Source organism: Spermophilus citellus, assembly GCF_964194105.1.
Source record: "Spermophilus citellus genome assembly, chromosome: 2".
Classification (NCBI taxonomy): Eukaryota; Metazoa; Chordata; class Mammalia; order Rodentia; family Sciuridae; genus Spermophilus; species Spermophilus citellus.
The window spans coordinates 195,726,409-196,303,124 of record NC_138183.1 but is presented as its reverse complement, the minus strand read 5'-3'; the positions used below and the strand labels follow the sequence as shown (position 1 = coordinate 196,303,124).

Here is a 576,716-nt window from a genome sequence, read left to right as displayed (position 1 = left end):
TTGTAAGCAATGAGCTATAACATCTTTAGTTTTTTTTCTCTGGCATGAAGGGAGCCCATCAAAAATCTGGAAGAAGTATCAACTGTAACATGCAAATATTTTAATTTTACAAATTCTGGCAAGTGTGTGACATCCATCTGCCAAATATGGTTAGGTATCAGTCCTCTAGGATTGACTCCAAGATTAACTTGTGGTAAAAAGGTCACACAATTTTGACATTGTTTTATTATATGTCTGGCTTGTTCCTTAGTTATTTTAAAACACTTTTGTAAAGTATTAGCATTGACATGGAACATTTTATGAAAATTTGTAGCTGCTTCTAGTGTAGGAAAAATATGTATGTCATGTGTAGTTTTATCTGCTAAATCATTGCCCAAACTAAGGGCTCCAGGCAATCCTGTATGTGCCCTGATATGTCCTATAAAGAATGGATCTTTTCTGTCCCAGATTAGACTTTGTATAGTGGAAAACAAAGAGAAAACAGTAGAGGAAGGAGAAATCCTACCATCATCAAGGGATACTATAGCATTAACTATATACTGACTATCAGAAAATAAATTAAATACAGAATCTTTAAACATCACAAAAGCTTGTAATACTGCATTAAGCTCTACCTTTTGAGCTGATTGTTTGGGTGCTAAAAATGTAAAAGCTTGATCAGGGGTAACTACTGCTGCTGTACCATTATTTGACCCATCAGTGAATATATTTGAAGCATTCATGATAGGGGTTTCTCTTGTTTTTTTGGAAAAACTACAGGATGCGAGGACCAAAAAGACAATAAAGGGTTAGATGGTAAGTGATTATCAAATGAAACATTAGATTTACACATGATTATTGCCCAAGTATTTAACTCATTAGCTAACTCATCAATTTGATCCACAGTATATGGAGTAATAATTTTATTGGGAGAAATTCCAAACACTCCCTTTGCTGCTCTTATTCCTTTGAGTATTAATTGTCCTACAGCCTCAGGATACCTAGTAAGAATAGTGTTAGGAGAATAAGATAAATGTATCCACAATAATGGACCTTCTTGCCAAAATACTCCTGTAGGAATGTTTTGTTGGTAGTACAATAAATAATAAAGGCTAACTTATATGGAAAATATGCATTTGGATAGAATTGATATGTTTCAATAATTTTTAATGCCTTCCTTGCTTTAGGAGTTAACATGCGGGGTGAATTTGAATCTGATGGACCTTTTAGGATATCAAATAAAGGTCCCAACTCTCCTGTTGGTATAAATTGGATAAGGCCTTATCTAGGCATGTCTCCCAATAACTTTTGAAAGTCGTTAAGTGATTTGAGTTGATCTCGTATTTGAATTTTTGGTGGATGGACCATGCTTGAGGATAATAGAACTCCTAAATAATTGGAAAATTTAATTGTACTTTATCTATTGCTATCTCTAGATTATAATTTTTTAATAAGTTTGTAAGTGTGGCATAACATTCTAGCAATGTGTTTTTATCTTTATGTGCTAATAATCATCCATATAGTGAAATATTTCTAGTTCAGGATTTTGATTTCTAAGTGGCTGGATTGCTTTGTTAACATAAATTTGACACATAGTTGGACTGTTGGCCATCCCTTGAGGGAGTACTTTCCATTCATATCTCTGATCAGGACCTTCATGATTCAGTGCAGGGACAGTAAATGCAAAATGTGGACTATCCTCAGGATGAATTGGGATTGAAAAAAAAAAACAATCTTTAATATCTATAGCTAAACCATACCAGCTTTTTGGTAAAGCAGACAATTGGGGAATCCCTGATTGAGCAGATCCCATAATAACCATCTCATTATTAATGGCTCTTAAATCTTGCAATAATCTCCATTTACCCGATTTCTTTTTGATGACAAAAATGGGAGTATTATGGGGAGATACGGAAGGTTGTATATGTCCCTCCGCTAATTGTTGTTTGACCAGGTCATGGGCTACTTGTATCTTTTCTTTAGTCAGGGGCCACTGAGGAACCCACACTGGTCTTTCTGATTTCCAAGTAATTTTCATTGTCTCAGTGGCCCTTTCTGAAAACCCAATCCATGTCTATTTATTCCTTGATCTATTTGAATTGGTGCTGTCATACCTTGTTCTTGTTCTCTTAATCTTTTTTCTTTCCTAAAGCCTTGTCTAGCTCTAGTAGTGGGCGCGTTAGGATTGATGTTATTTGTTAATATCAAACCTAATTGATCTAGGACATCTCGTCCCCATAAATTTATAGGAAGATGATCCAATACATATGGCTGTATAGTTCCTTCACATCCTTCAGAATCCTTCCAATCTAATACCATTGCACTACTATGCCACTCCTAGGCCTCAAAGCGTTTGAGTGGCTTGTTGTAATAGCCAATGTTTTGGCCATTCTTGACGAGATATGCTAAGGTCAGCACCTATGTCCAGTAGCCCATTTAATTCATGTCCTTGAATATTTAGATTCTCGCCCAATGCTAAAACTAAATTTAAAGACGGCATAGCCCAATCTACACCTGTGGAGCCTAATCCCCTGGATCCTCTTTCTACACTACGACTGGAAAATTTATCATGTAGGCTGGGTACTATTAACAACTGTGCTATTCTATCTCCAGGTGAAATTACTGATATACCTCTTGGAGAACTAGCTATAATTTTTATTTCACCTACATAATCGGGATCAATTACCCCAGGACTTATCATAAGTCCTTTTAATGTAGATGAACTATGTCCCAATAATAAGCCTACTGTTCCTTGGGGAAGAGGTCCTTTTACTCCTGTGGGAGTGATTTGAACTCCCATCTCTGGAGTTAGTACTGCTCTGGCAGAGGCGCAGCTGTCCAACCCTGTGCTCCCTCTGGTTTGTCTGAGGGATTTAATGGAAAATGTGTCTTGGGCACTACCCTGATGGTGTTGCTGGGTTCCTCCACTGCCCCATATATTTGTGGTTGTGGGCCCCGGAGCATTGGGCCCCCCAGTCAGTTTTTTGGCAATGGAGCTTGATGCCTTTCTCCACAATATTGTGGGTAAATACTTGGTCCTTGTCCGTTTTTTGATAAGGGAGTACCCTCTATGGTGGTTTGAGAATGGCATTCATTAGCCCAATGTCTCCCTCTACAGCATCGTGGGCAAATACCCGGTATTCTATTCCTTTGATACATAATTTTGTTAAATCCTTTTCCTATGGGGCAATTCATTTTAAAATGTCCTGTTTGTTCACAATTGTAGCATGTTTTTGGCCTGGCATCTAAAGCCGTTGTACTGCAGCTGCCAAGACTTGCCCTTGTTCATTAATATCTCTACATAATTTAACATGTGTTTAAATCTTCATGTTTCCATGGTCTAATAACCTCTCTGCAGCAACGATTTGCTTGGTCATAAGCCAGTTGTTTTATTAATGGCATTGCTTGTTCTGTATCCCCAAAAATTCTGGCAGCTGTTTGAATAAGCCTATCTACAAATTCAGCGTAAGGTTCATTAGCTCTCTGTATCACCTTAGATAACTGGCCTTGTAAATCTCCATGTCCTTGTAAAGTTTTCCATGCCACAACTGGGTCTGCAGCAATTTGTGCATATATAGCAGGATCATATTCAATTTGTTGCCGTTGACCCTCATAAGGTCCTTTTCCTAACAACATATCTAGATTTCTTTAAGGGTAACTGGCTGCTGCATTTCGCCTAGCTGTCTCCGTGCAAAATTCCTCATTGGCAACCTTCCATAACAAATATTGTCCTCCATTTAGCACAGATTTACACATGCTAGCCCAGTGTACTTGCGTCATGTCCAAGTTGGTAATGGATTCGACCATGCTTACCGTGAAGGGTGCTTGGGGACCATAGGTTGTTACAGCCTCCTTTAACTACTTCACTGTTTTGAAATCTAAAGCACGGTGAATTCGCTGCCCTCCTGCCTGTTCAAGTACAGGGCATGCTAATCTTTGAGGTCCCGTCTCAGGATCCCATTTATCAACTACGGGGGTTGAGGGCCACTCGGCTATCTCCATAGGTGGAGCTGTTGGTTGAATTATGCCCTCTGGTGATAGAACGGAGTTAGTAGCAGCCTCCTATTGTAGCTTTTTTCCTAATAGCCCCTTTTCCTTTAAATTTTCTTCCTCTGTCTGACTAGCTCAAGAGACCTTCTCTTTTGCTTGATCTAAAATGCCTTTCTCCATGGTCTGAACCTCTAACAATTTACTTAACACTCTTTTTGTTTTTTACTAATTTCTAATCTACTATAAAGATAACACAACCCAATAAGATAACACACAAGAAAACCGAAACTGAATGAAACAAAAACGGAACAAAAAATCGTATCAATTTTCTCTTCCTCTGGGCCAAAAAACTTCAAACCTTGAGCCAACCATTTTTCCCAGTTTGCCTGAGAAAGTTCTAGGGATAGGCAGCTTGAAACAAACAAAATAAAACAAGAACACATTGTTTTTTGAAATGGTCACCCATTCTCTCGCCTTCCCTCAGGGGCAAGCAATTTCACTTACCTCCAAGCTTCAGACATTCCCCACACGGGCCGCCAAATGCCGCAGTCTGTCTGGGCACAAAATAACCGAGCCACCACACCGCCTTGTAGATTTAAACAGCAACTCTCTATTCCCGAACTCTCCCCGGCACTCTACACGCATGCATGTTCTGGGAAAATACACTCCCTCCCCCGGGCTCTGCATACCAATTCTCTCAGAAATCCCCCGAGAACTCCACAGGAACTCAAGGAGTGGGCGCCTGAGGCAGCAGGATACGCCCTATTCCCAGCAGGATCCACCCTACACCTGGAGCCACCCTAAACCTGGAGCCGCCCTAATCCCTGAGCAGGGTCACCTTTCAAAATGCCATGCGTCATTCCTATTTGGCTATGGCTCTCAGCAATGTACATCTTTTATAGCTTAATATTGCATTATATGAATCAATCATTTTATCCATCAATTGAGAGGTATGTGTTTCCACATTTGGCTATTATGCACATGTCATAGCCACATTATTCATGTCTTTATGTGGACACATGTCTTTATTTCTAGTGGGTATACTCTTAGGAGTGGAATTTCTGGTTATATAGTAACTATTTAACTGAGGAACTACTTTTTCTAGAGTAGCTTCACCATTTTACATTCTCACCAAAAGTAGATGAGGGTTTAATTGAATCTACACTAGAAAGAATGCCTGCTATCCCTTTTATTAAAAGGTGTATGGAGGTATATTGGTATGCAAAAAATTTGCAGTTTGAGTTTGGGTGTGCACATACACCTCTGGCCTTGTTTCTTTTAGGAAGAAAATATTAAGTCTTTTATCATTAAGCATGACAAACGTAGACTTTTTTATATAGATGGCCCTTTACCATATTGAATGCATTTTCACTGAAAGTTGAAAATTTTCATCTAGGGTAGTATTACATTTGGTCATGAAATATTGTCCTACTTATATATTGCTGAACTCAATTTGCTAAAATTTTGTTAAAGTTAGTTATATCTACATTCCTGATATTGTTCTTTCAATTTTTTTTATAATCTCCTTATTAGGTTTTTATATCAGGATTTTGCTACATAAAATATATTAAAGTAATCTCTTATTGTATTTTCTGAAAATACATTTGTTTGTTAAATACATTTATAACATTTTGCTGTCCCCATCCAGTGTGGGCAGCTGAACTAAAGTCACTTATGTGAATTTGGGGTGAAACAAAATACCACACACAAAATACCTTTTTATACAAGCATTAGGGCACTTTCCCGTCTCCTAGACTCGGGATTCCCAAAGCAGAGTAAGAGAAGGTCTTGAGAGGCTGAGAGAGAAAGCAAGCATGTTCAGAAGTGGGCTTTTATTTGGGGAAAACATTTTTTTTAAGAACATTCTATTATCCAAAAAATCAGAAGGGGTAGGATTACAAAGAAACAGGTAAGTGTAACTTGACCCCATCAAGTGATGCCTATAACTGGAGCCATGCCTTGTTTTTCTGGGATAATGCCCAAGTTACTGTGAAGGCAGTAATTGCTCAGGACCCCGGGGCATCGGGTCTTAAAGGTGTGTTCATCCAGGGTGGCACCCCACAACATTTGCTTATTCCTTAAATATTTGTAAGAATTCCATAAGAAATGAGGTTCTGAAGAGGGGTTAATTTCATATTTAATTTTTAATGACTATAGGTCTACTCATTTTCTATTCTCAAAATCTTTTTCACCTAAATTTCTTCCAAAATAGTAACAATTGTCAAAATAACAATATAGATGTAAAATTGTTTATAATATCCCCTTATGCTGTCAAGACGTGTCAACTCTTGTTTCTGATATTGGTTATGTGTACTTTTTCTGTGTTCAGGGAGGGAGTTGTAATCATTTTTTCAAAAAAGCAAATTGTGACTTTTGCTTCTAGACCAATGATCTATTTCCACAATGAAGGATGACATAGTGGATCTTTGAGCAGAAAACTTCTTGCAATGTGCCTGCTTCATGATTCCCAGGCAAAGAGAAATAGTTCTTTTGGCACAGGAAAAACAGTGCTTCTGTAAGCCTGGAGAGTCCAGAAAGTTGCCAACTACTTTTGGGCTCATTCACCTGAATGTCTCACTTCCAGCTTTAAAAGTCTCATACCTTAACTATCAGGGAATTAGAAAGATGCCTGAACAGACTCAACAGATCATCTATGTCAATTTCTGAAAGGCTCAAAATCATATTCTGGGCCCAATTAACAGCATTCTGTCTTCTGGCTGAGGAAATTGTACTCTCCTTTGAAGCTACCATTGAAGACCTCTGCCTTTTGCATCATAAGTTAGCTTACATAGGTGAATAGCATGAGTCTATGATCTTCATTTTGCAAAGTACCAAATGCCATCAAAATCGGCTAACTATGTAGTTCTTAAAGCTTCCATGTCCCCAGGCCAATCAAGATAATATTCTTGCCCCTCTTTCCACCTTTTATTTCATCCCAACTAACAATGAGAAATCTTTAGTGATTATACATGTAACTGAATGACAGGTACTATCCTCTTTTTACAGTCAGCAATTGGATCCTGTTACTTTCCAGACTAGAACTGAATTAAATGACATGATCCTACCCTGAAAGTTTGCTTTTTCAAGGACCACTTCTTATACCATTCTTAGCTTAGTTTCTCTATAATACAAACCTAAGGCAAAAACACAGATCCAAACTTTACTGGAGAATATAATGCTCTTCTAGGAGTGAAGGAAAAGAGTGAGGCTAGACAAGGGTGCATTACTGAGCTGCCACCAAATGAGCCATGAACTTATTGCTTCTCATGCTAGATGTGTTCCAAAGGGCTCTGTGCAGCTTCTGCATTACAACACAAACCATGTGGGGGAAGATGAAAGGTATTTCATCTGATCATTCCTTCCAGTGGTTAAAGTCTGTGCCTATGGTGAACTAATACTCTTCTAGGTTACAAATGTGTAACTAAGCAGGTGCCATGATATTCCCTTCAGAAACAATAGGGAAGTTTCAGGCTATTAACTGAATGTTTGAGTTTCCACATTAAAAAAAATCCTACCTTGAAGTCCTAACCCTCAATATGACTATATTGGGGTATAGAGACTTAATTAAAGTAACTGACTAAAGTTAGAGAAGGCAAAGTTGTAGGGCTCTCATGATGAGATCGGTGTTCTCGCCATAAGAAACACCAAAGGCCTTGCTGGCTCACTCGCCACCATGTGAGGAAAGTGAGAAGGTGCCTTCTGCAAGCCAGGAAGAGAAAGCCCTCACTAGAACCCAACCATTTAGATCTTGGACTTCTATCCTCTAGAACCATGAGACGATAAACTTAGTTGCTTGCTGCGTCTGTGGCATTCTATTATGGCAGCCCATGTAACTAATACAGATGCACAACAATGCTGGCACAGGCTTGAGGTGCAGTGGTGTTAGGGTAGGTGAGGGACAACGTGAGACACCGGCAGCAGTCACTACAGGAGAACAAAAGCCAGGGACATCTTGAGCTCCACAACCTCAAGAGCAGCACAAGCGTCTCCCAGGGACTTCAGGCTGCCATCAAGGCGAGTGTTTGGATGCAGGTTAACAGAATTGGCTATAAAGAGGAAATAGCTGAAGAGTCTGAGAATGAAAGACCCCCACGGTGACGGGGTAAACAAGAGTGTAGCATCTTGGAGGAAAGTGAAATAAAGTCTAAGGTGAAAAGACTCATGTGAAAGGCTGCAGCCGGGACAGACTGGAGTGATAACACTTGGCTTTTGTGTAGGTTCCAATAAACTACATTGCCAATTCCATTTCAACGGAGTTATGGGTCCAAAAGCTTACTTGGTATGAATCCAAGAAATATCAAGGGAATAATTGGTTGCAATGACCAGAGAAAGACAAATTTCCCAGATTTGAGTAATTCTTGAGTTTTGTAAAGTGAATATCAAAATGGAATACTAGCAAAAGGAAGAGCAAAGCTAACAAGGACTCCTCCTGGGTTGCTGTATATGTCAAACCCTAACCCTTAAGAGCTGAAAATTATGCTATTGCCTGAAAGCAAAAGAATGGGATTGATCTTTGTTTCCTGTTACACTTGGCCTTTTAGATATGTTAGAACTCATGCTTACAAGGATGACTGTATAATCTAATAAGTACAAGGTGAAGAAATCTAACCTCCCAATCCAAGCCATAATAAAAACATTTGGAGGTACAACTTTGCAAGTCTGAGTTTTATACTGATGGACACTCCTGACTAAAGCAGTGCCCTTTATCTAAAGACAAAACGGGTTTTACAAACCTACTCAGCCTCTGGGATATTAAGTATTCAATCAGATTGATAGCGATAGCGTTCATCTTCTCCAAATGATCACAAGGCTGATACTAATTAAAATCAAAGAGAACCACCCTGAAGAAAAGTGATTCATAAATGCCTTCACAAAGAGCTATGCCAACATAGGACTTTCCATCCATGGTCATTTAGTACTCCTTTTCCTATGTAAACTCTGAAAAGTAGGAGCCTGCTGAGGAAGGCCTTTCAGGAAGAGTATGGATAGTCATGTCAGAGCAAGCCCACCCACCTCTGCTGCCTAGTAATTTGTTTTTGAGTTTATTCCTCCACAAAGAGACAACAGTAGTCCCAGCCTCCTATAGTATGTACTGATTAAATGGTGTTTTCATAAAATACTTAGAAAATGTATACTGGCACTCAAATTACGTTTCATTCTATTGTAAAATTATGTTTGGAGTTGGAATACTGGGGAATTTGACTCTTAGATCTCTTCTAGCTTCAAGAACGGATTTATTGGGGTCTCTACAGCTTTGAAGGATGACTAAATTAGGGTATCTTGTCTAGGTGTGAGGAGGGTTAGAAAACTAGGAGAGGTGACCACTTCGATGTTTGAGGCCTACAGATATCTCATTAATAAGTTATTAGGCTGGAGTTGTAGCTAAGTGGTAGAGTACTTTCTTAGCATGTGTGAGCACCATATGTAAACAAAACTGAAACTGCATTGGCAACTAAAATATATTTTTTAAAAAATTATACCAGGGGCTGGGGTGGTGGCTCAGTGGTAGAGCGCTTGCCAAGCATGGGTAAGGCACTGGGTTCGATCCTCAGCACCACATAAAAAATAAATAAAATGTATTGTGTCCATTAAAAAAAAATTTAAATTATACCAACATGTTACATTTTATTGTATTTCTTTGTATTCCAAACAGGAGGTTCATTTAATCTCTAATCCTCACGACAACTTTATGGGCCAAGGGTTAACTTCATTTTAGAGATGGGAAAATTAAAGCGTCGAGATAAATGATGAAATTGCTCATGAGAGTAGTTGAAAGTAGAACTAGGCTTCCTCTTTTTTTACATAGAGGGCAAAAGCAGCCCTTTCCCTTATAGGAGCCTAATAGGAAATCATTTTTCCTTTAGTCAGAGCCTAATAGGAAATCACTTGTTCTACCCTGCCCTCCTGTCTGTTTCTCCTCCTCTCTTGTCTTAGTCATTTCTATGCATTTTCATAGTCAATAAACTCCTGACTGTCCAGATGGCCATGGATATGGTCAAAATACTTAATAGGACTATCATGGCTCCTATTAAATTTGAGTGATTTTTTTTTTTCTCCCCCAGGAATATCCTTATTTCAATTCAAGAAAAATGTATGGGTATTTTAAGAGTGAATAAGTCAAAGAAAATGTCTGTGATGGAGTAAGACACCCTTCAGTCTCCTGAAAAGCTTTTCCCAATTCTCCTTCCAAGCTAACAACATACTTGACCCCTTCCTAAGCTGCACCCTTAGAAATAGCCTCCTTGACTATATGATAGAGGAGAATCGCAACTAGCCCCCAAGGTCTCGAATGTGGTGCGTTCCATTCCAGTTTATTAACTGCTTCTTTTCCTCACAGGCCTCAGACATTGAGATCTCCCAAGTGCTCTCCCTTCCTAAGAATCAGCTGTGTTTCTTTCACCTGCTTCCCTCTCCCTAGTCATTTACTCAACAATAAGCATTGAGCTCTATCTACACGGTAGCCACTGTTCTTGGTGCTGGAGATATAGTTTTTTTGTCTGTTTAAATGCGGTTCTGAGTCTCTGACCTTGTGGAGTTTACAACCTAGCAGGACAGTGAGTGGCCAAGTGAGTGGCCATTCCACCTTACCATTGGTACCTGAGAAACTAGCACTATCCAAAAATCATAGCAAACAGCTTCCTTAGGTTCAGTAACCAAACTTTCTAGCTCAAAGCAGAGATCACACATGAAGGGAACCAAGAGGAAACTAGCACTCTCTAAGCTGCAAATAAGTGCCAGATTAATCTAACATGTACAGTGTTCTCGTGTGTTTCCCCTTCACATGCATCCCTTTTCTATTTGTATAGGATCTAGTTAATATTAAATTTTGGGAGAAGGCAGCAAGTAATAAGGTTCATACACTTTACCGTAGTTCTTAGGTTTATAAATCAAATGGGAAAGAATTTCAGTGAAGAGATGCCTGTTCACGTAGATATGCACAAACATCCTGTCAGGTAGTTAAATCCCCTGGATGAGATGTCACAACATATACAAGTTTGAAAGTTCAGCTCTGAGTCTTTAATGAGAGAGAATAAAGCTAGGATTACCAGTGATACTTTATGTTCTGTATTCAAAGCTGCAATTTGGAGACTAACAGTGCCCCACAAAGGGATCAACTGTAAAAGATGAGTCACTTTAAAAACCTTAAATTAACTCTTCCCCTACAGCTTACCCAAGCCCAGACTCAAAGGTCATAAGAACTGGGTCCTTTCATTCTAAGAAACATCAACCCGTTTCTGCTGGAAGCGCTTTAGGAGGCCCTGGCGGATCTGCTTAGACTTGATGCAGTACACAATGGGGTTCATGAAAGGTGGGACCAGGAAGTGCAAGTTGGCCATAAGCACTGCCAGAGCAGGGTAGCTGTGCTTCTCCACTCTGTGCAACACAGAGAGTCCTAGTTTGGGCAAATAGAAGATGAGCACAACACAGAGGTGTGACACACATGTGTTAAGCGCCTTGAGCCGCTCCCCAGGTGCTGCAATGGCCAGCACAGTCCGTAGGATTAGGACGTATGAGAGCATGATGAGGGATGAGTCGAGCCCTAGTGAGAGAAGGATGGAGATCAAGCCAACAAAGCTGTTGATCCAGGTGTCTGAGCAGGCCAATCCCACAAGGTCACAATGTAGGCAGTAGCAGTGAGAGAGTTCACTCATCTGGGGAAAGGGCAGTCGCCGCAGGAGAACTGGTGCAGGGAGGTTGAGCAAGACAGCCCTTGCGAGAATGGCAGCCCCCACTTTGGCCATGGCTGAGTGGGGAAGGATTGTGGCGTAGTGCAGAGGGTCCCGGATGGCAATAAAGCGGTCAAAGGCCATGGCCAGCAGCACACCAGATTCCACATAGGTGAAGGCATGAATGAAAAACATCTGTGCTGCACAAAGGTCAAAGGGCAGCTCTCGAGCACCCAGCCAGAAGAGCCGCACCATGGTGGGGAAGGTGGATGCACAGAGGCCCAGATCAGACGCTGCCAACATGGACAGGAAGATGTACATGGGTTCGTGTAAGGCTGGATCTGTGCGGATCAGGAAGAGGATGATACTGTTACCCACGATGGAAGTCACACAGACGAGGTTGATGGGGATGGAAACCCAATGCTGAGAGGCTTCTAGGCCTGGAAAGCCAGTGAGAAGGAAGGTAGTGTGAGCCGACGTGCTGTTGTTGCAGGAGAACATAGTGACTCCAGGAGGGAGTTGGCCGCCCTAGGAGTAAGAAGCATCATTCATTTGGTTAAGTGTAGGCTGGAAAGGAAGAGCTCTCTCATATGCCAGTATTGCCAGGCTTTGTACCTGCCTCTGTCACACACGTCACCACATGCTATTCATAACCCAAGCAACTATGGAGGTCAGGGCCACGTTCTGTTCAACCGCAAGGGATGCCATACATCTCAGTCCATGTGAATGGAAGCACAGAGGCCCAGATCAGATGCTGCCAACATGGACAGGAAGATGTACCCATGTACATCTTCCTGGAGTTGTGGCTCTCAGTCTATGCTCTCAGTGAGTGGCACTGGCCATGATCCAGGAACTGCATTGGTGACTCCCCACAGTGATACAAAACAGAAGACATGACAATGGTGGAAAGAGGCATTGAGTGTGATGGGTTTGTCTTGGTCTTGTACATGTATAACCTCGTAGTCTCGTGGGATATTTTTCTATTTTCTGATGAGAAAATTGGGACTGAGAGGCTGAGTACCTTTTCTGAGTTAATGAAGCTAGGTGCCAATCCAGAATTTAAATCCAAGTCGGTCAAATCTTGGCACTTTATTGTGAACTGATTCTTTGTCCACAGAATAATTTAAAGGCCCATTTTTCTGTCCCTCTAACTCCATTTCCCTCTAAAGCAAATGCAGTCATTTGAAATGGGAGCAATATGACCCACAGAAAGGAACAGTCTTCATACTAATTCAGCCAGGCCCCTCTGGGTCCTGTACATTTTTCCCACCTTTACGCACACTGGCTCATCCTCTGGAGGCAGAGCATAAGTTACATTCCCCGTCCACTGCACCCAAGAACACACCATGTCTGACACAAGGAGCCTGCATCCTCCCCGTCCTTCCCCAATGCTGCAGGATTAAAAAGGAGTTCACAATCAGTCCTTTCACATAATAAAAGGCCTCAGAATGGTTAGACATGGGAAAGACTATAAACTGCACTGCCAACACACATTTGTCATTTATTAAAATGTAATAGTAACTATGAAGCAGGCCAGAGACCCCCACCCAGAAGACCCTTACCATAATTAATCAGAAACCCCCACCATACTTGTAGCATGTAAGTGCTTATCCTGTGCAAAAAGCTCTGATACCAGCCATAACAAAAATCTGCAGAAGGCATTGTGGTTTATAGCTTCCTCTTTGTTTACAAGTGCCAGGTTTGGAGAAAAAAACTTTGAAACCCCTATCTGTATAGAGAATAGAATGAAATGTGCTTGTCATGAATCCCCTAGCCTCCACCCACCCCAAATGGGTCAACAGTTCAAAGAATTTCTGTACTCATTCTTCCTCTGAAGAATTCCTATGTGAGAGCCACCTCTGAATCCTGCAGTCTATAAACCTGCTTTCTGAAAATTCCTCAAGTGTCCAGCCTCTTCTGTCCTCCTTCAATCAAATACTACCCCAGAATTTTACAGCTAGTTTTTTATGGCTTCTTTCTACAATGAGGAAAGTTTGAAAGGTGAGGAATCCTTATCAACAGCTATGTTTAGAGTAAAGGGGCTGGGTGTGGTGGTGAACTGCTGTAAACCTGGCAATGTGGGAGGCTGAGGCAGGAGGATCACAGGTTTTAAGTCAATCTCTGTAACTTAGCTAGATCCTGTCTCAAAAGGGCTAGGTGTGTAGCTCAGTGGCAAAGTGCTCCTGAATTCAAAACTTAGTTGTTTCTTTTTCCCCTCTAATAAGACTATGACTCCAAAGCTGGTGTATCTATTCCTCCTCATTCTCATTCTTAAATTTTTTTTAAATGTCTTGATGGTTATAAAGACTAAATGAAAAATATAGGACTTAAAACCATGCCTGGCACATAGTAACTATTTTAATGCTTATTACTTATTGAGGATTTACCACCCCTTGAAGTAGGTATAATTATCATTCCCATGTTGCACATGGGAAAACTGAGGCACCAGGTGGATCAATAACTTGCCTAAGGTCATGAAGTTAGATGTGACTGAGCCAGAGCACAAATTCAGGCATCCTGGTTCCAGAGCCCACATTCTTAAACACTGGCAGGCTGCGGCATTATTAGCTAAATGATTATCAACACTGTCGATGCTGAAAATATCTATCCCCAAAGGGGATGAAATAGAATTGCATGTTTTCAGGATCACCTCATTCTTCCCCACCTCTTCCCTGACCATTTAAATGTATCAATCCTTGAGGTTATGCATAGAAAAGTCCTAAAACAGTAAGGAGCCTATATGCTTATTGACCACCATATATATTGCATATTGTAAGTTTAGTTATAGGCTAGTGGCTTAAGAAGAATTTTCTCCTAGAAGTACTAATCTCCTGAGAAGGCAACCAAGCAATTTGGTAAATCTTTCTCATCCCCCACCCCCTTATGTAGATGATGGGTAGGTAGAAGGATGGATAAAGAATCAATGCAGAGTAGATTCTTCTGAGGAAGAACTTTTTTTTTTTAAATCGGAAATCTATTCCCAAAAGCCAAGCTATGATTCCTCAAAGGAAATGACCCAGCTTAAAAAAGGCTGGAGACCCTCTGCCTTAAAGAAGGTTTCTATAGCAACCAAGCATCAGTCTCCAGCACTCAAGGGAATGGGAGGCTCTAAGCCTCTGGCTTTGCAGATGAGTCCTGGGCCTAAGAGGGGGAGTGTAAGTCCTGGCACTGCTGCGGTGGCCTAGCAAAGGATTGGCAGGAACCAGAAACCCAAGTTTTTTCCCAAGCCCATATTGGTGTTAGCCAAAACTGGGTCTAACACCCATCCTATCCAAAATAAGTTTAGTTTCAGCATATCTGGGTCAGACACCTATAACCAAAAGTCAGACTGCAGAGTCCCCAGCTCCCCCCAAAATAACTTGGGCTTTCCTCACCTCCAATTGTTTACTAGCTGTTTAAAGTTTTCATTTTATGGCAGAGATGACTGCAGAATGTGTGAGGAGGAAGTTTCTGAATATCTTCTGCTATGATATTCTTATGAAATAAAGGGGCAACTTTCTGTCCTCTGTAGGAGACTTCAGTTGAAGAGCTGAATAGTGAGAAATACTTTCCAATAATCAGATCTTGGGTGTTTTTTTTTTTTAAGAGGTGAGAGACAGAGAATTTTTTTAATATTTATTTTTTAGTTGTCGGCTGACACAACATCTTTGTTTGTATGTGGTGCTAAGGCATGCCAGGCGAGCGCGCTACCACTTGAGCCACACCCCCAGCCCAGATCTTGGGTTTTTTTTATACATGGTACCGTGCTATACCACATCTCAATATTCATCTTGTTAAAAAAAAAAATTGAAAGTGCTACTTTTATTAAAAATATCCTGAATAAATTCTCTCTGATCAATTTTAAAAAGCCATGTGCAGTGGTACATGCTTGTAATCCCAACAGTTTGGGAGGCTGAGGCAAGAGGATCTTAAGCTCAAAGCCAGTCTCAGCAACTTAGCGAGGCCCTAAGCAATTCAGCAAGACCCTGTCTGGAAATAAAAATTAATCACTGAACTACAGCCCCAGTCATTTAAGTGCCTCTGAATTCAATCCCTGGTACCCCCCAAAATAAAAGTGTGCTCTAGATCTGTTCTGGGTTTGAATCCTGACTTTACTATTTCTATTAGAAGTTTAAGAAACATGCCCCACTTATGTCCTGAACATTCTCACATATAAAAGAATAAGAGTACTTTAACTATTGGTGGGGACCGATAGTTCAAGAAAGCCTGAGCCTTAGTGTTATGATCAGCTGTTACGTAAGCTAACTCAGACCTAGAAGGCTATTATAAGATGAAGTTGGATTTCCCCACTGCCCCTGCTCAAACTAGTCAGAATATGCCATCATGGAGGAGGTTTAGTCGAGCAACCAGGCTGCAGTTTCAGGCAGTGTCCTTATTCTTGCTATCTTCACCCCATAATCAAAAGTCCCACAGTAGACAAAGAAAAGGGAGAGGGATAGGAAAAAAGACAGTTGAATGAATCTGACTCTCCTATGTACATACATGAATCTCACCATCGTGTAAACACACAAGAAATTTATCTTTTCCCTGTAGTTATTTTTTTAAGTCCCACAGTAGGTTTCAGGATACCTGGCAGATTCTGCCTGTGCTAGGAGCACTCATTGCCAATGATCTTGGACAACTATCCATTGATCTCTCCCAGATTGAGGAGGGATAGTGTCTCCTTTCATCATAAGATGACCATATTCCTTGGTTCAGACCATCGAGCTCAAAAAGAGCTATGATGTGACAAGACCTCCTCACAGATGCCAACTTGAGCAGAATTGGCAAAAACCTTAAGGTAACTCTCACCCTCGGGCTTTGAAATGTCCTGGAAGGAAGTTCCCTACCCTGATACCATTCAGTGCTACTCAAGGCAGAAATGCTGATGGGGGCTGCAGGTGCAAGGCCGCAGTGCCCTCAGCATAGACCAGGTTTAGATGCCCTCGTCCCTGCACTCACCACAGCTCCAGAGCTTGTGTCTCCTTTCATCTGTCCATCTGTTTGTGAAAAACATTTCTTGCTGTGTCATTAAAAGCTAGTACTTCATAATCTTTCTGGTGTAGGTAGGGAAATAACAGGTCTGCTGGGATGCTGGTGCAAATCCGAGAGATTTACATAGTTGAACTTCCTGAGCCCCCTGAGTTCTGGGCCAGGCAGCTCTGGGACTTTGGGGAAGCATCAAGTAGTGCATCCTGATTTAGCATGGATGAGTTTTCTTAAGGGGCACTGGGAGGACACTAAGACACACCATACTGAATCCCTGCGCTTCCCTCGGAGCCAGCCCTATGAACTGCATGCTAAATGGAGACAAGTTGAGGACAAAAGAGTAGTTAGAGTGGGACACACTCTGTCCTTCTGGGGCAACAGACCACGAGGAATTTCTGCTTCCAGAAAGAATGAGAGCAGACTCTTGCAAAATTCCACAGTGTAAGAGAACAGGCAGTATAAGCAAAGAGATGTGCATGAGTGCTTTAGACCCGGGAAGCATCTTGGGAGAAAGGGAATTCCTATCTAACTTTATGGTTAGACCTGGGGGATGAAGATGGTTGAAAATAAAGGAATCTTTCTCTCCCAGAAATACCCTTGGAGATTATCCATCAAGCATGATGTAATGGAAAAGCTGAGCTCTATATCTAGATCTTCACTTGTCAACTATGTGGCAATGAGCAAATTACTTCCTTAAGCCTTAGTCTTTATTTGTAAACTGGAGCTAATGGTTACTTCATGAGATCATTGTTAAAATTCTATTAAAACACATGAAGGCACTTAGAATAGGGCTTACAGTAGCTTTACACATACTGCTTTTACTTTCCAATAGTTACCAAAAACAACTTTTAATCTATCTAGACTCCTCTATCCACCATGTCACATTAACCTTCCCCCTGCCATTCATAGGCACAGGTTGTAGGGAGTTTCTTTTTCAATGAAATAGTTTATTCTTTTTTATTGGTTCTTCTTAGTTACTTACAACATTAGTACAATTATAAAGGCATGGAATATAATTTGCTCTAATTCAGTTCCCAGAACTTCACCTTTATCTCCCCTCCTCCCTCCCCCATTCCCTTCACTCTACTTATCTTTCTATTAGAGGTTTTATTAGTGTCTTGTAGACATGTAGAATGTTAATCCACTGTGGTATATTCATATATGTACATAGGAAGTTAGGTCAGATCCATTCCACTGTTATCTGAATTTTTAATAAAATTTATTTTGGAATAATTTTAGATTCACAGAAAAGTTTCAAGCATTGTAGTTTCTGTGTACTCGGGTGGTAGCAGCAGCAGCAAAAAAAAAAAAAAAAAAATCTGCTAAAGTATCATGTTCCCACTTGTTTCTTTCAAACTAAACAGGCAAGGAAGGCAGGAGCAAGAGCTAGTCTCCCACTTCCATCCAGGCCCCCATCCTGTTGGGATGGTGCCATTCACATTCAGAGTGTGCCTTCCGCACTCGCTTTAAGCCACTTCTCAACCTTCTCTGGACACACCCTCACCAGCACATGCTTTACCAATTCTCCAGGCATCCCTCAATCCAGTCAAATTGACAACCAAAATTAATCATCACACTCTTGCACTTTGTATGTCAACTGACCCATAATGGTTGCTTAAAAATTTGGATCCCTTGCCCCACAATGTTTTTTCCAAATCTAAAAGTGTGTATAAAGTAGTGGCCCAGCATTATTAGGGTGCTAATAGAATGAAAGGGTTGAAGAAAATCTGAGATGGTGCACAAGATTAGTGTTCATACAGTCACCCTGAAAGACAATGATGAAGATCTTCCCCGTGGACAGCTTTAAGCAAATGATTATCCCCTGTGATTAGAAGAAAAACTGAGTTTACATAGGAGTGTATATAAACTGCCACCTTAACTCTATTAAATGGATTGGTCTGAGAGTCAGAAACTTCTAAAAGAAATAACAAGATTAAAATATTGATGAAAAGTATTATGGGAATGGTGTGTTTTGAAACCCTTTATTAAGAGTGGAAATACTTTGTCTGTAAAAGCCCACCAGAAGACATCTAATACAGAGGAGGTGCTCAACGATGAGAGAATGACCCATCTTGTGGATGTTGATCAGACTCTGTCCCAGTCACTGGCTGCTTGTTCAGTGGGCTCATAGATAAGTGTCCTTGTCAGCAGTGGTGAACAGATATTCCTCAGGAGGAATCCAGGCTATGGAGCTCAGGCAGCTTCTATCCCTGTTACTATAGGCACTTGTACACAAAATACCAACTCTGACCCTGATTCTTTTTACTATTCCTAGCAGGGTCTAAACAGTCTTCTAGTACCATGGTACTTTAAAACAAGAGAAATCTGCCCCCACAAAATAGGCAATATTCCTATCAGATTGGATGGTTGTCTGATAAATTCTAATACATGGTTAAAACAAGCAACTTACCCTTACAGGGGTGGAAATAATAAAAATATTCTATATGCGTATGTGAACATGAAAAATCCACTACTCTATATAACATGCTCTAAAATTGAGAAATCACCAACCTATATGTGATAACATTTTTTTTCTATTTAAAACACTCCTTAGAGACTTGGGGGCCACTTCATCTTCCTACTTGTTTCTTTTTAAAAAAAAATTTTCTTGCATTACAATTCTTAATATACCATTATAATTTATTATCTCTGATTGTATATAAGGTATGTTGACACCAAATTCACATCTTCATACATGTGTTTTGTACAGTGAGGGTCTCCTTTCACCATCCATGCTATTCCCCTTCTCCCTCCCTTTCCCTCCCACCCCTATTCCCTATCCAGAGGTAGTCTTCTTCCCTTGCCCTCCCTCCCCAACCCCATTTTGAGTCACCCCCCCTTATATCAGAGAAGACATTTGGCATTTGTTTTGGGGGGGTTGGCTAACTTCACTTAGAATAATTTTCTCTAATGCCATCCATTTCCCTGCAAATGCCATGATCTTATTTTTCATTGCTGAGTAATATTCCATTGTGTATAAATGCCACATTTTTTTATCCATTTATCCACTGAAGGAAATCTAGGTTGGCTCCACAGTTTAGCTATTGTGAATTGTGCTGCTATAAACATGTGGCTGTGTCCCTGAAATATGTTGTTTTTAGGTCCTTTGGGTATAGTCCGAGGAAAGGAATAGCTAGGTCAAATGGTAGTTCCGTTCCCAGTTTTCCAAGGAATCGCCATACTGCTTTCCAAATTGGCTGCACCAATTTGCAGTCCCACCAGTAGTGAATGAGTGTACCTTTTCCCCCCGCATCCTTGCCAGCACTTGTTGTTGTTTGACTTCATAATGGCTGCCACACTTACTGGAGTGATATGGTATCTTAGAATGGTTTTAATTTGCATTTCTGATTGCTAGAGATGAGCATTTTTTCATGTATTTGTTGATTGATTGTATATCCTCTTCTAAGAATTGTCTGTTCAGGTCCTTGGCCCATTTATTGATTGGGTTATTTGGTTTTTTTGGTGCTTGTCTTGTTGAGCTCTTTATATACCCTTGAGATTAGAGCTCTGATATGTGAGGGGTAAAAATTTGTTCCCAGGATGTAGGCTCCCTATTTGCCTCACATATTATTTGTTTTGCTGGGGGAAAAAAAACTTTTTAGTTTGAATCTATCCCATTTGTTTTAATTCTTGGTTTTAATTCTTGTGCTATAGGCATCTTATTAAGGAAGTTGTGGCCTAGCTCTATGTGATGGAGATTAGGGCCTAATTTTTCTTCTATTAGACAGTCTCTGGTTTAATCCCTAGATCCTCGATCCATTTTGAGTTGACTTTTGTGCATGGTGAGAGAGGGATTCAATTTCATTTTTTTGCATATGGATTTCCAGTTTTCCCAGCACCATTTGTTGAAGATGCTATCCTTTCTCCATTGCGTGGTTTTGGCACCCTTGTCTAATATAAGGTAGTATAATTTTGTGGGTTAGTCTCTGTGTCCTCTATTCTATACCATTGGTCTACTAGCGTGTTTTGGTGCCAGTGCCATGCTGTTTTTGTTACTATTGCTCTGTAGTATAGTTTAAGATCTGGTATAGCGATACCACCTATTTCACTCTTCTTGCTTAGAATTGCTTTAGCTATTCTGGGTCTCTTATTTTTCCAGATGAATTTCATGACTGCTTTTTCTATGAGGAATGCCATTGGGATTTTGATAGGAATTGCATTGAACCTGTATAGTACTTTTGGTAGTATGGTCATTTTAATATTAATTCTGCCTATCCATGAGCAAGGTAGATCTTTCCATCTTCTAAGGTCTTCTATTTCTCTTTAGGGTTCTATTGTTTTCATTGTAAAGATCTTTCACCTCTTTTGTTAGATGGATTCCCAAGTATTTTATTTTTTTAGGATATTGTAAATGGTGGAGTTTTCTTCATTTCCTTTTCAGAGAATTTGTCACTGATATACAGGAATGCCTTTGATTTATGGGTGTTGATTTTATATCCTGCCACTTTGCTGAGTTCATTTACTAGTTCTAGAAGTTTCTTGGTAGAGTTTTTGGGTCTTCTGGGTATAGAATCGTATCATCAGCAAATAGTGCTAGTTTAAGTTCTTCTTTTCCTATAGTTATTCCTTTTAATATCTTTCATCTGTCTAATTGCTCTGGCCAGTGTTTCAAGAACTATTGAAGTGGTGAGAGAGGGCATCCCTGTCTTGTTCCAGATTTTAGAGGGAATGCCTTCAGTTTTTCACTTTAGAATGATGCTGGCCTAAAGCTTAGCGTAGATAGCTTTTACAATGTTGAGGTATGTTCCTGTTATCCCTAGTTTTTCTAGTGTTTTGAACATAAAGGGGTGCTATATTTTGTTAAATGCTTTTTCTGCAGCTATCAAGATGATCATATGGTTCTCTTTAAGTCTATTGATGTGATGAATTACATTTATTGATTTCCATATGTTGAATCAACCTTGCATCCCAGGGATGAATCCCACTTGATCATGGTGCATGATCTTTTTGATATGTTTTTTTATCCGATTTGCCAGAATTTTATTGAGGATTTTTGCATCTAGATTCATTAGAGATATTGGTGTGAAGTTTTCTTTGAGGTCTTTTTGTCTGGTTTAGGAATCAGGGTGATATTGGCCTTGTAGAATGAATTTGGAAGTACTCCCTCTTTTTCTATTTCCTGGAACTGGAGTATTGGAATTTTTTCTTCTTTAAAGGTCTTGTAAAACTTGGCTGTATATCCATCCAGTCCTGAGCTTTTCTTGGTTGGTAATATTTTGATGGCTTCTTCTATTTCCTCACTTGATATTGGTCTGTTTAAGTTGTGTATATCTTCCTGACTTGATATGGGTAGATTATATGACTTAAGGAATTTATCAATGCCTTCACTATCTTCTATTTAATTAGAGCATAAGATTTCTTTCAAACTAATAACTCGCTTATGGAACACTTTCTTTCACTTCATTTACATGAGTCTAAGCCAGTTTGGAAATCCTAGTGAAAAAGGGAAAAGCCCTTCCACCAGAGATAGCAACCAGGTTATAATAAACTGAAATCTGTAATTATTTCATCTTTGCCCATTTCTGTAGTGACTTACGAAGACCAAGGTCAGACTACTTATACTGGCCAGAATGACTTATTCCTGTTACAAGAGTAACAGATAATGGGGCAAGGATGACTAAGTCTAAAACCCAAGGTATACACTGGAGAGATTCTCATTTTATTTAATAATAACAGCAATGTTCTGGGCAGGGACATTAAGGACACCGATCCTTCAGAAGTAAAGATGTGGGTCACTTAACTAGGAAAAGAACACTGAAGTACCACACTACTGTGAGTGGATGAGAGGACTTTAAGACCAAAGTTGCCACTCATTCTAAATTACCAAGGTGGGAAATGTAGCATCCAAGCATGTGTTAATGGATCTGTGTGCACATTATTGGACATGCCAAAACTATCCTGTGGTATGTGTATTAATCTTTATTTAGTAGATGAGTAAACTACTTAACTTTATTTAGTAGATTAAGTAGGCACCTAGCAGAATCGGTGCTGAATCCACATCTGCTTTATTATGAGACCTAGCCCTCGGTGATGGCTTACTCATCTGCTGGAAACAACAAAGGGTCTGCCGTGTTTAAAGCAGTCAATTTGAGTGTCTGCAAACTCAGTTTAAAAAAAAAAATCAAGAAGTGATCTGTATCTGTTTTATTCTGCTTTCTGGGAATATTTATGTTCCTGAAATTGAGTACAATCTGGAATTGTCACCTGATAGTCTTTCACAGAGAAAGAAACTTTTAAATAGAACTGGAAATTTCAAAGCATGAAGTATTTTTAGGTTTTCTATATCTTGAACTTTCCTTTATATTTGTTAGACATATTTCTTGGTCCCTTATAACTTAATAAGTTTATGTTGAAAGGAACCGAGAATTCCAGTCTCGCCACCCTTTTCTCCTCTACAGTTTATGTCCACTCATTGCTAGCTGCCTTGAAACTTCTACTCTGTCAGGGATGTTGCCAAAATGAGGCTCTTTCCTATAACTTCAGCTCTAGTGCTCTTATGCCTACTATGTCACCTCAAGCAAGTAGTTTCACTATGTTCAGCCTTAGTGTGTCTTCTTGCAATGTGACTGTAAAAACCCCTAAATCGCCAAATTGTTGTATAGCTTAAAAAACATAACCAGACACCTCAGTAATATACATGATAGCCAAAAGGTGGAAGCAAGCCCAGTGTCCATCTACAGATGAATGGATAAACTAAATGTATATATTAATTCAGCCTTAAAAAGAAAGAACATTGACATGTGACAATAATGGATGAACCTGGAGGACATCATGATAAGTAAAGTAGCCATGATTCCACTTACATGAGTCATCTACACTAGTCAAATTTACAGAGGCAGTAAGTCAAGGGGTGGTTGTCAGGGACTGGAGGAGGAGTATAACTGGGTACATTTAATGTTTAAGGGGTAGAGAATTTCAGTTTAGGCTGATGAAAAAAGATCTGCAGGTGGACGATGGTGGTTACCCAACAATGAGTGTAATCAATGCCCCTGAGGTGTACATTTTAATGATTAAGATGGTAACTTTTATGTACCTTATCACAATAATGATCAGAGACTATCCCTAGTTCAGTGACAAGAAAACAGTTTTTGTTTTTTTCCAATAAATGCCAAGTCCGTTGCACTCATTGGAATGACACCTGCCTTGGCTTCATGGAACAAATCTTCATGGAACAAATCTCTCACCCCCAGATTTTAAAAGAAGATCCGTATGTGAAAAGGAATTCATTTCTGGAAGAAAGCAGATGATGGCAAGCAAAAGATAGCGCCCTGCCTTGCCTCTGCATCCAGACCTCCTCAAGAGCAGTCCCAGACGTGGACACGGCACCTAGGTGTGGGGCGAGGACCAGTGTCAAAGCAGCGACACTTCCATTTGTAGAGAAACTACACTTTAGTCAAAGGAGACACATGGCAGGGGGCGTGCCCACGGCTGACTGCTCTGTGCTTTCCCTGGTCCCTGCTTCCGAGAAGCCAGAGGCAGCTGACACCGCCCGCCTCCGCTTGGCTTTCTCCCCGCCCACATCCCCTCTCTCCTCTCTAACTCGTCGCCTCTCTCCTCCCCACACCCTTCAGTTCTACGCTCCTCCCACTGCTCCTCCCACTTCTCCTCCCATTTCCTTTCAGGCTTGCCTCTGAGAGGAAACTGAAAGTGAAATAGGGAGCCACGGCCAACTGATCAGGTAAGTGGGGCCGGCTAGACCAAGGCACCCCCGCCCTGCCTAGGGGACCTCTTCCCTGTGCCAGGATTTGAAGAGCCCCTTCCAACCAGTGACCACCCTAGCGCACTTAGTCCTAGCGCCTTCTGGACATAGTACTGGCTCCCCCATGCCCAGGGGTTCATCCCATGCTGGCCTGTCTGGGAGGAAGCTGCGCTCTGAGTGACTTCAGAGTGTCCAGGAAGGGGCTCCCGCTGCCCTGGATGCAGGAATCTCAGCTGGGACAAGGGGACTGGTGAAGCTGGGAGGAATCGGCATTATAACTGAGCCCAGAGGGTGGCCCAGGGGAACCTACATGAGACAACCCCCTCCCCCTGCCGAAGTCCCCCTTCTGGAGGTTGAGGGGCAGCCCTTTAGAATGTTCACCTAGAGGAAGTGGAGTCAGGTTCTAAGTTTGGAACAGCTGAGAGATCCCAGGGAGTGCTGTGTATGTCTGTCTGTACACGTGCTGTGTATGTGTCTGTAAGCATATGTATCCTGGAATGCACATGTATACATACATATATTCAAAACATCTGTGTATATAATACACATTTACATTTATTTTGACGTATGCAATCATTCATCCCTTAATAATGTACTATTAACTGATTTCACTGTTATGCAAGCATCAGAGTGTACTTACACAAACCTAGATAATGTAGCCTATTACACACCTGGGTTATATGATAAACTATTGTTGTACCATCGTGCAGTCCATCACTGACCAATATATCATGTGGTACATGACTGTATGTCACCCAACTCCTGCCATTATTTTATAGATTAATGAAGACCAGGTGTAAAACATCGCCTCTGTGGAGTGTGGAAGGTACATGGTAAATGGTCACTATTATAATTAGTTTATTGACATGATGGCTTGGTGGCATGAGATGGGAGAATGTAGATGGGAAAAGACTGGGCACTGAGGATTTAAGCAGGGATGGGCATGATGAAAGTATCACTCATCATGTATAATTCAATAGCTTTACTCTAAGGTTCCCACCAATCTTCTCTACTTCTTGGAGACTTGCTTTCCTCCTCTGACTAGATCAATAGGCCAGACTATAGAGAGGTCCTTGCTGGTCAGTTTGATAAATTCTTATTTTCACTCCTCCAGTTCATTCTCATGTCTTCCTCTGTTTTTCTCATACAAACCTCATCTTCTCTTTTCCCTTATTCTCTACCCATAAGCCTACCCAAAATCTTCAGTTCTGCTTAAGAGGGACATCACCACTATGGCCTCAGCAATACCCCTGGAAATGATGTGGGAAGAGGTCACATGCGCTATCTGCCTCGATCCCATGGTGGATCCTGTGAACATCGAATGTGGCCACAGCTTCTGCCAAGAATGCATCTCTCAGGTTGGGAAAGACGGAGGCAGTGTCTGTCCTGTGTGCCGGCGGCACTTTATGCTCAGGCACCTCAGGCCCAACCGGCAGCTAGCCAACATGGTGGAAAACCTTCGACGAATAGGCCAGGATGCCAAGAAAGACACACAGGGAGTGCTCTGTGCTGTGCATGGAGAGAAACTTCACCTGTTCTGTGAGAAAGATGGGCAGGCCCTTTGCTGGGTGTGTGCCCAATCCAAGAAACACCGTGACCACACCATGGTCCCTATTGAGGAGGCTGCTCAGGAATACCAGGTGAGACATTAGCACAGACAAACACTGGAATCCCTGGAGAAAATGGGCCCTGATGAGTGTTTGTTCCCTAGAGCAGCAGAAAGAAAAAAGCTACCTCTGGAGTTGAAGTTGGGGGAAAAGGAGGAATACTTCTTTCCTTCCCTGTCTAAGGGGAAATTGCAGGTTACAACCTTCTCACTCCCAAGGGTAGGGGATCTGCTATGGGAAAATACTTCAAAGATCATGTTTCCTCTTGGCCTCCTGGTTAATTAGAAATGAGTAATACCCCCATCCTGCCACCCCATTAGAAGAGCTCTGTTTCATAAGACATAGTAGGCTTTTGCCAAAGTAAAATTTTGGAGTAGGAATTCTGTAGATGGGAATTCCTGTGGCAGTCAGTCTCTAGTCCTCCCTCCTTCTTTGTACTTACTCTTTAAAAAAAAAAGAAAGAAAAAGACTGAGAGGAGAGAGAGAGAATTTTTAATATTAATTTTTTAGTTCTCTGCGGACACAACATCTCTGGTATGTGGTGCTGAGGATCGAACCCAGGCCGCACGCATGCCAGGCGAGCGCGCTACCGCTTGAGCCACATCCCCAGCCCACTTAGTCTTTTTCTAAGAACCAATATGATCTTGCCCCAATCCACACCCCTCATCCTACTTTTTGGTCTGGCGAGGGATTAACCTGCTATCCTTCTCCACAGGAGAAGCTCCAAAAGGCATTAGAGAAACTGAGAAAGAAGCAGGAGTTGGCCGAGAAGTTGGAAGTGGATCTTGCAATGAAGAGAACGGACTGGAAGGCAAGAGTTAAAGTCTGGGAAGGGCCCAGGTTCTTGAACTTGGGGAATCTTAACTAGCTATACCTTTGAGGAGGAATGGAGTTGGTATATCTCACTCTATGAATGGTCTACCTCCTAGGTCTCTGTATAGAGAGGAATAAAAAGAATGGGGGCTTGGGGCTGGGGATGTGGCTCAAGCGGTAGCGCACTTGCCTGGCATGTGTGCGGCCCGGGGTTCGATCCTCGGCACCACATACAAAGATGTTGTGTCCGCCGAAAACTAAAAAATATTAAAATTCTCTTAAAAAAAAAAAAGAATGGGGGCTTTTTAACAGGCACAAAGATTGAGCATCACTGGAGAAGGTACTGAAAGGCTCAAACTGAGCTATTCTGAGCCCAGTTTCAGAGGATTACAGCATCAGCATTTCAGTGTCTGTGACAGTTATCCTAAGAAAGAAACCAACTGTGAGGCCATTTTAGTAAATGGCAGGGGCTATGAAGACAGACTGAAGGAAACCATCAAGGTCACAGGCAGGAAAAAACAGTCTGACCAGATAGTTGCTTGACCGTGTCCAGGTCTCTGGCCCAAAGTATAATGGAAAACTAAAGCCTATTCCAAAATGGTGATTTTTCTTCTAGAAGAGGTAGGGAGTGTCCAGGATTAGAGGGCTATGGAAGGATCTCAGTACATATACCCTTTTGCCACTTATACCCTGACAGTGGTAAAAGAGTATATTCTATGTTATTGGTTGGCCCTCTAGTCTCTAACAGGAAAGGGCAATCCAAGAATATCCCAAAGCCACCCTTTCCCTGGAATTTAGGAATGGTATTGTGATCCTGTCTTTGTGAAGTTCTCATGAGTAAGAGCAGGTTTTACTCTAACTCCTTGAGATGCAAAGGACAAATGGACTTTCAACTGCATTTTGGAAAAAAGGTTGAGAAGTATCTGCTAATGCCATATGTTGATGTGGCTGTGATTATAGGATAGCTACAATGTGCCCCAACCACTACCAATGCTAGTTCCAGAAGCTTCATACACTTGCCTACCAAAGTCCCCCAGCAAAATTGTGTGTGTGAGTTCTCAGACATAACCAGACTGTTGAGTCTTCAAGAGACAAAAATAGGCAACAACACCTCCATCCTCAAAGCTTGGGAAATTTTCATAGAAACCATCTCTTTCTCTTCACATACAGAGGCAGGTTGAGACACACAAATCAAGGATTCATGCAGAGTTTATGCAGCAGAAAATCTTCCTGGATGAAGAGGAACAGAGGCAGATGCAGAAGCTGGAGAAGGATGAGATGGAACAACTTAGAATCCTGGGAGAGACGGAAGCTGAACTGGCCCGGCAAAGCCAGACCCTGCAAGAGCTGATCTCGGAGCTGGAGTGGAAGAGTCGGAGCTCGGCACTGGAGCTCCTTCAGGTGAGTTGGGAAGAAGGGTTCTAGGAGTGATTGAGGGGAAAAATTGAGATAAATATCTATCCATGAGGAGGTTTTTAATAAATACAACCCAAAAAAGTGAACTGAATCTTAAGAGACAGTGGCTCCTGCTCTGCCACCAATTCTCTCCACAACTCTAGCTTAAGCCCCTTTTCTTTTCTAGACCTGTCTATTTTTGATACCAGTGGACTAAATAATGATAGTTCTCCTAATGTTACTCATAAGCACATCATCTGTACACACTCTGCTATTTCTACGGACTAAATGATCTTAATGTTATTTTTTCTTTAAATTGCCTCACTTTTTCCTGAATACATTTAGTTTTAAGATTTTTTTCTAGAACAATAGTAGCCAATTTTCATGTATTAATAACTATAAATTCTTATAGTACATATGATTTGCCAAACTTTGTGGGTAATACTACTATTCCATTTCATAAATAAGACAACTAAGGAAAAGAGATGTTAATCAGACTAAATCAAATGATTTAACGAAGTTCACTGAAATAGTAAAAAGTAAAGATCAACTTTGCTTTTTTTTTTTTTAAATGTATGTATGTCCTGCTTAAAATCATCTTGCATCCACCAATGGGTTATGTTTTCCTCACTTTGGAAAATGAAGTGGTATCAGAAGTCCCTCTGCTCTAATGTTCTGTGGTTCTTTTCCCACACCTTTCACTCTTCCAGTCAGATGTGGTCATGAAAATAGTCCTGTTTTTTTTTTTTGTTGTAGTTCTTGTTTTAAAGACGGAGCCACTGTCCCTGATTTATATTGGCTTGACTTGGCTGTCTTCTGTCCAACACTGAACTGGACTTCCTGATGCCCTTTGGACTGAGCCTAGGAGCGAGCCAGTTCCCATGTGAGGGCCTCCAACCCTGCAATCTAATATGCTCAGTTGATTGGACAACATTACCCACAGCACAGGACACAGCATTAACTAAACCTTCTCCAAACAACTCAGCCCACAAGTAAAAGGGTGCTGTTTCTGGGCATCATACCTGAGCCTCTTTCCCCGTGACTGTCCCTGGGCTTTACTCAGGCTGTGCTATTTTCCCTCTTCCACCTTCCTTCCTCCCCCAACCCCCTCTAAGAATCTGATATTTCTAATTTGTTTTCTGAATCGGAGTCCTTAAACTGAGGATCCTTCCCTGGCTGTAGGATACACCTATGCCAGGTTTCTGGTTACCCCACAAACATCCCCACATTCTTTCTGCTACAAGCTGGTTAGAATCATCATTTGGGCCTTGGACCAGAGGACCAGGGCAAAGCAGATCCCCAGGGATCACAGGGTGATACCACCTTCCCCCAATACTAAAACTCTACATTTGAGCCTGAAACTCCAAAACTTACACTGTCTCTTTTCTCCTTAGGAGGTGAAAGTTGTCCTGGAAAGGTAAGGAGAAATTTTCTCCCCAAAAGAATGGGTGGCAGGAAGCGCATATCTATTGATTGGGAAAAATTTTAGGGCATGCATTTCTACATATGCCTCCCAAATCTCAAAGACCTGACCCTCTATAAAATATTTTCTGGACTCAGAAAGCTAATAAACAGACACCTCAATTGGTAAATTGTCCAAAGTAATCAGACTATCGCATTGTCATACAGTAAAGCCCCAACAAACAAGGATGTTCTGGGAAGTTCTGAATCCACAGCCTGCTGGGACTTATTTTCTAGATGTGATCTAACCAGTTGCAAACCTCTCAGAATGAGCCATGAGTAAGACCCACAGCATGGGCAAGATTCCTCAAGGTTCATTAGAGAAATGATTCAGCCTATATCACATGCCTTGCCTATAAAATGAAACAGAACACACTTGTGTGTTGTTCTTGGGCTTGGAGAAGAACTGTAGAATACCCACAGTCTGCAGAGGTTCATGGACCCAGGAACTCTTTGATAGAAATTAAACACCATATTCTTTTTTTTTTCTCACCTGGACACTAGAACACGAGGTGTTTATAAGTTTCATTAGGATCTAGGATAGAAGTGGGAGACAGATCTCGAATTCTTTCCCCCAGGAGTGAGTCCTGGAACCTGAAGAAGCTGGACATTGACTCCCCAGACCTAAGAAGTATCTGTCATGTGCCAGGACTAAAGAAAATGCTGAGGACCTATGGAGGTGAGGTGACCTCTAGGAGTTGCTAGGCTAGAGCAAAAGGGAATAATGGGAGGGCAGAGGATCCCGAGGTCAAGAAGAGGTGGCAGGTCAGAGTACATGGGGAAGAGTTAGAGAAGGTTCCTTCAGATGTCAGGATAAGGCTGGGGTTGGCCGGGTGTCATTTCATCATATGATGTTCAGGGTCACCCCCTCAATGGGGAATGTCTCCCCATGAGGAGCACAGGATTACTGACGCTGCCCCTATAACACACAAGACCTATGTCCTCTTTCTGTAGTATACATCACTCTGGATCAAGACACAGCCAATCCATGGCTCATCCTTTCAGAGGACAGGAGACAAGTGAGACTTGGAAACACCCGACAGGATGTACCAGAAAATGAAGAGAGATTTGATAATTACCCTATAGTCCTCGGTGCCCAGAGCTTCAACTCTGGAAAACACTACTGGGAGGTAGATGTGACAGGAAAGGAGGCCTGGGACCTGGGGGTCTGCAGAAACTCTGTACGGAGGAAGGGGCAATTTTTGGTCAATACTGAGAATGGTTTCTGGACAATTTGGTTGTGGAACAAAGAAAGGTATGAGGCTGGCACTTGTCCCCAGACTCCCCTCCATCTTCAGGTGCCTCCGTGCCAAGTTGGGATTTTTTTGAATTATGAGGATGGCATCATCTCCTTCTATAACATCACTGATCACGGCTCCCTCATCTATACCTTCTCTGAATGTGCCTTCATGGAACCCCTGCAGCCCTTCTTCAACCCTGGTTTCAATGATGGAGGAGGAAATTCGGGCCCTCTGGCCCTCTGTCCGCTGAAAACAGGATGGTCAAAATCGGGTGTCCCTTCTCAGCCATGAACCCTGCCTTTATCCCATGAACTCTGAACTGTCTTGTCTCTGCATAGGTGTCAGGGTCTCGGCAAGCAGGCTTTAGCAGGGAGACCACTGAAAGCCAAATGACCTTCAATATCAATATTCCTGCCATAGATTCCTTTAGGATGCCCTCAAGTGAAGGCAATTCCTCATATCTGACTCAAACTCCACCAAAAACCGTGTTTCTGCCTCCTTTATGTGACTTGTATAACAATCTCTCTAGGCTATTGCCTTTGGCCTGTCTTTTTCATGGTTTGGAAAAGGGCTTCCTAAATACATTGTGCTTTGTCTCATTTACTCATTGTTCCTTAAACCCCAAATATTGAGGTTCCCTACTGTGCTGGAGATTGAACCTGGGACCTAGTGCATGCTAGGCAAGCACTCTACCTCTGAGCCACAATTCAGACTTAAACCCCAAACACTTGAACAGTTCTAAACATAATTAATGTTGATTTTTTTTTTTAAGCATTGTACAAGGTTTGTGGATTTTTTTTTAATACAGCCCTTGCTGCTCTGCCATTGCAACTTATTTTTTAAATGGACCTTTCTTTCTCTTCTCTCCCTGCTCCTCTCTAGTCTTGGGGAAGCAGGATTACCTTTCTTCCCCATTGTAACCAGATTTATCTGTCCTTGAGTATGCACCCACCATAGGAACAAAGTAACCCAAACTTTGGGGATGGTACCACAAAATCAGAAGTGACTGTCTTCCAAATTAATAAGTGAGTTGCAACTCTGACAGAACCCGGGGAATGTGGTCTCTGAATCGCCTCTTTAAAAGCCCCCTTGCTCCTGCTGATGGGCAGAATCACTGCCTTTGGGACAGGAGTCCCCTGTGTATCTCCTTTGCTCAAAACTTTGTCCTTGTTATTGAATTGCCACAGGGGACAAGAACTGAGCTTTCAGCAAAAACGCCTTCTGTCCATGTTCTCATATTTTTACTAATGATAACATCAAAGTTCCTGGAACACTGTTCATATAGTCCAGCCTGGAACAACCCCCTATTATGATTTGGATGGGGGGTATTCCCCAAAAAGTTCATGTCATCCAATGCAACCATGTTCAGGAGTAAAATGATTAGATTATGAGAGCTATGACCCAATCAGTGGCTGACTCATTAAATATATTAACAGTTTGAAAGTATTGCTGTACTAGATGGTAACTACAGGCAGGTGGGATGTGGCAGGAGGCATAGGTCACAGTAAGCCCTTGGAGATTATCTCTTCTCCCTGGCTCTTTGCTTTATCTGGGTTGTCACTACCATATAATGAGCTGCTTTCCTCTACCCCACCCCTCTACCATGATCTGCCTCACTTTAGGCCCAAAGAAATGGAATTTTAATCAGCCATGGGTTGAACCTCTGAAACTGAACCCAAATAAACTTTTCCTCCTCTAAGGAAAGTTGTTCTTGTCAGGTATTTTTGTCACAGGAACAAAAAGCTGATGAACATGCCCCCTGATTTCAATATTGTTCTTCCCAGAAAATTGGCAAACTCCTACTCTCCCTAGAACATCCAGTTTTATCACCCCACTCTCAAATTCCCCTTTCTTTAGGCAAGTATTTCTGGTTTACATAGAATAAGTGTTTCTAAGACATAGCAGAGAAGGGTGGCTGTGGCCACATCTCCAATTATGAGGAAGTGATTTTGAGCCTGGAGAAATGTCTGTCAGCATGCATTCCAGGTCAGCAGGTGACACACAGAACCAAGGAGAACAAGTTTGTCTTCCAGATTCTCCTAAAAAGATAATTCTGAGGATGAAGTATCCCATCATCCAAGGTGCGGAGAGAATTTGCTTTTATTTTCCCCTCCATGCAAATAGTGATGGTGAAATGAGTTTCATCTGCTTCCTGTTGTGACCAGCTTACCTCATCTCAAAGTCCTGCCCCCAGCCCACATCTCCAGCTTGAATGGTTTGATGGTGGAAAGCAGTGTGTGAAAGGGCATAAAAAAGAAATCCAAACCATGGATTCAGCGACTAACAAGTTCTCTCAAATATGTGCAGCTCAGGCCTGTGTGTCTGGAGCAGGAGTCTCCCTGTGGGAGGACAGAATAGGCACAGTTGCAGTGACCAACACTGCATTTCTGTGGAGAGAGCATAGCATCTGACAGCCTCAGCAGAAAGAGATCCAGGAGGGTAGTATGGTTTCTGGGTTCAGAAGTAGGAGGTGGGACACAGACTCTGACTAGAGTATCATAAATATGTTGTGATAACTTCCTCCTTTTCCTCCTCTTGCTTTCTCAAACCCAGAGCATCCTTCGTCATTTGTTTCCTCTCTTCCTCTCTGATAGAAGAGACTATTCTGCCTGTTCTCACCTCTTCCTTTCCTCCAGATTCAAGATGACCTGGATGATTCTGCCCCATCCCACTCGCCTCACCCCTCTCTTGAAATTGCTCCACCCTCAGTCCTCTTGTAACCCATTTTAACCCCAAAGACTGGGCCCATTTTCCCTTTCAGAATTGTGGAACCAATAACAAGATGGATTGAACAGTGAAAGACTTTTAATTCACGAATGATAATAGAAATGGGTGATAATCTCATAAATCAACTTTCCACTCCTCGGATTAGAGCTAAAAGCAGAACAGAAGAAAAGTTTTAAATGTATCCACAATTTACTCTGTTATGTAGAGCTAGGATCCTGTTTATACTTGGTTCTCTCACACCCTTATGATAAAGCTACAATTGGGGCATAATCAAGACATTTGAGGATTATGGCAACCCCCATATCAAATTCAAACAAATGTATTTTAAGTGATATTAAATGCGTGTATATGATTAATATAGGTTCTGTCTAGATGGGTTTTTTGTGTGATGCCCTTGGATAAGTGAATTACAGATAGTTTTGTTTGATTAGTTTGGTTTTGATTTGCCTTTTTCTGTTACCGCCAAGCACATGCTAAGACTGAGAATAAGTAATTTTCCCAAGATTAAACATTTTGTTATCACCAGTGAAGTCAGAATTCAAGTGTGATCCAAAAGCTCATGTTCTTTCCTGAAAAATACCCTTCTCCAGTTCACATGGCAATCTGACTCACTTTGAGTCACTTTGCTGTTAGTGGAACTCCAAAGTCATAAACCTCCTCGGAGCGGGCACAAAAAAAGTGAGAAGGTCTACATTGATAAATATACCACCCAATCAAACTTGGCATCATTTCCACTGTAATGACAAAGTACTGAGCACACGCTCTCGAATCTGCCTAGTCTTGATCCCATAAATAATGGGATTCATCATGGGAGGGGCCAACATGCAGACATTGGCCAGAAGAATGTGGGTGTGGAGAGGAACATGGTGCCCAAACCTCTGGGTAATTATGGTAAAAATGCCAGGCAAGTAAAACATGGAAATGACCCCAAGGTGGGAACCACATGTGCCTAGAGCCTTTTGCCAAGCTCTTCTGGAAGGAAGGTGGAAGACTGCATAAAGGATGAGGCTGTAGGAAACTAAGATGAGCAAGGCATCTAGCACCACAGTGGAGAGGAGGACAGACAAGCCGTACCAAACATTGACACGGATATCAGCACATGCAAACTTGGCCACAGCCATGTGCTCACAGTAGGTGTGCGGCAACCGATTGCTACGGCAGAAAGGCAGTCGCTTCACCAGGAACACATCTGGGAGTATCACGCAGAAGCTTCTCAAGGCCACAGTCAGGCCAATCCTTGTGATTACTGCATGGCTGAGCACTGTGCTATAGTGCAGGGGGTCACAGATGGCCACATAGCGATCAAATGCCATTGCCAACAAAATGCCTGATTCAGCAATGAAAGTTGCGTGGATGAAAAAGATTTGGGTGACACAACCATCAAGGGAGATTTCCCCAGCATGAAACCAGAATATGGCCAGGGCCTTGGGCACAGTGGTCGTGGACAGGATGAGGTCAGCCGTAGCCAGCATGCAGAGGAAAAGGTACATGGGTTCATGGAGGCTGTGTTCCGTCATGACGACGAGGATGAGGAGGCTATTCCCAAGTAGGGAAACAAGGTAGGAAAGAAAGAAGGGGAGAGAGATCCATGTGTGTTGGTCTTCCAGGCCAGGGATGCCCAGCAGAATGAAGAGTGAGTGGCTGCTATCAGTGTAGTTGAAGGTTGCCATACCTACAGCAGGTCACCAGTGTGGTGGTGTGTAGGATCTGGTAGTTACTCTTCTTGTTTCCCAAAAAGCTGAATGGGATTGAAGTAGGGGAGGAGAGAACAGATCATTTTTCATTGGGAAAAGCAGTGAGAAGCCTGCTGGTCAGGAATTGCAGAGATGTGGAAGAAAATTCTTTGCCATTCTATTTGCTAGCTATGTATCTCGATAAATCACTTCTGAGCTCTGGGTCTCTCTTATATCACCTTAACTACAGTCAGGAGAGGATGAAGTAGATCGACTTTAAGACAGGCCACCCTGCTCAGAAATGCCACAGATCTTTGTCTCAAATTTTAATAAACAGTTAAGAGCTATGAACAATGAGCACGGTAATTTTCACTTTGAATTCCAGAGTTTGATGTTTCTTAAAAGGAAAATGGTAACTGAGTTGCCTATCAATTTAACAAGCCCCACTGAGCACCTACTGTGTGCCAGGCATGGCTGCTTGGGGGCATACTTAGAGGGAGACAGAAATTAAGCAAAATACCTATCTACATAATTTTACAATGTAGGGGAAAAGCTAAACTCGGGAAGCTATGGTAAGTTCAGGAGTCCAGAAAAGGCTTTCTAAAGGTGCTCCCTGAGTTTCACCTTGAAGAATAAGTAAAAGTTTGCTAAGTAAAGAGAGGTGATGAGGGAATAACTTGAATAAAATCATAGACATGTGAAAGGGCATGGGGTTTGGAGGAAAATTATAATGGCTCAAAGATAACAGCAAAGCAGACATGGTAGAAAATGACTCTGGAGAGTGAAGTAGAAACCAAATCATTGAGGACTTTGAGTACTTCTCTCATGGCTTTAGAATTTATGATAAAGTGATAAGAGACTGAAGGATTTGTAGTGTTAAAATAAAAGGAAAATTATGAAAACATTGAATTTTTTTCAAAATGAAATCAAGGCCATTGAGGGAGCAGGACTTACATACATCTGAAGCTGCCACCTGGAATGTGACTTTGGTCACCTTCACCTTTTAACTGTAGGCAACTGGAAGAACTAGGTTATTACATTGTAATGCACACAAAAAGATTTTCAGACTCTTGTTTTCTGGACATTCCCATTGTACATCTTCTTATTTTCCACTGGTCACTAGTCCCTGTTCTTTCTCCACATTTCCATAGACATTTCCTACAAAGGAAGTTTTGCATCTTTTTTATTGATTTTTTTAATAAATGAAAGCAGAATGAGTTTTGCATCTTTATAAGCAGCACTGCTTACCCCTTGAACTCCCACTTTCCCTGCCTTCTTTGAATACTGATTGAGAGCTATCTGAATCTGTACTTCCCAAATTGCAATTCCTAAGACCCCAAACAAAGTTCTTTTGTTTTTACAGTTTCTGAGTTTAACTTGATTGACCAGAGTGAGGGAATGGCATGAGGAAGTTTGGTTTCTGGTAGCTCTCTTGCAGTATGGTGTGAAGTGGATGGGGAAGGGAGGACTTCAGTAAGGAGAGATACTATGCTTTAGGTGCATTATCTCTGTCACTACAGCCTGAGATAACTATAGTCATTCTCCTATTTTACTAATACGAGAACAAGCAGAACTGAGAGAATTTAAGAAGTACCCCCACCCAAGGTCATCCAACTTGACAAATAATGGGCCTGGAATTTGGATCCCCAGAGCAAACTTGAATCAATTCCTCTTTGCCCTACTTCTCCCTGCTCCTACTCATCAGGTGGTTGTAACTCCCTGACTCCTGGTTCAAGAAGAAAAATAAAGTCATTTGTTGTTAATTTCCTCGTGCTGCTTGTTCTGCCACTACAAATCTACTTATATTCACATCATCTTTTCCAAATGTTCAACATCTCTAGTAACTAGATAAATGCAAATCAACACTACACTGAAGGGCTGGGGATATAGCTCAGTTGCTAGAGTGCTTGCCTCACATGCACAAGACCTTTGGTTCAATTCCTAGCACCACACAGATTCCATCTCACTCCAGTCAGAATGACAATCATCAAGAATGCAAGCAACAATAAAAGTTGGCGAGGATGTGGGGGGAAAGGCACACTCATACATTGCTGGTGGGACTGAAAATTGGTGCAATCATTATGGAAAGCAGTATGGAGATTCCTCAGAAAACTTGGAATGGAACCACAATTTGACCCAGTTATTCTACTCCTAGGTTTATACCAAAAGGACTTAAAGTTGGCATACAACAGAGATTACACGACCTGTGTAATTCTACATCATGTACACCCAGACAAATGGGAAGTTATACTCTGTTTATGTTTGTGTCCAAATGCATTCTACTGTCATGTATAACTAATTAGAACAAATTTTTGAAAATTCTCTTTCCCCTCTTCCTCTTGTTCAAGGCTAAACCCATCTGTACACTCCCCATTAATTACTTACCTCTCCCCATTAATCCATCACTCTCTAGTAATTTCAACTTCTCCCTCTCTGGTGACTCCTGATCCTTGCCTGTAAATATGTTTAAGTGTCCAGTTCCCCTTCACCTCAGTTTCACAAAAGGAGGAATCTGCTTTCTTCAACCATCTTCTTCCCTCCCTCTTAATATTCACACATTGCCATTATACTTAAAACCCCCAACATACTACTAAAACTTCCTTCTCTAAAATCATTTATTACACCACAATTACCAAATCTAACATCACTTTTCATCTTATTATTTATAATCTCCAATTTTGTTATAACTTCTAAACTTTATAATAGCAACCATTACATACCTGAGTATTAGACATATTTCTTATTTCTAATCCTCATGTCAAATTATGAAACTGAAATTATTACTAGCTTACAAGTGAAGAAACTAACATATATAATTTCTCCAAACAACTTATTGATAGCCAGGCTGATATCTGAATCCAAGACTCTCCGGGCCAAATCTTCCATTTGTTTTTAAAATCTTCCTTTTGTTATTCTGATTATCCTAAAATACATTTTGTTGTTGTTGTTGTTGTTGTTGTTGTTTTGGTTTTTGTTCTTTGGTTTGGGGGTTTTACCTCAACCCCTTCCAGTTCTACTTTTTATGCTATAACTTCTGAAAATCTAAGACACTGTAGCCTAGGAAAAATGATGTGAGCTTTAGAATCAGACCTAGGTTTAATTCCAGCTCTGCCAGCTACACATATCACACATGGTATGGTTACCGTCACACAAATACACACAAATTGCGACGAGGATTTATCCACTGACACATTTTCACAGATCACATCAATAGACCTTTACCATGAAACTGTACACACAAATACATTTAAACTTTCCCATGTTTGTACCCACACAAATTCACAGTCACTAATTTCCTTATCAAACTCACTCACCGAGATACTGTGTGACTTAACAAAAATCATATATCTGCCTGTCTTCATTCAACATTACCACTTTCCTCTCAAGAAGTCGGTTTCCTCGGAGAAGTGGCACCTCAAGAGTCCATTCCCCTGGTAGCCTGCCTCCAACATTACAGTCCCCTCACCTGTGCTAGAGGGAACTCCCACAAACGTGCAATTCACAGGACAGCACCACTACTTCAATCAGTTCCACGTTGAATCGCCCAAGTTTGAGTCGGAGATATGATACATAAATGCTGGTTAAGACTCTATTCCTGGGATCATCAGACTGAAGCCTGGGAAGGAAATCATGCTCACCACCTGCTGTGGTAAATAAAGTTTTGTTGAAACATAGCCACTTTCATTTATTTGCATATCACCTATGGCTCCTTTTGTAGGAAGTGATTGAATAAACCATATTTGAAGCCTTAAATATTACTCTGGGCCTTTACAAATTTCCTGACCTCTTAATTAGAATAACCATGTAATTATTATTTATAAGGGTGTTGAAAGGGAAGGCAATTCCCCAGGGTCACAGAAGAAAGCAGTTAAAGAAGTCTAGAAGCAGTAGAAGCACCAAGCTTCCATAGGAACATTTTGGTCTATCTTCTGCAACTCCGTTCTTGAAGGACAGAGAATCCTAAATATACCCTCTATACAGTGACCAAAAAGGAAGGCATTCCATCATTGTTTCCCATGCAGGGACAGAAGGACCCACAGAGGCACAAAGCTATCTTGGTCAACATGCATCTCTCCTCACTCCAAAGTGTTCATCACAGCCTTCCATAACCACCACCTGGAGCTGTGCCCCTGACTTCATCCCAGGGAGTCCCCACAGCCAAAGGCTATGTGTAACAAACCAAGCTGGCAAAGGAACTGCAGGAGAAATTATTTTTTCTCTGAGCATCCTAGGGACCATGGACCTATCCATGTGATTTTCTTCTCCCCTAGGATCTCCTCTACTGCCCATGACATAACTAAAAATCCATTAACTCTTTAAAGGCATGGTTACTGGGAGCCCAAAATTTAAAAAAAAAATGCTTGAAGGGCATCCAAGAGTTTGGGAGAAATTTGTTGGGAGAGAGCTGGGATCCTATAGGTTTTTTTAAACACTTATTTGTTCATTTGCCACACATTCAAACAACATAGACTAAGTGCTAACTCCATTGACAGTATCTTAATAAAATGTTGAACAAAGTCAAGTCCATTTAAAATATGTGCATATGTGTATATACATATTGTTTTATCTATGGAATTAATATTTCATCCAGTGAATAGTAATGAGATATTTTCATTGATAATCCCACCAAGCTTCTTTCTTCCCTGTTTTGGGGAATTTACATAATTAAGATCATTCTGTACATCTGGCATGCTCTAAGTTCCCTTGATAACAAATGTTCTGTAACCACATTGCTCCTTTAATGTTTTCCCCTTTCAGGAAATCATGTTTATTTTTTAAATAAATTTGATTGTGTGTACAATCTGATGTTATGGGATACAGAGAGGTAGTAAAATGGTTACCATAGTGAAGCAAATTAACATATCCATCATTTCATACAGTTATCCTTTTTTCATTTTTGTGGCAAGAGCAGTTAAAAATCTCCTTATTTAGTAGGAATTCTGTGTACAAATCTGCTATTTTTAATACAGCTCCTTTAATACAACTCCAGTTTTTACACAATGTGTATGACACATGGAGTTAGTAATTTACAAATATTTCTTGAAAAAAATGTATGACTAAACATTTGCATTGGTGACATACCACCAAGTGTTTAAACTACCCCCCTAATGTTGCACATTTTTATTGCTTCCATTTTTCTCTGTTAAAAATATTCTGGGGGCTGGGGTTGTGGCTTAGCAGTAGAGTGCCCGCCTAGCATATGCAAGGCCCTGGGTTCGATCCTCAGCACTACATAAAAATAAATAAAATAAAGGCATTGTGTCCAACTACACCTAAAAAATATTTTTTTAAAAATGTTATGAATATGTTTACATACAAATTTTTGTATGAACTCTGAATTATTATAGCAATGTTTCCATTTGGCATATTTTGTTGCTAATGGAAATTTTTCATATTTTGATATTATTTATAGATCTTTTTTGCAAGCAATCAAATGTTTTCTATTGAAAACCCATTCCGGGAGCTGGGGATGTGGCTCAAGTAGTAGCGCACTCACCTGGCATGCGTGAAGCACTGGGTTCAATCCTCAGCACCAAATAAAAATAAAATAAAGATACTGTGTCCGCCTAAAGCTAAAAAATAAATATTAAAAAAAAGAAAACCCATTCTGTGCCAGGCACTTTTCAAGTGAAGAAGGCAAGTGCCTTTGTGGAATTTATGAGCTGGTAAGAAAAAGAAAGTCAAGAAAAATGAAAAGTAAAATCCCCTAGTTGAGTATTTTTGTCCATTAATATTGTGATGCAATTTACAACCCATGAAAGTTCTTGATATATTTTAAAGATATTAAATCATTGCAGAATATTTCCTAGGCTTTGTTCCAAACTAATGCTTGCTCACTTTTCTGTAGAAGGAATTGCTCTTTTGAGACTCATATTATCTATCTTCTTCTACTCCTCAATGCTGGCTGCAGGCCTTCTGAATTCCCTCAGACTTATGCAAGACTTTGGCTCTGATACATAAACCCATCAGTGTCCATGTAGAAAACTTATTTTTCACTCTGTACTCTTTTTTCCCAGACTTACTGAGTTATAACTGACAAAAAAAATTGTATATATTTGAAGTGTACAACTGGATGTTTTGATGTGTGTGTGTGTTATAAAATAACTCCCATAAGCTAATTAAAATATCCAGCATCTTAACATAATTACCTTTACTTCCTTAGCAAATTTCCAGTATGCAATAGTACTTCAACTACAGTCATTTTGCTGTAGATTAGATCTCCAGAACTTATTTATCTTGCTTAACTGAAACTTTGTACCCAATAGACAACATCTGCCCCTTCTCCCCCTCACTCTACCTCTAGCAACCACCATTCTACTCTCTGCTTTTATGAAATTGACTATTTTAGATCCCACTTATAAGTATGTGTCATAGAGTATTTTTTTTTCCTTCATCTGGCTTCTTTTACTTAGTGTGATGTCCTCCAGGTTCATCCATGTTTTTGCAAATAACAGACTGAATAATATTTTCTTGTGTGTGTCTGTGTGTGTATATTCATCAGAACTGATTGGTTAGAAACTCACACAGATTTGTGACAGTAAACTTTTAAACATACTCGTATCTGTTCTTACCTATTCTTCCTTTTTTATTGGGAAAACAATAAAAGGATCTGTGTCAATCATATTTTCTTTCCATTCATCTTCACCCGGTGCTCTTGCTTCCATTTCCTCCTTTGTTCCAAATGCATTTCCCTTCACTCCACATCTTTTCTCTACTTCCAAATTCACTAATTCAAATATGTTGCTGTTTAGTCACAATTACTCGCCCAAGTACATGCTTACTATCCCTATTTTTTAACCTCACTAAGATTATTAATCTACAAATCTAAACCACCAATTCACTCTGTGTGTTTTACATTCTCAAGTTTAGACTCCACACTCTTAATTATAATTATTTTCTTTTTAAGTGTGTTAACATTCTCTAAATCTTCTCTCTGGTCAACCCAATGTTATCCTGAACCAAATCAACCTCCACATTTGTGTAGTCACATGGAGATCAAAATGATTGTCAATCTAGACTATCAACAGAGCGCAGCAAGCTTACATGTCTGCTAACATCAGCTCACTCTCCCACGTCATTAAAAATTCAAATATGCCTCCTCTTCAAATTTCCAACTCTGATTCCAGCATCTACCTGTTTACTTTTAGCAAAAAAAAAAAAAAGTTATCTATTAAATCAAAATTGACTGATTAGAAACCCATACAGATTCATGACACTAAATTTAAAAACATACTCTCATCTGCTCTCACTCATTCCTCCTTCTTCCTTATTGGGGAAAAAAGAAGAAAAAAAGAGCAAAAGTTTGCAGTATCTACCAAATTTACCTATAATTGTTCTGGTGAGAGAACATTGAAATGGAAAATAAACATCTGAGTGATGCTCAACAGTACAGCAATTAAAGAATAGCAAATGAGATACCATTATACACCCATTAGAACAATTGAAATCCAAAACACTGACAGCCACAAATGCTGATGAGAATGTGAAGCAACAGAAATTGGTTGCTGGTGGGAATGTTGAATAAAACAGTCACGTAGGAACACAATTTGCAGTTCCTTACAAAATTAAATATAATATTACTATAAGATCTGGCAATTATGTTCATCAGTACTGTATTTACCAAAATGAATTGAAAACTTATGTTGGCACAGAAAACTGCACACAGATAAGATAAGCTTTATTCATGATTGAAGATGTGTTTCAACAGATTAATGGATGAAACTCTACTACTAAATACAATGGAATATTATTTGACACTAATAAAAAGTGAATACTCAAGCATGAAAAGGCATGGAGAAACCTTAAATGCATATTGCTAAGTGAAAGAAATTCAGAGATTATGTGCTGGGGAGTGATAATGACCAAATTATATTGTTATATTGTAGGTATGTACAAACATGTAACAAAAAATCCCCTCAATATGCACAACTATAATGCACCAATAAAAACAGGAAAAAATTCAGAGATTATCAGATTTGGTTTTAAAAAATCAGTTTTAAAGCATTAAAGGACATATACCTAAACCATGTGGACAAAAAGAATCTTATGAGTAAAGAACATAAAATAGCTTACCAAGAGGCACTAACCAATAGAAACATACACAGTCACATTCCTGTTTAATTAAACAGTATAAAACATGTCAAAGGTACGGTGTTTAGGAGATTCAGCTGCTCCAGAGCAAAAATCACAAGAATTACAACAAACTGATAAATATTAATTACTATGAGAAATTTTAACCCTTCTTCCTATCATTGCTGAATGATTAGTATTTATACGGAAAGTATGAAGAGTATAACTAATAAGCTTGTTCTGCTTATTTCTGAATTCATACTACAAGAGGAAATGTTTTAAATTGCGTGACATATGTTAGAAAAAAGTTTATATCACCTATGCAGAAAGATGCAATCATATGAAAGTTCTAAAAGATTGGACAGTATAATCAATTTCAAAATTATGTCTCAGTTGTCTAATTATTGGTCATTCTGACAGGTAACAGACAGACATGAGCAATGGAACATGGAGTTAAGGGGACAAATCTACAAATTGAGTCTACTAGGCTGACCCCCACCCCTGCCATATACTTTATTTTAAAATGCAATTTGCCTGCAGCCCTGTCTGACTTAAGTCAATAGGATATGTTACATTTTACATTCCTCAGCAAACAACATGTTGTCTTCAGGAGAAAGGCAGGCACAGATAGGTTCTTTACTGCCCACAAGAACAGATAATGCTGATATTGGTGGTGGGGGTGGGGAGCTCCCTTACACAGACCAGATTCCAGAACTTAGGGAGATATGATAATGAGAAGCAAGCCCCCTAACCATAACATCTATAAAAGCAAATTCCAACTAGAACCGGTCAGTATGGACCAAGGTGATCCAGAGTTATCTTGGATCTTTGGCATGTCATTAAAACCTCCCCTCCATGGAGTAAGACCATGTGCAGTGGGGATTTCTGTTGCAATCCTGCTGTCAGTCAGAAGTCAAGCAGTGACCCCAGGTGGGATTTCCTGTAAACTTCCCTAGGACCCTCAAAAATGCAGGAGGGCAGGAGGAGAGCACTATCCCTCTCCTGAGAGGACCCATTCTCTCCTTTGAAGGTTTCCTCCTTTCCCCTTTTTTGCTGTTTCTTCTAACAAACTCATGAGTGGCATGTCCACTCCGAGTGACATGTCTAAATCTTTACAGCTTGAACACAAGAACCAGTAACCAAGGAGAATCATGGTAGCTTGAGCTGTAATGACTTTTATGTTTTCCTTACATTGCTTATGTTTATCAACATATTGTCTTGAAAGAGTAAATATAAAAAGTATGCCATAAAAAGCTATAAGAAAATCTGTTAGAATCAAAATTTAGATTGAAGAAAATACACCAAGATTAAAACAATAAAACCCAGAGGAAAACGGATTTGAAAACATTTATTTCTTTAGGTAAAACAAAAACCAACAACCAAGTAAAACCAAGAAAGAAAGAAAGAAAGAAAAGAAAGAAAGAAAGAAAGAAAGAAAGAAAGAAAGAAAGAAAGAAAGAAGGAAAGAAGGAAAGAAGGAAAGAAGGAAAGAAGGAAAGAAGGAAAGAAGGAAAGAAGGAAAGAAAGAAAGAAAGAAAGAAAGAAAGAAAGAAAGAAAGAAAGAAAGAAAGAGAGAAGAAAGAAAGATTAAAATTTAAACAACCCGAGAAAATAACTTCAAGAAATAGTAACATCTTTGGAAAGTTATGATGTTACTATGAGCCTCAGATTATATGTCTATAAAATGAGAATACTGTAGTAGAAACAATGAGTCTAATATAAAGATTAAAATTACAGCTGGACATGGTGGCACACGCCTGTAATCCCAACAACTCGAGAGGCAGAGAATAGAGGATTGCGAGTTCAAAGCCAGCCTCAGCAGAGGCACTTAGCAACTCAGAGAGACCCTGTCTCCAAATAAAATACAAAAAAAGGGCTGGGGATGTGACCCAGTAGTTAAGCGCCCCTGGGTTCAATCCCAGGTACCCCCCCAAAAAAATACATAAGGCATGTAACAGGCTTTACACGGTTCAAATAAATCCTACTAGTGTAGGGGAAAATAAAAAAAGGATACATATGAAAAAAAATAAAGATTTTAGGCGATTGCCAGGAATGTACTGAGATGTCTCAGCACTTGACATAGCTCTAGATGAAAAACTTATTATTTACCTTAACAAGTCTTTTAATATTACATAATATACATAATATTATATAATCCATTCCCAAATTTGAGCTGAACATTTCAGGGTTAGGCATGACTACTAGAAAGCAACCCCCCATCCCCAAACAATGAGTCATCGGTATCCAGTAAACCCATACCCACTACTTCCAGACTGATGACAAAGACAAGTCTCAGAGTCTCTGTAAGTTGCTTTAGAGACCCAGAACCCAATGAATTATTTTTCCTAGTGAGTCATTTCTTAATCTTTTATTTACTCCTACCAAAATATATCTCATGGAAAGCTATTCTGAAAAATTAATCTCTCCCATCCTCAAAGTCATTTCTGATTTGGAAACAACACATAAACCACTTGATCTCGTATCTGTTTTGTCTTGACCCCATAAATGATGGGATTCAGCATAGGTGGAGCAAGCATGCTGACGTTGGCTAGCAGAATATGGATATGTAGTGGAATGTGGTGTCCAAAGCGCTGAGTGAGAACTGAGAAGATCCCAGGCCCATAAAAAAGGACAATGACACAGACATGGGAGCCACATGTGTTGAGAGCTTTGTGGCGAGCATCTTGAGAAGGGATATGGAAGACAGCACAGAGGATCAGAACATAGGATACAAGAATAAGGATCATATCTAGGATCACTGTTGACATTAAGACAAAAAAGCCATACCAGATGTTTACTCGAATGTCATTACAAGCATATTTGGCCAAGCCAATGTGTTCACAGAATGTATGTGGGAGGATGTTATTTCTGCAAAAAGTTAGCCTTTTTAGAAGAAATACTATGGGGAAGATTGCACAATGTGCTCTCAAGAAAACAGCCACACCGATTTTTCCAATTAGGGAGTGAGTGAGTATCATAGTGTATCTCAAAGGGTAACATATTGCAATGTAGCGGTCAAATGCCATCATCAACAAGATGCCTGACTCAGAAATGAAGAAAGTATGCTGGAAGTACAGCTGGACAATGCATCCATTAAGAGAAATTTCCCTATTATTATACCAGAAAATGGCCAATGCTTTAGGTTCTGTGGTGGTAGCAAAGGCAATGTCAATTCCAGCCAGCATACAGAGGAAAAGATACATAGGTTCATGGAGGTTGCTCTTTGTCAGAATAATGAAGATGAGCAGACCATTTCCAAGGAGAGCAAAGACATAGGAGATGCACAGGGGAATAGAAAACCACATATGTAGGTCTTCTCTGCCTGGAATGCCCAGCAGATAGAAGACTGCATGGTTGACACCAGTATGGTTGAAGCCAGCCATTCCTGAGGCAGGCTGATGTGGACTCTATCTGGATTTTAACCTAAGAAAGACAAAAACACAGATAGTAAGTAATTTGGGAGTTTTCTAGTTAAAGATATCAAGTTGGATGCCTCCACTAACACCATCTCCTCATAATACCCCATTAAAGTGTCAGTAAAAGAACAACACATTCACGAATATAGAGAGCAGAAGAAATGGCAGCACCATTTGAAAGCAAACGAATGAGAATTGACTAAGTAAATAAAGAATCAATTAATGTAAACATAAATACCCATCTATAAAAGTCTTGATGTAACTTTACTAATAAATCAGGAAATTAAAGTTATTGTGTGTCTAAATGTGTATGTGTAATGAGAAAGCTGTGGTATGGGTAAGAAAGCTACATTTTTGAGTTCCATATAAGAAAGTTGGTGAATGACATACAAAAATGATTACAAACATATATAAATCAAAAAATAACAGTAATAACATACTATTTTCCCCATGGAAGTAAATACCAAAGAAAAACCTATAAGTGTTAAAATGGTTATTTCTAAGGAGCAAAAATTGGAGGTGGAATGGGGTAGGGTAAGCCTTATAAAATGTCTAGAATTTTTTTAAATATGCTTATGCATTATATTCACAAAAATAAAATTTCTTAGTGAAGTGCTTATCTCTTCTCCTAAAACAAAGATGTGAGCCATAACTATAAGTTCTCTTTTCTCTCTCTCCCTCATTTTAATTTTTGGAAACAGTCACTTCTTGCCTTGGCCACTGGATTTTCCCCTTGGAGAACATAGGGTGGTTTAACTGAACTGACTCCTCTCTTTTTAGAGGAGTGTCTAGGAAAGTTGGCATTGAAGTTGGCATAAGATTTTTTAAATCCTCTGATAAATACCTTCTATTATGAACCATTAACCCAAATTTTGGTCATTGTTCTCTTCTACCATCTGTTCATAGGACTCCAGCAAAAATCCTGGTGCTCCCAGGATTCTAAATATGTTTCCTTGCCCTGGGCCTGGGAGGAGTACCAATTTCTAGCCCTGCTTGCCCCTGTTCCTAGAATCTCACCTTATAGATGACCAAATCAGTCATCAGACTCGGACCAAGTCTTTTAAAGCAGAAATGGAATCAGTGAGTGTAGGAAGCTTAGTTGAAGATCAGATTCTGCAGAGTGATTATCTTCGAGAGTTCTCGGGAGGTCACTTTTATTCCAGGGCATCAGTTCCCTGGGGTTCAGACTCTACCAATTTACCCACAGTCCATACGGGCCAAGTCATAGGTCTGTTTCCTACCACATTTTTCTCCTGACACTTGTTCTCTAGTACCTCCCTGGTTATTTTATCTCCATCCTCAAATTTTATATGTACAAATGGGTGGCTTTCCATCCTAGAGGTTCTTACTCCCAACAAAATAATCTTTCCTGAGAAATCCCTATGCCTCTTTTAAGAAGAGTTAGACCTACTTAAATCTATACTCCATTAGTTGAAATCCATATGCACTCATTCCCAGAGACTCAATAACATTAGTCTGGGTTGGAGCTTTGAATGCTGATTATTTAATAAACACCTCCACTTGAAGAAACACTGCTGTAGACAGAAGCCAAACTTGACTCATGGCTCTAGAAGTTCCATACTCTCTACTTCAAAAATAATTTTATTGGGAATCTAGGTGCTTTCCTACTGATTAAGAATGTATATGCTATTTGCTATCCCTGTATAATTTTACATTTTAGTGTTGTTTTTTTCTTTCTTTGAATCAGAATCTTCCAAATAATGTTTCCACCAGTCCATAACAAAATGAAAATTAGAAAGACCAAAGTGTTATTCATAAACTTAAATGTATTTAAAGGATTGTCCTTTAAGATTATGTACTTTCAGACTGAGGTTGTAGCTCAGTGGTAGTGTACAAGCCTCGCATATGGAAGGCACTGGGTTCAATCCTCAGCACCACATAAAAATAAAATAAATGTATAAAAAAAGATTATGTACTTTCTACTTTCAGGACCTCAAGATACTTTTTCTTTTATGAACTACTCCCAATAGTAAAAACAGTAGGGTTTTAAAAATTAATTTAGAAAATTAAACAGTTAAAAATTCAATGTTGTTCAAATTTCAAAAATCCAAGCTACCAAGCCTTTTGAGTCTGCTCCTGAAATTTGAACTGATTGCCACCAAGGTAAAGTAGAGTGCTACATCTTGACATTTTCTCTGCCAGAGCATGTCAAGTTTGACTACAAACTTTCTACCACTTCAAAAGACAAGGATAAGTTTCTTTTCTCTCTTTATATAAATAATAAGCTCTGTAGAAACGTTCAAATAATAGGAAAAATCAAATCTAAACCACTGTTAATGTATTCATTTTTTCTAGTCTTTATAAGATACTGGAATGAATCTGATATAACATTCCTATGTACATATATGAATATACCACAGTTAATCTCATCATCATGTGTATCCACAAAAATTTAATTCAAAAAAAAAATAACTATGGGTAAATGGCAGAAAGAGCAATAGAAGAAAGGGAGCAGGGGGTGGGGGAAGGAAAAGGAAGGGGGAGTTCTACAGAATGAATTAGGACAAATTATATTCTATGCTTTTATAATTATTTTAAAATGGATTCTACTGTCATGTATAACTAAACAGAACCAATTTTTTGAAATGTATGGAGAAAACAAAACAAATCCATGTGCACTTTCTCTTATTTTTTTCTTCAGGTACTGAAGAAGAAACCCAAGGCATCATATATGCTAGGCAAGCACTCTACTACTGAGCTACACCCCAGCCCTTACATTTTATTTGCATAGGTATCTATTCTTAGAAAATATTTCCTTGTAATTAAGATAAAATTTGAAATTTAATTTATTCAGGTGCTGCTACAAATTTGTAATTTGGAGTCTTTAGCTAAAGGTATAGATATGTATGATTATGAGAAAGCTAAAATTGTTTTACAAATATGAACAAATAAAAATGTATTAATAGTCTCCCAGAATGGGGCTGGGGATGTGGCTCAAGCGGTAGCGCGCTCGCCTGGCATGCGTGCGGCCCAGGTTCGATCCTCAGCACCACATACAAACAAAGATGTTGTGTCTGCCAAATACTAAAAAATAAATATTAAAAAAAAGATTTAAAAAACTAGTCTCCCAGAATGATATGTATTAAGAAGGATTTAAGCACAAAGTTATGTAATGGTTATTTATGGAAGATGAGATTTTTTCACTTCATTTTGTATGCCATTTTTTAATTACTTGGTATCTTTCCTTCCATAATGCTTATGTGTTATTTCTATAGTCAGATATGAAGGAAGAAAAGAAAAGGAAAGTGGAACATAAAATTATCAAACTCGATGATGGTTTATTTTACAATGAACATCAGGTGACTTATTGCAGTCCTCATCAGCCAAAGGGAATAGTATTTTCATAGCTATAACCATTCCCATGTTGCTGTAAATAGCCATGAAGACCATACAAATTTTTTACAGTCATGTATCCCTTAATGATGGGGATACACATTGAAAAATGTATCATTAAATAATTTCATCATGTGCAAACATCATAGAGTATATTTCATGAACTAAAATGGGCACAAACTCCTCTAATCACACAGGAGCAAGATCATATGTGTGGACCATCATTGACTTAAATAGAACAAACATTATCATTTAATGGAGAAATACTGAGCTCTCCCCACCCAGATCTGAAATGAAATAAAATCGCCCCCTACTGTTTTTATTCATCATTGTACTAGAAGGTGAGCCAATGAAATAAGAGGAAAGTTTAAGAATAGAGAAAGAAAAAACAAAAGTGCCATTATTCACAGACCTGTTGTTGTTGTTGTTGTTGTTGTTGTTATTTATACTCTTAAGGAAGTTATACTCTTAAGGACATTCTCCACTATTCCCTTTTTATTATGAATGGGTATTTAATTTTATTAATTTTTTTTTGCATCCATTGAGTTGATTACATAATCTGATGATGTAGTACATTATGCTGATTAAATTTAGTATGTTAAATCAATTTTGTATTCTTAGAATAACATCTAACTAATAATGATGTTGTAACTATTTTTATTTATAATTGAGTTTGATCTGCTTATATTTTTTATATCATTTGCATCTATGTTCATGAAGGACATTGGACCATAATTTTCCCTTCTGGTTGTCTGAAGAGTCTAACATAGTCTTGTTTTGTATCAATGTTTATTACAAAAAGAGCTACCAGCTTATAAATATCATAGATCTGTAAACACTTGTGGGGACAGCACTCTACATGATTCTTATTTTTTTTAATTTATTGAATGTACATGACAGTGAAGTTTCCCTTCTATTTTTTAACTGGTACATTAAAATTAGACATAAAAGTGGGATTCATTGTGATATATTCATCTGTGCACATAGCATAATTTGGTAAAAGTTACTCTCCAGTACCTCCTCTCTCCTTCCCCTCCATCTCCTTTCTCTCCTGCTCTCCCTTCTATTTTCATGAGATCCATTTTTAGTCCTTTTTTCTCTCTCACATCTACATATGGAAGAAGACATTCAACCTCTGATTTTCTGAGTTTGGCTTATTTCTCTTCAAAAAAAAATGTTCTCCAGTTCCATCTATTTGCCAGCAAATGACATCACTTCATTTTCTTTATGACTGAATAAAATTCCATTGTGTATATATGCCACATTTTCTTTTTCCATTACATTTATTGATGAATATTTAGGCTGTTTCCATAACTTGATTTTTATAATATGCTGAAATAAATAGTGGTATGCTGAGGAATTCTCGTTTTTAGTAATTTTTTTAATGTAGTTATTCTTCTTTGCCTTGTCATTTTAGGGTTAGGTTTGGGGTTTCATTATTTTTCTTGTTTTATTTTTATTTGTTTCTCTTTTTTCTCTTTCTTTCCTTCCTTCTTCTAATAGCAGCCAAATTCTCTGGTTTTTCTCTTTCTCTCTCCTTTACTTTGTTTTTCCTATTTTTCTCTTTCTTCATAACCATCACTGGTACAACATCTCTTCTGCATTTCCTCTGTTTAGTCACATTTTAAACATTCTAAACTCCCCTCTTCATTTCTATCACATTTTCTTTTCTATTAAGGAATGATATTTTTAGCATCTTTTAGAGCTATTTGGTTCTAAATAGTTCTGACCCACCACTCATTTTGTTGCAATTTTTATTGCTGTAGATGACATAGTTGACACCTGTTTATTTTTATGTTAGATCTAGTTCATGATTATTTATTGTTTTTGCTATTGGAAACTACTGACCCCACCATTCCTGTTTTTGTGATAATGACCATTATAGACGTCATGGTAGGCACTGGGCATTTACTTCAATAGTGTGTATTATTTGTATCTGTTGTTGCTTCCCCCTTTTCTGTGAGAAGCTGGGAATCTGTAGGGACACTACAGGTTCACAGGCTAGAGACTGCTGCTAAATGAAGCTCAGTCTAAAGACAGAACATCTTGCTCCTCACACAAATTAATGACACACAATAGAAAGAAGAGACAAAAACCCAAACTAACAACCAGGCCCCAAGAAGGAATGGCTAAGTGTGGGCTCTCAGGTCCCACTCAGAGACATTCAGTGCTACAGCAAAAGCAGAGAGAATTAATACAAAGGCTGTAGATGCCATGCATACGAGAGGGTCTCAATTTAGATGACTCTAGAACACTTCATTAGGAGAAGGCTGTGTCGTATGAATTAGGTGACTAAACACCTTGAATGCCCTTATGGAGAAACATTGATATTGGAGAAGTTACCCTTCCTTAACATTCTCCCATTATACCCTTCAGGAACCACATTAGACTTTTCCCAATGCAAAAATGACCCACCTCTTCCAGCCACACCCTATCTGTCTACAGTTATACCCAGTTAATCCATTCCAGTGGATTTCCATTTCCACAGACAAACTTAACAAATGGCTATAGACTCTGAAAACTCAGTTTTAAAGCCAAATTTACTTCTGCCTTATAAACATATGAACAATCTGCTCCTGGATTTGTTTGGTCTTTATCCCATAAATGATGGGGTTCAGCATAGGTGGAGCCAGAACACAGACATTAGCCAACAAGATATGGATATGAGGTGGAATGTGGCGTCCAAACTGCTGAGTAAGGGTTGTGAAGATTCCAGGCCCATAAAACAGGATGATGACACAGATGTGGGAGCCACATGTGTTGAGGGCTTTGTGGCGAGCATTTTGAGAAGGCATTCGGGAGATGACACAAAGAATCAGCACATAGGAAACAAAAATTAGCACAACATCTAAGACCACTGTTGCCATTAGGATGAAAAAACCATACCAAAGGTTTACTCGAATGTCATTACAAGCATATTTGGCCAAGCCAATGTGTTCACAACAGGTGTGTGGAATAATATTATGTTTGCAGAAAGTCAATCTTCTCAGAAGAAATATTATAGGGAATATGGTACCATAACTTCTCAGAAAGAGAGCCACTCCAATTTTTCTAATCCTAGAATTTGTAAGAATAGTGGTATATCTCAGTGGGTAGAAAATGGCAATATAGCGATCAAATGCCATCACCAGCAAGATCCCTGACTCATAGACAAAAGTGGAATGGACGAAGAAGACCTGAGTGATGCAGCAATCCAGGGAAATCTCTCCAGAATGGAACCAGAAGATGGCCAAGGCCTGAGGTACTGTGATGGTGGAGAGGACAATGTCTGTTCCAGCCAGCATGCAAAGAAAGAGGTACATGGGTTCATGGAGACTACTCTTTGTGAGGATAATGAAGATGAGCAGGCTGTTCCCAAGCAGGGCAATGACATAGGAAATGAAGAAGGGAATAGAAATCCACATGTGCTGCTCCTCTAGGCCAGGGATGCCCAACAAGTGGAAGACTGTGTGGCTAACGCCAGTGTGGTTTAAGGTGGTCATACCTGGAAAGACCAAGAGACACTTCCACTTCTATTCACAGAGGCACATGAAAATACATATTTCCTTTAATATTTTTGTGATGTCACTGGGAGATTTAGGTATAGTCCATGCCCTCATCTTCTTTGAATCCATAAATAAGAGGAAATCTGCAAAAATGAAAGATGATCTATGCTTTAATGAGTGATAGCCAATTAGAATGATCTCCAACTAATCAAAGTAAGAAACATTATTCTATAAATTCCACTTACAAACAGAAGATTATGAATACACAGGGGAAATTATTACTTATGTCCGGGAAAACTATTAAAAGATGAAACTTGAACTTGACCTTGAAATTTAGTAGTTTATTGTAAAGTGAATGGGGGGAAAAAAGAGAAGCAGTATAAGAAAAGGTGAACATACACAGCAATCACAACATGCTCCTGAAATATTTCAAGCCAAGTTGCAGGTGCATAGGGACTGTTGGAGAGAGCAGGGAAGGTGGTTGTACAAGGGAGATTTTTCCTGTTTATAAGGGATCTAAAACAACAAATTTCTTCTTTCATGCTCCTGGAAGCTATAGGTCTAAAATCAAGGTATTCGGCAGGATCACCTTTGTTCTGAGGGCTCTGGGGGAGGATCCTTCCTTCTCACTTCCAACTTCTGGTAGCTGCTGGTAACTTTGGTGCTGCTGGGCTCATGAAAGCATCATACTAGTCCCTGCCTATTTTCACATGGCCTTTTCTGTGCGTCTCTGACCATCCTTCCTCTCCTTATAAGGATACTAATCATGGATTTAGGGTCTACCCTAAATCAGTATAACCTCACTTTAATTAATTACATCTGCAAAGACCTTATTTCCAAATAGGTCACCTTCTGAGATTCTGGAGGCAAAGTTTGTGAAGACCTGACTCCCAACAGTTGATTGCCATCACTGCCCATATTTTATTGAATGTCCATTGGATCCTGGGACTCAGGATGTAATGGGACATTTTAGCAAGATGTCTGAAATCAAGAGAGACTTTTAAGTCAGCTTTTTAATGTGCCTACTATGCAAAAGTTCCTAGCTGACCAATTGGAAGAACAAAATTTAATCCCTTCCCTCAAAGGAGAGTTGTACCTGGGCCCTTGAGTCTCTTCTAGTCTTCCAGGTACCATTTCCATTCTTTTATGACCCATACCTACCCTGTATTGTATTTGCCTGAAAATCCTTTGTGCCATCAAACACCATCCAATTCTTTGAATTCACTAACAGTTAAGGGTCTTTATCACAGCTTAACCCTCAGACCCCATCTTTCACACAGGGGGCAACTATCAGATATCTCAAAGCCATAGTTTAAAATGATCACTCTAAATTAGAAGAATTACCTGTGCATGTTTATTGGAACATTAATTGACTATGGGCACTGGAGACTAAATAGTCAGTGGTATTCCAGGACTAAAAAGGATCTGGATGTAATACAGTCAGGAAAATTAAACTAATATTTATTAAGCATTGCTTTATGCCAGGGACTATATTATGCACAGTGTATTTCATATATTCGTCATGCAAGGAGTAGATATCCATGCTAGAAACTGGATATTATCCCCATTTCATACTTAAAGAAAATGAGACTCACACCACATGAATCATTTTCTAACTGTCACAAGCCAGTAAGTGATAGAAATAAGATCTGGAATCTCTCTGACTTCACCAGAGTTTGCTCACCTATGAAGAAGGTCAAGAGATCTTAAAGAGGTAATAGTGGCCAGAACTCTGTACCTGAGATAAGGTATTCCTTGTGCTTATGCCTTGGGAACTAAGCTCTGGAATAACTGAAATTTTAAAAAGAGAGATTATTTCTGGAGGAAGGGTGGGTTACAGCTCTTGATATTTAGAAAAATCTTCTACTGGTGGAAATTAGCACATAACTTCATTATTTACTTCCTACCATACATTTCTTTCTTCATTAGCAAGAATATTTTGAACAATGACTATTTTTTTTCAGGCATCCTGCTGTGTCCTTGAGTCCTCTCTGGGCTTATGGCTTGAAAGAATGGTGGACATTAAGCAACTAGATTTAGCAAATGTCCCAAGGGAATGGGCTCAGAAAGCACCTTCTGAGAAGAGGGCCATATCCATCCCACTTTCATGACCATAAAGAAATGAAAGCAAATAATAAAATACCCTCTTCATGGGTTTCCAATAGTATTAAATTAAAGGGTATTTTAATAGAAATTAAAAGCTCAGTTGCTAAAGATATATCTTATCCTCGTTAACATTTTTTTTCCATTCCAGTTCCTCCTCTTAAAGCCCCTGACTTTTCTTTCTAGGGAGGAAAATCAGCTCCTTAGTTTCTCTCTCACCTCTGCCAAGATGCCCTGACTACCTCTACAAAGCCTCTCCAGTGTCAGGCTTGGGACAGGCCATTATTAGGATTCCTTTCACATCTTTCCAAAAGAAGTCTGTAGTCTATGTTAGTATTCTTTACGTTTCCTCATCTCTAGCCTAGTCATTAGGACCCCTACATGTATGGTGTTGCTTGCTTCTTTTTACCCTTAGCTAACTCCCTTAACCCCGTCAGTGTATTTTCACCCTCACTTCCCAGACCTCATCTTCCACGTCTGCTAGAACCAAGAAGATTTGCACCTCTGGTCTTCATGGTTTTTTGACCACATATTTCAATAGTCTAGACTGCTGTCACCTCTGCTCTGCATGACACAACACCAGCCTAGTTCTTACCTTAATTCTGAAGCCAGCCCCACCCACAGATGTTGAATTTGATCACCAGCCTCACATGGAGACTAGAGGAACTATGAGCTCTGTAATAAAATTCACTTTATTGGGAGCCAAGAGTTGGGATGTTTATCCTCCTCCTTGAGGGAAGCACTTAGACCAGGTTCTCCTGGGACAGAGCTGCATCAGCACAATCAACTTTTTCCCAAATGGATGCAGTCTCTGAAGCCATTTTTCTCCTTTCTGTTCCTCCTGATTCTTATTTGTCTTGCTTTTCTCAAGATGCTCTGATACAGGGCTGGGGATGTGGCTCAAGCGGTAGCGCGCTCGCCTGGCATGCGTGCAGCCCGGGTTCGATCCTCAGCACCACATACAAACAAAGATGTTGTGTCTGCCGAAAACTAAAAAATAAATATTAAAAAAATTCTCTCTCTCTCTCTCTCTCTCTCTCTCTCTCTCTAAAAAAAAAAAAAAAAAAAAAAAGATGCTCTGATACAAAAGCCTTTCCACCTAATCTAGCCTTACAACATGCCTGTTTAAACAGATTTAAAGCCCATTTTTAACACAAATATAGGAGCTGGCAGTATGTATCAATGATTTGTAAAGTTTTGTTCTTCTTGAAAAGGATTGTATTATATTATATTCATCCCCAAGATTTTCATAAGTCTCACTTTCACTATCATGAATAATGAGGCTTCACTCTGTGGCCTAAGATACATAAATGCACATGCTTAGAAGACATGTGAGCCATGATTATTTTGGACACATTTGTATTTCATGCCTGACTCCTTTAATCATGTTTGATTTTTACTTCATCTTAATTTTCAATTTGATTGTGATGCACCTAGACATACCATTCTTTGTTTTTATTCTCTTTGAGATTTACTGAAGTTTTTGAATATGTAAATTTATAATTTTACCAAATTTGGTATTTTTCAGTAATTATTTCTCAATTTTTTTCTACCTCATTTTTTCTGTTTTTTCTTTTTCAGACCCCAACTTCACGTCCATTAGATCTTTTGACTTTGTTCCACAAGTACCTGAGGTTCTCTTATTTTATTTTTCTGTTCTTCTGCACACTTCTTCAGTTGGATAATTCCATTAATAAATCTTATGGTTAATTACTAGAAGTAGGATTATCTTGGTCAAAGGATAACTGCACTTGTAGATTTTTTTATTTATTAAAGAATGAAATAGAAAAAATTATATTGTTATAGTATGTGCATATACAAATATTTAACAATGAGTCCCATTATGTATGAATTATGTATAATAAGATACATAATATAATTGTTCATAATTATCTTGTGTATAATTATAATGTACCAATAAAGATTCCCTCCATAGATATTGTATAATTTTTCATTAACACCAATAACATGTTTCTTTTCCCTTACAACCATGTTGGTAGAATGTTTTGTCAATGTTTTCAAGTGTGGTTGAGCATATGCAAAAATAACTGACAATAATGTTATGTGTATGAATTCAAAGGCATATTCTTTAAGAGTTCTTACAACTTCCATTTGACCCTCTTGGAGGTCATCAGCCATTTAAATAGCTTATGGTAGACAAATGAACAAGAGACCACGTGGAGAGAGATGGCAGAGGGCCAACATCTACTGTATAATCTATAATCCCATAACCCCTACTTCCTTCTGAAATTTCATACCACATACAAAAAATAGAGATAATTCCTTGAATCCTATCAAATCAGAATGAAATTGAATAAATTTTATCATTGATAAAATTTTAAAAAGAAAACACTCTAACACCTGGAAATTAAATAATACTCTTTTGAACGATAAATGGAAAGCAGAAGAAATCAGGGCAGATATAAAAAAATTCTTAGAAACAAATGAGAATAGTGATACAACATATCAAAATCTCTGGGACAGTAACAGCTGTTCTAAGAGGAAAGTTTATAGCACTGAGTTTCTACATTAAAAAAGTAGATAACAAAAAAAATCTAACCATTATACCTCAAAGCCCTAGAAAAAAGAAGAAACTAACACCAAAAATCAGTAGATGATAGGAAATAATTAAATTGAGAGCCAAAATTGATGAAATTGAAAATTTTTAAAAATACACAGGATCAATGAAACAAAGGGTTGATTCTTTGCAAGAATAAACAAGATTGATAATCACTTAACCAAACTAATAAAAATAAAGAGAAGACCAAATTAATAAAATTATAGATGAAAAAATATCACCACAGACATTACTGAAATCCAAAGAAGATCGTCAGAAACTATTTTGAAAATTTATACTCCAATAAGCTAGAAATTCTTGAAGATATTAACAAATTTCTAGAGATACATGACCTAAGACACAGAGGCAAACATACATACTTTGTTGAGTATCAGTTGTTGATACTCAACAAAGGTGCCAAAAATATACCTAAAAAGATGAATATCATTATCTAAAGTACATGTATGAAGATACGAATTGGTATGAACATACTTTATATACAACCAGAGATATCAAAAATTGTGTTCTATATGTGTAATATGAATTGTAATGCAAAAAAAAAATCCCAAAAAAAGATAGCCTTTTTATGAATAGTGCTGAGAAAACTGGATATCCTTAGGTAGAAGCATGAAATTTGACCCCCTCCCTCATGGGGCACAAATGCCAACTCAAGGTGAATCAAAGACCAAGGAATTAGACCAGAAACATTTTAACTGCCAAAAGAAAATGTAAGCCCAACACTCCAACATGTTGGTACAGGCATCAACTTCCTTAAGAAGTTTCCTAACATGCAAGAAATAAAACCAAGAATCAGTAAGTGGGATGACATCAAATTAAAAAGCTCCCGCACAGCAAAGGAAACGAGAGTATGAAGAGAGCCTACAGAATGGGAGAAAATCTTTGCCACCTGCTCCTCAGGAATTAATATCCAGAATATGTAAAGAATTCAAAACACCTAACATCAAAAAAAACAAATAAATAAATGGGCAAAAGAACTAAACAGTCACTTCTCAAAAGAAGAAATACAAACGATCAATAATTATATGAAAAAAATGTTCAACATCTCTATCAATCAGAGACATACAAATCAAAATAACATTGAGATTTCAGCTCACTTCAGTCAGAATGGCAATTATCCAGAATACAAGAAACAATAAATTTTGGCAAATATGTGGGAAAATGGGTACACTCATACATTATTGAAGGGACTGCAAATTAGTGCAATCACTATGAAAAGCAGTGTGGGGATTCCTCATAAAACTAGTACTGGAACTACCATATAACTCAGCTATCCCTCTCTTTGGTGTTTATCCAAAAGAAAAATCAGCATATCATAGTGATACAACCACATCATTGTTTACAACCATGCAACTCACAATAGCCAAGATGTGGAACCAGCTCAGGTGCCCATCAATATGTGAATGGATTAAGAAAATGTGGTTATATACACAGTGAAGTTTTACTCAGCCATAAAAAGAAATGAAATATGGCATTTTCTGGTAATTGAAGGAGAAAATCATGCTAAGTGAAATAAGCCAGACTCAGGAAATCAAGGGTTGAATGTTCTTTCTCATATGCAGAACCTAAGGCAAAGTAAGGGGGAAGGGGTGGGTTGGATATCATGAAGACAGAAGATGAGTATAGTAGGATATTGAGGGGAAGGGAAGAAAGTTGAGAATGGGGAGTAAATGCAAAACAAATTTGCAAATTATGCTATGTGCACGTGTGTGTAAATATACCACAGTGAATTCCACCTTTGTGTATATCTATAAAGCAAAAATTAAAAACATATAAATGAGTGCAAGGTAGACCAGTAGAGTAGAAGAGTAATAGGAAGAGGAAAAGGTGGGGTATTGGGAACTGAAATGAAGTAAAATAAATTCTATATATGTATGATTTTATCAAAATGAATCCAACTATTGTGTATAACTATAGTGCATTAATTAACTTTTTAAAAACCTGTCCAAAAAGAAAAAGAAAAAAAATTTGTGTGTGTTGCTGGGGATTGAACCCAAGGCCTAGGGCAAGCTAGGTAAGTGCTCTACCACTGAGTTATGTCCCACCTGGAAAGCAGCATTTTATAAACTCTTATTCTTTTTTTTTTTAACATTCATTGTTATTTGTAGTCCTTCTTCAAAAATTGTTCTAGGGGAATCCTCTCATAGCCAGCCAAGGTGGCTAGCCCCGCACTGAAGGTTCTGCAAGGCTGGTGAGGCTTGGCACCGGGCGTGCTGCCTGCCGTTTGTCCACTTCTAGAGCAAACCCAGGTGAGGTGGAGCCACTATGGTCCTGAATTCAGAGATCCCCTAATTGACATTGCTGAAAGCCTGTGGCAGAGCTCACTGAGGAGGAAAAATATGTCCAGGAGCTCAAGAAAACTCAGCTCATCAAAGCTGCCCCAGCCACGAAAATTAGCTCCTTATTTGCAGACCCAGTGATGAGTAAATTCACCAACATGATGATGAAAGGAAGAAACAAAGGACTGGCCAGATCTCTCATGAACCAGACTCTGGAATCTGTGAAAAGAAAGTGTAAGGTCAGGCACCAGGGACCAAAAGGAGGCAGATTAAAAGCTGCTGAACAAGGCTTTATTGAGATTCTGTCCCAGGCGAGATTCTCCAGTCCAACAGAGGGGTCCGGGAGAGTTGCGCCCAGGCTCAGCCAGACTGGAATTCTATCAGGCTTAGGGAAGGAAGAGAGGGCTTGGAACAGGAAAGGGAGGTTTTTAGGGTCCTTTGTCTTCCTGGGGTTGGTCAGGGGATCTTGCTGAGCTCCATGTCCTTCCAGGATCAGTCAGGAGATTCCACTGATTGACAGGTAGTTACCACTACTTGTCTGTCAGTGCCTCATTGGTTGATCTTTCATGCGCCTGGGTTGCCTGGTGCTTTGTTCCCTTAGCCACCTCAAACCAACCTAACAGAAAGCAGTTTGAGAAGTGCCATGCTGCTTCTGGAGATGAACAAGCAACCATCAAATGCAACCCCTACACAATTTACCTCTAATTCCTTCCTCTGTGCATGAAGCAGCCATCAAATGTGTTGAAGACAGGGGTTTAGAATGATTACCCTAGAAAGATTATCTGTGGAGATTTATTGGAACAATAATTAACTGAAGAGACCTGATTCTGAAGAGCCAGTTGTGTTCCAGGAATGGAATGAATATAACCCAGTTGCTGTTAAATTAATATTTATTATACATTGCTTTATGCCATTTGGCACTTAGCATATTTTTACACTGATGTATTGAATATCTATTCTGAATCTGGATATTGTTCACATTTCACAAATAAACTAAGTGAGACTCAGAATGTGAACCACTTACCAAATGTCACAAATTTATCTCCGATGGAAATGAGATTTGAAATCTCTGACTTTACTAAATATAGTGTGACCACTTAATAAAAAGACCAAAAGAACTTTAAGTGGAAACATGGATAGGGGCTGCGTACCTGAGGTGAAACCTTCCTGGTGCCCACACCTTAGAAAACTGAGTTTAGAAATGACTTAAATTAGGGGGAAAAAAGGCTTTATTTTCAGGAGGGAGGATGGCATGATGTTTGATTTTTCTGAAAGTGGAAAATGATAATTTACTTGAGGTGCTTTCCTTTATTCATTACTTCAGTCATTCAGCAAGCATATTTTAAGCAGTAATTATTTTACAGGTAACATTTTACACACCAGAGCATTTTAGTCAGCTTTTTCAACACTATAACCAAAAGACCTGACAAGAAAAACTTAGAAGAGAAAAAGTTTATTTGGCTCATGGTTCCAGAGGTTCAGTCCATAGTGATCCAACTCCACAGCAACTCAGGACATGACAACCAGGAAGGAGAGAGAGAGACCTCCACTGACCAAAGACAAAATATAAACTCCAAGGGCACACTCCCCAGTGACCTATCTCCTCCAGCCACACTCTACTTCCTGACAGTTACTGCCCAGTTAATCCATATGAGTGAATGTATGCACTGATTAGATTATATTCCTCAAATGTAATCTACTCACCTCTGAAAATTCCTGCATTGTCTCACATATGAGCATTTGGGGAACAACTCATATTTAAACCATAACAAGGAAATATAGAAAAGTAGGTGAGGATTTACCTGAGTGTCATGGCTTCTGATTTGAGAATAAAGCAAATTTATTAACAGATGACTTTGATTAATAGGAGATAAATATTTGGTCCTTCTAATGAAGTAATATCTTAAAAGATCAAGCTTGATAGCTAAATTATATCCTGTGCTCATTGGTATTATTTTTTGCACTCCTGTTGCCACTCTTGGTGCCTCTGATTTTCATTTCTGCAGAATAAAATCAGTTCCCATTGCTGTGAGAAATCATTCTTCCATTAGAGTCACTGACCCCAAGGAGTCTTGGTTCAGGGAATTTCTATAGAACATAAAGACACATTCAACAAAGGCGGGACTTGAGAGGAGGGCAGATTACAGAAGCCAATGAAGTTCTGTGTTTGGGAAGAGGGAGTAAGCAGAAGAAATTTCATTGACTAGAGCCAGAGAAAGAAGCCAGGGAGCTCAGAGAATGGGAATCTGCCTATGAGATGATCTCCCCATGGAATGACTTTAATCTAGCACATGTTCATCCTAAAAATCCCCCTCGAATGCTTCTCCCATATGTTCTCACTTCTGCCTGAGATAATCTGGCTGCCTCCTCAAAGCCACTTCCCACACCATAGCACAGATCCTGGTCATTCTCAGGGCTCTTATATTTGCCAAGATGATCTGCAGTGTAATGATCTGTCAGTGTGTTTTCAGTTTTTTCACTTCATTTCAGTCTAACTCTTAGCGTGTCCCTTATTCTTTGGAGGCATCTCTGTTTCCTAAACTCCATTAACCTCAGCAAGATGACAGGTCCTCAGCTCCTTTCCCAGACCTCACCTTTTCACATTTGCTATTACTAACCAAAATTGGGCCTCTGGTCTTTGCTATTTGCTATAGTCTGTTTTCTGCTACTAAACCAGAATACAACATATAATTTATAAATACAGAGACTCATCTGACTCATTTCTGGAGGCTGGAATGTCCAAAAGCATGACACCAGCTGTCTGGTGTCTAGGGCAGTGGGTGTCTCTTGTAGGTGTGGACAAAGGCAGTTGGGGAAGAGATCAGAACACTAAACAGAAAGGGTGTTGGTGAAGGGTGTTGGAGTTTCTAAGAATCATGGCAGTATTGGGGTGTGATGGAGTCTGAAAGTACAAAAATCATCAGCTTCCACGAGGGCCTTCCTGCTGCATCAGAGCATGGCAGAGGGCATCCTAGGCAAAAGCAAAGGTGTTGAGAGCCACATCCGAAGGGGTCCCAGCAAACTTCCAGCTGATGATTGGCTCACAGCAGCCCCAGCAACATCCAGCTGATTGGCTCCTCTGCCTGATGCTCATTGGGCTGTTTCCCTGCCCTTTCAGACCACGGAGCTGCTCATTGGGGGACTTTTTTGGCTCCGCCCACGTGACTCAGCCAATCGGCCTCAAGAGCAGGAGGATTGTGGGAGGTGGAGAGAGGCTTGTGTTGGGGTGAGAGGCTTGTGGGAAGCCGGTGGTGGCAGTTGGGCTCTGAGGGTTTTTCCTGAGGAGCTGTTTTGTTTGGCGTGTGTGGTTCTAAAAATAAAGTTAGTTCCTTTTGACAAGTGGCTCCTGAATTGTACCCAGCCAGACTGCGGCACAAAGGAGTCTGTCAACTCAGTTTTTTCTTCTTATAAAGTCATGAACCCCATTACGGAGGCCTCATGACCTCATCTAGCCCTAAATACTTCCCAAAGATCTCAGCTCCACAAACATGAATTCAGGGATTAACTTTCCAACACATGAACTTTGAGGGGAACATATTCTTCACCCTACATGTATCAACAGCCTCTAAGAGCCCTTGTCACCTCTGCCTGTATGAAAACAAAATACCAACCCAGACCTTCCTTACCTTGACTCTGGAACTTGCCCCACTTGCAGATGTCTAATTCACCCACTAGCTCTAAGAAGTCTTTAGGAGAAGACATGAGATTTGTAATGAAATTCAGGTTGTTGGGAACTGGGTAGTTGGACTGTTTATCCTCTTTCATGAGAGCCCTTGAAGGATGCTCTGACTGCATGTTGGAAAATAAAATATCTCTTTCATTATTTCTGAGTGTTTTATTTGTCATCTTATTGTGACATAAAGAAAAGAGAAAAGAAGAAAACACACAAATACAGAAAAGTAAATAAAACAAAGGAATGGCTTATTAAATAATTATGTAGCATATATCACCCAGCCAAGAAATAAAAGCTTATTAGACACACCCAAAGCAACATTCATTTGCCCAGTCCCAGTCCCAGTGCCCTTCTTTCTGCTATAACTAACTTATGTGGTTAACATCAATATGCAAATCTTCCTGTAGTTTGCATCCAAACGATATCATTTTTCATCTTTACAGTATAGCAAATCTAATTGTTATTTTCCCTTCCTCATAGTAGACAGATGTTGGGGGTTGCCATTACATCTTCCAATTGAAACTTCCTCTCCTACTACCAAAAAAAATGAGTGATGTTCATCCCACCTGGAAATTATTCTCTCATCATATCTACCCAACACATTATCACACCACATACCCTCTACACCTGTGTGTGTGTGTGTGTGTGTGTGTGTGTGTGTGTGTGTGTTACTGGGGATGAAACCTGGGACACTCTACCCCTGAGCTATATCTATAGCCCTTTTTATATATAAATAGTTTCTTAGATATTAATGAACCTTTATTTTATTCATTTATTTATATGTGGAGCTGAGAATCAAATCCAGTGCCTCAAACATGCTAGGAAAGTGCTATACCACTGAGCCACAACCCCAGTCCTCCACAACCCTTTTTATTTTTTTATTTTTTTATGCTTTATTTTGAGACAGGATCTCACTAAGTTGCCAAGACTGGCCTCAAACTTGCAATCCCCCTGCCTAAGTCTCCCAAGTTGCTTGGATTATAGGCATGCTCAACCATGCCTAGTATACACCCTGATTTTTAATGATGATTTTTGCACTTTCAGACTCCATCACACCCAAATACTGCCATGATTCTTAGCAACTCCAACACCCTGCACCCAACACCCTTTCTGTTTAGTGTTCTGATCTCTTCCCCAACTGCCTTTGTCCACACCTACAAAAGACACCCACTTCCCTAGACATCAAGAAACACTCCACTAAATGAAAATCAGAAACAGCCCATTCTCCAATCCGAAAACTACATCCTTCCATTAACTTTTGTTTATTTGCTTAAATCATAAGGACTCTTTGAGTATACATTGTTCCACAACTCATTGATTCCAGCCAATCTCCTCTTTACTTTACTTTCTGGTCCAGCTTGGATTTCATGCTCCATTACATCCTCAGCATTTTTGCATTTCTGCCCTTTTATTATATTTGCTTTTTACATGCCCAAAAAAAGGATCTCATTTAATCTTCTTGTCAAGCATTCTTCCAAATGAATTGGCTGGCAAAATAATATCTCCTGGACATTTTCATTTGTCTTCAGAAGACCCCTCTATACTACTAAAAAGTCTACATTTAAATTTGCATCCATATAACTTGAAATAATTTTTCATACCAAATATTTCCAGCCTTTCCTCAGTCTGGATCCAAATGTCCATTTTCAGATGGTGGCCTTATTATAAACCAAATTGATATGAATAAAGAAAACCTATTAGGAAGCATCTCACTGCTCTACCATCAAACCTTTCACCTATATGTGGTGCTTGAAGTCACCTTGTGGTTAAAGTTAGAAATCTACGTGACTCTAACCTTCCTCTCCCTCCACCAAGTCCTCTCATTTCAGCTCTAACATTTCTCTCCCTTCTGTCCATTCCTCTGCATTTTGACAGACACTTTTCTACCCCAAGTTCCACCTCTGCAAAAGAGATAATTTTAAAATAGATATAATTCAATATACAGCATTCAAATTAACTCAACTAGGAACAACTACTTCTGATCAATTTTTCTCCTAATTAGTAAACAGTTTTGTGCTTTCACCAAGAATTTATGAAGTGTTTACTTGTTTCCTCTTGAAAACATCATTAGATTTATTACCTGATTTTTCCAATATTCAAACTAATAAATAGTTGAAGTTTAATAAAATTCTCATTATGAAAGTATGCTTTTCTCAGTGTAATTCATAAGGCTTATTTTAAAAGCATAGGGTTTAGAAGTGTGACATTCATCCTCCAAGCATAAATTTAAAAAATATATCATTTATCCAAAGAAAGTTTTTTATTTTATTTAATTTTAATTGGTAAACATTTTTTAAAATAGTATTCCAAAATTTTATCAATATATGCAATCCATTAACCACTTGGATTTTATCTATTAAAGTTAGCATTAGTTAAAAAAAACATTATAATCTGTATGTGAAAACATAAGTTCAAATATGCAATATAATCCTCTCATGAAAGAAAAATACTGAAGAATAGGATAGAAATAGGGTCAGATGTTGGTGTGTTTTTTTAATGTTTATTTTTTAGTTTTTGGTGGACACAACATCTTTATTTTTATGTGGTGCTGAGGATCGAACCCAGCGCCCCACGCATGCCAAGCAAGCGTGCTACCGCTTAAGCCACATCCCCAGCCAGAGATGTTGGTTTTATTTCTGGTTTTTTGAGGAATCTCCATACTTCTTTTCAGAGTGGTTACACTAATTTGCAGTCTCACCAATAATGTATTAGAGTATCTTTTTCTCCACATCCTCGCGAACACTAAATAAGTGTAATACAAATAGTATTCTTGATAAGTGCCACTCTGACCGGAGTGAGATGAAATATCAGTGTAGTTTTGATTTGCCTTCCCCTGATTTCTAGAGATGTTGAACATTTTTTTCATATATTTGTTAGCCATTTATATTTCTTCTTTTGAGAAGTAGCTGTTTAGTTCTTCTGCCCATTTATTAATTTTTTGGTATTAAGTTTTTTGAGCTCTTTGTATATTCTGTATATTAATCTCCCAAGGAGCAGGTAGCAAAGATCTTCTCCTATTCTGTGGGCTTTCTCTTCATGCTTAAATATGCTTCTTAGAGGAAACATAGACTAGTCAAAAACTCAAGGAACACAAGTTCTTATTAAAGAAAGAGACAAAGCCATCCAAGATCTTCAGTAGAAACACACTGAGTGAAGAAAAGTCTTCCTGTTTTCTCCTCCATGGCCAGAGCAGCTCATGCACTCTGTCTTCCATATCATCCACCTGCCTTAGTCTCTGGTAGAGCTCACAGATGAGGAGAGCTCCAAGAGTAGTGTCTTCCAGGGCATCCTCAATGTCTACATTGATCATGTGCACAGGATGGAGTGTCTCCTGTTCTCTGGAACACAAATTTTTCACCCACCCTGTCATATACACTCTCCTCATAGGTGACGATGATACCAAAGGAATCAGTATACTCCTGAAATCTTTCTGTTTGGGGCTTGATTCTCTTATTTCTTCCCAAGATGTGCAAAATTTCATCCCAGGTATAGCTTTCTCTAACTTTCCTTAGAAGGTCACTGTGCAACTGTTTATGTATTGTTGCAAAATCATAAACCACTAGAAACTTGGTGGTTCTGGGAGCTTCACATGAGAATTCATTCCAAAAGACCTGACACTGAGCCCTTTTTTTTCCCAAGGATGTTGTGGGCTTCCATGCTCCTGTTGATGCTATTCATACATACCACAGCCACCCTGAGTGGGGATGAGGACATGAGGGCAGCTATGGGAACTCCAATGAGACAGATGACTCAGTGGCTACAGGGACTCTACAGACTTGGAGATGAACACCTACATCCTGGTTTTCCCAGCAAGCAAACTGTCAAAACACAGGAAACACATTTATATTTTCATCATAAAAGAAGTGAAGACTTCTTTATTGATTGATTCAGTGGAGATCATGGATTATGATCTTAGAGCCTAATCTAATCTTGAGATCAATCAATGATTGGATCAATTAAACTGTGGGTCCTGAGCAAGGTTGATACCACACAGACTGATAGAAATCTGGAGTTGGCCCTGCTGGTTCCACAGTGAATGAATGCTGCCATTGACAGAGGCCAAGACAACTACTGCAAGCCTATCATGGCCTCTCCAATGACCTCTGGACATGAATATGGATAGCAAATCAGCTGAAAACTGCCAAGCCTACACTCAATTCAATTATACATAGAATTACAAGTATTGTTGCAAGGTTTAATATACAAAAGAGTTTAATAGAAATGCAATTATGTAATTCATAGCAAGACTTGGACATAGTTCTGCCCACAAATCCATAAAATTGTTCACCAATATAAAAAATCCCATTCTGGACAACATCCCTGCTGATGGTATTTTAGCAGTTATAACAATAACACAGCATTTTCTTCATTAAGTATTCTTGAATATATAATGATCCCCAAGGGAATCTGCAAATTAATGCAAGCCTCTGCCTGCTTTAATGCCTTCAACTAAAGCTGTCTGAATATTTTCATACTGATATTCAATATATTTAAAGACATTGTAATTCCATCACTTTGCATAATTTATTAAGCGAATAAAATAGAATTTAAAAGTATGACAGAGCTACCAAACAAAAAAGATAGTTATCCCATTTCAAAATGGTGCAGCAGCAAATTCAATCTATCAAGCAACTAATGATATTTATTTATGCCTTTCTTGATTAAGGTGATTCTTACATTGCAAATATTTTTTTAAAGAGAGAGAGAGAGGGAGAGAGAGAGAGAGAGAGAGAGAGAGAATTTTAATATTTATTTTTTGGTTTTTCGGCGGACACAACATCTTTGCTTGTATGTGGTGCTGAGGATCGAACCCGGGCTGCACGCATGCCAGGCGAGCACGCTACCACTTGAGCCACATCCCCAGCCCTTACATTGCAAATATTCCTAAATCAGTAAGCACCTTAAAGTTTTCAAAGTGTTGCCCTCAGACTAGCAGCAGCAATATCAACTGGTAACTTGTTAAAATGTAAATTTGAACCCACCAAACCAATGAAACTGAAACTCTGGTGGTAGAGCCTGGAGGTCTATTTTTTAAAGTTCTTCATATAGTTCTGAAGCACAGTAAAATTTTAGAACAACTGCCCTAAAGTAGAAATCTCTGAAACTTGGCTATACAGTAGTGCCTCCTTATCTGAAGGGGATACTTTCAAAGGTCCCCAATGGATGCCTGAAACCACAAATAGTAAGAAACTATATGTTCTATGTTTTTGCTGTACCTACCTATGATAAAGTTTAATTTATAAATTAGTCACGGTAAGAGATGAACAACAACAACAGAATAAAATAGAACAATTATAATAATATATTGCAACAACCATTATATGAATGTGAGATATCTCTCTCTCTCTCTCTCTCTCCTTCTCTGTATCCCATCCTGGCTTCTTCCCTCCCTGTCTTTCACTCTCAAATATCTTATTGAACTTTTATTTTACTTTTTCACTTGCAGGAAGTGCTTTGCATTATCTCCTCAGCATATTCAGACATAGCTATAATTGAAGGCATAGTAAATTAGGAAGAAGCTTGCATTAACTTGTGGATTCGCTTGGGAATCATTATAAATTCAAGCATCACTATTGACTATAGCTTTTCATGTCTGTGACCAAAATTCCTGAAAAGAACAACCTAGAGGAGAAAAGGTTTATTTTGAGGTCACAGTTTCAGAAGTTCAGTTCATGGTCAGACAACTGCATCACTCTGAACCTAAGGTAAAGCATAACATCATGGTGGAAGGGCATGGAAGAGGAAAGTTGCTCAGCTCCTGCTGCTGGGAAACAGAAAGGAAGAGAAGAAAGGGCCTAGGACAGATATAATCCAGGCCACACCCCCCACTAACATGCCTCCTTCAGCCATGCCCTACAGTTACCACCTAGTTCATTCAAATTGTTAATCCATCAAATGGATTAATCCACTGATTAGATTATAGATTTTATGATCTAATCATTCCATCTCTGAACATTCCCACATAGTCTAACACATGAGCTTTTCAGGGGACACCTCATATCCAAACCATAACAATACTCTTGTATTTGGGGGCCATTATTAAGTAAAGTAAGGGTTACTTAAACAGCATTAAGCTATACCATGACAGTCAGTCTGATAATCAAGATGGCTACTAATTAATAGGTAAGTAGTTTAGACAGCTTGGATATTCTGGACAAAGGGATGATTCAAGTCCCAGATAGGAATGGAACAGTAGGAGATTTCACCACACAGAGGATTGTTCACAACTTAAAGCTTATGAATTGTTTATTTCTGGACTTTTCCAATGAATAGCTTCTGTCTGAATTTGGCTGGGAAATCTTGAATTTATAATGATCCCCAAGAGAATCTGCAAATTAATGCAAGCTTAATGTATAGTTCCTAATGTATAGTGCATGGGGGACTACTATACATTATGAATACCTCAGGAGTTGTTAAAAGCTCTACTTCAGGAATAGAAGAGGGGCATATATTATGAAATTTATTATTAGAGTCCATTACTTGAACCTGAAGAACTCGAACAAATGGAAAGAAAGAAGATATCAGAGCTGAGACTATAATCACTATCCAAGAGGTAGACCATGTCCTGAGAGAACTGGGAAATATTGTACTAACCCAAGCCTTGAATATCACTACAGATATCAAAGCAGATCCAGATAACGTTAACAGAAGTAAAGGAACAATACTGAGAGTGTCAGATTAAAATACTAAATGTATCAAATAGGTGAGATTAAACTTGAAGTTGTTGAATGTAATGGTACAGGTATTGCCTATGTCTTCAGGGAGAATGTCAAGGAAATTATTCTGGTTAGTATCCGAGTGAAGGCATAGACAAATTGAGACAAGCAAGAGAATGTGGGGAGAGGACATATGTGTGATTGGATCAGACTTTGATTTGATGAAAGAGTGCCAACTCGAGGGAGTAAAAGTAGACACAATTTTTTTTCAAGATACTTTATTTTGGAAACAGGTCACAACATTAGGCTTTTAGTCAGTTCTGCCATTGTACAAGTGCTTGCTCTGTATCTGAGGGGGCACTTTAGTAACTTGTTTGAAAATTGAATTAAAATTGATATTTAAAAATTTTCAGATAGTTTCTATAGGAGCACAGGTGAGTATGGCCCCTTCCTCTAGCCTTCCATATTGCTGCATTTGTGCCAACCCTACTCTTAAAAAGACATTTCAGAACTACCAGTAATTATGTTAAATGATCTCCCCAAGTCCCTTGATTCAAGCTAAACTAGTAGGTAACTGCTACAAGAATGATATCTACACATTGATCCAAGTGGAAGCACACACTTTCCAGTGACATTCATTCAGCTTTCCCCAGCACAAGACACAGGTAGAGTGTCCATCCTGCTCCTCCACTTCAGGTGGGAAAGCTGGCTCTGGATTGTCTTCATGAGTTCCCATGTTGGTCCTGACAGCACATAATAGTTACTCTCTGGGATCCACAGAAAGCAGAAGCATCAGAAACAGTATATTATCCATATATTCAAAAAGCTTTCAATCAGGGCTGGGGCTATAGCTCAATGACAGAGTACTTGCCCCACACATGTGAGGCACTGGGCTCAATCCTTAGCACCACATACAAAAATAAACAAAATAAAGGCATGCTGCCCATCTCACCTACAAAATTTTTTTTTTAAAAAAAGCATACAATCACCCACATGCATTTCAAGTAGGTCACAGAACTTAATGGCCCCATTGAAACTATCATATGTCCTTCCCCACGTGCTGGATGAATGCTTTTCACCTAGTTTGAGTCTCTTCTGTAGCAGGGGCTTTACATGTGCATGAACATAAATGATGCAATTAAATGATCCAGATACTCCATCATTTGCATAATACATAAAGGTTTGCTCCCTTAACTCGTCTTCATCATCAGAACCTGTACTTTAATTATTTTTTTCTTTGGCAATGATATTAACTGCAAGTGTGAATACTGATGCAACATAACATCTGCCTGGCTCAGCTATAATCTCACTCCAGAGCTTGACAGAAAATACTTGTCTAGTGCTGGGTTGATCACACTGGTGATCTCTTCAAATTTAAGCTACACCTAGAGTAAAATAAAGGAAAGGGTAGGGAAGGACAGGATAACATAAAGAACCCATCAAATATAAATTAATAGAAAACAAAAGGGGGGGCTGGGGATGTGGCTCAAGCGGTAGCGCGCTCGCCTGGCATGCGTGCGGCCCGGGTTCGATCCTCAGCACCACATACCAACAAAGATGTTGTGTCCGCCAAGAACTAAAAAATAAATATTAAAAAAATTCTCTCTCTCTCTCTCTCTCTCTCTCTCTCTCTCTCTCTCTCTCTCTCCTCTCTCACTCTCTCTTTAAAAAAAAAAGAAAACAAAAGGATGTCTAGTAGAGTAGAGGAAGTAGAATGGGAGAGGAGAGAGAAAGGAGAAAGAAAAAAGGGGATCATGAACTGAAATCAATTTCCATGCATGTATGTTTGTCAGGAAGAATCCAACTACTATCTATAACTATAAATCTCTAATTTAAAAAAGAAAGAAAGAAAATTTAAGCTTCCAGATTCAGGAAAGTCACACCAACATCAAGCAGATAGCATGCCTTTAGCCCATTTCAGAAGTCTACTGAGTATGGCACCAAACTAACAGTGAAGTGACAGACTGCTTTGGAATCATCAGTGGCAATCTGAAAAACCAGGTTTGCCTTTGGATGTGCTCTGGCAACTTTCATCAACTCAACCTCACTGTAAAAGTCATTTGGACCCCAAAAATGACAGCATACTTAATTTTTGACATTTGTTTACAAGGATTTGCATAGACAATCCTCTCTGGAGGCACCCTGAGACTCTGCACTAACAGTATTTCAGTCTTGCTAACACAGTCAAATCTTGTCCCAGTGGCAGCTAAGGTCTTCACTATGGCTCTGCTATCATTGCATTTGACTACATAAAAGAGGGTGACAGGAGGAAAAACTTTTAACTACTATTATGGTTTGGGTGTGAGGTGTCCCCCAAAAGCTCATGTGAGACAATGCAAGAAATGATTGGGTTACAAGAGCCTTAACTCAATGAGTGAATTAATCCACTGATAGGATTAATAGAGTGATAATAAAGGCAGGTAGGGTGTGGCTGGAGAAGGTGGGACATTGGGGGCATGTCTTTGGAGGTATATATTTTGTATATGGAGAATGGAGTCTCTCTCTCTGCTCTCTGATCTTCATATGAGCTGCTTCTCTCTGCCATGACGTTCAGCCTCACCTTATGCCCCAAGGAATGGGACTGGCTGTCTATGGACTAAGACCTCTGAAACCATGAGCCCTCAAATAAACTGTTCCTCCTCTACAATTGTTCTAGTCCAGTCCTTTAGTCACAGCATCAAAAAAAAACTGGCTAAAACAACCACCTTAGATGTTTCTAAGGTCTTAGAATGTATCCAAGGTCTGTGACATAAAAAGACATCCTTATCATCAGAAGGAACCTCATTAATTTTTGGTCCAGAATGTTCTTGGCAATAAAGCCTTCATTCATTAAGGAAGTTGCAGTCGACTCTTCATTACTTAAGTGTTCACAGTTTCTTGATGCACCTCTGAAATGCAACAAGATGGAAAACTAAGAGATGAAATTTAAAGAAATTAGTTCCAGCTTCTCACAAAGGTAATTCTCTAAGAATTCAAAACCCTGTGTCCTTAGACCAGCAGTGGAAACTTTCTCAAGTGTGCCCAGGTGCTGCCGTCTAGCCCCAAGGAAATGTTGCCGCCAGCCCAGGGGAGCTGAGCCCAGTCAGAGAACTGCTGGGGCCCCTAGCATTGTTTGAAAGAATGAGAACTTCTTGACTTCACCTGTCTAATTACAAAGGAACATAAAGACAGACTATGAACTTCTGAGCCCCTCTCCTTACATGCTGGGTATAAAACTCTGAAACTCCCTGAACTCTGGGTTCAGGGGATTAATTAATTACAGCAAAAGCTGTGCCCTCTGAACCTGGCTGCAGCCAAATAAAACTGTTTCCTGCAAAAATTTAAAAAAAAAAAAAGACAAAACCAGAGAAATACTTTATAGAAAAACCAATACCTGCCCCAGGAACAAAAGATACAGAAAAGAAGTAAACACTCAAATCCAGTGTTGGTTTGGTCTCCTGCAACGTCAGGGTCTCATCTTGACTTCCTGGGTCAGGGGAGAGTACATTCTCAGAGCACCAAAATCAACCTCTCCTTCCTTCCCTCCTCAGATCTTAAACCCTTACAAAGCAGCCCCTTCCAGTTCTCCCAGCAGGCCTTTAAAAATCAAGATCCCTCTCCTGTACCATCATTTTACAACTCCCTAGAATTACATGAGACAGATTTAAACATGTATTTATTTACCCACCCCTAAACCAGTCCATCTTTAAGATACCTATACCAGTCATTTCATTGAAGGGTTGGCCAGGGAGTCAAGAACCAACCAGAAACAGATCAACCTTTACAGAAATTAAATTCTCCTCTTCAATAGATCAAGATCTGCCTGAATCCTCTTTGGAGAAAGATAAAATGTTTAGCGGCCAGGGCCTCTAAAATTTTGTATATAATCACCATTCAAACCAAATTGAATATCACCAACCACACCAAGAAATAGCACCAAATAAATAAAAGCAATGAGAAGAAAAATAGAAATAGAACCACAGGTGACTCAAATATTGAAACTATCAAGGATTTTTAAATAAAATTATTATTCAGGTTCTGTTAGAAAATATTATGTCTTTGAAATGAAAAAGAAGCCCATATCCAGAATCTTCAGGACCTCCAGCAGCTTCCTGTTGCCACACAGTCTCAGCAGGAAGATAACACAGAGACATTCCTGCTGAGTTTTTAGACTAGATAAGTGTTGATCCAAACTTTAAGTAATGACATGAACTGAGCCACCAACTGAGAACTGAGAGGACTCACTTATATGCAGACATGAAGCTTGCTTTAAATAGAACTCTCTGACTCTCATTGAAATATTTGTCCTCTAGATCTTATTATTCAAAAGAGCAAAGAAAGGATTATCCCATAGGAAAGTGGACAAAGGAAGGAAACATTTATTCTCAGTGGATATTTTCTATACTTCTTTTTTTTTATTAGTTGCTCAAGACAATACAATGATCTTGACATATCATACATTTGATTCAAATAGGGTATGAATTCTCATTTTTCCACGTGTACAAATTGCAGGATCACAATGGTTATACATCCATGTGTATACATACAGCAATCCTAGTGTCAGTTGTATTCTGCTGCCCTCCCTATTCCCCCCTCCCCTCAACCTTATACTTTTTAGAACTAAAGTCAATTGCTCTGCCTCCTTGAGTAGCTCATATTTGAATTCCTTCTTCTCTGCAAATGGAGTGATGAGAAGACTTCCTTCAACTTGAGCTAGAGATCAGAGAGCCATGACTCTCCTGATGGCAAGGAGAAAACATCCAGAAACATTGGGAAGTGATCTTTTTGGAACTTCATGACTGGTTAGATGAAAGAACGTGAGTCCCACATTTCTAAATAGGATGATTGCACATTAAGTCTTATAGTTAACTAAAATGAATAAACTGAAACAAAGTGGGAAATTTTATTTTTGTCAAGTTCAACTTAAAGTGAAACAGAGAAACATATCTTATTTAGATATTCAACTCTGAAGTTTGGAGAGGAAGACTCGTTTGGAACTTTAGATGTTAGTGGCATCAGAATATATAGTTACAAATTAAAATCGTGAGAGTAGATAGAAAAAAGTTTGTATCATTATTTGTTTATAACCCATTTTGTTTCAAAAACATATTTGAGCCAGATGCAGTGGCACAGCCCTGTAGGCCCACTGACTCGGAAGGCTGATGCAGAAAGATCAAAAGTTTGAGGCCAGTCTGGGCAACTTGGGAGACCCTGTCTCAAAATTTTAAAAAGCTGGGAATGTAGCTCAGTGGCAGAGCATACTGAGTTCAATCCCCAATATTGAAAACTGAAAAACAAGAGTGCATGTAATATGAGAATTTAAAGTCTGAGGGTAGTTGCCCTACAAACTCTAAATTCAAGGTGATGAAGAACTCTCTGAGAAACAATAGAACTTAGATTTTCATTTTGCTCAAGCAAAGAATACAAAGGTTATCTAGAAGTAGAGACTGATCAAAATTGTTGACTTCAGAAGAAAATCCAGTGTGAAAGGAATTAGAAGTGAAAAGAACTCAGAACACTGTGCAGTTTCTTTCTGGTGCTCAGATGTAAGGCAGCAAGCACTGAGCTATGCAACGAGTGCAGAGAATGTCTTGAAATTGCAGGCCTGTGAAGGGAGGGGCAGAGGAGGTTTGGACTTGAGGGGGCCTAACAGAAAAATGAAAATATTTCCTAAGATCACTGTTTTAGTCAGCTTTTTTGCTGCTGTGACTAAAAGACCTAACAAGAACAATTTTAGAGGAGGAAAAATTTATTTGGGCTCAGAGTTTCAGAGTTCTCAGTCCATAGACAGCTGATTCCATTCCCTGGGGCTCAAGGTGAGGCAGAGCATCATGGCAGAAGAGTATGGTGGAGGGAACCAGCTCACATGACAATCAGGAAACAGAGAGAGACTCCACTTACCAGATTCAAAATATATACTGCAAAGCCACACCCACAATGACCCACCTCCTCTAGCCACACCCTTCAGTTTCTACTCAGTTAATCCCTATCAGGGGATTAATTCACTGACTGGGTGAAGGTTCTCATAACCCAATCATTTCTCCTCTAAACCTCCCTACATTGTCTCACACCTGAACTTTTGGAGATACTTAAACCATAACAGTCATTACCACTTGGAATCACTGTCTGATTTTAAAATCCTAAACCCTCAGCCAGCAGATTACACTGTGTCTCTGGAGAATGTTGGTGGTACTGAGTCTAAGTAGGAGGGTGGGATGCTAAGAGATGGAGGACAGGATACCTGATACCCTTCAATTTTGATGACATAGGTTCAGAGTCCACTAGCATTTGAATAAAGAGATTGGCGAGAGGATGCTCTCAGAAGAGAGAAATGAATAATATGATTGGTGACAATATGGTTGATGAAGTTAATGCTAAGTGAGAAGCAGCCATGGGTGTCTATGTTGATAGAAGGTGAGGAAATACAACATAATTGGTGAAGATGATGCTAAAGGAAAGGAAGCAGTGGGGTGGAGATATACAAGACACTTCATTAATTGGTTCATCCATTCAACAACACTTTTTGAGCTTGAGCCCTTTAATGTGTATTCCATACTATTCTGAGTGTTGGGCATACAGCAGTAAGAACACTCTGGGCCCTCAAGTTGTTTGCAATCTAACTCCATGTGGTGAATACTACTCTAGGGGTCATTTTATCATGTTAGTGAGAACTTATAAGGAGAAGCCATCCTAATCTCAGAGGGTCAGAGAAGACTTTCTGAAGGAGGTGATGCCTAACATGCAGCCCAAAGTCTAAGTAGGAAGAAGAAGGAATATTTTCAGGGACATAGGAAAGTAGGCTGTGGATAGTTCAGACAGGAAGAGAAAGAAAGGGCTGTTCTTAAGTGGTTAATGGAAAGTGAAATTAGACCCTAAAGAATTAGGGTCTTTAGACCCTTTCTCTAGATTCCTCACACCTTTGCTTCCCTTCTACAGTTTGCTCACCATTGCTTGCCCTCCTGTATCCCTGACTACCACCCACTCCACCCTTTCCACTTTCCTGTCTCAAAGGTTCAATGTCCTAGTCCCACCCTGGAAGATAAGAAATCTGACATTTTCCCATGTTTAATGAACTTGCCTTGGAAGCAAGCAAAAGTTTGTTGACCCCAAAAAACATGACCACCTTCACCTCAAGACCAGAGTTCAGGGACCATGTCCCACATCAGTGACCCCCTATCACAACAATGAAGCTGAGGGGGGCCAAGAAGATGTGCACGTAATTTGGGGAATGTGTAGTGGAGTTCTGAGGAGGGCTAAGAAGAACTTCCCCCTGCTCTCAGCTGGAAGCAGGATGTCTTACAGAATTCTGAGTTTAGTCTGCAGCACTGCTTCCCTAGGAACCAAAGTGGGTACTTCATGCCTATCTCAGTCCCTTGTCCACTGTTTTCTAGATAAGGTTCCAATTTGCTATGCTGCTTAAATAATAAAGGATGGGCTGGGGCTGTAGTTCAGTGGTATAGCACTTGCCTCGCACATGTGAGGCACTGGGTTCAATCCTCAGCACCACATAAAAATAAATAAATTGTCCATCTACAATTAAAAACAATTTAATAATAATAATAATAATAATAATAATAATAATAATAATAAGTGACAAATGATTCTTTGCCTGACTGCAAGAGGACTCTCTCCAGATGATATGTATCCAAGTGGCATGGCCACTGACTGTGGGAGCCCCACAGCAGGAGGTAGGAGGCATCCAAGGATACCACTCTGAGTTCTGGAGACACAGAGGGTCAGTCCCTTACCATTTAAGAAGTTTTGGGTTATTGACAATAAGTCTGGTAGGGTAGATGAGGAGATTGCTCTTATAATTAAATGACTGTTTTAAATATGCCACCCTCCTCTAGAGGTGAGAACGAGATGGGCCAAGAATTCTTTCAGAGCCATATCTCATATTGGACAGGACTTCTTGTCCTCATCATAGTAAACATCATTATAGACAGGGTCTCACATCATTATACTTTAAAAGCCAGTATTTCCAGTGTTATGATGCTGTGTTTCCCTTCATTTATCCCAGAGCCTCAGGAAGGTCTATGCCAGCACCATGTGAGAGATGTGGCACTAAGAGCGAGAGAAAGTGGAGATAGCTCATTCCATAGGCCTCCCCAATGTCTGCAGTGCTTATAGGGGACACCTAAAAGCAGGCATGATTTATATAAACTGCCAACTCCTCACCATTTCTAATTTTTCATTTTTGAGCTAATCTTGAATGTATATAGTTTTATTTTTATTGCAATGTTTTGTTGTTGTTGTTGTTATAGTGAGGTTTGGGGTTTTCTTAACATTAAGAATGAGGTTTTTTTTATCACTATATTTTTTACATTTTTAACACTCCATCCTAGAAGCTTTGTTGACCTTAAAGTTATTTTATGTCTTTCTGTAATCACCTTTCACCAGGCCCAGTTTCTTCAGACACTTTTTTATCTGAAATCATAATCGAATTTCTGTAACTAATCTCAAGCCGTTATTTATTTCACCCAACTATTTCAGAAACCTAATGGATTTAGTACATCAGAGATGTTCTTTAAGAAGTTAACTCTTTTTTTCCCCAGTACCAGGGATTGAACCAAAGGATGCTTAACCCCTCAGTCACATCCCCAGCCCTTTTTATGTTTTATTTTTGAGACAGGGTCTCACTAAGTTGCTTAGGGTCTTGCTAAGTTGATGAGGCTGGCTTTGAACTTGCAATCCTCCTCCCTCAGCCTCCTGATTTGCTGGGATTACAGGTAGCATGAGCCACCACACCCTGCAAAAAGTGAACTTTTCAAAGCTGTATTTGTTCATGTGCAGTGTTTGAAGTTCTTACAGACAGCTCGGCAGTGCAGTTGCTTGCCCTTTTGAGTCAGTAATAAAACATACAAAGAAACTCATTATACGGGGTAAAAATGGGAGTTCATAACCCACTTGAATCAAACTGTGAAATATGATATATTAAGAACTATGTAATGTTTTGAACGACCAACAATAAAAAAAAGAAAGAAACTCATTATATCTCATATTTTTAAGTTGAGTTTACAAAATGAACTAAGATCTACCTCTTAGCCTAGGATTTTCAGAAAGCAAAGCCTGAAGCAGAATGCTCTTCCTCATCAGGGAGCAAAATCCCAGGGAGTAAGCAAGGTGACAAGAGGAATAAAGCAAGGAAGCAGAGCTGGGTACCGTAGTGCTGCCTGGACTACCAGCTACCTGGGAGGCTGAGTCAGGAGGATCTCTTAAGCCCAGTTCAAAGCCAGCCTGGACAACACAGTGATTCCCCATCTCAAAAAATAAATAAATTAAAAAGCAGGTAAGCAGAGAGCCAACATGGATGATATCACACACTGGGTCTCTCCCTGAGTGCTTGGTCTCACAGAAACAACCTCTAGTGAGCCAGATACAGTATACTTTCAGGACCATCCATGGAGGTGACATAGTAAGGAATGTGACCACAGGATCCAACTCTCATTGGTCAAAAGTTCATACTGTATATCACAAATCCTCTACACTCACAGCTTGCTGATATAAAAATACCAAAAGCAGTCCAGCAACAGCCACTACAGGAAAGGCCCAGGCTAGAAGGCTAAGGGTCTACAGTACAGGCTAGAAGAGAGACGCTGCCAGGCTGCCCTGCATGAAGCTGGTCAGAGATGTTGGTCACAGCAGCAACTAGAAAAAGAGATGAATGAGGCAAGAGAATCTGAGTGAAACATAAAAGGCATCTGATTCAGTCATCATGGGTTTTCATTTACACACCCATGTAAACTTCTTGAACAGCTGTGTAACAGGCCTTCTAATATTGGTATATTTCATATTGTATATAGATTGGTCATCAAAAAGTAATATGTATCACAATACATTCCACTTTTATATATAACTTATAATGCACCAATTAAAAATAAATAAATTGAAGGAAGAACAATAGAGGAAGGAGATCCAGGGAAGTACTGAAACTATGTTATATGCATCTATGAATATGTCAAAATGAACCCCACTATTATGTATAACTGGAACACACTAATAAAAACATTTTTAAAAATTTTTTAAATACTATATATCTAGACACAGTGGTACATGCCTATAATCCCAATGACTCAGGAGGCTGAGATAGGAGGGTCACAAATCTAAGGCCAGCCTCAGCAAATTTTTTTTCTTTTAAAGAGAGAGAGAGAGAGAGAGAGAGAATTTTTTTTTTAATATTTATTTTTTAGTTCTCGGCGGACACAACATCTTTGTATGTGGTGCTGAGGATCGAACCCGGGCCGCACGCATGCCAGGCGAGAGCGCTACCGCTTGAGCCACATCCCCAGCCCCTGCAGCCTCAGCAAATTTAACAAGATTCTCAACAGTTTAAAGAGAATCTGTCTCAAAAAAAACTTTGTTTTTTAGAGAGAGAGAGAGAATTTTTAATATTTATTTTTAGTTTTCAGTGGACGCAACATCTTTATTTTATTTTTATGTGGTGCTGAGGATCAAACCCAGTGCCCCGAGCATGCTAGGCGAGCGCACTACCACTTGAGCCACATCCCCAGCCCCCTCAAAATTTTTAAATAAATAACTAAAAAGGACTGGAAATATAGCTCAGTGGTAAAGTACCCCGGGGTTCAATCCCCAGTACCCAAAATAAAAAAGTACTATATAAACATATACCTATTTTTCAATAAATCAGTGTTACCAAATATACAAAATGAAACATGAAAGTCCCTCTTGATCCACCCCAGTCAGTCCCACTCCTCTTCACAGTAGAACCCACCTCTACCAGTGTTGAAGGTATCCTTCCAGAATCATTTGCTAACAGTATATGCAAAGATTTATTTATTTTTTATTTTAACCTAAATGTAAAGATTTCCTCTTCTACAAAAAACAGGGATGTGCAAAAATATTTTCCATTTCCTGACTCTCTTACAGTTTGAAAATGTAAGATGCCTGTCAGAATCTTTGCATTACACAGAAGACCCTTCAGCAACTGGAGGATTTGAGTCTGAGCTGCATCACCTCAGAGAGAATGGAGTGAAGCATCTGTGTGAGGCCTCTGGACACCATCCATGGAGCCCAGTAAAACTGAAGGAAGGGACCGCCACTCTGTCAAGGGAACACCTGGGTTTGGTGGAGGAATTGGAAAGCAAAGAGCTGCGCAGTGTTAGATGGCGATGAGAAACAGTCTCAGGGCAGGGGACTATGTGACCTCTGGTCACCTCAAACTAGAAAATCGGGCTGCTCAGTCATGTTGACTTCAACAGCTTCCTAAGTCTCCCTTACCCTGCCACCTCCACCACTAGAAACCCCTCCTCTCTATCCCTCCCGGCTGTGTGAGGCAGTACAGGATGACAGGAACCTCTCACTCAGGAGGACACTAAAGTTTAGGATAATGTGCAAAGTCCTTGCCACTTTCAGGAAGTAAGACCTAGCTCTGACATTCTCCTTATTGAAGCATCATAGTGACTTGCCCAGAGTTCAGGTTGCATCACTGTTCCATGTTTTCTCTGTTACTGGTTTCTCTCTCTCTCTCTCTCTCTCTCTCTCTCTCTCTCTCTCTCTCTCTCTCTCTCTTTTTCTCTCTCTCTCTCTCCCCTCCCTCCCCCCCCTCCCCCCCCCTTCTCTGCTCTTGCTCTACCCCTCTAACCCTCAATCTGGGACTAGTTTATTCAGAGTGCAGGAGGGATCTGCCTGGTGGATTTTCCTGGAAGAGAGAAAAGAAGCGTTCAGTCTGAGCGTGCAGGTGTAATTGAGGGCATATTTGAATGATATCTCCCAGAAAAATTCTGTCTACTGAGTATACATTTTCCACCATAGAGCTTCCCTTTTTGCTTTACCCACAGTGTTTTAGATGGCCATATTAGGATTTGGCAGTCAGTACACAAGGGAAGGACCCTCACCCTCACAAGCAGATTCTGGCCTGGGCCTGCCTAGAGACCCAGAGAAAGACAGTATAACAGGTACATATATTGTGAAGCTTTGTTGCACAATTCATAGTCCCTGTCTCTTCTTCACCCCCTTCTTTCATCCTCCAGATACACAGGGGAAGCCTCTACCTCTGTGCAATCAGGAAATACACAAGAAATCGAGGCACATTTTCTCTGTCCCACACTTGCTCCAAGTGCAGGGGCAGGTTCCTGGGTAGAAATGGGGGGGGGGAATCATTAAATAAAGTTTTCACAAATATTTTGACTGTTACAGAAATAGAATAGCAATTCATACATAATTTCAACCTTCAGTGGCGATAGCAATTATAATAACAGCTAACTGTAAATAGTGCTTAAACTGAGAGGCAAAGAGTTTAATTAACTAAAGTCTCTCACACAGTAAATGGTTGACAATCATATATTTTGACATAACTCCTTCCATCAAGTTGAAATATTAGAATTTTGGATTATTCCAGTACCTCCAGCAGCCTGATATATGTTGCACCTATATGGTGCCCCCACTGTATCCCAGATCCTGGCCCTCTAGCATTGATCTCCTTACTATGTGAATTTTATCACTGGTTTTCCATCCTTCAAATAGCACAAAGCAGAGGGTCTCAACCAGGAGTATATTTGCAAGGTATGGAGATATTTTGGGCTGTCAAAACTGGAGGAAAGGATGTATGAGAAAAAACTTTATTTCCTCCACTATTCTATTCACCAAGAAAATGGATGGGTGTTTTCCCACACAATTCAATTCACTTCTCCATCAAACACCAACCAGGTGTCCTATAGTTTAACTCAGTTCTAATACTAACTGCACAGAGTTAGCATAAGGGGGTTCAGTCCCACAAAACTGCCCCCAATTTCAGAAGCCATTCACAAATGATGCGTCCCCAGGTTCCATTTGGTGTTTGTCAAACAAATCAGAGGTTCTCACACACACACCCTCCTTAGACTTGCTTGATCATTTGTTAGAATGGCTAACAGAACTCAAACAACTTACTGACATTTACTGGCTTATTATAAAAGAATATAACTTGGGAGAGTCAGAAAGGCGAGGGGCGCCGGGAGCAGGCGTGTGGGACTCCAGACCGGAGAGCCGGAGGCTGCGCCTTCCCTGCACCGGGACCTTCACGACACACCAGATCCTCGAGCCCCTGCCCCGTGCGAGCTCCCACGATGACCACCACCCTCGTGTCTGCCACCATCTTCGACTTGAGCGAAGTTTTATGCAAGGGTAACAAGATGCTCAACTACAGTACTCCCAGTGCAGGTGGCTGCCTGCTGGACAGGAAGGCAGTGGGTACCCCTGCTGGTGGAGGCTTCTCTCGGAGGCACTCTGTCACCCTGCCCAGCTCCAAGTTCCACCAGAACCGGCTCCTCAGCAGCCTCAAGGGTGAGCCAGCTCCGGCTCTGAGCTCTCGGGACAGCCGCTTCCGAGATCGCTCTTTCTCCGAAGGGGGTGAGCGGCTGCTGCCCACCCAGAAGCAGCCCGGGAGTGGCCAGGTCAACTCCAGCCGCTACAAGACGGAGCTGTGCCGCCCCTTTGAGGAGAACGGTGCCTGTAAGTACGGGGACAAGTGCCAGTTCGCCCACGGCATCCACGAGCTCCGCAGCCTGACCCGCCATCCCAAGTACAAGACGGAGCTGTGCCGCACCTTCCATACCATCGGCTTTTGCCCCTATGGGCCCCGCTGCCACTTCATCCACAACGCTGAGGAGCGCCGCGCCCTGGCCGGGGCCCGGGACCTCTCCGCTGACCGTCCCCGCCTCCAGCATAGCTTTAGCTTTGCTGGGTTTCCCAGTGCCGCTGCCACCGCCGCTGCCACGGGGCTGCTGGACAGCCCCACGTCCATCACCCCACCCCCCATCCTGAGCGCCGATGACCTCCTGGGCTCACCTACCCTGCCCGATGGCACCAATAACCCCTTTGCCTTTTCCAGCCAGGAGCTGGCCAGCCTCTTTGCCCCTAGTATGGGGCTACCTGGGGGTGGCTCCCCCACCACCTTCCTCTTCCGGCCCATGTCTGAGTCCCCTCACATGTTTGACTCTCCCCCCAGCCCTCAGGATTCTCTCTCGGACCAGGAGGGCTACCTGAGCAGCTCCAGCAGCAGCCACAGTGGCTCAGACTCCCCCACCTTGGACAACTCAAGACGCCTGCCCATTTTCAGCAGACTTTCCATCTCAGATGACTAAACCAGGGTAGGGAGGGACCCCTCTGCCTCCACTCCCCTCTCCCCACACCCACACCCCAATACCCTCACCTCCCTACCCACCCCATTCCCCACAACCCCTACATTAACAAGGTTAAGCTCAACCCCTTCCCCCAGAACCTTGGAATGCTCCCCCCTCCCTCTTTTTACCCTCCTAACGTAAGGGCAAGTCAATTTGTCAGTAGCTTCCTCTGGCTTGAAACCCCTCCCTCAATTTTATCGCCCACTCACCACGCATAACAGACAAGTCCCATATTTGTCAGTAGATGCCTTTTTTTTTTTCCGGCTTAAGCCTTAAGTGCCAAATCACAAAAGAAAAAGCAGTAACAGTTTACAGAAGCAACTTAGTGCCTTGTTATCTAACTTTGTCACTGTGACTACATTACCTCTTCAGCGCCAGGGGGCACCCGTGGGCCTCCCTGAGCCTCTGCCCATGGGAGGGGGAGGGGGGAGACCTAGAACCAGCAGCTCCCCCCACTGGCGACACAACTGCACCTTCCCTTCCTTCAGTCTCCCACACACTTCCTCCTCTTCTGGTAGAGAGTTGCCCCCTCCCTTAGGAGAATTGTTGCTGGTTTTTGGGGAAACTTGTCTGGACATTGAAAATCTTTTTTTTTTTCATCCCAACCCGAACCCCTGTTGACTAATCTTGCCTGGGTTTGTGTAGGTCTGCAGGAAGGAAGGCTGAAAAAGCGGATGAAGATTTTGATATAAGTGGGACTTTTGTGATTTAATCTTTTTTTTTCCTTTTTTTTTAAAGTGGGGAGGAAGGGGAAGCTAGATGGACTATGAGAGACTTGATTTTGGTGCTAAAGTTCCCCAGTTCATATGTGACATCTTTTTAAAAAAAAAATGACAACAACAAAAAAAGAGAGAAAAGCTTAAAAAAAAAAAAACATGTAAGGGGTGAGCAGTTAATGGTATTCATTCCACATACAATATCTGTGTAAAACGATTTCCTGTAGAAGTAGCTTTAATGGTTTTTGCTCTAGAATACCGTAGGTTGACCCTTAGAGCACTCACGCCATGCTTTTTTCCCTGGGTTTTAAACTTCATATAACTTTCAGAAATTGGAGAGCAAAAATTTTGCTTGTCACTGCACATCAATATAAAAAAGCTTATTTAACTTATCAAAACGTATTTATTGCCAAACTATGCTTTTTTTGGTTAATTTTGTTCATATTTATCGGGATGACAAATCCATAGAATATATTCTTTTATGTTAAATTATGATCTTCATATTAATCTTAAAATTTTGTGACGTGTCTTTTTCCTTTTTTTTTCCACAGTTTTAATATATTATTCTTCAACAACATTTTTTTTTGTAACTTTACACTTTTTTTTGGTTATTTTATTTTAAAAAAAATGAAAAATTAATTTTAAAAAATGCAAAAAACTGTTGGATTATTTATTTTAGAAATTCCCCCCTTTGTGTTGGACTGCAAATTGAGTTTCTTTCTCTTTAGGCCTTTCACAGGTAGGACTGAGAATGTATGTAAAAGTTCTGTGACAGTATATAAGGAAAACGACTTTATGTATAGCTTCTTTTTTTTTATTATTGATTATTTAAAGCATTACATAGCTCATGATATATCATCTTTCATACATTTGACTCAAATTGTGTTTTGAACTCCCATTTTCACCCCAAATACAGATTGCAGAATCACATCTGTTACATATTCACATTTTTACATAATGCCATATTAGTGACTGTTGTATTCTGCTACCTTTCCTATCCCCTACTATGCCCCCTCCCCTCCCCTCCCCTCCCATCTTCCCTCTCTACCTCCCCTGCTGTTGTTCAATTCTCTCCCTTTTTTTCCCTCCCCCTTGCCCCTCATAACCTCTTATAATTTTATGTATCATTGAAGGTCTCCTACTATTTCCATGTGCTTTCCCTTCTCTCTCCGTTTCTCTCCCCCCATTCGTCTTTGTTTACTGTAGTCTTTTCCTCATGCTCTTCCTTCCTGTTCTGTTCTTAGTTGTTCTCTTTATATCAAAGCAGACATTTGGCATTTGTTTTTTAGGGCTTGGCTAGCTTCGCTTAGCATAATCTGCTCTAATGCCATCCATTTCCCTGCAAATTCTATGATTTTGTCATTTCTTAGTGCTGCATAATACTCCATTGTGTATATATGCCACATTTTTTTTATCCATTCATCTATTGAGGGGCATCTAGATTGCTTCCACAGTCTAGCTATTGTGAATTGTGCCGCTATAATCATTGATGCAGCCGTATCCCTATAGAGCGCTTTTTTAAGGTCCTCAGGGAATAGTCCGAGAAGGGCAATAGCTGGGTCAAATGGTGGATCCATTCCCAGCTTTCCCAGGAATCTCCATACTGCTTTCCAAATTGGCCTCACCATTTTGCAGCCCCACCAGCAGTGTACAGTGTACCCTTTTCCCCACATCCCCGCCAACACTTATTGTTGTTTGACTTCATAATGGCTGCCAATCTTACTGGAGTGACATGGTATCTTAGGGTGGTTTTGATTTGCATTTCTCTGATTGCTAGAGATGGTGAGCATTTTTTCATGTACTTGTTGATTGATTGTATGTCCTCCTCTGAGAAGTGTCTGTTCAGGTCCTTGGCCCATTTGTTAATTTGGGTTATTTGTTATCTTGTTGTTTAATTTTTTGAGTTCTTTGTACATTCTGGATATTAGGGCTCTATCGGAGGTGTGGGGGGTAAAAATTTGTTCCCAGGATGTAGGCTTTCTATTTACCTCTTTTATTGTTTCTCTTGCTGAGAAAAAACTTTTTAGTTTAAGTAAGTCCCATTTGTTTATTCTTGTTGTTAACTCTTGGGCTATGGGTGTCCTATTAAGGAATTTGGAGCCAGACCCCACAATATGTAGATCGTAGCCAACTTTTTCTTCTATCAGACGCAGTGTCTCTGATTTGATATCTAGCTCCCTGATCCATTTTGAGTTAATTTTTGTGGATGGCGAGAGAAAGGGATTCAATTTCATTTTGTTGCATATGGATTTCCAATTTTCCCAGCACCATTTGTTGAAGATGCTATCCTTCCTCCATTGCATGCTTTTAGCCCCTTTATCAAATATAAGATAGTTGTAACTTTGTGGATTAGTCTCTGTGTCTTCTATTCTGTACCATTGGTCCACCTGCCTGTTTTGGTACCAGTACCATGCTGTTTTTGTTACTATTGCTTTGTAGTACAGTTTGACCTCTGGTATCGCTATACCTCCAGATTCACACTTCCTGCTTAGAATTGCTTTTGCTATTCTGGGTCTTTTGCTTTTCCATATGAATTTCATGATTGCTTTGTCTATTTCTACAAGAAATGCTGTTGGGATTTTGATTGGCATCGCATTAAACCTGTAGAGAACTTTGGGTAATATCGCCATTTTGATGATGTTAGTTCTGCCTGTCCATGAACAGGGTACATTTTTCCATCTTCTGAGATCTTCTTCTATCTCTCTCTTTAGGGTTCTGTAGTTTTCATTGTATAAATCTTTCACCTCTTTTGTTAGGTTGATTCCCAAGTATCTTATTTTCTTTGAGGATATTGTGAATGGAGTGGTTTTCCTTATTTCCATTTCAGAGGTTTTGTTGCTGATATACAGGAATGCCTTTGATTTATGCATGTTGATTTTATAACCTGCCACTTTGCTGAATTCATTTATTAACTCTAGCAGCTTCTTTGTAGACTCTTTTGGGTCTGTTAAGTATATTATCATGTCATCTGCAAATAGCGATAGTTTAATTTCTTCTTTTCCTATTTTTATGCCTTTAATTTCTTTTGTCTGTCTAATTGCTCTGGCTAGTACTTCGAGAACTAAATTGAATAGAAGTGGTGATAGAGGGCATCCCTGTCTTGTTCCAGATTTTAGAGGAAATGCCTTCAGTTTTTCTCCATTTAGGATGATGCTAGCCTCAGGTTTAGCATATATAGCTTTTACAATGTTGAGGTAATTTCCTGTTATCCCTAGTTTTTCTAGTGTTTTGAACATAAAGGGATGCTGTACTTTGTCAAATGCTTTTTCTGCATCCATCGAGATGATCATGTGGTTCTTGTCTTTAAGTCTATTGATGTGGTGAATAGCATTTATTGATTTCCGTATATTGAACCATCCTTGCATCCCAGGAATGAATCCTACTTGATCATGGTGCACAAGTTTTCTGATATGTTTTTGTATTCGATTCGCCAGAATTTTATTGAGAATTTTTGCATCCAAGTTCATTAGAGATATTGGTCTGTAGTTTTCTTTCTTTGAAGTATCTTTGTCTGGTTTTGGGATCAAAGTGATGTTGGCCTCATAGAATGAATTTGGAAGAGCTCCTTCTTTTTCTATTTCTTGAAATAGCTTGAAAAGTATTGGTATTAATTCTTCTTTGAAGGTTTTGTAGAACTCCGCTGTATACCCATCCGGTCCAGGGCTTTTCTTGGTTGGTAGTCTTTTGATAGCTTCTTCTATTTCTTCTTTTGTTATTGGTCTGTTTAAATTGTGTGTGTCTTCCTGTCTCAATCTGGGCAAATCATATGCCTTAAGAAATTTATCAATATCTTCATTATCTTCTATTTTATTGGAATATAGGGTTTCAAAATACTTTCTAATTATCTTCTGTATTTCTGTAGTGTCTGTTGTGATATTGCCTTTTTCATCCCGTATGTTAGTAATTTGAGTTCTCTCTCTTCTTCTTTTCGTTAGCATGGCTAAGGGCTTGTCTATCTTATTTATTTTTTCAAAGAACCAACTTTTAGTTTTATCAATTTTTTCAATGGTTTCTTTTGTTTCAATTTCATTGATTTCTGCTCTAATTTTAATTATTTCTTGTCTTCTACTACATTTGCTGTTGTTTTGCTCTTCCTTTTCTAGGTTTTTGAGGTGTTGCGTGAGTTCATTTATTTGTTGTTTTTTTCTTTTTTTGAGGTAAGAACTCCAAGAAATGAATTTCCCTCTTAAAACTGCTTTCATTGTGTCCCATAGATTCCGGTATGTTGTGTCTGTGTTATCATTTGATTCTAAGAATTTTTTCATCTCCTCCTTTATGTCTTCTATAACCCATTGATCATTCAATAACATATTGTTCATTTTCCATGTGATGTAGGATTTTTCCTTCCTTCCTTTATCATTGATTTCCAATTTCATTCCATTATGATCAGATATGGTGCATGGTATTATCTCTATGCCTTTATATTTACTAAGAGTTGCCTTATGGCATAATATATGGTCTATCTTTGAGTAGGATCCATGTGCTGCTGAGAAGAATGTATACCCACTTGATGATGGTTGATATATTCTATATATGTCGGTTAAGTCTAGGTTATTGATTGTGCTGTTGAGCTCTATAGTTTCTTTATTCAGCTTTTGTCTAGAGGATCTGTCTAATGGCGAGAGCGGTGTGTTGAAGTCACCCATAATTATCGTGTTGTGGTCTATTTGACTCTTGAACTTGAGGAGAGTTTGTTTTATGAACGTTGCAGCTCCATTGTTTGGTGCATACAAGTTGATGATTGTTATGTCTTGTTGGTGGATGGTTCCTTTTAACAGTATATAGTGACCTTCTTTATCCTTCTTGATTAACTTAGGTTTGAAGTTGATTTTATTCGATATGAGTATGGCCACTCCTGCTTGCTTCCGAGAGCCATGTGAGTGGTATGATTTTTCCCAACCTTTTACCTTCAGCCTGTGTATGTCTTTTCCTATCATATGAGTCTCCTGAAGGCAGCATATTGTTGGATTTGTTTTTTTGATCCAGGTTACTAGCCTATGTCTCTTGATTGGTGAGTTTAGGCCATTAACATTTAAGGTTACAATTGAGATATGATTTGTACTTCCAGTCATGCTTCTTTATTTATTTATTTTAGTTTGGCTAGTTTTGCTTTTTGGTTATTTTCCTCCCCCTTTACTGAGATACCTCCTGCTGTTAGTTTTGGGCACTATTTTTCAATTCCTCTTCTTGTAGTGTTTTGTTCAAAATGCTTTGCAGAGCTGGTTTTCTTGCTGCAAATTCTTTTAGCTTTTGTTTATCGTGAAAGATTTTAATTTCATTGTCAAATTTGAAGCTCAATTTTGCTGGATATAATATTCTTGGTTGGAATCCATTATTTTTCAGCGTTTGAAATACATTATTCCAGGATCTTCTCGCTTTCAAAGTTTGTGATTAGAAATTGGTCGTTAACCTAATTGGTTTACCCCTGAATGTAATCTGCCTCTTTTCTCTCGTAGCTTTTAATATTCTCTCCTTGTTCTGTACGTTGGCTATCTTCATAATTATATGTCTTGGAGTTGGTCTATTATGGTTTTGAATGTTTGGGGTCCTGTAGGCGTCCAGGATTTGGCAATCCATTCCATCTTTCATCTCTGGGAAGTTTTCTAGAATTATTTCATTTAATATGCTGTCCATTCCTTTGGTTTGAATCTCTGTGCCTTCTTATATCCCTATGACTCTCAGATTTGTTTTTTTTTATGACATCCCATATCTCTTGAATAGATTGCTCGTGGGATTTAAGCATCTTTTCTGTGTTGACTATATTCTTTTCAAGTTGATAAACCTTGTCTTCATTATCTGATGTTCTGAGTTCTACTTGATCAAGTCTATTTGTAAAATTCTCATTTGAGTTTTTAATTTGGTTTATAGTTTCCTGCAATTCTAGGATTATTGTTTGATTTTTTTTTAAGATCTCTATCTCCTGGTAGAGCTCGTTCTTTGCCATTTGAATTTGTTTGTTTAATTCATTTTCAAAATATACTTTTATTTCTTGGACTTGCTATCTCATGTCTTCTCTAATATTCCTTTCCATTCGAGTTAGGTATGCCTTGAGTTCTTTCCTTATCCCTGTTTCTGATGTTTCTATGTCCTCCTGTAGAATTGAGTTGTCTTGCATTGTTTGTAATCCTTTTTTCCCTTGTTTTCTCATGTTGTCCACATTACTTTCCAGCTCTTTTTGATTGTCGTGTTTCTGCTCTCTTCTATAGATTTGTTTTGTTTCTGTATTACTCTGATGTCTCTCCTTTGTGTTGTTAAACTATGCCTGCTAACGTGGATTCCGCTGGGAAGGAATTCCGACGTCCGAGCTCCAGTGACGACACTACTCTGCTATGACGGGCCCCAGTCTCCTTGCCGGGGTGCCCTAATGGGGGGGTGTGACTGGACTGTCTCTGTTTGGTTTCAGCTCCCGGTCGCGGCAGGCGGGCAGTCTCCAGCCACCCAGTATCACAGGCCACGGGCAGGTGATCAGTCACCAGCAGGTGGGCGTTCTCCTACCGCCCGGTTACGCAGGCAGTGGGTGAACTGTCGCCGCCTGGCCTACAGTTTACAGCTGCCCAGTCACGAGGGCCTTGCCTCTAGTCTCCTGGTTTCTCCTGCTAGTCTTGGTTTCTCCTGTTTTGTTGTTGCAATCTGTCGGAGAGTGGCGGTGGATACTTCAGCTCTCCAAGATGGTGGCCGTTGGTTGCCTTAGTGGAGTGTCCCTTGTGGGGGATGGGACTGTACTGCTTCCTTCCCCGTCTGCAATCCCGAACTCAGCCCGGGGGTCAGTGCGGGCTTGGCTGTTGGGATACCACCGTGTCGCAGCCACTTATCTCCCTGCTTACCAGCTAATCCCTTCTCTGCGGCGCCACACCTTCTGTAGCCGCGGGGCAGGCCGTGCGAATCAGACAGCCTGGATCTCCGGGGTCACACCGTTGGCTTTTGGGATCCCCGGCACTCTATGGTTGTGATTTTTTCTGCTTGCCCCTCCCCCAGCGCTGGCTAGACAGGTTTTGTTTTGGCTGCTGATGGGAGGGGGGGGTTGAAGGTCAGGTGCCTCTAGTTCTCCTTTAGTCTTTATGCAGGCTCACTGTGATACTCCCTCCCCCTGAAAGTCTAGGAGAGATTTTATGCGAAATCCCCCTATGTATGGGGACTGAACTGAGCGACACACACCTGTTTTGTTGTTGCAATCTGTCGGAGAGTGGCGGTGGATACTTCAGCTCTCCAAGATGGTGGCCGCTGGTTCTATGTATAGCTTCTAAAAGGGAAAAAAAAAAAGAGAGAAACCCTTTGACTTCCACGTGCCCATCTCAAGACATTCCGCTAGCAGATTTGAGGTTCTGGATTCCAGGTTTGGAGTTTTCCAATGTTAGTGTAAACAGAACTGGCGCACACACACATTAAGATGAATGTAATTATTATTCCTCTTGCTGGTCACTACCGTCGCTTTCTATTTCTCTTTCTTTGTGTGAATTTATTTAAAAGAAAAAAAAACTTTTTGTAATGACTATTTGCAGTTTAAAATCAATAAACCCCGTTTTTCAAGAAAAAAAAAGAATATAACTTGGAAACCACAGATATAAGAGATTCATGGGGCAGGGTTTCAGAGGATGGGGTGCAGAACTTCTGTGACCTCTTTAGGGAGCCACTATCCCATATGTTCACTACCCTGGAAGCTCCTCAAACCCTGTCCTGTTAGGGTTTTCTGGAGTCTCTACTCTGTAGGCAGGACTGGTTAAAGCATCTGTCATTGGTGGTCAACTCAACCCTCAGCCCCTCTCCCATCCCCATAGGCCTGAAGGTGGGGATGAAAGTTCCAATCCTCTAACTGCTTGGTTGGTTCCACAAGACTGTCCCCAGTTTCAAATGCCATTCACAAATGGTTGGTCCCCAGGTTCAAATGATGAGTCCCCCTGGTGACAAACTTCCATCCTGTTGCTATCCAGGAGCCCCCAACTACTGGCCATCTTATTAGTATGTATCACTTTGGTGACTTTAAGGCTTTTAGGAGCTGTGTTCCAGGCAGCTGGGGAGAAGGCAGACAGCAAATGTGTATTTCTTATCAACTCACAGAGACTAATGGCATCTGGTGGGTAGAAGTCAGGGGTACTTCTAACCATCCTACAGTATAAAGGGCAACCTTCACAACAAAGAATTACCCAGCCCAAAATATTGGTTCACAGTTAAAAACTCCCAATTTGAAGAAAGGAGCCCTCTTTCCCTGTCCCGTAGATTAGCTGTGGGATTGGAGTAGTGGGAAACAGAAATGGAAGTTAAGAAGTTATTGGAAGTGCCCCTCAATTTTGCTCCACTCACAAAAAGGCCTTGTCTACACACAAGCTGCTAGCCTCACAGGAAGGGGGTTCATCCCCCCAAGACTGTTCTGACTGCCTAGGAAATCTGTTGTCTTCTTTATCCCACCAGCAGACTGGTTCTCTGAAAACATCCACCTCCAACAACTCCCAAAGTCAATGCTGACCTTGCAGGGCCTTTATTGACTCCTTCACATTCCCCAGATCCAGTTATTTTACTAAAATTTCTGCACCAAAATTGTCAGTCACAGAGAAATGGGAGTCTCTGTGGGGAACACAGAGCTCAGGGCAATAGGAAGAATACTCTTAATCCTAAAGCACTAAAATGGTCAATGACCAGACTAAGACTGGAACAGGGGGCCCGCTGCCTGGAGAGCAGGGAAGTGGGACCACAGGCTCAAGCCCTTCATCCACTGAGGATAATACTATGTCTAGACCTTTCTAGGAGACAGTGAAACCTTAGAATGAGGACATTTTCCTCTTAACAGCTTTTTTCACAGCTCAAAGGATTGTTATCCCTCGGAGGCTGGGACATCTGATCTCTCCTAACCTCACTGTGACAGATACTTCTGCAATTGAGACAGAGGATATGGGATGAGCAGGGTCAACGTATTAAAAAGGAAAGAAACGTTCTGAGAAAATCTGGAAAGGCTCTGCCCCTTGAGTAGGTGGGGTTCCTCTCCTCATCTCAGGACTTGGGCTGCCAGAGCTCAGTGGGCAGGAGCAGCTGTTTCTCTCCTCCCTGCTGCCTCTGTGCCAGCCACTGTCCTGCTCTGGTCTCTATATCTGCCCCTCAGTCTCTCTCCCTGTACAATTCCCAAGTGTCTTCCTGTCTATTTCTCCCAGGACACCTTCCCCACCTCACCTTCTAGTTAACAGTTTCCTGATTCTCTGAAACCGTGTCCCTTGAGTCACTATGCTTGCTGCCAGCAACTCCCTCATTTCCTTTTCTTTCTGCAGCCACTTTTCATTCACTTTCCCCAGAAGCTCCTCCTCCTCCTGACCTGTGACCTCTGTGTAAGGCATTGTGGAGCAGAAGATGAGAGTGAGCATGCTCCTTCAGGCTCCCCAACACAGAGCCCAATCTGTCCAGCACAGGACCAGGATCTCCAGGCCTCTTCAGTAAGCAGCACCTCAAATTGCCTAACCTGGCTTCTGTCAAGAACATATGAAAGGAAAACTCACCTTTACCAATAATCCAGGGATTTCTAGTCAGACAAAAATTTGACACCACTTGCTCCTGCTGGAGCACTTCCTGATGACAAGGCATGCTAATTCCCATGTTGGCGTGGGTGTGATTATAGACCAACAAAACCGAAACATCAAACTCAAGTAAGGTTGTGCTCTAGAATAATTGGGCTGAACTGAAAAAAAGAAAAACAAAAGAAAGATCAGCTTAAAGAAAACCAGAAACATGATAACTAAATGCAACACCTCATGCTGGATTGCATCCTGAGCCAAATTGAAACATTTTATAAGTGGTACTTGGCAAAATTTGAATAAGGTTTGTAGATTATAATGGTGTATCATGTTAATTTCCTGCTCTTGATAATTATGTATTGATTATGTGAGTGTCCCTGTTTTTTAGGAAATACAAAGGAAAAGAAAAATATTTAAAGATAACATAGCATGATGTTTACAACTTCCCCTCAGATATTCCAAAAAAGTTATGATGTGGAAGGATAGAAGTTTAAGATATATGAAGTAACATATTTATGTATATGGAATTAAGAGAAGGATGTAGAAAAGCCATATACAGTGCTAATTTTTTTACAAATTTTCTGTAACTAAAAATATAAATAAAATAGTTTTTAAAAGAAAAGCATGTAAGGCAGGAGAGAAGTAAAAGGAAGCTAAAATGACCCAAATTCCTTACATGATCCAGGAAAAACGAATAAAGATAAAGATTAATATTATGGTTAAGTAAGTCAAAGAAATGTGGAAAACCACTAAAGGATGGAAAAAAGTATGATATCATCCAAAAAAGAGAAAAAAGCACTAGCCCAAGACTCTTGAACTCTGGAAAGGAGGACAGCTCTGGGGCCAACCTGAAGAAGCTGTCAGCAGCAGCCACAGTCTAGTTTGTGAGAGGACACTCTCCAGTTCCCACCAGCCTCTTACCACTTATCCTCAGGACCCAGGAGTTTATCCCTTTGAATAACCTAGGAAACTGGCTCTGATGTGAGTCCTGGTCAAGGGCCCAGAACAAACAGAGGCAGGAGGACTTAATTAAAGTGGGCCATTGTCCCATTTCCTTCCTGCTGCCTGACCTAGCAAGGATCAGGAAGGGGCAAGCTTCTAGGAGGTGAGAACTTCAAGACAGGCAGCAGAGGGACTGAGATAGGGGGTCCTCCTCAGACTCAGAAATAAGACCTGGGTAGAAGGCAGGTGCAGATGGGGTCCCAGCTAATCAAATGTGACACTTTAAAAAAAAATTGTCCTCCTCCTTTTCCCATTATTGGTAGTAATGCTTCTGCAAATAAGTATATATTGAGCTATTTAGGAGTACAGCAGGGGGCCGGGGATGTGGCTCAAGCGTTAGCACGCTCGCCTGGCATGCGTGCGGCCCGGGTTCGATCCTCAGCACTACATACCAACAAAGATGTTGTGTCCGCCGAGAACTAAAAAATAAATATTAAAAATTCTCTCTCTCTCTCTCTCTCTCTCTCTCTCTCTCTCTCTCTCTCTCTCTCCCTCCCTCCCTCCCTCCCTCCCCTCTCTCTTAAAAAAAAGAAAAAGGAGTACAGCAGGAACACCCCCTGCCTTCTCTGCCCCAGGATGGCAGGAGTAGGAGACAGCCCTAGATTCAGACTGGGGATGTCAGCATTGAAGGGAAAAATAAGATAATAATCCCAGAAACTCAGATAAACAGGAAGACTTTGAAGCCATCAGGAAGTTCTGAAAGACTCCCAACTCAGAGCAGCTAGGCAGGCCCATCTTCCTAACACCTGGCTTAACTCAGAGTACACCTGTGGACCAGGACTGCTCTGCCATGTCTTTCTGGAAGTTGGTTGTGGGGGTGAAGAAAGGGACCAGTTTCTTCAAACATCTGAACAGCAAATCACCTCCTACACGCACACCTGCAAGATCCCTCAAACCATGGACCTGACCTGAAATTTTTCATTTCTTTGTTTAGCTGCAGGAGAAACAGGAATGCAGAGGCTGCTGGTCCTGGAAAGGAAGAGTTTTGATTTTATTCCTTTACAGCCATGATAGGGCCTGGCATATTGTTGGTTTCAGAGGAATCACTAGCCTCTACCAGGTTTAGATCGCCTGGAGAGGGCTTTGATAAGAAACACCCCTAACTCCTTCATACTCATCCCTCAATTGTAGTCCCAAACCTGCCTGTCATCTCATTGACCTGCCAAATAAGGCTTAAAGATCTAACCTTTTGCTGGAGGGTCTTAGGCCTGTATTATAAACAGAATGTGGCACATACCAGGGTGAACACAACTGCCTCATGGCTCCCCGAGTCATGGGGTATGCTTATCCCATGCCCACACACACCAGAGTGTACACACGCAGACAGGAGGGAGAGATGGGCACAGGTCTGTCACTGAAGGACAAGCCACAGTGGCTGTGGGACAGCAGGGACTGCAGCGTGAGGACCAGTCTGGAAGAAGTAACACTCCAAGACTGAACAAAGGAAACCTGACACTGCCTCACCATGGAAGAAAGAGGCCACTAGGGGTCAGCAAGGTTGTTTTTCAGGGTGCCCAGGTAAGGAGGTGAATTTGCCCAAGGAGAGGCACCAGCCATCTCTCATTCTTGGGCTCACCTCTAGCAAAGAACTCCATCCTGACAAACCCGTCTTCCTTCTTGAGCTGGCACTCTGCTTTTTGCTCACAGTCACCTTCATGAAGGTCCTCTGGACAGGAGTCTTCCTCAGCCGGAACACCAGCACCTGCCTGGGCCACAGCCCTCAGTTTCTCTGCAGTTAACCTCAGGCCACAGGATGCTATTAGCCTCTCTTGCATGGCAATATCAGTTGATCCAAAAGAAATTCTTCCCAAGTTATCTGCCTAAAGGAACCCAGGAATCTTGAGGTAGAAGCTGCAGTGAAGAGGAGAAGAGAGGCCATCTCCCAGAAGTGGCCCTGCAGTCATGGGGCATGCTTACTCCAAACCTACCCCAGTCTTCCAAAGTCCAGAAATAGCTCCACTGGCCCCAGTCCCATTCCGAGGAGGCCAAATGGAAGGACAGGGCCAAAGCCAAAGGGCACAAAGGGCACACTAGAGTCCAGGCAAAAAAGGACCAGACCATGAAACCCTCCGCAGCCCTGGGACCAGGCAGAATCACTGACAGGAACAGGCAGGCCACACTGAGGTTGCTGAGGTGTTCCCCAAATTGTCACTGAGTCTTGTTGAAATGACCTGGGTAGTAGACTCCTCTAAACTACCAAGAAGGAATGTCTTGTTTTCCAGTTCTTTTTTTTTTTTTTTTTTTTTTAGAGAGAGAGGAGAGAGAGAGAGAGAGAGAGAGAGAATTTTTAATATTTATTTTTAGTTCTCGGCAGACACAACATCTTTGTTGGTATGTGGTGCTGAGGATCGAACCCGGGCCGCATGCATGCCAGGCGAGCGCGCTACCGCTTGAGCCACATCCCCAGCCCTGTTTTCCAGTTCTTGTAAACTTTACTTTGCCTCCATTTTTGGAAAACAGCATTTCTCCCCAAGTTTTGACACTCAAGGTATTATACAGATTAGTTGGCTCCCTCTAGTCCCACCCCATGTGCTCAAATCTCTCTCTAGGGGACTCCCAATCACCAGGTAGCCTCCTGTGCCCTGTGGCTAGAACATCTCCACATACCTGCTGATGCTGGGGAATCAGCCCTTTCTCATGGCCCCAACAGTTAACCCCAAAGCGCTGCCCTCTTCTCTCTCATTCATTCTCTCTCTCTCTCTCTCTCTCTCTCTCTCTCTCTCTCTCTCTCTCTCTCTGCTTCAGATCAGGCAGCCAGGGAGCCTCAGGAATCTCAGGTTCTCCTGACATCTCTGACTCACCCCCAGCAGAGGCCCTGTGGCCAACTCCTGCTCCAGCAACTCACCTGGCCCGAGGGCACATTCTCCCACAAAGGCTTCTCTGCCAGTCCAAGGACAGAGTCAGAGCAGACCAATCAGGAAATCTGCCTAATCCAGGACTTGCCATCTCAAAGACACTACTTGCTCTTTGAAGGACTGCTGAGCACCTGAAGAGATAAAATATGAAACCCTTTGTGAACTGGAAAGCAAACACCATAGGCCAATAAGGGAGAACCCAGGAATGTGATGGGGTCTGGGCTAGTAAGGAGGATACTCTAGAGGTTCCCAGGAGAGTTCCCAGGGGATCAGCCCATCGGGAAGAGTTCTGGAGAACGGGACCAGTGCCAGGGATGGAAGCAGGCCCGCCTGGCAAAGACACGCACAGCAGCCTGCCCTGCCAGGGAGGCTTCGTGCCAAGTAGGGCCACAGGGAGGAGATTAGCTGTGGCAGGAACTGGCCAAGGCAAACAGAGACCTCAGCCTGCCAACTGCCTGCAGAGGGTAGAGGCAGAAATGGCTCCCGGCAGGACTCAGCTCCCAAGAGTTGCCCAGGGAGCTCGTGCCAGGTATGGTGAAGCGGGGAGGGTGAGAAACTGGCAGTCTGCAGTGCCACACTCATGACCTGCCTATGGGAGGAGATGCCAGAACTCACGACCCTCTTCACACAGCTGAGAAAGACTGCAGGACAAAGTGGATTTTAAAAATAGGGGACACATAATGCATTAAATTTAAAGTTCTTTATTAAAGAGTTCTTTGATGCCAAAAAGAAAAAGAAAATAAATACTGCAAGCCTGCCAGGTTTTGCCACAATGCCCCACAGTGGAGAGGCCTACGTCTCCTCCCTGTATCCAGGAGTGTTGGTCAACATATGGTCGCTCACCATATAACATTTCTTTTTTTTTTCTTTTTTTTTTCTTTTTTTTTTTCTTTTTTTGCAGAGGCAGGATAGCAGCCCCTTGTCCAAGCAGCCACATTTATTTATACCAATAGGTCACATTAGGTCACTAGTACCATAACTGCAGTATTGCTTGGAGTGTCAGTGAGGTTGCTTATCCTGCAGTTACATTCCACAGTTACAAGATGCAAACCATATAACATTTCAATTGATGACAGACCACATGTGCAATGGTTTAAGTTTATAATGGAGCTAAAACCTCCTGTCACCTAGTGACATCAAAGTGTCATAACACAGCATACTACATGTGGGAGGTGATGCTGGGGTAAACAAACTGAGCTGCCGCTCACATAACAGTACAGCACACACAACCATGTACAGAAAATAATACTTGATAGTCATAATAAACAACTGTTACTGGATTATGTATTCACTAAGTTATTATTGTTTAGAGTGCACTCCTACTTATAAAAGAGAACTTAAGCACCATCCAGTGTTATAACAAGAGGAGCCTCATATATCATGTCCTTCTCCATGTATCATGGTTTAGATATGAGGTATCCCCTAAAAGCTCATGTGTGAGACAATGCAAGAAACTTTAGAGGTGAAATGATTGGGTTATGAGAACCTCAGCCTAATCTGTGCATTGATCCACTGATATGGACTAACTGGGTGGTAACTATAGGCAGGTAGGGTATGGCTAGAGGAAGTAGGTCACTGGGACTGGGCCTTTTTGGGGTTTGATATTTTGTCCTTGGTGAGCAGAACTCCCCCACTCCATCTCTCTCCTTCCTGGTTATCAAGTCCTGAGCTGCCTTCCTCCACCACACTCTTCCAATATGATCTCCTGCCTCATCTTGGGCCCAGAGCTATCAAGTCAGCCAACCATGGACTAAAACTATGAGCCAAAATAAACTTTCCTCCCTCTAAATTTTTCTTGTCAGATCTGATGGTCACAGCAAAGTAAAGCTGACTAAAACACTGTGTCTCTGGATTACATCATTTTCTCTGTGTTTGATTTAATCTCATGTTGTTTTGTTCTTCATGGCCCCGAAACCAGCCTTGAAAATCAGGAACAGGTCACATTCCCTTGGTGATTAAACACCCCAAAAACGCCAAGGCAAGAGCAAAAGGTTTTATTTAAGGGATAGAACAGAGAGAAAGAGAGAGAGAAAGAAAGAGAGGCACTCCTCTGAAGAGAAAGGAGTTCAGAGCTGGTGCCCCAAGGGAGTGGGGACGTCCTGCCCCTTTATAGATTTCAGATATCCTGTCTTCTCATGCCCCTTCTTCCCATTCCACCTACATAATCAGGGCTGATTGATTCTGTTGCAAAATGTGATCCTTCCCCTCCCCAAGAGGTTGTTAGCAACCAAGTGATGGGGGGTGGTATCTACCCATTTCCTTTTCTTTGATAATTAGCTACCTGTCCTTTGCCCTGGTCTCAGCCCTACAAGGAAGAAGGCTATACTGTATACACATATTCCATGTGGTCTATGTGTTTAGTAGGCTATACCATCTAGGTTTGTGTAAATACACTCTGTGATATTCACACAACAATGAAATGACCTATGAATTTCTTAGAATATAGCCTGGTTGTTAAGCAACACATGAGTATACTTAACAGGTGATACGGTTCACAGTAGATGCAGTAGTTCCCACAGCCACCACCAAAGAGTGGTTCTAGGGAAGCTCCAACAGGCAGATATAGCCTTAGGGGCCAGAGGGCATATGGGAACTCCAGAACTATTCCTGGGGAAGTTCTTCCCTCCAAGCTCCAGGAGCACCCTGGTCAAAAGGATACCTAGAAACAGGGGTCAGGTCCTAGGGCTGCAATTGTCTGACAGTGTATGAGCCAGTGAACAATAGGGCCCCATCCTCTGAGAGGGCTCACCAAGACTACAGTGGCTGGGGATACTCACAAAGCTTGGGGCCTCAGCCATTTCCAAATAGTACCTCCTGTTTCAATATTAGGAACTGTCCCACCATGCCTGGCACACAACCTAATTAAGTATCAAGCCTGCCCTTGTCCATCATGAGCTCTATTGATCTGTTTAGCCACCTCTCTCCCACATTAGGGTCTCCCGGGGCAAAGGACTGTAGTAGGAGCCATACAACCCCCTGTGACTTGTTTCCACAGCCCCAAGCATTACCACCACAGCCTTGGCCAAGTGGCTCTCCCTCCTTTGTATTTCCACCCTGCCTTATATGTTCATGGCCACAAGTTCACATGAGTCTCCTAAGAGCTGAATCTGGTACCAAAATGGGGCACTGCAGCCAACTCACCAATGGCCTGCTCATGACTCTTGCCTCCTTCAAGTCTTGAGAGAACCTGAGAGTCATCTGGTCATCTTCCTTCCCCCAAATCACTATCTGTTCTGTCCCACCCTAGGTATTGCTCAGCCTTTCTTAAGCAAGGCCTTCCTGCAGGCCGTGCCAGGAGGGATGCTACGCATCCTGCACCTTCCTTTCTGCTCGCTCAGCCTGGTTGTGGAAGAAAGACATTCAAGAGTTAAAAAGTTACCTGAAGGATTATTTTGCCCAAGATTCCAAAAAGGGTGGAGAACTGACTTTCCCATGGCCTCCCTCGGTGAATTAGAGACTAATAAAGATGTAGAGCCCATATCTGACTCCCATCTGGTCCATTTTCCCCAGTAACACAGATGGGAGCCTAACTCCCCCTTCTCCTATGAAATTGCCTCTCCATCCTCCTATAAAAATCTCTGTTGTGGAGTCACAATAGTGCCGCCATCGATTCTAACATACTTCATTCCCTAGTTTCTAAAGGAGTAGCAAATTCCCAGTGCCAGGCCTTTTCTAAGAATACTCCTCTTCAGAGATATCATCCTAGTCACAGACTCAGAAGAGGTCCTGAAGCAGCCAACCTGGACATTTTAGATGATGAGAGGGATACTAAAAATAAGTGGGGGTGGGAGGTTCCAAGTCCCTCTATAACCCAAGCAACCCACACTTTTAGTTGCCCTGCACATTTGAAAAGGAAATAGAAAACACCCATAAGATAGAGTATTTTGAAGAGTCAGAAAGTAAGTGGAAGAGGGGCCACAACAGCAGTTACCCCTAGTCTATTATGACCCTAAGCTCACTCCAGAGTGGAGGTGAAGGTTACTTATCTCTCCAGACACTGATCCAACACCTTGATCTTGAAGTTTCTAATCTCCAGTGAGACTATTCTGAGGTCAATGCCCACCCCCAGATTGTGGGCACCTCTCCCTGATGGAGCTAACAAGTGCAAGTACAGGCTTTAAGGTGGTGTTTTGGCATTCCAGGTTGGTTTTAATTTTTCCTTTGGTAAATGGGGGGGGCAAGGATTAACTGCGAGTAGAACAGAATTTGGTCACTGAGAAAAACTATTGCCAGGTAACAAAGTTTTTAAAAATGAAGCATCCAAAAATCTAAGCACCCAAGACCTTCCCCTACAGGCATGGTTTCAGCCTTTCCCCATTGCTGTTAAAAATAGCTGAGTGAACCAACCTAGGTCCCCTTCAACAGATGAATGGATAAACTGTGGTATATATACTCAACAGAATATTATTCAGCCTTAAAGAAGAACAACATTATGGCATTTGCTGTAAACAGATGGAGCTGGAGAATATTACGCTAAGCAAAATAAGCCATTCCCAAAGCACCAAAGGCTGAACGTTTTCTGTGATATGCTGATGCTAATTCATAATAAGGAGGGGTGCCTAGGGAAGAATAGAGGTATTCAGGATTAGACAGATAGTAGAAAGAATCAGACATCATTACTCTATGTGCATATATGATTACCCGACCAGTGTAACTCTACAATTATGTACAACCAGAAGAATGAGAAGTTATACTCTATTTATGCAGGATGTGTCAAAAATGCATTCTACTGTCATGTACAACAAATTAGAACAAATTTTAAATTATTTTTTAAAAATAACTGAGTGAGTAAAATTAGAATCAGCGCTTAATCTTGCAAGGCACCACCCAAGGTTCCTCACACTGCCCACAAATTTGACAGTCTAACACAAGCCCCAGCCTCCCTCAGAGTCCAGGCAAAGGACCTGGCTGGGTCAGGGCTGCCCCGCAGGCTCACGCCCGCCGGGCTCATTCCGTGGACTCGCGCGCCCCCACGCGGCTAAGGGTGGGCGGCGCACCTGGACCTGGCGTCCTGGGTCCCAGCGAGGGATCCCGCGGGGCCCTGCGCTCGCTACCTCCTTCGTCACCTACGGAGCACTCCACCAGGTCGCCGGCCTCCCCGGGGCCTCGTCAGCGCGCGGCAGACCGGCTGTTTGCGAAGTCGCCGGGCTCCCCAGGGCCTTGGCGGCGGTTGCCGCCCGGCAGACCTAACAAGCCCCGCAGGAGCGCCGCGGCGTGAGGCCTGGCCATGGCAACCGCGCGCCGCCGCCGCCGCCGCCGCCGCCGCTCTCCACCCCCGCCCCCCCCTCGCCCGGCTGGGCAGCCCAGGCCCCGCGCGAGCTCTCCGCGGGCGCCATCCCAGCCCGTCCCGCGGCGAGCGCCCGGCTGCGGCCGCTCTCGGTGCACGGCGGGCCAGCAGGACCCTGCTGTGCTCGTCCCTGCCTGGGACCATGGCGTCCTCAGCCACCAGAGGCAAAGGGCGAGGGGAAAGCAGCGAGCCACCGGCAGCCGCTCACCCTGGGATGGGCGGGTGCTCAACCCAAAATCCAAGGGACTGGGGAGCCACCCGCTGGCCTCTGGGAGAGTTCACTCCGGGTGCAGTGATAATGCATAATGATGATAGGGGACTTACAGAGATAAAAAGTTAATGTTTGTTGTCCATTTGCCAAGACTTGTGCTGTGTGCCTTACCCAGTTACCTCATCTACTCCTTACAAAAACACTACACCAGGCCCTCTCCTGTGTAGGGTTGCTGCCATTTTACATAAAGGAAAACCAAGGCCTAGATCCCTGGCTTGACATGAAGTCCCACCGGAAGCGATTGGCTGAAACAAAGCCAAAGCTCTTTGCCCCGTACTGTCCTGAATGTCTTCCAGAGGCTGCACCCACACAGATGTGCCTCAGGACAAGGGATTACACAACCCAGTGATTGCAGGGAAACAGTGCACACTATCTCCCTCAACTTTGGTGAGGCTGACCATTTTAGTGAGTCTCTCAGAGAAGAAAACTGTTTAACTTGGTCTAATACAGTGTATTCCAATATTATGTGAACAGAGCCCTTTTTGAGAAGATATTCTTCTTAGCACTCAGTGGAGCTGTTTGATGAAACACACTTTGTGACACAGTTGCCTCTCAAACTGTTCTTCATTATCTTTAGGAATTCTGTCCTTGGCCTTCGGGGATTTCACTCTGAGGTGCTGAATAATAACAATAACTAACATTTCTTGAGCATTTCCCATATGCCAAGAACTGTTCTAAGTGCTTTGTATATATTACCTAATTTAATCCTTAAAACTATCCCGGTATTGTCCCTACTTGGAGAAAAAAAAAAAAAAAAAAAAGATCCAAAACCTGAGGATTAAATGAGTAACAGATGTAAAATCCACAGGGGGCCGGGGGGCCTTAGAAATACTACACAAGTGATGTTTGCTATTGTCATTGTCCCCATATTACTGAAGAGGAAACTGAGACACAGAGATGAAGTGACTTGTTCTGGATCACAAGACCCCTCTGCTGTGTTCCAAGGTTTATCCCCACCTCAGCCCACACCTTTGTTCTTCAAATTATGGCCCTATGTGTCTGTCTCTGCCACAAAATTGAGTGCCAAGGATAGCCTTGTTCACTGCTATATCCCCAGGATCAGCAGATAGTAGGAACCCAATACATGATGACTCAGTGACTGAATAATATTAAGTGAGAACATTAGTTATTGAGAGCCTGCTGTGTCCTAGGTCCAGTCAAATAATTTACCTGGATTCTAACTCATTTAATACAACAACCATATGAGGTACATGCTAGAGTATTTCCATTTGAGGAAACAGAGGCACAGAGATGTGCCTGGTAAATAGTGGAGACAGGAGGCATGAAGGCCCACAGCAAGAGATTGCACCCAATCAGTCTGACTCTGGAGTCTGGCAAAGTTAGCCACAGTAAACGAGTGGGCAGATGATTGCCTATACCAGACTACTGAGAAGGCCAGAACTGCGGTGCTACCTATGTGTTTCAATGAAATTAGCCCCAGAAAAGGAAGAGACCCATTTAGGCTTGACCTGCATTTTCCATCTGCTCATTAAGGGTGGACTTGGTAATACCAGGGCCCTTGCTCTCTCCACAGTGCTGTCTGTAGGCCCAGGGAACAGAGCAGGAGAGTGAGGAGGGGAAATGGAACTGAGAAATTAAGTGATCCATAGATTGGCCCAGCCTGGAGCACAGGTCAGGCCAGTAGCCAGCAGAACAGGGAGGGGCACAGGGGTGCCTCTGTGAGCACTCAGGTCAGAGCTGGTTAGGAGTGGGAGTCACAGTCAAGGTCTTGGCCAGGATAAGGACAATAATACTGTTAAAAAGTAGCCATCACTTTACAGTTCTTTTAGCTCACCTTGGCCTTATGTTTATCTGTGATTATTATTACTAAAATTTAGGACCTGAGAGGTCTGGGCTTGCTGCACAGTCACACAATAGGTCAGTGTCTGGACCCCACTTGACCTGCCTCTTGGTTGACTGATTCATTTAAACTGTAGCAAGTCATATTCTAGAAATTGTTCTGGCTCTTTAAGGAGGGAGGGGCAGGACCCAGATGGCATGCCTGGGCAATCGGCTAGCAAGTGAGAGAAGTAGCCATTTCACTCATTAAAAGTTTGGACAGGCGAGCAAAGTAGGCACCTGGGGCAGGAAGATCTCCTTGGGACTCAGGCCTCATCTGGACCTAGTCAGGCCCAGGCTACTATAATTGGGCCCCAGGTGTCCTGCTGAGCCTGCATCCCCTTGAGAGCCTCACAGGCCACCAAGGTCCGGCTCATTATGGCCTAATTGGAGGCAAATCACTTGGCAAGCCTCAGGGACAGAGAGCAATGAGATCAGAGTGAGAAAAGTTTGAGCAGCCACAACTTTCTCCCAAGCGGCCTACAACTCTCTCCACAGTAGCCCAAACTTTTCTGAGCCTTGGGAGACACAGAGGTCCCTGCTGGTGTACAGATTTCTCCAGATTGCCCAGGCCCAGGTGCACCATAGAAGGCTGGTATTACAGTTGTGGCTGATGGTCTGAGACACAGCTGGCTCCCCAGAGCCTCAAAGATGTTTTCAACCTGGCGAGGGGGTGCCCTGGCTTCATCCCCCATCCTATTCAGAATGCTTGGTGAGATGTGGACCTACCTAGGGTGGTGCACTACATCCCTTAAGGGGCAAAGACTTCTGATGATGAGCTCCCCCATCCCTGGAGCAGGTCACAGAGGCCACCCATCCACCTGAGCCCATGTCTTCCTCATACCAGCCACAGGAGAGAGGAAGAGTGATGTAAAGATGATGATAGTGATAAACAGCTACAATTTCAGAACTAAATGTCTTATATGCATCAGTCTATTTACCCTTTAGGGAAGTACCATGAGGTGGTCGTTTTTATCCCATTTCATAGACAAATAAACTGAGACTCAGAGACTTCCAGCTTGCCTACCTCAGACAACCATTCCCTGTAGAGAAGTTTGGCTTTGAAGAAAGACAAGTCTAGGTTCAAATCCCAGCTCTGACACTCAGCCAACTGTGCAAACTTATACAAGTTATTTATTTAACTTCCCTGAGTCTTCGTTTTCTCATCTGTAGATCAGAGAGATTTATTTATTTATTTCAAAATATTGTGAGGTTAAAGAAACAGTGCCTATAAAATGTCCGTCATAGACCTGACCCAGAGTAAATGTTTGTTAAATGACTCTGGTTAATACTATGTGTTATCTTGGTGGAATGAAAAAAAAGCACAGAAATTGGAGCCAGCAATGTTAAAATTAGTTTTGTTCCCTTGATCCACATCACGTTCTGTCTCGGGCCCTGGGGTTTTGAATCAGCAAGATGTACTCCCTGCCCTCCCTGAGTTTGGGGTCTGGCAGGAGGGTGAGACAAGGAAGCAAGTGCAGCATGGTCAGGGTGGGGTGGGTGGGTCAGGCAGCAGCCTGTCACTTAACCTCTCTGAGCTCAGCTTTATCATATGTAAAAATGGTGGAGCAGTACCTGCCTCTTGGGGTTATTGTAAGAACCAATTTCAAAATTCTAGAACCATATAAAAATATCCCATACCAGTTCACAGAGGAGGAAAGCGAGGTTCAGAAACCTGCAGCTATGGCCCAAGGTACCCAGCAGGTGGGTAGCCAAGCCCAGAGTGAGTTCCAGGGCTTTTCTGCCCAGAGAAGGCTTGAGCGGCTCTGAGGGTGCAGGCAGCCTTTCTTTACCCCTTCTGACTCACTCATTTACCCTGCAGTCCAAGCAGGAGCCAGAACTGTCCCCACTCATGGGTGTCAGTGAGTCAAGCAGGAGATACTCAAAATACACACACACAGAGAGAAATACAGATCCTAGGGACAGACAGGGGGTTGACAGACTCCCTCCCCTGCTTTGTCCTGCTCAGAGGTATAACCTGTGAGCCCTATGCAGCTTCTGTCACCCCCAAATAAGCCCAAAACCTAAGCAGAAGCAGAGAGCTTGCTATAAAACATAGGTTTCAGATGTGTCCCATAACCCCCCTCCAATCTGACAGGGGCCTGACAACCTTGCTGAAGGAGAACCTGGCAGGTACTCTCAGAAGGGCCCCTTCAAAGACACTCAGGGAGAGCTGAGCTCCATAGTCCCACTGGTGTAATGGGTGTTCTTGATGGAGCCTCGACTAGGCCCAGAGGGTTCTGGCCTCCATTCCCTGGCAGCCTGAACCCCTGGTGCTAGTAGAAGAGAGCTGAGCCTGGGACCTTCTCAGAATTCCTGGTTCATCAGTGGCCCCTGGATGACTGGCCAGTCCCTGTCAGGCCCAACCTGCAGGGGTCTCTGGGAAAGGTAGAGAGCTAAGGATCTGGATGGGAAAAGTGTGGGAAAGCTGGTCCATAATCCCTGGGGAAGACTGGAGCGAGCCTAAAAGGGCCACCCAGCCCAAAGATAAATATGGAAACCAACATTAGTGGGGTTTAGAGTAGGACAGCCCAGATGGGATATTTCCTGGCTCTGTGGCCTTGGGCAAATGTCTTTCCCTATTCCTCCTCCATAAATTGGGCATAACAATTGGACCCACACATACAGTTGTTGTAAGGATTAGAGTCTTATCTAATATTTACAGAGTTCACACTGTGTGAGAGTAACTATGCTACATAACTTGTAAACATTATCTTATTTGATCCTTAGAGCACCCCTGTGAGGCTTTATTTATTCATAGTTACACACTCACTTAGTCTAGTAGGAACTCATTGACATGGTAGAAGGAAGAAAGGGAGGAAAGAAATAAGGCTACTGTTATCCTGCCCATTATGCAGAAGAACACTCAGACTCAAAGAGAATAAGCAACTTCCAGAAGCTCACCGAACCAGAACTAGATCCCAGGTCCCCTGCCTTAGTCCCTAACACAGCATGGTGTAACAGACAGTCCTGGGTCAGGGGGTGTGGGGGGCACCAGGGATGTCAGGATGGTGACATCCTGACTAACTAGTCCTGCCAGGCACGCCACTTACCCCAGCCACAGTCCCTCCAGTGCAGGAATGAGATAGGTGGCCCAATAGAGTGTGGTGCTTGGGTGCCACCTTGTGGCTACTCTGGGATGTGCAGGCTACACCAGGTCAAGCCAAGAGGCCTCAGCCTGCTGAAGAAGGCCACTCTGACAGCTAGGAGAGGCCCGGGGTCTACCATTTCACAGATCCTGAGTGAGACACCGCCCCCCCCCCAGCCTAGACATGGATAGAGAAGGACAGGATGTCCCAGGAGTTTTATTCAGAGATCAAAAACCCCAAACTTGCTTATGAGCTGGGAAGAGCTGAAATTATGCAGCTGGGGTTACTTCTGCATCCAACAGAAACCTGAAGCCTCCTGATCTTCTGGAGTGTCAACCCCAGATGGCCTCCCCACTGCAATTCCCACACAGGAGGCACATCACGCCTCTTCCACACTTCCCACTGCCCACAACCTCAGGTCTTGGGTCTATCAGCCCAAAGGATCATCTGAATGAATAGTGTCTACCTCTTCTTTATGAACGTGGCCCCTGCTCAAGATCACAGACCAAGGTCCTGGAAGGTGGGACCAGCACCCAGACCTCTAGACTTTCAGGCCCAGTAAGCATCCTCTGTCTCTTAAGAAGGAAACCTCAGCCAGGGTTGGTGAGGAAGCTGAGGCAGGAGAATTCTGAGTTCAAAGCCAGCCTCAGCAAAAGCAAAGCACTAAGCAACTCAGTGAAACCCTGTTTCTAAATAAAATAAAAAATAGGAATGGGGATGTGGCTCAGTGATTGAGTGCCCCTGAGTTCAATCCCTGGTACCTACCCTGCCCCCCCCCAAAAAAAAGAAAGAAAGAAACAGCAAACTGAGCACAGTGGTACACACTTGGTAATCCCATTTACTCAGAAGACTGAGGCAGGAGGATCACAAGTTCAAGGACAGCCTAGGCACTTAAGGAGACTGTATCTCATAATTAAAAAAAAATTAAAAGTGCTGGGAATATAGTTCAGTAATAGAATACCCCTAAGTTAAATCCCCAGTACTCAAAAAGAAAACGAAAAGGAATAGCAAAGCAAGTATACTGTGATTTGGTCATGCATTCATTCAATCTGATCCCTGTCCTTGTGGACTTAATAGAGCTTCCCTTCCATCAGTGTTGACTCTAGCCTGGGCCCATGCCAAATGTCTTACAGAAGAAGCCTGGGGATCAAAGCCAGACTTGATTCCAAGTACTACTCTAAATAGTCCTGAGCCTTGGCCAAGGGTAACTTCTCAGTGTTTTCATGCATAACATGGGTTCCATGATCACCACTTTGCAAGGGGTTCTAAGGTTCGAATGAGATGCAGCATGTAACATCCCTAATTGGGGACCTGGCCAGGGCAGGAGCTGGTTAAACAGGCTACTCTTTTCCTGTAGCCTCTGGCCAGCCAGGGAAGGGACCAACTTAAGGACTTCCAAAGTGGCTGAAGCCCTCCAACCACAACTGATAACAGACTCCAATGCCAGAACTTCTCAATAGCAGACCCCTGGCTCAGGCAAATCAGAGCAACCCTTCAGAATCAGGCAGTCAGTGCCTTCTCTGCCTCAAGGATCTGATATGTCTTCCTGTGGGGATCTATGAATGGACCCACTGGTTGATCTATTACGAAGGAGGAGGTGACTGGTGCAGGGGAGTACAGCCAAGCCAAGGGCCAGCCCAGCCCCATTCACCTCTCACTGAAAGACCTGTGTCAGGCTTCTATAACCCAGGCAGCACTGAGCTCCCCAAGCCTATCTGAAGGCATCTGCCCCACCCTGTATGGGACAAGATTTGAGAGTTGTTCCAACAAGAAAGAGAAACCCCTCACTTGTGCAGGGGGTCTACTTACCTGTTGCATGGAAGATTTCCTCAGTCCCTTCCCCAGAGGAGGTGCTAAGGCTGGAGAGGTCAGGGGATCTGCCTGTTTCAAGAGTGGACACAGTAGGACTAGGGATATCAGGATGAGGTTGTAATATGGACACGAGGAGAGGGGCCTGGCCCAAGTTACCTGTTGTGGAGAGAAGAATCTTCTCCAGCATTCCCAGGACTGAGAGTCCCTCCAGCTTGCCAGCAACCAGGATGGACACAGGAGATAGGAGGACTCAGTTTACCTGCTCCAGACTGGATCTATTGCCAAGCTGCTGTGAGACTGCCTGCTCTGAGCCTCAGCTCTCTCATCTGTAAACTAGGGTGGTACTTTTCACTTCCACGAGTTGAGAAAATCCATTCAGCCAAGGAACATGAAAGAGCTTTCTAAACTCTAATCATATAAAGTGCATTGGAAACATTAAAAGTTTGATCTGGGAAGGGATAGGCCATGAAAAGCCAACCAGCATCCTTTTATAGAAGAGCAAACAGAACCAGAAACTGCACCAAGGCCTACCCACCAAAACCTGTGCACATCTCAGGCTTCTTGACTCATTTCTCCCTGTTGCCTCCCATTCGATGCAACCTGAGTCCAGTGAACTCAGCTTCCTGGGACCCAGGGAAAGTGCTGGGCAGGAGAAAGGCTGCAGCATCAGAGGCTCTGGGTTAGCCCTGGCCAGAAACAGAGTTAATAATGCTCCTGAGACAGATTTCAGGGACTTCAGTGAGATCCCATGCCCCCAAAGCCTCCCATCTATTCAAAGTGCCAGGATATCCCTGCCATTCCTCTGAGCCAACTAGCACCTCCACCAGGCCTTTGTGCCTGTGAGGGAACTTCAGATCCCAGAAGAGCAGATTTGACACTGGGAATGGGCAGAGAATATGAGGCCCCTGACCTTCTTGGTAGAGTTCTGAGGAAGAGAATTTAGGGTAGGGGATGCCATGGGACCTAGAAGGAGGGAGAGGAGGAGGGGTGACAGAAAAGTGAGCATCCCTTCAGTCCTAGAGTGGAAGTGAGGACTGCAGAGGGGGTTGCAAGCCAGTATCCCTGCATAATGGGGCACAGTGTAAGTCCCAGACTCGCGACCTTTCCCGCTACAAGGACTCTGGCTGGGGCAAGACTTTTCAGAGAGGGCTTCCTGAAGTGGACAGCACCTGAGTTTTAAAGCAAGTACCAGCCAGGCAAGGCTGAGGTGAGGAAGGACAGGTACAGGCCATTTTGGAGGATAGAACACCTCAGGAAGGGGTGGGAGATGAGAGCCTTAAATGCCGGGTCAGGGAGACTGGACTTCACCTGGTTGGTGGTGGAGAGACTCTGTGGTTTTTAGTAGGGTGACAAGGTCAGATTTGCTTCCATTAATGACCCAGGACAAAGGTTTAGTAGGCAGGATGGAGAGGGACCTGGCAGTGAGATTGGCAGCGCTTGGCTCATGATGAGCGTGAAGGAGGGGCGAGTAGGATGACATCCCAGAACCTGGCCCAGCCATAGGGTGGACTCCCAGAAAGGAGATAGAAAAGGAGCTGAGGGGACCTTGGAGAGGAAAAAGGCAACAGGGTCAGTAGCCGTCACATTGCCCTTGGGATGTGTGTGCCCACCTCATGGCCTCCCCTCCCATTGACTGGGATGGAATCCTGGCCACCATCCTCAGGACCTGCCCTCTGTGCTCTGCAGCCACAGCTCACCCACGGCTCAAGAGTTGGACATCGTCCCTGCAAAAAGGCCTCTCCGTCTGAGGGAGGAGGTCCACCCTGCCCTGGAAAGCCCCAGGCCTGAGAGGAGGCACAGCTGGGAGGTCACAGTGTAAGAAAGATCCCTGAGTGAGTGGTGACTCCTGGGCCTGAGTGCTCAGTCAGCAGCCCTTGGCTGTCCTGTCTTCTAAGGTGAGGCTTGAAGTTTGCCTGCCCCAGAAAGCCTTTCTGGTTTGGCCACAACCCACAGGAAGGCCCTACCTTTCTGGGCTGAACCCCTGGAGTCAAGGACTTTATACCAGATCAGATGGGATTCTCAGAAGCAGCGCCTTTAACATCACAGCTGTCACATCCACCCCCAGGTCAGCCCTCTGCACCCAAGATGCCTGGCCAGGCTACCTCAGTACCTTCTCCCTCCCATTCTTTTGCATTCCACACATGGAGGCTGGGGTAAGTTGAATGGTGGCCCTCAACAAAGGCATATCCAAGTCCTCACCCTGGAGCCTCTGAACTTGACCTTATTTAGGAAAATGGTCTTGGTCGATGTAATTAAATTAAGGCCAGATGCGGTGGCACATGCCTATAATCCCAGCAACTCGGAAGGCTGAGGCAGGAGGATCACGAGTTCAAAGCCAGCCTTAGCAACTTAGCCAGGCACTTGACAACTCAGTGAGACCCAGTCTCTAATAAAAATACAAAAAATAAAAAATAAAGGAGGGGGCTTGGTTGAGGCTCACAGTTTCAATCCCCCATATCAAAAAAGAATAAGGATCTTCAGATGACATCATCCTAGAGTACCCAGGTGGACCCTAAGTTCAATAACGAATATCTTTATAAAAGACAACAAAGGGAGTCATGTGAAGACAGAGACTGGAGTTACACAGCACAAGGCAAGAAACACCTGGAGCCCCCAGAGCAGGAAGAGGCAAGGAATGAGCTCTTCCCTCGAGCCTTTGGAGGGAGCACAGCCCAGCAGACTTCTAGCCACCAGAACTGTGGGAGGCAATTTGTCTGTTGTTTTAAGACAAATTTGTGGTGATTTCATATGAAGCTCTAAGAAACTAGAAGCCTTAAGAAATTCTCAGAGGTCTAAGTTGGCCACAGTATGAGTGACCAAGTTCTTTGTCCAGTGAGAGCGGCCATGTGTATGGATTCTGGCTGTGGAAATGTACAAGGCAGCATTCCTCTGGTGAGCAAACTCCCAGGGGTTAACAGGCACCCTGTTTCCCACAGCTGGAACATTCTGCAGTTTCTCCCAGGAACTAGTAAGATGACTAATACCTGCTCAATGCCTAGCTGCTATGGCAATGTCCTTCTTGAGGAGGCTCTATGCTAGAGTCTTATCAGCCTCGACCTTGATCTCATGCACTCAGCTTCTAGGAATAAAGACTCTCTTAGACAACACCAATGTGTCACTGCACCTAAAAACCTGCCCACATAACAGTAACTTTATATAATGATCAATATGTACTAATGATGTCAATGGCCCAATGTAACCAATTGATATAAAGCTGACAGCTCAGGTGCACAGCTTTTACTTTGCCTCTGCACTTTGCTTCTGTTTCCTTTTGTTTTTCTTGTGGCCATGGTCCTGGAGGCCTGCAGGAAAGAGGAACTAAGGAGCCACGTTGCAGTCACTAACCGCCAGGCCCAGATACCACCCCATAGAAGAGTCATATAAGGACAAACTGAAGTGGCCCAAGAAGCCCAGTGAGGGCAATAGAATATTACTTGGCCATAAAGAAGAATGAAACCTCAGCATTTGCCAATAAATGGATGGAATTGGAGACTATCATGCTAAACTGAAATAAGCCAATCCCCAAAAAACCAAAGGCCGGATGTTCTCTCTGATATGTTCTCTCTGATATGCAGATGCTGACTCACAATAGGTGCAAGGGAAAGAGGAGTGGAGGTTCACCAGATTGGACAGGGAGGACTGGGGGGAAACGGACATTACTTTCCTATATCCATATATGAATACACGACCAGTAAAACTTCACATCATGTACAACCACAAAAATGGGAAGTTATACTCCATGTATGTATGATATGTCAAAATACACTCTGTCATGTATAACTAGAAAGAACAAATAAAAAATTTTAAAATAAAATAAAGTCAATGTCAGGGGGAAAAAAAGAAGCAGCAGCAGCCCAGTGAGAAGAGCATGTGCTGGAGCTGTCAGGCCCATGTTGGTGCCACATGAGGTATGCCCCACTCAATGTGAGGAAGGCCCTCCTCGGGCAAACCCCACATCTAGGATGGGGGGTTGAGGGGGCAGGTTTTGGAGTGCAACAGACCTCTGTGAGGCCCTCCAACCCTGACCGCCTCCTGGACACCATTCTGCCGCTTCCTCAACATAGCACGGGTGAAGCCAACCCAAGTCAGATGCCTGGGGCAGGGTCTGCTGGGCTCCAAGCCATACACTCCCTTGGTTCCTGCCCTTTACCAACATTCAAGGCTTTGAGATCAACCTCAGTCCACACCTACAGCCATCAGCATCCTGGCTCTTCTGTGGAACTCAGCCTTGGCCACTACAGGCCCTCCTCCTCCCGGCCTGTGGCTATTTTTTTTCTTTTATAACTTTTTTTTAATATTTATTTCTTTAGTTTTTAGATGGATTCAGTATCTTCATTTCACTTTTATGTGGTGCTGAGAATCGAACCCAGCGCCTCACGCATGCTAGGAAAGTGCGCTACCACTTGAGCCACATCCCCAGCCCTGGCCTGTGGCTATTTCTGTATATTCCAGGCCTGGCTCAAATCCCTCCTCACAAAGCCTTCCCTGCGCCCCTGTTTTTCCACTGGGGCCAAACCAGAGACAAGACAAAGAGGTGAGTACATGGAGCCACAGGTCTGTGTCAGACCACCCATTCCAGCTATGCCACAGATCCACTGAGTAACATTGGACAAGTTGCCTAAAAGCTCTAACCCTAGGTGTCCCTCCCTAGAGTGGAGCAACAGCATCCTCAAAAGGCCTTCTCACAGCCCCATTTCCCTGCTTTCCCTTCTCCCATAAATGTCATAGAAGCAACATGGATCCTTCAAAACCCCCATGTAACAGGTGTTCAGTAAAATTTGCACATCCTTATGAAAGGGAACAGGTAGATGTGACTGGTGGGAACATGGAGATTACAGGGTTAATTCTACAGACTGAACCTAAATGCTAATTCTCAACTTGTTTTAAAAAATCTAAAATCATGTTGGCCCTCCTCTGACTTAAGAAAATAGCCAGTAACAACATATTACTCATAGGACTGAGGATTGATTGCACAAAACTCCTTTGCTAAGAGGAAGACAGATTTCCCTGACTGGCGGCAGGAAAGCTTAGTAGCCTCCAGGACTGTTAAAAGCAAGTTCCAGATAAAACCAGTATGTACAAGCCAGGATGACCAAAGCTGTCTTTAGGTCCTCGGCATATAATTTAGTGTTATTATAACCCCCATAGGTTTCACTTGGACCACCATGAGTAAGACATGCACAGTAAGGATTCAGAAATCTGATACAACCCAATGGTCCCCAGGAAGGGCCTGGTCTGGATGTCAGAAGACCAGGCTCTGGGCTGGTCCTGTGGCATTTCCAGGAGACCACAGATCAGTCAGACAGCTCTTGTCACTGCCCAGTGAGGAGCCAAAGCCTGGGCTCCCAGAAGGAGGAATAGGGTGCATTCAACTGCACTTAGGAAGCCCCACTGGTTCTCTCTACTCCTGCCTGACAGTACTGAGGTGAATATCAGCTCTAGGGGTCAGCCAAGGAGGGCAGCAGGGGCTTTGGTGGAGGCTCTTACTAACGAGCCCCAGGCTGGTCATTCCTCTGTCTGTGGGCAACCACACCACTACCTATAGTTCACACTACTGTCCTCTCCTCTCAGCTCCAGGTCTTCTCAAAAGGAAAATGAGGACTTTTCTAAGACTATCCCTCTTATTTTATTTTATTTTATTATTTGTTTAGTACTGGGGATTGAGCTCTGGAGCACTTTATCACTGATCAACATCCCCAGCCCTTTTTATTTTTTTATTTTGAGACAGGTTCTCGCCAAGTTACTTAAGCTCTTGCTAAATTGCTGAGGCTGGTCTCAAATTTGTGCTCTGCCTGCCTCAGTTGCTGGGATTACAGGCATGTACAACCGCAGCTGGCCATGTCCCTTCCAGTAGTGGAAAAAGAGCAGGAAATATAGTTAAACACCTCCCCACTTCTACTCTCCCAGTTTGCTTTTTACTATAATTTTCTTCCATGAGATTTTCCCCAAACCCAGGTGTCTCCCTTGAGCTGTGGTGACAGTGACAGGAAAGTTGGCATTGGAGTTCTTCTCCCTTGCCCACCAATCCTCCTTTATCTCATTAGGCTATTTGTACCCCACCAGCCCTTGCTTTGACTGACTCAAACTTTGACATTCCGATTAGAAATCCCCTCCTCTAAGAAACCTTCCCTGCTCCCACAGGCTGAATTAGAGACCTGTGAGTGGCACTCTGGGCTCCCATAGCACTTTGGGTCTTCCCCACTGGACTGTAAGCTACCTGGGCACGGAAACCACATTTAGTGCATGCATGAAGTCCCTATGCCAAGCGGAGCTCTCAGTACATAAAAAAACTTAAGAGAAAAAAAAAAGATGTTGAGTAGGTAATAAGTGTATAAATAAATGGTGACTTATTTATACATAAATAAGTACTCCCAGTCCTAACAGAGATGCTGTTGCCACTGAATGAGGGTACTCTGGGAGTGGAAGCACTTCCCAGGACCCAGAACTTGACAGGTCTTCAAAAAAAATGTTAGGTTTCCATCTCCTCTTTCCTGTGAAAGAAACTCCAAGAAACTATTTCCCAGAATTAACATCCAAGGGAGTGACACTACAGGAAGAGAGATTTTAGCCCTAAGTAAGGATTGCATTATGTAAAGCAATCCACTGCTAGAACCCATAGGCCTTGAGATTTGGCATTGAGCAACCTGTCACTAGAACTGAGCAAGCCCGGGGAATTCATATGAGTTAGGGGCTGAACAAGATGACCTTTACAGTCCTCTATAGTATGTGGCTGTGAATTCACGATTCTCAAAGTTTTTCCCAGAAAGGGATGAGAAGAGGCACCCACCCCCGCTATGCTAGGCATCTGGGGATCAATGCTGCCACAATTCCCATGTACTGGGAGGCTTCATAGTTCCCATTTTCCTTTAAGCTTTTTGTATGAACCAACAAATATTCCTTCTCTGGTGGCCTGTGTTTCTTTTCCTTTTTTTTTTTTCAAGTTCAACAAACTTTGTTATGTTCTTTTTTTAACTTATTTATTTTTTATTTTTTTAGATGTTGATGGACTTTTATTTCATTCATTTATTTCCATGAGGTCCTAAGAATCAAACCCAGGGCCTCACACATTCTAGGCAAGTGCTCTACCACTGAGCCACAACTCCAGCCCCCCATTTTTTTTTTATTTTTTAAAGTTTATTTATTTATTCATTCTAATTAGGTATATATGACAGCAGAATGCATTTTGATTCATAATTGCAGCACAACTTTTCATTTCTCTCATTCCACCAAAGTTCTTGCCCCAATGCCCCCCTCCTTTCTCCTCCCTCCCCTTTGCCCAATCACAGCTCTTCCATTTTTCCCATGCCCCTCCCCATTATGGATCAGCATCCACTTATCAGAGAGAACATTCAGCCTTTGGTTTTTGGGGATTGGCTAACTTCACTTAGCATGATATTCTCCATCTCCATCCATTTACCTGCAAATGCCATAATTTTATTCTCTTTTAATGCTGAATAATATTCCATTGTGTATATGTACCACAGTTTCTTTATCCATTCATCTGTTGAAAGGCATCTAGGTTGGTTCCACAGTTTAGCTATTGTGAATTGAGCTACTATAAACATTGATGTGGCTACATTACTATAGTATGCTGATTTTAAGCCCTTTGGGTATATACCGAGGAGTGGGATAGTTCCGTCAAATGGTGGTTCCATTCCAAGTTTTCTAAGGAATCTCCATACTGCTTTCCTGATTGACTGCACCAATTTGCAGTCCCACCAGCAATGTATGAGTGTGCCTTTTCCCCAAAATCCTCACCAACACTTATTGTTGTCTGCATTCTTGATAATCGCCATTCTGACTGGCGTGAGATAAAATCTTAGAGTAGTTTTGATTTGCATTTCTCTAATTACTAGAGAAGTTGAATATTTTTTTATATATTTGTTGATCAATTGTATATATTCTTCTGAGAAGTATCTGTTCAGCTTCTTAGCCCATTTACTGATTGGGTTGTTTGTGGGAGTTTTTGGTGTTTTTTGAGTTTTTTGTATATCCTGAAGATTAGCGCTCAATCTGATGTGTGTGTGTGGCAAAAATTTGCTCCCAAATTACAGGCTCTCTCTTCACCTCATTGATTGTTTCTTTTGCTGAGAAGAAGCTTTATAGTTTAAATTCATCCCATATATTGATTCTTGATTTTACTTCTTGCACTTTAGGAGTCTTCTTGAAGAAGTTGTTTCCTAAGCCAACATGATGGAAAGTTGGGCCTACATTTTCTTTTAGTAGGCACAGGGTCTCTGATATAATGCCAAGGCCCTTGATCCACTTTAAGTTGAGTTTTGTTCAGGGTGAGAGATATGGGTTCAATTTCATTCTATTACATATGGATTTCCAGTTTTCCCAACACCATTTGTTGATGAGGCTATCTTTTCTCCAATGTATGTTTATGGCGCCTTTGTCTAGTACGAGGTAACTGTATTTGTGTGAATTTGTCTCTGTGTCTTCTATTCTATTTCATTGGTCTTCGTGACTGTTTTTGTGACAATACCATGCCATTTTTGTTACTATAGCTCTGCAGTATAATTTAAGATCTGGTATTGTGATGCCTCCTGTTCCACTTTTCTTGTTAAGTATTGTCTTGGCTATTCTGGGCCTATTATTTTTACAAATGAATATCAAGACTGCTTTTTCTATTTCTATGAAGAATTTAATTGGAATTTTAATAGGAATTTTATTAAATCTGTATAGCACTTTTGGAAGTATGGCTATTTTGACAATATTAATTTTGCCTATCCAATTACATGGGAGATCGTTCCATCTTCTCAGGTCTTCTTCAGTTTCTTTCTTTAATGTTCTGTAGTTTTCATTGTAGAGGTATTTTATCTCTTTTGTTAGACTGATCCCCAAGGTTTTTTGTTGTGTGTGTGTGTGTGTGTGTGTGTGTGTGTGTGTTTGGGGTTTTTTGTTATTTTGGTTTTTTTGTTGTTGTTTTTGTCGTCATTGTTCTTTGTTTTTTTTGTGTTTTTGGGGCTACTGTGAGTGGGGTAGTTTTTCTAATTTCTCCTTCAGCTGATTCATCATTGGTGTATAGGAACATAATTGATTTATGGGTGTTAATTTTATATCCTGTCTTTTAGCTTATCCTTTTCATGAAAGGTTTTTATTTCCCCACTGATTTTGAAAGATAGCTGTGCTGAAAATAACAATCTCAGCTGGCAATTGCTGTTTTTTTTTGTTTTGTTTTGTTTTGTTTTGTTTTGTTTTGTTAGCTCTTGGGATATCTCATTCCAGGTCCTCCTTGATTTTAGGGTTGAGGTGAGAAATCAGAAGTGAGCCTTATTGGTTTGCCTCTAATGTGACCTGATGTTTTTCTCTTACAGCTTTTAATATTCTTTCCATATTTTCTATGTTAGGTATTTTGAATATGATGTGTCTCAGAAAGGTTCTATTTGCTCTTGACCATTTGGGCTCCTATATGCATTCTGTATGTGGATGTCCCTCATTTCTAATATGGAGAATTTTTTCTGTTACTATCTTTTTGAAGATGTTCTTACTGCCTTTATCCTGTATCTCCATGTTCTCTTTTATTCCAATGACTCTCAGGTTTGTTCTCTTGATGCTCTCCCAGAGTTCTTGTATATTCTGATCATGTTTTTTTTCTCTACTGCATTCTGAGTATTCAAGTTTATATAACTTGTCTTCAATAACTAAAGTTCTATTTGCTACGCAATCTAATCTGTTGGTGATGTTGTCCAGTGAATTTTTTACTTTGATTCATTTAAGTTGATTCATTTCCAGGGGTTCTAATTGGTTTCTTTTCATTATCTCTATTTATTTATTGAAATGGTATTTCATATCCTATTTGCTCTTTTAATTTGTCCCTTCAATTATCTGTTAGTTTACTGAACATTTTAATAATCAGTGTTTCATAGTCTTTCTCTGGAATTTTATCCACTTCCATATCTGTGGGACCCTTATTGGGGGAATATGAATCAAAATTCATATTCCCAAAGGGGGAGATTTATTTGCCTATTTCTCCATGTATTCAGAGGTCTTGGACTATGCATTCATGAAGATGGATTCCCCTTCCTCTTTTAAATGTGTGTCCTTTTGTGTGTAGTTATCCTTTTTGTTTTGAGACTTCCCTCTATCTTTGATGTATGAGTAGATGTCCAGGAGTGGGATTTGAGATGCCCCTCTGATTGTTCCTTCTTGGGACCTGGGCTTAGTCCCTGCCCAGCTCAAGAACTGCACTAGGATGACTGTTTATTTAGTGAAGACCCTTTGGATTCTCTAGGACTCCCTCTGTACTCATCCCTTGCCTCCCCTCCTAGCCAAAAGCTTCATATTCAATATGCAGGGTCCTATAAGAAGTCTTGTGTATGAAACAATCAGATTCACCAGGAAATTTTAAATACATCAATGTGGACTTCACTACCTCAATTGCCAAATGCAAAAGCTGAAGCCTACCCATTTAGGTTGTTGTAAAAATTACCCAAGAATGTATTGCATAGAAGGATCTGGCAACATTCCTGTATGTTTTAAATCACAATAATATGGCATGGTAGGTATTAGTGTTATGATAGGAACACGAATGGGAAGCACTTCTGGAGAACCAGGCACCAAACACAGTGATACCCACTGCCCTGATGGAGAGCGTGGGTTTTATCATGGAGAAATTTAACCCAGAGGGAAGTTAAACAAGCAGAACATTAAGGTTCATTTAATAATTTATAATAGTCTCTCTCTCTCTCTCTCTCTCTCTCTCTCTCTCTCTCACACACACACACACACACACACACACACAAACACACACACACAGAGAGAGAGAGAGAGAGAGAGAGAGAGAGAAACAAGTTACCAACATAAGAAATTGATGGTCAACACAAAGAACCAAAAAACTTCTATTTTTCATCTATCAATTTAGCAAATGCTAAGAAAAATAAAGTCCAATAAATGTGCTCTCACCTACTGTGAGACAGAGAAAAGACATCATCTAGAAGACAGTCACAATAATCATATAGTCAAACTAGAAATATTACCAAGAACAGGTGTTATTAGTGGTGGAGGGAATAGAGATGAGAAACATATTGCCAAAAAAAAAAATTCTGGGCAGCACTTAGCAAGGAACCACATATGAAGAATAAGACCTTGGATGCCTTTCCCCAACCCTAACTGTTGGTTGTTGGTCTTTTCTCAGTCTCCACCCAGCCCTTGAAGATATGGGGAAGAGATAGCATTTCCAACATAGGGAACACAGAGGAATGACAACATTTTTAAATAATGGCATAACTTCAAAGCAGAGCTTGATTCACTTGAGTTTCCTATGGGTCATTCAGGTGGAAATTTCCAGTAAGCAGTTAAACTGGTCTGAGGTAAAAGGAAGAGACTTGGATATAAAGAAATGGGGTCATTAGGGTTCAAAGGTCATTGACCCTCATGGATGAGGAAAGGGTCAAAGGAGGGGAATGTAGAGAACTACTTTCTGTAGGGATCTTAACTTCCCCAAAAACAAGCACCCTCATGTTTCTCCAACTGTTCCTCCAGCCCCCAGGGCTCTGTGGGCCATACTCTCATTCTACTGCCCCTGGGGCCCTGCTAATTGCCTAAGTCAGAGCATAGGAGAAATGACAGGAAATTCTTGATGTTACCTCAGGGAGGAACGGAAAGAATTTAACTCACTCAGAGAACCCGGGTCTGACTTGACCTGTCCTTACTTGTGCCTGTGTAAGTCACGGTAAGTAGGAGAGTTTGTGTTTGGCCAGGCAGGAAGCTTGGGAAAGGCTTTCAGCTGGGAGGCAATATGGTCAAAGTTAAGCCCAAGGAGTAGGGGCAAAGGCCATCCCTTCACCCCTATTCCTCTGGCTAAGTACTTCACCTCCTCAAGTCCAGGGGAAAGAAGGGAATGACCTATGTATCCTTATTCCCAGCTTCTACCTCAGGGTTTGAAGGCCTCTGAAGTTGGAAATGTCTCCTAAACTATCTTCTGAGTCTAATCCAGAGTCATGTTTGACAGATGAGTTCCACTTATTCCTTTTCCTTTTCTGTGCAGATAAGCAAATCCTAGTCTTCTACAGATGCCCATCAGTAGCTCAAAAGTGACTCTCAATCAACCTGTGCTCCTCTGCTCATGCCCCCTTCTGCACATTGACACAGACTCATTCACCCAGTCAACTCTGTGCCTGAGGACTTGGGGTTCTATCAGAATAGGGACACTATTAGTACAGAGCAACTCTGCTAGTGCCCTGAAGGATCTCACTTTGAGTAAGGAATAGATCTAAGACTGAACCTTCCCTTTTCTAGTCAGATGGAAACTGAGATTGTGAAAAATCTACTTCTACAAACTCAGGAGTACAATGAAGAAAAATCTTCACATGCATCCCTAAGTCCACTGACAAAGGTAACAACCACCCCTCTCTCTCCAATTTCCCTTCCCAGGTCCAGGGTTTGAGGCTGGCCCTGGGCTCACTTCCTTCCCCTTCCAAATGGACCCAGGGAGAGGCACTGATTCTGTTCATTCACTTTACAGTTTTCAGCAATTTAATCTTCTCTGTCACCCTACAAAGCCAATATTGCCATTCCCATTTTACACCTGAGGGTTGCATAAGTCCTTTGCCCAGATTTGCACAAGCAAGGGCAGGAACAGGAATCACAATGAAGTGGTTTCACCTCCCCATGTCAGTGTCAGCTCTGCCTTGGGCTGCCTTCTGTGAGAAGACAGAAAGCATTCAGCAGCCTATCTTGTCAGAACCTTTAAGCCAACCCAAATGCTTGTCCCGTAAATCTCTCTCTAAAGGACTAGGTTTTATAGATAAAATAGGCTCTGTGTGGCTCCAAGAAGCACAACCAGGAACAGTGCAATAAATATTCAAAGAGTATGATGGTGGCTCAACAGAGTACTTCCTGAGAGTAGGCCCTGTTCACACTCGGATGTGATAAGATGGGCTGTTTTAGGAACGGATGGGTCCCCCCAAACAGTATGGACTGTCAAAAAACCGCTTTACCTTCCCAACATTAGAGGGAAGGAAAAAGTGCAGGGTGTCCCCACCCTCACATTGCAGGGACTCACAATCCTGCTGAAGGGCTGTATTCTATCCTCCTGAGAAACAGTCCTCCACTGATGTCCAAAAATTTTGGACTCTGTAGGTCTCTGATGCCTTGGTTCTTGGATCCTACGATCCCAGTGGAGGACAAAGAAGAAGAGGGATAATCAATTTTCCCTCTTCCTGGCCCTAAAAACTCTCTATCTCTAAGTAGCTTGGGATATGAGCAGTCCCTGCCCTCCTTGACATTCCCCCAGACTTTTCTGGGATAATATCAGGCCTCAATCAGGTCCACTTATCATAGTCTAAGTCCCAGAATCTCCTCTCCATACCTTTTTCTTCTTTCACATTTCGGGGTCAGCCTAGGATGGATCCCAGGATTCAGAGGTCCACATTCCTGAAGGTATAGCTGTTGAACAACCAGAGCTCAGGAGAAAATAATTTTCAGGTGATTGCTTCAAAAAGAAGCAGGGGAGGAGAGAAAGGATCAAGGAAACGGGGCTCTGTATGGCTTGGTCAGATGGTATAGTAATAAAAGATGACAGAGAAAAACTGATAACTTCACATTTTTATTCTTTTGTATTACATGAAATATTATAAAACCATGGAAAATAGAAAAAAAATAATTGAAAAGAAAATCAAACTACAGATGGGGAAGAGACCATAGAAGAACATCTGACTAAGTTTCAGATATGGAAAGAACTAGCAAATGGTTTTATAGTTTCCTCAAAATATTCTTTGATGAATTGGAAAAGAGTAGCAATTGACAAGAATATCAATTCACCAAAATGAAAGAAAGATGGATAATGGCAACTCAAAGTTAATCCCTGCAAAATCTTAGATCCTACAATAGATCATCAAATAGTGTGTAATGTCAATTTGAAAGAAATTGTCACTTCATTGTGCTCTGTACAATGTGATCTCACTCAAGACAGAGACAATCAGCTATTCATAGTGTATCCCAAGCCCCTAGCATAGGAACTAGCACAAAATAGGCCCTCAATATGGGTTCATTAGGGAAAAATATGAAGGATTTTTATAGAAAAAGAAAAGAAAAACCGGACTGGGGCTGGGGCTCAGCAGTAGTGCACTTTCCTGGCTTGTGTGGGGCACTGGGTTCGATTCTCAGCACTGCATATAAATAAATCAAATAAAGGTGCATCAACAGCAAAAAAATATTTAAAAGAAAGAAAAGAAAAACTACAAAGGGGCTATGGAAGGTGGTTATTTCTTGAAGCACCTCACTAAATATTAACAAACAACTCTTTATCTATAGAAACACTGTGTTCATGGAGGACAAAGTACCCAGGGCAGCCTGGTGAGGCTGGGGCAGGGAGAGGTGGGTTCTGACACCAGGACGACTCCTCCCCTCTCCAGGAGCCATCCTGCTCCCTCAGGGAAGATGTCCGGGTGGAGCAATGGCAGCTCCAATGGGTCCTACACCAGCTTCTTCCTGGTGGGCTTCCCAGGACTGCAGGACTCTCGTACCCTTCTGGTACTGCCCTTCCTTGGCCTGTACCTGGTGATCCTCTCTGCCAATGCACTGGTGATCCACACAGTAGTGTCTCAGCGGAGCCTACACCAGCCCATGTACCTGCTCATTGCCCTGCTCCTGGCTATCAACATCTGTGCTGCCACCACCGTGGTGCCCCCCATGCTCTTCAGCTTCTCCACACACTTCAACCGCATCTCCCTGGCTCACTGTCTAATCCAGATGTTCTGCATCTACTTCCTCATTGTCTTTGACTGCAACATCCTCCTGGTCATGGCCCTAGACCGCTATGTTGCCATCTGCTACCCTCTCCGCTACCCAGAGATAGTGACAAGCCAGTTGCTAGCTGGCCTGGTGGGGGTGGCAGCAGCCAGGAGCACGTGCCTTGTTGCTCCAGTGGTGGGACTGGCCTCACGGGTCCGCTTCTGCCGCTCAGATGTGATCCACCACTTTGCCTGTGAGCACATGGCCCTGATGAAGCTCTCCTGTGGGGATGTTTCACTGAACAAGACTGTGGGACTCACCATCCGCATCTTCAACAGGGCCCTGGACATGCTTCTACTAGGAGCCTCCTACACCCACATCATCCATGCTGCCTTTAGGATTTCATCAAGTGGAGCACGTGCCAAGGCCCTGAATACCTGTGGTTCCCACTTGCTGGTCATCTTCACCATCTACTCCTCCACCATGTCCTCATCCATTGTCTACCGTGTGGCCCGTACTGCCTCTGAGGATGTGCACAACCTGCTCAGTGCCTTCTATCTATTGCTGCCCTGTCTGGTGAACCCCATCATCTATGGAGCCAGAACCAAGGAAATCAGAGAGCATCTAGCAACTCTGTTCCAAAGGACACAGCAACAAGTCCCCACTTAGAAGCTCCAGTCCCCACCCTCACATAGAAAGCTTCCTGGCTGATTCTCTGGGACTTGTGGGTCCTAAAATCTCTCTCACTGTCCAATGAGGGGATGGCATTTATGTGAATTAGTCATACCTGTTATATTTTGGCTTGGCTATCTGCATTGATCTTTTTTTAAAATAATTTTTTAGTTGTAGATGGATGCAATGCCTTTATTTTATTTATTTATTTTTATGTGGTTCTGAGAATCAAATCCAGCACCTCACACAAGCCAGGCAAGCGCTCTACCATTGAATTACAGCCCCAGCCCCATGCATTAATCTTTGAGAGTCTTAGAGCCATTTTCTAAAAAATTGCCACTCTGAGTTATGCAGTAACTGAAAAACCAGCCTCTATCTCAGAGCAAAGCCTGTCCAAGGAAGGGACATGACCTTTGTCCTTGGAAAGACCCACAGAGCCTCCTAGGCACATTCCCACCCTGCTAAGTTGTTTATCTACAAATAACAGGAGAGATCTGCTGGGCCAGGTGTCCCTGACTCAGTCAGGCTAGGTGAGGACCCATAGCAACCCCCTAGCAGCCACCAATCAGCATGAGACAGGGAAATACCTGGGATGCCCAATGACCCTCCCAGTAGTTTATGGTGTTGGGAAACCATGTAGTTTGGCATGAACACCCCTCTTGGTTTAAACCAATCAGTTCAAATGAATACCCCTTTTGTACTGACCAATCACCCTTACCCAACTTGTTCCCGCCAGTGAATGTGCTAATCATGTTTTAGAGTTGTTATTTGATTTTCCCGCAGTGTGTGATGATTTGCTAAGAGATGCTATGATGTATGTGAAGTCCCTGCCTTCCCCAAAGAATGTATAAAACTGCTGCAAACCCTGGGCTTGGGGCCTCTCAGCGTCACCAGTTGCTGTGTGTTCGCAAGGAGGACGGAGCTAGCTCGCAATAAACACCTCTTTGCTGTTTACATCGATCTTGGTCTCTGATGGTCTTTTGGGGGTCCCGAATTCGAGCATAACATAACGAACTGCAAAACAAGCTTCCATCTCTGACTTCTGTTTTCTCCCTTTCCCTCTGCATGTTTCATTCGTTCATTCAGCACATGTTTATTAAGCTGACTCTATGATTGTAAAGAAAAAGTCTGTTTCCCCCTAGAGGAAGGTCCCAATCTATCAAGCTGTAGAGATGCAATATTAATAATAGTTTTGTGTTCAAAATTCTGTGGAAATGTAGAGGAGGAGATACCCATCCAAACCAGGAACACCTCACAGAGAAGGTGAGTTTGAGTTGTATTTGAAGAATAATAAGGTGTTCTCTGGGTGAAAAGGAGATGGAGAAAAGAAAACTCATTCTAGGCAAAGGAAGAACTTAAGGAAAGGCGTAGAGGAATAACTAAAGACAGCAAACCTGGACACTCTCTAGTAGTGTCCCTAGCTTGGCAGGTGTATAGGGCCACAGAAGAAAATGAGTCTTTTGATGGGTAGTCAGGCCACATGATGAAAGACTTATCTGTCATTATAAGGGAGTTCGAGATTTTACTCAAGGCAGTAGGTAATCATTTAAGAATTCAAAGTAGGAATGTAGCAAGATCGGATTTGTGTTCATAGTGATCACTCTGCTGTTATTAGTAAAATGCCAATTGGAGGGAGACGGGCCCCAGGGCGAAGAGCATTTAAGAGGCTGTTCCAGTCCTCCAGAAGAGAAAACAGTGGCCTGAACCTAACTAGTGATGGCAGAGATGGAGAAGGGTAGCCAATGTAAGAGAAATCAGAATCCTGGATTTGTATGTAGGAGACAGAGGCAGAAAGAAAATAAGGTGATTATCTGTACCAAAGCAAGGGGAGGAGAGAGTATGAAGAAGGCTGCAGTAATTGGCAATGTTGAATCCTCTGATGGGTCAAGGAGAGCAAAGAACTTGCCTCATAATATGTGGATTGCTGAAAACTGCTTTAGCCAGAGTGTTTTCTTTCTTCAGGCTCTAGAGATACAATGCTGAGCTTCATATGATCTTTGCCTTTAAGGAACTTAAAATTTAGAGGATACACAGGCATTAGTCAACCAACTTCAGCGCAGGGGAAAAGTGGGCACTGAAATAAAACCCACCATGATTCTGAGGAGATTGGGATGGAAAGAAATTTATGGGGGGTGATGGCAGTAGATGGAGGGGAAAGCAGGGAAGAACATGTGGGTAAACTTCAGAAAGTGTTATGCTTGAATTCGGGACCCCCAAAAGACCACCAGAGACCAAGATCTATGTAAACAGCAAAGAGGTGTTTATTGCGAGCTATCTCAGTCCTCCGAGTGCACACACAGCAACTGGTGACGCTGAGAGGACCCGAGCTCAGGGTTTGCAGCAGTTTTATGTACTCTTTGGAGAAGGCAGGGACCCCCACATACATCATAACATCAAGTTGGGTAGGGGTGATTGGTTAGTGCAAGAGGGGGATTCATTTGAACTGATTGGTTTAAGCCAAGAGGGGTGTTCCTGCTGAACGCTGAACTACATGGTTTCCCAACATGTTATCAACCACCATAAACTACTGGGAGGGTCATCTGGCATCCCAGGTATTTCCCCGTCTCATGCTGATTGGTGGCTGCTAGGGGGTTGCTGTGGATCCACACCTAGCCTGACTGAGTCAGGGACACCTGGCCCAGCAGATCTCTCCTGTTATTTGTAGATAAACCACTTAACAGAGTGGTAATGTGCCTAGGAGTGCTCTGTGGGTCTTTCCTAGGACAAAGGTCATGTCCCTTCCTTGGACAGGCTTTGCTCTGAGATAGAGTCTGGTTTTTCAAAAGAATGTGGGGAGGAGACTGGGAGAAGGAGAGATCTGAATTCAGATTCCTGGCTGGATCATTTACCAGTTGTGAGACAGCCTTGGAATTCTTCTGAACCTTAGTTTCCTCATCTGTAAAACTGAAGTAACAATCTTACCTGCCTCATAGGGAGAGAGGAGCCAGTTGAGAGAAAAAACAAGTAATGATCCATGAAATGAAGTACCATGTGGGAGCAAGAGCAAAGCCGGAGCGCTGACTCTTGAAAGGAGGGAGCCTTCTGTTATCCAAAGGAGTGAGGAGGGGTGCAGAACTACTCAGACGGGCTGTTTCTCCAGAGGCTATCAGCAGTCCAGGCACAGCTTTCATCCCGTTGTCAAGAAGGTACAGCAGAGAAATAGGAGTACTGGAGAGTCATGGCACTGCCTGACATCCAAGTGTCAGAAGGGCAGAAAAGATGGGAGGGTTCTGAACAATTAAAGACAGATTGAAGCCCCAGAGGTTATCATGAGATATAAAAGTAGGAATAGTAGAGGGAAGGAATGAAGATGGCTGTAAAGAAAGATACTAAAATATAAGACTTCAGAGGTGATGTATTTCTTAGGTGACCCAGGATATAGCCTGGACTAGATGGAGAATATATCACTTTTATTGAAGGAGGAAAAGGACCATTAAACAAGGGCATTGAATGGAGCATTAACATGAATGAACTAGATGGTCATCCTTAGCATCCTTGAAGAATTAGTTCCAGGATCCCCTTCCCACATAGCAAAACCTGCAAGATTCAAGCACTTTATATAAACTGGCATAGCATTTGCATGTAACCCATGCATGTCTTCCATATACTTTAAATCATCTCTAGATTATTTATGATGCCTAATACAAAGTAAATTGTTGTTTTGATGCATTATTTAGGGAATGATGACAAGAAAAAAGTCTGTTCATGTTCAATATAGACACAGTCTTTAAAAATATTTTTGATCCATGGTTTGCTGAATCTGTAGATGCAGTACATGTGGATGTGGGGGTTGTGACGGGCAACTTACAGGAGAATAACAGAAGTTGGGGAGGAAAGATAGACTCAGTCAATGTCTTATGAAAATGGGTGAAGACAATGGAATATTACTCAGCAATAAAAGAGAATAAAATCATGGCATTTGCAGGTAAATGGATGACTTTGGAGAAGAAGATGCTAAGTGAAGCTAGCCAATCCCAAAAAATCAAATGCTGAATGTTTTCTCTGCTATAAGGAGGCTGACTCATAGTGGGGTAGGGAGGGGGAGTATAGGAGGAATACAGGAACTCTAGATAGGGCAGAGTGATAGGAGGGGAAGAGAGGGGAAAGGAGGGGCAGGGGATTAGCAAGGGCGGTGGAATGTGATGGACATCATTATCCAAAGTACTTGTATGAGGACACGAATTGGTATCAACATACTTTATATACAAAAAGAGATATGAAAAATTGTGCTGTATATGTGTAATAAGAATTGTAATGCATTCTGCTATCATTTATTTTTAAAAAATCAATTAAAAATTTTTTTAAGAGAGAGAGTGAGAGAGGAGAGAGAGAGAGAGAGAGAGAGAGAAAGAGAGAGAGAGAGAGAGAGAATTTTTAATATTTATTTTTTAGTTCTCAGCGGACACAACATCTTTGTTGGTATGTGGTGCTGAGGATCGAACCCGGGCCGCACACATGCCAGGCGAGCGCACTACCGCTTGAGCCACATCCCCAGCCCTTAAAATTATTTTTTAAAAAAATAAAAGTTGGTGAAGAAACTTGTGACTATTGCATGACAGTAATGAGGAAAGAAAAGACACAAAACTGGAAAAACAATGATTTTAGCAACAGTAGAGAGCCAACCACTGAAGTGGGTGGCATTCCAAAGTGTCAAGATGTGGCTTCTCATATTGATAAGAGAAATATCAAGGAAAGAAATTATTTTTAAGTGATTAATCATTACACATGTTCAAATTGAAGATTTTCTTTCCTCAAAATAAACTTGAACACTGCAGTACAGAGGACAGCTATTTTATAGCACAAAATAGGAAGCAGCTGGTAGAATCTGGCCCTCCAAAAAAGCCAGTAAAAGACAAGATGGGAAGAAGATGAAAGTCCTTGGGTAGTGATTCAAAGCCTGCTTGCCTTCTCCCCAGACAAGATCCTAATTATAACTCTAATACCTCATTTCCCCAACTTATATCCTAAGTTTTCCATCACTTCCATCTCAAAGTAGCAACATGTAATAGGTACAGCAAATATTATGTACGGTGGGAAACAGGTTTCTTTATTTTTATTATGAAGACATGGAGCATAGAACACAAAAGAAGGATAAACAGGCATGTTTACAATGTCTCTGGGCACAGGGGAGTGCAACACCATAGAAGTCACCCTGTCCAAACTTAAGTATTCCAGTGTACAGAAAACAAAGCACAAGAAGGCCCTGGACTACCCAGGCTGATGGAGTTGTTATGGCCTCCATCTTTTAAGAACCACCAGAATGGTGGAGGAAACATGTTCTCCACCCTAGGGGAAGAGGTAGCTCTCCTCTCAGGGTACTCTTGATGGAAGGACATACTCATTACCAGGACATACTCATTACTGCTTTACCACTCTCCTCCACCACCAGATGGGAACATTAAAGCTTCCAAAAGAAGCCAAATAAATGATTCTTGATTTAATGAAACATTATAACCCTAGAGGGGAAAATTAGAGAGTTAGAGGGTCATAATATCTTCCATTCCAAATCAGAAATTTCTCTTGTCCATAATTTTCCAAAGCACCCAGATATTATTTCAGAATAAAATGAAACATCAATGTACTAATTTTTTTCTACAGTCCCTCAAGGCCTTGATTCCACCTTTATTGCCATGGCTGGCACCAAAAAAAAAAAAAAAAAAGCTGTTAAACATGGAGCAGAGAGCATATTACAACCTGAGTGGGATAGTAACTCAGTGGTAGATCATCCCTGGGTTCCTTCCCCAGAAACTACTTGGAAGAGAAATGGATGCCTGGGGTGGAGAAGATCTTGAACTGTCTCTCAGTTTTACTTCATTTTTAAAGCTCTGAACATAGTCTGCTGTAGTACGAACATGTCAGACCTAGTAATTCACTGTCAAATCTTTTTTTGCTAGGTAATTTGCTAACTACTGGTCATTTTAATACTAACCTAGAAGCTTTGTTAGAATCTTATTGCATGCAATATTTATTGTTAAATTGGGAATTAAACCTGCTTTTTAAGTTTTCAAAAGTCAGTTTTTATTCACAGCAAAAAAAAATATGACTTTCAATTGCTAAAACAAATAATGGCTTTAATTTTAAATGAAGAATTACTCTATAAAACCATTTTGTGTTTTTGGACTGAAACTTGGAAGTGTTTATGTAATCTGAATTTAGAAAAGTGCTGATTGAATTTTATGTATGGTCAAAGAATTCTGAATAATTCTGCAAATAGCATGACTTTTTTCACAACCATAAACATTATTGTTTGATGAATCAGTTTGAAAATGCAAATTCATTTAATTAATAACCTTCAAAAATGAATATTGGGGATTACATTTTTGCAAGATGATATTAGGAAGTATATAAATACACTGATATTGTGTTCTACTCAAAGATTTTAAATCTTGAAATACAAATGTACTTTTATGCTAAGAAATAGCTGAAGGATAGCATCTTGGAATTTTTTTCCCTTCAAAACAGATACATTACTATTTTTAAAGATTAATAATATCACTTATTCCTTCATAGAACTAAATTTGAAATACTATTATTTTGCCCAATTTATTGGTACAACAAAATTATTAGGCTTTAGATATATTTATTAATGAAGTTCAAGATTTATGCCTTTTAATTTCTCATTTAGAGAATATTTTTCACTAACAATATAAACAAACATGTGTGATGTTGTGTAAGAAAATATTAAAATTTGAGAATAAAAATACCAATGTTTATAATGCAAAAAGAAAATACTTATAGAAGATACATTAAAGAAAATAATAGAAGGTAATCAGCATATCACTACCAAAAAATCAATAAATCAAAAAGGAAGATAGCAAGAGAGGTAAAGAGGGACAAAAAGAACTGCAAAAGAGGCAAGCATTTTAAAAATAGCAATATTAAGTTCTTACCTATCAATAATTGCTTTAAATAAGTTACAGTCTCCAAAAGATAGAATGGCTGAATATATTCTCTCTATAAGAGACTCTATTTAGAATAACAACAACAACAACAAAAAGTAGGCTGTGTATACAACAAGAGATATGAAAAATTGTGCTCTATATATGAAATAAGAATTGTAATACATTCTGCTGTCATATGTAAATTTTTAAAAATTAAGGGCTGGGATTGTGGCTCAGTGGTAGAGCGCTTGCCTAGCATGGGCAGGACCTGGGTTCTATCCTCAGCACAACATAAAAATAAAGGCATTGTGTTGTGTCCATCTACACCTAAAAAATAAATATAAAAAAATTCAGATTTAAAAAAACTAGGCTGAAAGTTAAGGGGGAAAAAATATTCTATGCAATGGTAACCAAAACACAGCAGGAATGGCTATATTCATATCAGAAAAAAAGTAAGTTTTACATCAAAAACTGTCACAGACACAGAGAAGATTATAATATAATAGTGAAAGAAACAGTTCAAAAGAAGATATAACATTTACAAGTATACATGAATGCAACATCAAAGCACCTAAACATATAAACACTGACAGATCTGAAGGAGAATGCACAATGACAATACTATAATACGAGAAAACATTGATGCCATACTTGGAACAATGGATAGAACTGCCAGACATAAAACTAATAAGAAAACAGTAGACTTGAACACACTGTACACTAAACAGATCTAACAATTATACAATACATTCCATTCCCCAGTGGCAAAATACACATTCTTCTCAAGTGCACATGAAACATTCTTCAGGACAGATGATATTAAGTCACAAAACAAGTCTCAAAAAAATTAAGATATAAATCCTACAAAGTATCTTTTCTAACCACAATTCAATGCAATTAGAAAGCAGTGTATAACTAATTAGAACAAATAAAAAATAAAAATGAAAGCAAAGCAGAAGAAAATTTGAAAAATTCACAAATGTATGGAAATTAAAAACACAATGAGGTTGTGGCTCAGTGGTAGAGTACTTGCCTAGCATGTGTGAGGCACTAGGTCGATCCTCAGCACCACATAAAAATAAATTAATAAATAAATAAAGTTATTGTGTTCATCTACAACTATAAAAATATTAAAAAACACATACATGCACACACACACACAAACACACAAACAAATACACACACAATGAAACAATCATTGGGTCAAAAAATAAACCAAAAGAGAATGAGATATAATCTCAAGACAAACAAAAATAAAAATACAACATGCCAAAACTTATGGAATATAGCAGGAGTAATATTTAGAAAGAAGTTAAGAGTGATAAATGCTTACATTTAAAAAGAAAGTTCTCAAATTACTTTACACCTCAAGCAACTAGAAAAAATTTTATTTTTTTTTCTTTTTTTTTTTTAAAGAGAGAGTGAGAGAGGGAGAGAGAGAGAGAGAGAGAGAGAGAGAGAGAGAGAGAGAGAGAGAGAATTTTTAATATTTATTTTTTAGTTCTCAGCGGACACAACATCTTTGTTGGTATGTGGTGCTGAGGATCGAACCCGGGCCGCACGCATGCCAGTCGAGCGCGCTACTGCTTGAGCCACATCCCCAGCCCTAGAAAAAATTTTAAAAGGCCAAGATTATCAAAAGAAAATAACAAAAATCAAATCAGGAAAAAAAATAAAGGGTAGCAAAATAGGAGGAAATCAATGAAATTGGGAATGGATTGTTTTGAAAAGATAAATAAAAATGACAAAACTTTAGCTAGACTAAGAAGAAAAGAGATGACTCAAAATCAGAAATGAAAGATGAAATATTTCAACAACGCTACACAAATAAAAAGGATCACGAGGGACTATTTAAAACAATCATATGCCAACAAATTTGATAACCTGTAAGAAATGAATAAATTTCTAGCAATTTACAACCCCCAGGACCAAATCTTGAAGATAAAGAAAATTCAAAAAGACCAACAACCAATAAGAAGGTTGAAACAATAATTTTAAATTCTTCCAACAAAGAAAAGCCCAGGACCAAATGGCTTCACTGGTGAATTTTATCAAACATTTAAAGAAGAATTAAAATCAGTGTTTCTTACACTCTTCAAAAATAATTGTAGAGAAAACACTTCCAAACTCATTTTATGAGACCAACCTTACATTGATACCAAAGCCAAAGGCACTACAAGAAAAGAAAACCACAGACCAATGTCCCTGATGAACATAGATGAAAAATCCTCAACAAAATGTTAGCAAAGCAAACTTAACAGCACATTAAAATGATCATACACCATGACCAGTGAGATTTATCCTTGGAATGCAAGGATGGTTCAACATACACAAGTCAATCAAGGTGATACACCATATTAAGAGATTGCAGGGGCCTGGGGTTATAGCTCAATGGTAGAGCACTTACCTAGTATGTGTGGGGCACTGAGTTCAATCCTTAGCACCACACAAAAATAAATAAAAGTATTGCGTCCATATACAACTAAAATTTTTAAAAGTGATAGCAGTATAAAATTCACATGATTATTTCAATAGATGAAGAAAAACATTTGATAAAATTTAAAATCTTTTTATGATACAAACTCTTAAAATTGCATACAGAAAGAATTTACTTAAATACAAGACCATATATGAGAAACTCACAGCTAACATCATACTCAATGGTGAAAAACTGAAAACTTTTCCTCTAAAATTTCCATCAAAAAAAACCTGTGCTGGGCTGGGGATGTGGCTCAAGTGGTAGCGCTCTCGCCTGGCATGCGTGCAGCCTGGGTTCGATCCTCAGCACCATATACAAACAAAGATGTTGTGTCTGCTGATAACTAAAAAATAAATATTAAAAAAAAACCTGTGCTTGCTCTCACTGAAAGAAGGAGCAAGGCTTGCCATTGGAGAAAATGCCCATTTATTGAGGAACAGCTCTGCATATTTATAGAGCTGGGGGCAGTTTGACAGTTAGCATGGGGTACTTTTTGATTGGTGGGTAAGGATCAGGTGAGCCAGCAGGGCTAGTCTGATTGGTGGGTAAGGATCATGTGAGCCAGCAGGGCTAGTCTGATTGGTGGGTAAGGATCAGGTGAGCCAGCAGGGCTCACCATTGGACGGCTCTTCTTGGGGGATGGGAAAGTTAGTCTTTGGAGCCAGAGTGACTCCCAACACTCACCACTTTTATTTAACATAGTATTAGAATTCTTAGAGATTTTAGACAAAGAAAAGAAATAAAACACGTCCAAATCAAAAGGACAGATGTAAAATTATCTCTGTTTGCAGATGATACAATCTTATGTGTAGACAATTCTAAAGACTCTCCAAAAAAATATTATTAGATAATGAATAAGTATGGTAAAGTGACAGGATACAAAATTAACATTCAAATATCAGTTGTATTTCTATATACAAACAACTACCCAACAAGAAAACAATACAATTTCAATACCATCAAAAAGAATACAATCAAAGGAATCAATCAAGAAGGTGAAATGCATAATATACTGAAAAACACAAATTATTAATGAAGAAATTAAAGAATATACAATTATTCCATTTAGAAAGATATCTCATGTTCATGGTTTGAAAAACTTAACATTATTAAAGAAGTCCATACTACCCAAAGCAATGTAAAAATTCAACATATTCCTATCAAAACTCCAGGGGAGCCAGCTGTGATGGCACGCACCTGTAATCCCAGCTACTTGGGAGACTGAGGCAAAAGGATTGCAAAATTTAGGCCAGCTTGGGCAATTTAGCAAGACTCTGCTTCAAAATTGAAAAGGAAGATGGAGTTACAGTTCAGAGTGTTAGACTTTGGGTTCAATCCTCAGTAGTATGGCAATAAAATAAAACAAACAGAAACCTCAATGGTATTCTTTACAGAAATAGAAAAACTGTTCTAAAATTCATATGAAACTGCAAAAAACCCAAATAGCCAAGCAATCTTTTTTAAATTTGTTATTATTAGTTATACATGATAGTAGAATGTATTTTGACATAAATATATGGAGTAAAACTTCTCATTCTTCTGACTATACATGATGTAGAATTAAGTTGGTCATATAATCATATATGTACATAGAATAGCAATGTCCAATTCATTTTGATTTCCTATTCCCATTCCCCTTCCCTTCCATTCATTCCCCTTTGTCTAACCCAAACTACTTCTATTCTTCCCTACCCCACAACCTTATTGTGAATTAGCATCCCCATATCAGAGAAAACATTCAACCTTTGGTTTTTGGGGATTGGCTTATTTCATTTAGCATGATAGTCTCCAGTTCCATCCATTTAACATCAAATGCCATAAGTTCCTTCTTCTTTCTGGCTGAGTAATATTCCATTGTGTATATATAGCACATTTTCTTTATCCATTCATCTGTTGAAGGGCACCTATGTTGACTCCATAGCTTACTATTGTGAGTTGAGCTGCTGTAAAACATTGATGTGGCTGCATCACTATAGTAGGCTGATTTTAAGTCTTAGCCAAAGCAATCTGGAAAAAGAAGAGCAAAATTGCAGTGTTGCACTTGGAATTCAGAATGCCTAATGTTGAGGTGAAGAAAGATCATTGCAGCCCTCGGTTTGGGATTGCTAAAGCTGAAATAAGACCAAGGAGGGGGATGTTTCTAAGAGAAGTGTGAAGAAGGCAAAATAAGGAAAAGGAAGAATGGGTTTCCCCTTTATTCAGTGTCATCCACTAATTTGCATACCTATATACATCAGTGTCAATTGCTGCTGAGAAAAATTTAGTTGGGCTGAGCTGGTTCTTTTGTGGAATTGTGCTGGTTATCTTTAAGCTTCTCAGTTGTTTGTCCAATTAAACACTTCATCAGTCAAAAAAGAAAGAAAAAGAGAAAAAGAAGGAAGAGGAGTAGGAGGAGAAAAGAAAGGAAGGGAGGGAGGGAAGAAGGAAGGGAAGAAAGAAAAATGAAACTAGGGGCAGCACATTTCCTGATTGATTTCAAAATATATTACAAAGCTACAGTACATTTTAAATAATATTCTACTAAAGTGAATAAACAAATAATATACTACTGACATAAAAATAGAGCAATGAAATCAACCCACACATATATAAAACCTCAACAAGAATCAACAATAAGGAAGACATAATGTTCAACATATGGTGTGGGAAATTGGACACTGACAAGTGAAAGAAACGGCACCTTCATTTTATACCACACACAAAAATCAACTCAAGGCCAGGCAGTGGTACATGCCTGTAATCCCAGCAGCGTGGGAGGCTGAGGCAGGAGGATTGCAAATTGAAAGCCAGCCTCAGCAACTTAGCAAGGCCCTAAACAACTCAGAGCCTATCTCTAAATAAAACACAAAAATAGAGCTGGGGAATGTGGATCAGTGGTTAAGGGTTCAATCACCAGTTACCCCCCCAAAAAAAAATCAACTCAAAATGGATTAAAGATTTAAATACAGGATCTAGAATTGTAAACTCCTAGAAGAAAACATAGGTGAAATTCTTCATGACATTGAGATTGGCACCAAAAGCAAAATTTAAAAAAAAAAGCAAAAATTAGACAAATGGGACTATATCAAACTGAAAAGCTTCTGCACAGCAAAGGAAACAATCAACAGAATTAAAAAAGCAACCTATATAATGGAAGAAAATATTTGCAAACAATATATCTGATGAGGGATTAATATCCAAAATGTACAAGGGACTCCTATAACTCAACAGCAAATAATAATAACAATCTTAAATGTACAAAGGACTTACCTAGATATTTCTCCAAAGAAGACATACAAATGGGTAACAAGCATTTGAAAAAAGGCTCAACATCACTAATCATCAAGGAAATACAAATTAAAACCACATACTGTTAGGATGGCTACTGGAAAAAATAAATAAATGATAGAGAACTAAGGGTTTGTGATGACGGGAATAAATTTAAGCCCTTGTACACTGTTGGTGGGAATGCAGTCACCACTACAGAAAGCAGTATGGCAGCTCCTCAAAAAATTAAAAATAGAATTACCATATAACCTATTAATCCCACTTCTGGGTTTATAACCAAAAGAATTGAAATCAGGACCTGGAAGAGATAGAAACACTCCCATGTTTGTTGTGGCATTATTCACAAAAGATAAAATATGGAAATGACCTAAATGTCCACTGAAGAATGGATAAAAAAATGTGATATAGACATACAATGGAATGTCATTTGAACTTAAAAAAAGGAAGGAAATCCTGCCATCTATGACAACATGAATGATCCTGGAGGATACAATGCTACATAAAATAAGCTAGTTGCAGAAGGACAAAAAAATGCATGACATTATTCATATTATAGTATAGTCAAATTACTAGAAACAGAAAATAGAACCAAAGACTGAGTGAAGAGAGAAATGGGGACTTTCTCTTTTACCATGCAAGATGAATATGTTCTAAAGATCTGCTAGAAACATTGTATCTTTAGTGAATAATTCTGAATTGTGTACTTAAAACTTAAAGAGGTTACATCTCATGTTAAGTATTCATAACACAAACACAGAGATAGAGATAGAGATAGAGAGAGAGAGAGAGAGAGAGAGAGAGAGAGAGAGAGAGAGAGAGATTGATTGATTTAGGGCAAGATCTGACATGGAACAAGTGCTCAGTAAGTGAAGGTTATTGGTATAAAAAAGAAAATATAAGTTAGCCAACCCAAAAAAACAAATGGCAAATGTTTTCTCTGATATAAGGAGTCTGACTCATAGTGGGAGGGGGAGCATGGGAGGAATAGATAAATTCTAGATAGGGCAGAGGGGTGGGAGGGAAAGGGAGGAGGCAGGGGGATAGCAAGGATGGTGGAATGTGATAGACATCATTATTCAAAGTACCTGTATGAAGACACCAATTGGTGTCAACATACTTTATATACAAACAGAGATATGAAAAATTGTGCTGTATAAGTGTAATAAGAATTGTAATGCATTCCACTGTCATTTATTTTTTAAAAATTTAAAAAAAAACATAAAGTACTGGGAAAACACTTTTTTTAAAACAGGAAAGTCTCTATTAGAAAAAATACATTGATAAGAACTTGAAAATAGATGGCAACAATGAAGAGATAATGCGAACTCTAATAAATACCATTCTCATAAAAAAGAACCAAGGGTGCTTGGAGAAATGAATGATTCCAAGGTTGGAGTATGCCAAGCACAGAATGATCCTGAACCATCTTGTAATGCCAAAAAGTAAAGAAAAGAAATGCTCCAAAAATTTTAGGGAATTGTCAGAAGAATAGAGGCACCAATTTTTGTTATTGTTGTTATTACTGGGAATGGAATCCAGGAATGCTTAACCACACAGTCACATCCCCAGACCCCCCCCCCTTTTTTGAGATAGGGTCTTACTAAGTTTCTGAGACTGTCTTCAAATTTGAAATCCTCCTGCCTTGGCTTCCAGAATTGCTGAAATTACAGCATACTCCACCACGCTCAGCTAGAAGGAACAATTTTAAGGGATTCTTAATAGCCAAATAGAGGAAGAATTTGAGCAACAAAATAAATTATGACAGTATCTAATGACAACCTTTAGAATGTGAATACAAAAGTCCTTATTAATCAAAGCAAGCAAACAAATAAATAAGGAAAAGCACTTCCTTACAGTGGAATTCCAATTAACGAATGTAGAAAGAAAAATAGAAATAGAAAAATCACCATTTGGCAAACATCACAGTAATAAATATTTCAGTCAAGAATTATTAGTGGATGCTAATTAACAGGCAAAAGTAGGAGAAACAGGATATTTTTTTTCCTTAAAATATTCTTTTGTGAGGTCTCCTAAGCAAGTGATAGACGGTAACCTTACCAATAATGTCACAATATAACATCATGTCTCCTGAAACTGATATCCTTACTGAGAAGGGCACAATATCTATTCTGTGGTATTCTTGCAAAAAAAATGCAAAATCTAAATTAAATGAAAGAAAACATGATCAGAGAAAACATAAAAGAGAATGAAAAAACTAAGGAGCTCTTCCTAATTAAAGGGGACTATGAAGACATGCAATAGATGCAAACATGTAATACTGGATTGAATTCTGGAAGAGAGAAAAAAACATTAGTGGGACATTGGCATAATTTTAGTAAAGTCTATAAATTGGATAATAGTTTTGTTAATTTCTTAATATTTATAATTATACTGTGATTATGTAAGATGTTAACATTGGGTGTATAGGAATTTTTTGTACTATTGTTACAATGTGTAAGTCAGAAATTGTTTCAAAGTTTTGTGTTTTTAAAAAGCAAGAGTGGGGCTGGGGATATGGCTCAAGTAGTAGCGCGCTTGCCTGGCATGCGTGGTAGAGAGAAGATGAGATATATGGGAAGTCAACCCAGGAAATGAGTGCATATTCTATGATTTGACCCATCCCTCTAATCTCTTAGTCACACAGAAACCTAATACAGAGACAAACACGAGGGATCAAAGACAAAGCAAATGTGATACATTAAACCAGAGGAACTTGATAAAATCATGGCAACAGCTCTGTATTTTCACATCTCAAAAAAAAAGGTTATGTGCATGATATTGTATATGATAGGCATTGTATTTGTTAAATATTCGTCAGAAATGCTAAAGAAAGGTACATCAAAATGTTGAAATCCAAACCATGAAGTTAAGAAATATATCTCAAGGACAATATCTATAATGAGACTTTTATAAAGCAGAACATAAAAAGCACTGATCTCTTTAAGAAGGAAAGGAAAAAAGTGATATAAATTTGACGGCATTAAAATTAAGAACTTTTGGTAGATTACTACATAATCTACTTTTATTAGTAGATTATATAGTAAATTATCCATAGGCATCTGACAAAAACAAGTGGAAGATTATATTCAATCCATACCACACTTGTCAAGTCATCAGAGACAGAGCCTTTCTGTAACTTATATAGAAATGCTCTATATGCTAGATAGAACTTTAAGCAGAAGATGCCTTAAAAGTGAAAAGGCAAGTCACAGATTTGGGGAAGATACTTGCCATAAATTTAATCAAAAAGCTAGGGGTTGTGGCTCAGTGGTAGAGCACTTGCCTGGCACATTTGAAGTACTGGATTCAATCCTCAGCACCACATAAAAATAAATAAATAAAATAAAGGTATTAAAAAAAGAAGACTTCTAGTTTAAAAAAAAAAGCTAGTACCCAGAATATATAAATAAAAACTATAAATCAATAAAAGGCAACATGGTAGTAAAATAAGCAGAAGATTTAAATAGTCATTTCAAAAAATAAATGGAAAAATATTTTACCTCAAACTTCTCACATACAGATAGCCAGTATGCACTGTATAATCTTATCACGTTTGTCAGGTAGAAATAGTAGATTTGGATATGTAGCATAATGATTTCCCAACAGATATCAATAATTACTCTCATATACAATTGATGATGTTATAAATTATAACAATCACATTGGAAGACAATTTGCCATTATCTAGTAAAATTGAAGATATGCATACCTTTTGACCTCCTGATACCTCAGGCCCATCGGTATCAAGAGTATTCACAGTGTCATTGTTTTTTTTTTTTTATTGGTTGTTCACAACATTACAAAGCTCTTGACATATCATATTTCATACATTAGATTGAAGTGGGTTATGAACCCCCAATTTTACCCCAAATGCAGATTGCAGAATCACGTCGGTTACACATCCACAATTTTACATAATGCCCTATTAGTAATTGTTGTATTCTGCTACCTTTCCTATCCTCTACTATCCCAGTGTCATTGTTTTTAATTGTGAAAAATCAGAAGCACTTAACTGTCCAGCTATAAAATATGTAAATATAGGATGACACATTTATATATTGAAACACTCTGAGCAATAAAATAAATAACAGTAACATTCAATGTGAATGAATTTTGCAAACATAATATTGATTTCTGTCTCATTTTTCTAAATCTCCCTAAGATTTAACAGAAAAAATAAGACAGAAAAGAAAACCAGCATATTGTGGGATTTCCAATCATGTAAAAATAAAAACATATGACAAAGATTACACAGACACTGGAAGAGAGGAAATGAAAGTCCTGTTGTAAGGATCTCATGTGGCTCAGGATGTGGCATAACACTGCTTGTAGATAGCTTGTGGTTAGTTAAGAATGTGTATTATAATGATGACCCTCTCCATTTGGCGTGAACATACTTTATATACAGAGTTACAAAAAATTGTGCTGTGAATGGATAATTATGAATGTAATGCACTCCACTATTGTCATCTATGTAAGAAATAAATTAAAAAATTAAAAATAATAATAATGTGTATAATAATGTGTAAAACACCACCACAAAGAGGGAAAGAGGTTCCTCTGGGTTTCTCCTAGTTTCCTCCTTTGGGTCCCTGGAAATGGCTCCCCTCTGGGAATCTTCTCAGGCTCCTCCCCTGGAACCACAACTATAATTGCCCATTCCTCTCTTCCTCAGCCTCATGGATCAGTGCCTTGTAGCTGGGCACCAACCTCAGTCAAGTCTTATCTCTTCAGGTGTGAAACCAAACCAGGCTGCAACCCAGTCAGAGACCACTACAGACTGCCACAGTGAGAAGAAAAAGAATTTGAAGGCAGGTAAACCTGGGATTAGAACTGAACACCACATTACCACTGACAAACTGAAGTTCATATCCCAGCCCTATCATTTAATGCCTACAATACTTTAAGAACTTTAATAACATTACTTCCCTAAACCTCAGTAACCACATCTATACACTGGGTTAATAAATAGTATTCATCTCTTAGGATGCTGTGAGTAAAGAGATACCACATGGAAAACACTTGAAACCATGTTTGGCATGTAGTAAATACTCAATAAAAACTAGCCCTTAGCCGGGTACAGTGGCGCACACCTGTAATCCCAGAGGCTTGGGAGGATAAGGCAGGAGGATCATGAGTTCAAAGCCAGCCTCAGCAAAATCGAGGCACTAAGCAACTCAGTGAGACCCTGTCTGTAAATAAAATACAAAATAAGGCTGGGGATGTGGCTCAGTGGTCGAGTCCCCTAAATACAATCCCCAGTACGTCCCCTGGACCCCCCCAAAAAAAAAGCTAACTCTTAATATTGTTTTTTAGATTAAAAATACTTGCAGCCTGCCCAATGCTGTTTTGTGGGGGGGGGGGGCACAAGAGGTGAAGAGGGAAGAGTACTAGAAGATTGAGGCTTGATTCTTCTCGGTAGGTGAGACTAAGCAAATCATTTGAAATCTCTGAGCTTTGATAGGGTTTTAGGTTTTTATTCCTTCACTCAACTTCAAAGAGATGCTCAAAGTTGCAAATGAGAAAGTTTAATAAGATCCCATGGTACATTCATTGATTCTTTCAACACATCACTTCTGAGTAGTCTATTTTGCCATCAGCTCTGTGATAGGCACTGGGGCAGAGATGAACAAGACATGGTCTCCTGGCTAGAAATGCTTTCAGTCTGGTAAGGAGACAGACAAGCAAGCAATGATTAAAGTATGCAGAACACCTGCCAGGGGCTCCACTTTAAAGGTGAGGAGAAAAATCGAAATCTAGAGTCTCACAGGAAGTTAAGGAAGAATTCATTTTCTCCAAAGACAGAAACTTGAACTTTTTCATAAGCTGAGGGGAAAGAAGAGTGAATTAGAAGATATCCTGAGGACAGAAAGAAGAGACATCTCTTCTGGAACTGAAGGAAGAGGGATGCTCATAGTAGCCAAACAATGTGGGAGGGCAGAGAAATTGAAGGAGTGGCTGACAGTGGCTTTGATTTTTTTTTAATATCTTTTATTTTATTTATTTATTTTTATGTGGTGCTGAGGATCAAGCCCAGGGCCTCTCATGTGCTAAGCGAACGCTCTACTGCTGAGCCACAATCCCAGCCCAGTGGCTTTGATTTTTATGGTGGAGGAGGTGTGCCTCTTTCTACAGAAATCACATGATGTCTGGCATCTTAACGTCAGCTCTCCTACCTGCCCCACTCTTGTGCCACTCAGAACATTAGGCTTTATAGGGTAATTCAGCTGCATTGGTCTTCCGTCTCTGTAAATTCCTTTACCTTGAAGCCTCCATAGCAACCAAATCTCTCTTCCCCTGGCCTCCAGTTCCCATTTGCTCTTGGTTCTCACTCTACCTCCCTTCCCTTTTTCTTTGTTTCTTTCATGGATGTCTGTTATTCTGTCTGCCCCTTAGGATTCTGTTTCATGTCCCCTATAAAACAACGATCTCTGCATTTTCATCTCCAGCCTTAACCTTTTGTCTAAGCTCTCCACTCTCATCTGCAGCAATTCTCAGGTTTTGGCAGCTCCAACATAGTTATCATAGCTTAAAAAAAATTGTGGAATCATTGTTGATTCCTCTATTTCTCTCTGCTGCCAATTAGTTCTCATCTGAAGAATTTAACTCTAGTAGCCTCACTTCCTCTTTCTTAAGAGCTTCATTAGTCAGTTAACCCTTCTCCCCATCTCCAAAAGTCTTTTTGCATCTCTTCTGCTCCTTCTTTACAGCATTCTTATTCTATATTCCCTTTACTGGGAGTGCTTTGGGACCCCATGTCAAAGAAGCTCCTTAAGGAATCTACCAGGAGAATCCCAAGACACAAAACAGGAGAGCAAATTACATTTCATACAACAGAGACCGAGTAATCTTGTCCAAGTTAAGAGATTCATGGACAGCCTGAGTCAGTTTCTTTCCCTTAAGGATGGAAACCCTCTGGTCACATTTGAGGAGGAAGAGTATGGGACCCTGAGCATCTTCTGGGTTGCATTTTCTCCTCATCTTTTTACCCTAACAGGTGCCACCTCTAACCTCACTCTTCATTCCCACTCTCCTCCATTGAATTTTTTTTATAAACCTTGGCTACAAGGGTTTTTACCACCTCCCTACGAGGGTTGTCTGGCCCTCACCCAACCTCAACAACAGTACATCTCCCAAAGTCTGTGTTGTGCTGTCTAAGGCAATGCTCGAGGATTTTTCAAAAAGACATTCCAGGGATGGCTTTGGAATTCCAAATCCATTTCTTTTTGAGTTCTCCCTGCAGTATGAATTTACAGATACACCTCTTTTTCTTCTGAATATTCAGAGGATGGGTGTAGTAATACCCACACAAACACTGATTTCACTAAGACTTTAAACCTATAAAAAGGAACAAAAACATCTCCTAACTGCTCCACAATTAACGAAGCTTTGCTGATCTGCTGAGTAGGTAGTATTAGTAATAGCAAAATGATGGCTGCCTAGTTTTCCTGAATGTTTCCTGGGACCCCAGATTTCAGAACAAACACTTGAAAGTTCCAGGCAAACCAGGTTGAGTTGGTCATCCTCTAGTTGTTAAAAGAATAGAGTGTGGAGAGTGATTGCCTGGGTTCACATCCAGCTCTGCCATCCATTTACTAGTTGTGTCACTTAATCTCTCTGGGTCTCAGTTTCCTCACTGGTAAAATGAACAAGATATTTTAAAAATTCAATATATATATAAGCATTTAGAGTACTTCCTGATACGTGTTTCAACAAGGGTTTACTATTCTTTGTATATCGTGTGTGAGTTCTTTTTTTTTAACCTTTGTTTTATTTATTTATTTTTATGTGGTGCTGAGGATCGAACCCAGGGCCTCACACATGCTAGGCAAGCGCTCTACCACTGAGCCACAACCCCAGCCCAATGTTAATTCTTTTTATGATCACACCTATCACCAACACCACCAAATTGTGCTTCTTAAGAAAAAGTGAGCAGGCACATTACTGAATAGTGTGTCTTAGTATGTATTCCCTTAATTATACAAAAATCTGGCCAATGCATTGAAATTACTGCTCTGAAACCCAATTACATGTTTAGCTTTCTCCATCTTTTACCTATTCTTGTTCACTGACAAGCAAAGCTCCAGCAAATTATGTGTCTCTATGGTGGCTCTGAGCTTGGAGCTCCATGAGCACTCCAGAGGCATGTTGCTACTCCTGCCCTCCACAAACTCACCTTCTGAAAGAAAAGTAAAATCATCCTTTATAACACTGGGGACAAGGCCAGGCAGGAGGTGATGCAGCCGTCTAGAAGGGCTGAGGAAATGACCAGTCCCTATAGCCTGCTGCTGACTAGTCTTTCTTGGCCACTTCCTTCTATCCTGGGCGTAGTATGCCCAAGTGCACAAGTGAAGCCATTATTCCTGGCTGGTTCCTCCCTCCCCAGTGAGCCCTGCCTAGTCCTCCCAGTCTCCTTAGATCACAGATTCTTCATATTCTTTCTCTTCCTCCTAATAAAGAGTTTCTTTTCTTCAACCTTTCTTGTTTTACCTCTAGCCATCACTATTTTCTCCCCATCATATACCACATCTACTTTTCCTCCTAACCTTTTATTCAACTATCAAATGCCTCAAACATCACAGATAGACAAGTATCTTGTGAATTTACATTTTACACACAGAAGACCAAGAGCTCCTTGAGAACAAGGAATGCCTTGTCCATCTGTGTAGTTTCCACAACACCTGGTACTATACTTGCCTGTAGCCCAAAGAAATAGATGCACATACATAAAGAGAGAGCTTTTCATCACAAAATCCTCAGGTCCTAAAATAGAATTAGACTTTCTTCCATTATCATTTTGTTCCAACAGTCTCTATTCCACACCCCTGGTACCAGCCCAGGGCTGAAACTAATGGATGAGGATGGAAATACCAGCATCTTCAACATCTCCTACACCAACTTCTTCCTGGTAGGTTTCCCCAGGCTGCAGGAGTGGCGGCCCCTCCTGGTCCTGCCTTTTACGTTCCTCTATGTGACCATCATCTCTACCAATGCCCTGGTCATCCACACTATGGTGGCCCAGCGGAATCTGCATCAGCCCATGTATGTGCTCATTGCTCTGCTCCTGGCTGTCAACATTTGTGCTGCCACAGCTGTGATGCCTAAAATGTTGGAAGGCTTTGTGCAATATGCTAACCCCATATCACTCCGTGGCTGCCTGAGCCAGATGTTCTTTATCTACTTCACCCTCCTTCTGGATTACAATCTCCTGCTAGCCATGGCCCTGGACCGCTACATGGCTATCTGCTACCCACTCCGCTATACTGACCTGATGACCTCCCACCTGCTGGGTGTGCTGGCCATTTTTGCCCTGACACGGAGCCTGGGAGTGGCAGTGCCCTTGGTGGTGCTAACTGCAAGAGCTCAATTCTGCCGGACGGCAGTGATTCAACACTTCACATGTGAGTACATCGCACTTCTGAGGATAGCTTGTGGAGACTTGACCTTCAACAACCGGTTGGGGTTGGCTATGCGGCTGGTCACCGTGATCTTTGATCTGGTTCTGCTGGGAACCTCCTACACCCGCATCATCTATGTTGCCCTTCGGATCTCTTCTAGGGGAGCCCGGGCCAAGGCCTTGCACACATGTGGCTCCCACTTACTGGTCATCCTCACCATCTACCTCTCTGGTCTCTCCACTTCCATTGTATTCCGAGTGGCCAAGACTGTGTCTCAGGATGTTCAAAATCTACTTAGTGCTGTATACTTGCTGCTCCCAGGAGCCTTGAATCCTCTCATTTATGGGATGAGGACTAAGGAGATCCGGCAACATATAGAAAAGATGCTCTGTGGAAAAGAATCACCTCAGGAGGCTGGAGAGAAGCCAAAGAGGTTGCAGAACACCAGAGTGGAGAGGGAATTGCCAGGGTAAGAGAACTTCATCAACTTGGGGAATTGGGACTGTGACCTCAGAAACAAGAGATAAATAGGCAGTACTCAGAGACAAACTGGAATTTCCTGAGCAGATTTCAGATTCAACAGCTGGCCCATTGTTGGTAAACCGTGGCTTGTTAAATTCTTAGAATATTTTTGTTGTTGTTGATGATGATGATGATGTTCTTTTATTTACACATGACAGTAGAGTCTATTTTGATATGTTTACACAAGCATGGAATATATCTTATTCTATTTAGGATCCCAGTACTGTGGATGTACATAATATTGAGATCACTGTGGTGTAAACAGGAAAGTTATGTCAGATTCATTCTACTGCCTTTCCTATTCCTATTCCCATCCAACAGCTTGTACCTATTTGTCCTTCTTAGTTTATTTATCTGTCCTCTTTCCCCCAATTTTAAGAAAGCTCCAATTAATATCTGGATGCATTTAACTTCACTAGAAGGCATATAAAGCAAGTAAAACAGATCATGACCAACCTGAACACACAGTCTGTAACAAATAAATAAGCCAAGCCCTTCCCTGGGGCCATCTCTTTTAAATACAGCCTAAGGCCTGACATGAAGTTCCTTGATACCAAATAAATCAGTCAATCTTGAGGTTTACAGTCTAAGAGCTAGGGTTCTAAGTCCAATCAGTCCCAAATACAGGTGAGGACCTTGACTGAAGTCCCAAATCTGACATGTGTGCCTGACCCCAGGATGTGCAGTTTAGCCTACATAAACAGTTCACTTCATGCCCAGGGTTCCCAGTCCAAAAAATACTCAGACCAGATCCCCTCTTGGTCCCAGTCTGATACATAGACCAGAGCAGACTCTACCGTGGGGAGCTCAAACTGAGCCAAACATCCAAGTCAAAACTCTTAAGGCCTCAAGGATGACCTGAAGCATACAGACAAGTTCCTTCCCTAAAGCCCAAGTGTAACCCCAGGACCAGACTAGATGGAGACCTGAGTCTGACCCAGGTCAGGCCATTCTCCCCATGGCAGCCAGTGTGATCTATCTAAAAGTTACTGGGTAGCTCCTCAGGAGGTTAAAGCAAGAGGCTCACTTGAACCCAGGAGTTCAGGGCCAGGATGAGCAACATAGTGACACCTTATCTCAAAATTGAAAATAAAGATAATATAACTCCCTTGCTTAAAAGACTTCCACAGCTCCCTGCCATCTATTGAAGAGTCTCCTTCAGGGATGTCCCAAAAAGAGGCTGTGGTGCCTACACATTGCACAGAGCCATCTGTGAACCAGGCATTTTTTTTTCTTCCTCTCTCAAATGATTTAGTGAATTCCCCATGAGGCCATAAGTATAGTCTGGGAGAGAGAAGGCATATAGTAGGCAGGAGCTGGTAACATGAGTATTTCAGCCACCTCATGTAACTAACTTGTGCTTTCAGTGACTGCTTGAGCCTTGATCTTGTATATACCACTTGTATATACCACTATCATCGGGCATGATTCACATTTCAGACACAAAGTAATTTGGTCATCTACAATTAAGTGTCTAGTCTCTACTTTGGCTCAGTAGCTAGTCAAAAGCTGTTTCTCGATCCTCTAGGTTGATGGGAAAGCGTTGAAATGGCGGTCGCCGGCGCCGGGACCGCCCGGCTGCTCCTGCTCTTGCTGATGGTGGCAGCAGCGCCCGGGGCAGCGGCTGCCGGGCCGGCGCCGCCGCGCGAGGGGTGAGGACTGAAGGGCGAGAGGCTGAGGGCTGCGGCACGGTGGGACTGCTGCTGGAGCACTGCTTTGAGACCGATGACAGTGCCCACTTTAGGAAACGGGGCTCACTACTCTGGAATCAGCAGGATGGCACCTTGTCCTTATCACAGCGGCAGCTCAGCAAGGAGGAGCGGGGGCCGACTTCAGGATGTGGCAGCCCTCAATGGCCTGTACCGGGTGCGGGTCCTGAGGCAGCCAGGGGTCCCTGATGGGTCAGAAGCTGGCGGCTATGTCTCTTCCTTTGTCCCTGCGTGCTCCCTGGTGGAGTCACACCTCTCAGACCAGCTGACCCTGCACGTGGATGTGGCTGGCAATGTGGTGGGTGTGTTAGTGGTGACACACCCTGGGGGGTGCCAAGGCCATGAGGTGGAGGATGTGGACCGGGAGCTGTTTAATACATCTGTGCAGCTGCGGCCCCCAGGCACAGCCCCAGGTCCAGAAACAGCAGCCTTCATTGAGCACCTAGAGATGGAGCAGGCCCAGAAGGCCAAGAACCCCCAGGAGCAGAAGTCCTTTTTTGCCAAATATTGGATGTACATCATTCCTGTTGTCCTGTTCCTCATGATGTCAGGAGCACCAGACGCTGGGGGGCCAGAGTGGCGGTGGGAGTGGAGGTGGCAGAGGGGGTAGTGGCCGGCACACCCTCTTTACCCAAGGACTTCCTTTACCCATTCTCCCATGTCCTTGGTCATCCCAAGAAGGACTTGCTGGCCCCCTCCTGTCTCCTCATCCCATGGAGGTAGAAAGATGCCCCCTCTCTAGGGGGCCTGTAGGCTGCCTGGGGAGCCCATATTCTCCTGGGGCCTCTCTGTTCTTTTTAGCAGAGGGGTGGTAAACTAGAGTGCATCTGCTGTGCCCCCTTTCCCATGACCCCACCTCAGCCTCATGGGCTCCCCTTAAACCACAGGTTGGAGTCCAAGCTCTGGGAATCGTGTCACTGCACCCCGTGGCCCACCCCACCCCAGCCCTGCAGTCTGGAAACATGCCACGTCCTCTCCAGCCTCTGTGCCTTTGTTCTGGGTGTTCTTGCCCTGCCTGGCCTCGGCCAGGTTCCCAGGGCACCTCCTCACTTGGTGTGTGTCTCTGGCCTTCCACGGTCTCCCCTCTGAGGATGTGGTTGGGAGTGGTTGGCCGTGGGTGCCCTTGGGTTCCACTTGCAACACCACCCCCCCATCACCCTGCCTGGCTGTGGGGGAAGCACTGGGCCTTCTGGACGCCAGGCCTCTACTAGCCTTCTGGGTGTGAAGAGTGGTGGTGTTTAATCAGGAAATGACAATGGAGTCAGGGCCAAGTGATGTGAATACGATCCCCTCCTCAGTCTTACCTGGGTCACCTTACCCAGGATGCAGCACCTGGACAGGCTGCTGGGCCTCTGCTGTTTGTTGCCCCTTGTCTGTTGAAAAATGTTTGCATTATATTGAAAGTTCCAGCTTTCAACAGTCAAGTGTAGCTTGAGTTCTGCTGTTCACTTAATATATTTATTCAGAAATAAGAAAATGGCCATCGTTATCGTTATAACGTTATAATTGCTATGAAACATTCAGTTGTCATATGGCAGTTGATTAAATGTCCCCAAATGTCCAACAAAAACAAACAAAAAACCAAAAGCTGTTTCTCAAAAGGAGAATCCAGCCAGATGTGGTGGCACATTATGTAACTCTAGGCTGAGGCAGGATACCAGGTTCCAGGCCAGCCTTAATAACAGTGAAATCCTGTCTCAAAATAAAAAAGTAAAAGGGCTGGGAATATAGCTCAGTGATAAAGTGCCCCCTGTGTTTAATCCTCAATACCAAAACAAAAACAAAAAAAAAAGAAAAGTAGATATCCAGAGGATGGCAGAGCTTTGCTCAAAAATCCTAAGGGCTTTAGCTGTGATTTACCTGTAGAAGCCCAAATCCCCAAGCAACATCTCCATCTGCCACTGTCACTTCAATCATCATCAGATCTGCTGAATCATATGGCCCAAATAACAGAGCAGCTTGCACAACAGACCAGACCTGTGGCAGAGCCCTCTCCTGTTCTGGGCCTCATTCAAAACTAGAAGCTTTTCAGGTCACTTGGTAAACAACCTAGAGTAGTTCAGTGAAAGGAGGATATTTTTTGCCTCAAAATTTCAAGGAGGCTCACCAGGTGTTATATCTCTTTCTTGGTTGTGGGAAGGATCATGTGCAACAATTTATTCTTTACCTTAGAAGCAATATCTCAACATGCTTTATTCCACTAGAAAATTTGCTGATGTAGAAAGCCCCTGAACTCTGGTGAGATTTATTCCCTATCCTTTTGACATGTAATTCTCTTACCAATAAGTCTGGAGTTGTCACTCACAAGTTCCAATCAACATGTCAATACATTGGACTGGTGCAATGTCTTATGGATGGCAAAGCTGATCAAAATCCTGTGTTAACTAAATTATGAGATAGGGCTAGTGAGTTAATATACTCTTAAAGTGGGGCAATGAAGGCACATTGCTAGCTTTGCAAGCTAAAAGCAAGATGGTGGTTTTACTAAGGGGCATGGAGAAAAAAGCATTTGCCCAATCAATAGCTGCATACCAGGTTACCGAGGGATATGAAGATTTGTTCAAGCATAGAAACCATATCTACTTGGAATCACACCGCAAATAAGCTTATGATAATGAGGTAAGAGAAGAAATAAAGATAAGTAGAAAGGAGACCAAAGGAAAGAAAAAGACTAGTTGTAAATCTAAAAGCCCTATAATCAGACTTAACTTACCAGACCTGTTTTTTCCTCAGGGTCTGTCATACCCAAATTTCTGATACAACTACAATTTAACTCATTTAAATTCACTCATCTATGAAAACTGCCTCATTTTGATTAAAGTATTAAGTGCAGTTAGCTCACACAATTATTCTTAGATTAGGAAAACCAAAGGGAGATGTATTTTCAGAAACCTATATAATCGTACATTCTAAAAGTTATCTAGAAAGAAGACAATGCCAACCTTAATATCTTGGAAGACCAGCCCACCATAAACATCTTTTGATTTATGATCAAACAACTGAGTTCACCAGACTGATGGTGTTCCCACTTAACTTCCTATACTCATCCTTTAGGTTTCCTTTAGAAGATGAGCTGAAGATCTCCAAAGCACTTCTTGCTCACATTCTGCTCTGAGAATGTGTATCTTCACTTTTCACTAATAAAACTCCTCTTCTTTGTTAAAACCTGATGTGTCCTTAAGTTTCTTTCTGTGGCATGTCAAGAGCCTGGAAGGTCCAAGTAGTCTCTCTGCCTCTGCAGAGACCTCCTCAAACTCCCTGATGTGACAATAATCCATTGTCATTTTCCAAGATGATTTCTATGCAGCCTAAGGGGGTGAGTTGGATGAGGACGGGGTGGGAATCACCTCTCCTGAATAGTTTATGTCAGTGGTGCCACTATTCTCTGCCATCCTTCCAGGAATGCAACGATTTTGGTTTACTCTTTTCTTAGTGGCTTACACTTGGCTTTTCGCACTATTAATAGCCCTCACTCAGATCAGAGAACCAACATGGGGATTCTGTCAGTTGCTGAGCCACATCATACCATGGACTATCAGTGCTCTCTTTACTTCTTTAAATAAAATCTTTAGCTCCTTTAAATCAAATCAGATTAAAAAATCAATTTAAGAAACCCCAGAACCAATTCAGAAAACTCATTCTTAAGAGTCTGTTCCTCCAGAACAATTCTAAATGACTGGTTCCCCTAAAATCAATCTGTATTAATCAGGGCTCTTCAAAGAAACAACCCAAAGGATATGTGTGCATATCTATATCTATCTATATGTCTACATAAAGATTCAGAAAGAGGCTGATGCTGCAGCTTGAGTCCAAAGACAGTCTAGAGGCACAAGTCCTTTTTCTGGGACCTCAGTCTTTTTTTTTTCCTTAAGGTCTCCAACTGATTAATAAGTCACCCACATAATGAAGGGTATTCAACTTTACTCAAACTCTTATCAATTTAAAGGTTAATCTCATCTAAAAAATATTTTCACAGCAACAATTAAACTGGTGTTTGATCAATTATCTGGGTACAATGCTCTAGCCAGTTGACAAAATTAACCACCACAGATCCCTAGGTGCAGATCCTAAGCCAACCCAAGTGCAGAAGAAATGCCCCAGCACAGGGCCATTTTGCAAAGACTGAGAGCTCTAGAAGTTCATGAAGTCTTTATCTAAACACTAACTGAACATATGCTAAAGAAACAGACCTCTATGAACATACATGACAAGGAATGATCCCTGCAAAAATAGTTCTGAAGAGTTTCAAAAACAGAATGCTACAATCTTCAACATCAACAAACAAAATACCACAAAATAGCAAACCCTGGAGGAGGAGAATCTGATTTCCAGAATTACTTCATTATAATTGTCACATTCTCAATTTTCAACAATATACAAGGCATACAAAGAAGCAGAAAAACATTCAAGGAATAAGATCAATTGACACAAAAAAGAAAAAGAAAGAAAGAAAAAAAAAAGACCAATTGACAGAAACTATTCCTAAGGAAGCAAAGACATTGGACTTACTGGACAAAGACATAAAACAACTACTTAAAAAACTAAAGGAAAACATGGACAAATAAGTAAAGGAAATCAGGAAAACAACTATTAAGAAAACCAGACTATCAACCGACATAAGAATGACAAAAAAAAAAAAAAAATCTAATTCTGGAGCTTAATGGTACAATAACTAAAAGGAAAAATTCACTAGAGAGATTTAATAGATTTGCAGGAAGGATAATCAGCGAGCTTAAAGATAGAACAACTGAAATTACTGAGTCGGAGGAGTAGAAAGAGAACAAAATAAAGAAAATTGAACAGAGCCTAAAGGAATCTGAGAGCCAACATCAGATGACACAATAGATGAATTATGAGAATCCCATAAGGAAAAGGGCAGAAAGATTATATGAAGATAAAATGGCCAAAAACTTCACAAATTTAATGGAAAACATGAATGTATAAATCCAAAAAGCCCACAAAATCCCCAAAAGGATAAACTCAGAGACCTATGCTAAGATATATTATAATGAAAAGCTATTAGAGTGGCTATTATAAAAAAATATGAAAAATTAAGAGTCATGCTTCACTGAGAAGTTACTATGCTCTCCTACTTCAACAGTACTTGGATAGAACCTGGTGGTTGATCCCAACCCTACCAGATCCCCATCCCAACAGCTGCTCAGAGTCAGCAGCACTTCACAGCACTCTTAGACACCCCAGGCTTCCACTCAAAGAGCCATGCCTCTCAGCTACCCAACATGATGACCACACCCTCTTTTCAGAGGTACCAGAACTATCACCAAGAGGCTGCTATCAACCTCCAGGTCCACATGGAGCACTAAGCCTCCAACATCTACTACTTTGACCATGATGATATGGCTTTGAAGAACTACCAAATACTTTCTTCAATCTCATGAGAGGGAACATGCTGAAAAACTGAAGCTGCAGAACCAATGAGATGGCCAAATTTTCTCTCAGGATATCAAGAAACCATACTGTGATGATGGAGAAAGGAAGCTAAATGCAACAGAATACATATTATACTTAGAAAAAAGTAAATCAGTCACTACTGAACTGCTACTGACAAAAATGACCCCCCACTAGTGTGACTTGAGACTCATTACCTAAATGATCAGGTAAAATACATAAAAGAATTGGGTGATCATGTAATCAACTTGTACAAGGTAGGAGCCCTGGAATCTGGCATGGCAGAATATCTCTTTGGCACACTTACCCTGGGAAATAGTGATATCAAGAACTAAGCCTTAGGCTGACTTCATTATAGTCACAGAGACTTCCCTGGTCACCAAGGCCGTGTATGCATTTTGGAGTTACATTTAACTGTCCTATAAGTTGCACCAAAACATCCATTAATTTCTTTAATTGTACCATTCCTTTGAATAAAGAAACTTGGTACCATAAAATAAATAAATTATATGTATATAAAAAATTAACAAGTATAGATGAGAATGTAGAGAAAATGGAGCCCTTGCATATTGTTGGCAGAAACATAAAACATCATAGCTACTATGGCAAATTTTGGTAACTACTCAAAGTTAAAAAAGGAGAAAACAATCCAAATGTTCATCAATGGATAATGAATTAACAAAATATCTACTTATCTACACACACAAACAAAAAGAAATACTATTCAGCTCCTCAATGTGTATATAAATTTATGTTAGTATAAAATTCATTGTGTGTATGTGCATATATATATATACATATATATATATATATACACATACATACACACTTACACACATATACATATATGTATATATGTGTGTGGGGGTATTATATATACACAAATTTATATTTTTATGAATTATTATTATGAATATTATATATATTCAGCCTTTAAAAGGAATGAAATTCTGATACAAACTACAACATGGATGAACATTGAAAATATTATGCTAAGTGAATAAGCTAAATACAAAAGGACAAATAACATATTACATGTATACGAGGAACCCAGGACAGATATGGAAACATGAAGTCGAACAGAGGTTACCAGAAACTGAGGGGGAGGGGAGAAAGAGGAGTTATTGTTTTTATTGGTACAGAGTTCGGAGTGATGACAAAGTCCTAGAAATAAGTAGTATTGACAGTCTCACAACATTGTGAGTGTACAAAATGCCACTGAAATCTACATTTAAAAATGAACAATATGGTAAATTTTATGTCATGTGTATTTTACCATGGGGGGAGGAATATACTAACATTAGAATTCTATATTGAATATACTTGTCTTAAAATCTCCTCCCTAGACTTGCAAAGAACAAAAAATGTTTTTTCAGACTTGACTTCTGTATGAAAATAAATAAATAAATTAACTCACACAATCACTTAGAAATGTTTATCTTTATTTCAGAATGGACCTCATCTAGATAAAGGTCCTATCAGCACTTTTGATGGGTCATCACTCAGTTTTGCTTTTAGGAACCCACCACTGAAAGCAGCAAAACTAAGTCTCTTTAAACACATGGAGATCATCAGAAAAGGAGTGCTCTAGAGGGGTGACAAAACCTCACTAAATCACTTCCTATTTCCAAGATGACTTCTTTCTCATTCCTAAAACCTCTATTCTGGTCCCAACACAGCAATATTTTAAAAGATCATTACTTAATAGTATATAGAAAAAGTACTTTAAATCAATTACACTTTTGTTGCAATAAGGTCCAGCAAAGTCTTAACAACTCAAGCAAACCCACTACACCTATCTATGCTCAAGTAGTTTGGTTATGGAAGATGTGCTGGTCTCTTCTAAGCCTTTTCTCAGGATCCACACATGAGGCACTCATCTTTGTTCTCCAAAGAGCACACCATGGCTGCTGTGTTCCTCTCCTTCTCTTCTTCCTCTTTTGATACCTTTTCCTTATCTTTAAGCTTCTCCTTATTTAGAGTAAACTGAATAGGATTAGCTGCAGGTCTTGTCCTTAAGTAATACATCCCAGTTTTCAAACCCTGCAAGGGAAGTACATATACAACTATTAGGAGAAATTTTGTGAGAACATCAGACATTCAAGATTAATGTTTAAAATACATTCCTACATGTCTATCAATTAAACAATAATGTTTTAAATTTAAAAATACATTCCTATAACCAGGACAAACTCTTCACTAAACTTGCAATTCTATCTCCTCTATGAAGTACTCCCCCAAATGCTTATTAGACAATCAGACTGCTATTGTTCCCTTCACCCTTAAAATGTTTACCTCTTTGGGAGGTAAACAATTTTTGTTTAATTGTTTTTACTTTTAAGTATATGACTTCCAGCTGTGCCCAATACAACATATCTGCCTTAAATTAAGGACTAGATTATGTCTTCATATAATAGACTCTAACAACTCTGAGGATGAGGAGCACCACATTCAATTCAGTATCACCAGCACCAGCACATAGTAACTATTCAATAAGAGTTGATAAGAGTTACTATGCTGTTAAATAAGAAAACCAATTGATAATTCTATATAAACACTTATCATACAGCCAAGGAATAAGAATACATCAAGAATCATAGGACTTTACAGTTAGCAATGGGGGAGATAATTTAGCTTTTACAACGTAAATAAAGTGAGGAAACAATGGATATTTTTGAATAGTGGATTGACATACACAAAATTTTACTTTAGGAATGTTAGCAGTGCACAAAATGGACTGTTACAGAGATACTACAGCACAGAGATCAGTTAAAAATAATGGCAGATAAAGAATGAAATAATGGCACTTGCTAGAAATAGATAGAAGTACAGAACATTATGCTAGGAAAAATAAGCCAGTCTCAGAAAGTCAAGGACGAACTTTTTCTCTCAAATGTGGAAGCCAGAGCAAAATAAGAGGAAAGCAGGGGTGAGGTAGGGGTAAGGAATCTCAAAGAACTAGAGGAGAGATCAGTGGAATTGAGGAAGGGGACTAAAGGAGAAGGAAAGATGGAAAAAGGAGGAATTGTGGAATGAAAATGACAAATGAAACTGACACTATGTACATACATGAATACATTACAGTGAATTCTACCTTTATGTATACCCATAAAGCACCAATTTACAAAAAGAAAAACAGTAAATAAACAGAAGGAAAACCATTAGAATAGAGGAAAAGGAATGTGAGGGTGGGGGAGAAAAGAGGAAATACTAGGGACTAAAATGGAGTAAACTATCATGTATGATTGTGTCAAAAATGAACCCCACTATTATGTGTAGCTATAATGCACTAATAAAAACATTAAAGAAAAGAAAAATGGCAGTGGAAAAGGAAATAAGATATTCAAGAGGCAATACAAAGGAACTACCAACCTAAGTAACTGCATGTACAGTCAAAGAAGGGAGGACCATAAGCAATTCCAAGTTTTCAAATCTAAGAATGAAATAATCCTAACTGAAACAAAATCCAAAGTAAGAGCTTGATCTGGTACAAAAAAACATGGGTTAGATTTAACACACTGGATTAAAAGTGAAACTTCCAAGTGGCAATGTTCAGTCAGTGGCTAGAATATAAAACTGTTCCAATTCCCAAATATCCCAAGTTGGCAATTAAGTCCTCCTTGATTTCCTCTACCAACCTGCTTCCAGCCATAGAAGTGCATACTAGTGAGTTTGCCATAGTTAGGTTCAGCAATATGTATGTTCAAAGACTGGCTTTGATCGATGAAAGCACCTCTCTCTGCTGCCATTTTGAGAACAGTTTTCTGAGAGATTTCCCACACAGTCTTATAAAGTTGCTTAAGGTCATCAGGAATTTCTGGTATGTTCTGAAAAAAGGAAACCAAATGTTTATACTACTTCAGTTAAAGAAAGCAGTATGACTACCAGAATAACAATGCAAGGGTCTGGACTTCCTGACTACTCTGACCCTACTATTCATCTTATATCATATGATATGATCTTCATCAAATTTGCCAAAACCATTTAACTCTTCTTTAGAAAATCCAACAAAACCCTATTAACCAACCAAATATCAATCTGGTGGTGGTAATTTAAGCATTCATCTTTAACTGGTTTATGGCCAAAACATTCATTATTCTAGCAGCATTTTAAGGAAGGAAAATTCAGAGCTAAGCATAACTAAATGACCCTTGAATTTTGCAAAAAACACAAATATTCAGAATTGTAACTCACAGCAACATGATCAAAGGATCTACAAACTCCAATTTGAGTCCAAATAAATCAGTTTATCTTTGGACAAGAATTAACTTGTGTTAAAATACACAGATTCTGTCACTAAAAATAGAAGGGTTATAGGACTCTTTATATGTGTGCCAAACATACCAATGTTTAGCCAGAGCCCTCTCTCCACAAAAAACATTTCTTGATGCTCAGCTGTAAATATTTAGTTTATAAACACAATTTGATGCCTTTTGGACTACCAATTATCTATCTCTATCATGCTTCTTTTTAAGTTTAACTCCTTCTTAATTTCAGACTTTTTATTAGTGAGCCCCAAATTTTGAGGCATTCTGGAATCACCTAGAAAATCTTTATGCTTGGCTCCTACTTCCAAATATTCTTATTTATATGATAGGACAGGAGATCTAAACTTCAGGATTTTAAGTTTCCCAATTATATACAAATAATTCAGAACCTCTGCTTTCTAATATTGCACAAAAAAACAAGATAAAGATGTGAATACATGCTATTTAAAGGTGTGTATAATCCTAGCACAACACAGAGATGAACACAACAAATAGCCATTTTCATCTCCATTGTCTGGCATAAATGAAGAGGCACCAAAGTGTTCATCCTAGCTCCTGAGGAGCATGTTTCATTCTCATTCTATACCTGAATAGAGCCATTGCATGCAATAATCTGGTTTTTCATTTCTTCATTCCATAAACCCCGCTCAGTAAGATCTTTCAATAAATGAGGATTTACAATCTGAATGAAAAAGCAGAAAAAAATGTGAATAAATAAATGACAGAACCTACATTAGAACACAGGCCTACAACTCAAAGTAAGTAAGATCACTGAAGAATTATGTAACATTAGATGGCTTGGTAAATTAAATTTTTCACAAAATTGAGAGGCTATTCCACTAGACAAAAGCTATATTCCCTTATGATCTTGACATTTGGGCTGGGGTTGTGGCTCAGTAGCAGAGCACTTGCCTAGCATGTGCAAGGTGCTGGGTTCGATCCTCGGCACCACATAAAAAAAAAGATCTTGACATTTGTAACTTGAGAAACATTATGGTAATCATTATACAATGTACGCATATGTCAAATCATCAAATTGTACACTTTGGATATATACAATTTTTGTCAATTACACCTCAATAAAGCTGAAAAAATTTTAGTTAAAAAATATATATGGGGGGCTGGGGTTGTGACTCAGCGGTACATTGCTCGCCTAGCACGTGCGAAGCCCTGGGTTTGACCCTCAGCACCACATATAAATAAATGAAATAAAGGTATTGTGTCCAACTACAACTGTATATATATGGTATTTGCAAAAGTGAAAAGAACTAACATTGCCTAAGCTGGGTCAATCTATATAGATTGATTCTTTTTTGTTTTTTTCTAAGAATATAATAAATAAGTTTAAAAAATTAGAAATGTATCCTCCCTAAACCTTAAAAAAATTTATTTCAGAATATGTAGAAATTCTCTCTCTCTCTCTCTCTCTCTCACACACACACACACACACACACACACAAATTAGTGGTTCTCAGTCCTAGCTGCATGTAAGAAACATTTGGAAATTAAAAAAAAAAAAATTCCAATCCTAGTTCCACCCACCAGAAATTCTAATTAATAACAAAGTCTGAAAAACAGTCTTAAATAATACTTTTATATACATCTTTAGTATCCCAACTTAAGTACCTGAGATTGTAGCACACAGCACCATAATCATAAATAACTAACAATCATGTGAACTCTAATATCAAGTTACTTTTATACTTAGCTGCATCACTCATTCTTTGAATAGCATTTATTAAATGCCAATGATGGGGACTATGGCTGTGGCTCAGTGGTAGTGTACTTACCAGGTATGTGTAAGGCACTGGGTTCGATTCTCAGCACCACATATAAATAAATAAATTAAATAAAGATCTATCAACAATTTAAAAATATTTTTTAAAAATGCCTATGATGTATTGAAACAACATTCAACAATATGAGATGAACATGATACTCTGTATCAAAGCTTTGCCCAAAAGAAAAAGGGGCATACTAAATGTGAGTGAGCATTTACTCCCAATATTAAGCCTTTAAAAGATCTTCCTGTAAATCTGGTTGGGAATTTCTCACCTGAAATTCTCCTGACAAGACTCTGCGAGTATAGATATTGCTGGTGTAAGGTTCAATGGACTCATTATTCCCCAGGATCTGAGCAGTTGAAGCAGTAGGCATCGGGGCAATAAGTAAACTGTTTCTTACACCATACCTAAAGAAAAGGAGATTATTAGTTGCTGGTGCTAAAGCTACAATCTGCCGGGAAGGCAGCTGTTTACATTACTATAGTATATGCAGATTCTGGGAGGAATATCGTACATGCCTTTAACTCCCATGCTGAATTTTGAAAGATACAGTTCCATAGTACAGACAATGCTGTTAAGTCATCCATTTCTTTCTTTTCTCTTTTTGTACTGGGGATTAAACCCAGGGGACACTTAGCCACTAAGCCACATCCCCAGCTCTTTTTATTTTTCACTTTGAGACAGGGTCTCAGTAAGTTGCTTAGAGCTTCACTAAGTTGCTGAAGCTGGCTTTGAACTTGTGATTCTCCTGCCTCAGTCTCCTGAGTCACTGGGATTACAGGCATGCACTACCATGCCCAGCACTCATCCATTTCTTAACACCTGACCCCTAACAGAACTCACACAATTTTTATTGTTGGCAATCCTTATCATGTCGTAACTTAAGCTACTTGCATTGTGGTACTTAGGAATCAGAGCACTTGATATACTATCTTGCCCAAAGAAATACTCAAATCAGTATTCAAGAGTTTTACACTTATCTTCAGGTACATTTATTCATTCAATCCTCCCCTGTATTTTTAAGTGTGTTTTATTTCTGTATTAGAACCCTCAGGATACATAGATGTAAAAGTGGGCAAAATCAGACACTATCACCACAACTCTCCAATATTCTATGAAAAGGGAAAAGTTATGCTTAAAGTGTATTTCTGACTTTCCTTTACTAATTACAAATTCCTAAAGATTTAACATTTTTTAATTCAATGCCTGAAAAAGTATTTAAGGAAGACCATATAACGTAACACACTATGAAATCTTCAAACAGCCCCAGCCTCATCCTCCAAAGCTCCATCTAAGAGAGCCGTAACACTTTTCAGTGTCAAATAAAACTCTTTGTTTTGCAAACCTTTTCTATGACCCCTACCTTTACAGATTCATTGTATTACACATCTTACCTTATTTAGTCTTAAGTTTTTCTAACACAAAGAACATGTCTTTCCTACATTCTGTATCTACATATTCATACAGTGCTTAGCATAGAGTCTCAGATTCTGCTGGAGCTGTACTTCCATCTCATCCTGTTACTTTCCAGTTATGGTCATCAAGCAAACTACCAATTATCTCTGTCTTTACTTTCTCATTTATAAAACAGCAATACCATCTGTCTATAGACAGGAAAATCCATACATGATGTATCCAAACCATAGAATCATTAAAAACATTAGGTAGATCTAGACATACTAAAAGATAAAGATCTCCAAAATAAAATCACACAAAGGCTCAGACTATATCAAGTTGATCACATTCATTTGGTAAAACTGTCCATGTACACGAGCCTATCCATTAGTATATTGAAAATGGTCTAGAAAAATGCACATCATTAACAAAGGCAAAAGGAGCAAGTTATCGGGCTGGGGATGTGGCTCAAGTGGTAGCACGCTCGCCTGGCATGCGTGCGTCCCGGGTTCGATCCTCAGCACCACATACCAACAAAGATGTTGTGTCTGCCGAGAACTAAAAAATAAATATTAAAAATTCTCTCTCTCTCTCTCTCTCTCTCTCTCTCTCTCTCCTCTCTCACTCTCTCTTAAAAAAAAAAAAAAAAAAAAAGGAGCAAGTTATTTTCCCACGAAAGGAGTAAGTTATTTTTGTCTGTCTTGCTGGACAAGTGGTTGACAAAAGAAGGGCTCTGACTTTTTTATTTCTGTAACTTAATTAATAATGAATGTGTACTCACATTAATTTTGAAATTTAAAGTCATATATAAAAAAAGTAACCCATAGTGTTTTGAAAAAGTAAAAAAGTAACAAATACAAAATGAAGTTCAGGTCCTTTTTTGTAAAAGCTGAATTTGTGTGTACTACATACCTGTACACATACTCACAGTAAAGTATGAAGAATGACAATTACCAAGGCGAAAAAAGTATCCTGGGGGAAGTGGTACTGGGATAATTTTCATTTTTCTCCCTTTCCACATGTATGTTTTTCTAAATTATCTAACATTTGTTTTTTTTAAATAAGACAATTTAAAAGCAAATATTAATTTTTAAAAGAATATTTTAAAGCTATAGCTTCCTTTTCCAAACATTCAACACTTTGCATCTGCATTAACTCATCATAACAGAAAACAAAAACAATTTGTTTTATTATTCACTCAGCAAAACATTTCACTTGCCCACAAACTGCTTAAGCTCATCAGTGAAAAGGCCTACAGAGACTCAAAATTTGGTGCTGGAGACTAAAATCAGGGCCTTGCACGCGGTGGATAAGGACTCTACTAATGAGTAATTATCCCAAGCCCTAAAGACTCAAAATTTTTTCTCTCATACACATTAACACATTACTCTACAAAAGCTTTTCTAAAATTCCTAATTTTTCCTATAACAATCAATTCAAAGAAAAGCCATTTATAAACCCAATGTGGTTAAGCAATAAATAGACGCAATGAGACACAACTATAATCCCAGCAGCTCGGGAGGCTGAGGCAGGAAGATCGTGAGTTCAAAGCCAGCCTCAACAAAAGAGAGGCACTAAGCAACTGAGTGAGACTGTTTCTAAGTAAAATACAAAAAAGGGCTAGGTGTTTGGTTCAGTGGTTTAGTGTTCCGGAGCTCAATCCCTAGTAACCAAACCAAACCAAATCAAACAGGCATATTCGAAAAAGTAAAGCTTCAATGAGAAAAAGAATTACCTAAATAAGTGTTAAGCCCCTAAAACAAGATCAACTGATAATACCTACTATGTATTAAAATGCTTTCACTATGCCAAACAACTTGCAGGTTACTATACATTTTCTTGCTAAGTTTGTTTCTAAAAATTGGCTGAGATAGTTCACTTTAGCCCCATTTAAAAGAGGAGAAAATATTAGTTTTAGAAGTTAGAATGATACACTTAACTTCTGAAGAGTGAGAAAAACCCGAGTCCTCTTTTTTTTTTTAAATATTTATTTATTTTTTAGTTTTCAGCGGACACAACATCTTTGTTTGTATGTGGTGCTGAGGATCAAACCTGGGCCGCATGCATGCCAGGCAAGCGCGCTACCGCTTAAGCCACATCCCCAGCCCCCGAGTCCTCTTGATTCCAATGCAACTTTACATCTTTTTACTTACTTTGCAATCTTCTCTTTGAGAAGTTTCCAGTCCCATAGGTCTGTGGGAGTAACATTCCACATATCATACTGAAGAATCTAAGGAATAAACAACCCAAGATTATATTGTCACTCTAAAGCAATTTAAAACTAACAAAAACAAATAACTGCCATTTCCACCATAAATGGTGCTTTCCACTCTGCCTGTTTAAGAAATACAAGATCCAAAAAACTGGACAAACTGCCTTGTAGTCATATTGATCAGAAGCAGGCTAAGAAAACTGGTTAAGGTCTTCTCTTTTCCATATCCCTGTTGAGTCTTCTCAGAAAGCCCATATCATATCCACAAGCCAGGTAATCAACATTCATAAAAGCATGTTGTTGAGATGCACTTTACATTAACAGTATTATTCTAACCTTATCTTCATTGCCATGATCTGTTTATTTAGCTAAAAACACCACTTCTCAAACAACCATACATTTTACCTCCTAAATATCTACAGAAATGCTGGAACTAAAATTTTACAAAGAAAATCACACTATTGATAATAAAGGCAATGTGGAAAGCAGAGTTCTAAGATGGCTCCCCAAATTCCCAGTCCCTTTTGCAGAGGCCACATTAATTTCCACTTGAATATGAACAGAATCTGAGAAGGTAATGGATGTCACTCCTGTGATCATGACAAAGGTGAAAGATTTCCACAGTTGTAATTGAGATTTCAAATAAGTTAATTTTGATTTAAACAAAAGGGAGGACCTGACTTATCAGATAGAAGCCCTCATAAAAAGAACTAGACTAGGTCTTTTGTGTAATGAGAGGCAGTCTCCCCCACTGGTCTTGAAGAAGCAAGATGCTATAGGTTCTAGAGCTACAAAGAAATGAATTCTGCCAACACAGGTGAGCTTGAAAAAGGACACTTATGAGACCCACAGAAGAAGGTCATCTAAGCCAACCCTGAACTCCTGACTCCTGTAAACTGCCATATAATGAATGTATATTGTTTTAATCCACTAAAATTAATAATAGAAAACTAACACAGTAAGTATCCCTGTAGATATTCTAAGTCATTTTAGCAATAACCAGTTATAAATGTAAGAGATTAGAAGAGTATCCTTATTACTCTGGAGGACAAAAATACTGTAGTTTTCTATTGCTGATATAATAATTAACCAACTATAAGGGAGGAGGGATGGGATAAAGAAAGACAATAGAAAGAATCTGACCTAAGTTTCCTATGTACATATATGAATATACCACAGAGAATCTCACCATCATGTACATCCACAAGATGCTAATTAAAAAAAAAAAAAGAGAGAGAGCTATAAGTAAATAACAGAAAGATTAGTAGAGGGAAGAGAACAGGGGGAGGAAAGAGTGGAGAAAAAGAGGAAGCACTGGGATTGAATCAGAAAAAATTATATTTGATGCTTTTATAATTATGTCGAAATAAACTTAAATGTTATGTGTAACTAAAGAGAACAATAAAAAATGATGTCATCAAAAACATTTCACATTTTAGTAAAGATTGTAGGTATTAGGCTAGGGATGGCAATGATAATTATCTTTACAGCATAACAATCCGTTTTATATTTTTAAATTAAAATTTGTATTTCATTGTCTTTCAAAAACAAAACAAAAAAAGAATCCTAAGGTGAATTAAAACCATGAATTGAGATAAAATGTTGACTTTGATCCACGTTATTTTTGGAAACAGCTTTTCTTTCTAAACTATTCATGATTAAGTAGATCATTTTATCTCTAAAAATAAATTAAAAATAACAAATATTTATTTTTTTCATGCTTCTGAAAGACAGAAACTCCAAATCAACAAGTTCGGAGGGTCATACTCACTCCAGAGAGTCTGTCCCTTCCCTATTCTAGTTTCTGACTGTCAGCAACTAATATGTAGTAGAGCCAGGATTCAATCTTTAAACATTGGCACTTTAAGATATAAATTAGCCCTTTGCTCATTTACTGTTAATTGGGAAACAAGATAATGATTTTGGATAAGACTTGAATTTAAATTCTACTATCAACTAGTAATGTGGCATTCCTGGGCTTCTGTCTATATCACTGTAATCTCCACCTCTAAGGTCATGTTGCTTCCCCCTTTTCTCTCTGTTTCTTGCAAGACAACCATTATCAGATTTAGGGACCACCTCCATAATCCAGAATGACCCACATCTCAACAACCTCAATCTCATCTGCAAAGACCCTTTTGGAATCAGTAAAGAATATATTCAGGTTCTAGGAATTATAATTTGGACCTATCTTTTGGTGTCATGATTCAGCCCATTAAATGTACTCACAAGAAAAAGAAAAATCCATCCATATACTTACTCCTTTGCTTACTGGAGAACCCTCATAGGTTTCATATGGGCCATGCTCCTTTGCTAGGTCACAGCTGGCTTCCAGGGCTCCATAATAAATAGTTTCAAAGATCTGCTTATTCAATAACTGGGCCTCTGGACTCTCAAAAGGATATCTCATCAGGATAAAAGCATCTGCCAGACCCTGAACCCCAATTCCAATAGGGCGATGGCGTTTATTTGATAAGTATGCCTTTGTGCCAACAGAAAAAAAGAAAAAGAGAAAACATCATTGAACACAAAATCTAACATTCTGTACCAAAAACATTTGTTTCCTCTTCATTTCTAACATTTAAATTATGATTTGCAGATCATGATAAACTCCCTCTACCTTGGTTATTAATAATAAGCAAAAAAAATATATTCATACCTCTGGGACAGGGTAGTAGTTTATATCAATAATTTTATTCAAATTCCGCACAACAACTTTAGTGACTTCAGCCAATTTCTTAAAGTCATATGTGTGTTCTGATGTGACATACATATTCAGGGCCAAGGAAGCCAAGTTACAGACTGCAACCTGGAATGCAAAGAAAAGAAATCAAGAATTATACAATTTTTATTTCTTCTCTCTATGCCAATGATACCACCATTAGCTTCTAACACTCCCAAATATTAAAGTTTTAAATTTTTATCTTAGACTTCTCTATCATTCATCAGTACATTTCTAAATCCCACTGATTCTATCTCTTGAATATATAGTCATCTATGTGAGTTGTAACACACACCAGTGAAATAAGATGAAAAGAGAATTCTATGTTCCATAGTACAGAGCCAGGCATATATCACACTATGCTATAATTTTTTTCTGTATACCTATCTCAGTATTTAGTAGATTGCATAATCCAATCAATCTGGTAGCTAGTTAATAGATTAAAAGCCAGGAAAGGTGTTGCATGCTTGTAATCCCATCAACGTGAGAGGCTGGATTACAAGTTCTGAGACCAGCCTCAACAACTTAGTGAGTACTTAAGCAACTTAGTGAGATCCCTCTCAAAAAAATCAATTCTCAGTTGTGCTAGTTTTATTTCAAGTGCGCAAAAGCTACAACATATCAAACTTTTCCATTACTGTGGAAAGCTCTTTCAAAACACACATCCATCTCACCCTCACTGACATTCTGACAACACAGGATCCAAATTTGTGGATTTCGAAAAAGATCCCCAGATGAATCCCTTACTAAATTACACTAGATAGTGAGCTACTTTTTCAGGCAGATATTGTAACTTTTTCTTTTTTCTGGGTACTGAGAATTTAACCCAAAGTACCTATAGTAATGAGCTATGTCCTGAACACTCTCCCCCTACTTTTTTTTTTTAAAGAGCATTAATTATACTTAGTATTTGGGTACATTCTGACAGAATCATACATGCAAGGAATATAATTTCAATCCCCATTACCCACCTTTCCCTTCTACCCTACTGATTTCCCTTTCACTTCTTCCTTCATTCCTCCCTCCCTCCCTCCCTCCCTCCCTCCCTCCCTCCCTTCCTTCCTTCCTTCCTTCTTTCTTTCTTTCTTTCTTTATTTTGTGCCAGGGATTGAACACAGGGCTGCTTAACCAATTGGCCATGTCCCCAGCCCTTTTCTAAAATGTTTTACTTAGAGACAGAGTCTCACTGAGTTGCTGAGGGCCTTGCTAAGTTGCTAAGGCTGGCTTGAACTTGTGATCCTCCTGCCTCAGCCTTCCGAGCTGCTGGGATTAGATATGCACCACCATGCCCAACTCTTTACTTATTTTTGATTAGTACTTTCTACACATAAAGAAATTCCTTTGGTACATTTATATATATATTCATATAACATTATTTTGTTGTTTATTCCATATTTCATTCCATATTCCATTCCTCCCTCCCTCTCATTCTCTTTCTTCTACTCTACTGGTCTTCCCTTTATTTTTATAGTATCTAATCCCCCACCCACCACCCTCTTTCCCTTATTTTAATCTGGCTTCCACACACAAAAGAAAACATTTGACCCTTGATTTTCTCAGTCTGGCTTATTTCATTTAGCATGATGTTCTCCATTTCCATTCATTTACCAGCAAATGTCATTTCATTTTTCTTTATGGCTAAGTAAAACTCCACTGTGTATACGTATCATATTTTCTTGATTCATTCATCTCTTGACTGGGATCTGGGCTGATTCCATAATTTGGCTATTGTAAACTGTGCTGCTATAAACAGTGGTATCACTACACTAGGCTGATTTTAGTTCTTTTGGAAGAGCTGGGTCATGCAGTGGTTCCAATCCTAGTTTATTGAGCAATCTCCATACTGCTTTCCAGAGTAGCTGTACTAATTTTCCCCAGTCCTATTTAATTTATTTATTTATTTAAATTTTTGAGACGGTGCCTTGCTAATTTGCAGAGGGTCTCACTAAATTGCCAAGTCTGGTCTCAACCTTACAATCCTCCTGCCTCATCCTCCTGAATCACTCGGATTACAGGCATGTGCCACCATGGCGAGCCTTACCACTCCTTATGTTTTTAACACTAGCACATCTGGTATACCTTTTTTTCCATTTTGATTATGATTGTCCCAATCCAGGATCTCAAAGCCTCTCATCTGGAATACTAAAACAATTTCCTAACTGGATTCTCTGATGCTCTTCCCATCTACTCTATTCTACACTCCTGCCATATACCCATTTTTAAAATAGAGTTTGGTTCTTAAAAGTCTGATAAATGCTAGGGAAAAAAAAGAGAATGATGAAGGGGCATCACTTTTAAGGAGAATTGTCAAAAAGGCCTCATGAGAAATTAAGGGGTTAGGAAGCAAGATATATGGGTACTGGGGAAAAAGAGTGTTTTAACATTTAAGGTAAAGAGCAAAAATCCTGAGGCAGGAGCATGCTTGACATGTGTGAGGAAGAAAATTATTAGGGCTAGAACATTTGCAAGTAAATGGATGGAGTTTGAGAAGATAATGCTAAGTGAAGTTAGCCAATCTCAAATAACCAAATGCCGAATGTTTTGATATAAGGAGGCTGATTCAGCCTCCTTATAGGGAGAGGGAGCATGAGAGGAATAGACGAACTCTAGATAGGGCAGATGGGTTGGAGGGGAAGGGAGAGGGCATGGGTTAGAAATAATGGTGGAACTTGATGATCTTTATTATCCAAAGTACACATATGAAGACACAAATTGGTGTGAATATACTTTGTATACAACCACAGATATGAAAAATTGTGCTCTATGTGTAATAAGAATTGTAATGCACTCCGCTGTCATATATAAATAAAACAAAAAAGAACTCTGCATGTGTTGACAAGTCAGAGATTTATGCAAATAACATAAAGTGATTTTTTAAAATATCACTCTAGCTTCTATAAAATAATCTAACCTGCAGATAGTTACTTGAGTATATGTCAATTTCTTCCAACCAAATTATAAGGTTTTTCGAAGGGCAGAGACTCAGCCACATTCATTTATATTTCCAGTGCTCTTAGTACAATATTTTATATATACCTGGTGCTTAAATTTTTAATTAAACTGTAACCTCAGCAGTGCGTTTAACTCATTTCCCATTAATTCTAACTTTTCATTTGAATTTTCTTTGTTAAAATCCTAAAGTCCTAGAATCAAGGATCTCATCCTTCCTCTAGTTTCTAACCAACATCCAATCAGCCTGACATACAACTATTACAACAACCTCCTCAGGTTAAACTCTAACTTCTCTCACACCAAAATGCTGTATACCGATAATCTAGAACCATCTTTCTCATGTTAGCATTTTGATGATATTTACCTATCAGAAATGTACCACGGCTTCTTACTTCTGTGACATATTAGCTTCTACCTTCTATTTCTCTTCCTCTAGTAATAGCTATCTCTTAATATACCAAGTCTTAATATATCTGCTCCATCAAAATACTCAACACTCTTCATACAAAAACTAGCCCTATTTCTCATCCATCACATAAGGCATTCTTCCCAAATGGAAAGCTTTTTTGTGTGTGTGTGTGTACACGTATGTGTGTGTGTCAGGGGATTGAACCCTGGACCTCACATCATTCACTCTACCCAATTTATATCCTCATTCCCAAAGCACTTAAAAAAAAAAAAAATTCCTTGACTTTAGCCTTGACTCTTTTGTGCAATCTCCCTAGAAATATGAGATTAGAATTTTGGCTCACCATTCTCTGAAGTATTCTACATGCTTATGCACTTTAAACTGAATAAACATTCTAATACATTTCTGTGGTTTTCCTAATCCATTATATATAACTATATAGTCCTATTTCTCAAGTAAGCATTATTATAATGATGTGCTAAGAAAGCACTAACAGTCTTTCCCATATGGGTTAGACTGAATATTTACAGGCTCAGATAACACCTCTTCCTTCCTTTGTAATAAGTCTATCTTGTTTGTAATATTTCACTTTAAAACAAACAGAAAACTCATTTCACCCATCAAGTGAGGATCTCACTGAATAAATACATAAATAAAATGTTTCTCTCAGTACTCTAGGCATTCTTACCTACCTCATCTTTGCTGGTATACTCCACTATTTCTGTGCACAGGTTGCTGCACTTGATGGTTCCCAGGTTCTGCTGGTTGCTCTTCCGATTACAAGAATCTTTGTAGAGCATGTACGGGGTACCTGTCTCTGTCTGAGACTCAATGATGGCATACCAAAGCTGCTGAGCTTTTACAACTTTGCGAACACGACCCTGTTTCTCATAACTAAAAGGCAAAGCTAGTATTATTTTAATATTCCCTAGGAAAATTGCAGTTTGAAGAAACACACTAAAATATAATATTTTGCAAATTATTAAATTTTTACTAAGAAATATGATGTTCATTTTACTCCAGTAAAGCCACAAATGTCCCCCACTCAATACCTTTCTTTTTTCGTTTTTAATATTTTTTAGTTGTACATGGACACAATACCTTTATTTATTTATTTATTTATTTAAATATTTATTTTTCAGTTTTAGGTGGACACAATATCTTTATTTTTCATTTATGTAGTGCTGAGGATCGAACCCAGTGCCTCACGCATGCCAGGCGAGCACGCTACCACTGAGCCGCAACCCCAGCCCCAATACCTTTATTTAATTTACTTATTTTAAAATGTGGTGCTGAGGATCAAACCAAGTGCCTCATATGTACAAGGCAAGCACTCCATCACTGAATTATGACCCAGCCCAATAATACCTTTCTTTTCTTTTTTTTTTTTTTTTAAGAGAGAGTGAGAGAGGAGAGAGAGGGGGAGAGAGAGAGAGAGAGAATTTTTAATATTTATTTTTTAGTTCTCGGAGGACACAACATCTTTGTTGGTATGTGGTGCTGAGGATCGAACCCGGGCCGCACGCATGCAAGGCGAGCGCGCTACCTCTTGAGCCACATCCCTAGCCCCCAATAATACCTTTCTTAATAAAAAGGAACAAAACTATAGTCAGACCTCTTAATACTGTGCTAATTTTAATGCACTATTAACACGTGTCCTAGTCATTCATGATTCCTACGTGTAATAAAAAGCATAAGTTATATTGTCAAAAGTACTGCATAACAGAGCGAAATAATTCCCTTGCTAGTCTTTGCCTTAATTTTATAAGGATCAATTTAAATGTCCCAAATTTTTAAGAAAGATAGAACCCAATTTTGGTGAAGAGTCAGGAAGTAAATCTCAACATATAAAATTATTAATCACAGTCTCTCTTAGATGTTTTCATAGAGTCCTAAAAACAGGCTAATGTCTAAATAAATACTTTTGATTGTAAGAGGAAACTGTACTTAAAATATTTATTACTTTCATATTTTTCTCATACCTTTCATATAACTTCTCAAATTCCTCTCCCCAAACCTCATCCAGACCAGGACATTCATTTGGACACATCAAAGACCAGTCCTATAAAAGAACCACCGATAAAAACTTCAAATAACCAAACATATCCCATCAGAAACACTGCAAGAATGTGGCTTTCATAGGTTCTCTTGGGAATTTGCTATAGAAATAATCATTTTAGAATTGGACATTACCTTATTGTGCATATATGATTACATGACCTGTGTAACTCTACATCATGTAAACCAGACGAATGAGAAATTATACTCCCTTTATGTATAAGGTGTCAAATGCATTCTACTGTCATGTAGAACTAATTAGAACAATTTTTAAAATAAAATACATCATAACTTAATCATTTTAGGCTCAGCCCCCCAAATCTAGTTCTGCCTGTTTATATATGATCTTTTCAGCATTTAGGTCAGGTAACATTTACTTTAGAGAATAGAAATGCAAGAAGGCAGGCATGTCATCTCTCAACTTGATCAGAATCTAGTTCCGCATGTAGGTCAGGCAGGATCTAACTTTTAAAGAACAGAAATACAAGAAGACAGGCATGGCATCTCTTAACTTGTTCAGAATGCCTTCTATGGAATCATACACAGGAGGCTTTTACCTACGTATGTCTTAAAATAACTGAAGATAAAGCTCTATGAATCAAGTTGCTACTACCAACAGATACCTATCTCTCTTACCTGATTAGTCTCCACCCGTTTCATGAAGAGATCTGGAATCCAAAGAGCAAAGAAAAGATCCCTGGCTCGCTGCTCCTCCTTTCCTGTGTTCTTCTTTAAATCAAGGAACTCAAAGATGTCTAAATGCCAAGGTTCCAGGTAAATAGCAAATGCTCCAGGACGCTAATGGTAAATAAATCACCATTCTTTTTCAGAATTGGAATTTAACAAATTTCATATTTTCCAAAGGATTTTCATAACATTTCCTTATATCTTTACTATAATTAATGAATTAAGTGAAATGATACACATCAAAGCACTTAGAAAATTTAAAGTTGTAATATTTTGTTAGAATTCTAGGAGTAAAAAAGAACAACTGACATAAATGTAGCCCAGATCACTTTACGTCATCTGACCATGCACATAAAGTCCAAAGAAAGATGCAATATAACAGTCAGAAAGGTGAACTGTCTTATCAAGGTTGCCAAAGTTCAGCAGAGAAAAATTCATTAACTAATAGATGACTGGTGTGTATACCTATTCATAAGCAACAGATTTTAGCTGCAAACTATCCTGATAATAATCTTGGGTAAATTAACACAATACTCTCAACTCTACTACTCCTTCTATGAAAATCATAGTAGTTAGAAACATAATTGCACAATATATGGCTAAAGATTTTTAGTTCTTATTTCCGTGACTTTCAAGTAACAGAGCATACCTTGTTTCCACCTTGATCCACATATCGAGCTGTATTGTTATATACTCTCAGCATTGGTACAAGACCATTAGAATTACCATTAGTCTGAAAAAAAGTAAAAAAAAATAAAAGCATCTGGAGGAGACAGAGGGCTCAGTAAGGAAATGAACCAAAAGTGAACAAATCACTCCTAATTTTCATCAAAAAGGGTGCTTAAGTCTAAGTAACAATCTGTGAAGTTTCACTTGCTCTCCATTTCTACCTCTGCTATAAAAACATAATGCCCAACATAAAATCAACAAATGTTGCTGAATAAATTGCAATTAGATATTAAATTACTTTATGACATCCCTAATTTACAAAATAATAATTATAAGTCAAAAGAATCCAAAATTAGGGTAGCTAAATTTAAACTTTACAGCCTTCTAAAGGTCATTATGTAAAGATAAACTTTGGGTACAGTACAAAAATACAAAAGGGGCTGGGGCTACAACTCAATGGCAGAGTGCTTGCTTGTGTATGTGAAGCACTGGGTTCGATGCTCAGCACCACATAGAAATAAATAAAAATGGAGGTACTATGTCCATCCACAACTAAAATACATATATGAAATAATACAAAAGCATATTACTACAATGTCTTTCCCAAAGGAGTTCAAGATAACTTACAATAAGAATAATAAGGGGCTGAAGTTGTGGCTCAGTGGTAGAGCACTTGCCTAGCACGTGTGAGGCACTGGGTTCGATTCTCGGTACCACATTAAAAAATAAATAAAATAAAGCCATTGTGTTATACACAAAAAATATTTTTAAAATAAAAAGAATAAGAAGCAATGCATATATCAAGGCAATATATGAGGTAAATAAAGAATCTCAGTAATAAATGGATTACAGAATGAAGCTAGGAAAATAGAGACTGTTATGACTTAAAGAGACATCTGACAATTCTTTAAAATAATCCTTCTAACCCCAAAGTAAGTCTTTTTTTTTAATATTTATTTTTTAGTTGTAGTTGGACACAATACCTTTGTTTTATTTATTTTTATGTGGTGCTGAGGATCGAACCAAGAGTCTCGCACGCACTAGGCGAGCACTCTACCTCTGAGCCCCACCAGGTGTGTAAAGGTTCTGTTTATATCAGCACCTCCAAAACACTACATAATTGAGTAGCTTCCTTCTACAACTTTACTCCATAGGGTTAAATATTTTTTTCATTACAGATGAGACAAACTCAGAGATAAAATAACTGTCCCAAGGCCACATTACTAGTAAATAGTAGAGATAATTTAAATTCAAGTCTTACCCAAAATCATCATCTTGATTACCAAATAACAGCAAACTAGCAAAGGGCAAGTTTATACCTTAAAGTGCCACTGTTTAAAGCTTGAATCCTGGAACTACTACAAATTTAAGTAACTGATCTCTGAATAAGAAACTTACCTTTCTAAGCTCAATTTCTTTATTTGTAAAATGAAAAAGCTAATGCCTTGACTCCCAAAATTACCATAAGAAAAAAAGTTCTTAGCATGCATAAGAAAAGTACCTATCTCATAGGGATGTAATAAGGATTAAATGATTAATTCATGTAAAATATTCATAATAGATACAGCACATAAAGAGTAATCAGAAAATGATTGTTGTTATAATTATTGCTATCACTGCTGAAAATGATAGTTGTTATAATTATTGCTAAAATAAATCAGAATTATAAATTTAAGCTAAAAAGGATCCTAGAGATTATCTAGTATAAACTAAACCTTTGAGAAGAGAGATGAAAATAAAGCCAGATATGAAATGACTCACTTCAAGTCACAACCACCTACTAACACTGGCATTATAAAATTATGTCCTATTTGACCATAAGTGTGACTGCTTTGGGATTTGAATAACCATTTCAAAAATCATACAACAGAAGCTTACCCCAGCAATGTAGCTGCCAGTAGCCCGAATACAACTCACAGCAACACCAATTCCCCCAGCAGACTTAGATATCAAGGCACACTGCTTTAGAGTATCATAAATGCCTTCAATGCTGTCATCTTTCATACTCAGAAGAAAACAGCTATGGGAAAAAAGTGACAACTCAGAGCAAGGAAATAAAGAAGACTCACATAAATGATTATACAATCCAAAGACAATAAATTGTATAAATGAAAGATTTAAAGTTTACAAGGTTCCTAAGAGTTTTTAGAAGGGGAAAAACAATCAAACAAAAAACCTTTACTGAATACAACAATTAAACAAATCAATCTATCATATTATTTCAAAATTATCTTATTGTCCACTCTAGATATAAGCCAAGAAAAAAGTCCTATTGTTAAGTCTAAAATATTAGTTTAAATTTTTACCAGACTGCAAAATATCATTCATAAGCATACACCAATTTTTTCAATCTGTTAGTAGGCCAAGAAAAATTAAATACTTATGAAAAAAGAAACCTATATCCAGTGGTCAACCAATTCTTTGATATGTCCACTAAAATTATAGCTCCTTTATAGTCTTTTATGGATGACTCCTCTAAAAAAATTTAATAAATATAAAGATGACCCCTCTATCTGCACTTTCAATCTCATCTTCCTGCCAATTCAAGAAACTCTACCAGTGATCCCTACACTGTCTTAAATATTCAACCACTCAAGTAGTTCTATTCACTGACTTTCTACTAAATATTCAGAGTAAGATTTAAAAAGTAATATAACAAATAATTTGCACTTGCACTAAAGTTCAAGACTTCTGTGAACAGTCCTTAGACAAAAGCACAAGGTGATGTGTTCAGAGTTATACCTGCAAAGACTATTTTTTTTATTAAGGTAATGTTTATAAGTTCTGTCGATTAGAACCTAATTATCTTTGGGAAGCCTCTTAAAACAATTTTTATTCTTTTGCTCTTCCCCATAAATAATAAAATCAGTATGATGAAATCTGGACTAAAATTACACTGAATCTTTAGATTAATTTGGGGAGAACTGACATCTTAAGAATAATGAATCCATTTATTAATATAAACTCACTTTCTATAATGTCCTTCAATCCGGTTTTAGAGTATTCACCTTTAAAATCTAAACATCTTTAGGGGTTGAGGGTGTGGCTCAGTGTTCTATCACTTATCTTCTTTATATGTTCTATGAGCATCTGAATGTATTATGAATAAACAAGCTAGCAAGCTAAAAGCCCTGGGTTCAATCCACAGTAAAAAAAAAAAAAAAAAAAAAAAAAAACATGTCTTTTGTTATATTCCTAGGTCCCTTCTAGTAACATACATTTTCTAACAGCTATAAAAACTCAATTGATTAATAGTGAACTTATATCCAGGTATTTTTGCTGAAATCTCTCTTTTTAAAAATTTTTTATTTGGTACCAGAGATTGAACTCAGGGACACTTGACCACTGAGCCACATCCCAGCCCTATTTTGTATTTTTTTTTAGAGACACAAGGTCTCATTTAGTTGCCTAGTGCCTCATTTTTGCTGAGGCTGGCTTTGAACTCTTGATCCTCCTGCCTCAGCCTCCTGAGCTGCTAGGATTATAGGATTGCACCACTGTGCCCAGCTGAAATCTCTTTTTAATTTTAATGATTTGTCTATAGGTTTCTCGAGTTTCCTATGTAAAAATAATATCTGAATCATTACACAGTTTTCTTTCCTTGTTTCCAATCTTCTCTTTTTCTTATAATGTTGGCTTGGGCCTCCACTACTATGTTGAAAAAGAGATGACAGATTCAAGTTTTAGTGGGTACCTTTCTACCAAATTAAGAAAGTTCTTTTCCATACTTAAATATTTTATTAGGAAAGAGCATTAAGTTATATAAATGTTAATGAATTATATTAATATGTATTTTTTATATTGGTATAACCTTGCATCCCTGGGATAAACCAAGTAACTAATGACATTTTTCACATATTACCAAACTGTTAAACTTCCTTTTCTCAGCAAAAGGAATTATCATTAATCCTGTTACTTTACCCATGAACCCAGGAATCATATTGACCCATATTGAAAATATCATCAAATTCTGTTAACTTCACCTCCTAAATATGTCTTGAATCTCTCTACTTTTCTAAATATCTACTTTCACCTCCCTACTTTCCTAAGTATCTACTTTCACCTCCCTACTTTCCTAAGTATCTACTTTCACCTCCCTAATCCAAACTATCATAATTTCTTATATAAATTATTATAAAAGTCCCCCTAATTCTTGGCATTTACTTTTTCTTTCTCTCCCTTCCTCCCTTCCTCCCTTTCTCTTTAATTTTTTGTTGTGCTACGGATTGAACCCAGATCTTTATACATACTAAACAAGCACTCTGCCACTGAGCTACACCCTAAACCTGGAATCAATTTTTTTTTCTTCCTTTTCTTTGTTTTCTTTTCTGTTGCCAGCTGTTGTACCCAGGGACTTTCACATACTAAGCATGCACTAGACCACTGAACTATACACTCCTAGACCCACTTTTTAAAAAGATATAATTTATATCTAAATATAACCCACATACAGTTCTCTATTTAAAATATACTATTCAATAGCCTTTAGAACATTCAGCTGTACAAACACTACCACAATCAACTTTAGAAAATTTTCATTATTAGCATTTGTTCTCTCCAATTCATTTACCACGCAAAGATCTTTCCAGAATGCAAATCTCATGCATTCACAGAAGGCACTAATTTTTTATTGGTACATTATAGTTCTACATAATGATGGGATTTTTTTATTACACATTTATATAGGCACACAATATAACAATACACTTTGGCCAATATCACTCCCCAACACTTCACCTCACTCCCCCACCCTACATCCCATTCCACTATTGATTTTTATTTTTATGAGATCTCTGCTCCTCAACTTCTGTTTTTTCCTCCTAGCTTCCACATGAAAGAAAACATATGACCTTTTCAGTTTGGCTTATTTCACTTAATATAATGATCTCAAGTTTCATTTATTTTTCTTTATGGCTGAATAAAATTCCATTGTGCATACATACCACATTTTCCTTATCCATTCATCTCTTGATGGATACCTAGGCTGGTTCCATAGTTTGGCTATTGTGAATTAATTATGCTGCTATAAATATATGAAACTATGGTAATGATGACTTTAATTCTTTAGGATAAATACCAAGTGGTATAGCTAGGTCATACGTAGTTTCATGCCTAGTCTTTTGAGGAACACCCATCCTGATTTCCATAATGGTTGTAGTAATTTACAATATCTAATGGGGAATTTTTAGTGTTCCTTTTTCTCTACATCCTCTCCAGCATTTATTATTGTTTGTATTCTTGCTGACTACCATTCTGATTCAAGTGAGATGAAATCTCTCATAGCAGTTTTTTTATTTGCATTTCCTTATTTGTGAATGATTTGAACATTTTTTCATATATTTGTTGGCCATTTATGTTTCTTCTTTTCAGAAGAATCTGCTTAATTCATTTGCCCATTTATTAATTGATTTTTTTGGTGTTAAGTTTTTTGAATTCTTTACATATTCTAGATATTAATCCTCTTTCAGAAGTTACTGAGTTTTATAGGTCCTATTGAGAAAGTCACTGTTTATGCCTGTATGTTGGAATGTTGACCCACATTTTCTTCTAGGAGTTGCATAGTTTGTGGTCTAAATTAATTTTTAATGTGATGAAACTTTTTTTTTCTTACTTCCAAGTAAAAACCATTTCAAAAGATTAAAAGAAGCTATAGACGACGGGACATACCTAGAAAGTTGTGGGCGGTTGGTACCAGCATTGAAGAGAGTGGGAGAAGCATGTGTAAACCACCTCTCAGAAAGAAGGTTATATGTTTCAATTGCAGCATCAATGTCTTCTTTATGAATCCCCACAGATACCCTCATCAACATATGTTGTGGTCTTTCAGCCACTATAACAAAACAGGAGTTTTCATGTGATGGGATATACCAGAAAAACTAGGCTGAAGTGTATTTTAATCAAAAAACAGAACACTAATAGAAACTTGGGAACACTTTGTACAAATACACAGAATAAATATCCATAAAATAAACCTAAGATTCTAATTGTTATTTAAAGTCTAAATGAAATTTAAGGCTAACAGTGCAAAGCTCTGTATTCAATATAATGAACAGAAAATGTAAAACAAAAATTTTAATTTCTCACCTTTTCCATTGATCTTCAACAAATAGGACCGCTCCAGCGTCTTAAAAAAAAAAAAAGCAAAGTGACCAAAAAATTTTCAGAGAACATATTTTAAAGACTCAATGGATATAACACTCACAATAAGGTAATATGTTTAAGTATTCTCAATTTTTATAACTTTAAAGCTTGAAAATTTCTGGAAAAAGCCAGCTTTGTATGTAATAGCATAAGTTTTGATATTCATCATTAACATTCTGTCATCATCACACTGCTAACATCTATAAAATACTTTTAACAGGCTAGGGACTAATCTAAGCAGCACATACTTAATTCTCAACAGAATTTGTTGAAATTTTTTATTATCCTCATTGTAAAGATGAGAAAATCAAAACAAAGAGGGATTAACTTGCTAATGAGAAATAGATTTGAATTCAGCTGTTTGACATCAACATTCAAGTTCTCAGTCACAACACTGTCAACACAAAAATACTTAGAAAAGCACTTTGCACATAGAAGAGATTCAATAAATAGTTATTGCAAAAACAGTGGTACAACATAATATACTTCTGACAAATTATCTGCATAATTCCTTGGATAATCCAGAATATTTGGAAAATTCAAAAACTGTAAATGGATAAGCTATATTTGCCTTAATCAAACTATCACTATTACCTTTTACCCCATTAATCCCCCAGGTTCATTTAAACAACTAAATGCCATTATAACATTATATCAAAACATAAACAAAATCTGTATTTCTTAATGTTAGGGAAGAATCCCCACTTATTTGAAACACATTATTTATTTACCTTAAAGCCAAAGTAATTGTAAGAGAAATCTCGGTCATAGATAATGGCAGAATTCAGGCGCTGATGGGGGTGAAAAAGAACCCATAATTAATTAGACTTATTTTCATAAAATTTTTCAGTCATGTCTCCAGAACTAAAATTGACATAGGATACAAAAGAGGTAATACAAAGTCTCACTGCTATAGAACAGAAATCCATCCAACATTTAAAAAACAAATTTTGGCATATAAATTGAGCATCCTAATTAGGTTGTAAAAGATGCAAATTAAAAGATTATCTATGGGGGGCTGGGGATGTGGCTCAAGCGGTAGCGCGCTCGCCTGGCATGCACGCGGCCCGGGTTCGATCCTCAGCACCACATACAAACAAAGATGTTGTGTCCGCCAAGAACTAAAAAAATAAAAATAAAAATATTAAAATTCCAAAAAAAAAAAAAAAAAAAAAAGATTATCTATGGACTGGGAGTATAGATAGTTAGTAGAATGCTTGCCTAGGATGCACAGGTAATGGGTTCCATCCCCAGCACTACAAAAAATTAACAAATAACAACCCCCAAAAAAAGACTAGAAGAGAACTCATACTGTATGATTAAAGATGATTCTCCAAACTTTCCCTATTATATTTTCATCAAAGAGGAAAAGTACATGAGCATAAAAAGTAACTATACTATCATGTTAAACACATTTTTCGATAAGTTGTTAATCCAAAAGTACTGGCCCTACATATTTGCTAACTCATATTTTTGTTATAAAAATGAACCCACTTTAAATTGCACATGTTTACAATAAGCAATAACAGAAAAGATTACAGGCTTTCAAAATTCATGACTTTCAACAGGTTTTCATTTGACAGATTTCAGAATTGACATCATTGTTTCTGTAGACTACAAATCCATACAGAGAAAAACAAAAGCAATTAGGTACAAATAGTCACTCTGAAAAAAGGGCACCAGTCTTTCAAAATACTGTGTTTCTGCATAATGATTCATGTCAAAGCCTAAAAATAAAAATCTGTATAATACTCTCCTCTTTCTCTTAAATTTTTAAGGGTATCTTAGTTGCCAAAGCTAAGTAGGCCCTAGCAAGAAAAATGGATAATTGAAACACTATCAATACTTTTTTTCAATATTTATTTTTTTAAAGACATAGGTTTTGATGCTGTTGTTTTATTTCTGCTTTTAACCTGTCTTCAAGATTATACATACAAACAACATACAAATAAATCAGTTTTCTCTTCAATACCAGATGCATGTTTAGAAAGAGCTAAAACTGGTTTCTAATCTGTACAATGTTGATGGCAATTGTGTGAGAAAAAGTTCTGGCTAAACCTATACATCTTTTTCCTTCTGTCCTCCGAGGTCAGGTTAAGAAAGGGATTCAAAAAAGTGGCTGAGAACGATCTTTCAAAATTTTACCTGAGCAAACTTTTTGGGAGTCAGTTTGGCAATATCTATCAAAAAATTGACTGCATATACTCTAGCTCAGCAATTCCACATAAGGGATTTTTTTCTTTCAGTATATTCACCTAACACATCTACTATACAAGGATATTCACTGCAATAAAAATGAAAAAACAAATATTCATCACTGAAGGACTTTTACTTATGCATAAAATGACCATATATCTATTAAAATGAAATGTTATTCCAATGTTAGAAAGAATAGGGTAGCTAGGGGCTGGGATTGTGGCTCAGTGGTAGAGTGCTTGCCTAGCATGTGTGAGGCAGTGGGTTTGATCCTCAGCACCACATAAAAAAATAAAGTTTAAAAAAATTTTAAAAAAGAAAGAAAGAAAGAAAGAAAGAAAGAAAGAAAGAATAGGGTAGCTACTAGGCACAGTATGGCAACTCTGGAAGCAAAGGCAGGAGGATCAAAAGTGTGAGGTCGGCCAGCCTCTGCAAGTTAGCAAGACTATATAAAGGGCTGAGGATGTAGCTCAATAACAGGTATGGTACTAAATTCAATCCTCAGTATCATACCACCAAAAAAAGAAAAGAAAAGAAACAAACCAAGAATAAAAGAAATTCATACAGACCAACCTCTAAGGTATCCTTATTAAAAAAAAAAAAAAAAAAAAGCATCAGTAAGAATAGTGTGCACAGTATACTGAACACACATGCATGAGTGTGTGTGTGTATGTGTGTGTGTGTGTGTGTATATACATATATATATATATATAAATAAAATGACTCTGAAGCAATATTTTTAAAATGATAAAATGAAGTTGTTTATGGAGAGAAAAAGCAGAATTCTGAGCAGGAGAATGTGTTTAACCTATACCTTCTGTGGTGTTTAAATTTTCTCAGCTGTGTGTTGTTTAAAAAAAAAAACAAAATAACCCCCAAAATATTTCTAATGGAAATGATATACATACATCTTTATTAGCCAAAACAATATCCAGTGTTGACTTTGCCACCATAGGAGAATGTTTGCCATTATGTGGATTGATGTAGTTATAGAGGTCCTCCATCACATCTAAATAAAAATAAAATTAAAAATATAAATGTCAAAACCACTTAATATCTAATTATCTAAAACAGTGATTCTCATTTTTTTATCTTAATCCATTTCAGTGCCTAGCATAAAATGTGCTCAATAAACATATCCATGTTGAATAAATAATACTGATAATATCTCATTTAAGAAAACAATCTTCAAGAGTTTTAGTGAATATTAGCTCTTGGAACTTAAAAAAGGTTCTCATATGATTCTGATACATATCCCAGTTGAGATTATTGGTTGAAAATAAGGAAATGCAGAAATCACAATCTCTTCCCACCATTTTTTTAATTCTAACAGAACAGAAACCCAATTTAAAACTCAGACTCTATCATCATCTTAAGCAGTTTAATTCTATGTACACATTTAGTAAAGTCTCTTACTCTGTTCTTTAAGATGTCACAGCAGTATTTGGCCTTTTGCTATTTATATATGAAATAAACATATGGGTATGGAATGTTGGTATTTTGATGGGTAATAAACTGAACCCACAGATGAATTTCAGGAGAATTAAAATCTTAATAAATCCACTCAAAAGGGATATAGTGTTTGAGGCCCAACAGAACATATCTGGAATTAAAAGACAAAAGATTTCTTATCTTAGACTACCAGCTTGTATTCTACATACTATTTAAATTCCTTTGCCCTCATTCCCTGAGCTGTGAAACAGGAATGATGAAAAGATGGCTGTGACACTTTATTTAACCCAGAATTTGTCAATATACATTGCTCATTTTTCCAATCTCATCACTGGATGGGCTTTATAAAAAGAGAACCAAAGTGTAAAGAACAGGATCCATTACCCCTTTCGTGCAGCAGGTCAGAGGCATGGAGAAAAAGAAAATTCTTGTCACTAATTTGTATGCTTTGCTTTATATAATAAGATGCAATTTTTGAAATTCATGCAATTATTACCCTTATTAATTTTCTGGGAATATTAAATTCTTTCTTTTTCACCAGTACTCACCACTGAACACTTTCTTTGTTTCTTTGTGCAAGTTAGAGACAGCAATTCTTGCTGCCAAGATGGCATAGTCAGGGTGCTTAGTAGTCAAGGTTGCAGCTGTTTCAGCAGCCAAAGTATCTAGTTCCACTGTGGTAACTCCACTGTATAAGCCTTGGATTACTTTCATGGTAATCTGAGCCTACAAAACCAAAAGTTATTTGAGTTTTCCTCAGAAACAAGAGCTTTCTTAAAAGAGCAATTAAGAAAACAATCAAATATATATCATAATAATAATACAGACAACTTCCTTTTCTGAAAAGCTCTCTTTCATAATATGGGAAGCTTAGTAATAAGAATTCATAAGCTAACAGAGCTGCCAGAAAACACATACTACAGTTACAAGAAAGAAGCCTGACTTGAAAAAAAAAGAAATCTAGCCTGGGGCAGTGGCACATGCCTATAATCCCAGTAACCCAAGAAGCTGAGGCAGGAGGATCCCAAATTCCAGGACAGCTTCAGTAATTTAACAAGACCCTCAGCAATTTAGTAAGACCTTGTCTCGAAATAAAAAATAGAAAGGGATGGGGATATAGCTCAGAGATAAAACATCCCTGAACTAGTACCAAAAAAACAAACAAAACAAAACAAAAAACCCACAAACAAACAAACAAAAAAACCCTGTAGCCTTTAAAAAGATTAAGTTTCACAGGGAAATAGCTAAAACAGACCTATGGTTCTGTAAGTAAAGTATTTCCTCATCCTTCATTCTAATTCTCCCTATGATTAGTACTTCAGCTCTTAATATTTAACCCAGTTTTCCCAATTCCGTCTAAGACCAAGTATGGGAAAGCAAATGAATCAAGCTATAATCATTCCAATTAAAGGAGATAAAGGTATGAATTAGGCTTGGAGCTAAGTCATCTAATAATAATAACTACTATTGGTCTGGGAGTGTACTTCAGGGGTAAAGCTGCCTAGCATGCCCAAGGCCCTGGATGTAATCCCCAGCACCACAGAAAAATAAAACACAATAAAATAAAATGACTACTCTTTCTTTAGCACTTCCCAAATTACAAAAACATTTCAACTTTAATCTCTGACAAAGTTTGTTCTCCTTAATTTAAATAGTGGCCATGAAGTCTTCCTTCCTTCCTCCTTTCTTTTTTTCCTTTCTTCCTAGTACTGGGGATTGAACCACCAGTGCCTAACCATTGAACCACATCCCAGGCCTTTCTCATTTTTACTTTTTTATTTTGAGACAGGGCCTCACTAAGTTACTGAGGCTGGCAATCCTGATTTAGCCCTGCTGAGCTGCTGGAATTACAGGCATGCACCATCATTACCAGCTCCATAAGGATTTAAAAAAGAAATTTCAAACCAGTTTCTATCCAAATGACCACAATTTTAAAAAAACTTTTATGCCAGGTGCAGTGTTGCATGTCTGTAATCCTAGTGGCCCGGGAGATTTGAGGCAGGAGGACTGCAAGTTCAAAGCCAGCCTCAACACCTTAGTGAGGCCCTCAACAATTTATCAAGTCTCTGAATCAAAGTAAATAAATGAATGAATAAATAAATAAATAAAAACAAGCTTTACCACAGATTTTGCCACACTAAAAAAAGTAATGTACTCAAGAAAATCCATGATCATAAATGTTAACATCAAGTTTTCCCCTTTATTCATTCACACTCATAGATCTCTGAAAACTTAAGAACTCACAGGACAGGACCAAAATTAAGGGAAAAAAAAGTTTTAAGCAATAAATTCACATTTTATATCCAAAGGAATAACCAGAATAGCCAAAGTATATCAGGTAATTGAAGGGCCAGAGATAAAAGACAAGTAGAAAGAATTACATGAATCAAGGATCCCAAGATATAAACTTTATATACTTACAGGATCAACAAAGTCCATATTGAGTCCATAACAAAGCTTCTGGATTCTAGACGTAATTTTGTCGAACATGACTCGCTCTTGGCGGCCATCTGAAGAACCAAACCATAAGTCATGTTAGAACTTATTACAATGGCAATGTCAAAGAATCAAATGTAATTAATATGTGAACTTCAAAAATTAGCCAACATGAAATGCTATTTCACAAATGAAAGGATTCAAACCACTCAGACGTTCATTGAGATTGCCTTTGCTTTTGGGGGGATCATCTTCAAAAAGCAAATATTCTATTCGGAAAGTCTTTCCTTTCCTTACATTATGCTGATGGATTCTTGCATTAACTTTCCAAATGACGTTCCCCTTTTATCCTATATAGTAGCCAGAATTATCTCTGCCCCCAACCCATACTGGGGATTGAACTCAGGGGTGTTTTACCACTGAGCCACATCCCTAGCTCTTTTTATTTTATTAGTTTATCAACTTGTTTCAGTTTTATATACATATAAAAACACTGTACATATTCATTTATGGGAAACGTATTTTTTATACTAAGGATTTATTTTACCACTGAGCCACATCCTCAGCCCTTTTTATTTTGAGACAGGGTCTCACTAAATTGCTTAGGTCCTCAATAAGTTGCTGAGGCTTGCTTTGAACTTGTGATCTTCCTGCCTCTGCCTCTTGAGTCACTGGGTTTAAAGACATGTGCCAGCATGCCCAGCTGTAAAATGAGTTTTTTACTGTGGGTTACAATCCAAAGTTTTGAAAACACTACATTAAATTTCAAAGCACAGTTTATAACTCAATTGCTACTCTGTCATTTATTGCAATGGCTCTCAACTTTTATTTTTTAATCTTAATTTCTTATTAGGGAAAAAAAGCTCCAGATAACATATGAGAAAAACTCATCTAATATTCCTTCTGTTATCTAACAATTTTCCTATAGATTACTAAATCTCTTACAACTTCAAGTTTTTGAAGATAGAGCTGCTTCTTCCCTTTATCATTTCCCTCATAGTATTTGGGCAGACAACAACTGCTAGCTGTCCTCTGAATAATTACATTAAAATTAACAAAAACTATAAGAGTTAGTCTGTGACTTCACTGGCATGCCAAAAATAAGAGAGGTGAAAAAACAAACTGACAAAACCTATGCACACTAAAAAATAGAAAATAGGGCTGGGGGTGTACCTCAGTAGCAGACCACTGGTCTCCTCTGCCCAAAGCCTTGAGTTCAATCCACAGGACCACAATAAATAAATAAATAAATAAATAAATAATAAAACAATCAAATCTCAGTACATTTCAAATATTAAAAACTTTTACTCAGTGGCAGACCGCCTGCCTAGCACAAGTGAGGCACCGCATAAAAATAAACAAATAAATAAAGGTATTGTGTCCATCTACAGCTAAAAAAAATTTTTTTTAAAAAAGGCTTACTGAATTTTAAAATGGCTGAGTCTAGATAGAGCATGGGTCATCCAGATTAAACTGTTCTCTAAGGGAATGAGAAACAAAATAAGTCCTGTCTTTTAAGGTGCTTACTGTAGAATCCCTTGTAAACTAGTATTTTAAGGTAGAGTTAAAAGGTTAAAAATTCAGCCTTTATTAAAGATTTATTAAATCACAGTTATTACCTACTCTGGTCATCTAAGTCCATAAATTCTCAATTTATCTTTGTTACTGACTTATCTTAAGACCAAACTCAAATATTTCTTTCTAAAGGTTTAAAAACTATGTTCATCTCTCAACTGCAGGCACAGACCAAAAACAGTGCACTAATGCTGGATGCAGTGGTACACACTGGATAATCCCAGTGACTCAGGAAGCTGAGAAAGAAAGATCACAAGTTTGAGGCCAGCAACTCAGTGATACCCTGTCTTAAAAATAAAAAAGGTCTGGGGTGTGTAGCTCAGAGGTACAGCATGCTTGGGTTAAATTCCCAGTACCACTAACAAATAAATAAATATAATAATAATAATAATAATAATTACATTATTGTATTTTGGTGCCTGGTTTCATGAGCTAAAATGGGGGCCTGGAGAAGTTCAAAAACTGATGTATCAAGATACTAAACACAGGAAGATGGGCCACTATTGTCCACCTCTCCATCTCTCGGCTGTAGTTAAAGTAATCTGGACACAGGAAAATCAACTGCCTACCCACAGCAATCTTTGCATCCTACATTTTTACATAATCATTCCCATTTATCCTGTGAGCACCTATTCATGGCAGGTCCTGTGTTAAATGTGAGCAGTCCCCATCTTTGAAATGCTCACAGTCTAGAAGACAAAACAGAAACACCCAATCAACTAGTATTTAATAAATTCCTACAATTTCTAAATAACTTTGTTATTTTAAAAGGCAAGTAGACTGACCTCAAAAATCTGTTCCTACCTCTCATATGGCTCTCTGTTTTAAGTTATGTGGTGTTTTGTTTTTTCCAATCTTTCCTGAGGCAGAGATTACCTGCTTAGCAAACAGCTGGGCACAAAGAAGGAATACAGCAAATCTAACAGGAAATAACTGTTGGAAAAGAATGCAAATCCCTCCTGGGTTCTTTCATTCTGTCAGAAGAAGCCTTGGCCCCCTTTCTTTGATCTCTTGTCTCTTCCCTTCATAGGGAAGACAGTCTCTGCCACAAACTCTCCTCTGGGACTGCTACTGGGACACAGGGCAACACTATGTCTCAAATGACAAACTCTAGAGTGCTGCCTATGTCTGGAGTCTTTTTTTTTTACCCCATACGTCCACCCTCTTACCATAAAAGTGACAAGGAAAATGACAGGTGCCCGTTTCGAGGTCAAAGTCCATTCTTTCCTCGTTTTCTCCTGTGCTTAGGGCAGGTCACCAACCTCATATTTTCATTTTCAAGTAAAACTGTGTTGTCAGGTATGGGTCCGAACCCTGACTTCGCCATGAACTAACTGGGGGACACTGGGTCGGTCACCAAAACCTCTCTGAACTTGAGTTTCTTCATCTGTGTGGAGCCAATGATTGCTATCTCATACTCTATGGTAAGGAAGAACAAAATGCCTATAAAACGCTGGCGCACACAGTAACCACTCGATGCCAGGAAGGAGTGATACTTTTGGAAGAAGTTAATGATGACAAAATTGAGGGAGTGCAGACCGAAGCCCAGAAGGAGGACGGAGGAGACAGACGGGAAACAGAGGCCGTGCTGGATGACAGGGCGGGAAGCCGCGGCGGGAAGGGCGGGAAGCGGCAGCGGCCGGCCGGGCGGCCCGCCGGCGGGAGAGGGTAAGTGCTTGGGGAGCAGCAGCCCACGTCCCCAATCTTCCTCCTCACCCACCCACGTCCTCCCCGGACCCCTCACTCACCTCGCTTGATCACATGCATTGCAGCTAGTGGCAGGAGTGGTGAGGGATCCGAGACAGGGCGGCAGCTCCAAGACGCCAGCAGGATCGAGACAGTGGCAGAGTGTGAAGGGTTGGCTCCAAGAAGCTGCTCAGGCACCGAGAGTAGAACTTGGGCGCAGACAGCACTTTCCCCACCAGTGCAGAGGCGCAAAAATCCGAACTCCTTCCCGCTCCCGCCACCAATGACGCGCAAGCGGCGCGACGCAGCTTGTATGCGTCGTCGACACCGCCCACGCCCAGAATCGAATTGGCAGAAATTGACTCCAGGAAGTCAGTTTCGCCCTGCAGCCGCCATATTGATCATGGGCAACAGGAGACGTTTCCCCTCCCACGGCCACTTAGCGGAGGGAGGCCTGGCGGGAACGCAGTTCTCCTGCCGCCATGTTGAGTGTGGGCAAAGCCGAGTCCGAGGCCCTGGGGTCTGACGTAGAACGCAAAGCCCGCCAGACTCGGCCCCACTTCTCTTTCCCGCGAGCCCCGCCTAATCACGCAGTGTAAGTATTTTTGAAATCTCAACAAAACCCCATCCATCCAGAACACTTTTTCTTATTTCGACTGTTAGGATAGTCCCCCAGACCGCCGTGGGCTGAAGCTTAGCATCCGTGGCCAGACAGCCAGGAGCGTCAAAGGTCTCAGGTCGGCGAGAAGCTGGACACTCAAGAATTGGAGGAAAGCCATGCTAGGAATTGGGATCCCTGCGAGATTTTTAAGCAAAGCCATGACCCATATGCTTTTTGAGGTCTCAAGTGGACAGTGGCAAAGAGAGGGCGAGCAATAAAGCAGTTGCCTTGTGAACATCGGATGGCGTTGGGCCTGAACATGGATGGTAAGAAGACCTGAAAGTCTTACTATACAAGGCTGATATAAAAGCTTCTGTTTTAGGCTACACAAACTCATCTTTATGAAATCTGTCTGTGACATCCTTCCCCTAAAAGCTTTCACGACCTCTCATTCGTTCCTCACTGCTCTCCAGATGTTGCCCAAGCTCCCCATGAAGTACTTCCAAATCATAGGTCGTCATTGGTGAAGCTATAGGATCATGACAGCCTAGAAATAGGATTGGCAAGGTTTAAGAAATAAAACTGTGCCCCAAATATTGCATAGGATATAATTGTTCCAAAAAGTTACTTTTTATCTGAAGTTAAAATTAACTATTTAGTACATAACTATGCAGATTGCTTTCAGGTATGTGTTTTTGCGTTTCATTTTCCCAGGGTAAAATAATCTCTTCATCTCTTGTCTGTTAAACCACAAAGACACAATGAGAGTCAAAACCAACAGAGGTTAAAATCTCCTACATGCTTTATTGGACTTCAAAGAGTCTTATGAAATAACACAGAAAAACCCATGTGAGGGTGTCCAGGGGATACAAGGCAGTCTGCAGCCTAGCACCCTCCTAAGACCAGCCCTAGGTGCACCCACCCCAGGCCCAAAATAGGATCCCAGGATAAAGGCATGGCAGAATGGGGCATAGGGGAAAAATACTTTTACAGCTATAGCAAAAACAGGTAAAAGAGAGAGTTGTCTAGAAGATGGAAAGGTTGGGGGGAAGTGGTCACACAACAGCCTTCACATATACCATCTCCCTTTGCCATCCCTTCCCCAAATTGGTTGTGTCCATTTTGGCCCAGGCTATGCAGTAATATGAAAATGGGGTCTAAGTGGGAGTATGCTGTGCAGGCACTTGGGAAATTCAGGAGATTTGTTTTAAACTGTTTTGTCTTTTTGGTTCAAATACAGCAACATCCTTGTCCAACAGCTCCAGGGCTCCACAAGAACCCTCTGTTACAACGGTGGTTCCCATAACCAGGGAAGCCAATTGTTTTAAGCCCAAGGAGTATACTTGGGGATGCTTTGAGGCAGCACCTCTTAGAGACGAACACTCCTACAGTATGGGGGAGCGGGGTAAAGGGAGGCAGATGTGGATGCAACAAGAGAGAAAAGGTGACTGCCTTATAGCCCATGGCTCTGGCATTCACTCTTCCTCCAACTAAGAGAGGTCTCTCCCAGTCCATCCTTAGCCTGGCCTCTCTTCAAAACTCTGGTGACTTGTTCTCTGGGAATTGGTTCACTCCCCTATGGATCCCTAGAGACCTGAGTGAGCTCCAGCATGAGGTTCTTTCTCTTCAGCCCACCATACTCCCAAAGAACAAATGTCACATATTAGGCCCTTGGCCCCAGTCAGGGGCCAACAGAACCACTATACATGGGTAAAGAGATATGAGGCACGAGTGTCAGAAGTTATTCCTCCTGTTTTCCCCACAGCTGCTAGGGGAAGTTGGGATATGGTGGGAGGGAGGAGCCTGAAAGGAGGAGACAGAGAAACAAAAAACCAAACCTCAAAAATGGGACAGCAGACAGAAGCTGGACCCCAGAGGAGATGGGAGCTGAAGGAACAGCAACTAAGACATGCACTGAAGTGGAGAGGGAGTGACAGCAGCAGCCCACGGTTGGGAGGGAAGCAGGGCAGGCAGGCTTCGGTGGTCAGTTAATAAATAATGATGAAGGACCGAGGATGGAGGCAGCAGGTATGTACAGTACCCAGGCCCCTGGGCCAGACCTTCAATGCCCCAATCTAGGGGCCAGATATTTCGAAGGAAGGGAAGGCAGAAGACCCAGGGAAGGACAAGCTGTCTCACAACTGCCACCCCCATCCTGCCTATTTCTTAAGAGGCTTCTTAAAAATTTTTAGGGGAAACTTCTTCCTGCCTGGACTGGAGTCTGTCTCCTCACCAATAGAACCATTATCCTCCTCAGCCACAGCCTTCTTGCCAGCCAAGTGGGGAATGCGTGTGTTTCGGCTGGCCTGCAGGGCTCGGCTGTCCCCAACTGGAGATGGTGTGTCTGGGTCTGGGGAACTCGGGCCATGAGAACTGGAAGAATCCAAAGGTGGGGAGCCACCAGATGGGGCTGAGGGGCTCAGCTCCATCAGGCTATGGGCCTTGTCCAGCCCATGGTTCAGCGCCAGTAATGCCTTCTTGGCCAGGGCAGGGCTGTCAGGCAGTTTCTCCACCAGGCATCCTGGGTGAACCCCCTCAATCAGCCGGTGGCTACCATTGGAAGTCATCACATTGACAGCCTCATCTGCAGCACGGCCCATTTGAAGAGGCTTGGGGGCCATACGCTGGCGGTCACTCGTGTGGAGGGAGGACTCCGAATCGGAATGGGTCAAATCCCTGCAAGAAATGGGACGAGAGGAAGAAAAGGACATATATAGGATAGGGAGATGAGAAAAAGTGAAGAAGAGAAAGGGACAACATGAGAAGACAAGAACAGGGTAGGAAAATGGAGGCAGGAGAGAGAATTAGGATGAATAGGCAGATGGAAGGAGAGAGGAATGAGTAATGGAAGTTGAATAAGCCATTAGTACAGGATACAAAAGGAGGCAGAAATAGGGAATGGAGTAGATTGAAGAAGAGACAGGAAAAGATGAGAATTGTAAAGGAAGAAAAGCAAAGAGAAGCAGGTAGAAATAAGAACCACCAGGAGGAGAAAGAAAGGAAAAAGTGATGGGAAGAGAAGAGGTGGACAAAACAAAAACAAATGTCATTATACCATCATCTGTCAAGCAAAGGGCTTTTAAATACCTGAGCCCCATCCCTGCTGAATTCAAAGGTCTAAACTATTGCACCCATAGGCTTAAAACCCACAGGTATCCTCCTCTGGATGCCATAGCTAGCTAATGGTCTTCCCTCTATCCCAAGTATTGGGGATTGAACCCAAGGGTGCTCTACCACTGAACTACATCCCCAGCTCTTTTTATTTCTTGAGATAGGGTCTCACTAAGTTACTGAAGCTGGCCTCCTGCCTCAGCCTCCTGAGTCATTGGGATTACAGGCATGTGCCACTTCACCCAGCCTTGGCTAGGTTTCTTAGGACTCAGTCCTCTACTAACATAGAACCTACATGTTGTTCTGAGTCACCACTTTTCATGCCTTCCTCCCCCACTTACTCCTGCCACGCCCTGGAAAACATCCAGTTTGGGCCAGGCCCCAAGGAACACAGCACATGCAGTCAAATGGTCCTGACCCAGGCTGAGGAGGAGAAGTTAGAAAAGCCTTGCAAACAATCCTTCACCCACACCAAAAGGCCAAGTTGCTGTCTCTTCCTACCTTCTCACAGGATATAAAGGAGATCACAGAGAAGTGTTATAGAGTTCAACACCAAGTGCATGGTGGCAGCAGGAAGGGTGGGGTCTGTTACAGAGCTCTGCTGACAGGGAGAATATAGAGAGGCATAGAAAAGACAGTATGTTGGCCTTTAAGGAGCAGGGGTTCAGAAGAGCTCTGGACTCCTCTGTGTGATCTTGGACAAGTCATCTAACCTTGCTGGTCCTCACTTTTGGCCCAATGAAGAAAATACTAGTTTAATCATCTAAAAATATTGTTTGGAGGATGAAAAATACTGGCAAAACACTTGAAAATATATAAAGTACTGTGGGAATGAAGATGATGAGGCCAGTCAAGCTGGGAGGTCCATATGGGGGCCAGTCACAAGAGGCTTTCTTTGCAAGGCTGAGTTATGGGAACATGCCACTGCACAATGGACATGCACACACAGAGTCTAGTCCAGGAGCTTGAGACCCTTTAAGGGGCTGGCTGTTTCAAGGCAGAACATAAACCAATTCCAGATGCCACTGCTTCTGCCTCTATAGACAAAAGGGTAGATATGGGGATCCCCAACCAATTCTGAACCCAGTTTCTGCTTTCCCAGAGGCAAAGGAGAAGGAATCCATCTGAGTGGGAGAGGAGAGCATCATAGGACCCCAAAAGGAGAAGGCCAATAGTTACAAGTTAGGGAGGGTACCAGGTCCCTTTAGTAGATAAACAGAGGGTTAACTCATAGCTATCATAGGTTTAGTTATCAAGGAATCAAGCAGCAACCCCATGGACTAGTAGTATCTTCCAGACTCAAGGAACAGCAGAAAATTATTCCATTTCTAGCTTTCATGCTACAAATACTGTTTTAGCCACATAATCTAGTATTCACAAATATTTAGTCTCTCGTTTGATTTTATATATCTGACACTGGTCCTTGCTTCTATCTAAATGTGTCCTTGTTTTGCTAAGCCCCCAAATGATCTTCTCCCTACCCTGCCTTCTCCATACATATATAATCCATTGGGAAAGTGCTAAAGAAATTCTAAGGAGCAACCACACTGAGTAGAGATCTTCTAAGCTGAGAAGGTAATGTCCTTAGAGCCTAGTTTTCTAACACCAAAGAAAAAAGGTCAAAAGGTTGGGGGTGTCCCAGTCTCACCACTTCTGGCTCATAGTCCCATTTTGTCTTGATTCCCACCCTTCTATGCTTCTAAAAGCTAAGACTGCCAAATAAATATAAAGCCTACTGAGGGAGGCTCACTTTCCCTTCCTCAATCTTTGAAACCCTTCAGGCCAGGATGACCCTCCCCAAAGGCTAGACTGCCTTGGACTCCCATCCCATGTTACTAACCTTACTAGAGAGCCTGTTTGCCTTTAGAGATGATCCTCTGGTGCATGGTGCAAAAGAAAATTAAGTAGTGAACAGGCCAGGTGGATGCAGGTAGCTCTCCCACCCCTTCATCCCCAATGCCCTCAGCTTAGGCCTTGGTGCATGAGATTCACAGCATCCCCTAGCTTCCCCAACCCAATTCAGTCCTCTCCGTCTGTATTAGAGTTGTTTCCCTTCCTAGGCTTCTGGATGAAAATGAGGATGAAAGTGAAGATGGGCAGCTCTTTGTGACCAAAAAAAAAAAAAAAAAAAGGAAGATCCCTCATAGATAACTTTCCAGAATCTTAAGGGTTAGAGCTAGAGAGATGAGTATCCAGAGTGAGGTAGGACCAAAAGAAAGCAACAAACATCCAGGACTAGGCCAAAATCACTTCAGGAATATGAGATATTTCCAAATAGCAAGACTTTCTGAGGGTCCCCTAAGCTTGTTCCAGGAAGTCAAGGCTATACTACCTCTGACCTTAGCCTGGTATTCTTGAGGTATTAGCAGGGAAAGTTCCTGCAGATGCCAAATCAGGATGCAGGAGTAAGTTTTTCATCAATTCCTTTCCTGTTCATTATTGAGACCGCAGAGAAGATAAATGTATCCAACAGAGTCTCCTGAAATGGAAAGCCAAGTTCTAGTCTATGCTCTGCTCCCAATTAGCTGTGGGACCTGGGGAACATTACCTTTCAGAACCTTCACTTCCTTCTCTGAAAAACGAGTATTTTAATACCTACCCAACTTTTGTCCAAAACCCCCAAACATATTCAAGACTCATTCAATCACTGAAGCTGAAACAAAGTGTCATGCTACATTCCTCTCTTTCCTTTACCTCTCTAGTCAGTTACCAAATTATTTGTTTCTTTTCATCCCAGGATCCTGATTACCTCCCCTAGTGGTCTACTACAATGACTTCTGAATTCTTCCTTTTCTTCCTGCATACAAACCACTAAAAATGTTATTTCTAAAAGCAAATCTGATCAATTCTCTTTGTTTTAAAACTCTTTTTGCCATTCTCTACCTCCTAAAGGGTAAAAGCCAAAATCCATAGCTTTTCTGAGATTTTCATCGTTCTAGCCTCTGTGTATAATGTTTCCTCTGCCTAGAATACTTTCTCTTCCCTGTAAACAGGGTGTTAGCACAAATGTCATCTCCTTTGTGAAGCGTTCCCCCCGAGGTACACACTGTTAGTCACTCCTCCTTCCTCAACATCCCCATAGCACTTATCAGATTGATCCATAATTATTCATGGACCAGACTGTAGTTCATGAAGACTGGAATTGTATCTTATCATCTAAAAATGAATCCCCATGTCCAGAAGAACCTGGCACAGAGTAGACATTGATATATGCTTATTGAAGGAGTAAAGAAGCAGGGGCCCCACTGAGAATTATAATGCATGTAGAAGAACATAGTTTAGGCAAAAGTGCTATAGGATCATGGGGAAGAATCAGCAAACCCCACACAGAGAAGGGAAGAAAAGTGTAGGAAATTTCTGATCTTAAAAGGGAGCCCCACAGCTGGGAAAGAACAGGACAAGGAGAAAATTCCCCACTGCACACATCCCCAGAGTTGACCAAGCAGCAGCCAACAGGCAAAGGCCAAGGTAAAAGCAGAGGAAGGGAAGGAAGAAAGAGAAGAGAGACAGCTGATACCCCAAGCTCTCTGAATGCCCAGGCATCACAGCGGTGTTGTCAGAAGGGGGTGGGTCAGGGTAGGGATCCATCTGGAGGAAATCGGAAGTGCTGTGGGGATAATAAATAGGGTGGACATGGACGGTGGTGATGGTGGTGGTGGTGATGGTAGTGGAAGAGGAACAGGAAGAAGAAGCAGAGGCAGGTGGTGGGCTGGTCCCGTGGCCTTCAGAATTGAAAGACTGTCCAGATGAAAGGCTGCGCATTCGCCGCAGAGAGACCCGGCTCGTCAAGAAGTGGCCAGCCTCGCCCTCTACCAACCTCTGAGATCCCAGGCCATGCTGTGGTTCCGTCAGGCGCTGCCGGACACTGCTCTGCAGGCTGGGGGCTGCAAGGAGAGTGGAGAAAGTGTGAGAAAGGGCCAATTCCCTTTGGGCAGCAGGCAAGCAGGTGGCCATAGAGAAATGCCTGCTGGAGATCACTCTGGGTCTTTGATGCCCAATCTAAAGAATGGGGTACCACCTCCCAAAAACCTCCCACCAGGGGTCCAAAAAGGGTGGGAAATTGAAGATGAAGTGCCCAGATCAGTTTTAGTGGGAACTCCAATGGAAGGAGACCTAAGGCCAATATCACTATAAAGGGAGGTGGTAAGGCAGTTAGTGGGAGGACATAGGCAGGGAAGGGTCGAACAGGAATTTGGAGCAAGGTCCGGGAGAGCACTAAGAACCAGCCTTTTCAGAACGCCAACTTCAGGAAATAACTTGTAACTTAGACAAGGACTTACACACAAACATTTTCACCAGATCACTATTAATAATTGTATGAAAGTAAACATAAAGGTAGGACAATGGGAAAACAAGAATACATATACTATAGGGATATTAAAAGTGAGACTCATGCCAGGTGTGGTGGCGCACGCCTGTAATCCCAGCGACTCAAGAGGCTGAGACAGGAGGATTGCAAGTTCAAAGCCAGCCTTAGCAAAAAGCAAGGTGCTAAGCAACTCAATGAGATCCTGTCTCTAAATAAAACACAAAAAGGGCTGTGGATGTGGTTAAGTGGTTAAGTAGGTTCAATCCTCAATCCCTGGTACCAAAAAAAAAAAAAAAAAAAGTGAGATTTTAAAAACAGAAAAATACCTGGTGAAATGCTCAGGGGAAGAAAAAGGATTAAAAAAAATAATAAGCATATGTAGCCAGGCATGGTGGCACATGCCTGTAATCTCAGCAACTCAAGAGCCTGAGATAGGAAGGATCACAGGTTCAAAACCAGCCTCAACAACTTAGCAAGGCTGTCAGCAACCTAGTGTGAGACCCAGACTTAAAAATAGACAACGTAAAAAAAAAAGAGTGGCTCAGTAGTTAAGTGCCCTTGGATCTAATCCCTGGTACCAAAAAAAGAAAGAAAAAAAGTATATTTAATAACACTGAATGTTGGTTTTAAAATACTAGAGTTTGAGACCAGACCTTTCCACTTCTAGCTTGATCTTATACAAGTTACATCTCATTTCAATTCATAATTTGTAAAAGTCTGCAGTGTTGTTCTGATACTTCAAAGTAATATCTTTAAATACCTATCATAGGTCATAGCACTCAATAAATGGTTGTGGTTATCATTACCTTCACTGTTTTAAAATTTTCACAGATAAAAGACTAAAAAAACAAGTGCTCAGCTATGGTGAGACTATGAATGCCTTTTCGATACTACTATTTACCCTTTTTTACTCTACATATTTCTCTAATATGCATGTAAACAACTATGATCCATCTCTTGGATCAATTCTGCTAATCAGGCTCTTGGAAGATTGAAACCACCATGCCCAGTGAAGGGGTAGCTGGACACCAGGTAACTGCAGAGCATCCAGCTTTGGCTCAATCCCAGCTCAAACTGAAAAATAAATGTAGACCTTTGTCTCTTTTCCTTCACCTTGAGAGATTAGCTGCCCTGATTTCTCCTTAAGATGTGAGAAAGGCCCAGGTTAAAAGGGTGGCAGAAGCCTTGGAAGGGACTCTAGGAAAAAGCACAGTTACATAGTGATAGAGAGTTGGAAGGCAGGGCTTCTAAGGCTGGTGGCCTTCAAGGCATTAGAAAGAGGCTGAAGAGAAAAAGGAAGCCCATAATATGAAGGGGAAGAGGAAGGAAGAAGGTAAAAACAGGAAGGAGGTGAGAAACCTGAAAAAGATAAAAGGCCCGTTTTTTCCTTCCCTCTTTCCCTCCTAGCCCAGCTGGAAGAAAGGCAACTAAGACACCTGTGTCACTGGGCTGAAGGGAGAGCCAAAGATTTTCATCACTATGAATATTCTCTCTCCAGCTCTTGGCTGAGCAGGCTGATTCTTCTCACCCCCGAAACCCCTCCCTGCAGTTAGTAAGGATGGTGCTGAGGGGACAAAGGGAGCAAGCAGGGATGTGAGGCAGGCAGGAAAGGGGGTCCATGGGGGTAGGAGTGTTGGTTTAGTCCCAAAAGTTGGAAAAAACAAAAGCCCCAAAGGGGCTCCTCAAACCCGGGTATTTCCAGAGGGACTGATCATCCGAGCCGGCGGATGTAGAGCAGAGAGAGCGGTCACTGAACCTACGCCCCATCAGCCAGGCAGCATCTAGGGTCAACACCCAGGCCAAAAGGAGAAGAGAATCTGATTTATGGAGGGCTTCAGCCTGCCCATCAATGAGAGATGGGAAAAGCTGGGGACAGGGCATGGATTAATTGCTCAGAGCTAATTAAGGTCCCTCTCAACCTGTAGAACATAGAAACATGTAAACTGTCAAGGCAGGATCCAGCTCTACCTGTCTATGATCCAAATCTTCGTAGCCCTTTCACTAAAGTCCTAATAAGATCAGGGAGACAAAGAGACTTGGCTAGGGACAAAGTATCACTGCGAAATTTACAAATAAATTTTGTTTAGAGTGAGGATCCAGCCCAAGGAAAGGATCTAGCCTTCTGAAAGTGAGTCCCTAAACAAGCCATGGCTTTCTGCCATTCCCTCAGAACTGGTGCCACAATAGCTTTACCATAAGGCCTATTATTTTTAACTAAAATAACCTTTCATCCAAAAGGAAAATTCAGTGGTGGGTCAATAAAGGAAAAGTCCCATCATTTACTAAGGAATTCACCTAGAATGTTGTTCCTTTTGGAATGGCTCTACTCACTCTCATCACTTGCAAGGGAGAGGGAAGGCCCAGGACAGAGAATGGGGAGGTTCAAGAGCTCAGATGGAAAGCAAGACATGCTTGTGTAGGAGGTCCCTCCTGGGCAAGAATGTCTTCCCAGCTGGGAGACTTTAAAGGTATATCACTTTAAGGGACTGTTGCTTAATGGGGCCTCCCACAAAAAGGCAAAGAGAAGAGAAACATCATTCCATTCATCTGTTTTAGCAATTACAAATAAGGAAAATAAAAAATGCAATGAAATGAATGCCATTTTTCATAGTGAATCAAAATCCCTAAAGAAAATTATTTTTATAAAAGTAGATAGCTGGGGAGAGGAGGGAGAATAAATAGGAAAACAAAGAATGAAGAAAAACACATTTAACACAATCAGCCCAGGACAAACAGGGCAAATAGCAAGGAAAAACCATCAAAAGGACAACTATTAAAAAAAAAAACCCTGGGCTGGGGATGTGGCTCAAGCGGTAGCGCGCTCGCCTGCCATGAGTGCAGCCCGGGTTCGATCCTCAGCACCACATACAAACAAGGATGTTGTGTCCACCGAAAACTAAAAAAAAATATTAAAATTCTCTAAAAACAAAAAAAAATTTAAAAAAAAACCCTGATGTGAATTGTGCTTTATTAACCAAGGTCATGAGGTGAAGTGTTTCCCTGGTTATCCATCCCATGTGCTATTTAAGCCCAGCAGAGGCCATGGACTTTTCAGCGTGTATCAAAGATTCCTTTCCTCAAACTCCACCAATGAGGTCACCTACACTGCATGGACAACGGTGACACAATTTCCTCATCCATGTCATCCACGTCGTCGGTCATGATGAAGTGGGTGGGGTTTGGGCGTGTACTGCCCATCCAGCTGGGATCTATATTGAGGGCAGCTACCAGTGAGTGCATGCCCGGGTTATTAACAATCTGGAAACCACAGAGGATCTCGATCTGTTGCCAGCGGTGCAGGCGCTCCCTCAGTGCTGCTGTCACCTCGCTCAGTGCTTGCCTGAAGACAAATAAAAGACAACTATAGTCATGGACTGGATGGGAGTCCCAAAAAGAATGAGGCCTCTTTTCAGAGAAACAAGCTGGAGGTATGTGTGTGAATTATAAACCCAATAAACTTATAAACAAGGTGGGAGCTGAATCAGGCCTAGGGTGGGAGAGCAGAGCTGTCACTCCCCCATAAGGAAAGGATTAGAAGCTCTATATGCCCTCAAATTCTAAAGGTAGTATGGACATTGCCAGAGTTGATAACTGGTGCTACTTACTTAGCTGTTAGGATTTTATGATCCACATCATCCAGGGAAGAGCTGTGGGCCACATGGAAGGTACCAAAGAGTGTGTTTCTCTTCTTTTTTATCTTCTCAGCCTGCAAAGATGAGGCCCCCAGCTTAAAGAGAGCAGGATTAGAGGTTGAAAGAAATGAGAAAGGGCTTCCTGTGACTGGGTTCCCTTTCTCTTAACACATCTTGGGCTACCCAAGGAAGAGAAAGATGGGAAGGGAAAATGAAGGCAGTGAGAGGGAATAAAGGAAAAGAGGAAAGAAGCAAAAGGATTCCCTGTCAGGAAGGAGAACCTCTGTTCCAACAACAGCCTGGGCCTGGGAGACATTTACCTCTACCTGCTTTCACTTGCTTCATCTTTCCCAGAAGGCAGGAGGGTATACCCATACACCCTTATTCCCTCCTCCAGAAGCTTAGGACATTATCAGGAGCTGTATATCAGGAAAAGAAATAGAACCCACCACAGGATATCTCTTTGCCCAAAGGGAGGTATAAGATGAGGCAAAGAAGAGAAAGAGGGCTGGGAAAACAGAGAAGGGTGGGGAGGTAAGAAGGGGGCAGAAGGAGGACCACAGAAGGGCAGGTCTCACCCCCTCCTTAGCCACCAGCAGCTGCTTCTCAGCATTTTGCTTCTTGATGTTGTAGTACTGCACCTCCACCTCATGTGTCAGCTGTAGCCACTTCTGAAGGGCCTCTGGAGCATACCATGAGCTGTGTGATTCCAGCTCCTTCTCTGCTTTTCTCAAGGCCTCCCGAACCTATACAAACAAGAGAATGTGAGGGTTTTTTTTTTTTTTTTTTTACTGATTCTTTGTTTACTGATATCCTTTCCAACACCTCTCTATGATGCTTCAGAATTCAGAGCTTTTATCTGCCTTACAACTTGCTCAGGAAGGAGAAAGGGCAAGCATTGTTCTTCAATTTCATGTATAAGGAAATAAGCTCAGAGAAGGAAAGTAACCTACTCAAGATCACACAGTCAATAGGGTCAACCAGAATTCAAAGAGATATTTTTTGCTCCCACTCTAGGGTACTCTTCTATCATATAAGCTGACACTCCTCATCATGTATCTTCCCTAATCTCTTCAGGAACAGGTCACTTGGGGCATCACCTTACTAAGAGTTAGGATCTATGCTTGGGCCTCAAAGTAGCTCAACGTGGCAGGAAAGTACTTGGTTAGGAAATTGTGTCATTTGCAGAAAATGGGTGAACCTAGAGACCATCAGACTCAGAAAGTCAGACTCAAGACAAGTACTATCTGTTTTCTCTCATATCTGGAAGTTGTGGGGTAGGGCAGGAAGAGGATGTCATGAATGTAGAAGAGAGACCATTAGTGTAGAGGAAGGTAAGGAGAGGTACTGGGGAGTAAAATCAATCATTTTATGTTATATGCATATACAAATATGCCTCAGTGGAAGCCACTCTTCTATATAATTAATATGCACTAATAAAAAAGGGGGAAAAAAGTATTCAGTTGGGAATCTGAAATCTAGTTCTGGTCCCTGGTCTGTCACTTGATGGCTGTGTGACCTTGTGTTTTCTTAGAAGATCTTATTTTATGGGAGTAGAACCTTTCTTTCATACAAATCCAAACCATCTGTAAAGGGGTGATTTCAGAAGAGAGTGGGCTATTTTTTGTGGAAGATATGTAAACAAATCATGTCAGATGATTCCTAACCCAGGAGTACATTAGCCTTAATGCTCTCCAAAGTCATTTCAAGCCTACATTCGAAGTCTATGATCTCTCTGTAAACAGGGCAGGTAGTCTTTGAAAAGTACTCTGAGATGGAAAGAAAATGAGTTTTCCCATACCTAACTTAGGTAATGCCAACAGAGGTCCAGAAATGAAGGAACCAATGTATAAGTAGAAATCTCCTCACTGACTTTCTCTATAAGGGGCACACAATAAGGCAGATTGACACAAAGCACACAAGTGTGAAAGACCTGAAAGTATACACACACATTACATACACTGGATTCCTTACTATCTCACTCAGGCTACCAGTAAAAGTGATCCCCAACTCTCCCAGCTGGATGCTAACCTTCAGCTGTTCAGAATCCCAGAGTGCTCAAGATTGAGAACAGTCTCATAATCTCCAACTTCAGCCACTGAGGCCATGTATCCCACAGCCTAACCCAGGCCAGGAGGGTCTTAGTAAAGAACAGGACACCTTTCTTCCTGTGAGAGCCAGTGAAAGCATCAATCTTCATTTGATTTAGGATCTTGGGAAAAAAAAACAACTATAAAATGCCCCTCTCCTGGTTTTATGGATTTAAAATGAAGAACAGATATCTTAGAGGCTAATAAACCAAATCTGAAAATTTATGATCAACTTGTACATTTAAAAGAGTTAAAGTGGGGCTGCGGATGTGGCTCAAGCAGTAGCATGCTCGCCTGGCATGTGTGCGGCCTGGGTTCGATCCTCAGCACCACATACAAAGAAAGATGTTGTGTCCGCAGAAAACTAAAAAATAAATATTAAAATTCTCTCTCTCTCTCTTTAAATAAATAAAAAAAATAAAAGAGTTAAAGGAACAGGATAAACTAAGTAGGGAAGAATGGATGTAGAAGAGAAAAAAAAAAGAGAGTAAATATAGGAAAATATGATCATCCTGGGAGGCTGGCCCACCAGGCTAAAAAATCTGTTTGTTTAATGAGAGAAATAACTATTAAATAGGGATATGAAGATGATCAGAAGCAGAGAGACAGAGACAGACACACTGTTCAACACATAAGTAACAAATGCCTGAGGAAAAGAAGACAATAGATGGGTAAGTCAGAGTTCACAAGTCCTATTCTTTTATTCTATGCCTATGGTTTTCAATATTGTCACACACTTTAATCACATGGGGAAACTTTTAAAATACAGATACCTGTCCCCTAACTTAGAAATTCTCATTTAATTATCTGGGCATTGACCTGGGCATTCAAAACTGTTTAAAAACTCCCCAGATCATTTTAATATGGCAGCCCAAGTTCATAACTACTAATGTATATATTTTAAATATTATCACCAGACTTCCACTGCCACAGGGCTTTATTACTACCATTCATAGGATTTCTGCATTTCTCATAGTAGAAGAATAATAGATTAATGCAACAGGTCATGGTAGAAGAATAATTCTGAACCAACATCTGGAAAAAAGGTGCATAAATTATGAAAATCAGATTTTTTAAAACATCAGAGAGCCAAAGAAGTGATGAAGAGTAGGTCCACAGTTCCCTAAGTATAATCCAGGGACCTCCAAGTGTCCCTAGCACCTTTCAGAGAATTCATGAGATCAACACTGTTTTCATAATAATACTAACACATTACCTTTTTCACTCATCTTCTTTCACAACTGAACTGCAGAGTTCTCCAGGGGCTATATGATGTTTGAAATCACAGACTGAATACAGACACTAATGTAAGAATCTAACAGTCTATTAAGCCAGACATTTAAAAGATTTGCAAATTTGTAAAGAGTCATTTTTCATTGTTTTTTTTTTAATTTAGTCTTTTCAGAAAATATGTTATTTGTGTTAAAAGGCAAGGGGTTTAATATAGTTCTTTTAAAGGAATTAATTTTTAAAAATTTTCTCATTTTTAATTTCTAACAGGGTAAATATCAACAATCCTGCCCCCCCAAAAAAATGTTCTTTAAAGTTCCAAATGATTTTAAGAGTAAAATGGTCCTAAGACCAAAATGTTTGAGAACCAGTCTAGATTAACAAAAATCCAGAAAGGAAAAAAAAAAAGCCTTTTTAAGGTGAATTGACAATTGCACATCAATACCTTCCCTGGAGGCATCTGATGATTCTAGGTGAGGGCTGAGAATCAGACTTGGGCCATACAGAAGAACAACACTGGGGCACAGAGAAATAAACCTTTTGTGAGAACTGAATCTCTTATAGACTTTCAAGGCTAAGGTGAAAAAAATCTACCAACTCTCAATAAAAATTCAGGACATGACTTTGAAACTGAGACAAATCAGAGCTAGACCCAGTCTTGTAAAACTATAACCCAACTCCAACGCAGTTCCATCTCTGTCGAAGGGTGATCCGTGCCTCACCAAACAAACCTAACAGGAGAAAAGCTGACACCTATACATGATGGAAGGTAAAATCATCTGGATCTTCTATTTTTTATACACATCATCTAGCATTTAATAAGATAAGTTATTACACCTGAAGGAAAACACAACCAATAATCTGGAGGAAAAATAAGCAGTCACATAAATGATCCAGATGTAAGAGTTTACTAGACAAGTATTTTAAAATAACCATACTGATATGTTAAAGAAAATATAGGAAAAGATAGACATAATAGATAGAAGAATGTGAATTTTGGACAGGGAGATAGAAGAGTAAAGAAAAATTGATATTTGAAAGTTTAAACCTACTAAATGGGTTAAACAGTAGAATATAAGATTAAAAAATTCAAAGAAGCCGGTTGTAGTGTAGTGCACACCTATAATTCCATCGGCTCAGATGGCTGAGGCCAGAGGATCTGAGTTCAAAGCTATCCTCAGTAATTAGTGATGAAACATAAAAAGGGCTGAGGATAAGAACCCCTGGTTCAATCCCTGGTACCAAAAAAAGAAAAGAAAGAATTCAAAGGAGCTGGTCATGATGGTGGGCCTGTAATCTCAGATATTCAGGAGGGCAGAAGGATTGCAAGTTGAAGGCTAGCCCCAGCAATTTAGTGAAAGCCTGTCTTAAAATATACAATAAAAAGGGCTGGGGATGCAGCTCAGTAATGAGGGACCCCTAGGCTCAGTACCCAGTACACAAAATAAAAATTAACAAAGTAAAAAATAAAGAAAGAACTCAGATACCTAGCACCACCAAAACAGGGGGAAAAATAAAAGAAAATAAAAAACACTCAGATTGAACAAGGCACAGTGATGCACAGCTATAATTTTAGTGACTCTGGTGGGTAAGGCAGAAGGATCACCTCAGTTCCAGGACAACCTCAGCAATTTAGTGAAATCCTGTCTCAAACTAAAAATAGAAAGTACTTGGAATGTAGCTTAATGGTAAAGTGCCCATGTGTTCAATCTCTAGTCATTCTCTCAAATATATCAAAAGAACAGTGTATTATTGGAATTTGTTTTTTATCCAATATGACAAATTTTAAACAGAAAATAGCCAGATCAAAGCAAAAGAGAAAAAAAAGAACTGAACATAAATTACATGTAAAATACACCTAAAAGATTGAATATAAATACTGAATTCTCAGAAAGGGAGAAAATTGAGCAGAAGTAATATTTTAGGAGATACATAAATCCTCAAAAATGTTGTTAAATGTTTTATGTTTCAATGAGTTCATTGTTACTAATCATTTTTCATAAGTACTTGTTGAGAGTTCTTATTGGTTCATTTTAGTTATATATAACATTAGGACTCATTTTAGACATGATTATATAAACATGGAATATATTTGTTCTAATTCAGTTCCCAATACTTCCCCCTTTTCCCTCCCCTCCTCTCTACCCTGTTCCCTTCCCTCTACTGATCTTTCTGCTATTTATTTATAGTTTTTTTTAATTAGTGTTTTGTGGATGAACATATTGGTGAGATTCACTCTAGTATATACATACATAGGAAGCTTAGATCAGTTAATCATGATTTTTAATCTTCCATACCCTTACTGATGTTTTAGCTGTTCATTATCAAAAGTGCTATATTTAAATCTCTAACTATGAATTTCACTATTACTCTACTATTGCATTTAACTTTTGCTTTCTTTAAAAATATTTTTTGGGGGGCTGGGGTTGTGGCTCAGTGGTAGAGCGCTTGCCTAGCAAGTGCGGGGCCCTGGGTTCAATTCTCAGCACCACATAAAAATAAATAAATAAAGATATTGTGTCCAACCACAACTAAAAAATAAATATTTTTTTAAAAATATTTTTTGATTGTAGTTGGACACAACACCTTCAGTTTCATTTATTTATTTTTATGTGGTGCTGATGATTAAATCCAGCGCCTGGCATGTGCTAGGCCAGCGCTCTACCACTGAGCCACAACCAAGCTGCTGCTTTATATATTTTTAAACTTTATAATTAGGTGCATCCAAATGAAGAGTTTTTATATATTACACTGAATTTACCTATAAAATATCCATTTTGTCTCTATTAATACTTCTTGACCTAGAGAATACTTTGTCTGGTATTAATATACCTACCCCTGCTTTATTTTGCTTAGCATGTATCCTCTATCTTTTTTTGTTTGAGTCTTGTTTTTTTAATCTTTTTAGCCATTCTATGCCTTTTTAATTTTTTTAAAATTTTAATTTGGTATATATGCATGACAATTCATATTACACAATTTTTCATGTCTCTGGTTGTACACAAAATAGAATCACATCCTTCATGTCTTCAATACATGTACTTAGGGTAATGATGGCCATCTTTCCTACCCCTATACCCCCTCCCTTACCCTCCCCGTTCCTCTTTTCCCCTTTGCCCTATCTAGAGTTCATTTAATCCTCCCATCCCCCTGCCCCCAGCATATTATGAATCAGAGAAATCATTCAGCATTTCGTTTTGGGGGATTGGTTAATTTCACTTAGCATTACATTCTCCAGCTCCATCCATTGACCTGCAAATGCCATGATTTTATTCTCTTTTAATACGGGTAATATTCCATTGTGTATATATACCAGAGTTTCTTTATCCATTCATCTACTGCAGGGCATCTAGGTTCTACAGTTTAGCTATTGTGAATTGTGTTGCTATAAACATTGATGTGGCTGTGTCCCTGTTGTATACTGTTTTTAAGTCTTTTGGGATAGCTGAGGAGTGAGATAGCTGGCTCAAATGGTGGTTCCATTCCCAGTTTTTCAAGGAATCTCCATCCTGCTTTCCATATTGGCTATACCAATTTGCAGTCCCACCAGCAAAGTATGAGTGTGCCCCTTTCCCATATCCTCGCCAACACTTATTGTTTGTATTCTTAATAGATGTCATTCTGACTGGAGTGACATGAAATCTTAGAGTAATTTTGATTTGCATTTCTCTAATTGCTAGAGATGTTGAACATATTTTCATACATTTGTTGATTGATTGTATATCATCTTCTGAGAAGTGTCTGTTCAGTTCTTTGGCTCATTTATTGATTGGGTTATTTGTTTTTGATGTTTAGATGTTTTAGTTCTTTGTGTAGCCTGGAGATTAGTGCTCTATCTGACATACATGTGGTAAGAATTTGTTCCCAATTAGTAGGCTTTCTACTCACCTCACTGTTTCTTTTACTGAGAAGAAGCTTTTTAGTTTGAATCCATCCCATTTATTGAGTCTTGATATTAATTCTTGCACTATGGGAGTCTTATTAAGGAAGATGGGGCCTAATCTGACATGATGGAGGGTTAGATCTACTTTTTCTTCTAATAGACGTAGTGTCTCTGGTTTAATTCCTAGGTCAGTGATCCACTTTGAATTGAGTTTTGAGCAGGGTGAGAAAGGGGGGTTTAATTCCATTTTGTTGCATATAGATTTCTAATTTTCCCATCACCATTTGTTGAAGAGGCTATCTTTTCTCCAATGTATGTTTTTGGCGCCTTTGTCAAATATAAGATAACTGTAATTATGAGGGTTAGTCTCTGTGTCCTCTATTATGTACCATTGGTCTACCAGTCTATTTTGGTGCCAATACCATGCTGTTTGTTTTACTGTTGCTCTGTAGTATAGTTTAAGGCCAGGTATAGTGATGCCACCTACTTCACTCTCCTTGCTAAGGATTGCTTTAGCTATTCTGAGTCTCTTATTTTTCCAGATGAATTTCATGTCTGCTTTTTCTATTTCTTTTTTTTTTTCACATTTAAAAATATTTAAACATTTATAATGTAAAATGATACAGACAAGAGGTAAGACAGAGAGTCAGAGAGGGTTTGAAGTTCCCTCAACACTGAAGGAGAGTATTTTAGGTTTCTTGGGAGGAGGCAGAATAAGGACACTTACAAATAATCTCATTTATTAAAATACAATTATTATATGTAATATGCTAAAATACAGTAAAATAATAAGGATACTAGTACAGAACAGGTGCATAAGTTAGCAAACATACATTTTCACATTGTAGAGATGAGGAAACCAAGGCACCAAGACAAAAAGTGCTTCTCACAGTAGGGCTGCCCAGTGCAAGCTCCCCCCGAAGCCCCAGGAGCTTTCAGCAAAGGTTGACACCCCAACTCTGTGGATCCAGTGTAGTCACTTGGTGTCCTCTGCTGCTGATCTGGGTCATATAGGCTCAGGGGCTCTGCATGGTTTACCTACTGCTGGGAACCCAGCTCTTCCCCAAGGGTTTCTTTTCACTGAGGCTTCCCTGAACTCCCTTCCTCCATTCCTAGCAGGGACTTCTGCTGGCCACAATCCTCACAGTCCTCAGAGGTCTTCTTCCCAAAGAAAACTAGGGTTTTGCTTAGATTCTGCAGTGTGAACTGTAGGCCCATCTTCTGTTCCTTTGCATTATTGTGGTCACAATCCAGGTCTCTCGCAGGGGGCACTCCTGTAGAAGGATCTGAACCATCTGCAGTAGATTTTGTCTTCCTTTTCTTGCAGGAGCAGACACAAACAATAATCATAATCACAGCAACAGCAGCAGCAGCTACACCCAGGAAGGCAGCCCATTGGCTCGGAAGCAGCAGTGCAGTCCCTGGTTGGGAACCATTGCTGGGACCCCCAGGCTCACCACAGGACACAAGGCCAGTGCTGTTGTTCCCACTGTGTCCCACATGGCAGCTGAACCCCTGCTCCTGTCCTTGGGGAATCCTGGTAGACACCCAGGTCTGGTAGGTCCCATTCTCATAGGAAAAGATACCACCAGACTGCTGGGTGCCCTGGCTCAGGGGTTCTCCATCCTGAAGCCAGGTCACAGAGATATTCTGGGGATAGAAGCCAAAAGCCCAACATGTCACATTGATGGTGTCTTCCAGGGCCTCAGCACAGGTCACATTCACTGCTGGAAACACCTCAACGTCTTTTTCTTTTAAAGGTCTTCTCCCACAAACACGAAGAATGGAATCCTCAGGCCACATGGAACAAGTATTTGTTGAAGATCAGTGTAGAAGACTCGCAGTTCAACACACTGCATGAGGATGGGTCTTCTTCTCTTCTGCCGTCTTCTTCTCTTTCGCCGTCTTCTTCTCTTTCGCCATCTTCTTCTCCAACTTCTTCTGCCGTCGTCTTCAGTTATCTTCTGCCTGCTTTTTTCTATTTCTATGAGGAATATCATTGGGATTTTGATTGGAATTGCATTAAATCTGTATACTTCTTTTGTCCATATGTTATCATTTTGACAATATCAATTCTATCTATCCAAGAACAAGGTAGATCTTTCCATCTTCTAAGGTCACCTTTGATTTATTTCTTTAGCATTCTGTAGTTTTCATTGTAGAGGTCTTTCACCTCTTTCATTAAGTTGACTCCCAAGTATTTTATTTTATTTTATTTTTTTTGAGGCTACAGAAAATGGGGTAGTTTTCTCATTTCCCTTTCGGAGGATTTGTCACTGATATCAGAAATGCCTTTGATTAGTGTGTGTTAATTTTATATCCTGCTACTTTGCTGAATTCATTTACTAGTTCTAGAAGTTTTCTGGATCTTCTAGGTATAGAATCATATTGTTGGCAAAAAGTGCTAATATGAGTTCTTCTTTACCTATCCGTATCCCTTTAATTTCATTCATCTGTGTAATTGCTCTGGCTGGTGTTTCAAGAACTGTGTTAAATAGAAGTGGTACAAGAGGGCATCCCTGTCTTGTTCCAGTTTTTAAAGGGAATGCTTTCAATTTTTTTTCCATTTAGAATGATGTTGGCCTGGGTCTTAGCATAGATAGCTTTTACGATGTTGAGATATGTTCCTGTCATCCCTAGTTTTTCTAGTGTTTTGAACATGAAGCGGTGCTCCATTTTGTCATGCTTTTTCTGCATCTATTGAGATGATCCTATGATTCTGTTGTTGTGATGAATTACATTTATTGGTTTCTGTATGTTGAATGAACCTTGCATCCCTGGGATAAACCCCACTTAATTGTGGTGCACTATCTTTTTGATATGTTTTTGTGTTTAATTTGCCAAAATTTTATTGAGAATTTTTGCATCTATATTCATTAGAGATATTGGTCTGAGGTTTTCTTTCTTTGATGTGTCTTTGCCTGGTTTGGGGATCAGGGTGATACTGGCCTCATAGAATGAGTTTGGAAGTGCTCCCTCTTTTTCTATTTCCTGAAATAAATTGGAGAGTAATGGTACTAGTTCTTTTTTAAAGGCCTTGTAGAACTCAGCTGTGTATCCATTCAGTCCTGGGATTTTCTTGATTGGTAGGCTTCCGATGGCAACTTCTATTTCATTGCTTTAAATTGATCTGTTTAAATTGTGTATATTATCCTGATTCAATTTGGGCAAATCATATGACTCTAGAAATTTGTTGATACCTTCGATATTTTCTATTTTATTGGAGTACAAGTTTTCAAAATAATTTCTAATTATCTTCTGTATTTCTGTAGTGTCTGTTGTGATATTTCCTTTTTCATCATGTGTTAGTAATTTGAGTTTCCTCTCTGTTTCTCTTCGCTAGCATGGCTAAGAGTTTGTCACCTTTATTTATTTTTTTCAAAGAACCAACTTTTGGTTCTGTCAATTTTTTCAGTTGGTTCTTTTGTTTCAGTTTCATTGGTTTCAGCTCTATTTTAATTATTTCCTGTATCCTACTCCTTTTTGTGTTGATTTGTTCTTCTGTTTCTAGGGCTTTGAGATATAAGTCATTTATTAAGTAATTTATTTGTTAACTTTTTTTTCTTTTAAGAATGAACTCCATGCAATGAACTTTCCTCTTAGAACTGCCTTCATAGTGTCCCAGAGATTTTAATGTTTTATCTGTGTTCTCATTCACCTGTAAAATTTCTTTTAATCTCCTCTTTCATGTCTTCTGCAACCCATTGTTCATTCAGTAGCATATTATTTAGTCTCCAAGTATTGGAGTAGCTTTTATTTCTTATTTTATCATTAATTTCTAATTTCATCCCATTATGATCTGAAAGAATGTAGGGTAATTTCTCTACTTTTTTATATTTGCCAAGAGTTGTTTTGTGGCATGTTTTATGGTCTATTTTAGAGAGATCCATGTGCTGCTGAGAAGAACATGTATACACTCATTGAAGGATGAAATATTCTACGTATGTCAGTTAAGTCTAAGTTATTGATTGTATTCTTGAGTTCTATAATTTCTTTGTTCAGCTTTTGTTTGGAAGATCTATCCAGTGATGAAAGAGGTGTGTTAAAGTCACCCAAAATTATTGTGTTGTGGTCTATTCGACTCTAGAACTTGAGAAGAGTTTGTTTGATGAATATAGATGCTCCATTGTTTGGAGCATATATGTTTATAATTGGTAAGTCTTGTTGCTGTATGGTCCCTTGAGCAGTATGTAGTGTCCTTTTTTATCCCTTTTGATTAACTTTAGCTTGAAGTCTACTTTATTTGATGTGAGGATGGAAACCCCTGCTTGCTTCTGCCATCAATGTGAGCCGTATAATTTTTCTCAACCCTTCAACTTCAGTCTGTGGATGTCTTTTCCTATGAGATGAGTCTCTTGGAGGGAGCATATTGTTGGGCCCTTTTTTTTTTCCTTTTTTTTTTTTTTTTTGATCCAATCTGCTAGTCTATGTCTTTTGATTGGTGAGTTTAGGCTAGTAACATTCAGGGTTATTATTGAGACACGATTTGTATTCCCAGATATTTTTGTTTATTTTTGGTATTTAACTTGACTTGGTTTCTCCTCTAATTAGTTTTTCCTTTAGTGTAATACCTCCCTCTGCTGATTTTCATCATTGTTTTTCATTTTCTTTTCGTAGAATATTTTGCCAAGAATGTTCTGTAGTGCAGGCTTTCTAGTTGTAAATTCTTTTATCTTTTGTTTATCATGGAAGGTTTTTATTTCATCATCAAATCTAAAGCTTAATTTTGCTAGATATAATATTCTTGGTTGGCATCCATTTTCTTTCAGTGTTTGGTATATGTTGTTCCATGATCTCCTGGCTTTGAGGGTCTGGGTTGAAAAACCTGCTGAAATACAAATTGGTCTCCCCCTATATGTTAAGATTCTATCCTTATTCTGTATGCTAGGCATTTACATTATAATGTGCCTCGGTGCATATCTGTTGTGATTTTGTACATTTGGTGTCCTGTAAGCTTCTTGTTCTTGGTTTTTCCAATTCATTCTTCATGCTTGGGATATTTTCTGATATTATCTCATTGAAGAGATTGTGCATTCCTTTGGTTTGAAACTCTGTACCTTCCTCTCTCCCAATAACTCTTAGATTTGGTCTTTTGATGCTTTCCCATAATTCTTGGATGTTCTGTTCATGGTTTCTTACTATCTTCACTGTGTGGTCAACTTTATTTTCCAGATTGTATACTTTGTCTTCATTATCTGACATTCTTTCTTCAAGGGATCTAGTCTGTTGGTTATGCTTTTTATTGAGTTTTTATTTGGTTTATTGTTTCCTTCATTTCAAGGATTTCTGACTGTTTTTTTAAGAGTCTTTATCTCTTTCTTGAAGTAATCTTTTGCTACCTGTATTTGATCTCTTATCTCTTTATTGGAGTGTCAATTCACAGATAATTTTAATTATGAACCTTCTGAACTCCTTTCCTGACATTTCATCTACTTCAATGTCATGGATTCTATTATTGTAGTATCCTGGTTTGTTTGGGGCACTTTCCTCTTTTGTTTTTTCATGTTGTCTATGTGTCTTCCTTTCTTGCAGTGTGAATCTGAGATATTACAGTTTCTACCCTATATTCTTGTAGTATCCATGCAAATTGTCTGTACCTCACCTTGATGTTGGGCTTCCAGAGCCTGCTGGTGTCCCTCAATGTATGCTACTGTGACTCAAGGTGGTGGCAGTAATAGCCGAGGTAACTCAAGGTAATAGTGGAGGTGCCCCAAGATGGATGCAACATCTTACAGAGATGGGATGAAAGGGTGGGCCTTATACTGCTTTTGGGATGCCTGCTATGAGTTATAGCTGCTTCTAGGCCCTGTCTGTTGTCAAAAGGTAGGGGCTACTGCGTAGGGAAGGCTATAGTGATGTTTGCAGTGTCCCAAGATGGAAGTGGGTTAGGCTTGGGCTACCAGTTGGGGAGGGGGCGGTGGCGGACTTGGACCTGCCCTTGGGCTGGGTCCCACAAGTCGGTGTAGGCTGATCTGTGTAGGCCTGAGCTCTAGTGGGTGTCTGCCGGTGGTGGGATGGACCCAGGCCTACTCTGAGCCTGGGTCCCATGCAGGTCTGTATGGGCAGATCTAGGCCAGGCCTGAGCTCCAGCGGGGGTCTGCTGGTCAGAAGAGGTGGTCCTATGCTGGAGCCTGAGCTCAGGCAGGTGTCTGCCAGTGGTGGGATAGACCCAGGCCTACTCTCTCATCTATCTTTTTTCATCCTTTACTTTTAACCTTTTTGTATCCTTAAAGTGTTTCTCTTGAAGAGTATATTGTTGGGTTTTGTTTTTTATCCAATATGACAATCTTTGCTTTGTATTATTTCGTTATTTTACATAAACCAAACTTCAACAAGTTCAGAGGATTAAAACCATACAGCATATATGCTCTGACCACAATAAAATTAAACTAGAAATCAATAAGAAAAAGACAATTAGAAAAAGTCCTAAAATGAAAATCAGATACTTAAATTTTCCTTTTTTGCAAGTAAAACACTTCTAAACAACCACAGATCAAATAAGAAATAACAATAAAAATTAAACTGAATGATAATAAGGCATAAAATATCCAAACTATTAAATGCTACCAGGTACGACTGCACATGCTCATAATCCCAGCTACTTAGGAAGCTGAGCCCGGAGGATTACAAATTCAAGGCCAGTCTGGGCAACCTAGCAAGACTCCATCTCAAAATAAAAAGGAAAAAGGGCTGGGGATGTAGCTCAGTGGTAAAGCACCCCTGTATTCAATCTCTAGTACAGGGGTTTAAAAAAAACTATAGAACATTGCTGAGAGAAATTTTATAAGATCTCAGTAGATAACAAGATAAATTATGCTAATAGACTGGAAGGATTATTTGACTAAAAGTCAATTTTCCCCCACATCAATGTATAAATTCACTACAAACACAATCAAAATCCCAGAAGGTTGGTTGGTTTGTCTTTCTTGAGGGAGTGGGATAACTGAATGACAAGTTAATAAGGAAATACAAAGACCCTAGACTAGACATGGACATATTATAAAAGAAAACATCTGGAGAACTTAACATTACCAGACTAAACAGACAAATAGACTAAAGAACAGATTTCTGAATGATCATTTTACAAATTATCTTACTTAGGGGGAAAAAAAGATCCTTAACCTCTTTCTCATATCATACACAAAAATAAATAAACTATATACCAGAATGTGAAAAGTCAAACAATAAAAATTTGAAAGAAAATTTTAGGAAAATATCATAGGGGTAGGGAAAGATATTTTAACAAGAAACAAAAAGCACCAACCATTTTTTAAAAATTGATGAAACTCCCTAATATCCAGAGTATACAAAGAACTCAAAAAATTAGACAATAAGATAACAAATAACCCAATCAACAAATGGGCCAAGGACATGAACAAACACTTCACAGAGGAGGACATACAATCAATCAACAAGTACATGAAAAAATGCTCACCATCTCTAGCAGTCAAGGAAATGCAAATCAAAACCACCCTAAGATACCACCTCACCCCAGTAAGATTGGCAGCCATGATGAAGTCAAACAACAACGAGTGCTGGCGAGGATGTGGGGAAAAGGGTACTCTTGTACACTGCTCGTGGGACTGCAAACGGGTGCGGCCAATTTGGAAAGCAGTATGGAGATTCCTGGGAAAGCTGGGAATGGAACCACCATTTGACCCAGCTATTGCCCTTCTCGGACTATTTCCTGAAGACCTTAAAAGAGCACACTACAGGGATACTGCCACATCGATGTTCATAGCAGCACAATTCACAATTGCCAGACTGTGGAATCAACCCAGATGCCCTTCAATAGATGAATGGATAAAAAAAAATGTGGCATTTATACACCATGGAGTATTACGCAGCACTAAAAAATGACAAAATCACAGAATTTGCAGGGAAATGGATGGCACTAGAGCAGATTATGCTTAGTGAAGCTAGCCAATCCCTAAAAAACAAATACCAAATGTCTTCTTTGATATAATGAGAGCAACTAAGAACAGAACAGGGAGGAAGAGCAGGAAGAAAAGATTAACATTAAACAGAGACATGAGGTGGGAGGGAAAGGGAGAAAAAAAGGGAAATCGCATGGAAATGGAGGGAGACCCTCATTGTTATACAAAATTACATATAAGAGGTTATGAGGGGAATGGGATAACAAACATGGAGGGAAATGAATTACAGTAGATGGGGTAGAGAGAGAAGATGGGAGGGGAGGGGAGGGGGGATAGTAGAGGATAGGAAAGGTAGCAGAATACAACAGTCACTAATGTGGCAGTATATAAAAATGTGATGTGTAACCGATGTGATTCTGCAATCTGTATTTGGGGTAAAAATGGGAGTTCATGACCCACTTGATTCTAATGTATGAAATATGATATGTCAAGAGCTTTGTAATGTTGTGAACAACCAATAAAAAAATAAAAATAAAATAAAAAAATAAAAAAGAGAGAGAGAGAAAAAAAAATGATGAAACTGAGTTTCATTGAAATCAAGAACTTGTGTTCCTCAGAAGACAACATTAACAAACTATAAAGCAAGCCACAAGCTGGGAGAAAATATTTTGTTTATGTGTATATATCATATATTATATGATACATAAATATATGTATGTATATATATATGTATATATATATATGAGATACACAAAGACTCACTATCAGAGTATATAAAGAATTCTTAAAAATCAATAAAAGACAACTTAATTTTTTAAGTGAGAAGAGGTTCCCAAATCAAATGGTCAATAAATTTATGACAAAGTGCTCAATAACATTAGGGAAATGAAAATTAAAATCTCAATGAAATACCCATTACTTATCTATTAGAATGTCTAAAAATACCAACATAATAGGTCAGCTAGAACTCTCATACACTGCTGATAGCATTATAGATTGGTAGAACTATTGGAAAACTGGTTTAGTTTTTGTGTTTTTTTGAGGTGGGGGGAGGGTGGTACCAGGGATTGAACCCAGAGATACTTAACCACTGAGCCACATCCCCAGCCATTTTTATTTTTATTTTTTATTTTTTATTTTGAGACAGGATCTCACTAAGTTGTTGAGATTGGCTTTGAACTTGGGATCCTCCTACCTCAGTCTCCTAAGTCACTAGGATTACAGGTATGCACCACCACACCCAGCCTGTTTGGTACTTTCTAATAAAGCCAATATAGAATGTTCTATTATTATATGTCCAACAGAAATGAATGTTTATGCCCACCAAGAGATATATGCAAGAAGGTTCACAGTAGTGTTAAGTCATGAAAGTTTAAAAAAAATTTTTTTTAATTGCAAACAATTCAAGTGTTTATTGACAGGAGAATGGACAAATTATAGTATCCTTGTACAATGGATTATTACTGAGCAATGAAAATAAACCAGCTATACCACATGCAACAAAGATGACTCTCAACTTTTAGGGACTTAATGTTGAGTGGGAAAACACACACACACACACACACACACACACACACACAAAAGCATATATGTATAAAGTCATTTTTATGAAGTTCAAATTAGGCAAAACTAGGTTTGAGGTTGTGACAGAGGATACCTTTTGAATGAAATATTTACTAGGGCAAGAGTTAGCTGGTTGTATCTTGATCTGGGTAATAGTTATATGGGTACATACATACATAAAAGCTTGCCAGCTTTATGCTTATGTTTTACATAGTTTATGCAAATACCTCAATAAAAAATAATAAAATAATTCATCACCTGTTATTCACTGTTCTTTGAAAAACACCTCACCATTTATCGCTACTCTCTTATTTTCTTATTACTAGGAATTGAACCCAGGAGTACTTTACCACTGAGCTACATTCTCATTACTTTCTATTTTTTATTTTAATACAAGAGTTTTGCTAAGTTGCTTAGGTCTCACTAAGTTGCTGAGGCCTACCTTGAATTTTCAATCCTCCTGACTCATCCTCCTGAGTCACAGGATTACAGGTGCAAACCACCACACGTGGCTTCTACTACTCTTATTGGTAAGAGTCTAATGACTGTAGAAAATAGACTTTGAGCCATATTTCAAGTACTCACACATGAGAAAGTTTCCAGCCAGACCCTAGGCCCTTACCCTTTGCCCACCCCTTGGGGTGTCCAGGGATTTGGAGACTCTCCTACCTGCTCCAGCTCTTCCTCTGCATATTTTTGGCGGCTCCGCTCATTCTCAGTACCCTCCCGCAGTTCCTTCAGCCGCTGGGCTTCCTGCTTGGCCAGGTTGATCTCATCGCGTAGCTTCTTCTCCAGATGGACTTTCTCCACCTCCACTGTGCGGTGTTCCTCCTGGGCCTTGTGTAGCCTGAGGGGCAATGTAGGGAGCTGGAGGAGGCCAGGCAAGGGGATGCCAGCCAACATGCCATGAGTCATGGCAGCAAGAAGGAAAATGATAGCACTTGCTCTCTGTATTCATTTTCCCTACTCTGCTAACTGGCTAGCTCTGTCGGCTAGGATACCATAGTCATTATCCTAATTCTTACATTGGCCATCATTTGGCTGCCAGTAATTAAGGTGTGAAGTCTGGTTCCCAGGCATCTGAATCCCTCCTCTAAAGTATCTCACATGCTACAATCATAACAACCATCAGTTCACAAGGCATTTCACATTTATTCTCCAGGCAGATAATGATATACTGGTATCATTATCACCTGGGACAGATGTGAATATGAAGGGTTAGGAGAAGGAAAATAACTTACAGGAGGAACTGAAACTAGAATTAAAATTATTGTGATTTCAAATACCACAGATTTCCCTTATTTTGGGTTATATGGAAGGTTCAATGAATGTAGAACTTTACAAGCTATACAAAATCCAGGAAAAACCTAATGGTTGAGATATGAATGACATGGAAAAAAGTTCAGGAAGATGACAAAGTAATTATTGAACTGGACCTCTTAGACTCCTAAGCATCTGATCCCAGAAGCACAGAAAAACAAAATTCATGCCAAAGAGGATCAACAGGGTTTGGAGAGCCCCTGCTGCCCCAGGTTCTGAGTTTTCTTCCTAGGTATCTTCCACAGTAAGATCTCAAGGGTATCAGTCATAAAAATCTACTTTTATACACACCCACATATTCCCTCTACTCATTGACAAAACCTTCCATCTAGGAAAGCCTTCCTTCCTCTCTTCTTTCCTCCACATATCTATCCATGTTAATTTGTTCATTCAGCCATTCACCAAGTTCTATCAAGGTGCCTACTAAATGTCAAGCCCTGTACTAAGCCGTAAATATTATGGAGACAAATCACCAAACTGTCTCTCTCACTGAGGTGCTTAGTAACCCAGTTCAACAAATACAAGTAAACAGTTAACTGTCTACAGTGTTGTAAGTTCTACAATGAAGAGAACCCAAAGGACAGCATAATCAACTCTGCCAGAGAGGAGTTAGAAAAGGGCCTCAACTAGACCCAGATGAAAGGGTAAGAGCTTACTAATCCCACTGAAAAGGGAAAGGACATAGCTCCTGTCAGGTCTTCCTATTTTAATAGGAACACAAAGTTATCAGTATACTATGATAGGAGGGTAAAATGATAAAGAAGAAAAATATGAGATAAAGAATTGGGGTATAGAAAACTAAAGGTTGACTAAAGAACAAGACCTATCGAGAAAGGCAATGATCACTGAGAAGAGGCAGAAACAGAACTCAACCTTTAGGGGAAAAAAAAAAAAAAAACCCTAGTCCAGAGTTGTCAGTGGCTGAGGACTCCAAAGATGTGGTGGAATAAGCAAGGAAGAAATATTAGCTACAAGCTTCTGCTAACAATTGTAGTCCACTGCCTAATTTGCCCCTGGAGAGAAAAAGGAATTGAACCTCCTCAAGGTGTACAACAGATGGTGCTACAAGCACAGTTTAAAAAAAAAAAAAATCAGAGGCGCCATTTCCTGCCCCCATCTCCTTCCCGTGCTGAATATCCTCCTTTATTGTACTCTTCTTCCTTTACTGTACTCTCCTGTAACCCAATTGTAAGAAATTATACCATTAGGGATTTGATTCTTCACTGAAATACTGTCCCTTCTGAAAGATATCTCCTTAGAAAAGCCAATACCACGGTATGTCTGCCCTCTTTCTGTAATAAGGACCTCCTTCAAAGTAGAACTGAGCCTAGTCCATTTTCAAATTCCCAACAGGGTCTAGCAAAGATGGATATTGATAAATATAGTTGGGTTCCGAAATGAACAAATAAAAGCACTACCCCCACCCCAAGGCAATAATGAATTAGCATTACAAAGAAGAAAATTAGGCAGCCAGATTGCATGATTGTGAGTCCTAACTCCAATCTCAACCAGTTTTCCCCCCTTTCTTCACAGCAAAATAAGAATCAAAATCTCTGTCTCAAAGAATTATTTTGAAACCCAATGAAATCCTAAATGGAATGTACAAATAAATGTCAAATTACATTTATTTACTCAAAATATCAGGAATTCTGTAATTAAAGCTCTGTAGTGGCTGGCAATGGATATCTATTAATGTCAAGGTGGCATGTGGGCTGTTGACACTGTTAGAGGAGGGTATGCAAGTATGTATGTCCAAGTCCGGTGGGGAATAGGGCCTGTCTCTAAGCGCTACAGTGGTCATTAAGCTCAGGAGGCCTTAGGGAGCAGGGAAGGCTGGAAGTTTAGTTTTATCCCCAAACTTGGAATGTCTCCTGCCTAGATTCTTTTGTCTTTGGAATGAAAACAGTACATGTTTTTCAGACAAATGAACTATGGGATTCCTAAGACAGCAGCAATTAGTCCCTACGTGGCAAAGGGCTGAGGAACAAGGGCACAGCAGAATAGCCAGGATTCAGCTAAGAGATCAGAACCCCTTACTCCCTCAAAGCCCATTCCATGGAAATGAGTCTGGTAAGCCTGCTGCCTCAAGTAAGGCTACCTCCCCTGAGTCCCATATCATGTCCTCATTGCCCTTTCCTATGTGTGAGTTTTATTGCCCCAAAAGCAGTGAATTCCTGGTTCCTAGATGTCAGAAAGTTCAAGAATTGACTGACTGACGACTGATACTCTCTCTTTTTATAACTAAATCTTCTGCCACCATTTTAAAATCATGTTTCATTTTGACAGCATCCCAGATTATCAGAGCTAAAAGTGTTCTCCTAGAAGAGTATGATGCTCTCCACAGAGGGTAAGATCTCAAGGGTATCAGTCATAAAAATCAACTTTTGTACACACCCACACATTCCCTCTACTCATTGACAAAACCTTCCATCTAGGGAAGCCTTCCTTCCTCTCTTCTTTCCTCCACATATCTATCCATGTTAATTTGTTCATTCAGCCATTCACCAAGTTCTATCAAGGTGCCTACTAAATGTCTAGCCCTGTACTAGCCGTAAATATTATGGAGACAAATCACCAAGCCCTTCACACTACTAATGAGGAAATAAGTGCAGGAAGGGAAAGGATTTACCCAAAGTCATACAAGTCAGTACTTAGAAGACTAAGGCTCCATTCAAGAGAATACAAAGGTCAGTAGGAAAAAAGATTTATGAGGTTTCTTTGAAGAACAGTGAATTATATCTATATATATATATATGGGAACGGAAGCAGTCTAGAGGCAGGACAGAAGACAGAATGACCCTTACTTAACAAGCCATCTAACAGGGGAGTTCAAGACTTATGAGAACTAAACATTTCTGAAGCTCAGAGGGAGGAAAGACAGAAACCAGCTTCCCCCCAGGAGGAATAACTGCTCAAGGCAACTGGAATAGCAGAAGCTAGGCTTACAATGCATTTCTGGAATGGTGAGACAGCCCGGACAGTGATGACAGCCTAGTCTCAAGGGTACAACCCAGGTGGAAACAGGTGGCTCCCAAGAGCTAGCAGCGCCAGGCTTGTAAGGAAGGGGCAAGGCCTTACCTTTCCTGAAGGTCATGCAAACTCTGCTCAGCTCTGTGTAAACCCTCCAAATCCTTCATCATCTTCTTCATGTGCTCCTTGGAGTAACGGTTCTGGATATAGGCAAACCAGCAGCCGCCCACACCAATAACAATAGATACCACCAGCATGAAGTCCTTGAGGTGATTGTGGCGGGTCACTGCCAGAGAGGAGAGGGCATGATGAGTCAGGGTGCCCACTGCACACTTAGCCTTGCAGACTCACTGCATCCCCTACTTTATGATGCCTCCCCCTGGCAGTCACACATTTCTCTCGGGAAGAATTAGTTTATCAGACACATACTTGCCATATGCTACTACAGTAAGCTCTGTGCTTATTTCTCTGCTAGTCAGGGACTAGTTTGGAAAGGTTGAGAAGCCTAAGAGTGAGGTTTATTAATTCATACTTCCCTAAGATACAGTGAAGAGGAAAGAATCATGCCAATGTATCCCAGCCATCTCTGGGCTAGGATGAGCCCATGTGCCCAGATGCACTGGCTTCCATCCTACAGGGTAAGCAATGTAAAGGCAAAAGGAGATGGCTAGGATAAACAGAATAAAGCCATGGCACTAGAGCCTGAGGTCTAGCTACAGGACTAAGGTTACTGCAGAAGTTGGGTTTCCCGGACTAGTAGGCCATTTTAGCACAACGTCCAAAGCACAGATCAAGTAAAGGTCTTGAATTCTCAATCTACAGAGAGCATTTCTAGGCTGTAGCTCAATCCAAAGATCAGACAGAAGAGGAGTAGCATCAAGAGATTGGCGTATGAGAGACATTACACATGCCCAGAACTGAGAAGCAGATCTACCTCCAGAGAATGCCTGGCAATAATTTAGTGAATGCCTGGCAATAATTCAGCCATCAGGTAGGATTAAAAGCAATGCCCAGTTTCCAGAGAAAATTTAAATGCTAAATAAGGAAAAATAAAATAGAAGCTAAAAACAAAAACCACCTTCCCAAGAACTTAGTGAACAGGATAGGAACATTTCTGAAGCCTGACATTGTTCCTAGTACGCCAGATCTGGGCTCTGGGCCATAGCACAGGAGATTTGAAAAGGATATCATAAGAAGAAGAGGACTGCTGCAGTGGCCTATCTGGGATGTACTGTGGATTCAGAGAAGCCATAAATAAAGGAATCAGAAAATTAAGGAAAAAGGAGTTAAACCAAGGTTAAAGACCCCCTCTGTGCATAAAAGGTTGTCCTCAGGTAGGGGAGAAGATAGAATTAGCAGGATACCAATGCCTGGTAAAGACCCAGGTACAGCCACCAAATTGAGGGAGGGTCTAGCTACATGAAAAGACACATGTAGCTGGAAATGACATGAAGCTGAGGCTCACAGTTTGACAAGAAGGGTTACAATCATAGCTCTCACTGAAAAGCTGAGCAGCAGAATATGGGGATGGCATGGGATCAAAGACAAATTAGCACATGCTATTTCCACGCAAGGAAGGGGAGGTTCAGGGTGGCAGCCACATCTTATACATATTTATGCAGGTTCCTCAGAGGGAAAACTGAAGGCCCTCCAGTGGCCATCCTCTATCCTCCATGTGGACTTGCATTTCTAGCCATACTCATGTCCTTAGTCTCTTGTCCTTCAATTCCCAACAGGAAAAATTTCTGTAGCATAGTCACTTTCTTTTCTTTCTGAACACATTTGTCTCTGCTACAGTCTCTACTAGAGCCTGGGGTATTCTTCATTTCCCCTGCTTGCTAAGGATTTTTAATCTTGGTTTCATGGGGTTTCTTAATGCCAACATCCCCTTTTACATTCTTTTTTTAAAAATATTTATTTTTTAGTTGTAGTTGGACATAATATCTTTATTTTATTTTTATGTGGTGCTGAGGATCAAACCCAGGGCCTCACACATGCCAAACAATCGTTCTACCACTGAGCCACAATCCCAGCACCACCCCCCACCGCCCTTTTACATTCTTAACAAAAGACAAAGCTACCTTCATTCAGGCAATACTCTATGAAATAAACATTTTTGTCTGTCCTCTTATTACTTTCAAACTTCAAAGTTCTTAAGGTGGGCATGCAGATTGGGCCTAGCTATTTCATTCAGACCTTTATTCTACCATGTCCAGACTGTTCTAGAAACAGATTCTATCATTTTGATCAGCTTCACATTCTCATCCAAGTCATAAATAAAAACAATGAGTGACTGGGACTAATGACAGAATCTCACAATTACCTTCTCCCTGCCCCTGTTTCTAAGGTAATAATGTTCCACCTTTTAGTACCCTCTGGATTCCTTCAACCAGTTTTGACTCCACATAAATGTGCAAACATCCACTCTATCTATCCACCTTTCTACCTTGTCAAATGAGCAGCTAAAGTCCCAGCCCATAAGCTGCCAAGCTTGGTGGAAAGAAAATGAGTATAATCTGGTTGATTTACTCTTATGGTTTCTAATGATCATCACTTGCCTATATGCCAATGCCCAGCACAACATCAACTGGCATACAGAAGGCACTCAACAAATCCTTTTGGTATTGTATCTTTATGGATAAATCTGGAGTGTGAAAATATCTCCCTCCTCTTAATCCACACAAAAAAAGAAATAGAGAAAATATAAAATGTATCAAACATTCATATTCACCAATTCTAATCATCACACCTACTCTATAAGAGACAACAATAGTGTTCATATTCTATAGACCAGAAAACTGAGGCTCTATAAGGGACACTGACTTGCTGGAGCTCATAAAAAGTGATAGAGCTGTATTCAAATCTAGATTTGTCTGGCCACACTATCTTTCCTCTGACCCACACTTTTCCTCTACAACTTTCACATTCATGCCACAAATTTTATTTCTGCTTTGCTACATGCAAACATCTCTCATTATGGAGATGTTTAAATTGCCCTGATCTAACTTAAATCTATAAGCTCAATGCCTGTGTTTTCACATAAGCACGTCCTGGGAGATGATTGTAATATTGCCATCAGACCAGTGAAGATCTAAAGGTCAAAAGGCCAAGCTTTTAAAGTTGAACATAAAGCCTCAGAGAAATTATTACACCATCATAGCATGTATCCTGCACTATTAGGAAGTCTGGGTTCTATGCTAGACTGCCTCAATTTGTTATGAACTTCACTTCTCTTATCTGGACCTCATCTTCCTCAACTGTACAGTGTTACTACAAAATTACTTAAGAGAATTCTTAGGTATAAATCAAAATGTTTTGAAGGGTGAGGGAAACATTCAGATGGACACATCCAGGATGTAATTAAGAATGTGGGTATTGAATGTGATGAAGATGAAACAGATGTAGAAACTGTCAGGTCCCTTCAGTGGAGCCCTGAGCTGAACACTACACCACCAACGGAATCTATAAATATTTGTTTAGAAATAGAAAATAGGCAAATCAAGATACTAGTTACAGGGCTGGGGATGTGGCTCAAGTGGCAGTGCGCTCGCCTGGCATGCGTGTGGCCCGGGTGTGATCCTCAGCACCACATACAAACAAAGATGTTGTGTCCATCGAAAACTAAAAAATAAATATTAAAAAATTCTCTCTCTCTTTCTCTCTAAAAAAAAAAAAGATACTAGTTACATCTTACAATTATGTACTTCTTCCCATCATAATTCCATTCCAATCCTTCAATTCCTACCATCTTCCTATCTTTCTAGCCTACCACATTTCACAGAGTTCCCCCATTCCTTCTCCTCTAGTAAGGATTCCCAGATCAATCCATTCTTTGGACAGACAGATGAGCATGGACTATTTCTCTGCTATCTCAGGGAATGCATTTAATGTTTTTCAAACTTTCATGTTTGTCACTTTCTGGTAGTCAGTGAGTTCCTCAGGGGCAGCACACAGAATTATTTACCTCTGTAGTCCCATACTTAGCAAAGGGTCTGACCAGAGTAGGTACTTGGCAAAGGTGAAAAAAAAGCAAAAGAGAAGAATGGAGGGAGGCCTTTGAAGGAAAGGAGAGTGCAAAACAAAGTACATGTAAAGGGCAAATAGTTTCTGAAGACAGAAGAATATGCCCAGTGGTACTGCACAGCCTCTATACAAACTCAGCTCTTAGAATCCACCTCACAATCAACAGAGGCAGGGTGGAGTAACCAAGTTCATTCTGACACAGCAGACATGGCTGGCTAGGTAAACAGAGCTAACCTAGGGAAAGATGACTGGGACTTGGAATGATAAAATTCCCAGTCCAAATGCTGCAAATAAATTTTAGCAAAATGAGATCAACTGTTAACATCATCAGGTGGGGAAGGTAGATGTAAACAAAAGAAATGCTATTAATAGAGTAAGGGGTGATTAGAATTTGCAGGGTACCAGTTAGTACTGAAAAAGTGAGTATCCAATTATTATCACCTTCTGGAATTCTCTCTCCCAATCAATTCTTTCCATTCTCTCTGCTTTCCATAGTATACTGATAGATACAGATATTTATCCTTCACTGCCAAAATCTGTACTAGGAATGTCTTTTGTCATTTACATAGCCTTCTGTGCTGGAGTGTCTGTTTAACCAGTAAGAACTGGTCCTGGGCCTTCCTTCTTCCCTTCTAGTTATAACCCAACAAATGTTTTAGCTATTTCAAATATTCACAAATACTCTACAGGTAGCAATTCTCCCCAAAACCAAGCTGAGCCAGATTCCTCTCCCAAGTCTGCCTATTCCTGTAGTCTGGAGAGGTACAACCTCTTTCTGTAAAATTTCTAGCAAACATCTGGTAACCACTCCTTGTTGGGTCTTAAACTGAATATTACTGTCTCTGCCCTCAAGGAGTCCAGTTTATAGAATTAAAGATGGTAGGAGAGATTGTTTTAAAGACAGTAGGTACAAAGGGCCATGGATTTACAGAGAAGAATGAAAGGGGTTGAGCACACCTGAGGGTGAAAAAGCATCCTGGAGAAGGCTTGAAGAGCATATATAAACATATCCGAAAGGAAAGAGAGAAGGTAAAGATACAGCTACAGTCACCAGAGTAAGCTCTGCCGAAGAGGTGGACACTCCTGCTCACTATGAAATTTTTCCTATTGTCCGAGCCACTGAAGAAGGAAGATAAGACATAATCTTTTCTTTTCCATAACTGTCCCTAACCCAGCAATTACTCTGCAGGTCTCTCTCTCTCTCTCTCTCTCTCTCGATCTTTCTCAATACTCCTGCTAAAAGCACAAAGGGCACACTAGTCCCTAGCCTGGGACTAAGCAAACAGTAGGCCACTCTAGAAACAGTAGCTATCATTTCTTTAGGGGAAACTGAGGCACAGAGAACATTAGGAATGTGCCCAAGGTCACAAAGCTACTGAGTGATAAACTTTCAAAGCTAGAACTCTTTATATCTTATTTCCTCTGATAGATATACAAGGTAGATAATATAGTAGAAAGCAGCACTGAAATATAAGTTAAAAATGTGTGTTTGAATAATGGCTCTACCACTTAAAAAGCTGAATGGCCTCTAAAAACTCATCTCATTTCTGTGAATCTAAATTTTTCTGAGAAATTATCTGCACAAGATACAAAGCCCCTCAATGAATTAATCAGCTATCATGGTGAGACATCAGTTTAGACTTCAAACTGGACACTGTCTTTCGTCAGGCCTTTGTTTCTCTTAACACATCTAACACCTGATAATTGGCACTGTTTAGAGAGCTCCAGATAGGTCTGCAGGCCCAGAGCCAATTCTGCAGAGTGGAGCCAATTTTGCAGAGCGGAAAAGACTGTAAAGGGCCATGTGCTACTCTTAGACCACATGGGGAGGACTGAGCATGCCTTCTACTGTCAGAAAAACGGACCTTGAGATGAAGCCAGTCTAATCCCTCTTCCTCCTTCCAAACTCTGAAGCTGCTGTAGACAGGTGGTGCCTGTTCCCTCAGCAGGCCCTCTCAGCTCTGTATGACAAACCTTTGATTTGCAATTTCTCAAGCCTTAGGATAGTGGCAGGATTTTTATTAAAGCAAGGCGAGGTGGCCATGGCTGGTACTGTAACTTGGCCTTGGTTCTCTGGCATGTTTGTTATATGACTTATTATGGTGAGGCCTGCACATCTGTGCCCAACCAGCCTAGATTGAGAACACAAGTCATCACCAGCACAGGGTATCACTCTAAGTCCTACATGGATGTTGAATAGAAAACAGAAGTAAAATAGGGATTTTACTCTGTACTCAGAAAGGAAAACAGAACCTAAGGGGCACAGATCAAAGGATTCTTTATATGAACCCAGGAGGCACAGCCCCACCCTTGCAGAAGTCTCCTGGCAAAGAGTCTCCTAGTATTTTCCTAAGATTTCGGCTGGCAATTTTCAAAATTTTCCTTTAACAAGTATAACTAGAAAAATATAAAGACAATATTTGTCATCAGGACAGCTGTTGGATTCCACAATCTTAGCTTACAGAAATATGCCCAGCTCTCAGAACCCTAGAATAATAACTAGTAAGAGTCTTTAAATTAGCAGGCCCATTTTACAGATCAGATAACCTGAATCTAGGCAAAACTGAATTGCCAAAGACCACCTGACAAGGCAGTGGCCAAGCACAGAATTCCCAAAAGTACAGGATGTTGATAGAAGGAAGGAACAGATCTCCTGTCTTTTATACAGAACCCAATCAAGGGGTTTCTCCCCCAAATAGTGCAAAGTCATAGCTAAAAGAAACCATAAGGACCTTTAGCCTAATGATCTATCTCATGATACACATCAGAAAATAAACCCTGGAAAAAGTAATCTACCCAAGGTTACACAGCAAGTGGCAGTTTAAAAAAAAATTTTTTCATAGTTGTAGATGGAAACAATACCTTTGTTTTATTTGTTTTTATTTGGGGCTAAAGATTGAACCCAGGGCCTCACAGGTGCTAGGCAAGTGCTCTACCACTAAGCTACAGCCTCAGCCCCTTAAGTGGCAATTTTGAAAAAATCTCCTATCATTTCAAGGTTCTTTCCTAAAATTTATAAAGAAGTTCTCTGAATGCAAGTCCAGGATTTATAAGTATTGAAGATGCATATATTTGTTATCATTTTTGAAATATAATGTTTGCAAACACTTTCTCTATTCTGTGAATTGTCTTTTCACTTCTTGAAGTGTAAAACTTTTAAATTATGATGAAGCTCAATATAAAAGTTCTCTGAATGGAAGTCCAGGGTTTATAAATATTGAAGATGCATATATTTGCATCTTCAATATATTGTTCAATATATTCTTTCTTTTGTTGTTTGGGTTGTTAAAAAATAATTTATTGGGAGAAAATCTTTGCCACCTGCACCTCAGATTGGGCATAAATTTCCAGAATATAAAGAACTCAAAAAACTTAAAATTAAAAAAAAAATAACCCAATCAATAAATGAGCAAAGGAACTGAACAGACACTTCACAGAAGAAGAAATACGATCAGTCAACAAATATATGAAAAAATGTTCAACATCTCTAGCAATTAGAGAAATGTAAATTAAAACTACACTGCGATTTCACCTCACTACAGTCAGAATGACAATTATCATGAATACAAGTAACAATAAATGTTGGTGAGGATGTAGGGAAAAGGGTTCACTCATATATTATTGGTGGGATTGCAAACTGGTACAACCACAAAAAGCAATATGGAGATTTCTCAAAAAACTAGGAATAGAACCATCATTTGACCCAGCTATCATTTATATCATTTATTATACATCATTTGTATACATCCAAAAGAGTATCCAAAATCAGCATATTACAGTGACACAGCCACATCAATGTTTATAGCAGCACAATTTACAATAGCTAAGCTATAGAACTAAGCTAGGTACCCTTCAACAGATAAATGGATAAAGAAAATGTGGTATACAATGGAGTATTACTCAGCCATTAAAAATAATGACTTTATGACATTTGCCAGTAAATGATGGATCTGGAGACTACCATGCTAAGTGAAATAAGCCAATCCCCAAAACTCAAATGTTTTTGCTAATATGTAGAAGCTAAATCACAATAAAGGGGGTAGGGCAAAAAGAAAAGTTTAATAGGTTAGAAAAAGGAGAATTAAGGAAAGGGAGGAGGGCTAGAATAGAAAAGACAGTGGAATGAATCTGACATAATTTTCCTATGTACATATATGAATACATCACAGTGAATCCCACCATCATGTTTATCCACAAGAATGGGGTGCTAGTTAGAATAAGATATATTTCATGCTTGTATAATTATATCAAAATGGATTGATTCTACTGTCACATATAACTAAAAAGAACCAGTAAAATAAAATAATGATAATAATAATTTATTAGCCAGGCGCAATGGTGCATACCTGTAATCCCAGCAGCTTGGGAGGCTGAGGCAGGAGGATCTCAAGTTCAAAGCCAGCCTCAGCAACTTAACAAGGCCCTAAGCAACTTAGCTAGACCCTGTCTCAAAATAAAAAACAAAATAGGGCTGGGGACGTGGCTCAGTGGTTGAATGCCCCTGGGTTCAATCCATGGTACCAAAATAATAATAATGCTAATTATTATTATTTATTGAGGCAATGTTCATATAATACAAAATTAACTATTTTAAAGTGAACAATCCAGTGGCATAGAGTACATACATGATGTCTAAAACATTTCTATTCTCCAAAGTAAAATTTCTTATCCATTAAGCAGTTTCTCCCTATTCTCCTCTCTCTCCAGCCCCTGTCAACCATCAAGCTGAGTTTATGTCTATGGCTTTCTCTATGGTGGGTATTTCAAATAAATGGAAACATACATGATCTTTTGTCAGCTTCTTTTACTTAGCATAATGTTTTTCAGGTTTCTCTATACTGCAGCATATATAACTTCACTCCATTTTATGACTGAATAATACTCCATTGCATGTATGTAACAATTGTATTGATCCACTCATCTGCTAATGGTCATTTGAGCTGTTTACATCTTTTGGCTCTTGTGACTAATGCTGCTATGAACACATGCATACATATACTTGTCTGAATATCTATTTCAATTGTTTGGCTAATATATCTAGGCATGCAATTGCTGGGTTATATGGTAACTCCATGTTTAATTTTTTAGAAACCACTAGACTTTTTTTCACAGTAACTGAATCATCTTACATTCTTACGAGAAATTAAGTTTCTATTTCTCATATTCTCACCAACACTTGTTATTTGCCTTATTTAAAAAAAACAACTACATTATTATGGTTATCATAATAGCTATCCCAGCTAGTATGAAGTCTATTCTTAGCTTTAGTACCTCTGTTCTGCTTATTTAAGGAATAATTTTCCTGCTGATTTCTGAACTCCCTTAGGTTAGCTTATACACAGCATATAGGATATATGAAATGAGCCTAGGATAAAAATATTACACCCTACTTATCAGTGTAACCTGCTCCATTGGGGTCCCTCTTGCTGACTCTGATCTCCTGGACCCTGTACCATGGATCCAGGATCCTGGTTCCCATGCTAGCTCATCTTTCCAGATGGAAACCTTGCCTTCTGTAACCCGCAGTTTCTGATGTACCCTTTAAATCTTCAAAGCATAAAATTCCACTTTGATATAGAACATATAACAGCTTGATACTATATCTTAGAAGACTAAGGAATAATTATACCCTTCTGGTAAAAGTGTTCTTGCTAGTGTACATACAAAGAGGAGTGTACACTGTTAATGGTTAGAGTTCAATAAGGCCACTTCCCACCTTTCAAGACTCAGCTCAAGAATTACATTCCCTAGGGGCTAGGATTGTGGCTCAGCAGTAGAGCGCTCACCTAGCATGCGTGGAGCCCTGGGTTTGATCCCTGGTTTATGTCCAACTACAACTAAAAAACATAAATATTTAAAAAAAAGAATTACATATCTCATAAAGCTTCCTGGACTCCAACAGGAAGCTCTTCCCTATTTTGTACTCTTAGCTGAATTCTAGAAAGACTGACATAATAGCTTTAACATTTACTACATTTGTCGACCATTTACTCTATCCATTGAAAAGCCTATCTCCATTTAGATGGAACTGCTGCTGGAACCTGTATAACAAGGAACCCTGTCATTTATAATGATAAACAATGAGTATTCAACAAAGGTTGCTGAATGAATGAAAAGCTATTGCTTATTACAGAGGGTATGCCTCACATAAAGAATAGAACCATTCACTTATCATTTATTATCTATAAGTAGTAAGTAAAATGTGTCCTAGAACCCCCACTTAAAAAAAATAATTAGGCAGAAAAGAGAGTGGAAACAGTTTTCTCCCAGATAGCTCTGTCTTATATTTTCAAAAAGTACAGATGCACCTGTATTGATAGATCAACTTAGGCAACTGCCAAGCCACATACATGGAAAAGGAAATGTTGTATTGTCTCTGACCCTTTCGGCCAGATGCTTCTTTAGATTGGGTTCTGGTTCTACAGCATTCTGCTGCTGTATCCTCAACTAATGAGGGCAGCTTTCAAAGGGCAGGGGGTGGGCTCTATGAATCTACGTGGCCAATGCTAATTTCCTAAAAAATCTCACTACTTCTATTCTCATTTGGTTCATAAAATAAGAAAAATGATGGCAGGGTTGGCCATTCCCACCACGCAGATCTCCAGGGACTGAACTACATAATGTTCTCAGCCCCTGGCTAAAGAGACAACCCTTTCTTAGATCTAAAGCATGTCTCTACTGCTTCAGTGAAAGCTCATTTAGTGTTCCTTGGTCATTCAAGGACGCAAAAATGATCAGTAATCAGTTTCTTCACTCTGCACATGTACATACCTCAATATAACAGCTAAATGACATTTAGCCCATTATGTGTTGCTATCCCTGATCATACCTTTTATATTTTATCTTTTGTAAATAACTCTTGCTCAAGTTATTTTCTCCATCTAGAATGTCCTCTTCTGTCACATCCATGGAATAAAGCTTACACACTACCTCTTCCATGGGATACCTTCTATACCACTCCTCTGGGCCTCAGAAGCATGATCTTTCTGAATACTAGAATACCAGAATACTCTTTCTTTTCTTTCTTTCAGGTGCAAGGGCTTCATACATGCTAGGCACATGCTCAACCACTGAACTACATCATGTCCTATAAGTCTCATTTTATCCCTTCAGGGCAGAAAATGATTCAACCAGGTCATCCTACAGAGTCCAGCACAGCACTGGAACAAAGCAGAAATCTAAAATATGTAATAAATGGAGTTTGATATCTGGCTAGACTAAAATACAAAACTGTTTCATATCTCAATATCAATGAAAATAGTGAAGATGCTGCATTAGAAGTGCGCCCAGGAGACCCAGGATCTCAGCCTAGCTACTCTGTCAGATTTGGGTTTGCACAGCAGCAGCCCTTCTCTACACAAGACTCACAGAGAGGAGGCCCAAAGAGCACTGTGTCCAAGGCCTTCAGCTGCAGCTTCTGCCGATGGCTCCGATCTGTCATCTTCAGCACAGTTCCTGTCATGGTGGTATTGGTTACAGCTAGCCTGTTGAGGCAAAAATTAATGGGTCAGTTCCCTGACAACAAAGGCAGGAAGGATCCAGAAAGATTACCTACCTCCTCCAGGAACACTTTAAGCTCTTGGTGATTGCTCCCTCTGCATTCTAGGACACAGAGTTATATCAGCAGGGTCTCAACAAGGAGTACAGAGGGATAAAAAACATTCACTAGGAATTTGTTCACCCTCTCCCCATATCCACCATCTCATAAGTAACCCACCCTCTAAGGGTTACCCATTAAAATTTTCACAGGTGTAAAATTTTATAAATTTATAAACTTTATAAATTTTTTGTTGTTTCTCCTTCCAGGAATTAATCTCTATATAATCTGCCCCACTTCCTACCTCTTGTAAATGCATTATCCTGTCCAGCCCAGGTCAAAATGCCACACTGCATGACCCAGTGGATTAGAGGGACTTCTGAATTATACTAATCCTAACCAATTGTCATCATATGTAAACCTGATGATGACAGAATTTGAGTTAGTCTTACTGGATGTATTTGAGTCACTGCAATACAATTTACTTCTGATCAGATTTCTGTAATTTTTATGACCTTCGACCATACTGTCAATGATAACTTTAATAAGAAAGAGTCTATAAAAAAGAAAATAGCCTAGGGGGGAAAAATGGACTAGGACTGGGGTTGTGGCTCAGTGGTAGAGTACTTGCCTACCACATGTGAGGCACTGGATTCGATGCTCAGCACCACATAAAAATAAAATAAATAAAATAGAGGTATTATGTACATCTACAACTAAAAAATATATATTTAAAAATTTTTAGAAAACTGGACTTCGTTTTTCTCGGTTGGAACACAGTAGGTATAGGAGGAAAGAGTCTAAGTCATCTAGGTCATAAGATGAACATTTAATACTATATACTGTCTTGGTGGTACTGGTTACAGCTAGCCTGTTAAGGCAAAAAGTAGCGGTCAGTTCTCTGACTCAAAGATACTCTCTGTAAGTGGTGCCTTTATCTGATACACAGCTTTATTTCCCCAGACAGAAGAAAAACTTCTGACTTCACAGTAAGTGGTTTATACTCCTGTCTTAGCATTCAGGAGCAAGCTACTTCCTTTTCTGATCTTGGAAAGTAATCAAGCCCACCTACAAGAAAGGCAGTGAGGCACTGTGATCAGGGCATCAGGAGATCTGGCTTTTAGTCCCAGCTCTACCAGTGATTCACTTGTCTGCTAGTTCTCTCCTCTAGGACCTCAGTTTCCTTCTTTGTAAAACTTATGTAAAATCAGATGCTTCTTACAAGCCTGGAAGTTCTTAAGGCTCCTCTTTGAATCATTTCTGTCAGGTGTGACGGACTTAGTATCTGACTAAGCAAAATAAACATTACCATATTTTCTACAGTCTATTTCCCAAGGATACCTAAGAACTGGTATGTTCTCTACTTCTAAACAATAGAAAAGAAAAAGGAGCTAGCATTTACCAAGCAATTACTATGTATCTTGTATTATTCTGGCATTTTATATACAATTCCTCAATCAGTCCTTCAACAACCTTAAGAAATCAGTTCTAGCTGGGCGCAGAGATGCACATCTGTAATCCCAGCAACTTGAAAGGCAGGAGAATAAAGAGCTCAAAGCCAGCCTCAGCAACTTGTCAAGGCCCTAAACAACCTAGTGAGACCCTATCTCTAAATAAAATACAAAAAAAAAGGGCTGGGGATATGCCCCTTGGTTCAACCTGTGATACCAAAAAGGAGGGAAGGAAGGGAGGAAGGAAGGAAAGGAGGAAGGAAGGAAGGGAGGGAGGGAGGGAGGGAATCAGTTCTATTATTAGCTCCATTTTGTGGATAAGAAAACTAAAAGAGTTGAGTAACTTGCCCAAAATCACATATAAGTAACTGGCAAAGTCAGGGAGTGAACTTAGATCTGCTAGATTCTTCCCTTTATACCATATTAGCTGGTGATGGCCCTAGAACTACTGCTCCACCTCATTCACTAAAGGCACCACAGTTTGCCATCTTCTACTCCTGTGCCCATCCTGGCTGGACCTGGTCTTGGCTCTAATCCTAGTCCCAAAAGGACTAAATAGTTTCATAACCTGAGAACTGACTTTTTATTCTATGCTTTGAAGTTTTTAAATTCAAACTATAGCCATTACTTCTAATGAAATAAGCCAAGAATCCACATGGTTATAGTGCTGTTTCCATGAGTGGCAAAAAAGAAATCTACATCCTAGAACTTTATGGTCAATCATCTATTCATTTGTCTTCCTTTTCCAATGGACATGGAGTTCCCCAAGATAGGGGTCAGGTCTATTACACCTTAGTCCTCAAGGCCTAGCAGAAAGCATGGCATGTGGTAGGTGCTTAATGAAGTTTTGTTAATAGAACTAAATTGAATCTGTATTTGGGGTAAAATTGGGAGTTCATAACCAACTTGAATCTAATGTATGAAATATGATATGTCAAGAGATTTGTAATGTTTAGAACAACCAATAAAAAAAAAAAGAAAAACAAAACAAATAAGCCTATCTTCAACCACACAGCACAAGAGGAAGATGAAGTGAAAAAAACAGGGTACTTAGAATAAGGCAGGCTTGGGCTCAAATCCTAGCTCTGTCCCTTACCAGCCTGACAAATTATAAAATATTAAAATTCAATTTGCTCACCCAAAGAATGGAATAGTAATTCCTTCCTTCCAGAATTGTGAGAACTAGAGTAATAGGTAGGTGCAGAGATACACACTAGTAGAGTGCTTTATTATAAAGAAAAGTACAAACATTATTCTGGAGAGTAAGAAAAAGCTGTGAGGAGGAGGCTGCAGGAAGCAGAGGAGGTAAGCTAGCTCAGCTAGGCCTGATCAGCAGTGTCTGGTAACTCTGTGGCTGAAGAACGCAATGTGTGTGCATTGCAACAGCTTTACCTTCCCCTTCCCCTTGTGCTGAAGCTCATAATCAGATGTACTTACATAATAAAATGACAGATTATACATAACGAGCACTTACCAGAGGGTAAGCCCTGCAAGGGCAGGTTGTTGTCATCTTTATCCCCAGCACCCAGCACAAATGCTTGGTACAAAGCTGGTACCCAGTAAATATTTATTGAATGAATAAGTAAATGGATTAATAACTGAATGACATAAATGGATTAATGACTAAATGACTAGTTTGACATAATAAGAAGTCCAAGTAGTGCTCCATCCCTTCCCACTCCCACTTCAAGCCCTAGCATGTTTTGCCTATCAAAAAAAGGCAAAAAGTTATAACACAACAGCTATTGGAGAAGTCATTCCAATGATGAGAGAACCAATGGCAGTTGGCCCCAATCTCTGTACTATTTTTGTCAAAGCAAATAAATTGTATGTGGATAACCAAGGGGAGGCTAAAAGAGTCCTGAGGCTCCTGGGTGATCAAAGGATAGCTTCTGGGAGAACAAGAAAAGTAAAAAGAAACACCTCCGACAAATCATAGTTTTGCCCCTAACTAGTCATGTTTGTGACCTTGGAAAAGTTACTTAATCAGTATCATCAGCTATATACTATAATATCCATCTTTACAAGATTTATGTAACAATCAAATGAGATACTGTATATAATGTGTTAATAAAATGAAAAAATCCAATGAGATACTGTATATAACGTGTTGAGAAGAATGCCTGGCATGTACTAAGCACTCAATAACTGGCAGCTATTAGTACTATTCCAAGACTAATGTGAATATATGCAGAGTGTCTATCGTGCTTTATAACAAGTGCACAACAGACGTAAGAGGAGTTGTCTATAGACTCTGCCCCCAAAAGACTAAAACCTCACTTAACTGGCCAGAACAACCTGAAGGCAGACTCACTTCCAGCCCATTCCTTATGCTCTCAGGTAAGAAAAAACCAGTACTCCCCTCCTGACCTTGGCATAGCATGGCCACTGAGCTGCAGCTTCCGGAAGGTCTCCTCATACTGAGGCAGTTCCACATATGTAATCAGCCACTGTACCACCTCATCCACGGTCCAATTGTATACTGTGGAAAGAGAAAAGTAAATTATGATTCTAAAATGTCAAACATTGCTTGTACTTAATGTTATGATCATATGTGACCCATAACATTTAACACGTTTCTGAGTTTAACATCTCTCTTGCCCATAACATTCTAAGTATGAAAGTACACACTGTATGAGTCTCTTTATATGAAACCCTGAAAAGACATATGTATAGTGATAGAAAGGAGATCAATGGTTGGCTGGAGCCAGGACCTAACTGGGAAAGAACATAATGCAATGTTCTGAGATGACAGAAATATTCTGTATCTTAGGCTGAGGTTGTGGCTCAGTGTTAGAGACTTGCCTAGCATGTGTAAGGCACTGGGTTCATTCTCAGCACCACATATAAATAAATTCCACTGACAACTTAAAAAGAGAGAGAGAAATATTCTGTATCTTGAAGTGATGATGATTACACAAATGATAACACCCATCAAATTCATCAAACTATTTAAAATAGGTGTATCTTCTTAAATGTAAGTTATATCCCAATAAAGTTTATTTTAAAATGTTTTTAAAATTATAAATGTGACAAGGTTTAGAACCACCCATCCATTCATCCATCATTCAATTATCCAACTAAGTGTTCATAAAGGGATTACTTGGAGCCAAGCCTACAAAAAGTTAGTTCCCATTCCAGTGGAAGAGATCAAAAACTAAACAGCATCAGTGAAGCATAGATTCTGATAAGAAATAGACAACAAGCACAGAGGAGAAAGGAAATATCTGACCAGGGTTTAGGCTCAGGGAAAATGATAAATTGCAACTTAAAAGATAATAAATTAGTAAGAAGCCTGGTGCACTGGCACATGCCTGTAATCCCAAGGACTAAGGAGGCTGATGCAGGAGGCTCACAAATTGAAAGCCAGCCTCAGCAACCTAACAAAGCCCTAAGCAACTTAGAAAGAACATGTCTCAAAATAAAATATAAAAGGGGTGGGGGTGTTGCTCAGTGATTAAGTGCCCTTGGGTTCAATACCTGGTGCCAAAAAATAAAATAGTAAGAGCTCATCTGAAACATTTCATGAATACCAGGAAAGAATGCACCTGATACAGAATGAAGGCAGGTGCAAAGAAAAATGTGAAATTTAATGTATCTAAATTATGGAATGTAGTAGCAGAAGGAAATTGAAAACATGTCATGAAGTGTCTTGACTGCCATGCTAAGAAAGCTAAGCCTGTTTCAGGTTGCTCTGGCCTGCTAAGAGAGATCCAACCCTACATAGGAAGAAAAGTATAAACCTCTCTACTCCTATCTTTTATGCATTTTTTATAAAACATGTTAGGCACTTTGCATCTATTCTCTTATTCAATGATGCTATTCAGGGCTGTGCTGTCAAGTAATAACCAGTAGCCACAAGTGCTGACTTGAATATAAACTTACTAAACTTGGATAAAATTAAAAATTCAGTTCCTCAACAGCACTAGCCACCCTTCAAATGCCTAATAGCTAGAAGTGACTAGTGGCTACCATGTTGAACAACACAGAATACATATAATTTCCATTATTTAAAAAAAAAGTTCTGTTGAATAGCACAGGTCAAGATAATTTACTATTAGAATGTTTCAATTTTATATTTTTATTTTGAAGATAATCTTAAATTAAAAAACAAAAATATAGTTTGGATTATCTACATATGTAAGAGTACAGGCTCTCAACTTCATTAACCACGTAGCATTTGTGTTCATAATTGTGTTAAAGCAAAATAGCTAGAAGATATTTGCCTGGAATTTTATGACATATGTGCTTTAAATCAATTACCAATATGCCTCAAATTTAGGTTTGTAACACAAAAGAACCTAGAGACAAAAACTGATATTTTTATATAAAATATATTTTCTTAACTATAATTCAAATTTTCAAGATAAATGTTCCAGTACTCAATATAAATTGCCAAGAACTGTACCCAGAGAGATTGTCATAACATCACATGATCACCTAATATGATTGATCTATTTGATAGGTCGTAATAAATATGGGTCATTTTTACAACCAAGCATCCACTTCTCCTGTTGGTGGCAATAGTACTCTGAATTTGAATTAGGAAAATCACCACTTGCTCTCAGGTAATATGATTCAGACAAAGCTAAATCAACTGGTAGGCGTAAAGAATATAAACCACGTGGGGCTGGGGTTGTGGCTCAGTAGTACAGTGCCCATCTAGCACGTGCGAGGCTCTGGGTTCGATTCTCAGCACCACATAAAAAATAAATAAACAAAATAAAGGCATTGTGTCCACCTACAACTAAAAAATATTTTAAAGGGGGCTGGGGATGTGGCTCAAGCGGTAGCGCGCTCGCCTGGCATGCGTGCGGCCCAGGTTCGATCCTCAGCACCACATACCAACAAAAGATGTTGTGTCCGCCGAGAACTAAAAAATAAATATTAAAAATTCTCTCTCTCTCTCTCTCTCTCTCTCTCCTCTCTCACTCTCTCTTTAAAAAAAAAAAAATTTTAAAGGGCTGGGGATGTGGCTCAAGCGGTAGCACACTCGCCTGGCATGCGTGCAGCCCAGGTTCAATCCTCAGCACCACATACAAAGATGTTGTGTCCGCCGAAAACTAAAAAATAAATATTAAAATTCTCTCTCTCTTAAAAAAAATATTTGACAAAAGAATATAAGCCACGTTAAGTCAATTAATGTAATATAGTCCATCCTCTTGTCCAGAGCACTCAATTCAGAAATGAGCACTTAACCCAACTTGAAGTTGAAGAAACTAAAAACCAGGATTTTTATTTGGCCCATAGGGAATAGACTTGCTTTTCTACCCCTGACATCTTGTATGAAATGATCCCAAACTATAATATTGATAATAATAATATTAATATACAGCATCACTTATCGTGGTACTATTCTAAGCACCTCAGATATATTAACTCATTAATCTTTACCATCACCATTCTCATTTTATCCTCATTTTAAAGATGATAAAACTGAGACACAGAAAGATTATATAACTTTCCCAAGGTTATACAACTAAGAATCGGTAAAGCCAAGATTTAGTCTCAGGTAGACTGGCTCCACAAATGGTGTTCTAAGCTATTACAATCTATCTATATTTATCCATCTATCTCTCCTCCCTGATGCTGCTAAAAGCCTTCATTGAGAGGCAAAGCTGAACCAAGTGGTAAATCCAGATGACATCATCCAAACCCTAAGTCAGAACAGTCCTATTTATAATATTTCAATTTGGGGACAATAAGTAAATTTTCCCCTTTTGCTTATATCAGATTGAGAGGATTTTTTTGTCATAATAGAAGCCAATTCTAACTGAAATAAATATTGATCATTTGCAACATGGCAAACCACATCTTCATTATACCTGGAGATAACAGCTAATTGTCCCTTAATATAATGTTGCAATTTTTTAATAATTATAAAAATTATTCTTTTAAAATAATTTTGATATTTGTGTGGTATTTAGACATAAAGAAAACAAATTTAACTCTCTACTTTGTCAAAAGTCAATTACTATGTAAAGGAACTGAAGTGGAGTTAATACACAGGGAATACATTCATACCAAATGAAGTCAAATGAGATCATGATATTTTATACATATCAAAGTTTGCAGTAGCTGAAATGGTGAAAAATAGTGGGAGGAATGAGTCATCAGGTGGCACCTAATAATACAGACAATGATGAACTAAAGAGTCTGGGAGCAACTGAAAGTTTGGCATGTACAGTTGCTGCAAAAAGGTACCATTTCATTAAATTTAGAGCTTATTTTTACTTAAAAATATAAATCTGTTTTATTTATATTTGTTACAAATTTAATACAGCAACTTAAACTTCATTATGTTTGTATATATTTAAATAACCAAACAAAAATAATTTAAGTCAGCACTGCAGATATAAATTATTTTCCCCAGAAGAAATATGTACATTTCTCAAATTTGAAAACCACTGCTGTGAGCACTAAAAAGCCAAAAAAATTTTTAGAGGCAGAATAATATGGTGAGATTCATCACTCTTCTCTTTTAGGATCTACATCTTTACCAAAAACTATCTTTTGTCAGATGTTGTCTAATTTCCCTTTAATGGTCCGGAAACATTGAAGGCTTCTGAACCACGTTCTATTCATTTTTGCTTATTCACTATTTCTAATATAAAAGCTTAATATACAGGGGCATCAATAAGAATTTACTCAAAAAATAACTAACCTAAATGAGGAGTTCCAGAAATGTTCTAACTGTGGGCCTCCAAACAATATCTCTAAAAATATTCAGTTCATGTAGATGGGTAACTTCTGAAATGTTTGTCAAAAAAAATAGACATTCCTCATACAGGCATGCCTCATATCTTAGGTTGCTTCGGTCAACCTAAGCTCACATAATCTACAAAAGTTGGAAAATTTGGACCAGTCACTTCATTCTCCTATTTTTGTCACAGAGAAGTTCGGTACATGATACAAAACAGCCAGCCAGGAAGACATCATGCATGAAACAAAGTTAAAAGCAAAATGTCCTCAGGAAGATGCTGGAGCTCAGGAGGAAAGTTCTGATGCTGATTGACTTTGAAGATAGATTAGATTACATGCAGAGGCACAGGAGGTGAGACAAGAAAGGTGGTAGGGGAAGGAAATAAGGCAGGTATGGTATGCACAATGACTGTATCCTAGAAGACAATAGACTGGAGGCTTAGGCAAAGGGTGTTCAGTCACTACTTGGCTAAATTCCTAGTTCCCACACTAGATTTACATTGGAAGGAAAAGAGAAACTATTTCTAAGAGATATGGTCAAATCCCAGGATATGGGAAAAGAAGGATGATAGAGTTGGGATTACTTTGAGGAAAGAAGAACGCACTGTTATTCCTAAAAATAAAATTGTATCTTCACACATTACAAATATGACCATTTACTATGGTCTGGAGTGTAAGGTAATATAGGCAGACAAGAGTGACACACATATAAAAGGCAGACAAGTGCTAGCTTGTAAAGTACAGAGAACAGCACACTCCCACCAATGCTGCCAATGGAGTTCGGCTGCATCCAGCACAAAGAGGCCTCTCTGTTTGGCATGTAGAGTAGAAAAAAAAGGACATTTTTTTGTTGCTAGAAAGGCCTAAGGCTAGCGGTGCTTCAAGGGCCTTTTGTCTCCTGGGAGGATGCCTTAATACAAGCCTAGACATAGACTCTCAACATGTAGAAACTACTCTATCAGCACCCTACACAACAGGAGTAATTTTAGACCAGAACTTCTCATCCTCTACACCAATGAATTAATCTTTGTTGTGGGAGCAGTCTATGCATTATTTCAGGATATTTAACATATTCCTGGCATACACCCACTAAATGCCAGTAACATACTATCATTGAGACAAATATTGCTCCAAATATTGCTGAATGTCCTATGGGAGGCAAAATACCCCCAGCTGAGAACCAATGCTCTAAACATTGCATTGAGAGAAAAGGTCTCTAAGGGGGTCACTATACTTCAGTGAGGATGGACTCTAACTAACCAGTCCTTATATAGCTAAGCTATTGGAGAAAATGATAATGACTTCAGCATGTCAGATCAAACCTCAAGGCAGTTTTTGTTTATTTATTCTTAGTTCTATACATCATTCTGTTACCTAGGCAGCAAAAAACCCTAATTAAATAGGGTTTGGCAGCATGGTGTCATCCACCCAAGTGCACCACAGTCTGAGCCATGATGAGCTGTATCCTGTATAACATCTGTATCTCAGATACCAACTATGAGTCCCAACATGATCTTGCTTAATAGTCCAACTGAGACATCAGGACCTCTTGTCTCAGATTCAAGTACCTAAAAGGTAAAAGTCTTGTTCTGCCTTCTCATTCAAAAAGAAAAACAGGGAAAAAAATCCATGGGCAAAAATGAGGAAAAAGGCAACAGCAAATGCAGAAAGCTCATTATCAATAAGAGGCTATAGAGTTTGGCAAGGAGGGTTTACAGGAAAGTACAGGTAGACTCTAGATGACTCAAATGTCCAAATCCTAGGAGGACATTAAAGCAAGAAACAGTATCGTAAAATTATAAGTCTCCTGGAGCCTGCCATGTGGCCCCAGACTACATTTCAGGCAAGATGAGGAACAATGCTACACAGACCCAAAGAAAGCCAATCTCTGAAATTTCCATGATGAACAGTCCTTCAAAAGAGAGGTACAAGGTTGGGCATAGAGACTCACACCTGTAATCCCAGAAGTTCAGGAGGCTGAGACAGGAGGATCACGAGTTCAAAGCCAGCCTCAGCAATGGTGAGGTGCTAAGCAACTCAATGAGACCCTATCTCTAAATAAAATACAAAAAGGAATGGGGTTGTGGCTCAGTAGTTGAGTGCCCCTGAGTTCAGTCCCCAGTACCAAAAAAAAAAAAAAGAGGTGCAGGATATGGAAGTAGCTCAGTAGTAGATTAAACCCTTGCCTAGCATGCATGAGGCCCTAAATTAATCCCCAGTACTAAAACAGAACGAGAGAGAGAGAGAGAGAGGGAGAGAGAGAGAGAAATGCATGATGCCAGACTCAGACTCAGTGGCGCACACACCTGTAATCCCAGCTACTCAGGAGGCTTATGCAGGAGGATTGCAAGTTCAAGGCCAACCTGGGCAACTTAGTGAGAGACACTGTCTCAAAATAAGAAATAAAAATGGTTGGGAATATAGTTCTGTGGTACAATTGCCCAGGGTCCAATCCCTAGTGGCAACAAAAAGAGAAATGCACAAGGTGACTAACCATGTGGTATCCAATCTTATTAATGATATAATCTATCTATAAAAAGAACTCTGAACACAAGCTGTCATATATGTATATCTGCTTATAATTAGATTCATGTACTAACAGAAACATTGTAAAATATACATAAAATTAAAGAATGAGATGAAAATAAAATAAACACAAGCTCTAGAATATTCTTCAAATTAACTTATGATGGCAATATGTGGGTTCTGGATAACCTATATTGTACATTCTGTTAGTATTTCTATTTTCTCACTAGCAGTACCACTCACTCCCCCACAGACTTCTTATGGAGGTAAAGGAAGGAGTATAAAAAGATTAAAAAGCATTTATCTTATGCACATCAGCAGAGAGCCCCAAAAATTGATCAATTAACTTCTCCAATAGTAAAGCTATATTCTGGCCTCCATGATATGTTTCATAGGTGGAAAGGAGTCTTTTCCATTTGAGAAAGATTTTTATGTAAAATTAATAAAAACCTTGTTTTATTCTGAGGTAACAAAAAAATAAAGTTATTAAAGATTGCCAAATCCCGAGGCACTTCAGAACACTGAATTTTTATTATAGAATATATTAGGAAGAGCACTGAATTCAAGGCTGGAAGATCTTTTTTTTTTAAATTTTTACAGTAGAATGAATTTGACACATTGTACACAAACAGAGCACAACTTCTCATTCCTCTGGCTGTACATGGTCACTCTAGTAGTGTAATCATACATGTATATAGGGTAATAACGTCAGTCTCATTCTACCACCCTTCCGACTCTACACAAACCAAAGTGAGGCTGAAGATCTTGATTTCTATCCTGCCATAGACCAACTTAGGCAAATCACTTAACCATTATGAACTTTGATTTCCCTTTATATAAAATAGTCATCCTGTCATTCAACAAATATTTATTTTGTGTTAATTCCATAATAGGCATGGGGAAAAAAGCAATGATCAAGGAGAGACTACTATCCCCATGTAGCTTACAATCTAGCAATACTTATCTCCCAGAGTTGTTGAATAATGAGTTCATGAAAATGAGTTTGAAGATGCCTAGGATTTAATGTCAATTCAGTAGTTAATTATTTTTTCATATTGCATTCATTTGAAAAGGGGTGGATGTTAAGGATTGGTCAGAATCTTTGTAAACAAGAGATGCAGGTCTACCAGAGGAAGAAACATGAGCAAAGACACAGAACTATAAAGTGTGGATCATATGCAGAGAACACTGACTCCAGTTTGGGACAAGTACAGGAATGAGGAGAATTGGGTATTGCTGAGGCCAAATGATAAGGGTCCTTGAAAGCAGGTGGTCTCAAACTGCAAAATAATTTGTCCATTGGGAGAAAAAAAAACATTTATTAAGCACCTACTACTTGCTTGGTACCACTCTAGAACACACTGTCCAAAACAGAGTCACAGATCTCATGGTGCTTATGTTCTGGGGGAGAAAAACAAGGTAAAACATTATGAATAAATAATATGTCAGGTGGTGGAAGTACAATGAAGAAAAATTAAGCAGCAAGAGGTAAAATTAGAAAATGGAATGAATTTAGGTATAAAATGAATTTAAGCAGAAAATGAAATGAAGTCATAAGCTATGTGGATACCTTGGGTAATGACACAGCAGTAGAAAAAAAAAGTATTACTCTCTAGCACCTGTGCTACAGTGATACCTGCAGGTATATACCAAGGCAGACACTAGACCTTAGCAAATCCTTTCACTTCCAGGGAAAGAATAAGCAATGAGAAATGGGCTCCTGAATCATAATCTCTTTCCAGTAATAGACTTGTGGTGCCTCCTGATGAAGCCCTCAGTTACTTCTGTGATTTCAAAACCACATTCCAAGAGAACCAAGTCTGACAAGAAGGTTGCTAGTACTTTTTTGGGGGGTCTCCTTCATATAATTATCAGTTAATTAGTTGGTCCTTTGGTAATCCTTTGGTCAGCAATTTGATCACCTATTGTATTTTTTTTAATATTCATCCTTTAGTTTAAGGTGGACACAATATCTTTACATTTACGTGTGCTGAGGATCAAACCCAGTGCCTCAAGCATGCTAAGCAAGTGCTCTACCACTGAGCCACAACCTCAGCCCCTGGTCACCTACTCTAACATGGCATAGCAGTTAAGAATATGAACTTTGGAGATATGTACAATATGCTATATTCATTATTTAATATAATGTATCTTTATAGTCATGATTTTTTAATTTTTGGTTTTTTATTTGTTTTAATTAGTTATGCATGACAGTAGAATGCATTTATGCACTTTGATAGATCATATACAGATGGGATATAATTTCTCATTTTTCTGAGTATACAGGTTGTAGAATCATCAGTATTAAGCCCTGAACTCTCACTGCAAAAATAATCTGGGCCTTGGGCCAAGACCTCACATGATAGACCCACTAGGCTACTTGGCAATAACCAGGTCTCTCAAGGCCCACTAGTCCACGCTATTAAAGAGCAAGTAGCAACTAGACTAGGAGAAAGATTAAAGAGAGATTGGCAACATGGCTACAGAGCAGTAAAAATCCTACTAGGAGGGTTGTGACTGTGGCTCAGTGACAGAGTGCTTGCCTAGCATGTGTGAGGCACTGGGTTCCATCCTTAGCACTGCATACAAAAATCAGCAAATAAAATAAAGGCATGTTGTCCATCTACAACTACAAAAAATTTAAAAATTAAAACCTACAAGAAGCTTTGGAACATTGAAGCACTGCATACAAAAATCAGCAAATAAAATAAAGGCATGTTGTCCATCTACAACTATAAAAAATTTAAAAATTAAAACCTACAAGAAGCTTTGGAACATTGAACGGCTAAAACAACTGTAAGACCACATGATGATAGAGCCAAGTTGACAAACTCTTGTCTCCGGATTCTTACCCTGGGCTAGGCCCTGGGCTATGTGTTAGGAAATGGAATCATATAAGACACTGGCCTCAAACAGAATGATAGGGAAACAGTCAGGAAACAAGACCATTGCAATTAGTGCACTAAGTGTTACAATGAGATAAGCATAAGAAATTATAGTAACGTAGAATATGCCTAATTTAGCCTAGGGTTTTCAGGAAAGATTTCCCAAAGAAAGGGATACTTCAATTGAGTCTTAATTGTCAAATAAAGAAGGAAGAACAGAGGGAATAACATATATATTAAAGCACCAAGAGATGAAAAAGAATAATGTATCCTAGGAATAGATGATAAATTAGTGCAAATACAAAGGAGATGTAGTAAGGAATGGTAGAAAATAATAAGAAATAAGCATGAGCATGGTATGCTAAACTCATCTAGCACAAAGCCTGGTATACAGAAGGTACTCTATATTTTTTTAATCTTTTTGATTGCTTTGGTACTGGAGATTTAATCCAAGGGTGCTTTACCACTCAACTATATCCCCAACCTTTTTTACTTTTTTGTTATTTTGAGACAGGCTCTTGGTAAGTTGCTTAGGGCCTAAATTACTGAGGCTACCCCCAAACCTGCAATCCTCTTGCCTCAGCCTCCTAAGTCACTGGTATTACAGGTGTGCACCACCATACCTCATTTTTTTGTTTGTTTGATTGGTTAGCTGGTTTGGTTTGGTTTAACATAGGACTGTTTACACAAATTGTTGGAGAGAAACAATATCTTTTAGGGCCTATACTAGAATTGGGTAAGGAATGGCAGAGGACTACAGCATTAAAATATAAAGAAACCCTCAGAATATAGAAAGAAATAAAATTTTTATTTATACATACATATTGATACTCTTTTCCAAGTGAAGTAATTACTTTTGAGTTTATGGATGGACATTTGACTTCAATGTATTGGTTAATATCTCATAGGTAGACCTACATGAAAAAATCATTGACATTTTCTATAATTTATCAACATTTATTGTGCTTTCAGTACCTTATTTTGTTGAATCTCAAATGAGACACCAGTTGTAATCTAAGCTTATCATTCCTTCTACACACATCAAGTATTACCCCATCAATACAAGAGCCAATATTTATTCTCTCCAAAAAATATGATTACTATATATGATTACACAGGAATTTGCTTGTACCATTTTAAGCACTATCTCTATTTATCGGGGTTCTATTTAAGGATGCCATTTAAGAATATTATTCCCACCCAGAAATTTGGTATCATAGCATGTTTGCTTCATTATCAACAGAAGAAAAAGGGTTGGGGGTTGGGGATTGTAATTCAATGCTAGATAATGCACTTAGCATGCTTGAGGTCCTGGGTTCAATCCCTAGAACAACAACAATAAAAAGAAGCAGAAATCTAATCGGGTATTATTTTAGAAAGATCATTCTGGAACCAATTAAAGGCAATACTGCAGTACAGCTAGGTTAAGTCAAGAAAAGTACAAAGTATAATAGTCCAAGCAAAAGATGATTAAGCTGTAACTTCTGCTTCAAGCCAAGATGAAATAACAGGAATGAAATTTATCCTTTCTCTTGAAACAACACATTCCCCACATAACTTTCCCCCACCAAAACAAACAAACAAACAACATATGTGTAACATTGGTCTTCAAGACACTGGACACCAGCTTATAATGGACAGTGATATTTTAGAAGTAGAAAGCAAACAAAGCAATTCATACAAATGTCCCAGCTTATAGCTTTGAGAGAATTTCCAGACATGGTACAAGGAGGGGAAACTAAGGCTGGGGTGGGGGGTGGAATCCTCCTGCCTCAGCCTCCCAAACCACTGGGATTACAGGCATGTACCACCATACCCAGCAGAAGAAAATCTTTGCAAAATATATGTAGTTACCTTCAGTATCAGAAAGGGATTGCATACCTACCTACACACATCCTCCAGTATACTTTAAATAATCTCTAGACTACATACATAAAATACCAAATATGATGTAAATACTATGTAAATAGTTGTTATATTGCTTAAGGAATAATGACAAGAAAAAATGTGTACATGTTCAATGCAGATACATCAATCTAGGCCTCACTACATAATAAATGAACAAGACGCAATACTCAATGAGTGCTGGAGAGAGACTGAAGATCTGTGAAATGGCGGGAGGCTATGGCAGGGTGTGCCAACACATCACTTAATTTGCACGTGTTCTATGTAGTATTCCATTTGCAGCAAATTAAACATTTTTGTTTTGAATTTTCTGGAAATATTTTTCAAATATTTTCAATTCAAAGTTGGTTGAATCTGTGGATGTGGAACCTGCTGACTATATCTGATAAAGGACTTATGTCTAGAATATATAAACAACTCTCAAAACTCTATTTAAAAATAAACCAATAAAAAGATGAAAGGTTAACGGATATTCCACCAAAGAAAATAAATAAATGGCAACTTATATACATGAAAACATGCCCAATATCATTAATCATTAGGCAAATATAAAATAAAACCATAAAGAAATACTACTACACTACAGCTAAAATTTAAAAGACAGTCAAACTCAGTGTTGGCAAGTATATGGAAGAACTAAAAATCTCATACTTTACAGGTGGTAACATAAAATGGTGCAACTACTTTGGAAACCAGTTTGATAGTTTCTTAAAGATATTCCTATTATATGACCTAGTCATTCCACTCCTAGGTATTTACCTGAGTGAAAAGAAAATATATACAAGTGTACCCTTTTCCCACATCCTCACCAGCACTTGTTATTGTTTGACTTCATAATGGCTGCCATTATTACTGGAGTGAGATGGTATCTTAGAGTGGTTTTAATTTGCATTTCTCTGATTGATAGAGATGGTGAGCATTTTTTCGTGTATTTGTTGATTGATTGTATGTCCTCCTCTGAGAAGTGTCTGTTCAGATCCTTGGCCCATTTGTTGATTGGGTTATTTGTTTTCTTGTTGTTTAATTTTTTGAGTTCTTTGTATACTCTGGAGATTAGAGCTCTATCTGAAGTGTGAGGGGTAAATATTTGTTCCCAGGATGTAGGCTCCCTATTTACCTCTCTTATTGTTTCTCTTGCTGAGAAAAAACTTTTTAGTTTGAGTATGTCCCATTTGTTGATTCTTGATTTTAACTCTTGTGCTATAGGTGTCCTATAACTGCAAATTGGTTCAGCCAATTTGGAAAGCAGTATGGAGATTCCTTGGAAAACTGGGAATGGAACCACCATTTGACCCAGCTATTCCCCTTCTCGGACTATACCCAAAAGACCTAAAAAGAACATAAAACAGGGACACAGCTACATCAATGTTCATAGCAGCAAAATTCACAATAGCTAGACTGTGGAACCAACCCAGATACCCTTCAATAGATGAATGGATAAAAGAAATGTGGCATTTATACACAATGGAATATTACTCAGCACTAAAAAATAACAAAATCATGGCATTTGCAGGGAAATGAATGGCATTAGAGTAGATTATGCTAAGTGAACCTAGCCAATCCCTAAAAAACAAATGCAGAATGTCTTCTTTGATATAAGGGTGGGAGCGACTCAACACAGAGCATGGAGGAAGAGCATGAGAGGAAGATTATCATTAAATAGGGACGAGAGAGGTGCGTGGGAATGGGAGAGAGAAGGGGAATTGCATGGAAGATGGTAAGAGACCCTCATTGTTATGCAAAATTACATATAAGTTGGTGTGAGGGGGAACAAAAAAGAGAGAGAGAAATGTGTCACAGTAGATTGGGTAGAAAGAGGGGAGGGGAGGGGGATAGGAAGGGCAGCACAATACAATAGACACTAGTATGGCCCTATGTATAAACGTGGCTGTATAACCAATGTGATCCTACAATCTGTACACGTGGAAAAATAAGATTAAGATTACGTACCCCTTCGACCCCATCTCCTTCTTCTCTCTGCCTCTCCACTTTGCTTCTCCCCAGCTGTCTCTCCTCCCAAGCTCAGTCTCTAAATCTAGATCTCCATTTCTTTCCCCCACCCCGCCCGATCTCCCGCGTGTCCGGTACCCGGCCCGGGCGGCCCGAGGCGCTGCCTCCCCTCCCCCAACCCGCAACCCCTCCCCGGGGGTCCCGAAGGCCGCCTCCCTCGGAGCACCATAGAGCAGACTCTTCACCGCGCGAGTGAGCTGCCGAGTTAAATGAAACAGCGGATAAGATGAGTGACAATTTAAAATCCATTTTAAAATCCAATTTAAAAGCCTTCATAAGTAGTGGCCACAGGTTTGAAACGGGGCTTGGGAGAGACAGTAAGGACCCACCCATTGCATTGGTCGCCCGGCAAAGGGAAACGAACTGTCGCCATTTGCAAGAGACACCACTGTGGCAGAGAACTGACGTCATGAGACTGCTGCGGAGGAGATAACTTCATTGAAACCTGCAGCTACAGGTGTGTGATCCCCTAGCCTTCCCTCTCCACACATCGGGGAAACCTTAAGGGCCCCTCCCAGCTCTCCCATAAGGGCCCCTCCCAGCTCTCCCGTGAGTGCTACAGCCAGGGAATCAGAGGTGGTGCGGGATCTGCAGCGCGGAAATACCGCTCCCACCAGGGCTGACTGCTGAGGTCTCTTGCACCAGCTACGGGGAAGTGGATACCGAAGGGCAAGTAAAATCCGCTGAGGATTCTCAGCCCCAAGCTCTACAAACTTAGGGTTTGAGGGAATGGCAAACTGGAAGAGTGTGCCCAGTCGTTCATGAAAACAGGGCTCCCGGGAGCAGCAGACCTGGCGTGTAGCCAGTATTGTGGTGAGAGGGGCCTGGCTAGAGAAAAAGTGGGAAGTGACTAGACACAAGAGGAGGCCCTAGACACTCAGGACTGGAGACTCGCCCAGTCTGGGAGGAGCTGCTGCACAGTGATTAGTTCCCGCGTATTGACAGGAGAAACTTGGCCTGGTGATTCTATACCTAGAAAACCCAAAAGGGTCTACAAAGAAACTACTAGAACTAATAAATGAATTCAGCAAAGTGGCAGGATATAAAATCAACACGCATAAATCAAAGGCATTTCTGTATATCAGCGACAAAACTTCTGAAATGGAAATGAGGAAAAACACTCCATTCACAATATCCTCAAAAAAAAAATAAAATACTTGGGAATCAACCTAACAAAAGAGGTGAAAGATTTATACAATGAAAACTACAGAACCCTAAAGAGAGAAGTAGAAGAAGATCTTAGAAGATGGAAAAATATACCCTGTTCATGGATAGGCAGAACTAACATCATCAAAATGGCGATATTACCAAAAGTTCTCTACAGGTTTACTGCAATGCCAATCAAAATCCCAACGGCATTTCTTGTAGAAATAGATAAAGCAATCATGAAATTCATATGGAAAAATAAAAGACCCAGAATAGCAAAAGCAATTCTAAGCAGGAAGTGTGAATCAGGCGGTATAGCGATACCAGATTTCAAACTATATTACAGAGCAATAGTGACAAAAACAGCATGGTACTGGTACCAAAACAGGCAGGTGGACCAATGGTATAGAACAGAGGACACAGAGACTAATCCACAAAGTTACAACTATCTTATATTTGATAAAGGGGCTAAAAGCATGCAATGGAGGAAGGATAGCATCTTCAACAAATGGTGTTGGGAAAACTGGAAATCCATATGCAACAAAATGAAACTGAATCCCTTTCTCTCGCCATGCACAAAAGTTAACTCAAAATGGATCAAGGAGCTAGATATCAAATCAGAGACTCTGCGTCTGATAGAAGAAAAAGTTGGCTCCGATCTTCAGATTGTGGGGTCGGGCTCCAAATTCCTTAATGGGACACCCATAGCACAAGAGTTAACAACTAGAATCAACAAATGGGACTTAATTAAACTTAAAAGTTTTTTCTCAGCAAGAGAAACAATAAGAGAGGTAAATAGGGAGCCTATATCCTGGGAACAAATTTTTACTCCTCACACTTCAGATAGAGCCCTAATATCCAGAGTATACAAAGAACTCAAAAAATTAGACAATAAGATAACAAATAACCCAATCAACAAATGGGCCAAGGACCTGAACAGACACTTCTCAGAGGAGGATATACAATCAATCAACAAGTACATGAAAAAATGCTCTCCATCTCTAGCAGTCAGAGAAATGCAAATCAAAACCACCCTAAGATACCATCTCACTCCAGTAAGATTGGCAGCCACTATGAAGTCAAACAACAAGTGCTGGCGAGGATGTGGAGAAAAGGGTACACTTGTACATTGCTGGTGGGACTGCAAATTGGTGCGGCCAATTTGGAAAGCAGTTTGGAGATTCCTGGGAAAGCTGGGAATGGAACCACCATTTGACCCTGCTATTGCCCTTCTCGGACTATTCCCTGAAGACCTTAAAAGAGCATGCTACAGGGATACTGCCACATCGATGTTCATAGCAGCACAATTCACAATAGCTAGACTGTGGAACCAACCCAGATGCCCTTCAATAGATGAATGGATAAAAAAATGTGGCATCTATACACAATGGAGTACTATGCAGCAATAAAAAAATGACAAAATCATAGAATTTGCAGGGAAATGGATGGCACTAGAGCAGATTATGCTTAGTGAAGCTAGCCAATCCCTAAAAAACAAATACCAAATGTCTTCTTTGATATAATGAGAGCAACTATGAACAGAGCAGGGAGGAAGAGTAGGAAGAAAAGATTAACATTAAACAGAGACATGAGATGGGAGGGAAAGGGAGAGAAAAGGGAAATTGCATGGAAATGAAGGGAGACCCTCATTGCTATACAAAATTACATACAAGAGGTTGTGAGGGGAATGGGAAAATAAACAAGGAGAGAAATGAATTACAGTAGATGGGGTAGAGAGAGAAGTTGGGAGGGGAGGGGAGGGGGGATAGTAGGGGATAGGAAAGGTAGCAGAATACAACAATTACTAATAGGGCATTATGTAAAATTGTGGATGTGTAACCAACGAGATTCTGCAATCTGCATTTGGGGTAAAATTGGGGGTTTATAACCCACTTCAATCTAATGTATGAAATATGATATGTCAAGAGCTTTGTAATGTTGTGAACAACCAATAAAAAAAAACATAAAAATAAATAAATAAATAAAAAAGTAATTTAAAAAAAAAGATTACGTACCCCATTTGAATCAAATGTATGATATGTCAAGATCATTATAATGTTTTGAGTAACTAATAAAAAATTTTAAAAAAAGAAAGCATAGTAAATGGAAATGAAGGGGAAATAAAATGGTTTTTGTTTATTTGCTTATTTTGCTTTACCTCTGTAAAACTCCAAATTTGATTTTATTATACAGTATTAGTTTACTATAAATAAGCTGACATTCTGTTTATGTCTCTTCCTCTGCCTCATGGACAGGCACACACTCATAGTTGAATTGAATACTTAATGCTATTATTTTAACAGTAAGCTCTGAAAATATATCTCTCTCTTCAGCTATATGTTTACCATTGTCTGATTCATCACTATGTTCAAACTTCATGTTCTTTCCAACGCAATTAAAATAAAACAGTGAGAAAGTAAAAAAAAAAAGAAAGAAAATATATATGTCTGTACAAAGACTTAAGTGAATGTTCACACAAGCTTTATTTGTAAGCGGTAAAAATTGGAAACAGCTCAAAAGTCTACCAACATGTGAATGGGTAAATCAATTGTATTATATCTCTACAATAAATCAACAATCTGCAATAAAAAAAGGAATCAACTACCATACTTATAAAATATGAATGTATCTCAAAATAATTATGTTGAGTGAAAGATGTTGGATTTTACTTATTTATTTGTTTGTTTATTTTTGGCACCAAGGATTGAACCCATAGGCACTTAACCACTGAGCCACATCCCCAGCTCTTTTTAATGTTTTATTTTGAGACAGAGTCCCACTAAGTCGAGGATAGTCAGGAACTTGCAATCCTTCTGCCTCGGCCTCTCTAGCTACTAGGATTAGAGGCATGCAACACCATGCCTGGCAAGATGCTAGATTTTTAAGAATATATATTATATAATTTTATTTATATAAAACTCTAGAAAATGCAAACTAATCTGTGACAAAAGGGAGATCAGTGGTTGCATGGGGGTAGGGAGAGACTACAAAGGACTGTAAGAAAACTTTTAGGGATGATGAAAAATCAACTATCTTCATTGATGTCATGGTTTCACAATTGTATACATACACTAAGACTTGAAAAATAATAAACTTTAAATATTTATACTTTTTATATATCAATTATAACTTGATAAATCTCATTTAGGAGATAAGTTGAGCTAATATGGTATTATATTAAGATTATACATAAGATATATTAAAGAAAGCCAGGCTCAGAGGCACATACCTATAATCCCAGCAACTTGGGAGGCTGAGGCAGAAGGATCACAAGTTAGAGGTCAGCCTTAGCAACTTCACAAAACTCCCAGCAATTTAGCTAGACCCTTTCTCAAAATTAAAAGGAAGGAAGGAGGGCTGGGGATGTGGCTCAAGTGGTAGCGCGCTCGCCTGGCATGCGTGCGGCCCGGGTTCGATCCTCAGCACCACATACAAACAAAAGATGTTATGTCCGCCGATAACTAAAAAAATAAATATTAAAAAATTTTCTCTCTCTCCTCTCTCTATCTTTAAAATAAATAAATAAATAAATAAATAAATAAATAAATAAATAAATAAGTGAGGGAAGGAAGGAAGGAAGGGAGGGAGGGAGGTAAGAAGGGAAGGAGGGAAGGAAAGGAAAGGACAGGATATGCAGCTCAACAGTATAATTACATCTTTCTCCCTCAAAATGTAGCAACAACAATGGCTGATGTTTTTATCTAAATGACTTAAGGATTCATTTACTTAACAAATTAACCTTTAAAGGGCTAAAAAATGGAAAAATGAATATATTTCTTACTAGTATTATGCAAAAGCAAAAAGAGATGCTGTTACATATTGACCTGACTTTTGAAAGGGTTTAGACTGAAGTCTGGTGCCACCTGGCCTCTCTGTGCTATATCAACAGAGTTGCCAGTTCTGCTGGGCTTTCTCTTGAAAGCCTCCTGATTCTCCAGTATTGACTCACTGCCTTCTGCAGAAAAATCCTCTCTTTCAAAGAGTAGCATAGACAGAAATGGTGATCTATGAGTTTATCTCATTGTTTCCAAAAACCTAGTAGAAAATAAACATTTTCTCATGACAAAGTCAATTAGATATCAGATCCCATACTTTTAGCTGGAATCATATTACTTAGTTAGAATCAAAGATTAAGTTATGGTGTCTTTTATTCAGAAAAATGGGGAAAGAAATTATTACTTAAGAAATATACTTTGGGATTGAGGATGTAGCTCAGTAGTAATAGTAGTACTTGCCTAATGTAAACAAACAAGATCCTGGGTTATATGCAGGGCCTTGTGTTAATCCCAAGTACCAGAAAATAAAAAGAAATAAATATACTTTGTTTGGCAGATAGCATAATTTAAAATCGAGTATTCAGGAAGGGTAGGAAAAACAGTAACAACTCACTTTGTTTAGAAAAAATAAAAGCCATGCTTTAAAGGAGGATCCCCTTAAATCAGTGCTTCTGTAAAATACCATTTCCAGCGGCTCAAATATTCCAACAACAATTCTATTTCTCAAATATTTTACAGAATCTACTCAGCATTCCTTTCTTTAAAGAACTGCCACTCTGCCACTTCCCCTACCTCACATGGTCCTCTAAGGGACTGGAAATTGTAGCATACACTTTCAACTACTCTATATAAATCTGTAATCCAATCTGTGCCAATATAATTCTCCATCTCCAACCCCACCCATCTCCACCCATACCCCGGTCATATTAGACTCTTGAACAAAAATATTGAGGGATGAAAAATGAAAAGAATCATCTGAGAGAGCCAATAAGAAAAAGCCAATGCCCTAATCTCTGCTACTGGTATCCCTAAAGTTATATTTGTTCTAGGTCTTTCCTCAGTCCAGCCTGTTCAGTTCTTCCTTAATTACTTAAGGTTGTATAATAAGGAAATTGACTAGTCTTCACCCTCCATTCCTGAGAGGTAACTACTAAACTCTTAGAATTCCCCCAGTGACAGGGGTATCTTTCTTATTCATGGTGGGCCCCTTGGATCACGCTTGAATTTATGCTAATGAAATGCCTTGGAATGGGAGATTTGTCACTAGAAAGACTAACCAGGTGATTAGAGGGTTGGGGCTTTGGCTAATACCAGTTCACCTTTTAAGAGAAAAAGGAGGCTAAAGACTGGGTTCAATCACAAAGCCAACAATTCAATTATAACTATGTTTAAAAAAAAAAAAAAACTTTAAAAAAATATGGTGGACACCAAAGTCAACTGAGCTTTCTGATTGGCAAACACATAGATGTGCTGGGTGGGCAATGTGTCCTGTCCCATCTACCAGGAGAAGACATAGAAGTGCCAGATCTCAACCTATGAGTCTCTTTTTTTTTTTTTTTTTTTGGTTAGTCCTATTTTGCAGCCTTTATAATACTATAATGCTAAAAACAGGGCTTTTTTGAGTTTTGAATAGCTCTAGCAAATTATAGAACCTAGGAGGTCTCTGGGAACTCCCAACTTTGTGGCCAGTTGGTAAAAACTGCAGGAGACCTGTGAATTTCCAAAGCTTATGGCTGATGTCTGAAGTGAGGGTAGTTTTGGGTCTATACCCTTAACTTGTGAATTAAAAGTGTTTCACTAATCTCTCTTTGCTTTATTTTTGTAGTTAGTAAATGAAGATAACCACAGTATCTACACTTCATAAAGTTTTTATAAGAAATAAATGAGTTAATACATATAAAAAACTTAGAATAGTGCCTAGGACATATTAAATATTATACAAATTTTAGTTGCTGTTTTATTTTGAAACAGGGTCTTGCTAAATTGCTTAAACTTGCCTTGAACTTATGATACTTCTGCCTCAGCCTCCCAAATCACTGGGATTACAGGCATGCTTTATTTGTGTTTGCAGTCTGGGGATTGAACCTAGGGACTCACACATGCTAGGTAAGCACTCTACCACTGAGCTACTTCCCCAACACTCCCTTTTTTTTTTTAATTTTTATTTTGAGACAAGGTATAATTAAATTGCTGAGACTGGCCTTGAATTTGTAATCCTCCCACCTTGGCCTCCCAAGGAAATTGACTAGTAGCTGAGATTACAGATATGCTTGCTCCACTGTACCTTTCCTTGAATTGTTGTTTTTATTATAAAAATCCAGAGGTGGTTAATATAGAGATTAGCAAGCTTTTCTGTTTAGATCTAAATAATAGAGAAAAGGTTGGCTTCCAACATTAGTCAGAAAATGTTGACAACATTAATCACATAGAGGAGACTGACATTAGCCAGAGAATGTTCTGAACACAAATGATTGCTGCTGATATCTACATCATCTAGCTAAACTCAGACCAGTCAGTTTCAGCCAGTGCCAGAATATTACATGTTTTTTGTAGCCTGAAATTGTCACTAGAGAAATTAGGGGACTTGTTCTGAATAAGGAGGCAAGTTATTGGTAAGAACAGAATACAAAAACAATCTTACTTCTAGTTTATCAAATCACTAGGAATAACACATGGTAAGCCAATGCTAAAATCACTTTTCCTATCTTAGCTGTTAACTACATTACTATGCATTCAAATGTTTTTCTCTGCTCCCCTCCTCCAAAACCTCACTCCATTGTCTTCCATTTTCCTGTAATTTAGAATATACTAAAAGTGTTCCAAATAGTTGCTGAGTCCAAAAATAATGTTCTTACCAGAAAATTGCTTGGAGCTGTTTTCTAGTATTATGATTCAATTCCTTTATTTTTGCTTCCTCTTGGTCACCTTCTCTTCCCAGCTACTTCTCTATGAGTTTTTAGAAAAAGCTACGAATGCTCTCTCTGCCATCTTTCATTCTAAGTTCCTACTTTAAAAGTCCACTCTTTTTTTTTTTTTTTTGAGTTGTAGTTGGACACAATACCTTTATTTTATTTTTATATGGTGCTGAGGATCAAACCCAGGGCCTCACACATGCTAGGCAAGCGCTCTGCCACTGAGCCACAACCCCAGCCCCAAAGGTCCACTCTTAAAAATTAGGTACCCTATCTTTATATCACTGGAGAAAAAAAATCAAAATTAAATGGTACCGATGGAAGATCTTTCCTGGCAATATTGGTCTAATTCCAAAGTTCATGTCACTACTTCATCTTTTATTAGTAGACAGTTTGAGTTGCTCAGGAACTATTAAAGAAACCCCCACACACATACACACAAGGAATTCAGCTTCTGAAGATTTCCAGGAAGCTCTTTCCTTATGCTCCTTCTAAATTGACAAAACAGAATTAAGAAGCTTGTCCATCCCAGAACCAGGACTCCAGGTCTTCCTGCTTCAAATCTAACACTCTCTACCTACATTATAGATGAGCCCTTCCAGATCTAAAATTCCATAATCCTAGGTAAGAATTTAAATAAAAATAGAAACTGCCTCATTCCTACCAAAAGTAGTCTTTTCTATCACCAGATCAGTGCTTTCAACCAAGATTTTAAGGAAAAGCATTGGCGTGGAGATCAGAAGGCCAAAACTGAAGTCCTGGCTCTACTAAATGCATAATAATGAACTAGCAAATTTATAGGCCAAGGCCTAAGGTTCCTCATCTGAAAACCCTTCTTAGGTTTATCATTATATCTTAGGAATGTCTCCCAAAGTCTCATGTGTTTAGAGGGCTTTGGGGAAGTGATTGGATCATGAAAACTCTGACCTCATCAGTGGATTAATCCACTGGCTGAATGGATTACTAGGAGTGGGACTCAATTAAAGGAAGCAGAGGGTTTAATCTTCTCCCTGCCCTCCACACTCCACCCCTGCTTCCTAGCTAATATGAGTTGAGCAGCTTTCTTCCACCAGGCCCTTCCTCCATGTTTCTGCCTCAGAGCTAGCCAACCATCAAATGAAACCTCCAAAAACGAGCCAAAATAAATCTTTCCTCCCTAAATTGTTTTTGCCAGGTGTTTTGGTCACAGAGACAAAAGGCTGACTAAACCAAGAACCCATGCTAAGGACCCTGAAAAGAGACTGTTTCCAATTTTTTTTTATATCAAAGAAAGCTCTAGTCACAGATATAAATGGAGAGAAAGTTTAAGCCCTCTTTTTTACTTTTCCTGTCAAATCTCACACAAGTAGACATATTCCTTTACACAATACTCTGAAAATACTACAGAAAAAAAAAATGGTAGTCATGATTAAGCAGTTTCATCATATATGAAAAAGATCTAAAGTTTTCATTAATAAATTCAATTCAAATCAGTAGAGTAATGTGACATCTGAAGGGATCAGTCCTAATTAGACTATGTTAACAGATGAACAGGGTTCAGAACTGAGGTGACAATCCAGATCAATTCTGTAAGAATTTGGGAGTCTGTGTCCAACTCCAGGATCTAAGAAACATGTTCACAAAATTTTTTTACGGGCAGAAAACCAAGGTATCTGAGGAGAAGGACAAGGCTGAAAACCAAGATATCTAAGGAGGAGGGGCTAGGGATATAGCTCAGATGGTAGAGTGCTTGCCTTGTATATACAAGGCCCTAGGTTCAATCCCCAGCACCAAAAAAAAAAAAAAAAAAAAAAGATATCTGAGGAGGAGGACGAGGCTGAGAAAATGTTTTCTCAAAGAAGTAGGGCTACTCAACCTGGAAAAGAGAAAACTCAAAGGAGAATCCAACTTTTACTTTGGTTCTAAGTGGGAGCGACAGAAGAAACAGCTTGCCTCAAGAGACCAGCACGCTCTTTATCTCTAGAGATGATGCATCAGAAGCTAAGAGATTCCCATGGGGTGGGAATAAGGAGAGAAGTAGAGAATAAGCTAGAGTTCAAAAAACATTCTGACTCTGGAGAATCTTTCCCAGTTCCCAGCATAGTGACTACTTAGTCTTATTCAATGACTATATATAGAATCATTTCAATAATTTGCTTTTTAACTAAGTATTTTATGTTCTTATCATACTAGTATTTTATGTTCCTATTTCTTTAAGTTCAATTTGCTATCTTCGTCTCTCTTCTCTGAGCCTTCTAACAACTAGGAATGACACAAGGCTGCCTATTACCTTCTGAGGACTTCCATGCTTTCCACAGGTCCTCCACGCTGATGAGCTTGTCCTCACCATGGAAGGTGCTGTGCTTCACTGTTGGGTCATGGTAATTGAGGTCTTCCCTCAGGAACTGCAAGGGGAAAGCACACAAGTCACAAGAGATCCCTGGGAGCCAGCACACCAAGATCTCCACTCAAGTCATTTGCCTCGAGCTATCCACAGCACATTCCATTTATCCAATACATGTGTATTATATCACTCATGTATCTTTCCTTATTGAGACTACATTTTCTTATAATATGTTTCACTTGAAAAAAATAAATATGAATTAGAAATTCTTTCCTCATACTGTTTTTTGAATTATGGGAAGATAAATGACAGTTAACTGGAATTTAATAAGCTGGAAGAGGGAAGAAAGAATAGAAAGAATAATTAACAATTTTTGAGTACTTCTTTATATACTAAGAAATATTCTAAGAACATTCACAATATTTTCTCATCTAATCTTCACAGCCAATGAATTATCACACCTATTCTAGAAATAAGAATAATAACATTCTCAAAGATAATGCAATTTGTACCCAAATCATATTAGTTTCAGAAAGTTAAATTACTTGCTGTGATGATTTTAAAACATCCACAAGTTCTCAAATTGTCCCCAAATTCCTTGACAATCCTCCTATCAAAGGTGGATTCCACTCCCATTGAATATAAGCTAACATTAGTGATTCATTATTATGGTTTAGATAAGTACCACTCAAAGGTCCATGTGTTAAAGGCTTAGTTTATAAAGTGTCACTACTGAGATGTGATGCAATATTTGAAAGATCCTTAGGTCACTGAGGGCATGCCATCAAAGGGAATTGTAGGCCTCCAGCCTCCTCCTCTTTCTCTTTACTTCCTGATTTGGTGATAAGTCATTTTTGCTCCACTACTCAGAGACCCAAAGAAATTAGGACACTCAACTTTGGATTGGAATCTACAGAACTGTCAGCCAAAATACATCTTTACTCTTTATAAGTTAGTATACACACACACACACACACACACACACACACACACACACACAAATTTTAGTCAGCTTTTTCACTGTTGTAGCCAAAATATTTGAAAAAAAAATTACAGGAGGAAAAGTTTACTTTGGTCCTCACAGTTTCATAGTTCTCAGTTCATAGATGACCAACTCCACCACTCTGGGTTCAAGGTGAAGCAGAACATCAAGGCAGAAGGGTGTGGCAGAGGAAAGCAGCTTAGGACATAGCAGAGAGAAACTGCTCCATTCAGTAGGGACAAAATATATACCTCAAAGGCACACCCCCCAGTGATGCAACTCCTCCGGCTATACCCTACCTGCCTACAGTTACTACCCAGTTAATTCCTATCAGAGGATTAATGTGCTGATTAGGTTAAGACTCTCATAACACAATCATTTTACATCTAAACTTTCTTGCATTGTCTTGCATGCACGAGTGTGTGTGTGTGTGTGTGTGTGTGTGTGTGTGTGTGTGTGTATTTTTAAAGATGCAGTCTTGTTATGTTGCCCAGGCTGCCTTGAATTCCTGGGCTCAAGCAATCCTCCTGCCTCTGTCTCTCAAGTAACTAAGATTTCAACATATATTTAATGAAAATTTCCATGTACCAGGTATAGTTCCAGGTACTAGAGCAAGAAGTAGTAACCAAAACAGACAAAAATGTTATATGTTTATCCTCACTGAACTACCAACAGGCCTTAGAAGAGGAAACACTAAAAGAAGGGGCTTTTTCTACAATTACCAGGTAACTCTAGGAAATACTCTGATAAGAGATACCAGCTGTTTATAGGGAACTCACAAGAAGTAAGAAAGCCTGATCATGAAATATGTATATGGCACAGAAGCTCACAGAAAGTATAAAAAGTAGATCTACACAAGCTGGGTGTCGTGATACACACCTGTAATTCCAGTGATTTGGGAGGCTGAAGTGGGAGGATCAGAAATTCAAGGCCAATCTTGGCAACTTAGTGAGACCCTGTCCCCAAATAAAAAGGGCTGGGAATGTAGCTCATTGGTAAAGTGTCCCTATGTTCAATCCCCAGTTCTGGAAAAAAATAAAAGTACCTACACAGGAACTCACATACAAGCACACAAGCCTTAGTGGTGTCATAACACATGCCAAGAGGAAACAGGGTTAGAAAACAAGACCAGCAAGAAGATGGTGCCAAATGATGGACAAGGAAGATAGACAATTTATGTGAAGAAAGGGTCTGATTCTTTTTGGAACCATTTTAGAGAACAAAGAAGTGAGGTTGCAACAATCAAGCCTTAAGAGTCAGAAAGACAATATACTATAAAGAAATCAGAACCTATAAAACAGGCCACTTATTTCCTATGAGGCTTTTGGACAACCTTCTCAGCCTCTTGGTTTATTAGTCTCTCAAACAAAGAGCTAATTATCCTCTCATTTGAGTAGGATGAGACATGTTTGCAGAAGTCATAAATTACCTTTACAAGGATCTTTTTTATTGGCTCCAAAGTATATTGTAAAGTTGAACCTAAGCCTTGCTTTTCGGACTGTCTTTTAAAACAACAACAAAACAAAGAGGTTCTAGTGGCTTGGCTTTTGGCTTAGTGGTAGAGCACTCACCTAGTACATGTGGGGCTCTGGACTGATCCTCAGCATCAAATATAAATAAATAAAATAAAGGTATTGTGTCCACCTACAACTAAAAACATATTTAAAATGAAGAGGATCTAACAATACCAAACTCCAGTGACTTTTACAATTTTATATAGGAGAGGCTTAAGGGATATAATTTGATTAGAAGGGGAGGGCAGTGGCTAAGGGACTGACTCATTATGAGGTTGTGTTTTCAAAGCAAACACGCTATTGTTTGTTTGTTTGTTTGTTGAAACTAGGGGCATCCTCACCCTTTTTATTTTTTATTTTGAGATAGGAACTCACTAAATTGCTTAGGACCTAAGTTGCTTAGGCTGGCCTAGCACTCATTTCTCTTGCCTTAGCCTTCCAGGTCCTTAAGATTACAGGCATGTGCCATCACACCTGGCAAGAGAAAAAGACTCTTGATCAAAGATGATCTTTTCTATATTCGCACAACTTCATGCATACCTTTATCAGTCTTTTTATGTGTCTACCTTCCTTGCCAACCATATCCCACTGATAGAAGCTCACAGACACCCAGTTATAAGCATAACACACTAGAATATTATATTGAACTACTACTCTGATGTCCAATATATTTGAGGTACTCATTATTACATCTTACTTTAATACTGTCCTATATCCGGTTAATAGCTGAAGTCTGATTAAAAAAAAAGTTCAAAAGCAACAAAAAGCCAAAACAAAACAGGCCACTTTTGGCTTTCACAAAACAGGATTTACTGTTTCAGACTCTGAACAAACAGCTCCTCCCTCAAGAGGATCCAAAGAGACTCTCTAAAAGATGTGTCTTAATTTGCCTCACCAGAAGGAATGGAGCACTGGCTAGAACTGCAGCTCAATATCTCAATATCTCGCCTAAGTGCCAAGGTACCAGCTGTCACTAGGTATATTTAGCTCATGAGCTCAGAAAAGTGATCTCCCAGTAGCTGGCAGTAGTGAAGTAGTGTGGATGGGAACAGAGAAGGATATCTCTCTAGAATTCCCATAATACAGGCTCAGAGTTTTCTAACATAGGCCAGAAGAAGAGCAACACATCTTTGGATATAGGGATCTGAGCAGCTCTCCTGGGGAGAGCTGGTTTTAAATTAATTGGTTTTCTTCTTAAAACCAATTAATCCTCTTTCCCCATCCAATCTTGTTCCTCACTACCTACCTTCCATATCTTCTAAACCAAACCACATGGCCTCCTCCACTCCCACTTCCCCTGAAAGCCCACTGTCTAGTATTAAGAATCCATAAACAACATGTTCTATATTAGACAACTCCTGTTTATCTCCTAAACATCCAGCAAGAACCCAAATTTTAGCTATGTAGCTCTGAATGTCTTTAACACACAGTGCTAGAACAATGATGATTCAGGGATGAAATACATGTCCACAATGACATCAGAAGACCTTGGATAGAAGTTAGGGAGAGGAGACTCATTTCTCCCTCATTTTTGCACATCTAAGTCTCAATTCTACCATATTAAACACTAGAATAATCTATATAAAGTACAAACCTAACTAGACCAATTTACCTACTTAAAACCTCAAAACTCCCCATTATTTCCAGACTTCTTACTCTGTCATTTAAGGTCTTTTACAATGTGGCCCATAGACTGACTTCCCAGTCTTGGCCATTCTCCTTTCCTATAAGACCTTACACTACAGACCAGTGGTCAGAAAATTGTGGCCATGGAACAAATCCAGTTTGCCACTTGCTTTTGTAAATAAAATTTTATTGGAACATAGCCAGATTCACTCACTGATATATTATCTATGGTTGTTTCATGCTACAAAGACAGAATTGAAGCAGCGGCGGCGGCGGCGGCAGCAGCGGCCCCTCCTCACCCGAACATCAGGGCCCTCCAGACCCAGGCGCCCCAACAATGATCACTAGGCAATGCTGAGCTGATGTGGATCTGGGGCGAACAGTCTGGGCCTCTCAGAACACACACTGAGCCCGGATCGGCTGAATTCAAGCTCGCCTGCTTCCAGCAGACAAACAGCTGTGACTCAGCATTAATCCATCTGGCTGAAACAACTGGTCAGCCCTTCTCATCCTACGGAGGTAAATGCCTACCCAGCCTTCATAAGTAGTAGCCACAGGTTTGAAACGGGGCTTGAGAGAGACAGTAAGGACCCACCCGTTGCATTGGTCGCCCGGCAAAGGGAAACGAACTGTCGCCATTTGCAAGAGACACCACTATGGCAGAGAACTGACGTCATCAGACGGCTGCGGAGGAGATAACTTCATTGAAACCTGCAGCTACAGGTGTGTGATCCCCTAGCCTTCCCTCTCCACACATCGGGGAAACCTTAAGGGCCCCTCCCAGCTCTCCCGTGAGTGCGACAGCCAGCCCGAGGGAATCAGAGGTGGCTCCGGACCCGCGGCGCGGAACTACCGCTCCCACCAGGGCTGACTGCTGAGGTCTCTTGCACCAACTACCGGGGGAGTGGCTACCGGAGGGCAAGTAAAATTCGCTGAGGATTCTCAGCCCCAAGCTCTACAAACTTAGGGTCTGAGGGAATGGCAAACTGGAAGAGTGTGCCCAGTCATTCATGAAAACAGGGCTCCCGGGAGCAGCAGACCTGGCGTGTAGCCAGTATTGTGGTGAGCGGCACCCGTGAGAGGGGCCTGGCTAGAGGAAAAGTGGGAAGTGACTAGACACAAGAGGAGGCCCTAGACACTCAGGATTGGAGACTCGCCCAGTCTGGGAGGAGCTGCTGCACAGTGATTGGTTCCCGCGTATTGACAGGAGAAACTTGACCTTGTGGGCACAGCGCCACCTACTGGAAGAGAAGTTAATCAAACTCTAAGACTGCATTTATTAGTTTTTTTTTTCTTTCCTTTTTTTCTTTTCTCTTTTTTTTTGATTTGGGTTTTTCTTTCATTTTCATTTTTATTTCTTGTTGTTTTTTTTTACAATGTTTTTTAAAATTTTTTTCTTCTAATTTTAATTTTAATTTTTTTATTATTATTATTTTTAAATTTTTTTTTCTTTTTTATTTCCTATTTTTTTTCTTCTTTTGTCTTTTCATTTTTCTTATCCCCCCTTCCTTGAATTCTACCTGCTTACTCTCATTCTCTTTAGTGACTTCTTCCCTTCCCTTCTAATACCTTTCCTCCCATGCATCAAATAAATTTATAGGAGTAAACAGTAACCCAGCAGTCAAACAGAACAAGAAGTAACATGAGCAGCTTCAAAAAGCAAGGAATAAAAGGAGTACAAACAATGCAGGACAGCCTAAATATTCAGGAGGACCTAGAGTCATCAGAAAAATGGTCACATAAAGAACTCAAGGAACACCTTAGACAGATGGAATGGAACCTTAAAGAGGATACAAGACAGCAAATTCAAGCAGCGAAAGAACACATTGAGAATGAATTACATGAACAGATAAAAGAAGAAGTTAAGCATCTTTATCAGGAGATAGAGATTATAAAAAATAATCAAACAATAATTCTACAAATGAAGGAAACGATAAACCAAATTAAAAACTCAATTGAGAGTATCACTAACAGAGTGGAGCAAGTAGAAGCCAGAACGTCAGAGAATGAAGACAAAATATATCATCTTGAAAAGAGTCTAGCGAACTCAGAAAGGCTGGTAAAAAATCATGAGAAAAACATCCAAGAGTTATGGGATAACATAAAAAAACCAAACTTACGAGTCATCGGGATAGAAGAAGGTACAGAGATTCAAACCAAGGGAATGAGTAACCTGCTGAATGAAATAATTACAGAAAACTTTCCAGAAATAAAAAAGGAAACAGATATACAAATTGAAGATGCATACAGGACACCGAGCACACAAAATCACAGTAGACCAACGCCAAGGCACATTGTTATGAAGATATCCAATATACAGAACAAAGAGAAAATATTAAAAGCTACAAGAAAAAGGAGACAGATTACATTCAAGGGTAAACCAATAAGGTTAACAACGGATTTTTCATCACAGACACTGAAAGCAAGAAGGTCATGGAACAATGTATTTCAAACACTGAAAGACAATGGATGCCAACCAAGAATTCTGTATCCAGCAAAATTAAGCTTCAGGTATGACAACGAAATAAAAATCTTTCATGATAAACAAAAGTTAAAAGAATTTGCAGCCAGAAAACCAGCATTGCAAAGCATTTTGAGCAAAACACTACACGAGGAAGAAATGAAAGACAATAACCAAAACCATCAGTGGGAAGTGCGTCAGTAAAGACAGAGGGCGAGGGGAAAGATAATCAAGGAGAAACAAACTAAATTTTTTTTAAAAAAAGGATAAACAATCAAACATGGATGGAAGTACAAACCATATATCAATAGTAACTCTGAATGTTAATGGCTTAAACTCTCCAATAAAGCGACATAGGCTGGTATCATGGATTAAAAAAACAAATCCAACAATATGCTGCCTCCAGGAGACACATCTGATTGGAAAAGACATACACAGGCTGAAGGTGAAAGGATGGGAAAAAATATACCACGCACACGGTCCTCGTAAGCAAGCAGGGGTGGCCATCCTCATATCGAATAAAATCGACATCAAGACTAAGTTAATCAAAAGGGATAAAGAAGGTCATTATATACTGTTAAAAGGAACCATTCACCAACAAGACATAACAATTATCAATATTTATGCACCAAATAATGGTGCTGCGACATTCATAAAACAAATTCTCCTCAAGTTCAAGAATCAAATAGACCACAACACAATAATTATGGGTGACTTCAACACACCTCTCTCACCATTGGACAGATCCTCCAAACAAAAGTTGAATAAAGAAACTATAGAACTCAATATCACAATCAATAACCTAGACTTAACTGACATATATAGAATATATCAACCATCATCAAATGGATATACTTTTTTCTCAGCAGCACATGGATCCTTCTCAAAAATAGACCATATATTATGCCATAGGGCAACCCTCAGTAAATATAAAGGAGTTGAGATAATACCATGCATTTTATATGATCATAGTGGAATGAAAGTGGAAATCAATGATAAAAGAAGGAAGGAAAAATCCTACATCACATGGAAAATGAACAATATGTTACTGAACGATCAATGGGTTACAGAAGACATAAAGGAGGAAATCAAAAAATTCTTAGAGATAAATGAAAAAACAGACACAACATATCGGAATCTATGGGACACAATGAAAGCAGTTTTAAGAGGAAAATTCATCGACTGGGGGTCATTCCTCAAAAAAAGAAAAAACCAACAAATAAATGAGCTCACACTTCATCTCAAAGTCCTAGAAAAGGAAGAGCAAAACACCAGCAAATGTAGGAGAAGGCAAGAAATAATTAAAATCAGAGCGGAAATCAATGAAATTGAAACAAAAGAAACTATTGAAAAAATTAACAAAACTAAAAGTTGGTTCTTCGAAAAAATAAATAAAATCGACAGACCTTTAGCCATGCTAACGAAGAGAAGAAGAGAGAGAACTCAAATTACTAACATACGGGATGAAAAAGGCAATATCACAACAGATGCTACAGAAATACAGAAGACAATTAGAAATTATTTTGAAAACCTATATTCCAATAAAACAGAAGATAGTGAAGACATCGATAAATTTCTTAAGTCATATGATTTGCCCAGACTGAGTCAGGAGGATACGCACAATTTGAACAGACCAATATCAATGGATGAAATTGAAGAAGCCATCAAAAGACTACCAACCAAGAAAAGCCCAAGACCGGATGGGTATACAGCGGAGTTTTACAAAACCTTTAAGGAAGAATTAATACCAATACTTTTCAAGTTATTTCAGGAAATAGAAAAAGAGGGAGCTCTTCCAAATTCATTCTATGAGGCCAACATCACCCTGATTCCGAAACCAGACAAAGACACCTCAATGAAAGAAAACTACAGACCAATATCTCTAATGAACCTAGATGCAAAAATCCTCAATAAAATTCTGGTGAATCGAATACAAAAACACATCAAAAAAATTGTGCACCATGATCAAGTAGGCTTCATCCCTGGGATGCAAGGATGGTTCAACATACGGAAATCAATAAATGTTATTCACCACATCAATAGACTTAAAGATAAGAACCATATGATCATCTCGATAGATGCAGAGAAAGCATTCGACAAAGTACAGCATCCCTTTATGTTCAAAACATTAGAAAAACTAGGGATAACAGGAACTTACCTTGACATTGTAAAAGCTATCTATGCTAAGCCTCAGGCTAGCATCATTCTGAATGGACAAAAGTTGAAGGCATTCCCTCTAAAATCCGGAACAAGACAGGGATGCCCTCTATCACCACTTCTATTCAATATAGTTCTCGAAACACTGGCCAGAGCAATTAGACAGACGAAAGAAATTAAAGGCATAAAAATTGGAAAAGAAGAACTTAAATTATCACTATTTGCAGATGACATGATTCTATACCTAGAAGACGCAAAAGGGTCTACAAAGAAACTACTAGAACTAATAAATGAATTCAGCAAAGTGGCAGGATATAAAATCAACACGCATAAATCACAGGCATTTCTGTATATCAGCGACAAAACTTCTGAAACGGAAATGAGGAAAAACACTCCATTCACAATATCCTCAAAAAAAAATAAAATACTTGGCAATCAAACTAACAAAAGAGGTGAAAGATTTATACAATGAAAACTACAGAACCCTAAAGAGAGAAGTAGAAGAAGATCTTAGAAGATGGAAAAATATACCCTGTTCATGGATAGGCAGAACTAACATCATCAAAATGGCGATATTACCGAAAGTTCTCTACAGGTTTACTGCAATGCCAATCAAAATCCCAACGGCATTTCTTGTAGAAATAGATAAAGCAATCATGAAATTCATATGGAAAAATAAAAGACCCAGAATAGCAAAAGCAATTCTAAGCAGGAAGTGTGAATCAGGCGGTATAGCGATACCAGATTTCAAACTATATTACAGAGCAATAGTGACAAAAACAGCATGGTACTGGTACCAAAACAGGCGGGTGGACCAATGGTATAGAATAGAGGACACAGAGACTAATCCACAAAGTTACAACTATCTTATATTTGATAAAGGGGCTAAAAGCATGCAATGGAGGAAGGATAGCATCTTCAACAAATGGTGTTGGGAAAACTGGAAATCCATATGCAACAAAATGAAACTGAATCCCTTTCTCTCGCCATGCACAAAAGTTAACTCAAAATGGATCAAGGAGCTAGATATCAAATCAGAGACTCTGCGTCTGATAGAAGAAAAAGTTGGCTCCGATCTTCAGATTGTGGGGTCGGGCTCCAAATTCCTTAATGGGACACCCATAGCACAAGAGTTAACAACTAGAATCAACAAATGGGACTTAATTAAACTTAAAAGTTTTTTCTCAGCAAGAGAAACAATAAGAGAGGTAAATAGGGAGCCTATATCCTGGGAACAAATTTTTACTCCTCACACTTCAGATAGAGCCCTAATATCCAGAGTATACAAAGAACTCAAAAAATTAGACAATAAGATAACAAATAACCCAATCAACAAATGGGCCAAGGACCTGAACAGACACTTCTCAGAGGAGGATATACAATCAATCAACAAGTACATGAAAAAATGCTCTCCATCTCTAGCAGTCAGAGAAATGCAAATCAAAACCACCCTAAGATACCATCTCACTCCAGTAAGATTGGCAGCCACTATGAAGTCAAACAACAAGTGCTGGCGAGGATGTGGAGAAAAGGGTACACTTGTACATTGCTGGTGGGACTGCAAATTGGTGCGGCCAATTTGGAAAGCAGTTTGGAGATTCCTGGGAAAGCTGGGAATGGAACCACCATTTGACCCTGCTATTGCCCTTCTCGGACTATTCCCTGAAGACCTTAAAAGAGCATGCTACAGGGATACTGCCACATCGATGTTCATAGCAGCACAATTCACAATAGCTAGACTGTGGAACCAACCCAGATGCCCTTCAATAGATGAATGGATAAAAAAATGTGGCATCTATACACAATGGAGTACTATGCAGCAATAAAAAAATGACAAAATCATAGAATTTGCAGGGAAATGGATGGCACTAGAGCAGATTATGCTTAGTGAAGCTAGCCAATCCCTAAAAAACAAATACCAAATGTCTTCTTTGATATAATGAGAGCAACTATGAACAGAGCAGGGAGGAAGAGTAGGAAGAAAAGATTAACATTAAACAGAGACATGAGATGGGAGGGAAAGGGAGAGAAAAGGGAAATTGCATGGAAATGAAGGGAGACCCTCATTGCTATACAAAATTACATACAAGAGGTTGTGAGGGGAATGGGAAAATAAACAAGGAGAGAAATGAATTACAGTAGATGGGGTAGAGAGAGAAGATGGGAAGGGAGGGGAGGGGGGATAGTAGGGGATAGGAAAGGTTGCAGAATACAACAATTACTAATAGGGCATTATGTAAAATTGTGGATGTGTAACCGACGTGATTCTGCAATCTGCATTTGGGGTAAAATTGGGGGTTCATAACCCACTTCAATCTATTGTATGAAATATGATATGTCAAGAGCTTTGTAATGTTGTGAACAACCAATAAAAAAAAAAGACAGAATTGAGTAATTGTTACAGTTACTCAAAGCCAGCAAAGCCTAAAATATTTACTGTTTGGCTCTTTATAGAAAAAACTACTAACCCCTGCTATAGACACATTTAATCCACTTCATGCTCCTCAAACCTCTTCATAAGGTGCTCCATATAAAATGCTTTCTCCTACTTTTTGTTTGTTAAGGATAAAGTCTCTCTCTGTAAAGTTTTCCAGACTTCTCCCAGATAAGTTAATTGCCCCTTGGTTCTCAGGGTTATATATCTATCACAATGCTTATCTCATTGTTCTATAACTACTCCCTAAGCAACTCAAAAGTGAATACTGTATTTCATTTATCATTTATCTCTTCAACCACCATTTATAAATTTTCTGGAACAACTAAATGAATAATTAATTTACCTCCATAGGCTCATCCCCAAGCATAAGGCCTGGCATAAAACAGAGTATATCATTATTAAAAATTGAATGAGTGTCTTTTACCTGAGTTTTTCCTATAACATGTAGCAGAATGCTTAGTTTAAAATAGCTAGTCAAAATAGCTATGTCTATGAATAATTCTCTAAAATATACCATATATTATGCCACAAAGCAACTCTTAACATATACAAAAAAGTAGAGATATTACCCTTCATTCTATCAGATCATAATAGAATAAAATTAGAAATCAATGATAAAATAAGAAATAAAAGCTACTCCAATACCTGGAGACTAAAAAATATGCTACTGAGTGAACAATGGGTTCCAAAAGAAATAAAGGAGGAGATTAAAAAATTCTTAGAGGTAAGCTGGGTGTAGTATTGCACGCCTGTAATCCAAGCAGCTTGGGAGGCTGAGATAGGAGGATTGAGAGTTCAAAGCCAGCCTCAGCAAAAGTGAGGTGCTAAGCAACTCAGTGAGACACTGTCTCTAAATAAAAAATACAAAACAGGGCTGGGGATGTGGCTCAGTGGTTCAGTGCCCCTGAGTTCAATCCCTAGGAACAACAACAAAAAAAAATCTTAGAAGTAAATGAGAACAATGATACAACATAACAATATCTCTAGGACACATTGAAGGCAATTCTAAGAGGAAAGTTCATTGCATGGAGTTCAATGCTTAAAAGAAGAAAAGGTCAACAAATAAATGACCTAACATTACACCTCAAAGCCCTAGAAACAGAAGAACAAATCAACACCAAAAGGAGTAGGATACAGGAAATAATTAAAATAGAGCTGAAACCAATGAAACTGAAACAAAAGCACCAACTGAAAAAATTGACAGAACCAAAAGTTGGTTCTTTGAAAAAATAAATAAAGTTGACAAACTCTTAGCCATGCTAGCGAAGAGAAACAGAGAGAAAACTCAAATTACTAACACACATGATGAAAAAGGAAATATCACAACAGACACTACAGAAATACAGAAGATAATTAGAAATTATTTTGAAAACTTGTACTCCAATAAAATAGAAAATATTGAAGGCATCAACAAATTTCTAGAGTCATGTGATTTGCCCAAATTGAATCAGTATAATATACACAATTTAAACAGATCAATTTCAAGCAATGAAATAGAAGATGCCATCAGAAGCCTACCAATCAAGGACTGAATGGATACACAGCTGAGTTCTCAAGGCCTTTAAATAAGAACTAGTACCATTACTCTCCAATTTATTTCAGGAAATAGAAAAAGAGGGAGCACTTCCAAACTCATTCTATGAGGCCAATATCACCCTGATCCCAAAACCAGGCAAAGACACATCAAAGAAAGAAAACTTCAGACCAATATCTCTAATGAATATAGATGCAAAAATTCTCAATAAAATTTTTGCAAATTAAACACAAAAACATATCAAAAAGATAGTGCACCACAATCAAGTGGGGTTTATCCCAGGGATGCAAGTTTCATTCAACATACGGAAACCAATAAATGTAATTCATCATATCAACAGACTTAAAGATAAGAATCATATGGGCCTGGCATGTGCGGGCACTGGGTTCGATTCTCAGCACCACATAAAAATAAAATAAAGATGCTGTGTTCACCGAAAACCGGAAAATAAATATTAAAAAATTCTCTCTCTCTCTCTCTTAAAAAAAAAAGAATCATAGGATCATCTCAATAGATGCAGAAAAAGCATGACAAAATAGAGCACCACTTCATGTTCAAAACACTAGAAAAACTAGGGATGACAGGAACATATCTCAACATCGTAAAAGCTATCTATGCTAAGACCCAGGCCAACATCATTCTAAATGGAAAAAAAATTGAAAGCATTCCCTCTAAAAACTGGAACAAGACAGGGATGCCCTCTTGTACCACTTCTATTTAACACAGTTCTTGAAACACCAGCCAGAGCAATTACACAGATGAATGAAATTAAAGGGATACGGATAGGTAAAGAAGAACTCATATTAGCACTTTTTGCCAACAATATGATTCTATACCTAGAAGATCCAGAAAACTTCTAGAACTAGTAAATGAATTCAGCAAAGTAGCAGGATATAAAATTAACACACACTAATCAAAGGCATTTCTGATATCAGTGACAAATCCTCCGAAAGGGAAATGAGAAAACTACCCCATTTTCTGTAGCCTCAAAAAAATAAAATAAAATAAAATACTTGGGAGTCAACTTAATGAAAGAGGTGAAAGACCTCTACAATGAAAACTACAGAATGCTAAAGAAATAAATCAAAGGTGACCTTAGAAGATGGAAAGATCTACCTTGTTCTTGGATAGGTAGAATTGATATTGTCAAAATGATAACATACGGACAAAAGAAGTATACAGATTTAATGCGATTCCAATCAAAATCCCAATGATATTCCTCATAGAAATAGAAAAAGCAGTCATGAAATTCATCTGGAAAAATAAGAGACTCAGAATAGCTAAAGCAATCCTTAGCAAGGAGAGTAAGTAGATGGCATCACTATACCTGGCCTTAAACTATACTACAGAGCAACAATAAAACAAATAACATGGTATTGGCACCAAAATAGACTGGTAGACCAATGGTACATAATAGAGGACACAGAGACTAACCCTCATAATTACAGTTATCTTATATTTGACAAAGGCGCCAAAAACATACATTGGAGAAAAGATAGCCTCTTCAACAAATGGTGCTGATAAAAAAAACCTGGAAATCCATATGCAACAAAATGAAATTAAACCCCTATCTCTCATCATGCACAAAACTTAACTCAAAATGGATCAAGGACCTAGGAATTAAACTAGAGACTCTGTGTCTAACAGAAGAAAAAGTAGGCCCTAATCTTCATCATGTGGGATTAGGCCCCAACTTCCTTAATAAGACTCCTATATATAGCAGAAGAATTAAAACCAAGAATCAATAAATGGGATGGAATCAAAGTTCAAAGTTTCTTCTAAGCAAAAGAAACAATCTGTGAGGTGAACAGAAAGCCTACATCCTGGGAGCAAATCTTTACCCCTCACACATCAGATAGAGCACTAATCTCTAGAGTATATAAAGAACTAAAAAAACTAAGCACCGAAAAAACAAATAACCCAATCAACAAATGGGCCAAGGACCTGAACTGACACTTCTAGAAAAGGATATACAATCAATCAACAAATATATGAAAAAAAAAATGCTCATTATCTCTAACAATCAGAGAAATGCAAATCAAAACTACTCTAAGATATCATCTCACTCCAATCAAAATGGCAGCTATTATGAAGACAAACAACAAGTGTTGGTGATACCACCTGTTTCACTCTTCCTGCTTAGAATTGCTTTAGCTATTTAGCTTTAGCTATACTGTGAAATGCATTCCACTATTGTCATGTATGTAAGAAATAAAAAAAAAGTTCTACATAGAAATAGAAAAGGCAGTTATGAAATACATTTGGAAAAATAAGAGCCCCAGAATAGCCAAAGCAATCTTTAGTGAGAAAAGTAAAGCAGAAGGTATCGAAATAGCAGACCTTAAATTATACTATACAAGCTATAGTAACAAAGACAGCATGGTATTGGCACCAAAACAGACATGAAGACCAACAGAATAGAATAGAAGACACAGAGACAAACCCACATAAATAGTTATCTCATACTATATATAGAAAGGCACCAAAAACATACATTGGAGAAGACAAACTCTTCAACAAATGGTGCTGGGAAAACTTGAAATGCATGTGTACCAGAATGAAATTTAACCCCTATCTCTCACCCTGTACAAAACTCAACTCAAAGTGGATCAAAGATCTAGATATTAGACCAGAAACTCTGCAATTACTATAGGCCCAACATGTTTCCTTGGGAACCAACACTTCCTCAACATGACTCTTAAAGTGCAAGAAGTAAAATAAAAAAATCAATAAATGGGATGGTATCAAACTAAAAAGCTTCTTCACAGCAAAGAAACAATCCAGAGTGTGAAGAGAGAGCCTACAGAATAGGAGAAAATCTTTGCCACTCACACCTCAGATAAGGTGTTAATTTCCAGAACATACAAAGAACTCAAAAAGATTAACACAAAAAAATAATAAATAAATAAATAAATAATAATAATAACCCAATCAAAAAGTGGGCAAATGAACTGAACAGACACTTCATAGAAGAAGAAATACAATCAATCAACAAATACACGAATAAATGTTAACATCTCTAGCAATTAAAGAAATGCAAATTAAAATCACATTTAGATTTCACCTCACTCCAATCAGAATGGCAATTATTAAGATTATAAGTAACAGGGCTGGGGTTGTAGCTCAGTGAGCACTGGCCTCGCACATTTGAGTCATTGGGTTCAATCCTCAGCACCACATAAAAATAAAAAATAAAGGTACTGTGTCCATCTGTAATTTTAAAAAAAGAATACAAGTAACAATAAAAGTTGGCAAGCACATAGGGCGAAAAGGTACATTCATACGTTGATGGAGGGACTACAAATTGGAGCAACCACTCTGAAAAGCAGTATGGAGATTTCTCAGAAAATTTGGACTGGAATCACCATTTGACCCAGTTATCCCACTCCTCAGCATATACCCAAAGGACTTAAAATCAGCATACTATAGTAAAGCTACCATATCAATGTTTATAGCAGCTCAACTCACAATAGCTAAGTTGTGTAAACAACTTAGGTTAACTTCAACGATGTATGGATGAAGAAAATGTGGTACATATACACAATGGAATATTACTCAATATTAAAGAAGAATGAAATTATGGCATTTGCTGGTAAATGGATGGAATTGGTAACATTTATACTAAATGAAATAAGCCAACCCTAAAACAACAAAGGCCAAATGTTTTTTCTGATATGTGGATGCTGACTCACAATAGGCAGTAGGGAGGGAGAAATGGAGATTCACTGGATTGGTGGAGGGGATGGGGATTGGAGGAAGGGAGGGGGGATGGGAATGGGAAAGACAGTAGAATGAAGCGGACATAACTTTCCTATGTTCATATATGAATACACAACCAGTGTAATGCCACATCATGTACAACCCACAAGAAGTGCAAGTTATACTACATGTATGTATGATGTCATGTAAAATACATTCTAGTGTCATGTATAACCCAAAAGAATAAATTTTTAAGAAAATTTTAAAACAAAATACAAGTAACAATAAATGTTGGTGAGGATGTGGGGAAAAATCCCACTCATACACTGTTGATGGGACTGCAAATTGGTGCAATCACCATGGAAAGCAGGGTAGATTCCTCAGTAAACTTAGGATGGAACAACCACTTGACCCAGTTATACCACTCCTCAGTATATATCCAGAGGATTTAAAATTCACAACAGCTAAGCTATGGAACCAACCTAGGGGCCCTTCAGCAGAAGAATGGATAAAAAAATGGAATATTAGGGGCTGAGGCTGTAGTTCAGTGGCAGAGTGATTGCCTAGCATGTGTGAGGCATTGAGTTCAATCCCCGGCACCACATAAACAAACTAAATAAACAAAATAAAGATATCGTGTCTATCTGCAACTAAAAAAAATATTTTTTTAAAAAAAGAATGAAATATTTCTCAAACATAAAGAAGAATGACTTTATAACTTTTGCAAGTAAATGGATCTGGAGATGCTCATGCTAGGTGAAATAAGCCAATCCCCCAAAACCAAAGGTCAAATGTTCTCTCTGGTATATGGCTGCTCACACACAACAAGGGAGTAGGGAGGGGAAGAACAGAAGTTCAGGAAATTAGACAAAGGGGAATAAAGGGAAGGGGATGGGTATAGGAATAGGAAAGTCAGTGAAATGAACTGACATAACTTTCATATGTACATATATGAATATACCACAGTGAATCTCAACATCATGTACTTCTATAAGACTGGGATCCTAATTAGAATAAGATATACTCCATTTTTTTATAAATATGTCAAAATAGACTCAACTATCATGCATAACTAAAAAGAACAAATTAAAAAAAAAAAAAGATGCACACTCCTGGATGGAGATTTAAGATGCTAATGAGACTTCCTATGTAGGAAGTAGTATGATTAGAATATGCAAATGTAGCCAGGTGCAGTGGTGCATGCTTGTAATCCCAGCTGCTCAGGAGGCTGAGGCAGGAGGATCACAAGTTCAAAGACAGCCTCAGCAAAAGTGAGGCGCTAAGCAACTCAGTGAGACCCTGTCTCTAAATACAAAATAGGGCTGAGGATGTGGCTCAATGATTGAGTGCCCCCGAGTTCAATCCCCAGTAGCCAAAAAAAGAAAAGAATATGCAAAGATAATGCACAGTACAAAGAAAACTGGCAGAAAATTCCATAATCTAGCCCTGACTCTACCTCTAGTTCAGCCCTCTAGCTACTGTCCCTCTATAAATGTTAGAAATGCACACCAAGATGGAGCAAACTCACTCACTCTCTGAGACTGCCTGCACTCCCATTTTTGGGTGTGTATTTTCCCCTTTATAATAAATCTCTTGTTCTATCATACATCTACCTGATGTGTCCTTAAATTTTTTTTTGTAATATCTTCAAGAACCTAGAAGGTCCAAGTAGAGATTTCCTCTGCTCTTAGAGATCTCCTCTGAACCTAGTACAGTTGCACTGCCATTCCCAATGATAATGAATTCCTTCACATTCTCAGAGTACCAAGTTTTTCACCAGTCCAATATTTTTGTGCATATTAATCTCATCTAAAACACTCTCCTCCTCCTATTGTACCTAGTCATTTGTTCCGAATCAGGTACATGTCAGTGATTCTGGACATGGACAAAGCTAATTTATGTCCTCCTCTTCTGTGACTCTACTACAGTGTTCATTTAGAACACTATAGTATCCTCAGCTGTTCACAGCTATCTGTACTAGCAGGAGAACTTTGTCCTTGGCAGCAACTTCACCTTTTCTTTTTCAGTACTGGGATTAAACCCAGTGGTGCTCTATCACTGAGCAATTTTTTTATGGAGGGTGGGGGATTAAGCCAGGGTCACTTTACCACTGAGCTACACTCTAGCCCTTTTATATTTTTATTTTGAGACAGGGTCTTGTTAAGTTGCTGAAGGGCTTGCTAAGTGCCCAGAACTGTCTGGCCTCAAACTTGTGATCCTCCTACCTCAGCTTCCCAAGTTGCTAGGAATAGGGGCCAACACCATTGCACCCAGCTTCACCTCTCCTTTTATTTCTTTATTTCCAGCACCTAGTACATGAAAGTACAGAGAATCCTACTGAGATTGATGATAAAGTTCAGTTTTTTTGTCATGAATGATCCTCACCATGGCACTGGGTCCATGACACAGGTAAAATTCTAAAGCCAGCATCTATGGTTGCAGTTTGCTAGGTATCTAGCAAGAATGGCAAAGAATAGGAAACTCCAACATTCAGTCTTGCAAACTATCAGGAACAAACTATACAAACTAGCCAAGGACTACTGGATGGGGAACCTTTGTCTTATGACAAGAGGACAGAAATAGATTGCTAATTAGAATAGATATCCCCAGAGAGAAGAAAACATTTTCTTAATTGGGGTCAATACTGCCACATTTACAAAAGATGAATATATAGCACTGTACAGAATGCACAAGAAAGGATATTTACAAAAACTGATGGTTTAGAGGGCATTTCTGGCATGATAGTATAAGAAGACCCATGACTCTAGTCTCCAATGAAACTGGTAAAAATTATTTTTCAAAAACAACCATTTAAAGTCTCTATAAATTGGCTTGCAGCAAGTGAATATGCATATCCTCAAGAAAATCTAGTAAAACTTGCTAAGAGCAAGAGTATATTTAAACCAAGATCTGTTCCATATCACCCCATTCAGTGAGATAGAAACTCTGCTCCAAAATGGTACAACCAATAAAACAGGACTTCTTCCCCAGGTTCCCGTTGGACAGTTAACTGCCTAGGAGGAACAGAACACCAACATTCTCATGTTGGCCCCAGCTATACCTGTTTTGGGGGTCTAAGTTCTAGGAGAGTATAGCTAGCTAAGAGGTGGCCCTGCCTTCTCCTGCTCAGCCCTTATTCACAGGATGGGAACTTCATCTTGGATGACAGCACCACTGAGGATACTGGGGCACCAATTACAATTGTACTGGCTCAAAAAATGACAATTATATTCTGGGAGTATAATTCCTCCACTAAGTACTCAGCTCCTAAAGTGAGGGTGCCATTCTTACACACAGTTCTAGAACCACGGCTCTAAGATACTGCCTCTAGAGAAAGTAGGCAGTGTGGTTCAAAGCTAAGGATGCTCTGAAAAACTGGAAGATGTAGTGAAAAGCATCTGGGAAATAATTGGCAGATTCATTGGAGATAGAATAGTCCCCTTTATCTGAGGGAGATACCTTCCCAGACCCTCAGTGGATACCTGAAACTATGGACAGTGTTGAACACTACATACTATGTTTTCTCCTATACATGATAAATTAATGCCTTTTCATCCTAACAGCATTTATCATGCATTGTAGCCTTGTAGCCTTTAGTTTGAGGTATGACAATAAACTAACACACAAAATTAATTCTTTTTCCTTCTTCACAGTTTCACAGGTAGATTCACTCTTACCATTTATTTATCTTAGCAATCTCAGCATGTATCTTTTTTCTTTTCTCATTAACTCAAGAGCTTTTACCTTTTCACTTAAAGTAAGCATTTTATACCTTCCCCTGACATATTCAACTTGCCAGGATTGCTACTCTTACTCTTTGGGGCCATAATTAAATAAAATAGGGTTACAAAATCATAGCACTAAGATACCACAATAGTGAATCTGAGAACCAAGATCATTACTAAGTGACTAATAGGCAGATAGTACATACAGTGTGGATACTCTGGACAAAGATGGATGAATCACATCTGGGGTGAGACAGAGAGGGATGGTATGAGATTTGATCATGCTATAAAGAGGAGTGTACAATTTAAAATTTATAGGGGCTGGGAATATAGCTTAGTGATAGAGCACCTGCCTAGCATGTGACTCAATCCCCAGTGTGACAAGAAAAAAAAATGTTATGAATCATTTTTTTTCTGGAATTTTCCACTTAAAATTTTCAGACTACAGTTGAACTAAGGTATCTGAAGCCAGGAAAAGCAAAATCTACTACTAATATAAAATAAACTGTAGGTCAAAGAGTTTTCTTCTGAGAAATAGGGGCAAAGACAGCTAGAAGAAACTCTCTAGGTTAAAAAGCACATCTCAAACATTAACCTCAGAAATTATTCTTTCATGGGCTGGGATTGTGCTCAGTGGTAGAGCACTTGTCTAGCATGTGTGAGACACTGGATTTGATCCCCAGCACCACATTAAAAAAATTTTTAAAAACTAAATAAAATAAAGGCAATGTGTCCATCTACAACTAAAAATATTAAAAAAAAAAGAAAGAAATTATTCTTTCAAAGAAGCCCTAATATGATTAGACCAGTGTGAGAAGTAATTTATGCCTCCAGGTATTATTGAAAATAACAGAGCAATCAGGTGTTATTGAAAACAACAGAGCAATCAGATGCTAATTAATACAGCTTTTAAGCTGGGTGTGGCCAGGGAAAAAGTCAGTCAAAGGGTGCTCTGCCAAATCACTTTCATCTAAAGGCGTCTATGGGCATACTCAAAGCTCCTCGTACTCTTGGAGGAGCAACAGCAGAGGCTTGAAGGAAAAGGAGAAAAGGACTATAAAAATAATATAACCAATCATTAAACAAATAAACAAGCACAATACTAAGCCCCAGAGAGGGCAGAGTACCACCCATAGCGGCTACAATATATTATCGAAACTTCCAGGTTGGCATATACCTATAATTCCAACTATTCGAGCATTCCTTATTTATTTATTTATTTATTTTGGTGGTGCTAGGCTACATCTCCAACCCTAATTCCAGCTACTTAGGACACTGAGGAAGGAGGATCATGAGTTCAAAGTCAGCCTACACAATTTAGTGAGACTTTCTCTCAAAATAAAAAATAAAAAAGGACTGGAACCAGGTGCAGTGGTGCATGCCTATAATCACAGTGGCTCAGGAGTCTGAGGCAGGAAGACTGCAAGTTCAAAGCCAGCCTCAGGGGACTCAGTGGTAGAGAGCTCGAGAGCACATGTGAGGCCCTGGGTTCAATTCTCAGCACCACAAATAAATAAATAAATAAATAGTATTGTGTCAGCTACAACTAAAAAGTATATATTTAAAAAAAAAAAAAAAAGCCAGCCTCAGCAACTTAGCAAGAGTCTGTATCAAAATAAAAAAATAAAAAGGGCTGGGGATATGGCTCAGTGGTTAAGAGCCACTGAGTTTAACCCCTAGTAGGAAAAAAAAAAGTGAAAATATAACCCATGAAAGAAAATATATGCAACATATCTGACAAGGGACTAGAATATATAAAGAACTTTAACAACTCAATTTAAAAAATAGTTAAAACAATTTAAACATGAGCAAAGGATCTGAAAAAACATTTCTCCAAAGAAGATATACAAACAACCAATAAGCACATGACAAGATGCTCAACATCGTAAGTCACCAGGGAAATACAAATCAAAACCATATAATGAAATATTACTTCACACCTTTAGAATATAATTTTTAAAAAGTCAGATAGTAAGACAAACAAAATCTTCTATTACAATGTCAGAGTACCATAAAAAGAGACAGAAATGAGTAATACAAATGTTAGGGATTCCAGAAACCTTTAATAAGAAACACTTCATCCATTTGCCCAACCAGCATTTACTGAGTAGTTATTTTATGACAAGTCCTGTGCTAGAAACTGAGGACATAGAGATTAACCAGACATATTGGAAGCACCTACGTGAAATAGACATATAAAAGAGACCCTGTCCTAGAAGGCAAAAAACCACGATTCTATGTGGTGGAAAGGGCTAATACTCAATCTCCAAGAAAAAGCCCAGCAACTCTCTCTCCAATTCTTCCAACCCCATATTGCCTTCGATCTCACAATTTTCCACTCTCATCTAACCAAGAAACTTGTTCTTTACCCAAAGATATCAGAAAGCTTATGAAGTGTCATATAAGAAAAACAGTCTCAGTCAAACATGGTGGCACATGCCTATAATCCCAGCAACTCAAGAGGTTGAGGCAGAAGGACTGCAATTTTGAGGGTAGCCTAGGCAACTTAGCAAGATCCTGTATCAAAATTTTAAAAAAAAAAAGAAGAAGAAGAAGAAGAAGAAGTGAGCTGGGAATATAGTTCAGTGGTAGAGTGCCAATGAGTTTTATCCCCAGTGCCCTCCAACATATACATAAAGGAAAAGAAAGAAAAGAAAAATACTCTCACATATACAGACTCAAATTCCATCTCTGATGCTTACCACCATATCATCTTAAGCCTGTAAAATGCAGCCTACTTCACAGTTATAAGAGGAGAAATTTAAAAACTTAAGGCAATGGCCCCATATCTCATGATGCCTATGCAGATGATGCTTTATGAATATTTAATTAATTAATATTTAACTTATCAATATTTAATTTATGAATATTCTGACTTGGGTCCCATGGCAAGAGGGCTCATAATCTTTATTGTGGCTTATCCTGAATGAACCAACACTCCAACTCTGAGTCCAAGGAACCTCTTATCTTAGCTACTCTTTCTCAAGATGCCAAGTGGCTAGAAGAAAGAGGTAATAACCCTCACCCTGTCAGTGATGAACTGTTAAGGTCACGTCCATGTGCATGGACACAGGAAGGCCTAATGCTATTGGACACTTAATGGAAATATGAACAAAGTGGGTAATAATAATAGTGAAATTTGTGCATAGCTCTGTGGTATGCAAAGGATTCTTCACAAATATCTTTTTTGAGCCTCATACCACCTACTATAAATACCACTGAAGGTATATTTTACTGGTGCCCTATCTTACAGATAAAGGAACTATTCTCTAGACACCTCCCTACGGATATTTCCCAAACTTGCCATATTTTTTGCCTCCTACATTAACTCATAATGTTTTCCTTTCCTAAAAAGCTCTCCTTCCTTTCTTTATCTGGTAAACTCCAGCTCATGTTTTAAAATGAAGTTTCCGTTTCACCTCTTCTGCAAAGCCTACTCCAAACATACCTTTAGTCAAAATTACAACCAATTCTATTTACTTCTAGCTCATTGTTCTGGGGACAAAATTCAAGTTCCTCAGTATAGCACAAAACTGCCTAATACCTACGTTTCAAACTTCATCTTCAAATTCTCCTTCCATGCTCAACTGTTACATTCTAAAGTTTAAAAAAAAAAAAAAGAAAAGAAAGAAAAGAGAAATAACAGGTGTGGTGGCACACACCTATAATCCCAGTTACTTGGAAGCTGAGGCAGAAGGACTGCAAGTTTGAGACCAGGAAGACTTAGTGAGACCCTGCTCAAAATAAAAAATAAAAGGGGGCTGGGAATGTGCTGAGTGGTTAAGTTACCCTGGGTTTAATTCCCCATACCAGGGCGGGAGAAAAAGGAACCACTGACTCATAAATCCCCAAAGACATCATATTTGTCCCTCCACCTGGTATATCCTTCTCAGCCCTCTCACCAGGTTAACCCTACCTGTCACCCCAAATTCATCACAGGCATCATCTCTCCTGAGTAGTTTTTTTCTGAAATCCTCAGATGGTTTACCTTCCCTCTTCTATATTTCCAGAGCACACTGAACTCTTCTCTTGTCATAAAACTTACCAGGATTGAACATGCATGTCTTTCTGCCTCAATAATATGTGAGACATTTGTAGGGAGGAAATGTGTCTGCCTTATTATTATTAGTCTTTGCACATCCAGCATCCAGCACAGAGCAGACACTAAATAAATTTGTAGAAGGAAGAGAAAAGGGGTAAGGAAAAAAGGAGAAAACAACACAAGAATGAATAAAAAGAATGTTATTAATCCACAAGTGAATCAAACATTCCACTGGGAACCAATTCTTCCTAATACCATAAAGTACACTGAATATGACACACATACAGCTACAAACATGAACAGAGATTTGAATAAATAAACAAACACAAACACCAATTAGATCTAAAGGCAAGCAGGAACCAGGATCATACGCCTGTGATCCCTGCAACTTGGGAGGCTGAGGAAAAAGAATTATAAGTTCAAGGCCAGCCTTATCAATGCAGCCAAGCCCTAAGCAACTTAGTGAGACCCTGTGGGTCTCACACCCTATGGGTGTGGCCCTTTTAATGTTTATTTTACACCAGTAAAGTGTTCCTGGGTTCAAATCGCCAGTATAAATAAGTAAATAAATAAACAAACAAACAAACAAAGGCAAGCAGGGCCTTGGGAGCCAGCTGCCTATTCTTCCTTGGATAGGAAGAGTCAGAAATTTAGTAGAATTTTTCTCTCTGATGGTGTGACCATTCCTGGCCCTTGCATTCTGCCTCCCATTTTGTAGAGCCCAGAGCTTGCCTAGACTAACAGTATCTTTGGGCTCCTATTACCTATCTGGCTCTGCTTTTACCTCAAAGTTCTGCATTAGGCCTAACCCTTTGCCTCTACCTTTCTCCCTGGTCTCTGATCTGGTTTGTGGGCTTTCTCTCAGCCCCTACTTCCTTGGCTCAGTCTTATTTCCCTTCCTCCACTTTTTGTCATTCACCAAAGAAACATCAAAACTCAGAAAGACATGTAAACAAGCAAAAAATGACTTATATGTTCAAAGAAATACAAAGATATAGACAGACATATACAGACATACAAAGAAGCCTTACAAATGTAATTAATCCCTGTCATCAACAGGACTGCCATCCAGAATAGACAAAGCAGACTGCACAACAAAGAGGGGAGGAATCAAAACAACAGCCTGCTTGGTGAGAAGGAATTTCCTTGTCTGTCAAAACAAGCCACCGTCTGGGTTTTCCTGGAAACATGAGGAATACCATCTGGGGGAGCTGCTGCCTCATCCTGTATCTGGCTAAGGCAATGGGACAGATTGTAAACTATGTCTACTCTCTCTGCTGCATAGCTCAGCTTGTCTGGCAACTGGTATCCTTGTCTGAGTGCCAACTGACAATGTATCTTCTGCTATACAGCACATATTAGACCACGCCCTTATTCCTCTTGAAGCTCCAAGTTCCTGTGAATGCCATTACTACCAGCCCTTAAAATGTGCTACTATCATTGGCTATTTATACATATACCTCTCTCACTAGTCTGAGGGCTTGCCAGTGGCAAATAGATTCTTATTTTCATCTCAATTTTATAGATGAGGAAAGTAAAACTCCAAACTACTTGGCCCTACAGTTATTATTATAAAATGTGGACCTGAATTCCAAAGCTGATACTTAGACTTTTAAAAACTCAATGTCCAGGCTGGAGATGTAGCTCAGTGACAGAGCACTCACCTAGCAAGCATGAGGCCCTAGGATCAATCCTCAGGATCGGGGGAAAAATTAGAGCTCAAGATTGTAGCTCAGTGGTACAGCACTTGCTTAGCATGTGTGAGAGCCTGTGTTCACTCTCCCCCAATAAGGCTAAATAAATATAAAAACTCAATGTCCAAGCCAGGCTTGGTGGCACATGCCTGTAGTCCCAGCTCTTCAGGAGGCTGAGGCAGGAAGATTGATTGAGCCCTGGAGTTCTGGGCCAGCCTAGGCACATAGCAACATCCCAGATCTTAAAAAGTCAGTTTCCAAATAGTTTATTCTAAGAAACCCAAAAGCAGTGCCAAAAAACTTGGACTCAGTGGAAGTTGTGGCCCATAAACTATGAGCCATTCCTGGTAGATGAATGTGACAACTTCCCTATAATTATTTACAAGAAAGATGAGGGGAGAGGAAATTTCTTTAGCCTAAGGAACAGGTTTCACCTGAAGAATAATGTCATGATTTCGATCATCTCTGTTCTGTCCCAAGTACCTGAGAAGACTTTAATCTATACTTGTCCTGGATTAAGGCTAGAGCTCAGATTTTTTTTTTTTTTAAGAGAGAGTGACGGGGGGGGGGGGAGAGAATTTTTTAATATTTATTTTTTAGTTTTCGGCGGACACAACATCTTTCTTTGTATGCGGTGCTGAGGATCAAACCCGGGCAGCACGCATGCCAGGCGAGCGCGCTACTGCTTGAGCCACATCCCCAGCCCTAGAGCTCAGATTATTACACTGAAGTAGGAGATAGGATGGTAATTGCACCAGGATACAGGCAGAGAGCTAGAAAAGAAGAAAAGCAAAAAGGTACCTCCAAACTAAGGTCAAAGAAGAATTGCTGCAGCAACAGAAATGTATCTATTTGAAACCTATACCGAGGTTAATCTGCATGTAGCCAAATTTAAGCAGAAAAAAAAGAAGGGGGAATGCAAAGAAAATCAATGTTCAGAATTGGTTCCAGAAACAAAAGGGAAAGTTCTGCTCCCCTTAGGCCAACATGGTGCCTGGGAGTGATACTTCAGCAGTGGGAATCAAAGGGAGGCCCTGAGCACAAAGGTGAATCCAGGAAAAATAAAACCAAAACAACTCAGCCTGTTGTCTTTGATGACTCTCCACATGGTGCTCCATAAGATAAGGGTCAAGAAACTGATTCAGGACGCTGGTATGTGGGTGAAAGGGAATTACAACCTGGGTTATCTTACAGCTTCTTTGACATTTGTTTCCTCAGAAACAGGGTCAACTATAAAAAAGGAAGAGGGAAAGAAGCGAGGGAGGGAGGAGGTATGGAGGGAAAAAGAACAAAATATTTCCAAAGAGAATGTCTTAGGACTCATCAGTCTGGTGTTCTCAAAAGCCATAGATACCCACCCAAAAACAGAGCAACCTCATTTTCAGCAAAATAGGGCTCTTTGATACTTCAGACTTGGAAGCATCAAGGCTTCTCTGTCAAAGCTGGGGGTAAGAGAAATACAGACCAAAATCAATAAGGCTTTCAAAGTGTTATTGAGTCCTAAGGATTCTTAAGGGTTGGATTATAGAAAGGCAAGCAGAAGGTGACACCACTCCAATCAAAGTAGCAATACTTTCATTTTCTTAAGATTTTTATAAAATCTAATAGCATACTACTCAATGGTTTTTAGCATAGTCACAGAAGTGTGAAACCATCATAACAATCCATGTTTAGAACAATGTTATCAGTCTGATGCAGATCTGAATTGCAATAACTCCCTCCCCCAAAGTGGAAAACTAAGCGTTGTCAGTCTTATTAAGTCAGTTTCCTTACTATAAATATTATCAGTCTTACAGATTTCTTGTAGAGACTCTAGGAGAAAAGTGTACATAAGAGTAGCTAGCACAGGACTAGTACACTGTAGCAGTGGTAATAGGAAAAGAAGTAGTAGTAATATTGCAACTATAAACCAGGACACAGGCAGGGCACTACATATACATGATTTCTTCTTTGCTATAATCATTTAAGGCAGAAATTGTGGTGAGGATAAAAGCTCACAGAATTTCAGAAATTTCCCAAGGTCCAGTAACTAATAAAGTACACCTACATACATCATCTTTCTTGCTCCAAAAACATATGTTTTTGCTCTGTTACATAATCTTTTGGTATTCTCAGTGTCTTTTTCTTTTATTTCTTTATCTGTGTCCCTCTAGTGTTTTTTCTCTAAGGTTTTCCCATTATTTCAACTAAAATGATCTGGCCTCTATCAGTCAGATTTTGCATATGATTCACAGAATAGGGCAGGGAAGAAGGTCACAGAGGAAAGCAGACCTACAAGTCATTCATTAACATGGACAGAGCCCAGACCTGAGCAACTCCAGAGAAACAATTCTACTGATTTTAGCTTTATCATGGGGAGAAATTTACAAATCCAAAGGACCCCACTGACCAATCAACATTGTACTCTTGCTCTCCCAGGATCAGGATTTGGAGCAAGTGCACAGTGGTAGGACATGAAGAGCATATTTGGAATGACTGTAGCATAGAGCAAGGGAATGAATGCATGATAACATGAACTAGTCAGATGATCTAAAACCAGAGTGAGAGCACTAGCTAAAGAGCAGGTTAAAGTTTAGATTAGTTAAATAAGCTACTCATAGTTTCAGCATCTCTAAAATGGAGTTAATAACAACTACCTCACAGAGTGGTTGAGAATTAAATGAATATATAATCAGCTGGGTTTTACACATTATAGGATGCTCCTTTTCTACCACACTACCCTTACAAGGTAGAAGTAATCAGATGGGTTGTGCTTTAGTAATTCCAGTAGTTGCAGAGAAAGACAAATTTACAGACAAACGAACACAGTCACAATCATTAGGGCACAAAGAAAGACAATTTCTAATTAAGTACTAACTAGAGTGATACAGGCTATGTGCTGTGGGACTTAGTACTGAGATGAGGGAAACTAGTGAGGATGAAAAAGTCAGGGAGAGTGCATGAAAAGTGAGGCTGGCTCATACCAAAGGACAACTAAGATTGATACAGACAGAGAAGAATATGAGAGTTTAATTTTAGGTAGGGAGAACTACCTGAGCAAAGAAAAGGGAATGGAAATAGACAATGTTTATGATACAAAGAGAACAGGAGTCAGACCAAAGTGGTATGACTGGACAATTTATTTTATTTTATTGTTTTGTTTTATTCTATTCTATTCTATTTTTTTGGCACTGGGGATTGAATCCAGGGGCCCTTTTTATTTTTTATTTTGAGACAGGGTCTCATTAAGTTGCAGAGGCTAGCCTCAAACTTGCAATCCTCCTTCCCCAGCCACCCAAGTCTCTGGGATTACAGACATGTGCCACTGCCTAACTAGAGAATCTGTAGCAGAATACAGCAGTCACTAATATGGCATCATGTAAAAATGTGGATGTGTAACCGATGTAATTCTGCAATCTGTAATTGGGGTAAAAATGGGAGTTTATAACCCACTTGAATCTAATGGATGAAATATGCTATTTCAAGAGCTTTGTAATGTTTTGAACAACCAATAAAAAAAAAGAATTGTTAAGGCCAGATGTGAAAAAATGGAGCATTCGACACAAGAAGTCAGAGGAAACAGAAAAAGGAAATCATTCAGAAAATACAGAACCAAAAACGTAGTTTAGGAAGATCACTGGCAGCATGCTCAGCAGGAACTGGTAAGGCAGAAATTAGAGGCAGAGAACACTTGGTCTAGAGCTATCTGGATATTAAGGAATGACACCCAAAGCTGAGGCAGAATAAAAATTATTATTAATCGTGGTAAAAACTTTTGTGGATAGCCCAGATACTTATCTTCATACAAATTAGCTCATGATAGCCAAAGAAGTCTACTTCTATCTTGCTAAAATTCAAGCACATCTTCTAAAGTATTATAGTACAACTTGCTGTTCAAAATCCTTTAGTCTTCCAGATGGGTAGGGAAACATTAGAAGGTATTACCCAGACCTTTTTTTAAAAACCAGACCTTTTTCTAAAGTTCTCAGGTAGACACTGAGCAAGCTTCCAGAGAAGATGAAGCCCCTAGAAATACTCTATCATGCCCCCTTTCTTAACATCAACCACTCGGGCAAAGATACAACAATCTACTACAGTATCCTGGCCCTCATCAGGTCAGCCACACTGCTGTGGTAGCTCCCATACCTGAATGTTGTAGTCCCATGGAATGATGGGAAGACTAATTTGGAATTCTTGCTACATAGGCCAAACCTCACTGTACCATCATGCTGAGGGGAAAAACAGAGTGAGTACACATCATGTACCAGGAATGGTGCTTAGGGTTTTGCAAACATTAAGTTCTCACAATAATCTTGCAAGCAGTTATTTTCCTCAAATAATTTTTTTTAAAAAATCAAGACCACCAGGTACAGTGGCACACATCTATAATCCCAGCAACTGAGGAGGCTGAGGCAGGAAGATCTCAAGTTCAAAGCCAGCCTCAGCAACTTCAAGAGGCCCTAAGCAACTTAGCAATGCTCTGTCTCAAAATAAAAAAACAAAAAGGACCTGGGATAGAGCTGCGGTTGTTGTTCAGCAGTAGAGTGTTCACCAGGCACATGCGGGGCCCTGGGTTCGCTTCTCGGCACCACATAAAAATAAATAAATAAATAAAGGGGCTGGGGATGTGGCTCAAGTGGTAGCGCGCTCGCCTGGCATGCGTGCGGCCCGGGTTCGATCCTCAGCACCACATACAAACTAAGATGTTGTGTTTGCCGAAAACTAAAAAATAAATATTAAAATTCTCTCTCTCCTCTCTCTCTCCTTACTCTCTCTTTAAAAAAAAAGAAAAAAGAAAAAATAAATAAATAAATAAATAAAGGTGTTGTGTCCAACTACAGCTGAAAAATAAATATTTAAAAAAGGGGGTGGGGGTGCTGGGATGTGGTTCAGTGGTTAAGTGCCCTTGGGTTTAATTCCCAGTACCAATAAAAAGATCAAGGCCCAGAGAGGTGAAATTATTTGCCTAAGGTAGTAAGTGATATAGCCAAGTTTTGAACACAATACTGTTTGCATCAAAATATATGTTCTTTCTTATGATAACAATAAAAACTGTTACCAAGCATTGTACCAGGTGCATTATTTATGGTTCAGAGAAACTTTATAAGGTACCTATCATTATTATTATTCCAATTGCTAATGAAGAAACAGGCTGACATAAATTGTGTAATTTCACCAAGCTTGCATAGGTGGTAAGAGGGAGAGTCATGTGTATTTGGCTCCAGAAGAGAAGGCATTAACTCTGTGTTATACATCCATATCAGACATCACAGAAATTAGAATCTTAAGTAGATTGTGCAGCTTCCTGCGCTCATACAGCTACTTACCCATCCCACTTAAAAATCTATGAAAATCTCCCTTGCCCTGAACACCCACCTCAGCCTAATCCATGTTGCTATAGTGACATTGGTCAATCATTCAATACAGTGATTAAGCCCATATTTTGTTATAGGATATGCTGGTCATTGAAGAAAACAGAGACAAACTAAATAAGGTCAGTCCCTGCTCTAAAGGGGCTCACAATTTGGTGAGATAAGCACATCAATCATACAAACATAAAAATACAACAGTTAGATATATGTCAATTTCCTGGAAATATAGAATAAAGTAACTTGCACTCACTGAGCTTGAATTATATGGCAGGTATTATGCTTTAAACTTTTTTTAAGTTAATATATGATGAAATTAACTTTTTTTGCGTGCATATAGTTCTATACATTTTAATACATAGTTATATCAATGTAATGGACACAGGAAAACAAAAAAGTATCCCTCATGCTGACCTTCTATGCAGACCTTCCCTATACTCCTAATCCTTAGTAGCAGACCTAATTTCCATCCTATAGTTTTGTCTTTATCAGAATGTCGTATAAATGCAATCATATAGGACAAAACTATTTGAGACTAGTTTCTTTCACTTGATATAAAATTTTTGAGGCTCATCTATGCTGTGTGCACCAACAGTTCAATCCTTTGTATCGCTGAGTAGTTTTCCATAGCGTGTTTATCCATTCACAAAGGAAGGACATATGGACTATATTCAGTTTGGGGAGGTTACAAATAAAGCTGTGATAAACATGCATGTATATATTTTAGTGTGAATATAAATTTTAATTTTATAGGGCTAAATACCTAAAAGTAGAATTGCTGGGACACATAGGAAGTTATGGTTATAAGAAAATATTGATTACACATGGTGGTATACACCTTGTAATCCCAGCAATTTGGGATGCTGACACAGGAGATCACAAGTTCAAGACCAGTCTCAGTAACTTAGCAAGACGCTGTCTGAAAATAAAGTTTTTAAAATGGCTGGGGGTATGGCTCAGTTGCAGAGCACCCCTGGAGTGAATCCCCATTACCATAAACACAAACAAAAAAACACAAAAAATGTCAAACTTTTCCAGAATGACTGTATCATCTTGAAGTCCCATCAGTAAGAGTTCTAGTGGCTCTTTTTCCTCACCCAGCCCTTGGTATTGTCCATTTAAGATTTAGTCATCCTAATAACTCTACAGTAGAATCTCATTATGGTTTTAGTTTGCATTTCCCTAATGGCTAGTAATACTGTCACCAATGTATCTCGCTTGTTGAAGTCTCTGTTCAAATCTTTTCTTGTTTTTTATTGATTTGTTTTCTATTATTGAGTATTGATAATTCTTTATTTGTGCTGGGAACTTTTTTTTTTTTAGTGTGTGGTAGGGGGATTACTGGAGAAGGAATCCATGGGTGCTTTACCAGTGACCTAAATCCCTAGCCCTTTCTAAAAAATAAAAAGGGCCTTCATTAAGTTGCTGAGGCTGGCCTTAAACTTGCAATTCTCTTTCCTCAGCCTCCAGAGTCACTGGGATTACAGGCATACACCATCTGCCTGGCCAGAAATCTTATTTCTTTAGTACACTATGTAAATATATTTATATTTATATTTTATAAAATGCCTGCTGAGTTTACTTTAAATTCCTAGCCTTCAACCAATGACTGACACATAATAGGTATTCAATAAAAATTTATTTTAGTGGCCAAATAAATGCCTTAATTTTCCATGTGGGTTCCAGAAAAGAAAATAACACTGCTTTCAAAGACTTTGGTCCAGTCAAGAGGGCAGTGTTTTTAGGCAGGCCCCTGTCTGCTCACCTCAGACTATCAGAACAATCTGACAGCTTATCCCATGGACAAATCCTTTGCCCATGGCAGTATCCAACCAGAACTCAGAATAGAAGACAGGTCATGAATTTCCATACTGCCAGCATGATGGAACCTCCTGCAGGCTTTACAAGAAGGACACCATCACCAATAGTGCCCTCTTGCTCATCTGAAGGGCCCATAATACGCAGCCTCCGCTATCCAGAAGAAAAAAAAATAGCAACTGAACAGCCAAAGTAGCTGCCCCCTACCAAATGATTATGTATATTTTATAAAATGCCTGGCTGAGTTTACTGTAAATCTAATCTTACAGTTCACAGTAGAGTTAATATATGAATTAGCTAATGAGAATAAATCAAAGAACAGACAGAAGAGGGTGCAGCAGTGCACACCTGTAATCCTAGCGACTAGGGAGGCTAAGGCAGGAGAATCACCAGTTTGAAGCAAGGTCTCAACAACTTAATAAGGCCCTGTATTAAAATAAAAAATAAAAAGGGCTGGGGATATGGCTCAATGGTAAACTATCCTTGGATTCTATCCCTAGTGCCAATCGGGGGAGGGGGGTGGAGAGGAGGTGGACTGCAAGAAGCAAGTACAATACATATAGGAATCTAGGTGCTGAGGTAATAGTGTAAGAGCCCCTGAAGACATGTTTTAATTCATATAAAGAAAACTAATGTTCTGGTCACATAATCCATAAAAAAAATGATTTAATTCAAAAATGGCTAAAATTTTAAAAGCTCTAGCACTGAGGTAAATCCTTCAGTTCTTTTTATATTTTCTGAGAAATTTACCAACATCAACCAGCACAACATGGCCAGCACAACAGCGTTTCATCCATGATGCCTCATCATCCATTACCTGACATTCTAAGCCCTGAGTTATCTATCCAACTTTCTAGTTAGATCCTGAATTCCAATACTGTCTCATATGTTTAGACTGAGTTAAGCATCCACATTTTATTTTCTCTCTCAAGGACGTAGCTTGTGATTGATTGTGAAACCCCAGATTTTCAGGAGCCTCTAACCACAAGAGGCCTTAGTTTTGGAGGGAGAACAGGAAAAGCCAAGGCAATACAGAAGCTATGCTGAAAAAGAACAGCTCCTGACTGATGCAGAGAAGAGCGGGGGTGACAGCTTTTGTGTTATTTTGGGACAGTTTGTGCTGATGAGTTTTTTGTTGTGGTAACATTCCTCTAAAAAGAACATTTTATTCCTTTCCTCATTGACAAAGCAATTCAGCAGGACTGGAAAAAAAAAAAAGGAGTGGATTACAAAGATATCCAAGAATATGTAGATCTTGGATTACATCACATTCTTAACTGTTATGCATTCCATTCCCCAGTCCTGGGGCAATGCCCTAGGACAGTAATCAGAACATCTGTAAGTCTCCTTCCCTACCAGGAACTTGGCTCTATTCTCAACATAGATCAATGAAATTTTAATCCTTTGAAGGTCAGTTCTAAATATGATAAAAAAAAAATCAGATACTTTGATCATGATTTTTATCCTTGCTTAATAATCCACATATATCTCAAGTACAGGTACACATATCTCTGCCTGGTTTCCTGGGCCCCACTTTCCAACTCTTTGGTGGTTTTCTACCATAATTTCTCTAACCGAAAAAAACCACCATGTTTCTTACTACCTCTACATCTTTGTTGATACAAAAAAAAAAAAAAAAATCTGACTTTTTCCTACTTCTTATGTATTTAAAGATAGAAATTACATTACCTCAATCTTCTCTTCTCCAGGCTAAGGTGTCTTCACTAGGCTGTAAATTATATGAGGACAGAATGTGTCTGTCTTATTTATTGTCCCATCTCCATACATAGCACAGTGAAAGGCACATATATAATAGACACAATTGACATTACTGAACTAAGTTGAATGTTTTTTATTTCATACTTTCTATATTCTTCATCATCATGTTACTCCTCTCTGCCAGTCTTTTACTATTCTAAATCCTTCTGATGATGTGAGATCCAAAATTGAATTCAAAACTCAAAGGTAGACTAAATCTCAGGGAGTTCAGACATCTTACCTCCTCCCTCATAATGTACATTTTCTCTCTTAAAGATATGGCATAACAGGGTAACTTCACTAGTGCATGAAATCAAGAAACTTTTATTAAATATTTTCATATATAACAACCTTATACTTTGGGCTCTATTGAGTTGGAGCCATAGTAATGCCAAAAGGTGAAACAATAACAGAGTTTATTAAATAAATAAAAAGTTAAAGAAAAACAATAACAAAGTTTATTCCATTTAGAGATTCCTCTAGTTCTTATTATCTGAAACTCTTAACTGGTTCCCAACAATTACAACTTGAAATTTAGAATGACCTTCTAAGATTTATGTCTTCCCAAATATATATAAATTCCCAGATGACAGAATATGACTATTTGGCCTTCTTTTCCACATGCCAACACAAAGCTAAGCACAGATGGCCTTTATGTATATCAGGATTACATTAAGAATCCAGGGAAACTGCAAAGATCAGCCCACCTAGCCAGTGGGCAGGTGGGAACCCACCCAGGTGTAGACACAGATAAAAAGCCTGCACTCTGCCAGGCTGGCTCCTGAAGGCTTCTTATGCTAAAAGCCACCTCTCCTGATGAGAATGAATTCCTAGAGGGGGGGAAAAAAAAACGCAGAGAACACCTCTTCATAGGGAAGATTCTGTCTAGAAAGTTTTCAGGGATATTTTGACACAGGAAGAGAAGAGAGTCATGGCAGGGTGAGAAATCTCACCTCATCACTTTCTTCCACATCCACATCCCCATTGGCATCATCATCCATCAGCTTGTGGATATTGCGGACTGCCTCAAAACTGAGCTTCTCATCCTCACTGTGACACAGGGGCTTGTCAATCCGGCAGAACTCTGTACAGGAAAAGCAAGAGACAACATTACTCAGAGCTGCCACTCAGCATCTATCACCCACCTTTGTCAGCATCCTTAGCTTCTAGTATCTGACTCCTCACAAAAGTTTATAACCAACCATGTATACAGTGACAGAAGCATATCATCTAGCCTTTTAACTGTCTCCTGGAAAATATGCTGAGCTTTCTGACACAGGGATGGTGCTTTATCATCCTAACAGCTTCCTGGAAGTTAAGTCTAACATAGGACTATGAGTACACTGGGATCTAGACAAAAACATGAAAAGCTAACTCACAAATTAGAGAAAATACAAATAACCAGTGAACACAAGAAAAAAAAAATAGACTCACTAGTAATCAAAGAAATACATATTCCACTGAGATATGATTTTTAAAAAAAGGAAAAAGAAGTTTTATTGCTTTGCTAGCAAAGGAGAAACACAGGGGACTCCTGCCCCAGAGACTGTGATTCTGCCCATCAAGGAGAACAGGGGACTTTTTTTTTTTCCATTGTCACGCTCAGGATTGGACACAGGACTTTGGGCATGTGAGGCAAGCACTCTACCAACTGAGCTATATCCCCAGTGGAACAGGGGGCTCTCACAGAGGTGATTCAAAGGTCACATTCCCATCATGTTCTCTGTCCAGAGTTGTAATTCACTTGTTAGTTTGGGAGACAGTGAGATACCATTTTTAAATCAGTCAAATAAACAAATATAAATTAATACAATCTTTCCAGAAATAGAACAACAGCCAATTAGTCCCCATATATGAATAATGCATACTTTTCCTATTTGTCATTGCTGTACATAAAATGCCAGCTGCAGGCCAGTTAGTAAAATCTCTCATACCTTGTGCCTTCTCATAGATAGTTACATCCAGCAAGTTATCTACTAGATATCTAAAAATCCCAAGCTCATCTGATACAACAGCTTTGGAGGTCTGGAAAGCAGTTTCCTCTGCCTACCACCACATAGCATGCAGCAGTAAAACCAGCATAAGGGCAGAGGCCCCCTTAGCTCTTTCCATGACACCTCTTATAACTCTGGAAAACATGTACCATAACAGATACACACAGCAAAAAAGAGGCTCCAATCTAGACTTAGCTCCACCATGTGAACACAGAGGTCACTTCTCTTCTCCAGGCCTCGAGTTCTTTTTTTGAAAAAGGCTTTTAGACACAAGAAGTAAAATAAAAAATGGAATGGACTCAAACTAAAAAGCTACTTCTCAGCAAAAGAAACAATAATATGAAGAGAGAGCCTACAGAATGGGAGAAAATGTTTACAACATGCACCTCAGATATAGCACTAATCTCCAGGATATATAAAGAACTCAAAAAACTGACAAATAACCCAATCAATAAATGGACTAAGGAACTAAACAGACTCATCACAGAAGAGAAATACAATTGATCAACAAACATATAAAAAAATGTTCATCATATCTAGTGATTAGAGAAATGTAAATCAAAACTACTCAAAGATTTCATTTCACTCCAGTCAGAATGGCAATTATCAAGAACTCAAGCAACAATAAGTGTTGACAAGGATGTTGGGGAAAAGGTTCACTTATACATTGCTGGTGGAACTACAAATTGGGGCAACTACTCTAGAAAGCAGTATGGAGATTCCTCAGAAAATCTGGACTGGAACTGCCATTTGACCCAGTTATCCCACTCTTTGATTTATACCCAAAGGGCTTAAAAATCAGCATACTACAGTGACAAAGCCACATCAATGTTTATAGCAGCACAATTCACAATAGCTAAGATATGGAACCAATCTAGATGCCCTTAAACAGATGAATGGTTAAAGAAAATGTGGTATATATACACAATGAAATATTACTCGGTATTATAAAAAGAATGAAATTATGGCATTTGCAGGTAAATGGATGGAGCTAGAGAGTATCATGTTAAGCAAAATAAGCCAAACCCGAAAAACCAAAGGCCAAATGTTTCTTTGGTAAGTGGATGCTGATCCATAATGAGGGGGAAAGGGGATGAAGGAACTTTGGATTGTGCAGAGGGGAATGAGGGAAGGTGAAAGAACGGGATTGAAATGTACATTATTACCCTATATACATGTATGATTACATTACCAGTGTGAGTGCATCAATGTTCAGCCAGACGAAGGAGAAATGATGCTCCATTTGTGTACAATGTGTCAAAATACATTCTATTGTCATGTAAATTAATTAGAACAAATAAAAAATAAAGTAATTGAAATTTTTTTAAAAGAAAAAGATTTTTAGAGACAAAAAGCTGAGTTGTAATTAGGACTTTTTTTTGTTTTCATTTTATAGGTAAAAGAAAAATATGATTCTAATATCAATAGTGAAATTAGATAAACTTGACATTTTATCACTCAAAAAAAAGGAAATTCTCCTCTATTATATATAACTATAATACACTAATAAATTTTCAAAAAAAAAAGAAATAAAGACTTATTTTTTTCTTTTGTAGTACAGGAGTACTCTACCACTGATCTACCACTGAGCTTTTTATTTTTTATTTTCAGACAGGAACTCACTAGGTTGCTGAGGCTGCCCTTGAACTACATGTCTTAGCCTCCTGAGTTTCAGGTCTGAATCAGGAGACTGGCCTGAAAAAAGGCATTTTGACTCAAGTTTCTAGTATATATCCTCCAATTCCTAGGTGCTAAAATCTGTCTTTCCTTTTGACTTGGATCTTGACTATTACTTCCTAGGCAAAATGTTCTTTATATATCACCCCAAAAAAAGATAAAAGAAAGAGCCAGTCTTGGTGGCGCACGCCTATAATCCTAGCAACTTGGGAGGGTGAGGCAAGAGGAACCCAAATTCTAGATCTCACTTAGTGAGACCCTGTCTCAAAATAAAAAATTAAAAGTGCTGGAGATGTCACTGAGTGGTAGAGCATTTCTGGATTCAATCCCCCATATCAAAATAAAGCAGGGAGAGGGAGAAGAAAAAAGACTTTGACTTCCCAGGTAATAGGAATATTGTCAGGAGGAGAAAGCAAGGACAGATAAAGATACTAAGCCCTTTAAAAGGCACTAAAACACCATGATCCATTTAATTGTTTACTTATCTGTTTGCTAGAGACAGTGAAGATAGAATAGGTCACCTCTCTATCTCTTGCTGGTTGTCCAAGTCCTTTTCAAAATAAAGGAGAAGTATAAATATTAAATTTTAAAGAATCACAGATGTGACTCAACTGAAATATGTTGAACAGTGAGGCTCATAGATGTTAAATGATATGCCCAAAGTCAAAAAACCACTCAAGAGCCACAGCAAGAACCGAGGTCTGCTGACTCCCATGTCAGCACTTAACCTGATGGCCTTTTTACTACAGTAGTCAGATAGCTTTGGGTTGGTTTCATCTTTTGGAAGCCAGATGATAATGTTGGTAAGAACACAAAATTGTTTTATAAAATTAAAAGAATAAGATAAGCATACAAAAGAAATATCTCTATGTAACCTTAAGTTCTACTTGTCCTGCCAGGTTGGATTGGGGGTGGGATGGAGATTACTGAAGGAGAAAGTAGAATACAGCCAAAGATTGAGGTATTATTTCTCAACTTCCTCACCCACAAGAATTCCTGGCATCATACTTTCATTCTTGGAACCCATTTCCAGAAAAACTATTTATCAACCCAATAAATTACAAAAAGTATTAACTAACCAGTTCACAGATAAAGCACACTGAGATTAGCATAATCAATATTAACTCTTTCCCTCTCTTGCCCCTATTTTTGTACTATACAAAAGCACATATAATTGCATGTCAGAGATTTTTGGTCAGCATATGATAAAACATTTAAACAACATGTAATGAGTATAATTCATATTTCAGGCCTATGTTGGGCAGCCAGACATAAAGATTATGAATCAGATTTTATCTTTGCTCTCTGGAGTTCAATTACAACAGTGGGAAAGACAGGCAATTAAAACACTATGTGCTGAGTGTCACAATAAAAAGAGTCAAGTTAGGGGTCTAGCAAATTCTTTCTATAAAGGACTACACTGTAAACAATTTAGGATTTGTAGGCTATATAGTCTCTGCTGCCAAATTGTAGCACAAAAAGCATCCGCAGACAAACATAAGTGAATGAGATTGTGTTCTAATGAATTTTTTTTTTTTTTTTACAAAAATACAGGCAGTGGGCTGGATTTAGCCCATAGGTCATATTTTGTTGGAACCTATAACAGAAGATCATAGGTAACACACTTAAATCATGTTTTGTTGACAACATTCTAACATAAAGGAAAGAAATCCAAACTTTTCATTAGCCTGTATCCATCCACAAGCTAAGAGGTACAGCACTGCTCTTAGTAGGCTTTTTAAAATAATGGAAATAGTTTACCAAGCTCCAAGGACTGGGGGCCTCCAAGTTGGACACCGCTGGCCCAGGGTCAGCCAGTGCCTTTCCCAAAGGTCTATGATAGGTCTAGAAGTATGTGCTTCAAACAGCAGGCTCTAGTTTGTAACCTGATCAGACAGACAGGTGACCTTTGCTGCTGGCATCATCTGGTATGGAAAAGGATTAAAGGGATTGAGGTTGAGAGAGTACAAAAGCTTGATGTCCCATATGGCTGTAGAACCATGACCAGAAAAACTATGTCAGCCAAAATTCACAAATAACTCTTTCAACCAAGCATTTCCTAAGTCATCTCCCTTCCTTCCTGAGACTTTTTCTACTGCTTATATATTCCAGCCCATCAAGATTTCCTACAGCCATCTGAAAATATCTTAGAAAATCCACTCATTTAGCAATGAATTATTACTTCAAAGAACGAACCCTGAACTAACAATCAGAACACAGTCAAAATCCCACCTTCATTAGTTACATACCATATAATATTGAACAAATTGTTTAACTTCTTTGAGCCTCCAATTTATCATTAGCAAATTCTGTTGCATGAGGTTTTTTGTGAACATTAAGTAAAGCTGAATTTGTTAAAACATGTAGATGAGGGACTGATGTAAGGCTGACATTCAATCCATTTACAGAATCCTTTCCTCCCAGAGCAGTGAGTGAACAGTTCCCATCTTTTGCTTTAGCCACTTTTCCTGTCACACTAAGAATCAAATGGGTGGTTCAGATCAATCAAAGTGACCACTCCTTTGAGTGGGCAAGTATAAGACTCTGACATTAGCCTGAACTCTCACACATTTATGTGCTATCACTGGTAACATTTATTATACTATAAAGCAACTGTCTAATCCCCACTAGAATATGATCTTCACAAAACTGGTTTGCAACCACTTCCCCAGCAGCAAGAAAAAATTAAGGTTCTTGATAAGATATTCAGTAAATATTTTGTTTTGGTACTGGGGACTGAATCCAGAGGCGCTTTACCACTGAACCACATCCCCAGCCCTTTTTATTTTTTATTTTGAGAAAGGGTCTCACTAAGTTGCTGAGGGCCTCGCTAAATTGCCAAGGCTGGCTTTGAACTTGTGATCCTAATGCCTTAGCTTCCTGAGTCACTAGGATTACAGGCATATGCCAAATGCCCAGCTTGTAATTTTGATTTTTTAAATGAATAATCCAAGTATTAACTTCACAATTATATGTATAATTTCTCCTGGAAAAAAAAAAAAAGGAGCATTCTAGGCAAAAAGAATAACATAGGCCCAGGTTTTTAAGCTTTTCGGTGTCAGTACTCCTTCATATAATTAAAGATTTTAAATCCCAAAGAATTATTTGATATTTACCATAATAAAAATGAACCCAGAAATTTTTATATTATTAATTGATCTTGGAATAATAAATCTCTAACTAATATAAAATAACACATTTTGCAAATAATTATTTTTGCCAGGTACAATGGCACACACCTGTAATTCCAGCAGCTCAGGAGGCTGAGGCAGGAAGATCATAGGTTCAAAGCCAGTCTCAGCAATTTTTTATTTGTTTATATTACTAATTAATTTATTTTAATTAGGTATGTATGACAGCAAAATGCATTTTGATTCATTGTACACAACTGCAACACAATTTTACATTTCTATGGTTGTACCCGATGTAGCATCATACCATATGTGCAGTCAAATATGTACCTAAGGTAATGATGTCCATCTCACTCTACCATTTTCCAGCCCCCATGCACCCTCCTTACCCATCCGCTCCTCCTTTTCCCAAAGTTCCTCCATTTTTCCATGCCTCTCGCCTCCCCATTGTGGATCAGCATCCACTTCTCAGAGAGAACATGTGCCCTTTGGTATTTGGGGATCAACTTACTTCGCTTAATATGATATTCTCCAACTCTATCCATTTACCTGCAAATGCCATAATTTTATTCTCTTTTAATGCTGAGTAATATTCCATTGTGAAGCCTCAGCAATTTAACAAGACTGTAAGCAAACTAGTGAGACCCTATCTTAAAAAAAAAAAAAAAGGCTGGGTTTGTGGCTCAGTGAGTGAGCGTTCCTAGAATCAATCCTGGTGCATATTCATTTATATATATGTGAATTTTTTTCAGAAAATCTTTTTCTGAAAAAAATGAGGATAAAATTGTTTTATGTTTTTATAAATCATTATAATATCCAGCTTAATAGAAGTCAGCTAGATAGTCTATATACTCACTTCTGCATTTACTCTATTACTCTGCATTGTTTTGACTGAAGATCAAAACAAATAAGTAGTTGGAAAAGGCAAGAGTATTTCAATAGCTTTTTCAGGTAATTATGGTTATTCTTCTTTGATCCTACATGTGAGCTTGAGAAGAAGTTATGGTTACATTAACTACAGGTTAGTTGCAGTGTGAAATCTGAAACTATATGGATAAACTTTTTGTACTTTGTAACACTGAAATTCATTGGTCTATCTTGTACTTTGAATGGATCTTTATATAAGCATGATTTTGTAACATGATGTACCTACCAGTCATTTGGAAACTATTGGTTCACTAAGTTATGCAGAGCTTCCAAATGTTGACATATTTTATTTAGATAGTATCAAAATAATCATAATTATTAATATCACCACACCACTTATTTAATCAGGAAAGCTTTTAGTCCAGGGAAATTGTCAAACTCACAGTGACAGATATAAATTCTCCAAAATCTAATTTTCACTTACAAGTTGGAGTTTATCACTGGCAACAAATCAGTTGTTTTTCTTAGGGAAAATATTCATTTGATTAACTTTCTAGAAAATATCTAACAAGCCTGAATAATCACAATGTGGCTATCCAGTTGTTCTTTCAAGTAAAAACTGTTCCCTGAAAAAAAGGAGGTAGTTCAATTTACAGTTCAATACACAAGTGCTTTTCCTTGAGATAATCAAATTTATACATGCAGACGTGCTTTATGTGTACTTCCTACTTCATTACACAGAATACTAAAAGGCACATACTCATGGGATAAAACTTTAAAAAAATGAATGATTTTTTAGTTGTGATATTAGAAAACATATATTTGGTCTTCATCTCTATTTCCTGACATACCACTTCTAAAATCCTTGAACTCTTCAAAGAGCTCTTTGTATACCAATGCACAGACTGACTGATGGCTATCAACCACTAGGTAGCTAGCTACAAGATGGAGGGTGGCAGGCTAACCAGAGAGACAAAGGCAAGATTAGATTCCTCAACCTCCAGAGAGGAATTCAGAGAGGGAATTTACTTATAAAACTATAAATAAATTTAAGAAAGATCAATTGTACTACACAAAAGCACATAATTGCATGTCAGAGATTTTTGGTCAGCATATGATAAAAACATTTAAACAACATGTATTGAACATGATTCATATTTCAGGCCTATGATGGGCAGTCAGACATAAAGATTATGAATCAGATTTTATCTTTGCTCTCTGGAGTTCAATTACTACAGTGAGAAAGACAGGCAATTAAAATACTATGTGCTGAGTGTCACAATAGAAAGGATTGAGTTAGAGGTCTAGCAAACAAAGGGCAAGGGGGAAGTGCTGGGGATGATTTAGAGAAATTATATTCCATGCTTTTCAGATTATATCAAAATGTATCTTAATGTTATACATAAGTAAAAAGAATCGATAAAACGTTTTTAAAAATATATAAATGAAGCTGGGCAGCAGTTTGGAAGGCTGAGACAGGAGGATCTCAAGTTCAGAGACAGCCTCAGCAATTTAGTGAGGCCCTAAGCAATTCAGTGAGACCCTGTCTCTAAATAAAATACAAAATAGGGCTGGGGATGTGGCTCAGTGGTCAAGTGCTCCTGAGTTCAATACCCAGGACCTTAAAAAAAAAAATTAAATACATACAAAATGAACCCAATTATTATGGATGGTTATAATGCACCAATAAAAGCCAAATTGGGGGGAGGCATGGAATTTTTTTTCGCTGGAGGCAGTCCTGGTGATTGAACCCAGGGGTGCTCCACTCCCAGCCTTTTTTGTTTTTCTTATTTTGAGACAAGATCTTGCTAAGTTAGCCAGGCTGACCTCAAATTTGTGATCCTCCTGCCTCAGCCTCTCAAATAGCTGGGATCAGAGGTATGTGTCAACACATCCTTCATTCTTTCTTAATCTGCAAACTCTGACTCGTGCTGCTGATCTCAAGTTTAATAGTTTTTCTAAACAGAACCTTCCCTGATCCCTACTCTCCTTCCCAAACTGGCTTAGGTCCGCATGAAACGTTTTTTAAAACAACCTATATTTTTCATTTGTACTTTTCACAATCATAATCATCTCTTTGCTTAATGTCTGTCATCTTCACTAAATTTAAGTTCCACAGTGGCAGGAACCATGGCCATCTTCTTCACAGCTGATTTCAGGCTTCTAGCCAATACCTTGTACCTAGCTAAGTTCCTAGCACAACAGTTGGGCTTCAATAAACAATTGTAAATGAACAAATGAATGTCCAGAAGAATTTGCTGAATGAAAAATTCAGAGATGAACAGTCCTTGCTCACAAAAAGTACTAAGAGAATGAACACAAAGACATAAAGTGAAATATGGCAAAGGACAAGAAACCAGAGTAATAGGGAATAACACAGTCTAAACAACAGAGATAAGATGCTGGAAGCAGAAAGGAGAACAACTCAAGCAAAGAAAGCCCAAGGGCAAGAAGCACAGCATCTTATACAACCTAAAATATTAAAAAACTAGAAAGTCAAAGTGCTCTTACCGATCTTGCAAAAGCTGCTGATATACAATACGTTGGGATCCTTATTGTACTGACCACAAATGGAAGATATTACAAAGGCTTTGGAGAGCATCAAGGGCCACTACTCATTTTACATCTGGAGAGAAAAACTAAGGCATCAAATGAGGTGTTTTACCCTAGGTTGACCAGCAAAGTAATAGCAGGACCACACTTCAGTTAGAAACCATACTAACTTCCTATGCAATGTCCTGTTTCAAGGCTATGGTTGGGAGGTGTGAAGAAGCCTATGTAACAGGGCTTCTTAGCACTACTCTTACTAAGGCCAACAACACAAGGCTGTTGGAGGTGGGAGGTTGTTCTACTGGGTTCCTTTTTTTCTGTTAAGGGCAAATACAAGAATTTGGCTTGTACTGGTTTCCAAATAGTGTAAGATAGAACTTCACAGCTTTGTTTTAAATTCTTCTTTTGTTGTTGTTATTTTGGGGTGTTGTTATGTCTATTTTTTATACCAACAAATGATGTGTTCAGGGGCTGGGGATGTGGCTCAAGTGGTAGCGCACTCTCCTGGCGTGCGTGGGCCCTGGGTTTGATCCTCAGCACCACATAAAAATAAAATAAAGATATTGTGTCCACCTTAAAAAATAACTATTATTATTTAAAAACTGATGTGTTCACATGATACTACATTCTGTGATTAAGAGACTGTTTCTTCATTAAGAGACTGTTTACTATTTAAGGGCCCTATTCATTTTTCTAATGATCTCTTTAAATCCTTCCATATTCAAAGCCTATCTTGCCATCATCCTTATTATTTTTTCTTCATTTGTTAACCAACCCAACTCCACCTGATCCTTGTTGATAAAACACCACACACATAGTGTTTTCTTTGACTTCATGAACTTTGCAGTTGGTTTGCACTGAACTCCTATCATCCTGTTCTGACAGTCATCCAAACTAACCAGCACCAGCTGGGATAGATAACTTACATCTCATAAGGAAGTCTATGCAGTGATTGGCCAGTTCTATCCCAATCAAGTTGTAATCTGCCTTCCCATGACTTTCCTCAGTTCTGTCCTCAACAATAGCTTGTAGCAGATGAAATTGGTTTCAGTCTCAGTCCATAGATGGCCTCCTCCGTTACTCTGGACCCAAAGTGAGGCAGTACATCGTGGTATAAGAGTGTGGTGGAGGGAAGGAGCTCAGAAAATGGGTCAGGAAGCAAAGAGAGAACACTTAAATTCTTTAGTGTCTAGCCCTCTGATAAAAACTATGCAAAGGTCCCTTCTCATTAGAACTTAGAAACAAAGTATAAAAGTCACTAGAGAGAGAAAAAAAAAAAACTTAATCCCTAGTATAGGGATAGCCTGTACCAATGTTATACTTCTAATATAAGCGAGAATGAGCAAGAAAAGCAAAAGAAGACCTTCTCTGAAAGCATATGAAACCTAATCATTTGCTGACTAAGAAGAAATCTTTAGTCATCTCTCCTCAGGAAGGCACTAAAGCCACTCCTTCCTGTGTTCTACTTCTATCTTCTTCCTCTAAATATCTTTTTCTTCAAACTTTGATCTCACGAGAAGCTTCCTTTCAGAAGAAAATGGCCAACCCCTAAAGCTAGTCCTCACCACACAGGCCAGTAACATGGGCTTTTGGGCAGGCATCTTCTGTTTTCCCATTGCCTATTTCTTGATCTCCCACAGGACTGCACACTCCTTCTAGACTTCCTATTTGCCTGCTCTTCTATTTCTATAACCTTCCTATTAAAAGTATCTAACCTCTGGTTCAGTTTTTACATGCTGAAACACTTATTTCAACACTCATTTAACACTTTCAAATAGCTATTTGCTAGAAACTGAACCAGGTGAACTAGCCAAAAGTTCTGGAAATCAGAAAAAATAAGACATAATTTTCTGGTCTCTAAGATTTCTTCTGTCCCCACTTTCCAATTACTGAAATATATGCTGAATTTTAGTGGTGGCAGATGTGAATCTTTGAATTCTAACTTTCCTCTATAGTGTTTACTCCTAAGTATTAATTTTCTTATCTGAAAAAATCAGAAAAGTTCTTTGAAAAATAGTAAAGCCCTGTATCAATGTTAGTTGTTCATTTGTCAGATCTCTATTCTTTGCTTTACCTTTGCTTTACCATCTTACCAACTACAGCAAGAGAAGTCTTTGATATTTTCTCATATTCCCCCATGTCTAGCCCAATACTGGGCAACACAATATCTTGTCTAGAGACAACTGAAAACTGTGTACAGACTTTGAAGATTAGCTTTCCAGTGTTAGGGGCCCGCATGCCACAGGTCTTTATATTCTAAAGTTGACTATGCCAAGAAATAAGACATCCCCAGAGAAACTGAATCAACACACACTTGTTCAAAAGCAACCCCAAGTTCTCCGACCTGGTGCCTGACCCAAACATTCTTGTGCCCTAGCCAGCACTTGTCAGGGTTTAAGATGACCAAAAAAATAATTACAGACAACTCAAGATAGCTTTCTTCTGGGAAAAGTTTTCTAAAAGTGTTAGGTTAGGCACCCAGGGACTTTCCCAGATAGGGATAAGGGCACAGTGTCTAGGAGAGATGTCCAATCCATCTGTAGACCCTCTATGATCATACACTTCTGGGTTCAGAAGTGAGGCTGGCTCCCCAAAATCAGTCTCAAACACAGCAGCACAATGACAAATGGCTTGATGATATAAACACTGAGGCACACCACCACAAGGGGTAAAAACAATGTGTATCCAGTTTCAATAGCAACAAGAGGATGGGCCTCAAACCTCTGAGACCTGTTGCTGGCTGGCATACCAGAGAACACATTTCTAGGCTCCACAAGAGACCAGAACTAGGAGAGAGTATCTTGTTATCTTTCTACCCCACATAAGCTTCTACTCAAACAATAAAAGATACCTGTTCCCTCTTCCTTTTGGGGGGGAAAAGATAGCCAAGAACATCTACTGAACAACTGTGCAGCCACAAGTCTCATTCTAAGACTTAGCAGCTTAAGACTAGCTCTTCCTTACTGCTGTCTTTCTCTACTATGGCAGCAGAATGTCTCCCCTCAATTAGGGGCTGTCCAAAAAGAAGAGTGCCTCATCCTCATGAAAGTCCAGACTCTCAGCCCTGCTCCCTCATCTCCACAAGCCTGATCTGACTTCTTAAGGTAAGGTCTCAAGGCAAAGCATATCCCAGTCCACAAAGAACTTAGTTCAGACCTTGACTGAGTTACCACAACCATTTCCTCACTGATATTCCTATCTGTGTTCTAGATTCTCTCAAACTCATCCTCAACAAAGAAGTCAGTATAATTTTTCTAAACTTCAAATCTGAGATAACTCTCCTGAATAAAATCTTTGTGGATTCACACAAAATGTTCGTAGAATATTTATTCATAATAGCCAAAAACTAGAATCAGCCCTTGTGTTCTTCAATAAGTAAATGGTTAAACTCCAATATTTAAATACAATGGAAAAATAATCAACAAAAAAAGGGAATGAATTATTGATACACACAATTACTTGGATGGTTTTTCAGCAAATTATACTGAGCCCCAAAAAAGCTAATTTCAAACCAGGCACAATGTCACACATCGGTAATTACAGCAACTCAATCCCAGAAGGCTGAAGCAGTAGGATCACTATCTCAAGACCAGCCTCAGTAACTCAGCAAGCCCTGTCTCAAAATAAAAAATAATAAAGGCTAGGGATGTAGTTCAGTGGCAAAGCACCCCTGCATTTAATCCCCAGTACCAACAAAAAAAAGAAAGAAAGAAAAAGAAATGGCAGGAGGACTGGAGATGTCACTTAGTGGTAGAGCATCTCTGGGTTCAATCCTAATTAAAAAAAAAAGCAGCAATTTTAAAAAGGTTACATACTTTATAGTTCCGTTTATATAACATACTCAAAAGGACAAAATTTTAGAAATGAAGATTAGTGAGGTTAGGAATGGTGAAGGGGATAAAAGGAAGTTGAGGGTATTTATATGAGGACAGGAAGAATCCTTTGGTATTAGAAAAAAATCTAATACACATACACATACATACACACACACACACACACACACATATTAATGCATATAAAACTGGGAAAATCTGAACAAGATCAGTGGATGATATCAATACCAATATTCTGATCATGATATACTAATGTTTTTTCAAAACGTTACCATGGAGAAAACTGCGGTTTCCCAGTGATAACTCCAGTTCCATATAATAATCACTATTCTTTTACAATCCACTTGTTGAAAAAATGATTGAGAAACCAGGCATGGTGGCATGTACCTGCAATCCCAGAAACCCAGGAGATTGAAGAAGGAAGATCTCAAGCTCAAGACCAGCCTTGAGACCCTCAGAAACTTGCAAGACCCTGTTTCAAAATAAAAAGGACTAGGGATGTAGCTCAGTGGTAAAGCACCTCTGTTTCACTCCACAGTACCAGCATTATCATCATTATCATCATCATCACACCATCATCATATAACTTTTTAAGTATTTAAGATTATGTAAGCAAATGATATAGCCAATTGATTAAGCAAAACTAGTTTGTTCAAAACAAATGTTAGCTTCTCTCCTTAAGACTTTTTTTTCCTTAAAAATACAATATAAATCCCTTGGATAATACCTGTTCTTCATGAAGAGTCAGGGGCACGTAAGGGAAGCCAACCTATACTAAACAAAGCACCAGAACTTAAGAAGGGGCAGACAGCAACACAGAATTACTCTTTCTCTAGCTCCTTAAGACTTTCTGGCCCTCCCTGGCTAATGAAAATCCCTATTGCTCTAAGAATCCTTCTTTAACCAGTGCAGGCCCTATAAGTCTCCACCTCTAGGATCAGAGCTCTGAGCCTAGACTGGCCCAGACACTACCTCACAAAAGTTCTTCTAATCACAAGTGAAGTCTGTCTCTAGCTTCTCTTCATCTTTTTACTTTCTCTACAAAAACAGAATTAGTACAATATAACTAAGATAGAAAGAGAGAATGAACATGTTGGATATTATGCTGAACACTTCTACATTTGTTATCCCTTTTATTTGTTCAAGGTTACATAGACTTAGAAAGCTCAGCTGGAACTGGGGTACTCTGTCTCCAGAGTCTTAATAAGAATAAATGTGTACTGGGGTCTACCTAGTTAGCAATGACACAGCTAATTTGTTGGGCCATTCAGTAACACCAGCTCCCCATCTCAACAATTCTCTGCTACAAGGCAGTGCCTGAAAAGGCTGTTTGGCTCCCTGTTTTCCTCTTATTTTGTCCCATATAAGAAATGCAAAGGAAGCTCCCTGGAATCCTTCCAAAATGGAGTATGTGGAAGAAACAGGCTAAAAAGAGGGCCCTTCAGGGGAATGAGAGGGATGCAAATGTCAGATCCTTCAACATTATGATCATAAAGACCATGTTAAACTTTCCAGCTCTTTGGAGGAGGAAATTAAATTCTAAGAAGGGAGGTCACTTGTCTAAGGACACACAGCTGAGTAGAGACTGTCTCTGTCTCCTGACTCCCAATTTGGTGTGCATCTGGTTTAACCTGCACCAAGCTGTGAAGAAAGATCTAGAGTATAAACTGTCAGGCCTGTCACTAAGTGCAAAACCCAAAAGCTGTAAACACAGGAAATGGGCTGGGATGAGGCTCAGAGGGAGCAGCTATCTTTGCCAAGTTAGAAGTGTTCAAGGGTTTCCTGTCTGCAGCTGTTAACTGTCACAGAAATGCTCCAGAAAGCAATACAAGACAGAAGAGAAAATAAATGAAAGAAAAGGAAAACACTAAGAGTAAGAAAAAAATATTCAGATCTAGGTGTGTCTTTAGAAATTATTCAGGCCAACCTATTTGTTTTACAAATGAGAAAAGACACCTCAAAAAGATAATTTGTCCAAACTCAAACATAGAATTTAAGGATACTTAAAGACCACTTACTTGGTTCAAATACTTCATTTTAATAATGAAAAGCCTGCAACATAGAGAGGGTAAGAGCTTTGTCCAAGGTCACACACTTTAGACAGTGGCAGAGCCAGACTGGAACTCAGGTCTTCTACTTCATAGGCCAGTATGCTTCCCACCGGTATAGGAGAACCAGAAAAAATGATCTACCTGGAATGATGTGGGTGCTGTTTTGACCGTGGAAAAAGTACAGGAGGTCAGGAAACTGCATATAAGCAGAATATACTAATGGTTAATGAAGAATGGCAAGGACCAACAGAGCAACCTTTAAAGGAGCCAAAATAAAAGTGCTTCTGGTTACTTAAGACACTTGGAAAACTAAGAGGCATAATTCTGACTATTTTAGGAACTTAGAACTATCCAAGCAAAAACAAGCAGGATGGGCAAAGAGAAAAGGCTAGAAATGCTAAAGATAACCCTAAGGTACTATTTTCTTTTTCTGTTCTAGGCCCAATATCCAGAAAATACCACTTAACAAGCATCTTTGGGTTCAGCAGCCTATTACTTGAGTAATACAGTAACTAGCAGATTACAAGGCCCCACATGTCATAGAGATGGCAGGTATAAAGAAGAATGATATTTACATACTGCTCAGCATTTCATATATATTTAATTCTCACACCAGTCTCACAAGGCAAGGCTTATGATTTCCCATTTAAAAGATAAACTAGGACTTAGAGAAGACAAGTCTTTTTTCCATAGTTGTAAAATTAGTACCATATATGGTAGATCTAGTATTCAAATGTTTATGCTTACTCAAGAAATTCTTACCAAGTGCCTGCTCTGTCATCAACCCTGTGCTAAGGACTAAAAATACAATAATGAAATAGACATGGTCCCTAGTCCAAAAAAGTTCCTATCAGGGAAAATCCAGTTGAAAAATAATAATTATTAAGATAACACAAACCATTTTTGAATGCTTAACTATATGCCAGGAGCTATTCCAAGATCTCCACATATACGGCCCATTTGATTCTCATAGTAACACAGAGAGGCAGTTATTATATTTCTCCTCATTTTATAGATAGGAAATTGAGGAACAGAAAGATTATTTAACTTGCTCAAACACAAACAGCCAGTGAATTATAAAATAAGGATTCAAATCCAGATACCTTGACTTCAGAGTTTGTACTCGTTATAGATACCTCCAGACTAACCATAACAAGATAGCCTGGGGATTGCTCCAACAGAGTGAAATCAGAGGCACAGAAAGCCTTGCAGAAACAACTGGCTTTTCTGGATCACCCACATTATATCATAAGGAGTGATGGGAAAGAACAGAAAGGTCAGAGGAAACTGAGTATCCAGGACAGGGCTACAATGGCTTATTCTTTCAGATGATGATAAAGATAGAATGGTGACCACAATCATTACATTCTCTCTATATTGATCAAGGCACCATCACCTCTATCCTGCAGAGCTTTCTCTTTCAATGTCTCATCAATCTTCACCACAATTCAGGAATTCAGGTAAAGGCAGAGATTCCAAATTCCACCTGACAAATGAAAATGAAACTCACAGAGCATCAGTGGTTAGTCCTAGGTGGTACTGTGAATTATTGGCAAAAGACAATCTCTTGGTTTTGTCCCTTTCTACTAGGTCACAAAAGTTCAAAACATGGTAAAAACATGATATTGAGAAAGAAGTTAAAAACTCTAGATTTCTCTTACTATTCTCTTTTCATCTTACCATAACTCCTATCCCACTCTCTCCTTCACTCCCACCATACACACAAGAGTTTTTAATTCTGACTGCTTAAAACTGCCCACGTTCCCCGCCTCAGTGTCTTCAGAGGTCAGTGAGTTAATCAGGCACAAAGCCTTGGCTATCATTATAAAGCCATGTCCTCAGGGAAACATTCCCCTCATCATCTCTTGCACTGAATACAGATCTTTAAATGGCAATTAAAGAAAAGAGAGGAATGCTAAAAAAGGAAAGGCCAAGAGTAATACCCTATGAGGAGAAACATTTCATATTATCTTAGTGTACAAAGAAGTTAGAATTTGGCCCCAGCCTGCGTCCATCCACCACATCAACTTAGTTGGCTGGAATCTTAAGTCCCTAACAAGAAACACTTAAAACCCATCATTCATTCATTCATTCATTCTTGCCTCTATTGATGCCTATTCTGTACACAACCTATGTTAGATTCTAGAGCTATACAATTTTTAAAAAATCTGTCTTCAAAAAGTTTACCTTCTAGTTTGTGCTTCATTGTTGATGAAGCCATTTTTCACTAATTCTCTTGCCCCTGTCATCCATGTGAACCTTATAAATGCAAGTGATAATTTGTCTTCTTCAAGTCTTAGTGATATGACTAGGTAAGATGTATGGAGAAGAGGAATGAACAGAAAGTTGTATTTTATTTGTTTCTTAGTATATTGTTCCATCTATTCTAGATGGTTTGTTGTTTTGTTTTGTTTTTAAATATTTTTAGTTGTAGATGAACACAATATTTTTATTTTATCTATTTTTATGTGGTGTTGAGGATCAAACTCAGTGCTTGACGTGTGTGAGGCAAGCACAACTCCAGCCCTGTTGTTTTGTTTTTTAAGAAATCTGAATTCGGCCAGGCACAGTGGCACATGACTTTAAGCCCAGCAACCTGGAAGGCTGAAGCAGGAGGATCACAAACTCAAAGCCAGCTTCAGCAACTTAGCAAGGCCCTAAACAATTTAACAAGAACTTGTCTCAAAATAAAATAGGCCAGAGATCTGGCTCAGTGGTTCAGTGCCCTTGGGTTTACTCCCCAGTGTCAAAAAGAAAAAAGAAATCTGTCCTGTTCTGTTCTTAGTTGCTCTCTTTATATCAAAGCAGACATTTTGCATTTGTTTTTTAGGGCTTGGCTAGCTTCACTTAGCATAATCTGCTACAGTAAACAAAGACGAATGGGGGGAGAAAAAGGGAGAGAGAAGGGAAAGCATATGGAAATGGTAGGAGACCTTCAATGATACATAAAATTATAAGAGGTTATGAGGGGCAAGGGGGAGGGAAAGAAAAAGAGAGAGAATTGAACAACAGCAGAGGAGGTAGAGAGGGAAGATGGGAGGGAAGGGGAGGGGAGGGGGCATAGTAGGGGATAGGAAAGGTAGCAGAATACAACAGTCACTAATATGGCATTATGTAAAAATGTGAATATGTAACAGATGTGATTCTGCAATCTGTATTTGGGGTGAAAATGGGAGTTCAAAACCCAATTTGATTCAAATGTATGAAAGATGATATATCATGAGCTATGTAATGTTTTAAATAATCAATAAAAAAAAAAGTTAAAAAAAAAAAAAGAAAAAAGAAATCTGAATTGGTCTTTGGAGTTTAACTTGGGGAACATGGAACTTCCAGATGCTAGAAGGCTGAGTTTGCATACAGAGTTAGACAGATTTCTAAGGGAAGGCTAAAGGGTCACAGCTCCTAGAAGAATAATTGCCTTGGGGTTAAAGAAATATGATATAGGCTAGGGGTGAAGCTCAATGGTAGAACACTTGCCAAGCGTCATTAAGGCAAGGAGGCCCAAGGTTCAATCCCCAGAGCCTCAAAAAGGGAGATGATAGATAGACAGATAGATAGACAGAAAAGAGGGAAGAAGGTAGATGCTAGAGCCCTTTGTGCTTTAGATATCCTTTTAGATCACTAATCCAAAGTCCATCAAAATCTGTAATGGATCTAGCTCTGCACTCAGGCCCAAAACTCTAGTTATAAGATTGAGACTCTACAAGAGGCTTCTTTATCCTGCTCTCAAACATTTTTTTTTCTTGCTTTGCAAACTGGCTCCCACAGCTGCCAGGGCCAACTATCTGACAAAGAGCTCTGCTGCTAGATACCACCTCTAAAAACCTAAGCTTAAAGACGCCAAAGTAAGAAATGGTGGGTATAACCTTTAGAGGTTTTAACTTGAGCTGACCAAAGATAAGGTTCTTTAATGCAACATAAATATAGAGCAAAGCAAATAACTCATACTAAACCAGAGTCCATTCGGTAGATACCAAAAATCCAGTGGTCCTTGCCCACCTATCACCAAACTCATGATCTAGGTAGGCCCAGCCTAGGCACATAGCCCAGGCAACACTGGAAAAGACAGGGGAGCAGGCTTTCAGACACTCTTGAAGCACTATCCAAGAGGAAGAGGACAGTTGCCTTGGTAACCTTCCCACAGCCAAGCATGGACAGCTCACCCTGGCCTTTCTGGGACCTGAAAATCAGTAAAGAAGCTATATCTTCCAAGGATACAGGTGTTACTCATCCTACATGAGGTCTAAACATTGCAAGGCCGTTTACAGAAAGCTTCTCTGTAGAGCTCAATGAAATACAGGTTGAAGTCCTGGTTCTGCACTGACTTGATCACACACCATACCCATTCTTACATCCATGCAGTGCCCCCTACTGATCAAAACCTCCTCTATCTTCAAGCCCAATCCAAGTAGTGCCTGCTCTAAAGGGAATGTCTGCCTCCTGCAGTTCTCAGTGATAACTCTATTTGTACTTAGGTACTTTATTCACTCAAAAGTATGTATAAATGCTTCTTTATGGCAGCATTGTTTGCTACAGTATTGCTGCATTTCATTTACTACAACTCAAGTTCTTTGATAAGACTGCCTAAGTCCTATACTTATACAACTACTAACCCTACCAGGAATTACATTCTTCAGATACAACAAGTATTTATACTTCTGTATGATTTAACATGGACACACTCAAGAAGCCATTGCTGGGCTGTGATAGAGTGCGTGCCTACCATGCATGAGGCACTGGGTTCGATCCTCAGCACCACATGAAAATAAACCAAAGATATTGTGTCCACTTGAAATAAAAAATAAAATAAAATTTTCTTAAAAAAAAAGAACCCATTGCAGGGCTGGATTGTGGCTCAGTGGTAGAGTGCTCACCTAGCATGGGTGGGACCCGGATTCAATTCTCAACACCACATAAAAATAAAGGCATTGTGTTGTGTCCATCTACACCTAAAAAAATAATTTTTTTAAAAAAGAACTCATTGTTATCTTTCCTAATTCTTCCTACAACCTCCTGATCAGATCAGTTTTGTTTAATCCCATTTTATGCAGGCCTCACCTTGCTCACCACTTTGATGGTTCTTCATTACTCACAGCAGAGACCTTCAAACTGCAGACATCAATCCCTCAGTGAGTGGGTCAGTTATTTTATTTATCAGGGTTTATCAGGAAAGACATACACTGTCTTGTAAAAGTTTTGTTTCATCATGGCCAGAGCAATTAGACAGACTTAAAGAAATTAAAGGGATATGGATACATAAAAAAGAACTCACATTAGCACTATTTGCTGATGATATGATTCTATACCTGGAAGACCCAAAAAGTTCCACCAGAAAACTTCTAGAGTTACTAATTAATTTAATTAATTAGTAAATTAATTCAGCAAAGTAGCAGGATACAAAATCAACACCCATTAATCAAAGGCATTTCTGTATATCAGTAACAAATCCTCTGAAAGGGAAACGAGGAAAACTACCTCATATGCAATAGCATAAAAAATAAAATAAAATACTTGGGAATCAACTTAACGAAAGAGGTAAAAGACCTCTACAATGAAAACTACAGAACCCTAAAGAAAGAAATCAAAAAAGGTCTTAGAAGATGGGAAGATCTACCTTGTTGTTAAATAGAAGTGGTGATAGGCAGAATTAATATTGTCAAAATGACCATACTACCAAAAACACTATACAGATTTAATGCAATTCCAATCAAAATCCCAATGACAGGGCTGGGGATGTAGCTCAAGCGGTAACGCGCTCGCCTGGCATGCGCAGGGCTCTGGGTTCGATCCTCAGCACCACATAAAATAAAATAAAGATGTTGTGTCCACTGAAAACTGAAAAATAAATATTAAAAATTCTCCCTCCCCATCCTCTCTTAAAAAAAATCCCAATGACATTCCTCATAGAAATAGAAAAGGCAGTCATGAAATTCATCTGGAGACCCAGAATAGCCAAAGCAACCCTTAGCAAGAAGAAAGAGCAGGTGGCATCACTATACCAGACCTTAAACTATATTATAGAGCAATAGAGCCTCTTCAACAAATGGTGCTGGGAAAATTGGAAATCCATATGCAAAAAAATGGAATTAAACCCCTATCTCTCACCATTTACAAAACTCAACTCAAAAGTGGATTAAGGACCTAGGAATTAAACCAGAGACACTGCGTCTACTAGAAGAAAAAGTACGCCCAACTCTCCATCATGTCAGATTACGCCCAACTTCCTTAATAAGACTCCTATAGTGCAAGAATTAATATCAAGACTCAATAAATGGGATGGATTCAAACTAAAAAGCTTTTTCTCAGCAAAAAAATAAAACAATCAGTGAGGTGAATAGAAAGCCTACTAATTGGGAACAAATTCTTGCCACACATATGTCAGATAGAGCACTAATCTCTAGAATATACAAAGAACTCAAAAACTTAACACCAAAAAACCCCAAATAACCCAATCAATAAATGGGCCAAGGACCTGAACAGACACTTCTCAGAAGATGATATACAATCAATCAACAAATGTATGAAAATATGTTCAACATCTCTAGCAATTAGAGAAATGCAAATCAAAACTACTTAAGATTTCATCTCACTCCAGTCAGAATGGCAGCTATTAAGAATGCAAACAACAATAAGTGTTGGCAAAGATGTGGGAGAAAAAGTACACTCATATACTGCTGGTGGACTGCAAATTGGTGCAACCAATATGGAAAGCAGGATGGAGATTCCTTGGAAAACTGGGACTGGAACCACCATTTGACCCAGCTATCCCACTCCTCAGTCTATATCCAAAAGACTTAAAAACAGCATACTACAGGTTTTTAGCCACATCAATGCTTATAGCAGCACAATTCACAATAGCTAAACTGTGGAACCAACCTAGATGTCCTTCAGTATATGGATAAAGAAACTGTGGTATATATATATACACAATGGAATATTTCTCAGCATTAAAAGAGAATAAAATCATGGCATTTGCAGGTAAATGGATAGAGTTGGAGAATATAATGGTAAGTGAAGTTAGCCGATCCCAAAAAACCAAATGCCGAATGATTTCTCTGATTTAAGGATGCTGATCCATAATATGCTGTGGGGGGCCAGGAGGAGGATTAAATGAACTCTAGATAAGGCAAAGGAGAAAGGGAGAGGGAGGGGAAGGGAGGGGCATAGGGGTAGAAAAGATGGTGAAATGTGATGGTTATCATTACCCTAAGTATGTGTAAGAAGACATGAAGGATGTGACTCTACTTTGTATACAACCAGAGATATGAAAAATTTGCTCTATACATGTAATGTGAATTGTAATGCATTCTGTTGTCATATATAACAAATCAAAACTTAGAAAATAAATTTAAAGAAGTTTTGTTTCATTTAAATAATTATTATTATAGCATCTTATATACACATAGCATTGTGTCAGGAACTATTGTAAGCACTTTGTATTTGTTCCCTCATTTATTCTCATGGCAACTCTGTGACATATCATTATTATCATCTCCACTCTTCAGATCAAAAAACTGAAGCATGGAAAAGTTAACTAAGTGGTGACATTTAAAGACAGGCCATCTTGCTCTAGAGTCCAAGTTCTTAGCTACTACACTATATTTCTGAGTACAAGAAGGGCTTTCACATCATATAAACACTTGCTGCCTATAATCCCAGTAACTCAGGAGGCTGAAACGGGAGGATCCCAAGTTCAAGGCCAGTCTCATCAACTTAGTGAGGCCCTAAGAAACTTGGTGTCTCAAACAAAAAATAAAAAGGGCCGAGGAGGTAGCTCAATGGTAAATTGCCCCAGGTTAAATCCCTAGGTACATCCCCCCCCTGCTCAAAATAAAAACACTTGCCATAAAACACCTCTTTTAAATAAATCTAAACTTCTATCTCTTTATTTCCCCTGCTTCTTCCTTGTAGCTTCATGTATAGCTTGCCATCTTCCTTCTTATCCTCCCAAAATGCTAATCAATCTTTTAGGTTTAGCTCCTTCAGAGACTCCTTGAAGGGGGGATGTGGCTTACCAATGGTTTTCTGCCTACCACACATCAGTCACACTGTTAATACTCTACCCACAGCATCTCATCTAATCCTCACAACCCTGTAGTGTTGATTATTATCCCCATTCTACAGGCAAAGAAAATGTAGTTCAGAGTTATGTTAACTTGCTGAGGCCTGCAGTGCTAAAGCATGTACTCTTTCCACTATACCTTCTCAGCACCTTAAGACTTATTCCCTACATTTAAGTACTTATAAGTTGTTTAGGGGCTCACTAAATGCTGAGGCTGGCCTTGAACTTGGGATCCACCTGCCTTAGCCTCTGGAGCCACTGGGATTATAGGAATGTGTCACCATATCCAGCTACAATTTAATTTGCATTTTATTAAAAACTGTCTTAAATTGTTTTACTGTCTATGCATGAATCTTACCTCCCCAACTGGACTATGAGCCCCTCTCCCATCATCCCAAGAGCTTCTTCACGGCACCTGAAACACAGCTAGGCCCACAGTGGCTGAAGAGTTTCACCAGGCCAAAAAGATAGGTCTTATTAGCCCAGTTAGATGACAGATCTATTGTTATCTGGGAAAGGATGCTAAACAGCTGTGTCTTAACCATACATAACAATAAACTAATTTCTAAGGAAAAAGTTCTCTTAACAAAGAAAATCACATAGTGAAGTCTATGAGTCACTCTTGTCAGCAGTGATATGAAGATCCCAGAAAACAAGTAACAAAAAAAGAATTACAGTGGGTGGAGTGTTTTTTCCCTTCCCACTCAGTAGGGAACACAATTGGGATGGTGATCACTAAGGAATGCTCACACAGCTTCAGCTACAGAATGAGGGAATCCCAAAGAGAAAGTCAATAAAAAATGGCCAACCCAAAAAGTTCACATGAAAAGCCCCTGGGGGCTCAGAATAATATGGAAGGAAAAATACTATCAAGAAAACACAGAACCTAGGCTCCAGTTGTGAGTCACTCATTTATTCAACAAATACTTATTGAGAGGACTAAGGATACCTGTCAATCTAGTGTATGATTTGGATAGATAAATTATTTAACTTCTCCAGACGTCCATTTCTTCATCTCTAAAATGACCTTGATAAGAGAACTTTCTTACCCACATCATGAAGTATTGATAGGTAAGTGAGAAAGAATAAACACAGGGGGCTGGGGTTGTGGCTCAGTGGTAGAGCGCTCGCCTAGCGCGGGCAGGTCCTGGGTTCGATCCTCAGCACCACATAAAAATAAAGGCATTGTGTTGTGTCCATCTACACCTAATAAATAAAAAAAATTTTTTTAAAAAGAACAAACATACATCATGGGCAAAGAATAAAGCTGTATTTTTTAAAGTTGTAGTAGAATATACATATCATAAGGAGGCCATATCTTATATTTTTATTTCTCTGGTGGAAGGGGAGTGCAGAAGTTGGAAGAAATGAAGAAATGAAAAGAGTGACAACTTCAACCTTATAATAGTCACCTACTTTTTTTGGACCCCAATGTTGGGCCTGTAAGATTTCCAGGAATCACAGCACAAAGTCAATTCTAGAATTGTTAGACTGTAAAGTCCTGAAAGAATCATAAAATCTCAGAGTTAGAAAGGTCTTTAGAGGCTGGCATGGTGGCATATGCTTATAAACCCAGCTATTCAGGAGGCTGAGGCAGGAGGATCACAAGCTCAAGGCAGCCTGGACAACTTAGTGAGACCCTGTCTCAAAAAAAAAATTTTTTTTTTTGAATGGCTAAAGATGTAGACTAAGTGTGTACAAGGCCAGAGTTCAGTCCCTGGAAAGAGAAAGGAGGGAGGGAAGGGACGGAGGGAGGAAGGTGGGGAAGGAGGAAGGGAGGGAAAGAAAAAAAGAGAGAGAGAAAGAAAAAAAGAGAGAGAGAGGCCAACCCATTCTAATTCATAACTCTTTGAGGCAACAACCTAATGATCACACTGGCACTGATGATGTATATATCCTCCAAGAGTCTCAATAATTTTATTTATTTTCCTATTGTTACCCCTGAGTTTTTAGAAAATTTTTATCTAAATAGTCTATGTAGGGTTTGGTTATATGGTAACACAGGAAAACTCCTGTGCTCAACTTGGGGCCAAACATAATAGAAGAATAGTACCTTAGTATGGTAGTAGAGCATACTACTATGTATGGTATTAGCAAGAGGCTCTCCACAGAGAAAAGAGTTTCAAGATCTAGGTTCAGACTGCATGGTCCAGTTGCCTCTCCTCTCTTCTTTCTTTCTTTGTCTATTTATGAATTTATTTTTATTATTGAACCCAGGTTCACTCTAAGTTATATTCACAGCCCTTTTTATTTTAAGACAGGATCTCACTAAGTTGCTCAAGGCCTCACCTGTCCTCTTACTGGGATTATAGGCATGTGCTACTGCTCCCATCACTGCCCTTCCTATCTTCTAATGCTAACTTTGCTCATTCTGAATGGTGGTCTTATTAAGAAATTCAGCATTTATTCACAGTGGCCCTAAGCAGCTAGTCTCCAATTAAGCATTTGTAATATCATCAAGTCATATCTCTGGGTAGTCTACTCCTATTAAAAAGGAGTTCTAATAGTTCGAAACAAAAATTAAAACTCCTTTATTATCATATGGACCTTGGAAGCAAGCAGGGGTGTCCATACTTGTATCAAATAAAATAGACTTCAAGCCAAAGTTAATCAAAAGGGATAAACAAGGACACTACATACTGCTCAAGGGAACCATACACCAATAAGACTTAAATATCATTAATATATATGCCCCAAACAATGGTGCAGCTACGTTCATCAAACAAACTCTTCTCAAGTTCAAGAGTCAAACAGACCACAACACAATAATCATGGGAGATTTTAACACACCTCTCTCACCACTGGACAGATCTTCCAAACAAAAGTTGAATAAAGAAACCATAGAGCTCAATAATACAATTAATAACTTAGACTTAATTGATATATACAGAATATACCACCCAACATCAAGCGGATACACTTTCTTCTCAGCAGCACATGGATCCTTCTCAAAAATAGACCATATATTATGTCACAGGGCAAATCTTAGCAATTACAAAGGAGTTGAGATACTACCATGCATTTTATTTTATATGATCATAATGGAATGAAATTGGAAATCAATAATAAAATAAGAAAGAAAAGGGGCTGGGGATGTGGCTCAAGCGGTAGCGCGCTCGCCTGGCATGCGTGCGGCCCGGGTTTGATCCTCAGCACCACATACAAACTAAGATGTTGTGTCCGCCGAGAACTAAAAAATAAATATTTAAAAAAAATTCTCTCTCTCTCTCTCCTCTCTCACTCTCTCTTTAAAAAAAAAATAAGAAAGAAAAAATCCTACATCACATGGAGAATAAACAAAATGCTACTGAATGAACAAAGGGTTACAGAAGACATGAAAGAGGAAATTTAAAAATTCTTAGAGGTAAATGAAAACTCAGACACAACATATTGAAATCTCTGGGACATTATGAAAGCAGTACTAAGAGGAAAATTCATTTCATGGAGTTCATTCCTTAAAAGAAGGAAAAGCCAACAAATAAATGACCTCACACTACACCTCAAAGCCTTAGAAAAAGAAGAACAAATCAGCAGCAAATACAGTAGAAAGCAAGAAATAATTAAAATCAGAGCTGAAATCAATGAAATTGAAATAAAAGAAACAATCGAAAAAATTGACAAAACTAAAAGTTGGTTCTTTGAAAAAATAAATAAGATTGATAGACCACTAGCCATGCTAACAAAGAAGAGAGAGAACCCAAATTACTAGCTTATGGGATGAAAAAGGCAACATCACAACAGACACTTCAGAAATACAGAAATAATTAGAAACTATTTTGAAACCCTATACTCTAATAAAATTGAGGATAGTGAAGGCATTGATAAATTCCTTAAGGCATATGAGCTACCCAGATTGAGTCAGGATGATATAAACAACCTAAACAGACCAATATCAAGTGAGGAAATAGAAGAAGCCATCAAAAGACTACCAACCAAGAAAAGCCCAGGACTGGATGGATATACAGCAGAGTTTTACAAGAACTTTAAAGAAGAACTAATACCAATACTCTACAATTTATTTCAGGAGATAGAAAAAGAGGGAGTACTTCCAAATTCATTCTATGAGGCCAACATCACCCTGATTCCAAAACCAGATAAAGACACTTCAAAGAAAGAAAACTTCAGACCAATATCCCTAATGAATTTAGATGCAAAAATCCTCAATAAAATTCTGGCAAATCGGATAAAAAAACATTTCAAAAAGATAGTGTACCATGACCAAGTAGGATTCATCCCTGGGATGCAAGGCTGGTTCAATATGCGGAAATCAATAAATGTAATTCACCACATCAATAGACTTAAAGATAAGAACCATATGGTCATCTCGATAGATGCTGAAAAAGCATTCGACAAAATACAGCATCCCTTTATGTTCAAAACTCTAGAAAAATTAGGGATAACAGGAAATTACCTCAACATGGTAAAAGCTATATACGCTAAGCCTCAGCCAGCATCATTCTAAATGGAGAAAAGTTGAAGGCATTCCCTTTAAAATCTGGAACAAGACAGGGATGCACTCTCTCACCACTTCTATTCAACATAGTTCTTTTTTGTTGTTGTTGTTGTTGTTTTTTCAACATAGTTCTTGAAACACTAGCCAGAGCAATTAGACAGACAAAAGAAATTAAAGGCATAAATACAGGAAAAGAAGAACTTAAATTAGCACTATTTGCAGATGACATGATCCCATACCTAGCAGACCCAAAAAACTCAAAAGAAACTTCTAGAACTAGTAAATGAATTCAGCAAAGTGGCAGGATATAAAATCAATATCAATAAATCAAAGGCATTCCTGTATATCAGTGACAAATTCTCTGAAATGGAAATGAGGACAACTACTCCATTCACAATATATCCTCAAAAAAAGAAAAAAAAAAACAATACCTGGGAATCAACTTAACAAAAGAGGTAAAAGAGCTATACAATGTAGATGTGTAACCGATGTGATTCTGCAATTTGTATTTGGGGTAAAAATGGGAGTTCATAACCCACTTGAATCAAATGTATGAAAGGTGATATGTCATGAGCTTTGTAATGTTTTGAACAACCAATAAAAAAAAATTTAAAAAAAGAAAGAGCTATACAATGAAAACTACAGAACCCTGAAAAAAGAAATAGAAGAAGACCTTAGAAGATGGAAGGATTTACCTTGCTCATGGATTGGTAGAATTAATATTATTAAGATGGCCATATTACCAAAAGCACTTTACAGATTCAATGCAATTCCCTTCAAAATCCAATGACATTCCTAGCAGAAATAGAAAAAGCAATCATGAAATTCATCTGGAAAAACAAGAGACCCAGAATAGCTAAAGTAATTCTAAGCAGGAAGAGTGAAATTGGTGGTATCGAGATTCCAGATTTTAAACTATACTATAGAGCAATAGTAACAAAACCAGCATGGTACTGGTACCAAAACAGGCTGGTAGACCAATGGTACAAAATAGAGGACACAGAGACAAATCCACAAAATTACAACTACCTTATTATTAGTCAAAGGTGCTAAAACCATGCAATGGAGAAAGGATAGCATCTTCAACAAATGGTGCTGGGAGAACTGGAAATCCATATGCAACAAAATGAAATTGAATCCCTTTCTCTCACCATGCCCAAAAGTCAACTCAAAATGAATCAAGGAGCTAGGAATCAGACCAAAGACTCTGCATCTAATAGAAGATAAAGTTGACCCTAATCTTCATCATGTGGGGGCAGGCCCCAAATTTCTTAATAGGACACCTATAGCATTAAAACCAAGAATCAACAAATGGGACGAATTCAAACCAAAAAGTTTTTTCTCAGCAAGAGAAATAATATGTGAGGTGAATAGGGAGCCTACATCCTGGGAACAAATTTTTACCCCTCAAACATCAGATAGAGCTCTAATCTCTAGAGTATACAAAGAACTCAAAAAGTTAAACAACAAAAAAGCAAATAACCCAATCAACAAATGGGCCAAGGACTTGAACAGAAACTTCTGAGGACATACAATCAATCAACAAATACATGAAAAAATGCTCACCATCTCTAGCTATCAGAGAAATGCAAATTAAAACTACTCTAAGATACCATCTCACTCCAATAAGAATGGCAGCCATTATGAAGTCAAACAACAATAAGTGCTGGCGAGGATGGGGGGGGGGCAGGAAGGTACACTCATACATTGCTGGTGGGACTGCAATTTGGTGCAGCCAATTTGGAAAGCAGTATGGAGATTCCTTGGAAAGCTGGGAATGGAACCACCATTTGACCCAGCTATTCCCCTTCTCGGACTATACCCAAAAGACCTAAAAAGAGCATACTACAGGGACACAGCCACATCAATGTTTATAGCAGCACAATTCACAATAGCTAGAATGTGGAACCAACCTAGATGCCCTTCAATAGATGAATAGATTTTTAAAATGTGGCATTTATACACAATGGAATATTACTCAGCACTAAAAAATAACAAGATCATGGCATTTGCAGGCAAATGGATGGCATTAGAGCACATTATGCTAAGTGAAGTTAGCCAATCGCTAAAAAACAAATGCCAGATGTCTTCTCTGATATAAGGTGGGTGACTCAAAATGGGATAGGGAGGAAGAGCATGAGAAGAAGACTACCACTATATAGGGAAGAGAGGTGGGAGGGAAAAAGAGAGAGAAGGGGAGTTGCACGGAAGATGGAAGGAGAACCTCATTGTTATACAGAATACATATATGATGTTGTAATGAGAAAAAGGGAAAAAAAAGTGTGTCACTTTAGATTGGATAGAGAGAAAGGATGAGAGAGGAGGGGAGGAGTAGGAAGGATAGGAAGGACAGCAGAATAGAATAGACAATATGATTGATGTATGTACATTCCATGTATGTATTATTTGTCAAAATACATTCTGCTGTCATGTATGACTAAAAAAATAAAAATAAATCGTATGGTAAAAGAAAAAAAAAGAGCAACTATTAAAAAAAAACTCCTTTATTAGATAAACTGCCATTTAAAGTTCCAAGTCCCTCTCTTAGAAGCATCAAGTCATCTTGGGGCAGAGCCTTACCTTTCAGGAACCCTCTTTTAATCATAAAACATAAGGCAAATGGGCACACATTTGCTCTTGGGAAAAAGGATATAGCAGGATCTTTCATGACTTGGCAAAGATTGTTTCCAATATCCCCCAATATGCAAAGCTAAAAAAAGTGCATCCAAATGTGACCAGGATCCAAAGCCCTCCTAAGAACACAGACTGAAACTCTGACTTCCTTATTTTGGAAGTTCAACACTATTAGAGGTTCTCTAACAGACTGGGATCCTAAGTGAAGTTAAAGGCCAGAAGGGACACTGAAGAGCCAACAGAGGTAAGCTCACACTAAGGAAAGAGTTTGAATCAGTGTTTCAAGCTCAATACTGTAACAAAAATAAGAGGAGGATGGCTCTGGTATTATAATGTGGTTGAAGCTAGAAACACATCTAGACTCAAGCTATAGGGGTATACTCCAGCAATGGCTAAGCTTCTATAGATACAAATTTGTGCATTTACCTTGAGACCTCAAGCATGGTGGACCCTAGATGAAGAATGACAATGAAGGGAATGTAGCTGTTTGCTCAGTGGTAGAGCACTTGCCTAGCATGTGTGAGGCATTGGGTTTAATCCTCAGCACCACTTATAAAATAAAGGTGGTTAACACAGCCATATCAATGTTCATAGCAACTCAATTCACAATAGCTAAACTGTGGAAGCAACCTAGATGTCCTCAATAGATGAATGGATAAAGAAACTGCGTTATATATACACAATGGAATATTACTCAGCATTAAAAGAGAATAAAATTATGGCATTTTCAGGTAAATGGATAGAGTTGGAGAATATCATGCTAAGCAAAGTAAGCCAATCCCAAAAAACCAAAGGCCAAATGTTCTCTATGATAAGTGGACACTGATCCATAATGGGGAGGGGGAAGCATGGGGAAATGGAGGAACTGTGATTGGGCAAAGGGGAGGCAGGGTGGGGAGGGTGCATGGGGGCAGGAAAAATGGTAGAATGAGATTGACATCATTACCATAGGTACATGTATGACTGCATATATGGTGTGATGCTACATCATGTACAATCATAGAAATGAAAAGTTGTGCTGCAATTGTGTACTATGAATCAAAATGCATTCTGTTGCCATATATACCTAATTAAAATAATTAATTTAAATAAATTAATTATAAAATAATAATAAATAATAATATAATAAAGGTGGTGCATGCCTGCAGTCCCAGAGGCTTGAGGGGCTAAGGAAGAAGGATCACAAGTTCAAAGCCAACCTCAGTAACTTAGTGAGGCCCTACTTAGCAAGACCCTCTCTCAAAAAAAATTTTCAAAAGAAGAGGCAAAACGTGGGCAAAAGACAAGAATCTCTACCTGGTTTGGGTCCTTGAATTTTAAGGGTACTGAGATAACTGTTTTACCCTTCCCCATTGCCTCCCTCTTGCTTCCCAGCACCTCTGCCCCCTCCCCCTTTATTTGTACTGGGAATTAAACTCAGGGGTGCTTAGGCAGTGAGTTATATCCCCAGCCCTTTCTATTTTTTATTGGGGATGTGGCTCAGTGGTTAAGTGCCCCTAAGTCAATCCTCAGTACAAAAAAAAAAAAAAAAAAAAGAGTGACAATGACTTCATTTTTGACTTATGCCAAACCTGGTTCTCATGAATACAATAAAAGAAAAAATGCATAATATGAGTGACAGAGTATAGTACTTCTTTAAAAGTCATACTACATAGTACCAATAGAAACTAAACATAAGTCCCAACAGCAAATGAGTAGGATTTTCTAATTTTTTACTTGGAATTATGTCTGACTCCTTTGAACTGAACATACCCTTAGCATTCTTGAATACTTTAGAAAGAAGAAAGAGTGAAGGCCTCAAGGGAGACATCTAAATTTCCAGATAATCTCATACTCATTCAGGAGATTAATATTAATACTGAAAAGAGATCTGACCTTAAGCTGATAAAGTATGTGATATCCATTTTACTTTAATCTTTCCAAAATAAAATACATTGTCCCACCCACTGGTCTCTAATTATGTCTTCTGAAGCCACACAGAAAAGCACATTAGCTCTCTCTTCCTCAGAATAGCCTTTCAAGGATATAAAGACAATGACTTCATTTTATCTTCAGGGCATCCAATCATGGCTCCTTTAACCATTCCAAGATTCAATTTCAAGTCTACTCTTCATCCTGATTACTCCTTTACATATGCTTTGGTCTGTCCATGTTGGCCCTACAATGCATGTCCAAATCTGCTTGTGATCTGCTTCTGAGATCACTTTCAGAACACAAGATAATCATCTCTTCTCTCCAGTACACATGAGTATCATAGGTAAGCCTCGAGGTCAGTCCCTTTTTTCAGATACCACATCATAATGATAACCTTAATTGAGACTCCCTGGTCCACCTTATTCTTCACCACATTCTTTGGCCCAAAGAGGCAAAACCTGGGCAAAAGTCAAGCCTGGTTTGGGTCCTGGAATTGTAGGGGTACTGAGATAACTGTTTTACCCTTCCCCATTGCCTCTCTCTGGACCTCTTGCTTCCCAGTACCTCCACCCCCTTCCCCTTTATTTGTACTGGGAATTAAACTCAGGGGTGCTTAAGCACTGAGTCACATCCCCAGCCCTTTCTATTTTTTATTATAAGACAGGGTCTCATTAAGTTGCTGAGGCTGGCTTTTGAACTTGCAATCCTCCTCCCTCAGATTCTCAAGTTGCTGGGATTATAAGCATGCACCACCACACCCAGTTCATCCAATATCCCATTTTATAGTGCTTAGACTTTAAGCCTTTGTCTCCACATTCCTGATGGCACTTGTCTACCAGGGCAGGAAGGGCAATGGTTAGACCACAGATGAAGAGACAAAAGACAATACAGCCCAGTAGTTGAGAATATGGGCATGAAGCCAGGCACACTGGCAAGCAGCAGCAGTCCCAATTATTCTGGAAGTTAAGGCAAGAAGACTGCCTAAGCCTAGGAGTTTGAGGCCAGTCTGGGCAACATAACAAGACCCTGTAAGAAAGAAAGGAAAGAAAGGAAAGAAAGGAAAGAAAGGAAAGAAAGGAAAGAAAGGAAAGAAAGGAAAGAAAGGAAGAAAGGAAGAAAGAAAGAAAGAAAGAAAGAAAGAAAAGAAAAGAAAAGAAAAGAAAAGAAAAGAAAAGAAAAGAAAAGAAAGAAAGAAAGAAAGAAAGAAAGAAAGAAAGAAAGAAAGAAAGAAAGAAAGAAAGACGGACTTAAGAATATAGGCTCTGGGGGCTGGGGTTGTGACTCAGTGGTAGAGTACTTGACTAGCATGAGTGAGGCACTGGGTTTGATCCTCAGCACTGCATATAAATAAATAAATTAAAGGTCCATTGATAACTAAAAAAAAAAAAAAAACTTAAAAAAAATAGAATTTGGATCTGGAGGCATATAGCCTGGATTTAAATCCTGATTCTATTACTTACTAGCTATGGGACCTTGGATAAGGTAACTTCTCTGTACCTCAGTTTTACCTTTTGTAAAATAAGGACACTAATAGTATTTACTGATGGAATTTCTATATCTTGATTACAAGGAAGAGGTTACACAAGTGCATACATGTATCAAAACTCAAGCTCAGCACATAAAATAAGGGCATTTTCAACCAAATTGTGCTATGTCCATAAGTGAATTTACCAAATTAAATCATATATGTACAAAATATATTTATATATAAAATTATTATGCACGAATAAAATAATAGAAGGGCAATTGGAACAGCAAGCAGTTATGGGAGGAAGAAGAGAGAAGGGGAAGGTACCAAGAAATGAAATGGATCCAATTATGTTATATGCATGTACAAATATGACATAATGAATCCAACCATTACATATAATTACAATGCACCAATAAAAAACAGGGAATTTTATTATAAGTAAATTATATACATATATGTAAATTATATAGAAAGACAATTTGAAAAGTGAAAAAAATTATAGTAACTACCCATGTAGGATTGTGAGGCTTAAAATAATTGTAAAACACCTGAAGTAATTCCAGAAAACATAATAAGTGCTCAACAAATATTACCTATTTGTAATAAATTTTTCAAAGCTAAATGCAAGTGTCTGTCCTGTGACTGCTCCTGAGGAATAGGGGCCCATGGGAATCCTTAGCTGACCTAGGAATAGTATTTTCCAACAAGCTACCTTACAGATATAGCTTTCACCAGATGAAACACCAGTGATACAAACCATATGTCTTCCATGCTCCAGCCAAAGATACATTTAACACTGGGAAAGCCAAACCACAGAAATTGTCATCAAAATGTATAGTAACCAGAGGATGACCAGGGGTTAATTCACCCTCACCAACTTCACAATCTACAGGAATTACAAACAGGAGGATTTTAAAAAAAAATTTATATCAGAGACAACAAAGTACAGTGAAGAGAGCACCTTACAGATAGTTGGAAGACCTGTGTCTAGCCTCAACTGACACAAGTAACATGATCTTGAGCTAGTCCCATGCCCACTGTGGACCACAGTTTCCCCATATGTAAAATGAAGGAATGAAGATAATCTCATGAACTGTGGCCTGATACAGCAAAAAAAAAAAAAAAAAAAAAAAAAAAATGTAATTGCTAAAGTTGTGGCTCAATGGTAGAGCATTTGCCTGGCATGTGTGAGGCACTGGGTTCAATTCTCAGCACCACATATAAATATATAAATAAATAAATAATAAGGTCCATCAACAACTAAAAAAAAATATTTTAAAAAAAGTGTAAGATGACTTGTTTCAGACCTTCAGCCCTATTAGAAATCTTAGGGCAAGTGAGCAAATTCAGAATTGATTCTGTCATAGATCCAGAATGTTAACACAGCCAGCACCCTACTGCTGCAGCTGCAACATGATGGCAATAATAAGCTGGAGTAGCTCCCTTTCAGCTGCTCTTAGAGGAAATGGGTTCATTTCCATTTTCTCACCTTGCACTGCCCCACAGGGCCAAACCTGTGAACCAAGTAGTCAGGATGCCAAGAGAGGCTCATTTCTGGCATTTCCTCCTACTCCTTCCTTGGGTCAGGCCCAGGGGTTTAACAGAGTGCCATGAGGTAAAGGGCAAGGTAAGGCAAAACAGGCAAAGATAACATCTGTGCTCTGCTCTCCTTGAAGTCAGCAACTGCAATGCATGTTGAAAGGGTTATGGGAACTTGAAGATACGCAATTCAATGAATTGAAAAAGCATCTTTTTAGTTTATGGAGGTATATAAGATAATTGTACACAACTCTTTACTTCTAGTTTGGGCATCACTATACTATTTATGTACTGTGATGAACTGAATGTTCAATTCAACAATTATTGACACTCTATAGAGACACTATGTTTGCTCAAGATACACAAAACTAACTCAGCCTCTTGTTCTTAAGTGGCTCAAGGCATGGAAAGGGAGGCAGACAGCTAAGTGAATAATTACAAAAGGCCTACATAAAGTGCTATGGAGGCCAACAAGTGGATGTGACTGCCTCTACAGAAAGAAAAGATCAAAGGTGACATCACTGAAAAGGTGACATGTAAACTGGATCTTGAAGGAGAAATAGGTATATGTGAGATAGAATAGAAAAGAATAGTTTTTATGGAGGCAACAAAATGTACAGAGACTTGAAATATGAAAAGGCCTTCCATGCTTCAAGAACAGCAAGCGGTCTGGTAGAAAAGAAACACAGGACAGGTGAGTGTAGTAACCTTGGGTTATTTAGGACCCTATTTCTCAAAGAGGACTGCAAAGCCTACAAAAGAAGAAAGGAAGACAAAAAAAGAATGCTGAGAAGCAGGTGAAGGAACAAATAACACACCCCACGTCCTATTCCACCATACCCTGGACCCTGCCTTTACACATTCACATCTCTCTCCCATCGCATAAATACCCCCTGACAAATCTGTGGTGGGGGAAAAAAAAACTGTCCCCACTCTAAGGTCACTTGCTTCAGAATCTCTAGAAGAGGCAGGTCCTCTATTGAAAGACAGCACAGAGAACCTTAGGTTCCTAGAAGAGGGACAATAAGTATTAATTTACAAAGATCCAACCAACTATAACAGCCAAGTAATTTAGATAATCTGTAGAAATCTATTCCCACAACCCAAATCCAATTCCAAAGCCTTCTTTACTCCAACTCATTTTTGTGAGCCATTTCCTGAGGATTCTGCGAGAGCTGGAATAAGAAAGATGGCCCAACAAATCCAGAACTAATTTACTCTTTAAAAATGACTCCATTTAAGCCGGGGGCAGTGGTGCACGCCTGAAATCCTGATGGCTTGTGAGGCTGAGACGGGAGATTGCGAGTTCAAAGCCAGCCTCAGCAACTGTGAAGCACTAAGCAACTCAATGAGACCCTGTCTCTAAATAAACTACAAAATAGGGTTGGGGATGTGGGTCAGTGGTCAAGTGCTGCCCCTGAGTTCAATCCCTAGCACACACACACACACACACACACACAAACAAAAGACTCCATTTAAAGTTGTATTGTTCCTCATGATAAACACAAAAATAAATTTTAGATGAAAAAAAATGACTCTAGCTTATCTCCCAAGTAAGACACATTCCTAAGCCTCAGACAAGGTCAAAGTAACTATGGAAACAAGATGACACACACAAGACTTGAAGTTTGTAACTATACCAGGAAACTGCAGGGAGAAGTACATTAGAGTTAAATCTGAGCTCTAACCTTAAGTCATTACTTATTTGCTGATTTAGATCAAAACTTCAGTCTTCTCCTTTGTAAATGAGAACAGTAACAGTGTTTACCTCAGGGCATTACTGGAAGTACTGAATGAAGAATACAAACCATCTAACTAGAGACACACAGTATTTAAATAACTTTACTTCCATTCCTTTTAACCAGAAACACAATGTTGCAATGTTACATCCTTAGGGAAGGGTGGCCCCAATCACAACACAGCCTATGCGAATAGCACACCCTGGATTTGTGCAATGCACAGTCCAAAATAACAATCACTAAGAATTCTGTCTATAAGGGTTGGGGCTGTAACTCAATGGTAGAGTGCTTGCCCAGCATGGATGAGGCACAGAGTTCAATCCTCAGCACACATATAAACAAATAAATATAAAATAAAGGTTAAATTATTTATTTAAAAAAAGGAATTTTGTCTATAAACAATATTAGACACTCAGATAAATGGAACTTAAATACCACCTGAGACTTACTCAAGACAACGGATGGTTCTGAGACCACACAATCAATTGTAATAACAAATATAAGACACCAAGGGACACAGAAGTCTGAAAATGAAGCAATTTAGCCAGGTGCAGTGGTGCAAGCCTATAATCCCAGCAGCTTGAGAGGCTGAGACAAGAGGATCACAAGTTTAAGGCCAGCCTCATCAATTTAGCAATGTCCTAAACAACTTAATGAGACCTTGTATCAAAATAAAAATTTAAAAGGGCTGGGGATGTGGCTCAGTAGTAAGTGCCCCTGGGTTCTATCCCTGGTACCAAAACAACAACAAACAAACAAAAACCTGAAGTAGCTTTATCTCAACCAAAAAACGTTTATGTTTTTTACCAGGGTAAGAAGCAAAAGCCAATTTCTGGATTTCAATCAACTCAAATCGGGCTGGGGATGTGGCTCAAGCGGTAGCGCGCTCGCCTGGCATGCGTGCGGCCCGGGTTTGATCCTCAGCACCACATACCAACAAAGATGTTGTGTCCGCCGAGAACTAAAAAATAAATATTAAAAATTCTCTCTCTCTCTCTCTCTCTCTCTCTCTCTCCTCTCTCACTCTCTCTTTAAAAAAAAAAATCAACTCAAATCCATAGATGAGCATATCATCATCCATACAGTGTGCTGAAACAAAAATATCATAGACAGAGTGGCTGTGAAGTCCAAGATCAAGGCATCAGCAGATTCAGTGTCTGGTGATAGTCTACTTCCTGGTTCAAAGATGGCTGTCTTCTCAGTGTGTCCTCTGATAGTAGAAGGGGTGAGAGAGCTCTTTGGGGCCTCTTTTGTAAGGGCACTAACCATATTTGTGAGGGTTTGGCCGTCATGACCTAGTTATTTACCACAGGCTTCACACTTCCTAATACCATTCCTTTGGGGATTAGGATCTCTGCCTATAATTGGGAGGTTGGGGTGGAACACAAACATTCCGTCTATAATATTCTGCCTTTGCCTCCCACCAAAATCATATCTTTCTCACAGGAAAAATACACGCATTATGTCCAAACAGGTACAAAAGTTTTTTGTTTTGTCTCTTTCTTTTCCCCCAAAGTATTAACTTACTTCATCATCAACTCTAAAGTCTAAAAATTAAAGTCTCATCTAAATATCATCTAAATCAGGTATGGATGAACTCAAGGTTGCTCTTCAGCTGTGAACTTGTGGAACCAAACAAGTTATGTGCTTCAAGTACAACAGCAGACTATGCATAGGATATCTATTCAATGCTCGAAAATGAGCAATAGGAAAAAAGAAAGGGATAACAAGTCCCAAGTAAGTCCAAAATATAAGGTAAACTCCAGATCTTTTTTGTTTGCTTGTTTGTTTTGAAGAAGGAATAGGCGCTGAGAAGTTTGGGGTTTTTGTTGTTGTTGCTGTTGTTTAAAAATAATTATTTTTTAGTTGTAGTTAGACATAATACCTTTATTTTCATTTTTATGTGGTGCTGAGGATCAAACCCAGGACCTTACACATACTAGGCAAGCGCTCTATCACTGAGAAACAATTCAGGCCCCTGAGAAGTTTGGTTTTTTTTTTTTAATTTTGTTTTTGTGCATTATAATTACATATAATAGTGGGATTCACTATGCCATATCCATACATGTACATAATTACCACTCCTCTCATTCCTTCTCCTAATCCATTTACTCTACTTTACTGATCATCCTTCTATTATTATTATTTCAATTAGTGAATTATCATTTATATATATATATAAGCATAATTCACTGTGATACATTTGTACATGGGCATAACTACATTTCTCTCTCTCTCTCTCTCTCTCTCTCTCTCTCTCTCTCTCAGGGGTGAGGTACTGGGGATTTAACCCAGGGGCACTTTACCACTACATCCCCAGCCCTTTATTTTGAAACAAGGCCTCACTGAGTTGCTTAGAGCCTCACTAATTTGCTGAGACCGGCCTTGAATATGCAATCTTCCTGTCTCAGCCTCCAGAGGTGCTGGGATTACAGGCATATGTACCATGTCCAGCAGTAGATTCTTAAGACTCAAAAATAACCCTCTAGCTATCTGTGGTGGTACACACCTGTAATCCCAGCTACTCAGAAGGTACAGGCAAGAAGATAACAAATTTGGCAATTTAGTATATCCAGTCTCAAAATAAAATAAAAAGGGCCAGGGATGTAGTTCAGTGGTTAAGTGCCCCTAGATTCAATCCCCAGCACTGTAAGAAAATGATGATGATGATGATGATGATATATTTGGGCTCAAGTGTCTGCCCTGTAAGCCCTCTGGGCAGGCATCCCACATTCAGGACCGACTAGGGTGGCAGTCATGCCCCCTACAGCTTTGCCTGACAGGAGTTAGGACCCCAAAGTACCAACCAGTATTGCCCCTATAGATTTGGTTGACCTATCTCCCCATGGTTTTAGGCAGAGATCATATGGTTTTTTGAAAACAGGGTGATAGTACTGTCATTTGAAACCAATGAGCCAGCCCTCATTTACCCTTTTTTACCCTCAATTACTCTTGGGGTCATTCTTCTCTTGTTTTGAAGGATAATGCCTAGCTTCTTCTTCTTCTTGGGGTCATTCTTCACTTGTTTTGAAGAATAATTCCTTTCTCCTTCTTCTTCTCTTTTTGTAGTTGTAGATGGAAAGAATGCCTTTATTTTATTTGTATGTGGTGCTAAGGATCGAACCCAGTATCTCGCACGCACATGCTAGGCAAGCACTCTGCCACTGAGCTACAGCCCCAGCCCAATGCCTAGCTTCTATTCAGATGGCTGATTAAGGTCATGGTTCACATCTATTTTAACCTCATCAAATCACACTCTTAGTGTTCTCTTCTAAACATGATTTCTCATTTTTTTGCAATATGCACAGGCTAAGAATTTTCCATATCTTTAATGTCTAGTTCCTTCTTTGTTTAACAATGCCTTAGATTATTTCTATCCTCTTACATTTTACTCTAAGCAAGCAGAAGGAGCCAAGATGCATCTTAAACAACTTTACTTAGAAACTGCTTCAATTAAATTTATCCTATTTCTTTGCATACAATTTCTACCTTCCATAAAACACTAGAACATGAACACAATTCAGTCAGATTCTTTGCAATTCTTTTTTTTTTTTTTTTTTAATGATACTGGGGATAGAACCAAGGGGTGCCCTACTACAATGAGCTATATCTCCAGTCCTTTTTGTTTTTAATTTTGAGACAGGGTCTCAGAAGCTAGCCTCCAACTTTGGATCCTCCTGCTTCAGCTTCCTTATTTGCTGGGATTATAGGTATGTACAATTGTGCCCAGATCTTTGCCACTTTATAACAAGGATTACCTTTTCTCTAATTTCCAACAACTTGTATCTCATTTCTGTCTGAAATCTTGTCAGAATGATTTTTTTTTTAAAGAGAGAGTGAGAGAGGAGAGAGGAGAGAGAGAGAGAGAATTTTTAATATTTATTTTTTAGTTCTCAGCGGACACAACATCTTTGTTGGTATGTGGTGCTGAGGATTGAACCCGGGCCGCACGCATGCCAGGCGAGCGCGCTACTGCTTGAGCCACATCCCCAGCCCCCAGAATGATTTTTACCATCTATATTTCTACCAACACTCTACAAGATTACTTTGATATTCTCTAAGAAGACTGACGTTTTCTCAATCAAAACTACTCTAAGATTTCATCTCATTCCAGTCAGAATGGCAGCTATGAAGAATACAAACAACAATAAGTGTTGGCAAGGATGTGGGGAAAAAGGTACACTCATACATTGCTGGTGGGACTGCAAATTGGTGCAACCAATATGGAAAGCAGGATGGAGATTCCTTGGAAAACTGGGAATGGAACCACCATTTGAGCCAGCTATCCAACTTCTCAGTCTATACCCAAAGGACTTAAAAACAGCATACTATAGGGACATAGCCACACCAATGTTTATAGCAGCACAATTCACAATAGCTAAATTGTGGAACCAACCTAGATGCCCTTCAGTAGATGAATGGATAAAGAAACTGTGGTATATATACCAGCATTAAAAGAGAATAAAAATTATGGCATTTGCAGGTAAATGGATAGAGCTGGAGAATATAATGCTAAGTGAAGTTAGCCAATCCCAAGAAACCAAATGCCAAATGGTTTCTCTGTGGATGCTGGTCCATAATAGGGATTGTGGGGGTGGGGAGCATGGGAGAAATGGAGGAGCTTTAGATAGGGCAAAAGGGAGGGAGGGAAGGGAGGGGGCATGGGGATTAAAAAAAAAGATGGTGGAATGAGATGGACATCATTACCCAAGTGGATGTATGAAGATATGAATGGGGTGACTCTACTTTGTATACAACCAGAGACATGAAAAACTGTGCTCTATAGCTGTACTATGAATTAAAAATGCATTCTGCTGTCATGAATAACCAAGTAGAATAAATAAGTTAAAAAAATATTGAGGTTTTCTCTACTGCTCTCTTCGTTTCATTCCAAACCCTCACCAGAAACTTTAAAGATCTGTTTATGAGAATATAGGCTGTAGGCTCTTTCTCCCTCCTCCTCTTCCCTCCTTCCATGTATGTCTGTCTGTGTTCTCTTTCTCTTTCTCTCTCTCTCCCTCCTTCTCCCATCCCTACTATTTCCTGCATTTACATAATAAGCAAGCACTGTAACACTGAGCTATATCCCAAGTCCCAGTGTAGACTTTTACTAGCATGAATCTCCAAATTCTTCCAGGCTCTCCTCATTATCCACTTACAAAGGCACTTCCACATTTTTAGGTATTTATTATAGGAATACCCCACTTCTTGGTACCAATTTATCTTAGTTCATTTTCACTGCTATAATAAAAAAAAAACTATAGACTTAGTGGTTTAAAAAACAATTTTACTTCTCACAGTTCTAGAAGCTGAGTGTTCAAGATCAAGGCACCAAAAGATCTGGTATCAATGAGGACCCCACTTCCTGGTTTGAGATGGCCATCTTCTTTTTATGTCCATCCACAGCAAAAGGGGCAGGGGAGGTCTTTCAGGCCTCTTTTATAAAGGTACTAATTCCATTTGTAAGGGCTTGGTCCTCATGACTTAAATATCCTCCAAAGGCTCTATCTCCTAACACCATCAGCTGGAAGTCAGGATTTCAACATATGAATTTTAAGGGATCACAAATATTCAGTTTATAGCAGAGTTCCATCAATCAAGGATCTGGTGATTGCGAATTCAAGGATAACAGCAAATGCTGCAAGTTTTCAGTTGAGGTCCATGTCCTCTCTGCATAACAGTTGAGCCAAACACTCAAGGGCAGGAAGCTTTTCTAAAGGTGTTAAGTCCTGTTATATGGGACCTAGGAGACTGAGTCCAAGATCTAGGATGACCTTAGCACTATAGTTATCAAGAAGTTACATCACTGCTCCTCACTGAGCTTCTCCAGGGCAGGTAGGGACCACGTCTGATTGTTTTATATGTCCCCAAATCCCAGTACAATGCATGATATAACTCAGATGTAAATAATTGCTGAATAAATAAACTTCTATGAACATAGTGGGTTTTTTTAATACCTTTTAGTTGTCAATGGATCTTTTACTTTTTAGTACCTTTTAGTTGTCAATGGATCTTTTACATATAAATAAGGAGGCAATGTAGCTTCCTTATTTATACCTGGTGCTGAAGAAGGAACCCAGGGCCTAACACATGCCAGGTAAGTGCTCCACCACTGAGCCACAACTCCAACCCACATGGATATGATTTTATCCTTTCTGCCGAAAGGCCTTTATCTATAACTCTTCCTGCTACCTAGAATTGTCTTTCCTAACCTCATTTATTAGCCAATTCTTCTCAATTTTCATATCTCAACTTAAGTGTCACTTCCTCAGATAACATCAGGTCTTTCCTGTTCCCCTAAACAACATTAAGTCCCCCTGCTATTTGTACCCTCTCATCACATTCCTAATTTCTGTTTTATGACACTCATCAGGCTTGTGATTATTTGTTTCATTTTTGCCTTCCCTATGACACTATAAGCTCCAGGAGACTCTGTCTTGTTCATTATACTGACTCCCAGGCCCTAGTGTAGCACCTGCCACAGAGCTATTACCCCATATGTTACAAGAATAACTGAATACATTAAAGAATGTATGAATGAATGACAGAGCTCCAGTTCAAAATTGTTCTGGGGTAATTGGGATTCAAAACTGTCTGCTCAGTCCTAAACTAGCGATAATTACTTTTTTTTTGGTACTAGAGATTGAATCTAGGGGCACTCAACCACTGAGCAAGACAGGGTCTTGCTAAGTTGCTTAGAGCCTTGCTAAATTATGGAAACTGGCTTTGAAATCACAATTCTCCTGCCTCGGCCTTCTGAACCTCTGGGATTACAGGCATGTGCCACCACACCTGTCAATAAGTGCCTTTTGACTAGAATCTTGAGTGTACAAATGTCCATGCATGAAAGATAACAGCAGAGTTAGTCAACAATAGAACAAAGAATGGTTATATGATAGGAAGAGTAATGAGAGATAAAATTGAGTTATGAAGCAGAAATTCCACCTGTAAGTGCCATAGATGCCATACTAAAGAATATGGTTTATTAACCTTTTTGACAGTCCCTTATCTGACTTGGGTTCACTAAGGGCACATGATAGGCATTATCCTACTGAACCCATCCACTAACTTCTGTAGCCCACAGACTATTGGTCTATTTCCCATCCTTTCAAGTTTGCCCCCATTTTTTTAAGTTATATGAGATAATTCAATAGTACAAGTGTCCCCAAAGTAGCCTGTCCAAATTATTCTACCCCAATATTACTATACAAAGTTTTAAACAGGGACTCTATCATTTAGGAAAGCTTGACTCAAAAGACCTGGATTCAAATCTGATTAGCTTCATGACACCAGTTTACTTTGTGGTTAACTGATACTAAATTTTAGTACTGTCCTCTGTAAAATGGGAATAACCTATCCCACAAGACTGTAGGGAAGATTGTTAACATATGCAAAGTGCCTAATACAGTGCCTTACATATAAATGAGGGCCAACATATGCTTATTTAAAAAGGAAAAAAAAATCATCTAAAGCATAAAGGTATTATTTCCTCCTTAAAGGAACACTGAGCACTTTCACTTAAACCAAAGTAGCACAGAGAAATGAGGCCAGAAGCTACTCACAGAGACTTGGGCCTGCATTGCCTCCCAAAAGGGGATGGGCAGATTGCCCTGTTTCCATTCTCTGTCAGTTCTGTCTAAGCACTGAAGAAATTACTAGCAGGCAGGCTGCTGAAGGGGGTGGGGGAACTGAGGCTCTCCCAGAACTTTGTATTTATTATTAGCTTAGTCACGTGTCCAGAGAAGCACAGGACTATTGTCTACAAATTTCTTAACCTACAGCTCAAGATAGCAATGTTGGCCTGGAGTATGTTATAGACTGAAGATTGCAGACTAGGATCTGAACTGAATAATGAAACAGGGGAGAAAACCAAAGTAATCAGAGGTAAAAAGGATTCAGAGATGTTCACTCTCCCCGAGGTGCAAGGAAGGAAATAACAGAATAAATCCCGTGCTCTTCCCAACCCTGTTAGCTTTATATTACAGTAAGACTCAAGTGGGGCTTAGCTTTTCTAGGGATTTCAATTTGCCTTTGGAAATATTTTCAGATACCCCTTTTGTTCATGATTGAACATGGAGTCACTGGACAAGTCATTGATCTCCAGGCTTGTTTGTAGGGGATAGGAAAGGTAGCAGAATACAACAGTCACTAATATGGCATTATGTAAAAATGTGAATATGTAACAGATGTGATTCTGCAATCTGTATTTGGGGTGAAAATGGGAGTTCAAAACACAATTTGAGTCAAATGTATGAAAGATGATATATCATGAGCTATGTAACGCTTTAAATAATCAATTAAAAAAAAAAAAAAAAGAAACCAAAAAAGCTAGGGCAATGATCCCTATATCTTGATGAACTTGATCACAGATCTTCATCTCAAAGTCATAGCCCTGATTTATAAGAAACCAAAATCTAAAACACTGCGTTAGATTTTTAGACCAGGGATCTCAGATGTACTACCCTATGTCACTAGCCTCAGCCACTCCACCAGAAAGAGAGGCAAGGAACATAATGAACTGGGAAGAAGCCATCTTAACCTCTCCAAATCCCAATGCCTCCAGCCTCAAATTGCCATTATCTCACAGGATCTAGCAAGGGGCTCCTTAAATGTAAACAAAGATAAGAATGTGGGGTGCTAAGTACAGTTCTGGAACAAAAGTCTGACTGCCTGAATATGAAAAAAGAGAAAAGAGAGGAGAAAGGGCCTGTATGTCCTGCCTTTCCCAACATTAGCACTACAATCAAAGAAAAAACAAAGCAGAATATGTGTAGGAAACTTATCCATAATCATAAAAGTATCAGGTGGCAGATATTTGTGTGTATGTGTATACAGTTCTCTGTGGGTAAATGGTCTTTTTTTTTTTTTTTTTTTTTTTTACTCCACTAAGTCACATGAGGAAGACTCAAGAAAAAAGTGCTTTTAGCTAGGTGTGGTGGCACATACCTGTAATCCCAACAACTTGGTAGGCAGATAGCAACTTCAAAACCAGCCTCAGCAATTTAGTGAGACCCTAAACAACTTAGCAAGATGCTGTCTCAAAATAAAAAACAAAAAGGGCTGGGGATGGGGCTCAGTGATTAGCACCCCTGGGTTCAATCCCTGGTACAAAAAGAAAGGAGAGAGAGAGAGAGAGAGAGAGAGAGAGAGAGAGAGAGAGAGAGAGAGAGAGAAGGAGGGAGAGACTGCTTCCAGAATGCCAAGAAAACTGTCAGATTGCCTTACTGCACCAGGAAGAAATTCAGGTACTTGTCAGCACTTTAGAGATTCTATGAGGTGTCCCCCTACATACACACACACACACACACACACACACACACACACACACTCTCACACATTCCAGAGCTAGACTAAAATATCCATAGAGTACAGATAAGTCAAATGAATTTAAAAATAATTAGTCCCAGGCTGGGGTTGTGGCTCAGTGGTAGAGTGCTTGCCTAGCATGTGTGAGGCACTGGGTTCACTTCTCAGCACCATATATAAATAAATGAATAAAATAAAGGTCCGTCAACATTTTAAAAATTTTTTTTAAAAAATTGGTCCCAGGGCTGGGGATGTGGCTCAAGTGGTAGCGCGCTCGCCTGGCATGCGTGCGGCCCGGGTTCGATCCTCAGCACCACATACCAACAAAGATGTTGTGTCTGCCGAGAACTAAAAAATAAATATTAAAAAAATAATAAATAAAAATAAAAAATAAAAAAATAAAAAATTGGTCCCAGGGGCTGGGGATGTGGCTCAAGCGGTAACTCGTTCACCTGGCATGCGCAGGGCGCTGGGTTTGATCCTCAGCACCACATAAAATGGAGATGTTGTGTCCACCGAAAACTGAAAAATAAATATTCAAAAAAATTTTCTCTCTCTCTCTCTCTCTCTCTCTCTCTCTCTCTCTCTCTCTCTCTCTCTCTCCCTTAAAAAAAAAAATTCGGTCCCAAACCAGTAAACTTTGACTGTTATATAGTATTACATCTGTATTAATATATCTAAACTACAGGGAAAAAAAAGTATTCTTTATTAGAGATGTTGATCAGCCATGAAGCTGACAAAAAGCAGAGTCACAGACACTTGTTGGCAGTACCCATCATTTATTCTACAAAGGTTTTCTGAGCACAATTATCAAGCACAATTCTAAACCCTAAAAATATAATAATCCTGTGACCCTCAAAGAGAGAGGGAACTAACAAAATTCAAACATTCTAGTTGCTTTCCCATGACCTTTCTATCCTTCTGTGAGACAAATACTAGACAAATACAAATGCATCAGGCTATTATAGGTGCTCTATCATCAGGGTTCTCAGTTGAGAGAACAACTTAGTTTGCTAGTTCAGCAACTGAAATTGATTCTGGCTAATTTAAGCAGGAAAAAGAACTTATCAAAAGAGTAACTCAGACTCACCTGGAGAAGTGGAAAACCAGGGATGGATGCCAAGTACAATGCCTAAAACCAGGTAGCAGAACTAGTCTGATCAGGACACCTCTGCTTCCACTGCCAACCTCCACTATCCCTAGCCAATATAATATCACTGCCACTGCTGCTCCAGGAACTTGATCTTGCTACATGCACCACCACCACTGCACCCTGCTTCTTTGCATCACAAGCTCTTCAGAGTCAAAGTCCATGATGAGTGGATCAACCCAAAAGAACCTAGGGTAAACTGCAAAAGAGGTTGAAAGTAAATATCTGGTATTTTAGGTGAAGTAATTTTTTTTCAGGTTATGGGATTAAACCCAGGGATGCCTTATCACTGAGCTACATCCCCAGCCCTTTTTTAATCTTTATTTTCATTATTTTAAGATAAGGTCTTGCAAAATTGCCTGGTTGACCAGGAGGAACTTACAATCCTCCTGCCTCAGCCTAATTAGGCAGAATTACAGGTGTGTGCCATCACACCCAGTAGGTGAAAAAATTCTTAACACAGGAAAGGGTAATAAATACTTGCTTTGGCATCTACACAAAACAATGGATTCATCTAATTAATATCCCTAACTCAGACTATGTTCACAATAATCTTTATGATTAGGATGTGGTATTCCATGTTGCCATCCAAAGGTAGAAAATGAACAGATCTTCCCAATACAATAGGTGTGATAGTTCTAGATTGAGGTAAACTTAAAAACTGGCCTTGTCCAAGAACTATATGAAAAAATGTTCAGCATTTCTAGCAATGAAGGAAATGCAAATCAAAGCTACACTAAAATTTCATTGTAATCAGTTAGATTGGCAATTATCAAGAAGATGAATAATAATAAATGCTGGCAAGGATGTCAGAAAATGGTACACTCTTAAATTGCTGGTGGGATAGCAAATTAGAAACCACTCTGGAAAGCAATGTAGAGATTCCTCAAAAACCTTCGAACGGAACCACCATATGACCCATCCATCTCGATCTTCGGTTTTTATCCAAAAGATCTAAAATCAGCATACTATATAACTGATTTTATACAATGTTTACAACAGCAAAATTCACAAGAGTCAAATTATGAATCAACCCAGATGCCTATCAGTACATGAATGGATGAAGAAAATGTGGTATAAATACACAATGGAGTTTTACTCAGTCATAAAGAAGAATAAAATAATAATATTTTCCTGGAAATGGAGAAAATCATGCTAAGTGAAATAAGCCAGACTCTGAAAATCAAGTGTGAATGTTTTCTATGTGGACATTAGAGCAAAATAAGGGAAAGAAAGCCTTTGGGGGAGGGGATCAGATGTCATAAAGATACAGGAAAGATCAGTGGAGTAGATATAGGAGACTGAAAGGGAGGAAGGGAAAGGGGAAGTTAAATGAAATTAATTCAACAAAATCATGCTATATTCATGTATAAAGATACCAAAGGGAATTTCACCTTTATGTATATGTAGAAGAAAGGAAGTTTAATAGAGTAGAGGAGGGAGAATAGCAAGAGGAAAGAGGGAAGGAAAAGGGGGGGGGGGAATGGGGCTTGCAATCAAATTCCTTGTCAAAATGAACTCAATTACTATGTATATTTATGATACTCAAATAAGAAATATTTTTTAAAAATTGGCTGCTGAGCTTTGGTTGTGGCTCAGTTGGTAGAGTGCTTGCCTAGCATGTGTGAGGCACTGGGTTCTATTCTCAACAGCACATATAAGTAAATAAAAAAAAAAAAAAGGTCAATCAACAACAACAAAAAAATTGAGTTTGTTGCTTTATCACATCAGCTTCATGAACTTGGTTAATATGAGATAAATGTTCTCATAAATTGACAAAATCTGAACCTCCAAAAAGTTAACTAATAACAAAACATTCACTGAGTACTTCATATGTACCTCATGGTACTCTAAGCACTTAATATGATTAACTGGCTTTTCATAACAAATAAGTTGGATGTCATTCTCCCCTATTTAATATAAGAAGAAACTCAGACACAAAGTGGTTAAGTAAACTTGCTCAGGAATACACAACTAATAATAAAAGCAACACAGAATTTGAACTAGGTAGTGTAGTCCATGCTTAAGCTTCTGCCAACTCCCCAAAGTAAATCCCTACTGAGGTCTCTCATATGGTAACCTCTCTCAATGAGGTGTTGGCAGGTTACACATTGGCAGGGAGACACAATATTGAATCCTCCATTCTAAAGTTAAATTTGTTTGTTGGTTTTCGTTTTTTACTAGGGATGGTAACCAAGGGTGCTTTACCACTGAGCTATATCCCCAGTCCTTTATGTTAGGTTGTTTTGGTACCAGAGTGAACCCAAGGGCACTTACCCAATGAGTTACATCCCCAGCACTTTTTATTTTTTATTTTGAGACAGGGTCTTGCTAAATTGCTTAGGGCCTTCCTAAATTGCTGAGGCTGGCTTTGAATTTGTAATCCTCCTGCCTCAGCCTCCTGAGCCACTGGGATTATAGGTGTGTACCACCGCACCCAGCTCCCAGTCCTTTTTATTTTCAGTTTTGAAGAATGGTCTCATTAAACTGCAAAGGGTCTCACATAAATTTCTGAGGCTGTACTCAAGCTTGCAATCCTCCTGCCTCAGCTTTCCAAATTGTTGGGATTACAGGCATATGCCATCATGCTAGCTCTAAGGTTAAATTCTTGATTCAATTAGCCAGAGATACAAAATCTTCTTTGAAAAGAGAGCTGTCCACACAGTTTGTAAAAAGCAAATGAAGCATCTAAGTGAGACTTCGCTTAGCCTCCAGATTGTCTATGTGCAGTTGCTAACAATACTAGCCACATACAGTAGTCCTTGCTGGAGTTACAGCTCGATTATTAAATCATATTGTATCATTTATATTCATGGATTATGCCTATGCTCAGAATTTTAAAGGAATTTATCCAAACAATATATATTAAGAGGGCTGGGGATGTGGCTCAAGCGGTAGCGTGCTCGCCTGGCATGCGTGTGGTCCGGGTTCGATCCTCAGCACCACATAAAAACAAAGATGCTGTGTCTGCCAATAACTAATAAATAAATAAATAAATAAATATTAAAAATTCTCTCTCTTTAAAAAAAATATTAATATATATATTAAGACAGTCATTGCTAATGTAGGATGCACAAGACTTCCTAATTAAGTATAGAAAAAATATTTTAACTCTTTTTTATTATTTATTATTTTTATTTTTAATTTCAAATATAAAAATGATGCTTCACCAATACTTAACCATACAGACTAACAATAGTGCCCTTTCTAGGTTTTTATTATATTTCCATATCTCATACTATATACCAGTTATCCCCAAAATAAGAGTGGGAGCTTTACAGTGTGCAAGGGAGAACATCAGTGTCTGCAGTCATTTATTCGTTTTCACGGTACTAAAACACACTGTAGGTAATATGTGTCTAAGTACATTAACTTATTATCATTGTTTCTATTCTTTCCCAACTAAATTAATCCTCACCACATAAATGATTTTAAAGGATGCTTACAAATAAGTAAACAAATAAAAAAGACAATCCCCATGAACAAAAGATATTAAAATTTCAAACAAAAATAAATAATAAGTAAGTGATAGAGCTGACCCTCTATCCCTATCATGAGTTCTCTATATGAGTTACACTACAGGAAAACAATCTAATGGTTTCAAACAAGTTGATGAAAAAAATTCAAAATTATCAAAGGACTATTTGGAGTATGAATTTTTTAATTTATTATTAACAATAAATAGCAACTTTTAAAAAATTGTCCTTTTTAGATGTATATATAACAGTAGTGTGTATTTTGACATATTATACATACACAGAGTATAACTTATTCTAATTAAGATCTCATTCTTTTGGTTGCACATGATGTGAAGTTTCACTGGTTGTGTATTCATATATGAACATAGGAAAGCTATGTCCAATTCATTCTACTGTCTTTCCTACCCATCCCCCAACCCTTCCCTTCATTCTCCTTTGTCTAATCCAACTAACTTCCATTCTTCCCTCCCCGCTTATTATGTGTTAGTATCCACATATCAGAGAGAACATTCGGCCTTTGTTTTTTTAGGATTGGCTTATTTCACTTAGCATAATAGTTTCCAGTTCCATCCATTTACTGGCAAATTCCATAATTTCATTCTTCTTTATGGCTAATATTCCACTGACATCTTATTTATTAAGCTTCACAATGAATTTGTGACATATTTAGAATTACCATTTATTGATTGATTGTAGTACTAGGGATTGAACCCAGGGCACTCTATCACTGAACTACATCTCTAACACTTCCTTTTTCTATTTTGAGACAGTGTCTCATTATGGATCAGTATCCATTTATCAGAGAAAACATTCAGTCTTTGGTTTGGGGGGATTGGCTTTTTTCACTTAACATGATGGTCTCCAGTTCCATCCATTTACCAGCAAATGTCATAATTTTATTCTTCTTTATGGTTGAGTAATATTCTATTATGTATATATACCACATTTTCTTTATTCATTCATCTGTTGAAGGGCACTAGGTTGGTTCCATAGCTTATATTGTGAATTCAGCTGCTACAAACATTGATGTGGCTATGTCACTGTAGTATCCTGATTTTAAGTTCATTGTGTATATGCCAAGGAGTGGGATAACTGGGTCAAATGGTGGTTCCATTCCAAGTTTTCCAAGGAATCTCCATACCGCTTTCCAGAGTGGTTGCAACAATTTGCAGTCCCATCAGCAATATATGAATGTACCTTTTTTCCCATATCCTTGCCAACATTTATTATTATCTGTATTCTTGATAAATCCTATTCTGACTGGAGTCAGATAGAATCTTAGTGCAATTTTAATTTGCATTTCTCTAATTGCTAGAGATGTTGAACATTTTTTCATATATTTGTTGATCATTTGTATTTCTTTTTCTGTGAAGTGCTTGAATAAACAGCATCTTTACTGTACTTGGATAGTAGATCAGGAATCAGTAAACATTTTCTTTAAAGGCCAAATAATTAATATTTTAGGCCCAATTGTAGGCAGGCCATACAATCTTTATATAACTAACGTCATTATACAATGTAAAAGTCACCACAGACAATATGTAGACAAATAAATGGGACAGTGCTCCAATAAAACTTTGTTTAAAGAAACAAGCATAGTCTGCTGATCCTTACATTAAATGATGAAATAAAAGCAATCATAATTAAAAACACATCTAAAAGTTGGGCATGGTGGCATGTATCTGCAGTCCCAGCTCCTCAGGAAGCAGAGACAGGAGGATCTCTTGAGCCTAGGAATTGGGGACCACTTTGGGCAATACAGTGAGACCCCATCTCAAAAAATGAAAATAAAAAAGCAATTTTAAAAAAACACAAAAAATTATATAAGAAGATAAACTTTGATAACATTTTTGTGATGTTTAAAGTCTGGAGATATTCAATCCAGTACCAAGAAGACTCTGATGATTTCTTGCTTAACAATGAAAAAAAAATGCACATATCGAAGGTGAGTACTTATTCCTTCTTGCTGCAGTTTAAAAAAATGGATTGAATAATAATGAAAAGTAATACTTCTAAAACTACATTCATTTTTCAACAAATACTGCAGGAAAATATATATAAAATATTGTTCAAGATTAGAAAAAACAAACATTACTAAAAATTACACAGCATGGGAAGTTTTTAATAAAGTAAGTGTTCTTTCTTATAACAGGTAAGGGTATTTGCTACATTACGTTCTTTAATTATATAATTATCATAAACCAGTTCTTTAATTATAATGAGACTTTAAGCACAGCAGCACATGCCTGTAATCCCAGCAATTTGGGAGGCTGACGCAGGAGGATCACCAAGTTCAAGACCAGCCAGGGAAACAGCAAAATCAAGTCTCAAAATAAAAAAATAAAAAGGACTGGGATGTAACTCAGTAATAGAGTGCTTGCAAAGCCCTGGGTTCAATCCTCAGTACCAAAAAAAAAAAAAAAAAAAAAAAAAAAAAAAAATTAGTAGAGCACTTTCATAATCTTAGAGTAAATAGGCAAAGATTTCTTAAACATGATGTAAAAAGGGCTAAACATGAAGGAAAAAGTTGATGAATTCACAACATACATATAAGATAAAGAACTTATATGTAGAATATATAAATAACTCCTACAAATCAATAAGAAATACCAAAACAATCCAAATGGAAAATTCGACAAAAACTTGAACAAATACTTCACAAAATAGAGGCTGAGGATGTACCTCAGTGGTAGAGCACTTGCCTAACATGCACAAGGCCCACCATTCAATCCCTAACACCACAAAAATCACAAAATAATAAATTTAGACATTAAATATACAAATATCTTTTTATATATTAATATGCATTTTCATATGCATGAAAATACACCGTACTATGTCATTAGAAATTCATAAATTAAACACACAATTTGATAACACCAATATTTACCAGAATGGATAAAATGAAAAAGAGAGGGAAAACTGGTATTATAAAGGATATCAAACAAAAATAAAATAAAAATTAAAAAAAAAAAAAGAAAGATGTCAAACAAATTACCCCAGAAATTCGTAGCTTAAAACAATAAATATGGGCTGGGGATATGGCTCAAGCGATAGCGCGCTCGCCTGGCATGCATGCGGCCCAGGTTCAATTCTCAGCACCACATACAAAGATGTTGTGACCGCCGAAAACTGAAAAAATAAATACTAAAAAATTAAAACAAACAAACAAAAAAACAATAAATATTCATTATCTCACAGAGATTTGGAGGAATCAATGTGGTTTAACGAGCAGTTAGGCTCAAGTCTCTCATGAGGTTTTTGGTGGTGGTGGTATAGGTTTTTTGGATTTTTGTTTTGTTTTGTTTTGTTTTGTCCTAAGAATTGAACCCAGGGGCACTTAAGCACTTAGCTACATTCCCAGCCCTTTTTGAGACAGGGCCTCACTAAATTGCTGAGGCTGGCTTTGAACTCATGATCATTCTGTCTCAGGCGAGATTTTAAAAAGAGCTTCAGCCACCTGAAAGTTTGACTGGGACTGAAGGATTTGTTATCACAATATCCCACTGACACTCCTAGCAAGTCTGTGCTGAATATTGTCAGGAAGCCTCAGTTCTTCTCCACATGGACTTTTCCATAGACTGCCAGATTGTCCTCACAATATACTGATAGGCTTCCCCCAAAGCAAATGTCCCAAGAAAACACAGAGCAAGGGGGAAACCATAGTACCATTTATGGCTGGGTCACTGAAGTAAATTACCATCATTTTCACTTTATTCTACTTGCTAGAATTGAGTTTCTAAGTCCAGCTAAGCCAATGGGAGAGAAATTGGGTTTTTTTGTTGTTTGTTTGTTTTGTTTTGTTTTTTGCTTTTTCTTTCTGCACTGGGGATTTTACCCAGGGGATTTTACCCACTGAGTTACATCTCTTTTTTTATTTATTTATATACTTATTTTTTATTTTGAGATAGGATCTTGCTAAATAGCTAAGGCTGGTTTCAAACTTGTGATCCTCCTGTCTCAGCCTCCTGAGTTGTTGGGATTACAAGTATGTGCCACAGGGGCTGGGCTCAGTGGTAGATTGCCCACCTAGCACGTGCAAGGCCCTGGGTTCGATCCTCAGTACCACATAAAAATAAAGAAATAAAATAAAGATGACATTGCGTCCAACTGAAAAATATATATATTAAAAAAAAAAAGTGGGTGCCACAGAACCCAGCTCTACCTCTTGCTGGGAAGTATCAAAGAATCTGTGGACATATTTTCAAACCAAATATATTCACTTTGGTAAAGAGTGTTAAAATACCCACTGTGGAGCACATTACCTTACTAAAGCCTCCAGTGTGCTAACCTCCTCTTGTTCATTCTGTCTGATTAGCATGATGCCATCAATGTAATAGGTCAAAATGATGTCCTATGAAATGACCAGATGGTCCAGGTCTCTTCTGACCATATTATAAATAAAAGAGAAGAAGTATTTACATAGCCCTGTGAAAAACTATAAAGCTATATTAATATCTATTCTACATAAATGAAAACTTTTTAATCCTTTTTTTAAACTAAGACAGAAAAGAATACAATAGCCACATGCCATGTTATAACCTGTTGTAGCAAAGATACCACTCCACCATAGCAATCACAATGGGGGATACCAAGTGAAACTTTCTGAAATCTACAGCTCTTCTCCTGGATCAACAGCCCAGTGTTGTCAGGAAGCCTCAATTCTTCTCCACATGGGCTTTTCCATAGGGGGAAAACTAATAAATTAAATGTAGATAAAATAAGGGCCACCGTCCTGCACATTTCGAATACTTAAAGATAACACTAATGTCTGCCATCTGTCCCAGAAGGTAATATTGGATAGGTTTTTTTGGAGACTGGCTCATTATGTTGCACAGGATGGTCTCCAACTCATGGACCTCCTGCCTTAGCCTCCTGAGTAGCTGGGTTACAGGTGAGTGCCCGCATGTCCAGCATGGTATTGATTTTAATTCACTATTTTGGCCAGAGGAACGGGAGGTAATTTCAAAGGCTTTCAACTGGCCTTCCCCAGTATGATAGCTCATATTCAATGGGCCAAAGATCTAATGTGAATGCTACTCCAACTGCCAAGTTTGTCAATCCTAATTATGTATTCAGGATAGGGAAAATGACTACTTGGTAGTTCCAGATAATAATTTTACTCCTAAACAGTATCATAAAAAAAGACAAATATATATATTAACCCTCTATTAAGTAAAAGAAACCAGACATGATTCCATTTACATGAAATGTTCAGAATAGGCAAATTCACAGAGGCCAAAGTAGATTAATGGTTTCCAGGGGCTAAACAATAGGGAGTGACTGCTTTAATTAGAGTGTAGGCTTTCTTTTGGGGGTGATAAAAATGTTCTAGAATTAGTAGTGGTAGTTCCACAAAACTGTTTTTCAAACCACCAAATTGTTCATTTTAATATATACAATTTAAAGGTAAATTATGTTATTTTATCTCAATAACAGATATCAAATGGTTGCTGGCTGCATGGTGAACTGGTCAGTATGTGAGGGCAGCTTTACCTTCACTCAGCTTACCATGCTCATAGTTTTACACACTCTAGCAAATAGAGGAATTGCCAAATACTTAGGCTACAAATACATTTCACCACTCATATTAGCCAATACATTGTAAAGCAACACCTTCCTGTTCTCTTTGACTTCCTATTTAAATTAGGAAGACGTATGTTTTCCTTTTTATTTTTTTTTAATCTTTATTTATTTATTTTTATGTGGTGCTAAGGATAGAACCCAGTGCCTTATACATGTGAGGTAAGTGCTCCACTACTGAGACACAACCCCAACTTATGGTTTCTTAAAAAAAAAAAAGAAAAAGGTAAAGTTTGATATGAGGGCTAGCAAAGGTCCATGGCATCTTCAACCCCGAATGGTAACTGGTTCTGCCACATACCATCCTCTCCCTGATTAGAAAGAAAATACAATATTACAAAAGGCCAGATGGACAGAAGAAAGGATTTCAGGCACTATCCCACCTCAAACAATATTTATTAGATAAATTGTCCAGCAGATTTCAAATAATGTTCTGTATTTTCCTCCTTTTTTCATTCTCCCTGCCCAGGTTCCTCAATAATATCTACTTTTTCAAGTAGAGTAAGTCTTCTTTTGTTGAGTTTTAAATATTGGAAACATACTTTAAAAAAATAAAAATGATTCAAGGAGAAAAAGGAAACTGTACACAGTAAAGTTGCAAGAACCTTGGCCATCTGAATGATCCCTTCCTATGTATGCCTTGTCCAGTCAGCTGCCAACTACCACCATGGGCCTCTGGACTGCCCTGATGCTAAATACCCTTAACTGTCCGGTTCATGCCCCACGTGATAGAGAACAAGGACTTCAAGTCACTCTCCCGCCATTTGCTCTCTCTCAACTGGAAGCAGTTTAGAGATGTCATTTGCCATTTTTCCATAGAAATATAACATAGAAATTGACAGTTCAGAAATGTAACAATGGTCAACTTTATGCATTGAATATAGTCCTTGCTGCTCTAACACTGAAACTTATTTTTAAAAGGACGTGTTTCTTTCTCTTCCTCTCCCCCTCCCTTCCCTAATCTTTCCCCCTCTCTAATCTCAGAGGGAACAGGATTCCCCTTCTTCCCCAGCCAGGTTCCAGTTATCTGTCCTTGAGCACTCAACCACCATGGGAACAAAACAAATCTAAAAAATCTCCCAAATTAACAAATTAATTGCAACCCCCATCAGGGCATACCTGGAATGTTGTCTTCCAACCACCTCTTTAAAAGCCCTCTGTTCCCCTGATGGGCAGAATCACAGACTCTGGGATAGGAGTCCCTAGTTTCTCCTTTGCTAGCAAAGCAATAAAAACTTCTTTTTCCTTTTTCTCAAAAATAAATAAATAAATAGATTAAAAAATAAATAAATATGGCTCAATTATGTAGTAGACAATGGATATCTATGAATTTGTTGATTTAAACTGTTTCTCCACCTCCAAAACCCTTCTTTGAGTAAATGTACCTTGATCTTCTCCCCTTAGAAACTACCCCTTTTCCCCTTCACTGCTCTTAGTCCACATGGTTCCAAAAAGCTGACCTGACCTGTGGTTTCCTTGAGTGGAATACAACTCTATTTCATTGGCCAATGAAAGCATTCTCCAGTGATTACTTTAGGGTGGGCACATTATACCCAAGCCAAAATCCCACTTAGGACTGACAGGAAAGATATATTAGCTTTCCATAGTAGTAGGATTAGCACTATTATGTCTTTCAAAAACTGCATATTCAAATCTGATCTCTTTGTTCAATACTTATGGAAGCATAATGCCTAAGAAGGACACCAAAACAAAGAAAAGCAGAGCTTAAAAAAAAAAAAAAAAAAGAGTTTGTTTCTAAGGATGTCGTTTAACTCCCTATATCTAACTATATCTAAAAGTAGATCTACTTCTCGGCTATATAGTAACTTCAGTCTAAGTTACCACATAAGTCTGTCTCTTGCTTAAGTCATGTGAGATTTTTTCTGTCACTTGCAAGAGTCACAACAGCCAGGCATGGTGGTGGGTGCCAGTAATCCCAGTGACTTGGGAGGCTGAGGCAGGAGGATTGCAAATTTGAGGCCAGCCTCAGCAATTTAGCAAGGTCCTAAGCAACTTAGCAAAACTCTATCTCAAAATAAAACATTAAAAGGGTTGGGGATGTAGCTCAGTGGTAAAGTGTCTCTGTATTCAATCCCCAGTATCAAAAAAAAATTCAAATAAAGTAATTGAATAAAAAAATACATAAAAAGAGTCACAACAAATATAAAATTCCTTGAAAATCATCCAATAAATAAACCTCAAACATTTTTTGTGACTCAGGTGAACCTATAAAAATGCTGTAGAAAACCTAGTCTTCTCCTGGATTTTCCATTATATTCCCAAATGTGCCTGGACTTTTAGAGCTTCCAAAGCACTTTCCCATTGATAGCCTCATCTGATCTTCAAAACCGAAATAACTCTGTGAAGTCAGCATCCATACTTTACATAATTGAAGACATTTAGCTTCAGAGAAGTGACTAGACTTAAAGTCATCCAACTTAAAATCAAGGCCTCTATCTCCAAATTATATCTTTTCACTATTCATTACTACTTTGCACAGTTCTCAGCAAGTCTAACCAGAGCTGGGAACTGGCTGGGCTCAGCACAGACTTGTTACCTGACCACATTGTTCCCCTGACCCCTTTGCCTTGTTTCATTCAGGCCTTGCAATGCTCCTTTTCCTCACAGGCTGAGATATAGACAAGTCTATGGCACAGCATTCCACTACATGTATATAATGGAGTATCACTCACCTGACTGGCAGCCCTCAAAGTCAGTGGACTTACTCTATAAGTAGCCCTTAAACGTACCAAATGCACATCAATGGATAGGTTCTAAGAAGGAAAAAATGTCTTCTGAGATGTACCTATGGCTACACATCAGCCAACAGAAACTAAAATAATGTTCTGTCTGTAATCCCAGTTATTTAGGAGATTGAGGCAGGTGGGTGGCAAGTTCAAGGACAGCCTGGGCAACATAGCAGCATCCTGGCTCAAAATTTTAAAAACTAATAATAGCTGGGCATAGTAGCACATACCTGTAATCCCAGCAGCTGAGGAGGCTGAGGCAGGAGGATTGCAAATTCAAAGGCAGCCTCAGCAACATAGTGAGACTGTTTCAAAATGAAAAATAGAAAGGGCCAGGTGCTGTGGGGTACACCTGTAATCCCAGCAGCTCAGAAGGCTGAAGCAGGAGGATCGCAAGTTCAAAACTAGCCTCAGCAACTTAGCAAGGCCCTAAGCAACTCAGTGAGACCTTGTTTCTAAATAAAATACAAAAAAAGGGGTAGGCATATGGCTAAATGGTTAAGTGCCCCTGGGTTCAGGCCCCAGTACCAAAACAAAAGAAATAATAAAAAAGCTGGGGGATATACTTCAGTGGTAGAATATCTGCTTTTGGCATTCACAAGGCCCTGGGTTCAATCCCTTGAACTGCATAAATAAATAAATAAATATGCCCTTTTATATTTATTATGATCTTAAGACCCAAAAATCAGCCAAGGATGGTAGTACACAAATATAATATCAGCAGCTCAGTAGGTTGAGGCAAAAGGATCACAAGTTCCAAGTTAGCCTCAGCAATTTAGTGAGACACTGTCTCAAACTTTTTAAAAAATAATAAAATTAGAAGTACTGGAGCTGTCTCTTAGTAGAAAAGCACCCCTGGGTTCAATCTCCAGTACCAGGGGAAAAAAACAACCTAAAAGTTGTTACTACCTGGAAACACCAACACCATACATTCAAGAGCTAAAAGTATATGAGACTTATAAAAATAAATTCTAATGGATCAATGACATAAATATAAAGACTAAAACCATAAAACTTTTAGAGGAAAAGGCAGGCACAAATTTTAATGACTTTGGCTTTGACAACAGATTCTTAGATATGACTCTAAAAGCATGAGAAGAAAAAAACAGGGCTGGGGATGTGGCTCAAGCGGTAGCGTGCTCGCCTGGCATGCGCGCGGCCCGGGTTCAATCCTCAGCACCACATACCAACGAAGATGTTGTGTCTGCCGAGAACTAAAACATAAATATTAAAAATTCTCTCTCTCTCTCTCACTCTCTCTCCTCTCTCACTCTCTCTTAAAAAAAAAAAAAAAAGAAAAAAACAGACAAATTGGACTCCATAAAAATTATAAGCTGGAGCCAGGCATGGGGCACGCCTGTATTCTCAACAGCTTTGGGCAGCTAAGACAGGAGGATTACAAGTTTGAACCCAGCTTCAGCAACTCAGCGAGGCCCTAAGTAATTTAGTTGGGGATACAGCTGAGGATGTAGCTCAGTGGCAAAGTCCCTGGGTTCAATTCCTCCCCCCAAAAAATTTATGGGCTGAGAGTGCAGCTCAGTGGTAAAGCACTTGCCAAGCATGTGCAAGGCCATGAGTTCAATCCCCAAAACCACAAAAATAAAAGTAAATAAAACTACTATGCATCAAAGAACATTAACAAGAAAGTGAACAGTAGAACTATAGGTGAGAATATTTGCAAATTATATAGATGATAAAGGTATAGTATCCAGATTATATAAAGGATTTTAACCACTCAACAAATGATCTGATTTTAAATGGACAAAGGACTTGACTAGACATTTCTCCAAAAAGACAAATGACCAACAAGCACTTGGGAAGATATCGATATCAATAGTCCTTAGGGAAATACGTATTAAATAATGAGATACCACATCAAGCCTACTAGGATAGATGTAATTGGAAACAAAGAAAAGAAAAATAACAAATGTTGGCAAAGAATGTGGAGAAATTAGAACCCTTATATGTTGTTGATGAGAATGTAAATGATATAGCCACTATGGAAAAGAGTTTGTTAGATCCTCAAAAACTTAAACATAGAATCAACTTAAACATAGTTACCATATGACCTCATGATTCCACTTCTAGGCATGTATCCAAAAGAACTGAACTTGCAGATAATCAAATAAGCAGATGTACAAGCATGTCCAGAGCAGCACTATTCACAAAGTCAAAAGGTGGAAATAGCCCAAGTGGTTCATCAATAGATGAATGTATGAACAAACTGTGAGGTACACACATGCACACACATAAAATTCAGCAGTAAACAGGAGTAGTTTTCTGATACATGCTACAGTATGGTTGAACTTTGAAAACATTATGCCAAGAGAAATAAATAATACATAAAAAGGCAAATACTATGATTCCACTTATATAAATATCTTGACTAGGCAAATTCACAGAGACAGAAAGTAGATTAGAACTGAACATGGTGATATACATCTATAATCCCAGCAACTTGGGAGCCTCAGACAAGAGGATCACAAGTTCAAGGTCTATCTGGGCAACTGAACAAGATCCTATATCAAAATAAAAAATAAAGAGATGGGAATATAGCTCAATAGTAAGAGCATCCCCAGGTTCAATCCCCAGTAGTGCGGCAGGTGGCGGGGAGGGGCAGTTAGATTAGAGGTTAACAAGGGCTAAGAGGAGGAGGAAATGGCAAATTGTTGCTTAACAGGTACAGAGTTTCTGTTTGGGACGATGAAAAATTTTGGGAAATAGTTGTGATAGTTACACAACACCATGAATGTAATTATTGCCACTGAATTGTATAGTTATAAAGTATTAAAATGTAAAATTTTATGTTCTATATATTTTATTATCAAAAAATCTTCAAGAAACGAAGTACTGACACACATTACAATGTAAATTAATTCCAAAATATTATGCTGAATTTAAAAAGCCAGAAACAAAAGGTCACATACAGTTTTATTTTATCAATACGATATATACAGAATAGGTAAACCCTATTAGTAGTTGCCAGGTGGAGTGGAGAATGGGAAGAAACACTAAAAAGATAAGGGGTATTCCTGAGCTGGGGTTATGGTCAGTGGTAAAGCGCTTGTCCAGCATGTAGAGGTACTGAGTTCGATCCTCAGCACCACATATAAGTAAATGAATAAAATGAAGGTCCATCAACAACTAAAGATTAAAAAAAAAAAAGAGGTATTCCTTTGGAGTGATGGGAATATTCTGTAACTAGATAGATGTGGTAGTTATATAACATGGTGTATTTTAATAAGTGTCAGATCAGGCTGGGCAGGCAGCAACAAAAGTTGGCAGATTTAAAAGGGCCGCTGAACAGGCTTTACTGAGATAACAATAAGTGCTACTGAATTATTCCATTTGTTTTTCTTTTGGTTTTTTGTAGAACTGGGGATTGAACCCAGGAGTACTCTACCACTGAGCTATCCCCAGACTTTTTTATTTTTTATTTTGAGACAGGGTCTTGCTAAGTCGCCAAGACTGGCCTCAAACTTGCAATCTTGCCTCAGCTTCCCAAGTCATTGGGATTACACATGTGTGCCACTGTGCCCAGTTTCAAATTGTTAAATTTCAAATAATTAATTTTATGTTATGTGAATTTCACCTCAATTAAAAAAAAAAAACATGTTTAATATATGAGAGATCCAGGCATAATGGAGCATGCCTATAATTCCAGAGACTCAGGAGGCTGAGGCAGGAGGACCACAAGTACAAGGCCAGCCTTGGAAACTCAGCAAGACCCTGTCTCGAAATAAAAAATAAAAAAGTCTGGGGATATAACTCAGTGGTAGAGCACCGCTAGGTTCAATTCCCAGAATAAATTAATTGAATGAGAGAATTAAGAGAATCATCTGGTTATCAGGAATTAAGGCTAAGAAGCAAGGTAAGGCAAGAAATGGCTAGAAAATCAATAAATATAGTTTAACTAAACAATACCCAGGAACAACAAGCAGCAAGATGCAACTTGATACTACAGCAACCTACTGCTTCAGTGTATTAGTTAGGGTGCAGGTAAAACAGCTATAACTAAGAGACCCCCTAAATACAGTAGATTAACTCAAACAGAAATTTATTTCTCTCTGATGTAATAGTTCAATGGTGAGTAGTCTGGGATTGAGAGTAGTACTTTGTTGTCCTTGATGAACATGAGCCTTCCATCTCTGAGACCAAAAAAAAGTAGTAGCTCTTATCACCTCCCAGCGAGCAGAAAAAAGAAAAGGATAAGAGAAGCACTACTTAACTCTTTTTAAGTACTAACTTACAAGTGGTACACATATTTCCACTTAGATTCCACTAGTCAGAGCTGAGACATATGGCCACATTTAGTTGCAAAGGAGGCTAGACAGTTATGTACCTGCTAAAACTCAGGTGTTCTATCATTAAAGAAAGATTGAGCTGGATATAATGGCACATACCTGTAATCCCAGCGACTCAGGAAGCTGAGGCCAAATTCTAGGCCATCCTGGGAAACTTAACAATACCATGTCTCAAAATAAAAATATGGAAAGGGCTGGAATGTAGCACAATAGTAGAGCAATCCTGGGTTTAAACCCCAGTACCAATAAAGAAAGGGGAGAGAAAGGAAAGAAGGAAGAGAGGGAGGGTCAATATTGGCAAAGACAGTGGGGACACTGGAGCAGGGGTTTACCAGATAGAAAAAGGTTGGAAGACATTCCAAGTAAAAGGGAAAGAAAGCATAAACAAAAGCATAGGAAAAGAGAACTATTTGCTGAAAAGACAATATGCAGAACTCAGATCATGGAATACCTAGAACACCAGGCTGAGAAGCTTGGATTATATCATCTATAAGGAATGGAAAAGCAACAAAAACTTCTGAACAGGAGTGGTTATGGGAAGATGGACTTGTTAGGAAGATGAATCTATCAAACAATTTAGAAAGATTGACAAGAATCAGACATACTTTGGATTCGCATCCCTGTTGCTACATCTATTCCTAACCTTAACTCCCCAATGACACCTTTGTTTAACCAGGCCTTTGCAGAGCAAGGCAGTAAAGGAACCCCAGGTTCACTCCTACAATGCTCAGGCAGGATGAAGTTCTTAGTTTTGCTTTTATTTTTTTATCTTTTTTATTGAGGTGAAATTCAAATAACATAAAACCAACCATCTTAAAGTGAACAATAGCATACAGTATATTCACGATGCTGTACATTCACTTTTTGTTGTTATTCTGGGGATAAAACCCAGGGGCAGTCAACCACAGAGCCATATCCCCAGCTCTTTGTTGTATTTTATTTACAGACAGGGTCTCAATGAGTTGCTTAGGGCCTCCCTAAATTGCTGAGGCTGGCTTTGAACTTGCAATCCTCCTGTCTCATCCTCCTAAGCCGCTGGGATTACAGGCATTCGCCACCATGCCCAGCCACTGAGATTCTTAGTTCATTTTGGGAGGGATCCTTTTGAGACAGGATCTCTCTCTATGTTGCACAGGCTAATTTCAAACTTCTGGGATCAAGTAATCCTCCTGCCTCAGCTTCCCAAGTAGGAATTTCAGGCATGCCACTGCACCAGGCTAGAGGTTCTTAGCTTTTAATCAGAACCCAGGAAAGCCCCTGTTACTTTCACTGAGGTCTGGATTCATCCAGTCCCCAGGCACCTCTGCTCAAACTTCTGGCTTTCAGCAAACATCTGCCTGGAATCCCTAAACTGCCATACATTTTTGGTAGCAGGCATTGAACCCAAGGGCACTTAATCACTGAGCCACATCCCCAGCCCTTTTCAATTTTTAATTTGAGATATGGTCTCACTAAGTTGCTTAGGGCCTTGCTAAATTGCTGAGACTGGCTTTGAATTTGCAATCCTCCTGTCTGTCTCTGGAGCAATGGGATAACAGGCATGCATCACTGCACCCAGATGCCATTACTCTCTTCTAAACTTTCTTGACCTAAGCTCCCCTGAGAAAACAGGTCATTCATGACCAGAAGCAAATTTGACTAAATCTATCCCTTATTTAACACTTTTTGATGTTTCTACATTGCCCAAAGAATAAATTTCAAATCTTTAACAAGACATACAGTGCCCACTATCATCTGGCAACTGCTTGTTTCTCTAGCCTTATCTCCCAAACACATTGCCCTAAAATTCTTTATTACACTTCCCCTTCTACTCATGGCTGATCAAACATGCTATTTTTCCCCTCTTACCCTATTATTACTCTTTATATTTCTTGCAAACTTATCTTGGGAAAATTTTTAATCCTCTTTCATTATTTCCTGGGACCAGCTTTGATTCCAACCTCATTTCACCCTGTGGACTACTCTGATCCACACTTAACTACCCACTATTCTCTGGACATGTCACTACCATATAATACCATAGAATGACTTTTTCCCTTCTCTTACTCTTCTACTTCTGTCATGTTACTGAGAACAGCCGTACCCTGAATATATATCTGCTTCTGCTCTGTCTAGACATTTTATTACCATAGAGCTTCACTAGGCTTCTCACCTCAAAGTTAGTGGTACCTGGAACTTATGAAAGAGATACAGTATACCCATAACCCAGTTATTGGAGGGTTGAGTACTGATCTTATTCTCCTTCACCACCTCTTCTGGCAGGTGACATACCTCTGTTAGAACAGCACTGGAGGGGCTGGGGATGTGGCTCAAGTGGTAGCGCGCTCACCTGGCATGCGTGCAGCCAGGTTCGATCCTCAGCACCACATACAAACAAAGATGTTGTGTCCGCCGAGAACTAAAAAATAAATATTAAAAAAAAAAAAAAAGAACAGCACTGGAACCAGTCCCATTTTACCTGGAGATATTGCTGTTTCATCTTACTTTGTGAATAGTTCTAGTTTTGGCCTCCCCAATCACCATGCCAAACCCTAGCATACCCTGGCAATTGGTTTGTACTTTGGCCTTGACTGACACTAGCCCAAGAAAGGAAAACAACATGAAGAGACTGGTCCAAAAGTAACTCTAATACTATCCCAAACTAAGGAATGAAAGTCTCAGGGAAAGGAGAAAATTTTTCCTATCATCATCAAACTTCACTTTCTAAGAATATAAGCCAAATGTGTATCAAATGTTACACAGAAGCTTTTACACAAAGACCTTTTCCAGGTGTGTCTAAAGTTTCTAGATGTAGTAGCATCACAGATATCAGTATATTCCCAAGTGAATGAGCAAATTCCAATTCAGAACATTCAGATTTTTGGCTCTCTTCAGGTTTTCAGGCCTGTGTCTTAGACACTACATTCAGCAGCAAAGCAATAATATTTAGATGCCAGCCCTCAATAACATTTTATTCAAACTTGACAATGTATTAAATAGTACAGACCTAGGCTTTACAATTTTCTAGTCATGAAATCTTGGGCAAATGACTTTCCCTATTTTTAAAATGGGAATTAATAGTGGTATCCTGCAGGGTGATCATGAAGAAAAGTAAACAAATATAAATAAAGAATCTACAAATAAGCTGGGCAGTGGCACACACCTGCTGAGGCAGGAGGATCGCTACTTCAAAGCCAGCCTCAGCAACTTAGTGAGGCCCTAGGCAACTCAGTGAGACCCTGTCTCTAAATAAAATACCAAAAAAGGCTAGGGGTGTGGCTCAGTGGTTAAGCACCTCTGAGTTCAATCCCTCCTCCACACCTCAAAGAATCCACAAATTATACCTGGCCCATAGGTTTTCATCATTCATTTGTTCATTCACTCAACAAATACTTAATAATTGTATGCTATATGCCAGTCACTATTCTAGGCACTGAGGATTTAGATAAAAATCCTTGCTTTTAAGAAACTAAGGTGGGTGGCAGGCAGAGATAAAAGGCCTGAAAAATAAATATGTCAGATGGTGATAGATGCTGTACAGGATAAAAAGAAAGAGGTTGTTGGGGCTGGGGATGTGGCTCAAGTGGTAGCACACTCGCCTGGCATGCGCGAGGCACTGGGTTTGATCCTCAATCCCACATAAAGATAAAATAAAGATACCATGTCCACCTAAAACTAAAAAATATATATTAAAAAAAGAAAGAAAGAAAGAGGTTGTGGTGTCCTATAGGGAAGAAGTGGATATTTTTTAATAGGATTGGAGAAGGTCTCACTGAGAAGGTAACATTTGATCAAAACAGCTGAGAGAAATAAGACAATGAACCATGCAAAAAGTTAGGGAAAGAAGGAAGGAAGTACAAATGCAAAGTCCTTGAGACAAAAATATATCTGTCTTGTTCAAAGAACAGTGAGAAAACCAACAGGGCAGAGTGAGCAGGTAGAAAGAAAACGAACATAAGCGAAGCCAATTCATACATGCCTTGTAGTTGTAGAACACTAAGGACTTTGGCTTTTTCTCTGAGAAAGAAAATGTCAGTTAAGAAATTAGATATTCACATGGAAAAATAAAAGACCCAGAATAGCAAAAGCAATTCTAAGCAGGAAGTGTGAATCAGGCGGTATAGCGATACCAGATTTCAAACTATATTACAGAGCAATAGTAACAAAAACAGCATGGTATTGGTACCGAAACAGGCGGGTGAACCAATGGTACAGAATAGAGGACACAGAGACTAATCCACAAAGCTACAACTATCTTATATTTGATAAAGGAGCTAAAAGCATGCAATGGAGGAAGGATAGCATCTTCAACAAATGGTGTTGGGAAAACTGGAAATCCATATGCAACAAAATGAAACTGAATCCCCTCCTCTCGCCATTCACAAAAGTTAACTCAAAATGGATCAAGGAGCTAGATATCAAATCAGAGACTCTGCATCTGATAGAAGAAAAAGTTGGCTCAGATCTACATATTGTGGGGTCGGGCTCCAAATTCCTTAATAGGACACCCATAGCCCAAGAGTTAATAACAAGAATCAACAAATGGGACTTACTTAAACTGAAAAGTTTTTTCTCAGCAAGAGAAACAATAAGAGAGGTAAATAGGGAGCCTACATCATGGGAACAAATTTTTACTCCTCACACTTCAGATAGAGCCCTAATATCCAGAGTATACAAAGAACTCAAAAAATTAGACAATAAGACAACAAATAACCCAATCAACAAATGGGCCAAGGACCTGAACAGACACTTCTCAGAGGAGGACATACAATCAATCAACAAGTACATGAAAAAATGCTCACCATCTCTAGCAGTCAGAGAAATGCAAATCAAAACCACCCTAAGGGGCTGGGGATGTGGCTCAAGCGGTAGCGCGCTCACCTGGCATGCGTACGGCCCGGGTTCGATCCTCAGCACCATATACCAACAAAGATGTTGTGTCCGCCGAGAACTAAAAAATAAATATTAAAAATTCTCTCTCTCTCTCCTCTCTCTCCTCTCTCACTCTCTCTTTAAATTAAAAAAAAAAAAAAACACCCTAAGATACCATCTCACTCCAGTAAGATTGGCAGCCACTATGAAGTAAAACAACAACAAGTGCTGGCGAGGATGTGGGGAAAAGGGTACTCTTGTGCATTGCTGGTGGGACTGCAAACTGGTGCGGCCAATTTGGAAAGCAGTATGGAGATTCCTGAGAAAGCTGGGAATGGAACCACCATTTGACCCAGCTATTGCCCTTCTCAGACTATTCCCTGAAGACCTTAAAAGAGCACACTACAGGGATACTGCCACATCGATGTTCATAGCAGCACAATTCACAATAGCTAGACTGTGGAACCAACCCAGATGCCCTTCAATAGATGAATGGATAAAAAAAAAATGAGGCATTTATACACCATGGAGTATTACGCAGCACTAAAAAATGACAAAATCGTGGAATCTGCAGGGAAATGGATGGCACTAGAGCAGATTATGCTTAGTGAAGCTAGCCAATCCCTAAAAAACAAATACCAAATGTCTTCTTTGATATAATGAGAGCAACTAAGAACAGAGCAGGGAGGAAGAGCAAGAAGAAAAGATTAACATTAAACAGAAACATGAGGTGGGAGGGAAAGGGAGAGAAAAGGGAAATTGCATGGAAATGGAGGGAGACCCTCGTTGTTATACAAAATTACATATAAGAGGTTGTGAGGGGAATGAGAAAATAAACAAGAAGAGAAATGAATTACAGTAGATGGGGTAGAGAGAGAAGATGGGAGGGGAGGGGAGGGAGGATAGTAGAGGATAGGAAAGGTAGCAGAATACAACAGTTACTAATATGGCATTATGTAAAAATGTGGATGTGTAACCGATGTGATTCCAATCTGTATTTGGGGTAAAAATGGGAGTTCATAACCCACTTGAATCTAATGTATGAAATATGATATGTCAAGAGCTTTGTAATGTTTTGAACAACCAATAAAAAAAGAAAAAAAAGAAATTAGATAATTAAGAAGTTAGATATACAAATCCAAAATTCAGGATAGAAGTCTGAGCTAGATTTGTCAATAAATAGAAAACAATTAAAAGTGTGAAAGTGGCCTTTAAATGCTATGAAATACTCAAAGTTCCCAATGAATAGCAACTGTTATTACAATTACTTTTGATTATCTGTTCTTGCACTCTCCTCATACCCTTCCTTTCAAATTTACAATTAAAACATCAGTTAAGTGAAGGTACTATGATGTTAGCAGTAAAAGCAAGAATTTTAGAATTGGGTTTGAATCCTCTTTCTCTTAGTCATTTACTAGTTCTATGACCTTTGAGCCTCAATTTTCTTATCCATAAGATGGGGCTGGGGTTGCAGCTTCATAGGTAGAGCGCTTGCCTAAGCACGCGTGAGGCACTGGGTTGATCCTCAGCACCACATAAAAATAAAATAAAGATACTGTGTCCACCTATAACTAGAAAATAATTTTTTAATGGGGCTTATTGTCCCTATCTTATAGAATTGTTACTTTATGGATGGCAAAACATCCATTCATTTGTCCAAAAATGCTTTTCTGGGGTGCGGGGAATTTACTGGAGATTGAACCCAGAGTCACTTTACCACTGAGCTACATCCCCAGAAATTTTTTATTAAATATAATTAAATATATAAAATATAAAAAATATTTTTTTATTTTAGGACAAGGTCTTACTAAGTTGCTTACAGCCTTGCTAAATTGCTAAGATTGGCCTTGAACTTTTGATTCTCCTGCCTCAGCCTCCCGAGCTGCTGAGATTATAGGTGTATACCACCACAACCAGTTTGTCCAACAAATTCCTACTGGGCCCCTATTACAGGCCTAGAACTGTGTTAAGCAATAGGGCTTTGGAACAAGAACAGGCACTGTCCTCATATAGCTTAGAGCCAAGGGACTACAATATTTTCAAGTAACCAGACAAAAGGTTTTTTTTAATTTTTATATCTTAATAAGTAAATAAACATCCTCATAAGGTAGTAAAATAGTATGTTCTAAATTATTAATAGTTCTTATAATTTTTTAATTAAAACAAAAAGTCCAGGCATGGTGGTACACACCTATAATTTCAGCAACTCAGAAGGCTGAGGTAGGAGGATCACAAGTTCAAGGTCAGCCTCAGTAATTTAGCAAGTCCTAAGCAACTTAATGAGATCCTGTCTTAAAAATATAAAATTAAGAAGCAAAAAAAAAAAAAAAAAAAGGGGTTGGGGTTGTGACTCAGTGGTAGAGCGCTTGCCTGGAATGTGGGATACACTGGGTTCAATCCTCAGCACCAGATAAAAAGAAACACATAAAGGTATTTATTTCTTTTTATTTATTTATTTAAACAACTAAAAATGTATTTTAAAAAAGAGGACGAGGAGGAGGGCTGGGAATGTAGCTCAGTGGTAAAACACCCCTGGACTCAATCTGCAGTACAAAAAGAAAAAGAAAAAAAAACTCAACATAATAAGCTCATAGAAGATACATTTTAGAACTGGAAATATTTTTAGAAATAAGAATATCCAATTCTCTCATTTAATAAAGACAAAGAGTCCAGAATAAATTTATTTAGGACATTTATTCAGTCAGTTCATGTGCCAGGTGCTGGGAATAGAGAGATAAGTAAAACACAGTTCCTTACCTTATATCAAGTAAATATGTGCCTAGGGGGGTGTATACCCCTAATCCTAGCAACTGGGGCAACTGAAGAAGGAGGATCACAAGTGTAAAGCCAGTTTCAGCAATTTAACAAGGCCTTAGGCAACTTAAGGAGACCCTGTCTCAAAATTAAAATAATAAAAAAAAAAAGGTTGGAGATGAGTGGTGGTTAAGTGCCTTGGTACTAAAAAAAGGAGTTACAGAAAGATGGAGAAAAACCCAGGAATCATGTGCATGCCTGTAATCCAAGATATTTAGCAGGCTGAGGCAAAAGGATTACAAGTTTCGGGTAAGCCTCAGCAACTGAGTGAGAACTTTGTCTCAAAATAAAAAGCACTGGGGATCTAGCTCAGTGGCAGAGCACCCCTGGCTTCAATATCCCCAGTATCACAACAAAACAAAACAAAAAGGAGCCGGGTGCAGTGATGCACACCTGTAATACCAATGACTCAGGAAGCTGAGACAGGAGGATCACAACTTACCTCCCTCAGCAACTAAGTGAGACCTTGTTTCTAGCACCCCTGAGTTCAACCACTGGTTTTTTCAAAAAAAGAAAAATAAAGTGGAAAAGACTTGCAGACACTCACTGACTAAGCAGACAAGACAGAAAGGAGAGATTAAGACCTTCCTCCTTCATCTCTGAGATGAAGTAATACTCCCCCTCCAGACTAGCAACATTTCCAGAACTTTATCCTTGTCACTTGCATAGGCAATCTCAACATCAAACTCGTACTAGGAAAAACAGCACTATGAAGCAGAACGAGCACACCTTGGAATTCTGCAGATCTGACTGAAACTTTGGCTCCACCACTAATTAGCTGTGTGTCTTCATTCATCTGTTTCTGCATCTGGAAAACGGTGGCAATGCTTACTTTTGGGAGCTGTGGTAAACATCAGCAATGTATCTAATGTGTTCAGATGTACCTAGAAAAATGCCTGACATGCAGAGGTTACCCAATAATGCTATCATTTCTTATTATTGAAGACAGTTCTCCCTTGTTTACACCATACCTAGTGATTACAGACTTCAGCAGAGGCATAGATCAGGGCTCCCACAATAATATGGAATATTCCAAGAGTTATGGCACCTTCACTGGTTACCTCTTTTTTTTTTTCTTTCTCCTTCCACACTTTTTGATGCAGTGTAGTTGTATATAATGATGGGATTTGTTACATATTCGTTATACAACAATTATACAACAATATAATTTACCCAATTTCAATCCCCAGGATTTCTCCCCTCCCTCCTTGCATCTCACCCTGGCTACATTTTTCTTTTCTTTTTTTTTTTTTTTTTTTTTACACCCTGGCTACATTTTTCAATCTTTCCTCCATTCAATGTTTATCTATTCAAATCTCCACTTTGCCAACTTGAAAAATAAAATATGTGAACCTGCCCCTCCTGTCTCTTCTTCAAAATACAAACCTCTTTCCTTCTTTCCCTTACCACTATATTTCTCAAACAAGAAGTCTTTTGTTGCCTCTACACTCTCACCTCATGCTCACTCCCTAAGCCACAGTAGTCTAGCTTCCGTCCCCACCCTTCCACTGAAACTGTTATCACCAAGGTCACCAATGACTCAGTAGCCTCATTTCAGGGCTCACCCTACTTGTTCTCTCAGCAATAGCCACTACTGCCCTCTTATAGAAGCTCTCTCATTCTTGGCTTCCCAGATAATACTTTCTCAGAACTACTTCTCTGATTGTTCCTCATTAGGCTCCCTAACTTTACATAACGCTACCCGTAATTGACAGTTCCTTGGGCTCTATTCTCAAACCCATTCCTTTCCCCATTTTATAGATTTTACTCAGGTGATCTACTTCTATGATTTCCACTATCATTTAGATGTCATGATTCCTGTATGTATACTCCTCCGCCTCTCGGAAGACCCCAAACTCATATCTCCCTACAACTAACAGATATTTCTCTGGATGTCACCCATAAGTATTTCAAAAACTGTTAGGCACATTGGCACATGCCTGTAGTTCCAGTGACTAAGGAGACTAAGGGAGGGCAACTTAGTGAGACCCCGTTTCAAAATAAAAAATAAAAAGGGCAGGGGATATGGTTCAGAGGTAGAGTACCACTGGGTTTACCACAATAATTAAAAAAAAAAAAAAAAAAAAAAACATTAACTTTCCCAAATTAGCTCTCCTTGTATTCCATGTATTAATAGCATCAAAGTAATATCCAGTCACCCAACACTTCCTCCTTCACCCTTCAGCCACTCAAGTCAACCGCCATGACCCTTGTTCTAGCCTCCTCATCTGCTATCCTAACAGCCTTCTGGCTGACTTCCCCGACTCTAGTTTTAATCTATTCATCCTAAGCAGAGGTATAAGGGAGCTCATTTTACTACACTACTCTTAACTATTATCTCCATCTTAAATATCTATAGCAAAGCTCAACTCTAATAGGATCTCAGTTCTTTGCTATGAAATACAAGGTCATTCAGGATCTGGCCCTCCCATACATTCAGCTTCATCTTTCTGCCACTTCTTCCAAGTATCCCAAAACTCCAGCTCAAAGAACAATTCACCACTCCCTAAATGTGCCATGCTTGTTTATACTTACACTACCAAATCACCTTCTAGAGTCTCTGCCTGGCATAGTATTGGTCATCCTTGAAGATCAAGCTTTAAACAGCTTTGATATCTTCCCTGACTCTCTTAGATATTTTGATCCTCCTTTCTCTCCCAGTACATTTTCTATGTACCTCTATTGTAGCGTTTGTGACGCTGTATTGTGGGCATTTGTTTGTCTTCTTGGTCATCTGTGGGTTGCTCATGGACAAAAACTATTTTTCACAACCCTTGCAACTTGCCCAGATCTCAAGATGAGCAACCAGACTAACTAAAATCTAACAAGAAATACTCCCCCGCTCTGTCAGGAGAGCAAACTCTAAAAGCAGCAGGAAGTTTCACTGGGTTCAACTTCCCCTCTAGCAAATACCTCTTTCCTTCTTTCCCTTACCAGCAGATGCTGCTTGGACTCTGACCCCAAAGGAGCTATTCCTAACCTGATTCCTGAGGCCCCACTGCCTGAACAGCCTTTTCAATAAAAAGAGGAGAGCCTCCTTAAGATTAAAATTCTTTGGAAAATAATTTATAAAATGGGCTGTGACTCCAGGGAAGACTGGCAATTGCCAGATACATCTCAGAAAAAAAATGTGAAATAACTCCAAGACCTTTATACACTTTCAAAAGCATATTTCTTTAACAGTCTAGACTCATATTCTTGACTTCAATTTGCCCCTTGGGAAAATGCCCTGCCCCATACTATCACAACAAGTATCTTCACTGAGCAGAATATAATGACTTCTCTCGGTCTAAAATGGTATAACATGGTAATTAAGAGCAAAGACTGAAAATTTATCACTTAGGCTTGAATTCCAACTCCACCACTTTTTTTTTTAATGGCATGGTTCATAAATTTGAGTATCATCCTTGCACAGGGGCCAAGCTAATCTCCTCTGCATGACTTCAATTTTTAGTTTATGTGCTGCAAAGCAAGCCCTTCACCACTTATTAACCATGTGAGTTTGGGCAATTTATTTAAGTTCTCTGAGCCTCAGTTTTCTCTTCTGGGAAACAGTAAGATAATACTACCCTCTTAGGGTTGGTTTATTGATTAAATAAGCTAATAATAAAGATTAAACAAACTTAACATTAAAAATGCTAAGAATAGTGCCTGCTACATGGTAAAGACTTAGTAAATTATATATAAGCTTATTCAGGTTTCAAGACCCTCTGTCATTCACAGCCTGGAAAAAAAAAAAAAAAAAAAAACTGTTGCCCTGTCCCAGTTCATTTTCCAACATCTACCAGTTCCCAATCCTTTTAATTTCTGACCTCATTTGTAATCCTTTGCCTCTACTCACAACACCAATGAGCTTCTGCTCAGTTCCTTCCTCCATCCTTAGTTGCAAATTCTCCCTCTGACAATGCTACCTTCAGCTTCCCAGGAAATAACCCCTGCCGTAGTATCCCACATACAATACACATAACAACAGTATAATAGGGTACAACCTTCTCCAGAGAATTCTATTCTCTGCTCACTCCCAACTACATTCAAGTCATTTTCATAATCCAAATGCCTACTGAGCTTCTGCATTATATAAACATTAAGCAGACTTTTAGAAGCTGGTTAAGTCACACCATCTCTAGGAAAACTACTAGACTACAGTGATTCATACAAATGTCTGCCTTCCCTCAACTACTAAAGTTTTAACTATAACATATACTTCCATGTTCGTATCATCTAATCATCTCTCCTAAATTTAATTCCATTTTCAGTCAATACATTCCCATCATCCTAGAACAGTGACTTGATCATAGTAAATGGTTTATTTTATTTTTTTAGTTATAGATGGGTACAATATCTTTATTTTATCTATTTTTATGTCGTGCTGAGGACTGAACCCAGTGATTCACATATGAGAGGCAAGAATTCTGTCACTGAGCCACAACCCCAGCCCAATAGTAAAAGTTTAAGAAGTATTAACTGGATATAACCAATCTAACCCAATTTCTTCATCCTTTTCATTTTTCCCCATAGTACTGGGGATTGAGCCCAGATATGCTCCACTGAGCTATATCCCAGCCCTTTCTATGTCTTATTTTAGACAGGTTCTTACTAAACTGTTGAGGCTGGCCTTGAACTTGCAATCCTCCTACCTCAGCTTCTAGAGTAAGGGAGGGATGAATTAGATACCAGTGTCCTCTATCCCTCTATCTCTATGCTCGCATCTCCTCTATCATAGTAATGAGCACTACCAAAGATGCATGGATAGACAGATGGAAGAAAAGGAGGAAGGAAGGAAGGAAGGGAGTCAGAAAGGAAGGAAAGCAGAAAGGAGAAATGCCTTACTCAAAACCATATTGCTGGTTAATAACAGAGTGAGGACAGGAACTCAAAAGTGTTTTTTAAGACTGAAATGGTAAATGAAATCTCACCCCACCACCACCACCACCCCAACCTTCTTCTGGGCCACCTACAAATTACCAAGGGGGAAGATAGTTCCCTGGTTGTACTCTTAGTTTCATATAGCTTCCAACCTATCCAATGAAGAGGTAAGAGAGAAAAGAGGGGCCATTATCAGATATTCCCAAGAGCTTCCTAGGTATGACTTTAGGAAGCTCAAGCCAGAGTGGGTTACCACCAGAGACAAATTACTTGACAGCTGTCCTCCTGGAAACAATTAACTTAGCCGATTTTCCTTTGATAGAATCTTAAGCTTGAAGGGAGTATTTTGAAATTACTTGGACTGACAACTGAATGTTAAAAACCCTAAGAAGAGCCAAGTGCAGTGGCACATACCTATAATCCCAGTGGCTTGGGAGGCTGAGGCAGGAGGATCACGAGTTCAAAGACAGCCTCAGCAACAGTGAGGTGCTAAACAACTCAGTGAGACCCTGTCTCTAAATAAAATGCAAAATAGCGTTGGAGATGTGGCTCAGTGGTTAAATGCCTCTGGATTCAAGCCCTGGTTTAAAAAAAAAAAAAAAACACCTAAGAATACCTAACTTCCTTTGTCCCCACTTGAGTTGGATATAGAAGAAACGCAGGCTAGAGGTTAACATTTAACATTTAATAAGAGCTAATATGTCAGGGAGTCTGATAAATGTTCAACATAGATTATCTCATCTTAATCCTCAAAACAACCCTTTGAGGTTAATAATATGATTATCTCCATATTACAGATTATTACAGATGAAGTAGCTTCAGAGAAGTTAAGTAACTTTCCCAAAACATTACAGGTAGCAGCCAATGGGACAAGGCAGTCTGATCCAGGACCCATGCATTTTTATCACTAGTTGAGGTACAACTTATCTGGGAAGACTTCCTCGACAATGTCCCCCACCACCAAGATTAGGAGGCCCCTACACCCTCACTATCCTTTACCCCACTATCTCTATACTCCATTCCTTCTATCATAGCAGTCAGCATCACCAAGTGAGTTCCATAAGGACAAAAACTACTAAATTTTACACTTCCTATGTCCCTTGTACCTAGCATTGCATTTGTGACTTAATCAAGATTTTTCTTTTAGAATAAACAACAACCAAGGAATATAGAACAATTGTCGCGACCCCTTGCCCGCAAGGAAGACGCAACAACAGGAATCTTCTTTCAGCCGTTTATTCAGGCCCCTGATGTTTCTTCTTCTACCCCCCGGACGCCCCTCCCAGCCTTAATAAAGCAGCCCAAGCCCCAATGCGAAGCTGCTACGTGGAGCTTTCTCATAGGGTGTTAAAGAATCACGTGCCAACTCTCCCAAATAAGGAGTTGTTTATCACAGACCAAGGAGTTGTTTATCACAGACCACAGCGGAGCCAGCGCCATCTTGTAATGGCGACCACAGTCCGAAGAAACGGCTCACCACAAACAATGAAGGAAAGACACAAGCTTTAAAGTCAAAAGTATTTAGATCTAAATCCAGGTTTCGCCAATTCATAGCTCTGTATCCTGAAAAAGCCACTTGACCTCTCTGAGGCTCAGTTTCCCTATCATCACAATAGGGATTAGATTGTGACCACATATGTGATGAATCTCTCTGCTCTATAAATCTTGCAATGGTCTTAGATAAGTAAAGCAATATTTTTTTGATCAGTTTCCTGGATACAGATTTAGTTTTGTGATATTAAACTATTTTTCATAAATAAACAGTAATGAAAATTTGTTTTTAAATGTAACCAATAGTGTAATGAAAAAATAAGCTAAGTACCTTATAAAGTGCTTGCTGCATTAAAATTACTGTTTTATTACCATTCTTCTCATTTCTCCTTCTACATATGCTGATAAAAAAAATTAAAAAATAAAAGAACAGTAGTCCGGGAAACCAGAGTCAAATGCTATAACCTTAGTTCTGTACTTCTCCTCTCTGGGTTCAATTTCCTTATCTACAACTCACAGAACTGCTGGTTCAGAATAAATTAAATAAAATGTGCTTGAGGGTTAGGGTTGTGGTTCAGTGGTAGAGTACTTGCCTAGCAGGTATAAGGAAATAGGTTCAATCCTCAGCACCACATAAAAAATAAACAAAATAAAGTTATTCAAAAAATTATGGTCTATTTATCAAAAAAAAGTGCTTGAGTGGATAAATAATACTAAACAGAGGAAAGAAACTATCATCCCTATCCTCTAAATAAAACTTTTTGCTCTTGGAAAAAAAATAAATAAATAAACTATCATTCCACCTCTCTGGCTTATAAAATCATTCCTCACCAGAATGCACACTCTGTCTTGAAGCTCAAGAAAGAAGACTAATCTTTCAAAGGTTTAGCAGTTATAAAGGGATGGAGTATTTGCAATGTCACTAGGAGAAAGAGCCAATCCCACCAAGGAGCTAAAGTAAGACACTGCCAAGTGGCTGTGCTCCAGGAATCCTTAGCTAATTAAGGCTTTGCTTCCCTTCCCCATCTGCCTGTGACCTCTGCAAAGGCTAGAGAACACCAAGTGCTCCACATCAGCTCTTCTCTTGGCCAGAGTGACATAAGGTATTACTGGCCAAGGATCAGCGTAAACTATTGCTAAGAGGTTCCTGTCCTTGGTTTTCCTTAGAACAAGGTGAAAAACAAGGAGTCCTTCACTCCTTGTCCTGCGATTAGCAATTCAGGATTCTGAAGAATATGCCCTAGACACAGCTACTAGGAACCTGGGTCTGGAACATTCCAGGTGTGACACAAGTGAAGCCAGTCAGGCCCTCTGGATACAGGAAGAAGCCCTCTTGCATTTGGAACTGGAGGTAAAGCAAAGAGACTGGTCCTCCCATGCTCAGCTAAGAATATCTAATCTTAGATGCTCCCAAGGCAACTTTCAGGCTCTTCTTCAAGTTGCATAGGCCTCAGGGACTTAACCACTTCCTTTGCTCATTAAAGCAGAACTCCTACTCCAACACTTAGTACTCCCTTCCCCCATGCCTGGTTCTGGGGGTAAAAGCCAACTGTCTCCCCCTTTTTGTTGCAGGAGTTTAACTGTTAGGTTCTAAAAGAATATAAACTATAAACAACAAACATGGATACATAAAAAAGGTTTAAAAAGTCTTAATAGCTGGGGATGTAGCTCAATGGGAGAGCATTTGCCTAACATGCATAAAGCCCTGGGTTCAATCCTTAGTATCACCAAAAAAAAAAAAAAAAAGAGTTGAAAAGTTAGTTACAGTCACTGTCCCCACTTCACAGTGCCTGGTTCCTGTAATAAATGTTGCTATAAAGAACAGCTACAATCCATTAGTTTTTAAAACTTATTTTTAAACAATGGAATGACAGTTTCTTTCCTCTGTTTAGTATTATTTATCCACTTAAGCAAGTATTTTCAAGTATAGCTCAAGTCAAGCCTAATTATGAGTCTCAATATTTAATTAGGTCTCTAATGAAATAACAGACAGAGTTAATAAACATCAATGAATCCTACAATCATTAGGCAAAAACTGACACAAGTGAAGCCAGTCAGGCCCTTTGGATAGAGGAAGAAGCCCTCTTGCATTTGGAACTATTTTAAGGAAATATTTTAATGAATACATCAAGTTGACAACCTCTGACCCTACTCATTCATTTTAACCTCACAAAAAGGAAATCAGACGGATTCAGTTAGAGAAGAAAGAAAAGGGGGGGAAGATTAAACCTAAATCCGACCAAGCCTTAGGATCAAACTCCCTATTTACAGGAAATACAGAAGATATAAGAATGTCTTAAATGACACCATAAGAAGACAATCAACAAAATCCAGAAATTGGAAAAGCCTTTAAGACAAATGATCTACTTCCTCTATATAAAATTGCAAGAAAAGAGAAAAAAAGAAGTAGGAAGCTATGGACAAGGCTCAAGATTTAGATCAAGCAATGTATAGACCTTCTTGGAGTACTGATAAAAACAAATCAATTCTGCAGAAATATCAGGGCGGGTATATCTCAGTGGTAGAACAATTGCCTAGCATTTAAAAAGCCCTAGATTTAATTCCTACACAATCAATTTTTAAAAAAATAATGGTCATTACAGGAAATTTATTTTTTTAAAAAAAAGAGAGAGTGAGAGAGGAGAGAGAGAGAATTTTTTTTAATATTTAATATTTTTTAGTTCTCGGCGGACACAACATCTTTGTTGGTACGTGGTGCTGAGGATCGAACCCGGGCCGCACGCATGCCAGGCGAGCGCGCTACCGCTTGAGCCACATCCCCAGCCCATTACAGGAAATTTAAAATAAAATCACAATATTATTTTAATTGAGAATATTAAAGGGATTTATTGGTTTTTTAGGCATGATAATGATATTTTGGTTATCTTTTCAAAAACAGTTCTTTTTGATATATAGTATCTGAAATGTTTACAAATGGAATTTGCTTCAAAATAATCTAAGATGATGGAAGAATAAAGATGAAACAAGATTAATAAAATTGTGAGTGTATAATTGTAGATAATGAGTAACGGGCACATGAGGGTTCATTATATATATTACATTTATTATTTTTTTAAATGTTTATAATTTCCATAATAAAACTTTTAAAAATATATTTTCATTATAGATGAACACAATACCTTTATTATTATATGGTGCTAAGGATGGAACCCAGTGCCTCACATGTGCTAGGCAAGCACTTTACCACTGAGCCACAACCCCAGCCCCACAATTAAAAATTTTTAAGTTCAAAAATTAAAAGTTGGCCAGGCATGATACTGCATGCCTGTAATCCCAACAATTTGGGAGGCTGAGGCAGGAAGATTCCATTTCAAAGCTAGCCTCAGCAATTTAGGTGGCTCGGGTTAAGTGCCGCAGGGTTCAACCCCCAGTACCAAAAAAATTAGAAACTGGAGATACAGCTCAGTGGTATAGCTCTTGGTTTGTTCCCCAGCATCTAAAAAAAAAAAAAAAAAAAAAAAAAGCTAATTGTGGAGGGACTACAATCTACAATTGAGACTTATCAGAGGAGCCTCAAGTTCTTAGCAATGACTCACCCCTCCCACAGTGATTCCTGAGGTACCTCTGAGAAGCCAGAGGACACCTGAAAAAAAAGCTTAAGAGTCACTGCTGCATTGGAAGAAATACAGATCCTGGGTAACAGAAACTGGATTCAAATCTTGGCTCTGCTGCCTTAATAGAAGTATGACACCTTACAGAAGTTACCCTCAGAGCTTCATCTTACTCTTGTGCAAATAGAGCTACCTCCCAGAATAGCAAATAGGATCAAATAAGAGATTGAAATATTTTTGTTAGAAGAGAATTTGCCTTTTATTTCTGACAGTAATATTAGTCAACTCTCACCCCATTCCTAACTTTCATGCCAATCCCTTCCAATCTTCATCAAATACACATAAATACACATAAATATTCTGTGAATACATGAGAGGCAGCAGGAATCAAGATTCAATCAGCCAGGTGCGGTGGTGTATGCCTGCAATCCCAGCAGATTAAAAGGCTGAGGCAGGAGAATCACAAGTTCAAAGCCCGCCTCAGCAAAAGTGAAGTGCTAAGCAACTCAGTGAGACCCTGTCTTGAAATAAAATACAAATAGGGCTGGGGATGGAGCTCAGTGGTGGAGTGCCCCTGAGTTCAATTCCCAGCACAAAAAAACATTCACTCAGTGGGCAATCCCTATATGTGTGGCCATCTGAGGACACATGTCTCCAAATCACCATCCCAAAAGATTAAAAAAAAAATTAAAAGGCACATGTAATGAAGGCCAACTATTGGGGGGAAATGGCTGAATACATATATACACATGTATATGTATACATATGTAGCTATTAATAATATTATTGTATATATGTATACATATGGTTACATATGTACACACATGTGTGTATGTGTGTGTGTGTGTGTGTGTGTATCAGTACAGTCTGAACTTTATCAGTTTAATTGCAAATAAACAGCTCTTCTGTGGGGTCATCTTAAGATTCCATATACCTCAACATTGATTTTGTTATGACAATTTTCCTCTTAATCAACTGCATCATAACAAATAATGTGGTTGTAAGACCATGATATTATCACTATTTTGCACAATGTCATTGTAAGAGACCTATTCAGTTATAATTTTGTAAGCATACCAATGATCAAACCTGCATGGACATTAATTAGAGAATGGGGTAATGGGACAAAAATGTTGCAGGTACTTATCCTCAATAAAAATGGAAAATGTTATATGTTTGTGGGTTTATAAGCACAACAAAAGAGCTACCTTAAAATGATTATGCATAGGGGCTGGGGATGTGGCTCAAGCGGTAGCGCGCTCGCCTGGCATGCGTGCGGCCCAGGTTCGATCCTCAGCACCACACACCAACAAAGATGTTGTGTCCGCCGAGAACTAAAAAATAAATATTAAAAATTCTCTCTCTCTCTCTCTCTCTCTCTCTCTCTCCCCCCCACTCTCTTAAAAAAATGATTATGCATAAACTTATAAGCTCTATTTATTTTGAAATTCTGTCAGTGTCAGTGACAGTTTATTTAACTGCCTGTTCCTGACTCCGAAATAGTGAGACCAATCCTTTTATCAACACTTAGATTACCTTCTTTCACAGCCCTTTATGTTTTAAAGGGTTTTGTCTATAAACAAAGTGCATTTACTGGGAAATAATTCAACCTTTCCAGCTGTGTTTATTAACACTACTTTTTCTTCTCAAAATGTTGATCCAGATTTTAATCAGCCATATACAATTATCAAAGCTTCATAACAACATGTTTAAGCTAATATTGCTAATGAACAAGAAAGTGAAAGTAAACATGTAGATATTCAAGCACTTAGCCCTGTTAACTGTTGCTTATTTTGGCTTTACACTGTGTCCAAGGTCATTCACTCACTGGACAGGTTTATGTCCTATGATGCCATCAACTTCCAGTCAAAGAACTACTCAGCACAAGCAAACTAAAGTACACACAGAACTAGCATAACTGAAATCAAAAGCAAAGATATGTTCATTGTATGTAAATGTACAATTTCCATTATGCTTATTAAAATCCTGAGAGCAACTTAAATTCACTATTTATTCAAAGATAAATATTTATTAAGCATCTCTGTCCATCCATGTTAGCTAGTCATTATGGATATAATGAATGAGATATAATAGTTCATGGCCTCAGGAGATTCACACAAACATATCCCTTTACTGCTTTTATAGATTGCTAAGGTTCCAAAGATCACAGGACACCAAAATTAAGAGAGTGTTACAAGAGATGACATTTTTATTCTCTTATGAACACAATTGGTCAAAAGGCAGCCTGCTCCAAGAAGCAGCCTCAAAATCACCAGTCTATGGGGAAGTTACAAGCCGCCCCACTGCTAGAAAATTAAGAACAGGGTTTCTGAGATCAAGGTTTTTGTCTACAACTCAACAAACGTTTACCAAATTTCTACTTTGTCCTTGAATACAAGGCTAGCTGAGGAGTGAGCAAACAGTGACCCTAATTTCAAATCCAACACAACACCTATTTTTATAAATAAAGTTTTTCTAGAACACAGCCATACATATTCATTTACATATTTTGTATGGCTGCTTTTCTGTTGAAACTTACTGTGCGGCCCCATTAAGTCTGAAATCTTACTGTTTGGCCTTTCATAGAAAAAGTTTGCAAACCTCTCTGTTAGAGACTCTGGAAACACAGAAATGTATGTTTTGGGGGTTTTATTTGTTTGTTTGGTTGGTTAGTACTTAAAACCCAGGGGCACTTAACCACTGAGCTGTATCCCCAAACCTTTTCTTATTCTTTAAGATAGACAGCCTCACTAAGTTGCTGAGGCAGGCTTTGAACTTGCAATCCCCCTGCCTCTGCCTCCCAAATCACTGGGATTACAGGTGAGCACCACTATGCCCAGCTATATCTGTATCTTGACCTGGGTGGTTATTACATACATGAGCATACACATTGGTAAATATTCATCAAGCATTTGATTACTTTCATTGTATGTATGAGATAACTCAATACTTGTTTTTTCTGATGAGATAAAGATTAATCAGTCCTGGGGATGTGGCAACTGCTGCAGCAGTAGCATGACAGTGAGCACAGTGGGATGGGAGAAAGAGCTTTCCATTCATTTTGTTCCAGGAAGCTAGTGGAGGAGAAAGTAAAAATCCGCAGTAGGTGGGTTCTGATTACTGGTGCCACTGGACTTCTTGGCAGAGCTGTATACAAAGAATTTCAGTAGATTAACTGGCATGTTTTGGGTTGTGGTTTTAGAAAGGCAAGACCAATATTTGAACAGGTTAATCTATTGGTTTCTAATGCAGTTCATCACACATGCATGATTCTCGGCTTCATGTTATAGTATATCGCACAACAGAGAGGCCAGATATTGTAGAGAATCAGCCAAATATTGCTTCTCAACTTAATGTGGATGCTTTTGGGATATTAGCTAAGGAAGCAGTGACAGAGCATTTCACATCTGTAATAGCTTAGATTATGTATTTGATGGAATAAATCCACCTTATAAGGAGCAAGACACACCAAGTCCCCTAAATTTGAATGGTCTGCATTTTCTCCTAATTTTGTTAGGAAAAAATGCAGACCTGGAAAACCATTTAAGAGCTGCTGTTTTGAGAATCCCTGTTCCACATGGGGGAAGTTGAAAAACTTGAAGAAAGTACTATGACAGTCATGTTTGTTGAAGTGCAATTCGGCAATCAGTCAGTAAACATGCTCTACTAGCAGCAGAGGTTTTCCACATATGTCAAAGATGTGGTCACTGTATGTCAGCAGCTGGCAGAGAATGATGGAACTGACAATTAAGGGAACCTTTCACCGGTCTGGTAACAAACAGATGACTAAGTACAAAATGACATGTGTAATTATGGATGCCTTCAACCTCTCCAGCATTCACTTAACACCTATTACTGACAGCTCAGTTATAGGAGCACAACATCCATGAAATGCTCATCTCAACTGCTTTAAATTAGAGACATTGGGCATTAGCCAATGAACACCATTTTGAATTGGAACCAAAGAATCACTCCAGCCTTTCCTCCCTGGCAAGAGATGGAGACAAACAGTCTTCTATTAATTTAGGTATTATGGATTTTTTTAAATGAAAAGTATAATATGTGACACTTTTTAAAGAAAAAAGAAAATCATCTGTAAGGTACTCTTTAATTGCAGCTCTTAATGATCTCTCAGGCAAATGATGGTCTTGTACTAGTGAAACTGTCTAAAAAAACTATAGGCAATGAGGCTGTTTGCAGTAAGAATTTTTGTTTATCATTTCATTTGTTCTGTCTTAACTTGCAGTTTGAATAAAGTAAACTATAATTCTTAAATATTTGAAAATCAGAAATGAAACAGATGTGCTATAAACATATTTTGGATGAAATATATTGTTCATTATTACAACTTCCATATTTTCAGAGTGTTTTGAGGGGGGTTGCTATGTTGGTTTGTTTGTTTTTTGAATTTTTTTATGTTTTGTTTTTGCAGTTGTTGACTCTTGTATGTTGATTGTTTGAAAATGGTGGAGCATGTCTGTAATCCCAGTGGCTCAGGAGGCTAAGGCAGGGGGTTGCAAATACAAAGCCACTCCCAGCAATTTAGCAAGGTCCTAAGCAACTTAGCGAGAGACTCTGTCTCAAAATGAAAAATAAAAAGGGCTGGGATGAAGCTCAGTGATAAAGCACTGGGTTCAATCCCCAGTACCCAAAAAATTTAAATTTTTTTTAAAAAAATAAAGTGTGTGAAACCATACAAAAATTATTGATATTCATTATTTGCTTTGGTTTAGCTCAGATCTAATACTTGAAGAAAGAAACTTTATTTTTGCAACTTAAGTATTTTGCAACTTAAGTATATCCATCTACAAGTTTGATGCCTCCTGCTTTCCTAGCAGTGTATGGTAACCACTCGAGAGAATAGGTGTATGTGTATTTTTTTTCCTGAAATACTTTTATTTTTTAGCCTTTAATACAATTTATTTATTATAGCATTATAGTTGTACACAGTAGTTGGGTTCATTTTTTTTAGTTGTAGATGAACACAACACCTTTATTTTATTAACTTATTTTTACGTGGTACTGAGGATTGAACACAGTGTCTCACACATGCTAGGCAAGTGCTCTACCACTGAGCTACAACCCCATGCCAGTTGGGTTCATTTTGACAAAAATCATACAGTCAAGGAATTTTATTTCAATCCCTATCCCCTATCTCTTACCTCCTCCCTCCCCTATTCTCCTTCCTCTACTCTACTGCTCTTCCTTTCACTAATTTATTTATTTATTTATTTTCCCTAATATTTATTTTTTAGTTCTCGGCGGACATAACATCTTTTGTTTTTGTATGTGGTGCTGAGGATCGAACCCCAGCCGCACGCATGCCAGGCGAGCGCGCTACCGTTTGAGCCACATCCCCAGCCCCTATTTATTTATTTTTGATTGATGTTTTCTACATATACATAAGGTAAATTCTCTTTGTTACATTTATATGTGCATATAACATGATTTTGCTAAATTCATTCCATATTTGATCCTCTTCACATCCTTCCTTCCTCCCTCTCATTCTCCTTCTACTCCACTGATACATATATTTATGATATCGAATCTCCACCACCACCTTTTTTTCCTTTATTTTGCTCTAGTTTCCACACATGCAAGAAAACATTCAAACCTTGATTGCTGAATCTGGCTTATTTTACTTAGCATGATGTTCTCCACTTCCAACCATTTACTGAAAAATGCTATTATTTCATTCTTCTTTATGGCTGAATTAAACTCCAGTGTATATATAACACTTTTCTTGATCTATTCATCTACTGACAGGCACCTAGGTTGATTCCATAATATGGCTATTGTGAATTGTGCTGCTATAAACATTAAAGTGGCTTTATCACTGTGGTATGTCGATTTTAGTACTTCTGGATAAATACCAACAAATGGATTAGCTCGGTCATCTGGTATTCCATTTTGTGAAGAATCTTCATAGTGCTTTCCAGAGTAGTTATACTAATTTGCAGTTTATGTGTATATTTATATTTTAAATATAATATAATATTCTTTATACTCCATGTTGCTGTGATGCTTCATATGTGTGGTTATACTAATAATAACAGATTTTATAAGTCTTCTGATTACTCATGAATAATGAGTAATAAATATGTATTTCTGGGGCTGGGAATGTGGCTCAAGCAGTAACACGCTCGCCTGGCATGCGCGGGGCGCTGAGTTCGATCTTCAGCACCACATAAAAATAAAATAAAGATGTTGTGTCCACCGAAAACTAAAAAATAAATATTAAAAAAAATATGTATTGCTGGCATGTAAAAAAAAAAATTAAGGGCAGGGGTTGGTGGCTCAGTGGTAGAACATCTGCCTAGCATGGGTGAGGCACTAGTTCCATTCACAGCACTGCATATAAATAAATGAATAAAACAAAGGTCCATCAACAATTAAAATTTTTTTTAATTAAGATTAATCAGCCCCTGCCCTCTAGCAATTCAAAATCTGATAGAAGGATACCATTACAGTAAAATGGTGATAGTGAGGGGCTATACTAATTACAATAATGGCACAAAAGAGAAAATGAACAACTTAAATAGGAATGAAAAGTCAAATCTTTTTTTTTTTTAAAGGGGGAGAAAGAGAGAGAGAGAGAGAGAGAGTGTTTAATATTTATTTTTTAGTTTTTGGCAGACACAACATCTTTGTTTGTATGTGGTGCTGAGGATCGAACCCGGGCCAAACGCATGCCAGGCGAGCGCACTACGGCTTGAGCCACATCCCCAGCCCCTCAAATCTTCATAGAGAAGAAAATTTAAAGATATCTTGAAGAATGAATAGGTAATTGGGCGTGGTGGTGCACACCTATAATTCTAGCAACTCAGGAGGCTGAGGCATGAGGAGTTCAAGGCCAGTGTAGGCAATTTAGAGAGACCCTGTCTCAAAATAAAAAAATAAAAAGGACTTGGGAAACAGTTCAGTGGTAAAGCATCCCTGGGTTCAATTACCAGTACCACAAAAAAAAAAAAAAAAAAAAGAGAGAGAGAGAGAGAGAGAGAGAAAAGGGAAGAATGAATATGTAACCTTTTAATTGAAGAAATAAAAATATTAATTAATTAGTACCTATAGTACCTAGGTAATGCCTAACACTAAACAAGCATTTTAAAAAAAAAAAAAAAAAAAACATTTTCAAGTGCTAAAGAAGTGGCGGCAAATAACCACATTTTACTCCTCCCAAGGAGGCAGCCTGGTCTACCAAAAATAAAAGTATGTATCAAGGCTACTGGAGAGGCAGCATATTGCAGTGCTTGAAAACATAGATTTAGAATTAGACATGAAATTTCTTATTAAGGCTGAGGATGTAAATCAGTGGTAGAGAGCTTGCCTAGCTTGAGTGAAGCCTTAGGTTCCATTCCCTGTACCACAAAAGAGGGAAAAAAATAATAATAATTCTAACTAGATTTGAGTCTTACTTCCACCAACTACTAGATACTTGACTTTAGATTCTTCATTTATAAAATGAGAATAACAACATCTATAGCATTGGCTATTGTGAAAATTAAAAACATAACTATACCTGGCACATAAGTACCCCATATACATTTGATTTTTAATCATAAAAATCATTATTATTAACTGTCTGTTTAGAAGCAGCTCAGAATATCCTGTGACTTCCTGGTAGATCTATTTGAGGACTTAGCATAGTATATGACACATAGTAGGCAAGCTTCTTTCTCACACCCGCTGTAAAAAACTTTTCTCCTTGTACCAATATTGATTAAACCACATTTTTTTTTTTAATGAATTGACCTTTAGTGGTAAAATAATACTCTTGTCTTAGGTATCTCTGATAGACCCCCAGCACCTAGCATGGGTATTCATAACTGCCTGGCACACAGTAAGCACTAACTAAAAATAGGGAACTCCTGAGAACACTGGACATGGACCACTGAAGGGTCAATGATGGGTCAATTCCTAGTACAGCAAGGCCACTCCCTCTGCTTTACTACCCCTAGAGTCATTCATGCACAGAATTGATCAAGTCTCTAATCAGAAAAAGGCCTACTCATTTACAGAGCTCTCGTATCCTCACAGTAGAGCTGGCTATTGAGATGACAAGAAAGAACAAGAAGGATTCAGATGAGTCCCCAATACAGCTTTAAAGACTATATGGCAATGTCCAAACTATACATTATCTCTATTTAATACCTGGGTTGTAAAAGTAAATTAAATACCCATTCTTACATTTCCTATTCTGGTCATTGACAGAGAAGGGAAGTGTTCCTTGCTTTTAATATTGCTTGTTTGGAAAAGCTGATCTGGGAAATAGCTGAGCACATATCCTGGTTAATAGGATCAAGCAAAAAGTTTGAACCCCACAAAAGCATCTCAGTCATTCCACCTTGCTGAAAATAACCCAAAGAAAAACAAGCAATGTAGACTACTTATCCAGTTTCACAGCAAAGGCAAACCTTAATCTAGCTAAAGAGGACAAATCCTCCACTCCTCAACTAAAGCAGTGTAGAAGTCTCACCTGTTTCTGGCCCCATAGCAACTGGCATAGCTGTGGCACTGCTCAGGCTTCATCTTTCCAAAACAGCAAAGGAGGAACAAGTGCAGAAGGGAAGGGCCTTCTGCAGTCAGCCCAGAACTGCTCAGAGGGGTGACGAGGAGGGAAAGATTCCAAAACACAGAACATCAAATTTGAAGGTGTTTCAGGTCATACTCCAAAAGAAGCATTCTGCACCTTTGCTTCTTCTGGCAACAATCTTAACCAATTCCTCCATCCAGGCCCTTTATCAAGGGTAGGCTTTCCTATCCCATGTTAAAATCAGCCAGCCTGTAGTCTCACATACCAAGTTCATCTCTTGTCTATTTATTACACACCTTGATCCATGTCATTAGAATCAGTTGTTTACAGATCTATCTCCCCCAACATATTAAGTATTTTTAGAGGCAGGATCCAGGTTTCATAATGCTCACATTTCCAGTTTTGTGTAGTGCAGGGGTAGGCTCGGAAGAGATGTTCAAAGGTCTGTTTGTTGTAGAGCAAAAGTGAGCAGATATAGAAATAGGACAGGAGGGGCTGGGGTTGTGGCTCAGGCCCTAGGTTCGATCCTCAGCACCACATGAAAATAAATAAACAAAATAAAACAAAAATGTAGTTGTGTGCAACTACAACTAAAACATAAATATTTTTTAAAAAAAAAAAGAAAGAAAGAAAGAAATAGGACAGGAAACTTAAGGTCAAAAACATATCCTGAACCAGTAAGATGGTACATGCCTATAATCCCAGCTACAAACAGGATTGCAAGTCTAGCCTGGGCAATTTTTAAAAAAAATTTTTTTTTAAAGGCTGGGGATGTAACACAGTGGTAGAGTGTGCCACTAGGTTCAATCCCCAGTAACACACACACACACACACACACACACACACACACACACATACACACTCACACAAAGTATCCTTCCTTTTCTCCCTAGAGACCTGAGCTGAAGCTGGGTTTCCCAGGCTTCCTCTCCTATTACTTAGCTCATTGCCATCTCTCCTCCCCTGACTGTGCACAATCCTATGTGAACTAGTCCTTGGATTCCTATCATTCTATGTGTATTTCACCTCCTGGGTATTTGGGAACTCCTTAAGTATATGATCCAATTTCTCTTCTTATAGCACAAAACATAATACCAGCCATAAGGAAGTCCACTGGCACCTACTGACAGGGAGAAAAGAAAAATAAATTCCCCTCAAACTTTTAATTGCTCATCTATGAAAAGATGAAAAAAAAATGGTCTGTCAGCAGGGCACTGTGTTACATGCCTATTGTCCCAACTACCCAAGAAGCCAATTGAGAGATCACTTGAGTCACAGGAGCAAAAGGCCAACCTAGGCAACAGAGCAGAACCCACCTCAAAAAAAAAAAAAAAAAAAAAAAAGTGTGTGTCACTTGTAACTCTCAGCTAATTGTTCCCTCAGGCTTGAGTTCTCTCTCTCTCTAGGTCCTCTGCTGGTTCCCAGGGAATTCTCCATAAATGCTTTGGCACCTATTTTTGGCCTACAATTTTATGATATTCAAGATGTACACAGAACTGAAACAACAACCCAGTCTTCACATCCTATATCTCCCAAACTAGGGTAGTGACACATCCATGCCAATTCTTAGCCAAAAGGAGAAAAAAAAATTCTCTTGCATGAAAGCAGAGCAATGTTACATCTTTCATCAACCCACACACCATGGGCCCAAAACTAAGATCATGTTCAGGCTCACATCTGAAACTGGAATATGGTCCACAAGTCCTCAACTTTGTAGGCTAAAGTCCTGGGAACAGACTTATACTCAGAAAAGAAAATAAGTTTAATTTTCTATAGATCTCAGCAAATCTAAATTATTTATGTTTAAGTTGAGTTATAATTCACTACTGTGGTTTACATATAGTTTGACCCTAAAAGTTCATGTACTATAAATTTGGTCTCCAGTATGGCAGTGTTGAGAGAGTGGAATCTTTTTAAGAGATGGAGTCTAGTTGGGCATGGTGACACAAACCTATAATGCCAACTACTCAGGTGGCTGAGGCAGAAGAATCACAAATTCAAAACCAGTTTAGCAACTTAATGAGACCCTATCTCATGATAAAATAAAAAGGGATAGGGATGTAGCTCAATGTTAAACCACTTGCCTAGCAAGGCCTACAGTTAAATTCCCAGTATCAAAACAAACAAAAAATTCTAGTGTAATTAATTAAGGTCATGTGGCTTTACCCTCATGAATGTTAAATCCTGGTCTCAGGGAGTGGCTGGATCTCACAGGAGTGAATTAATTCTCCCAAGAGTGGCTGTTATAAAGTAAGGACAGTCCATGAACTTGGTCTCCTCTGCATACAACCTTTTCTTCTTTCTCTTATCATAATGTGATGCAGCCAAGGGAGATCTCACCAGGACTTTGTACCATGCTGTTTAGACTTTCCAGCCACCCACATCATAAACCAAAAAAAAAAAAAAAAATCTTTTCACTTATAAAGTACCCAGCAACACAAATTGATATATAATTCATATATTTCATCTTTTTAGACTGTACATTGGTCTTTAGTATATTCATAAGGTTGTACAATCATCACCTCAAACTAATTTAGGGACATTTTTAACATTCCAAAAGATACCCCATACATTAACAGTGGTCACCTCCCATTACCTCCCTTACCCCAGACCCTGACAAGCACTAATCTACTTTTTGTCTCTATAGATTTGTGTATTCAGGTTATTTCATATAAATGGAATCATATGATATGACCTTTTCAATTAGCATGTTGTGAGGTTCAGCCATGTTATAGTATTTATCAGAACTTCATTCCATTTTATGGCTAATTAATATTCTACTACATGAATATGCCACATTTTATTTACTCATCAGGTGATGAACATTTAGGTTGTGTCTACTATTTATGTATTATGAAGAATGCTATTATGAACATTTCTGTACAAGATTTTATGTGAACATGTTTTCAATTATCATGGGTATACACCTAGAAGGAAAATAGGTAAATCACATGGTATGATCTATTTTTATGTTTGAAGCTAAATTACCTATAAAACATTTGAACTTTTTTAAAAATATATTTTTAGTTGTAGATGAACACAATATCTTTATTTTATTTGTTTATTTTTATGTGGTATCAGGGATCAAACCCAGTGCATCATGCATGCTAGGCAAGCGCTCTGCCACTGAGCCACAATCCTGGCCCACATTTAAACTCTTTTGTGCATTTTTTTTTTTTGAAGGGGGGTATCAGGGATTGAACTCAGAGATACTTGGCCACTGAGCCATATCCCCAGCCCTTTTCTGTATTTTATGTAGAGACAGGGTCTCATTGAGTTGCTTAGCACCTAACTTTTGCTGAGGCTGGCTTTGAACTCGCCATAACTCGCCATCCTCCTGCCTCAGCCTCCCAAGCTGCTGGGATTACAGGCATGCGCCACCATGCCCAGCTCTAACCCTATTATTATTTCTATTTTACAGATGAAAATATTAAAGTTTTATAAGTTAAATAACTTCCCTACGGCCACAGCTAGCCAGTAGAGCCAAGATTTAAACTCAGAAATTCTAACTCCAAAATTTACACCTGTTTAATCTCTATATTACACACAGATGATTGTATATAGAGATAATGCCAAAAATGAGGTCCAGAAAAAGAGAGAAAAGACTTCAAAACTGTAATGGTCAAAAGTGGACATAGAGGGGAAAAATAAAAGACTTCATTAAAGAGAAATGAAAAAGCCAGTCATGGTGGCACATCCAGACAAGTTAGCACACCAGGAATTCCAGCTACACAGGAGGATTACAAGATATAGACCAGCCTGGGTAACTTAGTATGACCCAGTCTCAAAATAAATAATAATAGTAATAATAATAATAATAATAATAATAATAATAATAATAGGATGGGGATGTAGTTTAGTGGTAGATTACTCCTGGGTTCAATCCCTCGTACTGAAAAGAACAAAAAGCATGAAAAAGAATTACCAAGCTAAATCCATTCTGCACTCAGGGCCCACTCAAGCACAGCTCCTTCAGAACATCTTCCTCAATGACTCCAGGGCATACTAATCTCTCATTTAGGTAAGAAATTACATGTTTTGTAAGTACCCAAAGACAAGAGTAGAGACCACATTTAGTCTCTTTTATGGCCCAAAGTGCCACACAAAGAGCAGAACTCAAAGCAACCTGGCTCAAGCTATTTCTAGAGGAATGCTGATTAATTAATCCATTTAGGTTCAGACAGCAAAAACTTAGGCTGAACTGGAAGAAAGAGTGAAAAGTGGTCTCCACACTTTTCCTCCTGGGCACTAAACACAAGAGGGACCCAAGTTCCCAAAGCTATTCCCTTTTGCTAATTTACATGGAGCCCCAATTGAGGCATGAGTTTCATTCTCAGCCCCTGAATTAATGCTGCATCAATCAGTATCCCAGACAAGTTAACATGAAAATTTCTAGTAGAAGTCAGCTCCTTTTGCCTTCAAGGTGCTGAAAAAAGTCTGGCTGGTTCCCACATTGTTCACCCATCCTTTCAACTTGGGAAAGGGAAAACAAAGCATGCTGGTACCAGTTTACAAAACATTCTCAGACAGTAGAAAGAATCAGACATAACTTCCCTATGTTCATATATGTATACGTGATAAATGAGTGCAACTCCACATCATATAAAACCACAAGCATGGGAAGTTATACTCCATATATGTATAGTATGTCAAAATATATTCTACTGTCATGTGTAACTAAAAAAAAATCATTTTTTTTTAAAAAAGCATTTTCAATGTGAATTAACTCAATGAGCTTTTACAACACCCCCCACAATACCAAGGCAGGGATTCCTGCAAACCATTTTATAGGCAAAATATCTCCAACCTTAAAATTTTAAGTAACTTTACTAAGTTACAGAGGTACAGCAACAGAATACCCAGGTCTTCTCATTCCTGGTCCAGACTCCTGTGAATTGACTGTAAGGCCCAAAAACTGAGAGGCCTTCCCTCACCACTCTACCTAAAATATCACCCCCATTACTCTCTAAACCTTTGCTCTATTTTATTTGTTTCATGGAATTTACCTAACATCATGCTATATTACATCTATTTGTTTATTGTCTATCTTCCCTACTTGAAAACAAGACAGTAGGGACTATTATATTGCATACCATTTAGTTAGCAGAGTTCCTGGTATATAATAGGGCCTCAAATATTAAATATGTGGATGAATCTAGTGCAGCACCCAACTGATCCCCACCAAACCATTAATGCCAAGTAAGCCTTCAGCTATGCTCAAAATTCTAGTCTATATTTGAGTTTCATTTAGCATTTATTTTGACATCAACTACATGAAAGGTCATATACTAGACGCTAAGGACAGAAACGAATCAAATATTATTTTCACTCTAGAAACATAACCTAGAAAATAGTTTGGCAATTCCTCAAAATTTACACATAGCATTCATTACCAGATGACCCAGATATTCCACTCCTAGAAATATACCCCAAAGAACTAAAACATACACACAATCAGATACACATAAAAACATACATATTTTTGTTTTAGTTTTAGTTTTAATTTTAGTTTTTGCAATATTGAGGATTAAACCCAGGGGAACTCTACTCCTGAGCTACATCCCAGCCCTTTTTATTTTGAGACATGGTCTCACTAAGATTCTGAGGCTGACCTTGAAGTTGAGATCCTCCTACCTCAGCCTCTCAAGTAGCTGGAATTATAGGCATGCACCACCACACATGGCTACGAACATATTCTTAGTAGCACATTTACAACAGCCAAAATGTGGAAACAACCAAAATATCCACCAATTGACAGATGACAAATTGTGATGTGTGTGTACACACTCACACACACACACATGAAATATTTTCTAGTCATAAAAAGAAATGTGGTAGTGCACATCTATAATCTCAGTCACTTAGGAGGCTGAAGCAGGAGAATCACAAGTTCAAGGCCAGTCTTGGAAACTTAATGATACACTGTCTCAAAATAAAAAAATAATAAAAAGAGCTGGGTATGTAGCTTAGTGGTAAAGAGCCCTTGAGTCAATTCCCAGTACAAAAAAAAAAAATGTTTTTAAGGAATTAATTACTAATATATGCTATAACCCAGATGAACCTCCAAAACATTATGCTAAGGAATTGGGGATGCAGCTCAGTGGTAGAGCAGTTGCCTAGTTTTCACAAGGCTGGGGTTCCGTTCCCAGTACCATACACAAAAAAGCAGAAGGAGGGGGATGAGGAGGAGGAAAAAAATGTTAAGCAAAAGAAAGGACATAGTCATATATTGTATGTTTCCATCTATATAAAATATCCAGAATAGGTGAATCCATAAAGATAGAATGCTGAATTATGGCTGCCAAGAGAAAGGAAAAGGGGAGAACGAGAACAACTATTTAATGGGTATGGGTTTTCTTTGGAATTATGAAAATAGTTTTGAAATAGAAGTGATGGTCGCACACCATTATGAGTATTCTAAATGCCACAAAATTGTGTACTTTAAAATGGTTCATAATATTTCCTGCAACTTTCAACTCAAAAAAAAAAAAAAAACAATGGCAATGGTACCATATTCTAAAAGGAAAAACTCAAAAGTCATTAATATTTCCTCATCTAGCTGTCCCTTCCCTACCTCCCCAGGAAGTCTACCCTCTCACCCTGCAGTCATCCAAACTTGCCATTTTAGCAATGAGTTATATTCCTCTTTGGTTAAATTTTATAGTCATTTTTTATATGTTGAACAGTCTAAAATCCCCAAATGAGAAAGGAAGCTCCCTTTAAAATAGGATCCAAGTGGTCCTTACAGCACAAACCAAGTCATGGTTGGGGAGTATGGAAAAGGAGCTGACTGCCTTCTCTTGAAGCAGCAGTTTTGAGTGGTAGTAGCAGAAAACTAGATGCCAAAGACTCCACCATCACACAGTGGTGTGAATCTGATTATTTTTCTTTTGGGGAGGTGTGAGGAGTTGCTGGATGTATGAGGAAATATAGAGAAGTATACAGGAAGTATACAGAAGGGGTCAGGGTTGTGGCTCAGTGGTAGAGTGTTTGCCTAGCATGCGTGATGCCCTGGGTTTGATCCCTGGCACCATATAAAAATAAAAACAAATAAAGGTATTTTTTCCATTTACAACTAAATAATTTTTAAATAAATGAACTAATTAATTAATTAAAAACCATTTTGGAGCCATATCCAGTTTCTAAAATAACTAAAATTTCTCATTAACTAGGTTCTTGACTTTCCAGAAGTAACAATTCCAGAAGTAACTTTTAGAAGCAACAATCCTAAAATCAAAGTCCTTCAGAGAAACAGGAATTTCACTCTCCAAGACTGACACTGAAACCACGCCCCTGCTGTCCATAAGCTGATTTCATTGCCCTCAGAAGGCACTGGAAACCTGGAGACTACAAACTGTGGATACAGCATTAAAATTCAGCCCCTATTAGTCAACAGGTTCCAAGACAGTATCTGGTCACTGATGCTCAGAAATCAAAATGCAAGGAGAAACCTGCAAAGGTCAGAGGCACGACTAAGCCCCTCATGCCACTTAAGAATCCTATATTTAAAGTAATATTATATTGATAATAAAAAGCCAACAACTTTTTTAAGGTCCATTGTATGGCCCTTAAATTCATAATAGCTCTAAGACTAAGAGAGATTAATGATTTACCCAGGATCATGAGGCTAATTAAACAACAGAAAAGCCAGATTTCAAACCTGGTCTGACTGCTTCCAAATTTGTGCCATTGACACAACATGAAACTATCTAGCAGCCACACATTCTGCCCTATTTTCTGGATCTCCAGGAGAGAGTTCTCTGACCATTCAAAATAATCCAAAGTGTCTTAGTTCAACATTAATCCTAGTAGCATGACACAGACAATGGTAATATAGAACACTGAAGTCATTAAGAGGTACCTAACTGCTATCAGGACTACTCTGCCATTCCCTAGATCACTAACCAAGGCTCCTGAAAACCTACAAAGTAGATGTTTTGCCTTGAATGGCCTCTGAAGGCAGGAGGGGGAAAGGCAGGAAGGGGAAAGGCAGAGAAAAACAGAAACGTGGATGAGACTGCAGTAAAAACACTAAACCATAAATCAGCAGACTTGAGATTTAGTCTCAGTTCTGTCCCTAATTAGATACGTAACCCTGGGAAGTCACCTGCCTTCTTTACACTTGTTTTCCCTGCTATGATAGGAAGGTTAACAATCCCCTTCTGTCATACCTCACGGAGTTGCTGTGGGTGTGGTGAACAAAAGACAGGTCTTGAATAGAGGGTGCTTTATAAAGTACCAAGCACAAACCCATCTGAGGGGTCATTATGATATGACTACCATCAGCTGGCTGGGGAGAAGACTAATATCCATGTAACCAACTGAAAGAAAGTAAAACAGTAGATAATTATGCTAAGGAACTGGGGATGCAGCTCAGTGATACAGCAGTTGCCTTGATTTCACAAGGTGCCAAATTACATGGTACAGACTAAGAAAATTACAGTCTGGACAGGGAAGTATCTGGGGTTAGAGAAACTACAAAGAAAAGAACAGACAGGACTGGAGGTAGTAGAGAGCAACAGCAAGAGCAAAAGTATGTAGCCAGGGAAAAGGGGTGAAGAAGCAGGAGATTAACAATGCAGGATAGATACTGTGTGTTGGGGAGTCAAGAAAGTCACAAAGGATAAGTAGGATAATGCAAACTGTGCAGGGAAGATAGGCAGCTGAGAAGCTGGAGCAGGATGCAGTTGACAATAAGGAGCTACTACAGATGACATGAGCTATCAAGAACAGCAGGACTAGATTTCACAGCAAACATTTATTGGGCACTAACAAAGTAGTAGGCACTGTCAGAAGTTATGGAGACACAAAGAAAAGTAAGATATGTTCATGACTCTGTATTGAATCCCAGCATTTCCATTTGCAGAGTGATATGGGCATCTAGAAAACAAGCTTTTTAATCAAATCCCTATACTTAATCTGCAAGATGAGTGACCTTATGCAAGCAAAAGCTAATTCTAATGCAAAGAATAATAATAATCTTTTGGAAGATTAAAAATAAAAGCTTGGGGCTGGGGTTGTGGCTCAGTAGTAGAGAGCTTGCCTAGCATGTACAAGGTGCTAGGTTCAATCCTCAGCACCACATAAAAATAAATAAATAAAATAAAGGTATTGTGTCCATCTACAAATATATATATACATATGTGTGTGTATACATATATATAAAATTTTTAAAAAATTAAAAGCTTGATATGTGCCTTCCCAATAAATGATAATTATTATTATTATTTGCTAATTTTGTGACTTTGGGAAAGTTGCTTAACCTCTCTGAGCTTCAGTTTCATCACCTACAAAACTAATGATAGCTACTCACAAGGTTATCATGAAGATTAAAGAAAATAATTCATGTAAAGCACCTAGCATAGAGTAACAGCTCACCAAAGTTCCTTCTGTCTCCTTTTGTCTCTTATTTCATTAACAATCTTCCTTCTCCTTCTCTCCCACCCCACATTTGAGACCTCTTCTGGGGCAATGTTCAGCTCCCAAAAAAGAGCAATATAGAGGATATAGATAATACATTTACTGATTCCATTCCTAGAGAGAAGCAAGCCCATTTAAACCCCAAACCAAGTCTAATTTACCCAATGCTTGACCACTCTCATCAGGGAACATGTTTTTGTTCATTTGTTTGTTGGTTGGTTGCTATTGGGGTTTGAACCCAGTGGTGTCTACCACTGAGCTACATCCCTAGCCCTTTTTTTATATTCTATTTTGAAATACGGTCTTGCTAAGTTGCTGAAGGGCTCACTAAATTGCTGAGGCTGGCCTTGAACTTGTGATCCTCCTGCCTCAATGTCCTGAGTTGCTGGAATTACAGGCATGCTCCATAGTACCTGGCCATCAGAATGTGTTCTTTACACACTTCTTGCCAAGTGTATTTAGTTAATAAGCAAGAAGCCTTTTCACCAAACAATTCCTCCATGCTCACTCATTCTCCTAGAAATTAAATGAGAAAAGAATACTCCGAAGATTAAAATGCTGACCAGAGAAAGGAAAGTGGTCTTCCTAGTGCTTAAATACCATAGAATAGAAGGAAGAGGTCTGGACACCCTTGGTGAGTGAGGGGTAGATAAATCTCACTGGTCTTTGTGCACACTGGACAAGGGCAGGCAAACCTGACCCAACTTCCAGGAATGCCTACGAACAGGGCCCTTGGCTTGCTAAAGTTACTCAGGCATGAGAGGAAATTAGGTTTTCACTAGGAAAGGTCAACTCTTAAATACATGATTAACCCAAGTGAACACACTCTATTCCACCTCCAAAGAGAATTTACAACTGATCCGGAACAGGAGTCAAGCTGAGTACATGTTTTCAAAGCCATAACTAACAATTATTGAAAGTTTTGAGGGTAGGGGAAGAGTGATGACTTGCTATGAAGGGCAAAACCAAATCAGCCAAGTCCAGACTCCAGTGGAAACTGCTTCTTCTGGAACAACCTCTGCACAAACTTGCAACTTAAATGTGACCTTGCATGGAAAGACAAGAGCCAGCACTCCCACCAAGATTACAGAAAATGCAGAGAAACAAAATATATCAATTCTAAGACCCTTTTTTAATCTGAGAGAATTCCTCCTATAAGGAAATAATGTCAATAGTTTAAACCTTCCACATTAGGAAGACATTGTCAGATCAAACCTCTGACCATTGTGCAGCCTCCACCAAGCAATTCTGTTTCTTCCTCTGTGCTTCCACTGCACTTTCAGAAAGGGAAAATAAAAGGAACTATGAAACACTTTCTATATGCTAGGCCCTATACAAAGGTTTTTAAATTTTGTTCATTTTTTGTAAAGCCTACCAATAACCTTGTATTGTAGCTAATCCTCATCCCTTTATATAAATGAAGAAACTGAGTGGTCAATAAAGTGCAGGACCCAAATATGAACTCAGTTCTTTCTGATTCCAAAACTAAAGTTTTCTTTCAACAAATATTATTGACAGCCTACTACATAACAGGCACTACTCCTGGGTGAATATACAGCAACATATGAAACAGACAACAACCCCTGTCTTTATTGAGTTTTCATTCTAAACCAAGCTGCTTTCATGTTTTAGTATGCTGCATATTTAGTAGGTAGATGCTAGTTATTTCTTTCTTCTCCACTAGACAGGACTCAATAAATATGTATTGGAGGAATGAGTGCATTTCTTTCCTGTGAATACCTCACGGTAATTCCTCTCAGCTGCTGCCTAAACACATTCAACTGTGTATCCATTAATTCTGCATCATTCCTCCCTGCTATGTCAACCTACATCCTAAACCAAAAGCCTCCTTATAGTGCTAGCAAATTCATTCCAGACACCTAGTAAGTATGAAAATAGCAGAAATTCAGAGTTTACAAAACACTTTCACATACATGAGGGTTATTTAACCCTCATAAAATTAAACAAGGTAGGCAGTATTCCCATTTAGCAGACAGGAAAACGGACACTCATAAGGTTAGTTACCAGACCAAAGACAACTGAGTAGAGGAACTGAGAACACAGTTCTCCCAAGCCTCAGAACATATTCTCCCTTCTCATCAAAACATAATCTATTCTTCAAAGCAGAGAAATGAAAAGAAGTATTGTTTCATTCTGTTTGACTAAACTATTTCATATTTCCCAGTATATAAAATAAAATAAAAACCATCCTAATGTATAATTTACATTATTCTCAATATTTTATCACTCTTCCCATTAAAAGTATTTGAACTATATATTTCATTATGTTCCAATTTGACATTTATTCCCAGAGGAACAAATGTTTCATGTTAAGAAATAAAAAATAAGCATATATGTTGTATGTGTGGAAAAATGTCTGAAAATACTTTTATAGTTATTTTCAAGTCATTGAGAAGGGTAATTCAACTTATAAAAATGCCTTTACATGTGCTTGCTTTCTCCAAGAAAGCCTTTTTATCCTGTGAAGTAGCACATACCAATAGGCAGAGGTGACAGAAAGTATAAGCCCCAAATGCTGGGTTAAAAATTCAATATGCTCTTTGAGGAAAAAAAAAAAAAGCAAGAAAGCAACAGATATATTCCAGCAACCACAAATGAGGGCTTTTTCACACCAATACACTCCAGATAGCATTAAGCCTAGCTCTATTGGTTGCAAGGAGGCTATAAGAAAGCAAGCCAGAAATCAAGAAAAATAACCTAAAGGAAGTAATACCTACTCCTAGGAAACCAAAAGGTGCCATGCTAGAAGATCCATTGCCTCCAGTTTAAAACAGTTCACTCTGGGCAAATCACAAAGACACAGATCTGGCTTTACTCAGGGAGCCAGCCAAGACTCTGCCTAAACCCTTTCATTTATCAGTCTGTCATGAGAGCTGAAATTCCAACACTTCATTCAGTTCTTTAACAAATACACCCTGAATACCAAACCTCATAGAAGTAGGAGTAGTCAGATGAGAAAAGCAAAAGAATTAGCCTTCTGGAGGTGGGAACTTAACTAGGCTTAGTAGGATAAAAAGATATAAAGTCATTTGTGGTACCTTAGGGAAGTACTCAGAAGCTTGGAAAAGACAGATTTGAATTCTAAGTCAGTTGCTTATAAGCCTCAATGACCATCAAACAAGTTATTTTCCATCTCTGAATCTATTTCCTCATTTGTAAAATCAGTATTATAAAGAATACATCAAGGACTGGGGTTGTAGCTCACAGTGGCAAAGTGCTTGCCTAGCATGTGTGAGGCACTGGGTTGGATTCTTAGCATCACATATAAATAAATAAAATACAGATCCATCAGCAACTTTAAAAAAAAGAATACATACATCTAAAGACAGCTGTGTAGCTGGGCAGCAATGGTGCATGACTGATCCCAGCTACTCAGAAGCTTGAAGCAGGATTGCAAGTTTGAGACCAGCCTGAGCAATTTAGTAAGACCCGGTCTCAAATAAAAAATTAAGAGGGCTGAGGATGTAGCTCAGGGGTCGAATGTCCCCTGGGCTCTATTCCCAGCACACACAAAAAAAGATAGCTGTGTAAAACACTAGCCCTGACCTGGCACATGATGGGACTTGTACCCTTTACTCATCCCTTTTTCTGGTTAGAACAAGAATACACACCAGGGAAGGATACCCAAGGGCAATAAAAATGACTTGCTAGCTAATAGAGCAAGGCCATTTGGGGCAAATGGAACAGGGAATCAACTGAAAAGGGCACCTGAAGAGTCTGGAGAATAGAAAATTCAGGCCACATCCAGGTCTCAGTCAACATTTCTCCCTATCATAAAATGTATGACAACCCATTCTAAACAAATATAATTGTGCATTTAGTAGATGAGGAAATGGAAACCCACTCCTCAACTTCACAAGAAAGATAGCCCTGTACCAACTTCTGGCACTAGGCTGGAGCAGGACCTAGTACAAGTATTCAGTCCAATTGCCAACACATTTTAATTAGTCCGACCTTAAAAGTCTATAACCAAGGAAGATTAAAAGGAGCCCCCAGGGAAAGTCTCTGCCCTTCACAGAGTTTAGCCAATTAGATCTGTTCAAGTGCCCTAATTTTCATCACTGAATTCTTTGGGGAATCAGGCTCACCAAGTTGGGACTTCTGGCCGACAGTACAGGCACATGTTCTGCTCAGGAATAACAGCTAGCTATGGGCTACACAAAAAGGTATCAGGTATGCCCTGAATCACTGACAGCCTTATTGAACAGGAAAACTGGGCTAGCAGAACTTCCCTTTTGCCAGGATCCACCCCCAACTCAAAGTTGTACTGTCACCCAAGTTCCCAGTGACTACACTCTAATCTAATTCATACTGAAAAGCTAGCAAAGGCAAGTTTTGATTCTCAGTTCAGGGGTAACCTCAATACAATAATACTTGAATTTTTAAAAAGAATTCTTAGAAATGGAAGTGACTTCAAGACTAAAATGAATAGAACATAATGGTAAACTAGATAGCATATGTGAAAAATAGGGCACAAAGAGATTTTTTAAATTATTCAAGTTAATAAGAAAACATTTTACTCCAAAGTCAATGAACTTTATAATTTTCCCAAGGGCTCAAGCCTTCTCTCTCACAAATGAGCCAGTTGTGGGCTGCGGATGTGGCTCAAGCGGTAGCGCGCTCGCCTGGCATGCATGCGGCCTGGGTTCAATCCTCAGCACCACATACAAACAAATAAGCCAGTTGTAATTCCAGTGTAGCCATAGTTTTCTTAGTGTCAATTAAGAGTTTAAAAGCAAGGTTATGGGGCTGGGGATATAACTCAGTTGGTAGAGTGCTTGCCTCACATGCACAAGGTCCTGGCTTCAATCCCTAGCACCACAAAAAAAAAAAAAAAAAAAAAAAAAAAAAAAAGCAAGGTTATAAAAGAGAAAATCTAGAAGCTCTAGGGTAATAAAAAGACAAATGAACAGAAGAACTGCAAAAAAATCATCTGATAATTCAGAGAAAAATTAATAATAATGAATTATATTTTTATAAGACTAAAGTGCTTATCAAATCATTTCATAAGATCAGTACATATCAGCTTTGTAAGATAGGTTCTGCAATCCCCACAACATTTAGCATGGGGAAATTGAGGCTTAGGAAGGTAAAGTGTATCAGAACCCAAACTAAATTGTGCTTACCTAACTCCTAGTCTAGTGATCTTTTTTTATTAAATGAGATAATCTATAAAGAAAGCTGTGAAGACAAGAAAACCAGGTTAGGAAGGGGCAGGGAAGTTCCAAGGGAAATAAAGGGAAAGAAAATGCTTTAGGAAGCTACAAAACAGTATGTAGCTATTTTATTTACTGGAAAATCTTTTTGTATTTCTCCTTCACTCACTTAGAGGATATGTTAACTAAACATCAGACAAGACAGCCATTTCAGGCCTGTTCCCATGACAGACAGGTGATCCAACCAGAGCCCTGGTCCCTGACAATACACTTATTTGAGCAGCCTATTCCTTCTCTCAAAACAACTCAGGAATATGTATACTAAATCAAAGAGATAACCACAGGAAGACTCAAAGCACACAGCAGTTCTACCCTGGTTCCTTTGTCCCAAGTCAGGGCTTACTCTAATGTACAAGGAGGTCCCCCCATACCCAACCCAAGCATAGCCTAAATTCAGCTATCAATCTGCCCTTACACCTTGAACTCACATAAAGGCTGGTCAAAGACCCAGGGGAAAAGGGATAGTAATCATCTTCTCTCAAGCCAAAAGTAGTTCGTAGGGTAAAGTCACTCAATGTTTGGCCAGCAAGTCCATATCCCTCTAGAAAATTGGAGATGTTTAACTACGGAAAACCTGGGCATGTTACTAAGTCAGAAATTTCCAACTGCAGTTAAGTGGGTAGCTTAAGACAGCCTACAAGTTGAAAGAAAACCTTGCATGAAAAACTGAGTTTAAATCCACTCTTATTTGACCAAATATTCATTACATATATTGGCTCCAACCCAAGCCATATTCTTGAAATAATACCCACATGCTGGCACAGCACTAAAAAGAGTTTTACAAAGTACCTGTATTTTCACTGCCTCTATGAGGCAGAGTTTAACGTTCCCTTTTTTGCAAATGTGGAAACAGGTTTAAAAAGGAAAAGCAACCTGTTGAGATCTCACAAACAGAAAATGGCAAAGCCTGGAGTTGAACTCAGGTTTGTCTATTTTTAGGACTTTCTCTGAAGTTCCTGGAGAAGGCTCAGCTTTGTTAGGAAATTTAATAGCCAAAAATAGAAGAAAGACCTGAATTCTCAGACTTATATTCCACCATTGAGTTACTGTATGGCCCTATAAAATAGAGCAACTGAAACGAGGATAGAAAGAACTTAGCACTGGGGCTGGGGATGTGGCTCAAGCGGTAGCACGCTCGCCTGGCATGCGTGCGGCCCGGGTTCGATCCTCAGCACCACATACCAACAAAGATGTTGTGTCCGCCGAGAACTAAAAAATAAATATTAAAAATTCTCTCTCTCTCTCTCTCTCTCTCTCTCTCCTCTCTCACTCTCTCTTTAAAAAAAAAATTTAAAAAAAACAAGAAAGAACTTAGCACTGACCCTCCTTCTGATATACATATATTTTCTGTTAATGGCACCACCAGTCTCCTCATTACCACACTTAAAACATTACTACACCTTTGACTCTTCTTTCCTTACCTCACTACATGTAAAGTTCTATTGATTCTGCCTCCACAGTGCAGACTCTGATCTCCACTACTTATGAACAAAGGCAAAGTCACCCATCTAGGATCCCTGTTTCCAATCTCACTTCTGTTTATATGTTAAACATATTCCGTGAAATTAATTTTCCTAAAGCAAAACTCAGGTCATGTCACTCTCCTACTCAAAACCTGCCTACAGAATAAACTCTAAACTCTTTATCCTGATATTTTGAGGCCCTCCATGATCTTGCTTCTGCACTTATAGACAACAGTCTCCAGCCAATCTGGACTAACATCTCCCAAAGATTCTCCTGTTTTTCCCACTCTATACCTTTACTCATGACATTTCCTCTGAATAAAATGCTTATCCCTCAACCTTCCTTATATTTCTGCCTAAAGTACTTAAGACTCACTAAGCTGCTTCTTCCTCCACAAAACTTCTCTGATCTCTCTAGGCAAAGGTGATCTCTTCTTCCTACAGGACTAACAGTATCAATCTTAGGGCACTGAGCCCAGACAGAATGCCTTGAACAATAAGCTATAAAATAGGAGACTACTGTGAGGATTAAATAATATCAGGTATGTGAAAGTACCTAGCCCAATGCTGATACAGAATAGATGCTCTATTTAAAAAGCATTCTCATTATGATATAAAGTATAGATATACATCTTAACTCTCATACTGAGCCCTTCTACTAGGCTGGGATTGTCATAAAACATGTAACAGACATGTAAGATGCTGACTGAAGAGGTAAAGAACACTACATAGATACAGTCCCTATCTCAAGGTTTATATCCAGAACAGCTCAATCTGAGTTCTATTTTTAGAAGGTAAAAACTGAATATACACCACTCTGTAGCTAGACATTTTACCAATATGATACTACCCATTCAGAATACTGAAATATAGACTTTCTTTCCCTCTCTCCAACCCTCCAACTCCAAATCCTAGTTTCTTCCAGGCCCCTTAGGTGATACAATAAACTAATGCCACCAACAGTTATATACTTTCTAACCAAAATGCATACCTGTACCTAAAATCACATAGCCATTTCTCTCCCTCCCCATAAGTTATTAAACCAAAAAGAAATTGGCTGGAGAGTGTTGTCTAATTTTTTTATTTTTTTTTTAGTTGTAGATGGACACAATACCTTTATTTTATTTGTTTATTTTTATGCGGTGCCAGGGATCCAACCCAGTGCCTCACGCATGCTAGGCAAGCACTCTACCACTGAGCCACAACCCTGGCCCAATGTTGTCTAATTTTTGATCTTAGGATCAGATAAAGCTCAGTTCAAATCCTGGCTCAAACATCTTGGAAGAATTACCTTAACTTCTCAAGAGTCACAGTTTACTGAAGAACAATATCCACATGTAAAAGTTGTTGTGCAGTTTTAAAGCACCTACCCAGGAGCTCAATAAATAGTAGCCACCATCATTATTCTTATCATTGAAGTTATTTGAGTTGTCTAAATTACATATTTATCTCTTCAGAGATATGATGAAGTACAAGTTTGAATGATCTTTGCCCTTGTCAGTGAAAGTTTCTTGAAACTAGACATCCATAAATTTGATGACTAACGTACACACAAACACAAAGACACAATTTTCTAACCTGTGTATCTATGTTGTACCTGAAGGGCATTCTTTTCCCCTGGACACTATATTTTGGAAGCTGGCTGTGGGAACTTGGCAAACATCAACACATTTGTTTTAACATACACTTAGTGTTGAGAGTTCTGAGAGCTTCCTAAGTGGCCTGAGATAACCGAGAGAAGCCAAATAGAAGCAGAGCTACTGAATCCACTTTGAAAATTTGAGGCACATGATAATTGGAAGCCTGCCTACCTGCCTGCTAGTGAGATTTCTGGTCATTACCTAGGCCAGGGCTCAACCCAAGGCAGCCATGAGCTCTGTAAGTATAAATAACAGAGGAAAGGGACAGGTTTGCCCTAGATGGGCCATGCTGACAACACAGTTGACTCTCTTATTGTTTTTCCTCCTCCATCATGTCTCCCAAGAGGCACCTCCCTAATACTTTCAATGAAAATTGATGGGCTGTCTGTTCAGGCTTAAGTTCTCAGAGGTCCAAGGAGTTCTCAGCATGAGAGATAACATTTAAAAAGCCAACAATCATCACAGGACTATCCTACCTCCCTGGTACACAACAAGCCCAATAGCGGGAATCATAAAAAATGGTTCCCTCCTTCATCCCACAGCCAAGCTACGAAAAGCAGTTAAAGTTCATTCTGTTCATTTGGCTGCAAGTTTGACCTGAGGTAAACCCATATGAGCTGTGGAAACAAAGATAAGTAGCAGAACCCAAGGAAGCCTTACCCACAGATCTTATATTCTCTTTGACAGTAGCCCTACTCTGTTCCTACTGCAACCACTTGCTAAGGATAGCCATTCCTTTGGCAAACAAAAACTGCCAGATGGCTAAATGATTCTGCAATGCTATTGATAACTGTCACTGAGCACAGCTTCAGTAAATGATCACTAAGTAAAGATGAGTTAGCAGGTTAGGCAGGAAAATCATGCCCACAAGACTTCTCAGAAAACCTACCACAATAGGGCATGGTGACATATGCCTGTAATCCCAGTGATTTATGAGGCTGAGGCAGGTGATGATCACAAGTTCAAGGCCAGTCTCAGCAACTTAGCAAGACCCTAAGCAACTTAGTGAGACCCTGTCTCAAAATAAAGAATAAAAAGAACTGGGGATGTAGCTCACTGGTAAAGTACCCCTGGGTTTAATCTCCAGAACCAAAAAACAAACAAAAAACCCACCACATAAATCTACCCAATGCCAGGGCACATTTTAAGCTTTTTACAGGAACTGATGTCAATTTATTTGGTATTCTCCCTCCTATCTATTCAACCTAAAGTCCATTCAGTGTAATGCATTGATTTATTCAATAGATACCTACTGGACATAAGTTGTCTGATCAGCACTGTGACAGATATTGAGGATAGATACTATTGTTGCCAAACCAGACATGGCTTTTATCCTCAAGAGAAAAGAAAATTTTGCAAAGAAAAAAGGCTTTAATATCTATACAACAACTTTTTTTCTGTTTTGTTTTGTTTGTTTGCTTGGGTTTTTTTTGGTACAAGGGATTAAACCTGGGGGGGGGGGCTTAACCTCCAAGCCACATCCCTATCCTTTTTTTTTTTTTTTTTTTTTTTTTTTAGATAGGGTCTCATTAAGTTGCTGAAGCTGGCTTTGAACTTGCAGTCCTCCTGCTTCAGCCTCCTGAGTCACTGGGATGACAGGTTTGCACCACTTCACCCAGCACAATAACTCTCTTTTAACTTCCTTTTTCAAGTGAGGAAGCTATAATGGGTTTTTTTTGTTTGTTTCTTGGTTTTAGTACAGGGATTGAACCCAGAGCTATTCAACCACTGAGCCACATCCCCAGCCCTTTTTATTTTTTATTTTGAGACAGGGTCTCACTAAGTTGCTGAGGATCTCGCCAAGTTGCTGAGGCTGGCCTTAAACTTGCAATCCTCCTGCCTCAGCCTCCCGAGCAGCTGGGATTACAGGCATGCACCACTGCACCTGGCATGAAACTATAGTTTAAATGATACTGTCAACAAGGACTCAAGCAGCACCCAGTGCTCTTGATACTACATCCAGCTGCCTCTCACTATTAAGAGACATAAGCAAGGTGTGAAGTACATGCAGAGTATTGCAGATAGTAAGTGCCAGAGTTTGATTGGAGATGAGAGGTATCTCAAGACTAGCATAAGTGACAGGAAAGACTTCATAGAGAACATAGAGAACTGAAAGATTAATAAGAATTAAAAAGGATGGGGGAGAATATTCTAGGAGGAAAGTAAATGGCATAAAAAGGCAAAAGGAAAGCAGCGTAAGTAATGGTGCTCTCTGCAGACAAGGACAAAGGGAAAAAAAAAAAAAACTGGCTGTGCCAAGAATGCAGAGTGTGCAACAGAGATGAAGTGAGTGAAGTTGTCTAGGCTAGAACCAAATTGGGAAAGCAACCAACACCCATACAGAGATTTTAGAACCTGCACTTTCTCAATTCCAAGCTCTCCATCAGAAAACAAATTTATAGTGCCCTTGGCTCACTTCAGATTTTTTCCCTGCATGGCTTCTCACACAAAATAAATCTGCCCAACGCTGATAAACATGACAGGGCCACAGCTATCCCTACTCAAATCTCTCCTGCCTAGCAACTTGTGCCAACACAGGCAAGGCTTTGTCAAATTCTTAGTGCCCAGAATGCTTCCCTTTGGCACTTTCCAGATGGCCACAAGTAACCTCACAAGGCTTTAGATACATTTACCTTCCTATGGAGTCCTCAAATCCATAATGCAATCAGCTAAGCCAAACAATGAGACATGTTGCATAAAGTTCTGACCCACCTCCTTCAGGAACCCACTTTGCACATCCCAATAGATGTCTTATTCCACTAAACTGATACTACTAGAGAGCAGTACAGCATTCAGATGTTAGTCACCATATGTGTAATGGTTTGAATATAATGTGTCTCCCCCAAAGGCTCACATGTGAGACAATGCAAGAAGGTTTGGAGGAGAAATTCTTAACCTAATCAGTGAATTAATCCCTGATAGGATTAAATGGTAACTGGGGGCAAGTGAGGTGTGGCTGGAGGAAATGGTTCCTTGGGGACATGGCTTTGGGGTATAAATTTGTATCTGGCGAGTAGAGACCCCTCTCTCTCTCTCTCTCTCTCTCTCTCTCTCTCTCTCTGCTTTCTGATCACTACTGAGCTGCTTCCCTTGGCCATACTCTTCACCATGATGTTCTGCTGTTCTGCCTCACCTGGAGTCCCAAAGAATGGAGCCAGCCTTCTATAGACTAAGACATCTGAAACCATGAGCCCTCAAATAAACCTCTCCTCCTTTATAATTGTGCTGTTTGGACTTTTAGTAGCAGCAGAGAAAAAGCTGACTAAAACAATATGCAACAGATATTATTGGAATATAAATGCTCTCTAGCTAGGTGGTTCCCTGAAAGCAGCACTTGACACTGACTTTGAATACTCCTATTTCTGTCCAGTCCAATTTCTGTAAACATAATACAATACTGTGAACTATTTTCTTGTTCTCCTCTTTACAGGTTGCAGACCCCTAACAATACCAGATGACTACATTAGGTTAGAGACTCCACAACAGGGTGGGAATAACAAATGAAAAACAGAGAAAATGAGATTCTAGCCTTGGCTTAGCAAAATCTTGGGCAAGTTGTTCTTCTCATATTTAAAATGAGAAGTCCCTAAAACCCATTCCAGTTATGATATACCAGGATGTGAAGTCCTAGCACCTAATACCAATAGCCTAAAAAGAATATTTTTTCATCTGTCAATGTGTGAATCCCAATTCAATGCCATCTATAAATCTAACTCTCAGAAGCCATGCTGGAGTAGCAAAGGATCCAAGAGCAGTGGCTGTACAATAAGCTGCAAAATCAAAGGTACCCATCAAGGAGCTGGGAGACAGGACTAGAGCCTAGGATAAAGCTAACTTAGGACCAGGCCTCAGGAAAGCCCAAGAATCAGAGGAGTAGAAAAGATGGGCCCATGTCAAAGCAATGAAGTCGTGTAAACCAAAGGGTGTGATATCAAAACGGAGTTCAAAAAGACTCTATAAACCAGGCATGATGGCTCATATCTGCAATCCCAGTAGCTCAGGAGACTTAGGCAGGAAGATCCTAATTTTAAAGCCAGCCTCAACAACTTAGCAAGTCCCTATCTCAAAATAAAAATAAAAAAGGACTGGGGACATGACTCAGTGATTAAGTGCCCCTGGGTTCAAGCTCCAGGACATAAGATTCAGAGATGCAACTACCCTTAGAGACATGCTCCCTAATAAACACTCAGATTCTGACTGTTTCTCAGGCCCACAAAAGCAAAGATTGAGAAAACTACACTATCCCAACTGTACATCATTTTATAGTTTATAATGCCCTTTCATAAAAGTCTCATTTTATCCTCACCACAAACTTTTTCATTAAGGTAACTCCCTTTCTACAAATGAAAAAATTAAGGCTGAGAGAGATAAGGTAACTTACCCTCCACTAGGTCCATAGCTAGTAAGGAAAGAGACTCAAACTCCAAAGCTACTCTAAATCCAGATAGTTATGCCTCATGACTGTGGCCAACTCAGACCCTTCAGCAAACCAAAGCCAATCATCCTATTTTATGTCTAGGCTTCTATCCAGCTACACACACAGCATAGGTCTTTGTGGAATTAAACAGTTTTACAGCTACTCTTAAATGCTTTCTCCTAGAGAATAGCAATTATAAAAGTCTGGCCTCTTTAAAATCTTTCACAAATTTCTTCCAAGTGAAGTGAACCTGTTGGTCCCAAACTGCTCTGGATTGGGTGTTTTTGCTTTGTTGTCATTGTTGTTGTTTAACAAATACAGCAAGATTTCACTTATCAAGTGAATGAGAAATTCTAAGAATGAACTTTCTAAATATATCAAGCTTATTTCTTTCAATTTACCTAACACCTCCAAGGAAAATATTTTACAGCTTTTAATCATATGCCTAGTAAACTACAGCAGAACTAGACAATAAATCCAGTTCAATTCTAAAAATGTTATAGTATGCAAACTATGCCACATGTCAAACTTTGTGCTAGAAGTTTGAAGTAAAAAGTTAAACATCTGTTGTCCTAACCCTTTAGAAGCTTATGGAATAATAAGACTGACTGACCTGACCCTCTCCTCTCTTCTCCCCTCTCCCCTCTCCCCTCTCCCCTCTCCCCTCTCCCCTCTCCCCTCTCCCCTCTCCCCTCTCCCCCCCTCTCCTCTCCTCTCCTCTCCTCTCCTCTCCTCTCTTCTCTCTCTCTCTCTCTCTCTCTCTCTCTCCCCTTCTCTTCTGCGACTAGCCACTACTGTCCTGCTAATAAAATCTCGGACAGTAAAAAAAAAAAAAAAGGCTGACCCACAAACAGATAACTTCAACAATATAGACTCTATCCCCCAGAGCAGCACAGCTTTCACCATACTATTCAAAAACCTTTGTCAACTCAGCTATGATCAGACTATAAAAGCTCTAAGTGCCTGATCAGCAAGGAAATTTCCCCTTTGGAACATGCCAACAATGTGTTTTGGTAAAAACAGCATGGTCTTAGTACATAGATCCCAAGAGTTCTGATTCTGCCATGTTTTAACCCTGTAACCTAGAACACAAATTTCTCAGCAACAAGTCTTCCATCTTTAAAATGGACAAAAATGATGCTAAATAAAAGATTGAAAAAAAATAAAAATACCTGAACTTGGATGAAACTTAGTACAAAGTGTCCTAGGTGAGAAGCAACATCTATAAAGGTTGAGGAAAGGCCCAGATTACGTATGTACTAAAACATAAGATAGTTTAAAAGAGAGAAAATAGAATCCATTCAAACAGGCTATCATTCCAGTTTTTCAACAAACTTTAATAGAAGTTAGGCTGAGCACAATAAAAACGGATAAAGTATAACACCTCCTTCCTTCCTCCACAAAGATCTTACATTTGTGAGGGAGTGTGTGTGTGTGTGTGTGTGTGTGTGTGAGTATCATTGCTATTCTCTAGGAGAAAGCATTTAAGAGTAGCTGGAAAACTGTTTAATTCCACAAAGACCTATGCTGTGTGTGTAGCTGGATATATACACACACATACATTATATATATATGTATATATGTGTGTGTGTGTGTGTGTGTGTGTGTGTGTGTGTATATATATATATATATATATATATATATATATATATATTTAGAAATGTATACAAAGTATCCTAGAAGAGATACAGAAACCTCTGTGTTGTTTGTTTTTTGTTTTTTTTTTAATCTTTTTTTTTTTTTAAAGAGAGAGTGAGAGAGGGGAGAGAGAGAGAGAGAGAGAGAGAGAGAATTTTTAATATTTATTTTTTAGTTCTCGGCGGACACAACATCTTTGTTGGTATGTGGTGCTGAGGATCGAACCCGGGCCACACGCATGCCAGGCGAGCGCGCTACCGCTTGAGCCACATCCCCAGCCCCCTCTGTGTTGTTATTGTTTTATTTCTTAAACTGTTTTGGGAACATGGATATTCAATACATTAATCTTTATATTCTTTTTACTTTGTTATATATCTTAATATTTCATAATTTGGTTATCGGGGTAAAAAAAAAAAATCTCTACTATGGGCCCTGTTTGGTATCTTTTCTCTCCCTAAAATCCTGGCAGCCAGAGTAGTTGAGTTTTCTGGAGAATCATTTCCCACGGAGGAAAATGTACCACAGAATGCCCTCAAAGCCCTCAGCAATGTTTCTCAAAAGGCAGCCCTGGAGGAAACCAAAAGGGACTCTTGGGACTGGAACCCAAGTCCTGTGGAGACCTAGGCAACCACTCCCCTCAATAATAACTCATCCCTTTCTTGCCAAACAAGTCTTATGACCTGTATCAAAACTGGGCTTTTTAAGGTGAAATAATCTGATTGCTACATTATTGTTTTGGTTTGGGGCACTAGGGATTGATCCCAGTGCCTAAATCACTAAGCCACATCCCCAGACCTTTTTTTTTTCCCCTTACTTCATTTGCTGATTTTTTTTTTAATTTTTAGTTGTAGATGGACACAATACCTTATTTATTTTTATGTGGTGCCAGAGATCAAACCCAGTGTCTCATGCATGCTAGACAAGTGCTTTACACTGAGCCATAACTCCAGCCCAGAACTTTTTATTCTGATATAGGATCTCCCTAAGTTGCTTAGGGCTCACTAAACAGTTAAGGCTGGTCCCCGATTCACAAATCCTACTCTAGTATTGTACCATAACTTAGCTGAAACTTCTAAAACTATTATTTAATGCATCTCTGGGTTCCATGTTCTTCACAAGTGGGTTGAACTAACTGATTTTTCCATCTCTTGTGAATTAGGCAGCCACTTTTAATCTCCCCAAGATCTGAAAAAAATTATGGGGGAAACTGTAAAACCTCCCCCAGCTCTCCCAGGCAGGCTAGTCACTTGCTCCTCTGGGCTTCTAACAGCCATGTATGTGTATGCATATATATGTGTGTGTATAGATATATTTATACCTACATATAACATATACGTATACATAACACGTGTGTCTATACACACACACCCACACACACACACAAATACTTCCATTAAGCATTTATGATTAAGTTGTTTTTTTTATTGTTGTTGGTGGTGGTTTTTGTTGTTGTTTATTTTGGGTTCTCTTTTGTTTGGTTTTCTTCACTTTGCTTTGGTACCAGGGATTGAACCCAGGGACACTTTACCACTGAGCCACATATCCAGCCATTTTTATTTTATAATTTGAGACAGGATCTCACTAAGTTGCTTAGGGGCTCACTAAATTGCTGAGGCTGGCTTTGAATTTGCAATCCTCCTGCCTCTGCCTCCCAAATTACTGGGATTACAGACTTGTACCACCATGCAAGGATATCACAAAGCTTTGAGAGATGTAAAGCTTAGTGGCTGAGGTAGAGGTAAGGTGAAGAACTACCTGGAGTCTAACTCCGGTTCTTTTTACTATCTGTATAACCTTGGGCAAGTTATTAACCTATGATTTAATTTCCTCACCTACAAAATAAGGATAATAATATCTATTCCACAGGATGGTTGTAGGAATTAAGCAAAATAAAATGTTTATAATTGTGTCTGCCACATAAATAATATTATTATTATTATTATTATTATTGATGTTACTGTATTAACTTTCCTATTAGACACTGGGTTTCAGTTTTAACTAAATCTCTGTTCCCTTCTCATTCCCCTGAACACCCTGTTTATGTTTTCTTCTGTGTCGCTTACCACAATAATATATTTATTTTTGTGTTTATTTTCCATCTCCCCAACAAGACTAACTTCCACAAAGTAGGGAAGATGACTGTATTGTTCATTCTTAAATCCCCATAGAAAACATACACAGTAACTGGTCCTGGACAGGCACTCAAATACCTGTTGAATAAACAGCACATGAGCTGGCATTGTTCAGTGTTTGCTGAATCAATTAACCTAGCTAAAGGTGATTGTCAAAACTGAGGCCTGGAAGCAGATGATGTCCTGGCTGCCTCAGGATTAGTGTGTCCCTCTTCCCAACCCCCAGTATTATCTTCAGCCAAGCCCCACCCACCTGCTCTTGGCCTCAGCCCAGTTCCGGGAGCCACCCTCAGCTAAAATTAGCATAGCTACCAAGATGGCCAGGCCATTTATAGCCTTGGAGGCAGCAGCAACTAGCTGGGTGGGCAGGCAGGGCTCTAGTCTGCCACGCTATTAGGGATTGATTGAGAAGCCAACCACCACTCTTTATATTGTTTAAGATGCCTATCCTCCAAGGCCCTATTTTAGCTATATATAACCAAATCACAATTCTTGATTAGAGACCCTCAATACTTCCAACATTGGCAGCCCCAACTACAGACTACCTTGTACATACTCTACAGAAAACATTTTTGAGTTTCTGAAGCCTAAGCAAAGTTCCATTATCCATCAGGCCAACTTCAGAAATGCAGGCCCTGTAGCAACACAGCCAGGCACAGACCTTTACTGAGAAAGTAACTTAACACAGCTGGGCATGAAGCTATTAAAAAGTCAGAAAAGTGTCAGAAAAGACCTCTACACTGCTCATTAAGAAAGCCTCCTATCAGAGCATCTGCCTTCACTGCAGGGTCAGGCATTTAATAATATTTAGTGTATGCATTGGAAAGACAAAGCATTTTTAACTAAATCCTTCTTAGAATCAAATCTTACACCTAACTAAGAGACAGGTATTTTTATCCAAAACTGAATTTTCTGAGTACCTGCAACACACTCTCCAAAGATCTAAGCTATGAAGTCACCAGGGCCTGCCTAATTGCCAAAGAACAAGTCCCACCTAGCAATTCTTAATCAGGACAGGACCTGAGAAGATGGAAAAAGTCCAGTACTTAAGCATCAGAAGACTGCCTACAACACCAAGCACAGGACCCAGTTTCTTCACCCATGCAAATAAGGATGTATTATCCTACCCTTGATTCCAAAAGGGATACTATGAGACTTTATAGGAAAAATAACTGTGTAACTATAAAATACAAACTGAAGAGAATACAAATTTACTAGGAATGTTGAATCTGACTTAGAAAAGTGGTAGCTTTAAGAGCAAGTAAAACTCCTCCTGGGGCTGGGGTTGTGGCTCAGTGGTAGAGCGCTTGCCTAGCACATGTGAGGCACTGGGTTAGATTCTCAGCACCACATACAAATAAATAAAATAAAGGTATGAATAAAATAAAGGTCCATCAACAACTTTAAATAAATAAATAAATAGATAGATAGATAGATAAATAAATACTCCTCCTGTGTTGTGAGGATACACAGGGGTTGGAAAGGTTCCTAGTTGCAAGAAAATTTCTCCCCAAACCCTTTTGCAGAACCCAATCTATGAACCACCTCTTCTCTGTCTGAGTCAGAGACAAAGTCCCAGAAAGACCTAATGGGACAACCTACTAGAAAAATGGGACATCCAGGTTCCCACAAACCAGTCATTCACAGCACCTAGGATGTCTCTCTGAGACATTCCTCCCTAGAATTCATTACTATTGTGGCAAGAGAAACCAATTTCTGAACTGAGAAAGAAAAGGACAAAATCAATAAGAAAAGACCAAAAATGAGGACTCAGTATAGGCCTCTTTAATGTGTTATACGGAGGGCTGGCTCCATAAGTTTAAGTCATGGAGTGATCCTGAGGGATGCTGAATTGCCTCTTACCTTAGGGTAGGAGAGGAGATTCTTGAGAGCTAGCTAATGCCTAAAACTCAAAACATTCCTTTTAGGGGCTGGGGGGCTGGGAATGTAGATCAGTGGTACAGTACTTGCCTGGCATGCATGAGGCCCTGGGTTTGATCCCCTACACCACCAAAAAAAAAAAAAAAAATGAATCTAAAAAATAGAATCCTCTCAAAAATATTCATTTCATGGTTAGAGTTTCATATATTGAAGTGGGAAAATGGGACATATTAATTATAAACAGGGATATCATTGGGAACAGCAGAGGTGTTCCTCAGATGTCTTTCATAGCACAGTAAGAACCAAGCTTAGGGCTCGGCTTCAGGAGTCAAGGAAATTTCCTATAGAGAGAGAATTAATTTGAAAGAAGAACCTACCCCCTATCTTTAAAAAGTAACAGCTAAGAGTGCCATGCTTGCATACAAGACAACACAGGCCTTATTGAGAAATCAGCCCTTTGGGAATCTGGAATCACAGAGCCCAGTCAAGTAACTTAAGGGTGGGGTGGGGGTGCCCAAGAAAAGGCCTACCACTAATGCCAGGTTCTGGATCCATCCATGAAAGTTTCCAACCACTGTTATTTCTTTTCCTACTTGCATCAGCAGGTACTGAGCCGCCATCCCTTCACTTGAGTTTGCTAGCCTCAAAATAATTCAGTATAACAACCCCCTGAGGGGGACCCTGCCTTCAGGTCACAGATCAGAGCGATTAGGCAAGAGAAATGAGAAAAGGCAACCGATCTTCAAAGTTTTATGTAAAATAAGTGGATTTAAGAAGTGTTCCTTTCTATTGCAAGAGTACACCAAGATTCCTGCTATGTGACAAGTTCAACAAGTGCACAGGAAAAATCAGGACAGATAAAAAATAACATGGAATATCTATACTCATCAGTCAGAAGAAACAAAGTAAGTTAACAAGTAATATTAATATTACAAATAATATTATGCTAATGTCCAAATAAAGGCCATTTTACTCCCTGGTGGTAAATAAGATCCCATCTAAGGATTTGCCTTGATATGTCAATTGGGCCCAGCTAAGAGACAGATTACTTAAAGGAAGGGAGGGACTAGGGTTCCCATGGTGGTTGGAACAGAAAGACAAACCTGAACACCAGGCTATCCAACAACAAGCTGGCCCAGCCTTGATTTTCCCTGCTCAGCCTGAGTGGTCTCAACCCCCCTCTACTATCAAGTGCTGAAACTGGCTAAAAGCAGCTCAGTAGGTCATCCTTCCACACAAGTAGTCTTAAGATGGAGCCTGATCTGAAAGGTCAAAGTGCCCCAAAGTCTTTTTCTCCTTGCAACAAAAGACATCCTGAGGAGGGATGAGGAAAGTTATTCAGGGAGTTAGTAACATTAGCCATGACCCCTTAACAGAAAGAACTTCTTGGACGACAGAAACTAGACAATAATGTGTGGATCCTCCACCAACCTCACATGTATAAACCTACATTGACTTACCTACTTTGGGTAAATTCTAAGTTAAAGCCCACAGCACAGTCCAGCCCGCAGCAAGGCCTTACCTGCTGCAGTGGACTCCTCAGAAGTGGCCCCTGAGCCGGTTCCTGTGGCCTTCTCGCTATGACTATGACTGAGGCTCTGGCCCTGATGCAGGAGAAGCCCCCAGAGGAGCCACAGGGCAAGACGAGCGCAAACATCCATGACTCTAGGTCTCAATCCACATGCGCCTTAAGTGGACACCTTGCAATCCCAGAAGCGAAGCCCGGAGTCCGGGAGTGCAGCCGACGGTCCCCAGGCAAGATGCCCTCCCAGCGCCGCAGCTGTCCAGCCACCTGCGGGCCTGCCTCCTCCGACAGTCAAAGGTCAAGTGCTCCAAGTTTGGGCGCGGGAGGAGGACCGGGCCTCTGGTCCAACAGTGGGTCCGCCGGAGCTGCAGCGGCCTGAGCTCGGGCGGCTTCCGGAGAATTTAGGAAGGGTGGCTGCGGGGCTGCCGTCAGCTCTGCAGCCTGCTACACCCTTGAGAAAGGGGGCGGGCAGGATCTCCCGCGGGTACCGAGGTGGGGGAGGGAAAAAAGAGAACGGGGACACCTGACCTCGCCCCGCGAAGGAGCGGCGAGCAGAAGCTCGGGGAGGGCGTGCGACTCGCAGGCCCCAGCGGGTAGCGGCGTCTCCGGGATCCAAAGCCTCCTAGGCCGAGGTCAGCCCCTCCGCCCAGTCCCGTGCCCAGGCAGCCGGCGGTGCCCGGGTCTAGCAGGCATACGCACGCCAGGCCCGGGACAGCGGCTCCTCAGCCGGCGGGCGGCACGGGGCGGGCCCGGGGCGGGCGGGGGCGTGCTCTCCCGCAAGCCCGCCCCGCGCCGCCCGGCCCCCAGCGAAGCCCGGGCCAGCCCCAGTGCCAGAGCTTATCCCGGAATAACCTGTTGGAAAAGGCTTCCCAGATCCCCCAGTCCCCGATGGGGTCTCCCGACCCCCCAACCTATGCTGGTTTCCTCCAGGACCCCGGTCCCAAACCAAAGGTCAGGACCCTGCCTCCCTAGTTCCTCCGGATAGTCTCCCGCGCTAACCGCCCGCCCGCGGGCGGGCCCCTGACACGCAGTTGCTCAGGTAACCCAGGCCTGCGGCGGCGGCGGCGCGGTAGCTGCCCTGCCCTGATCTCCAGGCCGCGGTGCTGCTCCACTCGCCTCAGCTCTAGAGCCAGGCTGACAGAAGTCCCGACACAACAACAGCACCCATGGAGCCGCCTGAGGCGACAAAAAGACCGTCTGGGTTTGGCGGGGGGGGGGGGGGGGGGGCGCGCTACCAGCCCCCCACTCTCAACCGGCCTTTCAGACTCCGCCCTCCCGCCGCTCCTCACAACCAATCAGCTTCCGCCTCTCTGCGACTTGGGAACCCGCGCGCTCCGTCTCCCGTGCGCAGCGGCCCCTGGTGAGCAAATCTAGGTAGTGAAGGCAGGACAAGCTCCTGGGAGGCCCTGCCCCTTTGCAGAGGGTTAGAGAGTGAAGGGAGGACCCGCCCTGAGGGAGGCCCATTAGGGCCAGTGAGCATTTATTTTCAGAGGAAATTATGACGAAAGCAAAGTGAAATATCCAGACCCTGTATGTAAAATCCCCCTACACATATATTGAGTCTGAGCTAAAAGCGTTCTGAACACACCCTAACTAACCCTCCAAGTTAAGTTGGATGCCCTCGCTTAGCTCTCATAACCCGTTTTCCTACCTGCCTCTCAAGCCCCCCACCCCTTGAGATTTTTGCGGGTGTGGCCTGTGGCTGGTTCCTCCCTGCATCTCGCTCTCCCAGCTCTCAAAGTCAGTTGAAAGAAGTGGCAGCGACTTGAGAACCAGTGCCCCAAAGAGAGCCTCATCTGGGCCTCCTTCAACAAAGCCTGCACTTCCTGTTCTTTTCTCAAGCACACTATCAGCAGATCTTTACTGAAATCTCCTCTGTGCCCTACCCTGTCCTTGGCACCCAAGGCAGAGAAGGGTTTAGACCCAGTCTCTTCTCTGACTGACAGTGCTAAACCACTCCTGTTTTGAGCAAGCCCTTTGAAGACCAGGACACGGATTTGCCCAACAGCTGCCTGGCTTAAGAGTTAGGCTGTTGATATAAAAATACATGTCTAACGTCATCTATTACTATGCTCCCCACTCTCTTAAGCTCCCATCACACTGAGTTGTTTTGTTGTTGTTTCTGATTGTTTGTTTGTTTCAGTGCTGGGGATCAAATGGTCTTGAGCATGCTAGGCAAGCACTGTACCACTGAACTACATACCCCCAGCCCATGTCCTTCTTTAAGTTTCCCAAACAAAGCCACCTCACAGCCTGCGTTTCTGCTGTAGCTTCTGCAGGGGAGGCTTTTCATATAACTAGGTGGCCTCCCATTCTTCCAGACACAGTTCGATGTCTGAAAGCTTAGAAACTCCTACCCTAACCACCCCCTCAAAATCAGTCTGTGGTCAGAGTTGGACCATAGGTATGTGTGCTCTTACCCCCATAATTAGGAGATTGAATTTTCAGAGGTCATTCTTGTCTGTGACACTTGGATCCAGCCATAGACTTTGCACATATCAGGTGCTCAGTAAAAGTTGGTTGTCATGCATTAGTTCATTTGAGCACTTTTTTTTTTTCTCAGTACTAGGGATTGAGCCCAAGGGTGCTCTACCAGTAAGCTACATCCCCAGACCTTTTTTAAATTTTTATTTTGAAACAGGTTCACACTAAATTGCTGAAGCGGCCTTGAACTTATGATTCTCCTGCCTCAGCCTCCCAAGTCTCTCAGATTGTGCCATGACTTGCAGATCACTCAAATATTTATTGAATAACAGCTATGTGCCAGAAAATTGGCCATGCTAGAAGTCAAACCCATTATCTAGATTCAACTAATCCTAGACTCTGAGCAAGGAGTCTTAAACTACAAAAGGAGCAACTAGTGAGAGAAGTAGGTGAGAGTAATAGAGAGTAGTGAGGATTGTGGACTGGTGAGCAGACAGGAAGGTAGGACCACTGTTGACCGATTGTAAGTAAGAAAATAGAAATCTGAACTTTTATATGACAAATTCTTTTTGTAATATTGTACAACAAACTACAAAACCCAGGGCTGGGGATGTAGTTCAGTTTAGTGCTTGTGCTTTTCACGCACAAAGCCCTAGGTTCAATCCCCAGCACCATGAAAATAAATAAAATATAAAACCCTTTATGGGGGCTGGGGATGTGGCTCAAGCGGTAGCGCGCTGGCCTGGCGTGCGTGCACCACATACAAATAAAGATGTCGTGTCCGCTGAAAACTAAAAAATAAATATTAAAAAAAAAATTCTCTCTCTCTCTCTCTCTCTCTCTCTCTCTCTCTCTTTAAAAAAAAAAAAAAACTTTATGGGAATTGCTGGGATTATAAGCAAGTGCCATTGCACCCAGCCTAAACTGACTTTCTTTATTAATATCTTTTTTTTTAGTTGTAGATGGACACAATACCTTTATTTTTGCTTATTTGTTTTTTTATGTGGTGCTGGGGATCAAACCCAGTCCCTGTGCTGCTAGGCAACTCTACCACTGAGCCATAACCCCAGCCCTAATATCTCATTCTTAATGTGGATCTCTAGATTTTGAATTTTTACTACTTATTTCCACAAAGAATCATTTAGGTTTGATAATTTTATAAGTACTTTTAAAGAAACAGTGCAAGAGTTTAATAGGTAGTGTTTTTAAGTTACTTAATAAAATTTTTATCTATTTTGAATTGTGTGGGACTCGGTAAGTCGAATCATTTCTAATATGCATGGAAGTTTGATTCTTATGTAGTTTTTTTATTTTGTGCTTGGCAGGTCATTGAAAACAATTGTTGATTGTTGGAATTTCTTACTGGTCATGTGGCAGGTTTTAGATATCCCTCCTTCATTTATATATTTCATCATTTCTTATGGGTAAAATTGCTTTGTAAAAAAGTGCATGGAAGTTTATTTCACTTTCTTGGGTAATAACAAGTTGCCATCAATTTGTAAGTTTGTAAATTTTTTTTTAATCCTTTACATGCCACATCAAACACATCTGCAGCCCAGATTAATCACTCAGAGTGCCAGTTTGTTGTTTCTGCTTAAGCCACCTACCTGTGCACTCATTTGGTTAAGAGAACATGCAAGAAAAGAACAAAGTAAAACATGCTTAACCCAATTTCCCTCAAATTTGCATCATTTCTCTTAGCCACTGTGTAATTTCTTTGGGGGTATAAGTCATAACCTATTTGGTACAGAAACCCTGTCTTAGAAGCAAGAAACCAGGGTTACCCTGGTTCACACCAAAACCTTAAATTTCTCAGAGCCTGTTGTATTTCCTGTGAGGCTAAAATGTGTCTAAGAACTAAAAATAGTATTACCAAATGATCCAGCAATTCTACTTTGTGTATATACTTTTGGGCAAAAAATATGAAAGCAGGGTCTCAAATATTTGTATAACCATATTCATAGCAGCATTGTTCATGATAGTGAAAAGGTAGAAGTAATCCAAGTGTCCATTGATAGATGAAAGAATACACAAAATATTTTTACATAAATATAGATATAGATATATACATATACACACATATGTGATAGAATATTATGCAGTCATATAAAGGAAGGGAATTCTGGGCTGCATAGGTAGCTCAGTGGTAAAGCACTTGCCTAGAACACATAAGCCCCTGGGTTTGATCCCTAGCACCTCCACACACATATACACAAAAAAGTGTTGCCAGGCATGGTGGCACAGGCCTGTTATCTCAGCTACTCAGGAGGCTAAAGCAGTAGGATCACAAATTTCAAGGCTGGCCTAAGCAACTTAGTGAGACCCTGTCTTGAAATTTTTAAAGGGCTGGGGCTGCAGCTAGGTGGTAGAATTCTTACCTAACGTGTTCAAGACCCTGGATTTAATCCCAGGACCACAAAAAAAAAGTGGTGGGGAAAGGAAATTCTTTATTTTATTTTTATTTATTTAAATAAATCTTTATTTTATTTATTTATTTTTATGTGGTGTTAAGGATCTAACTCAGTGCCTTGTGCATGCAAAGCAAGCACTCTACCAACTGGGCTATATCCCCAGCCCAGGGGAAGGAAATTCTAACACACACTACTTCATGGATGAACCTTGAGAGCAATATACTAAGTAAAATAAGCCAGTCACCAAAAAAATAAAATACTGTGATTCCATTTATATGATGTACCTGGAGAGGTCACTTTTTTTTTTTTTTTTTTTAAGAGAGAGGAAAGGGGGAGGGGGAGAGAGAGAGAGAGAGAGAGAGAGAGAGAGAGAGAGAATTTATTTATTTTGGTTCTCGGTGGACACAACATCTTTGTTGGTATGTGGTGCTGAGGATCGAACCTGGGCCACACGCATGCCAGGCAAGCGTGCTACCGCTTGAGCCACATCCCCAGCCCTGGAGAGGTCACTTTCATAGAGACAGAACATAGAATGGTGTTTGTCAAAGGCTGGGAAAAGGGGAGGGGAGGGATAATGGGTTTGGTTTCAGTTTTACAAGATAAAAAGAGTTCTGGCAATTGGTTGTGCAACAGTGTGAATGTACTTAACATGACTGAATTATATACTTAAAAATTACTAAGGAAGCCAAGCATGGTAACACATGTCATAGAGACAGAACATAGAATGGTGTTTGTCAAAGGCTGGGAAAAGGGGAGGGGAGGGATAATGGGTTTGGTTTCAGTTTTACAAGATAAAAAGAGTTCTGGCAATTGGTTGTGCAACAGTGTGAATGTACTTAACATGACTGAATTATATACTTAAAAATTACTAAGGAAGCCAAGCATGGTAACACATGTCTGTAATCCCAGATACTCAAAGGCTGAGGCAAGAGGATCACAAGTTTAAGGCCAGCCTTGAAAACTTAGCAAGACTCTGTCTCAAAATTAAAAGGGTTGGGGATGTAGCTCAGAGATAAAACACCCTGGGATTCAATCCCAGTAGGGGAAGTGGAGGGTGGGGAGCCCGTGGTAGATTAAGATTTGAGGATATGATTCAGTGGTAAAGTGCTTGCCTAGCATGCACAAGATCCTGGGCTGGATCTCCAGCACCACAAAACCAGGTGCCATGGCACACACCTATAGTCTCAGCTACTTGGGAGGCTGAGGCAGGATTGCTTACACCTCAAAAGTACTTTCATTTTCTGGTGCTTGGGATCAAACCCAGGGCCTTGTGCGTGTAAGGCAAGCACTCTACCAACTGAGCTATATCCCCAGCCTATATTTTGTATTTTATTTAGAGACAGGGTCTCACTGAGTTGCTTAGCACCCTGGCTTTTGCTGAGGCTGGCTTTGAACTTGCAATCCTCCTGCCTGAGCCTCCCTCCGGTGCTGCTGGGTGCCACTGCACCCAGCTGGTTTTCTTTTGTTGTTTGTTTTGCCTGGGGATTGAACCCAGGGCCTTGTGGGTACTAGGTGAGTGCTCTACCACGGGGCTGCATTCCCAGCCCAAGCCCTACCTGGGCAACATAGTGAGGCCCTGTCTTTAAAAAAAAGATAATAAATTTTATGTTGCACACATTTTACCACAATTCAAAATAAATGGTGTCTAGGAGTCAACACCATGGACAAGGCAATACAAAGAACATTCTAGTCTCATCTCTACCTCCATATCATGATATAACATTAGAAAAGCCAGTTTCCCTCTGCATCTATCTCCCTAATCATAGAATGAGTTCCTACTAGATTATGGACCCAGTTCAACTTTACTGTTCTACAAGATAGTAAAACCTGAAACATCATGGATCTTCTTGGATCGAAGCTGTAACTCTAACCTCAGTAACCTTATGGTATGTCCCTACTTAAGTGTAGCCTCTGCAAGAATTCCTCACCTCATTGTAAATATCAGGATGAAACAGAACTTTCTTCCCCACCCACCTCCATACCTCTCATTTATTTCTTCATCATTTTTGGTACCGGGATTGAACCCAGGAACATTTAACCACTGAGTCACAACCCTGGCCCTTTTTATTCTTTATTTTGCGACAGCATCTTAGGGCCTCACTAAGTTGCTGAGGCTGCCTTTGAAGTTGTGATACTCCTGCCTCAGCCTCCAGAGTTGCTGGCATTAACGTCATGAGCTACCACTCCCATTTCCCCCATCCCTCTCTTTTTTAAACCAATACACCAAACCTTTATCATGTGCAAGTATGTCTCCCTTGCATCACTCTTTAGGTTTTTAAGTTTTGGGTTTTGGTTTTGGGGAGGAGTACTAGGGAGGAGTACAAGGGGCACTTGACCACTGAGCCACACATCCCCAGCCCTATTTTGTGTTTTATTTAGAGACAGGGTCTCACTGAGTTGCTTAGCACCTCGCTGTTGCTGAGGCTGACTGAACTCGAAATCCTCCTGCCTCAGGCTCCTGAGCTGCTGGAATTACAGGCGTGAGTCACCATGCCCAGCTCCCCAGTCTCTTTTATTTTTTATTTTGAGACAGAGTCTTGCAAAGTTGCTGAGGCTAGCCTCGAACTTGTGATCCTCCTGCCTGGGACTCCTGAGTCGCTGGGATTACAGGTGTACACTACCATACCCTACCCTTTTTTGTTTGTTTGTTTTTGAGACAGCATCCCCCTAAATTGTCAAGGCTGTTCTTGAATATGTGATTCTTCTGTCTCTGGAATTACAGGTGTGGATCACCTTGCCCAGCTAGATTAAACTAATTCTTATGTCTCCATTCTACTATTTTTAAGAACTTTCACATCATCTATTATCTCATCTCTTCCCATAGCAACTCTGCTAGATAAAGACAGAGGCTATAATAATTTTATAAATGAAAAAATGAAGCTGAGAAGTGGTAGATTGAAAACCAACTTGCTTTCTCCTCTGAGATTTCCTCCCTATCCTTTAAGTCTCAGTTCAAGTGAAATAAAAACATTCATTTTTTAACCAATGATGACAGTCATGATAAACTAAGAATTACAATTTTAAAACAGAAAGAAAAATAACTCCAAATCATCCCTTCCTTTGGTACCTTCCTGATTTGCCCTGTCTCTCTAGTCTATACCTTAAAGTGCTTAGATAACTAAATTTTGATTATCTAATAAGCATCTCTCTTTCCCATTAGCCTCTGAACTCATCAAGGACTGAATTTCATTTATCTTTATACTCTCACAGGCTAAGTTGCTCTGTACATAGCTAATACATAAGTGTTTGGCTGAGTGAATGAATGGATTAGGTATGTTCTGTGCAGCAGCCTAACTATCCTTCCTTTCATCACAGGATTTCTGGTCACTGATAGCTTTCATTTGGAAAATGAAAGAAACTTGGTAGAAGTGTATTCAAGTGGGAAATCTGCTGGAAAAAATTAAGGAATCCCTGAGCTTGGGCTGTGATAATAGTGGTGCTCCCTGGTGTCCAAAAAAGAAAAATATAGATATCACTCTGAGAAATAGCCTAAGATGTGGCAGGTAGGGAATGAGGAGAAAACTTGGCTTAGAAGCAACAGAGCATCATCTCCCCTTCCAGAATCAGTTCTAAAATCTTACTACCAATGTTAATTTATTCATTTAACAACTACTGGATTAAGCATGGTAGCCCATGCCTGTAATCCCAGCTACTTGAGAGGCTGAGTCCAGATCACAAGTTTGAGGCCAGCCTGAGCAACTTAGCAAGATTCTGTCTCAAAATAAAAAATAAAAATGCCTGAGGATTATGGGCTGGGATTGTGACTCAGTGGTAGAGCGCTCGCCTAGCATAGGCGGGACCCAGGTTCAAGCCTCAGTACCACATAAAAATAAAGACATTGTGTTGTGTCCATCTACACCTAAAAAAATAATTATTATTTTTTTTTAAAAAAGATTTTTAAAAAAATGGCTGGGGATTGGGGTTGTGGCTTAGTGGTAGAGTGCTTGCCTAGCATTGTGAGGCACTGGGTTTGACTCTCAGCACCACATATAATTGAATAAAGTCCATTGAAAACTAAGAAGAAAATTTTTTAAAAAATGGCTGGGGATATGGTTCAGTTGTAGAGTACTCCTGAGTTTGGGGATTGCTACAGGGGTATGTGAAAGGCCACAGTGGGGGGACAAGTAACTACCTAATGCAGTCAAGGAGGCTGTGTGGAAGCATAGATTCTGGGACAGGGGAAGGTGAAGCAGGTAGAAAGTTTCTGGAATCAGACATCTTAGATTCACAACAAAGCTCTGATATATGACTCTGGGCAAGTAACCTCTCTGGCTTCAGTTTCTCCATCTGAAAAAAAGAATTCTGTAAATCTTAGATGACTTCATATATGTAATTAGAACAGTGCCTAGCATAGCTTTGAATTTGGAAGGAACTAGTCTGTGCTAGGTATATATTAAGCATGCTATAGCAAATCAACATTCAAACTGGGCACAATGGCAATCCCAGCAACACAGAAGGTTAAGGCATGAGGATCAAAAGTTCAAGACCAGCCCCAGCAACTTAGCAGGACCCTATCTCAAAATACAAAATAAAAAGGGTTGGGAATGTATCCCAGTGGTACAGCAATCCCCAGGTGCAATCCCAAGTACCCCAAACAAAACAAAACACCAAATATTTACTAAGCAAAGTATTTATATAACAAAAACACTGTCCTAGGGCTGGGGTTATAGCTCAGTGGTTGAGCGCTTGCCTTGCATGGCACTGGGTTCGATTCTCAGCACCACATCAAAGAATAAATAAATAAAACAAAGATATTGTATCCATCTACAACTAAAAAAAAAAAAAAGAAAGAAAGAAAGAAAGAAAAAGAAAATACTTAAAAACAAAACAAAACACTGTCCTAGGCACTGGGAATATAGCATTAATAAAATAGGCAAAACTTCTTGCTCTCATGGAACTTACATGTTATCTCATATGATTAATATCCACAGCAATCTTATGATATAGATATAGAGGAAAGGAGAAAATTAAGCCTCTGACAAGTCAAATTTTCCTATCTGTAGGTGTTTTTATTTATAAGGTGAAGATAACATTACCTGCCTAATAGAATTGTTATATTAATAAAAGTGTAAAACATGTCTAAGTTACTTTATTAAAATATTCCATAACTTGTCCAAGGTCACACAGCAAGTAGAGGGCAAAGATGAACATTAGAGGAGAAAGGGAGCAGACAAAGAATATTGAATCAGTTGAGCATCTTAGAGTTGAGTTGTTCTTGGAACACCAGGACTAAGGAAGGAACAATTTTCCAGGGGGGATTGTGACAGATGACCTAGGTACCACCCAATTTGGAAAAATCTCAGAGATGCAAAGGAGTCCTGGAAGCAAACAAGACAATTATTGTTCTGCCTGCCTTGTAGGAGGGACTCTCCTGGAGGACAGGCCACTGTCCCATCCCCCACCATCCACTTAGTTCCTCAAGGGAGTCAAGTACAACGGATCAGAAGACATGACTCTAGAACTTTAATTTGTCGCTTCCCTTGTTAGTTCTTTCTACTGTCTCCTGTCTTTCCTGTCAAAGCCCACAAAATGGTACACTGATCTTATCTTTGGCAGTATCAATAAAGAGGAGTAATAAAAAGGAGACAGCATTCTACTCCTCAGGCAGGCTGAGAGAAGAAAGAGCAAGGGATCAAGAGGAGACCCAAGTAGGCTGAGTACTTGAAGCCACATCAAAGACAAAGGAGAATGTAGAATTAAGGTTAGCCAAAGGGGCTTGGACCTGAGCTGAGCAGAAGTCCTCAATGGGTCACAGTATTACAGGAGCTGAAGTTCACTGAGACCCACTTAGAAGATATCAGGGCACAAGTGACATCATCTAGGACCTTTCTCCTCCAGCTCTCCCCACCCTGCTCTTTCAGGAAAACTGAATGAGCTTTAATGTTTTGATTTTGAGAGAGAGAGAATTATTGATTAAGGTGGAAAAAAAACTTAAAACATTATTTGGACATAAAAATTAATGTTTATTTGTGATACCATTGGGCAACTTGCTAGCCATTCTGCATGCATTATCTAATCCCCCCAATCTCACAAAGCACTATCTGTCTTTTCTATTTTAAAATGAAACTAAAACTGAGAAGTTACCTCTGTTATATGCTCTTGTTGTGCTCTATACTTTTGTATAATTACCTGTTATTTTTATTTGCTTGTTATGGTGCCAGGGATTGAATTTGGGGCTTCACACACATGCTAGGCAAGGGCTATAAACTACAAACCCAGCCTTGATTACCTGCTTAAGGCCTGTCTCCTGTGCTAATAACAAGAGGGTAGGGACTTGTCTTGTGTTTTCTTCAGTTCATTACTGGCATGTAAACACTATGCCTGGCACCAAGAAGATTTTCAATAAATATGCATGGAAAAAATGAATGCAAGAGGCCATGTGACTTGTTAAAGGCCATACTGAACATGTTAGTACCAGAATTTGCATCCTGAAATGTGCGGCTCCAGAACATGTGTATAAACTTTATTTACTCTATCAAGTGCTTTCATATATTGTCTTACTTCTAAATGTCCAGGCTTGGTGTCCTTGTCTTCAACTGTTTATGAGTACTCACACATATACTCAAGAACTCACCTATTCAGGAAAAGCTGGGGAGAGAGTAGGGAAAAGAAAGAGCCCATCTGGGATTCTGCCCTTTTCTACCCTCTTCAGCTCAGCATCGTCCTTCTCCAATAAGCCCTTGTGGGCAATTCCACCTGCCCTCTCCCTCTCCTCTGATCATAATGGCCTTTCATGTATCTATTGCATGAAAGTGGCTCCAAGGGGCTGAGGCTGTGGCTCAGTGGTAGTGCACTTGCCTAGCACATGTGAGGCACTGGGCTCAATCCCCAGCACCACATAAAAAAACAAAGATATTGTGTAAAAAAAAAAAAAAAAAAAAAGTGGCTCCAAATCACCTGGACTCTGCTGGACTCTGATGATTCTGTCTTACCTGTCAAAGCAAGTGTTTACATATATTAGTAACTTATTAAAGCAATTTAATTCCACAATGTTTACTGAAAAAAAAATGTGTTCTTAAGCCTGCTTATGCCAGGCCCAATGAGTAGATACAAAGATGAATCAGACACAACCTCAAAGGAGGAGGAGGAGACAGACATTAGGCTCTGATATAATTTACTACAACTCAAAGCATGATGACCTAAGTGGTATTAACTTATGAGCAATATGTGCTATATGAATAAACCTTAATTGTTTAATTATTATTCTGAAGAGTGCATCATAGAAGGTCAGAGCTCAAAGGTATCATCTAGTTCAAACCCTTGTTTTCTTGTGGAGGAGTCTGAGACCTAGAAAGGTAGTGCTTACCTAAAATCTTACCAGTCTATCCAGCTGAGCTAAGACTAGACTTCAAGGTCTTCTGAAGCCCAGCCCTGGGCTCTTTCCTCCTCTGATAACTTCATCTGCAACAGTCTCTTAACCCACCAGACCATGAGATCCTCAAGGCAGGTTATCCCTCCTGAATTAGGGCCAGGCAAGCCCAATACAGTCAGAAGCTCAGGAAGTACACTCTAACCTATGGATGACAATTCAGTCTTTTTTGTTTTGTTTTATTTTTGGTAGGGAGGATTGAACCTGGGGACATCTGCCACTGAGCCACATCCCCAACTCTTTTTATTTTCAGAGAGGGTCTTGCTCAATTGGCCTCAAACTTTCAATTCCCCTGCCTCAGTCTTCCAGGATCACAGGAATGCATGACCACTGGACCCAATCCAGTTTTCTAATCTACTTCACCTTATGTGCACTCCGCCTGCGCCACTTTGCTTCTAAATTGATTTTCAAATATGTTTTGCAGGAAACTTTTTTTTTTTTTAACTCTTTAACCAGAACAACAATCAGATAACAGCAAACTTTGTCTAAAGGAGAGGAGTCCAAAGCCCCACTATTTTCCTACTCTCAAATCTTGGGAAAGGAACACAGCTCAAAAGCAAAAATCACTCTTTTTTTAGTACATAATGTTTAATGGCTTCATAGGAGTCATTTTAATGTGTGATCGCCTCTGAACCCTGTCATTTATGGGACAATCTTTCTTCACCCATTAATGTGCTTTCAGCAGGGTATGAAGGGGGATGAAATTTTCCCCTAGTCTTTCCTGCCCTCCCCTCCCCACAGAAAGGAGTTTGTCTCAAAGGCGATAAGGACCAAAGAAGGGAGCAACTCCATACTCTGCCAGGAGAAGGACCTTGGAGAAATTCATCCACTTAAGAATTATTTACCAGTCTGAGTCTGATAGAGCCTCTAACTTCACTTCCAATACAGTAGCCAGGCAGTGACAGCAGGGCTTTTACACCCATTCTCTGTTGTTTTCACAACCACCAGATAAGGGACAAATTATTCTATTTTACCAAAGACAGAATTGAGGCTCAGAAAAGATAAGCTACTTATTCCCGGGATTGACTAGACTCTTCATTTGGAAAGCCTCTGGAAGTCAGTCACCCTGTCTTGAACGCTGATTTTTCTCCACTACACCTGGCAGAGAGCTCTGCACATGGTGGGCGCTCAATATGTTGGCTCCGCGCTCAAGACCTGGGAACATAAGCACCAGAGGGCGCCCATGAGTTCGTCCGCCAACCCGCCGCCCCCGGGGCCCATGCCGGACTTCAGGCCTGGGTGCGGTTCTTCGGCGCCAAGCAGCTAGCGCGCCCCAAGCGAGAACTGGGAGCAGGGGGAGCCCCATGATCTCCGTCCGCCCCGCCCCCCTCCTCCCCAGAGTTCGGCGGCGCCGAGCCGAAGGGTGCGGAACAACGACACGACATCCTGTTTTTTGGGCCCGCAGCTCCGCCTGCGCCTCTGCTGATCGTGTCTTTCCCCGGGGTGCTGACGCCAGCTCCGCTTTCCCCAGTCTCCCCACCCTCCCCAGGGGTCTGGGGCCTTCCCACTGCTGAATCACCACCATCCCGCACTCCCCTGAGGCTCAGGGTAGGGGTGGGGACTGCCCCAGGCTGACCCATTATAGTTATACTCCAGCCAGCCTCGGCCACCGCTGGATCCCTGGCTTGGCTGAAGGCGCCAGGCCTAGGGTGCCTTTTCACCATTTCCCCGAAGGTTGGTGGGGATGAGAACGAATGCCTAGCGCCTAGCTGAGCAACTCCGCGGGGACGGGGTAACCAGAAGGCGGGGAGACCTGACCTTGAGAGGCCTGACCTGAAGGGTCTCAGGGGAACAGGCTGGGGACTGGGGCAAGTGGGAAGCCCAAGACTAAGTCGGGCGCGAAGACCGAGGACACTCGGGTGCAAGGGTGAGGGGGAACGCGCCCGCGGACTTCCTGGTCGCGCCCCGCCCCAGCCTGGCCCGCCCCCGCGCCCCGCCCCGGCCCACCGGCCCGCCCCCCCCACTTCCTCCGGCCTCCCGCTCTCACTTCCTTCTAGAGCCCGGAGCCGCTGCCGCCGCCCCCAGATCCCCCGCTGCGGGGAGGGCACCAGGTGAGGCCCAGCCTGGGCCGGCGGGCAAGGGTCCTGGGGAGGGGAGCCTGGACCGGCCGGGACCCCGCGCAGGCGCGGGCTCTAGAAGTTTGCCTGCGGGAGGCCGCCGGCGGGAGGTTCTAGGCTCACTCCAAGTTGGGCGGGCGCGGCCAGCCGGGCGGGGCGAGGACCCAGCCACTTGGAGTCGGTGGCGGTTCGGTGAGGGTGGGTTTCCAGCGGCGATGCCGGCTTGCCGAAGCCACGAGTGACCCCTGAGGTCGGAGAGTCTCTGGCTCCGCGACAGAAGATTTTGAAGTGGCAAAGGTTGGAGCTGGGAGTTGGGATTCAGAGGTGGTGTGTCCTCAAAAGTTGTGGGGAGTGTTCAGAAGTGTGAGGGGAGAGGGTCTCTGGGACGGAGAAGGAGCTCCCTCTGCTCTGGCAGTTGTGACATTTGTAAGGCTGAGATGGGGGCGGTGTATGGGGCCTCTGAAGCCCGGCACTGCTGGGAAAGAACGTTCTCCCTGGAAGAAAAGATGCCAATTCAGACTCACTCTGAGGATGCAGCCTCGGGGGTCCCCTGCACTCAGGACGACCCTGCCCTCAGCTGCAGCTCCGCTGGCCCCATTCCTTTTCTGTTTTTCCGAACCCCAACCTCTCCATCCCTGGAGCTAAGCAACAGGTTCTTATTGTAGTAAGCAAATATGTGCTGTGCCTAGTTCACCTAAACGTAGCCTTGCACTTTTGGGGATAAACTGAGGAAGGAAAGGGCCTGCTCTAGTCCTGTGACTGGAGGTGGCAGAACTCATTCAGGACTGATAGTCACAAGTTATAGGGCTCTGGCCTTAAGGAAGGATTGGGAATCATCTCCTGGGCTTTTCCCTCCTTAGTTCCCAAATTCTACATATACTATCTTCCTGCACCCTTTCTTTAGGGCCTACCCACTTTCATCCTCTTCAGTCTCTTCCCCTACACACACAGACATGCCAAGGCCCAGACCTTACTCTTAGCATGTCCCTCTGTTCATCTTGGTTTCCTACAGACTCCCTCTTTACTTTTCTTCCCAACTTCTGGCAGCCACACCTTTCACCTCCCTCATTGCTCTTGATCTCTCAGCCTGCACCTTCTGTCTGTCTCCTTCCGTTTCAGCTACTTATCTCCAGCTTCAGGATCAGGAACTACTGTAGAAAATTAGGCAAGTTTGAGAGACTTTCAAACCTCCTGTCTTGGAGAGGCAGGCTGCAGTCTCCCAGTGATAGAGATGATTAAAAGGGCTAGAAATCTGTGTGTGTGTGTGTGTGTGTGTGTGTGCACGCACATACAAGTGCCTGTGTTTCTACGTCTTTATCTTGGCGACAAAATAACTGCCTTCACCCTTGAGAGCCCAGCGCAGAAGCCAGCAGAATAGAATGAAGGGAACCTGCAGTGGGTGACATTGTGGTTAGGCAGGAGGAAGCAGTCTATAGCAGTCAGGGGAGGGTGACACAGGATAAAGACTGGTGAGAGAGGCCATGGGAAATCAAAATCACCCCAACCCTGGGGTGCTCTACCAATAGGCCATGCCTGGCAACTGAGGGATAACCTAAACTTTGACTTTCTATACTTACTGGTTCCAACACCAACCAATGGGGAGAATGGGACAAACCATCTAGTGTGATGGAAGAAAAGGGAGGGGGCAAAGGCAGGATTCTGGAGAGAAGACTGCAGCTGGTTTAACTTCAGTCTTGTTTTTTTATTTCAAATCAAGAAAAGAAGGATGTAAGGAAGAGCTGTCTGCCCCCTCTTCACTGCTGTCCAGGCTGGGTACCCATGGTCCTGGTCTGTATCAGGATATTGGTAACCAGGAAGCCCTCTGGGGTTCTGCTAACCCTTTTTCCTTCAGGCATCTTTAATATTCCCCCTCTCACCTAGGACCCTCTTCTCTCACAGGAATTTCTCCCAATTCTGATTTTAGTCCCTCCTATTTCTAAAAGTGCTTGCCTCCATTCTTGAGCTCCTTCCGCAAGCCTTTGGGCTGCATGCTGAGAGATCTTTTTCTTTCTTCCTCCTCTAGTCTTCTGTGTTTATTAGAAATATACTCTCTACTAGAAAAAAAAGAGAAGTGGAGAGGACCAAGTGCTACATTTTGGAGATCTCTCAAGCACAGCTATATTTAAGCACAGCTATCTTCATTCTCCATCTTGTTCTCTCTCATCTCACAGTAGTCCCTCTTCCATAAGTTGTTCTTTCCAGTCCGGCCCTTCTACCCACCTGTCTCTCTTACTCTCATTTCTGGGAGGTACAGAGGTTTGGTCCCAGGAAGAAATCCAAGGCTCAGGGAAGGATGTGCATACAAGGCACTTTCCTAGCATCACAGCTCAATAAAAATCCCTAGAAGTCCTGATCCCTGGCCTGGAAACCAGTATTTGTTTTAGTATACTGCTTAACTAAGCAACCTACAGGATTGTGAAGGTAAAGATAGTATGGAAGAGACTCTCTTCCAGGCAAGATCTGGCCCCACTGAAAGTTTGAGCTAATTGCAAGAAAATCATGACTCGAAAAATATGACCAGGAAGTGAGGGATCTAAGTGGGAAAATACTATGAGGAAGGAAGTACAACTTAGGAAGTTACTTTTGAGGTCATAGTTAAAGAAGTATGAATGGTCAATGTTGTGACATGAAAAGAGGTAGTGGTGTGACATTATCATGGATCCTGGTTGGAAATCTGGGATTTAGATAGTTGTTTCTGGCAAGATGTTGGGGCAGATGAGATGGTCGTTATGAACTTTTAGGAGATTATGAGCAGAAGGATATGCGAGGTTGTGGCTATAGTGAGACAATTGGAAAGATATTTGGATGATGGTAGCTGGGGAACTGGGAATAAGAAGGAATCCAGGCTCAAACTAGAGGCCCCTCTCTATGTGTACATTGTTGATACATTAGAGATAAGGTTTGTAGGGGTCTGTGAGAAGAGTTAAGAAGGGAAACCAAAGACAAAGCCTAGGCCACCTCCCCAGATCAGACTGGTTTTCCTGTCCAGGGTCCAGCTTCCTCTTTTGTCCTCATCTCAAATGGGGGAGGGCATCTCCCCAGGAACTAAGGGCAGAGGAGGAGCTTCTTAGCTAGGGCAGGGCTGGCTGGCCAGTAATGTTAGTGCTAAATCATAAACACTGCATGTTGGGCTAGGCATGAGAACCTGGAAACTTAGAAGCAAAAGTGACTCAGAAATATGTCAGCCTTACTCCTTTGGACCATAGTAGGGCCATCCTAAATGAAGTCAGAGAGATTGTGGGACCCTTCAGTTTAGAGGAACAGTTCTGAACTTCTCTTTGTGGAACTAACATCAGGCTAGAGATTAGGAGACCCAAGTCCTTGTCCTGGATTTGCAGCCAACTCTCTGTATAACCCTGGTCAACTTAGTTTCTCTTGGCTCTGTTTCAACATTAAGGAGTTGCATTATCAATACTTCCAAAGGGCACAGAGAATACTGATAGCTTGGAGACTCTCTCCCCTCCATGAAATTCCTAATTGCAGTGCCCCCATTCTGGCCACTCCTGTCCTCACCATCCTTGATATAATAGGCCTTCTCCAAATCACAAGGATTGCTGTAAGTTAAGAGCTAAGAAGAAGGGAGAGTGTTGGGGATTTTGCCAGAAGCAGCAAGACTGGGGAGTACCCTGTCCCCACTCTGCCCCACTGATGGTGGAAAACTGATGCTAGAGTTTCCTCCCTGATGTTATTTTCCCTTGTGGAAACCCCCACAGGCCTTCAGTGAGGCTGATGGGCCTGAGCAGCCCTGGGTTTCTCTCTGGGTATTTTCAGGTGGGGGAGGGGCAGGCTTGGGAGGATGGCACTTCTGTATAGCCTCCTGTGAAATGAGCAAAGGTAAAGGAAGTGCCACTTCACAGGTCTTTCATGGGGCTCAGGGGCTGCTGGGGTGCTGAGCCACTGCTGGGCGGGAGGAGGAAGCCAGTGTGTGAGCATTTCTCTATGCTGCTTGGTGTGGGAGGGAGCTCCCCCAGCCAGAGCTGTCCTAGCCCTAGGGTTCACCCTTTGTGGAACACCTCAGGTTCCAGGATGGTCAGGGAAAATGGGAAGGATGGAGACTTATGTAAGGGTCCTACAGCCTTCTTAGCAACAATTGTCCTGTTTCCTGTATCTAGCCCCTAGTGATGGCATCAAGTCTCTTCTTACCCTACCTGATGTAGTGCAGGATTTATGCAGAGGCTGAAGGATAGAGAATGGTGATAGCTTGAGAATCTTCCCGCATGGATTTTTTTTTTTTTTAAGCCTGGGAACTAAGCTCTCTGTTCTTCCTTGCTAGTGGGGAGAAGGGGAAGAAAGAGAGACTCAGCTCTTGGCCTGGTCCCAGCCCCACACTGACCTCATGTCTCCCCCTAGCTTCTTCCTCCCAGCCCAGCTGCAGCCAGCTGCACCCTGTGGGCCTCCTTGTATTACCTCTCTCCCCTCCCTTCAAAACAAATAAACAGGGGCTAGGGATGTGGCTCAAGCAGTAGCCCGCTCCCCTGGTATGGGTGCGCCCTGGGTTCGATCCTCAGCACCACATACAAACAAAGATGTTGTGTCTGCTGAAAACTAAAATGCAAATAAAAATATTAAAAAAAAAAAAAAAACAGACTTACAGGCCTTTCCAACAGTTCCTCTACCCCTTGCCTATATTTGACCAAGGGTCTTTAGATATTCCAATCCAGTCCTTATCCTTTTGGATTTGGACAGGACATTTTTTCCTACCCATCTTCCTCATCTCCTCTGAGCTAGCTCTGTTTGCTTCACCCCCTTGCTCTTCCAGCCAGGGACAAAGCAATATAACTTGTGTATGTTACCCTAACTTCATGCTCCTCAGGGTGATAGAGAAGTTGGCTACCTTTGTCCTGCATCCTTTGAGCACAGAGGCTCTCCTTGTTCCCAACATCAATGTCTGTGAATTGATGGGGTAGGAGGTGTGTGTCAGCCTGTAGCTTTTGCTCAGCCTTCTGCTGGATTTCAGCAAATAAATGAAATACAGATTTCCCTCCCTATGAGGCATCAAGTTATTTCAGCAAAATGAATAAAACAGTCAGTACTGGGAAAGGTAAGGCAGGAGAGGAGGTTGCTATAATCTAGAGAAACTGAGGAGCAGAACTGGGCTTTGATGGACAGGAAGAATCTGAAGACGGTGAGCAGCATTCCAGGAAGAGGTACTCTTGTGTGCAGAGTCATTAAGGACAGATTGAGCCCATTCATTTATTTACTGACAGCCACTGTGCTGTGTTCAGCTCAGGGAGACAGAAATCGGCCAGGACCTTGCCCTCTAGGCCCTCTAACAACAAGAGATAAGATTCAGATCAGCCTGCATGTGATACAAGAATGAGAGAGACAGGGACCAGACTTTGGATAGGATAAGTCACTTGTGACTTGGGTAATTCACAAAAACTTTGCTGGAGGAGGTGGCAGAGTGCTTGGCTCCATATCACTACTTTGTTTTGGGGAACAAAATATGGAGGCCACCTCATAGAGGATCATGGTGGTATGGCCAGAGCTGAGGGTTAGGATGCCCAGAGATACATTAGAGTTAGAATGAGATTCAAGAGGGCTGCAAAGGAGAACCCCGTGTTAGAGAGGCAGTCTAGAAAGCCTCTACACTTGCCCATTCTAGAGCCAATTCCTCCCCTCCCCCATCCCAGTTGGGACACTTCCCCCTGCTCTAACGGCCACAGAGGTCTGGCAATCAGGCAAACATCAGTGCTTCCTTTTCCTCCCAGCTTCTGTGCCTGTCCGGGCCACACCCCAAGGCCAGGGCCTACTGGGTGCAGGCTGGGCTACAGGGAACACCTTCATAGGGTTGGCCATGCATGAGTTATGCTCCCATGGACTCCCTGCTGGAACCAATTCAGGCAAATACTAGGGAGAGAGGTTATTGCTTATCCTAGTCTTAGCTTTTGGGTGTCATTGCTCTCCAGTAAGATTTCAGCACTATGGTTTTGGCTGAGATGGGGCAATCCAATCCTGGTTTCTGGAGGGATCTATCCAGATATCAGTAAAGAGGCAGGTGCAAACAGATCAAAATGCAGTAGTTGTACACTATTGTATATGCAACCCTATATTCACAGCTTTTTTGCAGTTGAAAGAAGACCAGCCTCCAGCATTGGAGGGGCATTCATAGCTGAGTAACTTATGTATGACTATTGGAAAAGGAGAATCACATGAGTCAAAGCAGGGTTAAAAGGGTTGGCCATTATATGGAAATTCAAAGATGAATTCAGTAGCCTCATGGGATGGTGAGATTTAAGCTAGTCCTTGAGGAGTCAGGAAGAATTTTTTTTTTTCCTCCAGTACTGAGGATTAAACCTAGGGGTGCTTAACTACTGAGTCACATCCCCAGTCCTTTTTAAAATATTTTATTTAGAGACAGGGTCTGCTGAATTGCTAAGTGCTTTGCTAAATTGCTGAGGCTAGGCTGGCTTTGAACTCATGATCCTCCTGCTTCAGCCTCCCAAGCTGCTGGGATTACAGGCATGTGCCACTGCACCCAGTTTAGGAGTCAGGAAGATTTGTGCAAGGGAAAGGGAATGGCAACGGGGGGGGGGGGGGGGGGAGTGAAAAAGTTCAAAGGCAAGTATTATCCTGGTTTGTCTGCAGAAGTCACTGAAGACCTCTCGGGAATGAGGAGCTGGGAACTCACACTTGGAAACTACCTACATTGTATACACATTGTATATTAACGCACTTAATTCTTATAGTAACCCTATAAGGTTTATACTGTTGCTACTGCACTTAAAAGATAAAGAAATTGAAGCTTAGAGAGACAAATCTTTATATGTCTAGGGTCATATAAGATAAGAGGTAGAATTAGGCTTTAAACCCAGGTCTATATGCATCCAAAACTCCTTTCAGATTTTGAAGAACTCTGAATGACAAAATGAAGGACCAGGCATGACCTGAATTAAATTTGGAAAAGCCAGAACAAGTCCTTGTAGTTTAGCTAATACATATATCTACAAATATCAATTTATTTATTAAATGGAGATATTTTTTTTTAACGCCACTTAAAGTCAACCCTAACCCCAGAAGGGCTACTCTTGATTTAGTATCCTACAGCACTGACATCCCTTCTTTTTTGGCATACATTAGACCCTACCTTTTAGCATATGCACTCCTTAAATGGGCTAGGGGAACTTATTCAATCCAGTTCCGGCCAAAGGGTTTCTGAGAAAAGGGTTGTCCTGGGAGAGAGGATGAGGTTCTGAACTAAATGTGAATAGGGAAAATTGGGCTGCTGCCACCACTCAAACTTATGCATACTCAATGCTTCCTGCCTCTTGGGATGAAAGGCTTTGTTTCTGTTACCTCCTGTGTGTACAGTACATTACAGTTTACAGAGCATATTCATTATCATGCTTAGGATTCTCCATGCATCCTCCTGAGGCTGGGAGGTCAAATATTATCACTCCTGTTGTAGAGATGAAGAAACTGAGGCTCCAGGAAGGGAAGTCACTTATTTGCTCAAGGTCACATAGTTAGCTGGTTATGGGTAACTTGGAGACTATGTGATTCATTGAGGAAAACAGTCTTTTAGAGTACAAAACTGGGCTTGTGTCCTGGCTCCCATACTAACTGTGTGACATTGGGTTACTATAACTGCTCTGAGTTTGTTTCCTCTGTCAGTAGAACCAAGTGACATTGTACTGTATAAAGCCCATGTTAGGGCTTTTTATGAAGGGTCAAGATCAGCAGATGAACTGAGGAGGTCAGATTTAGGTATCTGGTGCTTTTGGCCTTATACCACACCTTGTTTTGGATACTACCTCATTCATAATCCATTTCCGGTGTCAGTCGTTTCCTCACTGGCCCGGAAGCTACCCTCTCCCTCCCTGCTCCTTTGAGGGCTGATTTACTGATTGTTGGTTGATAACTACATCCCTAGAGAGCCATTTGTACTTTCAGTCTCTTGGGGCTTATAACTGCAGGCCAGAGTTCCCTCCTTGCTTTCCTGCCTGGGCCAGCCCATTGCTGGGCTTGTGGGAGAGAGTTCTCAAAGGCCACACCTACTCCTCTACTCTATGTGGAACTGGAAGATTACAGGCCCAGGAGTTCTGCTATAAAACGCCAGGGCCTCCAGATAATCCAGTGGGCACAAGTAGTAGCACCTACTCCTACTGCCTTTTGTCACAAGCATTTTTGGCTGTTTCCAGGAAAGGGAAACTGAGCCCCAGAAAGGGTAAGTGTCTCATGTTTGGTTGCAGTGAGTCAGGAGACCTAGGGCTAGAACTTAAGTCTCTGGACATCCACTCTGAGATACTCTCCACTGCCCTGGAAGGCAAGGGCCAAGGTTCCTTTCTTGACCCATTTTCTGAGGATTTCTACCTAGGTGTCCTGAGGCTGAGCAACATACATATTCTGATGCAAATAAGGTGGAAATACTGTCAGTGTTAACCAGAGAGGCAGCCTTATAAAAGTCAAACCATTTCTTTCCCAACTGGTCCCAGGGGAAACTGGCCTAAAAGAGAACTGGGACTAAGTCCTTTGTCCTTTTTCCAGCCCCCACACCACCAAAGTTCCTTTTCTACTTCGCAGTAGACAGACAGACAGACAGACACACACACACTGTCTGATTTTTGAGACTTTTGAACTGAGATCAAATGTTGGGATCCATATTTAGTTGACTCTGTAGTAGATCACTACAGTACTAGTGTATTGTACCCTCCTTTGTTTGTGCTGCCTTGGGAAAAATAAAAAATAGCTGATATTTATTGACCAGGTACTATTCTAAATGCTTTACGATTTCTAAAATAGGCAAATGTGATGGCACCATACTTGCAATCCCAGTGACTGTGAGGCTGAGGCAGGGATATCACAAGTTCAAGGTCAGCTTCAACAACTTATCGAGACCCTGTTTCAAAATAAAAAGGACTGGGGATGTGGCTTAGTGGTAGAGTGGCCCTGGGTTCAATTCCCAGTACTGGGAGGAGAATACACACTCACATACACAAACATATATATAAAACTCACATTAACCAATGACGTTGTTATTATTTTATCCCCACTTTACGGATAAGAAAAAGAGGCATAGAGGGGCTAAGTGGTTTGTCCAGGGTCACAGCTAGAAAAGAGCAGAACCAGGATTTGACCTTAAATTAACCTAATACCAGTGCTGATGTGTTTCCCACCACATTGCGTTGCTTTTTTGTAACATGTTGCTGGATGTTGCTCATTTGTATCTCTCTCTCTCTAATTGGGGATAATGTCAGGTTGAGGAAGTAGGAGTTGCTTTCTGTGTGTAGGAGCAGGGGGAACACTGGTTGGCCTATTGGGTCCACCTTGGCCTGGGTAAGCACATGAGAATACCTGGTGTTCCTAAGCAGAGTTGGGCAGGGCCCAAAACACATTTCTTGTGTTTTATTTAGAGACAGGGTCTCACTAAGTTGCTTAGGGAGGTTGGCTTTGAACTTGCAATCTTCCTGTCTCAGCCTCCTGGGCACTGGAATTAAAGGAGTGTGCCACCACGCCAAGTCCTATGGTCTTCTTTAAGGGTCACAAGGGAGTCCTTTGTCTAAGGACAGATAAGGTGCCAAGGCAAAAATGGTGCAAGGGGGCAGGTGCAGCCTCCAAGCAGAATGCCATTCTTCTTCCCACAGGTAGAAGCCTTCTTAACCAAATGTCCCTCTCATTTCTCCATAGGTCACTGCATCCAGAGGGGCCCAGAAGAGGCAGGAGGCACTGCCTCCACTACTATAGCTTTATCCACAATGCAGAGCATCAAGTGTGTGGTGGTGGGCGATGGGGCTGTGGGCAAGACGTGCCTGCTCATCTGCTATACAACTAATGCCTTCCCCAAGGAGTACATCCCCACAGTGTTCGACAATTACAGTGCCCAGAGTGCAGTTGATGGGCGCACAGTGAACCTGAACCTGTGGGACACTGCGGGCCAGGAGGAATACGACCGCCTCCGCACACTCTCCTACCCTCAGACCAACGTCTTTGTCATCTGTTTCTCCATTGCCAGTCCACCCTCCTACGAGAACGTGAGGCACAAGTGGCATCCAGAGGTGTGCCACCACTGCCCTGATGTGCCCATCCTCCTGGTGGGCACTAAGAAGGACCTGAGATCTCAGCCTGATACCCTACGGCGCCTCAAGGAGCAGGGCCAAGCGCCCATCACACCTCAGCAAGGCCAGGCACTGGCCAAGCAGATCCATGCTGTGCGCTACCTCGAGTGCTCTGCCCTGCAGCAGGACGGCGTCAAGGAAGTGTTTGCTGAGGCTGTCCGGGCTGTGCTGAACCCCACGCCAATCAAGCGTGGGCGGTCCTGCATCCTCTTATGACCTTGGCCCTCAGCTTGGAGGCTGCCCCTGACCCCCCACCAGTTGTGCCTTGGCGCCTTGTCTGCCCCCAGCTGTGCCTTAAGGACTAATTCTGGCACCCCTTGCCAGGGGGCTCCCTAAATACCTTTTTTCCTTAAGGAGGCCCATGGGAAATGGACTTTGGGTCCTACCCTACTCTGCTCGAGAACACCAGGTATTCTCATGAGCTCACCTGGGCCAAGGTTGATCCTCCCCAAGAGGCCAACCCAGTGTCTCCACCCCTCACATTTTCTGCTACTGACCAGTCATCCAGCTTTCCACAAAGTTGTTGCCTATTGTGGTGCCTCCTCTCAGGTTAGGGGCTGTCAGCCATCTCTAACCTCTGCCCTTGCTGCTCTTGGAATTGACCCCCAAGATGTCTTCTCCCTCCCCCAAGGAAGGAGCCACAGAATCCTGAGAAGATAAATGTGTCCTAACCTGCCCCCATGTGCCCAGGCCTTATGCATTTGCTGACTGACTCAGCCCCCATGCTCCTGGGGGCCTTTCCTACCCCCAACAGCATCAATAAAACCTCCTGTCTCCAGTGGCCCTGGCTCCTCCCTGTGTGCTGGGCATTAGGGGGTGGGCATGGACTAGGGCTCCCCAGAGACTGGGAGGCTTTTGTTTCCTTTAAGAGGGGACAGGAGACAATAGGCTTCATTGTGGTCTCCCACCCCACCCCCCAATTTCCCTAACAAAGCTCTGGGGCCCATCCACAGATGCTGGGAGCCTCCATCTATAAACCTCCATTTTGGAGCCTTAGGAGACTCTAGGCCCAAAAACATTCTGCCATAGACTTATTCCCTCCATCCTGGAACCCATCTTGTACCTCAGTTACTATCAAACAAAGAACGAACCTCAAGAGTAGAAAGGTTAGCCCAGGTTATTGGCAAAAGAAAAAAAAATTTATTTTCATTTGAAATAAAATGTACAACCAGAAGAGCTCAGGGTCTGTGGTAATAGGGAGTTATACACCAGGGAGCCCGTGTTGTGGTCGGGAACTGTGCCTCTTGATCCCTCTACCCCATATCTTTGCAAGGAGGAAGGGTATATAGGCTAGTGATTTCAGAAGGGAAGAGAAACACATGCTGTGCTGGTGCTTTTTCTGGAACAGGTCATCCTTCAGGTATAGACCACTTCCATCAGATGATGTCAGAACCACACTGGCAGAGCCATTGGAGATCACACACTGCCACCTCCCCACATCATACACATGGACACACTGAGGCTCAGATAGGTAAGGATACACACCTTAGGGCCCACACCAGACTAAAGAAGTGAAGTCAGGACTAAAACACTTGGGCAAACCCAGCAGGGGACTACAGCCACAGGCCTAAATGTGCATGGAAGATTATCAGATACTAGTCAAGTGAATGACCTGGAGAGAAATGGCTATGGTTTTGAAGCTGCAGCCACTGCTCAGCAGTCCCTAACCTCAGTGAGAGGTGGCTAGGTAAAAGCCAAAAATTGGACGGTGGTCATAAACCTCAGAACTTTTTTTAGCACCAAGTGGTGGAGCTCTCCTTCCAGCTCAGCTTCTTGGGGCCTTTGAGATTGACGTTACTTGAAGGCCCCTGTGGCTGTGTGAGGGTTGAGGAGGAGAAGCCAGCGATGCTTGGGTCAGCCTTGTCCTATGCCCTTCTGCCCTTCTTCCCTCTCCCCCATTTCAGAAGGACCCAGGAGGACACGGGTATGGGGAAGGCAAGAGTGGTTTCTTGTTTCTAGGCAGGGGGCTACTTTCTCCCAGCAGCAGAGGTGTTAGAATCGCTTTTCCTCCGGTTGAGAGGTTATGAGCAGCTCTTTGTTCCCGAAGTCCCACCAGGCTGTCATGTGGAATGCCATGTTGGTTAGAACGACAGTGTACTCCAGGATGGCAAAGATGGTGTATACTGTTGTAAGGACACAAGAAATAGGGCCTGGTGAACCTCCTGTTACTTCCTTTTAGGGGCCTCTTAAATCACCAACCCACTACAGAGAAGTAATAGTAGTCAGCCAGTACCCAAGACTATTGCCCACTCTCAAAAACATCACAACTGTCCCAAAGTCTCTTATGACCGTCTATGGATCCTAGCCTGGCCTCACCTCCAGCCTCACAATACATGTTGTGTCGAAAGTAGACAGCCAGTGCCGAGAAGAAGGAGACGAAGTTGATGATGAAGAGCCGCTGTTTCCAGCTGTAGGACTTGCGATCCTAGGGGGTGGGCTGTCTGATCACTCTGCAGCTTATTGGGTATATGTGGGTAGCTTCCCCTCTTAGCCCCAGCTCCTAAGGGCTGGGCCTTCCCTCCCTTGGTTTCCATAGTAGTCATAGAAGGGGGCAGAGGCATGGGCAGCAGGAATGACAAGTATGTTCACATCCCTGATGAGCCCAAGGAGCAGTAGTATGCCCTGCCCCTTCCATTTCAGAGGGATGGAGTATAAAAGTTACATGGAGTCACCCACCAACCCAACACTCCTCAGGTACTTTGTGTGGCAAAGAATGGCATGTGTATGGGTGGATGGAAGCTAGACTGCAGTACCCTGACGCTGTCCCTAAGCCACTAGAGCCTGTCTCCTACTTACTCATTTTACCCCCATTTGGAGTCTCCATTTCTTCTATTCTAATCTCCTTTACTACCCAAACATAATCCTAGATTCTGACAAATAAGCCACTCTTAACTTGTTTCCATGCCTCAGCCCCAAACCCAGTACCCCTCTGTCAGGGTTTCTAGAACTCCAGTTCCCACCCCATCATTACCAGCATCCTGAGGACAGATGTTCTTGATTTTCTTCCGGGCCCCAATAGGGTAGACCGTACCTCCTGACTTACTGTGTGCTTCTTGGTCAGCCGCCAGAGAATGCAGGTGAGAAGCATGTGACCGAGGGAAGCAGCGATGAACACAATGAAAGCATTTTCATGGACGGCTGGAGGGAGAGAGGAGGATGGGGAGCACACACAGCCAGCAGCGCCCTCACCCTTCCACAGGAAGGTTTGTATGTGAGAAGGGGTGGGCTCTGTCCCTTTCCCAAACCCTCTTCCACCCCTCCACCGTGGGAGCACCCACTGAAGTCCTCAGAGGAGGAGACATAGGTGAGCACTAGTAGTGCGAGGTTCTCCACGACGTTGAGGCCAAAGTTGAGGCGGCAGAGCAGGCGGTAGCCAGGACACGGGGAGGCACAGCTGAGGTAGTGGTTCCAGTAGGCAAAGGCCGCCAAGAAGCGGGGTGCTGAGTGTAGGCCAATGCAGAAGCGCCACACGTAGCGCTGGGGCACCTCTCCGCCGATGGCTGAGCTCACCGAGGGTAGATAATTGGGCACCTAGAAAGTTGTGACTGGTCCAGGCATGTTCTCCACCGGTCCTGCCCACCCAATCTATCATAGTCACGGGCTCTGCTCCAGCCCCTTCCCTTCCAGGAAGTCTTCTTTTAAGTGCTCCCAGAGCTCTCCCAAGAGACCTTCCCTTCCAGGTCATGGGCCCAGGGTGCTGGGTTTTCATTCCCCAGACAGAGATTTGTGCAAGGGCAGGGCAGGCATATTCTATCTCCCCACAAACTGGAACCTGCACATTTGGACAGGTATGTAGATGGGTTCAAATGCTATTCCCATAGCTTAGAGCTGTGTCTCAGAAAAGACCCCAGGGGAGTCCCAGGAATCCAGGACTCTAGAATTAGTCCTGAGGACAGAGATGTCACAGACTCTCTGACCTTCCCTAGAACAGTGCTACCTAGCTGAGCTGTTCCTCTCACTGCTTCCAGTTCCACTCATTCTTCAGGATAAATATGCCCAGGTGGTAGAGGGTGCTGCGAGATCCTGAGGGAGCTAGGCGAGAAGGGTACCCCTATACTGATAATGTGTAAGAAAGTGGATGCTTCTAACCTGATATAGTCTGAGAAAATGACCCTGTTCTTGTGCATCTCCCTATCCATCTTTCTCAATACCTGGAACTCCTTCCTTAAGGAAATGCAACCTCATTGTAGGCTGAGAAAAGGGGAGGCTTCAAGGACTGGTATTGCTTATATGAGCAGTGAAACAGTATGGGACAAGTGAACAGTACTTGAGATGGAAACAGGAATGGGAGGAGGATCTCTTAATACTTTCTGGCCTACAGCAATGCTTTGCAAACATAGTAAGTACAACTCACTGGGAAGATATGTGAAAATGCAGGTTTTTGAAACCTGAGCACCTGCATTTTTAAACGTTTCCAAGACTGGAAGTTACCAGTTCATTGCCCACACTTTTCATGGCACTTTTGTTGTTGTTGTTGTTTGGTTTGGTACCACGGATTGAACCCAAGGGTATTTAACCACTGAGCCACATCCCCAGCCTTTATTTATTTATTTATTTATTTATTTATTTATTTATTTATTTAGTGAGAGGGTGTCACTAAGTAGCTGAGGCTGGCCTCGAACTTGCAATCCTCCTGCCTTGGCCTCCCAAATTGTTGGGATTACAGGCATGCACTACCACACCCAGCTTCCATGACATTTTTAGACTCTCAACAAGAGCCAGGTCAGTGTCAGAAATCCAGTGTCCCAGCAAGGGAATGACCCTCTTGAAGGAACAAGTCTTCAGAGATGGAGCTCTGAAAAACTATTCCTTTCCTCTAGTGGAATGGATCTACAGACTATTGGGAAGGTAGGCAAAATTAGAGACAGCTCACAGGGGAGGGGTGGGCCTGAGAAAGGGTTCAAGTCAGGGACTTCACGGCCTCCACAAAAAATGTGTGGAGGAAGCTAAGTATAGCACTGTCAAGTTCAGCTCTGTCACAGGAAGCTTAGTACAGAGTTCTCCAAGAGGAGACACTACTCTCAAGGCCATGGCTTAAGTAATCAGTGCAGAGTCAGCAGGAGGCTTTGAAACTTCATAAAGATGGGTCTGTATCTAAGCTTATCTGGGGGACCTTGAGCAAGGCACTTCACCTCTCTGAGTTCCAATTTCTTCATTGGAACCTGGGTATAACACCACTAACCTGCAGAGTGATTATGAATTCTAAATGTAAGGTATGCAAAGCATCTGCAGTGTCTGGCACATAGTGGGTACAATAAATGACAGATTTCAGAAGATAGACTTCTCTGAAATGCCTGCAGGCTTTTCACTGAAAAGACTGGCCACTGTGAGTCAAGTGGCCAGTCAGCATAGGAAGGCCTGTTTATGGGTTGAGAGGCAGGACACCAGACACAGTGAGACCTCCAAGTCTCCTTACTTTTTTTTTTTTTTTTTGTGTGTGTGTGTGTGTGTGTGTGAGTGGTGCTGGGGATTGAACCCAAGGCCTTGTACATGTGGAACAAGCACTCAACTAACTGAACTATATCCCCAGGCCCTCCTGACTTGAGTTTTGAGCCTCTCCATTACCCTCAGTTCGGTTAATGAGTTTTGCCTCTTCTTCCTGGAATATTTATTCTGAAGACTGCTCCCTAATCTCAGCTACTTTAAGAGGAATAGGACCAGTACCTAAGCCTGACTGGAAGAACTCAAAGCACTCAAAAGTGATGAGTCCTTTCTGATGCTGGGAACAAGTACTGGGTAGAGATGATGGAGAATTGGGGGGAGACCTTGGGGAGAAGTGAAAAGTTAGAACCTTTTGACTGTGTTCTGTTTTCACAAAATCCTCTCAGATTAGGATGAGATCCTAAGAGCAGGGATTGTCTCTTCCATATAGGCACTCACACACAGGGGCACATGCATGCATACACACATATGCACAAACAAAATCAAGTATGTATATATATATACCCCACCTCCACCCCCATTCCCAGCACATAAGTTGCCCACTCACCAACTGTGCCAGCAATAAGCAACAGAGACCAGATACACAGCTCACTCCAAAACTCTCCATGAGCCCAGAGCTAAAAGTACTGAGAAATGGGTAGAAAACTCCTTTCTTTCTCTTTTTTTTTTTCTTTTTATTTTTTTGGCAGTACTGGGGATTGAACCCAGGGCCTTGTGCATGGAAGGTAAGCATTCTACCAACTGAGCTATATTCCTAGCCCCTGATAGAAAACCCCTTTATAACAGGACAGGAGATCAGAAACTCACAAAGTGGGGTTTCTAAGAATTCCCCAGGTTTTTACCATTAGAGATCCATTTCTTTGGTCCCAGATTAAAAGTCCTCCCCAAATTATAAATGACTTTTTCTACCTGCCTTGCTGCCTCCTCATCCCTTGCCAACTAAACAAAAATTTTAATTCCTGTCAATCCTATTTCCTTTTCCTCTCTGGACTCCATCCTCTCTCCTTTCTATCCTCATGGTCTCCATCTTAGCTCTGGTCTCCAATAGTATGAGTCACTACACTAGTATCCCTATTCTTGTATCTACCCTTAAATCTGTTCTCCACTCAGGAGCTGAGATGATCTTCTAAAGGACAAATCTAATCATATCCCTTTTCCTGATTAAAATCTTTCCAAAGTTCCCCATTGCCCTCTGGATAAAATCCAAAGCTATCGGCCTGGCATTCACAAAGATCCTTCTTCACATCCCCCTATCTCCCACAAACAATGCCCCCTCCTATAGAAAGTCAGTCTTTCCCAATATCCAAGCTGGGTTAGGTGCTTCCTCTGGTCCCTGAAAACCTTCATTCCCTTTTATTGCAAGAATCCCAACTCACTATATTTCAACTGTGCCTAAGGACTGTCTCTTGCAGGAATGAGATGCTGAGAGCAAGTCCATTTTCAGCTCCATGTCCCTGACATAGAACTTCTACCCCTGATCCCTCAGGAAAGATCTAGTGAACTGATCTGGAAAGCAAGAAGTCCATCCAGATTTCCAGCTAGCAGAGCCCTGAGTGTACCCCACAGGCTGTGGGGCTAGGGTTGCTGGTGGAGAAACAAAGCTTGAGGATCCTAGAGTAGGGCTAAGCCACCTGTTACTTTTGGCTCTGGGCCTCACTGCACCTTCTCATTACTGGCTTCCTTTGTAGTCTGGTGTTTTTTCAGCTACCTCTCCCTCTCGTGATCTCTCCTGGCCAATCCTCCAACCCCTTCACTTCTCTCCTACATCAACCTCCCCGACCCCAACTCCATTTGAACATTCTTTCTTTCTTTTTTTTCCTTTTTGTTTGTACTGGGGATTGAACTTGAACTCAGGGGCACTTAACCACATCTCCAGCCCTTTTTTTTAAGTTAGAGACAGAATCTTGCTAAATTGCTTAGGACCTTGCTAAGTTGCTGAGGCAGGCTTTGAACTTGTGATCCTCCTGTCTTAGCCTCCTGAGCCACTAGGATTATAGGTATGTGCCACCACGTCCAGCTCCTTTGGACTTTGTATAATCCTCTTCCAATTCCAATTCTTGGAGGACTGTGACTCTATAGACACTATGAGTCTCTACTGACAAATTCTCTATCCCTCTCTGACCCTCTAGTTCTCTCCTACTCTCCAATCCTGCCTCACCACCATCTCTTACCCTGGCCCTGACCCAGGTGCTAAGGAGCCTGGCACTCACCCCACAGTCAGTGGCCACTGTGTACTCAAAGTGGAACACCAGGGACCAGATGATGCAGAAGAAGAAGCCAAACGCAGGGAAAGTGATGACCCACCAGACCATGGCTGTGAAGCGGAGCCGGAACACAGTCCCATCAGGGTCCAAGGGCTGGGAGGCGGCAGAGAACATCCTGTAGGAAGTGACCCAAGAAGGGCAAGGGACACAACTTGGGGCCTGGTGAAATATCTGGGCTTGGGAAAGTGGGGCCTTTTCCAGAGCTGGTTCCTCAGAGTATAGGGAGAGCCAGAGCAGAAATGGTAGAAAGGACACAAGGGGGGGAAAGGAAGACTGCCAAGGAACAGTGGGAGATAGGACAGGAGCAACTCTTGGGAATCCGCTGGTACACTGAGAATCTAGGTTCACCTCTTGAAGAACCTGGGCAATAGAAACTTCCAGGGGACAGGACCTGGGAGTTCTGATGACTCACCTCACTCTCACAATCCTCACAGTCACTAAGGAGAAGGATCAGAAGTAGAAAGGTTATTATTCCCATCCCACAGAAGGGAAGACTGAGGTCCAGAACTATACAGGATCAAACACTAGGACTAAGATCTCTTGCCACTGGACAGCTTAAGGCTCTACATCAAGACTTCCTTCAAGCCGAGTAACCTGGACAAAAGACCCTTGGCTTGAACTGGTAAAGCCCTCCCACTCACCCTGTCTGACCACATTCCTCCTCCTCACCCAAGTTCAACTAGGAACAATGGGAGTGTCCTAGAACCTATTTCAGTGGGGCCATAGGCTACCAGACCTCCCACCCCCAGGCTCTGAATGAGCCAAGCCTCAGGCCATCAGCACCCTGAACTCAGAATATCAGGGTTCTTGTGAAGGTTCAAACTCCCATCTCCCCATCTAAGAAGACCACGTCACCCAACCCAAAGATGGGGGAATCTGAGGGTCATAGAAACTTTCTCCACTCAGCATCAGCCTGCTGTGCTGAGCCAGACCCAGGAAGATTCTATCCAGGTCAGACAAAAACCCAGAGAGCTGGGCTTTCCCTCTCCCTACCCCTCTCTGCACCTGCTAATGCCCCGCCACCATGACCCCTCAAGCTGGCTCCCTTCTGAGGCAGACAGAGATGGCTTTGTAAAAAGCCTAAGATCAGATCTCCCCTGGGGACTTATACTTCCCTTCATTAAAGAGACCCCATCTTCTAGTCCAGCTACTCATCAGGGATGGGGTAGGGGTGGGGGCTCACTAAGCAACACTCACACTGGGTGTTGAAGAATCCGGAGCTTGAGTTGAGGGCTCTAGCCAGACTGAGACTGCTCTAAGACAGGAGGGTCCCACCCCTAGCTCCTCAGGGCCTGCCCTCCCGCCCACAGAGCCCAGTTCTCCACGCCTGCCCAGGCACACAGCCTTCCCAGGATCAACAAGGCCACATCATAAATCCCGGAACACTCTGCAACGGTTAAGAAGTGATAGTGGCTGAGGTCAGTCCACTGCAGCTTCTTTGTGGGGTGGGGGTGGGGACCTCTCTGAGGGTTGTAACCAGGGATGCATGCAGGTTTCTAGAAAAGAGAAAAAACAGAATGGAATCTGGCCCTTTTTGACTGGAGCAAAACCAAGTATGTATGTTATGCCCCATTAGAGAACTGGCTAATCTGTGATAATAATAATAGAATCATAGGATTCAAAAGAATCTAGACAGATCTGAATATGAGACATCAGTGTCCTGCCTGTACCTATGGGGAAACAGCTAATGGCAACTCAGGCTGCATCAACAGATATCTAACAGCCAGTAATAGGAATGAATAGTCTTACTTTCACCTATACTACCCAGGTTACCTGAAGTCCCATGCCCAGATAAAGGCCCAACACAGAGAAAATAGTTACCAACTAGGTCAAATCCAAGGATATGTTCAGGGTGGGGAGAAGCCTAGAGGCCACATCCTGTGTGTGTTGCCTGAAGAAACTATAGTTATGCTATCTAAAAAGACCTCCTAAGGAGCCAGGATTATAGCACACTCCAATAATTCCAGCGACTAAGGAGGGTGAGGCAGAAGTTCAAAGCTAGTCTTAGCAACTTTGTGAGACCCTGTCTCAAATTTTTAAAAAATTTAAAAAAGGGCTGGGGATGTAGCTCAGTGACAGAGTGCCCCTGAGTTCAATTACCAGCACCTAGCACCACACACATACACGACACAGCCCCACTGTTGTCTTCTTGATCTCCGCAGGTTGACTTAAAGCCAAAATAAGAGAGTAGTTCCATGGCTATCAAAGCAGAGCCAGGGTCAGGGCAGAGACTTACAGAAAGGAAAAAAGAAAAAAAAAAAATCCTATGCTCACCATAAGAAAGAGATTGTTGCCAGGTGCAGTGGCACATACTTGTAATCCCAGCAGCTAGGGAGGCTGAGGCAGAAGAATCACTAGTTCAAAGCCAGCCTCAGTAACTTAGTGATGCACTAAGCAATTCAGTGAGACCCTATCTCTAATAAAATATAAAAAAGGGCTGGGGATGTGGCTCAGTGGTCAAGTGCCCTTGGGTTCAATCCCTGGTACCAAAAAGAGAGAGAGAGAGAGAGAGAGAGAGATTGAGATTGTTACCTTCTAAGTCGCCTTAGAAAAGGTTACCTGAAAATGAAGGAAGCCCCATCACAGGGCATGTGCAAGCAGAGGAAAAGTTGTTAATTATAGATGTGTTGTGCTAGGTTGCTTTCTTCACTTCTTGGTTTGGCCATTCCTGGGATATTCTACTTTTGGGGGTGGGGGAGGTATTGAGGAATTGAACCCAAGGGAGTTTTAACAATGAGCTACATTCCCAGCCATTTTCATTTCTTTATTTTATTTTTCTTATTTTTATTTATTTATTTTTGGAACTGGGGATTTAACTCAGGGGCACTTGATCACTGAGCCACATTCCCCAGGCCCATTTTGTATTTTATTTAGAGACAAGGACTCATTGATTTGCTTAGAACCTTGCTTTTGCTGAGGCTGGCTTTGAACTGGTGATCCTCCTAACTCAGCCTCCTGAGCTGCTGGAATTACAGGCATGTGCCACCATGCTTGGCTCCTGGAATATTCCACATGGGAAATCCAAAGCATATATGAAAAGTGGGATCCAACAGGCCTACTACTGCTCCAGATGACCAGGTAACCTTCAGCAACTACCTATGCCTTAATTTCCCAACAGGTATGCCAAGAGTAGGTAATAGGTATACAAAGTATGCTGAGGTTATCTATCCTATTAGCCCTCAGGGCCAGGCACAAGTGTCAGTGCAAACAGCCTACTCAGTTTAATGCTATATGCTGTATAAATATATTTTTTTCAGACTATGACTGCTTTATACCATGTCTTCCTTTTCCTGTGGCATTAGGTTGGGAGGGTCCTATCCATTTATTCAACAAATACCTTCTGACTCAGTTGCATTATCTACCCTCATGGAGATCCTGGTCTGGTGTGGAAGATAGACACAAATATATAATAGTATATGAAAGATAACACAGGGAACTGTAAGCACCCAGAGAAGGGAGTGATAAGTTTGTCCCAAAGGGAAGGCTTTCTGGAGGAGAAGACATCTTGGTAGAGTTCTGCTGGATGAACTAGAGTTGGCCAGAGTAATGGGAACACTGATGCATTCATTATCTGAAACAAGCACTAAGTCAGAAAAGAGTAATCCTCTCCCTCAGATCACCTGGTCACTCACTTTCCTTCCAGTCCTATTCCTTCTGAGAGCTCCTAGCATAGGGTCTCATCAGACTAAGTGCCTATACTCAAAGACTCATGTCTATCCACTGACAAATCTGAGGGAAAACTTCATGTCATATGAACAAAAGAAGTGGGTTCCATCCCAAACTCCTAACCAGACCTCTCTGCTACTTCTTCCTCTTTCTCTGAAGCAGATGCTCTTTATAGGCAGAAGTTCAAAGCTAGTCTTAGCAACTTCCTATAAAGGAAGTTAGCTGGGGGCCTTCAAAACTCTCTCAGAAGCTAGCCCAAGAGTCCATGTTCAGGCCCTGGTTCTTCACCTAAAGTCCCAAGGCTAACTTCATCTCCTGCCTGCCTTCCTCTCTAACAATCTCTTCTTCCTCATTCTCCTGACCCTCACCCTTCACATTCCCCAAACTGCTTTCTCATCTTTGTAATATCTAGAGTGCTACACTAGCCCTGGAAAGGAGTAGGACAGGAATCATCAACCTCACTATTTAATTTTTTAGTACTGGAGATTGAACCTGGGGGTGCTTTACCACCAATCTACATCCCCAGTCCTTTTTATTTTGAGACAGGGTCTCACCAAGTTGCTGAGGCTGGCCTTAAACTTTCAAGCCTCCGGCCTCATTCTCTCAAGTCATTGGGATTACTTTTATGGGCCACTGTACCTGGCTCAACCTCACTTTAGACATGGGTAACTGAAGCTCTGGGTCTCAGTGGATGAATTAAGAACATAGCAGAGGTTAATGCAAGTCTCACCCTATTTACTCTGATATCCTACAGAGAAAGAACTCTCTTATCTTCATGGCCCAGACACCCCATATTCCCATCCAGAGGGTAGATGACAATTGGTGGAGCCTCAGTGCTCATGAGACTCACCCCAGAACATATAATACATGCACATAATTGGGTTCCCATATAGACAGGCACTGATAAGAGTTTCTTTTACATATATACCCCACTCAAAGCCATTATATATAATTATATCACTCACACACACACACATACATATACAGAATCACATTCTCAAAAAGACAGGTACAAGCCCACAGTGCCACTATGAGACCCAAAATGCCTTCTAGCCCAGTCCTGTTCTGTTTACATTCCAGAAAATACTGGGGCTCCTGAATGTGTCCTCTTTGAAGTAATGATTGAGTTGTGGGTTTGGGGGCTGCACAATTTCAGTGGCCCCAGTCCCTAGAACTTTCATGGAAGGTGGAGGGAGTCTAATCCTTGAGACCTCAATTTTCAGGTAACCCCCCCACGAGAAGTCCAGTATATTTGATGGACCCTACTGGAAAGCTGGTTAATCCTGTCAAAATAAAATCAGGATCCAAAATAGATCAAGATGGGCCTGAATATGAGGTATGAGTGCCCCCGAAGCCCTACCCCACAGTGTGTGGCCGTTGTCTCCTTGAAGTGGAAGAGCAGGGACCAGAGGATGCAGAAGAGGAAGGCGATAAATGGACAGCAGACCGTGACCAGGACCACCAGGGTGAAGCGGAGCCGAACCAGGATCCCATCCCGATCCAGTGGCAGTGGGACCTGGTACATCTTGTCAGACCTGGGGATGGAGTGGTGTGCTGTCACGGCCCCATACAGCAGGCTGGGACTCAGTGAAGTCAGCCCTTGTGTTCAGGTGGGGAGTCTGAGAATAATGTTTCCTAAATTTGGACAGCTTCCGCCATGGATAAGGAAGACTGACTCAGAATCCCAAGACAACACTCAAACTCAATTTCAGAGGGAAGACAATGAACCCAATCTAGAGTAGGATGAAGCTTGAACAGATTGGGAGACCTTCTCCTCACTCCTCTGCCTGGGTTCTAGGACTACAGAAGCTAGTTTATCTAGTCTCTTGTTTCTACAACCAACCAGTGGACAGAATAGCCCATCTCCTCCCCCAAGCCTTTGAGCCTAAGGCCAAGTCTCCAGGCTTCACTCACTGGCTCAGAGCCCTCCTGCACCCTCAGTCCCTTCTGTGTGCAGGCAAAGCAGTTCACAGCATTAGGGCCTCCATGGAAGCTGAGAGAACCTCAAACTCCTGTTTGTCCCTGCCTATTGCCTCACGTGCTCTGAGGGTGAAAGGCTTTGCAGAATCAGGCCTGGCATTAGTCTAGGCTTGCTGTTTGCAGGAAAGAGTTGCTTGGTCAGCTTCTGGAGGCTTCTCAGTCCACCCTCTCCCTGAGACTACAGGAGAGCTCTTGAGGACTTGATTTTTCCCTCAAACAAGGGTATCTAAGGTCAAGAACCATAATAGCTAAAAAGAACACCAACAACACCATCAGTTAATAGCAGGGAAAATTAAGGCAGGTATCTAATCAAGGTCGTGTAGAAAGTAGATGGAGAGCCAGCAGTAGGGAGGTGCAGAGCCCTTGAAAAGTTTACACGTGGCAACTCTGGCTCTTCTTTACCCCTTCCTCTCTGGGTCAGAGCTCTGGGCAGAAAATTCAGATTAAGACTGGAATGAGGGCTGGAAAAGAAGGAAGAAATAGAAAAACCAAATCCTACAGAGTTTAGCCAATCAGCCCAGTTCCCACTGTAGTGATAGAGAAAATAAGATGCAGAGGGAGAAAGGCCCTTCTTCAAAGCTGGGCCTGAGCAAAACTATCTCTGGAATTTAGGCTTCTTGATGCCAAATTAGGGCTGGTTCCAGATACATTAAAAAAAAAAACAAAACAAAAAAAAAAAAAACCTGCCCTTCTGGTCTCAAAGGCCTTGCCAAATCACGTCCTAACTTTCCCTGGCCCCACCCACAGAAAGAACTTTGACCTGTTTAGGTTGGCATCCTGGCATTCCAGAACAATCCAGGTGGATAAGCTTCTGCATTCTCATCTACCTTCCCTTTATGCCAGGCCCAATCAGGCTGCCTGTCCCAATTTCTCAAGTTTCTTTTTCCCTTTTGTGGTAGGGAGGTGGTCAGGGATTTCCCCAAGGAGTTTAAAGTGGCTCAGGTACCTTCCCAAATCCAACACATTCCCTGGATCATCTCTACAGGCCCTGGAAGTCCCTCAGGGCCCTAGTTGGAAAGCACCCCACCCAGTCCAAACCTAAACTCTACAGTTGCAGTATACCTAGTCCATCCTCCCAACATTCCTCTTCAAAGCCTGTAGCTCCAGGTCCCTCAGGAACCCCTGGGTTGATGAGGTTGTTTCAAGGGACAGTTTCCAAAACAAAAAACACAAAACAAAAAAGGATAGTCTGTTCCATTTTGTCTTGGAGGTATGTCTGTCCTCTTTCTTAACTGTGTGATCTTAGGCAAGTCAACTAGCCACTCTGGGCCTGTTTCCACAATTGTGCAAGGAGGAGATCAGACGGTTTAGATTACTTTTAAGGGCTCTCCAATTTAGTCACACTGCTCTTCCACACCTCTGGACAGGGAGCTTACTACCTATAGTTTTGCCCCCCCCCCCAGACAGCTTTAACTTCCTCACACATACTACTTAGTAGAAAACTGCTTGCTTAAAAGTATTCCTACCTCACATCCAAAGTTCCTAGAGATTTTTTCAGCAGACACTCCCATCACATTTAATGGCTGCCTATAAGCACCCTGTTCAGCACTTAATAATATACATTGTTTCTTTCAGTTCTCACTATAATTCCATGAAGTGACACTATAGGCTGTGTTTCCATTTTACATAAGAGGAAAAGAGTTTAAGATGGTTAAAAACACTTACTCAAAGTCACAGGCTAATAACTGGCAGAGCTGAGATTCGAAACTAGTCTATGGGGTTCCAAGGCTACCCCACGCCTCCATCCGCAGCACCTGGGAGGAATCCTGACCAGGAGGCCCTGCAGAGTAAAGAAGGGAGAGCTTAATCCCTGCACACCGCGCTCCACGCTAGGGAGGAGAAGGAAGGAGGTCAGTTCAGGACGTCCGGACAGAAGCAGTTCGTGGGATACGGAGAGTGTGCGGGAAGAAGACAGGCACCAGGACCCGAGAGATTCGGCCCGCTCCTGAGGCGGCTGGACCGCGTGGCCTAACTTCCCGAATGGGGCTGCCCCGCAAGCGGGCATAGCCATCCCTATACTTACCGAAGCACTAGTGACAAAGAGGCCGCGCCAGCGCAGTCCGGGAACTTGGGGGTTCCCGGAGGGAGGCCCCGCCGGGTGGGGGGCTAGCAGCTGGGGGCCTGCCGGAGCAGCAAGGGCGCGGGGCGGAGCCGGTGCGCGCGGGGCGGAACTTAGGGAGGAAACTGCGCCCGCACCGATTGTGGGCTCCTCCCGGCTTCTAGGGACCCAGACCCCTGGCTCTTCCCCCTTAATCTGGCGTCCCCACAAACCATGTCCCTCCAGCCCTGATCGGCCCCAGTAATTCTGCTTTTATGTTGTTGTTTTATTTTGTTGGTACCGGGGATTGACCCCAGGGGCACTTAAACGACTGAGCCACATCCCCAGCCCTTTTTATTTATTTTTTTTTTATTTTGAGACAGGATCTCGCTAAATTGTTGAGGCTGGCTTTGAACCTGCGATCCTCCTGCCTCAGTTTCCGCAGTTGCTGGAATTACAGGCACGCGCCCGGCGCCACTAATTCTGGCAGCGTGAGGGCAGTCAGACATCTAGGAGTGAAGTGCTGGATAAGTTACTTTGTCACCTTACCTCTCGGCCGCGTCCCCATCACCTGTTGAAAGAACATAAAATTAATCGAACAGGACCCCGATTTCTGTCATTCCCTGACCCCAGTTTCTCCTGTCTTCCACCCACATCCTAAATGAATTATCCCGTCTCGCCCTTTTGAAATATTAAGGCTGATTTGCCCCAGCTTCGGCGCCCCTCCTCCAAACCTTGCTCCTCTGAGCTGGTTGGGGCATTTCATTCTGGGGAAGAGCACCTTGCAGGCTCTGAGACCCTGTGAGGCTCACCCCGAAAATTCTGGGCCAGTGATGTTCCCACATTTGAACAGGAGAGGGCGCTCTGTCTTGACTAACAAAAGCATAGGGAGAGAGGATCTGCCCAAGCCTTGGGTCTTCCCACAAAGAGGGTTGATCCCAGAAATCAACTCCCAGGTTCCTTCCCCAAGCTGGTCCCTGGCTCCCTTTGCAAAGACCATTCTATTCCACAAGAACCGAGAATGAGGGAACAAAAGCAGTGCGTGGAGGATTTCTGAACTAGACAAGGTTAACATCACACCTTTCCCATTTAAATCCTCAAAGCAATAATTAACACATTCTGAGCACCCACTATATCCCACTCACTTTTCTACGTGTTATGTTATTTAATCTTCATAAAAATCCTGTGAAGTAGACACTATTAACATCTCCATTTTCCAATGGAAAACAGAAGGTACCTTACCTACTCAGCTAGTAAATATCAGAACCAGGATTCCATCCTGGCACCTGAGGTCATTCCCTCAATCACTATATACTGCTGGTCCCATAAGATAATTATAATTGCCACTTTGCAGAATGGGAGACAGGCTCAAATTTGTCAACTTGCCAGAACTCTTTTTCATGAATTTAGTCTTGTTCATTCATGTCAGGCCCTCTCTGTGGTAGACACTTGTAGGGGACCCACAGACATATCTTAGACTCACTCGTTGAGACTTCAAACCTGGAGGGAAGGTATCTTGTTCTAAAATAAGACTTTAAATTCTCCCCACCCTGTTCTTTTTTTAAAAAAATATTTATTTTTTAGTTGTACACAATATCTTTATTTTGTTTATTTTTATGTGGTGCTGAGGATTGAACCCAGGGCCTCGCACATGCTAGGCAAGCGCTCTACCAGTGAGCCACAATCCCAGCCCACTACCCTGTACTTAAGAGTTAGGGCCCAGAGAAAAATGATTACTAAAACTCTACTTAAAAGAACCACTTCCATCTGATTTCAACAAATAGATTTTGGTTTTCTGTCTTAGAACTTTGTGTCATCCTCCTTGCCTTCCTTCACTCTTTATATGCTTGCTTCTGGCCCATCTGCCTGAACCTTGACATTCTCTAATCTTGCCTTTAATTCTCAGGTGACCTGGGTAATGTGGGCCCTTTTAGCCCTGAGCCTCAGTTTCTCCACTGTAAAATTGTTTTAGGACTATCTACATCATACAGTTGTTGTGAGAATCAGAGCAATGTGCCAGGCATGTGGAAGGCACCCAATGCATGGTGGTTATTACAACCAGATGTGTGAGCTGCAGTTTGAACTCATCCTGGCTGAGCCTTCTCTGAATGATCTGATCTTGGCTGTCACTGATTCACTCTGAATATATTTCTTCTCCTGTCAGTTTGAAAGGAAGAATGGGTTCTTCCTATGTGCCAGGGACTTTATGTCTACTCTTTCATTTGATCTTCAATAAATCTGGTGAGGTAAATTTAATGAAATACATTTTATAGCTAAAGAAGTTGAATGACCACTTAAGCTTCTACTCTTGCTCTTATTCAGTGGGCACTCAGTGTTTGCTGAACTGGCCTTTGTCCATTGTCTAAGTAGCTGCTGCTGCGCTTGAGGGTTCCTGGAGTCTCTTGCCCTCCTGGTGAGGTTTGCTGGAGTCTGTTTTAGTCACAATCACTGTACCACTCTCCCTTCCACACATACAGACTACACACTCCCAAGGAGACCGAATGTTCACAATGATGTTCCACCTCTAGTAGCAAGGTGGAAGTGTAGATGTGGGGGGCAGATGAGAGGATCAAAATATAGAAGTAGTTGTCAAGGAAAGCTTCCTATAGGGGATCTCCTTCACTGGTCTCCTTGTCTTCATGTCTATCATCCGCCCCATTACAGCTAGACCAGCTCTTCTTACAATACAGATCTGACCATATTCCTCCCTTGTTACAAATAAATTATTTAGCAACTCTGTATAGCTTTTGCCTATGTGTGTGTTTGTGTGTGTGTGTGTGTGTGTGTGGTGCTGGGGATTTAACCTAGGGCCTTGTGCATGTGAAGCAAGCACTCTACCAACTGAGCTATATCCCCAGCCCCAACTCTGTATAGCTTTTAGGATAAGAGCAAATTCTTTAGTGTGGTATTTAACATTCTTCATGAACTGGCCATCCAATGTTTCAAGCACAAATTTTATATTCTAGTTATACTTCACTCTCCCATGAAGTTTTACTCAACTTTCTTTGTATCTCCCCCCACCACCCCAACTTCAAACCCCAAACCTCATGATCTTCCCACAGCATTAGGTGCCTTTTACCAAACTTTATTAGGGCTCTGACCACAAAGTAGCAAAATAATTTGTTTTTGTCCCTTTCCCCACTTTTCTGGGAACTCATTTAAAGATGGAAACCCCATTTCATACATTCCTTGCATAGGTATATAGTAGGAACTCAAAAAATATTTAATTTAATTGAAGTGTTTCATTTTTCTTTCTTTTTCCTGATCTGGGTATTGAATCTATGGATGTTTTACCACTGACCCACATCTCAGCCCTTTTTTCTTTTTGAGACAGGATCTATACTAAGTTATAGAGGCTGGCCTTGAACTTAGTTACAGATGGACACAATACCTTTATTTCATTCATTTTATGTATTCATGTGGTGTTGAGAATTGAACCTGGTGCTCCACACATGTGAGGCAAGCACTCTATCACTAAGCCACAACTCCAGTCTGGCCTTGAACTTTTGATTCTCCTCTCTTTGCCCCCTTTGATATCTCTTTGATATTACGGGTATGCACCACCACAACCAATTGAAGTGCCCTTTGAAGGATGGGCAGTATTTAGATGGATCAAGCAAAGATTTAAGAACCACAGGAAGGCATTTGAAGAACAACTTCTAGGAATGGGTGACAAAGTGAGGAGCAAGGCTAAGGACAGTGAAGAGGCAGAGATGCAGACAGTGCTAAAAGACATCCAACTTCAGGCCACAATGTGCCTCAGCCTCCTTGGAAGCCTTAAGAAAATCAGTCTCTTCCTGGGTTGAGGATTTGTTATTCTTCATTCTTCTCAGAGATCTTTTAAATGACCAAGACGTCTTCTTCGGATGGCTTTAAACTATCCATCCAAGACTTACCTATCTACTTCCAGAACCCTGATTCAGTTACTGAATTTTCATTGTTCAATAGAACTTTCTTTGTTCCCTCTTTCACTTCCAGTTTGTATTCCTGGATATGCTACATTCTTTCCTGGCCCTTTTGCTTCCTCAGTTTATGTGGCCTAGAATGTTCTTATTTTTCCCTTCTAAGAGAACTCTACCCATCCTATAAAGGGTATTGATTAGCACGAAAATATTTTCACTGGTTTTTTTTAGTCATTTATCCCTCTGTTTTCTTGAATTCTTTTTGGATTATTCCATTTTTCCCGGTATTATTATTTTAGTGATCTCCCTAGAAATTACCATATGCATTCTTTTTTTCTTCATTTTTGTTGTTATGGTTCTTGTTGTTTTGGTACCAGGGACAGAATTCAGGGGCACTTAACCACTTAGCTGCATCCCTAGCCATTATTTATATTTTATTTAGAGATAGAGTCTCACTAAGTTGCTTAGGGCCTTGCTAAATTGCTGAGGCTGGCTTTGAACTCTCAATCCTCCTGCCTGAGCCTCCTAAAACACTGGGATTACAGGCATGCACCACCATGGCATGTTTACCACATGCATTCTTCTTTTTTTTTTTTTTGTGCTGGTCATTGAACCCAGGGCCTTGTGCATGCAAGGCAAGCACTCTACCAACTGAGCTATACCCCCAGCCCATCACATGCATTCTTAACATCATTAGGGAAATGCATATCAAAACCACAATGAGGGGCTGGGGATGTGGCTCAAGCAGTAGCACGCTCACCTGGCATGCGTGTGGCCCAGGTTCAATCCTCAGCACCACATACAAACAAAGATGTTGTGTCTGCCGAAAACTAAAAAATATTAAAATTCTCTCTCTCTCTCGCTCCCCCCCACCCCCTTTAAGAAAAAAAGAATAATAATAAGAGAATGTTAAGTACTCATACAATTGTTGCATCAATCAAATGAGATGGGCTGGGGCTGTGGCTCAGAAGTAGAGTGCTCGCCTACCAGGCGTGAGGCACTGGGTTGGATCCCCAGCACCACATACAAATATGTGTCCACCTATAACTAAAAAATAAATACTTTAAAAAAACACAATGAGCTGGGCCTGGTGGGGCACTCCTGTAATCCCAGAGGCTGGAGAGACTGAAGCAGGAGAAGCACAAGTTCAAAGCCATATTCAACAACTCAGCAAGGCCCTAAGCAACTTAACAAGATCCAGTCTACTACTACACATCCTTAGGCTGATTATAATAAGGAAAAAAAAAAAAGGAAAATAAGTGTTGGCAAGGATGTGGAGAAACTAGACCCCTCATATATAGCTAACTGGAAATGTTAAATGGTGCAGCCAATTTGGAAAACAGTTTGTGGTTCCTAGAAAGTTAAACATAAAGTTACCATATGACTCTGCAATCCCACTCCTTGGAATATACCCTGAAGAACTGAAAAAAGGTACTTAAACAGGAAACTGTACACATCTTTATAGCAGGACTATTCACAATATCCAAAAGATGGAATTACCCCAAATGTTCACCAACAAATGAATGAATAAACAAAATATAGTATGTCCGCACCATGGAATATTATTCATCCATGAAAAGGAATGAAGTACTAGTAGGTATATGTTACAACCAGATGAATTTGAAAACATGCTAAGAAGCCACACACAAAAGGTCACACATTGCATGTTTCCATTTATATTAAATATTCAGAGTGGGCTGGGGATGTGGCTCAAGCGGTAGTGCGCTTGCCCGGCGTGCATGCAGCCCGGGTTCGATCCTCAGCACCACATACAGACAAAGATGTTGTGTCCGCCAAATACTAAAAAATAAACATTAAAATTCTCTCTCTCCCTCCTCCCTCTCTCTCACTCTATCTTTAAAAAATTATTAAAAAATATTAAAATTATTAAATATTCAAAGTAATTAAATCCATTGAGACAAGGTACAGATTTGATAGTTACACATTGGAGGAAGAAGGGAACAGGGAGATACAGCTTAGTGAAAAAAGGGTTAGCTTTACAATGATGAGAGATGGTAGCTGCATAAATATTGTGAATGTATTAAATTAAATGCTACTGGAATTGTTCACTTTTTTCTTTTTTTGGCAGTGCTGGGGACTGAACCCAGGGGCTCAATAAAGCTAGGGAAGTACTCTACCATTGAGTTACATTCCCAGCCAAAAGTATATTTATTTATTTATTGGTGTGGTGCTTGGGAATGCTAGTCAAGTGCTCTACCACAAGCTGCATCCCCAGCCCTTCATTTTTATTTTTTAAATTTATCTTTATCTATTTATTTATTTATTTTGCAGTACTGAGGATCAAACCCAGGGATACTCTACCATAGAGTGACATCCCCAGTGGTCCTCCTTTACCCTTCCAGCCCTTTTTATTTTTGACAGGGTTGCCCAGTCTGACCTCAAACTTGCAATCCTCCTGCCTCAGCCCCCTGAATAGCTGGAATTCCAATGGGGAATTGGAATTCACCCTGCCCAGCTCCTTTACTTTCTTTTTTTTTTTTTTCAAAGAGTAGTTTTTATTTATTTTATTTTATATGACAGTGGAATGAATTACAATTATTATTACACATTTACAGCACAATTTTTCACATCTCTGCTTGTATACGAAGTATATTCACACCGATTCATGTCTTTTCTCTTTATGTTCTCCAAGCTCCTTTACTTTCATAGTGCATATTTTTTGTTATTTTAACTTTACTTCAATAAATATTTTACAAAAACTAAAAAAGCAATTTTAAGAATCAACATGTAAAAATCAGAAATAAAGCATTTGGGGCTAGGGATGTGGCTCAAGCGGTAGTGAGCTCGCCTGGCATGCACGCGGCCCGAGTTCGATCCTCAGCACCACATACAAAAACAAAGATGTTGTGTCTGCCAAAATAACTAAAAAATAAATATTAAAAAAAATTCTCTCTCTCTCTCTCTCTTTAAAAAAAAAAGAAAAGAAATAAAGCATTTGACCAATGTGGGAAAAAATGAACCACAAATTACTAGCAATTCCACTCCTAGGGATAGATGCAAGAGAATTGAACACATATGACTACAAAAAAAATTGTACACAATGTTTAAAGCAACATTAGTCATAATAGCTAAAAATAGAAACAACCCAAATGTCCATTAACTGTTTTTCTCTCTTTTTGGGTAGGAAAGGGATTGAATTCAGGGACACTTGGCCACTGAGCCACATCTCCAGTCCTATTTTGTATTTTATTTAGAGACAGGGTCTCACTGAGTTGCATAGCGCCTTGCTTTTGCTGAGGCTGGCTTTGAACTCAGGATCCTCCTGCTTCAGCCTCCTGTGCCTCTGGGATTACAGGCATGTGCCACAGTGCCCGGACATTAACTGTTTTAATGGTAGAACAAAATGTGGCACAAGCCTGTAATCCCATTGGCTCAACAGGCTGAAGCAGAAGGATCCCAAATTCAAGGCCAGACTCATCAATTTAATGAAGCCTTAAGCAAATTAGTGAAACCCTGTCTCAAAAGGGCTGGGGATGTAGCTCAGCAATAAAGCACCACTGGGCTCAATCCCCAGTGCAAAAAAAAAAAAAAAAAAAAAAAAAAAAAGTCAAAGGTATGTACTCAAGATTTCTAAAACTCCAATTATATGCTATTTATCAACTTCACCCTTTCTTATCAAGTTCAGGGAAAGAGATAGGGAGTCAACATTTACTGAGTGTTTACCATGAGCCAAACATGCTCCGTTTTTTACAAATCCCATCATCTCATTTGACCTTCACAATCAACTTATAAAATATGAAGTATTGTATCCAGTTCATGGAAAAGAAAACTAGGGCACAGAACCATTAAATAGTTTGTGCAAGCTCTAAAAACTAGCAGAACTAGGATTTTAACTTAGCTCTGTTTGACTCCAGCTCTGCTGCTCTGTCCAACGCACCACATAAGAAATCTGAAAAAAATAGAACAAAAAAATAAAAATGAATTTTAAAAAGGCATGAGGCCCCGAGTTTAATTACTGGCACTGCCAAAAAGAAAAAAAAAGAAAAAGAAGTCTGGAACCATCACCCTTCCAGACTGAGTAGCTGGAATTCTAAGGGGACACCACCCTGCCTAGCTCCTTTACTTTTATAGTGCTTAATTTTATATATCCTAGCAACTGGGGAGGCTGAGGCAGGAGGATTACAAGTTTGAGACCAGCCTCAGCAACTTAGGGAGACTCTAACCAATTTAGTGAGATCCTGTCTGTAACTAAAATATAAGAAAGGGCTGAGGATGTGGCTTAGTGGTTAAGTGCCTCTGGGGTCAATCATCCAGTACCAGAAAAAAAAAAAAAGAGTAACCCTTATTGAGGGCTTATCATGCACCAGGTATCATGCTAAGGGCTTTACCCATATTATCTTGCTTAATTCGCACAATAACCCTGTGATGCAAGCAAAATTGTTATTCCCATTTTACAGACAAGGAATCAGGATCAGGGGGTTAGGAAATTTTCCCAAGTTCATACAACTAATACATGGCTTGACCCAGATTAAAACCCAGGGTTCTGAGACTCTAAACTTCACCAGTCTCTATTAGTTTCCCCTACTAAGGAAACCAATTCACGCATTCATTCATCAAAAAATCTACAGTGCACCTTCTGTGTGCATGGCCTTAGGCACCAGACAAAAACTAGAGTTGAAGCTTAAACAGAGTTGGATTTGAGGAATAAAGGACAAGAAATCAAAGTTTCAGGACAGCAGAGAGGAAGCTACTGTGACTATCCAGTAAGTGCTAATGACTTTTTTTAAAAATATTTATTTATTTTTTTTTAATTCTCGGCGGACACAACATCTTCGTTTGTTTGTGGTGCTGAGGATCGAACCCAGGCCGCACGCACGCTAGGCGAGCCGGCTACCGCTTGAGCCACATCCCCAGCCCCATGACTTTTTTTTTTAACATTTGTTTTTAGTTGTAGGTGGACACAATACATTTATTTTATTTTATTTATTTATATGTGGTGCTGAGGATTAAACCCAGGGCTTCACACATTCTAGTTGTGAGCACTCTACTGTTGAGCCATAAGCCCAGCACTAATGACTTTCTAACATAGAGCAAAAGCAAATAAAGATGAAAGGAAAGCAGGGGTGTTTGGACAAAGGAGTTGGGAGGTGGCTGCAAATAGAAGTTTAAACTAGCCTTACTATTTGGCCATCCACACATTAACTTTTTTCTTCCTTTAAGCATCTACTGAACATCTACAAAGTATCCTGTTTCTTCTTATTCCATCTTTACAACCACTTCACTTTTCAACAAATAATTTCTAATTCCTTGCTACTACTGAAAACTCCCAGGAATTAATCTAAGTTTTTGGCAAATCGTTTTTTAATTTTGTATTGATATTTCAGGAGGTGGTGGAGAGGCAGTGTGCATACACTTTGCTTTTTTTAGCATAGCTCCTGCTGTTCTATGTGAGACCCTCAGCCCTGGAGAGGTCTAGTTTCTAAGAACATACCCACTCCTTGATCTGGTAATATCAGGTGCCTACTTTAGGCTAGGTCCCAGGAGGGAAGGGACACCAAGAGGATGAAAATGCAGCTCTTGCAGGGTGCAGTTGGCAACACCTGTAATCCCAGTGGCTCAGGAGGCTGAGACAGGAGGAACACAAGTTCAAGGACAACCTTAGCAATTTAGCGAAGGCCTAAGCAACTTAGTGAGACCCTGCTTCAATATAAAAAGGGGCTGAGAATGCAGCCAGTGGTAAAGCACCCCTGGGTTCAATACCAGGTTAAATCCCCAACACCAAAAAAGAAGAAAATGCAGCTATGATCTACGGAGAGGTGAGGGTTAGGGATTGGCATAAAATACGGGAAAATAATAAGTGCACAAAAAGGGACAAGGGACTACAAAGGCCTGCCCAAGAATTAGCCCAACAAGCTGCAAGAAGTTAGCACGCATATGTCAGAGAAGCTGGGAACATTGAACCAGGCCTTTAAGAATAAGTAGGAGTTATCAAAATGTAGCTGGAAAAGACATTCCAAGAATCATCTATTTTTATCAGGCCCTACAGTGAACTATTACTATGGGGCATCTCTAATGCTCAGGTCTATCTTAGGAATTCAGAGGGAAATGAGTATGCTGCACTGGCACGGGTCAGGACAGAAACGGATCTGAATTTGGGGCCTCAGAGCAGCCACAGACAAGCTATGCGGACAGAGGAGCCTCCTAGGAGGGTCCTCCAGCTCCGCACGTGGTATGGCTAGGAACTGCGAACAGGGCAACCAGGCAGCTTTCCCATCACCGCCTGCGGACTGGGGCAAGGGAAGGGTAGAATAGTTACCAAGCCATCCTGGGGCCTTCCTCCTGATTGGCCCGAGCTTCCGCAGTAGAAGTCTCTCCGCTCCAAAGAAGGGGGCGGGGTCTTGGTATGGCGTCACCAATTTTTTTCTACACCCCAGCCTGTGAACACCAATCTAGCCACTCACCAATCCACTTCGAGGAGCCCTGTGACGTCACGACTCTCTCTCAGCCAACCGCCGCGGCGGAGGGGTGGGACTCCATGTCCCTCCCATCGCTCCTCCCTTTTTCCCTCCCCCTTAGTCTTCATGCCCCGCCTCTTCCCCCGAAGACCGCCCTCACGTTCGGTTTCAAAAGACTCGTTGCCCAATGAGTAACAGGGCGGACCTAGAGTGGCAGCTTTGTCTGCAAATGCGCAGAAGACGAGGGCGGAGCGTTCGGAGCGAGCCTCTGACGGCGGACGGCGTGTGACGCAGTCGGGCCCTCTGCGCGCTGCGCCCGAAGCGGCGGTCGGTAGCGGCGGCGGCGGCGGCGGCGACGGTGACGGTTTCCTGGCGGCCGCGCGCTGCTCTGTGAGCGGCGAGTGGCGGACGGGCCTGGGCCCTCACTCCTGACGTTCTCCCTCCCCCGACGCACCGCGGTAAGTGGGAGCTGGAGCGACGGCGGCCGGGGACCCGCAGGCTCCTCCTCCTCTCAGGGAAGGCGAGTGCGCGGGGCGTCCCAGGCCCTCAGCTCCGAAGTCTCGCGCCGGGGCGCGCACCTTCTGGTTGGAGGGAGGGGGCGGGGCCGGGCCCACGACCCTGCGGCGGGGTGTCTGGGTTTCTCAGGCACAGGGTTGAAATGCACCCCGTTGGGGTCTAGGCCCAGGGTCTCCAGTGGCATCCCAAGCTGAAGGAGCATCCACCTATCTGGTCGTACTCATTCATTCACTGAGCGGCGATTAGAAGCCCGCAATTTGCCGGCCTTTGCGGGGGCAGAGCTTCGAAACCACTATATGGCCTTCCTTGTACTTCTTTGATGATCCTACTGGGTGGACTTTATTTGTCTTGCTTTCTCGGTAGGAGACTTGGGGGCAGCCCAAGGGTTAAGGCGGGTGAGTCGGAAGTTCTTTAGCTTTTCAAGCCATCATCTGAGAATTAGAGTCGGTCCAGTGGAATAAAAGGTTCTTTTCTGTGGTTCCACATGTTTTGTGTAAAGCCGGATTGAGGAGAAAGATTGGATTTCTGGATTATTATAGCCATAAGGATCTTATAAATTACTTCAGTCCTCCTATTCTACATTACATGCAAGTTTTATAGATGAAGAAAGCGAGGTCCAGAGTAAAAAAAAAAAAAGAGAGAGAGAGAGAGAGAGAGGGAGAAAATATTCTACTAGTATACCCTTCCTGTATGTTCCAGTCTTCCATTATTGGGTATTCTGTTTGGTGGCGTGAGGGAGTCCAAAGGCGTTCGGTAGCTACTAGACATAGTTTTCAAATTAGTAGATAATGTTTCTGTTCATGATAAGGTAGAAACTTCATTAGTTTCTGCTTAACCTAGACTTTGGAGAACTGAATTTAAAAAAAGAAAAAGGTTAAAGAACGTCAGTGATGCTATATATTGAAAATGAATTTGTAAAGGTCGTTGGCTAGTTTACCGTGCTAAATTTGAATTTTTGACTTATGTCAGCTGCTGGGGAACCAGAGGAGAGAGTCCAATTAGTGATTTAACAACAGTACTGGAATAGACAGCAGGGACTATTTACAAGACTTAGACAACCAGGCAGCAATCACTTTGTAGTTGTACTGTAGAACTCATAGCTCCTCTGGGGTGCAAAATTCAAAGTGAAATGTTGTAGTAGGATAAATCCAGGGAATTAAACTCCTGGACTTAATTTCTAATGGGAAGAAAGAAAGGAGCAGTGATCATTCCCAGTGACAGAATTTACAAAGAAACTCTAATAAATGTGACAGTGTTTAGTAGTGGAAGAAGTTAGAATATTAAAAATAGAAAGAAAAAAAAAAAGCAAAACCAGGCCGGGTGTGGCATTGCATGCCAGCAGATACTCCAGGATGGGGGGAGGGGAGGCAGGATGATTGCTTGAACCCCAGATTTTGAGGCTATCCTGGGTTAACACAGAGTCAGTTTCCAAAAAGTGAGAAGCAAAAGAGGTTTGGGCTGGGGATATACCTCAGTGGCAGAGTGCTTCCCTAGTATGTGTAAGGCACTGGGATCCATCCTTAGCATCACAAATAAATAAATAAACACATAAAATAAAAAGGCATGCTGTCCATCTACAACTACAAAAATAAACAAAACAGAAGTTGAGCAGTATGGAGGTACTAGGAACTTTGATAAATTCATTTTTGACTCAATTAAAATTTGATGAAATTCGTTGCCACTTTGGTCTGTTTACATCAGATTATCACTTTGCAGTTTATATGACAAAGCAAAAACTAAAAACTAGTAGTTCATAAGAGCAGAACAGAACTGAAGTTTAAATATTAAACTGTGAGTGGGGAATGTTTTCTGTAACATTTTCAGTTCCAGGATTACCCTCTTCTGGGAAGCCTTTTCTGGCATTCTCTCCCCTGTAAGCTTCTATAAAGCTTATTTGATACTTCTATTTATAGCACATCATTTTGTATTTTGGCTCTTTGTCTTTTTATTAGTCTATAGTAAAATATGTTTTTTTATTTTTGTCTTGGTATTTGGGTTATTTGGCATATAATAGCCCTCAGTAAATGTGGTTGTTTGAATATGAATAAACAAGCGTGGAGAAGTTAAACCTAAAAATAACCAATAAAGAGGCTGGATATTTGTGTGTTCCTTAAATATGGGGCACAGATAAGGAGACCCTTTCTGTTTATGTGTTACATAGTACTTTGTTCCAGTCTACTAGCTCATAGATAACTCAGAGCAAGTATTGTTAGGAATCCAATTCAAAGCATGGGAAAAAAATCAGTTGTATTATTTTATTTTAATATTGCTTATATAGTGGCAGTTAATCCAGGAAGTAAGATATAATAGTACTAATAATGTAATTTTTAATCAAGAGACAAAATAGGCAACTTGTTGAAAAGCTAGGAGACTACGAAATTTAGAGATTTAACATCTTTGAACTTATGTGTTCTATTAACGTTCTATCTCAAACTTCGTATCATTACTCATGAATGATTTTATAACCTTACGCATTGGTCATTTGGAAATTGTTCACTGAATTTTACAGATGTACATGCTGACACTGTTACTCCTTCCATCCATCTCATCAGGTTTGTCTTTTTAAGAATTAGGAAGCTGATGAGCTCAGTGTAGAACAAAAGTTTTCAATATTCTAATTTTTACATCAGATCTTAATAACCATGGCTTACATTCATGTAAGAAATAAGAAATGTTTTTCCATGAAAAAAAAGCAAATTTAACTCTCATAGTAATCATACAAGTGTTTTTTTTTAATCAACCCTTCTTTTAGTATGCACCACAAATGCTTTTGAATACTTTTTTGTTATAGAATATTTTAAAAGAGGTGTGCTGAAATGTTGAGAATTAATACAACTGATTTTTTAATGTCAAAGCCTTTTTTTTTTTTTTTTTTTTTGAGTGTGTGATAGGATACTGGGCATTGAATGCAGGGGCGTTTTACCACTGTGTTGCATTCTCAGTCATTTTATTTTTTATAAAAGAGTTTTGCTAAGTTGCTGAGGATGGCCTGGAACTTGGATCCCTTTGCCTCAGCCCCCTGCTTCACTAGGATTACAGGCATCCCACTACATCTGATTTATGCTTTTTTTTTTTTAATCGAATTCATTATACGTGACAGTAGAATGCATTTTGACACATCATATATAAATGGAGTATAATTTCTCATTCTTCTGGTTGTAGTGCCTTACTTTTATTATGAAAATAGTTTTGACTTCAGGAGCCCTTGAAAGAAGTCTCTCTTTAGTCTAACTTCCTTTGACACAGAGATTACTAGAATCTGCATGCATAACTTTCTTGCCAGAGTAAGCTGCTGCTTCTTGGGGGGGGGTGGTACCCGGAATTGAACTCAGGGGCACTCAACCACTGAGCCACATCCCCAGCCCTATTTTGTATTTTATTAGAGACAAAGGTCTCATTGAGTTGCTTAGCACTTAGCTAAATTGTTGAGGCTGGCTTTGAACTTGTGATTCTCCTGCCTATGTCTCCTGAGCTTCTGGGATTATAGGTGTGCCCCACTGTGCCAGGCCCTGAGTGAGCTTCTTAAGGAATAGGTGAATGAATTTATAAGTAAAATAGGTGGACGATTAAAGATAGAAATATGAGATGAATGAAAGAGAATAAATGATCAGAGTGACCATGGCATTTTGTTTCTGGAGGGGTGGGTATTTGCTTTTGTGGTTTGCAATGGTGTTTTATAAGGTTGTGCTAAGTGAACAGTGAATGACATATCCTAGGAAATTAGAAATGATTAGATGTGGAGTTCTAGCTAAACCAAGATTAAGCAAGGTGTTTAGAGTGATGGGACATTATTACACTTTTCTAATTAATGTACTGTAGCATATCTTTTTTTGGGGAAAAGACCTATTTTTTTCTGTTTATTTTTTAGTTTAGTTGGACACAATATCTTTATTTTTATGGGGTGCTGAGGATCAAACCCAGGGCCTCGCATGTGCTAGGTGAGTGCTCTACCGGCGAGCCACAATCCCAGCCTCAAGAAGAACTTTTTTTGAGGTGCTCTAATCTGAGGCAACTTTCCCCTAATGGTTTTTTAGTGTAGGCCATATATTCCATAGTTTAGACAGAGAAATTGAGGTCTAAGAGATTAAATATTATGATTTACTATAATTACACGGTAGCAAGTGGCAGAGGTTTTTTTTTTGTTGTTGTTTTGAACTAATTTTAGAGTTATAGTGAAAGTCACAGTAATAGTGGTAAGTGGCAGAGAATTTTGAACACAGATTTGTCTCACTCCAAAATTAATGTATTCTAATCACTGTTTGTAAAATGATGGGTGTTGTATTAAGGGGATGAAGAAAATGCTACCCAGTATTGTGAGGAAGCAGCTGCATTAGATAACATAGATTGTTTTAAATAACACCCCAGTGAGCAAAGTGAACTTTTTTTTCTTTTTTAGCACAACAGCTTTGCTCATACTTTCAAGTGGCAGGTATAACAACAAATATATTGCATAACTAAAAACAGCCGAAAGATTAGTTTATGTAATTGAGGCTGGAAAGGGGGAGGGGAAGAGTAGTGTTTTTATAATGAGAACAGTTTGAAGGGTCTAATCTATAACAGTTTTATGAAGCAAGTGAGGTTTAAACAATTTTTAGAAGGAAAAGGAGAGACATAATTTTTAGAGGAATAAGTGTTCTAACAAAGGGAATGGCTTGATAAGGGGATACATCATAGAAAGGATACTGTAAAACAAAGGTAACCAATAATTTTGCTGAGATGTAATACTTGGTGATTAAGACTCATCTAATCTCATCTTCCTGGAATTCTGTCCAACCCTCCTCTCAGCCAAGGCAAAAATTAAATTTTTTAAATTAATTTTTCCATTCAATTTGACTATAGATAATAATTGCTTGCCTTTCCTATCACTTTCATGAAGATGAGAGAATGTATGGAAAAGTGCTTTGTAAAGTGGAAAGTATTCTGCTAGACTATTCATCTAACCTATTTTTTTGTTTTTTCTCTTTGCTGGCTTTGATACAAAGGAACTCAGTGAAGTGGAAAGGAAAAATTACTTTCCATTTGTATAACTTTATGGAGTTAGAGAAGAGCAATCTGGAAAAGTTTTGGGAAGCCTGCTTAATTATTCAAAAATGCTTGAAGTTAGCAGTTGCTTAGTTTTACCACTTTTCTGAGTAGAAAACAAAATTTTGTCATTGTACACAGAGTTCACAAAGCTCACAAAAGTTAGATATAGAAACCAGGATATCAGGGCTGGGGTTGTGGCTCAGTGGTAGAGTGCTCGCCTAGCATGTGCAAGGCACTAGGTTTGATCTTCAGCACCACATAAAAATAAATAAATAAAATAAAGGTATAAAAAATAAATAGGACATCAATTTACAGAGCTTCATTTGAGACAGTAGGTGAATATATTTCTGTCTACTGACTGGACTACTGATGTGTGTATGTGTGTGTGTGTGTGTGTGTGTGTGTTTTTGGGGGGGATTCTGGGGATTGAAATCAGGGGTACTTGACCACTGAGCCACATCCCTAGCCGTGTTTTGTATTTTATTTAGAGACAGGGTCTCATTGAGTTGCTTAGCACCTCGCAGTTCCTGAGGCTGGCTTTGAATTCCTGTTTCTCCTGCCTCAGCCTCCCAAGCTGCTGGGGTTATAGGTATGCACCACCACGCCTGGCAACTGGTACATGAACACTACTTCTTTCTTGTATTAGAGACTTTTGATTATTTTTAACATTACATTAATACTACTTCATTCTTGTATTAGAGAGTTTTGATTATTTTAAACATTACTTTTTTCTTATCAGAGAGTCTGAATATTAATTAGAAGATTGTTGGACTGTAGAGGGCAGTGTAAAATTAAGATGTAAAATTAACTGTCTTTTTCTGCATAGCACTGTTTTTTTTTCTTTTTTCCCCCAGTACTAGTAATTGCATTACACCCAAGAGCATTCTACCTGAGCTACATCCCCAGCCCTTTCTGTTTCTTTTTTGTAGTGGACTTTACTGTAACATTTTTAAATTTTTTATGCAAACACCGCTATCTTCTAGATCTTTTGTTGTTAATAGAGGAAATAAAACATTATAGAAAAGTTTGGGTCCTTTGAATTCTCTGCCCATATCTTGTTCTCCTTTCTGTCTCCAGAGGCAACCACTTAACTTTTATGTTTTATGTTTTTTTGTTTGTTTTTCCTTTTGCATTGCTGAAGATCAAACCCAGGATCTTGTACATACTAAGCTGGTATTATACCATTGAGCTACATTTCTCTACTTTTATTATGCATCTATGTATCCATAAGTAAGCATATTATCTTTTCTATTTTACTTAAAGGGTCTGCCAATCTGCCAAATGTATCTTATTAAACCTTTTTAATTAAACAACATTTACTTAACTCTTGGAAAGTAACTTTGTCTACATGTCCTTGTTATGTTTTTTGTTTTTGTTTTGAAATGGTATGGTGTCTTTCTATCTCACTCTTTTGCCCAGACTGGCCTCCTGAATTCTGGGCTCAAGTAATCCTCCTGCCTCAGCCTCCTAAGTAGCTGGAAATGTAGGCCCATGCTTCTGTAACCGGCTTATGCCGTATTTTTTTCTTTTTTTTGCAGTGCTGAGGGTTGAACCCAGAACCTTGTGCATACCAAGCAACTGTTCTACCAGCTGATAGCATGCCTTATTCTGATACCACAGCCTGGTTACATACTTAATATAATGCTCTATGGTCAGTTAACTTAAGGTTAATGACATCACTACATAATAAACTGGCAAATACATTTATTATATGCATACCATATGAAGGAAAATGGACTTGATGTTGAGATTAAAGGTCCATATAGAATAGGTACACGGATACTCATTTTTCCCTGTGTACTTTCCACATGCTTTCTTTTTTCCCTAGGCCTTGAAAGCCCAGTTCATATTCTAAATCCCCTAAAATTTTGCTTACATTTCCCACTCATATTATGGCCTTATTTTGACTTTCTTTTGTGGGTCTTTGCACTTACACACTTACGTTATTTTACCACTACGCTACATCCCCAGTCCATTTTATTTATTATTTTTTAAGTTGTTTGATGGACATAGTACCTTCATTTTTATTTATTTATTTTTATGTGGTGCTGAGGATCAAAGCCAGTGCCTCACACATGCTAGTAAAGGACTCTATCACTGAGCCACAACTCCAATCCCCCTTTTTATTTTTTATTTGAGAAAAAGTTTTTCTAGTTGTTGAGTCCAGACTCGAATTTGCAATCCTCCTGCCTCAGCCTCTGAAGTATCTGGGTTTATAGGTGTGCATCACCATGTTCAGGACACTCTGAGTTTTTAATATGTGGATACTTTTTCTGATTATATAAAAAATCACAAGTGTGGTGGCACTCTGGATAGTGGATGTTCTCACCAAATGAACAGTTATATACTAAGCACCAATGTGTAATTGCCAGGATGTCATTGTACATGCTAAGTTCAGGTTCTGCCACTGAGCTTCTCCTCCAAACCCTCCTGACTTAAAAATCATATTAGTTTACAATATATATAAACATTTATTCATATGTATGGACATATATGTATAAGATACCACATAATTGCTTTTTTTTTTTTAACCATACTGGGAATTGAACTCGGGGCCTTGAGCATGCTGGGCAAACACTCTACCTCAGAGGCTGAGGTAGTAGGATCACAAGTTTGAGGCCAGCCTCAGGGATTTAGTGAGACCCTAAGCAACTTAGTGAGACCCTGTCTCAAAATAAAAAGGGCTGGGTGTGTGCCACATCCCCAACCCTATGTTTTCCTTTTTGAGTTAGATTTAAATTCCATTAGGAATCTTATCTTCTAAACTCTCCTTTCATTGTGAAAATTGATCTGGCATTTTATTTTTTTTGCAGTACTGGGAATTAAAACCAAAGTGCTCTACCATTGACCTACATCTTCAGCCCTTTATTTTGAGACCAGATTCTCAATGACTGTAATTGACATTACTGGAATTACAAGCATGGGTCACTGTGTCCAGCTCTAGTTGTGTGTGTGTGTGTTTCTGAGTTTTTTGTTTGTTTGTTTTAAATACTGTGATTGTCTGGGAGTGGTGGCACAATCCTGTAATCCCAGCTACTTGGGAGAGTGAGGCAGAAGAATTGCAAGTTTGAGGTCAGCTTAAACAATTTAGAGATAATTTCTCAAAATAAAGACTAAAAAGTAAAAAGGGCTGAGGATGTAGTTCAGTGATAAACTACCCTCAGGTTCAATCTCCAGGACCAAAACCAAAAAACGAAAACCTACAAAAAACATGAATAGGGTGATTGTTGTGAAAGTGAATGTTGGGTTCTGGAAGAGTAAACAAATGATTTTGCCTCTATCCTGGCTAGTTGATTATAAATGGGGTTGAGTTCCTTGGGAAGCTGACTTTGAATTGGATATAATCCTACAGAAGTTTTATTAGGAAAAGCAATAGGAATAGTCACTTGTGGGAGGGGAGGACTGACAGAAACTGGAATGGGCTAAGGGAGAGACTGAGTTGTGATGTTATCTTAATTCTGTTGAAAGTAAGAAGCTAGAATCACCCTTTAGAGTAATCCTGAATTGGGTCAAAGGATCTTGGGTGAGGCTAACTTCAGTGAAGACAGTGGTGAAGAGGACTGACACATGAGGGCTGTCTTCTGGTAGCATTTTGTAGCAACTGGTTCAACAAATCCTCAATACTAAAAGATTAACGCGGTTGGGCATTTCACATGTCCATCCATTGTGGGAGTAAAGGTCAAGATGTGTGTAGAGAAAACATAATGAGCTAATGCAGCCCAAAGGAATGACTAATTGCTACAGGAAGTTAGGGAAGGCTTAATAGAAGAGATGATACTTGAGCTAGGTTTTAAAGAGTGAATTAGAACGTTGTTTAGCAGGGGCAAGAGTGGAGAGGGGGCAGTTTTCATTGAATGAATGACATTTACACAGCATAGCAAAGAAAATGATTTCAAGACTAAAAAATTAAATGTCTTAAGCCATTTTTAAATTTCTGGCAGTTAACAAAAATCATGAGGCCATCTCCAAAATCTTGATTTTCTGTTGTGCGATACTGGGGATTGAGCTCAGCCTTTCGTGCATGCTTGGCAAGTACTCTATAGACCTATATCCACAGCCCTTTTTAAGTTTTATTTTGAAATCTTGTTAGGTTGCCCAGGCTGGCCTCAAACTTGGAATCACTCCCTGGTCTCCCAGGTAGCTGGGATTACAAATGTGCACACTACTACACCTGGACATAGTGATTTTTTTTAAATGAGTTTTATTTTGGCCCAGGCATTATTATTTTTTTTTTAATATTTATTTTTCATTTATCGGCGGACACAACATCTTTGTTTGTATGTGGTGCTGAGGATCGAACCCGGGCCGCACGCATGCCAGACGGGCGCGCTACCGCTTGAGCCACAGCCCCAGCCCCTGGCCCAGGCATTATTAACGCAATTAGGCATAGCAATGCATTGTTGCTCTTTTTTAAACATCTGTATTTATTTTTATGTGGTGCTGGGAATTGAACCCAGTGCCTCACACATGCTAGGCAAGCTCTCTACCACTGATCCACAACCCCAGCCCCCATAGTGATGATTTTTTTTAAATTTTTAATATTTATTTATTTTTTTTAGTTATCGGCGGACACAACATCTTTGTTTGTATGTGGTGCTGAGGATTGAACCTGGGCCGCACGCATGCCAGGCGAGCGTGCTACCTCTTGAGCCACATCCCCAGCCCCCATAGTGATGATTTTTAAGAAAATATTTTTGGAGCCAGGTGTGGTGGCCCATCAACTCAGGAGGCTTAGGAGGATCACAAGTCCAAGGCCAGCCTCAGCAATTTAGGGATACCCTGTTTCAAAAAAAAAAAAAAAAAAAAAAAAAGGACTGGGCATGTAGCTGAGTGGGTTGTTAAGATAGTAAAAGCACCCTGGATTCAACGCCTTCCTTTTCCCAGTATGACAAATGATACTCAGCCATATTCATTCTTGCCAAAACTAAGAAGGCAGTCTTAGTTTAAGAGTCTTTTTCTTTTTTTAATTGCAGAAATGAATATTAAGTTTTAATCTTTAGTTTGATTTAAACATTGCTTTTAGTATTATGCCAACAGTAGCTATGCAGAAAGGATTCTGGAGAGATGTTCGTAGCGGCACATACCTGTACCTCTTCTTTGGTTCTAGAGGCTTGGGGCAGCCAGTATTGCTTCATCAAACACATTCTTTAGGCCTTTCTGTGTGAGCGCAGAACACTCCACATACTTGACAGTCTTCAGGTCATGGGCCAGCTTTTCAGCAGTCTCTGGAGTGATATGCTTCTTTTTGTTCTTGACAAACTTCTCAATAGTAGATGGGTCATCTCTGAGATCAATTTGGATCCCAATAATCAAGAATGGACTCTTTGTGGACAGTGGGGAGTTATCTGAGGCACCCACTTTTCTTTCACATTTTCAAATGAAGATGGAGAGACCACTGAAAAACAGACTAGAAATACATCTGTGGATAACTCAGTGGTCATAATCTGTCATCCTCTTGCCCTGCAGTATCAAAAAGTCCAAGGGCTTGGGTTGTGGCTCAGCGGTAGAGCACTCGCCTAGTACATGCGAGGCCCTGGGTTTGATCCTCAGCACCACATAAAAATAAACAAAATAAAGGTATTGTGTCCAACTACAATAATAAAAAAAAAAAAGTCCAAGAATATATGATTGCCCTCCAATCATAATGGTGACTGCATAGTTGCAAAACCAGTTGGTGCATATTCAGATGGAAATTTATTTGTTCTGTAAGATATCAGGAGGCATATTTTACCAAAAGCACGAATGCCCACAACACACTTAATTGTCTGCATTGCAGAAATAGTTTTGTATCCCCTTTAAATAATTCAAATTTGATGTTGATCGCCAGGGCATTGGCAGCACTCAAGAATCTTTTTCCATAAATATAAATTGGATTTTCTCCCTTCGTTGTCCCTTGTTTTTCTTTTTATATTTATTTTTTAGTTATAGGTGGATACAGTATTTTTATTTTTATTTATTTTTTTAAAATTTTTTTTAGTTATATGTGGACAAAATATCTTTATTTTGTTTGTTTATTTTTATGTGGTGCTGAGAATCGAACCCAGGGTCTCTCACATGTGAGGCGAGCGCTCTACCACTGAGCCACAACCCCAGCCCCAGTATTTTTATTTTATTTATTTATTTATTTAAAATTTTTTTTTTTGTTTGTTGATGGACTTTATTGTCTTTTTTTTAATTTGAAAGGAATCATTTATTGAACATTTTTTAAAATTTGAAATTAATGTACATTTGATTTAAAAAATTTTGCATTAGATTACCACAGATTTACAACCATAAACTGAAAAAATACAAGAAAGTTTCTATGTGATACTAACAAAGAAACTCTTTCCTTTATTGTAAGAAAATAAACTTTCAGAAGCTAAAGCTAGCTTTTCAGTCGTGCAAAATACTAACACTTTAAGCAGAAAGTCTTTATTTTTAAGAGAAAGTAACATTTTTCTATATTTGACCTATATTTTAATTCTTTCCAGTAGAACCAAAACCTCCTGAACCCCTTTCAGTGTCATTCAACACTTGAACTTCTTCTATATCTGGATAAAAAATCCGTTCACAAATGAGCTGTGCTATTCGATCACTTTTTTTTACTTCAAACTTCTCTTTGCCAAAATTAAATAACACAACACCAATATTTCCTCTATAATCTTCATCTATGACACCAGCTCCTACATCTATGAAGTATTTTGCAGCCAGGCCAGAGCGTGGAGCTATTCTTCCACAGCACCCAGAAGGAAGAGCTATCTGAATGTCTGTTTTCACAAGGGCTTTCTCCATAGGTGGTACTATATAATCATAGGCACTGTACAGGTCATAGCCTGCGGCCTGCGCAGACCCCCCGGGTCGGGGCCGTGCTCCGATAGTTGAACAAAGCTGAGCCGCAAGCCGCTATGCTCCGCAGGCCGGGCCCGCTTGCTGGGGGAAAATCGACTTTATTGTCTTTATTTTTATGTGGTGCTGAGGATCAAATCCAGTGTCTCACGCATGCTAGGCGAGCACTTTACCTGAGTCACAACCCCAGCCCTGTCTCATTTTTCTGATTGGATGAACTTCCTTGGTAGACTTCACTTGTTTATATAATCTTTCAAGGATCTAGTGTTTGTTGGAAGTTAGAAGGTAGTTTAAACTTCGATTCCACCACTTACCACTTCTTCCACCTGTGGGAAATTTGCTAAATACCTGATCCTGTTTGCTTCTTTGTAAAACACTGGTGGTACTAGTGATGATGTATAACAACCTTTCAGGATTGTTGAGATTATATATAAGTGAGCTTGTAAATGGTGAGTTGTTTCCCAGGACATTTTATTATTACTTAAAATCTCTGTGAAGTATATGTGTGATGGTAGGTTACTGTGTTAAGATTATTGAAAATCAAAATTTCACCCAGCCACAGTGGCTTATATCTGTAATCTCAGCTACTCAGAGGCTGAGGTAGGAGGATCACAGGTCTCGGCGAGTTAGTGAGACCCTAAGCAACTTAGTGAGACCCTGTCTCAAAATAAAAAGGCCTGGGTGTGTGGCACATAGTAAAGCATTTCTGGATTCAATCTCCAGTACCCCCCCCCAAAAAAAAAAAAAAAAGCCAACTTCATTGTTTGGAGCTGGAACCCAGTGTCTGTAGAACTTAGTGTAGGCAAAATCCAGATGAACACTAAATTTCTGTAAGGATGATTTTCACAGAAAAACTGTATTACTCAGCTTCTGAATTTTGTCATGTCTGCTGTGTATAGATGATGTCTGATATACATGTTCATGGGTGCTAATAGTAAATTTAACATAACTGGATTGCAACTGAAAAATTTTGTCTTACTGATGATGATTCCAAATCTTAGTCAACAGTTACAGGAAAGTAAATCTAGTAGGGACTATGACCTAAGAGCATATCATGAGAGAGATTGCATCAAAATAAGTTTATTGTGCATTCCTGTAATCCTAGCAGTTTGGGAGGCTGAGGTAGTAGGATTGCCAGTGGAAGGCCCTAAGCAACTTAGTGAGACCTTTATCTGAAAATAAAAAATCCGAAGAGCTGGGAATGTAGTTCAGTGGAAAAAAACCATCAGGGTTCAATCCTAGTACCAACTGTTAAATGCAATATATATAGATCCCAGATCCCATAGAAGTCTAGAGTTCTGCTAAGCACTTCCAAGATATTTCCCCTGAAATGAGTCACAGTTTAGTAAAGGCTCAATTTGTCATCTTGTGACAACTGATAATTGGGAAGGCATGAAACTTAATAATGTAGATTTTATTACATGATAAATGATGGGCTTGAAACATAACCTCTAGCTTTAAGAACATGCTTTAGAGTCATTTGAACATTTTCAAAATGCATTTTGTCTATATCATCTCAGACATTTTGGTTTAGTATCTTGGGGATGGAGTCTGGGAGTTTCTTTGCAAAAGTTTGCCAACCAATTCTGATGTAACCCTTTACAACTACTGGTTTTAATAACTCTTAACCAAAGGACTTGTTCAATTCCTGGGTGTTGGGATACGGAACTGTTAATTTTTTTCTCCTTAGGAAATTTTAGAGGGGATAATGTCAATTTCTGTAAAGCATCACATATTTAAGCGACAACCTCATATTTTTCAATGTTGCACAAAATGGGACACAAGAACATTGTGGGAAGCACCTCAGAATCACAAAATATAATTATTCTATTATGAATGAGGTATGATTTTTAAAAAATTCTTATATTCATTGTGTCTTTGTATATAATAGAATAAAAGCTTAATACCTGTTGCAAAATCCAAATAGTATGATTGGCTACTTTTTAAAGTATGTGTATGGCTGGGTGTGGTGGCGCACGCCTGTGATCCCAGCAGCTCAGGAGGCTGAGGAAAGAGGATCGTGAGTTCAGAGCCAGCCTCTGCAACAGTGAGGTGCTAAGCAAGTCAGTGAGATCCTGTCTCTAAATAAAATACAAAATAGAGGAGATGTGGCTCAGTTGTTGAGTGTCCCTGGGTTCAGTCCCTGAAACTCCCCCCCCCCAAAAAAAAAGGGTGTGTGTGTTTGTTTTGCAGTGCTGAATATCAAATCTAGGGCCTCACACATGCTCGGCAAGTGTTGTACCACTGAGCCATATTCCCATCCCTTTTTATTATTTACTTTTTTAAAGTTTTGAGACATAGTCTCACTAAGTTGTCCAAGCTTTCCTTGAACTTTTGTGATCCTCAAAATTATAGGAGCATAGGTACCATCACACTCTTCAGGCTCTTGCTTTTGAATAAACTGTTCTATTAATCCTCTTTTCTCCCCAAAATCAGAGGGGTAGGGGTGGACACTTCTTTGTAGTTATTGGAACATTTTGGTTCAGTTCATTAAGTGAACAGTGCATAGCTTGGATATTGGAAGGAAATCATTTATATTAAGTGAGGGGTGGTTTTCTTTTTCTTTCTTTCTTTTTAAATTTATCTTTATTTTTTATTTGCTTGTTATGTGGTTGCCAAACCAGTGCCTCTCGTGTATTTAGGCAAGTGAGGGATTTTCATCAAGGAATTTTTTGTAATGTTTTCATAAGTAAAATAAAGAACTATACAGAGTAATTTTAAATAGTAATCTCATAAAAAATGTTGGGGCACCAGAATTTCTGAGATTTGGAGGCAGAAGGAGGAACATTCATACTTTGACAGACATTTTTTAAAATATTTTTTTAGTTGTAGATGGACATAATACCTTTATTTTATTTATGTGGTGCTGAGGATTGAACCCAGGCCCTCACACCTGTGAGATGAGCGCTTTACCACTGAGCCACAGCCACAGAACCTTGGCAGACATTTACTATTATAATATTTGACATCCCCCCAAAATAGAAAGACAAAACAGTTTTAATAATGCAAACTGGAAAATAAAGCTTGACAAAAATTTGGTTTTTGAGATGGTTGGGATAGCAGAATGATTGTGATTTTTTAAAATTAGTTTTTAGTTGTTGATGGACCTTTTTATTTATTTATTTTTTTACTTATTTGTATGCTGTGCTGAGAATCGAACCCAGTGCTTCACACATGCTAGGCAAGCGCTCTGCCACTGAGCCACAACCCCAGCCCATGATTGTGATTTTTTTATGGGTATGATGCATAACCTCCTAGGTGGATCTTATCAAAATCTGACCTAGTAGACTTCAAATTGTTATTAAAAGGAAGGTTAAAAAAATTGGGATATAGGGGTGTAGCTCAATGATAGAGCCCCTGCCTAGCATGTGGGATTCAATCCCCAGCACCAAAGAGGAAAAGAAGTTGAAAAACATTGTTTTAAAGGAATGACCATTCATGACTTCTGAAGTTTATTTAGCTCAGAAATAGTGTGGTTTAAGGATAATTTCATAATGTTTATTTTATTTCTGATAAAATTAGGATTTATTCAACAAGAGAAACAGAACTCTCATCCTGAGAGAGGATACCTGATTGCACGTTACCATAAGGTTTATTTTATCATGCAGTTTTAGGATATTGAATGAGTATACACTATAATTTGGTGTTTTTTTTTTTTTTTTTTAGACTGATATGTTTGGTATATTTATTATAGTTGTGGTTATGCTGCATAATAATCCCTTCTATGAATCTACTATGCATGAGTTATGACACAATCTCTTATGTGTAAGTTATGTGATAACATTTTTTGCTTTTCTAGTTTTTAATTTGAAACATTTTTTTAATTAGTTGAAACATACACTATAATTTGAATGGATCCAGCTAAATAGGTAGAATGATAGATTTTCTTAAACAGTTACATTGTTTTGTATGGTTTTTAAAAGAGTGCTTTTTTTTTTTTTCAGCTTTCTGAAGCAAAGACTCATTTTGGAGATGTTTAATAAGTCATTTGGAACCCCCTTTGGGGGTAGCACAGGTGGCTTTGGCACAACTTCAACATTTGGGCAGAGTAAGTTTAAAAAAAAATGAAAAAACGCAAATCATCTTAATTAGCCTGGTTTAAGTTTAGAGTGAATTCACTCTAATAGCTTAAGATAGGATTTTTAAAATTTGTATCTTGGTCTTTTTTCAAAGTGTCTTTGAAAAATAATCAGGATAAGATCTTGTTAAAGTTTTCTAACAAAATAGAAATCAGTTCTGAGTTTTCATGATTTTCTGATCATCAATACAAAACACCTGAAATGTTTGAAAGGTTGTTTAAGTAGAAAGTTAGGATTTATTACTAATTTTCAGGCTAGAAAATATCTTTATTAAAAGTATAAAATATAATTACTCAGTGCCTTGAAATTTGCTCTATAACTAAGATGTCACACTCAGAAATGTTAAATGGTGAATGTTAAAATGATGCCACCAAGTCTCTGGAGGTTCACTACCTTTCCCACCAAGTACTTTATGTGACAGGTTGCATATATGAACACTTACTTAAATTTTTTGTTTAAAATTATAATTTGCACAGAGGCAGTTAGAATGGTATAATGAATTCATGTGTACTTATCTCTGAGGTTTATTAATCAGCATTTAACCTATCAGCATCTACACATTTTATTGAAAAGTCAGTTTGTTTGAGAAGGGGCTTCTATATGTTGTTGTCTAGGCTGGCCTCAAACTTCTGGATGGAAGAAGTTCTCTTTCTCAGTCTTCTGAGTAGCTGGGACTATAGGCAAGTGCCACCATGTCCAGTGTAAAAGTCATACTTTTTTTTTTTTTTTGCTATACTGGCGATTGAAATTTCCAGGGTGCTCTACCACTGAACCACATCTTCAACATCCCAGCCCATTTTATTTAATTAATTAATTTATTTTTGACAGACATTATGTTTTATTTTTTATTGATTTGTGCATTTACATATAATTTCTCCAGAGGGTCTAAGGCAGCTGTCATTGAGGTGTCAGGCCTTGTATTTGCTTTTGTCTCCTTCTCTGCTGTTTGGAGGGAGACCAAATGGTCTGACCCATCACGTCTAAGGCAGAACTGAGTCAAGCTGAATCTCAAGGCCAAACCTGAGAGATGCTGAGGGCCAAACCAGGTCAATCACATTATCCAGCAGGCCAGGCATCATCTCACCAACACAGACAGGTGTGAGCCACAGGCTGAAAGCCATGCCAGGAGGGGGTGACCAGTGTACATTCACCCAGGAGTCGGGCCCTTCCTATCACTTCAACCTGTCCTGCCAGCCCATTTTATTTTGAGACCAATCTTGCTAAATTGCTGAGACTGACCTTGAATTTGAGATTCTTTAGCCTCAGCCTCCCACATGCTTGGGCCACCACACTGGGCCAACCTTTATGACTTAAGTGAATAAAATTCTTGTGTCTTAATTTTTCCTCTCTAGTTCTGATGAAATTTTAAAAAAAGTTTTTAAATTAGACTAGTTTCATTCAAATGTAGAACATTAAATATTCTTTTTTTTTAAAAGAGAGAGGGAATTTTTTTAATATTTATTTTTTAGTTTTTGGTGGACACAACATCTTTATTTTATTTTTATGTGGTGCTGAGGATCGAACCCAGCGCCCCGTGCATGCCAGGCGAGCGCTCTACCGCTTGAGCCCCATCCCCAGCCCCAAATATTCTTTTTTTAATATTTTAAATTTTTTTGTAGTTGTAGATGGGCAGAATGCCTTTATTTCATTTGTTTATTTTTATGTGGTGCTGAGGATCAAACCCAGTGCCTCATTCATGTTAGGCAAGTGCCCTGCCATTGAGCTACAGCCCCAGCCCATAAAATATTGAATATTAAAACCCTTTTTTATTCATCTACTGATTTAGGTTTTATTATAAATTCTATTTTTCCCTGCATATTGATTTTTCAGATACTGGGTTTGGCACTACTAGTGGAGGGGCATTTGGAACATCTGCATTTGGTTCTAGCAGCAATACTGGAGGCCTATTTGGAAATTCGCAGACCAAACCAGGTACAGACTTTATATGAAATACCACTGGTTTATTTGTATCAAGTATAGGACTTCACTTAGTGACTCTTATCTATTTAACAGTTTTTCTCTGTCTATATCTCCACAGGAGGATTATTTGGTACAAATTCATTCAGTCAACCAGCTACCTCCACAAGCACTGGCTTTGGGTTTGGTACATCAACAGGAACGTCAAATAGCTTGTTTGGAACTGCAAGTACAGGAACCAGTCTTTTCTCATCTCAAAACAATGCCTTTGCACAAAATAAACCAACTGGCTTTGGGAGTAAGTTGGACATCATTGAACTTGTGCATTCAGTAATTGAATTATTTATCAAATGTGTTCTCTCTTCTCCCTTTACCTGTGTTCACCCACCTTTTTTCCCTACCAAATGGCAAAAAGTATGGGAAGATAAAAACTTCAAAGTGTATGGAAAAATTTGCTAGACTGGAAATGAAGGCGTTATATATGTCACTCTAAGGATGGATTATAGAAGCTCTAGTATTAAAGGGATGTACAAAGGAAGAGGACTCTGATATGGAATGCCAGAGATAAGATGAAAAGTTAGGCAGAGTGGTGTCATTGGAGTTAAGATAGGAAAGTGTCAAAGAGGAAGGTTTTGAAGTCAGTAATATCATGCTATTAAGAGACATCTTCTCACCTCTGTCTCATAGTTAATATGAAGGCATTACAGCAGAAATAACACATACTGGACATGACATGGTTACTCTGCTATTCCTTGTCTATGGCAGATGTTTGTAATTAATGGCTTCTTTTTTCTTTATGTCCAAATATGGCCTGGGGCTATTTTTCCACAGTTCTTTAGGGCAATCACTACTAGTTGTTCAAGTGTGCCCTATTAGGTGGTACCATTTCTGGCACAAGAGGATGATAGCATAAGTAGTTAGTCAGCTATTCATATTTTTCCAAAGGAAAAGTTATTTGTGGGGAAGTTGAAATATCTAACTATGATAATATAAAATGCAATCTGAAGTGCTAATTCAAAAGAGATGTGCCTGTTTACATTACATTGTATATTATTATTATTATTATTTTTAAAGAGAGAGAGAATGAGAATTTTAATATTTATTTATTTATTTATTTTTAAAGAGAGAGTGAGAGACAGAGAGAGAGAGAGAGAGAATTTTTTAATCTTTTTTTTTTTAGTTTTCGGCGGGCACGACATCTTTGTTTGTATGTGGTGCTGAGGATCGAACCCGGGCCGCATGCATGCCAGGCGAGCGCGCTACCGCTTGAGCCACATCCCCAGCCCTACATTGTATATTAGGACATGGTTTTTGAAAGAAATTACAGTTTGCCAGTGAGAAATCACAATCTTTTTAACTTGGTAATTAGGGGGTCTTTTGATGTTAAATATTGGCTGACAAAATTTTGTTGCTTACCGATATTTCTGGCACTGTATGTAGAACTTCTTTTTAGGATTAGCATCTCTTATATTTTGAGAAATATATTATTCAGATGATAGTTGAATTCACTTACATGTAATGGTTTTTTAAAACTCAGCTTTTTGGAACAGTATGACATTCTAAGGATCTGCTATTTTTGTATTAGTTTCCGTAAAATGATCAATAATACGTACTGATCTTTCTAAATTTTTTGGAGGGGGTCAAATTTTACATTAACCTATGTTTGATTACCCCAATAGGACCACATAGATTTTCTCAATTTTTAAATTTTGTGTGGGCATATGTAATATGTATAAATAAAGCAGTATCACTCCTGTAAAGTCTGTTGTGACAAGATTTTTTCAGAAGGTTTCATTTAGTGTCTAGTTTTAGAAAAGGAAAAATGAGATAAAATTTATGATGAAACAAAAGTAGTGTTTCTTTTAACTTGTCTTAGAATGCCCTAAAAGGGCTTCATGGAACACTTAGGTAAATAAAGGATCCAGACTTTATTTTACTTTGAAGTTGTGAGCCTGGGAGTATGCATGCGTCTGTATGAAATATCTGCTTGGATGTATTTATTTGCTTGGCAGAATTGAAAGAGTATTTGAGGATGTGAAAGTTTTGCTACTCTAATGCCATAGCCCACTTCCAAGGTGTCTTATAGATCATAAGTTCTCTAGTATTTAATTTTCATTATTCTTTCTAACCTTAACAGATTTTGGAACAAGTACTAACAGTGGGGGACTCTTCGGAACTACAAATACCACCTCTAATCCTTTTGGTAGCACGTCTGGCTCCCTCTTTGGGCCAAGTAGTTTTACAGCGGCACCTACTGGGACTACTATTAAATTTAATGTATGTATTTTATTCCAGTTTTTGTGGAATATGTTTCTTTCCCACTTGTATATTTGTAGGATGAATTGTAAAATTGCCCTTTTTTTCCAATTATGCGCAGCATGGTACAACTCTTCCTGAAAGATGTACTAAAAATGAAAACTGTGAGGTTGGATATATAACTCAGTGGTAGAACACTTGCCTAGCATTCATGAGGCCTTGATTCCCAACACCCAATAAAATCAAACCAAAACAAAAATCTGTAAATAGTTGTGTAGTAAGCAGGAGAAATTGTGAAACATAAACTTAGATTATAATGTGTAGCCAAGTGTGTAGCCCACATCTATAATCCCAGCAGTTTAGGAGGGTGAGGCAGAAGGATCACAAGTTCAAAGCCAGCCTCAGCAAATTATCGAAGCCCTAAGCAACTTTTGCAAGTCACTGTCTCAAAATAAAAAAGGACTGGGATGTGGTTCAGTGGCTAAGCATCCTTGGGTTCAATCCCCTTTACCAAAAATATATGCTTATCCCAATCAAATTTGTATCCACAAATTTGTAATAACTTGTATAAGGTAGAGTTTTTTTATTTTTTAGTTGTCAGTGGCCCTTTTTATTGTATTTATTTATATGCGGTGCTAAGAATTGAAATCATTGCCTCACACAAGCTAGGCAAGTGCTCTACCACTGAGCCATAACCTCAGCCCTAGAGTTTTAATTTACTATGCTTATAACTCAGCCTCTGAATACTCTTTTTTTTTTTTTTTTTTTGAGATAGGGCCTCATTAAGTTGCTGACACTGGCTTTGAACTTGTGATGTTCCTATCTCAGCCTCCCAAGTTGCAGGATCAACCCTTATTTATAAAGAACAAGGGGCAAACCATAGAAACATCATTGAAAATAAAACCTCCTTAAGGAAATATGAAATAATCCATTAGTATTCTGTATCTGTAGAAAAATAATTATTTTGTGATGAAATGGCAAATTTGGGACAATAATTTTATTTTTTTCTTTTTTTCCATTTTTTACGGTACTGGGGATTGAATCCAGAGCTACCACTTAGCTACATCCCTGTTCATTTTATTATTTATTTTGAAACAGGGTGTTGCTAAGTTCTGAGCCTGGCCTCAGTCTTGGAATCTTCTTGCCTCAGCCTCCTGAGTAGCTGGGATTCCAGGCCTGTGCCACTTGCCCTGCTTTCTTACTTTTTTTCTTTGAGAGGGGTTGGGTGAAGGATTTATATATAAAAATATATGGAATATCCTTTTAGGTAAATGACTTAGGCTGGAGGTGCAATTTACTCCAGAAAGATTTGGAAAGCTGAGGCACGAAGATCACAAGTGCAGTGCCAGACTTCACGACTTAAACTCTTTCTCAAAAAAATGTTGGGGATGTAGTTTAGTGGGAGAATGCCCCTGGATTCAATCCCCAGTACTTTGCACCCCCCCAAAAAAAAATTGCCAAAAAAGAATTTCTCAGGTAAGATTTTTAATTCATAAAAGAAATTTAGAATCCTGAATTTAAAGTTAAATCTAAATGATAGTGAATTTAAAATAAAATATAAATGACACATTTATCTTCCTTTGCAGCCTCCAACTGGTACAGATACTATGGTCAAAGCTGGAGTTAGCACTAACATCAGTACCAAACATCAGTGTATTACTGCTATGAAAGAATATGAAAGCAAGTCATTAGAGGTGAGTAAAACGAAATACAAAATAGCAGCGTAACCTTTTGAATTTATTGGAAAGCAGCTTTTTAAAATGTGGGTGTTTTTTTGGTAGATTCTGTGGTTCAGTGGTAGCATGCTTTCCTAGCATGCTTGAGATCCCAGGGTTTGGATGCCAGCATGGAAAAAAGAAGTTTAAAAGTTTTTTGTGTTTTATGGTAGTGGGGATTATGCCCCATGCCTTAACACATTCTAGGCAAGCACTCCGCTGAACTACACTGTGCAAACTTAACATTGACCAAGTTTGTAAATATTAAATAGTATTTACAGATTTTTTTTTTTTAACGGTTGGGATAATATTCAGGTTATATGAACAGGTGCAAAGTCATAACCATACAACTTTAAAAGTTTTCATTATATGAAAGGATCCAAATCAAGAAACAGTATTATCAGCATCCCTTTTTGCCTTGCCCTTCATTACAGTTCTCCCCTTTATAAAGTAACCACTATCTTGACTGCCAATTTTTGCCTATTTATGAACTTAATCTGGTTGAAATTTTACATTATGTACTATTGTTCAGTATTGTGATATTCCTCTATGGCATTGCATAGTTTGTGCATTCTGATTGCTTTGTAATGGATTGTTGTTCATTTCCTGATTATTGTTTCTCATTACTGATTACAATGTTTGCTTTTTCCTATATCACAGACTGTGCTTGCTATATTGCAGTGTGCAGCAACTCCTGATTTAGAGTTAAAATTGCTATATTTTATTCCTCCTTTTTTCAGAATTTCTGAACACCCCCTTAACAGAGAATCCTTCATCTTTTATCAACTAAATTGTATATTTTAGGGTAGCAGTAGCATTCTATTAAAAGACACTGTTTATAAAATAATACTAAGAATGATTGGCTGTTTGTCCAGCAGGTTTTTTTATAGTGTGGATTTTAGTGTCTATTGGAAATGCTTTTTTAAATGGTATTGTTAATGTCATTCTGTAGTTTTGTGATTTTTATGGTCAAGATTCCTGTATGAAGATAGAACTTAAATGCTAATTTCAAGTATTTAGGCTCATAACTAAATTTTTTGACTACATATTAAGATTGTAAATATGTTTTCTCTTTAGGAACTTCGTTTAGAGGATTATCAGGCTAACCGTAAAGGCCCACAGAACCAGGTGGGAGCAGGTACCACAACTGGCTTGTTTGGGTCTTCTCCGGCCACCTCCAGTGCAACAGGACTCTTCAGCTCTTCCACTACTAATTCAGGATTTGCATATGGTCAGAACAAAACTGCCTTTGGAACGAGTAAGCACTTGACTTCATATTGAAATATATTAAGAAAAAACAGGCAGCTAAAAGTAAAACATTGTGGTCACTTTATGATAAGTGCAATGGAGAAAAATAATTCAGGGATATTGGAGAAATAGGAAGTGTCTGGTTGTAAGTGTGGGAGAAGTACAATTTTAAATGAACATAATTAAGTGGGCTTCACTTGATAAGGTTGTTATTTGAGAAGTGACTGACTGGTCTGAAGAAGGTGAAATAAAAATTGTATACATTTCTGGAGGAGAAACATTTCAAATACTTGGAACCATGAGTCTTAGCCAGATGCAGTGGTGCACACCTATAATCCCAGTGATTCAGGAAACTGAGATAGGAGGATCACAAGTTTCAGGTCAGCCTCACACATTTAGCAGAACTCCAAGCATCATAATGGGGCGCTATCTAAAAAAAAATGATAAAAGGGGGGACTGAGGACATAGCTCAGTTTTAAAGCACCCTTGTGTTAAATCTCCAGAACCAAATAAATAACCTAAGTTTTTGCCAAAGAGGAGAAGGAAAGGTGGTGTTTGGGGAAATGGAGGACCAATATGAAGGCTTGAGTTTTTATTTGATTTGGGAATTCATAAGAGTTGTTTTTACAGTAAAACGTGAAGCCATGGATAGTGGCACATGCCTGTAATCCAAGCAACTTGGGAGGATGAGGCAGGAGGATCACTAATTTAAAGCCAGGCTCAGCAGTTTAGTGAGTCTCTAAGCAACTTAGTGAGACCCTGTCTCAAAATAAAGCAAAATGTGTCTGGCGGGACTGAGGTCATGGCTCAGTGATAGAGCATTTACCTAGCATGTGTGAGATACTGGGTTTGATTCTCAGTACCACATATAAATAAATAAATTAAATAAGGGTCCATTGACAACTAAAAGAAAATTAAACAAAAAATCTGGCTGGAGATGTGCCTAGTGGTAAGTGCCCTTGCGTTCAATCCCTAGTACCAAAGGGGGGAAAAAAAGAAATGTGATTATGAATGAAGGATCATTCTGAAGGCTGTTATATTGTGAATAGATGGTGGAACAAATTAGTTTGAAAGTTCTTGTTCCATGAGAGATGATGGTTGTTTACACAAGGATGGTTAAAAAAATAATAATAAAAAGAAGAAGCTGGGTGTGGTGGTGCATGTCTATAATCCCAGTGATTTAGGAGGCTGAAGCAGGAGATTTGCTAGTTCGAGATCAGCCTCAGCAATTTAACAAGTCCCTGTCTCAAAATAAAAAAAGGGTGTGGCTTAGTAGTTAAGCACTGATGGGTTCAGTTCCTGGTACCAAAAGTAAAAGAAAAGATCTGGGTCTGTGGGTATAGCTCAGGGCTAGAGTGCAAACCAGGTATACATAAGGCCCTCCATTCAATTCACAGTGCTGAAGAAAGAGACATTTTGGAATTCAGTTATATAACTGGTTGGTTGGTTGGTTGGTTTATGCATACATACAAACAGGATTGAACCCAGGGGCACTTTACCCATGTAGGCCACCATGCCCCACTGTTTTTTTTTTGTTGTTGTTGTTGTTTTTTGATTGGTTTTTAAATTTTTTTAGCTATAGACGGACACAATATATTTATTTTTATGTGGTGCTGAGGATCGAACCCAGGGCCTCGCACGTGCTAGGCGAGTACTCTACTGATGAGCCACCACTCTAGCCCCAGTTTTTTAAATTTAAATTTTGAGATGGGGGTTCACTGAATTGCTTAGGGTGTTGCTAAGTTGCTGAGGCTGGCCTTGAACTTGTGATATCCTTGCCTCAGCCTCCCTGGGACTCTGGGATTACAGGCATGTGCCACTGCACTTGGCTGAAATAGGTTAATTTAGTATGGGATATGAAAGAGGAGTTCATGATGATAGCTAAATTATTTTTATAAAAATATTACTTTTGTGGCTGGGGATGTGGCTCAAGCGGTAGTGTGCTCGCCTGGCATGCGTGTGGCCCAGGTTCGATCCTCAGCACCACATAGAAACAAAGATATTGTGTCTGCCGAAAACTAAAAAATAAATATTAAAAAAAATAATGCCTCCAAGTAAAATAAAAAAAATAACATCTAATGTTTATTTAAAAAAAATATTACTTTTGCTAGTCACAATAGCGTGCATCTGTAATCTCAACAGCTAAAGAGACTAAGACAGGAGGATTGTAAGTTCAAAGCCAACCTCACAACTTAGCAAGGCCCTAAGCAATTTAGTGAGACCCTGTCTCAAAATATAAAAGACCTAGATATCTGGCTCAGTGCTTAAGCACCCCTAAATTCAATTCCTACTACAAAAAGATATATATTTTTGCAAAAGTAGTGCATGTTTATGATGCAAAGTTCACAAAATTAAAAAAAACCCATATAACCAAAGACTTTTTCTTTCATTATGCCTCTCCCCTAGCCACCATTTTATATCTGTAGAAATAAGCAAAAGTTAACTTTTATGATAACCTTGTAGAGAAATATACACATCAATACATGTTTTTTGGGTTTTTTTTTTTGGTTTGTTACTGGGGATTGAACTCAGGGACACTCAACCATGGAGCCATATCCCCAGCTTTATTTTATTTTATTTTAGTTGTTGATAGACCTTTATTTTATATATTTATTTATATGTGGTCCTGAAAATTGAACCCATTGCCTCACACATGTTAAGCAAGTACACTACCGCTGTGCCACAGTCACAGCCCCCTAGCTCTATTGTATTTTATTTAGAGACAGGGTCTTACTGAGTTGCTTAGCGCCTCGCTTTTGCTGAAGCTGGCTTTGAACTCATGATCCTCCTGTCTTCACCTTCCAAGCCGCATTGGATTACAGGCATGTGCCACCGTGCCCAGCCATATATCATACATGTTTAAGTGATATCTTATGTTCTTCTCAATCTTACTATTCTGTGATTTAGTTTATCACGTATTCATTATTGAATTCTATATACCAGACCAGAGGCTAGATGCTTTGATATGATGAAATAGCCTCTTTTCTCAAGAATAGCTTAGTTGAACAAGATGAAATTACAACATAGACTTTGATGATGCTCTCTTGTATAATAATAGAAAGCTAAGCATTTACAAAGGAAGAGCATTTAACCCAGCCTGGATATTAAAGTTTTAACTTAATCTGGAGTTCTTAGGATAGAAAATGAAAGGTTACCAGGTGTGGTGGTGCACACCTGTAATCCCATCAGCTTGGGAGGACGTGACAGGAGGGTCACAAATTCAAAGCCAACCTCAGCAACAGTGAGGTGCTAAGCAACTTAGTGAGACCCTGTCTCTAAATAAAATATAAAATAGGGTTGGGGATGTGGTTCAGTGGTCGAGGTTCCCTGGGTTCAATCCCTGGCACCAAAAAAAAAAAAAAAAAAAAAATGAAAGTGTTAATGAATAGTGAATATATGCAAGGTAATGTAGATCGTAATGGATAACATAATACTATTGCTGGATTATAGGGTAATGTCAAGTTTCCAGGTTTTGTTTAGTTATTTTTGTTTCTTTTTTCCAATTACTTTATCTTTCCTCTTTTTCCTGAAAGGTACAACTGGATTTGGAACAAATCCGGGTGGTCTCTTTGGCCAGCAGAATCAGCAGACTACTAGCCTCTTCAGCAAACCATTTGGCCAGGCCACAACCACACAGAACACTGGTTTTTCCTTTGGTAATACCAGCACCCTTGGACAACCAAGCACCAACACCATAGTAAGGAAACAGGCCTTTAGTTAATTCCAGGTCTTATAGAGCTTAGTAATTAGGCTTTTAATCATTCCAGACTGGCAATTTCTATCTTTGCTTGAGTTCTTTATAGAGTTGAGAATCTGGAAAAGGGGAGAAAACACACTTTACAATAAATTAAGATTTAGATTTCAGTCCAGTCTCATCTCCTTACTCACTGAGAGTCTGTTGAGCAGTCATCTATTCTTTCCAAACATGTTTTTCTCATCAGTAAGCAAGAGCTTTTATAGTCTGGGCTATAGTTGGCTATTTCTAAACTACACTTGTGACATTGCCATTCTATAGGGTTAAGGAGAAAATAGTTGTCAATTACTAGTTATATTTCATAATATTCTTTCAGCTTATTCTGGTAAGGTAGATTCAGGCAAAGTCTAGTAGTTGGGGGATACAGGAGGGAAGTAGACCTAAAACTCAGAGCAGTATTAGGTAATTGCTTCTTTGCAGAAAGTAAAAGTTCTCACAGTCATTACTAGTTTATTTCTAGAGACCCTTTTTATGGAAGTGTGAAATTAAAAATTGATTTGAGGTATGTTTAATTAAAATTCTTGGAATTTACCTGGTACTAAAGTTAGAGATGCTTTGCCTTATTAAAGAAAACAAGTACAGCTAGATCCCCAAATCTTTAATTCAGTAGACTGAATTAAGCAAAATATAAAAAGAATTATACACATGACCAAGTGGGATTTGTCCCAGATTTGTTGGTGTAACCTAGGAAAATTAATTATTAAAAACTTAAAAATTGAATCATAGGGCTGGGGATATAGCACAGTTGGTAGAGTGCTTGCCTTGCATGCATAAGGCCCTGGGTTCAATCCCAGCACCATCAAAAAAAAAAAAAAAAAAATTGAATCATTGCAGTAACCTAAGAACAAAAAATACATGATCACCTCAGTAGATGCCGAAAAAGTGTATGATATACTTTCATGATAAAAACACTCAGCTGGGTGTGATGGCTCATGCCTGTAATCCCAGCAGCTCAGGAGAAGTTCAAAGCCAGCCATGGCAACAAGGCCCTAAGAAACTCAGACCCTGCCTCTAAATAAAATATACAAAAGGGCTGGGGATGTGGCTCAGTGGTTAAGGAGCCCTGGGTTCAATCCCTGGTACAAAAAAAACAAAACAAAAAATATACAAACACTCAGGGCTGGGGTTTTGGCTCACTGGTAGTGCATTTATCTCGCATGTGTGAGGTACTGGGTTCAATCCTTAGTACCACATAAAAATATTGTGTCCATATATAACTAAAAAAAATAAAAATAAAAAAAAAATTAAAAAACCCAAAGAATGAAAGGGAACCCACAATAGCCAGATCAATTTTAAATAGCAGCTTAATGTAGATATGAATTTATCATCACAATAGCCAGATTAATTTTAAATAGCAGCTTAGGTGTAGATATGAATTTATTATCCAATTTATCATTTGTGAGCTGTGACATTTTAGGAAAGTTGTTAATTGCTCTGGGCTTTATATTTCAAAAAATGGGGATGCTGTACTCCTTGCTTTTTAGGGTTGTTGTGAAGAGACATAAGCTCCATGTAAAGTGTATCTTTACATAGTATCTGTCACATAAACTTTAAAAATAATGATAACTATTTTTATTAATCTAAGATTCTTCAAGAAATTACTGTGGCTATAGGACGGAATCCTCTTTTTCTTCTTTACTAGCAAAACAGAAAAACTTCTTTTTCCTTTTTCTCAAAGAAAAAACTACTGTGGGATAGCTCTTAACATAAATTACCTTTTGCAGGGTTTATTTGGAGTAACTCAAGCCTCGCAGCCAGGAGGTCTTTTTGGAACAGCTACAAACACCAGTACTGGGACTGCATTTGGAACAGGAACAGGTCTCTTTGGGCAGACCAATACTGGGTTTGGTGCAGTTGGTTCGGTAGGTGTTCACAATTGAGTATAATTACTTCATATATATGAGTCTGATAAAGGAATTTATAGAAACTTGTCATTGTATTCAAAGTTTTTTTTTTTTTTTTAATTGGGTATATTGGATGATTTGATACTAAGAGCAAATAAAAGTTTTTCTGGTACAAAAGGAAATTACTGATTGAACTCAATAGGTTTATTTTCAGTTAGTGAATCTTTCACTTCAGTGCTTGTGTGCAGTTTGTTTCTAATAGCAAAGTATCATTTCATTTGGCTAGTTTATTTTTAAATTATTTATTTTTAATTTGACAATTGGCATTGTATTTTAAAAACATGAAGTTTTGAAGTGTATTTACATTGTGGAATCTGGGTGGTTAGTTTAAATTGTTGAGATCCTTTCATGTGTAAATCAGATAATTTTAAATGACTAGTTTTCCCCTTTGTGTTTTTGGTGATAGATTGGATGATTTGGATATTAAACTTTTAAAAAAATATATTAAGTTGTTGAAATTGTTCAGGTTCTCATGGTTTACATACTGCTGGAGGCTTGACTGAATTAATTTGTTTACTAAGCTATTTAAGTGAAAAATTACTATTTAGAAATATAGTTTACCTAAAATTAATACTAAATTCTATATGATCATTTAAAAAATAGTTAAATGAGAATCAGTATGAATGTAGTCAGTCTGTATTATGTATCCATTATAAGAAGCTTTGTGCTTGGATATAGCTTCTTAGTGGTAAAGTGCTTTCGTTATATATGCTAAGTCCTGGGTTCTGTCTCCAATGCCAAAAAAGAAGACAAAGTCAAAGAAGCTTTGAATTTGCTATTGTGATTAGTTAAATATCAGAAAAAAAAATTCCAGAATATATGATCCTATTTTCATGGAGATTGAAATTTTTTTAATAATCTCATCTGAGCAGGTAACTGATGTGAAAAATTGAGAAAATCAAATAATGCCACAGAAAATTTATATGCCTTTTAATAGTAACTTTCTTGATGTATTAGCTACATACCATACAATTTGTCTTATTAAAACATACAATTCATTGGTTTTTAGTATTCAGAGTATGCAACCATCATCACACCAATTTTAGAACATATTTATTGCATCAAGAAGCACAATCCTGGGCTGTGGCTGTGGCTCAATGGTAGAGCGCTCGCCTAGCATGCGTGAGGCACTGGGTTCGATCCACATAAAAATAAAATAATAAAATAAAGATATATAAAAAAAGGGGCTGGGGATGTGGCTCAAGCAGTAGCGCGCTCGCCTGGCACGCGTGCGGCCCGGGTTCGATCCTCAGCACCACATACCAACAAAGATGTTGTGTCCGCCAAGAACTAAAAAATAAATATTAAAAAAAATTCTCTCTCTCTCTCTCTCTCTCTCTCTCTCTCTCTCTTTCTCTCTCTCTCTCTCCTCTCTCACTCTCTCTTTAAAAAAAAAAAAAAGATATATAAAAAAAAGCACAGTCCTATACTCATTAGCACTTATTTCCCATTGCTCCCCAGTAACCTCATGCCTACTTTCAGTATCTATGGATTTGACTATTCTGGACATTTCACATAAGTGGAATCATCTTTTGTAACTTTTTTTCACTTAGCACCATGTTTTCAAGATTCATCATATTGTAGGATGTTTAAAATTTTTCTGATAAGTATTTCTTCTGACAAATTACATGTCTAATACATTTCTGTTAACAGGAAAACAATCGATTTCCTTGTTATTTTTTTCTTGCCTCACTGAAATCCTCTGTTTGCTGAGATGTTACCATTAACTTTTCAGGCAGCAAATATTAATTATTTTTTTAAAATACTTTTAGTTGTAGATGGCACCATACCTTTATTTTATCTATTTATATTTATGTGGTGCTAAGGATGACATGCTAGGAAAGTGCTCTACCACTGAGCTACAACTCCAGCCCCTTTTAAAATTATTTTTATGTATATTTTTTAGTTGTTGATGGAACTTTATTTCATTCATTAAGTAGATTAATTTATTCGCAAAATAAATGAATATGCAGTGCTGAGAATCAAATCCCGTGCCTTATACGTCCGGCAAGTGCTCCACCACTGAGCCACAACCCCTAGCCCTCAGATTATCTTTCTAATGGTCTTCATTCATCTGTCTTTTTATAAAAATTATTATATATTTACCCCCATCTCACACCCAGTATATCATAGCTGAAATAGCCTTTATTTATTGTTTGGTAAGTATCTCTATTATTTAAAACTTTGTCCTCTATTTTGTTCTTTTTAGACCCTGTTTGGCAATAACAAGCTTACTACCTTTGGAACCAGCACAACCAGTGCTTCTTCATTTGGTACAACCAGTGGCGGGCTCTTTGGTAACAAACCAACCCTGACTTTAGGAACCAATACAAACACTTCCAATTTTGGTACATATAAAAAGCAGGTTTGGCTCTCTTAAAGTTATACTGACTATACCACACATCATCCTCCTGATTCATATGATTGGAAATATAAAAAATTCTCAGGTAAGCTGTGGCTTAATGTGAGGTCCCAGAAGAAAAAGTTTAAAGTCATGGACTTGGCTTCAGATGTTTAGTAGAGATATAAATTGACTTTCATTTTCTTTGAATTACTTCACCAATCAATAGCCAAGAAACCATAAATGAAACACGTAGATTGAAATAACACATTCTTTTAGGCCAAGTTTCAAACATAGAGGTGTAGTCTACTGGAGAGATTTGATGATTCTTTGTGATTTGGGGGATTATTCCATAGTTTTCTGGTAGTTCCAAAAATTTTATTTTATAATTCATGTTCCTTGTAAACAAATTTTCAGAAAATACAGAAAAGATTGCACAATTAAAACAGAATAACAAAAACAAAACCTGCTAAACTATAGAGATATACTAGAGACCAGTTTAGTAGAAACATATTATTTTTAGTATCATAACTACCTCATTAAACTCTCAAACAATTAAACATTTGTGTAGGATAGGGAACGTTCATTTTATTGACAAAGGAAATATTTATTTGGTAGAAATATTTGTTGAAGATTTCTTTTATTAGATATATCACTAGGCACTGATTGATAGGGGCACGGGGACAAGAAAGCAAAGACATTGAAATTGGCATAGGTCAGCATTTATAGTTCTTTAACAAGTTGAGGTTTTTTGGGTTTGTTTTTCTCTTTTTCTCTTTTTTTTTTTTTTTTTTGGTACAAGGGATTGAACTGAGGGGCACTCTACCATTGAACTATATTCCCTCCTCAGCCCTATTTATTTATTTCATAAGTACATACATGGGATTGAACCCAGAGGTGCTTTATCACTGAGCTATATTTCTTGTCTTTTTATTTTTTATTCTGAAACAAGGTGTAATAGTTGCTGCAGGCCTCACCAAGTTGCTGCAGCTGGTCTTTAATTTATGATCATGCTGCCTCAGCCTCCTAAGTAGCTGGGATTACAGCATCCAGCTGTTTTGTGTGTGTGTGTGTGTGTGTGGTGTTAGGGGTCAAACTCCAAGCATGCTAGGCAAGCATGCTATCTTTGAGCTATCTGTAGGCCATTTTGTGAGTTTTTAATGATCTTAAAATAAACTGGAGAAACATTTTAATCATCCATTGGAAGGTTAATATGTTCTCACAGAAATTAGAACTGTATGGAAAAGATAAGTCCTTGTTAGGTACCAATTCCTAAATTTTTGTATTTGATTTGATTTTTATAACCCCTTTTACAACATATTGTTTGCTTGCTGCTGGTAATGATTATAATTACATGTATAAGGCTGGGATTGTGGCTCAAAGATAGAGCGCTTGCCTAGCATGCGTGAGGCACTATGTTTGATCCTCAGCACCACATAAAAATTAAATAAAGGTATTGTGTTCACCTACAACTAAAAAATAAATGTTTTAAAAAATAATTCCATGTATAATTCTTTTTGGTTGTATTTTGTTTTAAAGAACAGCTTTGAACAGGGGACTTGGTTAGAATAGTTAAGATATATCTGGTTGATGTACTTGTTTCTTAAAAACCTAGAAGGGAAGGATACTTTAAAGGATCAGATGAGTGTTTCTAAGCTTTATTATTATTATTATTTTCAGTCTATCATTTCCCTTTACCAAAGAACCTTTGTCGACCTTTATTCTCAATCACTTGATTTTTCCCCCCCCTCTGAAATAGGATCTTGTTGTGTTGCCTAGGTTGGCCTTCGAACTCTTGGGCTTAAGATAAGATCCTTCTGCCCTATCCTTTATTGGTAGCTGGGGCTATTGATGTATCCCATCAGGCTTGGCTCATCATCTGAACTATTCTTTTTTGGGCGAGGAGGATAATGAGGATTGAACTCGGGGACACTAGACCACTGAGCCTCATCTCCAGCCCTGATCATCATCTGAAATATTAATACCACACATATACTGTATCTAAGTTCTGTGGCCTTTTGGAGGATCATAAATACTTGTGTCTAAGATTTTTAGTTCTCTAAGAAGGAATTTACACTTCCTTTGAAAATGCATGTATTTTCTGGGCACAGGGACACATACCTGTAATCCCAGCAGCTTGGAAAGCTGTGACAGGAGGATCGTGGGTTTAAAGCCAGCCTCAGCAACATTGAGGTGCTAAACAACTCAGTGAGACCCTGTCTCTAAATAAAATACAAAATAGGGCTGGGGATGTGGTTGAGTGTCCCTGGGTTCAGTCCCAACACCCCCCTCCCCCCCAAAAAAAAGAAAAGAAAATGCATGTATTTAATCCATTATGTCCTGTTATCCTACATATAGGACACCTGTAGAAACTTAAACTGCAATTTTATAGGTTTTCTATGAAAGTTTACAGTTATTCTAAAATGAAAGCTATATTGCAGTATATTCATGTTCAGAATTAAATGTTATTTGTTTAGGCTATACCTGATGAAATAGGTTGTACTTTTAAATATTTTTTTTAAATATTTATTATTTTTTAGTTTTCAGCGGACACAATCTTTGTTTGTATGTGGTGCTGAGGATCAAACCCGGGCCGCATGTATGCCAGGCGAGCGTGCTACTGCTTGAGCCACATCCCCAGCCCCTTAAATATTTTTTATCTTATTCCATGGTTGTAGATTTCTGATTTGGAGGATTTTTATTGGTTTTGTTTTTAAATATTTATTTTTTAGTTGTAGTTGGACACAATACTTTTATTTATTTATTCATATGTGGTACTGAGGATCGAACCCAGGGCCTCAAACGCACTTGGCGAGCACTCTACTGCTGAGTCACAACCCCAGCCCCAAGGATTTTTATTGTTGTTGTATGAATGTATTCACACTCATGTTCACTGATTTGAAAATGAAAGGTCTCATTTTTATCTTACTTCCCTCACTACCTTATGTGCTGAATTTGAATTATCCTTAATTTTAATTTGTAAAATTGTTTTGAAATAACAGCATTGATAATTTGTCAGTGAGAATCGGAGGAAGTGTGTGGTATAAACAGTGTAAGTTGGGACTTATTTTCCCTCCTATGGGTTTGAGGTAGTTCATGAATATCTTATTTTTTGATGTTATGGGGCTATAAGATCTTTTCTGGTTAAATTTTAAATGAAAAAGAAAGTCTACAAGTACATTTTATTTATTCATTCAAGAAAATTGGTGCTTGAGTAGGCAGCAGTCCATTTTTATGGCATAGCTATTAGCACAATTCAAGAAAAGACTTAATGAATACATGAACCTTAAAAGTGTTGAGATTGACTTACTTAGATTTTAAAATGACATTAAATAAGCATTATTACAAACTATATTTTTCAACTTTTTTCTTGACCTCTTTCATGTGATAATTATATACAGTCATGACAGAATATAATATTCTCGGTGATACTGTTATTGATTCCAAAGTATTCTCTGATCTCTGTTTTTGGGGCGGCTTATTCCCATCCATCATAATTTTTAAAACAAAATCAAGTGTTTTATGAACAGTGGTTCAGAAGTGAATTTTTTTCATTTATGATTGCTTTTTCTTCTTTTATCCTTTATTTATGATAAGTTTATTAGTTGTTTTGTTGCTGTTTAGCTCCAAAAGGAATAATGAAGCTTTGGATGTATTTGAATAACAAAAACATAATAATAGCAATGCAATATAGGTATTTTGTTTCATACTTATGAATTTCAATGGGGAATTAAAGGATTTTCTCTAAATGGCAAGCAGTATTGAAGGAGGATGGTTTTCCCAACTCTCTATCATCTCCAACAGTGAAATAAATCATTCCAACTCAAGATAAGTTATTCATAAGTTATCTTCTTTTTTATTATTTAAGTTTAGTCATAGATGGACACAATACCTTTTTTGTGTGTGTGTGGTGCTGGGGATTGAACCCAGGGCCTTGTGTAGACGAGGCAAGCACTCTACTGACTGAGCTATATCCCTGACGCCTTATTTATTTTTTGTATGCTGCTGAAGATTGAACCCAGTGCCTCACACGTGTTAGGCAAGTGCTCTACCACTGAACTACAACTCCAGCCCTTTCTCTAATAGTAGCTAGTGAAGTCCTTGATTCTTCCTGAGTCAATTGAGCGTGATCTGCCACAGGTTGTAGCCTATACCAGGTTCATCTGTTAAAACAAAAGTTGCTGTAGAGATTTTTAGATTATTTTCCCTTAGTAAGAACCTTTAGGTTCAATAAAGTGTCTTTATTTGTTGATCGTCTTATTTTTTTTAGTGAGAGTTTGAGGGAATGAGTTTTTCTTCCTGTAAGTAAATGTAATGCATATGTATTGAATGGCTTGAGCCTTATAAAAGGTATGCTTTCGAAAGCTCAGGCACATTCACTTTGCTTTATTGTTCAGTATTATCCTATGTTGTAGTGATATTTTAAGGCCAAAATGTAATTAAGTAAATATGAAGGCTTGTTTGCAGGTGTCAAAAATTTTAAAAAGTCATATTAGCTTATAATTTAGAATTTCTAAATATTGTTAATAATTGAAAGGATGCAAAGCTTAAAGTTGGGCTGCTCCCTGTAGGGAAAATTGAGTGTCTTGTTAAAATTCCAACCCACTCATTCTTTTGTCTTCTTAGGCTTTGGCACAAATACCAGCGGGAATAGTATTTTTGGAAGTAAACCAGCACCTGGGACTCTGGGAACTGGGCTTGGTGCAGGATTTGGAACAGGTAAGGATCTACTATCATGAATTTTAGGACAGATTGTAACTTGGTTTTCTGATTACTAGAACTTAAGAGCTTTGTCTGATCACATGGCTGAAATTAAGAGGTCTAGATTTTCATTTTTACAAATGGATTAGTAAGACATTCTCAGCAGTTATATTTTCCCAGGCCCAAAATATTGGCACATTTATCTTACAAATAAATTCTACATTAATTCTACAAAGTGTAGGATTTTTTTTTTACAGAAAAATTAATTTTTTTTAACCAAATGTTTTTCATTTAACAGCTATGGTCTATCTGGGATTTTCAATATATAACATAAGAGTTGTCACTAAAATGACATGATTAACATTTAGTCTCCCTGTGTTAGTAACAGGGATTTGAGATCTAGACCTGTTTATCAAGTAAGCCCTAAAGTAAGCAGAGGAGTAAGCACATGCTGAAATAATTAACAAATACTCAGGTTTTGTAGGGTTTGAGCATATCTTTTAGTGTTTTACTCTGATAAAGATCTGATATGTCACTCCTTTATCCATAATTATTTTACCATAATTATTTTTCAGTGCATTTGAGCATATTTATCTTTCTACCTGCCCATCTGTTTTAAACAATTGGAAGGTGTTGTGGCCATAAAATAGATAAGTGTTTCTGTATGCAGAGTTAACATCTTAGTTGAACCTCCTTTTGTGTTATGAACTGTTAACTTTCATTTTCTATTTTAAATTAAAGTTAAAAATGCTGGTAAAATGTTTCAGCAGTTCAGAAATGAGAAGTATAAGTATTTCAGCTGTGAAGTAACAGCTGTTGAAGGTTTGGCATATACCTTGTTAGACCCCTTTGTATGCATTATTCAAGCATGCATACACAACATGTTTGTACATGTGTTTTATAGATGGGGTTTTGGATTATATTCTTATATGGCAACCATACTTTACATAAGTGTTTGTCTCTCTCTCTTTTTTTTCCTTTGGCATTGTTGGGGTTTAAACCTGTGCTAGGCAAGTGCTCTACTCCAGAGTTATATCCCCAGCCTTGTATGAGTGATTTTGAAGCCAAAGGCTGAGATACATTAGTTGGTTGTGATATTATTTTAGTGGGCTACAGCCAGGATTTTAAGAAAATGAATTGGAATTAAAAATTATTGCACACAGTAAGATTACTATCCTTTCATCAGACTTTGTTTCAGTTATGCATGTGTTTTCCATCTCAGTATATTTCATCACATGTGCCACAGTAAAATATATTTGAAAGAAACTGTCTTACGGTAGTATGCTATTTATATGTTTATAGTGTATATTTTTTCATTTTACAAATTATCAGTTTCCTTTTTTCTTTTTGGTTAGTTCATATTTGATCTATCATATTAAAAATAAATAATATTGATTTGTATTTGTGTGTGTGTGTGTGTGTGTGTATATATATATATATATATAAATATATATATACACGCATAATGTACATGCACCATAATTTATCTAACTTCTCCCCTGTTGGTAGATATTTCAGTTATTTGGTGTTATTAATCAAGTCCTTAATGCATTAAGACTTCTGTCATGTGATTTTTTCATGTCTATACCTGTAGGATAGGTAAATCAGATTGGAATTGCTGCATTTGGAAGAATATGCATATTTTGAGTTTTGATTCATCTTGCTGATTTTCCTTCCAAAATAATACCAATGATGCCTGATATAGTGGCATGTGCCTGTAATCTCAATGACTCAGGAAGTTTTAGGTGGGAAGACTGAAAATTTGAGGCTATCTGCATCAACTTAGCAAGACCCTATCTCAAAATAAAAAAAATAAAAAGGACCAGGGATGTAGATCAGTGGTAAAGCACCTCTGGGTTTAGTCCTAAGTAACAAAAAACAAAAAGAAAGAATACCAGTTTCCATTTTGCTAATTTTCTTTTTGTTTGTTTTCTGTGATGGGATGTTCTGACTAAACTGGTCACGAACTCCTGGGCTCAAGGAATCTTCCCCACCCTCAGCCTTCTGAGTAGCTGGGACTACAGGCATCTGTCACTGAAATTTTTTATTGGGTTTTCACATGTTTTCATATGTGGTAGTAGAAATTGATATAATTTAGTTCATACTTAACTGATTACTGGTAAATGTGGATATCCGTATGTAAGTTTATTGGCCATTCAAATTTTTTAGTTCTGGGCTGGGGTTGTGGCTCAGTGGCAGAGCACTTGCCTTGCACATGTGAAGCACTGGGTTTGATCCTGAGCACCAGATAAAAATAAATAAACAAAATAAAGATATTGTGTCCATGGATAATTTTAAAAGAAATTTGGTTCTATATTTATAATATATGAACCTTGTTTCTTGATTATTTATTAGTACTATGGATTTAGTCTAGAGGTTCTTTACCACTGAAACATATTCTTAGCCCTTTTTTAAATTTTCTATTTTGTAACAAAGTTCTCGCTAAGTTGCTTTAGGGCCTTGCTTAGTTGCTGAAGCTGGCTTTGAACTTGGGATCCTTCTGCCTCAGCCAAGATACTGAAATTACAGGTGTGTGCCATGGCACCTGGCTTCTCTTGATTTATTTTTCAAAGTGCTTTATATATTGTGGATCTTAATGTTTTTATGGTTTTAGACTTTCATCTGTTTGTTTGTTTTGAGATGGGGAATCTTACCAACTTGCCCAGTTTGTTACCCAATTTGTGTGGTCAAGGAATCCTGTCACCTCAGGCCTCCAAGTAGCTGGGATTACAGGTGTACACCAACACACCTGGCTGAGCTTTTCAACTTACACAAATTCTACCACATAATTTTAAAATAAAAACTGAAAACTTTTGTGGTTTTGGCATAGTGTGATCTAATACAAAGCAAAATACATCAATATTTTCTTCCAGCCTGGGGAAAAAGTAGCCTTGGTATGGGTAAATTAAAGAGGAAAGTTTCAATGGTAGTTTTGACTCTAGAAAGTTTATGAACATAAACTTAAGTTCTGGATAAGATGTTGTTCTAGTGTTGTGTTTTGTTTTGGTACCACAGATTGAACCCAGTAGCACTTAACCACTGAGCCTTTTTTTATTTTGAGGAAGTTTCTTAATATCTCACTAAGTTACTGAGGATGGCTACAAACTTGAAATCCTCCTGCCTTAGCCTCCCAAGTTACTGGGATTGCAGGTGTGCTTCACTGCGATCAGCTAGTGTTTGTTAGAGATACATGTGCTCTTTAACAGTAGGGTTATGTCTTGATAAAGCCATCTTGATAAAGTTGAAAATATTATATGTAAGTCAAACATGCATCTAGTATGTGTAACCTGCTGAATATCATAGATTAGCTTATCCTACCTTAAATGTATTTTTTCTTTTTAATTTTTAGTGATGCTGGGGATTGAACCAGGGTACAGTGAGTCAAGTACTGTACCAACTGAGCTATACCCCAGCCAATTCTAACTTAAATGTGCTCAGAACACTTAAATTAAAACTACAATTGAGCATTGCCCGAGAGTATCATTAACCCTGGAAAATATTAAAACTCAGTTTTCAAAATATGGTTTCTACTGGGTGCCTATCACTTTTGCACCATTGTAAATTTAGTGAAAAAAGTCTTAAATTGAGGATACTGTCTATATTTCCACCCAAGCCTTTTTGTTTGTTATTTAATTTTATAGACAAGTTTTCTTCATGAATAAGTTTAATTTTTATGTTACTGTTATTCTTTACTCTTTGGTTTCTGGGTTTTGCTGATTAGGATAACAATGTCTTCCCCTAGAGGACAAGATTATGCTGTGGTCTCCTATTCTACACTATTATAATAATCTAACCTTTTGATTTGTTTTAATATATTTGGTTTCTCCCTAAACAATTCTCCCTCACAGTGAGTCAGATTTTTTTGTTGCTGTTATGTATGTCTTATTCATATCTTGTCTGTAGAAACTAAAAGACAAATAAAATCAATAAAGAATTTTAACTCACAACCTTAGCAGCAGTCAGTTCTGAAAGGAAATGAGAATTGTGAGTTACCAAGCACAAACTGTTGAATATCCTTGATATTACATTTACTAAGGCAGACTTTTGTTTTCTAGAGTATCCTTAGATACTCCTGAATTCTGCATTTCATGGTATCATAAGTAAACTAGTACTGTAGCTCTGGTCTATATTTCTGGAGGGCATTAGTGAAGTGGGTTTCCTTGGCAGATTCCTGTTTTGAGTGATAGATTCAAACTCATCCCTCAATCGAAGTAAAATTTCCTGTAACATTAGGTACTTCAGGATTAATGGACTATACAAATATACAGATATTCAGTGTAGAAATACATAGATTTTTTAATATGCTTAGATTTAGGTTACCAGTAGTCCCTCCCATCCTTTGGTACTGAGGTGCTAATACTGAGCCACATCCCTAGCCCTCTTTTCATATTTTATTTAGAGACAGGATCTCACTGAGTTGCTAAGTGCCTCCCTGAGTTACTGAGGCTGGCTTTGAACTCGCGATCCTCCTGTCTCAGCCTCCCAAGATGCTGGGATTACAGGTGTGTGCCACCATGCCTGGCCAGGTGACCAGTCTTAATATAAAGTTTTATATTAACTCTTGGCATGTAATATTTACCCCCATATGGTCAGACCAACAAACACTTATTAAGTCATAAGCATATCTTGTTTCATATTTGATGCCATTAACTATTGTTGCACAATCTATTGGACACCACTTTCTTATTAGTTATTTAAAATAGTATTTGAAAGTTTTTTTTCCTTTAACATTTTCCATGAAGTATTATGATTGTCCCTACATCTATTAAGGTTGATTATTAATTTAAGAGATACATGGAAAAGCCAGGTGCTGTGGTGCATGGCCATAGTATCAGCTACTCAGGAAGCTGAGGCTAGAGTATTGCAAGTTTGGACTAGCCTGGGCAATTTAGTGAGACCCTGTCTCAATTTAAAAATAAAAAGGGGCTGTGAATGTAGCTCAGTGATAGAGTGTTTTCACATTAGATGCACAAAGCTTTGCGTTTAATACTAGTACAACAAAAATTTAAAAGAGATAACACATACAGAAATATCCTCTATCTAAAGCTAAGAGATACCATAGATAAAAACTGCTGAGCACGGTGGCACATGCCTGTAATTCTAGCACCTTGGAGGATCTTGAGTTCAAAGCCAGCCTCAGCAATTTAGCGAGGCCCTAAGTAACTCAGTGAGACCCTGTCACTAAATAAAATGCAAAATTGGGCTGGAGATGTGGCTCAGTGGTCGAGTGCCCCTGAGTTCAATCCCCGGTACAAAAAATAAAAGACTATAACTATTTTTTTTTTTTCTTGAGTATTCTTGAACTTTATAAGGCCACTATAACCATTTTACTCCCCCATTATAGCTTCCTTATGACTCCCACAACTGATGGTAAATACAGCACCTTTTCTTCTGTTTTGTTTGGGGTTTTTTTGTTTGTTTTTTTGGTACTGGGGATTGAACCCAGAAGTTTTTTACCACTGATCTGAAACCCGGCCCTTTTTATTTTGAGACAGTCTCACCAAGTTGCTGAGGCTGTCCTTGAAATTTTGATACTACTGCCTCCACCTTCTGAGACATTAGGGTTATATGAGTGTGCCACTATGCCTGCTTAGCACATTTTCTTAAAGATTTATAGTTATCATATCATATATAACACCACACTTAGAATGCTTCTCAGCTTGTAGAGTATTAGTAAGTCCCTTCATTAAGCAGAAAGTACCATTTGTGCATAAAATAAGACAGATTTTGATAAAATATTTTTCCATTGGTACATAATAATCTGCCATTAGGCTATTTATTTATTTTTAAAGGGATTGAACCTTGGGGTGCCTAACCACTGACCCACATCCCCCCCCCTTTTTTTTTTAAAGAATTTCTGTTTTAGTTGTATATGGACACAGTACCTTTATTTTGTTTATTTTTTTATTTGGTGCTGAGGATTGAACCCAGTGCCTCACACATGCTAGGTGAGCATTCTACCACTGAGCCCCAGTCCCAGCCCCACATTCCTATTTTGAGATGGGATGTTGCCAGACCTGGCCTCTCTTTGCACCTCTCAGCCTCTGGAGTCACTGGAACTACAGGCATGAGCCACTGTACCCAGCTCAGTTAGTCCTTTTCAGATCACTATAACCTCATAGTGCTTTTTAAATTTTTTTGTGAGTTTTATGTTTCATATCTTTATCCATGGCTGCTGCAAAAATGAGGGAAATACCTATCCAGAGCAGAAATTTTTATCCATTTTATGTATTTGGGTTTCACCTAAATTTTTGTTTAAGGTTTAGGAGGTATTGAGCTACCAGAAAAAAATAAATCCTAAAATTTGTGCTGTAAAACTAGTCTTATGACCTGTATCAAAACCGGGCTTTATAAGGTGAAATAATCTCATTACCACATTGTTGTCTTTTGCAGGGTTGCGTGAACCCATGGGTTCTTACCCACTGAACTACATCCCCAGCCTTTTTTACTTTTTTGTTGTGAGATAGGGTCTGGCTAAGTTTCGTAGGGCCTTGCTAATTTTCTGAGACTAAACTCAAATTTGTGATCCTCACACCTCAGCTGCTTGAGTTGCCAAGATTACAGGCATGCACCACCATGCCTGATTGTTAGGCAAGGAATAATTTATCCATTCATTAGTTGCCCTTACTTATTTATATCATTTGTATTCTGTATGTATAAACTTTTTTTTTTGGTTGTGATCTCATGCCAGTTCCTATATTTTTTAACTCCCAAGTATTTTTTTTTCCTCTCTTTTAATCAAGGACCTCAGATAAGTGCTGTATCACTGAGCTATACCTCCAGCTCCCAAATTACAAATTTCTTTAGGAAAAGAATGATAAATTTCAGTAATAAGCCTTTCCTCTGGTGAAAATGAATTCATAGTCCAAGCTAAGCGTGGTGGTGCATACCTGCAGTCCCAGCGGCTCAGGAGGCTGAGGCAGAAGGATTGTAAGTTCAAAGCCAGCCTCAGCAAAGGCCAGGTGCTAAGCAAATCAGTGAGGCCCTGTCTCTAAATAAAATACAAAATAGGGCTGGGGATGTGGCTTAGTAGTTGAGTGTCCCTGAGTTCAATCTCCAGTACACACACCAAAAAAAAAAAAAAAACACACACCACACACATATACACACACCCATATACATACATACATATATTTATTTATTTATTTGGCATAAACCCAGTCTGGTTTATGCCAAAACTTGAGTCTGTTTAATAACCTTATTGCAAGACATTTCTCTTTTTTGTAAAAACTGTTTTGTTTAGCTAAAGCAGTTTTCATGAGATGGTATATCTATCTTACTATAGAGTGATAGTTAAACCCTAAACCCTAGTTACAGTGTTAGGTGAATCTAGGTTTAATCCACATTTCTACCATTTACTTTTTCTATTGGGGGGGGGGGGGACACCAGGGATTGAACCCAGGGGCTCTTTATCTCTGAGCTACATCCCCAGTTTCTTTTATTTTTTATGTTTTATTTTTTGAGACATAGTCTTGCCACGTTGCTGATGGAGTCACTAAGTTGTTGAGGATAGCCTCAAACTTGTGATCCTCATGCCTCAGCCTCTTGAGTCACTGGGATTACAGTCCTATGCCACTGTGTCCAGCTCACTACCATTTATGTTTATGAACTCATTTGAACTCATTTCTAAACCCTCAGTTTTCTCATCTGTAAAATGAGAATAATGGTTTCTACTTCAGGCATATTAATGAGTGTTTAGTGTGTAGCAGACATTTCTAAATGCTACACATATTTACTTATTTTAATCTGAGGATAAATATATAAGCAATATAATCTCACATTACAGTTGAGGAAATTGAAGTTCAGAGAAATTAAGTAATTTTGCCTATGGTGTATATAAAGTACCAAGCCCAATGCCTAGCATAGATTTAGCATTTATACCATATTAGCTTTTTTATTAAAATGTGACTAGTCATTTTGAAGTTTCCAAATGTGTTATATTTTTAAATAACTGACCTGCACAACATTCAAAGGATCTTCTGTGGCACTTTTTTTCTTTCCTCTTGTCTCCATAGCTCTTGGTGCTGGACAGGCATCTTTGTTTGGGAACAACCAACCTAAGATCGGAGGGCCTCTTGGTACAGGAGCCTTTGGGGCCCCTGGATTTAATACTACGACAGCCACTTTGGGCTTTGGCGCCCCCCAGGCTCCAATAGGTAAGTGTCAGTCACTTTAGAAGGCTTTACTCAGTTTATTTCTTGCTAATACTTCCTGACTTGGTTTTCTACTTTACCCAGGTCGTATCCCTACCAGAGCAGTGTATATATGCCCAATATTAAATAATCATGTAGTATAGAGGGTTTTCCCTATTTCCTCATTCCTCGGCCCAGTTACTCTAAGAAACAACTTGTATTACATTTTTAATTTATCTAGTGTGTAATTAAGTTCATATCATTAAGTGATGTGCTATGTTTAAGTCTATTTGAGAATTTAGCTTATTATTACCTCTACCTTTTTTGTTTGCTTTTTCCAGCATAACCATTAAAACTAAACTTAGGGAATATAGTAAGCTTAGTTATCTATTGAAATATTTTACATACTTCATTCATTTGAATACTACTTTTCAGTTTTTGCAGGATCTTTGTTTTTTCGTTTTTTTTTTTTTAATTTTTTAATATTTATTTTTTTAGTTTTTCGGTGGACACAACATCTTTGTTTGTATGTGGTGCTGAGGATCAAACCCAGGCCGCACGCATGCCAGGCGAGCGCTTCCACTTCAGCCACATCCCCAACCCCTTGTTTTTTTTTTTTTTAAAGAGTGAGAGAGAGGGAGAGAGAGAATTTTAATATTTATTTTTTAGTATTTGGCGGACACAACATCTTCGTTTGTATGTGGTGCTGAGGATTGAACCCGGGCCGCACGCATGCCAGGCGAGCGTGCTACCGCTTGAGCCACATCCCCAGCCCATCGTTTTTTTTTTTTTTTTTTTAATTGGCAGTGGGTGGGATCAAACCTAGGGTCTCAAATATGCTAGGGAAATGCTCTCCCACTGATTACATCTCCAACCCTTTGCTGTTATCTTTCTACTATCTTTATTTCTCACCCAAGAAAACTATCTTATTTTTTAATTTAAATATCTTTTTAAAGAAAAACCTTTTCCACCAGAAATGGAAAACTGGTATTACCTGAAATAGAGTAATTGAGTTAAAAGGAAAAAGAGAAATTTGTTTGTATACCACTAAATTATTTCCTATACTTTTATGACATGTGCCACATTTTAAACCTTTGCAATTTAAGTTCAGTTCCTTTATACTTATTTTGTCAACTAGGTGATAGTGTTTTATCAAATGAGGATATTGGTGCCCTACCCTACCCTTCTCTTTCCCACAATCTTTTTCCCATCTTCATTCATTCTTGTTTGTGTGTGTGGGGGGGTGGGGGGCACTGGGGACTAAGCCCAGGGCCTTGCATTTGCTGGGAAAGCTATCTACCACTGAGCTATATCCCCTGCCTTTTTTATTTATTTATTTTTTATTTAAAAAAATTTTTTTAATTGTAGTTGGACACAGTATCTTTATTTTATTTATTTATTTTTATGTGGTGCTGAGGATCAAACCCAGGGCCCTGCACATGCTAGGCAAGCACTCTACCACTGAGCCACAATCCCAGCCCCCTGCCTTTTTTATTTTGAGACAGGATCTTGCTAAGTATCCTAGGCTGACCTGGAATTTCTGATCCTTCTGTTTCCTCTTCCCAAGTAACTGGGATTACAGGTGTGTGCCACTATGCCAGGCTCTATCTTTGTATTTTTATTTTGGTAAAATTGATATGTTCTGGGCTGGGGTTGTGGCTCAGATGTAGAGTGCTCGCCTAGCATGCATGAGGCACTGGGTTCCATCCTTAGCACCACATAAAAATAAAATAACGATATTGTGTCCACTTATTTCTAAAAAATAGATATTTAAAAAAATTTGATATGTTCTATCCTATAACTATTAACTAGCCTCTGTTCTTTGGTTTAAAATAATTTAAAAGTTCACATGACCTTTTTTTTTTTTTTTTTTTTTTAAATGACTTATGAAAACATTACCACCCAACCAGGTACATATTCCTCATACAGCTTTTTCCCCCTGGAATTTCTTCTTTTGGGGGTGGGGTGAGGCGGATTACTGGTGATTGAACTCAGGAGAGGTTACCACTGAGCTTACTTGGATTCCCCCCCTCCCCCATACTTTGACAAAAGGTTTTAATACATTGCTGAAGCTGTCCTCAGCTTATGATCCTGCTGCCTCAGCCTCCTAAGCTGCTGGAATTACAGGCGTGCAATACCATGCCCGGCAGGATTTTCCCCTTAAATTTACTTAGCGAGAAGTGCTGTGTCCTAAATTTTTCCTCTTAATTTCTTTCCTAATTTTCTGGAATTAATCTTCAAGTGCAGTACAATAAGGGATTAAACTCTGAATGCTTAACAGGTCTGAAAATAACTTCATTTATACCTCACAATTTAGAATTGTGATGTGAAAATTATTTATCCTTAGAAATTGACTTTACCTTTTTTGCAGTGTCCATTATTGGCAGGACTGATGTCTGTCTTATTCTTGTAACCTGTTCCTCACATCCTCAAAAGCATTTAGGATTGTCCTTTTGTCCTGAAAGTTCATGGTGTTTTGTTTAGACTTTTTCTGTTTTAATGTCTGTCAACTGTGTTTCTTTCTTTCTTTCTTTCTTTTTTTTTTTTTTTTTTTTGAGAGAGAGAGAGAGAATTTTAATATTTATTTTTTAGTTTTTCGGTGGACACAACATCTTTGTTTTTGTATGTGGTGTTGAGGCTCGAACCCGGGCCACACGCATACCAGGCGAGCGCGCTACTGCTTGAGCCACATCCCCAGCCCCTGTTTCTTTCTTTTTTAAAAAAATATTTATTTATTTATTTATTTTAGATATTATGTTAACTGTGTTTCTACTTTCTATGAGCCTTTTGATTGAAAGATTTCTTTCTTGTTCTCTGAATGTTCCTTTTTTAAAGCATCTGATTCTAGATACAGTTTTCATTGAAATGATATTTTAAAATTATTATTAAAATTTTCTTAGTGTTCCCCTGTTCCATCAGGATTTTGGGAGGGGGCTTTTGTTGTTAATCTTTTTGACCTACATCTTCATCCTCTTATATTTTTTTACTTTGAGACAGGGTCTTGCTAAGTTGCTGAGGCTGGCCTTGAAATTGACAATCCTTCTTCCTCAGACTTCAGAGATGCTGGCATTATGGGCATATGCCTACCAAGCATAGCTTATTTTTTGTTTTGATCCTAGTGCTTGATGATTGTTTCCATGAATACTTAGGAATAAAATACTAATTTAAACAATACTGTCAACTTTGTGTATTTGGGTGAGGCTTGTTTACCAATATTTCACTTTAGGATATGTAGCCTGGAAACCAACTATTATCCAAAGGTCCTCTAAATGTTAGAATGCTAAATTCTTAGTTCTGGGATGATGCCATTATATTAGTTGTCCTTGTCCTTTCCTTATGTTGTCTTAGTTCTGTCATACTCTGATGTTTTTGACCTATCTTTTGAGCATCGGGTTAATCAGGAGGATGATAGTAGGTAGTTTTTTAAATAGACTATTCATTAATCTTTCCCTCCTATTTTCAGTCTCTATTCATCAAACCTGGTATTATTGTCCCTAGTCTTCTGGGATTCTTCCATGGATCTTTCATACTCCATTTGACTCTAATTCCCTTTAAGAATATTCTAAGCTGTAATTTCCTCTATTCTGCTTTGTCATTCCTTTGTCCACTTCTTTCCCCTAAAAATTTGTTAATATTTTCTCATCTGTTCATTTGCTTTTTTAAAAAAAATTATAGTTGTTAATGAACCTTTATTTACTTATTTATATGTGGTGCTGATAATCAAATCCAGTGCTGCGAATAAAGCACTCTACTGCTGAGCCTACAACTCCAGCCCTTTGTTTTTGTTGTTGTTGTTATTGTTGTGAGTTTATATAGATATATTTTCTTTTTTAAAAAAACCATAGATTTTAATGAAGTATTTGGAGAGAAAAGGTAAATTAGAATTCTAATTGATCTCTGTGTGAACTTTAGAATTGTCTTTATCATTAAAGATGTTTTGGTTTTATTTCTTTTCTTTATCTTTGGTTGTTTTCAGTAGGAGGAGGTAGTATAAATACTATAATCCTGCCTTTTTTTAAATGCCATTATATATGAGCTCTCTTATTTTTTTTTTTTTTGCATTACAATTCTTAATACACCTTTATACCACCATTTATCATATCTCTGATTATATATAAGGTATGTTGACACCAAATTCATATCTTCATACATGTATTTTGTATAATGATGAGGGTCTCTTTCCACCATCCATGCTATACCCCTTCTCCCTCCCTTAATACTGCCATTTTTACTTGGACTTTTTGACTGGTTTTTAATGATCTATATATTTTTCCTAAGCCAATTACAAGTTCCTGATATAAGAATTTAATATTATAGTTTTTATATTAATATTACTGTTCACTCAGGAGTAACTATTGAATGTAACTTTTAGAATGTAACTCTTTGTACTACTGAATCTTAGTTGGAAGATATTTTAGAGCTTTTGTGAGTTCACCCTTATTGTTCCATCTGTTCAGGCTCATTAGACAACTAAACTAGCCTCCATAGACTTTGCACCCAGTAGTGCTTCTTGTATCTCCTAAAGCTAAGAAAAACAAGACTGATATAATTCCTTTGTGGAACCCTATTATCTTTCTTCCAAATAAAACATCATGAGTTTCTTCTGTGTTATTAAAAGACTTGTTTTTTTTCTACTTTTTCCTGTACCTGTAATTATTTGGTCACAATTTAGTCCTTTAGTTATGTTTTTAAATTGTTAGGACAAGAATCGAGTATAACACAAGTAGTAGCTTACTCAGTGCTTGCTTGTTTATATTTTTGCCAACTTAATCAGCTCTGTTTTCTGTATTTTTTAATAATACTCTTAACATAAAGTTTCATATTTATAATATTTTAAAAATGTGTTTATACACTTTCCTAATTGTTTGGGTTTGTTAAAGGAAGTTTTGTTTTGTTTTATACTCAGGATTTAAATTCAGGAGCACTCCACCAAGAGCCATATCCCTGGCCCTATTTTGTATTTTATTTAGAGATAGGGTCTCACTGAATTGCTTAGCACTTCACAGTTGCTAAGGCTGGCTTTGAACTCAAAATCCTCCTGCCTCAGCCTCCCAAGCCACTAGAATTACAGGGGTTCGCTACTTCATACCCCCACCCCCTTTTTGAGCCAGTGCAGATAGTGTGGCCTATACTAATTATAATGTGGGATTAGTTATTAGTGGCCAAAGTTGATAAATGGCTCTCAATTAACAAAATGACTAATAAAGATTAAGAGTTCTCTAAAAATTTTTCTTAGTCTCCTTGTATAGGTCCCACAATAACACTGTGCTGTGTTGTTTGTAATACTGGAATCAAAAGAGGCTTTTTAATATACTTTTTATATCACTGAGTGCTAAGCAACTCTGAGACCCTGTCTCTAAATAAAATACAAATAGGACCAGGATACCACTCAGTGGTGGAGTTACCTCTGAGTTCAAATCCCAGGTACTTGCTTTCCTGTGGTGTCAAATTGGGTTTAGGAAGTTTCTGAATACAGATGATTTGTTCTGTGTTCTTTAAATTGACTTCTGAATTTCAATATCCTAAGCAAATTTGTACTCTCTAAATATCAACATAGAATCTTTTAGTATTTAATGAGTATATCCAATCTAAAGAAAGTTTCATTTGACTAAAGTGGATGTACTCCTCCTCTATTTTCATTTATTTAGCTGTAGCTACCTATTCTTGTTTTTGTTGTTGTTGCTTCAGTTGATTTTTTTTGGGGGGTGGGGAGGGCAGTATTTAGGATTGAACTCAGGAGCACTCGACCACTGAGCCACATCCCAGCCAAAGTTTGTATTTTATTTAGAGACGGTCTCAGCGAGTTGCTTAGCACCTCACTTTTGCTGAGGCTTATGTTGAACTCACCTCAGCCTCCTAAGCCGCTTGGATTATAGGCGTGCGCCACTGCGCCCAACTTGATTTTGTTTTTTTCCTTCCATTTTGAGAAATTTCAAAACGTTTTGTTTTTGGCACTCCTTTAAGGTGAATTATCACAATATATTTTGACCCTAGCCTATTTCTAAATGTTTTTAAAGGGAAAAAAATAATATTTTTTATTTCTAAAATGAGTTATTTGTTATTTAATTAGTATTTTTTGGAATTACTTATCTTGCAAAGAGGTTTCTTCACCAGTGTGTTGCATGTGGGTTTTGTTTTTTTTATGATTTGTACAATTGTAGGTCATGCATATAGTCTTCATTCGTCCTTTTGTTCACTGAAACTTATAAAAGTTCTCTGCAACTTATAAAAAATATTTCTTATGAGAGAAGGGGCTGGAATGTGGCTCGATGGTAGAGCGCTTATGTAGCATGTGTGAGGCACTGGGTTTGATCTCCAGCGCCACTTAAAAATAAAAAAATGAAATAAAGGTATTGTGTTAATCAAAAACTAAAAAATATTTAAAAGAAAATAATAATATGAGAAAAATTACACTAGGTAGTCCTTTTTACCTTTTGATGTATTAAATGTAAGTAATAAATAAGAATGTCTTAATAATTTTCATTGCTTGCATGCTGCCATCTTTGTATTTTTTAGTGCGCTGCCGCCCGCTGTCCCCCCCAAAAATTACTTTTTTGGAAGGGGGATTTGCTGGAATTGCACCCAGGGCCTCGTGCATGCTAAGCACACACACTACCACTAAGCTATGCTTCTAGCCCATTTAAAACTTTTTTTGTTTTTTTTTTTGCTTTTGGTGGTATTAGGGCTTGAACTTGGTACTTCATATTCTACCATTCAGCTGCATCTTTAGCCCCTTTTATTTTTTGAGACTGGGACTTGCTGCATTGCTCCTGCTAGCCTTGAATTTGTGATCTTCCGACCTCAGTCTCCCAAGTAGCTGGGATTATGGGTGTGTGCCACCACACTGGCTTTAATATATATATATATATATATATATATATACACACACACACACACACACACACACACATAGGAATTTTCATTTATTAAATAATTAGATAATGTGCAGTGAACACTTGGGAATATTTCTGTTTTATTTCCAATTTAATTGAGTCCTTGGATTAAATTTTTGTAGTTGAAATTAATTGATTAAAAATAATCCCATTGACTCAGTAGGCCATAGCAGGAGAATCACAAGTTCAAGGACAGGCTGGACAACCTAGTGAGATCCTGTCTCAAAATTAAAAGAACTGGGGATGTAGCTCAGGGGTAGAACATCCCTGGACTCAATCTCTAGTACTACTAAAAATTAGAAATAAAAATGATAAAAGCAGTACTTGATCTGTATCTTGTCATTCTTTCTTTTAGACAGATTAAATTAGTCTTTAATGTTTCTAGAAGCCAAAGACTATAACTTTTTATAATGTTGTGCCATTGATAGTAAGGTAGATATAAAATATTTCTTCAAAGTTGTTTTAGTTTGCATTTTTTTTGATTAATAGTGACAATGGACACCTTCTAAATGAATTTTTATGTGTAATATGAAATTGGCTCTTAATGTCTTTAACTATGTTATTCATGATTTTTTTTTTCAGTTTTCTTTCCTCAACCAGTAGTGTCATTAGTGAATCTGAATATTTTGAAGACTATTATCTCCAAATAGAGAACTGCGTTTTCTGCTATAAACACATTGTATCCTTGGACTGACATTTTTTCCCCTTTCTTTTTTTGAAAAGCTCTGACAGATCCAAATGCTACTGCTGCCCAACAGGCTGTTCTCCAACAACACCTTAATAGTTTAACATACTCACCTTTTGGAGACTCCCCTCTCTTCCGGAATCCTATGTCAGACCCTAAGAAGAAAGAAGAGGTAAATTTTTTTTCTTTTTTTTGGGAGAATACTGAAAAAGAAGGTATTTATTCATTAGAGGTATCACAGTTACATACATTTCCTAGTAAAGTATATGCCGTGTTAGAGCTTTGTATTTTGATGTTTAAGTAGAGATGCAGGTTGTTAGCAAGGTGGGTTCTAGTGAGATCTGTCTCAAAATAGAATATAAAAAGGATTGGAGATGTAGACCAATGGTAAATTGTCCCTGGGTAAAACCCCCAGTACCCTTGCCCCAAAACAAAATGAAAAACTAACAAACCTCAGCCCTGCCCTTCAGTCAACTGATTACTCCATTTGTCATGCTGCCTTCCAGATACAGAAAAAATAATTACTGCTGACCTAGGGAAAAGCATACAAAAATGTGTCTTTAGGGCTGGGGATGTGGCTCAAGTGGTAGCGCGTTCGCCTGGCACGCATGGGGCGCTGGGTTCGATCCTCAGCACCACATAAAATAAAAGATGTTGTGTCCACCGAAAACTGAAAAAATAAATATTTAAAAAGAAATTCTGTCTTTAAAAAAAGAAATATTGTCATTCTTGTTTTAAAGAATGAAACTGTTAGAAGCTAAATTCTCTTATGAGATAAATGGACAGGGCAAATTAATAATATGTGGTATTAATCCATTTTAATTATAAAGTACTTTGCAAATCCAGTATCTCAGTGGCATTATTTATTCATATATTTATTTACCAGGGATTGAACCTAGGGATACTTAATTACTGAACCACATCCCTAGCTTGTTTTATTTTTGAGACAGTGTCTTACTAAGTTGCTTAGGGACTTGCTAAGTTGCTGAGGATTGCTCTGAACTTTCAAACCTCCTGCCTCAGGTGTGTGCCACCACACAGTTTCTCCAGTAGCATTTTTTAAAATGTCAGACAAATTAGTCCAAATGGGGCTGGGAGCTCAGTTACAGAGAAAAATAGTTCCATTCACATATGTAAATACATAGAATATTTGATGTTAACAGCTTTGTTTTAAGGGAGCTGCAACTTCAAGAGGAATCTATCAGGTATGCCAGAACTTAGGTTTGAATTCTGTCATCTGATTTTTAAAGCCAGTGCCAACTTTTGAATTAAACTAGATTGTCCTTTGATGCTTTTCTTTTGTTTTTCAGAGATTGAAACCAACAAATCCAGCAGCCCAGAAGGCTCTTACTACACCTACTCATTATAAACTGACACCCCGACCTGCCACCAGAGTTCGTCCAAAGGCTTTACAAACAACAGGCACAGCCAAATCCCATCTCTTTGATGGGCTGGATGATGATGAACCATCCCTAGCCAATGGAGCATTCATGCCTAAGTGAGTTTATTTTACAAACAATATAAAATAAGATTATTTAGATTAATACAAATATAATGCAGTTTACTTAAAAAAAAAAGAGAGAGAGAAGAAAACCCAAGATATCACAGAATAAAAATGATTCAGTTACTCATGGTTGATGTAAAAATGTTTTGATAGATAATACTTCTGGTTTTACAAATGCACATTTTAATTTTGTTTTTTTCCAGGAATTAGTACTCTTTTTGTCTCTTTATAAACAGATGGTCAGGGGACTGAGGCTGTAGCTCAGTGGTGGAATACTTGCCTATCATCCAGTAGGCCCTCGGTTCTTTCCCCTGGCCACTATAAAACCAGCAAAGAAAAAAGAGGCCAAATTAAGAATCTATTTTTCTCTTTTTATCTTTCTTTCTTTTTTAATTTCCCGGAATTGAGAATATATACACAGATAAATAGAACCAATAATAAAGCACATAGACATACACAAACAAACAAAAAATACAGGAAAGTATGTAGAGGAGTTATTAATTTTTTTTTTAAAGAGAGTGAGAGAGAGAGAAGAGAGACAGAGAGAATTTTTTTAATATTTATTTTCTAGTTTTCGGCAGACACAACATCTTTGTTTGTTTGTGGTGCTGAGGATCGAACCCGGGCCGCACGCATGCCAGGCGAGCGTGCTACTGCTTAAGCCACATCCTCAGCCCTAGAGGAGTTATTAATAAACTTTTCTCCAAGTATATTCTGATAATCTACAATAAAAAGCTGAAGAAAATTATACACCAAACCATTAACAGCATTTAACATCAGGAGAAGGAATATTAGGGTATTTCTTTTCTGGATTATTTTTCTAGATAAATAGCAGACACATAGTAGGCTTTTTAAAAAGAACATGTACTTTAATCAGAAAAACAATAAGGTGAGCATTTTTTCTTTTAGTAATCTTTGGATAACAAATGAGAATTCATTACTTACAATTCTTGGCTCATGAATGTTAATAAAATTTTAAAAAATTACAAATTTTTTTTCTTAGACATGTGATATACTGTTCCACAAAAGATGGAAAGTCTGCTTTTACACATTTCTTAGAATAATAGTGATTTATTATTTTGAAAGCAAGGAATCTGTATTAATCACAGGTATGTCCTGGTATTTTCCACACTGCTTTGCACATAGAATGTAAAGACGGCATGGACACATTATTGTGTCCATCAGATCAGTAGTTCTCAGGGCAATTTCACGAGGTCTTATTAGGATTAGGGTGGGAAGGGGCATGTTTTATACTTTTTTTTTTCCTTCATATTAGGGATTGAACCCAGGGCTGTTTACAACTGAGCTACATCCCCAGTCCTTTTAATTTTTTTTTATTTTTAGACAGGGTCACACTAAGTTGCTAAGGCCAGCCTTAAACTTTCAGTCCTTCTGCCTCAGCTTTCCAAGTTGCTAGAATTAATAGGGATGTGCAACTGTACCTGGCAAAGCTGCTCTTATTTACTCTTAATACTGCATGTTCTCCTTGGTCCACTTCTGTGGATTTGCTGTCAACAGTTTTACTATACTAGATGCATTTCATTTAGTTGGTCTGTTCCTTTGTCCTTAATTTTCTACCACTCTGATCACGTTTCTTGGTCTCCTTTGCCAATTTCTGTCCTTCCCAACCTGATTCCAATTTATCTGCTTACTTCCAGAGTGCTTTGATTTCATCTTTCTTCAAATCATTATTATCTTATGGTTCCCAGATTTTTATCTCTAACTGAAATGTTGTTCTCCAGATTTGCTGAGGCTCACTTTGAACTGGAGATCCTCCTGCCTCAGCCTCCTGAGTCACTGGGATTACAGGCATATGCCATCACATTTATCTTCTCAAGATTCTTATGTTCAACCCTATTCTACATCTCCATTTAGGTGCCAAGTAGGCCTTTATTTCAAAATTAATATGTCTAGTACTGAACTCCTTAAATTCCTTCTCAGTTCCCTTTCACACAGAGCCATCCCTCTCTGAAGTAACTGCATTTCTCTCATTTTAGTCAGAAACTTTGGAGCAGTCTTCACCTTTTTCTCCCATTTCTTATCCAAGCTATTTACATATCCTCCTTGATTTTACCTTTAGTAATTACTCTGTATTTGACCAGTTCTCATCATATTAACAGTTATTACCCCAATCTAAGGTACTACATTTTTTTGCCTGAATTACTATAATATCCTCCTAACTAATGTTTCTGCTTTTACCCTTACACTTTTGCTTTCAGAGATAGATACCACAGTGATCCTTTTGAAGAATAAGTTATATTGTATCACACTGTCTTCCACAACCCCAGCCACTCTGCTTTAATCTTACTGCCTCCTTGCAGTAAGATCCTTACTTTAAAAAAAGAACAGAATCATGAGAGAGTAAGATCACTCTATTTTAAAAGAACAGAATGGGCATGCTATTGCCCCAGTTGGTCTCTTCACACACTTTTCCCCAGATATCCATATAGCTAACCCTCTCACTCTTTACTCACTCATCTCCTCAATGAAGGCTTCTCTGACCACCCTATACCCTTCCTGTTTTGGTCCTGGGGATTAAAAGTAGGCACACTTTGCCACTGAGCTACATCCCTAGCCATTTTTATTTTTTTTATTTTGTGTCAGGGTCTCACCAGGTTATTTAGGTGGACCTGTAACTTGCACTTCTACCTCAGCTTCCCAAGTCTCTGGGATTACAGGTGTGTGCCACACACCTAGCTCCATTCTTGTTTTTGTTTTTGTATTCTTTTTATTCCTTTCATTTTATAATATACATCTTATTTTATATTTGGTTTTTGTCCATTTTGTCCCTCTAGAACATAAACTAAATAGGCAGGGAACTTTGATTTTTTTCCTACAGTTCAGTGTGCCTAGAAGAGTTCCTACAATATGGCGGTTGACCATAAATGGATAATATATGAATGTGGCTCTTAGGAGATATATAAGGAGATAAACAATAATAGAGAATCTCACCAGTTTGCTTATAACTACTCATGGGAGGGAGGAGGGGCTTAGAAATAGTGATCTTCTAAAACGGTGCTGTGACATGCCTATAAACCCTACTTGGAAGTCTGAGGCAAGGAGGATCATTTGAGCCCAGGAGTTCAGAGTCATAACAAAATCCTGTCTTTAAAAAAGAAAAAGAATTGTGGTCATCTAACCCAAAGAATAAGAGTGTAAAGATTTTTCCAGTTTCTGCTGTCAGCTTTCTATAATTTAATACTATAATTCCTCTTATCCATGATATTACATTTATGGTTTTATTTTTCGAGTCAAGTGTGTTCCAAATATGTTAAGTGGAAATTTCCAGAAATAAACTGTGTATGATTTTTTTGTTTTTTTTTTTTGAGATGTAGCTCCAAAAAAAAAAATCGAGATGGAGATAAAGCATACCCAGGACCCAGGTATGCTGTATCCTGGAGCTACATCTCCAGTTTGATTTGTTTATTTTCTATTATTATTATTTTGTTGTTGTTGTAGATGGACAGAATACCTTAATTTTTTTGTTTGTTTTTATGTGGTACTGGGATGAACCCAGTGCCTTATGCATGCTAGGCAAGCACTCTACCACTGAGCCACAACCCCAAACAGCTTATAAATTTTCTAAGTTTCTGTTTTGAGTAGTATGAATATATACATACACACACACACACACACACACACACACACACACATGCCTAAAGAAGTATTTTTAAGAAGGCTGGAAAAAAAATATGTAACTTTTTAAAAAGTTATAAAACCATTCAGGTTTTTGTTGTTTTTGTTTTTAAATGTATATTTTTTCTGGGTTACCAGGTTCTAAACCCAGTGTCACTCCTGATCCACATCCCCAGACTTTTTTATTACTTTTTTTTATTTTGAGACAGGAGGCCTGGGGTTGTAGTTCAGTGTCAGCGTGCTTGCTAGCAAGTATGAGACACTGGATTTGATCCTCAGCACCACATAAAAATAAAAAAATTAAAGGTATAAATTTTGAGACAGTATGTTGCTTAGGCCATTGTTAATTTGCTGAGGCTGACCTTGAACTTGCAATCCTCCTGCCTCATCCTGTTCCACTGGGATTACAGGCCATGTACCACCGTGCCTAGCTATAACTTTTTTTTTTTTTTTTATTACTTTTGGCAAGTCATGTTTTTAAAGTAATTATTTCACCTAATTAAAATGTCAAATTTATTGGAATAAGTTATCTAAAAATAACCTTATATTTTTTTATGTTGGTAGAATCCGTAGAGGTGCCCTTTTTTTTTTTAATCCTAGCACTAATTATTTTGTGCCTTCTCTTGTTTTCAGTTTGGTAAGGAATCTACCAATTTAATTGGTCTTTTCAAAGAACTAACTTCTAGCATTATTAATGTTCTCTATTCTGTGACTGTTTCTGTTTCATTAATTTATATTATATCATCTTCATTAATACTTTTATTTTGTCTTAGTTTCTTCCCTACCGTCCCCTTTTGTATTTGTCCTTTTTCTAATTGGATATTTTGGTCTTTGATTTTCAGTTTTACTTCTTTCCAGAACAGTAGTCCCTTTTTCTCCAAGGGGATTCAGTTTCAAGACCTCCAGTGAATGTCTGAAACTGCAGACATTCTACCGAACTACTACAGAAACTGAATCTACAAACTACTGTAGAACTGTATCTTTACTGTGTTTTTTCTGTACATATATGCATACTTATGATAAAATCTAATTTATAAACTAGGCACAGTAAGAGATTAAGAACTAATAATATGGAACGATTAGAACGATGTACTGTAATGATTAAGTTAATATGTGTGGCTGGGGTTGTATCTCAGTGGTAGAGTGTTTACCTAGCCAGGCACTGGATTCCCTCCACAGAACCACATAAAAAAAAAAAAAAAATTAAAGGGGGATTTAACAAAAAAAAAGTGCCTTTGTTCTAGTTATGGAATTTTCTATTTACTATTTTCAGACTGTGTTATAAGTGAAACCACAAATAAGGGGGACTCATAGATATCTTTTTGTTATTAATTTACGGCTTGCTTTAATGGCTCAATGTAATGTTAGTTTTATTTTTTTATTTATTTTTTTAAAGAGAGAGGTAGAGAGAGAGAGAGAGAGAATTTTAATATTTATTTTTTAGTTATCGGCCGGCACAACATCTTTGTTTGTATGTGGTGCTGAGGATCAAACCCAGGCCGCACGCATGCCAGGCGAGCACGCTACCACTTGAGCCACATCCCCAGTCCTAATGTTAGTTTTAAATGTTCCATGTCTACATACTTGAGAAAGATGTGTACTCAGTAGTTGTTGGATACGATGAGCTTAAGTTACACCATTTGAATCATTAAGAACTTCTACATACATGCTACATACATGCTTAATTTTTAGCTAGTTTCCTTGGGTTTACATATCACAGGAAAATATGAACACTTCTACAATCTTCCTAACTTTATCCATTTTAATTTTTTTTCCCCTACCAGGGATTGAACTCAGGGCGCTTAACCACTGAGCCATATCCTCAGCCTTTTTTAAATATTTTATTTAGATACAGGGTCTCACTGAGTTGCTGAGTGTCTTGCTAATTGCTGAGGCTGGCTTTGAACTCGAGGTTCTCTCTGCCTCAGTCTCCCAAGTTGCTGGGATTACAGGCAGGCATCACCTCATCTGGCTCCATTTTAATATTTATAATAAATTTTACATGTGTTCCTGTATCTTCTATTTTTTACTTTTTTTTAACCTTTTGAATTTTTATGTCGTTAACCTTATATAAAGCTTGCCATTTTAACCATTTTATGTGTATACATTTACAATATTATATAATCATTTTCACTATTTCTTGAACTTTGTATCATTCCAAACAGAAACTCTGTATTCATTAGATAGTAGTTTCCTATTCTTTCTGAAACTCCAATCCTGGATAACCTCTTTATTACTTAGTTTATAAATTTGCCTATTCTAGATACTTTACATTAAAGACAATCATATGTGTTTCTTTTTTAAAATGGATCTTTCATTTATTTATTTATTTATATGTGGTGAGAATCGAACCCAAGGCCTCACACATGCCAGGCAAGTGCTCTACCACACAGCCACAACTCCAGCCCCACCTCATTAGCCAGGCAAGTGCTCTGCTACTAAGCCACAACTCCAGCCCCACCTTATTTGTTTTTCTTGTCTGGCTTATTTCACATAGTGTGTTTTCAGGATTCATCCATGTAGAATGTAACAGAACTTTGTTCCTTTTTATAGTTGAATTATGTTCCATCGTATGGATATGCCACATTTAAAAATTTTTTTCTTCTGGGGATGAGGGTTGTGGCTCGGCGATAGAGTGTTCGCCTAGCATGTGCAGGGCACTGGGTTCGTTCCTCATCATCTTCTAAAAATAAAATAAAGGTATTATGTCCAACTACAGCTAAAAATATTTTTTAAAAATTTATTCTTCTGTTGATGGACACTTAGTGTGTTTAATATTTTGAATAAGGCTGTTGTTTGTGTTGGCATACAGGTATCTAAACATGTCTGTTTTCAATTGAGTAAATACCTAGGAATGGAGTTGGTCATAATGTTAATTCTGTGTTTAACTTTTTGAGAAATGCCAAACTATTTTCCCAGCAATTGTACCATTTCACATCATCATTAGCAGTGTTCGGTTTCTCCTTGTCAGCACTTTTCGTTTTATTTGATTTAAATAGCCACACTAACAAGTGTGAAGTGGCATCTCATTGTGGTTTTGATTTACATTTCCCTGGTTACTTAGCAATAATGGGTATGTTATGTCTTTATTTGATTTTTATTTTATATGTCAGTTGTTATATTTACTAAACTGTCTGGCAGTACCTAGACTTCAAGCATGATATTGGCCTTCAGAGAAATTCATTCTTTTTTTTTTTTTTTTTTTTTTGCACACTGGGGATTGATTCCCTGGCCTTCTGCATGCTAGCCAAGTACTCACCACTGACAGGAGATTCTTTTAAAAGTAATGTGCTTTTTAAGATAATTGAAAAATAGCTGGAAAGGTGGGGCACACCCATCATCCCAGCAACTATGGACATTGAGGTAGGAGGGTAACAAGTTTAAGTTCATCCTCAGCAACTTAGAAAGACTTGTCAATGGGCTGGGGATGTGGCTCAAGCGGTAGCGCGCTCGACTGGCATGCGTGTGGCCCAGGTTTGATCCTCAGCACCACATACAACCAAAGATGTTGTGTCCGCCAAAAACTAAAAAAAAACAAAATATATATTAAAAATTCTCTCTCTAAAAAAAAAAAAAAAAGAAAGAAAGAAAGACTTGTCAAGACTCTATCTTAAAATTCTTTTTTAAAAAAGGCTGGGGATGTTGCTAAGTGGCAAAGCACCCTTGGGTTCAATTCCCAGTACAAAACAAAACAAAACTTGTATATGATAGGAAGTTCTTGAAGTAAACATGCTATACATAAACCTGAACTTTAAGGTATCTGAATATTTTTCTCATTAGATACCAGGAGTTTTTATTCCATTCATTATCTTTTTTAAAAAAAATCTTTCTCATTTAGTCACAAGAATCTGTTCACCTGTTTTCTTCTAGATAGCATATTAAGTTCTGTGGAAGAGATTGTAAAATACTAACTTCTAAAATAGAGGAAAAATCTCTTAAAGAGAGTAAAGGCATGAATTAAAATGTAATCAGTGATAGCATTCTGGGGCTCAGAGGAGGAAGGGGATTTTCTACTTCAATTTGAATGTCCTTAGCTTTATTCTTCCAAAAATTAGAATATAATATGTTGGGGCTATTTATGTTATAATTATACATTTCTAAGAAGAGAAGTAAATGAACTTGTTAGATCTCTTTGTCCACTGAGTTACCTGCCCAACCCTTTTCATTTTGAGATAAGGTCTTGCTAAGTTGCCCAGGTTAGCCTTGAATTTACAATCTCCTGCCTCAGCCTCCCAAGTAGATGGAATTATAGATATATACCACCGCATCCAGGTTGTTAGATCATCTTTTGGTGTATAAGAGTATCCTTTTGGGCTCTAGTTTTTTGTTGTTGTTGTTGTTGTTGTTGTTTGTTTGTTTTTTTGTTTTATTTTTTAATTATTTTTTAGGTGTAGTTGGACACAATACCTTTATTTGTTTTTTTTGTTGTTGTTGTTGTGTTGAGGACCGAACCCAGGGCCTCACACATGCTAGGTGAGCACTCTAGTTCTGAGCCACAACCCCAGCCCTGGGATCTATTTTTAAGAAGATGTCTATGATATAACTGTATACCTAAATTCTATTTTTATTTTTCTTTTGGTCACTGTTTATAGGAAGAGCATCAAGAAGTTGGTTTTGAAGAACCTTAACAATAGCAATCTCTTTTCTCCTGTTAATCGTGATGCGGAAGACCTAGCTTCACCATCTGAATATCCAGAAAATGGTGAGAGGTAAGCTAATTGTTTTAAGTTGCTTTTAAAATCCTATTCTCATTTAGAGAAGATTCTGAGCTTAGAATTTTATGAAAATTTCTAAAGATTTGTGAATATTCCATAGAAGAATTACAACTTAGAGGTATCTAGAAACTGAATAATATTTTTATTTCTTGGGTACTTTAAACTGTAAAATTCTGTTTCATATCTGCAAAACTATTTTGGTATCAGTACATATTGCTTTAAACAGGGTTAGCATACATTTGACACTCACTTCCTTACAATAAGGAGTACTTTGTCTGGTATAATTAGCAAAATATAACTGAACAAAAAAAAAATAATCAGTATGGAGTTTGTAAAAGAGGAGTTAATAGTATTTATATTAATCCTTAATAGTTTGGTATAAACTTATCCACTGAAGAAATTTGTTGATTTATAAGTACTAATATTGTAGAAATTATGCATTAATGATATATTTTACAACCAGCTTATTTCCATCTATTATAGTTGCCTTTCCATATTTGTATGAATATGTCTGCCTTCTTATTTTTAATGGCTGTATAGTCATTATGGTGAATGTAAGATAATTAAACTAGGGGCTGGGATTGTGGCTCAGCGGTAAATAATCGACTAGCAAATGCAAGGCCCTGGTTTGGATCCTCTGCGCCACATAAAAATAAATAAACAAAGGTTTTGTGTCCAACTACTTCTAAAATATAAATATTTTTTAAAAAAAGATAAACTAGTTCTCCATTATTGGATATTTAGATTATTTATTATTCTTTTCTTCAACATAATGCTTTCGTACAAAAATCCTTAATTATACTTCATTCTACTTAGAATATACAAAGACTTCTTTGATTAATAATACTTCTTTATTTAATGCAGACTCTAATATTAAAGTAAAAATTTTTTCAGTGTTTTATCTTGAAATTAATCACCAACCATTTGTTCCCACACAGTAGAGCATACTGGTTTTTTGTTTGTTTTTGAGGTGGTACTGGGGATTGACTTGGGCATTTGGCCACTGAGCCACATCCCCAGCCTTATTTTGTATTTTATTTAGAGACAGGGTCTCACTGAGTTGCCTTGCTTTTGCTAAGGCTGGCTTTGAATTGAGCATACTGTTTTTGTTTTTTGTTGTTTGTTTTTTGCAGTGCTAGGAATTGAACTCAAAGCCTATTTCATGCTAGACTAGCGCTTTATTGTTAAGCTACAACCCCAGCTTAAAATTTTTGTTTTAGGGGCTGGGGATGTGGCTCAAGCGGTAGCGCACTCGCCTGGCATGCGTGCGACCCGGGTTCGATCCTCAGCACCACATACCAACAAAGATGTTGTGTCCGCCGAGAACTAAAAAATAAATATTAAAAAATTCTCTCCCCCCCCCCCTCTTAAAAAAAAAATTTAAAAAAAATTTTTTTGTTTTAGACCAAAAATTGAGGTTCTAAGATCCATTCATTCATGAAAATAGAGCAGTTAAAGACATAGAATCTAGAGGTAGAGTTTCTGTGTTAAAACTTCAGCTTTAGGGGGGCTGGGGTTGTGGCTAGTGGTAGAGCGCTTGCCTCGCACATGTGAGGCACTGGGTTAGATCCTCAGCACCACATAAAAATATATAAACGAAATTAAGATATTATGTCCATGTATTAAAGAAAAAACTTTTCAGCTTTAGGGACTGGGCTTGTAGCTCAGTGCAGAGCTCTTGCCTCCCACATGTGAGGCAATGGGTTCGAGCCTCAGCACCACATAAAAATAAACAAAGATAATATGTCCATCTATAACTAAAAATTTTTTAAATATCAAAAATTTTTTTTTCAGTACTCAAACTTTACAGCATTGCACAAGTTATTTTATTTTTCTGTGCCAAGTTTTCTGTAAAATAGGAAAAGAAATTATAACCTATTTCACAGGATTGCTTTAAATACAAAATTAATGTTTAATATTTGGAATTACCCAGAACATTGCCAGATACTTAGTAAAGGGTCATTAAAGGTTAGTGTTGTTGTTATTACTGATTAAGGAGTTATTACATTATTCTTTTTCAGATTTAGTTTCCTGAGTAAACCTGAAGATGAGAACCATCAGCAGGATGGTGATGATGATTCTATTGTATCGCGTTTTTATAATAATCCTATTGCCAAACCCATTCCTCAAACCCCTGAGAATTCTGGAAGTAAACACAACAGTAGCAATAGTGTGGATGATTCAATTGTTGCATTAAACATGCGGGTTGCTTTGCGAAATGGACTGGAAGGAAGCAGTGAAGAAACCTCCTTTCATGATGAGTCACTGCAAGATGACAGAGAAGAAATAGAAAATAATGCTTATCATGTGCATCCAGCAGGTCAGATTCATGTACATTATCTACATTTGAAATAGTTAAAATTAATGTGTTTAATTACCTTGGTTTAGTTTAAAGAGGCCTAATTTTATAATCAGAGAGATTGCCATGATACATTCCCTAACTCTGCAACTCAGATAGCTTGCATACTAGTTTTTTTTTTTAATTATTATTGTCAATGGATCTTTATTTTATTTATTTATATGTGGTGCTGAGAATTGAACCCAGTGCCTCACACATGCTAGGCAAGTGCTCTACCACTGAGCCACAACCTCAGCCCGCTTACTAGTGTTTAAATGAGTGTGATTATTTTCTGCTATATTAAATTTTCAAGATTTGAGCTAGATTATATAGAGAGATCATAATTGCTGACCTGTATTGCACATTCAAATAAAAATTGTTGTATTAACCCCTAATCCCCCAAAATTAATCCATTAAACAAGTAAACTACAAGATTAGAGTATCTTGATCATCTTTTACCTTTTTTATCTATTAACACTGTTTCAGGTTTGAGTGAAGATAATTATATTTTTATTTTATTAAACTCATGTGAAATATACATATAACGAAGACGTACATTAATTTTTAAGTGTTGATTTCAGTTAATTTTGACATGTATGTATCTGGTATCTAACACCCCAAACAGGATAGAGAATTTTTTTTTTTTTTAAACCCTGGAAAGTTCATTGGTAGACCAGAATTCAACCAGAACTCTAGTTTCTGTCACATAGAATACTTTTGGCTATTCTTGCATCTGACACAATGGACTGATATATTCTCTTTTTGTACTTAATATTATTTATGAGAATTCATTCATGATATTGACAATTTTTTTTATTGTTCTGTGGTATTCCATTATAAAAATATGCCACATTTTGTTTAACCTTTCTCTGTGAATGAACATTTGGATTGAAGTGTCTATAAAAATTTTATATAAGGCTGGGATGTAGCTCAGTAGAAAAGCATCTGCCTTGCATTCACAAAGCCTGGGTTCGACCGCCCTGGTTCCAAAAAAGACCAAAACAAACAAAAAATTTTTTTTAATCTTTTTGCCTTCATATATATCTTCTGTTTACTTCCTGAGTAAACAACTTTGTACTTTTACATAAATAATCTCAAGTATCTATATTCATTACAAATTTATTCCAATATTATGTCTTTTTAAATACCCAAAAAACATTTTTTTATTGATTCTAATTTCTCATTTACCTTGTTTCCTAACACTTAATTTAGATCTCCCTTTCCACAGACATTCTAACAACCCTCTAAACCTTGCCAGTGAAAAGCAAGTATGCTAGTGGACTATGCTAGAAGCTGGAGTTGGATCTGATGTCAACCTTAAATACTTTTTTCTCAAAGCAAGCTACCCTGATAACCTAGCTACAAATAATAGTACAGGAGGGATAAGAACAACCATACCAATGTTGCCGTGTTTTTGTTTTTTTGTTCATTTTGTTTTTAAATCTTATCACATCTTATCCTTTTTTTGGTATATTCTGAAACTCTTCTCCACGCCAATATTTCTTTTCCTTGGGCCATCGGATACCATTTAGGTATTATTGAAATCTATTTGATTGATGATTTTTTAGTAATAGTAATTATGGTCCTTTAAATTTTCATTTTTCATGGGACTTTCTCATGTTGGATTTTTCAAATCATCTTGATTTAGCTGTTCAAAAGATGTAAATTTGAGAGACAGTAGGTTATAAAAAAGAATGTATTGGGTTTGGAGTTTTATCTTCACCTCTATGGCTAAATTATTAACCAAGGCACATTATTTTCACCTTCGGTTTGGTATCCTGTATATAAAATAAAAGTGGTTCAAGAAAGACTTTCCCAGAGTGTAATCTATGAAATGCCTTTCATATTAGAGGATGTTAATGAATATCCTTTGAAATGAGTTTTCTGTGAAAAGAGTTTCCTGTGGCAGATTAAGTCTGGGGACCACAAAGTTTAAGCAGAGTTAAATAGTTAGTCTTCATTTTGGTATAAATGTTCTAAGACTGTAAAATATTGAATTTTTGTTTGTTTTGCTGTACTGGGGATGGAACCCAGGGCTTCACACATGCTAGACAAGCACTCTGCCTCTGAGTTTTATCCCCAGCCCTCTAATTATAATGTATGTTTCTCAGCATTTTGGGCCATGAAGCCTTTTTTTCAAAAAATAGTTTTTCCTTTGTATTTAATAAAACTAGATTGGAAAAAATATTTTCTTTGTTTGTATTTTCTCTTTATATAATAATTTAGCTATTATATAAGGTAAATTTTTTTAAATGCTCACTTCATAGTTGTGTTTTATTTTTATTTTTTCTCAATACTGAGGGATGAACCCAGTGCCAGTACATACTTGGCAAGGTCTCTACCACTGAGCCACACCCTGGTCCTTTTAGGAAAGAAATTAATAAATAAAAAAATAAATAAATATTACTGAGAATTCCTCCACCCAATGATAGTCACGATTAATATTTTCTTTCTTTTATGGTCATAGGCATTGTCCTCACTAAGGTTGGTTACTACACTATTCCATCTATGGATGATCTTGCCAAAATTACCAATGAAAAAGGAGAGTGCATTGTCTCTGACTTCACCATTGGTCGTAAAGGTAAGTGTGAGTTTAGGAGTTAGTGTATAAGCCAGGATTTTTCACCTGTTTTCTAATTAAGGAAAGTCTTTGGTATCTGAATCTGTTTTTTCCTACATTTAGGTCTCCTTTGTCCTGAATAGTAGAAACTTGGATTGACAAGTAACAAAACTAGAAAGACTAGGACGATATAGCATTCTATTGGTTTAGGTATGCCCATCTGGGGCTGGTAACTATTTGCTTTGATTCAGTTTTCTACAATTAAAGAAAATAGCAAGACATACTAGGTGAGAAAATGGAATAATAGGCAAAGAATATTTAATACTTAGGATTATCATTATAGCTGACTTTATTTTCTTGGAAGAAAATTCTTATCATTCTATATTATATTTAAAAAGGGGTCAGGCAAACTGGGCGTGGTGGCCCATATCTATAATCTCAGCTATTTGGCAGACTGTGATAGGAGAATCTAAGTTTGAAGCCAGCCAGGGACCTTGTCTCAAAATAAAATAAAAGGCTGGGAATGTGGTAGTAAAGTTCAACCCCTAGTACCTCTGAAAAAGTGGGAGTGCCCTCAAGCAGTTTAATTTACATATGGCAGGCTAAATAATTACTAAGAGTTGTTTATATAGCAGTGTGTCAGATGTTTGTAATCCCAGTGATTTGTGAGGCTGAGTCAGGAGGATAGCAAGTTTGAGGCCAGCCTCAACAACTTAGCTAGGCCCTAAACAACTTGGTGAGACCCAGCCTCAAAAAATTAAAGGATCTAGGCATGTGTCTCAGTGGTCATTAAAAAAAAAAAAAAAAAAAAAAGAAGATTGTTATGAGATAGCAGAAATGTTGTAAAAGTGCAGGTGTTACATCAGATAATAGGTTAATTTATGTCAGTCCCTCTGTCCCCATTCTTCTTTTGCTGGGATGGAAATCACCCACTCCATAATGCTAGATGATTTAAAATAGTGATTATTTAAAACTGTTTTTCCCTTCTGGTTGTTTAATTACTTTAGATAAAATATGGGTTTTTGCTCCCTCATACAGGATGAACTTTTAACTGTTACTCTCACACTTTTAGGTTATGGCTCTATCTATTTTGAAGGCGATGTGAATTTGACCAATCTAAATTTGGATGATATTGTGCATATCCGAAGGAAAGAAGTTATTGTCTATTTAGATGATAACCAGAAACCACCTGTGGGTGAAGGACTAAATAGGTATAAACTTATTTGTATATAGAAAATAATAAACTAACCAGCAGGTTTTTTTTTTTTAAACGTGGATGTGTTTCCTGTATATGTATTTCCTTCTGCAGCCAGGTTTTGTTGACTAACTATAGTAAGTTTGATTATTGTTTCTCTGCTTTCATTTAAAAGTGTAAATGAGGCACATGCCTATAATCTTAGCTACTCTAGCTGAGGCAAAAGAATTGCAAGTTCAAGGCTAGCCTGGGCAATTTAGCGAGAACCTTCCTCAAAATAAAATTTTTAAAAAGGGTTGGGGATATGGCTCAGTGGTGGAATGCTCATGTGTTCAACCCCCAATACCAAGGGAGAAGGGAAAAGATTAAGAGACGTATGCACATAGAAAAAACCAAGTGAGGACACAGCATGAAGGTGGCCTATATACAAAGAGGGAAGAGGTATCAGAAGAAAGAAAACCAGCTGACATCTTATTTTGTCCTTCTATTCTTCAGAATTGTCCCTCTTGCTGAGGAAATTAGGTTCATAGAGATTTCAGGTGGAAGCCAGGAAACCAGTTAATTCAGATGGTCATGTTTGAGGGTGGTCTCTGGGTTGCACCAGGGTGGTCTTGAATTTGCAGTCCTCCTGCCTCAGCCTCTAGAGTAGCTGTACCACTGCACCTGGCTAAAAAGCATTTGACAGAGTTTTATACAAATCATTGCCAAAGAAATGGTTTCTGATATCGGTAGCAATGGTGAGAACTGTCTGGAAGGACTTTCTAGGGCCTGTAGGCTTTCCCCAAAAACCCAGTTATTCTAGGCACAGTCCTCATGACCTTTGTCTAGGGAAAAACTTGAGGCTTCTCTAGGCCCCAGCAAGCCAGCAACCCCGCCTCCTGAGGCCCCTCAGCTCCCAAGGAGGTACTTCTGAGTGACATGGACACTTTCTGGTAAATACTCAAAAGAACCGGGATCAAGCTCAAGGCCTTGCACGTGCTAATCTCTGCTCAAATGTCCTTTTATAAGAAACTATCTCCTGAGAAAATTTAAATTTACAAGAGAAATTGTAGTGTCATCTACATCGTTTTGAATGTTGACTACCCAGAGAGATACACCACATCCTAAATTCCAGTACCTGTGAAGTGACCTTCTTGCAAAAAGTGCCCTTGCAAATGTAATTAAGAATTTTGAGATGATATCCCAAATTATTTGAGTGGGCTCTAAATCAAATAAAATGAGATTAGAATGATGCCAGCTACAGGATGCAGGTACAAAGAATACTGATAGCCATCAGAAACTGAAGAAAGACGTAAGACTTCTCTACTAGAACCCCTGGAGGAAGGGGTTTTAATTTAGAATTCTGGTTTCCAGATGTATGAGAGAATAAGTTTCTGGTGGTTTTTTTTTTTTTTTTTTTATGGTTCCAAGGATTGAACCCAGGGGTGCTTAATCACTGAGCCATTTCCCCAGCCCTTTTTAATTTTTATATTTTGAGACACCTCCTGAATCACTAGAATTACAGACATGTGCCACTGTGTTCAGTATTATCTATTTAAAAAATTTTGATAAACAAAGCTATACTATGACAGTGGGACTCCTTTTCCCTAATAGTCACAGATCCAACTGCTAATTTCCCTGCCTGTGCCCCATCCTTGTTTCTGCTCTGGCCACACTTGTTATTTTAGTGTGAGAGCCTAGCCTCTAATATATCTTCAGATAGGTGAAAGAAATATAGTTAAACTAATTCATCTTTATAATAAAACTTCAATTTAAACTAATATATTTTTATAAACCTGAATTGTGAAAAAATAGACAATCTAAGTAAACATTTAACAAGAAGAAGATTGATTCAATGATCTAAAACCTCCCAGCAAAGAAAAGCTCAAGACCAGATGACTTCACTGATTGATTCTACTGAACATTTAAAAACAAGTTCACTGGCTGGGGATCTAGTTTAATGGTACAGAGCTTGCGTACCTAGCAAGCACAAGGCCTGGGGTTCAATCCCCAGCAAACACCCACCTGCTGCCCACCAAAAAAAAAAAAAGACACCAGAATACCAGTTCTCCGGCTGTTTCAAAAAATTGAAGAAAAGGGAACTCTTCCAAATTGCTTCTGTGGTTCTAAAACTAGACAGACACTATAAGGAAAGGAAACAACAGGTCAGTGTATTTAATGAATATATTGATGTGAAAATTATCAACAAGAAATAGCAAATAATAGAACATTAAAAGAACTACATACCATGACCAAGTGATACTTTGGAATGCAAGAGGGTTCAGTATATGAAAATCAATGTTGTACACCATTTTAAGAGGATAAAAGGGAAAATACCACCTGACTATTTTGATTGATGTAGAAAAAGCATTTGATTAAATTTATTATTGTTTTATAATATAAATACTTAACAAACTCTAGGGATAGATGGAAACTACCTTAATATGATGAAGACCATATATGAAAAACACAGTTTATATGGTAATGCTAAAATACTGAAAGCTTTGTCTTTAAGACAAAATAAGGATGCCTGCTTTTTCTACTTCTCTGAAATATAACTACTCTAAATCCTAGAGTAATTAAGCAAGAAAAGGGAATAAAAGGCATGTAATTTTGAAGAAGTAAATTTATGTTTTCAAGGCTCCACAAAAATATTAGTACTTTACAGTAACATCAAAAAGAATAAACTAAAAACCATAAACCATTGTTGAAAGAAATTAAAGAGGACACAGAAACAGGAAAGACATCCCATGTTCACGGGTGGAAGACATAATATTGTTAAAGTGTTCATGTAGTCTTTCCTTGGTATCCATGGTTCCAAAACCCCACTCCTCATGGAAACCACAATTTTAATGGTAAAGTTCCTAATATAAAATTACATAGCATTTTCATGTAATCTACACACATTCTTCAAGAAGTTTAAATTGTATCTAGCTTACTTATAATACCTAGTATAGAGTAAATGGTATGTAAATAGTTTTTACACTATATTTAGGGGATGGTAACAAGGAAAAATGTCTTAAAATATTAAGTACAAATAGGGTTGGATTGTTTTCCTTGCATATTTTTGATCTATGGTTGATTAAATTCATAATGTTCCGATTGTGTACACGAAAGTATTGAAAGCAAGATCACCTTCAAGAAATAATTGTAGGGGGCTGGGAGTGTAGCTCAGTGGTAGAGCACCTGCCTCGCTCGTATGAGGTGCTGGGTTCAATACTCAGCACCATGTAAAAATAAATAAATAAAAATATTGCGTCCATCTACAACTAAAAAAAATATTTAAAAAAATACTTGTATACTTAATGTTGGTTGTAGTGCTTATTCATAATAGAAAATTGAAGACAACTCAATTGCTCATTACCAAATGGATAGAATATGCACAATGTGTTATATATACATACAATAGAATATTATTCAGCCTTAAAAAAGATGAAATTCTGACGTGTTATAGCATATATGAACTTTGAGGACATGCTAAATGCAATAAACAAGTCTAAAAAAGACAGATGAATGATTCTGCTTTGGAGGCATCTAGGTAAGTCAACTTCATAGAAATAAAATAGAAAGATGGTAGCAAGGAGCTCTGGGGGTGGGTGAAAAATAGGGAGTTGTTTAGTGTATTAGTTTATTTTCTGTTCAGTAACATAGACTGTGTGAGTTTTTTTAAAAAAGGTTTTGTTTTGGCTCATTGTCCTGGAAATTCAAGGTCCCAGATTGGGCAGCAGCATGTAGTGATGGCCTTCTTGCTGGCAGAATCCTGAGGCAGTATAGGGCATCTCATTGCTAGAGACAGGGAGTGGTGGTGTATATGTATATCTGTCTGGTTTTTCTCCTTATAAACCCACCAAGATTCAGTCATGGGAATTCCAGTGTAAGACCTTATCTAATCCTGATCACCCTAAACACCAAAATTGGATTAAGTTTCTGCCCTTTTAACTTTACAGTAGGGATTAAATTTCAACACATAAAACCTTGGGACTAAAGTTGTGGCTCAGTAGTACAGCACTTGCCTAGCATGGTGAGGCCCTGGGTTTGATTCTCAGCACCACATATAAATAAATAAAATAAAGGTCCATTAACAACTAAAAAAATATTAAAAGGAGAAAATAAATAAGTAACCTAGAGTGATACAAGGTTTTCCCTGAAAACCATAGCAGAGGCATAGAGTTTCAGTTTTATAAGATGAAAGTCCTGGAGGTTGGTTGTACAATAATATCAGTATACTTAACTACTAAAATGTACAGTTAGAAATAGTAAAGATGATAAATTACATGGTAAGTGTTTTTATTACAATTTGAAAAGTTATCTACATAACTGTTGTATTTATCTCCATTCATTATTTAATAGCTAATACTCACTGTTCTTGATATTTTATTCTATAAACATTTATTACTAATAAATCATCTTACTATTATTTAGCACAGTAGAACTTTTGAGACTGACACTGAGAGTTAGGTATCACATTAGACTGTGACCTAAATAACTTTGAATCAGTTATTCACAACTTAAGTGTTACTAAAATTAGATTGGAAATAATTGATGTACCATGGTAGTTTGAAATAAATGCAGTCTGACTGTATAAACCAGATATTGAGTTAGTTGATATTGGTAGTGACTCCTTGTTTTTAACCTTGACTACTATGGGAGGCAAGACTCAATTTTATGAAACAACTGCAGAATGATTTCAGAGTAGCGTAACTACCTTTATTTGTTATTTATATAGGTTTTGGTTGGCTTTCTGGTTTTAAATGTGAAGCGTTTACACTTTGCTTGGTTATACTTTACAGGAAGGCCGAAGTTACCTTGGATGGGGTTTGGCCAACAGATAAAACATCCCGTTGTTTAATAAAGAGCCCAGATCGACTTGCTGATATCAACTATGAGGGGAGATTGGAAGCAGTTTCAAGAAAACAAGGAGCTCAGTTCAAAGAGTACAGGCCTGAAACTGGTTCTTGGGTGTTTAAGGTATAGTCACTTAACCGTTTTTTAAATTTTATTTTATAAACTGTAGTTGGGAATCACAAAATGTTTGTGTTGAAGGAATTCCTGTCTTAAATTCTCTATATTTTTATAAATTAGGAAATAGTGTGGACATAGATAGATATATCATGATATACTCTAAATTCCACACCTAGTTACTCAGCAATAATGAGCATATTATATCATGGGCATATTATTCAAGTCCTTTATCCCCTTCTGTGAGATTTACTTCCTTCCTATCCTTGATTTGATTTACCCAATGGTTTCTTCTTTTTCTGGGCTGATTTGATAATTTAACAAGTTGAAGGACCTAATGTAGGAAGAGAACAACTAGGGTAGCATATGTAATGATTAATGGATTCCTTTATTAATGATTGCATTTAAAATGGCATTTTAGACAGACTTGGTATCAGACCTGTAAGCCCAGTTACTTGGGAGGCTGATGCTAGCAGGATCACAAGTTCATTATCAGCCAGGGCAACTTGGTGAGACTGTGTCTCAAAATTTTAAAATAAAAAAAGTAAAGTACTAGGAATGTAGCTTGGTGCTAGAGTGCCTTTGGGTTCAATCCCTAGTACCCTCAATAATGATAAAATGGCTCGCGCTGGGGGCGTGTGTGTGTGTGTGTGTGTGTGTGTGTAATCTATATTCTTTTGATTATATGAGCAACTAGTACATGTGCCTAACATCATCTAAATCTTAGAAAAATAATAAACTATGATAGTTAACATCTCATTTTCTTTAAAACATATCTTTTTTTTCTTTTTTTTTTTTTAAACATAATGCCAGAAGATGGTACTTTGAAAACCTTTGAACAGAAAGAACACTGTTAAAATTTGTTTTGTTGTTTTCTTCTCTCCCCCCCCCCCCCATCTTTAGGTGTCCCATTTTTCTAAATATGGCCTTCAGGATTCTGATGAAGAGGAAGAAGAACATCCATCCAAAACTAGTACAAAGAAGTTGAAGACTGCCCCTTTGCCTCCTGCAGGCCAAACTACCCCTTTTCAGATGGCTCTTAATGGCAAACCTGCACCTCCACCTCAGGTAGAGAAAGGACAGTGAATTTGAATGGAATCCATGATAAAGAAGTTGAAAGCAAGTCATTCAGCTATTACAAAGCTGTTTTATGACTCCTGGAACTTTGAAGAATGCAAACATATTGGCAATCATGTTGAGACTAGTACAAGGGAGGGCAAGAGGTGGTGCAGGCACCTTTTTTTTTACTTGAGAGATTTAAAGAATTCTCTTTGCTATTTGGATCATTCCTCCACAGATTGTTATTCTCAAACACCTCCCTCTCTCATTTGGACTTGTGATTTTCTGTTCAGTGATCAACTTAAGATAGCATTTTGCTCATGCGGGTTGATACAAAGTAAATCCTACTTTTATTGACTATTTAATGTGCAGTTTAATCTTGTTCTTTACCTCTTTTTTTTTTTTTAAGTTAAATTAAGCTTTCTACAAGGGTTTTAAACTCCATTTTCTCAAGTTGTTTGCTTTTATACTTCAGGTAACCTCTTTGATATTTGTATTTTAATAATCTTTATGAAAACAGACGATTTTAGAATGCAAATTAATTATTTAGCTTGGAGAGAAAGGAGTTATGATGTTTATTGCAATTATTTGTATCATACTCTTTTTCAGTATTGTTAAGCCAATATAAACCTTTTGTCCTTATATAGGGAAAGGTTTGTAATTTAAATATCAGGTAGTTTCTTTAAATGCCAATTCATAAAAGGAGTTTTACCTTAATTTGGATATTATTTATATTCAATGAAGTTAAAATATTTTTTTCCTTGCTGCCCTGCCTCAAGAGTTCTTGATATGGGACTTCTTTGTAAAGCATTTTCTACCTCTCAGCTGCTAACAGCTGGACCTTATGGAATTTTCATGCTACAATTCTTATGGCTGCTGAAATATGTGATTTTTATGATTTATTAAATAATTTCTTGGGAGGCACTTTCTGGAGAATATCGTGTATGTGTGTTCATGTTTGTGTACATAGTGGGAGGGGGATAAAAATGAGAAACTAGAAGTTAACTTTTATGTTTATAATCTTTGTAGTATTTAGAATGCTCTAAGAAATCTAACTTAGAGGGGCTGGAGTTATGGCTAAGTGTTAGAACACTTTCCTAGCATGTTTGAGGCCCTGGGTTTCATCCTCAGCACCACATATAAATAAATAAAATAAAAGATCCACTGACAACTAAAAAAAAATATATATTTTAAAAAAGAAAAGAAAGTAATCTACCTAAGAAATGCTATTCATGAACTTGGTTTTTCAGTTACCCATTTTTATTCTGTCTAAATTAGATGCTTTGTAAAATCAGTCTTTGCAAAAAAGAGCTTTTTAATCTTACATTATGTATATTTCTTAGGAAAACAGTAACATGGCCTTTTTTTCTGCTAATGAAAGTAATGGACTGGGGATGTAGCTCAGTGGTAGAGTGCTTGCCTAGCCTGCACAAAGCCCTGGGTTTGAGCTCAGTAGCACAAGAAAATTAAGTAATATGTAGAATTCTAAAGAAAACAGGTGAAGGAGTTGGGGTTTTATATCAGTGATAGAGCACTTGCCTAGCAAATGTAAGGTACTGGGTTTGATCCTCAGCACCACATAAATAAATAAAACAAAGGTATTGTGTGTCTTCAACTAAGAAAAAAAATTTTTTTTAAAAGATAATAGCTGAAAAACAAAACTTCAACTGTGTGGACAGACAGAACAAATCTGTGTAATGTTGGAATCAGTAGTTATCAGGCTCTTTAATTTCCAGAATGCAGATCCTAGAAAATAACGATGAATTACAGTAAGGACATTGTATTAGTGAAGACTTCTTTGTGAAATTGAGCATCAAAAATTTTTAGAGAGGTGATAGAATTCAAAATAGGCAAATAGAGTAGAGCGAATAGGGTTTTTTTGTTATTGTTTTCCAAATGACTTGGATACACAGAGCAGAAATGAAAGAAACAGATAGAAGTGTTCAGATATCCAAACTTGAAGTTTTATATACTTGTGTTATTTATGAAGTTCTTGCACTTAATCTGCTAGAGAAGTGATATGGGCCTCTAGAGAACTTCACCTTATATTGCATTGTGACATAGGAGAGTCAGATGGGAAATGTCAGTCGTTAGTTACTTGCACCCCCGGACCCTACAGTTTACTTGGCATGCAGAAAATACCTGAGCCATGAACTGGAACAGCAGCACAGTCTTATTCATTCCCTGCATCAAGGTAACTATCTTCACAGCATAACCTGGCTGATTTGCCTGGCTGATTTCCGTGATACTGTCTATGTTCTTAGAGTCTGCCATAGTTTTTGTTTGTCTTTTTTTTGTTGTTTTTTTGTGGTGATGGTTTTTTGTTTTTAAGCCAGTATACAACCTCAGGCTCTCTAACAAAAAAAAAAAAAAAAAAAAAAAGAGAGAGAGAGAGAGAAGGTAGAAGGAAGAGTGTTTCCTTAGGTTTTAGGAAGGTTTGCATTTTTTTAAAATGGTCAGATTTATTGCACTGCCTTTTATACAATATGCACAGTTCCACCAAGCAACCAGAAAATACAAAGGTAGCTAAATTTTCATGTATTCTGTCCCGTATCTTTTAGGTTAGAGAAAATATTGACAAGTAAACCTTGATTACACAAAGTAAAGCTGTTATAGAAATGTTTTACTAGAACATTCATTTCAAACTCTTGGTCTGAGATCCAGTTTGTAGCTGGCTCTGTCACTGCCGTGGGAAGCCTGACATTGATTTCTTAGGTCTGGCATGGACATCAGACATTTATTTTAAATGCTTCTCCCAGGTGATTGAGATATATAGCTATGTTTTGAAACCGTTAAAAGACCTGAGAGTTTTAGCATTCAGATAGAGATACGTGTAACATTTTACGTGGGGCCTCATAACTAAAGTGTAACTTGTGTTCAGCACCATCAAGGCCAGCTATGGCTTACTCAGAAGCTTAATTTAGGCCAGGCATGGTATCCACGCCTGTAATCCTAGTGGCTGGGGAGGCCAAGGCAGGAGGACAAAGAGTTCAAAGTTAGCCTCAGCAACTTAGCAAGGTTCTAAGCAATTCAGTGATACCCTGTCTCTAAATAAAACACAAAAAAGAGCTGGGAATGTGGCTCAGTGGTTAAATGCCTCTGGGGTTCCATCCCCAGTACAAAAAAAAAAAAACAGAAAATGAAGAAAAAAAATTTAGTCAAATTTGTTTTTAAAATTTTATAGAAAAAAGTGATTACAGCTTAGAAGGCAGGTCTGTTTCTTTTTGTGTATACTGTGCTTTGAAATAAAAGGGCAGCTAAGTTGATCCACTGAATCAATACCTATTTTAAAGATATTTTATGTAATACATAGTTTGCATATTTTTTTCTTTATACCCACAAGGACAGATTTTCTTAATGTATTTTTGTCTGCACTCTTTTGAAAATTAATTTAAAAATTACACATAAAGTTATTGTTATTAACATTTACGTTTTCTGTATAATGTTTCTTAGTATATAAGAAAACATACTTACGTTCTTGGGCCTTTGAAACCCTAAAATGCAATTTCTCTTGGAAAATACAGAATTGTTGACAGAACTGATTTTCAAATGAAATGAATATAAAATACTCTTTACATTTAGAAAATAAGTTGTGTTGGATTCAGGCAGGAATAGTAGATACATTGGATCAAATTAATTGGATAGGATGATAGTATCTACACACATCTGTTTGACCTTGGACTAGTCATTTACTCTTTGTTAAATTAAGGGTATCTTAATATATCTCACTTATTACCCCCTTAAATTAAGAGATGTTATATTGTTAAGATATTGGCAGTTTTGTTTAAGGAAGGTTCTTTTGAATGGGAGAGTAAAGGTTTATCAGATCACTGAAGGATTCACTGAAGGATTATAATTTTACAATTCACTGAAGGATTGTAAAGCTTCACCTTCCATATATTTAGTCATTTTACATTTATCTATGAATTAGTATTTTAATTGTATTGTGCTGAGATTTAGAAATAAGTATGATTTCATCTTCAAGAGGTGACATTGTAGGAAAGGGAGAGTTTAAATAATGATATCTGAGTGTTTTCTAACACATGCCTTTCTTTCAAACGCATTTCCCTGGGGGACTTTTTTCCTGCTCCTCAATTTCTTCTGAGTCATCTTTTTGTTGTTGTTTTTAATTGGTCTAACTTTCTTCCCAGGAGCAGCTTTGAAGAAATACCTGGTCTACTAAAACTTCTTTTAAAAATCTTTTTTTAGGAAGTTTATTCAATTACTTAGATATATTCTAACAAAATTCATATATATACACACACACACACACACACACACACACACACATACATACACACACACACACACACACACACACAGGGATTTAAGAAGCTTACCAGATCCTCATAATTTTATAGTAATTCCCTTCCCCTTCAGTTAATTAGATGATATTTTGAACCTTGAAGTCTTGTGAAAGTCTGGTGTAAGGGTGAAACAAATAAAACCTTGATCATTAGATTCTTGATAAAATATGCTGGGTCCTTTCAATCTCTTCATCTAATTATTTAATGAAATTCTCTCTTTTTGCCCAAACATGTTATAGGTGAGCATCTCTTTGCCATTAGTATTATTCCATTGTTGAGTAGTGTAGTAAGATGGAACTATCCTCTCCTTTCTTTTTTCTAACCCATCCTCACCGTTTCTTTTATAGTTAATTGCTTTCTCTACTGTGTTCCAGGTACTGCGTTATGCAGTGAAAATAAGCAAATATTCAGTGAATGTTGAACTTAACTGAATGATGTGGTTGGTGATAGATACAGAAAACAGTAAAATGTAATCCCTGTTTCAAGCCTTGACAGTCTTTCGGGCTATACATATGTACAAGAAAATACAAGTCTGATACATGATATAAAAGAAGTATATCTTCAGTGTTATGGGAGCCAAATAGAGTAGCGTATCATAACTGGGAGGTTGATAGAGGTTAGGGAGTATCAGGACTTTTCTTAAAAGTGAATTGTGGCTGGAGTTATATATTAGTTGTAGAGTGCATGGTTGGCATGTATAATGTCCTGGTTCTATCCCCAGAGCATACACAAAAAAAGTATTTGGCACATGCTGGGCAAGTGCTTTACCACTGATCTACTCCTCAACTCTTTTCTATTTTAAAGATGTCTGGGCTTGCCTTGAACTTGCAATTCTCCTGCCACAACCTACAGAGTAGCTGGGATTCTAGGGTTGCACTCTCATACCTAGCTCATACCAAGGATTTTAAAGCATAAAAGTAGTCAAACCAATTTAAAAAACAGTATCATCTTTGACATTTTTTTGTGCTGTAGGAAATGGAACCCAGGGACTTGCATAGGAGAGCACTCTTATCACCGAGTTACAACCCTGGCCTTCATCTGTGCCTTTCAATCAATATCAGTTTCATTAGAGCACTCTTGAGTATTATTCACATCTTAAATGTCAGTTCACCATGTGTCTAATGCCTCAGTTTCTCTGGAGTTGTATATGGTAGCAGTCATTCTTTTAGTAAAGATATTTGTTAAAGAAATGCAAGACAGTACTAATAATCCAGTTGAAGACAAAACTGAAAAAGTTAACAAATGGTGATTTTTAAAAAAAAATTATTTTTTCAGTTCAAATTTTAAAAATGTCTTGAAATAGCATTTATTTGAGCTTTATCATGAAATAAGATACTCATGAAAAGTTAGCCAGAAATTGTGGAAGGATATTAATCTGCAAGTTATATTATAATAAGAAAAATAATTAGGCACAGTGGCACATGCCTGTAATCCCCTCAATCCAGGAGGCTGAAGTAGGAGGATTGCAATTTTGAGGCCAGCCTCAACAATTTAGCAAGACACAGTTTCAGTGTATTTAAAAAAAAAAAAAAAAGGAAGACAACAATGACTGTGGGGCGACTGGGGTGTAGCTACATGGTAACCCCTGGGTTCAATCCCCAGTACTAAAAAGAAAAATAATTGGTACAACTTTTTGTACAAATATTTCATAAATTGGCTCAGTAACTTGTTAATATTTAGTCAGTCTTATGTGAATTTAGGACATGAAGTGAATTTGTACTGAACCAATTATATAATGCTTCAAAAGACTGGGGATGTAAATCAGTGGTAAACTATTCCTGGGTTCAATCCCCCCAGTTATCAAAAAAGAAAGAAAGAAAAAAGAGTTACTAAAGACATTGACATTTGTACCTTTTGTTCTCTTCCTAATGGTTTCTGACTAAAAGGCAAAGTGAAGGTAGTTTGTAAATCAGAAAATTATAGTTGATAACTCAGTCAGGTAAGGCATAATCTTTGTCTGAATACAACCATTGGTTTCCGTATGGGGCTGGCTTAGGTCCATAAATCTTCATTTGGAGCCCAAGTACTTGTCAGGGGAGGGATAATTAATGTTAAATCTTATGGCAGATCTGATGCCTCACCTCATGATAGAATGGGCAGAATCTAATATTGCTGGATCATACTCTGAGTAAATTAAATCTGATCTTAGAAACTTGGTATTTATCTGGTATAATTTAATCCTACTTCCCTGATCTTTCTGCTATCTACAGAGCCAGAGCCCAGAGGTGGAACAGTTAGGGAGGGTTGTAGAACTGGACAGTGACATGGTAGATATCACCCAGGAACCAGTTTTGGATTTCGTGTTAGAAGAGAGCGTGCCTGAGGATCAGGAACCTGTGTCTGCCTCAACACACATTGCATCTTCCCTGGGAATTAATCCACATGTCTTACAGGTGAAGTTCTAATCCACTTTTATTATGACAGCAAAAGTAATATTTAATTTTTCTTGCATAATATCAGGCCTCTTCCTGGATTATTTACTTAAAACCATTGAGTACTCACTGAAATGAAAAAAAAAGAAACATGGCCAATGTTTGGGCCTTATTTTCCCATTCAGGGTGGGAATCTTATATTGAAAATCAGAAGTTAGGCCTTCTGATTTTATATTAGCTGGGTTCTAATCCAAGTTTTGTACTTTATTGCCCTATGACTTTAGACATGTCATTTAACAACTGTGAGCAATGATTCTTTTTTTTTCTATAAATATTACTTTGTGTATTTCATATGTTGGTTTTGAGGCTCTCTGAAGTCCTCCATATAAAAATTCTAAAAACCTGGTAGATACAGCTTTCTTTGAGCACTGTCTCTTCATTGCGTGGTTCATGTCCTTTTGTAGAATTTAACTTTTGGCTTATGTTTGATTTTTAAAATCATTCAGCAAAACATGAGCAACTGGCTGAGCTATGGAGCATCCTGTACTCCCAATGGCTCAGAAGGCTGAGGCAGAAAGATCCCAAGTTCAAATCCAGCCTCAGCAACTTAAGACTCTGAGCAATTTAGCAAGGCTGGGGATGTGACTCAGCGGTTAAGTGACCCTAGGTTTAATCCGCAGTAACAACAACAACAAATACCATGAGCAACTGCAGTACGCCAGGCTCTGGTTAGACAATACAGATGAAAAAAAGAGAGTAATATGACTTCATGTCCTTCAGGCACATACAGGATATACTCAGATTGAAACCAACCTAAACAGTAGCAGTTTTTTTGGTTGGTATAAACTGCCATTTTTCTTTTATGGCCTTTTATTTCTGGGAAGCACACTCACTCTACAGATATCCTGCCTTTTTAGATCATGAAAGCATCATTGCTTGCTGATGAAGAAGATGTAGATACAGTAGATCAACGCTTCAGTCATCTTTCTTCCAAAGGAGATACTTCTCAAGAAATATGTTCTCCCAGACTCCCCATTTCAGCATCCCACTCATTGAAATCCCGTTCACTAGGTACTGTATAAAATGTATTGTTTTACAAGAAAGATGTAGAGTCATAAAGTCCTACTTTTCACTAATCTTCTAAGCTGAGCAAACATCTCTAGCACATATCCCTTAACAGCCATATGTATGACATATAAATGCTAAAAGAAATTGTACTCTTAAATATCTTTTGGGAGTAGCCAAGTTTTAAGAACCACAGTTGCTTCTGGTGATGCAGATTCAGAAGTTTTATGCAGAAGAGCATTTATACTTTGTTTAGGGGCCATGTTTTTGTATGCTTATGAATGTGGATTAGATAGTAAGCTCTGATTTCCTAATTTTTTGTTGCTTGGAGGATTCAGCAAGTTATTCTGTGCTGCATTTTTTTAGTGCAGGCCTAACTATCTTACTGCTTTCTAGGGATAAATATTGCTTTCCATGATGCACAGAAATCATCAGATTTCTTCTTTTCCGTAAACCTTCCCAGTTTCTTAGAGAAGCAATTACATATTTGATTTTAAAGCTTTCCCTTTTCAACTGTGGGGCATGGTGGTGTACACCTGTAATCCCAGCTGCTTGGGAGGCTGAGGCAGGAGGATCATAAATTCAAAGCCAGCCTCAACAAAAGTGAGGCATTAAGCAATTCAGTGAGACCCTGTCTCCAAATAAAATATAAAGTAGGTCTGGGAATGTGGCTCAGTGGCCTCCAAGTTCAATCCGCAGAAGAAAAAAAAAAAGGCTTTCCCTTTTATAGTGTAATTGTAGATAGAATGTTGATGTCAATGAATAACTTAAGCAAATACAATTTTAAAACATTTTGAAAATTGAGGAACTACCAGAGAGATATTTCTTTATGTTGCCTTAAAAACTCAGTGTTTACTTTTCAATTCCTTTGTGTGCTCTTATTACAAATTATATTCTTTAATTGATAAAGCATTATTTAACTTTATTTATTTATTTTTATCTTTGTGGTGTTCGCAGTCAAACCTTGAATCTTCTGCATGCTGCCCTCTACCACTGGGCTAAATCCCCAGTTCCTGTTTAAATATTTTAAATAACCTTTTCCATAATGGTACTACATGGAGATCTCAGGCTGCCATAACTCTTAGCTGCATGTTTTAAGAAAGAAACCATGTAAAATTGAAAAACAGACAGTAAATAAGAACTGTCTTTCAGAAAGGTACATGTACAGTCATAAGATAGCTCAAGAGTATTTTTGTGCTAAGTCTAGCATTGAGCATTAGAGGGTAAGAACTTGAGAGTTGATCTTACTTTTTAGTATGAACTAAGAAAGGCATGAGCATTGATGCCAGACTTACCTAAGCTTGACTCTTAGTCCTACCACTTGGTAACTTAGTGAAATTAGTCACTTAACTTGAGCAAATTTTCTCATTTTTAAAGTGAAGTTGATAATAAGGCACATTATTTAAAGTTGTTAAAGAATGAAATAAAATAATGTACACAAATGGCTCATAACAGAGGCTGCTGCAGGTAAGCACTAGGTAATTTTTCAAAAATAGTCGTATAAGTAGTAGTAGTAATAGTAGTGTTTGTTCATATTGTTATTGACATCATCACTAAAATTCTTGCCTTGAATTCCTGGTTGCAAGTATAATTTCTGCAAAAACTGATTTAACATGCTTTGGTAATCCATATCTGATTCAATTAGTTTGATAATATATTGACTGATTTAAGCTTGACTTATTTTTGTTGTTGTTCAGGAAACAATAGACTATGTTGTTAAGAGTTTTTCCCCCCCTCATTTCAGTTGGTGGGTTACTACAATCAAAATTTACAAGTGGAGTTTTTCTTTCACCAAGTGCCTCTGTGCAAGAATGTCGCACTCCCAGAGTATCATCTTTAATGAATATCCCATCCACATCCTCTTGGTCTGTCCCGCCCCCCTTGACCACTGTGTTTACAGTGCCCAGCCCAGCCCCCGAGGTTCAGTTGAAAACAGTAGGTACACGCAGGCAACCAGGCCTAGTCCCTCTTGAAAAGTCTGTTACATTTGGCAAGGGAAAACTCTTGATGGATATGGCGCTATTCATGGGACGCTCATTTCGGGTTGGTTGGGGCCCCAACTGGACTCTTGCAAATAGTGGAGAACAACTGAATGGCTCTCGTGAACTGGAAAATCATCAGCTTGCTGATTCTATGGAATATGGATTCCTGCCCAATCCAGTAGTTGTTAAATCGTGAGTTACACTTCTTGATATTTTGTTTTCTGTTTGTTTTTGATATTGGAAATTGAACCTAGGGCTTTGCATGTACTAGGCAAGCATTTTGCCATTGGGTTGCCCAGCCGTATTAATGTGTAATGCTTTTTAAGAAAGGCAATATGTGAGGAAAAAAAAATTCATTATCAAGAAATCCAAGATTGGGACCCTATTTTATGATCTTTCTAAATATATTTCTAGCACAATTTTAGATAGAATATATTTTTATAATTATGGACTGAAATAAGATAGCTACATTTATTCTATCAAATTATGAAGCATACTTACCAAATGGTTATACTTTAGGTAGGAAATAGACCTAATGCTAATACTCCCAACTTCTTTGGGTTTTTAGCATTTTTATTGCCTTAGCCATTTTTTCTAATTTGTTGCTTAGATACTTGATTTCATAATATATGTGATGTTTTCAATTAAGCACATTTCTTGTATCTTAGGTCTTATAAGGTGAGTGTATAAACTATTGATAGTCCATGGATAAGTATTTTGTATATGTTGTATGTATGGTAGCTTGTAATGTTTCTATACAGCCTCCACAATTAACATTTACATATGGGTACATAACAATTTTATATGCACGTTTTTATGCTGACAGCCCTTCATTGTTAGAATCTTTTTTTTTTCCCAAAATGTTTTATTGGTGCATTATAGTTGTACATAATGATGGGATTTATTGTTACATTCTATATGTACTTTATATAGAACTATTTGTGTCTAACAGATTATATATAAAGTTCTCTGTTAACAGAGATCTATGTAAAATTTTCTTATTTGCTTTTTATAATTAAAAAAGCAAACTTTGCTGCAGATTAAATGAAGATGATTATGTATTCTTAGTTGATTCTTAAAAAAAAATAAACAACTGTCTTTTGAACCTCACAGAGACTAAACAGTGATCAGTTCTAGAATAAACTTGATTTTGTGGTAATTTGGAAGTGGTTAACATAATTCTTTTCTCTCTCTTTTTTTTTTTTTTTTTAAGCTAGGGTCTCCCTAAGTTACTTAGGGTCTCACTAAATTGCTGAGACTGGATTTGAACTTACAGTCCTCCTTCCTCACCTGAACCACTGGGATTCAGGTGTGCACTAACACGCCTGGCTGTTAGCATCATTCTTAAAAACTGTGTCCAGGCCAAGTTGACTATATTCTCATTTTAATTTAAAGTCGGTTCTTTAGTATCTACAAGCTTAGCTTCATGACTTTCAATACCTGAGTGTTTGTAAAGTGGGTATTCTGCATTTTTTGCCTTTGGATTTATAGAATTCCAATACATGCTATAATCAGTTCCAAGTCTGGACTACACAATTCCCATGCTTATCATAACCAACCTGGCCTTGGGATATTGAATGTCAGGGTCAGATTATTTGTTTATTCAGTATCGCACATGAGTTCAGTATAGCTCAACGTTAGGGAATAATTTTTTTTTTTTAACTTGGGAAGGGGTTTATTTATTTTTCTAACTGGATTTTTATGATTTTACAGAGATAACAAAATCCTTTAAAAATCACAGTGAAATGTTTTGTATTCTGTTTGTAATCCTAAGAAGATTTGAATTTGATTGTAAGAAAATCTTAGCTTCTGCCTTATCTTCATTTTCTATCTTATTCCTCATTTGTTGTTTCTTATAGACTGACTGAGTCTCCATTCAAAGTTCATTTGGAAAAACTCAGTTTGAGGCAGAGGAAGCTAGATGAAGATCTACAATTATACCAGACACCTCTGGAGCTTAAATTAAAACATAGCACTGTCCATGTGGATGAACTGTGTCCTCTCATTGTCCCCAATCCGGGTGTTGCTGTCATTCATGACTATGCAGATTGGGTTAAGGATGCATCTAGAGAATTATTGGAAACACAAAGTAAGTATACACTACAACTAACTACTAACCTTTGATATCCCAAGAAAAAGGGAAAGGGTATAGTAGTTTGTTTTTTGGAGGAAAATTTCCTCCCATCAATCTAGTAAGTGTATGCCTAAGCTCATACTTTTCTGTAATTGAATTGGTATAAATACAGTCTCAAGTAAGAAACTGTCAGCATTTACAATTATTCTTAGGCCTCTTAATATAAATCCTTCTTTAAAGATCTATAATCAGTCAAATGACTTGGATTTACGAAAGAGTCGAAAAATTATATTTAACTACATGTTTAATAAATTGCCTTTATTGAAAAGTCTACACTATTTTAGAATGTGCTGTACTGTATATTTGGGGACTTGTTTATTATGTTCGACCCTGTGTGTTTGTTCATTGTCTCATATATATTCTTCTCAAACTTGTAAGTTATCTTCCCAAGACATAATTATAAGTGGCTTGATAAACAGGGCTACATTTTTAATTATCATTATTTCTTGAGAGGCAATATAGCATTCTGGTTAAGAGAATGAAGTTGGCTGGGCATGGTGGTGCATACCTATAATCCCAGAGGCTCAGGAGACTGAGGTAGGAGGATTGTGAGTTCAAAGCCAGCCTCAGCAAAAGCAAGTAACTAAGCAACTCAATGAGACCATGCCTCTAAATAAAATACAAAATAGGGCTGGGGATGTGGCTCATTGATCAAGTGCCCCTGAGTTCAATCCCCAAACCAAAAAATAATTTTTTTTTTTTAAATGGGCTGGGGCTAAGTGGGTTAAATCTCCAGTACCGAAAAAAGAAAAAAGAAAAAAAGTATGAAATTGGACTTGTTACCTGTTTTTGAGTCCTGGCTAGCACAGCTACATATTGTTTCTAACTTTGGGCAAGTCACTTAACTCTGTATTTAACTGTAAGTTGAAGTGAACCTAGTATATAAATGTCTAGATTAGAATTGGTTTACTCTTAAGTTACTTTGAACAATGTCATTTAGACCCAGTAATTTTTAGGTTGTCCCTATAACAGAATAGAATAGTCCCTTACAAATTTTCAGAGGATTTACATTCCTTAAAGCATTTTGTAGATAGAATTTAATGAAATTAAAGGATCTTTTCTCTGTCACGTGAGGTGAAATTAGCCATAATTAGGCTAGGGGAACCTGTTTAAAGACCAGAGTTATATTTGTTATCTTATGTACCTCTGGTACATCAAGTGAGCAAGTAGTTGTATCACATATCTCTGAAACACAGCTGAATGATACGGAAACAGATTCAGGGTATTCAACTTGAGTTAGTGTTTGTGGTGTTAATTTATATATTTCTTACATCATTATAGAGTGATTCCCTCTCTGAAGTTATTGTAAGACTTAGGGTCATAGCATTGCTTTTTTTTGTTCTTTGCCAAGTTGTGAAGCACTGGAGCCTGACATGGACTCTATGTGAAGCCCTATGGGGCCACCTGAAGGAGCTTTACAGCCAGTTGGATGAGCCCAGTGAATACATTCAGATTCTGGAGCGAAGAAGAGCATTCTCTCGCTGGCTATCCCACACTGCTGCTCCTCAGATTGAAGAGGAAGTCTCCCTAACCCGAAAAGACAACCCAGTAGAAGCTGTCTTCAGCTACCTCACAGGCAGTAGGATCAGTGAAGCCTGCTCTTTGGCACAGCAGTCAGGTAGGTAATATGGCCCTTCTCTATGTCTTTGACTACTTCCTACTCACTGTCCCTTTTCTCTTTCCCAGAACTTTATTGGACACAGCTGGGCACCAGGGCCTGGTGGCTGGCATTCTGCCACCGCCCAGGGCACCAGGCACAAGGGGCGGTTCCATCCAAGGAGTCTCAGCAGGGGGGACCCCACAAAGCAACACTCTACCTAAAGGGTACTATATAGTTGGGAGACGAGGATTGTTCCACAGACACATGAACAGGTCATATCTTTTATAAATAAACATCCAGTGAAGAGAAAAATGACAACTCTAATTCATCCTTATACACAGAGCACTCTAGGGTGGTGGGCAGGGGCCAGAGGCTAGCATCCTCACTGGTTGGGGGCCTGGATGGGAGATGAATGGACCCAAAGTCCACAACACAGGGAGGAAGGGGCCAGGCGGGGCAGCAGACGATGGGCACTAGGACACTGTACATTTACAAGACCAACTACGGAGGGGGCGGCTACCGGGGTGTGTGTGTGTCAGGCTGTTTGTTCTGGAATGAGGAGTGGGTGGTCTTTATATCGTGTTCTGTGGCTGGTGAGCTTGAGGGGCTACTTTGTGGAAAGTATGAGGGCCACGATGAGACCGTAGAGGCCAAGCACCTCAGTGAAGATAAGGATCAGGATTATGCCCACAAACAGCCGGGGCTGCTGGGCAGTGCCCCAAACACCGGTGTGCCCCACAATGCCAATGGCAAAGCCAGCTGCCAGGCCACTCAGGCCCACACTCAAGCCCGCACCAAGCTGGAGGAAACTCCTGTAGAGGCTAATACCATCATTCAGGGAGTTGGCGATGAGGACTGCCACCACTAGGCCGTAGATGGCGATGATCCCAGCCATGACCACTGGAATGATGGACTTCATGATCAGCTCCGGCCTCATCTCATGACTGACATAGCTGTGATGCAGGTGCCACTCTTGGCCGTGCCATAGGCAGCACCCAGGGCGCTGAAGATCATTGCGGACGAAGCGCCCATGACCACGAAGAACGAGGCATACTTGGGGCTGTTCTTGGTCTCCTGTCTGCGGGCTGGGTGGGGCTGGGCAAAAACAGCAGGCCAAGCGAAGGCTGTCCCCTCTCTTAATTGTGAATTTGTCTTATAACCTGTGAATTTTTAAATCTGGGCTTCTCAGGAAGATTGCTGATTTCACCAGAATAGGGACTGTGTCTTTCTGGAACCTTAAACATAAATTTACTTAATTAAAAGTATTTTAGCCGGACACTAAAGAAGCCAAGACAGGGGCTGGGCTGGGGCTCAGTGGTAGAGTGCTTGCCTAGCATCATGAGGCAGTGGGTTCGATCCTCAGCACCACATAAAAATAAAATAATAATAAAGTGAAGATGTTGTGCCTACCTGTAACTAAAAATTTTTTTAAAAAGAAGCAAGGCAATAGGATCACAAGTTAAACGCCAGCCTGGGCAACTTAGCAAGATCTTTTTCAAAAAGTAGAAAGGACTGAGCATGTTGATGCATTCCTGTAATCCCAACGACTAAGAAAGCTGAGGCAGGGCTGGGGATGTGGCTCAAGTGGTAGCGCGTTCGCCTGGCATGCATGCGGCCTGGGTTCGATCCTCAACACCACATACAAACAAAGATGTTGTGTCTGCCGAGAACTAAAAAATAAATATTAAAAAATTTCTCTCTCTCTCTCTCTCTCTCTCTCTCTCTCTCTCTCTCTCACTGTCTTTAAAAAAAAAAAAAAAAAGAAAGAAAGCTGAGGCAAAAGGATCTTTAAGTTCAAGGGCATCCTCAGCAACTTAGCCAGGCCCTAAGTAACTTAGGGAGACACTGTCCCAGTGGTGAAACAATTCAATCCTAAACCACAACCACTACCACCCCTAAAAGAAAAAATGCCCCCAGTAAGGATGACAGCAGAAAGAGGCTGCAGAGGACAGAACGAGCAGTGGCCTTAACATCTGAGTCTTGCTTATTTAATTTGTTGGTGTGGAGGCTATTCTGGAACACTTCTAGGTACAGAGGTACTTACAGAAAACATGTAGAATTTTAACTCTGGGTTGAGCTATTTACTTGGTGATTTTCTTTCTTTCTTTCTTTCTTTTGGTTTTTGGTTTTTCTTCCATTTGCAAGACTTGAAAGTTTCACGGCCAGCCTTATCAATTTGGCAATACCTTGTCTCAAAACTAAAAGGGCTTAGGGATATAGCTCAGTGGTAGAGCACCACTGGCTTCAACCTCCGGTAACCCCGGCACACAAAGACACAAAGATAATGTTGTAATCACCAGCACATCTATATGTAGTGTGAAAGGTCTTAAAATTGTCAGAAGTCAGGTGTCCTTAGTATTGACTTCCAGGTTTCTTTAAAAACTTTTTCTTCACTACTTCCACTTTCATAACTATAAACTAGAAAAACTAAAGAGAAAATCAAGAATCTATAGCTGGGAGTGTAGCTCAGTGTACAGCACTTGCTCACTGGTCCAGGACCATCTCATAAAATAAAAGCAGGAGTGTTTTTAAACTCGTCCTTTGATACCATTATTACTCTGATATTCAAGTATAACTATGGAAAATCTACAGCTAATATACTTTATGATGGAAGATTTAAGTGATTTATCCCTAAAATCGGGCATGCTATTTTTGTGTAGACTGTCATGAATGTTGTAGCCAGTTCAGGAAAGAGAAAACACAGAAAGGAAGAGGTAGACTTGGTGTGGTTGCACACACCTGTAATCCCAGCGATTTGGGAGGCAGGAAGATAGCAAGGTCTTAAGCAACTTAGACTCCGTCTCAAAATAAAAAAGGATTGTTGGGGGTGTAGCTCAGTGGTGAGCTACATCCTGGTTCAATCCCCAGCACCAAGAGGGGGAAAAAAAGGAAAGGGTAAAAACTATCTTTATTTGGAGATGGCATGATTCTGTATGTTCTAAGGAATCCACAGAAAGGTGCTGGAACCAAACCTAATTCAGCAAGGTCTTAGATTCAAAATCAATATGCAAAATACAACTGATCAGCAATAATCTGTCCAAAAAATGAAGGTAAAAATTGGCTGGGATTGTGACTCAGTGGTAGAGCACTTGGCTGACATGTATGAAGAACTGGGTTTGATAAAGATCTATCAACAACTAAAAAAATTTTTTTTTTTAAATTCTAGGGCTGGGGTGGTAAAGAACTTGCAGTATGCATATACTAAAAACTACAAACCTTCACTGAGAAAATAAAGATCTAAACAAATGAAGAGAGACATTCTAGATTCATAGAATATGTCTGAACCTTAGCATCGTTATCTTTATTGGGCTGTCATCGACATTTTTAGTTATTTGACACCCTCCCTGTTCTTTACCCTTTTGAAATTATAACAGATTTCCCAAGAGGCACATCAACCTAGTTGAGAAACACTGATTGATCTCAAAACCTCAGTATCTTTAAGATGTCTGTTCTCCCAAAATTATACATTCATTGCAGTTCTTTTTTTTTTTTTTTTTTAACACAATGCCTTTTATTTTTATGTGATGTTGAGGATTGAACCCAGGTCCCGCCCATGCCAGGCGAGCGCTCTAACCACTTAGCCACAATCCCAGCCCCCAATGCAGTTCTTATTAAAATCTCCAACAGTTATTTTGGTAGAAAACAAAACTTTTTTTTTTTTTTTTTTTTTTTTTGTACTGGGGATTGAACCCAGTAGCAATTAACCACTGAACCATATCCCCAGGATTTTTTTGTTTTATATTTTATTTTGAGACAGGGTCTCACTAAGTTGCTTAGGGTTTTGCTAAGTTGCTAAGGCTGGCCTTGAACACATGATTCTCCTGCCTCAGCCTCTCAAGTTACTGGGATTACAGGCATACTCCACTGTGCGTGGCTGAAAACTCGATTCTTATTTGTAAATGCAAAGAACCTTTTTCGGAAGAGTGACTAGAGAGTACTCAATATTTGTTTATTTCAAAATATTTGCTTATATTAGGGCTACAATAACCAAGATAATTAGGAGGGTGCACATATAAATCAATGAAACAAAAATGAGAATCCAAACATAAAATCCTTTCACTTCTAGCCTTTTCCTTTTTTAAGGTGGGTACTAGGCATTGAAATCAAGGGTGCTTTGCCACTGAACCACACTCCCAGTCTTCTTTTGTTGTTGTTTGTTTGTTTTGTTTGGTGGTGATGGTGGTTGTTTTAAGACAGCAGCTTGGTAAATCAACTATGCTGGCCTCAAACCTGTGATCCTCTTGTCTCAGCCTTCCAAGTTACTGGGATTACAGGCATGGCATGCAGCCATACCTGGATTAACTTTTCTCTCTCTCTCTCTCTCTCTTTTTTTTTTTTTTTTTAAGCAAAAGTACCCAGAACTATTTAAATGTGGAAAAGATACTCTGTACAATAAATAATGCTAGAGTAGTTGGATATTCATATGCAAAAAAAAAAAAAAGATTAACTTTGGTCCTTACCTCATATCATACACAAAAATTTATTTGAGCAAGTATCCTAGAATTCTGCCATTGGCTCAGTAAATTTTTTTTCTTTCTTTCTTTTTTTAATATTTTTTTAGATGTAGATGGAAACAGTATCTTTATATATTTATTTTTAATATTTTTATTAGTTGTCAGTGGACCTCTATTTTATTTATTGATACACGGTACTGAGAATAGAACCCAATGTCCCACACATGCCAGTCAAGTGTTCCGCCACTAAGCCACAATCCCAGCCCCACTTTATTATTTTTATGTGGTGCTGAGGATCAAATTCAGTGCCTCACATGTGCGATTTTTTTTACAGGCCCTCTACCACTGAGCTACAGCCCCAGCCCCTGGCTCAGTATATTTTCAGTGGTAAAGTCTGTGTAAAATGTCAAGGATTGACAAAAGCTGATTAGTTTGCAAAGACATCTTAATGTATCAAGCTATAATGGGTTTTTGGTTTTTTGTTTTGTACTAGAGATTGAACCCCAGTGTACTGTATTCCCTGTCCATTTTCTTTTTTATTAGTCACCCAGAATACTAGCAGTTTATGGTCAAATAAGCAGTACTTACTGCATGAATCATAGTCCATTCATGGTCTTATACCTATATGCATATAGGGAGATAACTTGGCCTAGCAGCACATTTCCATAAGTTTTCCTGATATATGATTTCTTTCAAGCAGACCACTCTAATTTGTGAAGGAAACCCTTTAAGATGAGAGCTTTAGCTTCTGGCAGGACAGTACCTTATATAATCCTGTAAGCATTGATCCAGGCAGAAAGAAAAGGAAAAAGACTCTTGACTTAGGAGTTTGTAATATGAACTAAAACAAAGAATTTTTGTTAAAAATCACATTTTTATCTAGAAATTTGAATTAACTGGAATTCCTATTCCTTCACATTCCAGTTAAATAAATTTTTTTATTGTCCCAGGCCTTTATACTTGAAAAAGTTCTCAGAGAGATTATTGGACCTGTAGGAATGAAAACCTTACCCATTCACTTTATCTAGGCACACGTTTTTTTCTTTAGTTTTGCATGTCCCATTTCTACATGTCATTATGGTGGTACCTTCTAGTTGGGCATGCTTTCAATTCTTTTATTTTTCACTATGTGCTTAGGACATATCTAATAGAAGTAGTAGATCTGCCATTGATCTCTATATGCTATGCTGTCTATATATAATTTAGGTTATGTTCAAGTATTTCTACTTGATTTTCTACTCAAATAGGAAATGTTTTTTGTTTTGTTTTGTTTTTGCTTTGCTTTGCTTTGCTTTGTGATATTAAGGTTTATACCCAGGTCTAGAGCTAGCAAATACTCTACCACAGAGCTATATCCCCAGCCCAGCGGTAAATTTTGGGTTAGTATTTTGGTACTGTTGCAGGAAGTAGTCAGGGGTGGGTGTTAAGTTCTCCCTGCTGAGGGGTGGAAAAAATAAAAAGAATGATTGCCCCCAAGTGTTTCACCAAGTCCATAAGTCCTTAGTAATCACCAGAGAACTTCTGTTTCTCTTATAGGTGATCACCGTCTTGCCCTTCTTTTATCTCAGTTGGTGGGTAGCCAGTCGGTTCGGGAGCTGCTCACCATGCAACTGGTGGATTGGCATCAGCTCCAGGCTGACTGCTTCATCCAGGATGAGAGACTACGCATCTTTGCCCTGTTGGCTGGAAAACCGGTATTGTCCCCTTTACCATAATCTCACATCAATTTTTTTTATAAACTATATTATTGTGAATTACACACTGTTACACATAACTGGGTAATTTGTATTTAATTTCCAGTGTAAATGTTTTCAAATTATAAAGGCAGACATACCTGTTGTAAAAAGAAAATCTAGCTATATAGAAATTAAAATGTTAAAATTCACCATATCACATATCAGAATGATAAATAATGTAAATTTACATGTGTGTATATACAAGTAAAATCAGTTATGCATGGCAATTCTGCAACCTATTTTCTGGCTTTTTTTTTTTCTTTTTAATTTTTGTAGTTGTAGATGGACAGAACGCCTCTATTTGTTTATGTTTATGTGGTGCTAAGAATCAAACCCAGTGCCTCACACATGCTAGGCAAGAGCTCTGCCACTGAGCTACAGCCTCAGCCCCCTTATTTTCTTTAAATTAACTTTATGTGGACATTTTTTCATGTCCTACAGCATCAATCTTTATAATAGCCTTTTCTTTTTCGTTTTATGGATGATGAAACATAATTATTTTAAGCTAGTTATCTATTACTACCTACCTATTTGATTACCTTCTTAAAGTCAAATTTCAGAAATGTAATAGCTAGTCAAAATTTATTCTCATCTTAAAATTTTATAAGTTAGTACCATAGGCAACGAGAAGACCTCCTCTCTGCTCTCATCTCAGAGCATTGATAATTATTTGTTCAAATCCACCTTCTCACCTGCAACTGACAGACTTTGTATTGTATACCTGGGTCATTAACACTGGCGTATGAGTAATTTAAGATATTACTTGAATAAGTGAATAACTTGCAGATGTAGGCAATAACAAGATAAAATACAGCTGTGATGATGAGTTTGTTTCCTGCAGGTGTGGCAGCTCTCAGAGCAGAAGCAAATCAATGTGTGTTCTCAGCTAGATTGGAAACGCTCCCTTGCTGTTCATCTTTGGTATTTGCTTCCACCAACAGCCTCCATTTCCAGGGCACTCAGCATGTATGAAGAAGCATTTCAGGTATATCTATCCAGTAGGTACATGTAAATATCCTGATGGTGTTCTGTCTTTAACTGAGAAGTCCTGCTGAGAAAAAGCTGTTAACTCACTTTCTGTAATATAGTACTTTTTACTAACTGCCTTTTTGAAAGTACCGTAAAAAGTTTGCACAGTTGTATTCCTGCCTCTAAATAAGAGGTTTTCTTCATTCCTAATGCTGTATTACCCATTTGGGGATTGCATGATATTATACAGCATGAGGTTTGGTTTTGCCCTAATTAGAAGGTCTAAAATTTGCCTCCAAATATCATATTTTATATGTTGAGGTCAAAGTAGTTGTAGGACTTAATTTCATCATTTCTGAATCCTCCCATATTTTATATCATTTATTAGAGTGACATTTATTATCAGGAGACAGAACACTAAAGAAACTGAATGTGGGCACTGGGGTTGTAGCTCAGTGATAGAGCACTTGCCTAGCACATGTGAGGTTCTGGGTTTGGTCCTCAGCACCACATAGACATGCATAAATAAAGTTATTGTGTCCATCCTACAACTAAAAAAATATATATATATACACATATAATTGATTGTAGAGCTGGGTGCAGTGGTACATGCCTGTAATCCCTGCATTTTAGAGGCTAAGTCAGGAGGATTGCAGTTTTAGGGTAACTTCACCAACTTTGTGAGACCTGTCTCAGAATTTTTAAAAGGATTGTGCTGGGGATGCAGCGCGGTGGTAAAGTGCCCTGGGTCAATCCCATATTAAAAAAAAAAAAATTGTGTCAAGCTTAGGTTTAGTGAGAGCTACTTGAAATCTTTACCAGTCAGTTATTCTTATGTAGTGCTGAGGATCGAACCCAGGGTGTCACATGTGCGAGGCAAGCGCTCTACCGCTGAGCCATAACCCATCCCCCAGTTTTAAATTTTTCACTGATTATTTTGATGTATCATTTTGTGTGTGTGGAAGGAGTAGTACTAGGGATTAAACCCAGAGCCACTCTACCATTGAATTTTGTCCCCAGCCCTTTTTTAATTTTGGGACAGTCTTCCTAAATTGATGAAGCTAGCCTCCAGTTTGCAATCCTCCTGCTTCAGCCTCCAGATTTGCTGGGATAACAGACATATACTACCACACCTGTCACATAATTTTTTTTTGGAGGGGGATATCCAGGATTCTCAGGGGCACTTGACCACTGAGCCACATCTGTAGTCCTATTTTGTATTTTATTTAGGGTCTCACTGAGTTGCTTAGCACCTCTCTAAATTGCTGAGGCTGGCATTGAACTCTCAGTCCTCCTGCCTCTGCCCCCCAAGCCGCCAGATTTTAGGCGTTCGTCACATAATTCTTAATACAGGTGTGAAATGATTAAGACATGATAGCATCTACTGAAATAGACTAGCAGCTGGTATATTATTCTATCAAATTTTTCTCTTCAGAATACCTCTGAAGGTGACAGATATGCCTGCTCCCCACTTCCTTCATACTTGGAGGATTCTGGCTGTGTGGTAGAGGAGGAGCAAGACTCACGGAGACCACTTCAAGACGTCTGCTTTCACCTTCTGAAACTTTACAGTGACAGGTAAACCATGGCTAGGAATTAGAGAGGGCTCCATGAGCCCCTAAGGAATCCTTTCCCTTTCATATACTTCTGAAATGCTATAAGTCTGAATTATCAAATATAACTTGTAGTAATTAGAGGGAAAGAATGTTGGAATGAGAGTTAATAATCATTAATTAGATTTAATGACATAATTTACATATAATAAAGTAACAGTTTGATCATAATTATCACAGTGTAACTACCATCACAAGCAGTATATTTCCATTACCCACAAAAAAGACCTTTGTGCCATTTTACAATTAATCATTAAGCCCAGACAACTATTGACTGTCTTTTCATTATTATAATTTAGTTTTCCTCTTCTAGAATTTCATATATTTGAGATAATTCTGTATATTCTCTTTAGTGCCATGCTTATTTCATTCAGCATGATAATTCTGAGATTTATCCTTATTAATATGTGTATCAAAAGTTAATTTTTAAAAATATTTTTAGTTGTAGATGGACACGATATGTTATTTACTTAATTATTTATTTATTTTTATGTTTTGCTGAGGATCAAACCCAGTGCCTCGCATGTGAGAAGCATGTGAGGCACTCTACCACTGAGCTACACCCCAAACCCTCAGAAATCACTTTTGAGCCAGGTGCAGTGGTGCATGCCTGTAATTACTTTGACTTGGGAGGCTAAATCGGGAGGATCACAAGTTTGAGGCTAGCCTCAGGAACTTAATGACACCCAGTCTCAAAAAATAAAAAGGGCTAGAAGTATTGCTCAGTGGTAAAGCACCACTGGGTTCAATCTACATTAAATATCCACCACCACCACCACCCCTGCCAAAAAGAAAAAGAAGATTTTTTTGGCTAGAGGGAGTTGTTTTTGTTCTTGGCTTTTTGTAGGGGGTTTTGCATAATTTATATATCCACTTGTTAATGGGCAGTTAGATTTTGTTGGATTTGGCTAGTTTCAATAAAGCTACTATGGATATTTACACCCAGAAATGGTTGTATCAAGCCAGGCATGGTGGCACATGTCTGTAGTCCCAACTACTTGGGTAGCTGAGGCAGGAAAATCACTAGAGCCCAGGAGGTCAAGACCAGCATTGGCAACAAAGTGGTTTGCTTTATTAAACTTTTTACATTATACAATTTATTTAATTGATACAGGACTAATGAAGTTTTGATCCTTTGTTTCTTCTGGGGAGTTTGTTTCACCAAAGTCACCAAATTTATTGGCATAAAGTAATTTCTGATATTTTTTTTACGCTTAAATATCTTTTTAGGATTTTTAAAAATCTTATAGCTTTCTGATATTTATAACTTTTTCCCCATTTTTTTATTGATGCATTATATTTGTGCATACTAGTGGCATTTGTTATGTATTCATACATTCACACAATATAAGTTGGCCATTATCATTTCCCATTATTTCCTCTTTCTCTTCCTTTCTCCCTCACCCTGGTCCCTTTTCTCTATTCTACTAATCTCCCTTCATTTTCATAAGAAATCCCATGAACACCTTTCATTTTCCTCTATAGCTTTACATTTAAAAGAAAACATATGACTCTTGACCTTCTTTGTGTGACTGATTTCACTTAATATAATGGTCTCAAGTTTCATCTATTTTCCTACTGAATGAAACTCTTATGCACGTATAACATTTTCTTTATCCATTTATCCATTAATGAGCATAGAAGCTGGTTCCATAGTTTGGCTATTGTGAATTATGCATATATATATATATATATATATATATATATATATATATATATATAGCTACAGTATGAAGACTTGATTATTTAGGATAAATACTAAGAACTGGTACAGCTGGGTCATGTGGTAACTCCATTCCTAGTCTTTTGAGAAACCTCCATACTGATTTCCATAGTGGTTATACGAATTTACAATCCTAGCAGCAGCATAAAAGTATTCCTTTTTCTCTATGTCCTCTCTAGCATTTATTATTGTTTATCTGGACACAATGCCTTTATTTCCTTTTTTTTTTTAAGAATTTTTTTATTTCTACTGTGTGTTTGTTTGTTTGTTTGTTTATTTATTGTGGTGCTGGGGATTGAACCCAGGGCCTTATGCATGAAATGCAAGCACTCTACCAACTGAGCTATATCCCCAGCCCTATTCTTATTTATTTTTATGTGGTGCTGAGCAGTGCCTTACATGTGCTAGGCAAGCGCTCTACCACTGAGCTACCACTCCAGCCTCAATTATTGTTTGCATTCTTGATGACTACCATTCTGACTGGAATGAGATAAAATCTCAGCGTAATTTTGAATTGCATTTCTCTAATTACTAATGAATGTTATATTTTTTTCATAAATTTTTTGTCCTCATATTGGAAGGCCTTCGTACCCTTGCTTAGTCTGCTTAGAGTTTAGTAATTTTGTTGACCTTTTCAAACAATCAATTTTTAGTTTTATTATCCCTATTAACCTGGTCAAAGGGATCATAAATTGTCAAACTCAATAACTCTTCTAAAAGAAAGCAGTAAATCTTTCCAGCTGTAATTCAGATGAAGATTTTTTTAGACACCAAATGCACAATTCATGAAAGGAAAAAAAAATGGTAAGACTTAAACAAAATGAAGCTGCTTCTTGTTGAAAAACTTAAGAGAATGAAAATCCAAGCACAGTGGTACATGCCTGCAATCTCAGCAACTCAGGAAGCTGAGGCAATATGATTGCCTGCATAGCTATCTCAAAACAATAAAAGGACTAGGGGTGTAGCTTAATAGTAAAGTGCCCCTGAGTTCAATCCCCAGTACCCAAAAGAGAGAATGAAAAGACAAATCACAGGCTAGGAGAAAATATTTATGCTTCCTATGTCTAATAAAGGTCTTATATTCAGAATGAAGAAATCTTAAAACTCAATAATGAAAAGTAAACAACCCTATTGAACAATTGGGCAAATACTTAAAACATATGCTTCATCAAATATGACACAAATGGGTTGGGATTGTGGTTCAGTAGTAAAGTGTGTGCCTAGCATGTGTGAGGTACTGTATTCAAGCCTCAGCACCACACACACACACACAAAAAATGAATAAATAAAGTTTAGAAAAAAAAAGATGACCCAGAGCTGGGTGTGGTGGACATACCTGTAATCCCAGCAGCTCAGGAAACAGAAGGGAGAATCACAAATTCAAAGCCAACTTAAGCAAGTTAGGGTAACTTTTGTCTTAAAAATAAACAGGGCTGGGAGTGTGGCTCAGTGGTAGAGCACCCCAGAATCAGCCCCCAGTACCAAAACAAAACAAAACAAAAAAAATGGCCCAGAGGTCAGGAAAAATGTTCAGTGTCAATAGTTGATAGAAATGTAAATTAAACCATCATATCAGGTGTGTGTGCCACTGAGCCATAACCCAGCCCCACCCTGTCCTTTTAAATGATCTAGAACTTCACTTTAATTATTCATTCAATCAAACCATGATTTAAGTGGAAATTGATTAAGGCAGATTAATCACATAATGTTCTATTTCAAAAGCACTGATGTAGAAAAACTTCACTAACTACCAAAGGAAGTATTAGAAAGTTGTGTAATCCCAGCAACTCAGGAGGCTGAGGCAGGATGATCAAAATTTCAAAGCCAGCCTTAGCAACTTCATGAAGCCCTAATCAACTTAGATCCTGTCTCAAAATAAAAAGAAAGTAAGTTATAAAATGACTGAGCTCTTAGGTGAAAAGATAAAGTTATTGGTTGATAACCCAAGCCCTAGATCTTTAAAACTTGGAAGTAAGGAATCTTAGTTTATGCTATTCTCACTTATTTGAATTGAAGGTTATGAATTTATCATATAAACTGGCCCGGGACTGTTGAAAATCCTGGATCTTAGTAGAGGATGAAAAAGCAAGAAACTCTGCAGAAACACTGAAAATTCAGGGTACTTGTATTTCTGTATAAAAAATAATACTCATTGGGACTGGGGTTGTGGCTCAATGGTAGAGCGCTTGCCTAGCATGTGTGAGGCCGAGTTCAATCCTCAACACCACATATGAATAAACAAAGTTAAAAATCCATTGGTGGTAATAATAATAATAATAATAATAATAATAATAATAATACCTATTGAAGACAAGCAGATAAAAATTAAAAGCCATAGAACAAAATAATCCTCAATAAGATTGTTAGCTATTCAGACAAACAGGAGAAGCAACTATCTTCAGATAATAGAACAATGTGAAAGACACTAAGGTAGCTTTAAGAAAAGTAATAGCCTCTCTAATGAATGATGGGAAAAGTGAGAATTGTGAAGACAGTTGTCTATATTCAGACAATTATAATTGTCTGTATTAAGATGGTAAAACTGTACAGGCCACACCAGTATCAACAAACCTATTAGATCACATAGACTGGCTGAAAAACATAGTCTCCAGAGGCCTTTAATGCTTTTGCCCTTTTGATTCCTTTGTCTTCTGAGAGAAGCCCAGAACAGTTGATTTGTTCATTACAGGTGAGCTGGTAGCTAGATATAGTAACTCTGAACAATTTCTCCTCTGCAGACATTATGATCTCAATCAGCTGTTGGAGCCTCGAAGCATCACCGCAGATCCTTTGGACTACCGCCTAAGCTGGCATCTGTGGGAGGTGCTGCGAGCTCTTAACTATACCCATCTCTCAGAGCAGTCTAAGGGTGTGCTGCAGGCCAGTTATGCTGGCCAACTTGAAAGTGAAGGGCTCTGGGAGTGGGCCATCTTCGTCCTCTTACACATTGACAACTCGAGGTGAGTAAGGAGTCATTGAACCTGCCAGGTACCTGTGGCATTCCAGAGCAACCCCAAAGGAGTCAGTCTCTTAAGGTTCTATTCAGCAAGTAATTGTTTAGAATGTGTATTGGAAATAGCCATGTGATAATCACAATACAATTAAACCCTCAGCCCAGAATGTTTCTGGATTCATGTGAATCAGTTAAAAAAAGATTTCCTTTGTTTACATGCCAAATAATATTTATCACAAGGCACTTCAGTAGTTTCAGAAGGATGAAGAGATCTCTGTGAGCTGCATTGATCAGAGAACATCTGGAGATAAAATTCAAAGAACATGTAAAATTGGAAGAAGAAATAATGAAGGGGAAGCTGGGTGTGGTGGCACACACCTGTAATCCCAGAAACTTGGGAGGCTGAGGCAGGAGAATCACGTTTGTGGCCAAACTTCGCAATATTTTTTTAAAAAAATAACAAAAACAAACATGTATATAGTACTTTGTTGTAACTGCTCTAAGTACTTTTCACATATTAACTCATTTTATACTTATGGTCATATAGCTAGTAAATGGGAAAGTGAGTTTCCTATCTCTGCTGGCATGTTTTGTGGTAGGTTAGGTTTTATAATCATATGTCAAAATGCTGGGTCTATCATATATCACTTTGATTTAGGATGAAGCTTATTCACTTTGGCCTTTGGGTAAAGATACTCTCCAGTCTTCTTATCTGTAAAATCATGATGTCCGTCCCTATTCAGAGGTGATTATGGGATTAATATGAGTAAAAGTATAAAGCATCTTGCACAACCTAGTTTCATCAATTTCTCTTTCTGCTTCATCCTTAACAGGAAGTGAAATGAACACAGAGTATGCCATGAGTTTATTTAAAAATACTAATAGGGGATTTTGTACTAAAAGGCTGGCTATTAGAATGATGTTTTAGGGGCTGGAGTTATAGCTCAGTGATAGAGCACTTGCCTAGCATGTGTGAGGCACTGGGTTCGATTCTCAGCACCACATATAAGGAATAAAATAAACGTCCATCAACAACTAAAAAAAAAAAAAAATTAAAAAAAAAAAGATGTTTCAGCGTTGGCTGCTGGGAAATAGATCCTGTTTGCCAAAGAAAGGAGGTGGCTGTAATTTGACTGGGAGTTCTTAAAAACCTAGGAGTTCAGAAAAGAGTCAAAGAGAACAGTTTGTTTGGTGTTTGGTTTTGTTTTGTTTTTTGGTACCAGGGATTGAACTCAGGGGCACACATCCACTAAGCCACATCCCCAGTCCTTCTTTGCATTTTATTTAGAAACAGGGTCTCACTGAGTTGCTTAGGGCCTCATTAAGTTGCTGAGGCTAACTTTGAACTCTCAATCCTCCTGCCTTAACCTCCTGCACCACCTGGATTATAGGTATGTGCTACCATACCTGGCCTGATCTGATACATAATGACTGATGCTTTAACCCTGTAACCCTGACAGCAAAGAATTCTTAATGGCCTTATCCTAGAGGTAGAGAGAATGAATTAGGAAAGCTGATAGCTTGAGAAAATAAAGGAAAAGCAAGCCCTGGAAGAGATGTTACCTTCAGAAACTTCTCTGTTCACTTGTACTGACCTTGTGGGAACAGAGAAGAGCAAAAGTTGGAAAAGAGGACTGCTCTGTGGAACAGAATTTTCCTATTCAAGTCCTTACTTTTCTAAGTGGTAGCCAAACTAGCATTTAATTTAGACAGTGTCACTAGACAGGAAAAAGAGAGAACGAGATCCTACGAAGAGAAAGCCTTTTTTGGGAGTGGACCATCTTCCCCTAGAATATTAGGTTTCTGATTTTATGATTATGAACATATGTGCTTAAATACTCTGTATTCTTTTTCAATTAAAAAAATAAATGTTGGGGGGCTGGGGATGTGGCTCAAGCGGTAGCGCGCTCGCCTGGCATGCGCGCGGCCCGGGTTCAATCCTCAGCGTCACATATAAACAAAGATGTTGTTTCCGCCAAAAAACTAAAAAAAATAAATATTAAAAAAAATTAAAATAAAATAAATGTTGGGCTGGGGATGTGGCTCAAGTGGTGGCGCACTCGCCTGGCATGCGTGTGCCGTGGGTTCAATCCTCAGCACCACATACAACACCACATACAAAGGAAGATGTTGTGTCTGCCAAAAACTAAAAAATAAATATTAAAAAATTCTCTATCACTCTCTCTCTCTCAAAAAAAAAAAAAAAAAGTTGAAGTACTATTTCCTATGACATAGCTTTCTGTATTAAAATAAATAAATAAATGTTGGTGTGATAGCTTAATATTTTTAGTGAAGTTTAAAATGATCCACTAAGGATCAGAATGAGAGACTGTCCCAGGGAGCCCCTCTAATCTCTGGGGCAGCCTTCTCCATGATTGAGATTAGTAAAAATTCAGCTTCTCTTCCTATAGCATGCGTGAGAAAGCTGTTCGAGAGCTACTTACCCGGCACTGCCAGCTAATGGAGACCCCTGAATCTTGGGCTAAGGAGACTTTCCTTACACAGAAGCTTTGCGTGCCTGCTGAATGGATTCATGAAGCCAAAGCAGTGCGAGCACACATGGAATGTGATAAGCACTTGGAGGCCCTCTACTTGTTTAAAGCTGGTCACTGGAACCGCTGCCACAAACTTGTCATCCAGTACTTAGCTTCTGGTAAGTGCTAGGGCCCACATCTCCTGGAATTACCCCAAATTCTTCTGCCCCTCTGAACCTCCATGATAGGCCAGGCCAGAGATGATGCCCAGTACAGGACATGGCATACAGTTAGCAAATCACACTTTGCAAAAGCTTTCTGTGGAAGTGACTTAGCCAGGATGAAGGGCTAGAGGGGCAGGGGAAGAAAGCAGTATTATCAAGTTAGCATTTGCCAGGATGTGAACTAATTATATTAAACTCTTTATGGGAATTTTATCCAGCAGCACCAGACATTCTGCTTAGGGATCTGAAGCCAAAAATTCTCTACATTTCCCTTTGGAGAGTTTCACAATGTCTACTTAAAATTCTCAAATCTGACCCAACATTATTTCTCCTTCCTTCCTGTCATTTCTCCCAGGATCTCTGCACCTTTAGGAACCATGTGTTTACTTTTACAGACATTTTTCTCGATGTGTTGTTTCTTCAGATGCCATCATTAATGAGAACTATGATTACCTGAAGGGGTTCTTGGAAGACCTAGCACCTCCAGAGCGCAGCACTCTAATTCAGGACTGGGAAATGTCTGGACTCGTTTATCTGGACTATATTCGAGTCATTGAAATGCTCCACCATATTCAGCAGGTACCTGGGTTCTTTAATCCTCCACCTGGTTTTCCTTTCCCCCTCCCTTTAAAGGTTCACAGATTTCAAAAGGCCTTATTATGCACTTGATGGAAATTGGGGGGGGATGTTTTTTAAAGGGTCTTGGGGATGAAACCCAAGGCTTTGTGCATGCCAAGTGAGTACTCTACCACTAAGCTACACCCCAGACCTAGTATACACCTAAAAACTCATTGGCAGAGAGTGGCATATACCTGTAATCTTAGCATCTTAGGAGGCTGAGACAAGAGGATCTCAAGTTCAAAACCAGCCTCAGCAACTTACCAAGGCCTTAAGCAACCTAGTGAGATTCTGTCTCAAAAAGGTCTGGGGAATGTGGGTTAGAGGTTTAGTACCTCTGGGTTCAATCTGTAGTACCCTGCCCCTACCCCAAAAAAGAAAAAAGTGCATAGCACATAATAGACATGATTCTTTTTTTTTTTTTTAAGTGTATGTGGACACAATACCTTTATTTTTATGTGGTGCTAAGGATCTAATCCAGTCCCTCACACGTGCCAGGCGAGCCCTTTATCTCTGAGCCACAACCCCAGCCCTGACATAATTCTTAATGTTTGATGCATTTTTAGTATGGATTAAGAGCATCTTCCCTAAATAATCACTGAACAAACCCCTTTTTCTCATTGAACATTATATTAAACATTGGCTTACACATCCTAGTTTTTGAGAATCCAATATGTGTCATGCACTTTCATGAATTTTGGGGATATAAAGGTAAGTAGCTTGTGTTTTGCCCTTACCAAAGTAATACTTTGATAGGGGAGATAGTTACAAGTAACCCAACAATTACTATAGCTTAATTGTACAGATTAAGCAAAGAGTGCTGTCATTATAGTAGCAAATAAAAAGAGTATCTAGCTAGGCATCATGGCACATACATGTAATCCCAGACATTCAGGAGTCTGAGGCAAGAGAATTGCAAGTTTGGGCCAGCCTCAGCAACCTGGCAAGACCCTGTCTCAAAAAAAAAAAAAAAAAGGCAGGGAGGACTAGGGCTGTAGCTCAGTGGTAGAGCGCTTGCCTCACATGTGTTAGGCACTGGGTTCAAGCCTCAGCACCACATAAAATTAAATATGTAAAGCTATTAAAAGGGGGGGCGCGCAGGGGAGGGGGTGGCTAGAGATAGTGAGTTCAGTCCTCAGTACCACCAAAAAAAAGACTGGGAGTACCTAACCCAGTTTCAAGTTATAGTGTTGCTAATATCTGCATTCAAAATTTAATAAAACATTAATTTTTAGTTAAAACTCTCCAGTTTTATCTTGTTCAGTTTTCCTCCTTATCTCCCCTTTCACCATGTGTTCCCATCTTACAGAGCTTTACTGTTCTCTTTTCCTTGAAAACTCGACCCTTGTTACACAGGTATGAACTTAGATATGAACTCCTCAAAGAAGCCTCCTCTGACTTCCCAGTCTGAAATAGCTATTAGTTTCTCCCTGCGACATCAGCCTATTTGAATTATCTATATGGTTTGTGATCCTTTAAGACATTACTTTGACATTTTCTTACTTCTTAAGTTTCATAAGAACAAAGATCCTATCTTTTTCATCACTGTTAAATTTAGGGGAGTTAATTTAGGGGAGGGGCTGGGATTATGGCTCAGTGGTAGAATGCTTGCCAAGCATATGTGAGGCACTGGGTTCCATTCTCAGCACTACATACAAATAAATAAAAATAATAAAAAATTTCATCAACAATTAATAATTTTTTTTTAAAGTCAATTTAGGGGCTAGAGTTGTGGCTCAGTGGTAGAGCACTTGCCTGGTATGTGTGAGGCCCTGGGTTCAATCCTCACCACCACACACACATATATAATAAAAGATCCATTGACAACTTTAAAAAAAAAGTCAATTTAAAGGCAAATGAAAAGGATAGTAGTGGTAAAGACATTAAATGGTAGACTGTGCAAGCCCCCTAAAAATGGATTCATTGAAAGATTACCTCTTGGAAGGGTTGTGAGCCCTTTGGAGAAAGGAAAAGGTGAGGGGAGATTTATAGTGGTTCACTGTAAGAGTGAGAGAGGACCTACCCAACAGTCATTTTTGAGGCTTTACAATAAGATGCTGCTGGAAGGTAGTTAGAGTGTAAGTGATGGATAAAAATATATGTATATTTGCTTTTTGGAAAAACTATTGTAGTTGTAGAATGGTAGCATGGGAAGGAAGGTGAAAAATTAGTATATTAGGCAAGAGACAAAAATTTAAGAATCATCAACAGATTGATTATAATTGGAGTTGTAGGAGTGGATCACAACACACATGGACAGTGTAGAGAGTGAGAAGAGGGCCCTGCAATATTTCAGAAATGTCTATGAACGTGGAGACAGAAGACCTAAATTAAATACTAGTTTGGGCACCATCTCTTACTACTATGTACTCTTAAGAAATCATCTCTCTCTGAACCCAGATTTATCTAGATTTTTTGGTGCCTTGTTAAAGCTTGCTAGTTACATGGTTCATGAGTCTCAAGACCTACCCAATCCAAGGCTCTATACACTATTACCTTCTTGTGTATTACTGCTAAGTACCTTGTCTTTAGCAACTAGGCTCAGTGGTGATAGCATGGCAGTGCCAGTCAGCTTCTTGGATTTTCTTCTCCCTCACCTTACTGTTGTTTCGGGGCTTTGTATGGAGTCTGTGAGTAGGATTAGAATAACAGAAACTTCGGGCCTAATTGGTTTCTCTGCTTCTGTGCAGGTGGATTGCGCAGGTTATGAACTAGAACAGTTACACACCAAAGTGACATCACTGTGCAGCCGGATAGAGCAGATTCAGTGTTATAATGCCAAGGACCGCCTGGCTCAGTCAGGTAAGCCTGTAGTCTCTCTCCCCTTCCTGGTGATTTGCCTCCTATCTATGACTATTACACCCCTCCCACCAACCCCAGTGTCCACTTTACCCCATCCCCATTTTCATCGCTCACTCTCTTTTTTTTCTCTAGACATGGCCAAACGTGTAGCCAACTTGCTGCGGGTGGTACTGAGCCTGCAGCATGCCCCTGATGCAACCTCTGATTCAACGCCAGACCCTCATCGAGTCCCTTTGCGCCTGTTGGCTCCCCACATTGGTCGACTCCCCATGCCTGAGGACTACACCTTGGAGGAACTGCGCAGCCTCACACAGTCCTATCTGCGAGAACTGACTGTTGGAAGTCAGTGATCCCCAGGCTTTTGTCACCACACTCACATGCTGATGCACACTCACCACAGCAGTCTTCAGCATTGTTTTTATTGCCACTGTTCGCCATTCTCTGGGTTGGCTATGGAAACCACCCCTCCCTGCTGCCTCAAGCAGCATCCCACAGTTGTTCAGGGCTTTTCTTAATACTGAATATAGTGTAAGGGCTTCTGGAACGAAAAAAAAAAAGGAGGCAAGTCTCCTTTTACCATCCTCAAGACCATTCAGCATTTTCCCCCCTTTTCAAAAATGGTCAATAAAGCTCTTTTGGCAGAATTCCCCAAAGAACCAGAGAATTCTTTTACCCTCCTAGCATTCTGGATCTTGTGACCCTCCATGCCAACCTGCTACCCTACTCCAGTCTATTTATACTAGGACTCTTTGAAAGGAAACAGAGATGATGGGACAATTGCACTGATTTAGAATTGTCTTTCCTTATCAGGTAACTATCTCCAGAAGGAAGGGGCATTTGTCTCTGAAGTAGATTGGCTAATTAACACTGAGTTTTGGAGTCAAAAGAGGGTTGGACTTATTTTGAAAACAGAACAGGGTCTTTCTGACACATTTAGGGTATAAGGGTGTGCCTGCCATGGAGGGACTGATGTTCAAGGTATGTGAATGTTCCATGAACACAATACCTTCCCTACTACTGTGTAGGCTATCCTTGGTCACATATGTCTCTGGGAAGCTCCCAGAAACTTGGTTTAGTCTCTGATTACTAGTCGTCCTTCTAGAACACCTGTCTGGATTTATCTGAAGAGTTTGGATAAAATGGCAGGTTAAGTAGCCCTACCTACCCCTCCCATTCTAACCCCAAAGCATTTCCCACCCTTCCAGAAGGTAAAACTCACTGAGGCAGACAAGGAGCTGGGCTTTAGGGGCAGGCAGAGGGCCTTCTCTACATTCCTGCCAGCTATGGGGGATTCCCAGGGATTGGCCTGAGGCAGTTGATGGTCAGGGCTGTCCCAGACAACATGGCCACTCCTGGGTCTTTATGCATGAAGATTATGTAAAGGTTTTTATTAAAAAATATATATATATATAAATAAATGATCTAGATTATTTTCCTCTTTTCTGAATCTACTTTCTTAAAAAAATAAAATGAAATGTTTATAGCATTCCTGGTATTGGATTTCCCTTTGTATTTTTGGGCCTTCTTACATCAACAATCTGTATGGTGGCCTTGTTTGATTTAACCTGTATTTGGAATGGAAAGTCTAAATAGAGGTAGGCTATGTTTTAAGGGAGACTAATTCGGTGCTGAAGTGATACCACAAATTAGCCCAAAGGGCAAATTTACTGGCACAGGAATTGATTATTAATTTTTACTGATTGCTACACATTTATGCACATAGATTTCCAGTTGATGGTCTTTATATTGCCCAATAGAATATATTTACCATTCAAAGCTTCTTTGCTTTTCTACTTGAGTATTTTTGTTTGTTTTTAAATCTCAAGTCATGCCAGGCATGATGTTGCAGGACTGCCATCACTGCTACTCAGGAAGCTGAGGCAGGAGGATTATAAATTCAAAGCCAGCCTGGGCAATTTAGCAAAACCCTATCTCAAAAAGGAATGGGGGTTGGGGTTGTAGCTTAGTGATAGAACAGTTGGTTAGCATAATGAGGCACTGGATTTGATTCTCAGCACCAGAGAATCAAAGTAAAGATCCATCAACAACTTAAAAAAGGGAATGGGGCTGAAACTGTTTGCCTCGCCTATGCAAAGCCCTGAGTTCAATCCCCAGTGCCCCACATCCACACCCAAACAACAAACACCTTGAGTCATGCACCTTTCCAAATTCAGATTCCTTTTTGTAAAGGCAATGATGATTCTGGATGTTGCTTTTACACAGGGCTATTTTGAGA

At 39.3% G+C, this 576,716-nt stretch overlaps 14 protein-coding genes and 4 pseudogenes across 55 annotated transcripts; 8 read left to right on the top strand and 10 right to left on the bottom strand.

Annotated features, from left to right (window-relative positions):
* Positions 1–11,183: 11,183 nt before the first annotated feature.
* On the bottom strand, positions 11,184–12,137 carry LOC308642066 (olfactory receptor 51G2-like; the record flags this gene model as incomplete). The annotated part of the gene is made up of 1 exon (XM_081280668.1): positions 11,184–12,137. One exon carries the CDS (start codon positions 12,135–12,137, stop codon positions 11,184–11,186), a length of 954 nt encoding a protein of 317 aa, XP_081136794.1.
* Positions 12,138–24,240: 12,103 nt separating this feature from the next.
* TRIM21 (tripartite motif containing 21) lies at positions 24,241–33,922 on the top strand. Its single transcript, XM_081280754.1, has 7 exons — positions 24,241–24,282; positions 25,492–25,943; positions 26,626–26,721; positions 27,894–28,124; positions 29,513–29,535; positions 30,158–30,258; positions 30,534–33,922. Exons 2-7 carry the CDS (start codon positions 25,536–25,538, stop codon positions 31,109–31,111), a joined length of 1,437 nt encoding a protein of 478 aa, XP_081136880.1. The 5' UTR covers positions 24,241–24,282; positions 25,492–25,535; the 3' UTR covers positions 31,112–33,922.
* A 350-nt stretch (positions 33,923–34,272) lies between these two features.
* LOC308642094 (olfactory receptor 52B4-like) lies at positions 34,273–35,514 on the bottom strand (the record flags this gene model as incomplete). Its single annotated transcript, XM_081280693.1, has 1 exon — positions 34,273–35,514. Exon 1 carries the CDS (start codon positions 35,215–35,217, stop codon positions 34,273–34,275), a length of 945 nt encoding a protein of 314 aa, XP_081136819.1. The 5' UTR covers positions 35,218–35,514.
* A 10,214-nt stretch (positions 35,515–45,728) lies between these two features.
* On the bottom strand, positions 45,729–46,673 carry LOC308642087 (olfactory receptor 52B4-like; the record flags this gene model as incomplete). The annotated part of the gene is made up of 1 exon (XM_081280683.1): positions 45,729–46,673. The coding sequence occupies one exon, from the start codon at positions 46,671–46,673 to the stop codon at positions 45,729–45,731; it is 945 nt and encodes a 314-aa protein (XP_081136809.1).
* A 5,927-nt stretch (positions 46,674–52,600) lies between these two features.
* LOC308642111 (olfactory receptor 52B4-like) lies at positions 52,601–53,542 on the bottom strand (the record flags this gene model as incomplete). Its single annotated transcript, XM_081280709.1, has 1 exon — positions 52,601–53,542. One exon carries the CDS (start codon positions 53,540–53,542, stop codon positions 52,601–52,603), a length of 942 nt encoding a protein of 313 aa, XP_081136835.1.
* Positions 53,543–83,739: 30,197 nt separating this feature from the next.
* LOC308642887 (mRNA decay activator protein ZFP36L1-like) lies at positions 83,740–84,993 on the top strand. The gene has a single exon (XM_081282266.1). The coding sequence runs from the start codon at positions 83,875–83,877 to the stop codon at positions 84,889–84,891; it is 1,017 nt and encodes a 338-aa protein (XP_081138392.1). The 5' UTR covers positions 83,740–83,874; the 3' UTR covers positions 84,892–84,993.
* Positions 84,994–125,680: 40,687 nt separating this feature from the next.
* On the top strand, positions 125,681–126,643 carry LOC308640779 (olfactory receptor 52K1-like; the record flags this gene model as incomplete). Its single annotated transcript, XM_081278611.1, has 1 exon — positions 125,681–126,643. One exon carries the CDS (start codon positions 125,681–125,683, stop codon positions 126,641–126,643), a length of 963 nt encoding a protein of 320 aa, XP_081134737.1.
* A 21,481-nt stretch (positions 126,644–148,124) lies between these two features.
* LOC308642842 (olfactory receptor 52Z1P-like) lies at positions 148,125–149,144 on the top strand (the record flags this gene model as incomplete). Its single annotated transcript, XM_081282207.1, has 1 exon — positions 148,125–149,144. The coding sequence occupies one exon, from the start codon at positions 148,125–148,127 to the stop codon at positions 149,142–149,144; it is 1,020 nt and encodes a 339-aa protein (XP_081138333.1).
* A 1,597-nt stretch (positions 149,145–150,741) lies between these two features.
* On the top strand, positions 150,742–152,277 carry LOC308631328 (ER membrane protein complex subunit 10-like; annotated as a pseudogene). The gene has a single exon. The product of its transcript is annotated as an ER membrane protein complex subunit 10-like (transcript).
* Positions 152,278–157,732: 5,455 nt separating this feature from the next.
* On the bottom strand, positions 157,733–191,420 carry RRM1 (ribonucleotide reductase catalytic subunit M1). Its single transcript, XM_081278583.1, has 19 exons — positions 191,016–191,420; positions 187,678–187,766; positions 185,805–185,982; positions 184,713–184,813; positions 182,340–182,399; positions 181,552–181,591; positions 181,135–181,297; positions 177,346–177,487; positions 175,448–175,531; positions 174,748–174,909; positions 174,036–174,115; positions 172,746–172,947; positions 168,630–168,779; positions 168,231–168,452; positions 165,912–165,988; positions 162,635–162,770; positions 161,166–161,261; positions 159,950–160,138; positions 157,733–158,354 (listed from the first exon to the last, which is right to left on the bottom strand). Exons 1-19 carry the CDS (start codon positions 191,032–191,034, stop codon positions 158,166–158,168), a joined length of 2,379 nt encoding a protein of 792 aa, XP_081134709.1. The 5' UTR covers positions 191,035–191,420; the 3' UTR covers positions 157,733–158,165.
* A 914-nt stretch (positions 191,421–192,334) lies between these two features.
* STIM1 (stromal interaction molecule 1) lies at positions 192,335–418,152 on the bottom strand. 9 transcript variants are annotated; one of them, XM_081281999.1, is made up of 15 exons: positions 417,492–418,152; positions 298,484–298,614; positions 262,682–262,796; positions 238,921–239,032; positions 234,931–235,046; positions 223,648–223,825; positions 219,919–220,096; positions 203,185–203,352; positions 202,580–202,680; positions 202,079–202,314; positions 200,663–200,755; positions 198,483–198,549; positions 196,506–196,542; positions 195,167–195,266; positions 194,121–194,230 (listed from the first exon to the last, which is right to left on the bottom strand). In XM_081281999.1, exons 1-14 carry the CDS (start codon positions 417,628–417,630, stop codon positions 195,171–195,173), a joined length of 1,767 nt encoding a protein of 588 aa, XP_081138125.1. In that variant the 5' UTR covers positions 417,631–418,152; the 3' UTR covers positions 194,121–194,230; positions 195,167–195,170. The 9 variants fall into 9 exon arrangements, with proteins under 9 accessions (XP_081138121.1, XP_081138123.1, XP_081138122.1 ...); XM_081282000.1 differs by having other exon boundaries at positions 195,167–195,263; XM_081282001.1 differs by lacking the exon at positions 195,167–195,266 and having other exon boundaries at positions 194,042–194,230.
* LOC308634598 (methionine adenosyltransferase 2 subunit beta-like) lies at positions 382,624–383,630 on the top strand (annotated as a pseudogene). Its single transcript has one exon. The product of its transcript is annotated as a methionine adenosyltransferase 2 subunit beta-like (transcript).
* A 13,281-nt stretch (positions 418,153–431,433) lies between the features above and the next one.
* On the top strand, positions 431,434–442,591 carry RHOG (ras homolog family member G). 2 transcript variants are annotated; one of them, XM_081282372.1, is made up of 2 exons: positions 431,434–431,749; positions 441,383–442,591. In XM_081282372.1, the coding sequence occupies exon 2, from the start codon at positions 441,451–441,453 to the stop codon at positions 442,024–442,026; it is 576 nt and encodes a 191-aa protein (XP_081138498.1). In that variant the 5' UTR covers positions 431,434–431,749; positions 441,383–441,450; the 3' UTR covers positions 442,027–442,591. The 2 variants fall into 2 exon arrangements, with proteins under 2 accessions (XP_081138498.1, XP_081138499.1); XM_081282373.1 differs by lacking the exon at positions 431,434–431,749 and adding an exon at positions 431,763–432,052.
* Positions 432,059–467,502, bottom strand: PGAP2 (post-GPI attachment to proteins 2). 22 transcript variants are annotated; one of them, XM_081282356.1, is made up of 10 exons: positions 467,380–467,414; positions 464,958–465,012; positions 457,750–457,771; positions 456,828–456,942; positions 454,543–454,717; positions 449,463–449,631; positions 445,089–445,341; positions 444,842–444,948; positions 444,127–444,235; positions 442,910–443,933 (listed from the first exon to the last, which is right to left on the bottom strand). In XM_081282356.1, exons 5-10 carry the CDS (start codon positions 454,674–454,676, stop codon positions 443,803–443,805), a joined length of 903 nt encoding a protein of 300 aa, XP_081138482.1. In that variant the 5' UTR covers positions 454,677–454,717; positions 456,828–456,942; positions 457,750–457,771; positions 464,958–465,012; positions 467,380–467,414; the 3' UTR covers positions 442,910–443,802. The 22 variants fall into 22 exon arrangements, with proteins under 22 accessions (XP_081138485.1, XP_081138486.1, XP_081138482.1 ...); XM_081282352.1 differs by lacking the exon at positions 464,958–465,012 and having other exon boundaries at positions 467,380–467,501; XM_081282361.1 differs by lacking the exons at positions 449,463–449,631; positions 464,958–465,012 and having other exon boundaries at positions 467,380–467,498.
* A 278-nt stretch (positions 467,503–467,780) lies between these two features.
* On the top strand, positions 467,781–575,966 carry NUP98 (nucleoporin 98 and 96 precursor; the record flags this gene model as incomplete). 8 transcript variants are annotated; one of them, XM_081282037.1, is made up of 33 exons in its annotated part: positions 467,784–467,976; positions 483,829–483,932; positions 485,794–485,895; positions 486,002–486,178; positions 488,018–488,157; positions 489,723–489,830; positions 490,929–491,109; positions 494,633–494,796; positions 496,578–496,715; positions 498,967–499,030; positions 503,725–503,817; positions 511,815–511,955; positions 519,548–519,681; positions 520,820–521,007; positions 529,242–529,358; positions 531,386–531,684; positions 534,170–534,283; positions 535,335–535,473; positions 540,227–540,404; positions 541,299–541,463; positions 547,972–548,154; positions 549,051–549,204; positions 550,943–551,372; positions 553,040–553,269; positions 554,666–554,932; positions 560,905–561,062; positions 561,946–562,089; positions 563,509–563,651; positions 568,148–568,369; positions 570,774–571,015; positions 571,485–571,639; positions 574,369–574,480; positions 574,613–575,966. In XM_081282037.1, the coding sequence occupies exons 2-33, from the start codon at positions 483,857–483,859 to the stop codon at positions 574,828–574,830; spliced, it is 5,376 nt and encodes a 1,791-aa protein (XP_081138163.1). In that variant the 5' UTR covers positions 467,784–467,976; positions 483,829–483,856. The 8 variants fall into 8 exon arrangements, with proteins under 8 accessions (XP_081138168.1, XP_081138166.1, XP_081138165.1 ...); XM_081282036.1 differs by having other exon boundaries at positions 498,967–499,054; XM_081282035.1 differs by having other exon boundaries at positions 498,967–499,105.
* LOC308642621 (cell division control protein 42 homolog) lies at positions 478,056–478,830 on the bottom strand (annotated as a pseudogene). Its single transcript has 2 exons — positions 478,654–478,830; positions 478,056–478,543 (listed from the first exon to the last, which is right to left on the bottom strand). The product of its transcript is annotated as a cell division control protein 42 homolog (transcript).
* On the bottom strand, positions 479,306–480,807 carry LOC308641709 (deoxyuridine 5'-triphosphate nucleotidohydrolase, mitochondrial-like; the record flags this gene model as incomplete). Its single annotated transcript, XM_081280323.1, is given in 3 exon segments — positions 479,306–479,901; positions 479,904–479,983; positions 480,800–480,807. Coding segments are annotated over 3 exon segments (474 nt in total). The 3' UTR covers positions 479,306–479,515.
* Positions 555,103–556,553, bottom strand: LOC308641331 (V-type proton ATPase 16 kDa proteolipid subunit c-like; annotated as a pseudogene). The gene has a single exon. The product of its transcript is annotated as a V-type proton ATPase 16 kDa proteolipid subunit c-like (transcript).
* Positions 575,967–576,716: the final 750 nt, after the last annotated feature.

Coding starts and splice junctions, on each gene's coding strand:
- TRIM21 (XM_081280754.1), top strand. CDS start 25,536: ATGGCCTCAGCAATACCCCTGGAAATGATGTGGGAAGAGGTCACATGC. Junction 25,944..26,625: donor AGGCTGCTCAGGAATACCAG/GTGAGACATTAG, acceptor CCTTCTCCACAG/GAGAAGCTCCAAAAGGCATT. Junction 26,722..27,893: donor TGAAGAGAACGGACTGGAAG/GCAAGAGTTAAA, acceptor CTTCACATACAG/AGGCAGGTTGAGACACACAA.
- LOC308642887 (XM_081282266.1), top strand. CDS start 83,875: ATGACCACCACCCTCGTGTCTGCCACCATCTTCGACTTGAGCGAAGTT.
- RRM1 (XM_081278583.1), bottom strand. Junction 174,910..175,447: donor TGGATCAAGGTGGAAACAAG/GTATGCTCTGTT, acceptor ATTTACCATTAG/CGTCCTGGAGCATTTGCTAT. Junction 162,771..165,911: donor CTCAAAGAGAAGATTGCAAA/GTAAGTAAAAAG, acceptor CCTTTTCTTTAG/GTATGGTGTAAGAAACAGTT.
- STIM1 (XM_081281995.1), bottom strand. CDS start 417,630: ATGGATGTTTGCGCTCGTCTTGCCCTGTGGCTCCTCTGGGGGCTTCTC. Junction 239,033..262,681: donor AGCATGGAAGTCCTCAGAAG/GTAATAGGCAGC, acceptor CTCTTTCCACAG/TATACAATTGGACCGTGGAT. Junction 202,681..203,184: donor TGCTGGTGGCTAAGGAGGGG/GTGAGACCTGCC, acceptor TCATCTTTGCAG/GCTGAGAAGATAAAAAAGAA.
- RHOG (XM_081282372.1), top strand. CDS start 441,451: ATGCAGAGCATCAAGTGTGTGGTGGTGGGCGATGGGGCTGTGGGCAAG.
- PGAP2 (XM_081282355.1), bottom strand. CDS start 454,707: ATGTACCAGGTCCCACTGCCACTGGATCGGGATGGGATCCTGGTTCGG. Junction 449,676..454,542: donor CAACGGCCACACACTGTGGG/GTAGGGCTTCGG, acceptor ATATTTCACCAG/GCCCCAAGTTGTGTCCCTTG. Junction 444,236..444,841: donor AGCACACAGTAAGTCAGGAG/GTACGGTCTACC, acceptor CCCACCCCCTAG/GATCGCAAGTCCTACAGCTG.